General features: G+C 38.9%; 11 protein-coding genes, 2 long non-coding RNA genes, 3 other non-coding genes and 2 pseudogenes across 32 annotated transcripts in view; 11 read left to right on the forward strand and 7 right to left on the reverse strand.

Moving 5' to 3' along the window:
* Positions 1-43,069, forward strand: part of ush2a (Usher syndrome 2A (autosomal recessive, mild)) — a 214,114-nt gene extending 171,045 nt beyond the window's left edge. Inside the window, exons 55-73 of the mRNA XM_058398879.1 lie at positions 1-59; positions 5,392-5,499; positions 5,703-5,886; positions 8,793-8,950; positions 12,952-13,110; positions 13,340-13,502; positions 17,162-17,516; positions 24,958-25,185; positions 25,268-26,766; positions 27,522-27,837; positions 30,572-30,778; positions 35,618-35,856; positions 35,935-36,152; positions 36,359-36,535; positions 37,171-37,254; positions 38,142-38,377; positions 39,574-39,639; positions 41,018-41,227; positions 41,321-43,069. The exon at positions 1-59 is cut by the window's left edge and continues 140 nt beyond it. Coding sequence (XP_058254862.1) covers positions 1-59; positions 5,392-5,499; positions 5,703-5,886; positions 8,793-8,950; positions 12,952-13,110; positions 13,340-13,502; positions 17,162-17,516; positions 24,958-25,185; positions 25,268-26,766; positions 27,522-27,837; positions 30,572-30,778; positions 35,618-35,856; positions 35,935-36,152; positions 36,359-36,535; positions 37,171-37,254; positions 38,142-38,377; positions 39,574-39,639; positions 41,018-41,227; positions 41,321-41,410 — 4,756 coding nt within the window. The 3' untranslated portion in view covers positions 41,411-43,069. The remainder of the gene's footprint in view (positions 60-5,391; positions 5,500-5,702; positions 5,887-8,792; positions 8,951-12,951; positions 13,111-13,339; positions 13,503-17,161; positions 17,517-24,957; positions 25,186-25,267; positions 26,767-27,521; positions 27,838-30,571; positions 30,779-35,617; positions 35,857-35,934; positions 36,153-36,358; positions 36,536-37,170; positions 37,255-38,141; positions 38,378-39,573; positions 39,640-41,017; positions 41,228-41,320) is intronic.
* Positions 43,070-45,237: 2,168 nt separating this feature from the next.
* kctd3 (potassium channel tetramerization domain containing 3) lies at positions 45,238-63,843 on the reverse strand. Of its 2 annotated transcripts, none has more exons than XM_058398878.1 (18): positions 63,439-63,843; positions 62,211-62,264; positions 61,993-62,038; positions 58,675-58,748; positions 58,504-58,562; positions 58,281-58,361; positions 56,971-57,126; positions 52,525-52,618; positions 52,252-52,442; positions 52,015-52,130; positions 50,468-50,555; positions 48,705-48,821; positions 48,379-48,549; positions 48,045-48,200; positions 47,824-47,920; positions 47,379-47,578; positions 47,144-47,279; positions 45,238-46,663 (listed from the first exon to the last, which is right to left on the reverse strand). In XM_058398878.1, exons 1-18 carry the CDS (start codon positions 63,507-63,509, stop codon positions 46,159-46,161), a joined length of 2,412 nt encoding a protein of 803 aa, XP_058254861.1. In that variant the 5' UTR covers positions 63,510-63,843; the 3' UTR covers positions 45,238-46,158. The 2 variants fall into 2 exon arrangements, with proteins under 2 accessions (XP_058254861.1, XP_058254859.1); XM_058398876.1 differs by having other exon boundaries at positions 47,144-47,282; positions 63,439-63,838.
* Positions 63,844-76,500: 12,657 nt separating this feature from the next.
* Positions 76,501-96,456, reverse strand: LOC131359750 (uncharacterized). The gene is made up of 4 exons (XM_058399835.1): positions 96,348-96,456; positions 94,707-94,956; positions 94,277-94,454; positions 76,501-78,161 (listed from the first exon to the last, which is right to left on the reverse strand). The coding sequence occupies exons 1-4, from the start codon at positions 96,442-96,444 to the stop codon at positions 78,066-78,068; spliced, it is 621 nt and encodes a 206-aa protein (XP_058255818.1). The 5' UTR covers positions 96,445-96,456; the 3' UTR covers positions 76,501-78,065.
* Positions 96,457-96,619: 163 nt separating this feature from the next.
* Positions 96,620-186,107, reverse strand: LOC131359748 (ankyrin-3-like). Of its 3 annotated transcripts, none has more exons than XM_058399831.1 (19): positions 185,599-186,107; positions 173,000-173,099; positions 165,844-165,950; positions 165,401-165,625; positions 160,357-160,511; positions 158,729-158,940; positions 150,815-151,022; positions 149,879-149,975; positions 145,176-145,404; positions 144,542-144,667; positions 144,133-144,255; positions 111,910-111,936; positions 111,121-111,199; positions 104,839-110,433; positions 102,527-102,601; positions 101,779-101,910; positions 101,543-101,623; positions 98,003-98,052; positions 96,620-96,745 (listed from the first exon to the last, which is right to left on the reverse strand). In XM_058399831.1, exons 1-18 carry the CDS (start codon positions 185,628-185,630, stop codon positions 98,024-98,026), a joined length of 7,632 nt encoding a protein of 2,543 aa, XP_058255814.1. In that variant the 5' UTR covers positions 185,631-186,107; the 3' UTR covers positions 96,620-96,745; positions 98,003-98,023. The 3 variants fall into 3 exon arrangements, with proteins under 3 accessions (XP_058255814.1, XP_058255812.1, XP_058255813.1); XM_058399829.1 differs by having other exon boundaries at positions 101,486-101,623; XM_058399830.1 differs by lacking the exons at positions 96,620-96,745; positions 98,003-98,052 and having other exon boundaries at positions 101,475-101,623.
* A 27-nt stretch (positions 186,108-186,134) lies between these two features.
* LOC131359751 (uncharacterized) lies at positions 186,135-201,372 on the forward strand. Of its 2 annotated transcripts, none has more exons than XR_009205809.1 (3): positions 186,135-186,184; positions 197,814-200,371; positions 200,635-201,372. It is a non-coding gene; the product is annotated as an uncharacterized LOC131359751 (long non-coding RNA). The 2 variants fall into 2 exon arrangements; XR_009205810.1 differs by lacking the exon at positions 186,135-186,184 and having other exon boundaries at positions 197,573-197,940; positions 198,168-200,371.
* LOC131359749 (alpha-(1,6)-fucosyltransferase-like) lies at positions 188,813-230,155 on the reverse strand. Of its 3 annotated transcripts, none has more exons than XM_058399834.1 (11): positions 229,861-230,155; positions 220,635-220,713; positions 220,082-220,534; positions 212,505-212,623; positions 210,926-211,088; positions 208,799-208,913; positions 204,100-204,337; positions 201,396-201,642; positions 197,402-197,578; positions 190,838-190,988; positions 188,813-190,647 (listed from the first exon to the last, which is right to left on the reverse strand). In XM_058399834.1, the coding sequence occupies exons 3-11, from the start codon at positions 220,282-220,284 to the stop codon at positions 190,315-190,317; spliced, it is 1,746 nt and encodes a 581-aa protein (XP_058255817.1). In that variant the 5' UTR covers positions 220,285-220,534; positions 220,635-220,713; positions 229,861-230,155; the 3' UTR covers positions 188,813-190,314. The 3 variants fall into 3 exon arrangements, with proteins under 3 accessions (XP_058255817.1, XP_058255816.1, XP_058255815.1); XM_058399833.1 differs by lacking the exon at positions 220,635-220,713 and adding an exon at positions 225,682-226,186; XM_058399832.1 differs by lacking the exon at positions 220,635-220,713.
* A 13,543-nt stretch (positions 230,156-243,698) lies between these two features.
* LOC131358991 (gephyrin-like) lies at positions 243,699-335,908 on the forward strand. Of its 8 annotated transcripts, XM_058398481.1 has the most exons (26): positions 243,699-243,844; positions 247,354-247,432; positions 251,355-251,412; positions 251,591-251,683; positions 252,075-252,169; positions 252,245-252,311; positions 260,620-260,892; positions 261,193-261,306; positions 264,278-264,409; positions 277,532-277,606; positions 282,469-282,525; positions 290,701-290,743; positions 295,110-295,247; positions 300,189-300,281; positions 300,362-300,417; positions 300,517-300,636; positions 300,841-300,899; positions 301,026-301,179; positions 301,265-301,386; positions 303,284-303,371; positions 305,786-305,859; positions 305,957-306,021; positions 321,410-321,511; positions 329,938-330,041; positions 330,143-330,239; positions 330,319-335,907. In XM_058398481.1, exons 1-26 carry the CDS (start codon positions 243,781-243,783, stop codon positions 330,450-330,452), a joined length of 2,556 nt encoding a protein of 851 aa, XP_058254464.1. In that variant the 5' UTR covers positions 243,699-243,780; the 3' UTR covers positions 330,453-335,907. The 8 variants fall into 8 exon arrangements, with proteins under 8 accessions (XP_058254464.1, XP_058254468.1, XP_058254466.1 ...); XM_058398485.1 differs by lacking the exon at positions 261,193-261,306 and having other exon boundaries at positions 330,319-335,908; XM_058398483.1 differs by lacking the exon at positions 321,410-321,511.
* A 4,742-nt stretch (positions 335,909-340,650) lies between these two features.
* On the reverse strand, positions 340,651-343,602 carry LOC131359450 (uncharacterized). Its single transcript, XR_009205781.1, has 3 exons — positions 343,487-343,602; positions 341,293-341,614; positions 340,651-340,730 (listed from the first exon to the last, which is right to left on the reverse strand). It is a non-coding gene; the product is annotated as an uncharacterized LOC131359450 (long non-coding RNA).
* Positions 342,839-369,713, forward strand: pals1a (protein associated with LIN7 1, MAGUK p55 family member a). The gene is made up of 14 exons (XM_058399331.1): positions 342,839-342,996; positions 357,511-358,003; positions 361,387-361,595; positions 362,899-362,976; positions 363,194-363,343; positions 363,423-363,584; positions 363,721-363,798; positions 363,894-364,077; positions 365,732-365,803; positions 365,966-366,037; positions 366,999-367,166; positions 367,253-367,455; positions 367,537-367,647; positions 367,925-369,713. Exons 2-14 carry the CDS (start codon positions 357,556-357,558, stop codon positions 368,099-368,101), a joined length of 2,112 nt encoding a protein of 703 aa, XP_058255314.1. The 5' UTR covers positions 342,839-342,996; positions 357,511-357,555; the 3' UTR covers positions 368,102-369,713.
* An 11,860-nt stretch (positions 369,714-381,573) lies between these two features.
* itsn2b (intersectin 2b) lies at positions 381,574-429,648 on the forward strand. Its single transcript, XM_058399758.1, has 37 exons — positions 381,574-381,775; positions 393,017-393,103; positions 395,233-395,325; positions 396,573-396,636; positions 397,357-397,523; positions 398,211-398,417; positions 398,518-398,608; positions 398,830-398,972; positions 399,729-399,792; positions 399,893-400,030; positions 400,159-400,265; positions 400,693-400,955; positions 401,897-402,046; positions 402,164-402,304; positions 402,473-402,560; positions 406,643-406,782; positions 409,512-409,648; positions 411,014-411,801; positions 412,035-412,159; positions 412,317-412,459; positions 413,586-413,635; positions 414,509-414,675; positions 414,762-414,801; positions 414,958-415,079; positions 415,838-415,934; positions 416,040-416,234; positions 423,377-423,498; positions 423,710-423,816; positions 424,072-424,255; positions 424,788-424,886; positions 425,009-425,176; positions 425,372-425,584; positions 425,763-425,881; positions 425,982-426,064; positions 427,958-428,041; positions 428,146-428,319; positions 428,413-429,648. The coding sequence occupies exons 2-37, from the start codon at positions 393,097-393,099 to the stop codon at positions 428,568-428,570; spliced, it is 5,238 nt and encodes a 1,745-aa protein (XP_058255741.1). The 5' UTR covers positions 381,574-381,775; positions 393,017-393,096; the 3' UTR covers positions 428,571-429,648.
* Positions 429,649-434,589: 4,941 nt separating this feature from the next.
* Positions 434,590-459,991, reverse strand: lpin1a (lipin 1a). 4 transcript variants are annotated; one of them, XM_058399958.1, is made up of 21 exons: positions 459,820-459,989; positions 451,925-452,125; positions 451,614-451,709; positions 448,534-448,808; positions 445,196-445,309; positions 444,973-445,071; positions 444,728-444,857; positions 443,471-443,765; positions 443,301-443,394; positions 442,999-443,180; positions 442,772-442,865; positions 442,613-442,682; positions 441,542-441,634; positions 441,363-441,400; positions 441,082-441,220; positions 440,019-440,167; positions 439,683-439,769; positions 436,573-436,725; positions 436,213-436,327; positions 436,030-436,133; positions 434,590-435,855 (listed from the first exon to the last, which is right to left on the reverse strand). In XM_058399958.1, the coding sequence occupies exons 1-21, from the start codon at positions 459,886-459,888 to the stop codon at positions 435,696-435,698; spliced, it is 2,757 nt and encodes a 918-aa protein (XP_058255941.1). In that variant the 5' UTR covers positions 459,889-459,989; the 3' UTR covers positions 434,590-435,695. The 4 variants fall into 4 exon arrangements, with proteins under 4 accessions (XP_058255941.1, XP_058255943.1, XP_058255942.1 ...); XM_058399960.1 differs by lacking the exon at positions 459,820-459,989 and adding an exon at positions 455,476-455,726; XM_058399959.1 differs by lacking the exon at positions 459,820-459,989 and adding an exon at positions 455,480-455,726 and having other exon boundaries at positions 434,591-435,855.
* A 10,524-nt stretch (positions 459,992-470,515) lies between these two features.
* LOC131359093 (uncharacterized) lies at positions 470,516-473,816 on the forward strand. The gene is made up of 2 exons (XM_058398669.1): positions 470,516-470,712; positions 471,523-473,816. The coding sequence occupies exon 2, from the start codon at positions 471,866-471,868 to the stop codon at positions 472,487-472,489; it is 624 nt and encodes a 207-aa protein (XP_058254652.1). The 5' UTR covers positions 470,516-470,712; positions 471,523-471,865; the 3' UTR covers positions 472,490-473,816.
* A 14,405-nt stretch (positions 473,817-488,221) lies between these two features.
* On the forward strand, positions 488,222-518,640 carry greb1 (growth regulating estrogen receptor binding 1). The gene is made up of 32 exons (XM_058399976.1): positions 488,222-488,361; positions 494,883-495,042; positions 495,929-496,033; positions 496,362-496,538; positions 497,154-497,336; positions 499,034-499,159; positions 502,056-502,181; positions 502,885-503,007; positions 503,360-503,485; positions 503,845-504,030; positions 504,689-505,039; positions 505,846-505,974; positions 506,728-506,829; positions 506,915-507,112; positions 507,232-507,412; positions 507,509-507,698; positions 508,043-508,179; positions 508,771-509,113; positions 509,203-509,318; positions 509,584-509,789; positions 510,160-510,602; positions 510,781-510,883; positions 510,987-511,142; positions 512,868-513,004; positions 513,115-513,276; positions 513,396-513,600; positions 513,744-513,906; positions 514,183-514,404; positions 514,507-514,642; positions 515,063-515,263; positions 515,699-515,837; positions 516,805-518,640. Exons 2-32 carry the CDS (start codon positions 494,886-494,888, stop codon positions 516,966-516,968), a joined length of 5,493 nt encoding a protein of 1,830 aa, XP_058255959.1. The 5' UTR covers positions 488,222-488,361; positions 494,883-494,885; the 3' UTR covers positions 516,969-518,640.
* Positions 518,641-528,370: 9,730 nt separating this feature from the next.
* On the forward strand, positions 528,371-528,533 carry LOC131359973 (U2 spliceosomal RNA; annotated as a pseudogene).
* A 267-nt stretch (positions 528,534-528,800) lies between these two features.
* On the forward strand, positions 528,801-528,915 carry LOC131359957 (U5 spliceosomal RNA). The gene has a single exon (XR_009205823.1). It is a non-coding gene; the product is annotated as a U5 spliceosomal RNA (small nuclear RNA).
* A 956-nt stretch (positions 528,916-529,871) lies between these two features.
* Positions 529,872-529,986, reverse strand: LOC131359959 (U5 spliceosomal RNA). The gene has a single exon (XR_009205825.1). It is a non-coding gene; the product is annotated as a U5 spliceosomal RNA (small nuclear RNA).
* Positions 529,987-531,373: 1,387 nt separating this feature from the next.
* Positions 531,374-531,492, forward strand: LOC131359964 (U5 spliceosomal RNA). Its single transcript, XR_009205828.1, has one exon. It is a non-coding gene; the product is annotated as a U5 spliceosomal RNA (small nuclear RNA).
* A 346-nt stretch (positions 531,493-531,838) lies between these two features.
* On the forward strand, positions 531,839-531,996 carry LOC131359976 (U2 spliceosomal RNA; annotated as a pseudogene).
* Positions 531,997-571,656: the final 39,660 nt, after the last annotated feature.

Here is a 571,656-nt window from a genome sequence, read left to right on the forward strand (position 1 = left end):
GACTGGAGTCGGGCTCATCCACACACATACACATGGAGAGATGGAGCATACAGTCCAAGGTATAAAACTTTTGCAGTGTGTATTTTCCAGTTTTACTCCACTCCACAAGCATCTTTGGGCCACTTTGTATAAGCAAGTTAAAAACACAGTGAGTGATGGTGATATTAGCAATAAACTAAGCTGTAAACTTAAACTTGTAAAGATTTCTGTTTCTGGTCAGCAGTACATGATTGTAGTCTGCTCAAGACACACTTTAGAAACAATACTCTTTATAGAATATAGCACATTCACTGGTCTGCACATCATGTGACGTAATGTAGTAGCAAAAGTGTGTGCATGAGTGTGCACGCATGTGTTCGTGTGTGAGCGTGTGCATTCCGAGAGTGAGTGATGAATCTATCTGGCAGCTGAGAGCAGCCACTCCCTCACACCTCCAGCAGCAGCAGCAGAGTAGCAGCAGTATGAACTGAGAGAAGAGGGAGTAGGTCCAGCGTCCCCTCAGTGCAGACAGCCCTTTATTTATGCACGCTGTTTTCTGGAAGCAATCTAATGACTGAATTTACACCTGATTCCCGCAATGAGCGTGCTGCCCTGCCCATCAGGCACCAGGGCCCCCGTGATTTGTGGGGTCTCTTTTATATCTGCCCAGGAGTGGAGCTGCATTTCTGGCCCTGAGCCATCCGTTGCTGGGCCGAGAATTTGCACGGGGACACACACACACACACGCAATTGCCGAGCTTAACACACGGAAACAGGCAGCTTCACAACACACAGCTTTTCACACATGCTGAGAGAGTGGCTCACTGTGTAAAGACCTATTTTTGCTTTTGTCTTGGAATCAGATTAATATTATTATTAATTTTATATTATTGAATAATTTGTGCAACAACAAGAAATAATAATAATAATAATAATAGTAATAATAATAGTAATAATAAAAAATAATAATAATAATAATAATAATACTTAGGTTAAGTAGTAGTAGTATTCCACAAATTATTTGATAAATATTTAATAAACAATAATCTTGAATCTTGAATAATGAATAACGATAATGTTGATTATTATTATTATTATTATTATTATTATTATTATTATTATTAGGTAAAAGTAAAACTACCAAGGTGTATTAGTACTAGTATAGTTATGCATAATAATGGTCCAGTGCATAATAATAATAATAATAATAATAATAATAATAAGCTGTTTTATTTATTTGTAAAACATTTATGTAGATGGCTCTATGCAAATAGGACATATGTGCTTTAAGTGTCCCTCTCTGGAGGAAATATGATATGCATAATTCATGTGGCAGGATGAGGGGAGAAAAAAGAAAGCCAAATGCTAGTCGTTCCTCGCTTGCCGACACTATCAATGACATGATTATCAAATCTGAGTGAGGCGCATATTTTTTGGGAAGCGTCAGATCTTCTTCCAGTCACAATTAATATGAATGAAACAGCATGCTGAGAGCTTGTCCTGAGAGAGAGAGAGAGAGAGAGAGAGAGAGCGTCGGCTTTGGGAGTGCTGAAAACAGGCAAGCGGAGTGAGCAGAAGCATCCAGCAGCACTCCCTTTCAAACACTCACGTTCTGGTAAATTGGTAAATTGCTTTCATTTATTGGAGTAAAAAAAAAATCTAACATTTCACTTATTTAACATCAGTCTTTCATCAGACGTGAGGTCTGATGTGAGTTTAATTGGATGGCATAAACAGTTAGCACTTTTTTGTGAAATGATTTGCAGACTTGCTCCATTGGCATCCTGTCTGCCGTTACTCATGAGAGCTGCTTTGTCATTTCTCAGACATCAAAACCCACTGCATGCTGGAACCAAGTCCTGGAAAGCAGCGCATGTTTGTGTGTAAGCTCGAAATCGGGGCTCTTCCAAAGCACCCAAGCAGCTCTCTGCTAAGTAAAGATATTTCAGCGCTGCGTCTTTCACCCTTTCTCTCTGAAGGCCCTGGAGTTGGCACATGGCAGCAGGAGCCAATCGATTGCTCTGGGATTCTAGGCATGTGACGGTATGACGGCGGATTTGGCGGGTGGGCAGCACAGCACATTTAGGACTTCTTGAGAGGCAGAAGCAGGCCTTGATATCCATGCTGCATTTGTTTATGTCGAAGAAATGACAAAAGGAGTCCAGAGTCGTCTGCGTCCCAAATGTCTGACGTGATTGTGCTATTAGAGCGCCCTCTCTCTCTCTCTCTCTCTCTCTCTCACACACACACACACACACACACTTTGAAACTTCACAGCCTCTATGGTCAAGGCCCTCCCAAAAAACAATAACCGAATAAGGAAAGAATCACTTGTGTTAAATTGCTTTGTCTCACCAAAAGAAAAGAAAAGCCAATACCAAAGGTAGAACACTTACTTCCTTAAAATGACAGCTGAATAATTGCAGCTTTTTTCCTTAGCTAAGTGTTTATTGTTTAGGAAGCCTAAAGATTGGACTTTGAATGGACTTAACACAGCAGATTGAAGATAGCTTTGTGTGTGTGTGTGTGTGTGTGTGTGTGAGAGAGCGAGAGAGAGAGAGAGCGAGAGAGAGAGAGAGAGAGTGTGGGAGGGTGAAAGAGAGTGAGAATGATACCATGGCACATTTGCAAACAAAATGTGCTGGTAGTAATTGACCTCAGTGTTGGAATAAGTTAACCTTGACTCAGGCACTCACAGCATCTTCAGACGAAGCGCCATGATTCCAGTGAAAGTGCCGCTGCACAACAATGCCCTTTTGTTTAGACTTAATTGCCAAATTATCTGCCTAGAGATGAGAGAGTAAGGGAGAGTGAGAATTATCATGACTTCAAGACTTCCCCTTGACTCGTACAGTTTAACCCAGGCAAAATTTACATGCTTTTTACTTAGAAGATGCACTGCTGAATTTTCCCCGACATCCCTGGTGAGTCTAATATATCTGTGACTCTTCATTAGCAGCTCGTATGTAGTCATGTTTGCAAGTATAGAAAGGATATGTTGTGCTGCCATCCACGTATTATATGTATGTCCATGTTTATATTATTGATAATATTATACTCAGACCTTGTTTATGGGGTTCTACTGTTTTTATCTTCAAATATTAGAAATACAAAATATTTTTCATACAAATTATAAATAAGATTTTTGGGGGGAAAATAATTTTAAAAGGTTGCTTATGAGCAAAACTTTAATTTATTATCAAATGATATGACAATAATAATAATAAATTATTATTATTATTATTATTATGGTTGTGCATATTTTCATGTATGCATTTACACTAACCACAGTTTTTTTGTATCTAAAGTAACATTATTATTATTTGAGGCAATTTTGAAAAAAAAAATTCCCCAGAACTACTTTTCTGGTGGATAATAATATTTTTCTAACTTGCCAGTCAGTCACACACACAGCCAGTAATTTCTCTCAGTATTCTTTTCAAATGACACAGCTAAACAGCTCGATGATTTAATGTGATACAAGCTCTAATGGCTTGTCCCCCACGCAGACATAACACGAACATTCAAAGTCATTGGTTTCTCGTGCTCGGAGCTGGTGAACGGGCCTGTCTGACTCCCGTTTGGAGCTAATATTTCTCTGTCACAGAACACACATCTGAGTGGCCATGTTGTGACACATGAGAGGAGCGAGGAGGAGAAGGAACCTCAACCTTCTCTAAATTATGCCTGAGCAGAGAGTGGGGGAGGAACAGAGGGACGAGGAAGAAGCTGAGCCTGTAAAAGGCATCGCAGGTCATCTCCAGCATCATGTGGAACCCACAAATCACTCCATAATACCCTCCAGACAGGGGGTGGGAATTAATAACGAAAAGTAATTGTACACAGGAAGTCAGTGCTTAATTATTTAGAGGCATTTACCAGTGCAGCAAGGGAAGCTTTCCAGATCTTTCTCCTTCATTCCGGTACCTTTAGGGAGAAGGGACGTGCGGCCATCATCTTCTCATATTCTCTAATGCAAACAGTAAATGGCAGCTTGTCAATAAACGACCATTTTATGTCATTTATTACCCCGCACTTCCTCATTGCACTGTACAGAACAATTTGGATGACAGTTATGGCATTGTTTCACTTTGCGTTAGTCTCGCGCTACAAATGGGATGCTTGAAGGGGTGAGCGCTAAAATGATTGTACCGTCTCTCTTCGAGTTTTTTATTTTTTTATTTTTTTATTTTTTGAAGTTTTATTGATGTCACATACGTCTTAATCAGACTTAGAGTGCCCCCTTGAGTTCACATGAAAACTGTAGAAGCAAGATGTTTAAGTAAAAAATAATAATCATACTCTAGTGACTTAAAGTGGAATAAATGTTTTTTTTTTTTGATGACGCACTGGTCTACTAAAAGAAATAATTCTAGTAAAAGATGTGCTAACTATCAGGGATTGTGTAAGATATTTCTGTATATATATATTTAGTTGAAACTGCAGTAATAAAGTTCCATAGCAGCGGAACTGCTTATGTCTGCTTATCAGTAAATACCAAAATAAATGTATCCTTCCAGTGGGATCCAATATGTAGCCTGATAAAGATTCAGTATCACTGCAAATAATGTTGTGATGAGGTTATTTGCCATGCCAGAACACACACACACACACACACACACACACACACACAGAGCGAGACATGGCATGCATGGCAATGGTGAAGCCAAGCTTTAAAGGCAGTGTTCAACGGCTGTCCCTTTGTGTTTAGTATGCTTGACAGAATTCTTTACTTAACCCAAACACGATTCAGCGTTCTGAAAACATTGATCTGTGTTTGGGTTAAATGAAGGAAGGTGGATGGAATACTAACCAGCAGCTCACAAGTGTTCACTTCTGTGGCTGGGAGCTGCAACCACAACGGCCTAATGCAGATAGTTCGTCTGAGAAAGATTTTTTTTCTTTCTGAAAATTTCTGTAAATATTTATAATATTTTGTTCAAAATGATTTTGCACAAGTGTAAAAAGTGCTAAATTGTAAGTCTGGATTCTGACAGATGAAGATGATGTGTCTGTTGCAAAATACAATATCAGTGTGTAATTTCTTTTCACATTATGTTCAGTAATAAAATGTAATGACAATATTGGTGTGTGTGTGTGTGTTTAAAAGTTTTACAGACTCATTAATAACATTCATGTAATTACACATAAGACTAATCTGTCACTATTATCAGTATCTAATGTCACGGGTGGGGATGGGCGGGGGTCTCATTCAGAGTTTGGTAGGGGTGTGTGTGTGTGAGGGTGTGTGTGTGAGGGTGTGTGTATGTGTGTGTGAGGGAGGGTGTGTTTGTGTGTGTGAGGGAGGGTGTGTGTGTGTGTGTGAGGGTGTGTGTATGTGTGTGTGAGGGAGGGTGTATTTGTGTGTGTAGTGGCAGCACTTAACTGAGTGTATCTACACTGTGTTTGCAGGACTGCAGCCTTACACAAACTACAGCTTTGTGCTCACGGCCTGCACTGTGGCCGGCTGCGGAGCAAGTAAGCCATCTATGGGCCGCACACTGCAAGATGCACCAGAAGGTTAGTGCACTTACACACACACACATACACATCTTCCTGTCCAGCATGAAAGATATCTTTTATTAGCTGCCATTGCATTTTATTTTTTTGTATTTACATTTTATTTTTATTCAGTTGATTTCTAAGCAGGCATTTTCATTCCTTTCTCCCTTTCAGTTGAAAGAGCTAAAAGATTAACAGTACTGCTTTATTTTAACACGCAGGCATCTGGGCCATGCCCAGGCACATAGTGGTGAACAGCACGGCCGTAGAGCTCTATTGGTGTCAGCCATCCCGACCCAACGGCCTTCTCACACGCTACCGTCTTCTACGCGATGGAGAGAGTGTGTACACCAGTGGCCCACACGAGACCAAGCACACAGACACCAACCTGCAGCCTAACACCAGGTCCTGTCATGACTAACACACATCTTTAACACAGTATTAGCAGCTGATTATCAGGGGCTCCTAATCCTTCGTTTTTAATCCGCTTTAAGAATCTCCTCCTCACAAACGGAGAGCCACTCAAATACCAATATGGTCAAAAGTTTTCAGAAAACAATCGGGAAATGTGTGCCAATAAACAGCGCTATTGGCTTTGAAGGTATTCATCAGTCCAGTGCTGGTTACTGCGAGTCATACCTTATTGTGTACAGTTGCACAACTGAAATAGGATTAAATAATAATGGGATAAAAAAAGATTTTAATGGTACGTTCTGTTACCTTAATTAAAATGAAGTCATTTTATTTATTAATTATTCATTGACTTTTAAGAAATTGATTTCCTTTTTATTTATAACTGTAAACATTGTCGCAAAGCAGCTGTAGAGAAATCATGATTAAATGAAATTAAAATTTATACAATCTTTTACTAATATTGACTTTTTTGTATCAGTTCCTTTTGTTAATTTTGTTCTTATTGTCCTTACATTTTTGTTTTTTCCTTAAATTTGGACAATTTCACAACTATATATGCTTAAATGCAAAGGTGTTTGTTTATTTATTTATTTATTTATTTATTTATTTATTGTTCATGGGCCCAAATACAAATGTATGCGATTCAAATTTTTTTCATTTGTTTCTATCTTAAAAATTACAAACATGAGTAAATAAAAAATCCACACTCAAACTCCACATGTACCAACATTTCTCTCATTTTTTTGTATTTTGTTTATAATTAATATGAATAATTTACATTTAAATCTTCTCATCTGCCTGGGAAGAAAATTTTGAGCATTCAGAGGCGTAAAAATCTTGATTTTTCATTTATGTAAAAACACACACACACACACACACACACACACACATTGCCTGTATGCATTTGGATTGTATTGTTTATGCAATATAGTGAGTAAATATTTGAAAAGACAGGCTGTGTCCAATAAGCAGCTTAAGATACAATATAAATCTGTTTGTTTTCATTATGTTATCTATAGAGAGAGATGAGCTAATGCCCAGGTTGTCATTCAGAGCTTCACTAGCCAGTTTTCTTTTTTTTCTTTCCTTTTTTTTAAAAAAAATCCTGTCATTCCATGTTGACAGCACATACTTGACATGTCAAAACCATCAGTGAGCTCTGATTGGATGGTTTGTATAGGTCACTGTGTCAAACCCCTCCCCATCCTCCCCAACCTTTTCCGTCTTTGTTTAGATGGTCGCTTCAAAGAGGGCCGCGTCGAGGCATGACGTTTAATTTGCCGTAATTCCAGATGACCTGCCAAAAGGCATTCCCCTCTCTGCTCCTCGACCCTTTTCTTTTTCCTTTGTCCAATTTAGCTCAGTGAGCAACGGCACAATGGTGAGCGTTCACTTCATTATCCACCGAGGCTACAGTGAGACGTGGGAAGCGGCTAACCGGTGGGCCACGCTCATCGATTATTTATGACAGTGTTGATTAGCTGTCACATACCTCACCACAGTAGAAAGTCTGTCTGATGAGTGAAATATTAAGCCGACCCCCCTCCCCCCCTCGAAAGATCTGAGCAAACCTGATAGGAACATGCCGCTTCCTTTGATGCAGCTCGGTGCATTTGGCAATTATATCATACATCCATGCAAAGACTTGCACACGTACACTAGTATGTTTTTATTCCTACATAAGCCCGGATATAAAGCACTGCATGTCTGTGCCACTTAAATCTAATACGCAGACTCCCTGTCGACATATTGTATGTATTATTCCAAGATTTCTCCTGCTTGCTGAGTGTGTACATCACAACATGTTTGTACCACTTAAGACTTCTTACACATCTCTAACAAGACGTCTGGTGCTGGCTCAGCGTGAACGTGTGTAAAACGTGTCCGCTGGCAAATCTGCAGTGCTAATGCACTTTATTGGCAATGATGAGAGCAGTATATGATTTCTGATGGGCTTATTTTAAAAGGTAGTGCTGGAACAATAGTTAATGTGAAGGTATTAATGGCTGTGTACGGAGTTTATGGCAAATTAAAAGCCTCCAGTGTTCACCACGACCCCACGTCCGTCGCCGACGCAGACCTCTGCACTGACACATCTCACCGTTAAAAAGCTAAATCTATCTTGTGAAGTCATGCAGGTGTTGAAAGAGCTTTCCTCTTAGCGTTTTATAACCAAGCGGCGAGCGTTAACACACATTCATATGCACGTGTGTGGAAGTATCTATCAGGCCTCTGAAAGATCACTGTGGAGGCACTGATCAGCATTGCATTAACACTGTCATCTGTTTAATGGCATCACCCTTTATCGATCCACTGGGGAGCTTTAAGCTCTGCTGGTGAAGGGAAATTAACAGCAAGCCTTCCATTAAAGTATTTGAAGTATTTTGGGGCATATAAACATTCATAGGTGCATATTAGATTGTAAATACGTTTAGATTTTATTTAAGAAATTATTTCACAGAGGAGACATGCTGTTACTTATAAAGCCACGTATATGGGAAAATATGAGAATTCACAGCCTCATGCATTGTGAATAAAGCACACTTTTTGGTATTTTGTTAGCTTGGTATCTTTTGATATCTTGGGATATATTTAAATCTATTCTGCATTAATGCTGACTAAAAAAACAGGAACAAAATAATAGTGTTTTGCAGAGAAGTGTTGATTTTCATATTAAAAATGATTGCTGTTTTGGCTCCATGCAGGCTTGTGTGTGTGTGTGGGTGTGTGTGTGTGTGTGTGTTTGTGTGGTGAACTAGAGACATACAACACAGTTACCTGACAAATGTACTACATAAGAAATACACACACGTCTTTTGTATGAACTTGTTTTGTACGTTGATGATTTTTGCAAGTTATTTGAAGTCTATATTTCCTTCATGATTCTGCTTCTGCAGATACGTTTATGAGTTGGAGGCCAGCACCGATGCTGGTAGCAGTGTGAGCAGCCAGTACATCATCCAGACCCCAGTGTCCACCCCGGAGAAAATCCCTGCTCCGTATAACGTCAGCGTCTTGGGTCCACGCTCTGTCTTTGTCGCGTGGTCACTCCCAGGTAATGTTTTTTTTCACCCTAATGCGTGATGCACCTTCTGTATTTAGCAATCATTCAGCCATGATTTATCCACGCTTCGGCCAGAAAAGAGTGTCTGTGCGAGGAGAAGAAAATTTACGAGGAGCGTGGCGAGGATTGTTATGCGAGCCAGTCGTTTGCTGGACGTAGCAGAGAATCAATTAGCTCGACATTCAAACTCAAGTGGCGGATTTCCTAACATTAGTGTGATTTACTGAGGGGCTGTTTAAAGTTCCTGCTGCAGTTTATGTCTAAAGTCTTTTGCTTTACTTGGCTGATTTTTAGTTTTTTTTAGTCATTCCATTGTTGTTGTTTTTTGTAAATCTGCAGAGGGTTCCTCAAGAGATCTGTGAATGGCCTGGTATGATCTGAATGCCTATGTATAAAACTGTGTAGAAAAGAGCATTCAAACATTTTTGGTTCTACTTATGAAAAGGAAAATCTTTGTTGTAGAAGCAATTTCAGTTCAGGTTTTTGGAGCTCTTTCAGCTGACTGAAGGGTGGGAATTAGCATTAAATCTCTCTCTCTCTCTCTTATCTTTGCTCTTGAAGTCTCTCTCCCTCACTTTGACTCTCATTCTCTCTCACACATACAATCACACAATTTTTTCCTCCCTAATTCAACAAGCTTTGTTGGCATGACCATCTACCTGTATATGCTAAAGCACTACAGTGCGAAGAACAACTCTTATTAATGCATTAAATACATAGGACCGAGTTTCCATAAGGACATAGGACCATATACATGATAGAATATAAATGAATACCATTAAACATACAGAAGACAAACAGGGCTGTGTGTTATGGGTGGGTCAGTGTGTTTCTGTCCCTCAAGTTGTGGCAGGTGGATATGTGCTATCCAGCTAAAACGCAGCTCTCTCCCAACAGGATGGGCAGGAGGGAAAACTCATTGAAACTTTTTCACTCACTGTTAGAATGTGCAGCTCCACTGTGGTGTTGTTGCACTGTGTGTGCACACACTCTTCTCTGTAGGAAGCCATGATTTCTTACATTGTCCACCGTGTGCTTACCGAGTGTATACTTACATGATTGCCAGCATGATTCTATGTTGGTGTTCACTCACTGTTCTCAGCTGCAGTGTACTGTCGATTGATTTAGGGCCACTGCATTTTACTTTTGTGCTTGTGTTTGTTTGTTCCATATGGGTGATGTAGTTTTGTTTATGTAGTGTTATCATTTGTTGAGGTCTGATTGTTCTTGTGTGCAGCTGATCCTTGTGTAAAACCGTGTTTGTGTGTTAGTGAGCTGAAGTTCAGGAGCAGCCAGGTGAGGACTCTTGACAGTGCAGGTCCCTCTCACTCTCTCTCTCTCTCCCCCTCACTCGCTCTCTCCCCTCTCCCTCTCTCTCTCTCTCTCTCTCTCTCCCTCTCTCTCTCTCTCTCTCTCTCTCTCACTCTCTCTCTCTCTCTCTCTCTCTCATCCACCCACTCTTTCTCTTTCACTCACTCACTCACTCACTCACTCACTCTCTCTTTTACACACACTCTGTCTCTCTCAGACACTATATCACTCTCAATTTTTCACAGACTCTTTCACACACACTCTCACTCTGTCTTGCTTGCACACAGACACACACACATACACACACAGACACAGACACACACACTCCCATACTCACTCTCTCTCTCTCTCTCTCTCTGTCTCTCTCACTCTCTCCCTTTCAATCTGTCTCTCTCTCTCTCTCACACACACACACACACACACACTATATCACCTCAATCTTTTGCACAGGCTCTTTCACACACACTCTCTTGCACACTCAATTTTTCTTTCACATATGTTGTCTCTCTCTCTCTCTCTCTCTCTCTCCCTCCCTCTCTCTCATGTTCTTTTACTCTATCTCTTTCACACACTCTGTTTCACTGTCTGTGTCTCTTTCTGTCACACACCCCCACACACACTCTCACTATCTCCCTCTCTCACTCTCTAATGTGAAATGTTCTGTCCTTGTGACGGCCCTCAGTGATTCCTCTAATCTTTGCAGTGGCAGCCTGCAACCCACTGGCCTCCGCTGATCAATCAGCATGTGTTTGCCTTTGCAGGCAACGGTGGGCCCATCTGCAGGGTCCCGCTGAGCATTGTGGGGCTGCCAAGACTGAGCGTTCTCCCACCCAGAGAGCATGAACACAAACAAACAAGTGTGCGAACAAACAAACAACTGCCCCCCTTCTTCCTGAGTTCTCTCTCGCTTCATCCTCACTTCTGCAAGGCCCAACACAATCTCATTCCCATTCAAGCCCTGCACGCTCACACCTATTACACTGTCCACCTGCTGAGCGTGTGTATGTATGTCAGGAAGAGAAAGGGAGCGGGTATTTTTTTGGGAAGCTGTTCTTGCATGCGACTGTCTGTGTGAGTGTGTGTAAATATATATATATATATATATATATATATGTATATATATATATTCATGCATGCTACCTTCAAGCATTGTCTGCCGCAGATGGTCCATCTTTTGTTATTATTGTCTCATTAGGCCTCTTTCATATGAGAGGAACCTGTTCAGAAGCCTCAATTACACCCTAAAAGCCCTTAACTAGCCCCTGTGGCTGCTGAAAACATTTACATAGCCGGGCCCGTTTATCGACTTTACATTCCGAGAGGCAAAAAAAAAATCTATGGCTTTAAACTACAATCTCTCACGGTTGGTTAAGTCCAAATACCAAATCGGCCGTGGATTTGCAAGGCGCACCTGCATTTGACGTATCAGATTTGATGCCGCATTCCTTTTCCTTCCCTTTGTGCCATTATTTCTTATTAGAGTCTTATTCGTTGTGAAAGTGGGGGAAAACTCCAAAGTCCATGATTAGTTGTAAATAATAGAACTTAAGGACCTGTGCGATTGAACTTTCCTGGCAGGGGAGCGCTGATCAAAGCACTGTCTAATTTGAGCAGGGTTTGTGTCTCGGGCAAAAGACTACATCTGCTAAGGGAGGTGGCAATGAAGGAAGTTGAATAATTTAACTTTTTCATTTGTAAAGATAATCAGGCCGCTCGGAATACATTGCAGGCCTCATAAATGTTGAATAACCTATCAGCCTCTAGTTGCTGTAAATTATGAAAGGCACCAGTGATGGGAATATTAACAAAGCTCCAACACCAGGACCCTGGATCTCTGACTTCAAATGTGTCATGGCAGATTTTCAGAAGGGATGTGTGCGTGTGTGTGTGTGTGTGTGTGTGTGCGTGTGTGTGTGTGTGTGTGTGTAACAAAAAAAGAAATCATTGAGAGGAAACATGAACTTTGCACACAAAGACTTGCTGGTTTACAAGCAATACTGTCATTTAGCAAAAATCTCTGTACTTGCAAGCCTCATTTTTCTTTTTTCCACTCCCTTACCCAAATATACAGAGTTTTTCCTCAAAAACAAAAGCAGGCATTACCTGAGAAGTAACATTTTAGCTTCCAATATATATTTGTCTATTCCAATAAAAACCCAGAATGCTCTGAAATGACACTTTTGGTTTTCAGATTATTAAAAATAAAAACCTTAAGAAATAAAGTGTGCAGTCTTTTTATTTAGGTTTAGAAATGTCCTCCTAAATGGGGTGGGGTGCAAAATAAGACTTGAATCAGACTTATAGTAGGCAATTTATTGCTTATAGAAATAATTCAATTTAAATCCAGACAATTCCACTGCCATCCATGGTCCATGGCTGGGAGCCAAAGAAAACTAAATTGGTATTGCACTTTTTAAGGGAGTCATCTAGATGTGGGAATTAGAAAATGACCAGATTGAGAGAAAATATGGTTTAAAAAAATTAAAACTTGGATCCAGATCCACCCGTTATGTAATAATTTCCAAAATACTTTTTTATGGTTACAAAAAATAAAGTGAAGAGCATCAGTCTGTTGCACAGTAGACTGATAGAAATTAGAGTGGATGTGAAAATTATGTGACTAAGTCACGACTTCTAAAAAAATGTATCTTGCTTGACAATCCTTTTGTCTTGTGTTCTAGGTGTGTATAACTCTAGTCTTCCCCTGGACTACAGTGTCTTGCTGAATGCCGGTACAGAGCGACCCCTGTCTCGGTCAGCTGCTCCTGACCAGTTCCTGATGCTTGATGGACTAGACCCGTACACCACCTACGAAATAAGAGTTCAAGCCTGCCAAGCAGGTACTGTTGAGTTATTTATTCTGTGTAATAAATAACTTAGCAAGTGTTGTACAGTTTAGGCTTCTGATTAAGACTTCATAGTCTCTGTGTTTAAACACTTAAACACTTGAATATCTCTTTTATCTCATGTCTGTTGCATTTTTATTTGGGGTTTCTGTTCATGAGCATTGTGGAACGTCTAGTGTCTGTTTGTTATGCGAAAAAATGTGTGTGTGAAACCATGCTGTAGGTGGTTGTGGCGTCGGGGAAGGCATCTCTGTCCAGACAAATGAAGCAGCACCTAAGGCTCTGGATCCCCCTGAGCTCAGAGCAGCAGGAGCAGCGGTTATTGAAGTGCGCTGGAGTTCTCCACGCAAGCCCAATGGTTTGATCAAGGCATACTTCCTATACAGGTACCAACACACACACACACACACACACACACACCTTGGGTGTAAAAAGCAGTCGCTAATATGTAGTGGTGTATGACCCTGGATTTGTCCATTCTTCAACTCAGCAAGTCTGTAATCTTAGATCTATTCATAAGCTTATTTAATTTAACCACTCATTTATTTAGATCACTTATTTAGAAGCATTAAGCATCTACATTTTGGTGTTGGCTGAAAACTGACAACATGCAGTCTCTGTTGTTGTAGAGTATAGTAATCTGCATCATGGTTTGACCTGTTCTGTATTCTGAGATTGAACTGCCACTGTTTTAATTCTTGCCATTTCTTTTGCCTTTATACTTACTTTCTACCTCTTTTGTATTTTCCTGAGCAATTATAAAAATCCTTTCAGTAGTAATATTTAACTTTAATAAATAGTAGTAAAACATAACTTAGAAAAATTGTACTTTACTGTACATAGCTGTATGTATGGAGATAGGGCTTGTATTCAAAGTCTGATTCACTTAGTTTAGCTGCAGTCTGATAGAGTTTTTTTTTTTTTTTGATTGACGGGAAAAAAATTGACCATGAATACTTTATTTAAAAATAAGAAGTGCGCTCTGAAGGCTTAGGGCTGGGTTGAAGGCACAACAGTGTAGTGATGGAACATGATAAACAGTAATTATGTCATGACCTTGAGGTGAACAGGGCAAATCCACTTGGTCACACTTGTCAGCATCTACTCCAGCTGAGTGTGGAAGAGAAAACCACTATATGCAGAGCGCTTATATACGGATATCAAAGCTCCATCAGTGAGGCGCAGTCAGACAGAGTGCGATTGCTGCTGCATTTATGATGCGCTGTAAATGGAAGCTGACACGGCCCCGCTGACTCTGATTATTCCAGCAGTGCTAGAAAGAGTGATATGAAACAGGATGCCGCAATGCTGCGTGAGGAAGGAAGCTTACGTTGACATGGCACTATCACATCAAGCCTCAGAGACTTCTGACTCTTCTCTGTTTAGGGAGAATGGAGGACAGCTAACTCTGTACTCTGTAATTATGCTCTCTCTCTCTCTCTCTCTCTCTCTCTCTCTCTCTCTCACTCTCTCTCTCTCTCACACACACACACACACACACACAGAGAGCTTACATACTGTAAAAACAAAACTAAACACACTTTAAATCCTTTCATTAACATGCCGCCATTACCACTCAGTTTGTGAACCAGTAAAAGAGATTACCAGTAAAAGAGATACCAGTAAAAGAGATAATTAGAAAAGTTCTGTTTGTGTATAATATGTAATAAATACAAAACATGCTAAGACCGTGCAGTTACACAAGCATAATGTGGTGGTGGTGGTGTGATACGTTCTAAAATGGTTACCTAAAGTTGACGAAGTAGACTTTTTTATATAACAGTATGGCTGTGTTATTCTGCTATATCATAGCAATCTGTTAAGGATTATGATGTTTAATTCATTAATGGAGGACAGATTCCACTTTTTTGCAGTTAGTTACATTATTTACAGTTAGTTCCAGTTATCACCTGCATTATAAACATCCATTTCTTCAATAATTTATCTTGTATTCTCTCTCCTAAAGTTTGGCCATGCTGAGGACCATGCTCAACTGTTATTTTTCACCACTAGGTGGTGGAGGCATTATGTTTTCAGAATGTCCATCCATGTATCCGTCTGTGAGTTGATCCTTCTGACGTAGGGTTTATTTGGTATTATCACAGAAACCAGCAGGTGTACTGATTAGATTGTGGAACTGATCCAAATAAGGTCAAGGTCAGGGCAAGGTCAAATGTCTAAAATATTTTTTCTTAATTGCTTGCTTCCTGTTAATGAAATGTTCAGGAACTCAAGGCAAGTTTACTGGCCATCACAGATTTTTGCCATCAGTTTCATTTGTGCGTCTGCCCACATATCCGTTTATTTATATGCCTATTTGAGTATCTCATTAGCGGGATACCTCAATAATTTATTAATATTTTGTAGTGGTTTCACTAAAAACATCATCACTTACTCTATTTTTATGTGCCATCTGTTTATAAAATGTGCAATATGCGTATATTTTGTTGATTAAAACTGAAAGTTGGTTGAAAAATTCATATTTAGTTTTTTTAGTTAAGGATTTTGCTCGCAGTGTTATAGAATTATACATGGTTTTTACACACACACACACACATATATATATGTATATACTCATAATATCCATAATAGAGATTTGCAAAGTTTGCAGGTCACTCTGAAATCGTTTTTCTATCGTCCTCTCCTTCCTTTTCGTCTCCTCTCCTCTCATCTCCCCACGGGTGGATGATATTGCAAGAGCTTTCATCAAGGGCAGCATGGCATGTTGACCAATGTCATCCATACGCGAGGTCACACCAGCCTAAGCCGGGATAAGTCCTGAAGAAATATCATTAGCATACCCGCAGAGGTGCAAGCGCTTAGAACACATGAGGCCGGATTTGTTTTGAGCCGTGATTTGGGCTCGGATAAATGCGGAAGAATGCAATACACCCGCTTATGGAGGAGCCAGAGAATCCACTGTTGGCTTTAAAAAGACTTGTCATGTTGTGGTCCCCGTTTAAGGTGATACCAGAGATCAACATTACATCAAATTCAGATCCATTCTGTTTATCTAGTGTTGACTTTGTCCTGTCTCCTTATCAATCTGATGTTTGTCCTTCACACACACACACGTGAGTTACAAATCAAGAGAAAATGGCGAGTTTTGCAAGGATAGTTATTATCTTTGTGTGTCTGTGCGTGTGTATGCGTCAGGCCTCTGTTCCCCGCAGCATGCTGCAGTTTAGAGGCACGGCGTGTGGCTTTTCTCCCCCCTGCTCATCACTGTTTGTCTTTATTTGAATGTGGTGGTCGGATTAGGGAGTGTTGGGCCGAGTGGGGCCAGCAGGGGCCACATTAAAGGAGCCTGTATGTCATTTTCTGCAGCAGCATGGAGGCACTGGCTTTAATGTAGCTGAATTAACGAGGTTTGCCCTGTGTGGAGCACAGCATCCTGCCTTTCTCCTCCTTCATTTGCCTCTCTGCCTTCCATATCCTCTCTGTGCCCTGTTCTCATTTCCTCTGATTCTCTCTGTGAAGTGGCAGCTTCCTGAATTGGCATTTAAGTTGGTCTATTATTTTCTGATAGTAGTATATAGCAGTGTTCCAGTGGGGGTTATTAACAGATTGTTTAAGAGCTTGTTTAAGAATCTTTAGAAAAACAGCTTGTCTTGTTCAGATAATGTTACAGTACATATAATAACTCACATTTCAGCTTAGAGAGTGGCTAAAGGGTGTTGTATAAAACTGTAATTTCCATATTTGATTTATAAGAAAAGAAAAACAACACATTCTGCTTTTTTGTTTTTTAAGCCTTCACCTTTGGTCATGTGACAGACAAGTGCAAATGATTGTATAGCTCACGGTTTCTGGGTGGAAATAGCGACACTTTTCACAACTGATAAATTACACAATAAAGAACAAAAGCAAAATGCACACTTAGCAATAACACAATACAGACAATTATTGTTTCAATAAATGAAAATATTTTATTCAGAGCATATCAGAGCAAATATAAGAGCATATCTACCAATAAAATAAGATTTCTTTAAGCTCATATATACGCATTGTGTGTAAATATGATTGGTCTTCCTTTATCTTGCAGACGGCTGAGAGGAACCCTAGAGGAACTCCTGGTCTTTATCTGGTCTGATGGTCCTCTGGAGTTTATTGATGCTTCAGACAACCTCAAGCCATTCACTCAGTATGAGTACAGAGTCACTGCCCACAACTCTCAGGGCTCTGCCTCCAGCTCTTGGAGCTCCATCCTTACTCTGGAGGCTGAGCCAGAGGATATGGATTTGCCCACAGCATGGCCCACAGGTGCTTACTCCATCTTCCTAAACTGGACACAGCCCAGTAACCCTAATGGTGTCATCTCCAAGTACAAAGTGGTATACAAACAACAGCTCAGAGATCCCACACTCAGCTCCAGCAGCATTACAGCTCTCACAGTACCGGTAGGTCCTCTTCCTCATCAAGATGTCTCTTAACTGCTGTGGTTTTCACACTGGTTTTCACACTGGTCCAAATCCATGTGCAATTATTTACAGTGTCCCCCGGTTTCAGACTCACTTTTATTCTATCAAACCCCCCCATGCAGTTGTGTTTATTTTATAACACAACTTTTTTTTTTTTTGGTTTATTATTTTGGTGCTATTGTGTGCAGTCTAACCTCTTCTGTGTCCTGCAATGTTCCCCTGCCACTAACCTCTTCTGTGTCCTGCAATGTTCCCCTGCCCCCTTCCACAACACATGTGTGTTGTGGAAACTTACAATGTCACAACAAGCGCAGGTTACTTCCTGGACAAGCACAGGCCCGAGTTCGAGTTTGCATTCACATTCATGGAAATCAGTGCACAGTTCCACTGCAACCGAACTCAAACCACCTCCTAGGTTCTGTACCACGGTGTGCTTCCCGGTCCACATGACAGCTTTCCCATTTACCGATTATTCATCCTGCTGTTTCAGACTAAACTGCCAGTGTGAAAACCTCCTTGATGTTCTTTTTTTTTCTTATTTTCTGTTGAATATTACGCTTCAACCAACAATAGAAACCCAGAACCTCAAGAGAGAGCAGAGATCATTTTAAATATAATTAAAATGAAAACTGATTTAAAGATTAGGTGTATATTTCAGAATATTAACTTGTATTTACCATACAGATCAGTAACTGTGACTCAAGTCACATTATTTATACTTTTTGTTACTTGAATTTAGTGATTTCAGGAACAATTTTGATTTAAATGTAGGCCTTGGTGTTTGTGTTGGAGATTAATACCAACCCTCTTTTCTTCTCTTTCTGTTCAGTGGCTTTTATTTCTTTTTTATTTTATTTTATTTTTTTGAAAATTTAATAAACAAAGTATCATTATTTATGAAGATTTAATATACTGTTATTAGTTTGCTGCTGATCTTTTTTTTTTTTGTTTGTTTGTTTTTCCACAGAAAGCTTACATAATGTTTATTAATCATTCAAAAATCATTGAATTGGTTTTATAAAAATGCCTTTTTTTTATTCTATGCTTTCATCTAATTCTTATTGATTTTATTTTTGTATTTTTCTTTGCATGCCAGAGGTTGGATAGCCTTTAGTAATCTTTTATTAAATGCAGTAAGATTCACAAGGAGCAAAGTAAATGGAGCATTTTTAAGGTGGCCATAAATGCTGCCACTGTTAAGCTGTGTAATCACTGTATGGCTAATACTCATTTATAAAAGTAAATTTCATAATTAGTTTTTAAGCATGCTGGAACTCAAACTCCACCTTTTTAGGTTTATTGCATCCTGACTTGTAATGCATCTGGTTACTGAAGCCATAAACAGCTTTCTATGATAGAAGAATTACCCCAAGATGGGAGTGACAAATTACATACATGTTTAAAGGTTGTATATATGTTTTTGTAAGAGAGAAAAAAAAGACTCTTTTGTATGCTCTTAGCACTGCAACGGGACCAGCTTTTACTGCTGACCTTTCTTTGTTGGTAATAAATTATATCAAATGTAAATGGTGCCATTTAAACTGATTCATTTGAATTAAACTTTGGTCACAATCATTTATCAGTGACTTTTCCCTCCCATCTCAAAGGAAGCAAAGGCAACACATACTGTTTTTTTTGAGGAGATTTTCTTATTCAATTTGTGTGCCATGTGCACATGTGTGTGATGAGTTTGTACAAATCCAGTTCTCACATCTGCTCTGTCTGTGTCTTTATGCCTAATGCCTATTATCTCTTCCACCTCTTGCTTTAAACCTTGTTCCATGAGATGTCTGTTGTTCGGATTAAACAGACAGACTGGGTTCTGTATGCTTAATGTTGCAGCAAAAAAAATCTTTTTAGTCCAAATAGAATAAAACATAACACCATATATTCATAATGAATCTCTTGCATTAACGAATTTTTGCTTAAAACCTAATCTAATGATAGCTCACACCTATCAGGCTAGCCTAGGTGTAGTCCATGACAATCTAGTTTCCCCATCTCTACGAATGTATAAACCAAATTTGACATGAGACTCAAAACACCGTAATGAGGGGAAGAAATCCACGTCCCACTGAGAATCTCCACTTCCCCCACCAGGCTTCAGAGAAATGCCTGCTCGATACAGAAATTAATTATTTGGGTAGCAATTAATGAACGTCATGTGAGCTAAGCCTTTTATCAGTGCCCCTCTATCCTTCTATGGGAATAATTTACAGTTGCAGTTGCTATTCTCTTGGCAGCCCTTTCTGGTTTCTTCATGACCTCCAGAAGTCGGCATTCGTTTGAGTGGTGGGCAAATGTGTGACATCAGGTAGTTTGCTGTTAATCAGCACATAATTAATTTTCTCCGCTGTCCTTAGCCCTCTTGAGTTATGACCCTGACCTGATAATGGGTGCTGCTGATTTATCATCTTGTGTTTTGTAATGTTTTTCTGTTCATTTTTTTTCAGCATAACTTGGAACAAAAAGAAATTAAATCTCTTATAGTTTTTAACAGTTTCTTCAACTTTCAATGAACTGTCCTTGAATCAGACTCAGGCTTGTTTTTATTGTTTCGCTGTCTGCTGGATACGGAATTGAATATTCATAGCATTCATTTGTAATAGAAGATTAAAAGGTCAGGTTGCTGCTGTTTGCTTAACATAACTTACATTTGTGCAGTTTTCATTAACTTTTAGTACACCACTCCGAATTTTATGTCTGTTTGATGTGCAAAAATATGTACATACTTGGCTCACTAAACATATCTTTTCACTGCACTATCTAATGAAATGCATGAAGTGGCTAAGAGTCACAAATGTTAAGGTGTTCAGTTGAAAAGCATTCAAGTGATTAAATATTAGTAATGATCCCGGAAAAAAAAGTTTACGGAACAAATTTTCTGCTTATTTTTCAGCAAAAATAATCTCTAGTAGAATAAATGTGTTATTAACAGTTTCATATTTTTTATTGCTTAAGAATTTTTCAAGCATTAAATGCTGTCTGAGTTAGCAGCTTTTCCATGCCTCTCTCTCGAAGCCGCCTCTTGCTCACGTGCCACCTGCTATACCGGGAAATTGGAGTGTGGTTATTAGCAGAGTTTCTCAGGGCTACATTTATAATCCATTGATCCAGCTGGATCTTTTTTGGACACAAGCTTTGTGCTAGATCAGCTGTCCAGCCTGCTGTGTCAATACTTGGCCTGCAGTAGGGTGTCATATTGATTTTGCTGTAACCAACTGTTGCATGGCTACAGGTTGATCCTCTCTCATGGAGTTAACATGTTTTTTTTAACGATTAAGTGAAACAAGCATTCTGGGAGAAAACTGATGTATTACTCAATCCTTCTTGTCCATTTCTTTTGCAGTGATGGATTTGAAGCCTGAAAGGATAAATCTAATTTGTGTGTCTTTTTTTTTTTTTTTTTTTTTAATGGTTTTTAAGAAGATTCTCCTCCCACAGACACAGAATGGTCTTGAGTTGAACAGGCAGGGAGCAGAGCAGATGGTGTAATGTTCCATAATGCCTCTTTGTAATGTTCGGTGGCACCAGAGCATCAGGAGGAGACGTGTGGCATTCTCCAGTCTGTGCAGGCCTATCCAATACCTCACTCTCTGCTTTTGTGTGTGCGTGTTGAAGTTAGAGATGGGGTGGGGGGATGCTATTGATCCCTGGCTGTGCTGTGTGCTGTAGCCAGTGCCAGAGAGGCTGATTAATGGGCACGTCACAGCGGCAGGACTGAATGAGGCTACGGAGCGCAGGCGGTCCTAACCGCCAAAAACCTGCCTCCCTCGCCATGTGTGCAGACGCCCCTCATTACCAAACACTTATCAAAGCTACACGAGAGAGAAAGTGAGAGTGTGGCTTATCCAGTGTCAAAACTCCTCTTTCCGCTTTCTTGCCACCTGCCCCCCCACAACATTGTCTACAACCCTTTTCAATCTCTTGCACCTCTTTCACATTCACTGTAACTACTTTTACTGTTCTTGGGGTATAGTTCTTTTCTTGTGTGCCGTTTTCTTTTTACCTGTCTCTCTACACTGTCTTCATTTTTCTCTATACTCCCTGCTTCTCTCACTCTCGTGCTCTCTCTTTCGCTTCATCTTCCTCCCTTCAGTTTCCCTGCCACCCGCACACCCCCCCTTTATTCTTTCCAGATGTTGCGCTGCAGCCCCACGAGGTTCCCAGCGATGGGAGATGTATTAATACATCCTATTGATTAGATCAGGACCCCTGACAGTCATTTGCCGCGATACCATCTGGCCGCTGTTCCAACGCCTTCACCCAAACAGGACGTGACACCTTATTAATCTCACCGGTGCACCGCAGACACTTTGCCTTTTTTGCGCACAGAAGCTCAACTCTGTCGGAGAGGCAGGAGGACCTGAAGGGTGCAAGAAATTAAGGTTATTACACAAATTGAGCCATATGGTCCAAATATTTCAGAGCTGAAATTTACTAGGCAATAAAAATTGCTCCTGCCTTCCTAATGGTGTAAATTGCAGTTTAACCATGGCTCTAATGATGTCCTTCTGCTGCCTGTAACCACTCTAACATGAAGGACATTGTTTAAAAAATGCACAGGAAAAAAAGGGGGGGGGGTTTGTTGAAACGGCAACAGCATGTTTACAATCTGTTAGTGTATCATTAAGAAGAGAGCAAAGAGTGTATAGACAAGATGAGCAAGCGCTGGACCATGTCTTTTTTTATTTTTTTTTTTATTTTTTTTTTTGGGTAGGCAAGATGTGCACTTGGAGACGATCTGAGTGGAATTCTGAGCAGCTAGTTCGGGGCTACGCAAACATGGCTGCTCATTAACTAATAGGATGAATGCTGTAAAGGGCCCTGTTCAATAACACTTTGCTTTATGGGTTGTAGTGAGACTCACTGCTTTATTAAACAAAGACAGCTGTTGTAGTACAATAGACGTTGACAACATGCATCTTTTTATAGATGTGGATTTATTTTGTTTGGGTTTCATCTCTGTTTTTTCTGAATAAGTTGACAAGCCATGTGGTTGTTGAAGCTAAATGCAAACAAACATCTATCTTTGAAGCACCCCATATACACTTTTGTAGTGTTTTGTATTAAACCACAGATGCCACCATTGTGGTCAAGATTTTATGCATCGTACATTCACAGTGATCTTCAACTGAAAAGTGCACACACACACACACACACACACACACATACACACACACACACAGTGTAACTGCGTCTACACTTGAAAGCAGCCATGCCCTTCAACTGTGATGGCAGCCTTCATCAGACACTGGTTCAGTCTGAAGAACTGCCCAGTGATTTGAGAGCTCTCAACCTGATTGGACCTTTTTTTTTTTTTTTTAAACCATGGTCCCATTCAATACAAGAATCTCATACACTGAGACCCTTCTAGTAAAGTCTGCTGTTTCATTATTACCCCTGCACAAGAGGCCACACACTTTTCAGTGATGAACATGTTCGCAGATATACACACAGTTCTCCCCTTTAATACTTGTGTTATGGGTCCACTCAGGATTAAGAGGCTTTGATGGCTGGATTGTGGTTAGAAAAGGAGGTTTGGTCAATCAGGGGAAGTTGAAAGTATCTTGGGGTCTTTTTGTATTACTGATTTCTGTTCTCTTAGAATGGTGTCTTATTAGCAGGAATGTGTGCAGAATATGAAATGAGCAAAGAAAACCTCCCGTTTAAACAGGATGTTTTTTTACAACTTTACAACGTGGCTACTTTACAAATCATGGTAATAAATCAGGTCATGAAGAAAAGAACATGGGATATAAAAAAAAAACACATAAAATTGGGTAAACCTGTCACAACTGTAAAAATTGAATCATATTAGCAGCTACAAAGGTGGCAGAACAAGTAGGTGGATTATTTCAAACTGTTCTGCTTTTTGATAGCAGTCAATTATTTGCACAAAGTGCATTTTACAACCTTCACAGATTTCTACATACTATATTTCACTGCAAAGTACCCACTCGAATCATTCTGTGAGTGTATCAGTATGTCAGAGTGGTAACATCCTGTTTTAATATGAGCAAAAGCAGAAACATTATATAATTATTTTTATTGATGATAATATCAAGTTTCGAGTATTATATATATATATATAAAACTGCCATTAATGCCTTCTTAAAATTGCTACAGCCTAATAAAAGCTAGTTCAGCAGGAAGGGACAGGCTTGTCTTACTGTATGCAGATGAGAAAGACCTACACCTTTGAAGGGTCAGGAATCTCTGCTTTTGTCTAATTAGCATAATTGTTGTGACAAATACACATGGTTATTCTTAATTAAAATCATCCCTGGGCCCAGGCGACCCCCAGTGCTGTCACAGGAAATAACTCGCATGCAGGCCGCAAGACGAGACAAGAGAGACCTGTATCGAGTTGAAAGGGGAAAAGAGGAGAAAAATTGTTGGAAAAGACTTTTTCCTCTTTGTACAATTGACTGAATGCCTGTACAGTGTTTAATTTGCAGCCCTCTAATGTATAAAACAGGAAACGCTCTCGGTCTCTCTTCTCTGACTCAATTAAACTGATTTTCCTTTGAATCGGCTAAAGTGGGATTAGCACTTTTGTCATGAAGAGATCTGAGGGAGTTTGCCTTTCAAGAACATGCCTTACAGGTTGCTGGGTACATTATTCAAAATTCAACATCTTAACACAAGATTAAAGCACAAGAGTGTTGTGTTTAACCTTTACAGAGCAGTGTATTTGGCTCATCGTATTATTTAACAGCTATTTTGCATAGTATTTAAGGTATTCCAATTCTGTTAATCAAAACGTAAACACTTCCCATTTTGGGAATCAGGGCTGTTAAGATTTACTTGAAAATCTATAACCAAAATCAATCGTCTTAGTCGCTTTTTAATGGCTGTCTTGAGTGTCTTGGTTCAGCGAGCGCATGTGCTCATTAATATCTCAGCATCCATGTTTGGAAAAGTGTTTGATAGCATTGCCATCTAGGGGCCAGATATAAGTCTCAGTGCCGAAATAAAGTGGAATGAAGCAGCTGTTGCTATTGACAGTGTGCATATGTTTGCCGAGTTTATAGCCCAAACATGTTCCATATTTCACCACGTTAAAAAGGTACCTTTTAAACGGCCCACTGCCTCCTGGTGTCCTGATGGGCGGGTGTTAAAGCTGGGGGGGGGGGGGGGGGGGGGGGGGGGGGGGCTGGGGGCTGTTGGCACCAGACCTTCTGCTGATGCCATGCAGACCAGCATTTGTCACATTTTATTATTAGAACAACTGTGCTATCTGAGAGTAGTCTTGGTTTAATGGCTATTCTTTACATTTAATTATGAGCTTAACTATGATGGGTAATGCTTTTAGAGTAAAATAATGCTTGTGAATTTGTTGATTTAACAAATTTGAATTGTTTTCACTGAATGCAAAAATATTCATGTGTCATGTGTCGTTCTTGTCTCGATTCAGGGAGATGTGCACCAGACCTATGTATTTGGCTTAGAACCATACACCACCTACAGTGTGTGTGTGGAGGCTATGAACAGAGCAGGTAGTGTCTGTAGCCCTTGGGCTACTATTCAGACTTTACAAGCTTCACCAAGTGGTCTGGCCAACTTCAGTGTGGAAAAGAGAGAGCATGGACGTGCACTGCTGCTGTATTGGGCTGAACCTGCCTCACTCAATGGAGTTATTAAGGTACTCTTACTTTCATCAGATCTTTGTAGTTTAGTGTTCTTTACAAATGAGAAATGTAGCAAGTGTTTTGTCTTCCCTCCAGACTTATAACATCTACAGTGATGATAACCTGGAGTTCAGTGGTCTTTCACGCCAGTTCTTGTTCCGCCGCTTGGAAGCCTACACCACATACTCCTTGGTTCTAGAGGCTTGCACTGAAGCAGGCTGCACCAGGACTGTCCCACAGCCTATAACCACAGAGGAAGCCCCTCCCTCCTCCCAGCTGCCTCCTACTGCCCAGCACATTGGCAGCAACAGTGTGGAGCTTCACTGGGTCCCACCTGGACAAGCCAATGGGAGAATCCTGCAGTACCAAGTATTAGCAGGCAAGAATGATGAGGGCGAAACAGTACAAGCCAAAGTTGTCTGTACAGAAAGGAATGTCCAGGCTCATCGCTTCTCCTGCAATGTCTCTGGTCTTAAGCCATGGAGCAGGTATAAATTCCAGGTGCAGGTTTCAAATATGGCAGGGTCAACTGATAGCCCATGGTTGACTGTTCAAACAAAGCAAGCACCTCCGAGCGCACTGGCTGCCCCAACTGTCAGTCATCTAGAGGGGCGCCCTAATGAGCTTTTCATAAATTGGACACCACCATTTGAGGCCAATGGTGTCCTTCTAAGTTACAGGATTCAGAGAGATGACGTTGGCTTTCATTTCAGCTTTGACTCGTCTGTGTTAAACTACACTGATGAGGATTTGACTGCTTACACTAACTACAGCTATGCAGTTATCGCGTGCACAGTAGCTGGCTGTGTTACCAGCCAGTCAACTACAGTTAGAACATTAGAAGCTTCCCCTGCAATGGTAGAGCCACCCATTGTGTCCAATGTTACATCTCACGCCCTGAATGCATCATGGACTGTACCATCTATCCAGAATGGGGAGATTGTTGAGTATATCCTTCAGATCAACAATGAAGAAGTTTACCATGGGAAAAAGTTGAGCATCCAGGTGTCTAATTTACAGCCACACACTTCTTATACCCTTATCCTAACAGCCTGTACAAATGGAGGTTGCACAGCCAGTCTGCCCACCTCTACTATTACCAAAGAGGCCCCACCAACTAGCATGCCTGCCCCAATTCTGAAGGTCACAGGCCCTGAGTCAGTGGAGATATCATGGAAAGAACCTGATCACCCCAACGGGCTTATCACAGGCTATGAACTCCGACGTGACGGTCACCTCATCTATGCCGGCATGGATACACACTACCATGACTTTATGTTGCTGCCCAGCATTGAGTACAGCTATACAGTCACAGCTAATAACAGCCAGGGCACAGCCACTAGCCTCGCAACAGTGGCTCGCACACAGCCTTCAGTTCCATCCGGAGTCGCCCCTCCACAACTGCAGGCCCTTGGGCCTCTAAGTGTACTGGTTCAGTGGGACCCCCCAGCGAGAGCAAATGGGGTCATCATCAGCTACTCGCTTTACACACGTGATCCAACCGAGCCCAACACAAAGAGGGTGATCTTTGCACCGCATCACAGCGCCTTTCAGAGTCGCAGTTTCTCTCTCACTGCTCTAAAGCCCTACCACAGGTAGCAGTTTCTACCACTTTTTATTAGGAAAGGACTTTAAAAAGTTTTTAAAGCTGTTGTCTTTATACATCCACATATTTTCTGCATGAATGCAGGGCTCCACATATATTTAATATCATATATTTTCCCTTTTTAAGGGAACAACTGTAACATTGCTGACAAGAGTCACAACAGAGCCATATAGATACAGTGTCAGAGGAGAACAAAAAAGAGAGGAGTATGATGCTGAGAGATAGATCTAAGATCAAAAGAGTAAATCTTGAGGCTTTTACTTATGCTCCCTTCACCCTGGCTTACACAGCCTGTCAACCGGCAGAGAAGCAATCAAATGAAGGGAAGCCATCTCTGTACACTCATGTTGAAGTGAAATACAGATAAGCTCAGAGAGGTAAAATAATAGCTCATCGGCATTATCATTTCACCATCGCCACCTCTGTTAGATGACCTTCCCATGATTCTCCTTCTCTCATTTCCTCTTTTCTCCTTTCTCCTTGAATCCTGCTGCCACTGCTTTCTCTGATCCAAAAAGATTAATTTACAAACAAAAAAACAAACCTATATCTTAAGCAGTGTTTCTAAAACACAGAGAGATTTAGTTAACCTCACAAACCCACGAAAACAAAAAAATTATTTTATGCCAGTAACTGATGCCATATAGCAAAATAAACCATATTTTAGTCATCTCTGATGGTTTGTATGTTGTATAGTGACAGAAAAATGCCAAGCTTTTGTGTTTATTTTCAACTCTTCCTCAGGTATGAAGTGAGAGTGGAGGCCTGCACTTTGCTCGGATGTGCTGCAAGTGACTGGTCCTCGATTCAGACTCAGGAGGTGCCCCCTGCTGGACAAAGTGCGCCCCTGCTGGAGCTTCAGTCTGACTTAAAAGGCATGCAGAACATTTTCCTGCTCTCCTGGTCTCCTCCAGCCCAAGTGAACGGCAAACTTCTGCATTATGAGCTCTATCGACGGCTGGGGGAAGAAACAGGAAGCCGTTCTACACTTGTCTACCGTAACATCTCAACCTCCTATCGTGACTACAAGCTGCTGCCCTACACAGCCTATGAATACCAGGTGACATTTTTTTGTGTTTCTCTTTCATTATGAAACAGGCTTGCTGTGCTAGGAAAATGAAATTGGAATTGAAATTACAGAATGAAATTACATTTGGTGAATGGAAGATATCACACACATTTTGATTCCTTATTGAGCAAACTTGCCAGAGGTATGGCACATCTGTTTTTCATCCGTCTCTTTTCTGCCTACTTACAACAGTGTAAAGAATTTTTTTGTTCTACTCCATATTCAGTTTAGGCTGTATATGGACACAGCACTTGTTGCAGTTAATGAGGTCACTGGCCTGTTAAAGCCATACTCTCTGTCTTAAGTTTAAAGACAGGTATTTAATGTAGCACCAATATTCATAGCATTGCTCCCCCTTAAAGGATCTTTCTTAATTGACAGGCTAGCCTTTAGAGCAAAATAACATTAGCATTTGATTGTCAGGTGTGAGAGGCATGGGCTGGTCGTGGGCTAAATTGATAGACTCTCGCCTGATTGTTCCATCTTATTTATGAGCGGTAATTTATGACAGGGGCTGAGCAACAACGGACAGGTGACAGGGCTATTAATCTCTGGCCTGGCATTGCACTGCTGATTACGATCGAAGCCATCGAATTAGCCATCGTCGCCTCTTATATGTACAAGCATCGGAAGGACCTTTTAATACCAATTTGCTCTCCCTGGAGAGAATGCTAACAGTGCTGAGTGTGTCTGAGAGGAACCTCACTGTATTTTAACCTGTGCACTTTAACACCAGCCTGTTTGCAATTTCAGTGCATTATGAGGTTTCTTGTTTTCAAGAGATCACAGACACTCATAATTCCTCGCGTGATTGATGTCTTTATTGAAAATATCATAACACTCAGACATGCCTTGTTTCATTTTGCTGAGGTTTTGCTTCGGTTCAAATTTCTTAGCAGAACCAAACCTGTTCCACGAGCAGCAGCTACATATTTTATTGACACTTTTATGCCGAACCTTAATTAGCTCTTCTGTTGAAAGTGGTTGCTTTTTGGCCTGGTAAGTGATGAGTGGGGCGTGGTGGAGCTCTCTCAGAACCTGTCACTGGGCAGACTCTCACCTCACTGCTTAAACCCAAATCCATTAGAGCTCACACATGACATATTTTTATTTTCTCCTAATTACTGTAATAACAGCTCAGTATGCAAGTGCTGGTGCTGCAATAAAAAGGTCTACTCCACATACAAGGACGTGAGGATGTCCTAGTCACACTGTAGAATGCTACCTTTTTGCTACAATTACCCCCCCATTTTTTGCCTGTTATTGATTTATATACTAATGTGTGATTTCTTTTTGGTTAACTTCATACATATTGCTAATGTTTATGATGTCCAAAAATACATCTATTTTTGTAACTCACTTCCATCCTTTATTTTGTTCCTGCCATGTTGACCTTTTCATTCTTTAGGGTGACAAGATGGCCTTTCTGTGACCACGAGCACTAGCGGCAGGGAACACTCGTCTACCTCTCACACACGTTGACCCATGTCAACATCACTCTCTAGACAAGAATGCAGTGCAGCATGCAGTCCCTACATATTGCCATTTAGATCTATCATTCTGATTGATCACAGTCTAATTGCCTATTATTGAAGCTAATTTAACCCTATCTGCCAGAACATCCATCTGTCGCCTCGATTCCAACTGACAATCTACAAATTACTTACTCATGCAAATGGAGACCCCAGCTGACCTTTTGCTGTTCCTCCCCTCTAATTACACCAACGGCTCATAGCCAAAATAAGATTACGTTACCTATCCGTGTGTTCACGTTCCGCTTTAATGAAGGTGAAATGCAATTTTCATGTAGATTTCTCAGAAAGAAGCTATGTAATGGATCCTGGCAGTTTGAGGACATGACGTTTAGACAGAGAGCATGAAGTTCCTGTGAGTAGCGAGTAGATGGCTTAGAAGGAGAATATTTGCTGAAAGAGAGAATGTGTCATGCCTCTGTATTATCTTACTGGATGTAAGAATCAGGTTCACTGACCCTCTAGTACTGCTTGTTCCAGCCCCCATTTCTCCTTCTTACCATCTCTGCTATGATTTCTATGTAAACAAGTCTGCTGAATCCAACTAAAAATAAAGTACTTTTAGTTTATAGTTTAAAGTAAATCATGGAATAGTTATCCATAGAAAAGAAAAGATCAAATTAATTTCCGTGGAAATAAAGCAGTTGGTTTTAAATAATGTTGGGGTATTTCTTATTGCAAAACTAATGCTGCAGTAGAAGATGAACACTATTCACATTATTAAATTTACTTACTGAATGTAAATGTCATGAAATACTGTCTAACTGTACAGAGTTGGACTTCATGGGTAAGCCATTCTTGATTGAGAGGAACCTCACTGTGTTTAACCTGTGCACTTTAACACCAGCCTGTTTGTAATTTCAGTGCATTATGAGGTTTCAAGTTTTCCAAAGATCACAGACACTCATAATTCCTCACGTGACTGATGTCTTTATCGAAAATATCATAAAGCTCATGCATGCCTTGTTTCATTTGCCTGAGGTTTTGCTTCAGTTTGGTTTTAAATAATGTTTAAATAAGGGTATTCCTTATTGCAAAACTAATTCTACAGTAGAAGATGAAACTTATTACCTTTATTACATTACCTTTATTAATGAATGTAAATGTCATGAGAGTGAAAAACTGTACAGAGTTGGACTTAATGAGCAAGGCATTCTTGATTGCAGCTTGTTAAATGATCATTGTTATTTCAGGTGTGGGCTGTGAACTATGCAGGTCGGGCAGGAAGCCCTTGGACTATGGGACGGACTGGGCCAGCTCCTCCCGAGGGTGTGAGCCCTCCCACATTTTTGCACGTCCGTGCCACCTCTGCTGTAGTGGATATCCGTCCCCCTGCCAAGCCCAATGGCATCATCACCATTTACCGTGTGTTTGACCAGAAAAAGGATTCACACCTGCTGGTACACTCTACATTCATTACACACCATCACAATCATTCTTGCAGCAACTTCAGAACATTATTCAACCTTCTGTTCCAGTTTTAGAATAATGCAGTGAAACACACAATTTTAGATCTTTTTGTTAAGATAGTTACAACTGCTGTGATATCTAAATGTGTGAAATGCTTAATTGTGAAAGTATCTGGATGTGGAGAATCCAACCAACCATCTATCCATATAACCATCCATACATTTGTTGACCTGTCCATCCAACCAATCAACATACCAAACAACCATTCAACCAAACCACTAAATGTACATCAGCCAACCATCCATCTATATATTAACCATCCAACCAACCAACCAATGGCGAGGTACTGTTGATCAATTGTTAGGTGTGGTCTTGGTCTCATGATGTCAAAATGTGAACAGCATGATGAAGAGGACTGTTTAAATACCAATTCTAATTGAACCAGAAAATGTATTGGTTGATTTATGGATCCAACACCAGTTGTGAATTTTGCCGTTAAGCACCTTGTTAGAGAACAGCAAGTTATGAAAAAAGTACTGAAACACTGAACAGTTGGACATGTGCATTCAAAAGTGTAGAGAAGGTCAAATTAAGTTCACCTGTAAAGGTTATAGTGCATTTTAGGTGCATCCTGAATTTTCACCTGAAAACCGAATATCCTTCACTTTTTGTGAGTAGTGTATATATATATATATATATATATATATATATATATATATATATATATGTGTATATATATATATATATATATATATATATATATATATATATATACACACTACAGTTCAAAGGTTTGGGATCACTTACATATTTCAGCTTGATTTTAGCTATTGTAGCGCACTGAGCGGGGACAGAGAACACACAGAGCCCGGGAGCACATCAACACCAGCTTTTAATTATTCCGAACTGAAAGTAGGGAAGACAGGAACTCAGGTTAGCAGGAGAGCAGAGGGGGAAAAAAAAAAAGACAAAAAGAAAAAAAGGATAACCAACTAAGGAGATTCTTCCCTGAAAGGGCGCCTAGGCCAGGGAGGGCTAATGGCAGCATCCTGGAGAAGGCTGAAAATGGCTGGGAATGGCAGGTGCAGATCAGGGAGGGGCTGAGCTTCAGTAGTTCCACGAAGGCCTTGCTTTAGTCTGAGCTGCCTGCAAAGCAAAACACACCATCCCTATTAGTCCAGCAGGAGAGCTTCCCCCTACCTTTTGGGGCTGGCAAGGCCAGCCTCTCTGTTGTGTTGCTCAGCTGGAGGGTGGATAGTTTAGCGGCACTTCTGATTGGCCCAGAGCGTTTTGGCGCGCTTTCTCTTTTTTCTCTCTTTCTTTGGGCCCAGAGGGAGTGGGCGCGAGAGAGACCATCCGCATTCCCATGTTGGCTCTGTGCTGGACCTGGAACGAGAAGTCCTGCAAAGAGAGGAACCACCTAGTTACCCGTGCGTTAGTGTCCTTGGCTTTGGCCATCCATTGCAGAGGCGCGTGGTCCGTGACCAGCGTGAAGTGCCGCCCTGCCAGGTAGTAGCGTAGTTCCTCCACGGCCCATTTGATTGCCAGGGCTTCTTGCTCCACTGCAGCGTAGTTTCTCTCAGCGGGGGTTAGCTTCCTTGAAGTGTAGAGGACCGGATGCTCTTCCCCTTCAAATACCTGGGACAGAACCGCCCCGAGACCTGTCTCGGAGGCATCAGTATAAAGGGTGAAGGGGACGCTGAAGTCAGGATTTCGGAGCACTGGGTGGCTGGTGAGCGCTGTTTTCAGCTGTTGGAAGGCTCGCTCAGTTTCCTCCGTCCAGCGCACTCGGTCTGGTTGGCCCTTTTTTGTGCGATCTGAGAGAGGGGAGGCTACAGAGGAGAAGTTAGGGACAAATCGTCTATAATACCCCGCCAACCCCAGAAAGGCTCGTACCTGTTTTTTGGTGGTGGGCCGGGGGTACTTCCTGATGGCCTCGACCTTCTTTTCCTGGGGTCGTAGCAGCCCCCGTCCAATGCAGTAGCCGAGGTACTGTGCCTCGGTCAGCCCCAGGTGGCACTTACGGGGGTTGGGCGTCAGTTCTGCTTTCCGGAGGCCGCTCAATACCTCCTTCAGGTGGAAGAGGTGGTCTGACCAGGTGGAGGAGTGGATAAGGACGTCGTCTAGGTAGGCGGAAGCGAAGGCTTTATAGGGCCGGAGAACGACGTCCATGAGACGTTGGAAGGTAGCTGGGGCCCCGTGAAGGCCGAAGGGCAGGACTCTATACTGCCAATGGCCTCCAGAGGTGGTGAAGGCGGTTTTGGGTTTAGCGTCTGGGGTTAGGGCCACCTGGCAGTAGCCTTTGGTGAGGTCCAGGGTGGAAATGAACCGGGCTTTTCCCAGTCTCTCCACGAGGTCATCCACCCGGGGAAGGGGGTAGGAATCGAATTCTGAGATTTGGTTGAGCCTCCGGAAATCATTACAAAGGCGGAGGGACCCATCCGGCTTGGGCACCACTACAATGGGGCTGGACCATGGGCTGGTGGACTCTTCAATGACCCCATCTCTTAGCATTTGCTCCACTTCTTTTTCTATAGCCTGACGTCGGGCTTCAGGGACCCTGTACGGCCATTGGCGGACCACCGCTCCAGGAGGGGTTTTTATCGCATGTTGCACCAACTGCGTGAGCCCTGGAGTGGCCGAGAACACATCTGAGAACTGGTCGATGAACTCGGTGAGATCTTGCTGTTGGGCTGGCGAGAGCTCCTCTCCCCTCCTGACTAAGGTGCGCTCTTGGGGATCTGTGGCAGCAGAAGCAAACGCAGACACAGCCGGCTGGGCCGGCAACCACCTTTTTAGGATATTGATGTGGTATAGCTGTGTGTCTGCGCGCTTACCTGGCTGTTGGAGGCGGTAGTTTACAGGTCCCACGCGTTCGAGGACTGTGTAGGGCCCCTGCCACTTGGCTAGGAACTTGCAGGCGGTATTGGGGACTAGGAGCATTACTTAGTCCCCGGGCTGAAACTCCCGGGGTTGGGCTGGTCGGTTATAGGCTCGCTGCTGGTCTCTTTGGGCTGCCTCCATATGCTCTCGTACGATAGGACCCACTCGGTCTATTCTCGCCTGCATGTCTTGGACATAGTCGATCACAGAGCGGAATGGTGAGTGCTGTCCTTCCCAGGCTTCCTGGGCCACATCTAACAGTCCTCGCGGTCGCCGACCAAACAGGAGTTCGAAGGGGGTGAAGCCTGTTGAGGCCTGGGGCGTTTCTTGAACAGCAAAGAGGACGTAGGGGAGGAGGAGGTCCCAGTTCCTCCCCTCCTCATCTACCACCCAGCGGAGCATCTTCTTGAGGGTCTGATTGAACCGTTCCACCAGCCCGTCAGTCTGTGGGTGGTACACGGACGTTCTCAGGTGTTTGACCTGTAAGAGCCGACACAGATCTGCCATTAGTCTTGAGGTGAAAGGCGTACCTTGATCAGTGAGGATGTCCTTGGGGATTCCCACCCGACTAAAGAGCGCGAGGAGCTCTCTGGCGATGTTGCGGGAGGTGGCTTTTCGAAGTGGCACTGCCTCGGGGTATCTGGTGGCATAATCCATCATCAAAAACTTGTCTCTAGCAGGTGCTTTAGAATGTGCTCCAGGCTGACCGCAGGGGCCTGCTCTGCGTCACCTGCCCGCATTCTCCACCAGTGTAGCGCACTGAGCGGGGACAGAGAACAACACACAGAGCCCGGGAGCACGTCAACACCAGCTTTTAATTATTACGAACTGAAAGTAGGGAAGACACGAACTCAGGTTAGCAGGAGAGCAGAGGGGGAAAAAAAAAGACAAAAAGGATAACCAACTAAGGAGATTCTTCCCTGAAAAGGCACCTAGGCCAGGGAGGGCTAACGGCAGCGTCCTGGAGAAGGCTGAAAATGGCTGGGGACGGCGGGTGCAGATCCGGGAGGGGCTGAGCTTCATTAGTTCCACGAAGGCCTTGCTTTAGGCCGAGCTGCCTGCAAAGCACCCCTATTAGTCCAGCAGGGGGGCTTCCCCCTACCTTTTGGGGCTGGCGAGGCCAGCCTCTCTGTTGTGTTGCTCAGCTGGAGGGTGGATAGTTTAGCGGCACTTCTGATTGGCCCAGAGCGTTTTGGCGCGCTTTCTCCTGCTCCGCCCTGCACTCCAATTTAGTGGCGCTAGCCATGGTGCTGATCCGCTTCCGTCTATGCGGGCGCCACTGTCCAGGGTGCTGCATCCCTGCAGCTTGTGTTTTCCAGGGAGAGGGAGGGGGCGAGGAGCGACTCTTTTCTGCATGCGTGCGGCGGTGTGCGCAGCGCCGTCACACTATGAAGGAAGACTCCATCAGCCAATGCATCTTGTGGGATATGCTTCAGAAAGCATGGGGTGAAATCTCATCAAATTATCTTGAAAAATTGAATAAATTGATTGCTAATTGTAAGGTGTTTTTTTGATGAAGGCAAAGTATGAAGAAACCATTTATCATTTACATCAAAATCATTATTTCTAATTCTGACATGTGAGCATTGTGCATTGTGAGCATTGAGTCTTGTTCTTTTGCTATATTTTCAATTCAGACTAATTTTGTGTGTGGTTCTTTGGAAAACAATACAATTTTTGAGTGACCCCAAACTTTTGAGCGGTAGTGTACATACATACAAACAGTCATCTGTACATACATGCATACATACATGCATACATAGATCCAGACACTTAACCATCCAACCAACTCTTCCACCATAGAAACAACCACCACCCCCACCACCCCATCCATTCATCCATTCAGACCAGCCCACAAAATATTCATTCTTTTTTTTTCCATTTATCCACCCATCCATCTGTCCATTCCATTAGCCAATAAAACTCTTCTTTCTTACTGTATGTAGTTGTCAGAGGGGACATCACAACAGCAGACGTTGCACGGCCTTATGCCCTTCACCACCTACTCCGTCAGGGTGGAGGCTTGTACCTGCTTCTTGTGTTGCAGTCGTGGCCCTGTGAGTGAGCTCCACACTCAGGCCTCTGTTCCATCCCAGCAACCTCCACCTCGACTCATTACTCTCACCTCCCAATCAGCTCTATTCGAGTGGGATGAGCCCCTGCAGCCCAATGGGATTATTGAGAGGTGCTTCAAGCATTACAAAACATTCACTAATGCGTATTTAGTAGATGTAAATGTTACATTTTTGTCTTTTTGTTGTAGCTGTGAGCTGCTAGTGCGGACAGCTTGTCCCCAACCTCTTCAACCAGTGCCAGTGCCTTGTTCTGTAGGGCCAGTGGAGACCAGGTTCTTTGGGAAGGGTCTGAGTCTCAACATCACTGCACTTCATCCCTACACCACATATGAGGTCTGTGTAGTGTCTTATAACAACATGGGGAGCACAGCATCTGGCTGGATTTCCATCACTACACTTAAAGAAGGTATTCTCTCTCTCTCTCTCTCTCTCTCTCTCTCTCTCTCTCTCTCTCTCTCTCTCTCTCTCTCTCTCTCTCTCTCTCTCTCTTCTCTCTCTCTCTCTCCCCCAAATCCCCCCCCCATTTACTGTCTACGTCGTCTTCAGATTACAAATTTATGACAACTTGGCTTAAACCTATTGATAATATTGTTTGTGCCTGTTGTGTTTTAGCCCCACAGTATAAGGAGCCAATTGTAGTGCAGAGCAACCTGACCATGGTTTTCGTGGACTGGAGTGGGTCTTTCTTTCTGAATGGACCTCTACGGGAATATATCCTGACTGAAAGCAATCTTCGTATTTACAGTGGCTTCCACAGCTTTATCTACATTCCCCGGACCTCAGATAAAAGTATTAATTCACTTGTATCTAGCTCTATGTCCCTGTTAAGTTGCCTTTAGCAGCAGTGGCAAAGAGTGCTCTGGGTTTACATTTGACTTTGGCTATTTGAACGTATACACAAGATGGCAGCCATATTATCTTGCAGGCTGTTTATCATGTAAGTTGTGCCCATTCTCAGAAACAGTGCTATGTCTCTGAACAGTGCAATACTAACAAAACTAGTGAGAGCTGAGTAGCATTATGTGACAGACAGTAACAGACTGAACAAATTATCACAGCAACAATGGTTTTCAGGTTAACAGAGATTGGATGTAAGTCATTTTAATCTATGCAGTTTCCCAGGGATTCTTCTTATTCTTATATGTTTCCTGCAGTTGGCAAGTTGACATTTAGGCACATTACTGCCACTAGCACAAAGATTATCTGATTATAACATAGTATACATTTATGCATAGTAAAATGTCAGTTTCAGGATTTTAGCTGATCAAAATGTGTACTTAAGATGCGAATTAACATTTTGATGCAGAGGTGCTGGTCAATTCAATTACATTATTAAAATACGTTAAATACCTCAATTGACATTTTATTTCTCTCTCTCTCTCTCTCTCTCTTTCTCTAACCCCCACACCAACCTTTTTTTCTAGCATTTGCTTTTCAGGTAACCTGTACAACAGACAGTGGCAGTGCAAGTTCCCCTGTAATGAAGTACAACACTGCTACTGGTTTAGGTAGGGTTATGCAGATTCTGTGTCCTTCTGTTCTTTTAGTGCATGGGAATGCTCCATCTCCAATCTGTTACATACAAACTTTTGGGTTTTCTGAAGAACTAAGTTGAAAAAGATGAACAGTATGAATGAGATATTGAATGTTACTGCATTTACTGCATTACTGTTGTTTTGTTGTTCATGCAATAAATTTGTTTTAGGTTTCAGGTTTTAAGCTTCATGCTTCTTTTTCTTCATTTAGTTTTATCGTCTTGGCTTTGCTCTGAATATAACTAGAAAATTCACAAGTGTAGCACAGGACCTGGAAAACTTCACACTTTAGACTGTATGCCCCTTTTCCATTTTTGAAAAATGTTCAAAAATCATTATATTTAAATAAATGCATTTTAATTGAATATTTAATTAAATAAATGTTTAAAAATATTCAGCACAGGGCCAAGATATGTGATATGAGATTTCTTTCTTCTTACTACCTGTGCAACATGCACTATTATGAATGTTTTTTACACTATGAATCTGAATAGGTGTAATAGAGAATAACTGAGTAAAATGTGTTTTTGTGGGTGGGGGTATTTGAGGTGGCTGTCTAGCTACACCATGGATTAATAGTTTCCCCAACTGTTATATTCTGTATTAGCTACATTAAAATCGAATTATTTATTGTTGACCTTAGTGAAAACAGTTGGGAATTATCATTTATTATATTTATTTAGTTCTATAGTACTATATTCAATTAGAAACTAATTCATTAGAAATTAGAATGTAAAGTCATTTAAGCTCTTTTATGGTCCTACCTGAATAGACATTTACTTATCCACTGTGATGCACTTGTATATATCAATTTTTACTATATTTTGCTTGAATTTGCTTGAATGTCCCCCACTGAACAGATACTACAGAGCCCACTTCAGGTGGTAAGACAGGCTTGTACGCATCAGGATACAGGTTCTACACAGAGCTGTGGTTCATCATACTCATGGCCTTTGTGGCTTTGCTACTCGTGGCTGTGTTGTTGGGTCTGGTGCTGCGCCGAGCCCTCAGGAAGCCTTCTTTCATTAGAGAGAGGGCACCGCTTCAGCCAGTACAGAGGAGAAGCTCCAAATACCCACCCAGTGACTCATACCTGGTCAGAGCACAGACATACATACACACACCACTTAATCTGTGTTTATTTGTAGCATTCAGTATTACACACACCCTTAAATTCCGTGTATACATATAAATGAACCTATATTTTATAAGCTTTGCAGTGCAGCCTAGTGACAATAGGTATGTGGACAACTTTCACTTATCTCTCATTGAGTATTTCATCTAGCAATGGGTATAAATATTGAAATTTGTGCATTATTTTTAAAAAAACAGTTTACAGTGTTAGAATAATGTAAAAATAAATAAATAAATGAAAAAATGAATGTAAAATTATAACGCCTGGCAGAGAGGAAAAAGTAAAAGAGCCAAAAACTGCATCTGAAAAATCTTACTCTAAGAAAATAAAAACAAGGGGGTAGTTGCTCAGCAAAACTAGTGTTATCTCACACCAGAGCAAAAATATTATCAGCAGTGGTCTGTAGGCAGCTAAGAAATCACTGTGAAAATTGGGAAATGTTTTTTTTGTGAAAATGGACTTAAATGACCCCTAACACAGGTTCAGCTATACATTATGAGGAGAGCACTCCCAGATACATCAGATCAATTAAAAATGAATTTGCACACTTAATATTTGCACATTTAATAATGCTAATATTATAAGCACATATTGAATCATGAACCCTGTGTACTTGCTGGCCATTTTAATAGGAACACCTTTACCCCTGCGCCTTAAAGCATCAGCCAAATCATTTGGCCAATAAGAAAAGAAAGAGAATTCCAGACTGGTTTGGCAAGAAAACCAGTTTTTTACCATAATGGTAAAGAGAAAAACATCTCAGCATGCACAAACCATCAAACCCTTAAAGTGGATGGGCTACAGAAATCCATACGAGATTTCAGTCTTGTTAGCCGAGAACAGGAAACATTGCATGGTCTGATTGTTTAAAGGGGTGATGATGAATGAGCTCTGAGGCAGATTTTCCTGTTAAAGTGGCTGGTGAATGTACTGTGTGTGCCAGCTGCCTTCCACTCTTTTCAATCTTTTGCTGACATACCTACATCGAAAAACCACAAGAGGGTGGTAGAGTTCACTTATTTTCTCTTGCTAATGCTGTAGATATTTGACTGAAAATCTACTTAACTGCTAGCTCTTTTCCCCTTTCTGTAAACTTTAATACTCATTAAGATCTCTGAATGCCTTTCTGTTTTCCTCCTGCTGTTATGGCACTGCAGGGGCCCTGCTCTGATCTCTGCTCTAACCATGCCTCCACTGCTCTGCTTCAGTCTGATGGAGGAATGGTAAGCACTTATTCTCCATGCCCCCCCCCCCCCCCCCTCTCTCTCTCTCTCTCTCTCTCTCTCTCTCTCTCTCTCTCTGCTCACAGCTCTCTCTCTGCTCACAGCTCACTCTCTCCTCACAGTTTGACAATGTGCCGGACTCATCCAGCAGTGTAACCTTAAAGGGCTTTACCATGCACACTGAGGTACAGCATATGCCTTGTGGAAAGCAGAATGTGTGTTTGGTTGTTTTGGTTTTTTTCAGCCTGTAATTCAGTGTGGCTTTATTATCAAATCTTTTTTTCATCCAGTTACAATGCAATGCAGTTTGAGGACAAAAGTTTGCTGCATAAGCAGGACATTCCATATTTCACAAGATTCAGTGATCACCCATATTACCAGAACTGTCAGAGTTTTAAATCATGCGATGGTCATTTTTCTGATCCCATTGATTTCATCATTACTTACAGAATCTTTTAAATTAAAGTTTTTTTTCTTTTCAAAACCATTGAAAAGGCTATTCACCATATTCATTTACCTCTTCAGCCACACCTGCATTCTTTCCCAGGTACACAAAGCCCCACCCCAGAACTGATTCAGCTAGCATGCTTCCTAGCGCAATTAACTCTGATATTAGCATAGATAGACCAATCAGTATTCAAGTTATTACCCAAAATTCAGTTCATAAATATTTATGAGGCTGTTTATGCTTTCACTAACCTTTAATAATTTTAGTTCTATGAGCTCTAAGCTCTGGTATTAGCATGTCAGTACTGTTAGCTAAAAGATTCCAAGGCCAACTCACATTATAAACACACAGACATCAGCTTATAATGATTTATGAGGGTGCTTGAAGTCCTTTTGTCGTAATGTTACAGTATGTAAAGCCATTCAAACAATTTAAAGCTTTATACAGACAGTGTTCATATACCTGTGCAGGAGCAATGACAGCTATTCTGCATTCAGCTTCATCAGCTTCAGATTTTTCCTGCCAAAAACCAAGACAGAAGCAAACTTTGGCCCTTAAACTGTTTTTCTGTTATGTGTGGTATTGGCTTGATTGAAGAACTCCCCTTGATTTCAAATTAAGCAGCACATATGGTTTATTGAAACACAAAAATGATAGTCAGAAGCCAGATTCCTGGCTATTTATAGAACAATGGCTTGTTAAACACTGTAGGAAAAAAACAGCACCTTTCCCCACAGTTGGACAAAACCATGTTGTGCTGCTTTGATCTACAGTTAAAAACCCTATCTCTTTTAAACCCTTGTCTCTTTAAGTTGCCGACTAATCTGTTTACTTTTGCATGGTTATAACGTGATGAAGTTGTTAAGTTGTGCTGTGCCTCAGAGAAGCTGAAAGAAATTTGTGACACTGGATTTCATGTGTATTTTCCAGGGTCTGACTGATACAAAGCTCAGTGTCAACAATCGTGGCTACCAGAGTAGCTTGTCCATGCTGCGTGTTCCGAGTCAGAGCCGGCTCAGTCATGCCTACTCCCAGAATTCCCTGCACCGCAGCGTTAGTCAGCTGATTGATATACAGGATAAGAAATCTCTGCCAGGTTTGACATGGGGCACTGAGCTGCAAAGCACCGACAATGGCATGGTGAGACATGTTCATGCATTAATGTGTGTATGTAAATGACTGTTTATTTCAGTTACTGTAACACTGTGAAACACTTGTCTTCATTTTTTGCAGTATGTTGGAGACGAGGACTTTGCAGACTCTCTTAAGGGCTTCAGCTCGGTGAAGAAAGAGCATGCAGTGTTTACAGACACACACCTGTAGAGCTTTCTTTCTCTCACCGTCATTCCTACACAAACAGCCTCAAAGCCCAAATTCACTTTCAACTGATTTACCGTAACAACACTTTAATAGCTTTAAACGCAAGGCAGGCTTGGTGAAGTATGGACCTTATTTGACCTTATAACTATTTGACCTTATTTTCAGAAAAAGTTGATTTCTTCTGCTGGTGTTTAACCGACTGAACCTTTACCATGTTGAGTTTGGCCTCTCCACTATAGACTTAGCTTAACCATTAAAGTCTGTTGCAAGTTCATGGAATTGTAATAATCGTTCCTTACACTGGCCCTATAAAAATTAGAGATGCATTAGACCTGTGTTTATGGCAACTACCTCTCTAAAAGTAACTGTGTGCATCTTAGACTTATTGCTTCCATTCTTGCTTCCTAATGAGGAAACATTGACTTGTATTATTTGTTAAATGTGTTTCCATTCACGTAAAAGGATAACTTTAGTACAGTACAGAAACTGTACATCTAAAAGAAACACATCCAGCGATTCCTGTACTTTATGCTTTTTATTAAATACAAAACTGCTGACAGACCCGATAAATCCACCGGTGAGACTCATAAAATACACACACATCTCCTCCAGCAGGGCCTTCCCTCTATCTTTCATTTCATAATGTATTTCTTACCTGGACACCCAAGAGTAATATAAATGTTATCAGATGACTCCAGAATTCAAGAGAATGGGAAATAATTTCATTTTTATTCAGTTATTTAATGTGATTCAATTATTACAATAAACTGTAAACAGCTAGAGGAAGGATTTTTATTCTTACTAGAATATTCTCTTAAATGTTCTCATAACACTGCAAGAAATTAACTATTTAAGAAAATGTTTTAGAGAAAAAAAACATACAGTGGTAAAAATAACACTTACACAGCACCCCCACATGTTTAGATGCAACATATCATACATGGCCTCTTTGCTTTTTTTCCTCTTCTTCCCTAAATGCCAATGCTTTATGAACCCTGATTAATCTCAGAGACAGAGGCATTCAATATTCATCTCCGAGACAGCTATAGACATGCAGTTATTATAAAACATTTCGCTAGTCAGGATTACAACAAACCATCATTACTGCAACAGAAATTTTGTCTGGCAGAAGTCTTTTCTGATAATGTCTACATGTATTTACAGGATGCTACTAATGGAAATCTAGCAAGTGTGACTCTGTGCCTACTAGATAACGCAATATAGCAGAAATAATTGTGACAATGCCAACCAAACAATAAGTATTTTAATGTGTCATGTTAAAGCCTGTTGTCTTTGTAATGTTCCACACGAATTTTAGACGCATGTGTCGTCATAGGGGTTGTTTTAAACCTATATATTATAGCAGTATAATCATCCTAATGTAACATCCTGTTCGGCGCTCTAGTTATCAAATACTTTTGTTTGCTCTTTTGTCTTTGTAAAGAGATCAACAGTATTATTTATTGAGTAATTTATATTTTTTGGTACAAATAAGAATGTACTTTAATATCCTTTCAGGTTCATTTATAAACTTTTTTTTTTATATATATATATCAGGTAGTCATGTATTAGAAGGAAGCATTTGCATGCTAGTTGTGTTGATAATTTTGCTGTATTAAAATCATGACTCTGAATGCATGTTTATTTTTTGTTATTTCTTTATTGTCAGTGAAAGTACAAAGGTATGTACCGATTTCAAGTCAGCCTTGTACCTTAATTATTATACTTTACTTGAATTCCTTTGACTTCAGATACATTTCCTGTTTTACACAGGCATGCCTCGCTCGTTTAATGAATGCAGCATTCACTGAGGTGCAGAATGTAAGTCTGATACATCAATAGCTTTGAACAGCCTTCGTTATAGCAACCATAAGCTTTTATACTTCAATAGAATAAGTCAAATTAAATTGTGACAAATGGCTATATAATTTCTCAGTAAGTACAGAAGGTTAGTACATGGTCATGATGTATATTGCAAGTTACACATACAGAGATTTCACTCAATCAGTTAATCTGTCGTCACTCATTCTTTAGTCAGGCCTGTTTTGTCCACTTAATGTTTGCAGCTGCTGCCATGTAAAGATAACGATAGCAAAGTTAAAAGTGAGCTTAGTGTTTGGGCAAAATAGTAAACAAGTTTAAATGTATTTTTTAAAAAGAAAACAAGAATCAAACAAAATCTGATTAATCCATCTGATTCATGTAGCAATAAAAACATTAACCGCGTGCTGTCTGCCTGTAAAGAACTAATTCATTTAAAACACATAATCTAGCTTAGATGTCTTATGCATATATTCCAACAATTCTTTCATTGAAATAGGTCCAGTGGGCATTAAATAACTTTAATAAACCTTCTTTATATTTCAAATACAAATATGTAAAATACCTATACATAATGGCTTATGATTAAAAGTATTTATCATATGCCACGTCAATAGCTGTATCCTGTACATTTCACTCTAAGAGTTAAAGCTGTAAACATAGCTGGGTAATGCCTAAGCAGAAAGTGACAGCGCCTTCTTTCTTTCTTAGCTTAACAGTGGTTACTAAATACTGTATTTCACACTGATCAGCCATACCATTAAAACCACCTGCCAATTACGGAAGGAACTCATCAAGGCACGGACTCCACAAGACCGCTGCAGAGACCTTTAGCAGAAAAGCTGCTAGGGAAACCTGAAGTTGCAATGAAGGGGTGTACTTGGTCCGCAACCATGTATAGGTGGTAATTGGACAATGTTCTGCTGAGAAACCTTGGCTCCTGGCATTCATGTGGATGTTTCTTTTGACAGAGCATCATACTGCCTCTGCCAGCTTGCCATCTTCCCCAGGTAAGTGACGCATCCAGCTCTCCATTAGACCAGGCCACATTCTTCCATTGCTCCATGGTCTAGTTCTGATGCTCATGCACCCATTGTAAGCGCTTTCAGTGGTGGACAGGGTTCAGCATGGGCTCTTTGACCGGTTTGTGGCTTTTGATGCATTTCCATCATAGAAAAAAATTATTCAGCAATTTGTGTTACAGTAACTGTGGTACAACTTCTGTGGGACAGTCAGATGATCTGCTCCCTCTCACACGAGTGACCCATTTTCCCTTGTCAACTGGTTGTCCTTCCTGAAGCACTTTTAGTAGGCACTAACCACTGCATACTGGAAACATTCTAAGAGAGCTGCTGTTTTGGAGATGCTCTGACCCAGTCGTATAGCTGTCACAATTCTTAGCCTTGTCAAAATCCATCAGATTTTGCACATTTGTCCAGAATCCAACACAATGTCAAGAACTGACTATTCACTTGCTGTCTAATAAACCCCATCCCCTGACAGGTGTCACTGTAACAGGAATCATCGTTATTCACTTCAGCTGGTTTTAATGTTATGGCTGATTGATGTGTTAAACAATGATATTGAGATACTGCATACATTATCATATACAGCTGTACTACATTAAGTGCAAATACATTAATTAAGTTTATATATATGTATGTATATATATATATATATACACATACATACATACATACATACGTACGTATATATATATATATATATATATATATATATATATGTATGTGTATATATATATATATATATATATATATATATATATATATATATATATACATATATATAAACTTAATTAATGTATTTGCACTTAATGTAGTACAGCTACATACATATACATACATACATATATATATATATATATATATATATATATATATATATATATATATATATATATATATATATATATATATATATATATATATATATATATATATATATATATATATATATATATATATATATATATATATATATATATATGTATATATAAGCAACTTAGCCGTATAGTGTTAACAAGTTGCCTATTCATACATATACTTCATCAGATTCCGATTTAATGAGTACCAGTTGCATAAGAGAGATGCTTTAGACCCTCTGTAAAACTGGCAGGGGAAATGTTTTTATCCACTATCCAGGGTTTAAAAAAAAAAAAAACACTTCATGAGTACGCTGTAGCAGAATTAATATCAAGCATATATTATGAAGCATATAATAATAGATCGAACCCTTTATACCCCTTTGCACCCCACACTGGCAGCCTACTAGCAGCCTATTAGCAGTGCAAAATGAACATTAGTGAACACTGCAATATTTCTGCATAATCCTTGTTTTCTGACTTAAACTGAATTAAATTGCTTTATGCTTGCATTATCTAATAGCATTGTATAACAGGGTTTGGAATGAAGTTAACCTGTTTCACTGAACACAATCCCTCTTTGTGAACTATCCACCCACAAAAATGACCAGAAAGAAAAAATTAAGTAATAAGCTCACAATAGAACATTTCAAATGAAAAAGGCACCTGCAAAAGTTTGAAATTATTCCCTTCATTAAATGTGAAAAGAGCAAAATAAAGTGCAACTGCTTTACAGTAAAGATCTGAACACAATGGAAGTTGAGTTAGTTCACTGTAGTGACATTACTTTTTGCCTTTAACCTGTAGCATTTCACCTTGACAGTCAATTCTAAAGCACTTTAGTGTCAGTTAATATAATCTCTCTAATAATAATCTCTAAGTTTGTAGTATATATTAAATATTCATTTGGTAACTTGCTGCTTTATACACCTCTATGCTTTTCTCACCAGAGCTACTCCTTCAGGCATATATTTATGGATATGGAAATACTGCTTCAGTATGTACATGTATTGGTTAGTACATATTCACTGTTTCAGTGTACAATGTGTCACTCACTCATGTCTAGACCCCTGCGGTGTCGTGGAGAAGTGGACGATTTTGTTGGAGAGGGCGAGGCAGTGCTGGAGGAGTCACTGCCTCCTGCTTCACCCCCCACAGACACAGAGCTCAACTGAGGGACTGGAGGTGCCTTCTTTCGGCTAAGGAAGTTCCCATCAAGCACTCCTCTCCTCCTACCCTCTGCTTTACACTCTAAGGTGCCTTCATCAGAGGAATGCGCCCTGCGGCGAGGGTCTCTAAGGCTGTCAGTGGTGCTCGTTGGGGACTCTGAGCTCCTCTTGTCTCCAGCGTCACCGTTGCTGTCATCGTCTGTGCCGCTGCAGTGCCCACCATGCTCCCTCAGGACTTTGGCCAGGTTGAGGGTGTGGAAATCTGGATAGCTGCTAAAGCTCTCTGTGCGACGGGCACGTGCCAGCAGTGGGCTCTCTCTGTATGGACGTACAGCGCCATATGTGGCAGTCTCTGCCAGGAGTTCTTGGGCCTGCAGCTGGAGACTGAAGAAAAGAATGTTATCTTATGGAACAATTACTGTTCTCCACAATTACTGACAATACATTTCATTAACAAAATGACTGTTTCACATTTTACATGACAAGTCAGGTGTATTATCTTAATTTAATATGTCATTAATAGCAATATAACATTGTAGCTCAAGTGCATATGGGTATTCAGACCTGAGGATTAATTCTAGACTTAAGTGCTCCCCAGGCAACTGTGTTCGAGGCAGACATATGAATCAACATCCACTCTAGTGAAAAGCTGCATTCAATATAACACCATATTATTCTGCTAGTCTATTAGAACAGTATACTGCACAATATTTCAAACAGTCTACTGTGTCTACACTATTATATATATAGTTACAGGTGATTTTAACAGTCTCAATTGACTGAAGAGTATTGAAATAGGTCTTGATATATCTGACTAAAGAGCAGAGCTGGTTTACAGTGTGGCACTGATGCAGCAAGTCTGACCTGGAGCAGGACTCTCGGAGTCGGCTGTGGTGCAGTACTGAAGGGGCCGGACTAATGTTCGGTGTGGCACAGCGTGATGTACTCAGATCACATTGATCAAGCAACTTCAGAAGCTCCTCCTCTGTGGGCCCTCCTACTTCTTAAGGAAAAAAAAGCAAAACATAGTTTCCTTTACAGTAAATTAAATTACTAAGTACAGCAACTATAATGAAGTATTATCTTATTTGTTCCACACCAGCATCACGTTTGCTTTTGCCATCATTCTTGTTTGCCGTGTCCATGGCCGTGGTTAGATCCCACATCTGGATGCTGCCGTTTGCATGGCCGGTGAAGAGGTAACGACGTGGCCGGGAACCCATACGACTGGAGCCTTCACACTCGCGCACAGTGAAACATGTGATGGTGGTACCATCCACTGCCTGCACCTCACAGATCCTTTGGTTGAATAAATGAATTATTAGATGAATAAGTGACCATGTAGTTACCTCAGCCCTCATTTATCAATGCTGCTTAAAACCTTTGAGCTCACTGAATGACGTATGAATGTATGTAATTCATAAAACTGAGCAGTGATTTCAGTGCAAATGTTAAATTAGTTCCAGGTATTTGGAAAGGAGCTCCTGGACATTAGGTCCTTATTTACATTCCATATGCACATGTAGTTTTTAGTCTGCACGTACCTCTTTCCAGTGGAGGAGAGACGCACAAAGAGTTTGTTGGTGATAGGAATGACTTTCTGAATGAACACTTGTTGATCATCTCTTTCTCCAAATGGGCCTGTATGGAAATAATGAAGGAGGGTACCATTTGTACTAACATGCCAAGGCTAAGTCTCGGTGTGCAATCTGTTTTTTATGAAAACAAGGTCCTTTAAGGATGGACATTTCCTCCTGCCATTCACCTATGTCATTGCCAGAGGAGTAGCTGCTGTGGCTTTCTGTTTCCTCCAGCGAGATGATCTTGAAGGAAGCCAGTGGTGTGGATCCAGGCTGAGTGGAGATCATGCCTCTAAAGCGAGTCACTGTCCACGTCCTCACATGGTTATTGTCAGCACACACTATAACACAAATCATAGAATCAGTTCTTTTTCCTATTCATAATCTTCTGGTAGCCTTAAATAAGGAAATTCCCACCTCATTTTATTAAAGCAGTTCCATTCACACATATCTAGAGGCACCCAAGTTTCAAAGAGACAAATCTTCTAGTACATACATAATTCAGCAGAGCAAAGTCACCTGACACAAGGTGTTTCTCAGACAGCATGATCTTAGTGACAGGGCTGCGGTGGACTGTGAACGTCTGAAATAGTTGAGGGCCCGATCCAACAGTCTCTGGATGCTGCACTATCACACGCACAGCACCTGAACTAGTGCCATACGCAATCTCAATCCAGTTTCCACTCACACCTAGGGAAAAAAAATCACTTCACTTAGCTCCAGCTTAATATTCAACATATAAATATTAACTAATTGTTTAAAAGGTCTAGAAATAGGCCTTTGTGTGTCAACATTAGTTGATTAAAAGGGCTGGGTTAATCTGAGAATAAAAACAAGTCACCTACTGGTTTTAGGTGTTAAGTAGACACTAAGGGCTGTAATGGCATCGTTTGAGGGGTCATGGTACAGCTCAGTGACTAGGAGGTCATTGTCCTTCATTCTCAGTGGGAACTTCTGCATGTCTTGAGGGGAAAAAAAAGAGAATTTCCCTTTTGTTCTTACAGTTTAATTTATGTAATATCAGCATAAATTCTACGTTTGTCGTCTTGATTGTTGACAATTTACCTAGTTCCTCTTTTCATATAAAAGCATGTTTCATAATTAAACTACATGGCCCATGCTGTTTCTGTTTTTATGTAATTATTCTTCCATGCACACCTGAAAAGTAGGTAGAGGTTTATAAATCACTTTTTCTGAGTGTTCTTATTACAGTAAACAATATTAAGGGCACAGTGATAATATCAGGTTTTATGAATTAAAACCTTCAAACACAGAAATTATTTTGTATATTCCGTAAGTAATTAATCTCCACTGAAGGCATTAGCCTTAGTTTACACTTCTATATAGTTTAAAAGAATGAAACGAAGACCTGGTCTTGCGTTGAAAGACTTCAATCACTATAGTTTCCACTGTATGCTGATTTTTTTTTTATCTCAACATTACATCTCCAATATAAATATTATGTGCATCATACAATTCTATTCTACGCATTATATAGGTATTCCATCACCTCAATGTAGCTGTTAACTCTGCACATCTATCAACGACTTACCCAGTGGCGGGCCGTGCATTTCACACCTAGGCCTTCACTGGTGTTCTTCCTGAATTAATCCACCTCTATACCATCATTATGACGTCACAGCAATAGATACTAATCAAACGTTAAATAGCAAAGTAAAAAAGAAATTAGGCTACAGTATTTCACACCTCACAAGGAATAGTCAATTTTATTACAGTCCGCCTTGAAAATGCATTTGTAAAGATGTATGTGATCAAATCGATTTCTTCTCCTCTGTCAGCCATTGTGAGTTAAAATATATACAGCTCTGGAAAAAAATAAGAGACCACTGCAAAATAATCAGTTTCTTATGTCTTATATAAATAACAAAGAAACCAGTATCAGTATAACCCCGATTTGCATGTGTTTTGGCTCCATGCTCTCCACCAGTTTTTCACATTGCTGTTGGGTAACTTTATACCACTCTTTTTTGCAAAAAAAGCAAACAGCTCAGCTTTGCTTGATGGTTTGTGACCATCCATCTTCCTCTTGATGACATTCCAGAGGTTTTCAAGAGGGTTCAAATCTGACTGGGCAGTGGTCTCTTATTTTTTTCCGGAGCTGTATATTTTATTTAGATTGTGCGGTTCGCTGCCTCTGACTACTCCAATTATCCAATCAAAGGACGGGAAACTGCTGACGTAATCATATGCCTTCTAGATGGCCCCAGTGACACCAACTTGAAATCTGATTGGTTAATGTAACAATTTCATTGCCACTTATTTTAAGCTACGGGCGCCTGCACTATTGATTCTGAAGGCCTTAAGGCAGATTTCTTTCACCCTGGCAACACATGATGTCTGCCACTGGCTGAAATATGATTGGACAAATCCTCTTATAATAAATATACACTACTGGAAACAGCACAACCGAGAGAAAAGCTATGAAATGTAGAGAATAGACTATTGGGAATAATTTAAAACACATTCATGGAAAAATATATTAAATATATTAAAAATATATTAAATATATTAAAACTAAAGTCAGTGATTCAGATCACTGCTGTTTAGGCCAACCGAGAAGGCCTTGCTGGCCCACCACTGGACTTACCAATGTAGTAAATAGAGCCATTATTGCATCCAAGAAGGAGAAAGGATCCAGCAGTGTCACAGCTGGTTATGGGCACAACATCCTGCACCTACACAACAAAGATAGTGTGTTAGCTCCTGACAGCTCCTTGACATAAGAAAACCTACATTATTAGAATGAAATATTACTATAATATAATAATAAGTTAAGTGTCATGTTTCAGTAATCTGGTTTTCAAAAGGCTAACTGTATTCAGGTTATTATATCAGTTTTTAATGTAAATGGATGAAAAGTTAATAGATTATGATAAATAAATGCATAAATAAATAAATGCACACATGAATATGTATACATAGCTAACAGCAGAAGACAGCAATCTTAAAGATTAATGGTTTTAACATAAAGTTTGTATGATTAAAAGCACACTTATGTGCACTTAGAATATAGAAGGTTCATGTTTGATTTAGAAAGCAGATTAAATTCACACACACACACACACACACACCTGTGCATTGACTCAGTGATGAGTAAATGAAAGTCGTACAAGGAAAAAGGTGTGCTTGGTCATCATTGTTCACCTGAGAGTTAAGCCATTTAGCTTCATTAGAGAGTGTTATGACATGTTATTGCATTAATTACTACCTTAAGCATCTGGAGCAAACTAAAACCACGTTTTTTTTTTGTTGTTTTTTTTAAAGAATGAATAGTAGGGATGCCACAATACTCAATATAATACTGAACCGTTCGGTACGACCTCCACGGTTCAATGCGCGTATGCGAACCACGTTTTTTTTCAGTTTTTCCTTAAAACAATAATAACCATGCGTTTTATTACTCTCTGAACCGCCTGTTTGTGTTTGCCTGTACTGTATGTCTACGTGCTGAGACTTCCCGCAAGTAAATATCCAATCAGTGAGCGTTAAAGTTAGGGGCGCTTAAACATGCTTGCGATGCTGGTGTCAGATTTCACTCTAACCCTGGAGAGCGGTGAAGCGAGACAAATACGAGGAAGCAGTGCTGTCTTTCAGATCTGTGGTGTGGGAACATTTCGGATTTGTTGTTGACTATGATGCCGATGAAACAAAAATGCTAAACAAAAAAAATGACTGTGTTTAAGCACTGTTACACACGAGTTAGCTACTCAAATGGAAATACTTCCAACATGACCACACATCTGCAGCTCCATCACCCAGAGATATCACTGTGTGGAAGCAGGATGGCAGAGCAGGTAACAAAGGAACCCAAAAAACAACAGTCCCTAGCTGATTCCTTCCAGCTAATTTTTATATCTCACTATTTTCAGTACACTATGAATGTGTACAAGTTAATTTTTGCATTTAAGAAAAATAAAGAGAATTTCAACTAAAACCATTTTTTTACTTCTTAACATACTTACTGTTCCCGTCACCTAAGCAAAGAATAATGGAAAAAAAATAACTTTAATCTGCCAAGCCATCCAAACTGAACTGAAAACCATGGTTAAAAAACTGCGGTACGTATTGAACTGTGGGTTAACTGTGTTGTTGCATCCCTAGATTAGAGTAGGTTTTTTAAACAAATGCTCTTACTTGCCAGTGCTGAGTCACTGCATTCCACACACCAACCTTCCCAGTATGACTGGTGGCAACCAGCTGACTCCCAATGAAGAAAAGAGAATCAACAGGCACACCAAGACTGAACACACCTTCAGAGATACAGATAAACTTTATCAGGTCAAATCAGTAAATGTTTTGTTATTCGATTAATTTTGAGATAAAACTGTTTTACCATTTCTTCCTTTATTGTTTATACCCCCTTTCCCTTACCTATCTCATTGCCACTTCCTCCATCCTGGATACTCCACAAGATGATCCTGCTCTCTGATGATACAGCAACCATCTTGTCTTTGTCACCATGGGGACCACCTACAACCTTCGCATTTAGTGCGACACGCTCAATGGCCCAGTCTAGGTAAGGACTTGAGAACACCTGCTGCCATCCTGAGGATTCCTTTATCCTAGGCAACAGATTGTAGAAATTGAGAAGGGTCCGAAGTCCAAACATTTTGCCTTGGAGTAAACTTGTTTCACAAGCTTTACCTGTAGCAAATGACGAAATGAGCATAGGCAGCTACTATCCAGTTATGATGTCCAGCAACAATGAGCACCTTCCTAGGATCAACTGCTGAGCCAGCTGAAATTTAGTTGGAGACAAAGTTACATTCTCACAAATACCAAATGCCATAAATGGAATACATTCCACCTAGGGCTGCACGATTATGACAAAACTTATAATTGTCAATTATTCCCTTGAAATCGTAATTGTGATTCTTAATTACGATTATCCCAATTAAATTACATTAAATGGTGTTTTGAATAGCTTTATACCATTGTTTGAAGCAACTGCATGCCATATTTTATAACATATAAATATTTTTTATTTTGGTGACTTTTCTATCCTATTTCTTTGAGGGTGGAATCAGAGACTATCTCTGAGACTTGACGGTCAATTACCATAAGAGTGTTTATAGTGCTGAGAATTCCTTTTTCTATTGACAGAACAGCCGAATGATGGAGTCTGTTCTGACCCATTGTTCACCTAAGCCATGTATGCATTTTAACTTAAATTCTGCATTAGCTGAATAATAGAAAGTCATGATGTTCAGTCTGTAATGTCTTAGTGTTTTAACAGATTATATTTTATTTAAATCTGTCTTTAGGCTTATTTAATTTAAGGCTTTTGTATGTCTTGGGTATGGAATAATATTCAAAAGGGTCCTTATGTCAGGGGTTTTCAGAATCAAAGACAGTGGGCCTCCTTTTTTACACAACATATATTAGTTAGCCGACTTTTATCAACTGTGTCAACATTTGATTAACATAAAAATTAAAAGTTAGTCTTTTATCTCAATAATAACGTTGTATTTTCTGACCGTTTTTTTTATTCATCTCAGCAACACTTTGCAAACTATCTGATGTTTCTTTATCAGCGCACATGTTCGCGAAACATGACGAGATAGACATGCGCATGTGGATAATCGGGGCATTGATAAGGACACGCCTTTAGACTATGAGGCCAATTAAAAGTCTTTATTCTCCCCTCACAATGTAAAATGCGATAAACACCCCTTAAGCACGCAGAATAATGGAAGTAGATTTTTTTGTAATTGCAGCTTTGAACGATTACATAATCGTGGTGTAGCGTCTCCAGGTCGGCTCACTTGCTCATGGGGTCCGTTGCATCCTTCTCAAAAACTCAATTAACTATTACACAGCTCACAACTGAGCTATCACTACTTATAGTCATTTCATTATACCTCAACCGACATGCTGTAACTCATGAGAGCCAGGTTCCAGAATGTCTGATGGCTCTGGATAACCAATGACCCCCCAACGAGACTGGAGACAAAGGAGAAATCCTGCCTCCATGAATGTTGGAGTTCTGCAGACCACACCCCTGGAACTTCCCATCAACTTGTGACCTTAACATGCAAATCACCCTGCACCTAGCAGTTTTACTGCCGTTAAAACTCAACAAGAATTCCCTAATCTCAACCAAATCAATGCCTTGACTGGGGGATGACCAAAGTTGTAACTGAAGACACATACACATACACATACACATACGCACCCACACACACACACCCACAGCGTCTGGAAACGCTCATCCTGACCCCCACACACACACACACACACACATAAGGAGAGTTCCTTTATTCAACTTTCAATAAAACAATAGTAAAACCCTACCTGACCCATGCCTAACACACCTGTATATGTATTCCCCTTTTGCCTTTATATTTTTATGGTTGTATTACCACTCATGACCTGTTGTTCTGTGTTTTCATGAAACAGAACAATGTTTTATAAGATAAGATTATATGTTTTAATTGCCTATACCCAGTTTCCTTTCCTCTCATACTGTCTCTTTCGTGTCTACTATCAAAATGATCCGCTTTTACTTTTAGGAGCAATAGTGTAGGCCATGTGGTCATCCAAGTACATAATATGAGCCTACAATACCTTAATTGAAACTTTATCCATTCCTGACTTCACCATAAAGTATGCAAATAAGTGACGGCGCAGAGACAAAGAAACTTTTCTCTCCAAAAGTTTCAGGTATTGGATTGGCCACTCTGAAAAACTGGGGGCGACCAAGGGATCAATAAAAACCCTAAGCACCCATCTATCGTGGCTTTTTGCTCAGCTTTTTGCTCTGCTCAGCTCGGTTTGGCCCCACAGGGGCCAACCCCCTCTCCGCTCTGCGGTCGGGGGGGGCCCCCGTGCACCTTTCCTTCCCGGCACAATCTCTTCTATCGTTGCCCGACTCGACTCCGACCTTTTTCTTCGGGACAAGACTTTCACTTTCTGAGACTTTGCCGGCAGCTTCAATTGAAGAACTTTGTTTGCACCACCGAAACCTTTTTCGTTCCAGCAGAATCTCTTGCTTACTCCGAGGACTTTGAATCTCCGAACCTCCTTGATCCACTACATCAGGACGCTTGTCAACGAACCAATGCAAGTAGAAGCTACTAATTATTTTAGATCCGCAATTTTAAGCTGAAGCCCCTTTATTAAGGTGAATCCTAATTACCTTGACAATTCTCACACGTGGTAATCAAAACTCGATCTGAAACTTGCCATATTTGTTCTCTTCTCTGTTTCCTTATCTCCTTCAAACTCTCTCTCTCTCGTTCTGATTTCCTCAGTATTCCCTTCCTTAATCTCAATCTCTCTTTACCTCCTTATCCCCTCTATATAATCCTTAACCTGTCTTTTATGTACGTGTCGTAGTTAGTATGTGTTTTGTGTTTCTGTTTTATTAAATGCATTTTATTCACGAGTGATTGTCTCTGTGCTTTGCTCACAATTTCGGGGTCCCTGAACATTGCTCTTGCTACGTGCTAAATTACAGCTAGTACTTTATAAAGTAGTTATTCTTTCTTGGACAGGAAGATAACTTTTCACGGAATTAATAAATAATTATACGGTCTGTTCACTGGACGAAAAAATCAAATAGTTGTGTTATTGATTCTCTGACAGTTAGTTCTAAGAACCCCCATTTGAATATTTATAATTAATTATAACCAGTTATAATTACACTTAAATATTTAAATTTTGAGCTAGATTCGCTACAGTGGCATCTGTAATCGTAATCGTGATTAGAAAATCGATTAATTTTGCAGCCCTAATTCCACCTCTTGGCAGGTGTTACTGTAACAAGATAATCAGTGTTATCCTCTTCACTTGTCAGTGATCTTAATGTTATGGCTGATTGTTGTGGGGGTTTTTTTGTTTTGTTTTTTTTTCCCTTTACTCTGAATTAATTCTCCTTTAATAATGAATTAATAATTGCTCTGATTTTGATCATTTTGATGATGTTGTTGTACCACGTCTAGCCAGGTAAAAAGCCCATCTCAATCAATAAAAGTTCTGTCTCATTTCAGTTGTACTTAGAAAAGCAGATGAGTGTTTCTGACCAACATGCAATCTGTTTATATGCTTTTCTTTCTTTCTGCTTATGAGTTTATTAAGACAATAAACCATCTTATCGCAGTTCTCTCCACACCACTAGGCACATTATAATTCTCAACATTTTAAGCTTAAATCAGAAGTCTTTTTAATATTTTGTAGGTAATTTTAACTCCAGATTAAGCATGAGCCCAAAGGTAAAATCTTCAAATGTGTTCCAATGTCTAGTTGATGTAGGAACAGATTTCCATCAAGCGTCATATGTTCATAAAGAAATGTTTTTGAACTTTGATAATTAACATACTGCAACAACATTAACTTTTAATATGGTACAAATATTGGCAGACATCCACAGAAACAGACCTCCTGCACTTTTGGCCTATAGTTAATGGCATTTCATGGAAATGCAAGTAATTATTGCTCTGTGAAATTCATTTCACTATTTGATGTTATGAGTCACACTGAGAGACAACTCCTGGATAGCTAATAAATGCCCTCCCTGTTCACTATCCCAGCATCATCAGTCCCTGAATTTTTTTTGGTGCCACAGGCATGATCACAATAATCTATTAATGGTTTATTAATTAATGATTCTTAAACTGACATAATTTGATTGGCTGCCTGTTTGTTATTGGTGTTAAAGGTAGTTCTACATGTTAAATCAATTATATGGTGTACTTATTAATGACTACATATTGATTGTGTCAGTTGTTATTTAGTCCCTGATAAATAAAACAGAATACTTTCTTTCCCCCTTTACTCTACATACAGTACATCCTACTGAGCTAATGGTCATGCAGGTATGACGATAACTGTAACTGTTATTAAATGCATTAAAAGAGATAGCTATTTCACTAGATATGTAAAGATGGATTAATATAACTTTTGATTTTAATAATTAAGTGCTCAGTGAGATGACTGGCCAGCAGAAAGAACTCATTTGCTAGTGCATATTTTTCTGGGCAAATAACTTTTCTGTATCATGTGCCTAACATAGTAAAGATTCAGCAGATATTTTGTAGGAATAATGCATGTAGGAATAAAAGCACAGTTGTGTCCACAGAATGTACTCACAAAGTTTTGTGGCCCCCTCTATTCCATTTGGCCCAGGCAAAGCAGTGTGTGAGCATGAGCGAGAGAAGCTCCCATCCGTTCCACTGGGGCCTGGGTACTCCTCCTGGACTCCAGTAGCTGCACTCTGCCCACTGGCAGCTTTGCGAGCTGGAATAGCTGAAAGAAAATCAAAGCAAAAGCTCTTTTAATCAGTTGTTTTAAGTGCAACGTCGAGATTATTGAGTGCTAAAAAACAAATTGCACAGACTAGAGGTGTAAGAGTTATGGGTTATTTAGGTTTAGGGAAGGGTTATAAAAGAGGTGGGTCTTTAGCCATATGTTGAATATAGAGGTGAAATCTGCTGTCTGGATTGAGGTTGGAAGATTATTAAAGGCAGTTTGAAGGTTCTGGAAAGAGAAGAAGTGAACAATATGCAGCAATGAGGAGGGCAGGTAAGCTCCTTTCCTAGTTAACCGGCAGCATAGATGCAATTTCATTAGCCAGTAGCCATGGCACTGTGGACTCATTACTGTGGGAAATTACTTCAAATGTGGCAAATCCATAATTGCTGTTTAACACCTAGCCCACAGACAATTCGGTGTGGGCGACGTGGAAACATTCCTGGCGTGGCTTGCAACATTCAGAACAACTGTGACGAAAAGAGAAACCACCTGGTGAAAGGTGCCGTTCTCAAAAGCCTGAGGCGCTCTGCCCGGCACCAGGCTTTAGTTTTGCAGGTACTGCAATCATGTCATCTATTCTGCCTGTTAAACTTGGCACAAAGTTTACCTGCCCTCTTCATTGTTGCGTATTAGCTGTTTGCAAATCATGCGTTTCCTCTGCCCTGTACTTCAAGAAGACTGCTGAAGGAGGTATGTTTGTGAGCATCAAGGACTCAAAGGACTCTGGAGGACTTTGTGAAGTCAGTGGAGGGAGATGAATATGGGTGTGACATGGCGTTCTTTGGGCTGGTTGAAAACGTGGTGTGCTACTGCACTCTCAGTTATCTGAAGGGGTTTGATGGAGTTGGCTGGGAGGCCCATGCAATAGTCCAGTTTTGATGGCATGATGGGTTGATGGGGTCTGATTTTCTTAATGTTATACAGAATGAACCTACAATACCATGCAGTTGTTGAAATGTGGTCTGTAAAGGTCTAGTGGTCATTAAAACTCAGTCCACGTTTTCTGACTGTCTTGGTTGGCTTGGGTGTGGTACAGTGAGGTTGTGGATGATTGAGGGGCAGGCAGGGAATCAAGCAATCAGTGCTGTTTTGGCAAATTAAATACGTGATCATGAATAAAATTTTATAAATAATTAAGAAACAACTACCTGGTGGTGGGAGGTAGCCATGAAAGAGCACACTTCCGCATGATGATCTCTCTAGCTCCTCACACAGCAGCAAACGTCGAACTAACCATGACAGCAGGAAAATCAGCATGCAAGAAAAAAAAAAAAAAACAGCAAACATTACAAGATATCATAAAATAATTGTATTCGCATTAAATCCCTTTGTATTTGTGGCATTTAAGACACGTTTAAGTGTAAGTTATACCTAAAGGTGTAATCCCATAAAACTCAGCTTCATGGCGTAGAATGCTTATGCTGACCCCTCTGAAACAGTGATGTTAAAGCGAAAAAGAATAACATTAATTTTCACCAATACCATTACCTTCACCAATCTGTATTCTAATACCAAGTTAAAACTCAAGAGATCATAACTTACCTTAAGTCTAACTCTTTAGTACGAAGGAAGTTTAAAATGGGTACAAATGCGGTTGGGTCTCGGTCAATAAATATCTATAGTGCAGAAAATATAGGCTTTCACAATCATTCACCTTATCAAGCATGCACAGTATAATCATGACAAATGTTTTTTTATTCTAGCCAAAAAAGAACAAAAAAATATAAAACAGGTAACACAAAAAGTAAATATGAAATTTTCATCATTATGCACTGCTGTAAAGTGGTTACACATGTGGGATACTGACCAGGTAGTGCTGGAAAATGAAAAGCACATGCATGGTACAGATTAGGAAGAAAATACAGACTAAGCAATGACTTGTGTACAAGTTCAGTTTGGCTCACCGAGAAGGTTCCAGTTATAAGTAGAACATGTATTATCACTTCTAAACTAATGCTAATATAATCACAAAACGTTTTTACTTCTATGATCTTTTTGGTACTTTTTATTTATCATCAACATCAAACTCTGTGCCATTTTTAAGCCTCTCTACCTGCTCATTGTATGCTCACTCAAAGCTGATGAAATCCACCACCATAATACCATCAGATAACTTTTCTTTATTCATCTTTAGTAAATGCTGGTCAGTCACAATAGATCTAGAGCCTACCACTGGCATGAGACAGGAATACACCCAGTTGCTGAGGCCGTTCATTATACAGTATATATTTTATATACATATATACATTATATATATATATATCTATATATATATATATATATATATATATATATATATATATATATATATATATATATATATAATGTGTGTATATATATATATATATATATATAATGTGTGTATATATATATATATATATATATGTACATATATGTGTACATATAATGCCAATTTATTTCATTTCATTTTAAAAATTACAGGTGGAATGGCAGCAATTTTTTGACGGATGGCATCTTTTTATTGTTCAATAGATTGAGGGCGATGAGTGTATACTTTTGATTTCAAATATCCACACAGCAAAAAAGTCACACGGGTTCAAATCAGGTGATCGGGCGGGACAACCGATATCACCACGCAATGAGATCAAATGACCGGGGAACATCTCTCTCAAAATCCATTGAAAATCTATTGAACAATTAAAAGATGCCATCTGTCAAAAAATTGCTGCCATTCCACCTGAAATGACCCGTCGAGTTATGGACAACTTTCGTGAATGCCTCCGACAGTGTATGGACAACAACAGCACCCACTTGACTGATGTAATTTTTAAAACGAAATGAAACAAACTGGCATTATATGTACATTTGGAAAATAAAAACATTTTTCATTCTTTACTCTATTTCGCTTTTATTAAACCTACAAATGTGTCAGATCATTTTGCCGCACCCTGTATATATATATATCCATACACTATACCCAGCTCTGGAAAACAATAAGAGACCACTGCAAAATAATCAGTTTCTTATGTTTTTTTCTTACAGGTGCATGTATTGGTGAGGTGAACAGTTTTGTTTCATTTTTTGTGAACTGCTGACAATATTTCTCCTAAATTCAAAATATAACTATTGTTATTTAGAGTGTATGTTTAAAGGAAATGACAACACATCAAAATAACCCAAGACCATGCAGTATTTGCATAGCTTTAACTCAAATAAAACAAAATGCAAATAATTTGTAAACAAATTGTGTTAATGCTTTGGCTAAATAACATTAAGAAATCAGTATTTGGTGGAATAACCCCAGTATTTGGTGAAATATACACTACTCACAAAAAGTTAAGGATATTTGGCTTTTGGGTGAAATTTATGGAAAATGTAAAAAGTTCACGCTACAGTGATACATCATGAAAGTAGGGCATTTAAGTAGAAGCATGCAATGGTGATTTCCTCATCTCAAACAATTTATTGAAACAAAAGCCAACAGTGGTGGGTATACCACAACAAAAAATGTCAATGTCTCAATAATTTGTGCCCTTGACCATCAATTACAGCTTGACAACGACGTCTCATGCTGTTCACGAGTCGACTCCCTGGCCCATGCAAGACGATGACGCCTGTGCCTGGTGGTGTGGTCAGGTACCCTTGCAGAATGGTCTGACGTGACACTTGGGTGCCTCTCACCTCCCTTAAATGTGCCTGGAGTTGAGTGGCATTCATCATCCGGTTACGCAGGGCACTGTTCACAATGAAGCGGGATCATCAACGTGGGATGTGGCCAAAGGACGTCCACTTCTATGCCTTTCAGTGACTCTTCCAGTCTCTCTGTATCTCTGTCGCAACCTGCTGATGACACTTTGTGACACTCTAAGCTCAGTGGCCACTTCCCTCTGAGAACATCCTGTTTGAAGCCTCGCAATGGCGAGGTACTGTTGATCAATTGTTAAGTGTGGTCTTGGTCTAATGATGTCAAAATGTGAACAGCATGATGAAGAGGACTGTTTAAATACCAATTCTAATTCTAACTGAACCAGAAAATGTATTGGTCGATTTATGGATCAAACACCAGTTGTGAATTTTGCCGTTAAGCACCTTGTTAGAGAACAGCAAGTTATGAAAAAAGTACTGAAACACTGAACAGTTGGACATGTGCATTCAAAAGTGTAGAGAAGGTCAAATTAAGTTCACCTGTAAAGGTTATAGTGCATTTTAGGTGCATCCAGAAATTTCACCCAAAAGCCGAATATCCTTAACTTTTTGTGAGTAGTGTATATAGTTAGGCTCCTTTGAATGTTTTTCAGGCTTCCTTTTATCCTTTATCAGTTACTGTAGGATGCAGGCCTCAGCATTACCACCATCAGCATAGTGAACGTCTCAGCTAGACACTGTGTCCAATATCATCGATAACAAGGCACAGAGCACACAGCTGGTGCTTTGGCTTTCAGGGAATCCAGACAGCAGTCGCTTTAGTGCAGCATGGTTCAGCTAACCATTTGATGAATCATAAAGAAATGGTGGAAATGTGACTCAAATGAAAAGAATGAGCAGTCTGTTGCATGAAGAGAAAGCTAAATCCCACCCCAAAGCTGTGAGAATGCACAGGCCACACCAGCAGTATTTAGCTGCTACATGGCTGGACTATGAGGGATGTGGAATCCTTTGAGAAGATAAAGAGAATCTGACCACACTTTTAAACCACTGGACTCAAGTCCAGTTTTGCAAACTAGCAAAGTCAGAGAGTAAACAGTGCATGCTTCAAAACAAAGCCAGAGAATAAAGGAGAAAGATGGCTTTATGACTTGTGGCATTTACTGCATATTCATTTGTTGTAAGGTGTCAGCGATGTGGGCATGACAAACACAGGACAGTTACCTAACTTAATAAATATATATGTATACTTACAGCTCCAGTTTCATCCCTTAGTGTTGATATTCGCCCACTGAGTAAGCTAAAACAGACATAAGCTTTGATCAAGAACATACCACTGCAACCCTGCTCTAGTTAATTTGTTTCGTCTGAAAATGTCAGCCAATGTTAGCGAAAATGCTACCAAAACCAAAAGAAATTCACAGATCTAAGCAAAATCTTCAATTTGGCAGTAAATATTGTTTCAGTCTTACCTTGAGAAGAAAGAGTCTGGAATCCACATGAGAGTTTGTCTTGATGTGCTAAACCTGAAGAGGGAGTGGGTGGGGAGTGAGAATTTTTCAGTAATATGAGAGTGATTGGGAAGTTAACTGCTCTCCTATGCAAGTTACAATTTTGACAACTAACAATTAAGGTGTCATGGTTGGACAATAAACATGGACCAAAAGATGCATACATGTTCCATCACTGCTCCGATCACATGTTCAGTAGACATCAGATGGAAATTCATTATCATCAGATGCAGTGTTTGCATTATCTGCTCCTTCTCTACATTTAGCTTCAGCGTTAAAATACAGCATTGTTGGATTCCAATCATTTATCTCCCTGACTTAATCCACTCAGAGTATAAGTATAATGGCCTGCTACAGTTAAATCTGCAGGTATGTCAGAGCATGTAGACATGAAGCGGCACAGTTTATCTGAAACACTAGACATCCATCCATCAGCCACCTTTATAAAGTATGCGCTCTTTGGAAACTTTGGGGCAGTTGTAGGGTCAGCTTTAAGCAATGTTAAAGTTGCCAGTCACTGTACTATGAAGTCGCTAGTAGGCGTTCTAGCACCACTAGAATTCTACTTGAAGCTAAAATGAAATATTCTGCGGAGAGACTGTTTGTATATAAAATTCACCAGTGTATATTTCCATCACACGAGATGCATCTGCAGTGAGGTGCAAGCAGCGAAGCATATTAAGGTTTTTCCTACACAAGCATTGTGTTTTGACAGCTTAACAGCCTGTAACAGTACAGTGGGGTTTTTTTTTATCCAGAAGGGGCACACTTTTAATGAGGAATACTTGCTCATGGTCCACTACTATTCATTTCTGAACATTTGTCTGTTGCCTTAACCTTTTTATAGCACACAGGCTAAAATGGCAAAACAATTCATCCAAAGTTTTTCTTCAAAGATGAAGATACCTATCTGTATGCCTACAGATACCTCTAACTCTGTGCCTGATGGGAAAAGTCCCATCTACTCCAGAAACGGAATGACCATAAACACCTCAACTAAAACCTGTAAACAAGTCCACGCGCCATGAACCTCAGCACGGGAACATCTGATCTGAAAGGTTAAGTTCTCCAACTGAAGTCAGGCCTGGAGAAATGTGTTACAAACTTGTAGCCAATTCCTAGTTTTCCGTTTAACACAAGTGATATGCGATGCTATTGTTCGGTTGAAGCCTTTCGCTTTAGCCCTTACCGTGTTCCTCCGACGTTTAGCTGGATGATGTCACCCGGGCCAGATGTGGAGCCATTACACATTCCAGCCATTCTGACTCCGAAATGCGTTCAGCAGCTCGCGCTCTTTATCCCGTTACACTCCTGCTGCGCGTGCTCTTCCCAGCAACCCTTTGAAAACATCACGCCTCACCCCAGGGCCGTTTATGGAGTCTTAGCACATCGTGTCCGCCATATTCCGCGGTAATATCACGGCCTCAATAAATATCGATATAACAGATCGATGAAGAAAATCCAGCAAACACAGAAAGGCCGTTCTTTCTTTCTCGTTTGTTTTATGTTCGCCGCAAACAACGTTAAAACAACCCAAGGCCGACGTCGACGCCAAAGCAGAGCAACCAATCAAAGCATTTCAGGGACACAGGTCCCGCCCCTGAACACTCCTATTGGCTTCCGCAGAGCTGTTCAGCCATCTGTCATTTCTATGGAATATTATAAAAGGCTGTGGACGAGTGGCTCGTCCACATGACGTCACTAAAATAAATTCCTCATTGTTCACCCAAACACAAGAAACCACAATAAGGGTTTAAAAACATAAACAAACAAACAAATAAATACATAAACATATGCTATAGCCACAATGTTACAAAATGCGATCCAAAATAATAAAAGCAAAATTAATATATTTCATTACATTAATATCAGACACAATTATTGAAAACCTTATTAAAGATGCATAAAAACAAGGTAAAATGGTTTTGTGTTTAATTAACTTAGATGAGAGAAAAAATTTAATTGGAACAAATTTGTTCTAGGAAAACAAAACCCAAAAATATAAAAAAAATCATATGTATCACAATTATAGAAATTCTTTTGAACAAAAAGCATCTGTAGCATGTTCCCATTTATATTCCTGAGGCTGTAGGAACTCTTAAATGGCCATCTATGACTTCCTGTTTCACTGGGACACACATATGATGTGAATCCAGGCCAAATTTCCTGTTCAACATGGAGGAGAGTCAGCCTTCATCAATCAGGCAGTTGTTAAAAATAGCCCGATAGTTTGTACATTTGTTTTTGTTTCAGTAATTTTTCAAAATTAGACACTAAACATTTATTCATTTATTTCAGTATTTTCCACTGACCATGTTTAAACTTAATTTGTTTTATTTTATTTTATTAAAATAGTATATTCTGTGGCTAATAATAATATGTGTTACATATTAACTGGACCAAAGTCGTTCTCAAAATATGTAGACCACAATGTTGTTGTGTTAATGTATCCATGCTTCAAAGAAACTCTGGTCCTTTGTACTATATGTAATAGCATTTAGCAGCTCCCACAACACCTAATCCAGATTATCAGATAGTTAACAACTAGTTAATAAGTGTGTTAGAGCTGGGAAAAGACCAAAGATAGGGTACTCAAGAGCTAGGGTTAGGAACCTAAGACATATGCTATGTCACACTCTATATCACCAAATGATTGCCACCACCTCACCATCACACTCCTATATAGTTGTTGAACATGCCATTTCAGATTTAGCCCCCTTCTGCTGTCATATCTATCTCCACACTTTAGGGAGGATTTTGGTGCATAGTTGGGGGAATTCATTAATATTTTCATTCCACAAGTGCATTAGTCATGGAGGCATGGTGTGCAAATAGCATTTCAGAATTACCCCAAAGGTCTTTAGTGTGGTTAAAGTAAGGGCTCTGAGTTGTTCCACTCATACAGTGATGCATCGAGACAACCTGACTCTGAAGTAATTCCATGTTTCACACCTGATGTGTATCTACATATGCTGCTATTCCACTGAATGAAAGGCTGTAAAATGTACTGTGTGACTTTGAATGCTTCAACGATTTGGCTTGCAGGAGAGTGAGGAGAGCTTAGATCCTATTCACTGTTTAATGATTTAACAGTGTATTGTATGTTTAACATACACTAAGCACTTACATCTCTTGTTTCTTAGCTGCCATCTATCAGACAGAGGGGTAAATGTCCTCTTCCTGAAGGTGCCCGCTGTCCATGAGGTGTTCTTTGTAAGTATAAACTTTATTCAGCTGCTGTTATTGCGCAGGTAAAGTCCACTCTGCTTTAACTTATGTTAACTTGTGCTGTCTTATATTCAGACTCTGCTTGCCAGCATCCACAACCAGAACTTCTTGTTCATGGTAGCAAAGAAGATTGTCATGCGTCTGGCAGCAGCTAACAACCAGATGACTTCAGAATGATGAAAGACTGTTTGATATTTGTGTTGAAAATACTTTCAGTTACTTCACCATAGCCAAAGTGGATTACAGAGATTTTCTTGCTTGTTTTAACAGGATGCAGTTGGTGTGCAGTTGGCCTACAAGACCCTGATTTGATTCCTGAGGATGCCTTCCAATCAGGAATCGATTAAAGCAGAGCTCTCTGGGCCTGATGTAAGTTAATAAACACCTGTGTGAAATTAGAGATGTTTAAATATAAAATATTTTGCTAATATAGAAAACAAGACTTCAATATGTAAAGCTAATTTCTTTTTGTAACTTTACTCTTCTGTGCAGGTCCACCACTACAACTGTTTTTTATGAACTGATTCTCTTCAGTTGTTTTTAAAATGGCTCAACACCTCAGGCAGTAAGAGTCTTATCAGGAAATTTCACTTAAATTAAGTTTCAGAACATGGTCTATTTTATCTCATTTTGATTTCCCATATTTTTAACCCTGATTAGACATGGCATTAATGAAGCTTGTCTTTCTTTCCTAAAGTTTAAGGGAGGATTCTTGGAGCGCCTGCTTGAGCTCATCAGCATGTGGGATGTAGACGTGTGGGAGCCTGCAGCAGAGAACTACTTCACAGTGCTTATTGTAAGTTTTCAAATATCTTCTGATGCCACGATACGCAGATTCCCAGGATTGTATCTTAAACTCATTGACACTATGTTGAATGTGTGTGTGTAATTTGTCAGTAGGATCACCTTACAGAGCTTTCTGGAGCTCTACAGAGACACAGCAGCCTTAGCCACCGCAGTTCTGTGTCTCGTCAAGCAGCATGTCCAGCAGATGATGGATATTTTGGAGAAGCTCTGAGCAATGTCTTTCCCTTCACTCAATTCAATTTCAATTCAATTCAATTTGTTTGTATAGCAGCTTTTACAATGGGCATTGTCTCAAAGCAGCTTTAGAAAAAAAGAGAAACAGAGAAAGGAGAGGGGGAAAAATTAAATAACTAGAAATAAAAATAAATTATTAAATTAAATTATTAAACTATTTTATCATTATTTTATTTTATCCCTAATGAGCAAGCCTGTGCGATGGTGGCAAGGAAAAACTCCCTGAGATGATATGAGGAAGAAATCTTGAGAGGAACCAGGCTCAGAAGGGAACCCATCCTCATTTGAGTGACACTGGACAATAAATAATGTAACTGTAACTGATTAATGTCCTTTCTACAACAGCAATCAATGGCCCATGAGGAACTATTAGGTCAGTGTAGTTTCTGAGTTCATTATAGACACTAATTCTTTGCTGTCACAAGCTGACGGATGAAATGGCAGATCTCTGACGGTGTGTGAAGTTCCAAAGTGGCTCTGTCCATGGCTGTCTCCTGGTCACAGGCTGTCCACACAGATCCATCCACAGCATCAGTGGGCACCACCAAGCGACGAGACTCCGACCAGGGGTAGTGGCAGTGGTCACACTGGAAACTGGCAAACACTGGGAGCTCAGGAGTGGGGTGTAGAGCTCGACAGAGAAAGACAGAGAGAGAAAGAGAAAGATATTAAGTATGCTTCTGATCCTGTGATGTTTAAAGACAATGCAGATTATGTGTAAAATCAATTCATCTTTTCTTCCTCTGTTTATTTCATATTTGTTATTTCTCTCACCTCTTTTCCCTACATTGGTCAGGCTCTTCACATGTAAGTATAGATTAATTTCCAATTTTGGATTAATTTAATATTTTAAAAAAACTCTTTTCTTTCCTACAGATTGTACACTGAACCCCAGGACTGAAGAAGGGCTTAACCTTAGGACCTAAGATCCCTCATCCCTTAATAATACTCTGTTATTTATCTATCCCTCTATTATTTACATCAATAGCCTATAGATAATAAATAGATAAATATGTAAATAAATTCTTTATACTACTATACAACTAGTTGTATAGTGCCTATATATTTTACTTTAATAAATGTTTTATTTGCTCTTTGCTTCTTTTTCATTCTATTTTTAGTCATCAGTACATCTATATAATTTTCCTTTAAAAGCAACACAACACAAAATGAGTTTTTCACTCATATACAGATCCTTTGTAAAGAATTTCAGAGCCTTTGAATCTTTGAAAATATTCAGATATTTCTTTCTTGGAAAATTTTTATGATGGTCACAAAATGTGAAACAATCTGTAACATTTGGGCAATTGCATAATTGTGAATTATTTTTCAATTATAGCTATGAAAAATACACATAGAATGCAGAACTTAATCTGTTTTACGCATTTATCAACACAGTGTATAAGTGTATAAACAATAGACTGTTTTTTTTTAGCAATTTGTTTGTTACACAAACCCAGAACTCAAGTTACAGTGTTAAGCCTATTCTTTTTATAGAAAATAAAATGTAAAAATGAACATCATAAAATTAAACACACAAACACACAAAGACTGACAAGAACAGAGCTCCACAGTGAAGAGATTAAAAGAGATAAAATACACTACAATACCTACAATACACTATACAGTTACTGGGGTGAGGTATGAATAAACAACGAGGTAATTATCATTAACTGGTAATTACTGGTCTTTTCTATAGCCATGTAAGTTAAATGCTCTCTCTCTCTCTCTCTCTCTCTCTCTCTCTCTCTCTATCTCTCTCTCACTCTCCCTCCCTCTGCCCATTGCAAGTAGAAAAACATATTCTACAAAGAATAATCTGCTACATTAATCACATAAAACACATTGAAATGTGAAATAAATTACATTTGCCCTTTAGATACACCTCTACTGTGGGCTATATTATGTGGGAGAAACTCATACAACTCATACTCAAATCATAAAGAGGGATTTGTTTGTGACATGTAATCTTATAAAAAGTGTTATTCAAAGATGGATATTATATCATTATTATTAACTATCCATATTTATAAGTGTAATATTTTTCTAAAATTTTAAGGAAATTAAAGAACCCTTTGATAAAGATTCAAGAATGTAATAAAGCTGATCATTTCTCTCCTCTTGCCAACTGCATTATTCCAGGCATTTTAATTTATCCATGTTCTTAATTTTCTGTCTGGTTGGCTAATGAATCATTATTTTCTTTTACCACCTCAACTTGTTTAACATGGCAACTTAAAGGTGATTTGAATAATTCTGGGATCAAAATAAAAGTTACACATGTGAGATTGCTGCAAAAGTGTTAGAATAAGTGTATATACAGTATATTACCAGGTCATGCAACAGCTGACTTCTGGTTTGACGTGAGGCACAAGCAAAATTGGGAATTATTTAAATATGAATCAGCCAAATCAGGCGGTTTGGAAGTAATCTAGTCAAAAGAAGGGAGTTAGAGGAACAAACCATTATTGCAAATATTTCTCTGTTCTCTTAGATGTTGCTGAACATGTTAACAGAAGAAGACATAATACATTTGATTGATTTGCAGGAAAGTTTAGATAATATATATAAAACAAAGAGCTTTTGTTAGATCCTGAAGACAATGGATAGTAGCAGGAGAACAATTTCTTTAAGTAGAAAAATGTGCAAAAATAAACAATATTGAGCAACAATATTGCTGATATATAACTATATATGGGTTATATAACTGATAACCCAAATCTCAACATTTTCTCCACCATTTATATACATCACAATATTCTGAAAATGATACTTCATCCTTCTTGAATTCGTTAGAGAATACAACTCAACTTGATTCAGAAAGAGACCACTGTGATGGCCCGTTATCAAAAACTGAGATTTGTAATTGTATAAAACTGCTAAAGAATAACAAATAAACAGATGGTTTTTCCTCTGCATTTTATAAAATATTCTCTCAGCAGTTGGTACCTCTTTGCTTGAAATGAGAGCCTTTTGGCCAGTACCTTGCCTTGGAGTATGACTCAAGGTCTAATTATGCTAATTCCAAAACTCCATAAAGACCCACTCTATACTAACAATTGGCTCCCTGTTTGCCTATTAAAGAGAGATTATAAATTTTTGGCACTTATTTTTGTGAAAAGAATTAAAGTAGTCATAGATTCTGTAATCGATGAAGCCCAATGGGGTGTACAATAGGCATATTTCTAATAATATTAGACTTGTTTTAGACTTAACTGATTATTCACATTTAATTCCAGGGAACAGTTTAATATTTTCTTTTTTAAAGCTTTTGATACAGTGTTTGATACAGATTTTCTTGAGCATTCACTAAGGAAATTTGGTTTTGGAGACTTCTGTAATGCTATCCAAACATAAGTATAACAATACCAGTAGTTCATCAAGCTTAAATATGGGAGAGTTGATGTTAAGCGTGGCATCTGGCAAGGATGCCCAGTTTCATGTTATCTTTTTCTTCTAGCTGCCCATCTACTATGTTCTTATGTTAAGTCTATTCTTTTTTACCGGTGATAGGGCATTTCAAGTTCCTTTAGCTTACCAATATGTTCTGCTCTTTGCTTAAATCTAAAAAAAAATGTGAATTGTTAGCTGTCAACTAGTATAATGCTGACCCACTTTTTGATAGGATTCTGTGACTTATTTAGGCATTGTTATAGATAAAAATGAATCATAGAGATGTCAAAATATCTTTAACACACTAATTGATAAGACAAAAAAGAAACTCAATCAATGGCTTTTACAAGATTTGTCTTTAATAGGTAGGGTTTTGCTTTGAAAGTCTGAAGGATTATCTAGATTAAGTTATGCTGCACTGTCTCTTCATGTTTATGTGTAAAACCATAGATAAAATACTTTTTAATTTTATATGGAAAGATCGCACACACTATCACACACTATAAAAAAATCAGTTTTAATGAGTGAGTATAGTAAAGGTGGCCTTAACATATTCGACTTTACATTCAAAGTCAACAGGATTAAACAATACTTTGGATTAACAGTACTACAACAGCTGATAGTCTCAACCATTTTTTGCTATGTAGTTATAATTCTATATTTATAATTATAGATATGTTTTATATAAACCTAAGTCCTTTTTTCAACACTGGTTTAACAATAAAATTTTATTGTTACAACAATTGATCAAGATGGTTGGCTTTATAACTATGCACAATTTATTCAGCATTATGGGGTCCCTATTCCTCCAAAGGAATTTGTGATAGTTTTCAGTGCAATCCCATCAGATGTTATTTCACTCTTTAAAGATTGTAAGGCCAACAGTAATCACCCTGCATTGGTTGATGTAACTGAAACAAATCTTGGAAGTTTTACTTGACTAACAAATTCAAAGAAATATCATTTAAAATGCTTCACAGGTTTACCCCACTAAACAGAATATTTTATAATTATATATTATAATTATCTACAGAAATGTAAGAAGGACATTGATATTAATTACTCTGGTAAATTTTGGTTCTGTCCTTATACCAAGCAACTCTGGAGTAAATTACCCTGATTTTGTGTTACTTTAGAGAAATGTATTGTTTGGTTTTACTGACTATGACAGACAGAAAGGTCAGCTCTCAATTTTATTTGATAAAATTGATTATAATTCTATCCAAATTTTACATTCACAAATCAAAATTTTCCAACAAAAAACCTAACTTTGTAGAGTTGTCATTGTATCTTTCGTTTCTATGATCTCTGAATGTTTTAACAAAAAAGCTGTTAAAACTTCTAATCATTGAAAGCTTTGCAAAATATTTGTGTAACTCTTATGAGCTTTTTTCTTTCTGTTATGCCGGAACAGAAATACAGGATCCCTTGACATAGGGATCGTTTACCCTTCACGTCAAGTGACACTTCATGTCACTTTACCCTGTGATGGCCAGTAAAATTTGTGTTTGCACACATGCTTCAGACATGCGAAAGTGTTCCCCATAGCATCAATTTCATGACGCAGTGTATCGATCCCATCTCAGGGAACTGGGTTACATACCTAATGTGAGACGATTTTAATATAAACAATAAACATTAAAAAAAGTCGTAGTACAGGTGAAGAATATGGCAAAGTACCATATGGAACTTATGGAAGTATAATTGTACTGAAACAGTACGGTAACAGAAGAGATTCTCAGCACAGAAAAAAACTAATCTAATCAAAACAGGGTATATCCCCCTACACTCCCATTACAACCTACCTACTCAAATTCAATTTTACTATTAAAATTATTAAAATTGACTTACAGCAAATTTTGCCAAGCCTTCACCAGCCATTCTTATGAAATATTACATTTTAATACATCATAATTTACCGCCAAAATGTGAAAAGGTTATTGAAATCTACCCATTCACTTGCACATATGTGTCAGAAAAAAAACTTCCTAAGCTTGTAGTACCTTGAAACTCGTGTAATGGCAATTTCAGCACCTGAAAAGCACAATACAGGGAGCAATGCATTTGACCAATCTAACCTTTGTTATGAAATTTTGCATTTTAAAGTAAACAATGATATTTTGTATCATAGTTTACCCCCAAAGATGTGGAAAAAAGTCATTCAAAGCTATTCCGTTCACCTGCACATATATGTTTGTCAGAAAAAAACCCTTTTCCAAGCTCCTGGCTCCTTGAAACTTGCAGAATCACATTTTCAGCTCCTGAAGAGCACAATGCAGGGAGCATGCAGAGGTGTAATAAGAAACAGACTTATCTGATGAAAGATGACTTTGTTAAGTGGTTTATCACTCATCCCAACCATTGAGTCTTAAGACAAGGCAAATTTGATTTCTATCCATTCCTTATAGGGAATGTCTGTCCCATTGCCCCTTCTCCTAGCAGCTCCTTTACTGGTCTTTACTGGTCATCTGGAAGTGTTTTTTTTTTCAGTTCACCCCCACAATTGACACCTGTGAGCCAGTGTACAACAGATTGTGTTAACACCATCAAGGAAGTTTGGACAAGACATCTCTTCCCTACCAGCTTCGTTGTTACTTGCCAGTGAGAGGTGCTGTCAGATTGAACAGGTCCAACAGGGCTTCAATTTTGTTTGTAAAAGCAGGGACATTTTTGGTATGGCACCCTGCTGCCCAGTGGTCTGTGCTACCACACTTATAGCAGTGAGGGTTTCCAGTTTCACTGCTTACTCATTTTCACTGTTTGGGACCTAGGAGTCTGATGGAGGCTTGCAATTTGAGTGGTGAGACGCTGGATAGCCTCACATATAGCTTTCTTGCCCTGGTCCACCTTGTCCATCAGTTTATAACGCTTGTGATTTATGGGGTGTAGGCTTCTGGAGAGAGACTGCAGAGACAACATGGCTCTTCAGTTTGGAGGCAAATCAGGTGTCATGGGATGTCCGTCAGCTGTAAAAAACAGCGGTTTCTTAGTGGCAAGATGGCAGGAACCATGACATGGAAATGGCAGAAAACAGGAGTAATATGATATATATAGACAGTCTTAGAGTGCTTGGGAAATTGGGTGAATTGCTGTTTATCTAGTTTTACTTGTTGAGGTAAAGGACATGGGAAAAAAAACAGCTTTGCTTAGCCAGGTGCCTTTGCCCGCAGATTTGATTAATTGATTGGCCTATGGAAGCTGATAAAAATACGTCTTCAGCTATTAGATTGTTGATACTGGGAGATGGGCTGTTGTGCAGGGATGACAGGTCGGTGATTAATCATTTCTTAATAGAATATTTCTGGGTGGTGATGCCTATGGGGTTAATTCTATAAACAGGGAATGGAGAGTGGCAGAAGATACAGTTTAAATTCTTGTTTCTTCTGGAAGTTTCTTTTTGGATTAGGGAATTGAATGTTTGCATATGAATGCAAATGAATCGAGAAGCTAAGCCCTGTCGGAAGCCTTGTGATAAAGTTCAGTGAAAAATTAACAGAACAACACATTCAGCAGAACAACAGTGAAGGATTAATTGAAATTGACACAGTAGCAATCAGTAAATTTTACCTGCCATTAATAGTCCTGGCAGGGGAAGTACTGGATTGATGTTGTTTCCTTCAAGAATGAGGCTTGAAAAATGAAGCTTTTGGGAAAACCAAAAAGAAGTGCTGCACATGGAGCAGAAGTTATGGAACTCCAGGCACATTTAAGGGAGGTGAGAGGCACCCAAGTGTCACATCAGACCATTCAAAACCGTTTACATCAGCGTGGTCTGCGTGCTAGACGATCTGCAAGGGTACCTGACCACACCACCAGGCACAGGCATCATCGTCTTGCATGGGCCAGGGAGCATTTACGCTGAACAAGGGACCAGTGGGCCTCAGTGCTGTTCTCTGATGAAAGGTGATTCACGCTGAGCAGAAATGATGGCCGCCAACGATGTTGGAGACGTCAAGGAGAGCGCTATGCATCAGCCACTGTTGTGGTGGTGGTACAGGGTCTGGGCAGGTGTGTCTACTCAATACAGAACTGCCCTACATTTTGTGAATGGTACAGTGACAAGCCAATACTACTTGAATAACATCATTAATCCAGTCATTGTGCCCCTGCATGAACAACACAGGCCTAATTTCATCTTCATGGAAAACAATGCTCCAGCTCATCGAGGTCGCATCATTAGGGAACAGCTGCTGGAGGCTGGGGTACCTCAAATGGAGTGGCCTGCACTTTCTCCAGACCTGAATCCCATAGAAAACCTATGGGATCAGCTGAGTCGCCGTGTAGAGGCTCGTAACCCTGCACCCCAGAACCTCAATGACCTGAGGGCCGCCCTTCAAGAAGAGTGGAATGCCATGCCTCAGCAGACAATAAGTCAACTCGTGAACAGCATGAGATGTCGTTGTCAAGCTGTAATTGATGGTCAAGGGCACATGACAAATTATTGAGACATTGACATTTTTTGTTGTGGTATACCCACCACTGTTGTCGGCTTTTGTTTCAATAAATTGTTTGAGATGAGGAAATCACCATTGCATGCTTCTGCTTAAATGCCCTACTTTCATGATATATCACTGTAGCATGAACTTTTTACATTTTCCATAAATTTCACCCAAAAGCCAAATATCCTTAACTTTTTGTGAGTAGTGTATATACAGCTCTGGAAAAAAAAAAAAGAGACCACTGCCCAATCTCCAGATTTGAACCCTATTGAAAACCTCTGGAATGTCAAGAGGAAGATGGATGGTCACAAACAAAGCTGATCTGTTTGCTTTTTTGCAAAAAGAGTGGTATAAAGTTCCCCAACAGCAATGTGAAAAACTGGTGGACAGCATGAAGCCAAAACGCATGCAAATCGGGGTTATTTGACCAAATACTGATTTCTTAATGTTATTTAGCCAAAACATTAACACAATTTGTTTACAAATTATTTGCATTTTGTTTTATTTGAGTTATTAAAGCTCTGCAAATACTGCATGATATTGGGTTATTTTGATGTGTTGTCATTTCCTTTAAATACACACTCTAAATAACAATAGTTATATTTTGAATTTAGGAGAAATATTGTCAGCAGTTCACAAAAAATGAAACAAAACAGTTCATCTTACCAATCCATGTACCTGTAAGAAAAAAACATAAGAAACTGATTATTTTGCAGTTGTCTATTATTTCCAGAGCTGTATATGGAAAACCATATTTAGTTACAACACACACACACACATATATATACACTATATTGCCAGAAGTATTTGCTCACCTGCCTTGACTCGCATATGAACTTAAGTGACATCCCATTCCTAATCCATAGGGTTCAATATGATGTCGGTCCACCCTTTGCAGCTATAACAGCTTCAACTCTTCTGGGAAGGCTGTCCACAAGGTTTAGGAGTGTGTTTATGGGAATTTTTGACCATTCTTCCAGAAGCGCATTCATGAGGTCACACACTGATGTTGGACAAGAAGGCCTGGCTCTCAGTCTCCGCTCTAATTCATCCCAAAGGTGTTCTGTCGGGTTGAGGTCAGGACTCTATGCAGGCCAGTCAAGTTCATCCACACCAGACTCTGTCATCCATGTCTTTATGGACCTTGCTTTGGTCACTGGTGCACAGTCATGTTGGAAGAGGAAGGGGCCAGCTCCAAACTGTTCCCACAAAGTTGGGAGCATGGAATTGTCCAAAATGTCTTGGTATGCTGAAGCATTCAGAGTTCCTTTCACTGGAACTAAGGGGCCAAGCCCAGCTCCTGAAAAACAACCCCACACCATAATCCCCCCTCCACCAAACTTTACACTTGGCACAATGCAGTCAGACAAGTACCGTTCTCCTGGCAACCGCCAAACCCAGACTCGTCCATCAGATTGCCAGATGGAGAAGCGCGATTCGTCACTCCAGAGAACGCGTCTCCACTGCTCTAGAGTCCAGAGGTGGCGTGCTTTACACCACTGCATCCGACGCTTTGCATTGCACTTGGTGATGTATGGCTTGGATGCAGCTGCTCGGCCATGGAAACCCATTCCATGAAGCTCTCTGCGCACTGTTCTTGAGCTAATCTGAAGGCCACATGAAGTTTGGAGGTCTGTAGCGATTGACTCTGCAGAAAGTTGGCGACCTCTTCGCACTATGCGCCGCAGCATCCGCTGACCCCGCTCCGTCAGTTTACGTGGCCTACCACTTCGTGGCCGAGTTGCTGTCGTTCCCAAACACTTCCACGTTCTTATAATACAGCTGACAGTTGACAGTGGAATATTTAGGAGCGAGGAAATTTCATGACTGGATTTGTTGCACAGGTGGCATCCTATCACAGTTCCACGCTGGAATTCACTGAGCTCCTGAGAGCGACCCATTCTTTCACAAATGTTTGTAAAAACAGTCTGCATGCCTAGGTGCTTGATTTTATACACCTGTGGCCATGGAAGTGATTGGAACACCTGATTCTGATTATTTGGATGGTTGAGTGAATACTTTTGGCAATATAGTGTATATATATATATATATATATATATATATATATATATATATATATATATATATACAGTATATGTATATGTATTTATATTTATTTAAAGTCAGTAAACCTAACTATATTGCTTTCATATTGTTACCCATCTTGAACAAGGTTACCATTTCTGCAGCTGATTGGACCTATATGTATTCAATATCCAGCAGCTCATCAGTGACTGGAATATTATTAGAATGTTATTCTGGAATGGTAAAAAGTCTTGCCACAGTCTTGTCTTGTCTGCTGAGAGCTGCCTTTGTGACAGTATATGAAGGAGAGCTTTAAAACCATTTCCATGAAAACAGTTAAGAAAAATAATGTTCATTAATTAGTTAAAAAATGTAACATTGAATAAATGCAAAAATAATTGCATAAATTAGAAGGAAAAATTTTTTTTAAAAATGTAACAAAAGGTTTTCAAAATGTGTTTGAGTTTATTTCTCAATTTGATTATTTAAGACATTAGAAGAATTAAAGCTGCTAGTTTCTAAAAGAGAAATGCTAGAGTAGTTCAATGGCTTCAATCATTTAGAAAGCATTTTACAGTAAAAAGGTTACTAAAGTGGAAACATTTTAGCAAACTGAACCAAATCCTGCCTACGGACAAGGAGACTGATTTTTTTTTTGTGTGCCTCACTGCCTTATTAAAGTCCATAATTATATAGATACAATACTTACAAAGACCAGCTAGCTACTGTAATTTATAGTTGCTCTACAAGAAAAGCCCAATCATTGAAAAAAAAAATCTTCTCAATCAATACAGTACAAAAATGCAACAGTCTCTGCTCTAACAGGAATCACTAAGTTTCACTCACTAGATACTTTATGTTGAAAATAATTGATATCTCTGTCCATTATTTTTGCAATACATGCATTAGTAACCCACTGGAGGTCTGATATAATTGCACACTAATAAGGAAGATAACCATCTGAAAATTAAAAAAAACTCTGGGGGAATTTCTCATACATGAGATTAACCATCAGCAGCATCAGCCAGAATCCTTCATATTTAACTCACTTTTAACATAATTACTTTAATGAGCTTTTTTTCCCCAAACACGCTGTTTATGTACAGCATTTTCCCACCTGCTGAACAAAAAAGTGAAGTATGACCAAGCTTTGAAAGCATTTCTTTTTTTTTCTGAAAGCAAACTTTTTTATGCAGTTCTCAGGTATTGTCAAGCGTTTTCCTGGAATTTTCCATGATTTTTTCCCCCATACATTATTTATTCCGCCCCCAACCCCCACCCCTCCCTCTGAAAATGAATACAGCACTGGAAGTTTCCTCTTGATTTCATGTGATGGATAATACAGACAGGAAAGAACACTAAGTAAGTAAAATGTGTCCTTCTGGTATGTACACACACAAAACCAGATTTTGTTACATGGTTTGGTGACTAGAATTGTGCTTGTATGTTGAGCCCCTTTGCTACAAACAGCACAGAAAAAATTATTTATTTCAAGTCCCTGTGGTTAGAGGAAGTCTTTTGGATCCCCAATAAAAACACAAAATGATTGGGCCTTTGGCTGTTCACAAAATGTACCAGAACCCAAAAAAGAAGTCAATTCTCTCAGAAAATGGGAGGCATCAGAAAGGTACATTGTTTCAAGTTCATGCGAAGAATGATGGTTCAGGTTGACTTTCCCAGAACTGTGCATTTAAGAGATAGATATATTATTATGCAAAAGCTTGTCTTCTTTTGAATCCATCTTGACTGGACCTGCCACCTCCCCTGGAACAGGCAGGAAAAATCCCTGCAACAAGCATGGGCAGTTAAGATTATATTTTGCATGTTAAAGAACAAGATTATAAACAAGTTATGTGAAATATAACTTTATATAGCAAATTTATTCACATATGTATAATGTGTGCATAAAAACATTTTAACTGTACATCAAATGACTTGTATAACAGACATTTATGAAAAGTATGTTAGTAAGAATGAATTGGTCATTTCCTCTAGAACATCTCTAAAAGACTAGTTATATATGTAACAATTTTATGAACCCTGTATCATAAAACCAGGGGCACTGCATAATACCCTAAAGACCCATTATGCCTATATATTCCAAGAAGGCCCCTTATTGTAACCAATGTTACATGAACAACTAGCATTCTTTTAAAACTCCCAATGCTATGAATATCACCAGGATAACATGACAATTTCATGAGGAACATATGCCACAATGTCATGAGGCATGTGGAATGCAAATGGTACCACCCAGGGAGCTTGTGTCTTCCAGCGTTAGAAACCTATAGAGCAAGGTATGTATTTACTGAACATAACTGAACATAAGAGACCACTGCCCAATCTCCAGATTTGAACCCTATTGAAAACCTCTGGAATGTCAAGAGGAAGATGGATGGTCACAAACAAAGCTGAGCCGTTTGCTTTTTTGCAAAAAGAGTGGTATAAAGTTACCCAACAGCAATGTGAAAAACTAGTTGACAGCATGCCAAAACGCATGGCATGGTTTAATAAAATGCTTAAAAATAGGATTTGTAAGTTTGTTCATGATGACACTCAAAAGTGAGGTAAGTGGTTTGAGTCTCTGTTGTTTGCATTATGGGAGGTTCCACAAGCATACATAGAGTCTCCGTTCAAATATTTGTACAGATCACTGCAACAAATTCACTGGGACATCTTAGATGTTTGGGAAGCAGTCCAAACAATCAAAATATTAGGATATATTTGCACTGCAAGATAAAGTACTTATTTTGCTACACACATTAAGCCTAAAATGACTTGCAAAGTGGCAAGGACCCTTTGATGTCACATGTCAAAATGGAGATCAGTTGAACAAACAAACCACCTTAATCTTCTGAAACCATGGAGAGAGGCGTTTCCTATGGCTCTGGGGGGAAGGCCAGATGTGCGGCCCAATTCACTCTGGTCCTCCATGGAAACCACTACTCACCATACTAGAGTGCACAGGTTGCCCAAGGACAAATGGAATTTTCCAATGTGGACATCATAGAGCACCACATTGAGACTCCTCCAGGTGTGGTTCTGTGTAGCCACTCATACTGTTTACCTTATCAAAAAGCCCGGTTGTCTTTGTTCCACAGGGGGTATCATCAGATTTCCTTGTCTCCAATACCTTGATAAAAAACATCCTTTTCCATTTGTGTTTCATCAATTTGTCGCCGTTTCATCTGCAATGTTTCACTGTCTTATTGAGATTGAGGTTTTATGTTAACCTGCTGTTGATTTCTCCTGACTGTTCTCTTCTTTTTGTTCTGGAGGCTGATAGAATGGATAAAGGTCTGATCAATTTTGTCCCAGGTGATGAGGGAGAGGTGTTCCTCATGCTGTACATCAGCTGCAGGCTTAGTACCTGTACATCAGCTAAAAGCACAGCAAGATCAAGATCAAGTGGGTGTCCTCATCCTCCAATACTGGGGCACCCTTTTCCCCTTTGTTCTGATCATATCCTGCTCCAATGGCTCCACCACCTGAAGGAATCAATTCTGTCCGTTTCCCTTCTTTGTTTTCCCATTGTTTGCTAGTCAAGATGGCAGCGCGTACGGATGCAGCAGCTCCTGGCTCTCGATTTTGGTGCGTTTTTGTTTTTGTTTTTTTGTGTTTTTCATCTGTTGCTTCTATGAAGCATGATTATAGCCGTCAGGACTTACTGGACATTGGATTTCAGCACAAGATTGCAGTCACACACAACTTTCATCGCACTCACAACATTCCAGTGGACATCGCCAGACCACCAGGATCCCCCTGGATTGTTGTCGGCCCTGGCATATGGCGCAGACGGCGTTGGGAGAGGAAACAAAAGCGGGGCTGCCAGGCCAGCCTTCTTGCAAGACTTAGAAAACAACCACACAAGCCTCCGCTACCAGGCATGTTCCTCACCAACGCAAGATCCATGGCTCACAAAATAAACGAATTGGAGCTACATATTACCAGAGATTGCTACATCTGCAACTGCTGTATTATGATCATATCTGAGACCTGGCTTCACCCGTGAATCCCCGACACAGCAGTGCAGCTAGCTGGCCGCACTCTCCGCCACTGGGATAGAAACAAAGACTCCGGTAAGAGCAGAGGAGGGGGTGCGTGTATATACATACACAATGACTGGTCAAACAACAGTATAGACAGCCACTGCTCTCCAGACCTAGAGTTCATGGTTGTTAAATGCCGCCCGTTCTTTTTACCAAGAGAGCTAAAAGTAGTGATTGTCACTGCAGTTTATATACCACCCGATGCAGTTTATATACCACCCGATGCTAAAAGTTAATATAGCTCTCGCTCTCCTACTAGATGCCATAAATAAACAGCAGCAAGCCCACCCCGATGGCGTACACGTCATAGCAGGAGATTTTAATCAGGCAGAACTCAAAACTGTACTCCCACACTTCTTCCAGCATGTAAATTGCCTGACCAGAGGGGAAATCACACTTGATAATGTGTACACCAACATCAAACATGCATATAGAGCCACCCCTCTCCCTCACCTTGGCCAGTCAGATCATCTCTCTCTGCTCCTTACTCCAGCATATATCCCTCTCAGAAGGAGAACACCTCCACTCACAAGGACTGTGACTACATGGCCTGAGGACTCACTTCCTCAGCTCCAGGACTGTTTTGCACACACTGACTGGGATGATTTCGAACATCACGACCTGGCTGTTCACACTGAGGCTGTGCTGGCCTACATCAAGTACTGTATGGACATCACAGTGAATAAAATCATCCGGGGTTTTTTCCAACCAGAAACCCTGGATGACTAGACAAGTCCACAAGCTCCTTAAAGACCACAATGTGGCCTTTAGGTCAGGTGATGGAGCTCTTTACAGTGCTTCCAGAGCCAACCTGAAGAGAGGAATTAAGGAGGCAAAGAGGGATTACAAAAGGAGGGTAGAGGATCACTTCACGTACGGCAACCCAAGACAGGTATAGCAGGGACTCCAGCACTTAACCAACTTCAGAGGCAGCAGCGATGCAGCTGGGAACAGCTCAGCCTCACTGGCAGAGGAGCTGAACTGCTTTTTTGCTCGCTTCAACACAACACAGTGGCACAAAGCCACACCACCTCAGCCCACACCAGGTCCTGGCACCCCCCCACTCACTGTCCAGGAGCACGAAGTGAGGCAGGTGCTCAGAGCAGTGAACCCACGGAAAGCTGCTGGCCCTGATGGCATTCCTGGGAAGTTGCTCTCGGGTGTGCCGACCAGCTCTCCAACCTTTCCCTGACACAAGCCTCAATCCCATCCTGCCTGAAATCATCCACAATTATCCCCATACCTAAGAAACCAGCCACAGATCGTCCCATCGCCCTCACTCCTGTCATCATGAAGTGCTTCGAGAGGCTGGTCCTACAGCACCTGAAGACCTGCCTCCCCTCCACCTTTGATGCACATCAGTTTGCCTACAGAGCAAACAGATCAACTGAGGATGCAATAGCCACAGCTCTTCATAATGCGCTGAGACATCTGGAACATCAGGAGAACTATGTGAGGATGCTTTTCATCTATTACAGCTCAGCATTTAACACAATCAAACCAGACATCCTCTTCAATAAACTGATAGACCTGGGCCTCCCTTCACTCACCTGCTCTTGGATCAGAGACTTCCTGACAGACCGCCCTCAGACTGTTAAATTTGGTCCTCACCTCTCCTCCATCTGCACGCTCAGCATCGGCTCCCCTCAGGGGTGTGTGCCGAGTCCATTGCTGTACTCCCTCTACACACACACGATTGCCACCCAGCCCATCACCAGAACGCCATCATCAAGTTTGCTGATGATACCACAGTGGTGGATCTGATCACAAGGGGGGGATGAGGCTGCCTATAGGGATGAGATCCTGAGACTGTCGGAGTGGTGTTCAGCTAACAACCTGGCACTGAACACCACCAAAACAAAGGAAATCATCCTTGACTTCAGAAGGCACAGGACAGACCCCGCTCCCCTCTACATCAATGGAGATTGTGTTGAGAGGGTTCAGACATTTAAATTCCTTGGCACCATCATCTCTGAAGATCTCACATGGTCTGCCAACACCACAGCAACCATCAAAAAGGCACAGCAATGCCTTCACTTCCTGAGAGTACTGAAGAACAACAATCTGAGGGAGAAGCTGCTGGAGACCTTCTACCACTCTGTGGTGGAGAGCCTACTGACATACTGTATATCAGTATGGTATGGCAGCTGCACTGAGGCAGACAAGAAGGGAATACAGAGATTAATTATCACTGCGCAGAGGATCATCAGCTGCCCCCTTCCCTCCCTGAAGGACCTCTACGACTCCCACTGCCTAAACAGAGCTCAGAACATTGTAAAAATCCATTCGCACCCTGGTACCCACCTGTTCAACCTGCTGCCCTCCGGTAGGCACTACAGGTGCATCAAAACCCGAACAAACAGACTCAAGAACAGCTTTTTCCCCAGAGCTATAATCACACTGAACACACACATGCACTAACTCCACCCCCCTTCCCAGCACAACTTTTCCACTCAGTTCTACCAGTGCAATATCACTACTACCTCAGTGAAATATTAGGCAATTTTCACTCAGTGTAATATGTGTATTTTACCGGTGCAATGTTCTACTTAATGCAACATGTATATTCTAACTAATATTTCAGTGCAATATTTTATTCTATTTATTTTATTTATTTGGGTTTTTTGTACCTATGCACCTCAAGCAGAAGCTCTACTATTTCATTGTATATTGTGTACGATGACAAAGGCATTCTATTCTATTCTATTCTTCTCAGCCGTACATGCCTGGATACAAAAAATGTTTTTCCATGTAGCAGAGGGGGCAAAATTCCAAATTCTCATTCATTTGCTTCAAGTAAACCCACACATCCAAATAAGTCTTAAATAGTAAACTGCTAATGGTGCTACAATACTGCTAGATGTGTGGTGTTAAAATAAGGCAAGACCAGAAGAGCAAAAGGATCAGGCACCAGCCTTCTATCTAGCAACAAACAAAGAGGGGCACAGAGAGAGAGAGAGAGAGAAGGAGAGAGAGAAGCTTCCATATATATATATGTATATATATATATATATAAAATATTATATATATATATATATATATATATATATATATATATATATATATATATATATATATATATATATATATATATACACACACACACACACACACACACATACACACACACACAGACACTATATTGCCAAAAGTATTCGCTCACCTGCCTTGACTCGCATATGAACTTAAGTGACATCCCATTCCTAATCCATAGGGTTCAATATGATGTCGGTCCACCCTTTGCAGCTATAACAGCTTCAACTCTTCTGGGAAGGCTGTCCACAAGGTTTAGGAGTGTGTTTATGGGAATTTTTGACCATTCTTCCAGAAGCGCATTTGTGAGGTCACACACTGATGTTGGACGAGAAGGCCTGGCTCTCAGTCTCCGCTCTAATTCATCCCAAAGGTGTTCTATCGGGTTGAGGTCAGGACTCTGTGCAGGCCAGTCAAGTTCATCCACACCAGACTCTGTCATCCATGTCTTTATGGACGTTGCTTTGTGCACTGGTGCACAGTCATGTTGGAAGAGGAAGGGGCCAGCTCCAAAGTTCCCACAAAGTTGGGAGCATGGAATTGTCCAAAATGTCTTGGTATGCTGAAGCATTCAGAGTTCCTTTCACTGGAACTAAGGAGCCAAGACCAGCTCCTGAAAAACAACCCCAACCATAATCCCCCCTCCACCAAACTTTACACTTGGCACAATGCAGTCAGACAAGTACCATTCTGCTGGCAACCGCCAAACCCAGACTCGTCCATCAGATTGCCAGATGGAGAAACGCGATTCGTCACTCCAGAGAACGCGTCTCCACTGCTCTAGAGTCCAGTGGCGGCGTGCTTTACACCACTGCATCCGACGCTTTGCATTGCACTTGGTGATGTATGGCTTGGATGCAGCTGCTCGGCCATGGAAACCCATTCCATGAAGCTCTCTGAGCACTGTTCTTGAGCTAATCTGAAGGCCACATGAAGTTTGGAGGTCTGTAGTGATTGACTCTGCAGAAAGTTGGCGACCTCTTCACACTATGCACCTCAGCATCCGCTGACCCCGCTCCGTCAGTTTACGTGGCCTACCACTTCGTGGCTGAGTTGCTGTCGTTCCCAAACACTTCCACGTTCTTATAATATAGCCGACAGTTGACTGTGGAATATTTAGGAGCGAGGAAATTTTACAACTGGATTTGTTGCACAGGTGGCATCCTATCACAGTTCCACGCCGGAATTCACCGAGCTCCTGAGAGCGACCCATTCTTTCACAAATGTTTGTAAAAACATTGCATGCCTAGGTGCTTGATTTTATACACCTGTGGCCATGGAAGTGATTGGAACACCTGATTCTGATTATTTGGATGGGTGAGCAAATACTTTTGGCAATATAGTGTATATATATATATATATATATACACACAGGGGTTGGACAATGAAACTGAAATGCCTGGTTTTAGACCACAATAATTCATTAGTATGGTGTAGGGCCTCCTTTTGCGGCCAATACAGCATCAATTCGTCTTGGGAATGACAGATACAAGTCCTGCACAGTGGCCACTCTTTCACCAGTCTTGCTGTGTGTATTGGTGAATTATCATCCTGATACATGGCACCGTCTTCAGGATACAATGTTTGAACCATTGGGTGCACATGGTCCTCCAGAATGGTTCGGTAGTCCTTGGCAGTGACGCACCCGTCTAGCACAAGTATTGGGCCTAGGGAATGCATTGCACCCCACTATTGCACCCCAAACCATCACTGATCCACCCCCATGCTTCACTCTGGGCATGCAACAGTCTGGGTGGTATGCTTCTTTGGGGCTTCTCCACACCGTAACTCTCCCGGATGAGAGAAAGACAGTGAAGGTGTCTCATCAGAGAACAATACATGTTTCACATTGCCCACAGCCCAAGATTTTCGCTGCTGGCACCATTGAAACCGACGTTTGGCATTGGCATGAGTGACCAAAGGTTTGGCTATAGCAGCCCGGCCATGTACATTGACCCTGTGGCGCTCCCGACGGTTTTGGTGGAAACAGGAGCATTGAGATGCACATTTAATTCTGCAGTGAGTTGGGCAGCTGTGGTTTTATGTTTTTTGGATACAATCCGGGTTAGCACCCGGACATCCCTTTCAGACAGCTTCCTCTTGCGTCCACAGTTACTCCTGTTGGATGTGGTTCATCCTTCTTGGTGATATGATGACATTACCCTGGATACCATGGCTCTTGATACATCACAAAGACTTGCTGTCTTAGTCACAGATGCGCCAGCGAGACGTGCACCAACAGTTTGTCCTCTTTTGAACTCTGATATGTCACCCATAATGTGTGCATTGCAATATTTTAAGCAAAACTGTGCTATTACTCTGCTAATTAAACCTTCACACTCTGCTTTTACTGGTGGAATGTGCAATCAATGAAGATTGGCCACCAGGCTGGTCAAATTTAGCCATGAAACCTCCAACACTGTTTCAGTTTCATTGTCCAACCCCTGTGTGTGTGTGTGTGTGTATATATATATATATATATATATATATATATATATATATATATATATATATATATATATATATATATATATATATATATATATCCACCTTCACTGTCTTTCCCACATCCGGGAGAGTTACGGTGTGGAGAAGCCCCAAAGAAGCATACCACCCAGACTGTTGCATGCCTAGAGTGAAGCATGGGGGTGGATCAGTGATGGTTTGGGGTGCAATGCATTCCCTAGGCCCAATACTTGTGCTAGACGGGTGCGTCACTGCCAAGGACTACCGAACCATTCTGGAGGACCATATTTATATATATATATATATTAATAAATAATATTATATTTATATATATATATATAAAAATTAGCATCAAAAAAGTACAATAGAAATTTTGCATTGGCAAAATACTGCAGATTGTACTTATATTTGTTATTGATTTCTCATGAGAATTTTGGGCAGCTCAGTTGTGAGTAGCTCACACTTGCTGTCTTTTGAACAAAAAAGTTTGTAGTAAACGAAGATGCGAAACAAATAAATGCCAATACAGATTATCAAGTAGAGCTTGATGGAAATTATATTAACAATTTGTGGTTAAAATGTCATGTCACAAATTCCCCTTCTCTTACTGCACATTACAACAGACTTTGCCCCAAGGAAATCAATAACCTGGTGTACTTGAGACAACATGGAAAAATCATGTGGCTCTCTTCTGAGGGAACTCAACACTGAATCCAGGCTTGACACTATGGGAATGTGCATTGCAGAAGCGGTGTCTGAAGCTTGTGGGAACACACACCAAACATTTTGGTAAGTGCCACTGTGCCCCCACTATCTTACAGAGGACCACACACATGCTCTTTGTTTGTTAGTAGAGCACATGCAGTCAGCACTTGAGGGCTGCATGCTAGCTGCATGCACTGCGGGAGGTTTCCTCTCCCCTTAGCTTTATTTATGGTGGCTCAGGACCCGAATTCACTCCATTCATGGGGTTTGCAGGTCGAGTTAGCAGAAGTGGAGCATGAGACATATAATCCCCTTTCTCTCGCCCACTCCACTGTCTCTGAAATTCCCGTGTTGGATCCAGAATTTCACGCTGCACTTTCTTCCGAATCACATGAAGATCTAATATTCTCTGCATGGGGCTCTGAGGACCTTGATGTGGGAAAAAAGAGCAGGTTGTGGCTGAACAGCCTCCTCTGCCTCTTGCCTTTGCAGAGCTTTTGGAGTTAGTCACTCATACAGTAGCTAAGCTTAGCATAGATTGGCCTAAAGAGCAGGCTAGCTTTCCCCATTCTAAGCTAGACAACTGCAACCTGACCTCAGGCCATGTGCCAAGGCAGGGGCTGAGGCCTGGAGAATGGAGACTTTACCTGCAGGTGGTGGAGTGCATTTGGCAGAGATTGGGTTGAGTGGAAGTGGACTTGTTCACCTTCAAATTGTTGACCCACCGTCGTCTCTGGTTTGCCCCCACTCCTCCAGCTCCTCTAAGGCTGGATGGCATGGCACAGGCATGGTACAGGCATGACCTAATTACCTTCTTGGATGGCACTCTATGGGAGATTCCCATCAGGAAGGACCTCCTTTCACAGACACAAGGGGGCATCATTAAACCCCAGCTGGAAACATGGAGTCTTTGGGTTTGGCCCCAGAGCAGAACCAACTTAGACTCCGGTCTCTCAGAGGATGTCATAGAAACCATACCTCCTTTGGGAGGCACCCTTTGCTCTCGCGCTTCCTGCATGGAGCCAGACAGCTGAGGCCTTTCTATAGACCATGGATTCCCTCCTGGGACCTCTCAGTTGTCCTGTAGGATTTACCAGAAGCCACCTTCAAGTCCCTGGTCATTTTGCATGCCTTTTGTGTTCCACTTGACGAATGCGTAGGGCAGGAGAAACTATTATGCCTGGTTCGGGCCCTTTCTGGTTATGTCAAACACTCTGCACTGAACACGGCACTATATCTTAACTGAGCTCTCATAACATAACTTATGCATGTTGTTGTTTTTTTCTTTTACCATTCTTAAATGATTGTTCTTTATTTCGTCTTAAAAGAAACTCTTCTAACAATTTAAAGAAATTCCAACCAATGTGTCTCAATGTCATACTAAATTCTGATAAATGAGTCCATTATTTCTTACCTTTTAAAATGTGACAAAGACATAAATTTGCTTAGCTTACTTATTTGCTTACTTTAGATGGTCACATTAGAATCCCAAAAGTTTTGCTATTCGTTTGGTTCAGGAGTTACTATTTGTTATTATAATTTGCATTAACCAACTATAATAAAAAAATAACAACTCCTGAACCAAACATATTTCAGCTTTTCCAGAGTCTGCAATGCATAGTAATAACCTAAAAAAGCATTAGGTGTAGAGCACACCCACTTATGGTTTAAATATGAATGCTAAAATATAATACTTCCTGTAATAATAGTAATAACAAATAGTCTGAGCAGTAAACAGATACAGATAATGCCCCCAAATACATATAGAATGTAAGGTAAATAATTACAGCTAAATCATATACAATACATCCACATTTAACATTTTTTTGCAAAATACAAAATAGCTAAAAAATTACCTTCTCATGCCAAGCTTCTAAGCATGAAGCTTATTCTTCTACCTTCTTTCTCATCATAGTCACTTCTCCCTGCCCCCCCTACACACACAGACAAAAAAGACTAGTTTAAAAAATATATTTGCTATCGACAACAGAGTGGCCCCTGTGAAATGACCAGTAAATAGGGTGCACAATACACTGCAAGTGTGTATATTTGTGTAGAGAATAAAAAGATTGTAAAGATATTAGATATTAATTTTCACCTCTTTTTAAATCACCTGAGATTAATTTACGTATTTAAGCCTTGGTGTTTATATTTCGGCATGCAATATTTGCTCATTAGGTAGTCCTTTCTAAGGAACTAGAGTAAACCATTTTCTCTCCGTTAACCTCCTTATTAACTTTAAGTCAAGTGAGACACATGAGTTCTTCTATGAAAAAAAAAATGCATATAGCATCAAAGCCTATAAACAAAGTCACAGTTTGTGGGGAAAAAACTATAATGATCGTCAGTCAGGGGGGAATTCTTCTTCAAACTATCACCAAGAAGGTGTCTTGGCAAAATCCACTCTTATTGGGACACTCAATAGGAAAGGAAATAAGCTATGTGCAAAGCAAATTCCATACTCAACAATTATAACATGTACACTTCCTCACCCACAAGTTCAAAGCTGCCAAGAAACTATATATAAATATAACCACAAATTATCAGTCTCAATTTATCAAAAAGAAACAAGCTACCACCTTCCATGAAATAGATGAACAAATGGGCGAGCTCCCAATTTCTTACGTCCTGCATGACTGTGTTGGAGTGGATACAACAAAAATAAAGGTTTTAAAGAGCGCTTGTCCTGCCCTGCCACAGCAACACAAAGTATCTTTTTATTTACAGCTCATGGAACAAGGACAAGATACTTTAAATAAATAAAGGGAAAGCAAAAAGAAAACAAAAACCATGAAAAGAAACAACCATTTCCATTACTAACACCCTTTCTGACCACAAACCAAGAGGAAACAGTTAAACGAAAATGTTGCCTACCTCCCTACAACTTCCAAATAAACAAAAATTAATGTGGCTAATAGGCTGGATACTACAACTGTTAAAAAAACAAAAACAAAAAAAGAATAGAAAGGACAGATAAATGTAAATGGTAATGTTAGCCTACACACAACCTCCAACTACCATAAGTGTAAACGTTGAAGACACAGCAATCCCACACACCCAATACAATACAACAGAGTAAAAATTATTAAGCAGATAACATGTTCAACAACCAGAATATGAACTGCGACAACAGGCACAGACAGGATAAAAACAACACCCTAGAGAAACCTCTTGGTGGAAAGTGTTTTTTTTTTGGCATTTCTTCTTGGCTTTATACTGCCTCACTCTTGACAGGTAAACAGGCACAGCTGAGGGCAATCAATTAGCTGTCAGACTGTGTAGCAAGATCCAGAGAGGAAACAGAGAGAGAGGAAAAAACCCCCCACTAATACAAGAGTACAAGAGAACTCTTCTGACAGACTATAACAATAAAGAATATGCCACTGGATGTAACACAGGAAAAAGGAAAAAAGGAACCTTTTAAATGTTTATATACATGGCGTAAATAGAAATAGTCAGATACCATGGCAAATCCTTTCAGCTCCCAGTTTAGGCCGGAGTGGTTTAGATGTAATAAATTAAAAATTTTATTTTTATTTGTCCCATACACAACCATTCACAGTGAAATGCTTTTTGACTGTCTGTGTCATGAATGTAGAATAAAAATAGAAATAAAACAGAGTTCTAATTAAACTATGTCCAGTTATAATGTCCAGTTCAACTCTCATGCTGACTGGTTCTCTAGATTTCAGGACTGTGGCCTACCTGCCACATTTCTCAATCAATGTAACCCTTTATTATTCCGACTAAACTCCCAGGCTTGGCCTCGGCATGTGGCTAGAGATTTTCCTTCACATCTTGCCACCAACTATTTCTTCTATGAAGCATATGGTTTAACATCGACAAGATTTTGTCCTTCAGCAAACCCCTCATAATATCTCATGAAGTTTGTTTATGTTTTCTTTTCTTTCTCTACCTTCTTCACTACCACCTAACCCCTACCCAAGCTAAATGCTAACCAGAAGCACACCACACCAAGACCAACTCCAGCCAAAAACCCAGCAGTGCACTTCAACAACAGTTTCAGTGCAAATAAAATCCCCTTACCTCTCAACCACTTCTGCTCCCCTCCCTCATATACTCTCTTTGGACCACCCAGGAGTTTCCACAATGCAATATCAGCACATCAAAACTCCTTCAGGATCAGTGCAACCGCCACAACTGCTGCCAAAGAGCTGCTGGTCCTAACAGCCTACCAAAGCTACATTACACACAGGTGTTGGTAGCTCTGTCCTTCTTCATGATGAAGGACACTGTCAACTTCTTTGCCTTGCTGATGTTCAGGAAGAGGTTGTTCTCCTGGCACCAGTTCTCCAGACCTGTAATGTCCTTCAGGTAGTCCCTACACAAGTCCACTACAACAGTGTCATCAACAACTTGACAATAGTGGTCAATATTGTCACAAGGCCTGAACGCCAGAGGGAGCCGTCACCCGAATATTAACTGTTTCTGTTCACTTCCGGTTCTATGACCTATATAAACCGCACGCTATCCTAGTTTCATTGCGAAGCATTGTTTCCTTTGTGTTACCTGCCAAGCCTTGATTTATCTATAGTCTCGTTTCCTCGTGTATGACCTTGCTCGTTTTTCTTCTGACTTCGTTTCTTGGACTAGCGTTTTGGTTCTGACTTTCTCTTCATTGCTTTCTGGTTTTCGACTCTATCTTTTCCGTGACCTCGACCAAGATCTTAGCCTTTGGCCCTTTACATCATCCGCGTATGGATTCTAATACTCCTACGTCTGACGGGACGTTACAGAATGCTTCGCCAGAAATGAGTCCAGCGGATATGCAAGCGGCACTGTGGCGGCAGCGCGTCCTTATTCAAGCTTACCAGGCGGAGGTCGACGCGCTGAGGGCAGCTAACCACCAGCTCCAGCAGCAGCCACTGGATCAGGCAGCCGCCGCCGCGCCAGCGCATGACACCCGCCGCGAACTTCCTCGTTTTGCCCTTCCTGAGAAGTTTGACGGATCTGCCGATCGTTGCCGAGGTTTTCTTCGTCAGTGTGATAACTATTTCGCTCACCAACCTGAGGCTTACCACGACGAAAGAACCAGGTGCACGTTCATATTATCCTTACTAACTGGTAGAGCGCTAGATTGGGCTCCCCGAGGACATTGTATCGGATCGGGGGCCACAGTTTACCTCCAGGGTCTGGCAGGAGTTCTGCAAGCAACTGAGAATCAAGGTCAGTCTGAGCTCAGGATACCACCCCCAATCTAACGGGCAGGCCGAACGTCTGAACCAAGGACTAGGAAGGTTCTTGAGGGCTTACTGCAGCAAGGAACAGCATCGATGGAGTGAATTCCTCCCATGGGCCGAATACGCTCAGAACTCCCTCACCCATTCCTCTACGGGGCTGACACCCTTCCAACGTGTTTTTGGCTATCAACCACCCCTGTTCCCGTGGTCCGGGGAGCCCTCTGATGTCCCCGCGGTGGACGAATGGTCCAGGCGAAGCCAGGAGATCTGGGAACGAGCCCATGTTCGCCTTCATCGGGCTATACGTAGACAGGCGATGCAAGCCAACCGCCGACGCCAACCCCACCCTACCTACCAAGTGGGTCAAAAGGTTTGGTTATCCACGCGCAACCTGAAACTCAAGCTGCCATGTCGTAAGCTCAGCCCCAGGTTCATCGGCCCCTTCAAGATCATCCGCCAGGTTAATCCCGTCTCGTTTCGCCTAGAGCTGTCCGCCTCCTACCGCCTCGCACCCACCTTTCATGTATCCCTGCTCAAGCCCTATCACGAGCCACAGACCGCGGACCCCTCTGCCCATGAGCCACCCCCTCCCCTGGACATTGACGGTTCCCTCGCCTATCGGGTCCACACCATTCTTAACTCGCGTCGTCAGGGCCGCCGCCTCCAATACTTGGTGGACTGGGAGGGATATAGCCCGGAGGAGCGATGCTGGGTCAATGCAAACGATATCCTGGACCCCGCTCTCATAGACGAATTTCACCAGAACTTTCCCCACAGACCCGCCCCTCGCCCGAGGGGACGCCCTCGACACCGAACACCTGGAGGTGTTCTTAGACGGGGGGGTTCTGTCACGAGGCCTGAACGCCAGAGGGAGCCGTCGCCCGAATATTAACTGTTTCTGTTCACTTCCGGTTCTATGACCTATATAAACCGCACGCTATCCTAGTTTCATTGCGAAGCATTGTTTCCTTTGTGTTACCTGCCAAGCCTTGATTTATCTATAGTCTCGTTTCCTCGTGTATGACCTTGCTTGTTTTTCTTCTGACTTCGTTTCTTGGACTAGCGTTTTGGTTCTGACTTTCTCTTCATTGCTTTCTGGTTTTCGACTCTATCTTTTCCGTGACCTTGACCAAGATCTTAGCCTTTGGCCCTTTACATCATCCGCGTATGGATTCTAATACCCCTACGTCTGACGGGACGTTACAAATATATTGGACAATATGGCTACATTAGACTGTACAACTAGTACAGCATGGGGCTCAGGACACAACCCAGGTGGGTTCCGTTGCTGAGGGTGAGGGAGAGTGAGATATGTCTTCCCACCTGTACAGTAGTGCATTATGGTGTTAAATGCTGAACTGTAATCAACAAAAATCGTTTCAACATAATTACCCTTCCTGCTGATAAGATGGTTCAGGGCTGTGTGTAGAAGGTGTACGATGGCATCTTCAGTAGAGTCGATAAATGTGATGAAGTCTCTGACCAGTGCCTCAAATAGTTTTTTTCAAGGTTACTCAGAGGATTTGAGAATATTAGATATGTTTTCTAATATTGTTTAGGATAATGGATGAACACCCAGAAAATATGTTACAGATAAAACAGATATGTATATTGATGCAGCCAGTATAAATAGTGTTCTGAAGCATTTAGTTGATATGGTAATCTCTGCTTAGCTTTCAGTATGCCTTTGCTGCATAAAATATTGGAAATCTAGAAAGATTAGCACAGATAAACAGAGTGTTTTTGTGAAAACATCGGGTCTCCAAATTTTGTTCATTTTGGTACTTTTTGCAGTGATTTGTGTGAAATTTAGTTTATTTGCTCTATAAACTGCTGATGGAGTAGTGCCTATGTTAAAGCAAACTTTTCAAGGCCACATGCATTCCCTAGGTATGACACCCCTCAGGATACTGATTCACCAGAATGTAAGGATATACTATCTAGCAGCAAAATCGGCAACTATGTCTGCGTGAGTGTTCATACACTCAAATATGTAAATTATTATGCAGAACTGAGAATTTCTTATTCAAATGTTACTTTTCAAATGTTTCACTGTGTCCCTATGGACTTACACATCACTTACATGGAAAACAAAGCCTGTCATTTTGTCACTAGTGCTATTCCAGGTGGTTCTACCTTAAAGACAAAACACCTGTGAAACACCTATGATGGTTTGTTCTTTGTCTGAGCCTGATTCTGTACATATACAATGCTAAAACTTGTTTACAATATATAGTTCTTATAGATTGGTGTATATCCAAAACCACAATGTGTTGACTTATGAAAGAAAAAATTATTAATACTTGGCTTTAAGTACAATTAAAAAAAAAAAAGCTGAAATACTTGAATAAAAAACTGCTAGTAAAACTCTAATGAGGAATATCCAGAAGCATACTGTGGCAATAGAATACAGTCATTTTATAAACCTAAAAAATTTATAATCTCACCTTCACTTTATGTTCAAGTATTATTTTTCCATTCTCTTGCCTTGCCCCTGCTTCTACCCCAGTAGACGAATCCCATGTTGCTGTCTTCTGTTGTGGAGCATAATATTGCTTGCCATTCTGCTCAGATTTCTTAGAATTCCCTCTGGATGATGTCATAGAGTTGGTGGAATTCTTCTGACTAAAGTGTTAAAAAATGATGAGTAATAAACTTCTCTATCTAAACACATTTAAATTCAATACTCACTTGTGTAATGAAATATGATATATTTGATCTTTGACATTAAATTAAGTTAATAAATTAATTAACTTAATTACTGATAACTGGTAAAATGAGTCATTAGCTATTATATGCATCTGTTTATATCAATTGAACTGATCAGTAATGTTGTTTTGCTGATATTTATGTCATGTTTTTGTGCTGCTTCTATACCAGTTGTCCTGCTGGTCCAGAAGATCAGAATTGAGGCCCAGCTCTGCAATGGGTGGATTAACATTGATGTTGGAGTTCTCACCAAGCTCAGCAGAGAGGGAACACACTTCTAACGCTTCGTCACTTACTCTGTCCCTCTCCCTCAGCTTCACCCTATTATCCCACTCCTCGCTGCAGCATGTTGGTTCCTGCCCTCTCTCTTCATTTATCTCCTCTTCCTCTACTCCAGAAGAAAACTCCTTCATGACCGCTGCCCAAAGAGAAGAAAAAAAGGGTCTTTAACATGATCCTGGAGTTCAAGGCAACTTTTGGGTTAAGATTAGTGAATGATGATTATAACGATGAAAAAGATGAAAACACAGCCTTCATTTTTTATTTTTGGATGTATTTTTGCCTTGGTTGTAGGGGATGTTTTAAGGGGAGTTAAGACAAATGTGGCAACAAGAAGAAAATCTTAGGTGACAGAGGTATTTCATGATGCCATGTATGTTTACTTTGAATTCACTATGGAATTTTATGGAATAAAATGGATTATCAGTGATCACAGACTTACATAATCATACTGAAACATAGTGAAAAAAATGATCTTTTTGTAGCCAAGAGGTTTGCTCTTACTGATCATAGAGACCACAATCCCATGTACTGGGTTTCTGTTGTCTCACAAAACCAAACAAAAAGGCACTTGAATTCACAAGTCATAGTTCACTTAGTTAATGTTGGCACAAAGTGCAAATAACCATTACCAGAAACAGCAGTGCATTTAACATTTGGCATCCATTTTCCTTCAGTGATTGGATGTTTTATTTGCAGTTGATCAGACTTTTGCTTTAGCTAAAAAAAAAAAAAAAAAAAAAAGCAGCAAAGTGTAGTTTCCAGGTGAATCCTTTGTCAGGTGCTATGGCTAACCGCTAGATGTCACATATACAAAGAGAAAGCATTGTGCTGTCTTTGATTTTCTTCCATATTTCTCCTTTCATATCTTCTTTTATATCTTCTTTCACTCTGCATAATGGAACCCAGAGTGTTAAATAATATGGTATTGAAGGAAGAAAGTGAAGTAGTAAATTATAGTAGTAAATAGAGTAGGTAGTAAATACTGGGAGAATAGCACAAATTAAACCATAGAGAGGTGACTTAATCGTATGAATAAGGTGGTTAGGGTACAAAGAACAATAGGAGAATGCAGAGTGGGGTGGTGCTGGAAAACAGGTGAAGCATGATGATGCCCAAAGTTAAGAGCACATATTAAAACATATAGAAGAGAAAACTGGAGATTTGTGTGAGAAATGTGAGAAATAAAGCCTTGCCATGCCATCTACATCACTGGCTGAGGGTTATCACCTATAATTATTTATTTGTAAGTATATACTATGTAGAGTTTTTAAACTGAGAAACAGTGAGTTCATCAAATATCAACTCTGATATCTGATTGTGTGTGTGTGTGTGTGTGTGTGTGTGTTGCTATGTTACAAAGGTCTTAGAATACCCAGTGCACCTGAGCTTGCTGTGTATGGGGCTGAAGCTGCAGTCTGGTCAGAGTACCCATATGAGCATCAGAACTGGACTATGAAGCAATTGAAGAAGAGATAACATTTTCTTTTACATCACATAGGCAGCCAGGTGTGTGTGTGCATCACTAACCTGGGGACGAGATGGCACCAGGATGCATTCTGGAAAGAAGGGTAGTGTGATGCTTTGAGCAATGTTCTGCTGGGACACATTGGGTCCTGGCACTCATGTGGATGCTTCTTTGACCTATACCACCTACCTACACATTGCAGCTGGTTTTCATTTTATGGCTGATTAGTTTATATAGTTCACTTGAAAAGGAACACCTGTCACCTGCTTATTTATGCAGGTATTCAATCAGCCAAACATGTGGCAACAGCACAATGCATAAAATGTTGCAGATGCAGGTCCAGAGTTCAGTTAATATTTGTATCAAATATATGAATAGGGAAAATATGATTTATGTGACTTTAACTGAAGCATGGTTGTGGTGGTTTGGGTATTTTTCTGCTGATCCCCTGGGACAGTCTCTAGAGTTTACACAGAATGGTAAAAAGAAAAAAAAATTGTGTGAGTGACAACTGTGTGTGAAAATGTTGATAAGAGCAGTCAGAGGAAAATAGGCAGATTGGTCTGATCTGCCAGGAAGGACATAGTAACTCATATATAATCACTTTTTACAACTGAGCATGAAAGCATCTCAGAATGCACAAAAAATGTAACCTTGCAGGTACGACTCCAGTCTACCAAGAGCAAGAATCTGAGGCTATCATGGGCACAAACTCATGATACACAGCCAAACTGAATAGTTAAGACTCTCTACAAAAAACTCCTGGCATGAAAACAGTCCGGAGAATTCAATATCACATATCCATGATGTCCATATATCCATGTACATTTTGAAATTACAAGCAGTGAAAATAAAATGCAGGATTATAATTCATTTGACAGCAATCTGATTTTTTTTTATATGATGATTGAAGTTAGAAGCTTTTTACAATGTAAAAATCACACTAATACCTATGCAGAGCAGCCTATAATTAGGCAACATAATGCTAACTGTAAACATTTTGTAAGTTAATGCTAATTTTAAACAAACTGGTTAACAATACACTTAGTGAAAATTTAAAAAAAAAAAAAAAATTCTTGACAAAACATGCCTATTATCTTTCAGAACCACATCCCCAACCCAGCATGCTCAGTCAATTATTACCAAACAAATTTAAACAAAACAATTTAATATTTAAATATTTTTTAAAAAAAAAATCAAAGTGTAGTGTGTAGTGTAGTGCCATACCCTGCTTAATACAGCTGTTCTGCCCCACTGATTAGTTGTGAGCTTTCTACTGGTAATAGCTTTAAATGTACATAGGTATATTGAAGAAGCTCTCATGCTGCAATCAGTGTTAAAAATGCACAGTTTCTTCTCAGTGCACTGAGGCATGCGGTCCCAGTCTGCAGTCCTGATTGTGTTCCAAGAGATATCTTATGAAAGTAAATTCTTTGAGACCACAAATTATTTTCATTATTTCTCTAGTTACACTCCTATTTATATGTTACAACATGATGCCATCTGCCTGTTCTCAATACAAAACAGTTATGATGTTACTGTTTGGCTGGCTGTCTAACTATGTACAGCTTGGAAAAATACACAAAGGAAGGATATAACACTGAATGGTCATAACACTAAGTGCAGTGAAGAAAGGAATCAGTGCATCCAATTGTTATAACATTTGATACTACAGACAGGGACAGGAACACATTTCTGAAAATGTCTCATGACATACCAGCTCTTCACAGTGCAGCAGTCAGAGTTTGTGCCTTGATGAAGATGAAGCTGCACATGCACAGAGAGAGAGAGAGTTGCAATGAAGAAAGAACAGGCAAGACTACAAGTAGAGACAGCCACACTGAGCACCATCTTAGAAGAATTGCCCTTAGAGAAAGCAGCTGATGTTGCAGATGTTCAGGCTTAAATATTAGAGGCAACTGCAGACATAAATAATGACAACAGCAGTCATTGCAACTCGCTCAAGATGATGCTCACCACCAGGAATGTAAACTTACCCAAATGACATAACAGTATCAGACAGCTTACCCAATACCCCAATACAACCCTTGGTCACTTCCACTAACTAAGGGTTTCTCTCTTCCAATATACAATCCTCTTATGAAGCACAAGGTCACAACATCTCCAAAGCAATCAATATAAATTTATAAATTTTTATCGGGAATTCACAAATTTCTGTGAAGACGATTTGTGATGATGTTCATTGTTAAAAACACTAAACAAATAAAAATGTAATCGCACAGGATTATAGTGGCAACAGATAGCGCTGAAAGAGTCTTCCACTCACCCAAATTATCCTCCACCCACATTATAAGCAATACACAAGTTCTTCTCTTTCTTCTCTACAAAGACAAATTCATTGGAGGATAATAAGAATGGGAAGTTTGAATGTACCCCTGTTTGAGTAATCTTCCATGGCTTTGTTTTCTGTAGCTGATAGATATGGAATCTGTGGGACATAGCTTCAGGCATGAGCTTGATGGTACAGTCATTAGAGCAATGGGCAGTAGGATGCTGGCTTTAAGTTTGCTAAAAAAAAAAAACCTCTGCAAATTCCTAGTACACTGCCAGAATATCTTTGGAGTTAATTTCATGATTTTAACTGATACTGAGGTAAAAAGGAGTTGGAGAACTTGTGGCATGACAGTGGTGTGACCAGCTGATGATTTCCTCATGACCCAAGGAAATCTGGGGATTTTGGGTCTGCATCCAGGGAAGCTGAGGATAATGGGATATTTGGTGATTATGATGACCAGAAATGAACTATCCTCATGGTGGTGGACTTGCAATGTGTTATGGTCCCTCATCCATCTGGTCCACCACTGAGGACTTGAAGAGGGTTCTAGAGTACCTGAGAGCTGAGGTTTCTTGACAAACACATGGTTAATGAAATTGCTACCTGCACCAGAGACAATCAATACTACAACAGTTCAGAGTCAATCAATGCTACAACAGTTCAGGTAATTTAGAACCCTCTTCATGACATGCAATTTGATGAGAATATCTTGCTTCAAAGCTTGCCAGTAGACCACTTTGATAGCTGGTTCATTCCATACACTGCTGGTGGCAAGTATTCTGAACTCAAGTGAGAACTCAGTTGTCTTGCTTGACAGCAGAATATACGGGTTGAATGTACAACTATAACGATAGCCCATCACAGCAAGGGAATTGGGCTGGAGATAAAAACAGATTTAATTATTATTATTTAGCAATAATCACAGAGAAATTTAAAATATCTTTTTTTTTCAGTACCTCTGATTTTGATCATGCATGTCTTTTCACCCAACATTAGGAACATGTGAATACTTAGGATATTGTAACATCTCAATCCATGGACCACTCATCCTTCCACCAAAGGGAGTCAACGCTTGAATACTGACTTTACTTTCTGTGTCATAGTTTACTTTCTGGTTTTACAACATTTAAACCATGCTCACAACTAGCCATATTGTAAAGCATTGTCAGTTCCACTGTGTTAATTTCTGTGTTGACTGTTTGTGTTTGATGTGTTGTTTGTTCACTGCTTCATGGTCATTTGGATTTGTTTGTTTGCTTACTGCCTCTTTGTGTTCTGACTGCTGCCAGTTTTTTTGTTCATGATTCTGGATTGTTTGCCTTCAGCAGATGCTAACACCTCCAGCAGTGGATTTGCTACAGATACCAGGTGGCTAGTTTAAAATATTGTTTGTTTTGTTATTGGGAAATTAGCAACTATGACAAAATACAGTATCTACTATGAAGTTTCTATCAATAGCATTACCAATTACTCTAGTGCTGTAGGCTGGAATCGCAAGTGTAACATATATATTTTTATAAAGCTGCTGTGTTACTTTGTTAAAAGGGTTACATAAATGAAATTTAATTCAAATATAAATGTAAGTGCTGTCGTGTGTTACGAATACCCCAGACATTTCCCTACTAGAATACAAGAGGTCAACCTTGTGAACTGTACTATGATTTGTTCCATTTTCCTTCCTGATTTAGCTCACCTGTTTTGTATTGTCTTATTAGTGTAACACTATTTACATTCCTGCTTCTCACTGTTTCTTTGTTTTGCTTTTTTTGATATTATAAAGTGTGTGTTGTTGTCCCAACCACTGTCTTTTCTTGTGTCTTGCTTTTATGTTTTTGGTTGTGTTCACCATTATTTCTTCACCATGTGAATATTCTGCACTTCCATCTGCCTTCACCTCTAACTGTAACAATACCGGGCTGTGACCTGACAAACTTACAGTTTGCACTTTGAAGACGGTCTTCATTTTATGTTACATTGTATTACATTTTACAGTGAGATTAAATATTCTTAAATTAAAGGTAATCTGAATATGGCCCATGGGGAAATAAGGAGGGAGAGCCTGGATGAATAATTTGATGTGATGAATGGACGATTAGATGGATAGCTGACAGTTTGGATCAAAGGGCGTCCATTGCATGGAACAAAATAGTTAAAGATTGAGGTTGAGCAAAGAGAAAGATTTCTCTTATTTGCTCTATTGATTCATCACTGGATAATCAAGGCAGGAAAAAGTCAGTGAAAGGGTATTTTCTGACATGCAGTTAATCTCAGATTGCACACTGGCAATGATAAAATAATCAAACATAGCGCCAAGATGCCACAAGAATCTATGCCACAGAAATCTGTGTTACAACTCATTTTTGCTTTGTGCTCATAAAAACACTAGCACTAGATTACAGGAAATAATAATAAGAGTAGCACCACACAACAAATTTGTGTTTTCCTAGAAGTAGAAAATTGTGTGCAAAATGGAAGGATCATGCAGAGACTGCTTCCTCCTACACAACCATCAAATGTATGTTCTGATCCAGACCAATGCATAAAGTGCTCAACAAAAACAAATCTTACTGCATAAAAAGTTTTTTTTTTTTAAATTAAGTCAGAGCAAATGTGTTCAGTAAACTGTTTGCAGAAAACTACCTTTGAGCACACACACAGCACCTGGTTATTTAGGTCTGAGCAATTGCTATATCAAAATGACTAAAGTAATCATTAATCCATTCTCTTTTCAAGTGTTGCAGGCTTAGAATCCAAGATGGTGTCAAAAAAACATGAAAACCATATATCTCAAAAATAATTACAGCGACAGGCTCACCTTTTTGGACAATACTAGGAGCCTTGTAAAAAGCGGTTTAAAATAAATAATAAATGAAGAACGGGTGTGGGGTGGAATCTAAATTTTACCATCTGCTTTCTCCACAGCGCTATCATCTGCAAAACTTCTGGTGCCTGAAATGTTACCATAGTCAAATATGGGCCCTTCCAGTAGAGTCACAATGTCCATCCGGTTCACTTTGGTCAACACCGCAGACAGAGCATCCGCTAGGGAAAAAGGGCAAAATCTAGGATACATTTTTTTCGACAAAATACATGATCAGCACTTGCATTAAATAAACAATATCTACTATGTGCTAAAATTTAGAATAAAAAATGTGTATCCCTGAAACAGAGAGGGAAAGAAAGGGAGGCATTCTCACTGGTTGCATTTTTTCCATCTCTGGTCACCCACTTCTTCAAAAGCATGAAACTCTGGGCAGTGAGGGAGTTGGGGTTTTCCATACGGATGTGATTAATCTCTTCCACTGAGAAATTCATTTCTCGGGCCAACTCTGCATCAGATCACACACACATTACTACATGCTACACTAACATTGCAAAATACAGGTCTTACTGCTCAAACTAACTAAGTAGACCTGCACAGCTCCCAAAATGTTCCCTTTTTTCTTAGGGAAAATTCCATAAGCACCATAAAGATATACTATTTACCAAAAGAGATGAAATAAAGCTGCATGCAAAATAACACTCATCTTTCGCTAGTCAGTAATGTTGATTTCTATATCAAATATGTAACAGTGCACTATAAAGCCATATATAGACATGACAGAAGACATGATACCACCTAAGGTCCTAAATTCATTCTAAATATTCTAATTCCCTTTCTAATATTCTAATATTTAATCCCCTCTAACTATCCATAAGTCACAAAGCATGGGATTAGAATATTTGGATACCAAAACCTTTGAAATTTTAGATGGTACTTTGCCCTCTATCCTGCCTTCATAGCTATTTTCTATTATTTGTTCCTTTAATAAGAAGCTGGTTACTGAATTTAGCAATACCTAGGATTATACATATACATTGTTACAATGCCTGAATAAAAGTTATATGGTTAAGGACGATGATACAAGATACTTTTTTAAGAAAAAACATTCTATGGAGTCTCACCAGTCCAGCTAAGCCCCAGATGATCAGCCACAATAGCCGTGCGAATGTCTGTTCTCTCACATGGGCTCTGTGGACCTGGGAAACAGAAAATTTAACAAACTTTGTTGATGAAAACAAGAATAGTTTAGAAATAATCAATCAAATCATTGAAACCTAAAGAGATACAATTATTTGCAACCTTTGCTGCCTCTGGCTAAACATTGCTTTTTTAAATATATTAAAATGGAAATGAGCATTTCTTTTAATACAATTTTATTTTATTGTTTGTCCCTGCTAAAGGTTATCCAGCAAATATGTAAATACATTATACAAACATTAGGAATTACTCACCACAACATGATGACATCATCATTAGTTAATCATTAATGGCATATTGTTTGTGGTCTTGTGAATATCTTAATAGATATTCTAGTTAGAATAAATACCTTTGCTTGTGCTTTATTGCTGTCTCATTAGTGTGTTTTAGGACAATCATGTGTTTAGATGTTGTAACGTTCCATTAGATGATCAGAAATCTGTTATTTCAATTGGGTACAAGTGGTACAGGAACGTAATACTAAGGCTGAAAATTTAAATTTGAAAAGAAATTGAACTGCACACGACAGATGCAAATATGCCAGACTATTAAAACATTTGCATATATACTTCAGAGAATCTATGCACAAAAAAATTTTGACTTTATAACATACTATAAATTAAAACAAAGCCATGTATTTTTTTTTTTTTTTATAAATTAATAAAGTGATTCTTAAGATGAATACTTAAGTATGCAGGAACTCAAGCATCCTACTGATAGTAAAAAGTAAATACTGGTCAAATTTCTGCTATTGTTACAAACTGACTGTGGAGTGGACCCCCTCCCCACTAACATGCTATACCAACCTATACAGGTGGAGAGAGAGAGAAAACATGGGATTTGACAAATACAGTAGACTCAAATAATACAGAAAAGGATGACAAGAATGACAACTACTGCTCTCACCACAGGCAAGCTGGTCAATCACAATGCCTCATGCAACTAAACGTTAAGTGAAGTATTTTATAAAGTTCTACAAACTAGGATTGATCTCTACGATGGGCAAGAACCTGCAAACCCCTGTGCCCCCATTGCCCTTCTTCCCTTCCCTTCCCTTCCTATCTTACTAGTTTTCCTTCTCTCACTGCCAGCAGACCTTGTGACCTTTGACCTTATAGATTTGAGGAGGACCCATCAGAGATGGAAGGCTAGGACTGGGAGGGGTCCAATATGGTGTTAGTGATGAGCTTCTCTTCTCTTCTGGCTGCTCTGCTTCTGTCTGTTTCTTCTCATCTGAAAGATGCTTAGTCACACTAATGCTCTAAAGGAACTTAATGGAGTGCCTATATAGTCCACATATATTGGTTCTGTCTGCCTCTCCTGAACAATTATTTATAGTCCCTGATGACCTGTCTCTGGTTAGAATGTGGGATGAATCTACTTTTCTAACTGCCCTTTCTGCCTCTGTAACCTTATAAACCTGGGCCCTACAACAGAGCTGACTGCCCTATTCCTTTTGATATACAGTATTTGACTGTAACTCTAAATCTGGACTCTATACTAGTAGAATAAAAAATAAACTGGTCTTAGTTTTAACCTGCTGAGATATCTGCTTTAACCTGAGATAACCTGCATTATGTGTGTTAAAGGCAAATCCTGCAGTCTTGACTTGAAGCCTACACTTGGGCTGACATTTTAGCTGTAATTCTTTTTAGAATCTGCCTACCACATAAGAGTAGAAGTATTGGATTTGCTTTCTACTAACAAAGAAGTCCTATAGAAATGAACTTCTACTGACTGCCTTTCTGTAGGGCTGGTTTTGAGGATGACTTGAGATTAAACACTATGCTAGCACCATGGAGGTAATTGGGCTGTACATTACTTCTAGGTTATAGCTATTATTTGAGTTCTTATCAAATAATAGGGCAATCTTTACTGTCAGATGGAGAATCAGAGTATGTGCTTCCAAACTGACTGTAGTTAACATAGGCTAAGAACTTTCATACTCCAACTTCTGACTTGCTGATGAATCTGGACTAAAATTAGTCCATTCTACAGAGTCTTTCTTTATGGTTTTGGAGGTGGCAGTGCATGAGGTGGTTTCACCTACAATATCAGAGCATGAAAGTGCATCGAGGAGACCATCAATGCCCTGAGTGGGATGGTTTCTGGATGGTTTTAATGTTTGTGTTGGCCTCTAGTATCCCTTCTACTGCTCTCCTCTCAGCCTTTAATTGGGAATCACCTACCACCACACTCTTGCCCCTTTTTCCTTTCCAATTTGCAGTATGCTCACCAATCTGAAAAAATTGAAGCCTCTCTTCAACAAAGTCGCGCTTGCTCATGTCAATAGCACCACTGCGGGTCATCTCAAACATCTTGCCCTCATGGAAGGGAAAGGGGTTAGGCTCGCTAGTTGGGGTGCTGTCATCAGTTGGTGTTCGAGCTGGAGTGGTGTCTGGTGTAGTAGCTTGTGATTTGTCCTCCACCAACAAACTAAAATGTTTTGGATCTTCATCTTTGCTTTTGGCCCCAACCACCTCTTCCTCTCTTCCTTTGTTTGACCATGGATCAAAGTCTTTAGTGGCAACAGTATTGAAAGTAGAAGGTAATTCGTCCTCAAGCTTGTAGCTGAAGTAGCTATCTGCAAACTCCTGTCTATCAGGGTGTCTTCCCTCTAAAGAGTAGATCTTGCATTGATCTTTACCACTTTCTGTTTTTTTGTACAAGTTGCTTTTAGACTTTGTATTTTCATCCTCATTTGGTGTGCCCTCTTTTACAACCTCAAGTTTGGTCTGGCTGAAGGTGCAACTACCTGTCTTCCCATCATTTGAAAGGCCTGAGGTCTTGGTATCACTTAACCCATCATCCTCATCCTGTAAATCATACCCATCCAGTGAGTCTATCTCTGTGGCATCAGTGTCATGGGAAAATTCAGCCGTTGTCGCTATAGAGCAGTCAGTAACAGACTGATCATTGCCATTTTGCTCATCCTCCTCATCCCTCTTAATGACACCCTGTGACACATAATGTGACTCTTTGTGACAGGATCCATTTTTATCTGGGCTTTTAGGCATGATGCACTTTTTACCATTCTGAGTCATTTTAAAATTATACTTCTTAAGAGGTATGGGCTGTATGACAGACTCATCATCACTGGAATCACTGTCATCAGCCCCAGGTGGGATAGGAGATGGTGGATATACTTGAATAACAGGCTCAGCAAAAAGGTGTCTATCATGCTCCTCTTGAAGATTCACCTCCATCATCTCTGTGTCTGGCTCAGAAGCTGGTGAGCCCACCACATTAAGTTCCACCTGGTCAGACTGTTGAGTGCCCTGGGGTGGAAGTGGTGGAAATTCAAAGTATGATACATGTTTGCCTGTGGATCTTGGTGACTCATGGTTCCCTTTGGAGAATTTTGTTGGAGTAACACCTTTGGCTTTCTCTCCTGGTATGTCCCTGGAAATAAGGGTCTTTGCTTCTTCCTTTGACTCCTCCGGAACTGGGCTGGGTACTTGGGAATTTAAGTCATAAATAACTTCATCAGTGCTGGGTGTCTCAGGAGTCATTAAACGTCTTCCCAAACCGTCCATGAAGATTTTGTGCTCCAGTGTGTCATCCTCTGGGTCCCCCCCAGGTGAAGGCTGCTGTTTCTGTATAGCAGTATAAAATACTTCCCTTGCCTCATGATTTGTTTGGCTCACATGACTTACAACTTTTTTGTATGTGCTAGGTTGTACAGTGACTGCCTCTTTCTCATACTGTTTGCCCACTGGAATGCTGACATAAACTGGTAAAGGTTTGATATCCACTGTGACATTTGGAGTTACTCTCTCTGTATACTCAGTTTTTTCACAGTCAGTGCTATTGCAGACTACATTCATTTGTCCTAGTGACAACACATCACCGAATGAATTATTTGCATCACAACTACAGTGTTTGCTTCTAGTTAATGTTGGTGTGTGTGGTCCTGTTACATCAGTTTTAACAGATGAATCTAGCTCTATTGTACTTTTCGTATGGTCTACAAAACTAGATGAAACCCTAACAGGAATGTGTAATTCCAATTTTTTTTTTAAAGAAACACCATATTTTTCAATACTGGTGGGGTCTTCCTGAATTGGTATCTCAGTATATATGATATTTTTGTTTGTTTCTTCTTTGGTTAATTTATCACTGCCTTCACTGTCAACCAAAGTGTTTTTTTCAAATGTTTTGGAAATCTTTGACTTCTGGCATTTATGGTGTCCATTGCCATGACTTCCCCAAGTTGTGTTAACCTTATTTTTGCTGTATAAACTTTTGTGTTGTTTGGGAATGGTGTTGTCACACTCATTAAATAATTGAGCTTTTCTGACATTATAACTTTGCCTCCTCTCAATATCCTTTGAGCAATGCTCACCTGACTCTTTTGGATTGGGATGATTCCCTCCAGAAAACAACTGATAGACAGGTAATTTATTTTCCTGCAGCTTTTTTACTACTTCACCAGATGTTTGACCACATTGAGGTACCTTATCTTGCTTTTTAGTATCAGCTTCAAATTTCATTCCAACTGAACTAACCTTAGCTGATGGCTGGAAACATTTAGTCGATTTACCTGCACTGCTGGCTAATGAGAGGTCCCCTTGTTTTCTGTTATCCTCACTGTATTGAAGTGAAACACATTCTGGGTTACTTGGAAGACTGGCACACTTCCTATCATTAGGACCATATCTGTCTCCAAACCTTTCTCTGCTCCACTGTTCTCCACCACCCCCATCCTTCAATATTGTTCTCTCTGGGCTGCTGTAGGTAGAACTGGGCAGAGATTTAGTTTCTTGAATGTTTGCAATATGATTTTTCTTCTCAGGGGACTTAAGTTCATCCTTTAGTTTCTCAGTTTTATCCCGGAAGAACCATGACACCTCATTAAGCTTTTCCTCTGCTTCTTTGACAGATTTATCTACCCTGTCTTCAAATCTACATTTCTCTGTACTTCCTCCGTGCCTGTCCTCAGATACTTTTGTCCAAATTGATCTCTTTGGTCTAGTAGGATCTGAAGCATACTGCAGTAGGTCTAGATTATCACATATTTCATTGTCATCTAAGACATCACCTGGTTTAAGCATGACATATCTCACTGAGCCACCATGTGTTCTCACTTTATAAAAATGAGACCCTTCAGTCAAAGTTTTGTCTGTGTCAGGATTAGAAGCGTCAAATTTCTCAGAGAATAGCATTGTATCTTTCATTTTATTTGAGTCTTTTCTCATAAGTGATGACTCTTCTTCATGGTACTCCACTGAGTGTGGTCTTTGTAATTTTAAAGTTTTGTATAGGTCTTTGGTCACTAACTGGACAGTGGTGGTCTTGATATCATCCTCCTGTAAGAAAGGTGTGATTACTTTCTCCACTTCATCTCTGTTTTGAAATTCATTGTTGCTGTTACTTTCATAAATATACATTTCTTTCTCAGGGTGATTTTTTGTTTCCATTATGATGACCTTTGTAGGTTCAGTTTTATTTCCTTTTTCAATGTGAACCTCAATAATGTGTTCCACTTTGTTCACTGATTCATTGTTTATAGGTCTTTGTGGTACTTTACATCCTTCCTTGCTGCCCAGATGTCCAAAAAGGCCACTTAACACTCTGGAGGGATCTCGGCCAGACTGTAAGGATTTCATAATAGTCTCTTCAAACCTCTTTGAAGTTGTCTCCTTACTTGTTGGTTTGTGATATAACATTCGGGTGGTTGTTGTTATATGAGTCTCCTCTTTAAGTTGCATGCCTTTACACACAAGATCTTCCTCAGGACTGGATCTGGTTTGGCAAGTTTTTGCTTTATCTTTATTGTAGTTTCTAGGCAATCTGAAATCTGTGTCACTGCATTGTGCTGGAGAATTTGCCTTTTTAACCTCATCCACTACAGGCTCATATGTGTCCTCTGGAGGTTTGTATCTCTGTATGACCTGTACAGTTTCAGTCCGTGTTTCAGTGAGGACTGGTGAGATTTCCTGAAAGGGGGCTATTGGCCCCATGCTGTCAGCACTCTGTGGAGCTGATGGTGTCCTCTCACTCCGGGTCTCAAATCCACTGTCTGACAGGGGACTTTTATCTTGAGAGATATCATGAGAGATATCATCTGAGTCTAAAATGGTGTTTGTACCAAATAATGCATCTGCTAACTTAGATAGCTCTTTCTCTGATGGTGAAGGGTGTATTGTCAATGGGGGCATTTTGACCTTGTGTACATGAACTGCCATAGCAGGTTTTAAATCATGTTTAAGTTTTTCCTTTCTCTCTCTCCTAGTCTCTTCATTTCTCTGTGTTGCTACAGTATTGGATAAGGAATGTTTGGCATTGTCATTGGTTATATAGTCAACCACTTTTGCCAAGTTAAAATCTCTGTCAGTCATAATACGTGTTTTGACCTGAGGTGCTATTGTCTCATACCGAGGGGGACACCTCCATCCATTTGGTTGGTTGTTATCAATGTCATCCTCTAAATCTTCAGTCTTGCCACCTTTCTTGTATTTTTTATTTTCCATCAGAATATCATTGGTTAGTATATCACTAACCTTAACTAAGTCTTGTTTGACTTTCTTCATAATTTTGTATTGTTCCTCATCTTCTATTTTATGTTCCATAGATGAATCAGACTGGAAACCTTTGGAAACAGCTCCTGTATCAGTTTGCAAAATAGCTGACATTCTAATTAAATCCTCCTTCATTTCATGTACATCCTTCAGTATATCCTGGCTATTTGACAGAGGGGATGAGGAAGTGGTAGGGGACATGAATGGAAATGTTTTATCAGGGGACTGGATTCTGGCAGAGGTAGACTGTGTTAGAGCATTGGCCTTTGGGGCCATAGCTTTTCTAGGGGATAAACGTGCTGCTGTTGATTTGGAGATGTCAGGAAGCTTTTTAAACTGGGGTTCTGGCAAAACATTTTGAACTGAATAAACAGGCACTGCAACTGTGCTATAGGTGGCAGACGTGGTGGAGTTGGGTGGGGATTTTAGAGAGCCATAGACAGAAGCTGAAGACCTGATAGACTGATGGAAGGAAGGTGGTGAAGATGACACAGCCTTGAGTTTATCATAGCCTGCAGAAAATGAGTTTAGTGTCCTCTCTACTTCATCAAAAGCAGCATCCACACCGTTTGTGGCAGCAATTGTGGTAGCCTGTATCCTCTCTTGTAGGCTGCCAGATAGAAGAAAGGTGGGTGAGGTGGAGCGATATTTAGTTGGAGAGGTATGAGAGCTGGTTGTGTCTGTTGCTGTTCTGACTGTGTTTAGCCCTGAAAATTGTTTACTGGGGGAAGCAGTTGTTGGATCTTTTGAGGTATTGGCAGATTTATATGAAAAATTCGAGCTATATATGCTCAGAGAAGACTTAGGCGAAGCAGGTGGAGTCTTAGTGATAAAAGATTTCTCCTTCAGTGAGCCTCCAGCTGGTAGTGAAGAGGTTCTTGCTGAAAGAGATGGCAAAGCATTTACAGAAACAGACTCAGGGCCAGTTTTTACTGGAGATGACAAGACAGTCAGAGATGCCTGACCTTGTTGCTCCAATGTCTTTTGTGACGAGGAAACAGCTTTGTAGGAGCGTACTGGTAATGCAACATCACTGACAGACTTGACAGAAGGTGTTAATGAACTTCTGATGACTGATCTCATGGAGAATTCAGAATTTTCTGACAACACAGACTTCAGTGGGGAGGCAGATGGAGTGTTGGATGATGAGCTAGAGAGAGAGTGAAATCCTGACTTGGCTTGGCCACTGGCACTAGCAGCTGGGCTGGGTACCCGAGCCTGATATTGGTGTGTCATAAGAGCAGGTTTGTAGGAATAGCCAGAAGTCTGTGATGTGGTTTTCAAAGCAGAGGTTCCTCTTTCTGTATTTTCTATCATGAGTATATTAATAAAGTTAAATAAAAAAGAAAGAAAACAGAGAAGAAAAATGTTTAGATATCAAGTCAGATCTACCAGTGCCAATATGAAGAATGGATCTATTGTGATCAGTGTTTGTAGGTGATAAAAACTGAAAGTTTATAAAAAACAAATAATTTTTTATGAGGCAGGACAATACAGATGTCACTGCACATACAATTGCTCAGGTAATTTACCAAAACTAATATTTGCAATCCAGACACTGAATAATGAATACAGTATATAAAGAACACTTTAATAAGAACACCTATACAGCACAAAATCATGCAGATACAGGCTGTTCAGATACAGATTGTTCATCTAATGTGTTCTCAGTGACTTTGATCACGGCATTGATATTGGTGTCAGATAAGCTAGTTTAAGTATTTTAGACACTGATGATAAACTAGACAGAAATGCATTGTTGAAGAGAGAGGTCAAGCTAATGAGAAAATGATGGTTTCAAGCTGAGGAGGGTTATAGTAACAGGAAACTGATATAATAGTATGATATAGTTTTCTTAATAAAGTGTTCTGTGAGTGTATACTGACGCTATTTATTTAAACATATTTGAACTTTATCAATCATTTTAACTCAATAGTTAAACAGTTAACACTTCATCTTTAGTGTAAATCAAAATTATCCACAAAAAAATGACTCACGGGACATAGGATCAGACAGATGGCTGAAGCGCTGTCGTAATGCTAATGAAGCAATGATATGACGTTGATCTTTGTCATTCTGTAAACAGAATTTTAAAAAAGCCATAATTAAAGTAAATAAAACAAAAGCATTTTATTAATTATCTACAGAAGTTGTATATGTACAGTATTTCAGTGAAATATTAAAGAGAAAAAATACATAACAGTGTTTCCAAATGCAAAAGTGCATTTTGAGGCATACTGTATTATATGTTTTGTAGGTTATTAAATAAGTGTGAGCTGTAGCAAATTGTAACAAAGTGTTCAGTGTCTTCAGTGTCTATCCCATATGGCTGGCATAGTTTCACATGCCTATGTGCTGTGCTTACTGAATGATGTAAATGACATTAAATTGACATATGTACATTAACAGATAAAATTTCAGATTGGAAGAAAAAAATCAGAAAACAAATATAATTCTTAAAATTACTAAAAGTATGGAATTTTCCTTACTTTAATTCTCTTTTACTGTTATATTTTTCCTTAAAGTGACAAATGACCCATTTTACAAAACATTTCAGCATAATATATTTAAATCTAAAAAATTTTTTAATTTAAATAAATATAATTTCAATTGAAATCACTGAAAAATAAATGATAAAATCAAAGGTGATGGCATATTATGTTTTGATCTGTAGACAAAATCCTTTGACTAGTCAATAAAAGGATTGTATTAATTCCAGTCTACATACCTACTTATCATATGAATTCAGAGAAATGATCCAAAAAATAGAAAAAGGTAATATTTACCCCATTATCATGTTCCGTCTCCATCTCCTACATTTTCCATGATGCATTAAAAGAATTAAACAGCAGATAATGGAGCAGTAACAGTTCCATATTAAAGCAGCATGGCAAGATGAGAGTAGTGATGAAAAAACAGCAGGGAAAAGATGATCAAGGGGAAAAGTAGAGGAAATAAGAAACAGCACAGAAAATATTTACCACTACAACAGAACCAATTGTGTCTGCATCAAAAGCACAAGGCAGTGAGACAGTACCATGTCCTAGCAATGTGTGCGTAAAGAATTTTATGTGTTGTCTTTTGTCGGTTTTTGAAGTTTCTACTTGTACTTTCTACAAGTCCTATATTCATGATGCCAACAAAACCATTTTTGTCTAAAATACCTATACTTTCACCTAGAATATCCATACAAGCTTTAAACAATTCACCACACCTCCTTTCAACAACTTGAATATATTTAATTTACTTGAAATATATATTTTGAGTTATAAGTATTTGTTTGAGGCAAGTCAACACTTACAGTCAACCTCTGAACAGTCTTCATCTATTGGAACAGCAAGGTCAATTCATTTGTTTTTGCTGTAGATCGAAAGCAATTAGATTTGAAATCAAACATTGAGTATGAGATGTGGGTTTAAGATTTTCGGGTTTTTATATGTAAATGTGAAACAATAAAAAACAATGCACATTTTGTATCAGACCCCCACAATTTGACTGACAGGTGTTTCTTGTTATCCAGGTGTGTCCTCAACTGCTAAAGGTGGTGTAAGGTTCCACCACATTGTTCCCTGAGCTAAACATACATGTAGAAATTTAAAAAAAGTTTGTTTTAGTAATCATATTAACATAAATGCTCAGGCAGCACCTGTATAGCACTACAGCTCTCTCTCTCTCATGACTGTCATCTCTCTCCATTTTATTTTTGCTGCTACTAAGTGAAGCCCAGAACACAAATCATGTAATTATTCCAGTCAACTAGCTATACCACCATTCAAAAACCTATGTTTGATCTGGGCTTTGAACCCAGGCCATCCACATGGTAGGCAAGAAACCTACCACTGAGCCACCAGTGTGCATAAATGATCAGCACATTGGCCTCCTTAATTAGGTGGAGCCACAGGTGCATGGCATGATCAGAACAGAGCCTAAAGGCTTGTCCCTACAGATTATATCAGAGGGTGAGGACTGCCCACTTGATAATTATACATCAAAGCATCACTTGATAACTAGACATCAAAGCATCAGCAGTTCATCAAAGCATTGGAAACACATGGAAATTTGGAAATTGTGTTGACTTTTCTAAAGTGCACACAGAAACAGATCAAGCGTTGGGAACCAGGACAACTGGGCTGACCCCGATGTGGGACTCCTCCAATCACTGAGGTTATTGTGACTGGGTAGAGGCAAAAACATGGAAGATTCAACCTGCATCTTGGCATCTTATGTGATTTGGGACAGTGATAGGTGGTTTACACAAGGGGCAAGGGTGAATTGAGCTGCCCAATTTAGATTCACCTCCAGTCCTAGCTCCTTCCTCTTCAGAACAACCATTACACTATGTAACACGATTTTTGTTCCTGGGTAGTGAATGACATTTTCCAATTACTCTTGATGGAAAATCATAAAAAAAATAACCATTAAGCCCCTTTGGACTTGGTTTGGGCTTTTAAGAGAATGAAAACCTCAAAATTAGCCCATTACTAAAAAAACTGCCCAAAACTAACCCAAACTTTCATGGCTAAGATGGGTTTTTTCTCTTTATTTGGGTTACAAAGAATGGGAAAATATCACTTATTTCACAGGAACAAGAAAAAAGTAAAAATTTGTTACATAGTGTTATCAAAGCCACAGGGACCACTTCTTTCTTTAAGTATTTAAGGTTTAAGTACATGGAGGTGATATATCTTCCACAGTGAGCCTCCATCCATTCACATCGTATAGTCGATGAAGTCCATACCAAATCTTATGAAGGGGACCTCAATTAATCAAAGAGAGCACAATGGCACTTTTGGGGTGGTCAGCACATTCATTAGCTGACATTGGCTGTAAATGCCTGGCCATAAGACAGCTTTGTGTTTTGACCTGACCTAAATGCCACACCAATTAATTATGATTATGATTTTCTAATGATTCTTTGGGACTAAAACAGTTTTCAAAGTTTCCTTTTTTGTGTTAGTATCCTGTGTCACTTGGTATAACCCTTAGTAATAACAAAATATTGGAGGGAGAGTACAACTCTGGGCTGAACCCACTGACCATCAATTATTTTCACTTGGTCAAAGGTGTGCATCAGGATTTCGTCTTGAGCCTGCTCTGACGTTGAGGCAAAGGTTGTTATCATTGCACCATTAAGATAGCATTCTAACCTCATCTCTTGAGGCTGTCTCATCTCCATTAGTGATAAGGCCCACAATGGAAGTATCCTCGGCAATCTTCAAAGATAATGTTGGAACTGTGCTTCGAAATACAGTCTTGTGTGAACAGGGAGTATAGGAGGGGTCTGAGGACACAATCTTGTGGCGCACCTGTGCTTAGTCAGGGTGGTGGAGTAACTGTTACCAATTCTCATCACTTGAGATCTGTTAGTCAGAAAGTCCAAAATCCAATTGCACAAGTAAGTGTTCAGTCCTAAGATTTTGAGCTTTGCAGTGAGTTTGGATGGGACAATGGTGTAAGGTAGAACTGTACGGTGGCCGAGAAGTGCAAAATAAAATAACAAAATAACAAATCTGAAAACAAATTAACAAACCAGAAAACACAATAACAAATCCAAAAACAAAAAAAAACAAATCCTAAAACAAAATAACAAAACCGAAAACAAGATAACAAATCATAAAACAAAATAACAAATCCAAAACCAAATTAACAAATCGAAAAACACAATGTAAATTCAAAGAAAACTTTAGTTTGTGAATGGAATTGTTACTGCTGAATGTACGAGACATCTGTCACTCAAGATATACAAGAAGTAGGAAACTGTGTGTCTAATTTTATTTCTTGTATGTGTGGGGTTCTGTGTTCACTTTAAATCATTTTTGATAGTGCAACTTTAAGTCTTTTAAAGAAAATAACAAATTAATTTATCTTAATAAGAAAATGGAATTCATTTAACACTACTTCCAGGATGGACGTTCATTTGCCGTGATTTTGGATATACTGATCATGGGATAAAGGTTAGTTTGCGATTTCTACATACATACCTAAAATATGCAGATATGCTTCAAAGACCAAACTATTCAAGGTTAAACAATATAAGGAGCGTTATAAGAGCAGAGCTGCGTTCATATACACACAAATCAACTTTCTACTGCTGCAGCCAGCTGTACTTCTGTATATCTTGACTGACAGATGTCTCTTCCAATAAGTGGTAAGAATTCCATTCACAAACAGCAGACAGAAGACTTCTTAGGGACAGGGACGATGGTGGTCGTCTTAAAGCATGTGAGGATAATAGGTGATCAGCTTTGCCGAAAGTAGTGCAGGGGGAGGGGTTTGTAGCTGTCCTTGAGAGCAGCGTGGCAGTGATCAAGAGTTTGACAGGAACAGTGTAGTCTAGCCATGTTTCGCTGAAGGCAAAAACACAGCAGTTCCTGAGGTCTCGCTGAAATGTAGTCCGACAATTTAGTTTGTCCATTGTTGACCAAGGACTGAGCATTTTCTAGAAAAATATTCAGAAAAGGGGTTTTAAAAAGACCTTTTCCATGTTCTGCACAGAATCCTGTCACATTTGCATCACTTGCACTTCTTCCTCCTACTCCGGCAAGGATGTAAAAAAGGCAGATTCTCACTGAAAAGGCTGCTGCTGCTCAAGTTTGCGTGTGAGTTGTTTGAGTCGTTCGCAAAGTCCATTTTTAAAGATGATCTCATGTAAAAAAAAAAAAAGTGTTTAAAGATTGTATTGATTTATTGATAATGAGATATTTACAAAGAGACCATAACAAAGAAAAAGCATAAAAAGCTGTAGAGTTTGCTCAGAGCTCTCACCAGTGCAGACATCCAGTGGCATAATGGAAGATGGCTCTAGCTATGCACCATCTTGCAACTGCTATGAAAAGTTTTGAACTGAATTCTCCATTAATAAAAAGATGATAACTTCAAAAATGAGTCTGATGCTCATATAAGTTGCTCATAAGCTCGTATGTTTCTGGTTACACAATTGCAGTATCTAAGTATATACAATACAAAAATAGAAGGGAGATTATTTATAATTGCACTATCCAGTGTCACCCAATTGAAGATGGGTTAATTTTTGAATCTGGTCAAGCATTCTTCCTTGTATTGTATCAGGAAGTTTTTCCTTGCCACCATTACCTCAACCTTGTTTATGTAGCAAAAAGTTGGTAAATTCCAGTTGAGAAAACAGGCAAAGTCTGTAGAAACCGTAAAAATCAGTCCATGATGCAAACAAATCTGAATCACAAAGACAAAACAAAAATAAAGAACAAAACGTGGTCCTAGAGGCAAAACAGGCAGAGAAAATACAAGGCTTGGTAACCAGGCAAACACACTGACAAAACTTTGTGTTGTGTAAACGCATTAGCCCACCTATATAGCAGTAGCCTAGAAGCTAAAGCATGAGCCAGGAATGTTAGTATTCCAGTGATGTTACACAGCCCACCCCTCTGCGGAATAACCTCCTGGTGTTCTCCTTCTATGGGGACGTCTCCTGGGTTGAGGTGCTGGCCTGTCAGGGTGGGTTCTGTGGAACTTGGTGACCAGGGCTGGGTCCAGGGTGTCGCCAGCATTCACCCAAGATTGTTCCTCTGGGCCGTATTCCTCCCAATCCACCAGATACTGCAGTCATCCTTCACGTCTTCTTGAGTTTATGATGGCATGGACTATGTAAGCTGGGATACCAACTTCCCCCCTCCCCCACCTGTCAATATTGAGTGGGGGAGGGGTGTGGAGTGGGGTTGATAGTGCTGGCTGTGGTCGGGGCAGGCTTCAGCAGCGATATGTGGAAGGATGGGAAGATGCAATATGTGGGGGGTAGCTGCAACCTGTAATGTACTGGATTTATTTAATCGGGACCAATGTACTTTGGGCTGAGCTTCTTGCTGGGCAATTTGAGTCTTAGATTTTGTGTGGACAACCAGAACAGCTGGCCGGGTCAGTATGAGGCATGGGGCTATTGTCGGTGGTTAGCTTGTATCTCTTGGCATCTAATGGCTCTTTGCAGGTGGACGTGGGCCCCCTCTCACACCATTCAGCAGTGCTGGAACCATTCAACAAATGAGGGGGCACTGGATGGCCACAGGAAAAAGGGTGGTTGGTATCCAAGGACACATTGGAAGGGTGTGAGAGCTGACAAAGCAGTCACAGAACGCCCTCCACACTCTGGAGGTAAACTGTCTACCACAATTGGATACTATGTTCTCAGGTAAGCCATAGTTATGAAACACATGTTCTATGAGTGTCTTGGCTGTTTTCATGGCAGTGGGCAGACCTTTGAGCCGTATTAGTTTACATGATTTGGAGAATCGGTCCACTGCTACTAGGAAATCTATGGCAATGTGGCCTATAAGTTAACGTGTACCAAAACCTGTTAAAGAAGAGATCCCATCTGGCTTGTCATGGGTCGAGTCTCCTGGCTCCTTTTATATGTTTCAGGTTCTTATGGTCTGTGATTACCTGGAATGGGTGGCGGCCCCCCTCCTACCAGATGACATTCCTCTAATGCCACGTCTATGGATAAGAGTTCCCGGTTGCCCACATCATAATTGGCCTCTGCCAGGGTAAGCTTCTAAGAAAAGGGGACGCAGGGGTAGAGTTTGGCTGGGTTTCCATGTCTCTGTGACATTCCCTCAAAAGTAGGCATCAACCTCGACAATGAAGGGCAGGATTGGGTCCAGGTGTCTCAGTATGAGGGCCATGGTGAAACTTCTCTTGAGGTGTTTAAATACAGTTCAAGTTTTCTGTGTTTCCCTTGTAATAGGGACATGAGGGGGTGGCTATGAAATTGTAGTTTCAAATGAACCTTTGAAATCCTTTGAGTTTTGTCACTGCCAAGACCTTACTCCCTGCTTGCAGATGACATAACTGAGGAATGTCACAGTGTCTTGGTGAAACTCATATTTCTCCACTTTGACATACAGTACATCTGGTGCCTGAGCAGTCATGATAATACTGATTTACATGTTTTACATAATCATCTTGAGTCTTGGAGTATATTATAGATATCAATGTCGTCTATACAGTATATACAGTGACATACTGATTCAGCAAGTCTCTGAATATCTGATTCATGAGGGATTGGACTGTTGCTGGAGCATTGGTGAGTCAATATGGCATGACTAAATACTCATAGTGACCACTGGACATGAGGAATGCCGTTTTCCACTCATCCCTTTCATGAATATGAATCAGGTTGTATGCGCTTCTCAGGTCTAACTTTGTGAAAATGCGTGCCTCTTGTTGTTGTTTCAGGGCACGTGGGACCAGAGGGAGTGGATATGGATATCTGATAGTGACAGTGTTAAGTCCTCAGTAATCTACACATGGCCGTAGTGCTCCATCCTTTTTTTTCTACAAAGAAGCTGGCCGCCGCTGGGGATGTGGAGGGATGAATGAACCCCACATTCAGTGATATATTCTTTCATAGTCTGGGTTTCTGGAATGGAGAAGGGGTAAATCTGACCCCTGGGGGGTGATGTGTTGGGTAACAAGTTAATCACACAGTCCCATGGGCGGTGCAGAGGCAGGTGGATGGCACACTCCTTACTGAAGACTTCCCAGAGGTCATGATATTCCTTGGGCACTGAGATGACCTTTTGTGGAGCTGGACATTCCACTGTTGTGGCTTGACAGGGCAGACTATGAGCCTCCTGACAGAAGAAGTTCAGACAACAGGGAGACCAGCTAACCACATCTCTGTGGAGCCACGCAATTCATGGATCACGGGTGTGGAGCCAGGGGAATCCCAATATTACAGGCATGCAAGGTGAGGTTATTACAAAGAAATTTCCTCTTTATAAAATAGTCCAACTTTTATACTTATGGGGACTGTTTGTTGTGTGAGGTAGCCATCTCTATTAGGCTGGTTATTAATTACTGTAATCCACAATGGTGAGGCACAGGGTACAGTAGGAAGGCACAGTTCATTGACTAGGTCATGGCTGATAGATCTGCAGATCCTGAATCTACTAAAGCTGGCAGACAATGGGCCTCATTAGCATAACCAATCTATACTGGAAGCAGCAGACTATGAGAAGAAACATGGAGATTTACTTTCGCATGAATTGAAGTCAACCTCTGTGGGGTGACTCGTACCTCTCCTAATCGCATAAGTTCAGAACGGTCCACCTGGAATGCTGTAACTCTGTCCTTAGGCAGTGGGCAGACAGGGGTGGTTGCAAAGAAGGTAATCCAAAGGAATTGACAGGGTTATATAATCCAACAGGCTAGTCCTGCTTGTAGAGTAGGATTCAACCCTTCCTGGAACACAGCTTTCAGAGCTGTGTTATTAGCAGTTTAAGGAAATGTCGCGCCCTCCAGCTGGATATTCGAATAACTCCAAGCAAGGATTCCTTGATGCATGGATCATTGTCCCAGATGGCTACTGCCCAGGCCATCACTTTCCTGGAAAGTAGAGACATAAGGAAAGCATATTTAGTAGCGTCCTCACCATATGTCTCCGGCAGATGATTTAAGAAGATCTCACATTGGCGTAGAAATCCTCTACAGCAATTCGCCGAGCCATAGAATTTTTTGGGGGGAGCCATCCTTGTGAAGTTCATTCTGCTTGTAGCAATAGTGCGTGGGTGTTCTGAAACGCTGTAAGTTGAGCTTGGCAGTACTGTAGGAGTTCTCCTACTTAACAGCCGAACTTTGAGTTAATTCTGGGGGCGAAGTATTATGCAGTAAAGCGTTGGTAAATTGCATGTGCAGTTTAATGAGAATATTCCAAAGGCAAACTATCCTAAATGCTAGGCAAAACAGAGTCAAGAAAACAGGCAAAGTCCATAGAAACCGTAATAATCAGTCCATGATGCAAACAAATCCAAATCACAAAATCACCAAGACAAAGGGCAAAAACATGAACAAAACGTGGTCATGTACTAGATGCAAAACAGGAAGAGAAAATACAAGGCTTGGTATGCAGGCAAACACACTGACAATACTTTCGTTGTGTAAACGTATTATCTAGCCTTTATAGTGGCAGCCTAGAAGCTAAAGTATGAGCCGGAAGTGTTACTTTTCCGGTGATGTTTCTCTCTGATGGTTTGGGGGTGGAATTGCCACTGACAATGTTAAAGCTTGTAAGGGGTCAATTCATAAATTGATTTCTTATTTTCCATTTTCATTTTAAAAAGTGCTACAAAAATAATACTGAAATGAATTGAATATCGTCAAACTGATCAGCAAAGTCTCATTATACTAATCATTTCTATTAGTTAACTCAATAATGAATTGAATAATTAAAATTTGTAACAGAAACCCATGAAAAGTACAAAAAAGTGTTTGTCACTTAAGAGTTTCAGAATGTAGGGGCCTGACACAGACTAGACAGTTCAACTCAATAGAATTTTTTGTATAGCGCTTTTAACAATGGACATTGTCTCAAAGCAGCTTTACAGGACTATAGAAACCTGGAGAGAAAAAATGATAAAGTTAAGTTACTATTTTATCCCTATTTTATCCCTAATAAGCAAGCCTGAGGTGATGGCAGCAAGGAAAAACTCCCTGACATGATACAAGGAAGAAACCTTGAGAGGAACCAGGCTCAGAAGGGGACCCATTTGGGTGACCCTGGTAAATAATGTAACTGTAAATAATGTAACTGTAAATAATGTCCTTTCTACAACAGCAACCAAGGGCTTTTGATGAACTAATAGATCAGTGTAGTTTCTGAGTTCATTATAAACACTAATTCCAATACAATGGCAGTTCTGTGACAATGTGATAGTCTCCAAGTGATTCTGTCCACAGCAGTCCTCTGGGCACAGGCTATCCACCCAGATCTATCCACACCAGCAGTGAGCACCACAAAGCGATGAGACTCCAACCAGGGGTAGAGTGTCCGAATGGATCAGGCAGGTCCGGAACGAAGTAGTGGTCACACTGGAAACTCAATTCCCCATTATTGCTAAATATACCCAAACCCCAAAATAAATATGCCCCTGAATGCTTAATGTTCCAAACCCAAAGAAATAAATATCCCATGACCTCTAATTGCCCCAATTGTAAGTACCAGTTATAATTTATAAATATCACCCTGATTTCTGTTAGGAAACCATGTGAGACATTATTCTGACTTTTGTAAGTAACTGAAATACTTTTACAAGTATGGGTCTCCAACAATTGTATTGTTTCTCTTAAAGGTGTTACCATTTGTTTTTTCTGCTTCTTTTCCTGCAAAAATTGTCTAATCATCCAGTATTGTGAAAGAAACCTGAAAAAGTAGTTTCGCTGATTTTTAATGTGACTATTACAGTACGATGATGATATATGGACATGACCACAAACATTTTTGCTGACCTCGATAATGCCTATTGTGTTTATGTGTGCTTGTTTAATAAGAAAGAATTTCACCAATATTTTAGTCATTCATGCTGCTTCTGTCCTTTCTTCTACTCTAGAGCTGTCAAATCAATGTTAAAATGTTAAATATTCATCCAGGACAGATTATTTCACAAAGATAAAATTTCCCTGTACATTATACAGGGGTTGGACAATGAAACTGAAACACTGGCCAATTTAGTGTTGGAGGTTTCATGGCTAAATTTGACCAGCCTGCTGGCCAATCTTCATTGATTGCACATTCCACCAGTAAGAGTGTGAAGGTTTAATTAGCAGAGTAATAGCACAGTTTTGCTTAAAATATTGCAATGCACACAACATTATGGGTGATATATCAGAGTTTAAAAGAGGACAAATTGTTGGTGCACGTTTCGCTGGCGCATCTGTGACTAAGACAACAAGTCTTTGTGATGTATCAAGAGCCACGGTATCCAGGGTAATGTCAGCATACCACCAAGAAGGACGAACCCCATCCAACAGGAGTAACTGTGGATGCAAGAGGAAGCTGTCTGAAAGGGATGTCCGGGTGCTAACCCGGATTGTATCCAAAAAACATAAAACCAGAGCTGCCCAACTCACTGCAGAATTAAACGTGCATCTCAACTCTCCTGTTTCCACCAAAACTGTCCGTCGGGAGCTCCACAGGGTCAATGTACATGGCCAGGCTGCTATAGCCAAACCTTTGGTCACTCGTGCCAATGCCAAACGTCGGTTTCAATGGTGCCAGCAGCGAAAATCTTGGGCTGTGGACAATGTGAAACATGTATTGTTCTCTGATGAGTCCACCTTCACTGTCTTTCCCACATGCAGGAGAGTTACGGCCCCAAAGAAGCGTACCACCCAGACTGTTGCATGCCCAGAGTGAAGCATGGGGGTGGATCAGTGATGGTTTGGGCTGCAATATCATGGCATTCCCTAGGCCCAATACTTGTGCTAGATGGGCGCATCACTGCCAAGGACTACCGAACCATTCTGGGGGACCATGTGCACCCAATGGTTCAAACATTGTATCCTGAAGGCGGTGCAGTGTATGATAATGTACCAATACACACAGCAAGACTGGTGACAGAGTGGTTTGATGAACATGAAAGTGAAGTTGAACATCTCCCATGGCCTGCACAGTCACCAGATCTAAATATCATTGAGCCACTTTGGGGAGTTTTGGAGGAGCGAGTCAGGAAACGTTTTCCTCCACCAGCATCACGTAGTGACCTGGCCACTATTCTGCAAGAAGAATGGCTCAAAATCCCTCTGGCCACTGTGCAGGACTTGTATCTGTCATTCCCAAGACGAATTGATGCTGTATTGGCCGCAAAAGGAGGCCCTACACCATACTAATGAATTATTGTGGTCTAAAACCAGGCGTTTCAGTTTCATTGTCCAACCCCTGTATCATCCCCTTCAATCCCCATTATCCTGGGCTTTCCTGTCAGGAACTGCTGGACAGTTCCCTGCCAGGCCGGGAGAGGGTGCTGGCAGGTGATTCTATGGAGCCTGCTTTATTATGTGTATTTTGTGCCATGCCTTTTCTATTGTTCTCGTTCCCGCTGTTTCACCTGTTTCCTATTAGCCTTAATGTTTAGTCCTATATATAGGGATCCTTTTGTGCCTGTCCTTGTCAGCTATTGTTCTATGTTCCTTGTTTTGTTTGTTAGGTTTTGTTGTATTAGCGTCATGTCTAGTGTTTAGGTTAGTCTTCCCCATGTCTTGTGTTTATGTTAATAAAGCAGTGCTTATTTGAATCCTGCATCTGGGTGTGTCTCCATGGCTTGCTGGCGCACACAGCAACCACAGAGGTCTGGGTTTGAGCCCTGCACAGGGTGGGGGCGCCCGGACATTACATTTCCCTGGCTGTCTCTACAACCCTCAACTACCCTAAAGGACAAGGAACTCATTCAGTGGTCCCCCTCCTGCTTGAATCACTGCCAACACAACCCCATCACTCACACCTGCCTTACGATCAGTGTAGAAAGCCCATAAAGTCTTGGACCATTGACAATACCTTGAGAATATTATGACCTTCAATAGGTTTTCAGCAAAGAAAAGGCCACCAAGCCCCCCCCCACTGCCCATGGAACTGCACCAGAGACCTGTTACCAAACACCATGACAACAAAAAAAAAAATCAATCACACACATGTCTATGTAACACTAAACTGCCAGAGGGAACCCTCCTATAAGTTCTAGCACTTTGAGGTCTAGATCAATTCCAAGATTTACTGGAACATACAGTGTGCACGCTATGCTTACACGAAGTATTGTTTGTTAGTGACTTACCAAGCCTTATTTTCATTTGTGTGATTGATTCCAGTGTATGACCTTGTTACTTTTTCTGTTTTTCTGATTCTTGTTTTGTGATTTGGTTTTGGTTGCTAGTTTGTTGATTTCCCTGATTTTTGATCTTTTGCCTGTTATGCTGTGTTTTGTTTCTTGCCTGTCGATTTGGATTTGTTCACTGAGTGGATTATAAACCTGCATATGGATCCTAATTCCACTGCGTCTGAAGGATTACTACACCAATTTAAGATAAAAATGTACATTCAAATGCAAAAACTGTATTTGAATTTAAAATGTGTAGCAAGCACTAGCACAGAGTTTAATAAAACCATACTGTTGAAAAAATAACATGCAAAACAGTTCACTAACATTGATTTGTTAATATGTTTATTGAAGAAGAAAAATGTAGAAACAATACTTATAGTGTTTCAAGTTGTTAGAATGTGGAGTAGGATGCAGGTGCAGAGAACAATGTTTAATGAGAATAATAATAAAGTAGACAGTGCAAAATTGAGAAGAAAATCATAATCCAGAAACAGGCAGAGGGCAGGTGACCAGCAAACTGGGCAGGCAAGATCAAAACAGTGAATGTAGCAAGAATCATAAACAAAAATCTGAACATAAACAAAAGGTTGGTATCAACGTACTGAATGAATACTTCACAGAGAATACAAGATACACAAGGGTTTAAGCAGACAAACTAATCAAAGGAAAAACTCAAAACAAGTGAGACTAATCATGACACATTAGGGCAACAATCAGTGACAATACAGGGGTAGAGACAAGACAGGAACCAAAACAAAACACGTGGAAATGTAAACAAATCAAACACTTGAAATCATGCAAATACAATGCATGGCTCAGCTTGCAGCACTCTGCACACACATGGAATTTTTGACACAAATGATCCAGTCCTAGGCAATAATGTCATGGATTAGGTGCATGAGGTTAAGCTGAACAGTGAACACTGGTAAACTGAAGCACTTTACTAGAGGGTTACTTAACTCACCAAAACATTTTATACACATATGAGATTAATCAGACATATGAAGAACACAAACGTAAAATTATAACTTGATTTGCATTATTATGCTATTATGTCATTATTATATCAGTGGCATAAAATGTCTTACAATATGACAGATAAAATGACAATAACATTGTTTATCATGTCAGTTATTTCTGAAACCATATATTGTCCAACCAAAGTAGTTATCGTGCCAGGCCTAATGGGACAAAAGTTGCAAACAAATTGGATGGCAATTGACAGGAAGTGAGGGTATACCTCAGCAAGATGTTACTGTATGTATTCTCACCTCATTTTATATATGACTGAAATATCTTACACTAAGGGCCTCAAGAATGTTTGTCTATATTTACTCTAGGTGGTGTTATTAACAAATCTGTAATATTGCTCATTACTTTAGATCCATTCACCATTAAATAATGATTCTTATTCCTTCTGATTCCCATGAAGATATTAATGTTGTCAATGTAACAAATATGTGATTTCTCGAACAGCAGTTGTCAATTTATTAAAATGAATTAATTAATTTAATCATTTATTTATATATTTAATTTTCAAAGAGGGGTCTCCAAGATGTCTTGTCTAGTTTGTGTTGTATACGAAAGTACAAAGTTTTACTGTTATAAAGAATACTAAACAGCATCATGCCTCATAATAAAAGGCTTCAGGTCTCATACTGTTAGGCATTGGGCAAAATATTCTAAGACATAAATGTATCAGGTGAAATGGCCTAAGACATAGTCATCTGGCAAAACCGCCTGAGAGAAAATCCATATAAACAGATCTGCTGTCTGCATACATTTGTAATAAATATTACAAAAATTAATGTACTGCTCGGTGCCTATGATTAGTTTGAAAGTCTGATTGGAAAAACTGATTGGACATTATCCAAAATAAGAAAATCATTTATATCATGAATAAAAACAACGTTATCAAAAAAAAAAAAAATCTTAAAATGGCAAGTTAGATATCAGTCTCAAATTAAGGAAAACAGCTGAATTTGAAGCTGCTTTCTTAAGTGTAGGTCAGATTTTTCATATTTATTCAGGGTATTTGGAAAGTTACCAGAAGACAGCCTTCTTTAAAAGGCAACTAGGACTGAGCTAATTACAAGTAGAAAATTGTCAGAAGGCATGGATTTAGGACCCAAATGCGAGACACGACAGGAGCTAGGTAAAGAGTCTTTAATTGTAGAAAGGAGGAACAAAGACAGGAGTGCAGTAACACACAATGACTCCAATAACATCCACTCAATAAACTCCAGCACAAAATACAGACAATGTGAAGCACACTGCAGCTAAAATGCTGAATCAGGAGAAGACTGAACCAATGTTTACCGGGGAGAGATATCAAGGAGAGCACGCTAAACAGCAAAGGTCCTTGCAAAGAAAGAGTCCAAGGCAACAAATCTGAACAGGGTAATCCAAACGCAGCGTGAGCAAAACAGTCTGAAATCCAGGCGAGAAGCAATAGCAAAGAAGACTGAGCCGTACCGCCATGGGTTGAGCACGTTGGAAATGGGTAACGGACCAACAAAGTGTGGTGCAAACTTCCGGCAGGTGACCTTCAGGGACAGGTCTATGGTCAACAGCCAGAACCTCTGGCCAATCTGGTAAGGATATGCTGGATGGCACTTGCGGTTGGGCCACTGAGAATAGCTTCTAGAATACTTGAACAAGGCTGCACAAGCCCTCCTCCTTGAGCTCTGACCATGACAGAGAATGAGAGTATATGCTCCATAGACATAGAGAGTATATGCTGTCGTGAGAAGAAAGCGCAGGGATGCAGCTTGTTGTCCTTGGGGCTTTTCTGACAAAGCATGCCTCCCACACCCAGGTCGGAAGGATCCACCTCCACAGCAAACTGGCAGGGTCAGGATGGGGGCAGAGGTGAACAGTTCCTTGAGTTTGGTGAAGACCAGTTCGGCTTCAGGGGACCAGACGAATGCTTGCAGGGTGGACGTAAGCCGGTGTAGGGGTGCGGAGACAGTGCTGTAGCCACTAATGAACTTCCGACAGAAGTTGGCAAAACCTAGGAATTGCTGGAGCTGCTTCCAGGTCCAGTCCCTCACTGCCTTTTTCTGCTCAGGGTCCATCTGTACACTACTGCATGAGAGTATGAGCCCCAGGAAGGTGGTTCTAGAAACATGGAACTCATACTTCTCAGCTTTCACGTACAGACGGTTCTTGAGAAAGCGCTTGAGCATGGTTTGGACAGGACAAACATGTTCCTCCAGGGAGTGGGAGAAGATGAATATGTCACCCAGGTACACGAAGACAAGTCAGTTTAGCATGTCTCTGAGAATATCATTGATGAGAGCCTGGAACACCGCTGGCGCATTGGTGAAACCAAACGGCATAACCAGGTATTTGTAATGTCCTGTGGGGGTGTTGAAAGCAGTTTTCCACTCATCTCCCTCTCTGATGCGGATGAGGTGGTAGGCATTCTGCAGGTCCAGCTTGGTAAACATGGTAGCCCCTGGAGGAGTTCAAAGGCAGATGACATGAGAGGAAGGGTGTAGCGGTTCTTGACCGCGATGGCATTCAGGCCCCAGTAGTCGATGCAAGGGCGGAGGGACTTGTCCTTCTTCTTGACAAAGAAGAACCTGGCTCTGGCTGGGGACGAGGATGGACAGATGATACTGGGCAGCTGGGGACTCGCGAATGTATGTGTTCATGGCCTCCCTTTCGGGTGCTGTCAGGTGGTAAAGATGGCCTTGTGGGGGTATGGTGCCAGGCAGGAGAGCTGCAGTCATAAGGCTGGTGTGGAAGCAGCAAGGTGGCTCTAGCCTTACTGAAGACTGTACCCAGATGTACTCGTTGATGGCAGGAGCCAGAACCAGAGTTGCGGGGCTTAGACAATGCGGGGATTTCCCGAATGCAGTGAGTGCTCCAGTCCAGCACTCGTCTGCTGGTCCAGTTGATATGGGGGTTGTGCTTCCGGAGGAGGAACACAGGCCATTGTCGGCAGTGGTGACGCCGGGGAAAAGTGAGCGGCTTGTTGCAGACTGGGGCACCAGGAGTGTCATGGAGTCCTCTCAGCTCATCTTTCCTGAATGCGACGGTTGATGCAGGTAGCTAGGGTGATTGGCTAGTCCAGCTCCGATGGTAGTTCACAGGTGGTGAGCTTGTCCTTGACTTCGGCAGCAAGCCCGTGGTAGAAGGCGTTGTATAGGGTGGTGGCATTCCATCCACTATCAACGGCAGTTGTGCAGAACCTTACTTCTAACTCCAAAACTGTGCGGCTGCTTTGGCTCATCTCGAACAACATCTGCATGACATCATTCTTCTCCCTGGAGAAGGCCTCGTAGGAGGCACAGATCGCGGACTGCTACTCCCACTCAGTGGTTGCCCACAGCCTGGTTTTGCCGGTAAGCAGCGAGATGACGTAGGCTACCTTGGAGCACTCAGAGGGAAACTGAGATGAGTTAGATGTGGTTCTCGGGGTGGGCGTTGGAGGAGCTTGGGCCGCAGGGGTGCATGATGATGACTGGGAGATATGGCGGATCAGCTCTTAGGTGGCAGTAGTCAGGTCTTGGAGCCGGCACTCGTGTGCTTGTGAGGTCTGTGACAGGGTAAGAAGGAGTTGCTGCATGTTTAATACGTCCACTGGGTCCATGGCTGGCCAGATGATAATGTCAGAAGGCACATATTTAGGACCAAAATGCAAGACGCGACAGATAAAGAGTCTTTAATTGTAGAAATGAGAAACAGAGACAGGAGTGCAGCCAATAGCATCCACCTGACAAACTCCTGCACAAAATACAGAGACAAGGTGAAGCACACCGCAGCTAAAGCACTGAATCAGGAGAAGACTGAACCAATGGTTACTGGGAACAGAAACCAAGGAGAGCACGCTAAACAGCAAAGGTCCTCACAAAGAAAGAGTCCAAGGCAACAAATCCGAACAGGGTAATCCAAACACAGCGTGAGCAAAACAGTCCGAAATCCAGCCGAGAAGCAACAACAAAGAAGAATGACAGAGGACAAGGGCAGGATGACTCGACAGCAAAGCAGAGAGATCATTTGGTGAGGAAGGCATGCTGACAGTGTGTTTATATAGCGCCAAAGGGTGGTGAACCCGGAAGTGCTCTGCCCACGATGTCCGGAAGTTGGACTTGTGTGCGGCGACGGGTGAAAATGGAAGCTGACAGGAATTTTCTGGAAAATTATTATATGCCTTTGTACAGAAAATTAATGGTGAAAAATGGCATAATTTTCTTTTCAAAATAAGAAGAAAATTCATCAATTGTGTTGATTTCTACATTATGGTATATTAATAAGAATCAATTACAGAAAACATTTACACTGTGTGTACACTCTAGCATTACCCTTGTGTTTGTGTGTGATTAAATTTGTCATAATTTACTTATTGAAGTGTTATAAATAGAAATGTGCTTTCTCATGGTGCACTCGTAAATTTGTTATTCTTCCTAGGAGTTCAGCTGACAGACAGTATCTCTTAAGCTATTTATCCTATCTTCCATTGAACATTCTCAGATTCTGAAAACTTTAAACTTTAAATGTTTCAGGTGCAATTATTTCAAAATATTCTTTGAATTTAGTAATAAATGAAAAAACTAAGCCACCAGTGGAGAGAAACTGTACGTTACTACTGTAAGTTGTTATGCTGCGATTGACTTGCTAAAGCGAGTAGTGAATGTAACACTGTGGGCTTGTCTAGGATATATTCATCGCATGTGGTGAGTCATATGAACCTGCTAAGTTATTATTTCAAACCGGATGCTGTCAGACAAAGTGAAATGCGAATGGTGAGAATACACTCCCATGTTAATATGAGCAGCCTGTGGAATCCAACAATAATGACAGAGAATGAGGAAAAACGAACACCTCTTTCACATGAGGACTGGCTGAATGATTTGGGTGCTCAAGTGTCAGATATTTGTAATCCATTTAAACCCAGTTCTTCCCCGTGTTACACATCAGCTCTAGTAACAAGCCCAAAGGTTGCAATGAACCAAACATAGCAAACAACGAAAGAAACTAATCCATATAAAAGTGGAATGGAAAATGAATGCATACTCAAAAGTGGAATTGATAAACAGTGCTGCCCACAGTCAATGTGCAAAGATCTAACAACAAACTGGATGCTTCAAGGTAAACGTGTAATGAATCACCAGCCCTGCCACTGTGATGCCTGTGCAGCTCAGCAATGCAGGAACAAGACTCACATGGAACAAGGCAATACTCAAATCATGTATGTTCACAAATTATGATCATGAGCATTGTTTTCTTACTCCAGCATACAGGAAGTCACACAAGATATTGTTCATGACCTGTTCTCAGACAGCAGAGAAGCGTGCAATGTTCCAAGGGAAAGAATCTGCACGCTACAACCAGGTCAGTCTGATAACTGTACTTTCACTTTGAGTAGGTGTTCATTAACACTATGGGGCTGTAGGAGTGCCCATGTACACTGGTCCGGGCCTACAAGAGCTTGCCTCTGTAGCTGACTCCAGAGGCAAGGTGAGCCGCTGCATTCTTCAACAGGAAGGGGCCGTTCAAATGGAATGTGATGCCATTCTGTTGTAGCATCTCCAGGTCGGCTCACTTGCTCATGGGGTCAGTTGCATCCTTCTGAAAACTCAATTAACCATTACGCAGCTCACAACTGAGCTATTTCGGCTTATAGTTCTTTCATTATACCTCAACCGACATGCTGTAGCCAGGCTCTGGGATGTCTGATGGCTCTGGATAACCCCTGACCCCCCCAATGAGACTGGAGACAAAGGAGGTATCCTGCCTCCATGAATGTTGGAGTTCTGCAGACCATCAGTACTGATAGCCCAGCCTCACACCCCTGGGACTCACCATCAACTTGTGACCTTAACATGCAAATCACCCTGCGCCTAGCAGTTTTACGGCCGTTAAAACTCAACAAGAATTCCCTAATCTAAACTGAATCAATGCCTTGACCGGTGGATGACCGAAGACACACACACACATACCCACACACACACACACACACACACCCAAAGCAGCGGGAAACACTCATCCTGACCCTCACACACACACACATAAGGAGAGTTCCTTTATTCAAGTTTCAATAAAACAATAGTAAAACCCTACCTGACCCATGCCTAACACACCTGTGTATATGTATTCCCCTTTTTGCCTTTATATTTTTTGTTGTTGTATTACCACTCATGACCTATTGTTCTGTTTTGCATGAAACAGAACATGTTTTATAAGATAAGATTATATGTTTAATTGCATATACCCAGTTTCCTCTCCTCTCATACTGTCTCTTTCCAGTCTACTATCAAAATGATCCTCTTTTACTTTTATAAGCAATAGTGTATGCCATATGACCATTCAAGAACATAACATGAGCCTACTATACTTTAATTGAAACTGTATCCATTCCCCAACTTCACCATAAAGTATGCAAATGAGTGACCGAGCGGAGACAAAGAAACTCTTTCCCTCCAAAAGTTTCAGGTGTTGGATTGGTCACTCTGAAAAACTGGGCGCGACCAAGGGATCAATAAAAACCCTAAGCACCCATCTATCGTTGCTCAGCTTTTTGCTCTGCTCAGCTCAGCTCGGCCCCGCGGGGGCCAACTCCCTCTCTGCTCTGCGGTTGGGGGGGCCCCCGTGCGCCTTTTCTTCCCGGCACGACCTCTTCTATCATCGCCCGGCTCTGCTCCGATCTCTGGGACAAGACTTTCACTTTCTTCTGAGACTTTGCCGGCAGCTTCAATCAAAGAACTTTTGTTTGCACCACCGAAACCTTTTTAGTTTCCAGCAGAATCTTGTGCTTGCTCCGAGGACTTCGAATCTCTGAACCTCCTTGATCCACTACATCAGGACTCTTATCAACGAACCAATGCAAGTAAAAGTTACTAATTATTTTAGATCCACAATTTTAAGCTGAAGCCCCTTTATTAAGGCGAATCCTAATTACCCTGACGATTCTCACACGGTTGTAATCAAAACTCAATTTGAAACTTGCCATATTTGATCTCTTCTCTATTTCCTTATCTCATTCATTCTCTCTCTCTCTCTCGTTCTGATTTCCTCCGTATTCCCTTCCTTACTCTCTATCTCTCTTTGCCCCCTTATCCCCTCTCTATAGGCCTTATTCTATCTTTTATGTATGTGTGTCGTAATTAGTATGTGTTGTGTGTTTCTGTTTTATTAAATGCATTTTATTCATGAGTGATTGTCTCTGTGCTTTGCTCACAATTTCGGGGTCCCTGAACATTGACCTTGCTACGTGCTAAATTACAGCTAGTACTTTATAAAGTAGTTATTCTTTCTTGGCCAGGAAGATAACTTTTCCTGGAATTAATAAATTATACGGTCTGTTCGCTGGATGAACAAATCAAATAATTGTGTTATTGATTCTCTGACAGTTAGTTCTAAAACCCCCATTTGAATATTTATAATTAATTATAACCAGTTATAATTACATTTAAATATTTAAATTTTGAGCTAATTTTGTTACACTGTCATCAACACACCTGCAAGATTACCCTGCGTAATGGATTGTTTCTTAGCTGGGAAGTAGTGGGAGATCTGCCTAGTCTACCTAGATGATCATGCTGGGGAAAGAGGTGAAGGAAATGCTCCAGTGGCTCCTTTACAACCTCCTAAAGAAATATGCCCAATTCCACTGGACTCTGCAGACTCATTTGACAAGCTAAAATAGCTACTCACCACTTTTGGTCTCAGTCTTGACACTAATGCCAGTAACTTTTGGGGCTTTGTTGTCCCAGTCCCAATGTGGAGTGTGTACTGTCATATGGAAATCAGAGTCTACATACTGGATAATAAGGATGAAGGAACCAGAAGAACTGTTAGCCCAGAGGCTTCAGAAAGCAGGGGATTATAACTTCAAGGTTGTGAATTGCCCTGTCATGGAAATGCAGAGGTTCTATCCCGAAAGCGGGGACATTCAGTTTGCTCCGCAACTGTATAGAACGAAGTTTCCCTAAGATTCAGCCATTCTTGCAGTGATGACAGGTTGCAAACAGTTACAGGCAGTGCATCTACAGGTGCAGGTAGTGCACTACCCCCACTAGCCAAGACACTAGGCAGTTCCAGGTGCATCCTTTTTAGGTCGCCTGTCAATCAGTGACAGGTTGCACTTTTTTTTACTGTCAAGTTGTCCCCAGATTCAGCCATTCAGCTAGATGTAAATGTAGATGCATCTGTAGGAATGCAGAAATAAACACTCTGTCAGGATGAGCATTTTGCAGATCACTAATAGCCCTGTAGAATTCACAAAGTGCCTCATCAGCATTAGCGCTGGGGGGAATGTACTCTCCAATGATGAAAACAGTGATGAATTATTATTAAACGGTCTGCATCTAACACTCACAAACGCCACTAGTGATGAGTAGTAGTTAGAACAAGCACAGTGTTCTTCCACCATTCTGTGTTGATATAGAAACACAAGCCACCTCTTACTGTACAGATCTGCTGGCACAAAATGAGGTGAGCCTGTCTAGCTGAATGGCGAATGAGCTACGTCTCCAAGACACAGCTCTCTGAACTCTCACCGTGAACACCTCCTTCTGCAACTGGATCCTGGACTGGGAGAACTTGGAACCACATCATCAGGTTTGCCGAAGACACGGCCGTGGTCGGCCTCATCAGCAAGAATGATGAGTCAGTATACAGAGAGGAGGTGCAAGAGCTAACAGCCTGGTATAAAGCCAACAACCTGTCTCGTCAACTAAAGAGATGGTTGTTGACTTTAGGAAAGCACATAGTGGCCATTTTCTGCTGTACATCAACAGATCCGCTGTGGAGATCGTCAAGAGCACCAAATCCCATGTGGCGGAGAACACTCAACACTGTGGTGTTCGTTGAATAAACACTCAACATACACACAATAAGTGTATGATCTGGCATGTAGCCTCTTTATTTTTATAGCACTGAACTACAACACAAGTTAGGCTTCTCTACTGCTTCTTAATTCTAACCCCTTTTTATTCGTGTCTCTGCTGCCTGTATATTTAGTACTACTGCCATCTACAGGACAATCACAGGAACATCAACTAATCACTACATCCCCTTTCCTACAAAATGAAATATAAACTGTAGTGCACAAACTACTTGTTTATTACTTTTCAAATGCAACTAATGCATAGTCATTTTCAAATTGAGTCAATCAGGTTTCTTTATGATACGCGTTGATCTTCTAAATATTGGAGGGTCACTGGTTTCTGCAGAACAACCATTATCCAGGGGAATGGAAGATGAGGACCAAGACTGCATGCTTCATGGTACTCATTCTTCAGGTGAGACCAGAATTTCTTCTCCTGTCTTGCCAGTCAGTGTTTTGTTGGTTTCTTGTGTCTCAAGGAGACTTTCTCCTTAGAATTTGCCCATTCTCTGTTCTGACAACATATGATCTTGGATTAACTTCTTCTAAAACAACAGCTTTCCTGGCCCAACAGTTCGCATCTTCCACTCTCACAATGTCATTCTTTGATAACACTTTCAGCATTTTTGTTTGTAATAGTTTGTCTTTTGTCTCTTCTGGAGAGCATTCTGTTTTTGCCTTAGAGATGCACTGCTCATCAGGTCTTGTTTTGTGTTAATTCTGAAGCGAAGTGTCGTTCTTATTTTACGATTCATTAAACGCTCTGCAGGAGATGCACCATGCTCAAGAGGTGTTGCTTGATAGCTCAGAAGAGCTAGATATGGATCTGACTTGCCTTCTGATGCTCTCTTGAGCAATTGCTTTGCACTCCTTTTTTTGCTTTCCCGTTAGACTGAGCATGATGGGGACTTGAAGTCACATGTTTGAAATCATAGTGAGCAGCATAATACTGAAATTCCCTTGAATTATAGCATGGGCCACTGTCACTCACCACTAACAGCAGAATGCCATGCCTGGCAAAAATTTATCATATGCTGAATCACAGATGTGCTTGAGGAGTTCAACAGCAGGGCAATTTCTGGAAAACTAGAAAAGTAATCCACTACCAGTAAGTATACTTTTCCATGGAAATGAAACAGATCGGTACCCACTTTCTGCCAGGGATACTGAGGTAGATCTGTCACGATCATCAGTTCTCTTGCTTGTCTGTTTTGATGTTTTAGGCAGACTTCACAACTACCGACCATTTTCTCAATGTCAGAATTTATTCCAGGCCAATAGACTGAATCTCTGGATCTCCTTTTGCATTTCTATATTCCAAGATGTCCTTCATGTATCCTGGAAAGCATCTCTTCTCTCAGCACTTGTGGAACAACTATTCTATCTCGTCTCAGAAGAATACCATCTGCCACACTAAGCTCCAATCTAACATTGTAGAAATGTGCGCAAGAACTTTTTACTCAGTCATTGTTCAGATTGTCAATTACAGCTTGGAGAACTGGATCTTTTGCTGTCTTCTCAGCTATTTGTTTGAGCTTTTGATCAGAGACTGGAAGAGACTCTACAATGAGGTTCACATGCATCTTCTGTGGAACTCACATCTGAGAATTTGCATGTTAATGGTGCACGAGATTAGGACTATGTATTTGCCTGGAAAGACTAATTCAAAGTCATACCGTTGTAGTCTCATCATTAAATGTTGAATGTGTGGAGACATCTCATTCAGATTTTTTTTTGATGATTGAAATTAAAGGCTTATGATTCGTTTCTGCTGTGAACAATGGTAAGCCATAGACATAGTTGTGGAATTTCTCAAATCCAAAAATGAGAACAAAGGCATTCCTTTTCGATCTGAGCATATCTGCACTCAGATTGCGTCATAGTCCTGGAGGCATAGGCTATGGGTTTCCAGCCTTCAGCATCTGCTTGGAGTAAGACTGCACCTAATCCATCCTTTGATGCATCTGTGGAGATTTTGATACTTCTAGAAGAATCAAAGTAGGTGAGAACTGGTTCTGTCATCAGTGTTGAGCATTTTCCATTCTTGCTCATGTCTACTTGTCCACTTGAACTTAGCTTTATGATTCAACAGTTGTCTTAGGATCACAGTTTTTGCAGAGAGGTTTGGAATGAATTTACCAATGAACTTTACCATTACCATTATCCTCAGCACACCTTTTTTGTCCACTGGACTCGGCATATCCAGAATTGCCTGAATTTTGCTTTTGTCAGGTTCCACACCACGTCCAGACAACTTGTCCCCTTAAAAAATCATTTCTGTGACACCAAACAGACATTTAGCTCTGTTCAACTTGAGGCCGTATTTCTGAATTCTTTGAAGTAGCTGAAAAAGTCTCAGATTGTGTTCCTGCACTGATGATCCCCAAACCACTGTCATCGACATATGCACGTACTCCCTCCAGTCCTTCTATGACATCCTCCATGGCACGATGAAAGATTTCTGAGGCTGAAATTATGCCAAAGGGTAGACGTAGAAATGAATAACACCCAAATGGTATATTGAACGTCCAGTATTTGGTACTGTCTTCATGAAGCTTCAATTGCCAGAATCCCTGTGAAGCATCCAACTTGCTGAAGTACTGTGCACCAGTCATTTCTCTTGTGATCTCCTCACGCTTTGAAATCTAGTAATGCTCCCTTTTTATGTTTGCATTCAGGTCTCGAGGATCCATGCATACTCTCAGATCACTGTTTTTCTTTTTAACACAAACCATTGAGTTTACCCAGTCTGTAGGTTCCTCCGCTTTCTTGATTACTCCTAGAGCTGCCATCCTGTCAAGTTCCTTTTTTAGTTTCTCCTTCAGTGGCACAGAAACCCTTCTTGGAGCGTGAATGACAGGGTGAGCATCTTCTTTGAGCTGAATTTTGTAAATGAAAGTTAGCACTCCCAGTCCTTTGAAAACATCATCAAATCTGCAAACAATGTCATTTGCAGTGTCCTGTTTTGTTGCTTTTATATCATGGCTATTGATGCAATACACTCTTTTTACCAGTCCTAAATCCTCACAGGCTTTGTCACCAAGGAGAGACTGATGATCATCTGGGACTACAACAAGAGCAGGTGATGAGCTTTGTTCTTGACACATACTTTGAGTCTGCACACACCTTGAGTCTTTGTCCATTGTAGGTTTTTGAGCAACACAGGGTTTCTTTTTATCCAGGGTTTGATTTTCATTTCCTTTATGTCACTTGTACTTATGAGATTGGCCTTCGCTCCTGTATCAAGTTTAAGCGGCACAATTATTCCATTGACTTGCAGCGACACAATCCATTTGTCCTTAGACACACAGTTTATATCTGAATAATTTCTTTCTTTTGTTTTGTACACTTGCTGTACAGTTTCTGCATCACCGTTGATCATGCCCACAAAGAAAGTGCCTGACAGTTCTGTCTCTTCCACAACATGCACATTTGTTGATTGCTTAGCTTTTTTCTTTGAAAAGTAATTGCTTAGCAAAATGTTTCATGCCTTTACATTTTGTGAGTAACAGCGCCGACAACTGGACTGTCAGCAACAGTAGTGCCTTCCTTATCACTGAAAGTTCGAGAATGCCACAAAGCAAGTTCGCTCGCATGACAAATCCTGACAGCACCATCTAATGTTAGGTCCATTTCTCGGAGTAATCTTTCTCTTATTTTCTTGTCAAAAATTCCAAAGACAATTTGATCTCTGATCACTGATTCAGTCAACATTCCAAAGTTGCATGTTTTTGCCTTTAGTTTCAAATCAGTCAAAAAATAGTAAAAACTTTCTCACTGTGACTGAGTGCCTGAGCGAAACACATACCTTTCATATGTTTCATTTTTCTTTGGTGAGCAGTTTCCTCTGTCTGCAGCGTCCACGAACATGAAAGTATTGTATACTTCAATCGCTTGAGGTCCAGCTACTGTCAGGAGCAATGCTACTTTCCGCGAATCTGGTTTGCCATCTAGACCGACAGCTTGCATGTAAAGCATGAATTGCTGCTTAAATGTTCGCCAGCTGCTATCCACATTCCCGCGGAGTTTCAAAAGATTCCGGTGGTTTTAATAATTGTGCCGCTTAAACAAAAAGATTCTTTTTGTTTTAGCGCTAAATTTAAAGTGCATGGACGCCAAAGACAGTGGTGTTCATGTATACGACCGCCAGACGATATTACGGTACAGAAATCATGCAGTTACTAACTTGCATGATGAACTACCCTGCAAACTTCGCGAACTCAGCTTGCTGCGAAGTCCAGGCCTTCAGTCCTCGGCGTCGCCTGATGCCGTTGGCCGGGAGAGAGGACGTCGCAAGCGTTGTTCGAGGAAGCGGAAGCGCGGTAAAAGAGCGGGTGTCCGTGCTAGGCTAACAACCAACCCTAGCCGGCCGGCACTCCCTTCCATCATCTTGTCCAACGTCTGCTCACTGGATAATAAACTGGACTACATCCGACTCCAGCAAACTACACGGCGTGAGTTCAGAGACTGCTGCGTATTTGTTTTCACGGAGACGTGGCTCAGCGACAGAGTTCCGGACGCCGCCATTCAGCTAGCCGGACTAACCGTGTTTCGTGCCGACAGGAATGCAGCTCTGTGCGGTAAGACTCGCGGTGGCGGTGTGTGTGTTTACATCAACACGGCATGGTGTAAGGACTCTGTGCTTGTGTCTAACTACTGCTTATCGGTAGTGGAGTTTGTAACTGTTAGATGCAGACCTTTTTATTTACCCCAGGAATTCACCACTACTCTCATTATCGGAGTGTACATTCCACCCAGCGCTAATGCTAAGGAGGCTCTGTGTGAGCTGTACGGAGCTATTAGCGAGCTGCAAAATGCTCACCCCGACGGACTGTTTATCATCGCCGGAGATTTCAATCATGCAAATCTCAGAACAGTGCTCCCTAAATTCCATCAGCATGTGGACTTTGCTACGAGAGGGGCGAACACGCTGGATGTTGTTTATTCAAACATTCCCGGCGCGTATCGTGCGGAGCCCCGCCCCCACCTCGGCTACTCAGACCACATCTCTGTTATGTTGATTCCAGCATACAGACCTCTCGTCAGACGCTCTAAACCGGTTCTGAAACAGGTTAAAACCTGGCCAGCAGGAGCCATCTCTGCTCTTCAGGACTGTTTTGAGTGCACTGACTGGGATATGTTTAGGGAGGCTGCAACCAACGGCGACTCTATTGACTTGGAGGAATACACGGCATCAGTGACCAGCTACATCGGGAAATGCATCGATGACGTGACTGTCTCCAAGACCATCACAACACGCCCCAACCAGAAGCTGTGGATGACTACGAAAGTGCATGCTCTCCTGAAATCGAGAGACTCTGCCTTCAGATCGGGGGACAGGGCGGCCTTAAAAACAGCAAGGGCCAAACTGTCCCGAGCCATCAGAGAGGCGAAGTGTGCACATGCCCAGAGAATCCATGGCCACTTCCAGAACAGCAGAGACTCCCGGCGCATGTGGCAGGGCATTCAGGCGATCACCAACTACAGGACAACTTCACCTGCCTGTGACAGTGACGCCTCCCTTCCAGATGCGCTTCTTCCACTTCTACGCTCAGTTTGAGGCACAGAACAACACAACAGCGAGGAAGACCATCCCTCCTCCTAATGACCCAGTGCTTTGTCTCACCACGGCTGATGTGAAGAGAACTCTATACAGAGTTAACCCACGGAAGTCCGCTAGACCAGACAACATTCCTGGCAGAGTTCTCAGGGAGTGTGCGGAGCAGCTAGCAGATGTCTTCACTGACATCTTCAACATCTCGCTGAGCAGCTCCATCATCCCTACGTGCCTCAAGACAACAACCATCGTCCCTGTGCCAAAGAAGTCCACGGTTTCCTGCCTCAATGACTACCATCCCGTTGCACTCACACCAATCGTGATGAAATGCTTCGAGAGGCTCGTCATGAGGCACATCAAGTCACAGCTACCACCCTTGCTGGACCCCTTGCAGTTTGCGTATCGTCCTAACCGTTCCACGGAAGACGCCATCACCACAACCCTGCATCTGGCCCTCACACACCTGGACTGCAAAGACTCCTACGTTCGAATGCTGTTCATAGATTTCAGTTCAGCATTCAACACAATCATCCCTCAGCAGCTGATTAAGAAGCTGAGTCTCCTGGGCCTGAACACCTCTCTCTGCAACTGGATCCTGGATTTCCTGACTGGGAGACCTCAGTCAGTCCGGATCGGGAGCAGTATCTCCAGCACCACCACACTGAGCACTGGAGCACCTCAGGGCTGTGTGCTCAGTCCATTGCTGTTCACTCTGCTGACTCACGACTGTGCAGCAATGCACAGCTCCAACCACATCGTCAAGTTCGCTGATGACACGACCGTGGTGGGTCTCATCAGCAAGAACGACGAGTCAGCATACAGAGAGGAGGTGCAACATCTAACAGCCTGGTGCAGAGCCAACAACCTCTCCCTGAACGTCGACAAGACCAAAGAGATGGTTGTTGACTTCAGGAGAGCACAGTGTGACCATTCTCCGCTGTCCATCGATGGCTCCTCTGTGGAGATCGTCAAGAGCATCAAATTCCTTGGTGTCCATCTGGCGGAGAACTTCACCTGGTCACTCAACACCAGCTCCATCACCAAGAAAGCCCAGCAGCGCCTCTACTTCCTGAGGAGGTTGAGTAAAGCCCATCTCCCTTCCCCCATCCTGACTGTGTTCTACAGAGGGACCATCGAGAGCGTCCTGAGCAGCTGCATCACTGCCTGGTTTGGGAACTGCACCGTCTCAGATCGCAAGACCCTTCAGCGGATAGTGAGGACAGCTGAGAAGATCATCGGAGTCTCTCTCCCCTCTATCACAGACATTTACACCGCACGCTGCATCCACAAAGCCAACAGCATTGTGGCTGACCCCACACACCCCTCACACACACTCTTCACCCTCCTGCCATCTGGAAAGAGGTACCGGAGCATTCGGGGGCTCACAACCAGACTGTGTAACAGTTTCTTTCCTCAAGCCATTAGGCTCCTCAACACCCGGGACTGAACTGTTCTACACTCTCACACATACTCTCACTCAGGACTGAACTGTTCTACACTCTCTCACACACACACACTCTCACTCAGGACTGAACTGTATACTAACTCTCTGTCTCTCACACACAGATACACACACTCTCTCTTGACTGTGTGGACACAAACACACACACACATAATTTATACTGTTCATTACTTACTGCACTACCTCTACCTGTCATCCGCTGCTATAGTTATATTTATGTTTATTCTATTTGCACTACCTCAACCGCTGCTGTGTATTCTTGCACAATACACCACACGCTGCATCCACAAAGCCAACAGCATTGTGCATGACCACCCCCACCCCCCTCTCATGCTCTCGAAGCATTCAGGCCCTCACAACCAGACTGTGTAACAGTTTCTTTCTTCAAGCCATCAAGCTCCTCAACATCAAGAACTGAACTCATCTCACACACACACACACACACACACACTCAACTGTGTGAACTGACTTGTTCAGAACCCAAGATTTCAACACATATACACTATATTGCCAAAAGTATTCGCTCACCCATCCAAATAATCAGAATCAGGTGTTCCAATCACTTCCATGGCCACAGGTGTATAAAATCAAGCACCTTGGCACGCAGACTGTTTTTACAAACATTTGTGAAAGAATGGGTCGCTCTCAGGAGCTCAGTGAATTCCAGCGTGGAACTGTGATAGGATGCCACCTGTGCAACAAATCCAGTTGTGAAATGTCCTCGCTCCTAAATATTCCACAGTCAACTGTCAGCTGTATTATAAGAACGTGGAAGTGTTTGGGAACGACAGCAACTCAGCCACGAAGTGGTAGGCCACGTAAACTGACGGAGCAGGGTCAGCGGATGCTGAGGCGCATAGTGCGAAGAGGTCGCCAACTTTCTGCAGAGTCAATCGCTACAGACCTCCAAACTTCATGTGGCCTTCAAATTAGCTCAAGAACAGTGCGCAGAGAGCTTCATGGAATGGGTTTCCATGGCCGAGCAGCTGCATCCAAGCCATACATCACCAAGTACAATGCAAAGTGTCGGCTGCAGTGGTGTAAAGCACGCCGCCACTGGACTCTAGAGCAGTGTTCTCTGGAGTGACGAATCGCGCGTCTCCATCTGGCAATCTGATGGACGAGTCTGGGTTTGGCGGTTGCCAGGAGAACGGTACTTGTCTGACTGCATTGTGCCAAGTGTAAAGTTTGGTTGAGGGGGGATTATGGTGTGGGGTTGTTTTTCAGGAGCTGGGCTTGGCTCTGAATGCTTCAGCATACCAAGACATTTTGGACAATTCCATGCTCCCAACTTTGTGGGAACAGTTTGAAGCTGGCCCCTTCCTCTTCCAACATGACTTTGCACCAGTGCACAAAGCAAGGTCCATAAAGACATGGATGACAAAGTCTGGTGTGGATGAACTTGACTGGCCTGCACAGAGTCCTGACCTCAACCCGATAGAACACCTTTGGGATGAATTAGAGCGGAGACTGAGAGCCAGGCCTTCTCGTCCAACATCAGTGTGTGACCTCACAAATGCGCTTCTGGAAGAATGGTCAAAAATTCCTGTAAACACATTAAACCTTGTGGACAGCCTTCCCAGAAGAGTTGAAGCTGTTATAGCTGCAAAGGGTGGACCGACGTCATATTGAACCCTATGGATTAGGAATGGGATGTCACTTAAGTTAATATGCGAGTCAAGGCAGGTGAGCGAATACTTTTGGCAATATAGTGTATCTGTAACTCCACCCACATTATAACTGTTTGCATGCTTGTATTTGCACAACTGCTGCTATATGTACATTTCAAACTGTCACCAATTGCTGCTATATGTATATGTTTACAAGCATATATGTTTGCACATTTTTCGGCGTTATGTGTCCTGTACTGTTTTGTGTTGTTTTTGCATTGTCTGTTTGCACTGTCTTTTGTCTTGCACTGTTTGCGCCAGGTTGCACATGTTGCACTTTATCTAGCTAGGAGAATTTCTCTTTGTGTTGTTGTTTTGTTTTGTAGCTATATGTCATTTTATTGTTTTATGTAGCACCAGAGTCTTGGAGAAATCAGCTATATATGGTTGAAATGACAATCAAAGCTTCTTGACTCTTGACTTGATGGTCCCAAAGGGACCTAAATTGTGTTTGCCCCTTAATTGCCATATTATTATTATTATTATTATTATTATTATTATTATTATTATTATTATCCATGAAAGTCATAGAACACTTTATACACTTTTTGTGAAATTTCACACAGCATTAGAGGACTGCTAAGCTACTTTCACAGACATTAGTGTATGACACTGGAGCCCTCTGGTTCCACCAGTATGGCAGAGCTGGACAAAGGTTTACAATAATCAATTCTGCACACAATGTCTTAGAAACATGATTCTCTTTTCCACTGACTCAGCCAACATCATAATGTTAATTTTACTACATATTGTAATTTTTGCCATTGTGATATTTTAGACAATTTTTTCAGTATTTTTTCCAATCATTACCAAATGTAGACTGTGCAAACAGGATGTGAGGGCATATCTCAGCAATGTTGTGACAGATTTTGCACAGACTTTGGTAGTTCATTGAAGGTACACATCCTAATGGACTCGAAGTCAATCCTCCATTTTCTGTACCACTTAAACAGTGTCACAGGAAACCTAGAGCCTATCCCAGGGGTCTTGGGGCACAAAGTATGGGACACTATGGAAGGGTTGCCAACCCATAACAGGGCACAATCACATACACATTCACAAACCGATTCACACACTATGGACCATTAAAACATGCCAGTCAGCCTATCACACATGTTTTTGAACTGGGGGAGGAAACTGGAGTACCTGGATGTACAGTGAGAACATAAAAGGTCTGCGCACACAGGGCAGTGGTGGGAATGGAACCCCCAACCCCAGAAGTGCAAAGCAAATATTCTAAGCACTACAATTCACAAAATGCATACTTTTGCACAATTCAACATAATGTTCAAATGAATTTGAACTCACCAAAGAGGAAGTGATGACATTTCTTAGCTATGGTGAGATGGATTTTGACCAAACTACTGTATGTAGATCAGTGAATGACCATTTCCTAAGAAACTCTAGTTTGTCTCTAAACCCTCTCTAGGGGACACTATTATTTATTTTAAAAAATTTTTAAAGTGTTCATACTTTTTTTAAATCGCTCAATCTGGAGTATATGGAAAGTGCAGCAGATTTCTGATATGACAAAAAATATGCTTCTTTTCCAACAAATCATCACTGCATTGTGATATAAGTCAGGAAAAAACTATTTTCTCTGACTTTTTTATATATGATACATTTTGCCTGTAACCTAGAAAAACAAATTTATGCTTATGTTCCCAGTGGCTTCTGGTCTGCCTAATTTGTTAAAGGGTGGGAACAGAAAGTGCCTGGCTTGCTTAATTGTTCTTTGTAGCTATATTCAGATGTGAATTTGCATGTGTGTTTTTATGTGCAGTATTATGTCATATGTCAGTATGAAGTCAGTGTACATGTGTATGAAAGATAGGGAGATTATGTGTGTACTTTTTTGCACCTTCTTGTGTGCTGGCAGTGTGAAATTAAGGTTGCAGATAGCGCTATGTGAAAGGCCTTTGGTACTCTTCATCTCTTTGAGAAACGAGAGTCTTCCACATGGCTCCTGTCCCATGTCCCACACCTAAGCAAGTAAATAAAGAGATACATGCACAGAAGTCATTAATGTGCATATAGAACACATTTTGTCATACAGATACAGATACTACCATAACAAAGTTACTGTTTAAAATCATCAGTTTAAAATTGCAACAGGTTATGATAGCAGTTCCCTCCATTTAATTCCATTCCTTTTTCAAACATCAAACACTATCCATAAAATTTCTTATATGATACATCTTTGGGAGGTACACCAACCTACAAACCGACCCATACAAACAAACACACATTACAGACATAAACATACACACCTTGACACTTAAAGCTAGTCTGTTCTCTTTGAAGGCATAGAAGGTAAAAACAAGCTGCTGGCTGATCTTGCTGACAGGAGACAGATTGCCATAGCAATGAACATAGATAAGCTTTCCCTCTGAAATCTGCAACAGAACCAAACAAAACTAGTTTTGATTATGCTTGTCCAATATTTTAACACATTATTTAAATGTTTGCATAATATACCCAGATAGCACAATAGGTCTGGCCCAGATCTGGCCCACACAATGCACTTACACTCGGCCCAACATACCCCACATTGGTAGCCCATGTCTGGTTTGCCAGAGGCGGGCCAGACATGGGCCAGCACAGGGCCAGCACTGGGCCACACCACATAAACCAAACCAATACCAGGCCACATCTGGCATGCCATCATATTAACAGTGCCATCACTGCCAGACCTGGTCCGCATCTGGTTGACATACCACTTGCCATGCCAGAACTCAGCCAGCAGTGCCGGCTTAATGCCAGATCTGACCCAGACTGTTTATGAAGTAGTGAAAATGTTTCTAGGTGTTCCTGTGTATGTACAGATGAACATGTGTTTAATTGTACAAATATGTCTGCAATTAAGCCATTGTCTGTGATCAACCTGCAATTGTGCATACACACCTCAGTATCTTTGCTCCTGGCCACTTCCTCAAAGTTTTCCTGCTGCTCAAGTGTTTTGTCCACCTTATCATCAGTAATACAGAAGACACGGAGCTGTGCCTCTGATAAGTCAATGGGCTTTGCAAACACCACAAATTTGGCACGGTATGGCACACAAATCAACTCCTTGTAAACTAGGTTTGCCAGAGCAACTATCTCACTCACTTGCTGACAGTCTGCTAGCCAGAATCTGCAAAGAAAAATACAGAAAATAGAGAGGGTGGAATGGAAAAGAAGAGCAGAAATGACTAAACTATAAGACAGATGTTTCGAGAATGTCAAACTTGACATTACAATTAGGAACATTTAGGGATCAAGCCAGTATAACAGTAGAGACCTATCATTAGTACCTCAGTAACCAGACTTTGGTGCTGCAGATGCTGCTCTTGTTTAAATAAATAAATAAATAAATAAATCAATAAATCAATAAATCAATATATAGAAATTATTACAACCCTAACCCAGAAAACATATGCATATAGTCAACTCCAGAGTTTTCTTTTTTTCTTTTTTCTTTCAGGGCTGTTTGGGCAGCAAAAGGGGGAGCAACACAATATTAGGCAGGTGGTCATAATGTTATGGCTGATTGGTGTACATAGTGAAGTTTGTTATTGTGATGACAAATGAAACATCCTGAAATCGCTCCAGACACTGGTGGCCTGAAAAGATGAGAGCGGTTTCTACACCTCCAGAAAAGACAGCAACTGTGGAGGTAGCAATGCGGGGCAGAGTAGCTTGAGTTGCAACACTGGCGATAAAGAGTGGCTTGGGCAAAGCCTCTTGTCACTGAAAAACTTGTCTCCCCCAAGAGACACAAGAATGCATGTTTGTCAAGCTGACCAAAGACCATGATGTCAAAGCTTATCTACACATGTTTGAAAGCATACCCCTGCATGAACGGTGGGACAAAGAAGAATGGAGGCTATTACACCCTTTCCTCAAATGAGGCCACAGACTATGAGACTAAGAACTGAGATTTTGATCTAGCGTGGGAGCTCCCCAATCAATAAGCAGCAGATTTTGACCAGCGAGCATAGCGGCCAGGCCTAAATCCCTGTGCCCAAATGGATCAGTTGTTAAGAATGACAAAGACATGGCTTCAACCAGAAAAGTTGTGTGCCAGTGAAGTAGCCAAGCGGGTCACTATGGACTGGTTCTTAAGGGCTCTACTGCCAGAAGAGTATAAGGCAGTTAGGCTAAGTAAAAGAACAAGCCCCTGCAAGATGATGGAAGCTTTAGAGGCTGCACTCACAATGCTCAAGATTGGCAGGGGTAAGCGGCGAGATGCCCAACCAGAAGGGCTCAAACCCCAACACTTTGCTTGGAACCACACGGGCAAAGAAAACTGCCTCAAGAATACCCCACATCAAGGCCTGGCTCTCTGGCTGTGCCCTACATGCCACCAGCCCTCCCAAAGTACCCACGGTGACTGTGAAAGTGAATGGGCAGCCGGTGTCTGCCCTACTGGATTCGTGGAGCACCATCACTCTGGCCTGACATTCGGTTCTGGGCTCTGAGCTTGGGGCCAGAGAGTGGCCACTGCTGGTGGGGATCATTCAGGAGCTCCTTGTACCCCTCCCCCTTGGCAGAGATTATCTAGGCTTCACCGCAGCGGCCACAAAGTCTGTCTTGGCATGATTTCGTTGACAGCGTGGCAGATTAACAGAGGGTCTACATGGTTCAGGGCCGACGGGATGCAGACTGAACCACAGTGAGACACAAGGTGAGACACACACCATCTAATCTTGTTTCTGTTGTTCTTCACCAAATCACAAGGGAGGGGGCATTTGGGGCAGGAACAGAAAGAACCCTCAAGCACTGCTGGAGCTAGATCACCAATCAGAGTACCTTCACCACATATTTCCATATGTGCGCTGGTCTGCTATACTACTACACTTAGTGCTGTGGCCAACCCTGCAAGCTATTGGTAGTTCCCCAAACAAAAACACATCTGTTGATGCACTTGGCCCATGCACATCCACTGTGGGGCTGCCTGGTCTACAGTGCCCCCAGTGTCAGCACATGGCCAACAAGAATCCAGTGCCCATGGCCCTTACATCGCTGGCCACCATCAGCAACCCGTTTGATCGTATCAGCATAGATCTCCTCAGGCCGTTGCCAGTCAGCTTGGGGTCACAAATACATCCTCTTGATCGTCAGTTACACCACCAGGTACTTTGAGGTGGTACCACTTCGGAAGGCAAACACAGTAACACTGCTAAAGAACTGATGCTAAAATAAATGAAAATCAGACAGTCCAACAAGGAGGACTCCACTTTTGAAAGCAAATCATATAACAAGCAAGACTGGAATTTGCCAAAATGCATACTGACAAGCCACAAAGCTTCTGGAAGAATGCCTTTTGGATAAGGTTTTTGGCAAGTCATGTCAGCTCTATGTTCACAGATGGAAAAATTAAGCATACAAAGAAAACACTATACGCTATACTGTGAACCATGGAGGAGGCTTGATTATGTTCTGGGGCTGCTTTGCTACATCTGGAATCTGGAGTGCCTTGTATCTGTGCAGGGTACAATAAAATCTCAAGACAATCAAGGCATTCTGGAGTGAAATGTGCTATCCTGTCTCACAAAGCTCTGTCTCAGTAGCAGGTCATGGGTCTTTCAACAGGATAATGACCCAAAATACACAGCTAAAAACACCCAAGCATGGCTAAGAACAAAACACTGGACTATTCTGTGTCATGGACTGCTGGACCCAATCCTTCCTCCCCTTCCCGGCCTCTGCACACCTGTTCCTTATGTTTCAATGATTACCTTCCCTATTTATCCCTGCTGTCTTGTGCTTGTGTTTGCTGCCTCCTTTTCTTTTGTTAACTGGGTTTGCTGCCTGGATTATTCTGTTTGATTTTTGTGTTTGTTAGTTTGTTCTTAGTTGCCTAGTTCTCCCCAGTGTTTTCATCTGTCTGTAGTTTTTGTTATTTATAGCAGGTTGTTATTTAGCAGGTTGTTGTAATCGTTCTACTCATAAAGCCAATATCACAAAGTTATTAACTGTTATAACTGTTTGCTATTGTATTAGTTATAACAGTATAACTAAAACCCACAGTGGTCACTGAAATAACCTCCACAGTTCTTTCCACAGATGTTCAATAGGATTTAAATCAAGACTCATAGAAGGCCACTTCAAAATTGTCAGGAGTCAGTCCCTTTACTAGTGCAGAATCCAGACCCAAATGCAGGGGAGGATGAAAAATAGGGAATTACTGTTTTATAAATAATTCATAAATTATTTCATTTATATTTATAAATGTGACCACTGTGGGTTTTAGTTATACTGTTATAACTAATACAATAGCAAACAGTTATAACAGTTAATAACTTTGTGATATTGGCTTTATGAGTAGAACGATTACAACAACCTGCTAATTAAGACTGAAGTCTGATTTGACAGGACCTTATTAGCTAAACTGAACCATATTATTAAAACATCAACATTTCATATTACACTTTATTGTAAAGTACGTTTGAATAGAAAATTAATAAAATGTCATGTTTATAGTCAAAAATAAAAACCTGGTAGTTGCATTAAAAACCAGCCCAAATTTTATCAACCCGCCCATTGCATTTTTTCCCAGTGAGACGTGACCAAAAGAAGCCCACGTGGGCGGAAACACGCCCAATCTGGCAACACTGCTTGAGAATTCGTCGTCTCAGGCTTCTGATTGGCCAACATGGCTTTACGGTTGAGATTATATTGCCACCTGTTGGTTTTACATGCTCTTGACAGTGCTTCAGACCACGTTTTTGCATTTTCATGTGGATGAGATTTTTTTTTTTTTTTAAACGAAGGAGGAAAAACTCCTTTTTTAAAAATACCTGTGTAAGTGTGGACTAGGCCTAAGACCACATGCAGCCAGAAGTAAGTGTTCTGATTACCAAGTAACCCTGGATGGTCTTTGTTTCATCATGTGCAGCAAGAAAAGCCTTTGGTGTGATTATCAACTCCAGTCTTTCATTTGAAGCTCAGGTAGATAACATTACTAGGGGAGCCATCTTTCATCTCAGAAATATTGCTAAGATAAGAAATCATGTCACTACATGATGTAGAAATACTAGTTCATGCTTTTGTTACTTGAAAATTATAAAAATGTCACTGTCCAAATACTTATGGAGCAATTATATGTAGCTATAAAAGGCAAGCTATATAAAATCAGAATATATTCAGTATGCTGGATATAGGCTATTTTATCATGCTTTTAATTTTCTATTTTGATTTGTTGAATTTATAAAAACAAAAAATGATGTTTTTGTTCATTTTATGTGCTCACCTTAAAGAAAATGTGCATTTGGTTTAAAGAATAGGATGCATTCACCAGCAACACTTGCAGCTAATTTTAGTTAAGTTGTGTCTTTGTCAAGTGTCTTTGATTATGATGCTTCAATGTCCTTCATAAAAATAAATAAATAAATCTAATATCAGAATCAAACATAAGCAAACTTTGGCACATGTGCACCAATCCCACACAGTTGACTGAGTCTGTAGTTAGATCTAAGGTCTAAACCTCAGTGTGAAAAAGTTGGTATAAAAAACTAAAAAAAATACTTCAAATAAATACGTCTCAAATAAAATTAGCACAGGAGAGAAAATAATAATGTTTAAAAAAGAGAACCAATAATTATGAAATTTTCTCTGTTAATTACCTGGCTGAAACATTTGTAGTAAATGAGACACAGTCAGTGACAAAGGAGAGTGGAGTAGTGCCAGTGATATCCTCCCATTGAGCTGAAGAAGTGCCACCTACATGCACATACAGTATTTTCATAACTAAAAACATACTCACAGGATATAAAACAGTCATTAAATAAAAAATTCTGACCTTTATTTTAATAGGTTAATGTGTTTATATACCCATTACAGACACAAATATGCCATGGAAAAAACTCATATTTTAATTGTACAGATTAGCTTCATGGGAAAAAATACTGATGTTACATACAGTACATAGGTATGTAGTAGATTACTGCCACAGTAATCTACTACAGTAGATTAAATCTGCCTCAGTAGATTTTAGCAGCAAACAGGTTTGGATTTGTCATAGGTTTTTCGGAAAAAGCCAATACATGGTTGACAGATTTTGGAGGGGGAATGAGAGCACACACACACACACACACAAATAGAGAATTACACTAATGTCAGTGCAATTCTCATTTTGTTTTATTTATTCTGTATGTGTTCTCATCCCTAACCCTAACCCTAACCCTATAGGCCTATGACAATTCCTGCTTAGGTATGTTCTCTAACAAACTCTAGGACCTTTCAGAAACATAAATGTTTGTAATGTTTCTAATATGACATAATTACACATGTTGACTCCACATGGTCTCTGATGGGAACTGGCTGCAACAAAACAAACTCAAGGTTTTAAATCAGTAGCTGTGAATGCTTATGTAATTATAATTAAATTTCATTTCAGACCCAAATTATAACACTGCAAAATGTGGAAATATGTTTTAAAGCATTTTAGTGCATTTAATGTTTAAATCAAATTTTTAAAATTTAAAAACTTTAATTTAATTTTAATTAAATGAAAATTTAATTGACACTCAGTAATAACTGCCTCTTTTCTCTCTAAGTACCTGTGATGCTGCAGAGCAGTCTCAAGCAGGGAACATGGTCTCCTTTACGTCCTTTAGCTGTGACCTCCTTAGCTCTGGGTGGGACAGGAATTGTCATGGTGATGGGTTTATGAAACTTCCTCCTCCTGGGTTCTACAGTTACAATGGGGCTGAATGAGGCTCGGTTGGCAATCAAACTGTGCACAATTTCCTCTGGCACTGGCTGAGCCTGTGGAGCAAAGAAGATGAATAAGTATGTTTGTTAATTTTAAAGAATTTCAGCATTCATTTGCATGTGTACTGTTTTCATTCAGGCCAATATTATGGTATAGTTTAGCATGTTCATATATTTTAAGTCCCAGAAGCCCACCACCACACTATTGAGAAGAAAGTCACCAAAATGCTATTATTAATTATATCCATCATCAAGGAATCCGCTAGCCTTTGGCCTAGCCTCATGAGGTACCCACTCTCTTGAGTGGACAACCCGGTGGCATGCCTGAAAAGAACTGCCAATTCAGCACCATTTTTTGGATAGTGGGCCACACTTTAAGAAAACAAAAGATTGTTTTCCACTAGCTTTGCCTCTACTGTGTCTATATTCTGCCTTTTTAATCTGAGTTGCTACAGTTTGACATTAGCACAATTTTATTTTGGATGGATCTTTATGTAATTAAAATGTCTTGTGATCCTAATTTGAATAAACTTGTTCCTGCAAATACACCTAATTAATTAATTAAGTTAATTAATTAATTTATTATTTAGTTCATTCAAACTGCATCATAAATCCAGGAAAGCTATCAAAAATAAACCTGGGACAAAGTTCTGGAAAAGTATTAATCAGGGTGTGATTATAAATGCATTGAAAACGTTCCATCCAATGGCACATCATTAAAAATAATCCTTTGTCACAAATGCAGAATAACAGCAACAAATCCCATCCCAACCAAGCTTCACAGTGGCTAAGTAAGTCTGCCATATCAAGCTCCCAAATGATAAATTATGCTGTTCAAGAGAACAACAGATATTTGCATGTGAAATTTTATGCTTATATGCAAAGACTGTGACTGCCCAAAAGTGGCAGAATATCGCTCCTCACCTACCATCCGCACAGGTGCTGATGGAACAATGCCACGCTAACACCATGTGCAGTGAACAGTATCAGCACACTCAGCTGCAGGGCAGAGATAACAGAGCAGAGGGTATATCTATCTACCCTCATTGAGACACAGGACTTTCTGGAGGAAGACTGAACTGAAGTTTCCCAACATAACCTTGCCTCTTACAATGCCACCTGGGTGCTGCCCAAGATCTTTCCTCTGTGCTGTAGCCCTCCCAGTCCATGAAGTACTGTAGGTGCCCTCTCCTCCTTGAGCTCAAGATTTCGTTTATCAGATAAGTGGGTAAGACTTCAATTTCTAATGGTGGTGTAGATGTAGAGGCCGTAGGATTGGTAGCAGGTACAGCATGGGCTGGTTTGAGGAGAGAGACATGGAAAGAGGGGGAGATGTGGTAATTGGCAGGCAGCTGTAACCGATACGTGATGGGTTTAATTGTTTGAGGATCTTGAATGGGCCGATGTACCTCAGACTAAGATTTTTATAATGTAGTTGGAGGGGAATGTTCTTAATGGAAAGGCAGGCCATTTGCACCGAACCGCCCTCTGGAGGTGCACAGTTTCCCAGACCTCCCTGCTAAATTGGATCCAGTTGTCAACTGCAGGGGCGTATGATGCTTCCCTCAAACATGCCATTGGGGGGTTGGTAACCCAGGATGTACTGGAATGGCATAAGATCTGTGGATGAGTCTATAAGGGAGTTCTGGGTGTACTCAGTCCAGTGGAGGAACTCGCTCTACCTCCATTGTTCAAGACTACAATAGGAGAATAAGTGACCACTCATTTCTTGGTTAAGCTGTTCCATTTGACCATTTGACTGGGGGTGATAACCAGATGTAAAGTTGATCTTGATGTTCAAGTGACCATAGAAAGCCCTCCACACATGAAACATGAACTGAACATAATTTCTAAATACCTAGTGAAAGAGGGCTTCTGCCATTTCCATAACAATTGGGAAACCCCTTATGGGAACCAGTCTGCAGACTTTGTAGAAACGGACTATGATCACCAAGATGGTCTTGTAGCCACTGTATCATTCTCTGACTGAGAACAGATGAGACATATTGCTTAGTGGGAGGGCATTCTGGTGGCAATGGTTAATCCCTTTGGACTTCCTCCATAAGATCTCAGTGAGTAGAGGTTCTGATTACTGGCTATATTGGCTCTGGGATAGGGTTACACTGGGACAGAGCATCAGCCTTGCAACTCTTTATGCCAGGCCTGTAGGTCACAGTAAAACTGAAGTGTGTGAAAAAATAGTGCCCACCAGGCCTGACTTGGGTTTAGTCTCTTGGCACCATTGATATAGTCATATGATCTGTGATGACCTGGAACTGACAGCAAGTGAATAGATAAGTGCTTTTTATTACCCTCATCATAGTTAGACTATATTAGCAGGAGCTAATATACATTAGTACAACATACATGGGTAGAGCTTATTCTCAGTTCCATGGTGTTGTAATAGGATGGCCCTGATACTGCAATTGGAAGTGTTTACCACCATGATCTGGGTGCGTTAAGATGGGGGCCATTTTAAAGCTGGTCTCCCTGTGGAACTGCGATGGTGCTATAATCCCATATGAAGTAGCAGGAGAAGTTAGTGAACCCCAGAAATCTTTGAAGTACCTTCACAGTCTTTGGTGTAGGCCATTCTGCCTCTGTGCACACCTTGCTGGGGTCCATCACCACTCTGTGGGAACTAATGATGTAACCCAAGAAGTTAGTAACAGTCTAGTGCAACTCTCTCTTCTTCACTTTGACATACAGGTGGTGCTGTAGAAGTTGAGACTGAAAACATGGCTGACATGTAGTTCCTTGGTCACTGAACAGATGAATATGCCGTCTACATATACAATAATGTAGTGATTGAGCAGGTCTCAAAAGATCTCACTGATGAATGACTGGAAGACTGCTAGGCATTTTAAGTTTTAGGAGTGTTTTTGATGTTATTTTAGCATTTAAATGTAAACGTGAAAACACACTTTGTACTTTCACAAAATGGCTATTTTATAGAATATGATGTGTAAAAATGTCACATAATTACCATAAAGATTTTGATATAATATTGCTTTGTTCCTGTAGAAAAATCAATGTTGTAAGGGTAGACATTTTATAATGAGAAGGTAAGTTAAGAATGTCTTTCTGTAATTCCATCCAGTACAAATGTTTGAACCAGTGATTTTCTAAGCAGCTAAAAGTAGCTAAACATAGCTATAAGCACAGTGAAGTATTCCTGTATAATTGCATAGTGGTCTGGAATCCTTTAATCCTATAATCCTTTTTGAAGTAGAGAGTTATAGAAAGTACATTTGTATATTTGAAAATGTCAACAATATGAATGTATTTTGGAAGAACTATAAAGATGTTTTTGTGATAGATGTGTATACATTTAAAAGACACTGGGACTTTTATGCATTTAAAAGTTAAATTTTATGAGTTTTTTGGGAGTGAATAAACAGAAATCTGTAAGTTAAACCAAAGGCTCCCTGTCTTCACTGCTGCTCAACTTACCTGTATTTTACAGGATTTCATCTTTGTTGCTGTGGCACTATTCTTGGAACCTACAACCAGGGGCGGACTTAGTGATTTGCGGGCCCTAAGCGATTCCAGGTTTGGGGCCTTTGAACTCAACACACTCTCTTTCTATATATATTTTTTTATTCTGTTTTTTTCTCTTTTCTTTTTTTGTAAATAAACTGCATGTTAAAAATATCTTTAAAGTGGAACTTTTAAAAATTAAATGCAATAAAATCAAAAATAAACTAAAATCACAAACTAACTATTTACAAATAATTACCCATATTTATGATGATATTTTAATATTAATGCTCTGTGTTTGGGGGGGGGAGTTTGTGAGAAAAAATGAGTGACTTTCAGGAGTTTAGCCACAATCTTTTTTATATCCTCTTTTCTTCTCCTTTTTTCAGATCCACGGGGGTAGCTGCGTTTCATTGATTATTTCTAAATTTGTTCCAAATGTATAAAATTCTCACTCTTGCGCGCTCTAAGTCTCCCTCTGCTCCACGCTCATCTGATTGTCTTTGAACCGCTCACACCTCGCGCATGTGCAGTACGATAGGAACATACCAATATTCATGAACCATGGGGGGGGTCTCGCATTTGAAAAGATGTAATAATAACGTTAAAATCTTAATGGACAGACCATACAATATATGATAGAAAATTAATAAGTACTATATGATTTATACAGGCTTCTTGGTATTGGTCGGGGCCCTCTAATTCCCCGGGGCCCTAAGCGGCTGCTTACCTCGCTTATTGGTTAAGTCCGCCCCTGCCTATAACAAATTATGGAGTCTCGTCCTAGATGCACTCCCGTTCATTTTGCCACAAGGAACCACACATAATCTGTACAATGCCCTACATTAAAAAGACAATGCACATGTTGGAGACTTCACGTGGTTCTTCACGTGTCTGTTGAAGTAGGTGTCACCACTGTTGGAAAACTGCTGCCAGTGATCCTCTGTGCAGAATTTTACAACCCGGTGTGCTACAACACAATAGCACATGATGAAAAGATGGTCTCCACCAAACACCTACAACAGGACTGAGCCCGTTTGAGCCTCCTCAGGAAGTACAGATGTTGGTGGACTTTCTATATTAAGCTAACAGAGTTAGTGTACTAGGTTAAGTCGGTGTAAGATGTATCCCAAGGTATTTGAAGCTTTCTTTGTCTGGATCTATTTCTCCTATATGCATATGAGGGTCAATTGTTATCAGTTTTCCTTTTTATGTGGTCCATGGTCAGCTGCTCAAAGGACATGAATATAGGGATCAGTGCTACTGGGTGATAGTCATCCAGGCATGACACTGCTGAGGTCTATAGAATGTGGATGGCAGTGGCAGATTTAAAGCATAATGGTACTTTCGTTTGGGAGAATGAGATGTTAAAAATGTCTGTCAATACTTCTGAAATCTGTATCTTTTAGAACAAGGCCGGGGATGTTATCAGGACCTGAAGAGTCAGAGAGTCCGAGGTTGGGCAGGAGACTGCTCTTTATGCTCTGTGCCTGTACATGTGATGAAGCGTGTTTTCTCCTTAGGTCACTATGGGGATATGCTGGTAAAACCCAGGTGTAGTGTCCATCACGCTGATGTGGTTAAAGTCTCTTGCATTCATAAAAAGTACATTATGGGTTTTTATTTTGGAAAGGGCAGATGATGCCATGTAGCTCACAGAGTGCTTCTCTAGCTTTAACACTTGGTGGAATGTAAACAGCTACAATATACAATGCTATGAATTCCTGTGTTAAATACTGTGACTGGCATTTGATAATCAGACATTCAACTGCTTTAGAGAAGTGGCTGCTAATGAAAGAACAGTTTGTGCACCAACATTTATTGCTAAATACACATAGTCCTCCTCCCCAAGGTTGCCTATCAACCTGGAACAATTAGCATGCTGCTAATCTGAAAAGCTGTGTTCAGCATGTCACTATTCAGTCAATAGGAATACACAGCACTTTCTCATCTCCTGATGTTCACTCACACACAGTCTTGAAAAGTACATTTTATTTTTTAGTAAACAAATATTATCTAGAAGGAGTGATAGGACCACTGGTCTGTCACTAGCTTTTAGTTTAGCTAGTTGGCTGGCTGGCTTGCTCCTCTTCTGCTTACATGCACTGCTTCCACTTTCCACTGGTCTGCCATACCACTGACCTCAGTACTCGGTTCTTGCCTAGTTCTAATTTCACTTAAGATGGACGTTCCGTATCGGTCCTGCTGTTGATTTCCCAGAGTTCAGATGGACAAGTATTTCCTGCACATTTACTCTCTTATTCACTTACACTCACACTACAAAAATAAAAGAGAATGGTGGCTGAGCTGAGAGCTTGAGAAGCTGCTGTACTCCTGCATGCTGCCATCTTGGTAACAGACCCTTTTCCAGTGATCAGTCCCATGGAGCTGAGGAAAAACGAAGGACATTGGATTGCCCTACCAGAAAGCTGTCACAGGAATGTAGCAGGCTGCATGTGAATGAGGCCTTCTTTATAGAAAATCCCTGGGTCACAAGCAGTTGGTTCTGCCCACAACCTACAAACAAAAAGCTCTCACACACCTATACAACAACACTGGACACCTTGGTCTGGAAAGAGTACTAATCCTGGCAAGAGAATGATTCTATTGGCCTTTCATGAAATGGGAGATCAATGAATATGTAATGGAAGTATCATTGCATAACACAGAAAAACCTGCTTCACATTATTAAGCAGCTATGGATATTATTACATTGGGATCACCCCTTGAACATGTCTGTAATGACTTCCTCCACCTTTAGGAAGGTGGAGGATATGAGTATATATTGGTGGTAGTTGACCACTTCATCAGGCTTGCCCAAGCATACTCCACTAAAACCAAGGCTGGCAAAACAGACACAGAGAAACTGACTTCATCCCTCAGTTTGAATTCCTGGCCAAACTCCACTATGATCAATGGTGGCATCTGAACCAAGTCATCCATGCATTCAATTGCACCAAGCAAATAGAAACAGGATTCTCCCCATATTACTTGTTATATTTTCATCATCCATGTCTCATTGTCGAACCTTTTCTTTGGATTAGCAGCAGAAGAGACAAAGACAGGAAGAGGGTATGCAGAAAATAGAAAGAGAAATGATGAAGGCATACAAAATAGCTGATGCCAACAGTAAGTAACAAAAGAGGAACACAAAATGAGTGCAACCATAAAAACTACTGAGCAGACATAAATGATACAAGTGTTCCAGGGAAGACAAAGGAGCATCTCATTGCTGGCCACAGATTAACAATGAACAGGATGGGGCTCATTATGGGCAATTTGATCAAGACAGACCTGAACCTGAAAGAGGACGTGTAGCTGAGGAGGCACAAGAGGAACAAAATGAGATTACATAAATGGAGAAACTCCAGTCTTGTGAGGAGCAGGAGCTGTCTCAGGATAATGACCCCTGAAAGACCTTTAGCCTGATACCCAGCCAACCCTAAGGAGGTCTAGGGTTGAAGGGTTCTAAAGAAAAGTATCCTGGCCAGGTGTTGATCTAAATCTTTCTCGGGCAACCCATATACAAGGCATGTTATTCTTAGTGCTATAGAGATTCAGCCAACATTTTATATTTACCAATACCCAGAGCCAACCATCTATTCAGTCCAGCCCATGCATATAATTCCTTCCACATATCTGTCAGAGACCCTGTTCACTGCAAATAAATAGATAGATGGGAAATCTGGTGCACTCAGAATGGGTCACCTATAATAACTTGTCTTAACACTTTGAGGTTGCATGTTTGAAATGTTTATCAGTGCATATGTTATATTGAGAGTTACAACAGGTGTTTGGATAAGGGTCATTTGAATAGTGTGTTGGGAGCCACTTTTGGTGTTGGGGATTTTGTGACACAGCCAAAATATCATTTTGATTTGGTTTCTCAGGTGTAGATTCCTAGTATCGCAAATTGTAGTTTTGGCTGTGTCACAAAATAACTCCAACAATTTGGGTAGCAAATAACTGTGAACTACTATTTTTTTATGTAGAGGTGTAAAGAATGATGAAAGAGCAGAGCAGCACCCAGTTGTAACTTTGGACACTGGAGCATTTGTGCCTAGGTTGCCTTAGGGGAGGGACTCCCACAAGCCCCTTGGATGCAATCTGTAAGTTGAACCAAAGGCTCTGTGTCTTCTCTGCTGCTCATCTTTAACTGTATTTTACAGGATTTCATCTTTTTTTATGGCACCATTTATTGGACCCATAACAATTATCATAATATTGTAAAACCATACAAGCCACAAAATATATGCATATGATCAGTGTTGGATGTGTACCTGTAAACCGACACGTATCTTCTTTGTGAGTGCTCCAGGAGGAAAAGCAGCCCTCACCATTGGAACAGATTCACTAGTTAACACTCCACCCTCGGGACCTATGTAGTCATTCTCCTGTTTAATACGAGATACAACTGCAAAGTATTGTGGGAAGTCTTTAGTAATGATGCGGCAGATATGCTTTTTCTCCAGCTCAGCAGGGCTGTCCAGTTCTGGAAAAAGACAGATTAATCAAAATAAAAATTACTTACACATTGGAATCTGTTATAATAATGTTACATCTGTAGGCTGTAATAATTTTATTGAACATTTTTCATGGATTTACAAGATGTGCCAGCAATTTAAATCTGAATTTGTCAGAACTATATAATCAGGAATGTTGATCAGAGAGACTATGTGAATTTTATTTGGTCATTTACATAACTGACCTGCCACAATAATGGTTAACAAAAATGTTCCTTAGGGCGTATTTAGTGTTTTATATATTCAAATTTCACTGCGTACAATATGGTGATTTCAGCAGTATCATACAGGTTCAAAAAATAACATTCACAGAATATGGTTTTATATACTGCGCACAGAGAACACACACACACCAGAGTGATCTATGGTCTCACTCCAGACAAGACTACTTTTGATCATCCTGTACTTTGTTCATTGTTACCCTTACCTCACCCCCTAGACGTTCTGTTCATCTGTTTTAATTCATCTTGTTTTAAATCAGCACAGACCTGGTTCCCATTTGTTTATCAATTACAGTAAGTTCAAGGACTAAGGTAAAAGGCAGGATGGCAGTGGGCCCAGATAGAATCCCTGGAATGATTCTGAAAACCTCTCTTGACCAGCTATATTAAAGTTGTCCCTGACTACATGTTTCCAGAGATAGACTATCATTTATGCACATAAATCATCTAAAAGATTACTGACCAGTGACCTTGAAATCTGAAATGACAAATTTTTTCAAGAGACTCATCAAAGACCTCTTCTACTCTCTTCAAAGACCCACTGCAGTTCTCATATCAGTCTAACAAATACACAGATGACACCATTTCTCATGTCCTAAACACTACCATATGTCATTTTGACATGGAAAGTTGTTTCCATGCTGTTGAATGACAACAGTTCAGCCTTCGACACTATAGTCACCCTTATGTTGTTTGGTAGGCTGCAGTGCAAAAAGATTTCAAAGGATCCAACACACCCTAGAACAGAATTTATTAAGACAGACTGAGGTCAATTGGCTGATGTAAGTTAAAGTTAACAGATAAATTCAGAATTAGATAATTCTATATATTTTGACATCTGATTATGTCATCTAATTAATATGTTGCTGCCTGTGTCTATCAACTGTTGGTTTTAAGATAGCAGAGGAATCAGTCCTACAGTTCAGCTGGACTGATTTCTCTGCTAGTTGCAATACATTGCACTTATAACTTATTCAATGAACATAGTGCACCACACTATAATGCAGGACTGAAAATAAATCAGAAATAGATATTATCTTTACTGTAGTGCAAGAGACTGCTACTGATTTGCATTTTATGTAATACACACTTTAAAGCCAAGCTTTATCACAACCCTGTCTATAGTAAATAACAGTATTCACTTTTTATCTTAATTTCATTTACCTTCATCCATGCCATTTAGCAGAGCAAAGAGATCTTCTGGGCAGCATTCATAATGATGCTCCTTCCATGTATTACCATTATCACTGCGCAGTACAATCAACTCACGCTCCTTACCACGCATAGAGCCAAAATGTGGGATCTCCACAATGACGGGCCTGAAAATCAATGAAGAAAATTTTTAAAATTGCAAATGTGTTCTATGCTGTAATGAAATGCATATTTTTAATGCTTATAGGTCCTATTTCTGGATTAATTTTGTCAGCTGTCTAGCTATAGGCCAATATCAAATCTCCCCATTATCTCCAATGTCCTAGAAGACACCAGAGACACACCTTTGACCGAGTGAGAATAATCAGTGGTGACAATAGTGAGCAAATTCAGCCTAAAAGTATAGGTTATTACCTTTCTTTTTCTTCTCCCATCTCTCTGTCAAGCTACATCTACTACCCCTGAGATTCCAGCGATCTTGTGTTGTCCAGACCTGCTTGATCAAATTTGAAGCCCTACTTCTGTGTGTAGTTTTTGTCACATGCAAATCATTGCTGCTGATTATGATGCCTCCGCATATCACCACGAGATTACAGTGGATACATGCACCATACAGAAATCATGAAGATGGCTATGAATATACTTATCTAGGATTTCAATTGCTAAGAATAATTTGCTCTCAAGTCTCCATCATTGAGTAGTTAGCAACTTCTTTTTGATACAATAGATTTAAATGAAAACTTTAATGATTTTAGAAATCACACTGATGGTTATTAACTGCTTGCTCATAAGATAATAATTTTCATAAGATTAGACCATTGCACTATTTCATAACATAGTATACAGTTATAAAAGAGAAATTATTCAGAATAGCTCTATCCAGGGGTGTGATTGAATGCTGATGACAGGGGAGGAAATGGTTTCAGGGTGAGGGCTTTGCCCAAGCAATGAGGTCAAGGGGCAACACCCCAGTGGGGATTCAGAGGGCGAAGCCCCAGAAAAAATATGCATTCTGGGTGAAGAAAACTGCAAGGCAGTATTTTAGAATGTAGAAGTTTAGTATAACAAGAAACATTCAGTTTTAATATTTTAACAGAAATGATGTCACAAAATCTTAATTATCCCATGACAAAGTATTCTAAGATAAACTGCCAGCAAAAAGAATACATAAATAATTATATAACTAAAATGAAAGCATCAAAAGCAATTAACAATCTGAAAACGGCACATCAAAATACTGTAAAGTCCCTAACAATGGCATGAGCTTATTTCTTCCACCATTATCATTCATAAATATGAAAGACAAATATACAGCTCTGGAAAAAAAAATAAGAGACCACTGCAAAATAATCAGTTTCTTAGTTTTTTTCTTACAGGTGCATGTATTGGTAAGATGAACAGTTTTGTTTCATTTTTTGTGAACTGCTGACAATATTTCTCCTAAATTCAAAATATAACTATTGTTATTTAGAGTGTATATTTAAAGGAAATGACAACACATCAAAATAACCCAAGATCATGCAGTATTTGCAGAGCTTTAATAATTCAAATAAAACAAAATGCAAATAATTTGTAAACAAATTGTGTTAATGCTTTGGCTAAATAATATTAAGAAATCAGTATTTGGTGGAATAACCCCGATTTGCATGTGTTTTGGCTCCATGCTCTCCACCAGTTTTTCACATTGCTGTTGGGTAATGTTATACTCTTTTTGCAAAAAAGCAAACAGCTCAGCTTAGCTTGATGGTTTGTGACCATCCATCTTCCTCTTGATGACATTCGAGAGGTTTTCAATAGGGTTCAAATCTGGAGATTGGGCAGTGGTCTCTTATTTTTTCCAGAGCTATATTTTTATGGTGGCCAAATCAACAGCTACTGTGTCATTGCAGATCATGAAACATATATTTGCATGCTTTATGTTCAAAGTAACAATTATACATGACAAAGGTGGCCACATCAGATAACAGATAATAGAAATAACCTTTTTGCAAAGAATACACTTGCGTTAGGCTACTTGTTTACCATACACTACAATTAAGCATTTCAGGCATTCCCATCTAAACTTGTTCTTGCATGTGGCGTCGACCTCAATTGCTAAATGAGAATCATTAGTTTGACATTATGCATTTTTCCATCAAATTTCACAAAATTTGACAAAGATTCGCCGTCATTACCTAAAGTAAGCATTGGTATGTATAAACTATTTTGATTTGATTATCGACCAATGAGAATTCATGTTTTAAAAACCTCCACCACTCCAAACACCTCAAGCCCACCATTTTTCTCTCAAAATTGAATCTCAAAAATGAGCTTTGGGCAACCCAAAACTGTGGAAATCCTCAGTTACTCTTTTTTTTCTATGTGCCACTTCATAGAGATTTTCCTTGCCAGGCTTGTCTCTGGCTTACTTATTAGGGATATATATATACAGTATCTCACAAAAGTAAGTACACCCCTCACATTTTTGTAAATATTTTATTATATCTTTTCATGTGTCAACACTGAAGAAATGACACTCTGCTACAATGTAAAATAGTGAGTGTACAGCCTGTATAACAGTGTAAATTTGCTGTCCCCTCAAAATAACTCCACACACAGCCATTAATGTCTAAACTGTTGGCAACAAAAGTGATTACACCACTAAGTGGAAACGTCCAAATTGCCCAAAGTGTCAATTTTTTGTGTGGCCACCATTATTGTCCAGCATTGCCTTAACCCTCTTGGGCATGGAGTTCACCAGAGCTTTACAGGTTGCCACTGGAGTCCTCTTCCACTCCTCCATGATGACATCACAGAGCTGGTGGATGTTAGAGACCTTGCGCTCTCCCACCTTATGTTTGAGGATGCCCCACAGATGCTCAATAGGGTTTAGGTCTGGAGACATGCTTGGCCAGTCCATCACCTTTGCCCTCAGCTTCTTTAGCAAGGCAGTGGTTGTCTTGGAGGTTTGTTTGGGGTCGTTATCATGTTGGAATACTGCCCTGCGGCCAAGTCTCCGAAGGGAGGGGATCATGCTCTTCTTCAGTATGTCACAGTACATGTTGGCATTCATGGTTCCCTCAATGAACTGTAGCTCCCCAGTGCCGACAGCACTCATGCAGGCCCAGACCATGACACTCCCACCACCAGGCTTGACTGTAGGCAAGGCACACTTATCTTTGTACTCCTCACCTGGTTGCCCCCACACACGCTTGACACCATCTGAACCAAATAAGTTTATCTTGGTCTCATCAGACCACAGGACATGGTTCCAGTAATCCATGTCGTTAGTCTGCTTGTCTTCAGCAAACTGTATGCGGGTTTTCTTGTGCATCATCTTTAGTAGAGGCTTCCTTCTGGGACGACAGCCATGCAGACCAATTTGATGCAGTGTATGGTCTGAGCACTGACAGACTGACCCCCCACCCCTTCAACCTCTGCAGCAATGCTGGCAGCACTCATACGTCTATTTCCCAAAGACAACCTCCGGATATGACACTGAGCACGTGCACTCAACTTCTTTGGTGGACCATGGCGAGGCCTGTTCTGAGTGGAACCTGTCCTGTAAAACTGCTGTATGGTCTTGCCCACCATGCTGCAGCCCAGTTTCAGGGTCTTGGCAATCTTCTTATAGCCTAGACCATCTTTATGTAGAGCAACAATTCTTTTTTTCAGATCCTCAGAGAGTTCTTTGCCATGAGGTGCCATGTTGAACTTCCGGTGACCAGTATGAGAGAGTGTGAGAGCGATAACACCAAATTTAACACACCTGCTCCCCATTCACACCTGAGACCTTGTAACACTAACAAGTCACATGACACCGGAGAGGGTAAATGGCTAATTGGGCCGAATTGGACATTTCCACTTAGGGGTGTACTCACTTTTGTTGCCAACGGTTTAGACATGTGTTGACGGTTAGGCTTTGTGTTGAGTTATTTTGAGGGGACAGCAAATTTACACTGTTATACAGGCTTTACACTCACTACTTTACATTGTAGCAGAGTGTCATTTCTTCAGTGTTGTCACATGAAAAGATATAATAAAATATTTACAAAAATGTGAGGGGTGTACTCACTTTTGTGAGATACAGTAAATGTTAACTTTCTATCTAGAATTTACAGTATATATTTCTGTAAATCTGCTTTGTGAATGTCCATTATTAAAAGAGCAATAAAACTAAATTTGATTATAAGGATCTGCAGCAGCATTAAAAAACTAACTGCAAATGAAATGTTAAAAACACTAGTAAAAGCTCATAACCTTTTTTTCTTTTTTAAAAAAAATATGTAAAAAAAAAAAGTTAAGGATTGCTGAAATGAATGCAAGTGCAGTATAAAGTTTTTTTTGAAGAACTGGCAGACAAATCCAAAACAGTGTTCAAAAATATAATCCAAGAACAGGCAGAGATCAGACGATTAGATTAAAAAATAGCACATTCAGTATCAAAACCAGAATAACAATATATGAAATAATATGGCTTGCTAAATTTAACACTGAGCATTGCAGTGAGCAGTTGTTTGTGATTTTTATATGTGGTGTAGTGATTGTGTTCAGGTATGTGTGTGATTAGTAATCAGGGGATTGTGAATGTGACAAGGTCCGTGGTTGTTGGGGAGTGAAGTGTTGGACGGCCATGTATTCCGGGAAACATGTCAACAGGTCAAGGGTGAAGGTCATGGGATATTACAAAACCCATGAAAATAATGTTAGATCTTAAAATAAGATGTATAACCTATAAATGAACAAGAAATCTTTTGACCGATCTATTGTTATATTAATTACTCAAATTTAGAGGAAAATTTTTTATTTATATAATTTTTAATTTGGGATCAAAATCTCAAAGTATTTTACACACAGATGCTTAGAAGGTCGCAGCATGGTGTTTATGATTAAGCATATACAGCCCTGTAGTAAATATGAGAATTACTAGGGGTCATGAAAAATGGATTTTTATTAGGCCTGTAAAATGTGCATGCTTAAGATAGAATTCATAATGTTTCTGAGTTAATAATCTAATCAAATAAGAGCACAATCTTTTATAATGTCTTATTTGAACCTTGATGACCAGCTGTCTTACCCTAAAAAATGGGCTCCGGCTGGTCCCACTTCGACTAGCCTGCTGACAAGCCCCTCACCCTCCACCATGGGGGGTGGGTATGGCAGGCACTGGCGCTTTGACAAGCGACATGTAACTCGTGTTGGTGCTGGACAGTTCCTAGGTGGGATGATAATGCGCATGCCATTATGACGACTTCCTCTCATAGACCCACCCCTGGCATCCACCATGAAGCTCACCAGAAACCTGCCAAGAACAAACAAGGGAAGATAAATTAGAGTGAGAGAGAAAGGAAAGGCTGGAAGACACAACACACACAGAATTGCAATGAGTGTCATGCTGTGACCACTCTTGAGCTCGGTGGTGTCTTTGTGTGTAACCTCAACACAATACCTCATAAAAAGATGAATGGCATGTGTGCCTCTCCATTAGACTCATGAGGAAGGACAGTTTCTCTCTCTTACCCTGAGTGGATGGGACTGGACATGGTATTCTGTGATTGGTCCACAGTGTCTTGGGTCCAGCTATAATGCCTGAAACACTCATTCTGTTCCAGAGGGACTGCGAGGTGCTGGAAATATAATGTGATGCACGCATACATGCACACACACACACACACACACACATATGCAGTTAAGCACACAGAGAAATCTTGTGCTAGGCAACACTTGCAGCTCTTATAATATGTTTCACTCAAATATTGGGGAGTAGGATCCTGGTAAAAGTCTGATTCAGCTATTGCCGTAAATGTTGGGGATATTTGAAATCATTTGCCACGAGTTTTTTTTGCCTGAGTCTGCATTTTAATTATACTGTTTCATTATGTTGACACACTTGCACACAATCTCTCCATATTTCTTTCTACCTGTCGCTATTATGTCACATGACATCACATTCACAGTAAGCCCCAGAAAAAGATGGAATACAAAACTACAGCAACATAGACATGTCAAAATGATTGGCAGAATGAGAACTGTGTTATTCACTGACCAGGCATAACATTATGGCCACCTGCCTAATATTGTGTTGGTTCCCCTTTTGATGCTAAAACAGCCCTGACCTGTCATGCACTGTGTATTCTGACACCTTTCTATCAGATCCAACATTAAGTTCTTCAGCAATTTGAGCAACAATAGCTTGTCTGTTGGTTTGGATCACACGGGCCAGCCTTCGCTCCCCAAATGCATCAATGAGCCGGTGGCCGGTTCACCACTGTTCCTTCTTTGGACCTCTTTCGATGGATACTGACCACTGCAGACCGGGAACACTCCACAAGAGGTGCCCATTTTTCCAGTCTGTTTGTCTGTCTGTTTGTCTTTAAAAAAAACTTCACATTTCAAACTGGTGACTATTTTAAACTTTCAAAGTTTGTTGTGACAAACTTTACCTATAAATTTTAAAATTTTGCTCTGCTATTTTTGTTTGTTGAATTTTCCTTTCACAATTAATTTTTTGAAGAACATTTCTGTTTTCTGTCTAAATACAGCAAGCAGAGGCCCTCTACATCAGATCTTTTTAAAATAATATTCAGCCTATATTTAGCCAATCTTCAACTAAGGTATGTTGTAAACAAGCCTTATGATACATTTATCTTGTCCAGTGTTTTAGTTGCGGGGTGTTATTATTTATATACACTATATTGCCAAAAGTATTCACTCACCCATCCAAATAATCAGAATCAGGTGTTCCAATCACTTCCATGGCCACAGGTGTATAAAATCAAGCACCTAGGCATGCAGACTGTTTTTACAAACATTTGTGAAAGAATGGGTCGCTCTCAGGAGCTCAGTGAATTCCAGCGTGGAACTGTGATAGGATGCCACCTGTGCAACAAATCCAGTCGTGAAATTTCCTCACTCCTAAATATTCCACAGTCAACTGTCAGCTGTATTATAAAAATGTGGAAGTGTTTGGGAACGACAGCAACTCAGCCACGAAGTGGTAGGCCACGTAAACTGACGGAGCGGGGTCAGCGGATGCTGAGGCGCATAGTGCGAAGAGGTCACCAACTTTCTGCAGAGTCAATCGCTACAGACCTCCAAACTTCATGTGGCCTTCAGAATAGCTCAAGAATAGTGCGCAGACAGCTTCATGGAATGGGTTTCCATGGCCGAACAGCTGCATCCAAGCCATACATCACCAAGTGCAATGCAAAGCGTCGGATGCAGTGGTGTAAAGCACGCCGCCACTGGACTCTAGAGCAGTGGAGACGCGTTCTCTGGAGTGACCAATCGCGCTTCTCCATCTGGCAATCTGATGGACGAGTCTGGGTTTGGCGGTTGCCAGGAGAACAGTACTTGTCTGCATTGTGCCAAGTGTAAAGTTTGGTGGAGGGGGGATTATGGTGTGGGGTTGTTTTTCAGGAGCTGGGCTTGGCCCCTTAGTTCCAGTGAAAGGAACTCTGAATGCTTCAGCATACCAAGACATTTTGGACAATTCCATGCTCCCAACTTTGTGGGAACAGTTTGGAGCTGGCCCCTTCCTCTTCCAACATGACTGTGCACCAGTGACCAAAGCAAGGTCCATAAAGACATGGATGACAGAGTCTGGTGTGGATGAACTTGACTGGCCTGCACAGAGTCCTGACCTCAACCCGATAGAATACCTTTGGGATGAATTAGAGCGGAGGCTGAGAGCCAGGCCTTCTCATCCAACATCAGTGTCTGACCTCACAAATGCGCTTCTGGAAGAATGGTCAAAAATTCCCATAAACACACTCCTATACCTTGTGGACAGCCTTCCCAGAAGAGTTGAAGCTGTTATAGCTGCAAAGGGTGGACCGACGTCATATTGAACCCTATGGATTAGGAATGGGATGTCACTTAAGTTCATATGCGAGTCAAGGCAGGTGAGCGAATAATTTTGGCAATACAGTGTATATATAATTATATATATAATTATTAGCTTATATTATCTATTATCTATAGTTATCTATTATATATAGTTATTTAGCTCTCTGACCAAAAAGACTGTAGCATTAGAGGTGCACATCCAGACACTAGAGAGGGCTAACAAAAAGAAGAACTGTTGGTTCTGTAAGGGAATCTCTGGACGCCTTAGGTGGAGTTAGTAACCCACAACTTTGGCAATAGAGCCCTCACAGTGGGGCAAATGGATGATGACTCAAATGGCAAAATGGCAAACCCAAAACTAATGATAAAAGCTCGTCCACATGAGCACCACTCCTCCATCTTCACGTTTAACAGGGAAGCTCTGCAGTTATGGAACAGCCATCTAGTTACTGTGCAGGACTCAAACACAGTCTCAATGTTTAAGTCTACCACCTCATCTCAGGGATTTTTTCTTGCCTCCATTGCCTCTGGCTTGCTCATTAGGGATAAATATAATTTTCAATTTTAAACTTTGTAATTTTTATAAATATTTTTCATAACACTCTGGCAATTATTGACCAGTCTCACTTCTCTCCTTTCTTTCTAAAATTCTTGAATGCATTGTTTATAATCAACTGTCTGACTATCTCTCACAAAACAACCTCCAAGATCCCAACCAGTCTGGCTTTGAAGCTGCAGAGAGACTGCCCTTTTCGCTGTCACTAAGAAACTAAATGCTGCTAAATCAGCCAAGCTGTCATCTGTCCTCATTCTCCTTAACCTTTCAGCAGCATTTGACACAGTCAAACACAAGACTCTCTTGTCCACCCTCAGGAGTCTTGGAGTTCATGGAACTGCATGGGAATGGTTTACTTTTCACCTGGATTGTTGCTCATATCAGGTAACATGGACGGGCTTGATATTGGGGCTGTAATAGCTCAAGTGGTTAAGGCTCTGGGTTGTTTACTGGAAGAACAGGGTTCAAGCCCTAGCACCACCAAGCTGCCACTGTTGGGCCTTTGAGAAAGGCTCCCAACCAATCCTGCTCCAGGCATGCTGCATCATGGCTGACCCTGCGCTCTGACCCCAACCCCCAAGGATGGGATATGTAAAGAAAGAATTTCACTGTGCAGTAATGTATATGTGACAAATAAAGACAACTTAACTGACATCTGCTCCACGCAGACTCTCCACTAGTGTCCCATAGTACTTGCTCCTTTCCTTTTCACCCTCTATATTCACTCTCTTTTCACCCACTATACTCACTCTCTGTTTCTCTATGCCGATGACACTCAACTTACCTTCCCCTTCCCTCCCTCAGATACCACAGTTTCCACTCTGATCTCAGCGTGTCTGGTAGACATCATTATGGATGACGGCTCATCACCTGAAACTCAATCCCAGCAAAACTGAACTGCTGGTCATCCCAAGGGATTCATCCCCAGCCCAGGATCTTGCTATATCCCTGAATCTCTGATCTCCCCTTTGGCCACTGCTTGCAACCTTGGGTTAGGGTTAGGGTTCAACCTGCCTAAGTTCACCTCTTCCTAAAACAATTAAACTAGCTCTTATTTTCCCTGCTTTATGTATTGTTGTATGCTGTATTTAAAAAAAACTCCCAACACAGTTTTTAGATGATATCCCAAGTTTGTTAATGTATTCATTGATAGAGACTTCAAAGCACTTTTGTACGTTGCTCTGGATAGTCTGCCAAATGCCAGAAATATAAATTTCACAATGTTTTTATTGAGTCCACAATGCTCAATACACAGTCTAAGTTCTCCTACTTTAATCTCCACAAAAAAAAATCCACAATATCAGTAGAAGTGGAAGGGTGGGTATATTCCTGTTGTAGTGCCTCTTGGATATACTCCTCCATAGACCTCTGTTCAGTGTGTGAAAGTGAGTAAAACTGGTTATGGGAGGCATGGCTCCAGGAAACAGCTTGATAGCACAATCATAAGGATGGTGTGGGGGTAAATCAATTTGCTTTGGTTTTACTGAAGACATCATGATCTTGGTGTACTGAAGGGATATCTATGGGTGCATGCTGAAGTAACAAAAGGCAGCACTGCATTGTTTAGACCAGGGGTTCTCAACCTTTTGCAACTCATGGGCCACCAATGACTGTTTAAAAATATTCCAAGGACCACCTTTCCAAATATGATAGTATGAACACAGAATAACAGAAAATACAATAATAAGTAAAAAAGTACAATAATATACTCTGCTGTTAATCTGTTATCCCACTGTAGCAGACTAGGAAAATATTTTTTTGGCTTCCCAACAAAGCCCGGGTGTTTTGAGTTCAAATGTCTCTGCAGCTTTGATGGTTTATGCACCTTATTTTTACAAAATTTCTCCACATTCAACACACTGTGCCTTTGGCTTAGTCTCAGTACCTGCCCTTATAAAACCAAATTTAATGTATTCAGCATCGTATTTTCTCACCACACACTTCGAAGCTTTTGCTTGTACAGGTCTGTCTCCCACATCTGCTTTTCTTTTAAAAAAAAAGATCCATATTACAGTAACATAGTTAACGTTACTGCATTTGATCGAACAAACGTTCAATTGGACGTTGTGACGTGATTGGTGTTGCAATATTTAAACATAAATTAGCTTTTAGATAATGCATCTTGACTTGACTTGAGTGTTTTTGATCACATAAATTCATAAGAACAATTAGATAACTAGAAAATAACAAGATTTGTTAATTAAAAAATAGATAAAAATTAATTTGGGGGTAGTCTACCACTGCCTACATGGCCCACCAGATGGCGCTTGAAGGCCCACTAGAAGGCCTATCCTTTGAACCCACAGGAAATTTGACAGTTACGCTGTCAACAGTAACCACACCTGAGAGTTGCACAGTGATGGGGAGGGTGATTGATTGGTGAGAGAGTCACAGCTGGGGGCAGCTCTGAAGTCAAGTGTTAGTGATGGATTTTAGTGCTACTAGACTGGTGACTACTTCCCCGTACACAGTATGTACTTGCAGATATGCAATGTTGTTGTATGTCTTTTTACTGCCATCACAGAAAATGTGGTGCTTGTTGACCATACTAGTTCACTGGACATCAATCTGATACCACCTTTTAATGGACACTGAGTGAAGTTGAGATAGATCTATCGAAAAAGGCCAATTGGGAATCCATTTTTTCTGTTGATCAATAATTGTGAAAAAAATAAAAAAAAAGATCACCTTGGACATTATCTTCAAACCCAGAACTGGCTGTGCCATCATCTGTGAGAAACTGATTGAAAAAACTGCAGATGCTGAAAAGATTTTAAGTTTATTTATTGTTAAATGGGTAGACACTTGGGAAATTTTGCCTTCAACATTGAAAGAGTAGCAAATGAAAACCTCAAAGTTCACAAATCTTTACTTACTTTTCTTGTGTTTCTTTGTTTTTGAAACAACATCTTTTGAGATAATTCATCAGATTATAGCTAATGCTAGCTGGTTTGTTCATATCTTACTTCATAATTCTCTTCATCAGAAGCATAATCACCCCTAAATGTGGCAGAACAATGCAGTGAATCCTGGTTCTTGGAAAAATCTGTTGGCCTTGTTTGGAATTTGTGATGGAGATTGTCTTGGGGCCCAAAAACATCCTTATACCACTTATGGGACTTTTCCCAGTCACATTGGCCAAACATTACAGTCTCAGTAGTAGTCTTTTTTCACACTGAAGGAAAATATGTCTTTGCAATCATTCATCTATTCCTCCTATTAAGCCTTATCATGCAATATTAAGTCATTTCTTGCTCGAAAAGACAAACGGCCAAACTTTAGCACTCAAAGAATCAACAGTATTCTCCATCTAAAGACTTAAAGTCTTTGAAAGGAAAATAATAGGCCATGTATGTATTTCTTTATTTTAATGGGAGAGAGAAATTATTTGCATGCATGTTTGTGCCTAGTAAGCACCTAGGAAGGCCCACCCTGGATCAATTGTTAAACAGGACACACTGTCAGAATAGTTGTTTTGCAACATTACATCCCCATGAGCTTTGACCTTAAGTGAAATCCAGGTCTGGTTGTGTGTGCGCATATGCGAAAGAAAAAGAAAGAATCCAAATGTTGGGCATACTTGGGCATATATATGATTACTTATATGAAACAAAACTTAATAAATTATTAGCATCTGCTGAATACGATACTTCAAGAAGCATTAACACCTGTTGAACATGGTAAGTGACAGCATTAAATAGTATTTCTGAAACATTAATTCTTGTTAAATATGATACTTGTTAGCAGCAAAAAGAATTTCTGAAACATTACTGCCCAGTAAATGTGATAGTTAACAGCAGCAAAGTACTGAGTGGGGTCTAGAAGTCTGAGATCATTAGTAAAAGTGCTTCTGTTTGATATTCTTTATCAATTTAACACATTTTTAAATAGATTAATTTACCATTGATATTATTACAATATACATTTGAAATATTTAAATGAACTTCATAATTTCTTTCTTCAGTAATTGGTATGTCCCCTTTTTGATTTAATGATAATATACACTCAAGCTGAAACAGACTCCCATAATTTGTGTTAACCATTATGATCTATGTTAAAATAAATCAGCATGTCACCTGAACACATGCGTCAACATATTTAATATTGAACATGAATTTTTTGTTTAAAAGTTTTCAGAATTCAGAATCATTCCTTTTGTTTCCAGTTTTAAAGGGAAAAAATCCCAAATTTTCAGTGTGGTCTCTCAAAGATGGATGATAAGTCTGAGACAAAAAATGGTGCAACACATAGGAAATATGAGGCACATCTCACCGTGGTTTTGGTTGGAACTAGGATGTCCTCAATCATGCCGTCTCTTGCAAATGATGCTCGTTTCACAGTGTTGGATCTGTGTGAGCTGAGGGAGCGCATACTGAGGTGTTTAATTGAATTACAAACAAAAACAAACAAATTACACACACACACACACAAACATCAAGGTGGTGGTGATGGGGGGGGGGGGGGTTACAAAGAGGGACAAACAAAAACAAAGCACAAAAATTAATCCATGTACCTTCCATGAATGAACAAAAGGAAACAATCCTCCATGTCTGAATAAGCAAGAATTTGAGTGAGAAAGCTCAAAAACTTTAAAAGCAGATACTTTAAGTCCTCTTGGACAGTAAAGAACAGTAAAAAATATATATATAAATAAACACAAGAAAGATTCCCCCCTGAGCTTCACTTTTGCTTCATACATGGTGATATGATCACAAAACTACAATCATGATACTGTGCTAATATAAAGCTGTAGTTCATTATAATGGTTAAGGTAATTTTGCAGGTTCTTACTCTTTCTTCTACTGGATTCCAGGGCACACAGAGTGTAAGCAATGTATACTATAGTTCATTAAAAATAATAATGGAAATAATAATTGTCATATAATATGTCATATTATCATAATTTAATTACTGTTGTCTGTCATCTGCACTTGGGAATAGTTCTTTGAATTCACATGCAACGATGCAACGATGCAGCATTTAATTTGTGAGAGGACTTTAAAAAAATGTGGTTCATTATTTTGCCTTCATTAAACACATCTTATTAGTAGTGCTCGCAAAGCAAAGAATCACCACTGTTGTATACTCATATACTTAATAAATATTATTATTATTAGTGGTGCTTGCTCCAAATGCTGCAAGCCAAGCTGTGCAGTGCACGTATCAGCCCACAGCACAGCAACGCACTTCCATGTTTTTATTTTGGTTCATGTCCTGTCTCAGCCCATTTTATTATTCATTCACTTATTCCTAGGACTCCTAGGGTCACGGGGGTCTGCTGGATCCTATCCCAGCGCACATAGGGCAAAAGGCAGGGGTACACCCTGGACAGGTCGCCAGTCCATCGCAGGGCCACACATAGACAAACAACCACACACACACAAAGGCAATTTAGAATTACCAATCAACCTAATGTACATGTCTTTGGACTGAGGGAGGAAACCCGGAGTAAACCCATGCAGGCATGGGGAGAACATGCAAACTCCACACAGAAAGGCCCCAGTTCGACCCCAGGATTCAAACCCAGGACCTTCTTGCTGTGAGGCAACAGTGCTAACCACTAAGCCACCGTGCTGCCCCCATTTTATTAGTTAATTGTTATTTTATTAGTTATTGCCCTTACATGCTTTGATTAGTCTTACTTGTTTTCAGTTTGCCCTTCAATTAATTTGTCTATCTAAACCCTTATGTGTCTTTTGTTTGGTGCAAAGAATCTGTCCAGTTTACGTTGTGTTCTGCCATTACCAAACCACTTGTGTAAGAGATGGGTCTCAAACATGGGTCTCTGCTTTAAGAGACCACCTCTTTACCCTTCTATTACAAGTTGGTGTTTGTACTCCCAGAGTAAGGTGCCAACACAGTTTTAGATCAAATAATGAAAAAAATTATAAGGTTCAGGAACATGCACAACACCAATCATAAACAAAACACCAAGAGATTCAGAAACCAAGCAGAGAACAGAGATAACAGTGTAACTTAAATAGACCAGCTAAATGGGCAAAAGGTAAACGCTAATCAGAAGAACAAGAAGAACAGAATATACAGTGAGGACATTGTAAGAAAAATAAAACGATGAGGGTGTCAAAGATCTTAATGAAGAAGAAGTTTATTGCAGTGTCGCAGTGACAAAATACATAAAGTACTTTTAAAAGTCAAAAAGAACGCAAGACAAATCCTATTCAAACATTTTATACAGTGTTTCCTGTGTGTAATTTAAATGAGTTTTACTTTAAATGTAAATTATTGTAAGAACTGAGTATCCCCTAAATGGCCGGGTGATACTGTCGTCTAGCTGGATGTCCTTAAATGGTAATCACGGTCACGTATACCTTGGCTTGGTATTGTTATAGGTGTTATCACCCAAATGGTCGGGCAATACTAAATGGTAATCATGGTCATATATACTCTTTGTTCAAAGATGGTCCTTGATGTCTTGCTGCCACTCCCATACTAATAATTGATTGGATTAAGTGTTCTAAATGTTTGGTAAGACTGCTTTAAGCCAATGTGAAAATACCATATAGATAAATTGAATTGAATTAAACATATTTCTATATGATATGTAAGCCTTTTTGGGAATGAGCTCTTTTAGATGTGTTCTGTGGAGTGAAGTCTGGGTTGAGGTAGTCTGTAGTTTCCTACAACCTCTATGGCCAACAACGAAGAAAACAAGGACACATCCAGTTGTTTTGTCTTGTTTATCTTTTAAGCCTCTTTGTTAGCAACCTTTGTACCTCAAAGGTAGTTTATAATGTAGGAGGTAATGTCAAAAATGTCACTGACAATTAGTGAAGGCGATGTCTGGTCCTGTAATATGCTCTAGCCCCAGCACAATGCTGTGTGGCAATGTAGCTTACAACAGGTTGTGGTCACAGCTTTGTGGGTTTTATAGATAACTGGAGCAGTTTTGATGGTAAGGCTAGCCTGTTAGGGTGGAAGTGTCTATCCCACTCTGGAAGGTGCTGCTCTCATTTCTTGCAACATAGCAAGAACAGGCTTAGCATACCAAGGACAGGCCTAGACATTTTGGTGACTATCCAGAGCCAAGGCCAGGGAGTAAACAAGCAAGATAAACTGACCATCTGCTAGCTGCAACTATTCATCACCCAGGTGACACAATATAGAGACTGTGTGTGTTTCCTAAGCTAAACAAAAATTTAGAAACACAAAAAAATGTTTAAGTAATCTGATTAGCATTTCACCATATTGAAAGTACAGCCAGCACCTTATTGTTAATTAAACTATTACTAATCAGAGTTTATTATACAAATGATAAAACCAAATGAATATAGAGCATTAAATGAAGCTAGTCTACCCAGACATAGTCATATACAGCACTCATGCCTGACAGGCAGGGGAGAAGGTGTTGCAATTATTTATGATGGTACTCTAGACGTTACACAATAATCTAGACATAAAGTCAACACATTCAAAGCTCTTTATATTAACTTTACAGATGTAGGCACAAAAAATCTACCCAGCCGATTCCATTAATTGTTATTTACAGACCTCCAGGACCATTATATAGTCTCATTTAAAATGTGTCTTAGACATCATACATGCACGTAAGTTAAATGTACATTTAAGTTTACTACTGCAGAGAGGTTTATCAATAACCTTCCAGAATTATCATCCATCATTGGATCACCATCTGACCCCACAGTATTGGACCAGATGATAGGCATAAACAGGTGGCTTTCACATGTTAATGTGAGTGGCTCAATGTTTGCAAATTTTACTCACAAGAACAAGAATTTTGGGCAAATATTTGGTCTATTAAACTGGGACAACTTAACTCTGCATTCAAGTTTTCTGTTCAACCATTACCTATTCACTTTTATTTATTTTATTTAAATATATGTGCTGTCTTGACAGCACATATATGACAGGGCTTAGACGGGTAGGCAAGATGGCACTCTTACAGTTGACAGCATGTAGAAAAATCTACCTGTCTAGACACTTTAGGTAAGGGGCAGGTGCTATCCCATGTATTTACGTTTGTGAGTGAAGAGTGGCGTAGATAGTTTTTTGTTAAAATAAACTAAACCAGCAAGTAGGGAAGTTTGTTTTGGTTCTAACTGGTTTCTTTCCTTTAACAACATCATTGTCTAACCCTGTGTTTGTCAGTGTTCTTCAAGGCTAAATAAGCTGTGGCCATTATGATTCAGAAAAATATCCTTTTTATTTTTGAACATGATAACTTTTGATCACTGGTCACATTTCATGGAAACTTCTAAACGTTTTAAATGTTTATGCTCCAAATGAAGACAGTCCTGAATTTATATCAAAACTGGTTCTATTATTTAATCAAATAAGGGCCTGGAGATTTTGGACGAGGATTTTAATTGTCATGGACTGTAAGTTAGACAGGTTGCCCTCTACACAATATAGTTCCTGCTTCTCACAAATTTTGCAGAGCATGTGTCAAGCTTTAGGCTTGGTAGGAATATGGAGGGAATTGCATCCAGATATTGGAGACTACACATTCTGTTCTCCTCCCCAAACTTTTTTATGCCCTCCAGATATATAGTGTATAGGACAGAACTTTTGACCACAAAATCTTCCTACTGGCAATTTAATAGTTTGCTTTTAAATGACAATTCATTTTGCCTGTTACTAAAAGAAAAAATATTCCAATGCTGGCAGGATAATGAATTTTATCCTGTGAAAACAAAAACATATCTAGGACAACCCAGGGCAAGGGCCAGGGAGAAGACAAGCAGTCTGCTAGCTGCAATGAGTTGTCATTCAGGGTTCACAATGTCGATACTGTATCTGTTCCCCGAGCTAAACAAAAATGTGTAATCAATCAGAAATTTTTTTAGTAACCTAAAATTTCATAGTGAATGCACAGCCAGCACCTTTGGTCTGAAACTAGGTTAAATAAGACCTCTTGCATCTAAAGCACTTGATGTTAAAAAAAAATATATTACTGTTCAGAAGTTTAGTGTTCAATGGTTAACAAAACCATGGATTAAACCAAACAAGAATGTAGCATTAAATGAAGCTTGGTTATAGTTATATACATCAGCCACGACTAACAGGCAGGGGAGGTATCGCAGCTATTCATAATGATAAGCTAGGCACCACACAAAAATCAAACATATTTTAAGTTCTTTATACTAATATTACACCTTCGGGCATGCCTCCCCCCTTCACGAACAGAGGATGCCTTCACCCAAAAACTAGCACGTCCTGCATACTCAATTTCACTTTCTATCTACGGATATTTATATCACTCATACACCACTTACATTATGTGAAGCATCTTTAGTATTCTGTGTACCAAGCAGTGTTGTTCCATTGTTTTCCTGATTGCTTTCCGTGTTTGACCCACTTTCTTTTGGTTTCGGTTTTACGCTTTTGGTTTCGGTCTTTTAGGATTTGTTTGCCTCGCTGACCGCTTTATTGGTTTACTGAACGCTGCCTGTTACCTGGTTAATTCTTCTGCGTCCCGATTTGGATTTCTGTGCTCTGTTACAGTAATAAAGCTGGATACCCTACTGGGGGAAGGGACAAATCTGTACAGATTTTACAACTGATGTTCAGCAAGGAGCAGGCTACGAGGTTACCACCACAATGGTCTTGGGACTGTATTATCTGTTACCTAATACCTCTGATACTAAGAGCTGGGCCTACCACTTGTCCATCCCAGAGACCCAAGCCATGGAGGAATAGCAAACAGATTTATATGTTCCTCAACCTGTCCCGCTGCTGCAGGTTTGTTTTTCATTGAAAAGAAAGATGGTGAATTATGTCCTTGTATAGATTATTGAGGGTTAAACGCCATCATGGTAAAACACCCCTATTCTATGCCACTTTACCCCTCAGCACTGGAGATACTACGGAAGGCATGGATCTTCACAAACCTGGATCTCAGAAGTGAATACAATGCGTTCTGTTATGTACTAATTGTTTTAATTATGCATTGTTTTGCGTCATGTTAATAAATTTTCATCGAGAATGCAAATGAATGGGAATTTGTCACGGATGTACTCCTTCTACTTAGCCTCTCAGCGGCTATACGCTGCCGCTATAAAGCCAAATAACTGTGGTGTCATCTGCGAATTATATGACGACGTTGGATGGGTAGCAACACAGTTATGTGTGAAAAGAATGTACAGCATCGGGAATACATAAAAGAAGCCAAAAGATTAAACTCCCTTCAAGCCAGATGGGCTTTGTTCTTCACCAAGTTCCAATTCACTGTTACTTTCAGGCCAAGGTCCAAAAACAGCAAATCTGACACCCTGTCAAGGAGACATGACCCCATTGAATGTCCCACAAGCTCTGAGCCCATTCTGCTCCTGTCTCTGATCATTGCTCCAGTCCATTAGGACCTGATGGTAGAAATCCAGAGAGCACAACAAACTGACCAGCTCCATCAGAACTTATGTCTTTGGAGTCTATGGCTTCCCTAAAGACATTGTCTCCAACAGAGGACACTGTACCAGTACATGTCAAGAGTGTGGAGAGCTTTCTGCAATCTTCTAAATCAGTCTCACCTCCAGATACCATCCTCAATCCAAGAAGTTCGTCAGCACTTATGCTCCTACAGTAGCCGTGAACAGCATAGATGAAGCGAGTTTCTCCACTGGGCCAAGTATGCACAAAATTTCTTGATACACTCATCCACAGGCTTAACCCCCTTCCAATGTGTGCTTGGTTTCCTCTCCTTAAGTCTGCACATGGGGCCCAAGTCGAGGACACTCCCGACATCACACCTCCTCCACTACTGGACCAACGGCACCCTGGCCTATCTGGTGAAAGAGCTTCTGGACTCCAGGCACAGGAGGGGAAGACTCCAGTATCTGGTGGATTGGGAGGGTTATGGCCTGGAAGAGAGATCATGAGTGGATTCCAGGGACATCCTTGACATTGCCCTAACCAGGGAATTCCACACAGGCCACCCAGAGAGACCAGGCCCAGGGGCCACCCCGTGGAAGAACACCTGGGGGTGTTCGTAGGGAGGGGAAATCTGTTACACCGTTGGGCGTGCCTCCCCCCCTTCGCCAAAAGAGGACGCCCTCACCCGAATACTAGCACTTCTGGGATACTCAATTTCACTTCCTATATATGGATATTTATATCACTCATACTCCACTTACACAAGGCGAAGCATGGTCAGTATTCTGCATACCAAGCCATGTTGTTCCATTGCTTTTCTGATTGCTTTCCATGTTTGACCTAGGGAAAACTCTGTTGGTTTTGTGCTTTCGGTTTCTGTCTGGATTTGTTTGGCTCGCTGACTGATTTATTGGTTTACTGAATGCTGCCTGTTTTTTGGTTAATTCTTCTGCTTTATGATTTGGATTTGTATGCTTCATTACAGTAATAAAGCTCTGCACATGGATTCTCAACCAATTGCTCCTGCGTTTTTGTTACAACTAACTGAACATGAGTCACTTTTTATTTACAGACCTCCAGGACCATATTTTGAATTCCTCTGTGAATTTGCAGATTTCTTTTCAAACGTAGTTGTTTACTTAGACAAGGCATTAATTGTGGGACTTCAAGATTCATTTTGATAAGTCAAAAGATCCTCTGAAAACAGCAGTTGTTTCCATTCAGTAGGTGTTAATCAGAACTATTCTGCCCTTATAGAATGTGGCTATGCTCCATTATGCGAACACTTAAAAACACCAAGGTGTACTTTTCTTGGTTATTAATCTTAACTTTGTAAAACTAAAAAATGCAACAAAAAATACAATATGTAAACAAAATATAATCATGAAAACATGAAAAATAATTATATTTATGAAAAATAAGAAACAAATTCAGTATGGCTGCTTCATTCTTAGTATTCTTTAGTCGCATCTTCAAGACATGTGCTCCTGGACCCGCTGGTTTGTTTGTGCCAATAAAGCAAATACCTGGGCAGCAGCCAGTCCAAAGCAGGTCCTGAAAGGGCCTAGCTTAGATCTATCCTGCTGTGTTTGAAATTGGCTGAGCCTTTCTGTTTCATGGGACTAAAAAGCATGGGGCTCAGCCTCCCAGTGAGCAGCCTGCTTAATGCCATTTCTGTCTAGGGAAGACCAGCTTACAGCCCATCAGCTTCCACTAGCAAACCTGCTGGAGAATCTTGCCGTGAAGTGTACAATATTGCAAGATTGGTTGGTCACAACCCTAAACAAACCGGTCCTCAAACAAGCCTCCATGTCAGCAGTGTATTAAATCACATGAAGCTAAATCAAATAAACTAAAAAGGACTTCAGGTTCTCATGACCTGACTTTTCTATTTCACTACTGTAAGAAATTACAGACTGCCTCAAACCAGATTCCATTCCAAGGTACATGTCAGAAAGAGCTTATACCCAAAATGGCTTAAATATCATAGAGTAATATGATTAGAACAACCTTAAGGTTGAATAACCTTAATCAATTTTAGTATGGGAGCAGCAGCAGGACATCAAGGACCATCGCAGAACAAAGGGTGTATGTGACGGTGATTACAATTTAACCTATAGAAATACCTGACCATTTGGGTGATAACACGTTTAACAATACCAGTACCTCTATCATTTGATTTTCTTATACTGCTCACCTATTTGCTCAGTTATTTACATGTATATTTCCAATAGTAAACCAAATGGCTATCTGCAAACTGTGATGTATTTCTTAAGTGTAAATGTTATACAGTATTCACAACGTGACTTTCATTCATTTGGTGAATGGTGATTCAAGTCTATTTCTCCAACAATTTAAACTCCAACAAAATTAAATGAAACTGTTATCTGCAAATATCTGTTACATAGTGTAAATGAGACTACATTTCAAACTCTCATTAAATTACTTACCCAATCGTTTTCTGCAAACTAAAAAAAATACAAAAAGGTATAGCATGCTATACTGCTTATGACATGCATTTCTTCCTTCACAGTCTACAGCCTGTTCTCTCTGCCATTGGCAGACTGTAATGCAGCAATGTCCAGAATCAGCTGGCCTTGGGACAACTTTTTCCACCCTCACTATGCATAAAAAATGCAACCCACAAATCAGGTGTTTCTCTGTGTTTATATATAAACTAAATATATATGAAAGTATGTGAACTTGAGGACACTCCTACTATTTATTGAGTTCAGGACATACTCAGGTGCTATTATTGTGAAATAGAAGCAACAAGGAGCATCTAGCATCTAACGTCTCAGCCAAAAAGAAGAAGCATCTTGCAGCAGCGGTTCAGCCACAAAGTGGTAGACCATGCACACTCAAATAGTGGGGTAACCGAGTGCCGAAGCATGTAGCATGCAAAAATCTTCTACTGCATCACTACATTAGCAAAAGAAGTGTGCACTGGGAGCTATCTCTATGCCAAACTAATGTTTAAGCAGTGTCACTTAAACAATTGGACTCTGAAGCAGTGGAAATGTGTTCTCTGTAGTGATTATATTTCATCTGGAAGTCTGATGGATGAATCTGCATTTGGCAGATGCCAGGAAAATGCTAACTAGTAAAAACATAATGCCAATAGTAACATTTGGCAGAAGAATAATAATGATTTGGGGTTATTTTTCATTGTTTAGGCTAGGCCCCTTAATTCTAGTGAAGAGCAATGTTAATGCTACGCAAAACATGTCATACCAGTACTGGTAAGCCTGTTTAGAAAGTTCTGTCTTTAGCTCACAGTTTCCATTGTCTTAGACAACACTTCCCCTAGTTTCTCAATAGCAAGCCTGCACAGAAAGTTCATGACATCAAAAGAGGTATGAATTTATTGTACATCCTGGTATTCACTGTTACCTTTGCATGCCATGATGATATCCATGTCCATGGACAGCACTGGGTCATTGTGCATGCCTTGGCATACCTGTATGGCCATTACTCATGCACTGTTGACTCGTGTGAAGTAAAAAAAAAAAAAATTCAGCTACAGGTGTGTCCTTATTCCTGTCAGATAGTGGCAGTCTCGATAGTCAATCTACAATACAATGCAATTATGATTTTCAGTATTTAAAGTCACAGGTGTGTGGAGATAACAACAGGGCCCACCTCCGCATCCTACAAGCAGCAAAAGTGAGGGTATGTCATTATATGGGCTGAAAGCTACAGTGAAACTTACACACCCCAAACATAATGCTCAATGCTTCTCACTCAGTTCGAGAATAATTAGCCTCTAGTTTACTCTGGAAACAAACATAATTGACCGTGCTTGACCATTTCACAGAATATGGCACAGGACATCCCCCACACCATATGGAGAAGCATCACAGGCCAGCTGGATTGGAAGAGAAGAATCAAAATGAGTCAGGGTTTTTAATTTCAGTAGCTCCTCATTTTCCCTTTTTAAATGTCTCCTAGCATTTGGAGGATGAGCTTCACTTTCTGAACAATGTTACTAAATTTCTGTCCTCCTGCAAGCCCTGCAAATATGTCACTGATGTGCAGTAAGGGGTACTCTTGTGTTAATGGTATATTCTGCATGGTTTTTTCTGCCTCTACATGTACCGTTTTCCGGTTTTCTGGTGTGTTTTTTTCCTTCTTTTTTTTTGTACATGCATTTTATGTGTTGTTTCTTTTTACAGCTGTAACACTCCATACCTCTGCATCAACATGTGCCTGGTGAATTTCCAGTCCAGCATAGTCCTTTGTTGTCATTTGGTATTTCAGTCTCAACTTCATGCATTTTTCTGTTTGAGCAAATTCCATGGAAGTGGACAGATCAAATGCTCTTTGCAATGTCAGGTTGCTCTCTGTTAACAGCCTTTTCTGTATGGCCTTACTGTGAAGACCACACACTAATCTGTCTCTAAGTCTGTCATTCAGCACATCATCAAACTCACAATATTCAGCTAACCTTTTTAGCACCATCACAAACATCATCATAGTTTACCCTTCTAGTTGACTGCATCAGTGAAACTAAAATCTCTCTAATTACCAAGGGCACTGGTGTAGAAATGTACTTTGAGAGTGTCTACAACTTGAAAATATTTTTTCTCTCCAGGTTTTTCTGGCTGAACCAGGTTGCTTGGCAGAGTGAATGTCTTCAAGCCCATCATGCTCAGAAAGGTTGGTACCACTGTATCTTCAGAAATTGTATTAGCTGCTACAAAATAATCAAATTATACAAGCTAAACTGCTTGACACTCATCAAAAGAACCCATGTTACCAAAGATAGCTACCATACTGTTATTCAGAAGTTTCAGTAGTCACTAAAGCCCTGTGTTATTATTCTTTACAGAACACGAGCAATTATGAACACCACAGCGCCACTTTGCCATGTTTAAGAAGGAGCTAACAGACTATGCCTATGCTATGTTAAGCTTGAAATACAGGTGTTTACAAAAAACACATGACCCACTGGTTGATATGAGGAACATAATTCTTCGGCCACTGCACATCAAACTTGGACTAATGAAAAATTTTGTGAAGGCAATGAATAAACAAAGTGAAGTGTTTGCATACTTGCAACAAATGTTTCCATGCATCAGTGATGCAAAGATAAACGAAGGCGTTTTCGTTGGCCCACAAATCCGAGAGGTGATGATGGATAGTCACTTTGATGACCTTCTGCAGGGTGCCGAACGTGTTGCATGGACTGCCTTCAAGAATGTTGTGTCAAACTTTTTGGGCAACTACAAGGCACAAATCTACGTTGAACTGGTTGAAACTCTGCTTCAGGCATACAAGTCGATGAACTGCAACATGTCACTGAAGATACATTTTCTTCATTCACACTTGGACTTCTTCCCAGCCAATCTCGGAGCCGTCAGTAATGAACATGGTGAGAGGTTTCACCAAGACATTGCCACGACGGAGAAACGCTACCAGGGAAAGTGGAGTCCATCAATGCTGGGAGACTATTGTTGGACACTGATACGTGAAGCTTCAGACAGTGACTATAAGCGAAAATCTGTGGCAAAACAATTCTAGTTGTCTCTATGTTGCTTTCTAGCAATATCATAGGGTGGACCTATGCAATACTGAAGACATTACAGTGTTAATGTGTTAATGCAGTTTTCTTAAAAACCCTACATGATAGAGAAATTACCAATACACATTTGTGTTCAGCATATAAAAATCTATTGGCTTCACCAAAAATTGTAGAGGAAACAACGTTTTCCATAAAATTTGCGGACCAGTGTAAGTAGTTAAAGTTGGGTCATGAGTACCTGAAGCGAGAGTTTATGTGATTTAGCTTAGTATTATTTAATAGACGTTTAATATATATTTAACTTACCGTAATATTACAGACATTTCCGTGCAATCCGCATTATAAAGACTCAGACCTAAAAGTTTCACAGAGGTAACTTTATTACTTTTAATTCGATGAATCTCTGCACATTTCGTTTTCGAAATAGGGTGAACAAAAAAATGCATGCTAATACTTTCTTATAGTTTGACCGATTTTAATGAAGCGCACGCATATTCCAAATATCAGATAGCGGGTGTGTTTAATGAAGCCTAAAGATCAAACGGCATGTTCTACATCCCCTCGCAAATGGGCTACCGTATACCGTAATGCATACGCACTCGCGTAGTCCGTACAGGAGATCGTAGAGCTGACCGCCCGGGCATTTCCCAAGTACAGATGGCTTGACCGCAGTGCGTTACCGCGGATTGGATTTAACATTAGTTTAAACTAAAGTGCTTTTGATTTATTAAAAAAACACTCATGTTGCAGAATACATAAGAGTTAAAACTCTTCAAAAATGCTTCAGAATTCACTTGGTTTATAATTAATCATGCAAAAAGAATCTTTTTTTAACCCAGCACTTTTCAAATCAGCGTCATGCATGCGCTATCCCCTGTTATTTATTCCTACAGTGAACACCGGACTCGTGTGGTTTTTGGCCCTTCTCTACTGTCTAATTCGGTCAGTTCTTGTGTGGATCAGGCGGAGGAGGAGGTGTGGAGCAGTAGGAGGCGTTTACCTGGCAGATCGCGCTCCTGTGTTGAATTCCATGTAGCCCTCCTGCGGCAGTGAATGGTCACCCGTCTTCTTCAGGTCCTGTGGCCGCAGATATTTATCCGCTTCATCGTTACCTGAGGTATCAGTATGAGTTATACAGTCAGGGACATAAACCCGAACGCACACGGAATATCGAGACTTGCCGGTGTCCTAGTCATAGCTACTATTTCGTTTATAGTAGTCTTAACGCCACCATGTCCTTTTGCAATACATCATCCTGAGGTTGCTAAACAATTGTTATGGAGATCAGCAGAGTTAGATGTAGCAACAAAAGTCATACGGCCTGTGATGCGCATGTTCCCAACATGTAGTAGTACCGTTTCCAGTGAGCCTTCGTGCTGGCTTCAAGTCGATGATAAACTCTAGTCTATACTAAGCTGAAGGCAGTACATAACAGTAATGAAAGCAGTACAGAAATTTTCTCCCGCATCACAGAAGCCCACCCTCTCTCTCTCTCCCTCTCTCTCTCTCCCTCTCTTTCTCTCTCTCTCTCTCTCTCTGCGGCACTCCCCCTCCCTTTCGCTCACCGCTTATTGCTTCTCCGCAAGGTAGGTTACAGGCTTCACACCACAGTATATAAGTTATACACAAATTACGACACATATTTATGTCGAATTATGCTGCACATACAACTGGCATTAGCGGATCTAATTTCCCAGCAGTCTCATCCCGTTTGAGGATTTCCTGAGCAGCTTACTGCGCTCTCTTTAAAACGCCGCAATACAGTACAATGGACAAAACTCACACAAACAAGCGTAGGAAACCTCACACAATAGTGCGGTCATATCCGCGCCACGAAACGTCCTATTTTGAATAATCGAATAATCTTTTACATTTCTGCTGAATTCTGTCCGAGGCAAATTGACCTTTATGTCCACTCGAAAATACTGGAAACCGCTGACCTATAAAAGTAGGGCCGTGTTCAGGTAGCACAACACGGATTTCATGCCGACAGGAAAATGAATACTGTTGGTTCGCTTATTTATTTTGGGCTGTTTTTTTTTACGGCACATAATTAATGACTCCGGCGTGGACAGCTATAGTATTTAGTGTTTATACTGTTTAGTGTTTATAGGATACTATTTTCAAGCTGTTCAAACTAGTTTTAAACATGTTTTTGTTTATACTTTGAATACATTTTTTGTTCAAAACTATTAAGTACAAAATAAACCTATCATGTGTCTAAAAGGGTGGATCTAGGATCAGACCTATAGGAGTTTTGAGCCCCTAATGAGTGCAACTTTCAAGCACTTTGTGTCTGTGTACTATTGCAAGCATTTCATGTATTAATTACGCATTCACACGTACAAAAAGAAATCAACTACAAAAGAAATCATTATAATTAAGGGTTGTCAAAGTGTCCAGGTACTTTCAGTTGTTCTTTTCAAGCACTTTAAATAAAATCTTAGACTTAGAAATTAATTCAGTCCAGACCTTGGTGTATTTTCCGAGGTGTGCATAATAAAATTCGTGAAAGCAAAATGCATAATAATAACAACCCTATTTTGGTGCAGCAAATATATTGTACAACTTGCAAGATAATGACTTTCTGATCTGAGCTCCCTCTGTTGTCTAACACTCTTCATCAATGTCAAAATGTTCACAATGACCAATCAAATCAAAGGCATACAGTCTACACAGAGGCATGAATTCTAGCACAACCTTTCAGTTTTTTACTGTCAAAGGTGAAGTAAGCAGAAAATAGATAAACATTTAATATTTGACAAATCTTTTACAAGACAAATGACTGGCAGTAATATCCAGTGATGCAATCTACTCAACTTTTGTCAAATTTTTACCATTTCAAATAAAAAAGCTTGTGAAGCTTGAGAATCTGCCAAAACCTGATGTCTGGGTCTAGGTGAAGGTACACGAGAAAAATTGGCACAGACATTTGCACTACAAAAACTAATTTCTCAAACTAACAAACAAAATAATGTATCATAAATGACTACCAAATTTCATTCAAGAAAGCAATGAATGGAATTGAGAACAGAATTATTGTCATATGACTTAGTCAGGAGACAAATGTCTTTGTTTGGTCACCTGACCAAACAAAATAGATTTACAGACAGAACTCACAAGTTGAGACATCCCTTAGGCCAGCCTGATCTAATGCAGTCTCATCAGCCTTGGTTGCTTTAGATAACATCAAAGGCAAATGGGTAAGCTAAAGGGATGGGGAAATATTTAGTGATGGTAAAGAGAGTTAGACTAGGACCAATTAGAATTTGCCAAATAGAGAACAGAATATCCACCTTTATGTTTTAGGTTTACCTTTGTAATAAAGTTTCTTTCTGATGCTGACAAGTTTTGGTTTCCTTAGTTATCCTAAAACAAGTGTGAAATGGGAAGAATTCTCATTTATCTTTTCCTCTTCGCTTTATAGGGAAAAGAAAAAAAATTGCCCATGCCACTCAAATGCCTAACAACATTGGGATTGCAGCTGAAATTAGCAAAAAATATTTAGTAGTAATTATTTCATTTTCAGTTACCTTTACTGTAAGTGTCTTGTTGTCAGGAACAGCTGGACAGCTCCCTGCCAGGCCCAGAGAGGGCGCTGGCAGGTGAACCTTGGAAGCCTGCTTCTTTGTGTGTCTTTTGTTACGCCCTTCCCATTGTTCTAATCCTGATTGTGTCACCTGTATCCTATTAGCCCTCATGTCTACCCCTATAAATAGGGATCCTTGTGTTTGTGTCCTTGTCCATGATTGTTACCTGTACCGTGGTTTCTGTTTGGGTTTTGTTAAGTTCTATGTCCAAGTTAAGATCTAGGTTTTGTTTTCGTTTTGTTTTGTTAACCACGCCATGTCTTGTGTTCCGTTTGTTTCCCTATGTTGTGTCTTAAACGTAATAAAAGCAGTGCTTCACTGAATCCTGCGCATGGGTCTCATTCCACCGTGTGCTGACCTGCGCACCCACACCACGGATGTCTGGGTTCGAGCCCCGCATAGGGCTGGGGTCCCGGACGTTACACTTGTGAATAAAACTAAAATTGTATATTTCTAATTGCGCATTTATAGTCAGATATTTTGGCAGCAGTGACATTTTGTGTCCACAAATAGGGGCTGGACTTTTATTAAAATACATTTAAAGCAACTTGAAGTTTATAAAATGACTAGACCTTACCCTGGTGAACCAAAAAGTAATGTCAACGAAAGACATGCACAAAGGTACACAATGGCTGATCAATTTTATTCGATCGGTTCAGAAAAGACAATATTCACACAAACATAAAATATTAAATCACTCTAGTACACTAAAATGTTACCACAATGATATTTCATTATCATACTCACTTATATTCTTTCTTAGCATTGTCATAAATTTCGCTAATTACCTAAGTTTTCTTTCCTGTGTTTTTTTTATTTTTGAACATTACATTAACATTAAAGAATCTTTTGAAAACATAATGAACAACAAGGAGCAGAAGGTCAGGAGTGTAATCCTCTGTAAGGCGCTGGAGTTTGCATCAATTTCATGTAGCATTGTGTTCCATCATCTATTATTCTTAGGCACATTATTTGGTTCCACATGAACAAACATACAGAGATACACTACCAGTCAAAAGTTTGGACACACCTTCTAATTCCATGGTCTTTCCTGATGTTTATTTCTTTCTACATTGTAAAACAATGCTGAAGGCGGCCGAAATACACAATAATGTCCTTTGAACAGTTGATATTGAGATATGTCTGCTACTGATGCTCTGTAAAGCCTTCATAATGGCTCTAATCTGAGGTGCTGTTAATTGGTGATTTCTGAGGCTGGTAACTCTAAATGAACTTCTCCTCTGCAGCAGAGGTAAGTTTTGGTCTTGCTTTACTGGGATGGTCTTCATGTGAGCCAGTTTCATCATGGTGCTTGATGGGTTATGCAAATGCACTTGACAATACTGTTCTTGCAAGAACTATTCCAGAACACCTTACCTTCTTGTCTTAAAATAACAACTGACTGTTGTTTTTTGTCATTACATATGGATTACTTAAGTCCATGTGTGTTATTTCATAGTTTTGAAATCTCCAGTATTGTTCTAGAATGTAGAAAATAAATCCCTAAACAAAAAACATTGAATTAAAAGGTGTGTCCAAACTTTTGACTGGTGGCGTACTCTGACAAATAATGGACTATAACTATTAAAAATCATAGCACAGGACAACAAAGGAAACTAAGAGCTTGTGATGAGGGTGTGCAGTGGCATATTAATGTTCAGAGAATAAGAACAGAGGAGGAGAGGTGTATGACTAATGTACCAATGTAGTCAGTTACATAATGTAGAAAAAACATCACAGGAAAACAGTGCTCAAACTCAAGTTGGGAGTTCAAATTTAAGATTCCTTGTTTTAAGCTGCATGTAATGCTGCTTTTTTCTTTTGTTTTTTAGTATCTTTTCTGAAATAATCAAATGTGGTTGCCTTCATTTTAGTTGGAGGTTTAGGGAAAATTCCTGCAGAGGCATATTTGCTTATCCTGTGAGTCCAGTTTATATATTGTTTTTTTTACAATTTGAATGGCCCTCTTCAGGTCCAAGTTCAGACACACATGCACTTATTCAATGGCTTGCTCTCTTTCTCACACACACACACACACACACACACACACACACACACAGTGCATTTTCATCCAGGTGGTCCAGGCTTTCTTCATTATACTTTAAATTAAAAAAAAAACTTTCCCTCTACTGTTTCTTAAGCAGTTTGTCAGCTTCCTGGTAAGTGGGGTACTTCACTGTCTCAATTTTCTCCTTCACCTTGTAAGAGGGGTAGAGGCCAGTACGACCAGTCTTGCGGTTGATGCCTTTGGAGTAGCCATCCCAGTGGTTGCCAGCCACTCCAATAACATCCTCAGGTTCCAGTACAATTTCTCCTTGCCTGTGGGGCTCATGTGCATAAATAGCCACTTGATTGTGTGCATTTTGCCCCCCAAAGTAGTAGATATCATCCAGTGAATAGAAGTAGGATGATGCATCCGGGTGCAGCGTCTGCATAATCTCATAGGCCACACGACACACCTTTACATGTGAGAGAAGTTAGAATTACCTCACACAACAATGCACCACAGTTATAATGTCAGAACCTGTCTTTCTGCATGTGATACAAAATTATAAATTAGATTTCAGGGAAATGCTATGTTAGGAACTATACTTCATTCCTATACTTGAACTCAACAAAACTAACAAAAACATGTCTACAGTTGAGTACCTGGGAGGAGAAGGTGCAGACCAAGTAGTTGGTCTGGGACAGGAAGTGGATGTCAAGGATAACTCCTCTTAATGAGTTCTCAGTGTAGCGGTTGTGCAAGCCAGCTGACCAGGAGATGGAATTATCACTGATAAACTCATAATCTGGGTACCTGGTGCACAATAGTGATATTCAGTATATATAAAAATAAGAATTATTGGGCATAATTATTGGGCATATGCAAAGAAAAGCTGTAAAGCAGAGATGCCTTACATAAATAAAGAAATGAAACATTTTCTAAAATAAAATACAAAATAAAAAAATAATTATAAAGAGCATTATGTATTCATTTTGCTGTACACTGAAGATATTTTAGTTTGAAATCAAAATCAAAATATGAATATGAGATGGATCAGAATTTCAGTTTTCCTTTTCTATAATGAATTAGAAATTATGCTGATGCTTATATTGAAGTTGCTTAAAATGTCCTGGTTACACAGCTGCACTTAAATAGTGTTCCATTACAGAAAGGAAATTACTCTGCTCAAAACAGCATTTGATTATGATGAACTAATAAAAATATTAAAATTGAAATTTTTTACTTATATACACTGTTAATTCTTTGAGAACATGAAGTGACAATGGTCGATGGAAACCAAAATCATCAACCCATTGAGGGTTCGATTCAAAGTCACACCAAAAAAAGTAAAAAATGTCAATTATAGGCTGAACCAATGTGCATGAATTTCATCATGGCAGCTAATAGCTTAAATCAGAGTCCCTGTGCCTGTATGCACTCTCAACAACATCTGGGCATGCTCCTGATGAGATAGCAGATCGTGTCCTGGGGGATCTCCTCCCAGACCTGGATCAGGGCATCATTGAGCCCCTGGACAGCTGTGGTGCTATTTGGTGGCTTCAGATGCTCCAGTGCATAACACCCCAAATGTTCTCAATTGGATTCATGTCTGGAGAATATTAGGGCCATTCAGTGGTATCAGTGCATTCACCCTTCTACAGCCCTTTCCATCTCTCCTTGTAAACCTTGCAACAGCATGTACAGATTTGCCATCCAGGAGAGGCTAGACTACCTGTCTAACCTGATTGAGTTGCAGGTACTGTCTCATGGTCAGGTCTCATAATACAAGCAGTGACAAAGACCCTAACAAAACACAAAACTTGAGACAAATCAGTCAGAATTAGAAAAAAGAATTAGGAGTAAAGAATTAGTAGTGTAATTGTCTGTGACCATCACCTGCAAAACTATCCCCCTTTTGGGGGCTTTCTTGCTGTTGCCATTCCAGTGCACCTGTCACTTTCATTTGCACAAAAGCAGATGAAACCGATTCACAATCACTTATGTTTCCTAACTAGACAGATTGATATCTCTGAAGTTTAAGTGACTTTGGTGTTATACTATGATGATTAAGTGTTCTCTTCATTTTTGAGCAGTGTCTTTACAATTCACTGTCACCCAGATGAGGATGAGTTCTCTTCTGAGTTTGGTTCCTTTCAAGGTTTCGTCTTAGGGACTTTTTCCTCGCCACTGTTGCCTTTGGCTTGCTCATTAGGGATAAATTTAAATGATATAATTTATATTCTGAATGTATAAATTCTTGTAAAGCTGTTTATTTCTTTACATTCTCTTTTATTGTGTATTATTATTTTTTTATACATTATTTGTTATTTATAAAGTACATTTTTCTTATTTAAAAACACGTAACAAAAAAACAATTGGTGTGGTTTTTGGGGGGCTGGAACGGATTAATAGCATTTCAATTCATTTTAATGGAGAAATTTAATTTGATATACGAGCAAATTGAGTTACGAGCTCGGTCACAGAACGAATTAAATTCGTAAGTCAAGGTATTACTGTACATTGCTTTGCATTGTTTTGTTTTCTTTAAATAAAAAATTGCAGAAGAGGATGACATATCTCTTATCCCTGTGTTTATGAGTATTTTAAACCCCGTGATGGAAACTGTATTAATCTGCGCCATGTCTTTTGCAATGAAATGTGTAATGGCTTCAGTTATCTCCATTGGTCTTGGAGAAGCTGCCGGATATAGAGAAGCACAAAACAACGACGTTGTGATGGGAGAGTGTGTTGCAATTCTCGCATGGCTTTTTTTCATGCTAAAACATTGGTGGTATTGCACTCTGTGGCTGAAATTTAATTGATTAAATTAATTTGTGGTGTTGCTCAGGGGTGTTTCTAGGATTTGAAAACATTAGGGAGAGAGGGTAAGCAAGAATAACATGTTTTGTAAGGACATTTTTATGTAATATTGTTACAAATGAAAACACAAATGAATACAAATGAAAACAAATAGTGTGCAACTTTAGAAAATTTCATTTTCTGACTCCTCCCATCATTTCACAGTCTTGCTACTAAAAAGGAGTTCATTAAATTCATTACATTTTCTCTCTCACACAGGTATGCCATGCAATATTATCTCTTTTACAACTTGTGTGTAAGGGTGGAATCATCAGAGAGTATCTCTGAGACTTGACTTGAGCAAAACGGTCAATTACCATACTAGTATTTATAATGCTGAGAATTCCTTTTTCAACTGACAGAACAGCCAAATGATTGAGTCTGTTCTGGCCCATTGTTCCCCTAAGCCATGTATGTATTTTAACTTACACTATATTGCCAAAAGTATTCGCTCACCTGCCTTGACTCGCATATGAACTTAAGTGACATCCCATTCCTAATCCATAGGGTTCAATATGACGTCAGCCCATCCTTTGCAGCTATAACAGCTTCAACTCTTCTGGGAAGGCCCACAAGGTCCACAAGGTTTAGGAGTGTGTTTATGGGAATTTTTGACCATTCTTCCAGAAGCGCATTTGTGAGGTCACACACTGATGTTGGACGAGAAGGCCTGGCTCTCAGTCTCTGCTCTAATTCATCCCAAAGGTGTTCTATCGGGTTGAGGTCAGGACTCTGTGCAGGCCATTCAAGTTCATCCACACCAGACTCTGTCATCCATGTCTTTATGGACCTTGCTTTGTGCACTGGTGCACAGTCATGTTGGAAGAGGAAGGGGCCAGCTCCAAACTGTTCCCACAAAGTTGGGAGCATGGAATTGTCCAAAATGTCTTGGTATGCTGAAGCATTCAGAGTTCCTTTCACTGGAACTAAGGGGCCAAGCCCAGCTCCTGAAAAACAACCCCACACCATAATCCCCCTCCACCAAACTTTACACTTGGCACAATGCAGTCAGACAATTACCGTTCTCCTGGCAACCGCCAAACCCAGACTCGTCCATCAGATTGCCAGATGGAGAAGCGCGATTCGTCACTCCAGAGAACGCGTCTCCACTGCTCTAGAGTCCAGTGGCGGTGTGCTTTACACCACTGCATCCGACGCTTTGCATTGCACTTGGTGATGTATGGCTTGGATGCAGCTGCTCGGCCATGGAAACCCATTCCATGAAGCTCTCTGCGCACTGTTCTTGAGCTAATCTGAAGGTCACATGAAGTTTGGAGGTCTGTAGCGGTTGACTCTGCAGAAAGTTGGCGACTTCTTCGCACTATGCGCCTCAGCATCCGCTGACCCCGCTCCGTCAGTTTACGTGGCCTACCACTTCGTGGCTGAGTTGCTGTCGTTCCCAAACACTTCCACGTTCTTATAATACAGCTGACAGTTGACTGTGGAATATTTAGGAGCGAGGAAATTTCACGACTGGATTTGTTGCACAGGTGGCATCCTATCACAGTTCCACACTGGAATTCACTGAGCTCCTGAGAGCGACCCATTCTTTCACAAATGTTTGTAAAAACAGTCTGCATGCCTAGGTGCTTGATTTTATACACCTGTGGCCATGGAAGTGATTGGAACACCTGATTCTGATTATTTGGATGGGTGAGCGAATACTTTTGGCAATATAGTGTATATACTGCATTAGTTGTATAGAAAACCATGATGTTCAGACTGTAATGTCTTAGTACTTTAAAAGTTTATATTTTATTTAGATCTGTCTTTAGGCTCATTTTTATTTAAGGCTTGGGTATGGAATAATATTCAAACCCCTATATGTCAGGGTTTTTTTAGAATCAAAGACAGTGGGCCTCCTTTTTGACATAACATACATTTGTTGGCCTACTTTTATCAAAAGTTAGGCTATTATCTGAATAATAAGATTGTTGGGTTTTCTGACTTTTTTTTTTTATTATTGCTGTCAGTCAAAATTGCGTACAGTAATCAGCAACAGTGCTCAACTAAAACGATCAACATTTACTTAATTCCTCTACACTCCAGTGGCAAAATTCGGGATAAAACTAGATTGAAATTAGCTTTAGCGACACCCCTGGTGTTGCTTGATGGTGCAGAAACACACTATAGCATGCCGCTCAACATCATCGCATTTCTTAAAGAAGATAAAGCATTTCATTTCCGTTCCAATTCTTGATTCTTCTCAGCAACACTTTGCAAACTATCTGATGTTCCTTTATCAGCACACATGTTTGCGAAATTAACATGACGAGATAGACATGCGCAAGTGGATAATCGGGGTGTTGTCTAAGGACAGGCCTACAGACTATTAGGCCTATTAAAAGTCTTTATTCACCCCTCAAAACGTAACATGCAATAAACACCTCTTAAGCATGCAGAACTACTGAGTACCATTTTGAGTTGCTGTATCAGTATAGGCATCCAGAATGATCTTTTTCCCCAACTTGAATGGCCTATATATATATATATATACACATATACACACACACATCGATCAGGCAAAACATTATAATAGGTGAATAATAGGTGAAGTGTCATGGCACCTGTTAGTGGGTGGGATATATTATACAGCAAGTGAACATTTTGTCCTAAAAGTTGATGTGTTAGAAGCAGGAAAAATGGGCAAGCCTAAGGATTTGAACGAGTTTAACAATAGCCAAATTGTGATGGCTAGACGACTGGATTAGAGCTTCTCCAAAACTACAGCTCTTGTGGGGTGTTCCCACTCTACAGTGGTCAGTATCTATCAAAAGTGGTCCAAGGAAGGAATAGTGGTGAACCGCCGACAGGGTCATGGGGAGCAAAGGCTGGCCTGTGTGGTCCGATCCAACAGATGAGCTACTGATTGCTGAAGAAGTTAATGCTGGTTCTGATAGAAATGTGTCAGAATACACAGTGCATCACAGTTTGTTGCGTATAGGGCTGCATAGCTGGAGACCAGTCAGGGTGCCCATGCTGACCCAGGTGCACCACCGAAATTGTGCACATCAGCATCAGAACTGGACCGTAGAGCAATGGAAAAAGGTGGCCTAGTCTGATGAATCACGTTTTCTTTTAAATCTCGTGAATGCCCGGGTGTGTGTGCCTCGCTTACCAGGAGAATACATGACACCAGGAAGCACTATGGGAAAAAGGCAAGCAGGTGCAAGCTGTGTCATGCTTTGGGCAATGTTCTGCTGGGAAATCGTGGGTCCTGCCATCCATGTGGATGTTACTTTGACACATACCACCTACCTAAGCATTGTTGCAGACCATGTACACCCTTTCATGGAAATTGTATTCCCTGATGGCTGTTGCCTCTTTCAGCAGGATAATGCACGGTGCCACAAAGCAAAAATGGTTCAGGAATGGTTTGATGAGCACAACAACAAGTTTGAGGTGTTGAATTGGCCTCCAAATTCCCCAAATCTCAATCCAATCAAGCATTTGTGGGATGTGCTTAACAAACAAGTCCAAGGAGGCCCAACCTCACAACTTACAGGATTTAAAGTATCTGTTGCTAACATCTTGGTGCCAGGTTCCACAGCACACCTTCAGGGACCTAGTGGAGTCATGGCTGTTTTGGCAGTAAAAAGGGGACCAAAACAATATTAGGTGGTCATAATGTTATGCCTGATTGGTGTAATATATATACATATATATATGGCCCTGTGTGTGTGTATGTATATATATTATGTATATATGTATATATATATGTTTTTCTCCATTACTGGATGATAGCTATAGAGACATGTCTCTATAGCTATCATCCAGTAATGGAGAAAAACACAATTTCCAAATAATCCTTGGAAAAATTTATCTACCTTCTGCCATGTTTCGGCCTCAGCACATGCACAACACACACCCACACGCCATTTCCACACAAAAATAGAACAAAACACCTTAGCTTAGCTTGACAGTTTTATATTAATTCACTGAACTGAAGTCTCATTCCTCAGCCAGTGTTTTCCAAATACAAGCCAACACTTTATAACCTCTGTTATTAGCTTTTTTGTATTTAGACACTGATTGTGTCCACCATGCTTACATACTCACACAGAAATAATAGCAAGACATCACACTTATGCATCAACATGTAACGGTAGTATACTAAAACATGACCATCAAATTACTTTACAACAAAAAAAGTATTAAATTTGCTATAGCAACACACAATAATAATAAAATTTGAGAAAAATTAGTGTGTTGCTACAATATTAATGCTAAAATCTGAAGTTGAGACACTGGGCACTGAATTAAAAATCTTCATGGGGTTTTAGAAATGCATTGCTTGTGAAAGGAAGTATCTTATCATCTTGATAATTCTCTTGTTGGCAAAAAAATATATCTATTTGTACACTTACTTAGACTTAGCCTCCTGCAGTAGTGAAGGGTCATCAGTGGCCAGGTAAACACGTTTCTTGTCGATGTGCATGCGGTGTGCCAGCCTCTGGTACTGGTCCTCTACATGCAGCATGTATTCTTCAATGGGATGGAATGCAGCTTCGGTCCCCACCTTATCTGTTCTACGCACATGCACTCTGTAGAAGACAAAACCCCTGACTTAGGATATGCTGAAAATTCTAGTAGAAATCATAATGAGTGTATGAATGAACAGATAGATAAGAGAAACTATAAATGGATAATTCAATACAGACCTTACTGAGAAACTATGTGACACTGTGTGTGTGTGTTGGGTGGGGTGGGGTGTTTTGGGCTGGGTCATGGAAGACAATTCTTATGGAATGATGCTAATTGCTCTCTCCATCTATTTAGAAAAGTCACCTCCGTTGAGCCAACTGAGCCAGAACCTCCTGCAGCCTCTCATGCTGATAAGCCCTAGCTCACTGGCTGCACCCTACACAGAGCAACCCCACCCAAGGCTATGACAACTCCTGAAGAGGTAATCACAAACCCTAACACTGCACTGGCTGGCAATCTTGAACAAAACAGCAAAGCCAGAAGGGACCCTGATGGTGTTGTGCATTGGCCGCTCCTTTCACACCAACCCCACCACCAAATGCACAGACCCCAACACCAAAGGAAACCAGCAGCAACATAGGCATGGAAGGCCTGTATGGTTCAGGTGAGACACCCACACACCCTAACCCTGTCTCTCTTGTGTTCCAGCAGGTCACCAGAGAGGGAAGCTTTGAGTGCAAGCTGGAGGATAACTGGCTATAGCACTGCTGGAGGCAGGTCCTCAACCTAAGCGGCCAGCATCAGACTACTTCATCTGTGATGAGCTCTTATACTACCACACGGAGCAGCAGGGCCAACTCTGTGACCTCCTGGTTGTCCTGCAAACCAAAACACTTCTCCTGATGCACCAAGCCCATTCACACTGCAGATACCTGTGGGGTCACAACGCCCTCGAAAAGCTGCAACATTGACTCCTATGGCCTAGCATGAAAGACCTCCTAAGGCCTAGCGGGCCTTCTGAAAGCAATGCCCACAGTGCCAATGAACTACCCCAAAGCAGCCACCTCCTGGGCCCCTCTTTCCACTCCCCAAAATCTGCATCCTTTTTCAGAGAATTGGCATGGACCTCATCAGGCTGCCATTAACTGGTGATCGTGGATTACACCACCAGGTACACCGAGGTTGTCCCCCTCTGCAAAGTCACCCCACGAGACAACAACCTCAAGGACTGTTGGACTTGGACTGAGAAGCCTGGGAGGAGCAGCCCTTGCTGCTTCACTCTCTCATCAAACATGTGCAAGACATGCAAGAGCAGATTAAGTGAGTGGCTCAGATTGTCCAGGAGCACAGGGAGGCTGCCCAGAGGGATCACCAGCAGGCATACAACGTTGTAGCACTCCATGGTATAACAACTTTGCCCAGCACTTCACCCTTACCTTGGGATTTAATAAATAAATAAGTACTATAATTTAATAAATAGCACTTTTTCATCCATCTCTGGAACTGTTGTGAGATATTACCAAATGTTTTGGTACATCTGCCTTTATATGCACATGAACATGAATGATATCCCATTCTTAATCCGTAGGGTTTAATATAGAGTTGGCCCGCCCTTTTCAGCTATAACAGCTTCAACTCTTCTGGGAAGGCTTTACACAAGGTTCAGGAGTGTGTTTACGGGACTTTTTGACCCTCCCTCTAGAAGCACATTTGTGAGGTCAGGCACTCATGTTGGACAAGAAGGCCTGACTCGCAGTCTCTGCTCTAATTCATTCCTAATTCATTCTGTTGGGTTGATGTGCAAGCCAGTCAAGTTTCTCCACACCAAACTTGCTCATCCATGTCTTTATGGACCTTGCTTTGTGCACTGGTGCGTAGTCATGTTGGAACGAGAGGCAATCCCTTAACTGTTCCCACAAAGCTGGGAGCATGAAAATGTCCAAAATATCTTGGTATGATGAAGCATTAAGAGTTTCTTTCAATGGAACTAAGGGGGAGTGAAGGCTGGCCCATGTGGTACAAATGCAACAGATGAGCCACTGTTAGTCAAATTGCTAAAGAAGATAATGCTGGTTCTGATAGAAAGGTGTCAAAATAGACAGTGCATCACAGTATGTTGCATATGGGGCTGCATAGCCGGAGACCAGTCAGGGTGCCCATGCTGACCCCTGTGCACCACCAAAAGTACCAACAATGGGCATGTGAGAAATGGACCATGGAGCAGTGGAAGAAGGTGGCCTGGTCTGATGAATCACGTTTTCTTCTACATCACGTGGATGGATGGGTGCATGTGCATCGTTTACCAGGAGAACATATGGCACCAGATGGCTGGTGGCACCATTCCCCGATGGCTGTGGCCTCTATCAGCAGGATAATGTGCTGTGCCACAAAGCAAAAATGGTTCAGGAATGGTTTGATGAGCACAACAAAGAGTTTGAGGTATTGACTTGGCCTCCAAATTTCCCAGATTTCAATCTAATCGAGAATCTGTGGGATGCGCTAAACAAAAAAGTCTGATCCATGGAGGACCCACCTCGCAACTTACAGGAATTAAAGGATCTTCTGCTAACATCTTGGTGCCAGATATCACAGCACACCTTCAGGGATCTAGTGGAGTGCCTCAACAGGTCAGGGTTGTTTTGGCAGCAAAAGGGGACCAACAAAATATTAGGCAGGTGGTCATAATGTAATGGCTGATCAGTGTATACATTACACAGGGGAGACCATGTTACTATCAGCAAAAACTGAAACACTGCTCCGCTTCAGCACCACCACCTTGGACAGCAGACGCACTTAGAGCTCCAAGGTGGGGCAAGATCAGCGTGTGGCGGTCCAATCCGAGCCACCTCACTCTCTATTCACCTTCACTGAGAAGAGGAGAGAGCCTAATAGGGCATGGCACAGCCAGCGAGGTATGCTGTCTTTCTGTCTGAAAGCTAATGCTGGTGTCTGTATTTTTCCAGATTCTACATGTAGAACTCCAACAACGTTCCATGCTCCAGCTGGGCATGTTACCTGGGTCCTGCTTCATCTGCTCTCCTGCTGTTTGTGGAAGCTCTTCCTCTCATTACCAGCACTGCTCTACACTAACTGCTTCACTTTTGTTTCACTGTACCATGTAAATAAAACCTCACTATTTACCTTCCTTTTGCCCTCTGTTTGTGTCTGTGCTCAGCCCCACATTGCCAGAGTGTGCTTCACTGGAGGAGAATGCAGGCATAAGCAGAGTGACAAGGCAGAATAGCTCTACTGGATCAGATGTTGAAGCACCTACAAGAAACCAGCCTCTAGCAGCAGGCAATTTCCCAAGAGCTCACCCAGAGCCTTTGCCTCACCATGGAGGAACTAGTGGCTTTGAAGAGGCTCTCTCTGGCTGCTGCCCCTCCATGACCCCTGCTGCTCTCAAAGTTGACTCAGGACAACAACATTGAGGCCTGCATGGCTCAGCATCTACAAAATGCAGGGTTGACAATAAAGGTGAGACACACACCCACTAACTTGGTTTCTACTGTGTTTCACCAGGTTACAAAGGAACCAACAGGATTTGGGTGGGGGCAGAAAGAGGATGACAGGCCAAAGCACTGCTGGGACAAGGTGCAGCGAATAGAAGGAGTCAACGTGGATGCCGTGCAAAGACTGCCTTCATATTCATTTTGACCTTGAACATGACAAAAGGGCTCTTCGCCGATGCCCTGTCAAAAAGACATGCCCTGTGGAGCCAACATCAATCAGCAGCAGAACTTTAGACTCTACACTTCATAACTATTTCACTGTTTCACTGCACCATGTAAATAAAAACTGTTCACCTGCCTATTCATATGACAAAATGAGATTTTCTTTTTTGTTTTGACTGGTCAAAAATGTTAAGTTTAATCTATTTCCACAATTCAAATTATAAAGTTCCATCAAAATATCAGAATGTTCTTTCATTCTTACCCTATGATGGGGTGTTTGAAGCCCAGTTTGGTGGTCACATCATTTATCTCCTTCTCAAGCCAAGCCTGTGGTCGGATCAGATATTTGACAAACTGAGACACCCACCAGACAGAGGGGTCCCCATGCAGCCGTTGTAGACGCTCAGACAGATCCTCTGGAATAGCCAGTGGCAGGTAGGGGGGCCGTGGATGGAGGCTATCCACAATAGGCAACTCAATCACTTGCACGGCCTGATCGTTATTTTCACCTGCACAAAGAAATTTACAGGCAATCCTGAAATTCAAGACTGCATTCAGGAAATACTGGCTAACAAAAGCCATTTTATTTTTGAATCAAACTTCTGGCTACTCATATTGTATGCTTTAGTTTAATATACAGGTCCATGGCCCATCTAATATCTTCCTATTACTGCACTATTTCTGAATTTGTGGTCCCTGTACAGTTTTACAAACATCTCTGCATATAGTACTTGTATTACATCCAAATAAGTAAATTAAATCATGATCTGAATTGAGAAAAGAACTGAAACAAATCACTGCATTTGTGGAGCTCCACATATGAACAATAAAAAATAATTTTAGAGAAAAAATTAGCATCCTGATATAGTGATCTCACACGCAATTTCAAGTGGACACTGCATTTGCTCTTAATCAAATAAATACCAAATAAGCTGTGAATGGTCTCATGCCACAGGACCTGAGTAAAATCTTGGTATTTTCTGATTTTTCAAGTGTAGGCTATTTGTTGGTACCTTGAATAGAAAATGCTACAGCTTTCTCTTACAAAGCTTTATAGTAATGGGCCAGCTTTCCAATTAGTATTTGGGACTCAAATGCTTAAATACTTAAATGCTCATGCCCAAACTCAGGCATTCACTCAGGCACACCAGCTTGCGTGCCTTTCCACACCATGCATTCACTCAGATGTCGATGGTGGAGTGGCTGGCCGAAATTATGTCTCAAGGTGCCCTCATGTCTGTGTTACCTACTGGCTCTCCCTTGAAGTTATTCTGTCATAGCTAGTCTTGCCAGTCCTTGATTGCAACTCTTACACAATATACACTGTCTTTAACTATTACATGACTATAAGCATACCTAATTATCTGTGTTTCTCCCTTACTCTCTCCCTCCATCCCTTTCTGTTGAGCTACACATGCTAATTCAGAGATACCAGTGACCTTGACCACTTCTGCACACCCTGATGCCATACTTCTTAACACTTGCTGCTACCGAGGATAGCCCCACATGAATTGCCTAAGGATAGACTAGATTACTGTAGATAGTAGGGATGCAACAATACAGTTAACCCACGGTTCAATACGTACTACGTTTTTTTAACCACGGTTTTCGATTCCGTTCGGTTGGCTTGGCAAATTATTTTTTCCCATTATTCTTTGCTTAGGTGACAGGAACAGCAATTCTCTTTATTTTACTTAAATGCAAAAATCAACTTGTACACATTCATAGTGTACTGAAAATAGTGAGATTAACACTTATATGACTTTCTTACAGAGGACAGGTTTGGAGTACAGCACTCTTTTTCCTCAAACCGCTATGTAATGAACAGTAAGGGTGAGATAACTCTCTGCTGCCCGCGAGGTCCAACTATCTGTTATTAGAGCAAGGCTTTTCACTTTAGCCAATTCATTTTCGATTTGGCATGTTTTTTGAGGTCGGGAAAAAAGGATGTTTCGGTAGTATGTACCGCGGTTCCAGCACTTTTGCCAAAAGCCCACATCACCGATCACAGAAAACGGCTGCAAATCTTTAGCAATTACTATATTATAATTATTTTTGGTGTCTCTCGGAACCAGTTAGGTATGAATGCTGGAAGGAATCAGATAGAGACTGTTTCTTTTTGGATGCCCGTGTTACCTGCTCTGCCATCTTGCTTCCAGGTGCGGTCATATTGGAAGTATTTCCATTTGAGTAGCTAACTCTTGTGTAACAGTGCTTAAACATAGACATACAGTACAGACAAACACAAACAGGCGGTTCAGAGAGTAATAAAACGCATGGTTATTATTATTTTAAGGAAGAACCAAAAAAATGCAGTTCACATACGCGTATCGAACCATGGAGGTCGTACCAAACGGCTCAATATTATATTGAGTATTGTGGCATCCCTAGTAGATGAGTACAACCCAAATGAGTAGGGAGTCCCTTTTGAGGTACCTGGTTCAAGATTTCTTCCTAATATCCTCTCAAGAATGTTTTCTTTGCTACCATTACCTCTGGCTTGCTCATTAGGGTTACATTTCTGTAAAGCTGCATTGTGATGTTAAAAGCATTGTTAATAGTGCTATACAAATACAACCAAATTGAATGAAGTCTAGGCTGAAAACATTTGTTTAGTAAAACCTTATTTCAATAGTTTTTACTTACGTAAAAAAGCAGAAGTGTTTTGATTAACTGGAATGTATGGATGCTGCTTTCAACAAAATAGGCTTTAAATTAAAGTTAATGAATTCAGAAATAACTCAGATCCTTAAATACATACGTTTCTCATAAGCTTACAAGTTCCTGGTTACAGAATTTGATATACTATAGCCACAGAAAGGAAATTAGTTCTATAGGATGGGATTTTGCTAAAAGGGGTTCTTCCTTGATAGTCACCTCTGGCAAATTAAATTAAATTGAAACCTCTATACAAAGAAATCTGAATTGAAACTCCAGAGCTGTTGATTATTGCAGATGGTATTTACCAGACCAGTGTCCAGTAGAGGCTCCACTGCGGTCAGTACATGTTTCACTGACAGGTTTAAAGACGGTTTCCCAGCCCCCGGTGGCATAGCGCCAGTTTTGTGACTCCAAGATAAGTGTCCGTTGGGTGCCATAGGCGATCATGAAGCAGTAGACCACGTGATGCAGCTGGCAGCCATAACCACAGCCCTTATTGATGTTGCACACCAGCTTGCGTGCCTTTCCACAGTCTGGTGGGTTCTGGACAGGGATACACACAAACAATTGTATATGTACATTCCCAAAACAGAAATTGGATTGCAAAATTCCCTCAAAAGAATTTTATTCAATTACAGATTTAGATTGTTAAATTTAATTTTATTTACATATTTACACATACAGTAATCCCCCATTTATCATGTGGGTTACGTTCCAAAACCACCCGTGATAAACGAAAATGCGCTATACACGGACGCCACCCCCAAATGCTTTTTTTATTGTTTAAGCCGTAAATGACCCTCCCACATTCTTTAAACACACACAGAAAACATTTGCAAGCATATAGTAAGATGAATTTTGGGTAAATTCGTAGAAATATCACATTTATAGTGACTACTGTAGGTATGTTCCTTGCCAGAAGCCTTAGAAGGGTGTTTGGGTGACATAATAGGGCTTGCAGAAAACGAAACACTCGGGACAGTGACGCGCTAAGAACTGGGATGCTGGAGAATTCTGCTTCCCTTTCCCAAACTGCACGTATAGCCAGCAGCCAATCACAACTGTGAGTAAATGAATGGGGCATTCCGATTGGCCAGACTCGTTCCTCCAGCCGTACTCAGCTGTATTCAGCACCCCCGCACCGTGCTTTCCTAAACAACGCTACGTGTTCTTTGTCTCTTGAGTAAATACGCTGAACAGTATTTTATATATTATTAACATTTTACTTCATTTTAATTAATGTTTATATTTTGTAATTAGTAATTATGTTTTTATTAATAAATTACCTTATGTCAACATAAAAACAATTCACTATAAGGTTTGCGGATACCATGATATACCGGGAAAATCCGCCAAAAAAATTAATTATGTTCCAAATAAAAAAACCGGAACTGCCATATACCGGCACCACGATAAATGAGCCGCGATATAGAGGGGGATTACTGTATTTTTGTATTGTTAAGCTGAAAATGTTATATAGCCTGGATTTTAAATGACTGCACACTTTGTTGATGTTTTTTGATGTTTGTTTTTTGATGACACTTTGTGCATCAAAACACATCATGCACCAGATTCAAAATCAGTAACACAATTATATTAGGCAATTATAGCTGACAATTTAATGCAGAGTAAACAAATTATAAATTAGACCAGGATAAACATAAGGAAAGTGAACACTTGCCTATTCCCAACCACACCACCAGAGGGCACCCTCTTCTGAATATTGAGCTCTATTCTGTGGTTTTGTTTCTCACATTCTGTTCACACTGCAATAACAAGCACATGAACTTGATCCTAGTTTTTAAGTTGCTGGTATTTTTGCTACATTGATTTGTGCCTGGTATCTTGAAATTTTTACACATAAATCATGAGTAAACTTATTATAATCACTATTATTATTATTGTTATTACTATGGATTTCTCCACCAAAAGCAACTTCCACAATGGATTACCACTCCTCATTGACTGAGTGTATAGTTTTAAACCCTGATGCTGGGTCTAGCCTGTGCAAGCTACCCGCAAGAGACTGATTTTATTTAGGCAAGGTAAAATGTATGCCGCTGATTATTCTCTTACATTTCATACACTGGCTGCAGAAAATGGATGGAATGAGCCCATTCATATTCATAAGAGACATGGATGGAAAACTGCTTTCATCAGCAATGCTGGGCACCTTGTGATGCCATGTGGGCTGGTCATGGGAACACTGACAGCACACTGAAGTTCTCAGGGAGTTCCTGCACACATGTAATTCTGTACATAGAAAACTTGATTTATTCCCACAAAGAGTCTGAAAACATATCCGTTATGTAAATTCTAAAATTACATCTAAATGATCTCTCACTGCACTGAACACCGAAGCTCCTATGAGGCACCCATAGGTCTCTTGAATCCTTTCCCAAATTAACACTGACCATGGTCCCATATTACTGTTGACTATCACTGTTTCACCAAAGTCACAGGGATATGCCACCGTATTTACCATTGTTGACAGACTTTCCAAAGCCTGCTATCTCCTGACCTCATCTTCCCCTGACCAAGCACCCCAGATCCTTAAGAAACAACAAAGATCCTATTCTGAGAGGTCTTGTAACAATGTAACTAAGATGTTCTGTCAAACCACAGAGTCCAATTCACCTCCCAGGTCTGGAAGGCATTTTGTAAAAAAAATATAAAAAAATGTATAAAAATAAAAAAATAAAACATAAAAAAGAATGTTAACGTCCGGGTACAACCTATAGTCAAGTGGGCAGACAGTGAGGCTAAACCAGGACATTTGGATGTTCCTGCAAAGTTACTGCCACAATCATCAGTAGAAATAGAGTAAAAACCTGCCCTGGGCCGAGTACATGCAAAATTGGATATGGGGGCTGCTTCTTGTAAAATACTGAGCACCCTTTTTACTTCCTGTTCATACCACTATAAAACACACAAACATAATTGTGAAGACTTAGAGTCTGCTTTGAGTCATATTTTTGTGGTTAGCCTTTCTGTGTATTGACATGACCTGGTGTAGATTTCTGCCTTTTACTTACCAGTGTTCTGGCCAGACTTCATCTACTGCATTAAGTTTAGTCTATGGTTCTCAACATTGCCCATTTCTTGTGCTTTTTCAAAATAGCATGAACAGCACATCATGAAAACCCAATCTGCATTAAAATCTTTGCCTGGGAGAGACCTTGCTGATGCAGTAAAACTACCTTGTGCCTTCTGGTTGTTCCCAGTCCTGCCATGGTGTGTAACCTGTGACATGAAACTGTCTTCCACAACCACACCTGAGTAGCAGAGTTTGGCTGTTCCTCACCCAGTTTTTAGCCTCCTACACAGCTGTTTCTGTTTCAAAGAAATTACTGTCTTCCAACTACACATTAATGATCATTAGCACCTGCTTGGTATAACTGGTTAGTCATACACCTGACTCTGGTCCTACAAAATCCCAGACTGTGTGCAAGTTTTTAGTCAATAGTCTAATCACATGATTTCAGTGATTCATACAAATAATCAGGAAGGAAAAATGACTTCACAAGATCATCTGGCAACATAAGAGAATCGGCTCTCACAGAGCACAACCAGTGCCCAGATTCTACTTTCCCATTCAACGTGGCACAACAACAAATCACTATGAAAAGTAATATTGACAGCACCAAACAACAGACTAGCCAGTTACATGTTGTGTTTCACATTGCCAAAATGGCATTCCAGGTCACCAGTTCAGAGGAATAATTGATTTATTGAGGGCATTAAGGGCTCCTGGCCAGGAAAATGCTCAGATAGGTTCATACAAATGTACAAGACAATTAATTCATTCTCCAATCATTCCGCGATTAGGATGAATTACATCTGTGAGCTGACAGGGACCCTAACTGATGAACACATGACCAGTTTGAAACAGTTATGCACTGTGTGTTGGCTGTCTTTGCACAAAGTGGTGCAGTGTAAAAGCAAATGGCCTGCTCTGCTGATGGAAATGAAAAAGTGAAAGGAAATACCCAATTCAAAGGTGTTCTGATGCAGATTCAGCAGTGCTCTTTCGTTGCCCTTACTCACACATTGGCTGATGTCCAGTTGAGTTTGTTTTTTTTTTGGCAGCATCAGACCCATTATGAAAGCATCTACTGCAGGTCTTACACAGCTGAAAAATGAACTTGGCCCAGAGAAGGTGGAATTCCAAAATGATCTCCAAGATAGAAGGTATAAAATTTGGAAGTGACACATCTAAACGAAAGGTCCATTAAGGCTCATAGCAACGTACAATCAAAATACATTCAGCATCTCATCAATGCTTTACGAGACTATTTTATTTATATTGATATTTTGTTGATTTTACTTTTATATTACTAAATTAATAAACAAAAATTTTCATAATAATTTCGGATTAAAAAACATGAACGTATAAATTGCCACGAAATTAGCTGTAAACACTTTTGCAGGATTTTGTGGGTCTGTGAAAAATTTGCAGATGAAAATTACTTAGGTTCCAATAAAAATTTCGCAGATCAGTGAAGTCATGAATCGTGAGACGCGGATCTGCGAGGTCTTACTGCATATAGTCGCAGGGAAGGAAAAAATTGCAATTCTTTGTTTTTGATATTGTTTCTAACAGGAAGTGTTTTGCTAACCTAATTAATGCTGCCATATGAAAGGGTTCTTTCCTAGCCACATTTCCATGAAGGAAATACTTGTTAGGTCTTTCTTGTTTAGTTCATGATCATAAACAATAAATATGCTTAGAGAGGCCTGTAGGCCACATCATGAAGCTCTTGTTTTTTTCTTGTTATGTTTTTTTTTAGATCTCTGAGCTCTCCATATGTAAACACTCCTCACTTTAAAGTGAGATGGCCTCATAAAACATTCTAGATTAATGAACAGCAACAAATGGTTTCTGAATGTCTAATAATAAAATGCAATAACTTTCTTAGATTTTGTTTATGTTTAATAATTCATACATTCCACATGTTTACCATTTCATATAAAGATTGTATGAGTATGTATGTGAAATTTTACCTGTAGGTATGTTATCCTGTTTTGCACTAGGTCAGAGAGGTCTTTGGCCTCCTTCTCTCTCCAGTCTCCAGCTCCATCTGCCTGGCTCAGATGGTACAAGTCTGTCATGATGGACCTGAATGGAAAAACAGTACATACAATATAATTGCTGGGAAGGACCAGACCATGGTGCATCTATCTATCTCTCTGGAAAAAAATAAGAGACCACTGCAAAATAATCAGTTTCTTATGGTTTTTTTTTCTTACAGGTGCATGTATTGGTGAGATGAACAGTTTTGTTTCATTTTTTTGTGAACTGCTGACAATATTTCTCCTAAATTCAAAATATAACTATTGTTATTTAGAGTGTATGTTTAAAGGAAATGACAACACATCAAAATAACCCAAGATCATGCAGTATTTGCAGAGCTTTAATAACTCAAATAAAACAAAATGCAAATAATATATCAACAAATTGTGTTAATGCTTTGGCTAAATAACATTTAAAAAAAATCAGTATTTGGTGGAATAACCCCGATTTGAATGCATTTTGGCTCCATGCTCTCCACCAGTTTTTCACATTGCTGTTGGGTAACTTTATACCACTCTTTTTACAAAAAAGCAAACAGCTCAGCTTTGGTTGATGTTTTGTGACCATCCATCTTCCTTTTGATGACATTCCAGAGGTTTGTATGTGACATTCAGAGCTGTATGTATGTGTGTATATATATATATATATATATATATATATAAATATATATATATATATATATATATATATATATATATATATATATATATACACACACACACACACACAAACACACACACACTACTCACAAAAAGTTAAGGATATTCGGCTTTCGGGTGAAATTTCTGGATGCACCTAAAATGCACTATAACCTTTACAGGTGAACTTAATTTGACCTTCTCTACACTTTTGAATGCACATGTCCAACTGTTCAGTGTTTCAGTACTTTTTTCATAACTTGCTGTTCTCTAACAAGGTGCTTAACGGCAAAATTCACAACTGGTGTTTGATCCATAAATCGACCAATAAATTTTCTGGTTCAATTAGAATTAGAATTGGTATTTAAACAGTCCTCTTCATTATGCTGTTTACATTTTGACATCATGAGACCAAGACGACACCTAACAATTGATCAACAGTACCTCGCCATTGCGAGGCTTCAAACAGGATGTTCTCAGAGGGAAGTGGCCACTGAGCTTAGAGTGTCACAGAGTGTCATCAGCAGGTTGCGACAGAGATACAGAGAGACTGGAAGAGTCACAGAAAGGCAAAGAAGTGGACGTCCTTTGGCCACATCCCATGTTGATGACCGCTTCATTGTGAACAGTGTCCTGCGTAACCGGATGATGAATGCCACTCAACTCCAGGCACATTTAAGGAAGGTGAGAGGCACCTAAGTGTCACGTCACACCATTCAAAAGCGTTTACATCAGCCTGGTCTGCGTGCTAGACGACCTGCAAAGGTACCTGACCACATATATATATATTTGGAATTTGCAAGGGAGTACCAAACATGGAACACTGAAAGGTGAAAGAAAGCTTTATTCTCTGATGAGAAAAAAATTTAACTTGGATGGTCCTGAAGGCTTCCAACATTACTGGCATGACAAGAAGATCCCACTTAAAATGTTTTCTACATGGCACAGTGGAGGAGGCGCCATCATGATCTGGGGTGCTATTTCCTTCAATGGGAAAATGGAGCTTCAGGTTGTGTAGGGGTGTCAAATGGCGGCTGGCGAAGTGGACATGTTGCAGAGGGCATCCCTCTTGACTGAGGGCCCTCGTCTGTTGTCCTGTTGAACAACCCAGTAATAACTGGGTTGTTCAACAGGACAACACAGCAGTTCACAACGTCCATCTGATGAAGGACTTCTTCCCGGAGAATAAAGCCATCTTTTGGGCCATCCTGCCCCCCTGATCTAAATCCTATTTAGAACGTTTGGGGATGGATGGCAAGGGAAGTTTACAAAAATGGACATCAGTTCCAGACTGTGGATGCCCTTTGTAAAACCATCTTTACCACATGGAACAACGTTTCCCGACATATAAGCCCGACAATACTTGTGAATTGTATTTTGCATTTTGTGTATGTATATATGTATATATTTGACAAACACCTCTCACGGTGGCCCAAGTCTTGCAGCAGCATGTCAATGTGTTTCTGTAGTTCTCCTGTCTCTATGTGGCCCAGTTTCTTCACCTCACTGTGCACAAAGTACCACAATTCTCGTACCCCATTCTCAATCATTCTCCGTAACTCCTCCTGTTTTCTCCCTGGACCTGAACACAAACAAATGACATTCTGAAATTTAAAAAAGCAGAGTTCATGAAGTAACAAACAAAACATCTGTTTTGTCAGTGCTTTGTTTGATCACAAATTTAGATCACATCATTAGATCACAAATACATTTTGTATATTGTAATAGAAGTTGCACCCTAATATGAGTTCACATTCATGGGAATCGTGGTACAATTCCAGTGCAACTGAATTCAGACCAACTCCTATAGATGGTGTCAGATTTGGTGCCACAGGGTGCTTCCCGACCCAATAACAGCTTCTACATTACCAATTTTAAGCAAAGCTTATTCTAAATTGGTAGACTAAAACTGCCAGTATGAAAGCATAGATCAGTTAGCTGGATCAGTATTGGTATTGAGACGTAGCCATCCAATATTGCATTCTTAAAGTGGAATGCAAATGACATGATTGTCTAGATCTATTGTGAAAATGGGGTAACAGGCAAAATGGGGTAACGCTTCCTGACCGCTGAGAACGTTACCCGATTTTCAAAATATAAATAGCTGTTTATTGCCTAAATATCAACTGTGTATGACTTGATTTCTATAAAGAAATAATTAACCTCAAGTGACCGACCAAAAAAAACAACTAAAATAATAGAAATAATTTTATTGACTTTAGACCAACAGGATACTTGCAGCCATTGAGACAGTGATAAACCCTACTCTAGACAATTCTTAAGAATGATCCACAACACACCAGCAAATCAAGGTGTTGAAACTGGTTTTTGAACCAGTCAATCCAGTGCTAATTTAGTGGGCACTATGTAAAGAATTACATTAATTCAACCATGAAGACCTGAAAAAACAATTGACCCTTTCCAAATACTGTTTAAAGAAGAGTTCTTTGATTTTTGAAATGGTTTCAAGAACTTGATAGCAAAGGGGTTTTTTTTACTGATAAAATGAGGCTTTGCATATTACGAGATCGATCCTAGGTGACTTCATAAACTAGCAATGTGGTTGAAAGGGACAAAATGAATCCAACTTTTTTTTTTTTATCTTCCAGATAAACAATAACTAAGGAAAGTAGTAGATGGCATGTATCACCATCATCAAAATTCAGGCTTTTAGTAAAATATGCACTAAGCATATAGTGCATATAATAGTGGAACAATCCCACCATATCTGTGATATGTTAATTTTGGTGGTAAAAGACAACAACTCCAGTATGTCAAATTAGATTATAACCTCTTTTAAAAGTGGTTACTAATCTACTGCACATAGGAGAAAGTGTGTTAGTGTGTTATTAATAAATAAATAAATATATATATATATCTAATATATATATATATATATATATATATATATATATATATATATATATATATATATATATATATATATATATATATATATATCTATGTATGTATGTATGTATAATGTGTGGTTTCTCACCATCAACAGGTAGGCTGCGGTAAGAATTGATCTGTTCTTTGGCTCTATGTAACTGCTCTTCCAGGATGTGAAGTTTCCCTGCAGCTCCATTGTCTGCATCAGCTTTACCCTCTGGCAGCCTGATAGAGAGAAGAAAGAGGCATTACATTAATTCAGCCTAACACTGCACTGCACCACTGTTAAATGTGGTGATACTTGGCCCCAAAGCAACACCGTAGCACACAGTCACAAACACAAAACCTCAGTCTTAAAGTATGACTTACTGACTCAGTACACTCTTTCTGATTAACCAGTCGCTGTAGGACTGTTTCTGTTTAAAAGAAAATACATTTGTAAACTTTAGGTAATTTACTACTTGTACCCATGACCAATGAGCAGTCCAACCCTTCAGTGAGCCCCTTTAATTTCTTGGACAGGATCATATGAATGAGAAACACACAGACATGTGAGGACAGCTAGCTGACTTTGATTATCGCATGGATGTTGGCACCAGAAGAACAATTAACCCTGTGAGTATTATTATATTATGTATACTGTATGTATGTATGTATGTATACTGAACAAAATTATAAACGCAACACTTTTGTTTTTGCCCCCATTTTTCATGAGCTCAACTCAAAGATCTAAGACTTTTTCTATGTACACAAAAGGCCTATTTCTCTCAAATAATGTTCACAAATCTGTCTAAATCTGTGAAAATGAACATTCATTTCACGGGCAACAGCTCTGGTGGACATTCCTGCAGTCATCATGCCAATTGCACACTCCCTCAAAACTTGTGACATCTGTGGCATTGTGCTGTGTGATAAAACTGCACATTTTAGAGTGGCCTTCTGTTGTGGCTAGCCAGACACACCTGTGCAATAATCATGCTGTCTAATCAGCATCTGGATATGCCACACCTGTGAGGTGGATGAATTATCTCGGCAAAGGAGAAGTGCTCACTAACACAGATTTAGACAGAATTGTGAACATTATTTTAGAGAAATAGGCCTTTTGTGTACATAGAAAAAGTCTTAGATCTTTGAGTTCAGCTCATGAAAAATGGGGGCAAAAATAAGTGTTGCGTTCATAATTATGTTCAGTGTATGTATTTGTAAATATATATACACACACACACACACACCACAGCACACAGTCATATACATGTGCATATGTTGCTGACAATTATTGCAAGTCATGCTAATGTAACATATCTTCACGGAATATCGTGTAATTATCTTTCTCTGTTGTTCCCTATTGTTCTACAGACCACTACTACAGATGTCATTACCACAAATAACTTTGCTGCATATGACAACAGAAACAGTAAAATTCAGTAAAACAGTAAAATAGTAAAATTCATACTGAAACTTCACTACATTCACAAAGAACTGTCTCTAGAATTTACACAGAATGGTGAGAACAACATAACATTGAGTGACAGAGTTTTGTAAGTGCCTTGTTGACATGAAAGGTCAGAGAAGGATGGTGCAGAAGGACATGGTACATCATACAATCACTCTTTACAACTGTGGTTAGCAGAAAAGCAGCTCAGCATGCACAAAACATCCAACCTTAAGGAGATTGTGCTGCAACAGCAGAAGGCCACACTGGGTTCCACTCCTGTCAGCCAAGAACAGAAATCTGGGGTTATCAGAGGTACAGGCTCATCAAAACTGGAAAGCTGATGATCGGGGTAAAAATCACCAACAACCAAGACTTTGCTTTTAAGATGTGCATAAATTGTAAAAGATAATAATAATAATAATAATAATAATAATAATAATAATAATAATAATAATAATAAAAAAATCAAGTGTGTCATGAGAATAGTTAGTAGATCTATTATTGCTCCTTTAGCACTGGTTTCTTGTTGTTGATGGATTTTTATGCAGTTTATCTATAAGAAAAAAAAACTACTTTTGCATTTCCCTTGCGCTCAGAATGAGTGCATTTTTTAGAGATTTGTGCAACACTTTTTTATGCATTAATTAAGTGATAATCTTGGATAGACATTGTTACAGTCAGGTCCATAAAAAAAGGGAAAACACAGAAATGATCAAAAATTACTGTTACAGAATTAACATTTGTATAAAAGCCCTTTTTAATGCTGATAAAGTGTTCATAGCCCAAATATTCAATACTGTTATAAAATCCTTAGCTCTTTTATTCTGAACATCATCTATGAGGAAATTCAAATCTCTAGCTATACCAATTTTAGTACAGCTAATCGACAAGCTAGCAAGAGATGCAGTAGTACAATCAGAAGATGGAGGTGCGGATGGCTGCCTTGGTGTGTTGGTGTGCTTTGTTTTGTCTTGTTTGTTAAAACAGTTTTTTTGTTGAGAAAATGAACATCAGAGCTAGTCCTAATGGATTTACTTCCCACCATCAACAAATTTACTGGGCATTCTGATCAAAGGCACGCTTGCCTGTGCACACCGGTGGACAGGGAAACACGCTGGAAACATGCAAGCTAACATGCAGGACGCACAGCATGTGCTTGCCAACCAAATACTGTGTGTGGAGCACACGTACCCGGATTCATTATTTTCCTTGTTATTGTTATTTTCCTTGGCAACAATAACATATAGGAACTCCCCAAATACAGACAATCTATGAAATGCCTGACCATAGAGGAGAACATTCTGGGTCACTTATTCCTGAATATAGGCAGAAATTAAAGGACATCAAAGGACCAGGGAGGTTGTGGAGGTATCAGACAGCTAAGGCATGTGAAGGAAGCTGTGTTCAAGAGTGGGGGCAGAATCAGGTTTAAGCATTAAGTTTAGCAAGGCAGTGAAAGAAACTAAACAGCTGAGAAACTACTACAGCAATTAGCCAATGACTGTGTTTCTGTCTGGAAAGGGCTAGGACAGATCACAAACTGCATACCTAAACCCCCCACTCTGATCACAACCTGCTTCTGGTCAACAGCCTGAACAAGTTCTGTTGTCATTTTGAATGTCAATGGGACAGTCCTGTCACCACCATCCACAACACCAGCCATCAAATTCAGCTCCAGCCCATCAGATTCACCACCCCCACCACAACAGTGGTTCGGGCCTATTCCATTCCTCCCCCACTATAAGAACTCCCCCCATCCTAAAGAAAAATGTCACAGGGTCTCCAAGAGACAGAGCCCACACAAAGCAACTGGACTCGGTCTCTCCACTCACTTTAAAGTACTGTGCTGATCAGCAGTCTTCAGTTTTTACAAACATCTTTAACACCTGTAGAAAAAAGCTTAAAAACTGGAAAAAATTATACATACTAGCTAGTTATATTTACTTGAAAATTAATATTTTTAATAGAAAGGGTAAACGTACCTGTTAGGGACACTGAGACATTTTTAGAGCACAAGACATGGATTTCATAAGGAAGAGTTAAGTTAAAATAAAATATTAATCTCTCATACAATAATATGTAACATAGTTTCAAATGAATATGGAAGTATGGAAATTGGTTAAGACATCAAGAAGGATAATTAATTTTATACTTAAATATATATAAAATCTGAGCTCAAATGGTTCTTAATGGGTACGTGAGCACACTCACACACACCTTTCAGTATGTGCCTATTCTTAAGCTGTCTCAGTTAATGAATGACAGATATTTTATATGGAACCTTTATATGGAGCTATTAGATCTCTGAACAGGATGTACCAATGTACAAATATTTAAATAGGCAATATTTTTGGCAAAACTCTGTCTGAAGTTGAATTCAAGATTTTTTAAAAGTAAGAGAGAGAAGAGAGAATTTTTATTTTAGCCCAGTCACTTGGTGGGTTTGGCAAAAAAAAAAATCTGGGCTATATCCCTGTAGGTCTTGGCCATTTTCAGCTGAATGAAGTTTGTTTAGGGGCATTTTAGAGAAGGACAAACAAGCAACACACTGTTCAAATGCAAATCTGAATTATTGGATTTCCTCATTTAAATAGAAAATATCCAAAGTCATCGCCCCTGTCTTTTGAAACTCAAAAGAGTATTGGAGGAAATGCCCATTAAACCTAGGCCCTGTTAAGATTTCTTCCAATTCGAATAGGACCAAAAATTCCAGTTGATGAACCTGAATGGTTAATTCTTAGAGACATTATGGAAATTTTGAAACCAATTTCGCCAGTCCATTAGTTGTTACCTGGACTTCAAAATATATGAGCACAAACACAGAGTTATGGGAGTATTTTAACAGAGATATTGCACCCTAAATATAATTTCTTTGAGTACTATCCTAATTGGTACAGGAATTTGGTCTTCCGGTGGCTATGTGGACCATGTGTTTTTTAACATGTTGTGCAGCACACAAATTCTTTAAAAATCCTCCTGTTTTTGCTCTTGCAGTGAAACACCAACTGTTGATGGCTTTTCATTTTCATAATTCTAAAACTTTTTAAACCAGCTCTGTTTCACATGTGTCCAGTGTCCATTAGCATTTGCTACTTAATGATGTACAGCAGGAAATTCACAAAAAACAAAACTGAAATGAAACATCAGAATTGTTGTCAAATACTGTATAGGTATGGTGCGGTGAAGTGCAAAACAAAATAACAAATCCAAAAACAAAATAACAAAACTGAAAAATAATGAAAATAAAAATAACGAAAACAAAATAAATTGGAAAACACAACAAATCCAAAAACACAAGGACGATTCAAACAAACCGGAAAAGGTAGGAATAGTTTGCAAATGGAATTGTTACCGCTGATTGGATGAAACAGCTGTCACTCAGGATATACAATAAGAAGGAAATTGTGTATCTAACTTTATTTCTTGTACATGTGTGGAGTTTTGAATTTACCTTAACTCATTTTTTCGATAGTGCAACTTTAAATCTTTTAAAGAAAATCACTTCTGAGAATTTGGACAGGAAAGCATAGTAAGAGGCAAGATCTGTGTTGAGTTGTGATTTCTCCCACTTCTCGTCTTTGTCATATACAGGTGCATCTCAATAAATTAGAATATCATCGAAAAGTTGATTTATTTCAGTAATTCAATTCAAAAAGTGAAACTCATTATATAGATTCATTACACACAGACTGATGTATTTCAAGTGTTTATTTCTTTTAATTTTGATTACTAGGTTTTACAGCTAATGAAAACCCCAAATTCAGTATCTCAGAAAATTAGAATATTGTGAAAAGGTTCAATATAGGAGACTCATGGTGTCACACTTTAATCAGCTAATTGGCTCAAAACACCTGCAAAGCGTTTGTGAACCTTTAAATGCTCTCTCAGTCTGGTTCAGTAGGCTACACAATCATGTGGAAGACTGCTGACTTGAGAGCTGTCCAGAAGACGATCACTGACACCCTGCACATGGAGGGTAAGACACAAAAGGTCATTGCTAAAGAAGGTGGCTGTTCACAGAGAGCTCTTCCCAAGAACATTAATGGAAAGTTGAACGGAAGGAAACACTGTGGTAGAAAAGGGTGCACAAACAACAGCGATAACCGCAGCCTTGAGAAGATTGTGAAAAAGCCCATTCAAGAATTTGGGGAACCACTCTTGATCCAGAGACAACGTCAGAGGTAGGCTAAGGACAACAAGGACTAACATGGGCTAACATTGGCTAAGGACAAAAAGAACTGGACTGTTGCTTAGTGGGCCAAAGTCCTCTTTTCAGATGAAAGTAAATTTTGCATTTCATTTGGAAATCAAGGTCCCAGAGTCTGGAGGAAGAGAGAAGAGGCACAGAATCCATGTTGCTTGAGGTCCAGTGTAAAGTTTGCACAGTCACTGGTGGTTTGGGGAGCCATGTCATCTGCTGGTGTTGGTCCACTGTGTTTTATCAGGTTCAAAGTCAGCACAGAGGTTTTAGAGACTTAATCATTTATCTATACAGTAATACCTTGACTTATGAGTTTAATTCGTTCTGTGACCGAGCTCGTAACTCAATTTGCTCGTATATCAAATTATTATTATTATTATAAATTATTATTATAACAAATTATATTCTCCATTAAAATGAATTGAAATGCTATTAATCTGTTCCAGCCCCCCAAAAACCACACCAATTTTTTTTGTTACGTGTTTTTTAAATAAGAAAAATGTACTTTATAAATAACAAATAAGGTATAAAATAATAATAATACATAATAAAAGAGAATGTAAAGAAATAAACTGGTTTTATTAAGTGTATTTATGTTGAAGGTCAGACAAAGATGCTAGCAGAGGTGGAGGAGGGTGGCGGAGTTTTTCATTTCATGCTCTGTCGCTTAACTTACTCGCTACACACTTAATGCTACAATTAATTGCTAAATTTAACTTACACACTATGCTACACTTTATCGCTAAACTTAATTGCTACTTTTTTTTTCACTTCACTTAATCATCTTCTTCACTGACTTTTGCCTTTTTCGCCACACTTTCCTCGCTTTCAATAAAAACCTGTCCAAGGAGGTTTGTTTCTTCCTCCTTTTCAAAATGTTTGGAAAATGAGTGAGGAAGTGTCGTTACACAGCGCCAACGCACGAACTGGAGAGATAACCACGTGAACTGACCGCTCGCTGGGCTACCAAGTGGCGGGTGGCGTAAGCTCGCTCGCTCGTAACTCAGATCTCCGCTCGTATCTTAAAGCAAAAAAATCGACCGTGCGACAGCTCATATCTCAGAAAACTCGTAAGTTGATTCACTCACAAGTCAAAGGTTTCACTGTATAAACATACAACATATGAACAAACCATTAACCATTTACCTCATCTTATTCACCATACATCATTATGACAAGCCAAGGTGCCATTAAATACCTGCATTCAAGACAAACAATTTTTGCATCATTTTTAGTAAATATGGCTTAAAATAATTATGCTACACTTACGCAGATACATTTCAGTTACATTTCAGTTCCAGAAACAGAGGCAAATATTTCACCAAACATCATATACCAAAATTGTTACACCATTAGTAGAGCTCAAGTATTGACTTTAAGAGTGTTATGGTCTGAAATGCTCACTGTATAACAGTCTAAAAATATCGTGATTTCACAATATCACAGTATTAAATGACCACTTGAGGAAATACCAGCTGGTGGTAAAAACTTAAAGAAAACATAGGCCTATATTATGAAATCTTTAATAGTCTCTTTGCATATCCTTGTATAAATAACAAAACTAAATTGTTCAAATGTTTACGTAAACCAAACTGAAGCAAAAAATTCCCCCTGGACATGGAAGAAGCATGTCCATCACATGACAGAGAAAATTTTGTAAATTAAACATGTGTCAACAACTGCCAGACAGGCAACTCTTGCACACAATAACATGACCTGATAGAAAAGCCAGAGCATGTATCATAGGAAACCTGACACAAACAATTTTAATCTGTGCAGTGTGAGCCACAAATTGTGTCCTAGTGAACAGCATGCATAGTTAATTAAAACAATTTCTTAGTGTTTAATATATCTGGAAATATGCTATGGCAAAGAGCCTTTTCATGTAAAATAGGACTTGGTGCATGTTAGAAGCCATTAGAAAAAGTCAATGGTAACTGTCTACCCAAGACTAACTGAGCACAACTTTTAAAAGAACTGAAAGCGAAAAAAAACACAGAAAAAAGGCACAAGAAGTAAAGAAAGTTAAGAAAAGGCATTAACTAACCTGAGTGTCTCGGCCATGCGTCGTAGCTCCTCATTCTGATGTTTGAGTCTCTCAAGCTTTGCTAGGATTTTGGAGAGCTCACGGCTGGGATGCTCAGGCTGTTCACTGTCACGCACCAGATGCCCACCAATGTAGAACAGCAAAGTGCCCCATGCCAACAGCACAAGCATGATCCATCGCCATGAGCCTGTCCACGTCCGCATGTCTCTCTCTCTCCTCACAGCGCAGCACTCTTCTGCATTCTTGCTACCCACTGCTACACCACCAATATATATGTAGTCAACAGCAGAAATGGAAGACTGATGACCACAGAAATTCAAAAGGTCCTGAGGTCGATGTTCTGGATTATCCCAAAGTGGAGAGGACAGTCAATTTCAGTACTGTGTTGGTTCTTATCTTTTCCACATGTCTAGCATTTGTAGGCTCTACAGATCAGGACCCATGCATCAAATCCTGTTCAAACAAAACAGCATGTCAGAGGCATGGTTATAAGATATGTACCAATGCATGGATATATACTCAGGAAAAAACAGAATCATAAGTCTCATCTCACACTTCTGCTCTTTCTGAAGAAGGCAGTTCTGACTTCTCCAGTTCCACCAGTCCTTCAAGCATCATCAGTACTGGCAATACTAGTTTAAATAAGTGATTATATTTAGTGCTTGATTGATTTGGTATATAATGTAACTTTCTTTGCAAAATATTATGCTTTAATATGTGGCAGAAATATTCGCATCCTCAATATTTTGGATCCTGCTATATATCCAAGACCATTAATTACGGTGTAGGACACATCTAGACAATACAGTAATTCCGTACAGAAAGGTGGGTATTGCAGACTAATTTAGGTGGGTATTGTTTTTTTAAAAAAAAATCCCAGGTGAATTATGGCACAATTTGGGCATGACAGTTTCCTCCTCATAAGGAAGGTGAAAGGTCCAATGTGCTCATTTAATGTGCTAATGACATAAAACATAATGTGTAAAATACTATCTGGAAGCAATTTGCACTATCGGCATGTTCTAGTTGTTTTACGGAATGAAGAATGAAGCGTGTGTGTAAATGGTAGGGATTCGCAATTATTAAAATTTTCTAAACACCAACAACATTGCTTCTGTTAAATGTACAGTAGATATAAAAAGACTACACACCCCTGTGGAAAACAATAAAAATCATTTTAGGGAAAAAAAATGAAAAATAAAAAATGGATAATATCCTGATTTAATAAGTGTGCATACCCTTTTGTAATTAGGAATGTGGCAGTGTTCAAAATCAATCACATTCAAACTCATGTTAAATACTGATGAGTATATACCTTCTATCAGTTTAAGTGACAACATTTTAAAAAAGACAACAACATTTTAAAAAAGGCAAGTACTGTTTGCTCTTTGCATGTGACATCAATCTCCCAAATTTTTCATATGTTTGGGCTACTGGGGAGGGTGGCAATACAAAAGCTTTTTATAACCAAAGAAAAATCCATCCAAGCCTGGCTAAAGTTTGCAAAAAAAAAAACATCCAATCTCCCACAACCATGTTAAACATTTTGCCCAGTAAAATAGAGCACATCATTAAAAGAACACCATCCCCACACTGAAGCATGGGCATGGCAGCATCATGCTTGAGTTGGAAGTGGCTTTAATGAGGGTGGAGGAAATAATGATTAGCTCTAGATACCACTCAATTTTGCCATAAAATATTAAGACCTCTGCTAAAACACACAGGAATTTCACCTTCCAGCATGACAATGACCCAAAGCACACCCACAAATCAACAATCAAGGAATGGCTTCACCAAAACAAGATCAAGGTTTTGGAATAGCCCCGCCAGAGTCCAGGTCTAAATATTATCGAAAAATCTGTGGGGTGACCTGAAAAGGGCTGAGCATTGTAGATACCCAAACAATCTGACATGCTTTAGGAGAAAAGAATGGCAAAATATTGATAAGTCAAGTTGTGCCAAAATGATCGACTTTTACCCAAAATGACTGAACGCTATTCTCAGCTCAACTAACTATTACTTTAGGGGTCTGCACACTTACGCAACCCATTTTTTGTACATGTTTCTTTTTATCTTTTCTTCCCCTAAAATGATTCTTATTATTTTTCACTTAATATATAGCTTGCAATTTCACAATAAAGGTTTGTGTAGAATTTTCTGTAGAAAGGGGTGTGTAGAATTTTTATATCAACTGTATCAGGTTTGTCCAGTCATAATGACAATTTGCATTGGGGCCTCCTTTCCAGATAAAACAGCATTTGCGTCAATGTGAAATGTTTTCAAAATTGGAGAAAATTTGGAAATTTCATAAAATTAGGCTGAGGAAAATGGTGATATAACACAGCCAACCTGCACATTATCACAGCTGGTGATCAGGTTGTTAATCTGTGTTTAATTTTGTTTTGATTAAAAATTCCAGTATGTGGAGGTGCTAGAATTAATCCACACTGTACTGCTCCTGAATCTACTGCTCTAGTGCTACAATAGATCGAAGCCTTTATCTGTCACATATGCAGTCATGTGAAAAAATTAGGACAGCCCATGAAAGCCTGTGTTTTTTTAAATAGCTAAACATATGAGCATTTGATCTTCATTTTAACAATACTGAAAGATTCAGGTAAATAACTTAACAAATGAAACCAAAGAAAAGTCTTCTTTTTTAATGATCTGTAAAATGTCATTTTAAAAAATCCAACTTCTTGTGAGGAAAAAGTAAGGACACCCCCACATTTATTTGTACTTAAAATGGATAAAATGACCTACAGGTGTAGCACATCAGGTGCAAATTATTAGAACATTGTTACAGAGCATTTTGAAGGAGGCTTGCTATATTTAAACCTCAGATATAGCTTATAGCTTGGTTTGCTCTTAATTGTTGAAGTGAGAGGTATCACCACGGTGAGATCCAAAGGGCTCTCTGAGGCCTTCAGAATCAGTCATTCCATTGTCCAGAAAAATCATTTACAAGTGGAGAACATTTAACACAACTGCCAACATGGCCAGTTCTGGCTGTCCAGGCAAACTCACCCCAAGAGCAGACCGCAAGATGCTAAAAGACGTCTCCAAAAAACGTAAAATATCATCACAGAACCTACAGCAAGCTTTTGCAACAGTTTATGCCAAATTGCATGAATCTACAATCAGAAACTACACAACTTTAATTACTATTTGAGGGGTGCAAGAAGGAAACCTTTGCTGCCTAAAAAACATGAGGGCAAGACTGATGTTTCCCAAAGAGCATAGAGAGAAAGGCCAAGACTTCTGGAATAATGTGCCTTGGACAGATGAGTCTAAAATTGAATTATTTGGACACCATAACAGGGCATGTCTGGCATATGATATTTTGTTGTTTCCATGCAATTACATTACTTTCATCTACAGATACAAATTAAAACAAGATCAGAAATTGACATGTTGACATTTCTTAATAATGAACTGAATATTCAATGGGGTGTCCAAATTTTTTCACATGACTGTATATAACGGTACAGTAAAATTCTTTCTTCACTTTTAAGGATGGCAGGGTCAACTCTGATACAGCGTCCCAGAAGCAGTGAGAGTTTAGGGCCTTGTTCAGGGGCTCAACAGTGGCAGCTTGGCAGTGTTGGGGCTTGAACCCCGATCCTCAGACCCACTTGAGCCACCATTGCCCCACTATAAAACACTGTGTAGGGAGAGGGGCAACAGAGAAAGAGGAGAGTAACAAGTGTAACAATATAGAGTAGTTCCACCTCCTCATAAAGTCATGAGAATTTTAGGCAAACCATGGTCATGACAGTAAAAAAAAATCTATGAATTAAATGTGTCTCCTGAGCCAATTACAGACTTGCAAACTGGTAATTAAATGGGCGCAGCCTGAAATGCTTCCTAATGTGCCTTTCATATATTTTATTTTTAAATAATAATAAAAAAAAATAAAAAAAAACGACAGCAAAAGCACAAAAACTAAATTTAAGTTAAAGGAATCAAACGATACAATGATATAGAAAAAAAAATAGTGCACCTTCAACATTAGATCTTCAACATTTATTCTGCTTAATTCAGTAAGCTACTAAAGTAGGCACTAGTCATGATGAGATTACTTTATCCACCTCTCTTCTTACCCTGATGCACCCATCACTCTGGAACATGGTAAATCTTGACTCATTTGGCCAAATGACATTTTCCATTGCTCTATAGTCCAATCTTTATGCTCCCTAGCAAACTGAAGCTTTTTTTTTTCTTCAAAATTAGCCTCACTAATAAGTGATTTTCTTAAAGCTACACAATTGTAGCTTGGACAATTACTTTTACTATTGTCATTAGCTGTACAATTTTTTTTTAATTTTATGATTTGATTTCACCCAATGTTTAAGCGATGAAGATTTTTTTGACTACACTTATTGCTCAAATATGATTGTTCACCAATATCCTTCCAGGTTTTAATAATGGACTTGGACAGTTCTTAACCCAATTTTAGTAGTTTCAGGAAACACCATAATTGTTTTCTTTGCTTGATGCTTGAATTTGGCCCTTCTGAAACATAGAAATGAGAAGCTACTCATGGCATTAGTTAAAGTTAAATAAAATGTTGGTATGTAAAACATTTACAGTTATAGCAACAATATTTAGGATGGTTGTACATGTCAAATTACCATCCATATGAATGCCACATCTAAGGTTCATCTTTTGCCAGGTAGTCATCTTTTCCCCAGGTAGGCAATGCACATGCCACAAGAAAACATGATTTATCAGACCAGGTCACCTTCTTCCATTGTTCCATGGTGCAGGTCTGATGCTCAGTGTAGACGCTTTCAGTGTTATGTTATGGCTGATATGTGTCTGAATCAGGATCCTGTAGGAGATTCTGACTGACAAGGGCATTATGTCACACTATTCAAGCATTATGTATTATTAGGGATTAAATTGATCCACACTATTGTTTACTATATGCAAACAGATGGCCTAGTGGAGTGTTTTAATCAGACACTAAAAAACTGGATTCTAAGTTCATTCAATCGGACACACAAAATAAATGGCTAAGCCACAGTTATTTGCAGTAAGTTCCACAAGCCTTGTACTCCCCATTCAAATGTTGTATAGGTATAAGCCTCATGGTAAAATAAAGGTAGCTTATACCATATATAAACAGTAAAAGTTAATTAAGCCCACGCTCACCTGCCTGAAACACAAGCCTACAGAGGTTTTCCACTACATTCAGAAACCAGGTTGGGGGGGTTACAGCCTATAGTTCATTAACATGTTAAACCTATGTTTGAAGGAGTTCAAATCAGTCCTATCAGTCTTGTATGACATCTTTTTTTTAAAACACTGTCAGCATCTGTTTGTGTACAGCTCTCCAAAGCTCCCACTGTAGCATCTCGAAAGGGTTGACGTATAAACAAGCCATTTCAATGCCTTGATGATTACAGTAGTGATTGAATGTTTGTACGCCCTTTAAAATTTTTGATATTTCTGAATAAATGTAAACACCATCAGATTTGTCATAAAAGTAGACAAAGTGATCCCGATCAAACAAATGAGACAAAATATTTTACTTGGTCATTTATTTTTTGAGCTAAATGATCCAGTATTGCATATCTGTGAAAAGTATGTGATACCTTTGCTTTCAATATCTGGTGTGAACTCCTTGTTCAGCAATAACTGCAAGTAAATATTTCCGGTAACAACTGATCAGTCCTGGATCAGTCCATGAACACAAGGAATTTAGTGTTCATGATTTCCACTAAGGATCCTTCGATGTTCAGTGGAGAATGGTCGCCCTGTGCTCTCCTTAAGTCAACAACCATCTCTTTTATTTTATCAACATTCAGAGACAGGTTGTTGACTCTACACCAGGCTGTTAGCTGTTGCACCTCCTTTCTGTATGCTGACTTGTCTTTTCATCAGCAAACTTAATGTGGTTCGAGCTGTGCATTACTACACAGTCAGCAGAGTGAAACGCAGTGGGCTTAGAACACAGCCCTGAAGGGCCCCAGTGCTCATTGTGGTGGTGCTGGAGATGCTGCTTCCGATCCAGCCTGACTGAGGTCTCCCAGTCAGGAAGTCCAGCATCTCAGTCATGTTCACTTGCTGCCTAATATATCCCATCCACTAATAGGTGCCCTGATGAGGAGATAATCAGTGTTATTCACGTCACCTGTCATTGGTCATAATATTATGCCAGATCTGTGCATGTACAATGCAGCAGAATTTGGCTGACAAGTAAGTAATCATGTAATTTTAGTTTAAATTTAGTTAGATATGTTAGTTACTATGTTAGACTATGTTGCTTAAACTGGTTAAGTGGCTTACTGACAATTGATATATGAATAAGACATTCACTGTAGCCAACAGCATTAATACTAAAACTGCGGCAGTTAGCTTGCAACACTGCTACGGGCATGTTTGCACTAGGTCAAACTGTCTTTCTGTGCTTTTATTATGCCACCTTCACAAACACATTCTGAGGTCATGTTCACAGCTGCATAAAATTGCTTTAATTTCACCGTAAACACTTCAGCGAGTGGTATCACTACATGCTGCAAGTTGTCTTTTCTGGCAAAGAGAATTATGTTTATTGCACATGTACTATCAAGTTGTCTTTCGGAATTTTAAACAACACAGAAACAGAAAATGTGACATGTTGTTTGAGCATGCAACTTGTATGAACCAGTTGCATCTCTGAGCAGCTCCTTCAGTGACAGACTGTTACATCCTCAGTGTCTAAAGGAGATACAGAAGGTCTTTTCTCCTTACTGCTATTAGACTTTACAATCAGAGCTGCTCCCAGTGAACAATATGCTATAATACATATTGTTAATACTGATTTTTTTATACTGTGTTATAACTGTGAAATAACCAGTCATCATAATACACATTGCTGTGTATGATATTTTGAACTGTGCAATTACAATAATTTCAATTTTGTGCAATAACAACTATGCAATAACAACAAATTAAGATGTGCAATAACCTAGTTATTATTATTATAATATTATAACCTATGTTATTATTTTATAATTGTTTGTTTGATTTTGAAATTACTATTATTGTTATTATATTTTCTCTGTATTTATATAGATTTTCAATCTCTGCTTCATATTTGAACTTTTTTTCTTTTTTTCTTGCTGCTGTAACAAGGAAATTTCCCCACTGTGAGATGAATAAAGGTTTATCTGATCTAACCTAGTGAATTTAAAGCAACTTGCTATAAATCTAGAGAAGTAGCTTATAATTTTAGACTGTGATTTTCAGAAAGTGAGAAGTATTCCTCTACTGCTCAAGTTCTTTAATTAAGGGGAAAAGTGCCTTAAGTCATGATACACTTCTGTCGAATGACAAGAGCAAATGCCACCAGCACTATAGTGCTGCACAGAGGACAAAACAACCAAAAAATGGAGCAGGTTTTGTTTGAATTCATTGAGGAACATGATACACCACAACTGAATGTCCTTTTTTCACTCCAGGCAAGTAACTTTTATACATACATACACACACACTAAAAAAAGGCACACTAACATTTTGTTGGACCACATTAATTTGATTAACGGAATGCATTTGATCATTTCCATAAGCTTATGCAATGTGACAACATTTATTTTATCCAGAGTTGCATTAATTTCTTGCCAAGATTTTTCATTGATAAGGGGGTCGGACTGCTGTGTAAAGTCTTCTCCAGCACATCCCAAAGATTCTCAGTGGGGTTAAGGTCTGAACTTTACCCAGTCTGAGCCTTTCCCTACAAAGAATCCTGCCATCATATTTCTTGGCTTTGTTATCTCCTTAATGTCTGTGCCATCAGGGAAGAAATAAATTCATTGATGGAAAAACCGGGTTATTCAGTATATTCAGCTAGTCAGCTAACCAAATTTTTTGGACACAACGTTGCTGAAACTAGACCTCACCAACCCAAGCAACCCCAGATCACTGCCCTCACAGGCTTGTACAGTAGGCACTAGGCATTATGGGTGCATCACTTCATCCACTTCACTTCATAACCTGTTGCACCCATCACTCTGAAACATGACCTTTTCCCACAGCTCCAGAGCCCAATCTTTATGCTCCCTAGCAAAGTGAAGCCTTTTATTCCAATTAGCCTCACTAATAAGTGGTTTCTACTGTTTGTTGGTTTTTTTAAGAATATGATTTCATCAAACATTTTAATTATCTCTGATCATTCAAGATTTTTTTTTCAACCACATTTCTTCCTCAAAGATGATGAATCACCACTATCCTTCCTGGTTTTAATAATGTTTTGGACAGTTCTTAACTCAATTTGAATAGTTTCAGCAACATCATTAGTTGCTGTTTTTATTGTTGTTTGACCGTCCTGATACAGAGTACCTCTTCTGAACTAATTATCTAATTCCACGCTCCCAGCATATGTTTTCCAACATGGTTGTTTACGAACTGTAAAGCTACTCATTACTTATCAGTTAGCTGAAGCATATTAATCAATATACAGATTATACACACACACACACACACACACACAGCGGAGATCAGAATATTAACTATTGTTGCACAAAAGAAGATTACAACTAAAATTTTTGAGGGTTACAGGTGTCAGAATTTACTAAGAAGTCTAGAGGCCCAGGCAAATCTGTGGCCACAGGATATCACTAGTTTCTCACACTGCTCTGGTATGATCTTAGTCTTCATCTAGTCTCTTGGCTAGTCATTTCATTATTTCAATGTTCTTAGCTTCAAGGAACTGCGTTACCCATGTTGTAGTGTGACGGGGGAACTGTCTTGCATGAAAATTGTGGGCTGATTGGGAGATACACACACGAAAGGAACCAAATGTTGCTTAATGAGGTTCTGAAAAACATTTGCATTCACCCTGCCATGTAGCTGTATAAGAGACTAAACTCTCATGGCAGACAACATCCCCCAAATCATGACACTTCCTGCTCCATACATTCACTGACTTCTTTACAGACTTTGTGCTCAATCTTTCCCCAGTTTGACACCAAACAGAATAGGACAAAATAAATGAAACTTGCTCTCATCACTAAAGTGAACCTTGAACCAGTTCTCCTCTGTCTACCTGCTGAAAGTGTACATACACTCAAATGTTATATATAGCTTTACACCACCCAAGCAACGCTTGTCATTAAGCATATTAATATTAGACTTGTGTGCAACGACTCTACCACAGATACGCATTTTATGAAGCTCCAGCTTTCTGATGATATAACCGCTAGTCGTCTTAAGACTGATGCAAAATTCGGCACAATTCCTACATCAGAGAGTTGAACCTCGATGTCCACTGTTGTACTTGATGTGCATCTGTAACTAATCATGACAGCATTACAAGACACAAAGAGAGATGCTAGGTGATAATCAAGGACACCGTTTTTTTTTTTATTTTACATATAACTGTGACTAAATTAGTGCTCACCTTTTCCATTGTTTGAGGCACTAACTCTAGCCTAATTACATTCATATTCATTTGCGTCAAATTATTAGTAACAGAACTCATGTCCATGGGCTCCATTGGTAATTGGTAACTGAGGCACCTGATTTTGGTGGGTCTGCTGTTTTCTTTGCACGCTGCTCATTCATAGAGTCATTCATAGAGTTTATTCGCGTTAGCGTGGGTTTATGCTTAGTGTTTTTATTAATAAATATATGTAGATAACATTTCCAGTGGTGACACAAGCGAGCTGAAAGATATCTTACGGTAGCGGTCGAAATAGCTAGCAACAGGCCGGTGAAACCCTGCCTGACCAAGAGTATCTAGACCTTAGTGTTTTAATGTGCTTTATGTTTAATAACAATAAAACAAGGCTTACCTTGATTACAGTGTTTATAGTAGTAACGTGCTGTGTGATTTGGGCGGAAACAGGAACTGAGGCCACATCTGAGAAAACGGAGACAGGAAGAACGAGCTACTATGTGACGAACAGTCGCTTCTTTGGCCGTTGACGATACTCCAGCTGCCACGGCTCAGCACTGCGCATGCGTGGGATACAATACAGAATAATTTATGCTTCATTCAAAATATATACAGCAGGCTGAGGTCGCTGGTCTGGATACCATTGTGTGTACCTAATATGTACCCCTGCCCGATTCAGTAGTGCATTGCGCATGCGCATTACGCACTACGCCTCATGCCTGATTTGCACCGCGCATGTGTGTACCGCGGATGACGTGACAGCACATTTTGATGCGTTTCAAAATAAACTTTTGCACCGTATTGCATGTTGTGACTATTGGGAACATGAGATAAAAATGTTTATTTTTTACAACGTTAGAAAAATACATATCGCAGCAATTGTAGCAAAAGAATACGGGGTAAAACACGTGTGTCTGAGAAATTAATTTTCAAATTTTCAAAAGTCTATTATGTCTTGTGTATAAAAGAGCTGGTTCGGAGCTCTGTGTAATTCCAACACCAAAGTTAGAGTTACACTATTACATAAGTTACAGTTAAAAGACTTATAACATGTTTGCGTTTTCTTTGTTAAAACCGAGGATGAGCTGAGGTCTAGTGCGCCTTAGTGCTGGTAAATACCACTGAGCTCCAGAGGTACCAGAGACGGGGCTTTTGCTGTCTCCAGTAAAGGATGCAAAAGAATGGAGTTTGTGGAGTAGTTTCTTGGGGAAAGGAGGGGGGCTAGATATGCAGATTGAAATTTTGTAATTACACTGCATATTTAACAAATCTGATTTTTCCCCAGTGTTCCCAATGTTGAACTGTATAATATATAAAATTTAACCATATTTCATAGACCTTCATAGCGTCTCACGAAGGATAATATAGCTAGTTTTCCCATATGATCAACTTCTAGCTCAATGTATGCAAAACATACATAGGTTTAGTTTTGCTTTAGTTTTGCTGTACCCAGACATAGTCATTATAGTTATTTCCTGCTGTGTCTGTCTTTTTCTTGGTATAGAAGTCACCACATTTGGGTTTTGGTTTTGGAGACATTTAAATAATTTCCTAAAAATGAAATTAATTAAGTAATTTAACTCTTATTTTAGATTAAATGTCACCACTGTCAGAACAGTCCCTGTCAAAACAGACAAGGGTTAGGGTCTTGCATTCTATCAGGGCGTGTGTGGATAGATCTCTGACAAATCCCAGCAAACATGCCAAATTAGACCCTTTTACAGGTATATCGTAGGCACTGGAGACAATGGTTAGCCCTTAAAAATCCCAAAATAGCCCGGAGTGGGATGTCTGTAGGCAGCACACAATTTGCCACACAAATCCCATGTATGACCTCGGTGGGTTAGCCCACACTATGCCTATGCCTATTTTACTTACATTGGTCCAACAAGGGTTGTCTGGGAAGCCATGCTTTGTCATGCCTAATCGAATCCCATTCGAGACCACGGAAGGATAGCCCACACCGGGCCAGTGCCTATTTTACCCACTTTTTCCCAAAAGGGGCTTTCTGTAGGCAATCCAAAACTTTTAGTCTGTATTGGGCCATTCCTATTTTACCCACATTGGCTCAACTCTTTTATTCTCTTTGCACTGTCATGAACTGTTACTTTTGCTTACATATTGTAGTCCTTTGTCATCTCAAGTAATAAAACAGCCTAAATTGGAACAATTATTAAAAACTAAAACAAATAATTAATTATTAAAAACTAAATTAGCACAGTTATTGTGTGCAGGACATTCTGTGGATATAAAAAAAAATTAACATAACCTAACAACATAAAGTGGCATTTTTTTTGCGATGGAAAAAGATGTTAAATGCATGAAGTTAAACCATGCAGGAACTTTTTTCATATTTTTGTGAAAATGCAACATATAAAAATCAAACAACCAAAAGAAACAAACAACCATTTTCCTGACATATCCAACTGGAAAAGACATGGAAGGCTGCAAGGATGCTGAACTGTTGAAAAATGTACATCAGGAGAGTAAATCAAAGATTTTTCAAAGCAAGCACTGGTTGCTCTTTACATTTGACAGCAATCCTGAATTCTTTATATATTTGGGCTATGGGGTACAGACATAAAATTTTAAACATAAAATCCTATCCCATCTCCCATAACTATGTGAAATAAGGTGTTATGGTGTACGTTTTTGTTTGTTTGTTTGTTTGTTTGTTTGTTTTGTTTGTTTGTTTTACCACAATATAAAAAATGTCTTTGGTGCAAAAATGACAGCATATCAGTAATAGAATCCATTCAACAATGAGTGGAGTGACCTGAAGAGGACATACTGTGCACAGGACATACCCAGACAGAGTTTTTTCAAGGAAGAATGGCAAAATATTGCTAAAACAGGATATGCCAAACTCGTTGAATCTTACCCAAGCAGAAATCTAGATAAAAAGTATTTGTTTAGTGCCTGGAACACCCAATTTATTAGCTTATTGTACATTTCTATGTTTAATTTTCCTCTCTAAATTCTATTGTTTCTTATTTAATTTCACAATAAATTTAGAAAAGGTTCTTGCTTGATTTGTCTTGATTATTTTAAATGACAAAAACCTGCAATTTTTAGCAACAGCATGTATACATTCAACTGTGTCACATTTCAATACATTTCAATGTTCATAATTTGAAACCCCTAATATTAAATGGACTGTAATTAAAATAGTCTATGTGATACTTATCATAGCCCAAGGGATAGTTATTTTGGGCACAATTAGAGCATTGTTTTAAATTATTTCTTGAAATAGAAATTTTGCACACTTAGGTAAAATTGTCTACCATTTTCTCAGACATAATTTTCTACCATTTTCTCAGAATTGTCAGACATCTTTTCTCAAACCCCAATCATATAACTACTGTCTATTTGTAGCCTTTGTGAATCAGTGAAGTGAGTCTGTCATATAAATATAATTTGCATATGAACAGCCCCATGGCAGTACCTTAGCCCTCATCCGTTACAGATTTTCACTATATTATTTTGTGTGGCAGCTGGGGCATGGTCACACACCAGGTGTATGTTTTTCTTTTAATTTATTTCTGTGTGTTTATTTCTGCTTTCAGTAACTGCTGTAACACAACAACTGGCATAATTGGCAGATTGTGCAACACACACACTTACTGACATAAACTGCAGGCTAGTGATAGTTTATAATGTTATTTTATATTTTTGTAAGTGCACTAAAAGTGTGGTGAAAATACAGAAGAGAACTAGGGTTTTCTGAAATTCCACCTGCCTCCCATGTCATCCAACATACTAATAATTACCAGGTTTGAAAGTGGTGCTGCAACCCTGGATTGAGGAGGATTTTTCAACATTTCAACACCACATATTTCTCGACACACAATGCACACCAAGAATACTTTTAATGAATATTCAGAGCCCTATATTGACCCTTCAAATTGTGGATGCTGCATGGGATTTTTTTTACTCTTTTACCCTTGCTATCTGAGCATTAAGAGTTCCTGCAGTACATTGGCTGGACACCAGAGGAGAATCTCCAATGCTTCCTGTTTATCCTTCACCCTTCCCATTCCTTTCTCCCACAGCTCTCTCTCCAAATAGGTAGAACGTCTCATGTCCACCAGGACTATGGCAAAGCACAGGGAGGTCTACAGACATTGTGAGGAAGACTGACATTTCCAGGTTCTGTGTTCCCTCATGTAGACTGCCAGGACACTGATCCTGATCCCTGACATGCTGCAAACATCGCCCAATTTAGCAGGTATGTACCACTTTTTATTGAGGCAGTACCCATTTGGCCCTGTTGACCTCAGAGTGTAACCAGACCACTACACATCATAGTTTGATTCACTGTGGTCCACTGGGAAATGAAGGTGTGGTCCATGCATGGGGATGTGCATGAGTACCCATTGTGCCAGTCACTGTTCAATTTCAGGGGCCATCTTAGAGTAGAAACAGTGGTTAGTCCTTGTCTCACACATTCCCTATTTGTTGGTCCAAATTGGCCAGGGTTTCAGGCATGCATATGATCAATCATTCAAACAAAAAACATAGACAAAGACTGTTGTGGTTCAGAGAGTTAGAACAAAACTCAAGAATGCGCTTTATTCTTCCTTTCACTTTTCGGCAATTTTATTTAAATGCTCGCTCTTGCACAGTCACACAGATCTGTAAGCTCAGGTCTCTCTCTCTGGCTCTTGTCTCTCTCACTTTTATCCTTCTCACCACTCACTGCAACAGAGAACAAATCATTGGTATGATTAGGCACAGTTGTGTAATCTTTACCACTTAGTCTAGGATGTCTGTTGTAGCTACCCATGACCTCTCCTCTGGGCTGTATCCCTCCCAGTCTACCAGGTACTGCATTTGGTTACCTCACTTTCTTCCAGTCCAGGATTCCTTTAGCCAAACCGTCAACATCCAGTGGTATGGGAGGTGATGGCTCCACAGTCACATGGTCAGCTGCCATGTGGGCCAGTTTCAGGAGGGACACATGAAAACAGCTGGGACATCAGATGGCTCAGGGGAACAATGGTGGTTTATATTCCAGGATGTATTGGAACTGTGTTAAACTAGTGGAGGAGTGTATTAGGAGGTTCGGGGTGCATTCATTCAGTTGGAGACACTCACTGCACCTGTGTTGTTCTTGACTGCATTAGGAAGACTAAACTGGTGATTAATCTCTTGGTTGAGGTTTTCAAACTGACCATTGGCTTAAGGCTGATATCCAGACATGAGTCTGACGTTGATGTTGAAGTGCTAACAGAAGGCTTTCCATACCCTGAATGTAAACTGGGTACCCCTGTCAGTGAAAATGTCTTCCAGGAGGCTGTAGATTTGGAAGACTCATTGTAACTGTGTTTCTGCAGTTTCCATGGCTGTAGGCAGGTCCCTTTAGGGGTCGACATGCCCTGGAAAACTAATCGATTATAACTATGATGGTCAAACTGGACATGAGTTGACATATCTCCACCAAAACAAGTTTTGTACCAGAGCTGTGGTTCTGTGAATACCTGAGTGAACTGAGCTCAAAGAGTTATGTACCCACTGTATAGTTCTTTGTCTGAGTGCCTGTGGGATGTATTGTTTATGGGGTGGGCATTCTGATGGTGACAGATAAACTTATTGAACCCTTTGAATTTCCTACATGAGGTCCCAATGAATAGGAGGAATGACCACTGAGTGGGGCAGAGGAGGTTCAGGGTTAGATCAGTTGGTTACAGGGTCATACCTTCTGGATAGAGCATCCGCCTTGCTGTTCCTGATGCCTAGATGGTACATAATTGTGAAATTAAATCATGTGAAAAATAGGGCCAATCGAGCTTGGCTTAGACTTTTAGCATTCTTGATGTATCCATATAAGGGTTGGGTACCAAACTTGGTACTTTTAAGGGTACTGTCCAAATTACGTCAGTACTACAGAGTACCAATTCACATTAAATAAATCAGTGCCAAATTTTGGTACCTGAGAACGCATCTGGGTGCCACACGAGGGTATGTTAAAAAAAAAAAGACCATGTGACGTGACGTCACCCCTGCAACTTATTCAAACACAACAATGGTGGTTGCATTTTACAAAATTAGACACAGACAATTTGCAATATTTGTAATTCTAAAATGCAAGGCTGACCATGGCAACACATCTAACCTCAGGAAGCACCTAATCAAAAACAACCTAATCAAGCAGCTAACACACCTACCGAAGTTGAACCCCTGGACGAGGATGACGAAACATTAAGTGAGACATCAATAACAACTTCAACATCTTCAGGTAATTAATTATCCTAGCATGTTGTTGGAGAAAATGACATTTTCACAGTGATGGTTGCCATTAACATAGCATTTTTTTAGCGTCAGTTAACACTTCTAGTTAATGGATGGAAATTCTGTATCGTGCTATTTATGTTAAACAAAAAATAATGTTAACATTGAGAGGTTTGGACTTATTTTTTTTCACTGAAATAAATCTTTGTGTTATTACACAGAGTGTAAGGTACTGAAAAAGTTACAGTTGGGTACCGGTAATGAATTTCAGGTACTGTACCGATACCGGTAAAACTGTGAATGGTACCCAACCCTAATTCATATGTAAGGTTTTTATGGTCAGTAATTGTAGGTAAAGGGTATTATGCTATATATAAGGTATTATCCTATGCTGTGTTGATGGACAACACCTTCTTGTTCTCCACATCATAGTTTGTCTCTGCCTGGGTTAGCTTTCTGGAGTAGAATGTGCAGTTTACTCTGTCATTGTGAAAGGACTGCTCCGATGCCACAGTCGGATGCGTCAACCTCAACAATTAGTAGAGGTAGGATCAGGGTGTTAGTTTTTACGGGCTGTGGCAAAACTCATCTTTCTCAAATGTTTTCTCAAATTAGTTTCTTAACTGCTCTAGATTATCTTCTTGACCTTGGTATTGTAGTTATGGATGATGTGACAATAGAAGTTGACAAAGCCCAGAAATCTTTGGAGTTCCTTGACAGATGTAGGCCCTGGCCATTCTGTGACTGCTTTAACTTTGGCTTTGTCCATTTCAACCCCCTGGTGGCACACAATGTATCCTAGGAATGTGTTTTTTGCACTATGGTTTACAGATATGTCTTTACATAAAGATGATGCTGAAGGAGTTGGGAAAAGACTGTTCTTTCATGATGGATGTGTTGTTCTTTGGACTGAGAGTAGATGAGTATGTCATCAATTTAGGCTATAATGTACCAGTTGACTAGGTCTCTGAAAATATAATTTCTGACTAACTAGAAAACTGCTGGAGTGTTAGCTAGGCCATAAGGCATAACAATATACTTATAGTGCCCATTGTGGTGACAAGCACAGTCTTCTATTCATCTCCCTCTTTAATAAGGATAAGATTGTTCCTTAAGTCCAACTTAGTGAAAATTCTGGCCTCACATACTTCTTGGGCAGGTGAGACGAGAGGGAGTGGGTAATGATATTTGACTGTGATAGCATTCAGACCCCAGTAAGACCACCATATTTCTTCTTGACAAAGAAAAAGCCGTAGTGGTGGGTGAGGAGGATGGAGGGATGAAGCCGGATGCTAATGCCTCTTTGATATAATCCTCCATAGCTTTGGTTTCGGGGATAGACAATGGGTAAACTTAATTTTGGTCGGTGAGGTGTTGGGTAGCAAGTCAATAGCATAGTCCAAGGGTCTGTGAGGTGGTAACTGGGTGGCTTTTTCCCTGCTGAAAACAGTCAGGTCTTGGTATTCTTTAGGGATGTCAACACTTTTCTGTGGCTCTTTGCTTTCAATTCTGATAGCCAGACACAGGAACTGGATTGTGTAATTCAAGCAGTTCAATTCAAGTGACAGGATGTCGACCAGTGGACGAGTTTACCTTGTCTCATGAAAATCAGTGGGTCGGGAATTTTTCAAGATTCTATGATGCCTTTAGATGAGTTGACAATTTGATTTCCTCAGTGTGAAGCAGTGCAATCTGGAGCTTAATAGGAGCAATTTGATGGGTGATCCTTCCATCACCAATAGGTTGGTCATCAGCTGCAGTAACACGTATGCAAGCAGAGGACAGCACAATTAGGAGATGGTCACAAACAAGTTGCTGATGTATCACATCAGTGGCTCCAGAATCTACTAAGGCTGTAACATTATGAAACTTATCAGCTTTGTGTCAGAACTCAGAGCCCCCTCCGAGTGGACATATCACAGGGTGGAATTTTAGATTGTGTCAGTTTCTATTTTGTCCATAATCTTACCCAATAAGCTCAATTAACTATCAAATACTTAGCCAAAATAACGGAGATCTCAGTCAGCAGATGAGAAGAAGCAGGTTTCTTTATTCAGACATGCAGTCAATAACATGCATTTCTGAAGAGAGCGGCTGGTCTGAAAAACCCCGAGAAATTCCCCTCTACTTATACCCCAGGCGTCCCATGGCGCCTACTTGTCTCTAATTTGAATATTTCCAAAATATTTTGAAATATTTTGAATATTTTACATTTTATATTTTACATACAGGTCGTTTCGACCGCACACACTGCTTCCCACAGATCATCTTGGCCTCGCTTGCTGCCTTCCACAATGATGTTTAAGTACCCTGATCTCTTCTTCTACGTTATTTTGACATTTCCTTATCTGCTTGATCCAGGTTAGATGGTTAGATGCACTGCTATGTTTAAGTAAGCCTTGCAATTATGCTGTCTCATATCCTCCCCGCTTCATCGCTGGCGTTCCAATGCTGTTGTTTACCTTAGACTAGATCACACTGCCCTAACAGTCTTGGTGCCTGCAAAGCTTTATTTAAGATTACATAGTCACACGATATAGACCTCACTCAGCTGTAACTTCTAATGTTTTCTCTTTTTCTATGTCCAGTCTCAGTGTGGATATTATACTAGCACGCTAATATTAATGGTTCTGCATGATTATTATAAAGGTTATACTTGATTGTTATAGACTTGTATTAATCAAAGCAAGCCAGCTATTTAATCAATAGCTAAATAATTTTGATAGATTGATACTACTTTTAGGCAGAATATTGCTAAATTAAAGCTAAGTATATTACTTTTAGGCCAATTCAAAGCTAGGTATATAATTCTAAGATAGGTATATAATTTCTCTCTGACATTTGCATATTAGAACCGGTAATGAAAAGCTATGATTAGATTAGATTAGATTAGATTAGATTAGATTAGATTAGATTAGATTAGATTAGATTAGATTAGATTAGATTAGATTAGATTAGATTCAACTTTGTCACTGCACATGTAGGTACAAGGCAACGAAATACAGTTAGCATCTAACCAGAAGCGCATTTGTGCAGTGCAAATAATTTGCATATATAAACAGTATATAAACAGTATACAGTGAGGGAGGTAAATACAATGAGTGCAAATGAGCAAATGATTATAGGTGGTGCAATAAGAAAGGTATTGTATACCATGATAATAATTAAATATGTAAACAGTATACAGAGAAGGAGTTATGTACAATGAGTGCAAAGAGGAAAATATTGTATACCATGATAAATAATTGCATATGTAAACTGTACACATATGTAAACTGTACACAGAAAGGATTACATACAGAAAAGGTTATATACACTGATAATAATGTGTTCAGTCAATGTGTGTGTGATCGGGGGAAGGCAGAGTTCAGCAAAGAAACAGCTGTGGGGGAAAAGCTGTTCCTAAACCTGCTAGTCTTGGTCCGGAGTCTCCTTTAGCGCCTCCCGGAAGGCAGGAGGGCAAAGAGCCTATGGGCAGGGTGAGAGAAGTCCTTTAAGATTTTGTGTGCTCTGCTGAGACAACGCTTTCTGAAAATGTCCTCGATCTTAGGAAGTGAATCTCCTACGATGCATTGTGCAGTTTTCACCACCCTCTACAGCGCTTTCTGGTCCGACACAGAGCAGTTCCCATACCAGACTGTGATACAGCTGGTCAGGATGCTCTCGATGGTGCAACGGTAGAAGTTCACCAGGATGTCTGAAGAGAGATGGTTCTTCCTCAGAGCCCTCAGGAAGACCAGACTGGAGCTGTTGGTAGTCCAGGAGAGATCCTCGGAGATGTGGATACCCAGGAATTTGAAGCTAGTGACATGGTCTACCGCCTCTGCGACATGAGGTTAAGCTCACCTTGATTGTTTCAGTCTTTATTTTGAGCTGACAAATCCTATAGATACCAATATCATCAAATCAGCATTTAGAATGTTGTACTCCTCAACAAAAGACTGATTTTATTTAATTCTTTTTCTTCAAAATCATCAGTTTGCATACTAGATCCATTACCTGCATGTTTCTTTAAACAGATAATAGCAGCAACCAAACACCTTCTAAAAATAATCAGTTTCTCCCTTAGCATTGACTATGTGCCCAAGTCCTAAACTAGTGGTTATCAAACCCCTTATTTAAAAACAGACCTTGACCACTGTCAGTTTCGTAACAAAAGGCCAATATCAAACCTCTCCTTTAACTCCAAGATCCTAGGAAAGTTATGCTCATACCTACATAGGAATAACATAAATGAAATGTATCAATCAGGATTTAGACCTCAACATAGCATAGCACAGAGGCAGCACTGGTTAAAAGTAGCAGGTGTTGCTTGAACTTAGTGCAGCTTTTAACACCACTGATCATACAATTTTACTTGATAGGCTAAAAAATGTAGTTGATGTTAAAGGAGCAGTCGTCTCCTGATTCAGGTCTTATTTGTTTGAGAAGATTTAGTTAGTAAGTGATGTTATTGTTATTCTCTACACATACTAAGGTTAGATTCAGTGTTCCACAAGGTTATGTTTTAGGCCCAATGTTTTTTCTTTACCTTATTGGGTCTCTTGGTACATTTATTAATAAACATGGTATTAGTTTCCACTGTTATGCTGGATGACACAGTTATATCAAAGGATGGCACAGACACAGCAAAGCCAGATGAGAGGCTTATTAAGAATGTGTGAAGGACATTAGTGGATGATTACTAACTTCTTCCTAGTTAATTCTGACAAGACAGAAGCGCTTTTCCTATGCACTACATGCAGCCAGAAGTAAGCTTTTTGATTACATAATAACTCTGGAAGGCATTTCTGTTTCATCATGTGCAGCATAAAAGATCTTGGTGTGATTATTGACTCTAGTCTTTCATTTGAAGCTCATATAGATAATATAATTAGGGTAGTCTTTTTTCAACTCAGGAATATTTCTAAAATAAGAAATGTAATGTCACTACACGATGCAGAAGTACTGCTTTGTTTCCTCTAGGTTGGATTATTGTAATGCCTTACTGTCTGTATTTTCCAGTAGGTGCGTAAGCAAACTCCAGTTAGTGCAGAACGTAGCAGCTGAAGTCCTAACTAGAACCAGAAGATATGAACACATCATTCCTAACTTATTCACACTGCATTGACAGTAAAATGTTGCATTCATTATAAAATACTACTACTGACCTATAAAACACTGAATGGTCTTGAAGACCTTTTGGTTGTTTGCCTACTTCGATCAAATGGTGCAGGTTATTTGTTGATACCTCAAGTATTAAAGGATACTTTTAATAAAAGATCTTACCCCTGAAATATGTGTGAAATTCCCTTAATTATTTTAAAGGACCTAGCTGCTTAAATTAATTTCAACCATTGTTCTTATTTACACCTATGTGAAATCATTTCTAAGATGTCCTTTGATCATTTTGCCCTCACACCTCTTCAAAAATGTCTTTGGTACACTAAGTCCTGTTGTTGTTACTGTAATTAAAAGATGCCTAGCTAATGGTATTGTTAACTAGCTTTAAAAATACTGTGGTCCAGCCTATACTAAAAACTTTTTTTAAAATCAAAACTACAGACCAGTATCCAAATGATCTATTATCACCAAGATTCTTTGTCTCAAGTCACATCCTACTTGAGGAGTTTCAACATCTTCAGGGCACTGCACAGCACTGAGTGTGCATTGTTGAAACTAACTAATTTCCCTTAACTGATTTCTCTTGACTCCGGATCCAGTGCTTTCTTGGTCCTGTAGATCTTACGATTGCATTTGACCCTATTAATCATGACATTCTTTTAAATTGTCTTAAGTGTGGCATCATAGGCCTTGATCTGAAATGTTTTGTTTTATACCTTAAGGGCAGAAATTTCTGTTAATGTTATTGTTGTCTGTTAATATCGATAACTTCTACTCATTTCCAGTTTCAATCATATGTGGTGTCCCCCCAGGGTTCCATTTTAGGGCCTCTTTTATTCTCTTTACACATGCTCTCGTTTGGTTCTATTTTCAATAAATACCATATTTCTTATCATTGTTATGGTGATACATAATACACCTATTAGTCAGACCTGACAGTAACTGTGCCCTAGATAATCTAACTGCCTTGCAGATATAGCTGGATATAGCATTTTCAATATTGCACTGCCCTTTGCAATTTCAAGCATAAACTAGTAGTTAAAGGAAGCTTCTTTTAGCTTAGGCCAAATGCTAAATTGAAAGTTACTTAAGTTCCTTTCTCAGAGACCTAGAAACATTTATTCCTTAATCATTCCTGCTTAGACTACTGCAACTCTCTTTGCATAGGATTTGTGCAATCCACCCTCTCCTGATTGCAGATGGTTCAGAATGGTGGCACTAGATTTCTTACTGGCACTTAGAAATTTGAGGTTAGCTTCTCTTCTCTTCTCTTCTCTTCTCTTCTCTTCTCTTCTCTTCTCTTCTCTTCTCTTCTCTCGTTGTAAGTGAAATGTAGGATTGATTTTAAGATTTTTATAATTTATTTTTAAGCTTTGCATGGTTGTGTTTCAGAATATGTCTCAGAACTCCTTCATCCATATTCTGCTTCCAGGTCGCTCAAGTCATCAAATCAGTTTGGGTTAGGGTCTCATGCTCACACTAGTCTAAAGGAACATAATCTCAAACATCACCACACTGAGCCCTGGGGCCCATTGCTCACTCACGACTGCACAGCAATGCACAGCTCAAACCACATCATCAAGTTCACCGATGACACCATTGTGTTGGGTCTCATCAGCAAGAAAGATGAGTCCCCATACAAAAGCAAAGGAGGTGCAACACCTAACAGCCTGGTATAAAGCCAACAACCTGTCTCTGAACGGTGACAAAACGAAAGATACTGACGAATTATGCATAGTCACTCCAGGGGAGTGACTTTAATAAAGCCTGAGAAATGGCCATCTCTCACCCCCCATCCTGACCATGTCTTACAGAGGGACCATCAATAGCATCCTGAGCAGCTGAATTACTGACTGGTTTGGGAATTGCACTGTCACGGATCACAAGACCCTACAGAAAGTGAGGACAGCTGAGAAGATCATCAGAGTCTTCCCTCTATCATGGACATTTACATGACATGCTGTATTTGCAAAGCCAACAGTATTGTGGATGACCTCACACACCCACTCTTCACCCTACTGCCATCTGGGAAAATGTACCATAGCATTCAGGCTCTCATGATAGGCAAGAAGGTACAGCCAAACATTGCACTGTCCTACCCATAGGACAGATTCCATGGAATGTTCAGGACACCTAAACAAAGGAGGACCTGTTGGTTCATAGTTGTTGGTTCTAAGGAGCTGCAGGAAATGTTTTTCATAATTCTATGGCAGGGGTTTTAGGTCAGTCACTGTACCATCTCAGGAGTTTTAACCAGGATTTCTCAGATTATTAACCATACCGAATTCCAAATTACTCACAAATAAAGCGTAATTCCAGAGATAAGTTTACACCTTTGTGTAATTAACATGGGACTATTTGTGTGTCTTGCATTGAAAAAAATCTGCATTGAGCTGTCTCAGAGCAGACATGTCTGCATTTTTCTCTAGCAAAAAAAAAAATTTAAAAAGAATTTAAAAATTAAATTAATGCTTTCCAAATTCTGCCTCCTGCATACTTTGTTTCAAATATTTATCTTTATTATTATGCAAGTCCTACTTTATCATTCTATGTTAAAAATATTTCATTAAAAAAGGCCCTCTATATATATATATATATATATATATATATATATATATATATATATATATATATATATAAAAACAGATCATCTCTCTCTTTCTCTCTCTCTCTCTCTGTCTAGCAGATGATTTTATTGGTAGCATGTGTATGTGTAACATGTTTTATTTATGGCACATGTTTTAAATCCTGGTACTGTTGTGAAGTGTGTTGTTTAGTTTTAGTTTAGTATAAGGATCTGGAACCTAGGCTGTGTCGCAATTGCAAGTGTGTGATTTCTCGATTTCTTTTGTCGCCTTCATTCGAGTCATTCATCGTTCGTCTTTTCAGGTCTGATTCGAGAAGCGCGTCTTTGCCCGTCCCCGCGGTTCGAGGCGTTCGGTGCTCGGCTCTTCTCCCCGTGAGCCTGAGAACGTTTGGGAACATGGCGTCAGACGGAATGATTTTAACTAACCACGACCACCAAATCCGAGTCGGAATATTGACAGGTAGGCGCGAAATGGCACTCAATCCTTCTCGTGCATTGGACACGCTTGTTTCTGTGCAGCTTTACATAGGGTTCTGTTTTAATCGCAGTAATGTTAGCTGGCTTCGCTTCGGTTCTTTTCGCCTGTCAGTCGCTTGTCTCGACTTATGTGCAATCTTTCGGTTGTCTCTGCTTCTTCCATCCCAGTGTTCAGGCTGTGAGTGACCGCTGTCTGTAAAGTCTGTACGCAGCCGTTATATAGGGCTTGGAGACCTCGCTTCATTATCGTGCACAGTGCATGTTGAGCCGTACACACACCTCTCTCGCGCTTTCATGCACACACGATATATATATATATATATATATATATATATATATATATATATATATATATATATATATATATATCTCGTGTGTGTGTGTTGGGCAACTGTACAGCTGTTCTCAGTTGACTTTAGCGCGCGCATGTTTGAATTTCGCTGCAGTAGGCCCATGGAAATAAATGATAAAGTCTGACTACTTTTGACATGCATTAGCACCGGTTTTCCAAACGTCGATGAAGCAGGCCGTAATCTCCTTGTCAATAAATATGGCTGCTATTGCAACACTATGGGAATAGAGAGGACGCTTCGAATGCACGCATAGAATGCAAATGCACTGGGTTCACGTCACGTGTCCGTGTGCTTTACTTCACCGCGCATGAGCCGATAATCAATCAGCTACGTGCAGGTTAGATGAATCTATGGTACGCCAAAATTGCCATTAATTCTTGAAATAGAATACAAAAGTTTGTCTCATGATAAAGCATGCGATCAGTGTTCATGTGTTCTTTAACACGGCATACACGGCAAAGCCTGTCAAATAGGTGTTACTCATGTCCAATGGGTGTATACATGGGTGAACATTGTAACAGGGACTCTAAAGTAAAGTCAAAATGTGTGATGTCCTCTAGTGGCTGGCTGCAGTACAGATTTTAATCCCGCCTTTTTCCATGTTAGTCAATGGGACAGATGGCAAACTATCATTTTTAACTTAAATCTACACAATTTTGTTTTGTGCACACACTTCAGCCCTTACCTAATCCTCATCTTCTGCTGTAAGCTGTTGTACCAGACCCTCATTGGGGAGATCTTTGAATTTTCTTTTCTGGTATGTTTCACTTTTTGAGCTTTTTGAGCTTGTTGGGCTGGTATAACTTCTAAACCAGTATGAGTGAATGAAGTGATGACATAAATCAAACTACTAACACTCCCTGAATTTCATAATGATCTGTTGGCTCGAAAACACATGGGCCAGCCTTTAATGAGCATTGGCCACCCATGACCCTGTTGCTGGTTCACCACTGTTCCTTTCTTAGACCACATTTGATAGATACTGACCACTGCAGACCCACAAGAGCTGCAGTTTTGGAGATGCTCTGATCCAGTCGTCAAACTTGCTCGAATCCTTATGCTTATCCATTTTTCCTGCTTCTAACACATCAACTTTGAGGACAAATTGTTCACTTGCTGCCTAATATATACCACCTACTAACAGGTGCCATGATGAGGAGATAATCAGTGTTATTCAGTCAGTGGTCATAATATTATGCCTGGTCAGTATATGATCTTAAATTGTGAAGCAATTTTTGATATTTCAAATGGTGTTGTCATGGCGATGCATTTAAACATCATGCATAATGAAGTGATGCATGATTCCTGTGTGCAATATAGCCCAAAATTATAGGCCTATGTATGTTCAGTTATTAGGCATTAGCAAATGAGCTTAAAATCTTGACACAGGAAATTATGTTTATGAACCAAACTTTCAAATATCCTTTCTTGATATTCTTCCTTGATTTTTACAGTATAGGCTAAATGAGGGTTGATAGTTACATACACATGAGATTAGTGATTAATTGTCATTATATGCCACCACCTGGCCAGAGGAATTGGAGCTTAAAATTCAATCTTTTCAATAATTCCTATAGATCAGATTCATATCATGTTTGTTTTGCATTTACAATATTTACTTTTTAAAGCATTTGTCCTGTTTCTAACACATAAACTTTGAGGACAAAATGTTCACTTGCTGCCTAATATATCCCACCCACTAACAGGTGCCATGATGAGGAGATACTCAATGTTATTTACGGTGCCAGTCAGTGGTCATAATGTTATGCCTGATCAGTGTATATAACTATATTTACTTTATGCCTTGTATAAAAATGGATGGAAACAAGGATGGAGGCAGCTGAAGATTAATGCATGTTTTTAACTTACTCCAATGTATTTAATTAATTATCTGACTCCAAGAGATAATAATAGCATCTAGTCAATGCTATAGAAGTTTAAAATATCAGTGTTCTATTGATAAAGTAGATGTTGTAACATTTAACTATGTTAAATAGATCTGGATGCATATTAGTAAGCTTCTTTGTATTGTACAATAGCATTTTAAAACCCTGAGAGTGCCACTTTGCGGCATGATTAGCACCTATTTGAAACCTGTTTTTTTTTCCTCTTCCAAAAAGTTCTTTTTGCGTGAATAACCGACATATACTATAATATTTTCAGTATTTATGGTGTAGGGGCAACCCTTCAACACACATACACACACACAAAGGCTGTCAGAGCATGGCTGCTGATGTCATCAAAATATTGGTGTTGAAATGCAGGCTGCTGGATTTGCTACTTTGCGGAGTATTGTTCACATTATTAATAATTATTCACACTATGTATGGACCCCATATGGTTATCCACTATGTATGGTTATCATGGCTCTTTCACAAAGTCCTACCTTGCCCATGTTTATTCATAAGAATTGCAGGGTTGGTGTGCATGCTGTATCTGTAATGGAGGCATACAAATTAAAAAATAAAATACCTCTTGTTTGTTAATTTGAAATATGCTTTTATGTATTGGTAGAGAGAAGTAATGAATACTTACTAATGGCTAATTAATAAATTATTTCTCTTTTAGCATTTAGTACATATGAAGTGTTAAAATCTGTTTTAATTATTTAAAATAAGCAATCCATTTTACCACTTTATTTTTAGTTAGATGTTTAACTGTTGTGTCAGAGTTTGAGATCTTGTCTGAGAAGTGTAGACTTTTTTTTTTTTTTTTGGACTTTTGTCAACATAAGTTACTGTAATATAATAATAGAAGTACTGTAATTTCAAACTAATGTTCCAAAACAAAGTACATCAAATAAATGACGTGTACATATTTTTATCTAATTAGAAATATTTATGTTATAAATGTTATAACATTTTCATTAGATTATGATTTCACTTGATTTTAAATGCAGGTTATGCATTCCTATGTATGTGCCTTGTGTTGCATAATGAAAGCAGAAAATAAGTAGCTATTTACAGAAGATTGGAGATGGAATAACAATAGATAGGTACAAGATTGATAAGATGACAGTAAATTTCCAGTAATTTGTTTTGAGTTAGTTCTTGTTGTATAGTTGCAGGTTTGCTTATACATTAAACATGCATATATTTGTCTTGCTTTCTATTTGTCTGTAACCCCCACCCCCTTGTAGTAAGTGACAGCTGTTTCAGAAACCTTGCTGAAGACCGAAGTGGAGTCAACCTTAAAGATCTCGTTCATGACCCATCCTTGTGAGTACATTTATTGTATACATACATCAACATACATGCAGTAGCTTCACCCAGACTAAGTAAAAGCAGAAGCTTTGTCATCAGAATTTAATTGGAGAAAAGTGTGTGTGTGTGTATATATGTATATATGTATATATGTCTTTTTATATATTTATATATATATATATATATATATATATATATATATATATATATATATATATATATACACACACATACACACACACTTTTCTCCAATTAAATTCTGATGACAAAGCTTCTACTTATATAATATATATATTATATATATATATATTATAATAATATAATATATATATTATATATATAATATCTCCTTTAGGAACATGAATGAATATAAAACACAAAATTAATGCATGTTGTAATATTTATGTATATATTTAATTATATGGTGCCAACTGTGTATGTTAATTTAGTATTTTATGTTCATGTTTTTGTGTTCATCCTTCTGTTTGCGTGGTTTTCTGTTTAAGATTCTGCTCACCACAATATCCCAGGAATGAGCGAATGTTGAATTTATATGGATTTTTAATTGTAACTAGCATATTATCTGATTTGATCTCAGAATCTATCCAAACAGTACTGTAAGGTCAAATTCAAATTTTATTTGTCACATACGAAATCATACAGAGTATGACATGTAGTGAAATGCTTTTTACAACTGTCCTACATTTGAAGAAAGAATTTAAAGTGTGTGGACAATAAAAGTATAGGGATATAGGTAATAAAAAATATATACACTACTCACAAAAAGTTAAGGATATTCGGCTTTCGGGTGACATTTCAGGATGCACCTAAAATGCACTATAACCTTTACAGGTGAACTTAATTTGACCTTCTCTACACTTTTGAATGCACATGTCCAACTGTTCAGTGTTTCAGTACTTTTTGCATAACTCGCTGTTCTCTAACAAGGTGCTTAACGGCAAAATTCACTGGTGTTTGATCCATGAATCGACCAATAAATTTTCTGGTTCAGTTAGAATTGGTATTTAAACAGTCCTCTTCATCATGCTGTTTACATTTTGACATCATGAGACCAAGATGACACCTAACAATTGATCAGCAGTACCTCGCCATTGCGAGGCTTCAAACAGGATGTTCTCAGAGGGAAGTGGCCACTGAGCTTAGAGTGTCACAGAGTGTCATCAGCAGGTTGCGACAGAGATACAGAGAGACTGGAAGAATCACAGAAAGGCATAGAATTGGACGTCCTTTGGCCACATCCCACGTTGATGACCGCTTCATTGTGAACAGTGTCCTGCGGAACCGGATGATGAATGCCACTCAACTCCAGGCACATTTAAGGGAGGTGAGAGGCACCCAAATGTCACGTCAGACCATTCGAATCTGTTTACAACAGCGTGGTCTGCGTGCTAGACGACCTACAAGGGTACCTGGCCACACCACCAGGCACAGCCGTTGGGCCAGGGAGCATTTAAACTGGACGAGGGACCAGTGGACCTCAGTGCTGTTCCCTGATGAAAGTTGATTCACGTTGAGCAGAAAAGATGATGGCCGCCAACATGAGACTTCGTTGTCAAGCTGTAATTGATGGTCAAGGGCTCATGACAAATTATTGAGACGTTGATATTTTTTGTTGTGGTATACCCACTACTGTTGTTGGCTTTTGTTTCAATAAATTGTTTGAGATGAGGAAATCACCATTGCATGCTTCTGCTTAAATGCCCTACGTTCATGATATAATATCACTGTAGCGTGAACTTTTTACATTTTCCATATATTTCACCCAAAAGCCAAACTTTTGTGAGTAGTGTATATAGAAAAATAGGAAAAATAAAAACTATCATAGTAGAAATTAAAGACATGATAAATTATGAAAAATACCAATAGTTATGCAAAGCCAATTGTGTGTTGGATATACATATATATATATATATATATATATATATATATATATATATATATATATATATATATATATATATATATATATATATATATATATATATATATATATATATAGGGTTCAATATGACGTTGGTCCACCCTTTGCAGCTATAACAGCTTCAACTCTTCTGGGAAGGCTGTCCACAAGGTTTAGGAGTGTGTTTATGGGAATTTTTGACCATTCTTCCAGAAGCGCATTTGTAAGGTCACACACTGATTGTTGGACGAGAAGGCCTGGCTCTCAGTCTCCGCTCTAATTCATCCCAAAGGTGTTCTATCGGTCTTTATGGACCTTGCTTTGGTCACTGGTGCACAGTCATGTTGGAAGAGGAAGGGGCCAGCTCCAAACTGTTCCCACAAAGTTGGGAGCATGGAATTGTCTTGGTATGCTGAAGCATTCAGAGTTCCTTTCAGTGGAACTAAGGGGCCAAGCCCAGCTCCTGAAAAACAACCCCACACCATAATCCCCCCTCCACCAAACTTTACACTTGGCACAATGCAGTCAGACAAGTACCGTTCTCCTGGCAACCGCCAAACCCAGACTCGTCCATCAGATTGCCAGATGGAGAAGCGCGATTCGTCACTCCAGAGAACGCGTCTCCACTGCTCTAGAGTCCAGTGGCGGCGTGCTTTACACCACTGCATCCGACACTTTGCATTGCACTTGGTGATGTATGGCTTGGATGCAGCTGCTCGGCCATGGAAACCCATTCCATGAAGCTCTCTGCGCACTGTTCTTGAGCTAATCTGAAGGCCACATGAAGTTTGGAGGTCTTTAGCGATTGACTCTGCAGAAAGTTGGCGACCTCTTCGCACTATGCGCCTCAGCATCCGCTGACCCCGCTCCGTCAGTTTACGTGGCCTACCACTTCGTGGCTGAGTTGCTGTCGTTCCCAAACACTTCCACGTTCTTATAATACAGCTGACAGTTGACTGTGGAATATTTAGGAGCGAGGAAATTTCACGACTGGATTTGTTGCACAGGTGGCATCCTATCACAGTTCCACGCTGGAATTCACTGAGCTCCTGAGAGCGACCCATTCTTTCACAAATGTTTGTAAAAACAGTCTGCATGCCTAGGTGCTTGATTTTATACACCTGTGGCCATGGAAGTGATTGGAACACCTGATTCTGATTATTTGGATGGGTGAGCGAATACTTTTGGCAATATAGTGTATATATATATATATATATATATATATATATATATATATATAAAGTATGTATATAATATAAACATAAATAGTAATATAATGCAATATATATATAATACAATATATAATGTAATATGATATTTATAAAAATATATAGTATATATGCATAAACAACTATAGTATATGCATGTATGTAGATAAAAAAAGAGACAAATATAAATGTAATGACAACAAATAATACGGTATGTACAGTGTGCATACATAAGATAAATATATATATATATATAAGGTCAAACATCTGAAATAGTTTTTATCTTAAATAGCTTCCTTCCTGTTTCTTATGCAGTGATGTTATTTACACCTTCTGATCCAATGTTCATGTTCAAGGCCCTAGGCTATCTGTGATTTGTGCCATCGTTATGTCTGTGTGTTTCTCTTTAGCAGAATGCTTCAAGAATGAATCTTGAAATGTTTGTAGGATTTGTAAGGAATTATCATTGTAAACAACAGATGAACCGATTAGATTCTGGAAGAGCTCTATGCCAAACCAGGTCAAAGTCATAGCAGGGTCACATCTATTTTTCTTTAATAGCTTCTTTTCTGTGTGAAAGATATTTTGGGGTGTTTTAGGCATACAAATTAGTAACATGAAGGACTAGAATTGCTTTTTTTTTTGGTGTATCTGTTTAATAGTTAATAAACATTAGTAACCCATCACCATATTTTCCTGTGGGTGTTGGTACATTTTTTTTTGTGTGCTTTCCCTAATTTTGTTGCCCAAAACTTGGTGATTTGTTATTTTCTTCCAATCTAAGAAAGAGTGTATTTGTGTTTCACAGGCTTGGAGGCATAATATCTGCATACAAAATAGTACCTGATGAGATAGACGAAATCAAGGTAATTTGTTTCCCCATTTCCCTACACACGTGCGAACACTGAAACCTGGTAGATAGCCAACCCTGCAACCCCACCCCAAGGATTACAAAGATTATACGCCACGATTACATTCTGTTTACGTTAGATACATGTCTGCTCACTTCTGTTAATCCCATGGTCATGTGTGGCATGTACATAGGAGACTCTAGTGGACTGGTGTGATGAGAAAGAGCTTAACCTTATCTTGACCACTGGTGGAACTGGCTTTGCTCCTCGTGATGTTACACCAGAGGTACAGTGACCAGTGGATTTTTTTATTTTTATTTTTGTGTGCGGACTATATCATTGTTAAAAAGAATAAACCAACGTGGATACCACAGAACTGTCTATGGTAGAAACGCAATCCATTTTGAAGCTGAGAAAAGAAAGCTGGGAAATTGATCAGAGCCATTGCACAAGCCTTAGGCATAGACAATATGTCAATTTGGAATCTTCTGACACTGTGAAAGCTGTAAAGAAAATAAACAAAAGCAACACCCTCTACAGAGTATGGCTGAATTGAACTCAATTCACTATTCAAAAAAAAGCCTGCTAAAGTATCACGAAAAGGAGAAATTTTCATTCCTTTACTGACACCCATCAAAACCTGTGTGTGTGTTTTATCTTTTTCTTCTTCTTTCCAGGCTACAAGGGAAGTGATTGAGCGTGAAGCTCCAGGGATGGCCCTTGCCATGCTTATGGGCTCGTTAAATGTTACACCTCTTGGCATGCTGTCCAGGTGAATATGTACATATAAACAAACACACAAATTTCTCTGGGCTTTAAGTATTAATCACATGCCTGCCCCCTCTAGACCTGTATGTGGCATCAGAGGCAAAACTCTCATCATTAATCTACCTGGCAGCAAGAAAGGCTCACAGGTATGTCTGTGTGTGTGACTAAGTACAGTGTCATATAACTTATTAGAGATTTTCTCCACCTTTTCCAAAAAGGAATGTAGCACTTTATGATGAAAGTTCAGGATGTACGATTTGACCTTTAGCTTAAACTTTTTACTTTGCAATTTTTGATCCTTTGCAAGATGGTGTTAATGAGGTCAGTTGCCGCTCTGACCACGTTTTGTTTGTTTTTGTTTATTTTCTGCTTTTGCAACCACTTTAACATCTTTATATTTGCATCATGGACATCTTCAATTATGACAGAAATACTCTCATTTCTATTGGCTTACAATCCACCTGCTGTTTCTAAACCTGGAAACCTGAAGAGCAACGAAGGACTGACCCAATGTGGAGGCCATGAGGGGAATGAGCTGGCAAATGAGGGCATGGACACACTGTGCTCCTCTGCCTAGCATCATGTTAGCCATTGTCCAGACTCTGGAAAACAAGCTTGATAATCCCGGGCCAGGGTAAAGTTCCAGTGGCCACTTCCAGCTGCACCACCATCACCAAGTTTGGTGATGACCCTGTTGTGGTGGGTCTGATTTTCAACAACCACTAGATGGCCTACGTGGAAGAGATTAAAAACCTGGAGATTTGGTGCCAGGAGTAGTCCTCCTGAATGCCAGCAAGACCAAGGAGTTGATGGTGGACTTTAGCACGAAGCAGGAGAGGAACTACCAACCACTTATGATCAACAGGACACCAGTGGAGAGAGTGGACAGTTCCCGGTACCAAGGTGTTCACATCACGCACCTGTTATGGTCCTGTCAATACCACGGTGAAAAAGGCCCGGCAGCATCTCTACCATCTCAAAGGACTTTAAGGACTTTAAAATGCAGATCAGATACTGAGGACTTTCTATACCTGCACTGTTGAGAGCATCCTGATATACATACACACACACACACACACACACACACACAGTTGAGTGCAAAAGTTTGCATCCCCCTTACACCTTGGGTGAATAATCGAAACATCTGCCTCTGTTGTGCCTCATGTTCAAAATAGCCTTCCATAATCATTTAAATGTGATTCCCCTCAAAACCTTTTATGGTAAAAATAGCTGAGTCCAAGTCCAAATTTATCTTTAACAGCAAGCTCAGAAATTTACATCCCCTTTGATAAACCCTCTAGTTATTTAACTTTAATATGTAAAATTGCGGGTCTGATCCTTTAAAAAAACATCAACACTTAATGCTTGATGAGTGGCACCAGATGTGTTAAATTAGGCATGAATATTATATTTGCAAGTGGGTAGATCTCAAGAAGCAACAATGGAATCAGGGAAACAGCTGTCAGAAGACCTAAAAATTAAATTGTTAAACTTTCATAAAGCTGGACAAATTTTTTATTTTTTATTTTTTTTTTATAAAAAAATTTTCAAAGAGTTTAGGGATACCAGTGGCAACTGTGAAGACCCTAATCCAGAAATGGAAGAAACATGGAAGACCAAGAAAAATAACTGAAAGAGCTGCTAGGCAACTTGTGTGAGAGCTATGTAAGAATCCAAAACAAACAGCAGGGGGCCTGAAAAAGTTCTTAGAAGCAAGTGGAATAAAAGTCCACATCTCTACTGCCAAGCGCTGTCTGCACAAGTCTGGAATGTTTGGGAGAAAAGCACGCAGGAAGCAATTGCTTACTTCTAGACATAAGGCAGCACGCTTAGAGTATGCTAAAGAGCATGTGAACAAACCACATGAGTTTTGAAATAAGACTATGTGGTCTGATGAGACCAAACTTGAATTATTTGGTCATAATTTGCACAGGTATGTGTGGTGTGAAAAAAACTCTGCCTATCAGGAGAACACCATTCCCACCTTGCTGATGTTTTGGGGGTGTATATCTGCATCAGGCACTAGAGCTCTGCATAAAGTGGAAGAGAAAATGAATGCAGCCCAACATCAACAGATTTTTAAGCAAAGCTTTCCACCATCAGTCAAAAAGCTAAAAATGAAGAGGCAGTGGATCCTTCAACAAGACAACGATCCAAAACACAAAGCAAAGTCAACTCAGGAATGATTTAAAAAGAATAAGGTGAATGTTTTGCCATGGCCTTCCCAGTCTCCAGACTAGAATGTAATAGAAATAGCCTTTATTTGTCACATATACATTACAGCACAGTGAAATTCTTTCTTCACATATCCCATCCTTGGAGGCTGAAGTCAGAGCACAAGGTCAGCCAGGATACAGCACCCCTGGAGCAGAGAGGGTTAAGGGCCTTCCTCAAGGGCTCAACAGTGGCAACTTGCCGGTGCTGGGGCTTGAACCCCCGATCTTCTGGTCAACACCCCAGAGCCTTAACCACTTGAGCCACCACCAAACCTGTGGATAGATTTGAAGTAGGCCATGCATGACAGACAGCCAAGCAATCTAGTAGACTTGGAACAAATATGTTGGAGGAGGTTATAAAAGCAAAGGGAGGACAAACAAAGTATTAGAAAACATTTCATAAAAGGGGATGCAAACTTTTGGACTGATATAATTTCCATTATTTCACTGTCACTTTTTTTTTTCTTTGACCATTTTTGTTACTTTTGATGATTAAGGAACATTTGTGAAAGCTGAACATGCATTAAATATTGTGTTGATGACAGTTGATGCATATATCCTTTTGTCATTTCAAAGTAAGGTCATTTCATCTAATATATATATATACATATATATATATATATATATATATATATATATATATATATATATATATATATATATATATATATATATATATATATATATATATATATATATGGCAAAAAGATGTTAGCAGCAGATCCTTTAAGTCCTGTAAGTTGTGAGGTTTGGCCTGACTTGTTTGTCCAGCACATCCCACAAATGTTCGATTGGATTGAGTTCTGGGGAATTTGGAGGCAAAGTCAACACCTCAAACTCGTTGTTGTGCTCATCAAACCATTCCTGATTTTTGCTTTGTGGCACGGCACATTATCCTGCTGGAAGAGGCCACAGCCATCAGGGAATACCGTTTCCATTAAAGAGTGTACATGGTACTGCAACAATGTTTAGGTAGGTGGTACATGCCAAAGTAACATCCACATGGATGGCAGGACCCAAGGTTTCCCAGCAGAACATTGCCCAAAGCATGACACTGTCTCTGCCAGCTTGCCTTCTTCCCATAGTGCATCCTGGTGCCATGTGTTCCCCTGGTAAGCGATGCACACGCACCCGGTCATCCATGTGATGTAAAAGAAAACATGATTAATCAGACCAGGCCATCTTTTTCCGTTGCTCCTTGGTCCAGTTCTGATGCTCACATGCCCATTGTTGGAGATTTCGGCTGTTCACTGGGGTCAGCATGGGCACCCTGACTGGTCTCCGGCTATGCAGCCCCATACGCAACAAACTGCAATGCACTGTGTATTCTGACACCTTTCTATCAGAACCAGCATTAACTTCTTCAGCAATTTGAGCAACAGTAGCTCGTCTGTTGGATTGGACCACACGGCCCAGCCTTCACTCCCCATGTGCATCAGTGAACCTTGGCCGTCCATGAACTGTTGCCGGTTCACCACTGTTCCTTCCTTGGACCATTTTTGATAGATACTGACCACTGCAGACCAGGAACACCCCACAAGAGCTGCAGTTTTGGAGAGATGCTCTGATCCAGTTGTCTAGCCATCATAATTTGGCCCTTGTCAAACTTGCTCAAATCCTTACGCTTGCCAATTTTTCCTGCTTCTAATACATCAACTTTGAGGACAAAATGTTCACTTGCTGCCTAATATATATATATGTGTGTGTGTGTAAAGATTAAGGGACTTACAGAATATCTCAGTGTGTAAGGGGCAAGGGCTGAGTATGCATGACCATTAAGTCCTCAGGCGGTTTTGCATGGGAAACCATCATGCCACTGTGATGGACAGAGTCACATGGGCTCAAGAGTACTTTGAAAAATCACTGTCACATAACATAGTTTACCTATGCATCCAGAAATGCAACCTTAAACTGTTATACAAAAAAGGGAGCCATATCAGTTTTGTTAACAATGAAGGTGCAGAAACCAGCATCTGTGATGGTACAGATGTCCATCCGTGCCTATGGCCTGGGTGATCTGAAGGTACCGTTGATATGGAAGCTTATATTAGAATTTTGGAGAGACATATGTTGCCAACAGGATGACAGCTTTTCCAGGATCTCTGTGGCTATTTCAGCAGGTCTTGGCTAAGATAACTTAAGCTCACACAAACTTGCAGTTAATTTGTGAAGCATGTTGTGAAATTACATTTCGTTTTACATGTTATGAAATCTTAAATTTGAGCTGTGATAATCCATACCACACCATGAGTGTTACATAGCAAGAGTGAGATGTACTTTTCTTGCATACAGTACATACTCAGACAGCACATAAGTCACACTGCACATCTATGCATGCAATAGTTTGCATATATGCACACACTGCGAATCCACTTAGACTGCATAACTACACGACAGATTCCAACCAACAAAACTCTGTGTGCCTTTGAACCCTCCAGATCGCTGAAAAACAATTTGAATAAAGATTGCGGCTGATTTCTAAACACTATATGGAAGGCTGTAACAAAAAGATCTGCCCCTGCTGTGTTGTTTATTATTCCAGGTACTAATAATAAGCCAGTGCTTTTTGATTAAATCAGGTGTGACAGCTTATAATAGATCAGAATTTCACTCTGGTACTGTGGTGCAAGACAATTATGTTTTAGAAAATATGACATCTTACTGGATACCAGTGCGATGTGGATAAGATGCACATGAAATGATCACAACTCTAGAGAGCATTGTGTTATAACATGACATACAGGTAACAAAAGCATGAAATTTTTCTGCATAATGTAGTGATATTGTATTTCTTGTCCTAGCAATATGTCTGAAAGCCTACATTAGTAGTATTATACAGTCTGAAAGTATTGACACAATGAGTATGATAAATGAATCAGAATTTCAGCTTTTATTTCCTGGTGTTCAGTTGTTTGTTTTAAGGGGCTAGGATCACCTCTACAGGAGGTGAAATGCATGCTCAATTGTGTTATGCCCTGGTGATTGACATGGCCAGACTAAAACCGTATACTTTTTCCCTGAAGTTCATTAGCATTGTTGTGTTAGCAGTGTGTTTTTGTTCATCTTCTTGCTGCATACTGAAGTTTCTCTGAAATAGATTGGGGTACTTCTCAGCAAATTGGCAGACTGAATATTTCTGTAGTCTTACGGATTAATTAATTAATTAGTGAGTCTATTCCAGAAGCGGCCTTGGAAGCCAAAGGCATGACACTACCTCCACCTTGTTCAGTGTCCTCTTATATTTTGCATCATGAGCAAATCCTCTTTTCCCCCATGCCATGCCATCACTTGACTCATTGACTCAATTCGCTGCTAATGAGTGGATTGCATCTTGTAGTACGGCCTCTATATTTATGCTTTTGAAGTCTTTTTTCAAATGATTGTGACAACTTCAGCCCTTCCTGTGGAGGTTTTTGGTGTGGTCAATGTTTGTTGTCGTTGTTTTTGGCTTTTCTTCGAATGCTGTTGCATTCCTTGCCTGACTTGCTTAATGTCTGGTGGTTAGTACACTAGTAGTCAGGGCATTCCAAATTGGTTTATTGTCAATGTCCAATGCTTGTGCAATGGCTCTGATTGATTTTCCTTTTTTCTTTAGACAGTTCAATCTAATAGGACACACCTCTAGGCAACAACACCTAGTCAGTTACATGTTCTATTTTTTTGATTACCTCAAAAATAAGTTAGTTCATAATTAGTAATGAAAGGTTCCATGTTCCAAGTTTTGTAATGCATTTAGATATAATATTCGATTCATTATTTGATCTCAACATGTCTCAATCCCCAGGACCCCATCCAACTCATCTCATCAGGAGCATGCCCAGATGTTTGGAAAGCATACAGGCAACTCAGGCCATACACATTTCTAACTTACATATTGAGCTGTGATGAAAAACATGCAATTTGGATCAGCCTGTAATTTTAATTTTGTGATTTGATTTTCGTTGTGAGTGTGAGTCTAGCCCTCGGAGGTTTGATTGTCATAACATTGTCCTTAATATTTACATATTGTATATACCTAAATGTAAAGTTATTTAAGTGGTCCCTTAATTTTTTTGAGCAGAAGTGGATCCATTAAGATGGATTAGGCACATCCAGAGAACAGCTTGGTAGGTGTTGCCAATGAGCTTAAGAAACATACCACTCTTAAGTGGTATTCTGTGGTCCAGTCAAAAGGTTCCCAATGTTTTTGTTTGAGCCAATCACAACTTGGTCATTAAGCAAATTGCAACTGAGGCAGCTTTACTTTGCTTGTGTCTCAGCATTTTGCACCCTGAGAACAGCTGCCTTGTATGCTCTAATAAATAATGCACTGTGACATTTTGGTAAGACGTTTGAAAGTAGCTGCAGTCTATTAAAGGTTTGTTTTAACTTAAAATCTTTAAAAGATATGGTATAGGAAACTGTATATAAGTGACTTCATATATTATGGTGGAAAAACAATTGCCATTCTGCTTAAGAGTTAGCTCTTTATCTAGCATAGCTCTTTCATAGGCTATAAAACAGCAGAAATCTAAAATAAAAGGAAGAGCATGGAAGAATTGGAAAGGCTGACAAGAAAGACTCATGCAGCTAAACAGCACAAAATTTAATGAAGTTTTTTGCAGGCAAAGAAGCAAAATTAGTTGTTTCAAAACCATGTTGCTACCTAAACATGTATTAATTATGCAGATTATTAGCGTTTGTGTAATGGTAAAGAGTGTGTGTGTATGTATGTATGTATATATACACTACTCACAAAAAGTTAAGGATGTTCGGCTTTCGAACAGGATGTTGTTAAAGGGAAGTGGCCACTGAGCTTAGAGTGTCACAGTGTCATCAGCAGGTTGCTACAGAGATACCCGATGATGAATGCCACTCAACTCCAGGCACATTTAAGGGAGGTGCACCTAAGTGTCACGTCAGACCATTCGAAACCGTTTACATCAGCGTGGTCTGTGTACTAGACGACCTGCAAGGGTACCTGACCACACCACCAGGCACAGGCGTCATCGTTACGCTGGACGAGGGACCAGTGGGCCTCAGTGCTGTTCTCTGATGAAAGTTGATTCCTCAAATGTAGGAAATGGAGTTGATTCCTCAAATGGAGTGGCCTGCACTTTCTCCAGACCTGAATCCCATAGAAAACCTATGGGATCAGCTGAGTCGCCGTGTAGAGGCTCGTAACCCTGCACCCCAGAACCTCAATGACCTGAGGGCCACCCTTCAAGAAGAGTGGAATGCCATGCCTCAGCAGACAATAAGTCGACTCGTGAACAGCATGAGACGTCGTTGTCAAGCTGTAATTGATGGTCAAGGGCACATGACAAATTATTGAGACATTGACATTTTTTGTTGTGGTATACCCACCACTGTTGTTGGCTTTTATTTCAATAAATTGTTTGAGATGAGGAAATCACCATTGCATGCTTCTGCTTAAATGCCCTACATTCATGATATTATATCACTGTAGCGTGAACGTTTTACATTTTCCATTAATTTCACCCAAAAAGTCAAATACCCTTAAATTTTTGAGAGTAGTGTGTGTATTATTTATATATGTATGTGTGTGTGTGTGTGTGTGTATATATATGTGTGTATATATATATATATATGTTCTTGAGCTAATCTGAAGGCCACATGAAGTTTGGAGGTCTGTAGCGACTGAGACTGCAGAAAGTTGGCGACCTCTTCGCACTATGCACCTCAGCATCCGCTGACCCCGCTCCGTCAGTTTACGTGGCCTACCACTTCGAGGCTGAGTTGCTGTCATTCCCAAACACTTCCACGTTCTTATAATACAGCTGACAGTTGACTGTGGAATATTTAGGAGCGAGGAAATTTCACGACTGGATTTGTTGCACAGGTGGCATCCTATCACAGTTCCATGCTGGAATTCACTGAGCTCCTGAGAGCGACCCATTCTTTCACAAATGTTTGTAAAAACAGTCTGCATGCCTAGGTGCTTGATTTTATACACCTGTGGCCGTGGAAGTGATTGGAACACCTGATTCTGATTATTTGGATGGGTGAGCGAATACTTTTGGCAATATAGTGTATATGTATGTATGTATGTATGTATGTGCATGAAAAGGTTGAAGACATTGTTATAGAGTGTTTTGTCCCAGAACAGAAAGCATCATATGCATTGTAGCTTAAGGGTACCACCCTTGCATATAGCCAAAGAGAGAAATGCAATCTTGTTTTGGTAAATAAATAAATATAGATAAACTATAATGTAGTGTTATACCCCTCTTTCCAGGAGTGCTTCCAGTTCATCTTGCCTGCTCTGCCTCATGCCATTGATCTTCTGCGTGATGCTATAGTTAAAGTGAAGGAGGTTCACAATGCGCTGGAGGACCTGCCCTCACCCCCACCACCCCTCTCACCTCCCCCTGTCACCAGCCCACATAAACAGACTGAGGACAAGGGCATCCAGTGCGAGGAGGAAGAAGAGGAAAAGAAGGACAGTGGTGTTGCCTCGACTGAGGATAGTGGTTCCTCACATATCACAGCAGCTGCTATCGCTGCAAAGGTGAGCATGCTTGATCTAGGTTAACTAGTACCAGATCTGGTTATATAGACTAAGCCAGTGACCATTACTAGTTTGGTCTTAAGCCTTTTTAGCCTGTCTATTGTTAATGATGTTTAAAATTGTAGAAGTTTTCATTTATCATTGCTTGTTACATAAATGCAAGACTTTCTTACCACGTTGGTTCTATGAGGCTGGTCAAAGCATTGCCTCTTCCACCTTGTGTTCAAGCATGTGTCTCTGGTGATCCATGCTGTGCATATGATTGTGTATCTGTTGACTCATGCCATGTTCATTCATCAGAGTGTGTTCCATCCCACTCATGCTGTTGTCATGGCCAAAGGGGGGCAGCCATTGACTTGCTTCGTCCCTCCCACCACCCTTCCCTCTCATTTCACCTGCAACTGTGGAGACAAGGTGGGTGACACCAGTTTATATTAAGATGATTTCTCCATTAAATCATTATATTATCTTTTGAGGGCTGCTGCAAACTTAACACATAAAAAGGTGTGAACTAACTGGACTAATTGAAATCTATATTCTACTTTTTAAATGAAAGCATCAAGTTTTCATACAGACGTTATCAAATGTAGCTGTTATGCTTTTCAGCTTAACAAAACGTGTTGCATGGCTGCAGCAATGGTGGATATTTGTCAGTAGTACTTAATATCTTTGCAAGCTTCAGGCTTTCTATCTATGCAGTTTATTTCAAGTTTCCCTCAGTTTTGCATGAGCAGGACTTAGACAGAGCCCAATGCAGCCAAACCAGAAAGGAGTCACTGATACTAGCCTGTTTCTGTATGACATCTAGTGCTCTAATATGTTATGTGATTATGTTGTGGTCTATAATGTACTGCAATGTTTAACATCTAGAGTGTCCAAAATCTATTCCTATACCGGCTATATTTATCCCGGTTTGGCATGAATTACTCAAGCATATTGCTGATTATTACTTGTAATCCCATGGCATTACTATATTCTCCATATACACTGGTGAGCTATAACATTAAAACCACTTGCCTAATATTGTGTAGGTCTCATTTGTGCCACCAGAATAACACTGACCACTGGACTCCACAAGACCTCTGACATTGTGCTGTGGTATCTAGCTTAGCAGCATCCTTTAAATCCTGTCAGTTGAGTGGTATGGTCTCCAAGGATCAGACTTAATTGTCCAGCCAAATCCAAATCCCATAGATGCTCAAGTGTCTTGAGATCTGGAGAATTTGTAGGCCAAGTTAATACCTTGTGAACTCTGTCATGTTCTGAACATTTATTTGCATTGTGGCAGGGCATATTATCCTGCTGATAGCCTGCTACCATTAGAGAATACTGTGTCTATAAAGGGGTGTACTTGGTCAGCAATAATGTTTAACTAGGTGGTGCATGTCAAAGTACATGCCACATACATGCCACATGAATGTCACAGGACGTATACACCTGGTCATTCAAATGATGCGAACGAAAACGTATCTCATCGGACTAGGCAACCTTCTTCCATTGTTCAGTTCTGATGCTCACATGCCCATTGTAGGTGCTTTCAGAAGTGCACTACATAGCCTATTAGCAGCATGCTGCAGTGCTGCAGAGTTTTGACACCTTATCATTGCCAGCAATTTGTGCTCCCCATGTCTATCAATGTGATGTGTCTTGGAGTGTCATTGGCTTTCTTTCTTTAGCCCACTTTTGGTAGGTGGACTGTATACCTGGAAAACTTTACAGACATGTTTTTTGGAGATTCTGGAACTTCTTGTTTCCAGCACATCAGCTTCAAGACCTAACTTTTCCCTTGCTGCCTAATTTATCACACAACTTGACAGGTGCAGCTGTAACAAGATAATTAATGTTATTCATTTCACCTGTCAGTGGTTTCAGTAGTAATGCTAGTATTGTTGACAAGCCTTGGTGCAGCTGATTAGCTTGTATAGAAATGTTCCTATGTTTGCAAATATGTATATTAGTTTAGTAGTTACCTGACAGTAATCCATGTATTGCTCCATCCTTAGTTTATAACCAGGAGATATCATGAATCATGAATACCTCTGAGAGTTATTCTAATAGTTATAATGAGCTCTCTACCTTGATGCTGTTTTCAAGTCCAACCCCTTGTATCTTTCACTTGATATGTCTAAGATACTTTTGAATTAATCAATGACTGAGGAGTCCATATACACTAAAAATAGTAAACTTATCACTCATCCTGGACCAAACCCAAGTTTTTAAAGCTTCTTTTAGACCATATCTGACCTGCTTTTTTTTTTTTTTTTTAAACTTAGATTTTGTTGAATGTTGTTGCCAGTTGTTTTGGAATCAAAGTACTAATCATGATTAGTAATTCAGTCTGGTTATCTCAGAATCTGGATATTAATTTTTTGGTACTGCTTGAGTTGAATAAAGCATTTGACATTACTGATCATTTTATTTTAGGCTGGATTAAAAAGACTGTTGAGTTAGACAGTACTTGACTTCTGTTTAACACTATTACCAGGTTGTTCTAAATGGAACTGGGAGTGTGACATGATGTCCAGTGCCCTTTTTTAGTCGATCGATTTTATTCTTAGATTCTTTTTTTGTTTTGACAGGGCTTCTTTAGATATAGCTTTGTTGATGAAGTGCTGCTTTCTGCATCCATAACTTCTGCTTGAACAGCCCTTCTGTTCAGAAGGTAGTAACCTGTTCTGACCTAGTAAGAGATGAGGACATTTCTTTTGCCAGCCATTTGGGGCATGTGTCTTGATACATCCTAGTGTTATGAAGGCCTGTTTTAGAGATATTTGAGAGTTTTTTTCTAGATATTGTTGCAGGCACTAGATCCAGAAGTTGGTTCTGCTTGGTTTCTGGATGATGTCTCTCATTCCTGGCTCTATGCACCATCATTCTGTTGTTTGATCCAGGGTGTTACCTCATGGGTTTTATCATTCTTCCTGATTTAGGTTCATCTTTTTTGAGCTCTTTGATGGTGGAGGGTTAATGCTGACCAGCTTTTTGCTTTTCCAGCTCATGATATAACTTTAATGATAATAAAAAAAAAAGTCAATAATTAGATTAATAACATTCAATATGTTAATAAAAGAAGGTTATTAAAAAGGTTGTTAAGGAAGCAGGAAACCCACAGACACTTATGTAACTCATAAGTGTGTAAGTATGTAACTCATAACTAGCCATAAAATAAACTGAAAAGATATATTTATTCAGCATAAAATGCCAGTTGATGCCACAGTTTTCATAAAGAATTGCATGTATTTATTATGTAGTGGAGAACAAGGGAAAAGCAACCAGACCAATTGGTCATTTTCTCTTGTCTATGATATTGCAGTTGTTTTTTTTCTGATGTAGCTGAATATATTTTACATATCATAATAATTAAATTTCATTTTTTTAACCATAGATTCCAGATGCCATTATTTCTCGGGGTGTACAGGTGTTGCCACGGGACACAGCATCTCTCAGTACCACCCCCTCAGAGTCTCCCCGTGCTCAGCAGTCCCGCCTGTCCACTGCTTCCTGCCCCACTCCCAAAGTAAGATCCCACCTTCTTCCTTCTTCTCCCTTTTATCCACCTTCTGTCCTTCTTTGTCCTTAACTCCCTTACATTGCTATTCATTGGCTAAATCTCCTCTGTGCATTCCATTCCAACATCAGAAGCCCCATGCATTATGAAATTTTGGTTGAGGAGCATGACTTTTTTTTTTTTTTTTTAATGGGTATGGGCAACTGTGTTGTCCTGCAATTATTTACTTGAATTTTCTAGTTGATGTAGTTTTTTTCTAGTTGAGTTGTTGTAATTGCTTTTGGGATTTTTGCCATTCTAAATTTTCATAATTTTTTTTTGTAAAGGTCATAAATTCATCAAGCTAATCAGGCAAATTGTGTCGACTAATAAACAAAATGACCAATCAGCCATCTCTCACTTTTTTTGGTAGCAGAGTAGCAAACCTCAATAGTGAGTATAAGTAAACCGAGCACTGTTAGCATGGATTTTCTCCAGTGGATGAAGGACTTAAAAAATATATAAATTATATATAAATTTTTGGTGGTGTGGTCAGGTACCCTTGCAGGTCATCTAGCATATAGACCACGCTGATGTAAACGGTTTCGAATGGTCTCCTCCCTTAAATGTGCCTGGAGCTGAGTGGCATTCATCATCCGGTTCCGCAGGGCACTGTTCACAATGAAGCGGTCATCAATGTGGGATGTGGCCAAAGGACGTTCACTTTCTATGACTCTTCCAGTCTCTCTGTATCTCTGTCGCAACCTGCTGATGACACTCTGTGACACTCTAAGCTCAGTGGCCACTTCCCTCTGAGAACATCCTGTTTGAAGCCTCGCAATGGCGAGGTACTGTTGATCAATTGTTAGGTGTCATCTTGGTCTCATGATGTCAAAATGTGAACAGCATGATGAAGAGGACTGTTTAAATACCAATTCTAACTGAACCAGAAAATGTATTGGTCGATTCATGGATCAAACACCAGTTGTGAATTTTGCCGTTAAGCACCTTGTTAGAGAACAGCAAGTTATGAAAAAAGTACTGAAACACTGAACAGTTGGACATGTGCATTCAAAAGTGTAGAGAAGGTCAAATTAAGTTCACCTGTAAAGGTTATAGTGCATTTTAGGTGCATCCTGAAATGTCACCCGAAAGCCAAATATCATTAAGTTTTTTGAGTAGTGTGTGTATGTGTATGTATATATATATATATATATATATATATATATATATATATGTGTATATATATATATATATATATATATATATATATATATATATATATATATATATATATATATATATATATATATATTATGTATGTATGTATGTATGTATGTATGTATGTATTTATTTATTTATTTATTTTGCAGTGGTCTCTTATCTCTTATATTACTACTGCAGAATAATCAGTTTCTTATGTTTTTTTCTTACAGGTGCATGTATTGGTGAGATGAACAGTTTTGTTTCATTTTTTTGTGAACTGCTGACAATATTTCTCCTAAATTCAAAATATAACTATTGTTATTTAGAGTGTATGTTTAAAGGAAATGACAACACATCAAAATAACCCAAGATCATTCAGTATTTGCAGAGCTTTAATAACTCAAATTAAACAAAATGCAAATAATTTGTAAACAAATTGTGTTAATGCTTTGGCTAAATAACATTAAGAAATCAGTATTTGGTGGAATAACACCAATTTGCATGCGTTTTGGCTCCATGATCTCCACCAGTTTTTCACATTGCTGTTGGGGAACTTTATACCACTCTTTTTACAAAAAAAAGCAAACAGCTCAGCTTAGCTTGATGGTTTGTGAATATCCATCTTCCTCTTGATGACATTCCAGTGGTTTTCAATAGGGTTCAAATCTGGAGATTTGGCAGTGGTCTCTAATTTTCTTCCAAAGCTGAGCTGTTTGCTTTTTTGCAAAAAGAATGGTATAAAGTTATATTTTGAATTTAGGAGTAATATTGTCAGCAGTTCACAAAAAATGAAACAAAACTGTTCATCTCACCAATACATGCACCTGTAAGAAAAAACCCCATAAGAAACTGATTATTTTGCAGTGGTCCCTTATTTTTTTTTCCAGAGCTGTGTGTGTATATATATATATATATATATATATATATATATATATATATATATATATATATATATATATACATATATATATATATATATATATATATGGTGTGGGTGGGTGTGTGTATGTATATGTGTATATATTGTATTAAGGAATATTATTATGCACCAAACATAATGCAACTGTGTGTGTGTGTGTGTGTGTGTGTGCTCTGACCCCTGGAGGACATGAACTCCACAAGACCTTTAAAGGCAAGACATAGCTGCAGGCCATAAAAGTCCTGTCATTTGTTAGGTGGGACCTCCATGGATCAATCTTATTTGTCCAGGACATACAACAGATGCTCAGTTGAATTGAGATCTTGAGAATTTGAACTCTCTTGTCATGTTCCTCAAAACTGCCAGAACAATTTTTGCAGTGAGGTGCACTGCTGACAGAGGCCACTGCTTCATGAAGGGGTGTACTTTGTCTGCAACAATGTTTAGGTAGGTGGTATCCACGATCCACATCCACATGAATGGCAGGATCCATTGTCCCAGGGAACATTGTCCAGAACATCACACTGCCTCTCCTAACTTGCCCTCTTCCTTTAGTGCATCCTGGTTTCAGCTCTTTCCTGGCCTTTCACATGATTTAGAAGAAAATGTGCTTTATTAGACTAGGCCATGTTCTTCTATTGCTTCATGGTCCAGATCTTATGCTTTAGGTGCCTAATGGACAGGGGTTAGCTTGGACTCTCCGAATTGTGTCCTATATGCAGCAAACTTCAATGCACTGTGTGTTATGACAACTTTATATCATAGCTTGCATTAACTTTTTCAGCAATGTGTGCTACAGTAGCTCTTCTGTGGGATCAGACAAGCCTTTGTTCCCCATTGGCTTCAATTAGTCTTGGGTGCCCATAATATTAGGCAGATAGTTAGTTGTCTGAGATGTAATCAAGTGGTGTGTGTGTGAGTGTTAATATTTGTCTGGATACTGATTTAGACCATTCTGTCAAGGCATTAATTTGTTTTTAAATTTTGTATTTTAATTTAGGGCCATTAAATATCTAAGATGTGTTAAATGTTAAACTATAACTATAAGATAATGTAAATGAGCTCAAATGGAGCTTAAACTTTTTTTTTTAATACAAAATTTAATTATAGTAGACCAGGTGACATGGGTAAGTTATTACTAATAATGTTTTCTTTTTTCTTTTCATTTTTTAGTTAGTTCAAGTTAGCCACAGTCTGCTTCATATTGTGTGCATGCGTAGATGATGTTGATCTGAAAAGCCTTGAAAATGGCCTGTAAACATGGAGTTCTGCATAATTACAGAAATATATGCAATATTTATGGGATAGCAGTACAGTATATAGTTTTTTGCATCAATATTTCTTTAAATGTTATATGAGCTCCTGTTGACTACAAGAAAATTTGTTTAAACATGTAGAACCCTATATAAAACACTGGTTATTTTTATTTTCAACAGTGCTTTTCAGCACACTTTGAAAACACGACCAAACCCACACTAATGGTTCATTAACTGGCTTTTGTCTCGTTCAAGGTCGAGATCATGCTCTGTGTGTGCTGTTTGTATGTGTGTATGTATATTCAGCTCTGGAAAAAAATAAGAGACCACTGCAATTTACTCCCAAATCAGCATCTCTCTGAGTATGATAAGCATTCCATTTGTTAAATTTCTACACAAGCACACCTCATTCTGCTTAATGGGGTACTGATTTGGCGATCACCTGAATCCAGTCCTATTTAATGGGGAAAAGTATAAAAAAGCAATGCTGTAATCAACACTCTCCTCTTGCAATGTGACCAGTAGGATGGTAAAAAAAAGTGCTAGAAGTCTTTCAGAGGTAATTGGAAATTTAAAAATAACCATTGAACATGCCAAAAACAGTGAAAAGAGAGGTTTTGAGTGAAGAAAAAAAGGCTCAATCCTAGCTTTACTGGCACAAGGATTCAGTGAGCGTGAAGTTGCTTCTTTCCTTAATATTTCAAAGACGGCAGTTCACAAAAACAAGATCAAGCAACAAACACTAGGAACAACAAAGATACAGCCTGGAAGAGGCCGAACATGGGTCAGATAATCGCAAACTTATTCAAATGTAAATCAAGAACCGTAGACTGACCTCAAGTGACCTTCAACAACAGTGGCAAACTGAGACTGGGATGACGTGCACAGCAAAAACGGTTCGAAACAGGCTTCTACATGCCGGGCTGAAGTCATACAAAGCCAAAAAAAGCCCTTCATCAGTGAAAATCAAAGAAGAGCCAGGCTGAAGTTTGCAAAACACCACAGGAATTGGACTGTATCGGACTGGAGTAAGGCTCATTGTTTTTGATGAGTCCAATTTTCAGCTTTACCCGACACCCGGTCGTGTTATGGTTAGACGGAGACCAGGAGAGTCCTACAACCCAGAGTCTTGCACCAACTGTAAAATATGGGGGAGGGTCAGTAATGATCTGGGGGTGCTTCACCAAGGCTGGAATTGGAGAGATTTGTCTTTGTGAAGGGTGCATGAATCAAGCCAAGTACAGGATTGTTCTAGAAGAACATTTGTTTCTTTCTGCTAAGACAATGTCCCCCAACTCAGAGGATTGGATTTCCAACAGGACAGTGCGCCATGCCATACAGACAAAGCAATCATCATCTGGATGGAGGATCACCAGATCAAGACCCTGTCATGCCCAGCCCAATCTCCAGATTTGAACCCTATTGAAAATCTCTGGAATGTCATCAAGAGGAAGATGGATGGTCACAGACCATCAAGCGAAGCTGAGCTGTTTGCTTTTTTGCAAAAAGAGTGGTATAAAGTTCCCCAACAGCAATGTGGTGGAGAGCATGCCAAAACATGCCAAATTGTGTTTAGCCAAAGCATTAACACAATTTGTTTACAAATTATTTGCATTTTGTTTTGAGTTATTAAAGCTCTGCAAATACTGCATGATCTTGGGTTATTTTGATGTGTTGTCATTTCCTTTAACCCTTAGGGGTCGACGGCATCGTTGACGATGCCAATCACTTTTTTTCTCTTTGAAAGTGTTTTTGTAAATGAAATTATATTCTAGCAACCCAGAAAAAAATATGTACACAAATGGTAGATGGTTGTCTTTCCAAAAAGTTTATTGCCAATTAAATGTTTGTTATTAAATTAATGTTAAAAATAAAAAACAAAGGTATGTAAAATTCTTGTCTCCACACTCGCCGGAGACCTGCCCCCACACTTAGCCCTCCATTCACATGCAAGATTAATGTAAACGACTCTATTCAGACTCTACCACAGAAAAACAACATAGCACAAATATGTACTCGCTAAATAAACGCTAAATAAAAGTGAAAGTGCGCACCGATGTGAGCAGCTGTGTTCCAGTCATCATGTACTCAGATCACCCCCCAAAAAAATAGCACAGTGCACGTTGTCTGTGAATGGCTGGAATGTTGTTGTGAATATGACTTTTAGCAAATGTTCTAAATGAATTGCATTTCACTGAAAATTTCAGAAACCATGCTTTGTTTTTTGTTTCTCTCAACAAAACCTGGCCTCAGTGTACCCTGTTTTTGTATGAGGAATCTGAATGTATAGGTGTGAACAGCTGAGACATCAAAAGGAGTCCTGGGGAAACCTGGTGTCACCTGAGCCAGGTGTCAGTAGGTCTTACATATTCATGAATAGTCATGGAATATTCAGTGAAACAGAGGCTCTGCTGAAAAAAGTTAGGCACATCAGTCACTTTACCCCAAATAAAAGGTCTTTCTGAGTGTTATAATTTAGCTGTTTTTCTATGGGCCCACACCCAAGACTTTCATGAACTCAGTCCTGTGTTCAAAACAATCTGCCAAATTTGTTTATTCTCCATTTTCACTGTTTTTCTGCTCGAGTTAAAAATTGTATTTTTTGTGTATGTGTACTTTGACATAAGCTTAAAAGTCTTAGGGGGGCGGGGGGTCAGAGCTATCTGTTGTGTCAGTTTTTGAGCTATCTATTGAGAAGAGGCAAATGGTATAAGTTGTATATGACCCTTTCTATGTAAAAATGAATAAAAAAATAAATCACACAAAATATACACTCTTTTGAATTTAGGAGAAATATTGTCAGCAGTTCACAAAAAATGAAACAAAACTGTTGATCTCACCAATATATGTACCTGTAGGAAAAAAACATAAACAGATTATTTTGCAGTGGTCTCTTATTTTTTTTTCCCAGAGATGTATGTATAGATGTATGTGCGTGTGTGTGTGTATGTGTGTACATGGGCATTGCAAGCTCTGTCATTCTCTCTCTGGTACACAGCAGAGAAACACAAAATGCATGGAGGAGCCTTAGTCTTAAAACCCACTTTTCCATCTGAAACTGGAATTCCTTATAGTTCCTCTTTGAAACTAAAAACCCTATTTTACCTATCAGATTATTATATATTTTATCCCTGCATTTTGCACTTTATGCAACCTCCTTTTGCCAACAAATCTGCTTCTTGAAAGGTTGTAAATACAGAGCAGGGATTCATTCACCCATCTTTACTGCAATCAAATAGGATCTCCTTACGTGGTCATCTTGATGGTTATATTTCAAAATGCAGGCACAGAAAAGGTCAGAGGCTAAGGTTGAGCATTTAGAAAAATGGCATAAGCATTCGATAAGTCTATTTTGAACTTATTTTCAAATGCAAAATTAAAATGTAATATGCATAATACAAATTAAAATGAAATATACATTATACAAATAATGCAAAAAACTTCTATCATTTTTAACATCAGTGATGTGTTAAAATACATCATAATTCCTGAGACTTGGAAAATGGATTCTGTCAGTTTATTTGTAAATAAGGAGGGGGGGTATTGTATTGTTCAGATCAGCCTATCAGTGTATTTAATTTAAAATTTAAGACCACTGCTCAAACACTGTCTTCTAGGCTGAAATATTTTCTTTCTTGTTAATTAGATCAGAACATACTGGATTTGTCAAACTGGGATACTGATCAGACAACTCAGACTGCTTTTAAAATAGGACTAAAGTGTTTAAGGACTAATGATTTATTTGGGCCCTAACACAATTTATAAATAAGAATTTTAACTCTGTATACCACTACAATGGACTTAAAATGAAGCAAGCAAATGTGATTTAAGTGTAGATTTTCAGCTTTAATTCAAGGGGTTTAACAAAAATTTTCTATTAACATTATAGCCTTTAGGGTGTACAGGCAATCGGGCAATTGACTGACATGCATTTTCATGGCTAGTTGTGGCCTGTTTCCTCATTATTTCATCGCAAATTACGGAGATAACTGTTGGGGGGGGTTGATTTCAAGTATTAAATTTCCATTTAGTTCATGGTAACTCACAACATGCATTTTCAATGCAAGGAAAGGAAGCCATCATTAGACTGAAAGAAAGCAGAAAAATTAGGAGAGGCCAAAGGATCAGCAACACCAAATGGTTTAAAAGACCACAGATGTTGGATGATCACGCAATTCTTTCAAGAGAAAGACACATGATTCAAAGATCCAAAGTGCTCATAAGCCAAATCAAATCATTTGCTCTTTGTTACTGGGTTGTATGGCTGCCAAGAGAACTGGGTTTTATTGACTTGATAGATGTAGCAGGGTGAATTGTATAGAGCTACACTTTCTGCTCAGATTCAGTCAAATGTATTAGCTGTCCAGCAAAACTTATTGGACAGCGCTTCATAGTACAGATGGATAATGACCCAAAATATACAGCAAAAACAACCCAAAAGCTTCTTAAGATAATGTCAGTCACCTGATCTCAACCCAAATATGCATTAACTTCATTAAGAAAAAACTGAAGACATAAAGACACACAAAGAAGCAGCAACTAAAACTAGGTGCAATAAAGGCCTGGCAAAGGATTAAAAGGGAAAGGAACTAAGCTTCTGGTGATGGCCACAGATTCCATACTTCAAGTAATCTTTTAGAATTGTGTTATTTAGAAAATATAGGAGTTAGACTGTAATTTCTATTAATTACAATTAGTTAATGCAAATTTTTGTTAAAGCCCTTGAATTAAAGCTGAAATTTTAATCACATTTTGATTGCCTCATTTCAAATCCATTGTGGTGGGATTGTTGCCAAGAGTGTCCTGTCACCTCTATTATATACCTTAGCAATAGAACCGCTGGCTGAATCCATCACTATGGACATCAATATACCAAGTTTCAGCATCAGTATATGAAGCTCTTCAAATTGTTCAAACTTAAAGATTTAGTTGGAGCATCTTTACCTAATATGCAAGTTTTATAGATTTTTTCAACTGATTTCTTTAAGTCCTTAATGAAAAGAGTTTCAAATATGTTTGGAATTTAGAAGTATTGAGGAGCAACTGATATCTCTGGGTTAATATACTGTATGTCAGCAGATTTACACCAACTCAATAATAATTTAATTACAGAATTTGCCTAACCCCTGTCTGTCTTGAGAAAATATTCCTCAAAATTTCTAATTTGTACTTTAAGTGCAAGGCTAATATAGATTCTCTAATGCGTGAACAGATTTCTTTTTGGAAAGGGATTCATGTCACTATACAAAATGATTGTATCCAGTGCCTATTTGTTTAATTTGTATTGCCATACATCTAATACTATTTATACAGTTAACATGGTTTATTTTAAATAAATAAATAAATAAATAAATATTACTAAAGTAATATTACTGAATCTAAAGTGGCTTAGGTTAAAAAGGAGCTGTTTCACGGCTTTACATTTTAGAATATCAGAAAAAATTTATGCTTGGTTTATACGTACTTGGAAAAGGTATTGTGATTAATGCAGCAAATGTATTTTATGTCATAGACTGTAGATGGTACAATAATGCTTATAAAACAGCTACAATTGTATAGACAGTATACAAGTATATTAGCCATGTGTCAGACACACACAAACCATAAAAGTATTTTTATTCATTGTGTAAGGCTAATATTAATGTACAATAAGGATCCATGTTTGCTCTTTGTTCTTGTCTTTGTTTTTCTGCCTTCTCTCTTGCACTTGCTTTGATTGTGTCTTACTTGAAATAGTGGCTCCCTCTGAAATCGTCCTTCACACCATACATTGTTTTGTGTTCCACCTCTTGGCATGACAGGCTACCAAATGACAGTAATTAGGTGCATTATTTGTGTTTATTCCTGTTCACTCATTTACCTGGACTACACTTCATCTTTGTATTCCCCTACACATTGCTGTAACATATGTTTTACTTATGCACACAATATCTACTGCATACTTACAGTAATATTTGCCCTGAAGTGTCAGAATGCTGAGAATGTATAGAATAATGCTGTTAGTGTTGGCTAAAAGACAGTTTGTATCTGGAAAATAGGTGAATTGAGCGATGTGGCTGTTATCTGTATAGATTCAAGATTCAAAGAACTTTATTAATCCCAGGGGGAAATTCCTTTGCCATGTTATAGTTGCTGTAATAACAATATGAGAGAGAGAGAAAGAAAGAAATATGTCCACCGTTATATAAACTGTAGAATAGAATAAATAAAGACAAATACTGTACAAATAATAGTGTTGAATTGTTGTATTGTACACAAGGATTGTAAATTGGTGATTATTTTAACAAGTGATAATGGTAAAGTTGTATTGTACATGATAGGTAATGGTGAAATTGTAATGTGCATGAAAGGTCTATAATTACTATAGCACCCATTATTAATTATTGCGCATGAAATTGCACATGAAAATGTCCCAACACTTAAAGGGAGGAATTGTACAGTTTAATTTCCACAGGGACGAAAGATCTTCTAAAGTGCTCAGTGCTACACTTGGCAGTGATCAGTCTCTGGCTGAATGTGCTCTTCTGATTAACCAGCACACTGTTTAGTGGATGAGAAGGGTTGAATGGAGTTTTGACAGCATTCTTCTCTCAACAACAATGTGAACTGGGTCCAGCTCCATGCCTAGTACAGAGCCGTCCCCCCTGATTAGTTTGTCCAGTTTATTTCTCTCTGCCACCTTCATGTTACTTCCCCAACAGACCGCTGCATAGAAAATGACACTAGACACCACAGATTCGTAGAACATCCGCAGTACGGTGTTGCAGACGTTGAAGGATCTGAGCCTCCTCAGAAAATACAACCTACTAAAGTAGTTTGCTGCTTAAAATACTGTACAAAAATACCAAATACCTTCTGGATTATGGAATGATACCATAGCATTGTCTGATTTGCTTTGGAGGAAGCAACTTTTGAGAGAGGTTTGACCACAGGGTTTGAAAAAAGGGTAGTTTTATGCTAATTCACATCAGACTTTTCTCTAATAGCTATAAGCTGTTTCATAAGCTCTGAACTATGACTATGCAGACGTACATTTTCCAGATTTTTGTCCTTAACCCACCATACGAGTATTTCCAGTAGTAGACCTATGTACTGTATAAACTGTAGAGATAGAGTTTAGACATGAGCTATCAACTCCCAGAATATTTTCTTCTCTTGTCATGGCATTTTGTTTTTGTCAGCCCCCCCCCACACACACACAAACATTTTCCTCTTTTTTATTGAGCAGTGGTTATTATCTGTGAAAGTAGCTGTAACCTGGGTTTAAACCTTTCCTTTATCCAACGTTTTACAGCCCAGACACAGCTCACTTTCTTCTCTACCACCTATAGTATAAACAACCCATTTACACTGATTTATACCATGATACTATAATTGTGTTCGCTAAAGACAAAACAGTAAAGCTGATCTCGGATCAGAGTATTGGGGCAAAACATCATTTTTGGGCTATCATTTTTAACACTTTGTTATTGTGCTGTAAATACCAGATCTAGCCAAACTACAGTTCTTTTTATATACATTTTTGTGAGTATATACACATACATACATACACATACCAATTAAGCATAACATTATGACCACCTGCCTAATATTGTGTTGGTCCCTGTTTTGAGGCATGGACTACATTCCTGAGGGTGTGCTGTGGTATCTGGCACCAAGATGTTAGCAGCATATCCTTTAAGTCCTGTAAGTTGTGAGGTGGGGCCTCCATGGATCTGACTTGTTTGTTCAGCACATCCCACAGATGCTCGATTGAATTGAGATCTGGCACCCTGACTAGTCTGCAGCTATATAACCCCATACGCAACAAACTGTCATGCACTGTGTATTCGGACACCTTTCTGTCAGAACCAGCATTAACTTCTTCAGCAATTTGAGCAACAGTAGCTCGTCTGTTCGATTGGACCACACAGGCCAGCCTTTACTCCCCACATGCATCAATGAGCCTTGGCCACCCATGACCCTCTCACCGGTTCACCACTGTTCCTTCCTTGGACCACTTTTGATAGATACTGACCACTACAGACCTGGAACAACCTACACAGGCTGCAGGTTTCGAGATGTTCTGATCCAGTCGTCTAGCCAACACAATTTGGCCCTTGTCAAACTCACTCAAATCCTTACGCTTGCCCATGCACAGCCTTTCATGGAAACAGTATTCCCTGATGGCTTCTAACACATCAACTTTGAGGACAAAATGTTCACTTGATGCCTAATATATCCCACCCACTAACAGGTGCCATGATGAGGAGATCATCAGTGTTATTCACTTCACCTGTCAGTGGTCATAATGTTATATATTTATATATAGGCATTTATGCCTGCAGTACTACAACAGAAAATCTTTATTTTAAATGAATTGTGTTTTGCAAAACACCTTTTTAGAATGTACAATAATTGTGTTCTCTATTTAAATATGTACACTCTAGCTGTTGTTGCATATGTATAATATTGCAAACTGAATAATAGTGGTGCATTATATTGCCAAATGTTTTGGGACACCCCTCCAAATCATTAAATTCAGTGTTCAAATCACTTCCATGGCCACAGTTGTATAAAATCAAGCACCTATGCATGCAAAGTGCTTCTACAAACATTTGTGAAAGAATGGGTTCTCTCAGGAGCACACTGAATTCAAGTGTGGTACCGTTATGGGGGACGTGTTCTCTTGAGTGACAAATCGCGCTTCTCTGTCTGGCAGTCTGATGGATGGGTCTGGGTTTGGCATTGCCAGGAGAACGGTACTTGCCTGACTGCATTGTGCCAAGTGTAAAGTTTGGTGGGAGGGGGATTATGGTATGGGGCTGTTTTTCAGGGGTTGGGATTTGCCCCCTTAGTTCCAGTGAAAGGAACTCTCAATGCTTCAGTATACCAAGACATTTTTAACAATTTCATGCTCCCAGCTTTGTGGGAAAAGTTTGGGGATGGCCCCTTCCTGTTCCAACATGACTGAACACCAGTGCACAAAGCAAGGTCCATAAAGACATGGATGAGTGAGTTTGGTGTGGAGGAACTTAACTGACCTGCACCGAGTCCTGACCTCAACCCAATAGAACACTTTTGGGATGAATTAGAGTGGAGACTGTGAGAAGAGTTGAAGCTGTTATAGCTGTAAAGGGTGGGCCAACTCCATATTACATCAAACGTCCCAAAAAAATTTGGCAATATGGTGCATGTTGTTCTTAAAAAGAAGAGTACTGTATTGTGGAAATTGCTGGTTGATTATCCATAGATTAACTTATCAGGAAGTTACTTGTGAAATCAGCATAATATTCCCTGTTGTTTAATGTTGTTATTATTTTCTATACTATTGCCTGCTATGTTTGGACAGTTTATTATTACCTTGGGTTACTACATCCAGAGTCCTTAGACATTGTTGATTATTTCCTCAGCAGAGCCACAGTATCCCACAGTATGAATGATTTTATACAGTGCTGTGCAGGTGTTTAATGTGTAATCTCTAGATCAGGGGTGTCAAACCGTTTCCACAAAGGGCCGGTGTGGGTGCAGGTTTTCATTCCAGCCGAGCAGAAGCCACACCTGAGTCTACTGAAAGCAAAGATCAGTTGATTAAACAGGTGGAATCAGGTGTGGCTTCTGCTCAGTTGGAATGAAAACCTGCACCCACACCGGCCCTTTGTGGATACGGTTTGACACCCCTGCTCTAGATGATGAGAGAAATGACTGAGAGAAAAAACTACTGGTGACTATAAGGAGTAATAACAGTATCTGTGTGGATGAGGTGAGTTATTGTTGTGTGGCTTTCTCCAGGCATCACAGAGAGAGTTCAGGGCACACTTGGATGAGGTCATCACACTCAAGTCAAGGTACTCTACCTTGGACCAGGTAAAAAGTTCCACTCTTCTGCATAAAGACTTATGCACACACATACAGTGGACATAAAAAGTCTACACAACCCTGTTAAAATGTTTTGTGATGTACAAAAATAAATAAATAAAGATAAATCCTGTCCACATTTATTGTGAAATTACAAGGAATATATATTAAAGTGAAAAACAATAAGAATACTTTTTTAGGAAAAATGTTCAATAACCTGGTTTCATAAGTGTTCATACCCCTAAACTATTACTTAGTTGAAGCATCTTTAAACTGTTTCACAGCATTTGGTCTTTTTGGGTAAAATTCAGTCAGTTTGGCACATATCGACTCGAGCATGTCAACTCTCAAATTGGTCTCCTGTACCCAGCCCTCTTCAGGTCACCCCACAGATTTTTGATTGGATTTAGATCTGGACTCTGGCTGGGCCGTTCCAAAACCTTGACCTTGTTTTGGTGAAGCCATTTCTTTGTTGATTTATGGGTGTGCTTCGGGTCATTGTCATGCTGGAAGGTGAAATTCCTCTTCATCTTAAGTGTTTTAGCAAAAGCTTTAATGTGCCAAAATTAACTGGTATCTGGAGATAGTCATTATTCCCTCCACCCTCATTATAAAGCCCAGTTCCAGTCTTCCTGAAAGCATGATGCTGCCATGCCCATGCTTCAGTGTGGGGATGATGTTTTTTAATGACGTGCTGTGTTTTCATGGGCAAAATGTTCCACTTTGGTTTCATCAGACCATAACATATTATTCCACATGGTTTTAAGAGATGTATTTTTTTTCTCAAACTTTAGCCAGGCTTGGGTATTTTTTGTTTGTTTGTTTTGTTGTTGTTGTTTTAAAGCTTTCATATTGCCACCCTTCCCTGTAGCCCAGACATATGAAAAAATTGGGAGATTGTTGTCACATGTAAAGAGCAAGCAATTCTTGCAATTTTTTAATGTTGTTGTAGGTCTCTTGGCAGCCTCCCTGACCAGTTTCCTCCTGGTCTTCTCAGCAATTTTAGGTGGATGTCCTGTTCCTAGTAATGTCACTGTTCTGCCATATTTTCTGAAAGTGCTGATTGTCTTTGCGGTGTTCCATGGTATATTTGATGTCTTGTATGTAACCCTCGTATGATTAATATTTTTCAACAATGCGATCCCGTACTGCTTTGTAAGCTGTTTATGGCTTTTTCAGTCAGATGTTACCAAGATGATGTCAGAAAAATCCTATAGGAACAGCTGTACTTTATTTATGTTTAATCAATTCAGTTAATCAATTGGTGTATACTAAATATTAAGTATTTGAATGTGATTGGTTGTTCTGAACATTGACACATTCTTAATTATCCTAGTTTTCTGACGAACTGATCACCTTTTACCCAAAAATGATTGAATGCTGTGAACAGATCTAAAGGTGCTTAAAAAGTATTAGTTTAGGGGTGTGCACACTTATGCAACCAGGTTATTATGCATTTTTTATTTTCATTTTTTTCCCTGAAATGATTATTGTTTATATTGATTGTAGTTTCACATAAAATTCTGAACAGACTCTGACATTATTTATTTTGGTTTTATATTATTATACAACAAAAACCTGCCTTTTTAACAGGGGTGTTTATACATTTTATATCCAAGGTATACATGCAGGTGGCAAATTTAAAGAAAAGCTGGTGTCTGTGAAGGGTCACTCCAAATCAAGCCAACATTCTTCTGACTGACTGTCTTAACCTAGATTAATAGTAGTAGGAGATTTTGAACTGTTAGTGCTCTCCACCATTATCAAAATGACCATTGAGGAAATGGCTTTTAGAAGAGTATTGTTTATCCCTTCTCTGCCAAGGTTCATTGTTCTGATGGCATCTGATGATCCAACAACTTATGTTTGTTATTGTTGTTTTTTCCTTTAATTTGCTACATACACATACCAGTTCCCTTTTTAAATGATCCACAGCTTATGAAATTCATCTTCTTTTTTTCTTACTTTCTGAGGGACCTTTTGGACTTCTCTCTCTAAAAAATTAAACCTTCAGTTCCCTTGGTTGTAGCTATTGCAAGCACTTGGTGTCGCTTTGAGCAAGTCACATATATAAAAATTGTTTAACATGTTGATGTATGAATGTATGCGTAATTAGGGGCTAAACAACAAAGGAGTGTAAGGCACCTTATTGTAATTGTATGTTTACTTCTTCACAGAAAGTATTGGAAACCTGCTGTAATTAGGGGTCTAAGCACCAAATGTGCTGAAGATGAATGCATTTATGTATAAAAGGTGCATTTATGTATAAAAGGTACATCTAAGTGCTAATCTGTAAATGGATGATTCATGATCCCTAATTACTGGAAAAACATTGCCACTATTGACCAGTCAGATTTTTAGCAAGCATTTGACAAGGTTCTCATTAAGCTATGTTTTTATGAGCGGAGCTGTAAACATAGCTGTATATTGAATATGAGTGTGCGTGTGTGTGTGTTCAGTTTTGTTCAGACTAGTTACGGATTTTGAGGAGTCTGATGGCTTGAGGAAAGAAACTGTTACAGCTTGGTTGTGAGGGCCCAAATGCTTTGATACCTTTTCCCAGAAGGCAGGAGGGTGAAGAGTAAGTGTGAGGGGTGTGTGGGGTCATCCACAATGTTGTTGGCTTTGCGTATGCAGTGTGTAAATGTCCATTGTAGAAGAAAGAGAGACTCTGATGATCTTCTCGGCTGTCCTGATTATCTGCTGTAGGGTCTTGCAATCCAAGATGGTGCAATTCCCAAACCAGGCAGTGATGCAGCTGCTCAGAATTCTGTCAATGGTCCCTCTGTAAAATGTGGTCAGGATGTGTGGTGGGAGATGGTAAGCTTTCCTTAACCTCTGTAGGAAGTAGAGACACTGCTGGGCTTTCTTGCTGATGGAGCTGGTGTTGGGTGAGCAGGTGAGGTTCTCCACCAAGTGAAAACCAAAGAATTTGGTGCTCTTGACGATCTCCTAGCGGGACCTGTCAATGTTCAGAGGATAGTGGTCACTCTGTGCTCTTCTGAAGTCGACAACCATTCTTTAGTTTTGTTAAAATTCAGAGACAGGTTGATTCTGTTGTGTATGTATGTACCCAATACATTAAATCACATTGACTGATTTAGTAAATGTATGGGATACTAGATCAAGTTGAGTGAAAATGAATTCATGATTACTTCCAAGAACCTCAGCCCCAGTTTATTAAATTCCTTACCATTTAAATTGGTTGATGACTGTTTTATGTAGCATGGTATCCATATACCAAGAAACCCCAATCATTTGTTTAACCTAATTTTGAATAAACTACAAGCTGGATGTTACTTTCTTTATCAATAATTGATTACATCAATGCCATTCAAACGGTTACAACAATTCTATATAGTTTCCAGAATATGTCTTAATTTGGGAAAATTGCAGTTATCTTGCCATTTTCTTTGAGACAAAGATCCAGTTATCTTACCATTCTTTTGGGCCTAGAGGACACCTAATATTTCAAAAAAATGCGTCTACAAAACCCACCTCATTTGGTGGTCTAGGTCTAGCTCCAAGCAGTATTAATGTGTGGCCAGTGCCAGGACATTGACTTATTGATGGTGGGGTGACTTAGGTCCTTGTCAATTATGGTTAAGATTTGAAGCTTTGTGAATCTAAAAAACCTTTTTCTGTTTTTGCTTTTTTTAAAATGACAAAACCCTTTATTTAAATAACTGGCAATATTTTTGTTGTAAGAAGCCCTCTGAGGATCTTAAATCCTTTAAGTTTATGTTTACATCCATATTAAATTACATTCATATTCCTGTAATTTATAATAATAATCCCAGATGGATAATATATTCTACCTGGAAAGAAAATGAATTAAAGTGCATCATAGAGTGTGTATATATATATAAGTGTATATATAGATCATAGATTTGCCTCCTTTGCTCATCTTGACACAAAATTTTATCTTGCCTTCCTTTCAGTGTTAAGATCCCCAATAACTGATAACTTTGTTTTTTCCCCCTGCTTTGTCTCCATAGCCCCTAAAAATCTGTTATTTAGCTATACCCACTTAATTATTATTATTAATATTATTTATTTATTTATTTATTTTTTTATAATTTGCAAAACCTGTTCTAAGTAATTCATCCAAGGATTTTGTCCTATTTTCAGAATATTGGCATCAAACTACTCAGCAGAGTGACTTGTTTTGTTAACCATTTTCCTGAGTTGCCATCCATTTTTTTCTATCTGGTTTATTTACTTTTGGCTAATATACTTTCTGCCATCTTTGTTTTTATGCCACGCTGAGCTAATGAGACTTTTATATATAATTCTACTGCTAGAACAGAGAGAATTTTCATCCCATTTATAAAACAGTGATTGAACTTAAATTGAACTAAATTATTTATCATGAGACCATTTGTGAATGCATCTTTGAATTCAACCATTTTAGAGGCAAATTTATAAACATAGCCATTAAAATCACTGTCACTAACAGATCATTTTCATTATTTAACATGCCTTCATCACTGCAAAAGAATTAAGTGTTGTTCCCCTAAGAGAATCAATCAGTTTTATATTGGAGAAACCAAGAGGAGTTGAGCACCCTCATACCATTTCATTGAAGGGTTCTTCTTTCCAGTGGTGAGACACTTAAGTAGCAATGGACATAATACTGATCTGTGAACATTGCAAGGTGTTAGACACAATGAAACGAACAAACATAGTAAGAGCTCATTTAGACTCTTGGAACTTTGGAATCTAATTGAATAAATGTTATGTTTTGTCAACAGCTAATCAGCCAATTATGTGGCTGCAGCACAACACACAAAATAATGCAGATACAGGCCAAGATTTAAGCTTCTATTTTGTATGTTGTAAATACATTTTGTTTCTGTCTATTACCAAAGCTCCATTCCAGGCTGGAGGGGCTCAGAGCTGATCACAGGAGACATAGGACCTACAAAGTAACTATTACCTGACTCCAAAAAAAGGAGCTGCTTCCATCTGCAAACTCAGCTTTGCATTAGGAACTCAAACTTCTAGCTTTATACGTTCTTATCATGTTATTTTGGTTGTGCTACATTTACCCACTTTCTTCTGTAGACACTGCCTAATCTAACATAGTTTTTGCTGTTATTAGCCATTTGGTGTGTTGGAATCTCTTGCACGTTCAATTCTGTTCCTTAGTTTTTTATATACAAGAAAAGTTTGGAAACACCAAGTCATTATTGTATGTTTACATTGAAATGTAAAAAGAATAAATACCAAAACCAGTGGCGGACCGTCAGTTCCAGCAAGGCCTTCTCTGCTGGCCTAAACAGCAGTGATCTGAATCACTGACTTGCATTTTAATATATTTAATATATTTTTCCCTGAATGTGTATTAAATTATTCCCAATAGTCTATTCTCTTGGTTGCGCTGCTTTCAGTAGTGTATATTTATGATAAGAGTATTTATCCAGTCATATTTCAGCTAGTGGCTGACATCATGTGTTGCCCAGCCATAAGGCCTTCAGAATTAAAAGTGCAGGCGCCCGTAGCTTAAAATAAGTGGCAATGAACTTGTTACTTTAACCAGTCAGATTTCGAGTTGGCCTCACTGGGGCCATCTAGCAGGTATATGATTACGTCAGCAATTCCCCGTCCTTTAATTGGATAATTGGAGTAGTCAGACTAAATAAAATTTATATTTTATTATATTTTAACTCACAATGGCTGACACAGGAGAAAAAATCGATTTGGTTGCAGACATCCTTAAAAATGTATTTCAAGGCGGACTTTTAAAGAAAAGCTAGAGATCGTGATGAAATGTCGGCCAACCCCAAAGCTAGCAAGTCTATCCCAGCCAGGGAAAGGGTTTGTCTGGCACTTTCAAACCAGTAACTACGTGCGGTATCCTTGGCTCACAGCCTCTGAGGAGCGCTGCAAATTGTATTGCTGGGAATGCCTGTTATTTGCAATTGATCGACATGGTGTTTGGAGCCACACTGGGTTTGCAAATTTGAGTTGTCTAACCAAGGTAGCAGCGAGACACCAAAGCATGGCCGGACACTTAAAAGCAACCATACTTCTGAAAACCTTTGGGGAAACCCGGGTGGATCTACAACTCAATGAACAAGTGCGCAAGGAAACAGAGCTAAACAATGAAAAGGTGAAAAAAAATAGGGAAATACTGAAAAGACTAATAGACTGTGTTACATTTTTGGGTAAACAGGAAATTTCATTTAGAGGACATGATGAAAGCGCTGCATCCACAGAGGCAGCTATTTGGAGCTTCTTTCTTTTCTTGCTGAAAACAACACAGACTTACATTACCACCTGTCCACTAACAGAGTGTTTTGTGGGACGTCAGGCAAAATACAAAATGACCTGATTAATGCCATTGCTGAAGTGATGGGAGAAGAGATAAAAAAAAAAAAGGGAGATCAACGTGGCACCTTTTGTCGCTCTTATGGTAGATGTGAGTAATGCAGCGCAGCTCGCGCTGGTCCTGCGTTATGTGACAGACTCGGGTGTCAAGGAGCAGTTTGTCAGATTTGAGGACTTTACTAGTGGCAAGCGAGCCGATGACATTGCTGCTCTTATTGTCCGTTTCTTGGAGGAATATGAATGTATAGATAAAACTGTGGCACAGTGTTTCGATGGCGCAGCTGTCATGTCATCTGGACTAAATGGGGAGCAGGCTAAAGTTAAGGAGAGGGCACCTATGGCCTTATTCATACACTGCTATGCCCATAGCCTGAATTTAGTATTGACTCAAGGGGCCTCAAAGCCCACCTAAATGGCCTTGCTGCATTTTTCTCCAGATCCCCTAGGCAAACGCAACTACTGGACAATATTTGCCAGCGGCGTCTTCCTCGTGTGGCACAAACGCGGTGGCAATACACTTCGAGACTGGTCGGTACAGTCTTGTAGCAGAGAGTTGCACTGAAAGAGCTGTTTCACCACATACTGGAACATCATGATCAGTATGATGAGGTGCGTTGTGCTGATGGATTTAATGTGCGTCTGGATTTTCAGTTTTGCTTTTTGCTTCACACGTTCAGTGAGATTTTCGAGCATTCAGATGTGCTTTATGCAATACTGCAGAACAAAACATTGGATGTGGAATTCTGTATGGCAAGGGTGAAGGAGTTTTGTGACACCATTGAGCGAGAGAGGGGCCGATTTGATGAGGTCTACGAAGCCACTGCGTGCATCTCAGGCGCTCCGAGCGCACGGAGAGGCCCAGCACAAGGAGACCTTCGTGGCTACTACCAACAACTCCACAGAAATGTTCTGGAGAACATTCTCTGCCAAATACGGAACAGATTTCAAGACCATGAAAAATTAATGTTTCTCGCAGGGGGTCGAGGAGGAAGACATACGAAAAAATTCCTGCACACAGCGTTCTCGAGCTTAACGCAGAGTCACGGAACACTATTCGATCTGTCCCGGCTAAAAACAGAACTGACTGTAATGTATGCCATGAATGATTTTGAAGGCTTAATTTCTTTCAGCAGAAAAATCTGGGTGAGAGCTAGAGCTGGGCGATTAATCGTTATTATAGATTAATTCGAATTTATGGTTTATGTCGATGTTGGAAAAACGAAAATCGATTTTCTGATTTCACTTTGGTTAGTCAGAGCGAGCTTCCGTAGTTCTGCGACGCAAAGAGCTTGTTTCTAAGAGAGGCGCGGTTTCTTCAGTCGGATTGAAGAACGCGCTGAAAGACGGGGAAGAGTCGAAAGTCTGCCGCTGCTTTCATATGAAATTTAAAGGGGGTTGAGACGATCACGAATTTAGTTTATGGAGAATCGCAGAATTCTTAGGGTGGCTGAATAGAAATGTGAAATATGGCCTAGCGACGAAAACGGCGGCAGACTTCAGCTCTTCCCCGTCTTTCAGCACGTTCTTCAGTCCAACTGAAGAAACCACGGCGTCGCAGAGCGAGGATCAGAGGACAAGTGTGTGTGTGTGATCAGGAAGACTCGTATTTGACTTGTTCAGTACTCAGATGTTATAAAACATATATGCAATACAGTGGAATGCTGCAATAAGTTTACCATCCTACCCTGTTAGTCAAACCTTTATTTTATTTTATTTATTTATTTATATTTTTTACTATTATACCCTCATTGGGGGCTGAGTCCCCCTTAAATGAAAATCCTAGACTCGCCCCTGATTGTGCCTATATACACAGATGTAAAATGCTGTCTGGCACCTGTTTGATTTTATTTAGCGTGTTAGTTGCATGTTGGTTTTATTTAGCGTGTTAGTTGCATGTTGGTTTTATTTAGCGTGTTAGTTGCATGTTGGTTTTATTTAGCGTGTTAGTTGCATGTTGATTTTATTTAGCGTATTAGTTGCATGTTGGTTTTATTTAGCATGTTAGTTACATGTTGAACTGATTTACAAAATTGTTTTTCTTCAGGGATTTTTTTTCAGGTGACAATTATTTATTTTATAAAAAGTGATTTAAGTTCAGTCTGCAGTTTGCACTTTACAAATCCCTTATATTTTGTTATATTACTTTATTTTACTAGAATAATTAGAACTTGTAAAGACTGGTAAATGTTTGCATTTTATAAATCCCCAAAAAAGGTATTTATGTTGTTGTATTGATTATTGTTTTTCTAAAATAACAAAAAAAATCTTGTTAGCGAAAGTAATTTTGCACTTTTAGTCTAAATTAGCAGTTCATATGTTTGGGTATACTGTTTTTGCTCAAATTAAAAAAATCTATTCTATAGTCTCTAGTGTTTTATTAAATTTTTTTTAAAGAAAAATAATCGTTTTAAAATCGAATTTTGTTTTTAAAAAATCGGAGATTAAATTTTTTGGCCATATCGCCCAGCTCTAGTGAGAGCATGGGGCAGCTGTACACACTGGCATGTTTGGCGGTGACCATCCCCGTGTCCACTGCTTCTGTCGAACGGACATTCTCAGCCCTAAATCGAATTAAAACTTGTGCCAGAAATACGACTGGACAGACTCGACTTTCAGCATTATCATGGCGATAGAAAAGGACTTACTGTTGGAACTGAAACGTACAGATAACCTGCACAACAGAGTGACTGAACTTTTTTTGAGGAACGAAAGGAGGATGGATTTTGTGTACAAATAATCAGTATGCAAGCTCTGGTAAGTTTAATGCATTTTAGTTAATAAGCAAATAATATTTGTAAATATTGGTAAGCAACGTAAATAACTTTCTGTAAACACTTTGAAAAACACTTTGTATTATATTTGAACAATAGACTGTAACTGAAAGTAATTATTCATACTTTTGATTCTTCAAAATAGTTGGTAAGCTTTTTCAAGAACTATTTATTTTTGGGAGAAAAGTGTGAAAGTAAAAATGTGAGGTGTGAAATACTGTAGCCTAATTTCTTTTTTACTTTGCTATTTAACGGTTGACTAGTATCTATTGCCATGACATCATTAATTCAGGAAGGACACCAGTGAAGGCCTAGGTGTGAAGTGCAGAAAGCATGTTCATTATTCATCCAATATTACTCTCCACAACAGAGGTACACTCAGTACTAAGCAGAGTAGATCCACGTAAGTCAGCTGGTCCTGATGGTATACCCGGGCGTGTGCTCAGGACTTGTGCTGACCAACTGGCACAAGTCTTCACTGAAATTTTCACCCTGTCTCTGTCTCAGGCCACTGTTCCCACATGTTTGAAGACTACAACTATTATACAAGTGCCCAAGCATTTATCTGCAGAGTGTCTGAATGATATCCACCCTGTTGCACTCACCCCCATTGTTATGGAGTGCTTTGAGAAGCTGGTTTTAAGTCACATAATAGCGAACCTTCCACCTACACTGGACCCACACCAGTTTGCCTACCATCCGAATAGGTGGCATCTTGGCAAGCTCCATTACAGTGTGGTAAGGCAGCTCCACAGTATTTGAAAGGAAATCACTGCAAAGGGTGGTGAAACCACCCAACGCATCATCGGCACCCAGCTATCTGCCATTGAGTCTCTTGACCACAGTAGATATCTGCGCAGAGCACACATAATCACCAAGGACTCTTCGCAGTCACAAACTGTTCAACCTCCTTCCATCCAGGAAGAGATACAGGACCATCCGCACCACAACCAGCAGGTTCAAGGCCAGTTTTTTTCCCTGCAACCATAAATCTTCTGAACGCTACACTACACCACTAGGACACTCATGTCAGAGATTTAGCCAAGAAATTAAGAATTGTAGAAGAAGGTGTACACTATAGTCTCCAGAGACATGCTGCTACTGGATCCATTCAGGACAGAAGATGCAGTAGAAGGCCCAAGTGCATATCTGCCCAAGAAGACAAATACTTATGAAGACCTCACAGTCCTCCTTGAGAAACAGACACCTCACTGCTCCTAATTTGGCAGCATTGTTGAATAAATCAAGAGAGAATCCAGTGTACACAGACACTGTGTGTAGAAGACTCAGATCAGATGGCCTCATGAGCAGAGTTGTCATGAAAAAAACCCTACTAGGGTTGGCAATTTGGAAGAAAAGTTTGCAATGGGCCAAGATGCACAAACAGTGAAGTGGGACTGGAGATGACTGGAACCAAGTCTTGTGGACCGAACCCCATCTAGCTGGCATGGAAGAAGCTGGACAGCAGATGTTTGAGAGCTGCTGCAGAAGGCCTGGGAAGAAACAACTGAATATCAGCAAAAACTGATTAGTAGAATGCCACAGATTTGTCATGTAGTTATTGCTGCAAAGGGCCATTTTTTAATGAAAGTAAAGTTTAATATGCAAATATGATTCAACCATTATTCTGTGCTCAAATATAAAAAAGAAATTTGTGTTATTAATTAAATTATAAATTTAATTTGTGTTTTGTGATCCATTTTCAACCATTTGATTGAATAAAACCAGCAAAAGATAATAAAAATACAAAAATGTGTAGGTGTTTCCAAACACTTTCTTGCCAGTGTATGTGTAAATAGAGTTAGTTAGTAAGTTAATTTGTTTATTTTCTTTTTGTGGCCTATTTCGTTGTCTAATTTTGTGTTTAATTTTGACCTCAGGGTAATATAATTTATATGTTGTGTGTTTCTGATGTTTGCTTATTTTTTCATTCTTTCAAAGCTAAATGTTGGTGGTCTGTTGTATCTGAATTGTTGAATTGTAAGCAGAATTGGTTCAAGACCTTGCTTCTATGCCATTCCCTATAGGCTGGGGTTTCATCATAGTCACCATCATAAAGTAAATGGAGAGGTTTGTTCTTGTTTGCAGGCTTCTTTGCTTAAAAATGCTGTAAACCATACACAGTAGTGAACATAAAATGTTACAACAAGATAATCCTCTTTTATATCCTTGGCCTAAGGGAACATCATTGTGTGTCGTACTTTCACTATGCTTGGACATTCATAGTTCAACGATTTGACTGTTATTTTTTTGAGTGCACACTTGATGTTGCTACTATTATTAGTACTATTATTATTATTATCATCATCTTTAAAGTGCTTGTTGAACAATTTGAGTGGAAACTGTGCTAACAATTAGTCTTCATATCTACAATAGGCCTTGCAGAGCATGTTTAACAGTTACATATATGACCGTTTTTCTCAGTGAATATATTTCTAAAGGTACTACTGACTTGAAATTTTCACCAAATATTGGTAACAACTGATGCAAAAGCTGATGAAATCAAACCATAGATTCAAGTCAAGGTGATTGGCTGGGCCATTCTAGCAGCTTTATTTTCTTTCTCTGAAATAATTGAGAGTTTCCTTGGCTGTGTGTTTGGGATCATTGTCTTGCTGGAATGTCCACCCTTGTTTCATCTTCATCATCCTGGTAGATGGCAGCAGATTTTTATCAAGAATGTCTCAGTACATTTTTCCATTCATCCCTTTTTCAATTATATGAAGTTTGCCAGTACCATATGCTAAAAAACAGCCCCAAACCATGAGGTTCCTGCCTCCAAACTCTGGTATATTGTCACACTGTTGGTGTGGTGTTTTTGGGGTGATGTGCAGTGCCATTTGTCCTCCATACATGGTGTGTATTATGGCATCCAAAGAGTTCAGTTCTGGTGCCTAAATGACCAGACCATATTCTTCCAGTATTTCACAGGCTTGTCCAAATGTTGTGCAGCAAACTTTGAACAATATTCAGCATACTTTTACAGCAATGGAGTCTTGCATGGTGAGCATGCATACAGGCCATGGTGGTTGAGTTGTTTGTTTTGTTTTTGTTTTTTTGTTTTTTAAACAAATGTACCTGCTAATTCCAGGTCTTTCTCAAGCTCTCCACAAGTGGTCCTTGGCTCATGGACAATTGTTCTGATAATTCTTTTTACTACTCTGTCAGAAATCTTTTGAGGAGCACCTGGGCATGGCCCGGTTTATGGTGAAATTATGTTCTTTCCCCTTTCGGATTATGGCCTCAACGGTGCTCACAAAGTTTAGAAATCCTTCTGTAACCAGTGCCATCAGTATGTTTTGCAACAATAAGGTTGCAAAGGTCTTGAGTGATCTCTTTGCTTTTACCCATCATGAGATGCTTCTTGTGTGACACCTTGATAATGACGCACGTTTTCATAGGCCATTATTTGGGACTGAACCAGCTGATATTGGCACCTTTTCCATGCCTTTTGGCACCTCTCTTTCTTCATGTGTTCAAAGCTTTTCCCTGTGTCATTTCACATTATTACACGTAATTTATTTTATGGAAAACTATGGTTTGATTTCTTTGCATGTGTGGATTGCATGGGTTGTTACCAACATCTGGTGAAAATTCGTGGTCAATGGCACCTTTATAAATATATTTACTGAGAAAAATAGTGATGTGTTCAATACTTATTTTACCCACTGTATATGTTTCACCAGTGTTCTCTGAATTTGACCAATTACTTCCAGTAACTTTAGTTTTTAGAACAGTTGTCAAAAATGCTGTTGAAGCATCAAAGTGATGATGATAATAATGGCAAAAGGACTGCAGATATCATGTGTGTCTTTGAAACATTTTCTTTGTTTGCAGTGTGTATGTATTAAGACTACCATTTTGAGCTTTTTTTAAGCCAGTCAGTAAAATGCAGCTGTTGTGGACAGTGGATTTCTTTTGCAAGCTCAAGATTTTCTCCACACTCTTTTTTTTTTTCTTTCTTTTTCTCTTGCTCATCCCCTGTCATTCATTCTGTAGGTACAGTCACGGTGTGGCAGCAAAGAGAACATCCTAAGGGCAAGTGAGTGCTTGAACAGACATTTTTGTGCATACATTGTGTATGTAAGTGCACTTGTATATACAGCATGCTGTGAGTAAGCATATAGCATATAGGCATAATTAGAGATGGCACAATACCACTTTTCTTTTTCATGATAACATTACAGCAATTGAAACTTTATGCATGGGTATAATGCCCAAAAATTATTTATTTTTTAAAGCTTTAAAATAATCTGTTTTTTTATAAGCACTTCACTTGGCAAAAGCATAGCTCAAATCATAACTTTCCCAATAATTATAATTAGTATATTATGTTATACCACAGTACCATTGAATGCTTGATTATGATTTATGATTTTCATTTAACAGCACAGGTAGTGCAGTCTGTTCAACATGAAAAGTTAATATTGATGCTCAAGTTCATATTTTGTTGTTTCTGTATTGTAGCTCAAACATAGTAATCTAAGACTAATAATAAATGCATTTAAAAATGAGTTGTTTAACAAATTAAATTTTAGAATCATTGTTGAGGTGAAGTTTCTTGTTAGGAGACCTTTAACATTTATAGAACGAGACTTGGTTATAGCTCTTTCAGCTTTCTCTGTTTATTATAAACTGTTAAAATTAAAATATTCATCAACATATTAAAAGTTGTGATACTTGGCAAATTATGAGAGGAAATGCACGATCCAGACCATGCTGTTATCAGAAAATAATGCACTTTGAGGGGTAGCTCCTTGGCACTCCTTCCCGTGTGCATAACAGTGCAGCAAATTCTTACAAGTTCTTGTTTTCTCTTATTTCCTATGTACCTTTTTTTTTTTTGCTAGTATTGGCCTAATTGCCCACAATCTAGCCATGGGGGTCACAGTCCAGTGACCTCTGTGCCGGTCCCAAGCCCGGATAAATAGAGAGGGTTGTGTCAGGAAGGGCATCCGGCGTAAAACATTGCCAAATTTAACCATGCGAATCGTCAGGACTCTAAATTTCATACCGGATCGGTCGAGGCCCGGGTTAACAACAACCGCCATCGGCACCGTTGACCTACAGGGCGCTGGTGGAAATTGGGCCACTGTTGGTCGAAGAAGTAGAGGAGGAAGGAGAGTGCATAGACAGAGTGAGAAGAGGAAAGGTAAGAGTGTAGGACTGAGAATAGGAACTCTGAATGTTGGTACTATGACAGGGAAAGGTAGAGAGCTGGCTGATATGATGGAGAGAAGGAAGGTGGATATACTGTGTGTACAGGAGACCAGGTGGAAGGGTAGCAAGGCTCGTAGTATAGGAGCAGGATTCAAGCTGTTTTATTATGGTGTGGACAGTATGAGAAATGGGGTAGGTGTGGTCCTGAAGGAGGAGTTTGTGAGGAATGTTCTGGAGGTGAAGAGAGTGTCAGACAGGGTGATTGAAGGGGTGATGTTGAATGTTCTTAGTGGTTATGCCCCACAGGTAGGTTGTGAGTTAGAGGAGAAAGAGAAATTCTGGAGTGAATTAGATGAGGTGATAGAGAGTATTCCAACAGGTGAGAGAGTGGTGATAGGAGCAGATTTTAATGGACATGTTGGTGAGGGGAACACAGGTGATGAGGAGGTGATGGGCAAGTTTGGAGTTAAGGAAAGGAACCTTGAAGGACAGATGGTAGTGGACTTTTCTAGGAGGATGGACATGGCTGTGGTTAACACTTAGTTTCAGAAGAGGGAGGAGCATAGAGTGACTTACAAGAGTGGAGGTAGGAGCACACAGGTAGACTACATCCTATGTAGAAGAGGCAATCTGAATGAGATTAGTGACTGTAAAGTGGTAGTGGGAGAGAGTGTAGCCAGACAGCATAGGATGGTGGTGTGTAGGATGAATTTGATGGTCTGTAAGCAGAGGTCAAATATAGAGATGGAGCAGAAAACCAAGTGGTGGAAGCTGAAAAAGGAGGAATGTTGTGAGGAATTTAGACAGAAGTTGAGGCAGGCTCTGGGTGGTCAGGTAGTGCTGCCAGATGACTGGGAAACTACAGCAGAAGTGATCAGGGAGACAGGAAGAAAGGTGCTGGGTGTGCCATCTGGAAGGAGGAAGGAAGATAAGGAGACTTGGTGGTGGAATGAGGAAGTTCAGGATAGTATTCAGAGGAAGAGGTTAGCCAAGAGGTTAGTGGGACATGGACAGGACTGAAGAGAATAGACAGGAATACAAGGAGTTACAGCACAGAGTGAAGAGGGAGGTGTCTAAGGCCAAGCAGAAGGTGTATGATGAGTGGTACACTAGGTTAGACACTAGAGAAGGAGAGAAGGACTTGTAAAGTTTAGCTAGGCAGAGGGATCGAGATGGGAAGGATGTGCAGCAAGTTAGAGTTATTAAGGATAGAGATGGAAAGGTGCTCACAAGTGAGGAGACTGTACGGAGGAGATGGAAGGAGTACTTTGAAGAGCTGATGAATGAGGAAAATGAGAGGGAAGAAAGAGTAGAAGGGGTGAACTCTGTGGAACAGAAAGTAGATAAGATTAGAAAGGATGAAGTCAGGAAGGCTTTGAAGAGGATGAAAAGTGGAAAGGCAGTTGGTCCTGACAACATCCCGGTGGAGGTCTGGAAGTGTCTAGGAGAGGCGGCAGTGGAATTATTAACTAGTCTGTTTAACAGGGTTTTAGAGAGTGAGAAGATGCCTGAGGAATGGAGAAGAAGTGTATTAGTGCTGATCTTTAAGAATAAGGGTGACGTGCAGAGTTGCAGCAACTATAGGGGGATAAAGTTGATGAGCCATACAATGAAGCTATGGGAAAGAGTAGTGGAAGCTAGGTTAAGGAAGGTAGTGGAAATTTGTGAGTAGCAGTATGGCTTCATGCCCAGAAAGAGCACAACAGATGGAGAAGTACAGGGATGGTCAGGGAGAGTTGCACTGTGTGTTTGTAGACTTGGAGAAAGCGTATGACAGGGTGCCAAGAGAAGAGCTGTGGTACTGTATGAGGAAGTCAGGAGTAGCAGAGAAGTATGTCAGAGTGGTGCAGGACATGTATGAGAGGGGCAGGACAGTGGTGAGGTGTGCTGTAGGTCAGACAGAGGAGTTCAAAGTGGAGGTGGGACTGCATCAGGGATCGGCTCTTAGCCCCTTCCTGTTCCTATGGTGATGGACCAGTTGTCAGAGGAGGTCAGACAGGAGTCTCCTTGGACAATGATGTTTGCAGATGACATTGTGATCTGTAGTGAGAGCAGGGAGCAGGTGGAGAAAAACCTGGAGAGGTGGAGGTTTGCGCTGGAGAGAAGAGGATTGAAAGTCAGTTGTAGTAAGACTGAGTACATGTGTGTGAATGACAGGGAGGGAAGTGGAACAGTAAGATTACAGGATGAAGAGGTGAAGGTACAGGAGTTTAAGTACTTGGGGTCAACAGTCCAGAGTAATGGAGAGTGTGGGAAAGAGGTAAAGAAGCGAGTGCAGGCAGGTTGGAATGGGTGGAGAAAGGTGTCATGAGTTCTGTGTGATAGAAAAATTTCAGTGAGAATCAAGGGGAAGGTGTAGAAGACAGTGGTGAGACCAGCCATGCTGTATGGTTTAGAGACAGTATCACTGAGACAGAGACAGGAGTCAGAGCTGGAGGTAGCAGAGCTGAAGATGTTGAGGTTCTCTTTGGGAGTGACAAGGTTGGACAGGATTAGGAACAAGTACATCAGAGGGACAGCTTATGTTGGACGTTTGGGGGATAAAGTTAGAGAGGCCAGGTTAAGATGGTTTGGACATGTCCAGAGGAGGGAGAGTGACTATATTGGTAGGAGAATGTTGGACATGGAGCTGCCAGGCAGGAGGAAAAGAGGAAGGCCAAAGAGGAGGTATATGGATGTAATAAATGAGGATATGAAGCTAGTGGGTGTAAGTGTTGAGGATGCAGAAGATAGGGATAGGTGGAGAGAGATGATTTGCTGTGGCCACCCCTGAAGGGAAAAGCCGAAAGAAGAAGAAGATTGGCCTAATTGCCCATCTTGCCTGCCTTGGATCAGTGCCATCTCTGTCTATAATTTGTTTACATGACTTTGATTTGATATCCAGCATGATATTGTTACTGATATGAATACTGCCTTACACTGAGATTTCATTTTACCTATGTAGACATCTTTTAAGAGTATCATTTATCCTATCCTGGGAAAGACCTATATAACCGCTGTAAATTACATTACTTTATTGGAATGATTTTAAATTAACTTTGTTAATAAATAAAAATTGTATTTTCCTTTGAAGTCTTTTTTTATCAGAATGTACAAATTAACTACTTGTAGTATGGTTATAATAATGCCTTAACTTTCCTATTTGTGTTTGTGGAAAGGCAAACTCTAACCTCTCCAACAGTGTTTGATCCAAAACACTCTTTCACGTGTATGTGTGCGCACACTCAACATTTGTGTCCCTTTCTTAGGTCATAGTGCAGTAGACATCACAAAGGTGGCACGAAGACACCGCATGTCCCCATTTCCCCTTACCTCCATGGACAAGGCCTTCATCACTGTGCTGGAGATGACCCCTGTTCTTGGTACTGAGATCATCAACTATAGAGGTGATCTATACACCAACTCAGAGTCACAGAGTATTATTTTTGAATGTTTACATATCTATGTAATCCATGTGACTGTGATTAACAATATTTCTTCTAGTTGATAGTGTCCAAAAGAGGTAAATAAATTAATCAAACAAAAGAAGAGTTGATTTCCTTGCACCATGCCAACCATGTGGGGCTCTTGTGCCGTGTAGGACCCCTAGTGTGGGAACCCCTGGGCTAGTAGAACAGTTATGATATCTATATTTCTGTTGAGTGAGAGTTACAGCCAGAAAGATAAAAGTACAAAATCAATCAATAAATATTATATTTATGTACACTTACCAGCCAATTTAATAAGTACACCCTGTTGTGGAAGTTTAATTGTGATGGAAAATTTTAAAGGAAGGTTGTTTCTGACTAGAATATGTTCGTGACCCAAGGTTTGTTGCAAATTGTTAGAGGGTCAGAATGCATCGATTCCTCTGTATGTCTGCACATATGGTGGTATTGATAATAAAGAAAACCTTGAACCTTGAATAGCTTTTCTGTCAGCTCAGACTAATCTGGCCATTCTCCTCTGACCTCTCTCATCTACAGTACTTTTCTGCCCACAGAACTACTACTCACTGAATGGTGTTTATTTTTATTCTGTTTATACTCGTTGGTGTATACAACTAGAGCAATTGAAGTACTCAAACCAACCCATCAAACACCAACAACCATGCCATGATTAAAGTCGCTATTTTTTAAAATATACTAATGTGATTTTTATTTTATCCATTATACTGATCCCTCATTGCCGGCTGATTGGGTAACTGAGCAAAAAATAAATGAGCAGGTGTACAAGGTGTTCCTTTTAAAGCGGTGATGCAATGATGATTGCATATACATACATTTTACCTAGATATAGTCACATCCATAAATATGGGATATATAGATGTTAAATAATGAATAATACAGAATTTTTTTAAGAGACCTAAAGTAAGTGGACCAAATAGCCCACCTTATCATTCTATGTGGACATGTATGACTGCCAGTCTAACTGGTTCCCTTGTATTTATTGATGTCATTGCTGACAGAAGCAGCCTGATGAATTTTTAAGTATGAATATCTGGCTCAGGGTCTTAAATAGGTCTTAATACAGATGACCACACATTTGGTATTAATGCAGCCCTTAGTGTACTACGTGTTTATTTCAGTATTTTAACCCAAAGATCTAAACATTATTGGTTCACCCTGTTCTGCAGGAACCTTACAGACTCCTTAGCAATAGTTTCTAGTCTATCGGGGCAAAAATGATGAGTGGTGTCAAAAGCTGCATTACGGTCAGGCAACACAAGCAAGTAGACACAATCCTGATTGAAGGACAGGAGTAGGTAATTTAACCATTGCTATCTATGTGCTGTAATGAAGCCTCTATCCTTACTAATGCATTTCATAAATGTTATTTTTTGTGTAGGCATGAACATAACTTTCCCTGGACCTTGGAGACAAATAGTATTTTATAATATTTGGACATATAGCTGGACAGCTGACAGGGGTCAAGGAATTTTTTTTAAAACTGATAGTTTAAAAGATTTATCTACATAGCCAACCAAGGCAAAGGAAATGATAGATTATTTTTAAGAGTTTTCATAACTTCTGATATGATCTGATTGAGGAAATATGTAGGTAAGGGATCTAGTGCACATGTTGGTAGTTTTGATGATGTTACTGACATTAGTGCTTTCTCTTGAAGGAAAGTTAAACATTTTGAGAAAAAAAAATCTAATGAATGACCAACAAAACACAATGTTGGATTTTTGCCTCCAGTGAAAATTATTTTTGGGAAATATTTTGGTGAGAAATAGTGTTGCCGTAGCAATACTGGCAATCCTGAGAGTGGCAGCTATGATCTGTCTGCTGCTAAAACTGCTAATCTAGACATCTGCTTGCCATATTTGGGTCAAATTAGAAAGTTGTATGGTCAGAGAGGTATGTGACCCAGATAAATTGACAGCCAATTTTTTTGGGATGTAATTGATGTTTATTGTTGTCCAGATCCCACTGGGATGCTGTGGCTAGGGATATACACATAAAACTAAAGGTTTCATCTTACAAATATCTTGGAATTCAGAATATTATAAATAAAGATTTTTTAAATCATAATTGCTCACAATTACACAACTGATGAAAAATTTGCTTAGATAAATATACATTATCCTAAGTAGGCAGAATAGTAATTAGCAGTTGATTATCACTTTTCAATGACCTGTGTAATCCAGACTTTCAGTCAGGGTCTGTGGGATACTTTTTTAGGCCTATGTGAATAATAATAATAATAAATAATGCATTTTATTTAAAGGCGCCTTTCAAAACACCCAAGGTCACCTTACAACAGTTAAGATATAGGCATAAAAATATATACAAATACAAATGCAACAATACAGGCTAAACGTATTGAAATAAAAACACAACATACTTTATAGGACATATCATAAAAAAGCATGAGTAAAAGATATGTTTTCAGACGTGATTTAAAAGTCTGTAGGTTCTCAGAATTGCAGATATCAAGTGGGAGTGAGTTCTACAGACAAGGAGCAACATAGCTAAAAGATCGAGCTCCTGTGGTAGTTAAACGTATGCGAGGTACTACAAGGGAAATTGAAGATGTTGATCTAAGTGTACGTGAAGGAATATATGACTGCAAAAGTTCAGTAATATATGGGGGTGAAGCACCTTATAAGTAAGTAACAGAATTTTGAAGTCTACTCGATACTTTACTGGAAGCCAGTGCAGCTGCTGAAGAACTGGAGAGATGTGCTCAGTGGAAGAGGTTATGGTAAGAACACGAGCTGCAGAGTTCTGAACCATTTGAAGTTTATGCAGCGTTTAAGATGGAAGACCAGTGAGAAGGGCGTTACAGTAATCATTTCGTGAAGTGACCAGTTTATGAATAAGAACGGCTGTGAGAGTAATATTACGCAGGTGGAAATATGCCACACGTGTAATGTTATTAATATGGGCTTCAAAAGACAATGCGCTATCTAAGATGACACCCAGACTTTTTACCTGTGAGGAAGGACTGGTTACATTGTTTTCAATAACCACGGAAAAACAATTAGATTTAGCCAAGACAGATCTTGTCCTAATAAGTAGGGCATCAGTTTTGTCACTGTTCAGTTTCAAGAAATTGTCCGAAAGCCAATTCTTAATTTTAGCCAGACAGGAAGATAGGGAAGGTGGAGGAAAAAAGCCAGTGGGTTTAGTGGATAGGTAGAGTTGGATGTCGTCTGCATAGCAGTTGAAATGAATACCGTACCGACTAAAAATCTGGCCAAGAGATATATATATATTATAAATAAAAGTGAGCCCAGAACATAATCCTGGGGAACACCAGTAATGACTGTACCAGAATCCAAAGGTACATCAGATATTAAATGATTAACGTCAAAGTGTGAATTACTTGTAAGTAGGTACTGATGGATATTTTTGACCTTAGACTCAAAGAAAGTCATAAAACAATCAAACAATTCACTGGAATACATATTAGATGTCAAAAGGTCAGGGGGTCACAGAAAATTATTTACTACTGAGAAGAGGGATTGGAAGAGTGAATTTCCTTCACTAGCTCCAATTATATTAGAATAGTAGTCAAACTTAGCTTTAGACAAAGCCTCCTTATAGCATTGAACATACATTTATTTGTGAACAGTGAGGCCCATCTTGGTTAACAAACGTTCTAACCTACGGCCTTTAGTTTTAAGTGCTCGTAGTTCAGATGTAAACCAAGGTGCAGAGTGTGTAAAGGAAACAGTACGAGTTTTCAGAGGTGCAAAATCATGTAAAATCATGCATAGTCCATCATTGTAATAATGGAGCAGTTTGTTAGCAGCAGTGAAGTTCGCTTTGCTGGAAAAGTTAGCAAGTTCGTCAGAGAGAGCTGATACATCAATGTTCTTAACATTCCGGAAAATAATAGAGCGACACGGGTTTACCTTACAAACTGCCAGTTGGGCACAAAAAGACAACAGTAGATGATCAGAAATAGACAAGTCAGAAACAGTGCAATTATATGGCGTAATACCAGAACAGCAAACAAGATCTAAAATGTGGCCTTTGAATTGAGTTTGCCGTGTGTTAAATTGCTGCAGCAAAACTATCCAAGCACAATAGAAATTCACTAGTGTGTGCATTGCTGACATTGTCTATATGGATGTTAAAATCACCCAACATAATAACATTTGGAGACAAAGAACATAAATAGGTCAAGAATTCAGATAGTTCAGCTAAAAGGGCAGTATTAGCCCTGGGAGGGCAGTAAATAGTTGTGAGGATAGTAGGAATCACCCCATTGATTTGTAAGACAATGCATTCAAATGAGGAATATGTAGGTACAGTTAGCTGAGTTATTTTCCATTTCTCTTTATAGAGTATCGCTAAGCCCCCTCCCCGTCCTGTAGCGCAGGGTTTACAAAAAAAACATACCCTGGGGGGACAGACTGGTTGAGGTGAAAAAAGTCAGCTGGTTTCTGCCAAGTTTCAGTTAAACAGAGTAAATCAACCAGATGTAGGTGATCTGTAACGACAGCTCAATGACCCTCATGGCAATTCCCCACTCCAGAGACACTGCCAAAGGAAACAGGTCAATCACAGAAAGCGTTAACACACTGGCTAGCCAATGGTAGCATCCAACGTAATATCAGAGCTCACTGTAACCACCGTAAACAGTTAATAAAAAAGTAATTTGTATAAAAGTAAGATTTCCCCCAGAGCAGCGGCAGCTAGTAGCGCCAGTGTTCACCCCGGAAGTTCAGCTTTAGAATGAATTTACAGTGAGAAATACTATAGGTGTGAACTGGTTTTGCATTTGAGTAGTCTACACATGTAACATCTATAGTCATAGTTTTTATCAACTGATATTCTTTGTTTGTTATTTTATTTTATTTATTTATTTATTTATTCATTTATTTTTTACAGATGGAATGGGTCGAGTCTTAGCTCAGGATGTCTATGCCAAAGACAATTTGCCTCCTTTTCCAGCTTCAATCAAAGATGGCTATGCTGTTCGAGGTGAGGGCTTCAGTTCTACTCAGACTGTTTTTGTGTCTTTTAAAGTTTATATTCTGGAATCGCCTTTCTTTGTTTGTAAGCTGCCGATGGCCCAGGAGATCGATTTCTCATTGGGGAGTCCCAGGCTGGGGAACACGTAAGCAACATACATTGCTTGTGTATACACATGCACACACCCATATCAACATCTGTAGAAGGACAGTTGTCAAGATAGTCTATTTGTCTGTGCATGTAGCCTACTCACACAGTGATGCCAGGACAGGTAATGAGGGTGACAACGGGAGCTCCTATCCCATGTGGAGCAGATGCTGTTGTGCAAGTGGAGGATACAGAGTTACTGCGAGAGTCTGAGGATGTAAGCGTCATTTTCTGTCACTCATTTTTTTTCCTCTCTTAATAACACCCCCCTTTCTATTAAACCCAATAGTTTTATCAGAAAATCTTCCTGTATAATGTAATGACTACCTTTAAATATGCATAATGTACTTTTAGCGTCAGGGATTTAGATTTTTTCTCATGTGCACATGCATGCATAGATTCACAAGTTGCTGTGTTTTAGGGCACAGAGGAATTAGAGGTGCGGATTCTCGTGCAGGCACGTCCAGGCCAGGACATTAGGTCAGTGAGAATGCAATTCTTATAGTCTCCCTTTTAAATTGCGTATACATTTTTATTTATTATTAACTTTCCATTTTTAGTGAAACATTTTAATTAATTTTACTATTATATTTTGCACATGCACAGGCCAATTGGGCATGACATAAAACGTGGTGAATGTGTACTGGCCAAAGGAACACACATGGGCCCATCTGAAATTGGCCTGTTGGCCACTGTGGGAATCACTGAGGTGGAGGTTCACAAGTTCCCTGTTGTGGCAGTTATGTCCACTGGCAATGAAGTAAGTACATCATAAAAAGACATAATTTCTCTAACATAATCTGCCATTTCCATCATTTGTGTTAAAATGTAAATGTGTTATGTAGTTGTTGAATCCTGAAGATGACCTCCACCCAGGGAAGATCAGGGACAGTAACCGCTCTACTCTGCTGGCTACCATCCAAGAGCATGGCTACCCCACAATTAACCTTGGAATTGTTGGAGACAAGTATACACTTTCACCTCTGTCTATATTTCAGTCTGTTCTACAATAGAAATTATAATAAAATCACAGTAAAAAGTAAAAATAAATAAAAAATAAATAAAGTCATGTAGTTTTAATCTAAGAATTGTAGAAACCTAAGCCTATCATATAGAGATTTTTTATACTTTTACCTTTTTACTAAGTCTGTTTGCACTGAGTTTGTTAGGTTTGATCAGGATTGCAAACCATTTCTAAATCTGGATGTGGTCTGAGATGTCAGTCTTTAAAAACTGTGTTCTGGGGTTCAGTACGCTCAGGCTTTAATGTACCCTGAATAAAATCATATGCCAGGCTCTGAAATGTGAGTAATTACTAAAATTATGCAATTGAGGCTCATTTATTGATTCTTCTTTAATAGTCAGTGACAATATTCAACAAATTTGCTCAGGATTAATTCACAGTATGAATTGATCAATGGGAACTAGACTATGCATAAAAATCTCTTTAGATTGTACATTTGACTGCACTTGGCTGTTTTTGATTGTACTTATTAATTTGTCTTACACTTTATAGTAATGAGATATACTCTGTATTCTTGTAGAATTTTGTACCTTTCTTGAATACCTCTACATGTGAAGTTAATTAGCTGTTTAGTAGAGGTGTGATGCACAAAATTTAAATTTGATATGGTGGTGTCTTGGTACAATGCAAGAAGGACAGGAAAAATATATTTGCTGAATAAGTGTCTTAGGTTTCCACTTTCAGTTGATTATCACTTAACATTCTAAAAGTAAAATAATTAAAACCATGGGACTGTTCTGTCAAAGTTTACCCGTTATCAACTCCTGAAACTCAAGCTATGGAGCGCTATTTTGAGCACTATGAATATCACATAATGCCCCATGGCCTGACCAATGCAGCAAGTGTATTACAAGCATTTGTTATTGAAATTCTTATTGAACTCTTATGTAAATTGTATACATCGATGGCATTCTGATATACTTCATGACCTTTGAAGCTCTTGTGAACCAAGATACTGTAAGTTACTGAGAATGGCTTGTGGATAGGTGTGATGTAACAGAGACCTTTTATTGGCTACCTACATGCTGTCATTGTGAGGTCATGTTGGTAATTGTAGCCAGCAAACAGGTATACTCCTCTTGGTTTGAAGGAATCCTTGTAGTTAACATCTGATTTTACTACCTTTTGAAAATAGTCAGTAGTATTTCGTGACTACATTCAAAATATACTTTGATTATTTTAAAAAAATGATAACTTTCAGTGTTCAGGCATCATTCAGCTCATCAAGCACACAGTACTGTTTGATACCAAAATTGCAAAAAGTGTGTAGCTCAGGAGGGAAAACCAGTTTACCTTACCTAATGATTAGATGGACTATAACTGTGATCAAAAATAGTAGCTATGTACATGGCAAAGAGATATGTGTAATTTCTCTACCACTCTAATTACTAGGCTTGAAATATTTGTCACTTACTTAACATAATGTGTAATAAACATAATATAGGATCACACCGGGCCTAGTCACACCACCTGGCATGGAACAGAATGTCATGTCCTTCATGTCGTGTCTTAATGAGTTGCCCAAAACCAATTAACTGAGGCAAAGATGTAAAGCAGTAAGATAAAAGATAACATAAAATATTCATGAATGATAAGCTTTACTTATTATTTACCACCTAGTTTTTGAATGCTGGTTTACTTTTTAGGTTTACTTTTGGGAGAAAATGAAATGACGTTCACTATTTTGAAATCTATTGCTTTTGTTTGTTTGTTTTCTGTCTTTTTCTTTATAAAATTTGTTTATTTTTAGAAGTTTGTGATAAAATTAGTATTATTTTAATTATAATTAAAATGAGTAATTGTGTATAATCATTTTGTTTTTCCTTGTTTCTCCTTGCAGCCCAGATGATCTGTTGAATGCCCTGAATGAGGGAATAAGCCGTGCAGATGTCATCATTACATCTGGAGGAGTGTCTATGGGAGAGAAAGTGAGAGGGTGTTTACTAGAGTTAATAATGTGTTCTCAGTGATGCTTACATCCATGTTCACCGGTCACAGTTTGTTTCGACATTAGCAAGATTTTATATTTTTAGTTTTGTTTTATCTCCCAGAGTATATAGGAGTTGAAATTAAATAATGTTCCACTTCTTTGCTATAAAAAAAAGTCCTGGGTTTGGAAAAACTCATCAGAGAATAGATACAAATCCTCAAAGTGTGTAGCATTAAGTGCAAAATTATTTATGTGAAAACGGTAGATTTTCCCCCAGGACAGGAAAGAATAGACATACAAGAGAATCAAAATATCAAATATATATATAATATATTTATTAATATATAATAAATAAATCATATAAATATATAATATATATGTATTGTAACATATCAAATTTATATAATATTCATTATCATTATAATATTTAAATGCTCAGATTTGATAGTCATCCAAAACACTTGTGACCTACCCCTTTCTAACCGTATACTGTATACGTTTCTATCTTTTATGGACCTAGACCATAGACCTGTATAAAGTGCCATAATATCTGTATACTTCACCTGATTTGGATGTGCACACAAATAACAGTTTATCAATGTTGATATTTGTTTATGGACCAGACAGTATGTAAGTTTGTATATACATACAAACAATGTATACTCACTCACCGGCCAGACATTATGACCACCTGACCTAATATTGTGTTGGTCCCCCTTTTGCTGCCAAAACAGCCTTGACCCAACAAGGCATGGACTCCACTAGATCCCTGAAGGTGTGCTGCTACCTGGCCATCCATGTGATTTAAAAGAAAACATGATTTATCAGACCAGCCCACCTTCTTCCGTTGCTCCGTGGTTCAGTTCTGATGCTCACGTGCCCATTGTTGGCACTTTCAGGGGTCTGACTGGTCTGCAGCTATGCAGCCCCATACACAACAAACTGTGATGCACTGTGTATACTGACACCTTTCTGTCAGAACAAGCATTAACGTCTTCAGCAATTTGAGCATCAGTAGCTTATCCCTTAGCTCAGACCACATAGGCAAGCCTTTGCTTCCCATGTGCAACAATGAGCCTTGGCCGCCCATGACCCTGTCGGCGGTTCACCACTGTTCCTTCCTTGGACCACTTTTGATAGATACTGACCACTGCAGACTGGGAACACCCCACAAGAGCTGCAGTTTAGCCATGACAATTTGGTCCTTGTCAAACTCGCTCAAATCCTTACGCTTGCCAAATTTTCCTGCTGCTAACACATCAACTTTGAGGACAAAATGTTCACCTGCTGCCTAATATATCCTACCCACTAACAGGTGGCATGATGAGAGAATTAGTGTTATTCACTTGACCTGTCACTGCTCATAATGTTATGCCTGATCTGTGTACATACAAATGCTGTTCATAGGCTTAAGTTCAGCATTCATCACAGTCATTCCATCTCAGCACCTGACTGAGATCCTGGACTTCCTGACCGGGAGACCTCAGTCAGTCTGGATCGGAAGCAGCATCATCAGCACCACCACATTGAGCACTGGGGCCCTTCAGGGCTGTGTTCTATATATGCAATTATATACATATACATAAATCTCAATGGGTTTAAGGTCTGGACTCTTGTATGCAAACCATGTGTGCAAATGCTTGCTGAATCCTGGCATTGTCATTTTGGAATAAGCCTGTGCGATCAGAGCAGAAAAAATCCATTATTTGCAAAACCTGACCATTCAGGTAGTCAGCTGACCTTATTTTTTGGACACATAACATTGCTGAACCTAGACTTAACCAACTGAAGCACCCCCTGATCAAAACACCCCACAGGCTTGTACAGTAGACACTAGGCATGATGGGTGCATTGATCTGTTCTTACCCTGATGCACCTGTCACTCTGGAACAGGGTCAAAACTCATAGAAGCTTTATTGTCACTTCAACCATATATAGCTTAAGCAGTACACAGTGAAATGAAACAACGTTCCTTGGGTAAATCTGGACTCATCAGACATGACTTTTTTTTCCATTGCTTCAGAGTGTAATATTTGTTCCCTAGCAAATTGAAGGCTTTTATTTCCGATTATCCTTACGGATAACTCGCTGATGGTTTTCTTAAAGCTGTGTGAACACTTTAAAAAGAATTTAAAAACTTTTCAAATGCAGAAGGTTTCACATATTTATAACATCTGACTGCCATCTAACTTAAACTAAAAGGTAAATTGTCATAGTGGCACTATTATGAATATAATAGTAAGTTGAAAGAGATTATGGCTGTTGGTAAAATAAGAGTATGCACAATAAAACTACTTAAGTACTTGCTTGTTTACTACTTATTGTAAACAAGCATGAAGCACAGTAGTGATCTTAATGATTATCAATATAAAATGTGTATCTATTTTGTGTGTTTTTATCTTTCTCCATCAGGACTACTTGAAGCAGGTTCTGGACATTGATCTCCATGCCCAAATCCACTTTGGTCGAGTGTTCATGAAGCCAGGGTGAGAACAGAGCAAAGCAAAACAAACCTATAATAACAATATTCAAAACTAACCAGATGCATTTTATAGGTTACACACTCTTCTTTGCTGTTTTTAGTTTACCTACAACATTTGCCACCTTAGACTTCGATGGCACACGGAAGCTTATCTTTGCCCTGCCAGGTATGCATTCATTCACTGATTTATTATCATTGTTAAGAGTACACGGCCAATGAAATGAAGTGAGCATCTAGCCAGAATTGTAAATAGTAATATGCATATTAATAAAGGTAGAATATGTGTAAATACAAAAAGACTGAGTCCAAAGTTACAAGGTTGCAAAGCAGAGACCAACTCAATGTGAATACTGGTGCAAAATATATATAAATACATATAAGTAATGACTATTTTGTAATAACCAATTAAAAAACAATTCTGTATTCAGAAATTATTCAGACAGTTGTTATAGTTTTCTAGTCTTACACTGGTTTTCATGTTTTCTCACAAAATACTTTATAATGGAAAAAGCATAAACAGGTTTGCACAAAGTTTGTAAATTTATTTAAACATTAAAAAAACGTTAATATAGTGCTACAACTGTCACAAGAAAAAAAGCTTTAACAGCTGCCAGGGAGATTTGACCAAGTTTTATTGGGTGTGATGATACAAGCTTGACACACTACCACCATTTTTCAGTCTATTCAGAAATGTTGAATTGGGTTCCAGTCTGGGCTCTGGCTCCTGCATTTTTGTTGCTGTGTTTCAGGTTGTTCTGTTGGAAGGTTAGTCTTTTGCCCCACACATGAGGTCCTTATGCTTTTAACAAGTACATCTGTACCTTGTTCTACTTCATAACAACAAGGTAACAAGTCTCCAGTCCCTGCTAAACAAACATCCCTGCAATATGATGCTGACACCACCGAGGTTTTTTTTACTGGTAAAGAAATAACCAATTAATATCTTAGACCTGTTCTCCCTCTAAATCTAACACGTTATTCAAGCCAAAACTTTGCCTTGTTTTCTGCAGACCAACAGAATGCAGAGAGCCGATTGGCAAACAAGTGATTATATACTTTTTTCTGAGTACCATTTTTTATCTGGCCATTCAACTCCCTGAAAAGCCTTACACCCCTTTTTTACATTTTTGATCCATGATGACAGATTACAATAATGGGAAAACAAAGTACACTCTCCTTTAATTGTATGTCTTTATTTACCAAAGCCTAAATAAGAGTTGCCAAACTAACCTTAAGGCCTGGTCACATTACAAGACTTTAACCGTTGGCAGATCGCTTTGCTGTTCAGACTACATGACTTCACTGTATGTCTTTTTGTCCTTGTGGTGTTCACACTACGCGGCGCTTCGTAAATGATCCACAAGAGAGGGGTCGCACACTACACGATCTGACAACTCTTGTCACTCAACGCCATCCCCAAACCACGTTTTGTCACGAAACACACGCGACAGGTGGATCCGGAAATGACGCGAGACTTTCGGTATCTTTCGGTTTGTTTTGAAAATGGACGTCGGCAAGAGTCTCACTCTAAATAAATGTTAATTTATTAAAATAAATGTTGTATCCACACTATTTTTGAAGCCATGTTGCTGCTGCTGCTTTTTTTCCGGTGACCTCAACTCTGTTGACTTGCTCTCTCATTGGCTGGAGGTCGTAGCTACAACTGACATGTGATGTCGAGTCGGCCGACCGTCCCAGATGTTTAACATGCCAGATATCTGGATTTTGTCAGCGATGCATCAGCTTGCCACTTTGATGCGTCGTTGAGTAGTTCACACATAAAGATTGCCAAGCGCTGATCACCCACTGATTTTCCCACGATCACAGCCCGATCTGTCGGCGAGCTTGTTAATTTGCAAATCGGGCTTAAAATCCTGTAGTGTGAACTAGGCTTTAGCTGACGACAACAACAATAAAATATTTAAGTAATAATAAAACCAATGTTCAGAAACCTGCCAGTGTACAAATAAGTACATCTTATAAGTAACATGATTGAGGGCATTTTAAGCATAGCTCTCTTAGGATCCAACTAAAACATCTCAGTGGATTTGATGTCTGGACTTTGATTTAGTGATTACAAAACCTGCCAATACTTTTTATTAACCATTCAGCTGTTGATTTGCTGGTGTTCTTGGGATAACTGTGATGTTGCATGTTTTATCAGTACAAAGGCTGTTGTTACAGAACATTTGTGGGTTGTTCAGATGCAGTGCTGCCATATTCTTTTTGTAGACAATGGGCTTTTTCCTAATGACTCTTCCTTGAAAGCCATACTTGTTCATTCTTTTTCCGATTGTGAACATAAACTTTTAATGTGGTTACACAGGCCTATATGTCACAAAAGGTAGAACTTTTGGGTTTTACTTCATATCTCTCAACATTAAACAGTCTGTCCTTGGACTGAATTTTCTGGGACACCGACTCCTGGAAAGATTGGTATTTGTCTTGAAGTCTCTCAGTTTGTAAACGGTCTATCTCATGGTGCATTTTAAATTGTCTGAAGAAGGCCTTATACCCCTTCCCAGATTGATGTCCAGCAACACTTGCTTCTCTGAGGTCATCCTTTCTTCTTGGCATGATGTAGATACACACTTGTGTGTTTCAAAACTCCAAATTGTCAAAGTTCTGCTTTTTATATAGAGGTAACTAATCTTGTGAATTTCATTAGTAATTGAGGAATGAAGAAAAAGTAATCACCTGGCTTCTAATTACAATGACAATGACAATGAAAGTAGAAAGTGTGCTTTTTGTCCAATCTGGTTTTTGAATGTTGGTTAATTTTATGGAAAAAACTATATATTGAATGGTCGGTTGTGTGGTACTCATCATAGTACCTGCCCTCAGCTCCCAGCCTACTTCCACTGACCTCTGGGCTTACAGGATGTACCCCTGGGACCAGCCATCTGCATTGCCATGGTGGGCCCCCACTCTCTGCTGTACCTGAAATGAGAAGTCATGCAAAGAAATGATCGATCTAGCCACCTGGGTGTTTGTATCTTTCAGTTTGCAGGGTTTAGTTTCCTCCTAACATTGGTGTGTTCGATGGAGAGGCTGAAGTCAAGGTTCCGAAGGACGGGGGGCCTGGTGAGCACCTTCCTGAGACCCTGGAAAGCCAGCTTTCTCTAGCTGGTTCACTGCAATTGGTCTGACTGGCCCTTCATGGTCTTAAAGAGTAGTACCCTGCCAACCTCAGAAAAGTGCATACCTATTTCTTCAAGCCCTAGATGATGTATTACCCAGGTACTATGCCTCAGTCAGCCCCAGATTGCACTTGGCTTAGTTGTTTTCGTTTGTCGGTTGGAACAAGATGAACCAGGCAGTGATCAGATCAGTCCCAAGGCTGCATGTGGGATGGCGCTCTATGCATCCTTTACAGAGGTGTAACAATAGTCTAGGGTATCTGTGTCCCTGTTTCACAGGTATTTCACAAGTGTGGTTAGCTTTATTAAAGTCCCTCATAATGGTAATGAGAAGGTCCGGGTGTTGCTCTGAGTCTGTGATATGATCTCCCACCTGTTGTAGTGCGTTGTTTATGCATGCTTGTGACAGAGTGTAAACACTCAATCATTAGAATGAAAAAGGAAGACTCAAGCGGTGAGTAGAAAGACACAGCACTTCTTCAGTGATGTTACATTAGTACAGTTTCCACTGCGTTCTCGTTTTCCTTGACGATTCAGCGATGCAATGTACTGTGAAAAGCTGGAAACCTGGCAAATGTAGTGCGCTGTCCAGAATGGTTTCATTCAAAAGTATCTGTGAAACAGAGGTAAATGGAATTAAATGTCCTTATTAGTTTGTGTGAGGAGAAGCAATTAATCTGACAGAAGCAGTTGTTTGAGACACTCACTAGATGGATACTCAGCAGTGGAGTTCTAAAGCCATGTTGATAGAGTTTCATTAGTGCCGTTGTTAGTCTCCTTAAGCACTTGTAAAGTTTTGCTTCAGTGAAAAACCACTGGGCATGCTTTGCTGAACGTTCAGCCCTTCATCCCTGCTCTGACTAATTGGGAAAGAGCAACAAAAACAAACAAAAGTGAAAAAAAACACAAGAGAGCTTTGCACTAGGGAGACATTAACAGTGCCATTTTCGGGTTCAGAATATGAAAATATATCCTGAATATAAGACAATAGATTAGAATTTTGTTTCATGATATTTGTATGTACATGCGTTTAAAATGCACCTGTGGTATAAATATATAAATGCACCTGTTTTCAATAGATCTATTGAAACATGATTGGCGCTTAAATAGACACAACTGACAGCGCTTTTAGACTTTTTTACATGGTGACTTTTTTACAAAATAACATGTGAAATCTGTCAACACCTGAGAACAGTGCATAGGTTGGTCAAAGAAAACAACAACAGTTGATGACAGATACATTGTGAAAACTGTAACAACCAAAAAAAAAAAAATAGACATTAACCTCCACAGGGTAACGGTATCACAATCCACCATACAAAGAAGCCTTTAAGAGCAGAAATATAGAGGCTATTGAATATATACAAAAGACACATGAATTGTAAGAATTGGAAGGCCATATTTAAATGTGTAAAAAAAAAAATACAGTCATAAAATGAGCCACAAACTGTCTGGAACTAAGTGTAACCTTTACCAAAGTGATTAGATGGCTCATAATCTAAAACATACAGCCAAGCATAGAGGTAGTTGGTAATACCATAGGGTGAGCATGCCCAATTGATATATTTACTCTCTCTTACTGGGAGTTTCCAGTTGGTGCACAGAACTCATCTGTCATCATTACTGTAAAGGGTATTGTTGGGGGCATGTGGTCGGCCAGGTATGTGTGCATTGCTTACCTGGGGAAGTGATGGCATCGATCACAAGAAGTGTCTGACCCAGGATATATTCCTGCAAGCCTAGCCTATTTAGATGGACCCTATGCAAAACTTTAAATTGTATAAGCTGTAATTTAGCAGAGTGCGATGATGAGTGGATCTTTCTAAAAGGCCTCATATAGCTTTATTCCCAAATCTGCTTCCCATCTAGACCATTTTTATCCAGGCTATGGTGACATTAGGTGAGAGTACAATATGGAGATCAGCCTTTTAGTACTTAAATTGAGAGTAAGGTTATCTAAAACCGAGGCAGGAGGGAGATCAGGAAAGGAAGGAAAATTAACATAGTGATGGATCTGAAGATATCTAAAGAGGTGCTTACTTGGGAAGTCATAGGTTCTGCAAAGTTCTTCATACCATTGGTATGCAGGTCTTTGAAGCATGTCAAACCACTGACTGCCCACTGTCCAAATGATGAGTCCGATGTAGAAGGGAGAAATAAATGATTCTTATAAATAGGGCTCAGAATTGATGCTGATGTCAACTTATAGTGGTAGCGAAACTGGTGAAAGATCCTAAAAGTAGAAAGCACTATGGGATTGGATGTAAAATGAGAATTTGAGAGGAAAGGTAAAGAAGAGTATCCTAAAGCTGGGAGAGATGAAGAGTGACACGTTTGTGACTTAATTGAACACTAGTTTGTTTCAGGGCAGTGAAGCCAGTGTAGTATCTTTTGTATGTTTTGTATGCCTAGTAATAATAAATAAAACTTGGAAGACCCAAGCCACCTATTTCATGCCTCCTCTGAAGGATATGTTTATTGACCCTCTGTGTTTTGTTTTCCCAGATAAAGGAGAATATAGAGTGATTGGTTAAATGGAAAAAAGACTTGGGCAGAAAAACTGGTAAAGATTGAAACCGATTAATAAACTTTGGAAATATTGTCATTTTGACCGAATATATTCTTCCAGCTAAAGTGAGGGGAAGACTATGCCACCTCTCCAACTCGGCCCTCATCTCTTTCAACAGAGGTTTATAGATGGCGTCGAACAAGGAAGAGAAAGAGCATGTCATAGCTAGTTATGGGATCACTAACATAAAGCAAAAGGTCATCCATGTACAATGACAAACGATTTTTGACATCCCCCCTTTTATTTCCTCGAAACAGCGTGGTTGATTTCAGTGCCGCCGATAAAGGTTCAATTGCAATTGCATAGAGAAGTGGGGATAGTGGGCATCCTTGACGAGTACCTCTTGTTAGTGGGAAGTAATCAGACCGAGAATAATTGGTTCGAATGGATGCCAAAGGTGAGTGGTAGAGAAGTTTTAACCCAAGATACAAACATCTTGCCAAATCCAAATTTTTCCACAGCTGCAAAGAGATATGACCATTAAATTTGATTTAAAGCCTTCTCCACATCCAAAGATACAATTAATCTCTGGACTTGGGGAAGGATTATGTGAGTACATAATGTTGGCTATTCTATGTATATTAGAAAAAGAGTGACTATTCTGATAATGAATCCTGTTTGATTGTCTGAAATTACTGTAGGGAGGACATGTTCTAAGCGGCAGGCTAGCACCTCAGCTAAAATTTTTATATCGGCATTTATAAGACAAATAGAACGGTGTGATCCACATTGAGTAGGGTCCTTGTTTTTTTAAGAAGAGGTAAAATAGATGCCTGTGAGAAAGTTGGTGGCAAGGATCCAGATTCCAGACACTCTTTAAACACTTGAAGCAGAATTGGCACAAGTTTTCAAGTTTCCTTGAATTTCTTATAAAATTCAATAGGGTAGCCATCAGGGCCTGGAGATCTACCACTTTTCATCACCATGATGCCCCTACTGATCTATTCCTGCTTGAGATCTTGCACTAAATCCTCCACCTCCTCAGACTGTAGGGTTGAAGTATCTAGGTTGTCTAAGAAATGTTTCATGTCTATTGTATCTGAAGGGAATTCTGAAGTGTATAGCGCAGTATAAAATGTGGTAAAAATATTGTTAAATTTTTTTGGTTTACTTGTAAAAGTTATTTTGGAGTCTCTTATTTGAGTAATTAGATGAGAAGCAGCTTGACGTTCCAGCTGATGAGCCAGAAGCCGGCTAGATTTGTCCCCATGCTCATAGAAAAAACTATGTGTCCTAAATATTAATTGTTCTTCATGTGTTATAGTTAAGAGGTTATATTTAGCCTGTATTTCGACCCTTTTTTTTATGTAGTTCGGTGTTCGAGAGTATTATCTGTCTGAGTCTAGAATGGATTGTGACAGTGTTTGCAGTTCCATTTTATGCTCTTAATTTACATAAGAAGAGTACGATATTATCTGGCCCCTTTTATAAGCCTTTAGAGTTTCCAAAGTAATGAGTAGGACACTGACTCTGTTTTATTAGTTTAAAGAAAAGTATCTATAGTGGACAAGATGAAGACACAGAATTTTTTTCTGGATAGCAGGAGTGGATTAAGTTTCCACTGTGGTCGTTCCCTGATATTTAAAGGAAAGTGTAGGTCTAGCATAACAGGTGCATCGTCTGATATAACTATAGCTTAGTAGTCAATTTGCTTAACCATTGAAATAAGTAGGCTCTCTATAAAGAAATAATCTAACCTGGAAAAGGAATGGTGGACATGGGAGTAAAAAGAGAACTGCTTAATTGATGGGTTAAGGAATCTCCATGGGTCCACACAACCATTCTACTGCATTAATTTAGAGAAAGCCTTAGCCGTATCTGAAGTGCTGCTACTAACGGTAGATCTGTCAAGCAAGGGGTCAATGGCACAGTTCAAGTCTCCCGAAAGTATCAGATGGTGAGTATTAAGCTTGGGAATTAATGACAAAAGACTGTTTGCAAGTTGGATATCATCTCTGTTGGGTGTATAAACATTTACAAGAACATCTGGTGTTTGAAAAAGAGAACCAGAGACTATAATAAAACGGCCATTAGAATCACTTATGTCAGATGGTGTAAACTGTATTCTCTTAACCAAAATGTAAACCCTCCCTCCCAACCCCAAACCAAACATGAACAATATCAACAAAAAAAAAAAGAACAACATAAATCCTAGATCTAATTCCCCAACTGAGAATGATCGCAGATGTAGAAAAACAGAAAAACTTCCGAAGTGTGCAAAATAACAAATATCAAAGTCCCATACAGTCTAGGTAAAGCTCCCACCTATCAAAAGTTAGGAACAAATTGTCACCTTTTGGAAACTTTATCCGGCTAATAATAAGCAATATATCCGACCCGTAAAGGTAGAGAGATTTATTTCACCTTAATCATCACCCCAATGAGAGAAGTAAAAATCGCTGGCTTCCTCTAGTGTGTCAAAGCAGAACGTTTTCCCTTCGTGGGTGATGCGTAACCTTGCCAGGTACAGGAGGGCGAATTTGACTCCTTTCCTGTAGAGCTGCGATTTCACGTCCTTAAGTGCCACTCACTTTTTACCCAGCTCGGCACTAAAATCCTTATGAAAAAACACCCTGTGCCCACGAAAACACACCTTCTTATTTTGTGTGCTGAATCAAAAGAGGTCTTGCGAAGAAATCCTTTCCCAGTACTTCCACGAAAAAAGTCTGTCATGAATTTAACTGGGTCTGACCCCTCAAGCTTTTGGGGAATGACCACCACTCTTATATTGGATCTCCGTGAACGGTTCTTTAAATCATCCAGGTTCTCCTTTAGATACTCGTTTTCCTTTCGTAGCGCATCCACAGAGGTCTCAACATTTACCAGCCTGTCACTATAATCATTTTGACCATCCGCTACCTCGTGAAGACGTTGGTCATGGTCTTCGTAGTATGATTTTACTTGTTCCCGAGTCATGTTCACGGGCGACAGAGCATCTCCCAGTTCAGTTTTTAGAAGTGAGTGGACTACTTGCGGCATGTCCGATAGGAGCGCTGAACGAAGCCTTTCGAGGTCATCTGGTAGAGCGGGCGAATCCCTGGGGAGAGGGGCGGGGTCGTCGGAATTGCCGGAGGCCTCGCCATCTTTATCTCCAGTTTTATTTCGTAGTTGCATTCTAGGCCCCATAAGGTTATTTAATTTATGTTCCAACATTGTTCAGAACACCAGCTAAACGAATTAATGTAGCGTATATCAGTTATACACGGTGAAATAATAGGTTGGGAGCCGAACCAGCTAACACCTATTCACTCAATGCTTAAACCGGAAGTCCCCATCACAGCTTCTTTTAGTTGTTGTATCCTTCCACTTTTTTTGACTGATGAAGTCCTGGCACTGTTGGCACTATGTTTTGGGTCTTGCTGTATAATGAAGTTCCCCACAATTTCATTGGATGCTTTTCTTTGTAAACTGGCAGAAAAATCTTTCTGTAGACTTCTAAATTCACTCTTGTGCTACCCTCATTTTGATATAAATCATCTTGCCTCTAAATGTCTGCTCTCAAAGTTTTCTTCGAATGGTGGATTGTGATACTTTCACCCCTCTCCTGTGGAGGTTGTTGTTATGATTACAGCTTATGTTTCGGCCATGAACTGTGTTGTTTTCCTTGACCAACCTGTTCTATGTCTGTTGCACCAGTGGATAATTTTTATAGGACATAAATTGTTGTATTGGTTGTGCCAAGTGTGAATTTTTCCTCTTTTCACAGCTTCAAAATGGTCTGCTTTTCCCAATTGACAGCTGTCAATGGGAGAAAAGCTTTGTCTAGGTTTATCTAATTTAACAACAAATATAGTCTTCACGGGTGAAACCCTGGGCTCATACCAAGAGTAGACATTCAAAGGTAATCTAAAAGGGCACACCTGGACAGCATGAAGCACCTGAAATGGAATGAAATGAAATGAAAATAAAGGAAATGAAAGTATGTTTTGATATAAATATCTTCAGTGTATAGCAATACACACACAGTCAAAGGAAAAAAGTACGCCCCCATTCAATTCTAGGTTTTTATTAACTAGGCCCTAGATAACAATGTGGTTTTTATAAACTGTATACAAACTAAGCCTCATATGACTGACCACAAAAAAAACCATAACATACTTCAATATGTAGTAATTTTTTTCCAAAAGTTAAACCAACATTCATACAACCATGTTAGAAGAAATAATTACATCCTATAATTCTGTAAACTGTAGAAGCAACTTTACCAGCAATAACATAACATTTATCCCTTCACTTCTCAGGTTAGTAGTATGCTTGATTGTCCTGTTGCAAGACCAAATTACAGCCCTGCTTAAGCCCCTGGACAGACCTCACATTTGTCGAAAGAATATTCTGGTATAAAGTAGAATTCACAGTTGTCTCATTAATTGCAAGTTTCCCAGTTCATCACCCCTACAGTTGGTACAGGCTGTTTGTAATGATACCTTGTGTTTGAAGTCCATTGTGTCTTTCATCGTCACAAGTTATTTGTTGCTTACTGAAATGAACATACTTACCAATACAGACATACCTATAGGTGTATGGACGGGTGACAGAAGAAAAATCAGTGCCTTTGTTATGCTGTGGGGGCATTTGGGATGGCATAAATTCGGTCTGTTTGTCCTCTTCAAGAAAAGGTATTCAATCTGGCAAGTTTTATTCATTTTAACAACAGTACAGTAGAACAGTTTAGCACACAAAAATTGCAGGAAAAAATGTCATCACTATTGGAGGAAAAAAGCCTGAAAATAAAAGATTAAATAAGCCTGCAGTGAATTACCAAATCTAACACTTAACAAATTTATTACATTTTCCCCCCTCCCATGTATAGCAGCTGTGTAAGATCATATCAAGGTTATAAACACTTATTTTAGACAAGGGCCAATTAGACAATATACATCCCCATCCCCCAGCAACAATTCAGTTCAATTTTAATTCAGTTAATTTGTAGTGGGGTTTTTTAACAGTGGATATTGTCTCAAATCAGCTTTACAGAAATATAGAAAGATAGAATAAAAATTAAAAGTTTAAAATTAAATTAATATTTATCCCTAATATTTATCCATAATGAGCAAGCCTGAGGTAACAGTGACAAGGAAAAACTCCCTGAGAGGATATGAGGAAGAAACTCTTGAGAGGAACCAGGCTCAGAAGGGAACCCATCCTTATTTGGGTGACACTGTAAATAATGTCCTTTCTACAGCTGTTTATAGTCAAGTGGAATTGTGCAATCACAACTTCCTGAGCAAACTAATAGGTCAGCGTAATTTCTGAGTCCATTATAGAACACTAATTCCTACCTGCCAAAGTCTTCAAATGTTCACCAGTGGTGGATGTATCTTTTTCATTAAATGCAGTGAGTGCAAACGATTCAGTAGAGCATTAAAACTGCAGTGTCACATCCTGAAATACTATAGCCTACGATGGAAGAAAACTCACCCCATCCTGCACATCCATAGCCTGTGACCTTACCTGCAGGATTTGTTTTAAGTTGTAGAACAGAAGAAAGTCTTTCCTTCTATTCCTTCTTACAAGAATTCAACATCTTATTTGCAAAAACGTAGAGGTGAGCACGTCCTGTTATAATCATAATCATGATTTTCTTTAATATGAATCTAATGTTACCTGGCAGCAATGAAGGATTTTCTTGTATATGTGAATAAGTCTGAAATTATATTAATTATGTCGTGAATGGCTAGTTACGCTTTAGTTAGCCAAGTAAGCTAACATAATCAGTAACTCTTGAGCAGCAGTTTATATTAATGTTACTGATGTTATACAGCAACACAATAACCCAATAGCTCAACCTTTATTGTTGATATTTGACCAGTCACCAAGTAAAATTTTTTCAGTGTTTTTTTTTTTTTTAAACGTAAAGCAGGATAAGATTACTGCACAAATACTGTAACTGCCCATCACACACCAAAGCATTAGTTACTAAATACTGAAATATTGACTTTGCTGACTTTCCCTCTGAATCTGTAGAGCAGCAAGTTTCTGTTAAAGTGTCTGCTTAGATCTGCTTAGATCCTTGCTTGTCATTTGCTTAAAACTGAGGACACCGGAGTGTCCAGCACACATTAGTTACTCTGCATGAGTTACCAAGTCAGACGCTGTAGTACTTCATATTTTCTTCTGCCATGATGTATATATTTTAATTTTTTAGCACTTTATGTAGGAAACAATTTACAAGCTACAGGCGATTTATTTATATAACATCTCTTTTTCTTGTGTAGTGCCCATGCGCACACACACAAACAAATGTGTCATTTCAACATCTACATGGCAAAGTGTTTTATCAGGTTTTGTTACTGTTAAGTATAACATAAATCTTAACAGGAAAACCTAATTGATCTCTAGTCCTGCTATTTTACAGCCCCCATGTTCACCTTGCACTCCTTGACTTCGAATAATGTTAACTTACCTGCATCGTGATGATTTCTCAGACCTTGTATTAAAAGGCATGTTTGAGTAGAGTGACAGATTCTTCTTACATAAAATGAATAGTTAATTACAAAAAGTGACTTTTTTTTTACTTAAGTAGATTTGGATACAAGCACCTTTGTACTTTGCCTCAAGTAGAAATTCAAATTGAGGACTTCTACTTTTACCAGAGTAATGTTTTCACTAGGGTATCTGTACTTTCATATAAGCACAGGAGTTGCGTACTTTGCCCACCACTGATGTTCACTGATGATGACCCAAGCACAAAGCTAACCACTGCAACAGCAGTTTAAAGACAGAGTAATAGTCTCTAAGTGGTTCTACCCACAGAATACCCATGGGTCACAAGCTGTTTAAGCGGAGCCATGTGTGCAATGTGCACCACCAAGTGACGAGTCTTCAAGTAGGGCATCAGGATAGGCAGGTCCGGAAAGCAGAAGCGGTCACCCTGGGAACTCAGAACACTGGGAGCTGTGGGAGTTTTAAGAAAAACCTCTGTCCCCTGCTGTAGTATTTACTACCCAGAGGTAACAAAAGCATGTACTAGTAATTCTGCATCATGTAGTGACATCATATTTCTTATCTTAATATTTCTGAGATGAAAGAAGGCTACCCTAGTTATATTATTTACATGAACTTCAAATGATAGACTGAAGTCAATAATCACACCAAGGTCTTTTACAGCTGCACATGATGTAACAGAAAGACCATCCAGATTTACTCTGTAATCAGAAAGCTTACTTCTGGCTGCATGTGTTCCTAGAAAAACACTTCTTTTCTAGAAGGAAAGCAGGAGGAAGTTAGTGAGCATCCACTGTCTAATGTCATTTGCACATTCTTCAATCTTAATATGCTGGTGTCTCTCATCTGACTTATATACATAACATATACAGTTGTGTTCAAAATAATAGCAGTCCAACATCACTAACCAGATCAATCACTGCTTTTGGTAGACGTAGTCCTAGTAGGCGTAGTAGAGTATTAGAAAACCAACAGTAATGACATGCATGTTGCTGATTCTGTGTAATTGAATCATTAATTGAAAAGGGTGTGTTTAAAATAATAACAATGTGGAGTTCAATTAGAGAGGTAAATTAGTCTGTGAAAAAACGGTGTCCCTTATTTAAGGATGAAGGCAGCAGATGATGTACTGTGAAAATCTGAGTAAAATGGGTGGTTCCAGACATTGTTCAGAAGGACAGTGTACTTTGATTAAAAAGTTGATTAGAGAGGTGAAAACATATAAAGAAGTGCAGAAAATGATAGGCTGCTCAGCTTAAATGATATCAAATGCTTTAAAATGGCAAATAAAACCAGAATGTCATGGAAGAAAACAGGAAACTACCATTCGATTGGATCAAAGAATAGCCAAAATGGCAAAGACTCAGCCAGTGATCAGCTCCAGGGTGAACAAAGAAAGTCTAAAGTTACCTGTGAGTATTGTAACAATTATCTTTTTAAATTAAGTCTATGTAAAGCCAAACTATAGGCAAGAAGCCCCCTCAAAGTCCCACTGTTGAAAAAAAAGATACGTGTTGAAGAGGTTACAATTTGTCAAAGAACACATTGACTGGCCTAAAGAGAAGGCACTGGATTGATGGACTGATGAAAGCAAGATTGTTCTTTTTGGGTCCAGGGGCTGCAGACAGTTTGTCAGATGACCCCCAAACACTGAATTCAAGCCACAGTACACTGTAAAGACTGTGAAGCATGGTGGCGCAAGCATCACGATTTCTCATACTATGGTGTTGGGCCTATTTATCGCATTCCAGGGATCATGTATCAGTTTGAGTACATTAAAATACTTAAAGAGGTCATGTTGCCTTATGCCCAAGTTATTACTAAGGGAAATGCCCTTGAAATGGGTGTTTCAACAAGACAACGACCCCAAACACACCAGTAAGGGAGCAGCATCTTGATTCCAGACCAACAAGACTAACATTATGGAGTGGCCAGCCTAATCCCCAGACCTTAATCCAATAGGAAACTTGTGGGGTGACATCAAAAATGCTGTTTCTGAGGCAAACCCAAGAAATGCAGGGGAATTGTGGTGTGTAGTGCAGTCGTCCTGGGCTGAAATACCTGTTCACAGGTGCCAGAAGTTAGTCGACTCCATGCAATACACATGTGAAGCAGTTCTCAGAAATCATGGTTATACAACTAAATATTAGTTCAGTGATTCACAAGAAAGCTAAATCTTCAAGCATTCTTCAGTTTATACAGTAAATGTTTGACTTTGTAAAGAAACATGCAGACTGCTATTTTTTTGAACAGCCTAATATTCTTTTTTCTTCTGTAAAGTAATAACAAATTTGAAACATTTTTCTTCATGTTTTGATTTAGAATTGAATGTGCAGTGTTCCCAATGCATTTGCATGTATTGAAATAAAAGTTATTATAAGGATTTTGAGCTTTACTCACTTTTTTTTAACACGCTGCTATTATTTTAAACACAACTGTAGATGTGTGTGATCAGCACAACAGTGGAAGCTAATACCATATTTACAGATAATTGTACCAAAAGGTAGCATATGTTATTCATAGAAGAAAAGCAGTGGGTATAAATCAGAACCTTGTAGAACACTGAAGTTAACCATAGTATGCTGAGAGAAGTCACTATTTAGATCTATAAACTGATAACGATCAGTCAAATAAGACTTGAGCCAGGAGAGGGCTGTTCCCTTAACACCAACAACATTTTCTAGCTTATCATGTAGAATAGTATGGCCAGTGGTGTCAAAAGCTGCACTAAGATCAAACAACACCACCCAAGAGAGACAACTCTGATCAGAGGCCAGTAACAGGTCATTTACCACTTTAACCAGTGCTGTCTCTGTGCTATAATGAGGGATGATTCCTGACTGATGCATTTATAAATGTTATTTCTCTGTAGGTATGAGCATCACCAGAGTATTGAGGATTGTTAAATTGTTTGAGAAGTACAAAAAGGATGTCAATCACTTGCTATGGCTTTTCCAATCTCCAGATCGTCATCTAAATTAAAACATACAGGAGATACAGAGTTGTAGAAACATGTAAATGTGCAATGAAACTGTTCTTGTGCCTTGTGGTGGCCAGACACCAGAGTAAGATGTATTAGGTTGGTTTTTCCTTAAATTTGTTGCCCATCTGTAGGTACTAGATATTCATTGATAATACCATCCTTTTAGCCTTTAAGCTCACACCTCCGAACAAGACCTCCAAATAAACTGCTTGATATTAATAATAATAATAATTGCCACAACCCCTTCCCCTAGTCAAATCAGTCTAAGCCCATCCCTTTTGCTTACCCATTAGGTGCCAGAGCTTCTTTCTGCGTTTCCTGCTCTGTGTGCCACTCTTGCCCAATCATATGTCCAGTTTGTACCGCAGTTAAAGCAGACATCGGTGACAGCAGCTGTTTCTATATTCCCCCATTAAAGGTAATTTCACCTACAGAGACACAGGGGTGACACTCCTTGAGGCCATGCCCATGAGCAACAGCGAGGCAAGCAGGCTACCTGTTTCTCCTCCCCCACGAAGAAGTAAGCAACTGCCCGTTTACACCATTGGTTCTGAAAATGGAAAGCAAATTGTACACAAATGGAAAATTGCCAAAATACATAAAATCCATGTTTATTATAATAACACATTTGTCTTGTTCTTGAGGTTCAACCTTTTTTTCGTGCGCAATTGGGGCATATTGGTATCTTCTGATAAACTGGAGAAGTCTTTGTAAAGGCCAAAAACAGAAAGAAAAAAAAAAACTAGCTTTGTTTTGTTATATTTTTATGTTCTGTTATTTGAGCGTGAAGCTTTTATTAGTGAGTCTGTGACTTTTATTGGTTAGTCTGTGACTGTGGAGTGGTGTTGGTTTTGTTGTATTAGTTTTTGTTGCTTTAATGGCTGTATGCTTCATGCTGTAGTTACATGATCTAAAGCTGCTGTATATCTAGATCTTTGCTGACCTCTTTTTTTCTCTTTCCTCCTTTTTCTCTCCTCCCTTTTCCTCTTTTCCTTTTACTAAAATGTTCATGAGAGTAATGATTGCACAATTTAAACACCCACCCCACTCTACTGAATTCAGTGTGCTCACATAATGTATTCCTCTAGCCACTAAAAGCTATAAAGGTACACTCACCTACAGAATTATTGGCACCCTTGAGTTTAAAAACAGACTATGACGCTGTTGGTTGGAGATTGTGAGTTCGAATCCTGAATACCATAGGTATCCGTGGTGAGGAGACCAGTAGAGCAAAATGCTGTTCTTGCCCAGCCTGTTGTCTGGTTAGTATACCAGAGGTTTATTTCTTTTTCAGTGCATCACAAATTGTTGCATTGGCTATGTGCAGTGTTTATGCAATTGCTCTGATCAATTTTCACTCTTTTCCCAGCTGCAAAATGTTCTCATTTTCTCCCATTTGTTGACCAATTTAACAATTAATCTGACATGGCACATCTGGGGAACAAGAAACTTGAAAATAGTATGGGTTTAAATAAAAAATGCCATGTTCTAAGTTAAAACATCTAGATGTAAATATTTATAAATAAAATCAGACAGTCTGATCTTCAGATTGTTGTTCCATAACTCTTTCAGAGGGGACTGTATATATTGAGGTTTCCATTAGCTGGGAAATACTGGTATTTGACCGGCAAAAAAAACAGAGCCATGATGGTTAGAAGGGGGCTGGGGCACAGTGGATAACTAGGATGTCATGTGTAATTGGCCTGCTTTATACACTCAACAGCATGTTGCTGGCACACTTTGTCAGCCAGTTGAGCAAGTTAATGGTTTCATCTGTGTGAATGATAGCACCAGACTTCTATTTAACCCATTGCTGGGGCTGGTGCAGTGGTTGATAAGGTGCTGATACGAAAGGATGAGTGTGTGTTCTTATGCCAGTGGGCCTGTACACCACGTCTCTATGACATATTGCTTCTCTGAGATCCCCTGCAGTTCAGCCTGGGGTTCTAGGATGCCAAGTTGGTACATGTGGGTATTGCAGGACCAGTATTCAACCTTAAGATCAGTAATGAGGCCAGGCATTTGGCCGGAGATGGCACTCCAGTTTATCCCAAACGTGTTTTGGTCAGGGGTGTCTGCAGGCCACTTGAGTTATTTCCAGGCAATCTTTTGCATGTGTTCACCTTTTGTGCACAAGTGTTTTGTTGTTGCTCTTCTTCTTCTCGATGTTCATGCAGGAAGAAGTTTGGGCTTGGCTTTTTAGTTCCAGTGACAGTGAAGGGATTCTTGAGCCCTGAACACCTTAAACACGTATGAACTAGACCGCTGACTTTACCCCAGGCCCATTGGCTGATGTCAGTGAATGGAAACTCTAATGCTAAAGCATACTAAGTTAGATTACAATTATATGCTTCCCTACAGAATATTGGACAGGTGGTTTTAATGTTCTTACTGATTTGTTTGTTTGTGTGCGGTAACAGCAAGGCCAGTGCAATTTTTTGCCACAGACTGAAGATATTTGGGTTTGAGATCAAAAGATGAATATGAAAAGAGATTTCCTGATATTTAAATGTAGATGTGTTGAACATAACACATTCTGTATCACACCACCCTATTTTTAGGTGAGCAGAAATATTGGAACATGTGACTGACGTGTTTCTTAACCAGATTACCTAGGTGTGCCCTGTTAGATTGATTTGTTTAAACAAGTAGCTCTGAACTACTCTTGGGGTCTCTTCAGTTTCCACCTGTAAAGACATTTGTTAAAATTGATAAGATCAGATATGTCTAGGAGAAAGCAAGTCATTTTAAAGCTATAAAAAGAGAGAAAATCAATCAGAAGCATTTCACGAACATTGAGCATAACCAATACAACAAATTGTACTAAATTCGAAAATGACCTTATCCATTGATCCAACAATACTTAGAAATAAGTAAGTCAAACACTGGCACAGTAATGGAACCTACAGTGGAAGAGGATACAAACATATTTTGCCATTGCACACAGAATAGAGAGGAAAGATTTCTCCAAGGTTAACTGTTGCCAGCATTTTGGGGTCACACTATTTGGAAGGAATCCTTTTCTTTCATTTAACCACAAACATAAAGGCTCAGAGTTCACTAGATGCTAATGTAAATCTCTGTGATCAGAAACAATATAGAGTATTTTTGCAATAAATAATAGTGTAAGTAAGGTAACTAAATAACTATTTTTAATAATAAGTTAATTAAACCAGGCCAATGTACAAAATTACTGACTTGATGACTTGATGCCATAGTAATAATTTACCTGATGTCTAAAAGAATTTTGATTCCTCAAATCAAGTGAATTTTATGTTAGTTCGAAGAACTCATTTGTGAGAGACTCAAGTAAAATGCTTATATACAAATGTAACATAATACAAAATCTATGATTATAGACATGAAATATACAAATTTAGAGGATATAATTGATTGATAATATAATTAGATACTATGGCAAGAAAAAGTATATGAACCTTTTGAAATTTCATGTTTTTCGGCATAAATTTGTCATAAAATGTGATCTTCATCTAAGTCAAGAGTATTGACAAATGTAATGTGCTTAAATAATAACATCTTTCATGTCTTTATTAAACACACTCATTCAACATCCAAAATGGTAGTGGAAAAAGGAAGTGGCCTTCCTTTGTGGTATCCTGCCACAGATGCCATGCTTGTTCAATGTTTCAAAAGTCAAATTTTATTGGTCACATACGAAATCATACACAGTACGTGTAGTGAAATGCTTTTTACGGCTGTCTTACATAAAAAAGAAATAGTAAAAAAGAAAAATTTAAAGTGTGGACATGAAAAATAGGGGATATAATTAAGAATATATAGGGAAAAGTAGGGAAAATTAAATGATGGAAATCACAAACGAAAATAACTTGAAAGTGTCAGATATGCATATGCAAATATACTGTATGTCTAATGTATGTATATATAAATATATATGTATATAATATAAATATATATATGTAGTATCGATATAGCAGTAAATATTTTAAATAATGAAAAATAAAATAAAATAAAAATAATAATAAAAATAGTAATATAAAAATAGTATATAATATATAATGTATACAAATATAAAACTGCTATATAAACTAAATATAAAAAAACAAATATAAAAACAAAAATATAATACACTAATATAATACAGTACAATATGGTGTGTGTGTATATATATATAGTATATGTGAAAAATAGAACAATATAAATAAATATATATGTGTAGACTCTGTAATATATAGAAGGTACAGTATATGCATATATGTAGATAAAAAGGTCAACTTTGAAGTGGTGTAGCAAATGAATACAGTATGTACAGTGTGCATATGTAAGATAAATATATAAATATATTTGTAGATGTATATATAAGGCAAAAATAAAGTTGTCCACCCGTACTGCATGAGGTCTGTCTGTTTTACATACTGTAAACTCATGAACACAGACGTTAGCCAATACCAATGATGCCTTCAGATCTTTGGCTGTTTCTTTACTTCATTGATGAGTTTTTGTTGTGCTCTTGGGGTCATTTTGACTAAGCACCCACTTCTTGGTAGAGTAGCCACAGTCCCAAGGTGTCTCCATTGGTAGATCATTTGCATGACTGTAGACTGGTTAATGTCTAAAAACTTTGAAATCACTTTGTAACCCTTTCCAGCTTTATGTCAATCAACAATTCTTGATCGTAGATCCTCGAAAGCTCTTTTTGGGAAGGCATGGCTCACATAAGCGTATTCTTCTTGTGTGGAGCAAAATCAAAAAAACTGAGTGGTTTTTATCAGTCAAAGTAGCTCTAGTCCACACCTCCTAACTCATTTTTACCAAGTACCAAGACTCTTACCAAGACTCCAGGTATGCTAACACCTGACTACAATGAGCTTTTTTGATGTCATTAACTCAAGGGTTCACATACTTTTTCCACTAACACTATTAAGATTTATGGTTGTTATTTTTTGTGATTATTTGGGCACATTAAATTTCTAAATACTCTTGACTTAGATGAAGATCAGATCACATTGGTAAATTTATGCAGAAAACCATGCAATTCTGAAAGGTTCACATACTTTGTCTTGCCACTGTAGTAAGCAGAAGGTAGCTAAATCATGACATGACATGCACCAAAAATATTATGAGTTAAAAAAAAGCGGATCTACTTAACAGAATAATTATTGCTAAACTATCATCCCAACACTGAAGAAGGTATAGAGAGATGTTTTATTATTACATAGCAATGGAGTGTACTTGGCAGGTCCTACTGTAAGAAGCAGCTTCAGTGTAGTCAGGAAAGAGAAAGTCCTGTGACGTTGCACAGTACAGCAGGGATTTTGCTAAGCCTCTACAGTTTTTTGGAGAACTTGCACCTTGTGCCACCTTCTATGTACTCCAGTGTTAGTGTGTAGCTTCTAAGATTTGTAAAGAGTTATAGAAGAGTTGTAAAGGTTATACAGACAGTTTTTCATCTCATCCCTCACCCATGAACACAGTTTGAATACCTTTACAGTAGGGTCTGAGCATGCTGCATAAGCAGGCTTTTGAAGTCTTAAAAGCATTGGTAAAGGGTCAAATGGTCTTATTCAGAGTCTAGATTTACCCTGTTCCAGAGTGATGGGAGCATCAGGGTAAGAAGAAAGGCAGATATAGTGATGTACAAGTTGTACAAGCTTGTGGGGGTAGTGATCTGGGGTTGCTCAGTTTGGTCAGGTTTAGGTTCAGCAATGTTTGGTGCCCAAAAAATGAGGTTAACTGACTGCCTGAATATGCTGAATGACCAGGTTTTCCCATCAATTGATTTTTTATTTCCTGATGGCACAGGCATATTCCAGGATGACAATGCCAGGATTCATCAGGCTCAAATTGTGAAAGAGTGGTTCAGGGAGCATGAGTCATCATTTTCACACATGGCTACCAGAGAGTCCAGACTCTAACCCCATTGAGAATCTTGTGAAAAGGCCACAACACATCAATCAGTTTATCAAGGCAGCACAAAATTTACTCAAAGAGGTGTAACTCATTGCAAAACCTAAAAGGATACCGGACAAGATTATGAGATTATATGCTGATTTTAAGGTGTGGTCATCCACTAAGGTGGAGCTACGGTCAGTTTCTCAGTAACTTTAAATCTGATTGAGCTAATATTTGATATGGTGCATTATTAACCAAAATATTAATTAAGAATGGACCCACTCCCACCTAAAGCAGTCTCACTCAAAATGGGCCATATTACAAATATATTGACATTTATAAACAATATGCCAGCCAAATGTCATTGAATTCTATGGTGAGCTGTTTTACTAAAATAGCAACAACATTATACATACGTATAGATCTATATATGTATATAGATCTGTGCACAGCCTGTTTTAAGTCACCGATTTTTATTTTGATTCAGACATCTCTTTTGTTGAACCATTCCCTTTTTAATTTGGATGTGTGCTTTGGTTCATTATCATGCTGAAAGGTAAAATTATAGCTATTCATTATTTCCTCCACCTTCATAAAATCCTCAGTGCTGACTGAAGAAAAGCAAAAATAAAGCATGATGCACAAAACATACAGTACCTTTTGCTATTATGGAATTATTAGACCTTTTGGAATTGGTCTAATGGTCAAGTGACTCGGGGGATTTGGTTGATCTTGTCTGATTTTTGGCTTCCATCTAACCACCCCACCCCACAGCCCAGATGTGAAAAACTTAAGAGCTTGCTATAAAATGAGAGTAATTTCACATTGAGGGTGGACGTTCTGACATGATTTACACCGATCAGGCATAGCATTATGACCACCTGCGTCATATTGTGTTGGTTGCCCTTTTGCTGCCAAAACAGCCCCGACCTGTCGAGGCATGGACTCCACTTAGATCCCTGAAGGTGTTCTGTGGTATCTGGCACCAAGATAGCAGCAGATCCTTGAAGTCTGTAAGTTGCGAGGTGGGGCCTCCATGGATCAGACTTGATCAATGTGATGTAAAAGAAAACATCAGACCAGGCCACCTTCTTCCATTGCTCCGTTGGTCCAGTTCTGATGCTCACATGCCCATGCACAGGGTCAGCATGGGCACCCTGACTGGTCTGCACCTATGCAGCCCCATACACAACAAACTGTAATGCACTGTGTATTCTGACACCTTTCTATCAGAACCAGCATTAACGTCTTCAGCAATTTCAGCAACAGCTGCTCGTCTGTTGGATGAGATCACACAGGCCAGCCTTCTCACGTGCATCAGTGAGCCTTGGCCGCCCATGACCCTGTCTCCGGTTCACCACTGTTCCTTCCTTGGACCACTTTTGATAGATACTGAACACTACAGACCGGGAACACCCCACAAGAGCTGCAGTTTTGGAGATGCTCTGATCCAGTCGTCTAGTCATCATAATTTGGCCCTTGTCAAACTCGATCAAATCCTTGCGCTTGCCAATTTTTCCTGTTTTGAACACAACAACTTTGAGGACAAAATGTTCACTTGCTGCCTAATGTATCCTACCCAGTAACAGGTGTTATAATGAGGATATAATCAGTGTTATTCACTTAATCTGTCAGTGTTCATAATGTAATCGCTGATCGTTGTATCTTGGTGTCTTTATCCCATCACAGAAACCTGCTATTGTAGACACAATAAGATATATATAAATTAATTGGGTCTGAATATTTATCCAATACCTTTTTTCTGTTAAGGACTAGTCTCTGATTTCTTACTCTGTTGTCTCCAACTGTGGGGAAGTGATGTGAGGTTGCCAAAAGAGTACTGCACAAAGTACTGAATGCAAAGGTGCCAATAATTGTGATGTGTGACTCTGTCTAGATATCTATTTGTCTATCTACAGTGCCTTGCAAAATTATTAAACCCCCTGATGATTGAAAGTCATCAGATTTGTTTGGAGCACAAATGGCTTAATATTTTCTATTATATTTTAAGACTGATCTTCAAAATGAATGAATGTAAAGTGATAATGACTTTATTTAAGAAAGTATTCTGTAACAAATTTTACGAACTGACAAATGCTGTTTACAACAGTCTTCAACCCTTGTGCTGTGGACATTTACACAGATGAAAGACTAAAACAAAATTGGGTTACAAATATCCCCCTTAATTTATAACTCGTTCTATGAATCTAAAGAAAAGCTGGAAAAAAAGTCAAAATAAAGAGCATTCTGAGGAAATCAAAGATGATAATATGCACAAGATAGGAACATGATTGGCTATGTTAGCACTGTTAGGAAATAAACCCAGGCATTCCCTAGAGAAGGTGATTCCTCAAAAAAAATCAATAAAAGGGACTTGTGAGAGAAGCCACACAGATGTCATCAATCAATTGAAGGAGCTACAGAGGTAAGTGACTGAGACTAGAGTGAAGGTGCAGCAGACAACAATATTAAGAACTCTGTAAGGAACTTATCCCTGGTAGGAACTTAACCCAAAAAACTTACAGCAGCAAAAGGTGGTTCTACCAATTACTTGTCCAAAGGATTTGAAAACTTGTGCAAAAAGCATTTTTCAGTTTTTTAAGATGATATGACAGATACTGAATTTGAAAATCATATATTTAACATAATTAACACAGTAATATTTTTCCTTATAAGCATATTGTTTTGCATTAAAAATATTAACTGGAACAATCTGTAGACTTATCAAGTCAATTCTGACTATTTTTGGGACATTTTTGCATGGTATTTATACTTAACTATCATCAAAGTTTAGATTTCTCTCTTATTTTTTTAATATGAGATTACCCTAATTAAATACTAAGAGCTTGATTTTAACTTAGCCATCTTGACTTAGGGGGGCAGTAATTGTGTAGCGTACTATAGGACTGAGGCAGGAATTGCAGGTCCTGCCCCTGCTTCAGATTATTACCTTTCCCTCAGATTACTGCTTATCTCCCACGCCAAAGAAAATCCTTCAATGTCAATCTTTAATTTTGTTTGTAATTGTACTGTTTCATTTCTTGTTCTCTCAGTCCCTTACTCCTTTTTTCTCAGGTAATCCAGTGTCTGCAGTTGTCACCTGTAATCTCTTTGTTATCCCTGCTTTGCGAAAAATGCAGGGTATTCTGGACCCAAGGCCAACAATCATCAAAGCTAGGGTATGCACATGTTTGAACTGAAGAGACTTTTGAAGATACATTATTGAAGACATATTCCTCTTCTCCTGTGATGTCATCAGCTTGTGACCTTTTCTCAATAGCTCTCCTGTGACGTTAAGTTGGACCCGCGCCCAGAGTACCACCGCTGTATATTGACGTGGCATCACCAAGAGCCCCTACCTTGGGCACAGAGTACAGGTAAAAGTAAATGCATATGTAATGTGTATGTATTATGTCTTTTCTGTTATTTCTGACACACTGCTTCTCTTTTGGTTAGGCAATCAAATGAGTAGTCGGCTAATGAGCATGCGCAGTGCCAACGGTCTTCTGATGTTGCCCCCTAAAACAGAGCAATACGTGGAGCTGCACAAAGGCGAGGTGGTGGACGTCATGGTCATAGGGCGTCTATGATGTCATCGTAGATATTACATAACCAGAAAAGATATATGTGGTGCATGTCCACATATTTATTATATTGTAATATGCAATTGCACAGTTATTTTTATTATTTTTTTCTATTTGGATAAAAGTTAATGAAGTATTATCAACTTTGCAAACAATAGCAAACTTATGGAGAGACATAATATTTCAGCAACAGAGGAACACTATATATATATATATACATATATATATATACACACACACACGGATCAGGCATAACATTGAGGCTTAACATGTCAGGCTTAACATAGCACTGACAGGTGGGATAAATTAGGCAGCAAGTGAACATTTAGTCCTCAAAGTTGATGTGTTAGAAGCAGAAAAAATTGGCAAGCATAAGGATTTGAGCAAGTGTGACAAGTTGACAAGGGCCAAATTATGATGGCTAGACGACAGAGCATCTCCAAAACTGCAGCTCTTGTGGGGTGTTCTGTATCTATCAAAAGTTGTCCAACGAAGGAACGGTGGTGAACCGGCAACAGATGATGATGATGCACGTGGGGAGCAAAGGCTGGCCCATGTGGTCTGATCCAACAGACAAGCTGCTGTTGCTCAAATTGCTGAAGACATTAATGCTGGTTCTGAAAGAAAGGTGTCAGAATACACAGTGCATTACAGTTTGTTGCGTATTGGGCTGCATAGCTGCAGACCAGTCAGGGTGCCCTCTGCTGAAAGCGCCAAGAATGCACTTCAGAACTGGACCACGAAACAATGGTAGAAGGTGCACAAAGCAAACAAGTCCAATCCATGAAGGCCCCACTACACAACTGACAGGACTTAAAGGATCTGCTGCTAACATCTTGGTGCCAAATGGCTCCATGCCCCAATGGGTCAGCGCTGTTTGGGTCATAATGTTATGCCTGATCGGTGAGTTTGTGTGTGTGTGTGTGTGTGTATGTATATATATATATATATATATATATATATATATATATATATATATATATATATATATATATATATATATATATATATACACACATTAAATGGATATAAAAAGTCAAATCCTCCCAATATAAATTGCTGAAGGGGAGGACACTGTAGAAAGACCTGGTGCATACCCCTTAACTCATACTTTGGTAAACATATTCTTGCATATATTCTTGATGGAGAAAGATCTTGTCGTTCATTTTTCAGCAGGGGTGTGTAAACTTTTTATATCCACTGTTTATGCATTTGTGTTTAAGTATATGTATGTATATGTACATATACAAAACATGGCCAGATGTTTGTGGACACCTGACCATAACACTTATGTGTGCTTTTTGAAACTTCCATTCCAGATTTAGCTCCCCTTTTCTGTAATAATTACGTCCACTTTTTTTTTGGAAGGCTTTCCACTAGATTTTGGAATGTGTTTTGCAATGGGGATTTGGCCATTCAGCCTTAAGGGCTGGCACTGTTGTTGGGCAAGGAGGCCTGTTTGCCTAACAGTTGTTCAGTGTTCCAGTTCATCCCAAAGGTATTCACTGTGGTTGAGGCCAGAGCCTCACATACAGAGGAACATACTAATACTAGGTATGACCCCCTTTTGCTCACACAACAGTCAATTCCACAAAGTCTTTCCATGTTGACATTTGGTCCATGTTAAATTTGTTGTATATTGATGTTAAGCATTCAGATAATGGATGATTATCATTATGGCCAGTTTTTCTGATGATGGCTAATTCCAGCGTGATAATGCACTGAGTCACAAAGCACAAGATGTCTCAAACCTGTTCCATTAACATGTCAATGAGTTCAGTGTATTTACTGTAGGTGGCCTCCCAGTCACCAGAATTGAATAGAGCATTGAGCTTTGAGAAATGGTCTAATGGGAGGTTCAGCTAAAAAAAAAATCTACAGCAATTATGTGATGCAGCCATGTCAACATGGACCAGAATCACATAGGAAGGTTTCCAACACTTTATAGAATTTATGCAATAAAGCACTGAAGCTATTTTGAGAGGAATGGTGTTCTACGCAGTGTTAGTGTTGGTTATGTACATACATACATACTGGTTATAATTTTTTGCACACAAAACATAATAGCAATTAATTTATGAAACGTACCATGAATCTTTTTTTTCTTCCCGAGATGGTGAACTTGTTAAGCCGGTAGATATATAACTGACTCATACACAGGGCAAATATTGACTGTAAAAACAAATGTATGGTGTGCTATAAGTGCCTAATCAGAGTGTTAAAGATTTTGGCTAATTTTGCAATTATATTAAATTAGATCTAGATTATTCCAGTAAGGCCAATGCTTTTTTATTCACCATGCCATCGTTTCGATAAGCTTATGCAATGTCACAACATTTATTTTCCATCTAGAGTTGCACTAATTTCTTACGCCTATATACACACATTTTCCATGAAAGGACATAATTGTATTGCTTAAATGAGCTGTAAAATTATTAAAATAATTTTTTTTAATTACTTTTGCTTGAAAATAAGGATTTGGTCTTTAAATTTCTTCAGAGTATCCTCACATTGCAGCAGTTAAGTCCTTCCAGATCTTTGCCATGTTGTCTTTCAATTTGTTGAGGTAATGAAAAAATCTCACCTTATGCTTCTTGAACTGGTTAGATGTATGGTGACTTTTAGGAACCATATGGTCAAGCTGCTCCCTTAACAGCTCTATTAGGAGTGAGACCTGATGACTGTGCACACTAGTCCGTTACAGATAGAATACCAGCTGACTGCTTCTTCTCCAAATAGTTTTTGCATAATTGGAGTTGTGCTTTGGTCCACTGTCTTGCTGTAGGAGTAAATTGTTTGCAGTCAACTACTGTCCACAGGGTATGGCATGGTGTTGCAAAATGGAGTGATAGCCTTCCTTGTTCAAAATCCCTTTTATCATGCATCAATCTTCCAATTTAGCACCACCAAAGCATCCCCAGACCATCACTAATCCTTCACCATGTTTGACACACATGTTTCTCATGCTTGAGAATCTGAAGTGCACTGGGGCCTTGCACTTCTCTTTCTATCCTGGTTAAAACCAGTTTGTGCTGTACTTTGAAGAGAGTAAGATATATTGCTGTATGAACTCATTAGTTTCAAGGCAATCTGTTACACAGAATAGCCAACATTTCTTTGAACAAGATTAGACAAATGAGTTTTAGAAGAGATTTGTATTTTCTGCTAATTTTGAGTTTTTAGTTGTACCCACAAAAGCTAGCCTAAGAAAATGATTAATTAGCCTTTCAGCATTACAATGTGCTGTTGGAACACAGATGTGATGGTTGTGGAAAATAACCTTTACATCATCTGTAGATATTCCATTGAAAATCAGTGTCCAGCTATAATGGTAATTTACCATCATGTCCAGTCTGTATTTTTGATCAATTAATTGTTATTTTGTGTAATATTGTTTATTTCAAAAGCAAGGGAATTTCAATGTGACTCCAAACTTTTGATCAGTAGTGTATGTTTGATTTCTTCTATATTTGTGTTGCCACAATTAATTGGTTCAGATCTTCATATGAAAATGGAATACACCCTAAGTAAACACAAAGTTTTAAACAATCATTTATTAAAGGAAAACAGGAAGTTATCCAACAGCAACTGGCCCTATGTGAAAAAGTATTTGCCTGCTTAATTTTGCATTCAACCAATTAACCAAACCAGGGTTGATAACTGCCAGATCTGTGAAATCTAAACAATATAACAGCCTTGTGATAGAATCTTAATAGTCAACAAGCAGAACTCTATGCTGCAATAATAAGAAATACCTGAAGAGATGAGAAAGAAGGTTATTGAATTATATCACTCTACAAAGTGTTACATCGCAATTTCTATGGCTCTGGGGCCCCACCAAACTACATTAAGAACCATTTTCTCCAAATGGAGAAAACTTGGATCTGTGTTGAATCTTCCCAGAAGTGGTAGGCTGTCCAAAATTCCTCTAAGAGCTCATTGAGGACTCATCCAGGATGCCATAAAACAAGTCAGACAAATGCATGCCTCAAACAAGGTCAGTCTTCATAATGGATCACATTAAACCTGGCACAGAGGCTGCACAGCATCCTAAATAAGAACATCATACCAGCAGTTAATGGTGGTGGTAATATGATGATGTGTAGATGCTTTGCTGCTTCAGGGCCTAGGTGACTTGACATATATAAAAGAATCATGAATTCTGCTTTCTAACAGAAAATTCTGAAGGAGTATGTCTAGCTGTAGGTTAGTGATCTGAGGCTTATGCACATTGGGTCATGTAGCAAGATAACAAATATGAAGCACATGAGCAAGTCCACTTCTGAATGACTCAAAAGAAACAAAATGAAGGTTTTTTGGCCTAGTGGCCAAGTCCTTTCTTGAACTCCATTGTTCATGATTGAAAGCCCTCCAACATGACTAAATTTAAGCAATGTGAGAGACTATTACTGTGTGACAACTGTGAGAGTTATTAAAAGCATTTAGTTGCACTTGTTGCTTCTCAAGGTTACACAACTAATTATGTTTAGGCCCTTAGTACAGAAGGACTTTTTCACATGGGTGTTATAGGTGGGTTTTTTTGTTTGTTTGTTTTTTGTTTGTTTGTTTTTTGTTTTGTTTTTTCAAATAAATTAAATGTTAAAAACAGTGCTTCACTCTTCTTGTTCTGCTCGTCATATTTTTATGAGGATCTGTAACCATTTAGTGACAACTAAGTGAAAATGGGGAGAAACATATTTGTCATTGGTGGAGAATTATGCTTTGAGGAAGAAAGACATTTGAAATGTTAGCACAGACAGGTTTAGTTCTTAGACATGCTGGAGTGCTCTCAGATTTCCTCAAGGTGGATTACGGTTACCAATCTTCTGCCTTTACCCTATTCTGTATGCACAAAAATGACTAATGGCACAAAGCCTGGGTCACTAAGGAGATTGTGTGGCTTAGAAAATTTTGAAGAAGGAGGAGGTCACTGAGCAATGACAAAATGTACATCAAAGTTAGAGGAGACTAAAGTAATCAGCAAAGATGTTTTTTTCTATTACTGAAATGTGCTGTCAGTCAGTCTAGAATACTTTAATGACCACATCTCCCCATATTATTAATTTAATAATAGATTTAATATTAATATTATTGTGAATTATACCCACAAGTCCTATGAATTATTCACAACTCCTGATTCAGTTTATCAACAATTTATTAAGCTCTAGATTGGTTGGGTCAGGTGTTTTGTGAAGAGTGAAAATTATTTTTTTTAAAAAGGTGGGCAAACAGCTTAGCCCACACTTTGAGGCTTGTACGGCTGGGACATTTACTTGTTTGACTTTAAAAGGAGGATACAGCTTATTTAAAGGCTGACAGTGTTTTTAACTTATACACAAAATGTACAGTCATATATGCTACACTAATGTACATATCTTGACCAGCACTCCTGAAATATTGAAACAATGAGGAGAAAACCCCTGTACTATATAAAATGTTTTCTGTAATGATATTAAAACATAATTAAAATCAATATGTAAAAACATGTTTCAGTTTCTCTTTTTAATATTAACTTCAAGAGGTGGCTGAATAACTTGTCTTTTGTTTACAAGTATATGTCCAATCCAACAGATGAGCTACTGTTGCTCAAATTGCTGAAGAAGTTAATGCTGGTTCTGATAGAAAGGTGCCAGAATGCACAGTGCATCGCAGTTTGTTGCGTATGGGGCTGCATAGCCGGAGACCAGTCAGGGTGCCCATACTGACCCCTGTGCACCACCAAACACAGCAACAATGGGCACGTGAGCATCATCACTGGACCACGGAGCAAAGGAAGAGGGTGCCCTGGTCTGATGAATCACATTTTCTTTTACAGTTTGGGGATAAGCCCTTCTTGTTCCAACATGACTGCGCAACAGTGTACAAAGCAAGGTCCATAAAGACATGGATGAATGAATTTTGTGTGGAGGATCTTCAGAGTCCTGACCTCGACCTGATAGAACACCTTTAGGATGAATTAGAGCGGAGACTGTGAGCCTGGCCTTCTCGTCCATCATCAGTGCCTGACCTCACAAATGTACTAGTGGAATGGTCAAATATTTCCATAAACACACTCCTAAACCTTGTGGAAATCCTTCCCAGAAGAGTTGAAGCTGTTATAGCTGTGAAGGGAGGGCCAATTCCATAATAAATTCATCTGTAAAGGCATTACGTCCCAGTTTTGGCCTGGCTCGCAGTCTACTTCATCTGCTCTAATTCATCTGGTGCAGAATAGTCAAGTTCCTCCACACCAAACTCGCTCATCCATGTCTTTATGGACCTTGCTTTGTGCACTGGTGCACAGTCATGTTGTAACAGGAAGGGGTCATCCCCAAACTGTTCCCACAAAGTTGGGAGCATGAAATTGTCCAAAATGTCTTGGTATGCTGAAGTATTAAGGGTTCCTTTCACTGTTTTCCTGAAAAACAACACCTCAATTCATCATTTGGAGGGATGTCCCAAAGCTTTTGACAATATAATGTGTGTGAATGTATATACACTATATTGCCAAAAGTATTCGCTCACCTGCCTTGACTCGCATATGAACTTAAGTGACATCCCATTCCTAATCCATACGGTTCAATATGACGTTGGTCCACCCTTTGCAGCTATAACACCTTCAACTCTTCTGGGAAGGCTGTCCACAAGGTTTAGGAGTGTGTTTATGGGAATTTTTGACCATTCTTCCAGAAGCGCATTTGTGAGGTCACACACTGATGTTGGACGAGAAGGCCTGGCTCTCAGTCTCCGCTCTAATTCATCCCAAAGGTGTTCTATCAGGTTGAGGTCAGGACTCTGTGCAGGCCAGTCAAGTTCATCCACACCAGACTCTGTCATCCATGTCTTTATGGACCTTGTTTTGTGCACTGGTGCACAGTCATGTTGGAAGAGGAAGGGGCCAGCTCCAAACTGTTCCCACAAAGTTGGGAGCATGGAATTGTCCAAAATGTCTTGGTATGCTGAAGCATTCAGAATTCCTTTCAGTGGAACTAAGGGGCCAAGCCCAGCTCCTGAAAAACAACCCCACACCATAATCCCCCCTCCACCAAACTTTACACTTGGCACAATGCAGTCAGACAAGTACCGTTCTCCTGGCAACCGCCAAACCCAGACTCGTCCATCAGATTGCCAGATGGAGAAGCGCGATTCGTCACTCCAGAGAACGCGTCTCCACTGCTCTAGAGTCCAGTGGCGGCGTGCTTTACACCACTGCATCCGACACTTTGCATTGCACTTGGTGATGTATGGCTTGGATGCAGCTGCTCGGCCATGGAAACCCATTCCATGAAGCTCTCTGCGCACTGTTCTTGAGCTAATCTGAAGGCCACATGAAGTTTGGAGGTCTGTAGCAACTGAGACTGCAGAAAGTTGGCGACCTCTTCGCACTCTGCGCCTCAGCATCCGCTGACCCTGCTCCGTCAGTTGACGTGGCCTACCACTTCGTGGCTGAGTTGCTGTCGTTCCCAAACACTTCCACGTTCTTATAATACAGCTGACAGTTGACTGTGGAATATTTAGGAGCGAGGAAATTTCACGACTGGATTTGTTGCACAGGTGGCATCCTATCACAGTTCCACGCTGGAATTCACTGAGCTCCTGAGAGCGACCCATTCTTTCACAAATGTTTGTAAAAACAGTCTGCATGCCTAGGTGCTTGATTTTATACACCTGTGGCCATGGAAGTGATTGGAACACCTGATTCTGATTATTTGGATAGGTGAGCGAATACTTTTGGCAATATAGTGTATATACACTCGGAGTTGGCCCATTACAGGAGAGTTGGGCAGGGCCGTAGAAGGCAAAGAGGAAAAGGAGGAGCACTGCCAGAGCCCTACAAAATGACCTCTAGCAGGCTGCTGGTGTGCAGACTCTATGAGGGTTAGATGGATACAGATTTAAGTGTTTTATTAGATGCAGGTAGACAAATCCAAAATGTGAATCAAAACTCACAGTAAACAGGCAAAGATTCAAGATTCAAGAAGCTTTTATTGTCATTTCAACCACATATAGCTGGCGCAGTACATAGTGAAATGAAACAAAGTTTCTCCAGGACCTGGTGCTACATAAACATACAACAACAAGTTCAATACAAAACAACAAACACCACCACAGAGCTAGGATAGAAGTTTGTCTTAGCCACGTAAAGTGCACAGTGTGCAGCAAGGTGCAAACAGAGCATAGACAAGACAGTGCAAAAAAGACAATAAATACAATAAAGACAACACAAAAGAACACAGGACACTTAGCGCTGAAAAGAAATAAAAGAACGTGTACTGGAATGTAAGTGAAATAAAACGGATAAAGTGAAATGATGTAAAAAAAAAATATTGTGCAAAAATACACAGCAGCGGTTGAGGTAGTGCAAATAGAATAAACATAAATATAACTATAGCAGCGGATGGCAGAAGATCATGTGATCTACAAAGAGCTATGGAAAGGTTAATCATACAAACAGAAAAAACACTCAAATAGAATATAAAAAAATGAGATATTGAATATATCACGCTGATCACCACCTGCTCACAGCCCTCAGCATGTGGGGAGATTCCCGACAAATCCCCACCCAAGGGCGCAGCCCCTGAATTGCCTTCAAACAATCCCCCAGCAGACCAGCCTCTCTAAATAAAGTGTCCAAGCAGAAAGCCATGTTCTGTGTAACACATATTGTTATACGTATTATAAAGTATTACACAAATTACAGGAGAGGTGTATCTACAAGGTAGGCCAGGAAGGCGGGGCTCAGGCACCTCCAATATCAACTAAATCCGTGGAAATCAATGCCAAACGTCATATTGTATTTCTGTAACAGTGGAAGGCAAAAAATCTAACATTTAAAAGACAATCTCATATATACTGTACCTTTCATATTTGCACTTAAAAAGTTTTCTAAGACGTGTGTATGTTGATTTTTTTTTGTTTACTTACAAATGTGTGTTTTCATGTAGCTAATGTTGGTTCATATTTGTACTTTTATTCAGCTCTATGGTGTTGATGAAGGCATTAAACATCTGTGAGAAAACAACGTTAGCCTTTGCTTGGTGACTAAAGGCGCCATACATTTGGAATGTCAATTTATTTTACATTTCAATGTGTTTTACATGATTAATTTGTAAAATATATCACAAATGAGGGTTTGGATGAGAGAATAAGCATTTAAATTATATGGCTGTAGAGATGAAAACGAGAAAAGACAAGATTGAGTGGGAACAGAAAGAGACTTCTTATGACAGTGAGGTTTATCCTTAGCTCAAAAGTCAACTCGTGACTTTTGAGCTAAGGATACCTGTAGAAGGGGTGGGGAACAGCTTGGCACTAAGTAAAGGGAGGGTTGAAGGCACTATCATACCTTTTCCATTATTATAATATCCAATAAATTTTTTTTATACCACACCCCACTGTTTACTGAATTTTATCACTTTGGTGTGGAGCTCCTTTCTTTTCTAGCATTGTGTGTGTTTATTTTTGTATCTTTAATTTTTTTCATTATATATATTTTTTAAATTAAAAAAAAGCATGGACTTAGTTTTGTAACTGTTGTTTGAACTTGTGTTAAAATTGATGAAAATAACAGCCTATAAGAAAGACAAGTTTCATTAATGCTTATCAGGTTTTAAAAATATGGGAAATCAAAATGAGATAAAACAGACCATGTTCTGAAACTACATTCAAGCATCCCTTTTAAATCTCCTGATAAGACACTTACTGTCTCAGTTGAGCCATTTGTGAATTAGCCAAAGAGAATTAGCTCATAAAAAACATCCAGTAAGTTGTAATGGTGGACCTGACAGAAAAGGAGGAGAAAGGTTACAAAAAGAAATTAGAGAAAGAAATTGGACTCCTGTTTTCTGCATCACTTATATTTAAAAATCTGTCATTTCACACAGGCATTTAATAGCTAACATAGGCCCAAAAGCCATCTTCATCATGTATATTTTATTTTAATATTTATCCTAAGAATGCCCTTATTTTTTAGCAGGCTATGATTGTTATAAACCAGAAGATGAACTTCTGTTGTTAATTATTCCAATAGTCTTCCTAACCATATTGTTTTTGTTTTTTTAATTTTGCTCAGTAACTGAAAATATCTAGCACAAAAATGAAACAGTATCATTTTGAATCATTCTGAAGTCCCCTGGATGTTAGCTGCTGCCTCTGTCTGAAAGATCGTAGCTAAAAAAAAAACTAGACAAATTCTTAGTGTATGTTAAACATTTATTACAATTTTACACCATTAAACAAAGAAGAGGATCGTACCAAATAAAGGGCACCACCATCACCTGTAAGGGTAAGGCTCTCCTCAATCTCCTGCAAGCCAAAGCAGTAATGAATCATTAAAACTCAAATTTTACAGCCTCTCATTCAGGGTAACAGCAGCATATGTGGATACATATCAGATCTGAAACATGGAATTACTTCAGAGTTGGGCTGTCTCAATCACTTCAATTACTTTGGGGAGAGTGAATCTGTTCCTGCTCAATAAATTTAGCACACAATCCTTAATGTGGCATGCTGAGGTCTCCTCTCAGTTACAGGAAATTAATTCTGTATCCCTCCGAGATAAACGCTTAGAGAACAATTTAAAGTGAGCACAATCACTGTAATTAACAAAAGTTTTACAACAAATAATCTCTAACTCGTATGCCAATGAAGTAATTCTCAGTTGAGGTATGATAAGGCAATTGACAACTGAAACTCAACCAGTAGACAAGTTCACTAGAATGATAACTAGCATAAGGCTAATTCACACCAATAGATGAGACCGCTTGTGAGCTACATAACATTAGACTGTAACACTGTAACTTCAACTGGATTCATTGTAAAATCAGTGTGACATTAAAGTCACATGGAAGGATAAAGCTCCTCTTACCATGAGGAGACTGAATGTGGTCAGGAGGAGCTCTTTCTCCCCGGAGGCTGCGGTAAATGCAGTAACCCACACCGGCAGACCAGATCCGCAGCACAAGTCCTTTGTCGGAAGTCACTTTTAGTAGAGTTGAGTTGTAGAGTTGGGATGATGGAGTCGATGTTTATCCATAGCCAAGTAGAAACTCAGTGTAGTCTTTTGATTTAAAACTTTTCAATGGACCTTATTATTACCATGGGGGCAGTTTAAATACAAATAAACAAATCTACGACAACAAGCAGGCAGATGACATCTCAGATGCACAGGTTCCTGCAGCTCGCGACCCCTGTGGTATTGTCAGAGATGTGAGAGATAGAGAGATGGATGGATAGCTAAGGTTGTTTAATGCTTTGTGCCACAGTAATGAAAGCTGATACATAATTCAGTAAACTGTGTGAAGAGTTTGTAGGTTTGTACTAATAAATGCATGTAACTAACTGTAAAATATATTGTAAATAGACAAAGAATCAAGAATCCTTATTGCGCCATCTGCTGGCGAAACGATGGGATGACGAAGTAATCTGGGGCAATTTTTGCAAACCTTTCCTATTTACTAAATATTTTAGGACAGTTTATTTTTCACAGTATTATTCTATTCTATTCTATTCTATTCTATTCTATTCTATTCTAAACCTTGGTGATGACTAATTGCAGCTAGAAGATCAGTTTAGCCTGCTTGTCTGCTTGCACTGGCTCCAGATTGTCAGATTATTTAGGCCTGTTTTGAGACTATTATCTATAAAGACCACATTGTTCTTGGACATCCAGCAGTTCAGAGGGCATAACCTATATCACCACGCCGCATTAGGATGGGGCCCAGGGCATATTACAGTATTGGACATTGCCTTACACACCTCTAAAATGTTACTCTTAGTAATCTCTGACCGCTGAAGTCATATATCTTTAGCTCCTACATTAAAAAACTACATTTAAGAAGCTATGCTTGCATAAGACACTAAAAATACCTGCTATGTCTGGCACCTTGACTCCCAGTATATGCCTAACCAGTACTTAGAAGCCCCCAAAGGCCTGGCTAATTTCACATGCCTTATGATATGAGGGTTGTCCAATCTTATCCAGAAAGGGCCGGTGTGGGTGCACGTTTTCATTCCAACCAATCAGAAGCTATACCTGATTCCAACTGGCTAATCAGTAGATCTTGGCTTTCAGTAGACTCGGATATAGCTTCTGGTCAGTTGGAATGAAAACCTGCACCCACACCGGCCCTTTGCGGATAAGACTGGACACCCCTGTGATAGAGTCTCCTGTTAACCGGGCTCTTTCAAGTTTCTCAGTAGATGCTTCACTGAGGATCCTGGGTGCTTGTCAAATTTCACTTCACCATTACTAGTAGCGGGAGAATAACTTTTGTCACAGAGTGTAAATCGATGCAATTACGTGAATGCAGCAGAAACACGTATCTGTGCGAGTCTCTCGTTCGTTGGCCACCTAGTGGTAAATCGCTAAGTGCAAGGGCTGAACTACTGAACGTGGTTTGGGACGGAACCGGAGGTGGCACTGTAGAGCCATTTCAGTGAGAACTCCTACCAACTCACTTTACCACAATATGTCGTGATCGCACTGGATAATCTTACGTTGTTTGTGAAGACCTGAAACATTGGAACTTTTCGTATCTAAAGCTGAAGAGTCCTAATCCTCAGTCAAGAGGTAAACCACGAACAATCTCTCTTCTTTCATTCTGAACTGACGGAAAGGGTTTGTTTGGTTTTTCAGTTCTTGGGCAACAGGTTGCTAAGATCACTGCCTAAATAGAGGAAGAGATGTGAGCTGTTAGCCTGTTAGCGCCTGTTGAACTCTGTTCCGTTGGAAACTTAGCTATCCTCAATCCTTACGTCACTGGTTATGAAAGGTAACAATAGTATTGACGGTGTTTTACTTTTGTATTACGGAAGGGTACTATTTTTTTCTAGATATTATGAATACCTAGATGCTTTATTTCACACTAAGCATTTGGTACAACAAATCGTTGTGCTAACATATCACTGCTAGTTAGCAGCTAGTAAAGCAACCTGTTACATGCAACATGATAACTAGCGAACTCAATAAATATGTTAGTAGAAGTTTGGGACTTCTAAAATATAACTAAAATATAAACACAGGCATATAAATTAAATTGGTCAGATAGACTATTACGCACCAATTACCGAACTCAAGAGTCTTTGTCTGGTTACTATTCACTTGCTTGGTAGCGAAAGGCAGTCAGAAGTCCATTATTGTGCCCAGGGATTGGGACACACCGTCCTTCACATCTTCATAGTGGATTCTAATATTTCAGCAGGTTCACCCGTACAGTGATGTACAACAAGAAACAAAAGCCCAATAATATGGAGATTATCTTTGCACTTTTTATCGAAAACTCTTTTGTGACTTGGATTACAGACACAATGTGAATTTATTATAATTTATTGATGAAGATCTTTTTGAACATTCGACTATTTCTCATGGTTTTGGCTGGAATCTGTACTTTAAACATTTGTTGTTTTCAGTTGGCTATATGCTGGTTTAAATTAGCCTTCCACAATTATTGAAATTATATTCCTCAGACCTACGCATGTTGCCAGATCCTTTAAGGGATCTTTAATACATCAAGTGTTAAAGATAAGTAATCTCCAGTTCAGCTTTCAGGGAGTGCTGATTGACTGAGACCAGAGTAGACTGAGCATGAGGTTCACAAAGTTCCAGGTTCAGTTATGTTTAATCCAAATTAAATTACTTTTTTGCTCCTTGCTAACTAGTATCAGTTTAGTTTAGCAAAGACAGCCTTGGTCTTATGTATTAGTTTTCTCATTATTGCTTAGTTTGCTAGTCTGATGAACCCACATGTTTTTTCAAATATATAAGGCAGCTGTGAGGGTTTAGTGGGACATTGTTTTGTGAGGTCATTCCAGAGACTTCCACAGATCTGAAATATATTTTGGTGGGGGTCAGGGCACCTAGTATGTTTAGTATGCAATTTTAAAGATCTTTTCTTGTTTATTTGTAATGCTGACTGTAATTGTAGGTCAGTGTTAAACATACATTAATACTGATTTTAGAATTATTCATGTTCTTCATATTAAAATGAATGAAACTCGTGGCTCTAGGCTAAGATATTATGTTGCATGGTATCTAGTAGTATTCCAGAGTATTTACTGTGCATTACTGCAGAATTGCTTTAAAATGTAAAGTCCAGTTTTCACGAGTGACATAATATTAATATGCCCTCCTATACTTTCCTTAAACATTGAAATGGTGGAAATGAAGTTTTTATATATAATTTAATTTATGTTACAGAACTGTTGTTTAATCTCACACTTGTACTGAATATCTGCACAGTTAATACAGTACAGTTCAACATGTACAACGCTTGTGTTTGTGTGATTATTCTTAAATATTTGACTATGTAATGTGTTGAATGTGTATTGTTAGATTCTACATTTTATTACTAAACAATGAAAATATTCTACATTTACCATGACAAAATGCACGAGTGCCGATTCAATGCATCTGTTTAAAATGAAGGCACTACATTGTAGGTTACGCACTTTGAGCTGGGTCATGGATGGACAGTTTTTTTTCCTCTCTGACCTGTCTGCAGGTTAGATCACACGGTTAAATGACAGGTGTGGTATAGGGCTATAACATGACAGAATATTAAAGAATATAATATGTATGTTATGTATGATATGAGGAACACAGTTCCCAATGTCTGCATAGCAAACAATACAATCCTAAGACTGCACAGTATTTGGTATAAAGGCTTCATAGTATTGAATTATCCAGTCAAGTTGTTGGATGGTTTGCTAATTATCATTCCAGCAGAACTCAGCATGCACAGATAGAGGGCTTAAGATCATGTGTTTTACAAATTTGTCAGAAAAGTTCCTCAACGGTCAGTTTTATGTTCAATGTTATTGTCTCTCTATATAAATAATATTTGTCATAACATACCTAATGTTCAGTATTATCTTTTTGCTTGACGATATAATTATTTACTGTTCTTCATTGTCAGTCTCACAGGCATTACAATATTACGTAAAGCAAGCAATTCAGACTTGTATAATACCAAATTAATGTTTTTTTTAAAAATGCCGTTCATCAAACCTTACTTATGTTGCATAACTTTTCAAGGAGCCAAATGTGAATTTGTTACAAATTATATTTACCTGGGAATTTGGCTTGATAACCATTTGACATTCAAGCCACATATTTATAATGTTGTCTTAAAACTTTTTTAAAAATTTTAAAACGTTTTTAAATTAAAATTAGGTTTTTATTTTCTTTTGCTATTAGTGGCCGAAAGTGTTTGGTGTCGGCAACGTTTTTACCCATATTTGAGATATATACGCTGTATTGACATAAGTTGGCCTGCCCTGTGCCGCTATAACAGCTGCAGCTCTTCTGGGAAGGCTTTCCACAAGGTTTAGGAGTGTGTTTATGGGAATTTTTGACCATTCCTCTAGAAGTGCTTTTGTGAGGTCAGGCACTGATGCTGGACAAGAAGGCCTGGCTCACAGTCTCTGCTCTAATTCATCCCAAAGATGTTCCATCGTCAGGACAGTCAAGTTTGTCCGCGTTATTCTGCGCTCCAGAGAACTTGTCCACTGCTCTAGAGTCCAGTGGTGGCGTGCTTTACATCACTGCATCCAACACTTTGCATTGCACTTGGTGATGTAAGGCTTGGGTGTTGCTGCTCGGCCATGCAAACCCATTCTATGAAGCTCTGTACACACAGTGCTTGAGCGAATCTAAAAGCCACACGAAGTTTGGAAGTCTGTAGCTATTGATTCTGCGGAAAGTTGGCAGAAAGTCTGCTCACTGTGCACCTCAGCATGCGCTGACCCTTCTCTGTGATTTTGTGTGTCCTACCACTTTGTGGCTGAGTTGCTGTTGTTCCCAATTGCTTCCATTTTGTTATACCACTAACAGTTGACCGTGGAATATTGAGTAGTGAGGAAATTTTATGAATGGACTTATTGCACAGATGGCAACCTATCACAATACCACACAATACGAATTCACTGAGCTCCTGAGAGCGACCAATTCTTTCACAAATGTGTGAAGAAGCAGTCTGCATGCCCAGGTCTTCATTTTATACACCTGTGGGCATGGAAATGATTGGAACACCTGAATTCAATCACTTGGAAGGGTGTCCCAAAACCTCTGGCATTATAGTCTATGTCCCTAGTGCAAAAATTAAGAAAAATTAAAAAAAAGAGTTGGACCCTTTTTTATAGCATCTTTTTGTTTTGTTATTCGTTGGGAATATCAGTCACCCTTTGCTCTCTCTATGTGAAGCCTGAACTGCCACCTCTGGATTATGACAGTGCTCACACTGCTACTGTTTTATTTATGAATCAGTATGAGGCTTGTTACCTCGTTACTTGTCATTCATTATTTGTGTCATTTATGTAAAGTAGATTTTGGTTATTTCCTTGTTTTGCTTTTTATTTACTGTGTTAGGTCCAGGTTGGGGGAACAAAGGTTTTGACATCTCATCAATTTACTGTGCTCCTTGTGCTGGTTGAATTATAGCAATTGTAAATAACTTTACACATAGTATATCCATGTTGGAAGTATGCAGTATTTGATTGTATATTACTAAGGTTAATGCGTGCTAGCTCATATACATGTGAAGCCAGTCAACTACATTTTTCTCGGCTGTTGCTCATGCTGTGTAACATTCAAAATAGCAGGTAAAATGAATTGAAGCTGTGTTTGGAATCTTTATTTTCAGTGTCCAATTAATCACAAGGCAAGAATACACCTTGGATGTGTTGCCAATTCAGTGCAGGGCATCACATACACAGATGTACACATATACTTCAAGGACTTTTAGACTATCCAGTCCATCTATCATCATGTTTTTGTGACAAGGGGAAGTACCCTGACACACAAACAAACGGAACTTCGGTAGCCTATGAGTTATGAGATGCCAGCTTTACCTGATGTACCTCTATGGCATTCTGCTTGTGAAATGGCAAACAAAGTTTGTCTCCTATATCAGTGCTGAGAAGTAGACCTCCTGCTACTTTTTTGCTAGCTTGCAAGCTATGCTAATCACTCACAGTGTCTAGTGTTTCAAAGTTCACTGAGGGGTTGGGAAAAAAAAAACCCTAGTAGTTTGTGGGACTGTGTGAAATGAGGCTTGGATTTATTTGGAAAACCACAAATAGCTAGTAGCAGTTATCTAGTACTAATAATGAATTAGTAGGAAATTAGCAACATTTCACAAAAGATATAGCAAGCAAGTATAAGTATTTTAAAAGTATAAATATTTTCCTCTTAGCAAAATTAATTTCACATCGAACAGGTGGTGTTTAAGTGCCATCATTATATAAATATGGAAGAAACACTGATAAACGCCAGGCATTATGCATGATCTTTTGAATATTAATGTTTTGGAGACTCAAGAAGCATTGCAAAGCAGGTTAGGTTTCTCACCTATTGGTCTTTTCAATTATTTACCACCTCTTTCAGCTCATTCTTGCTCATCCAAACAATCCCCAAAGTCAACTCAACTCTTTTCTGTGAGAAATTCTTATAAAACACCAATACGTTTTCTCATTAGCAACATTTGCAGCATGTAACTCAAATATATGATGAAAAAAAATAATTTAAAAGCTCTGTAAGCAATTTGTTCAAACCTGCAGTTCAATGCTACAGCTGTTCTTTTACTCTTAACCTCTTTAAGGTTTATCATCATCAATATTTGTGGCTGTTAAATTGTCCTGATTCTATTTTAATAAATAATATATTTACAATTTCATAATTAGAGCAAGAAATTAGTAATTGGTCTCTACATTGAATGTGTAATTTTATTTGTGTTAAATTGCTGGAAAAAACTAAAAAAACATGCAGTATGTCTGTTTCATTTTGCTTTATAAACTGTATGGATTGTCTGTGAAAAGGCCATGGACTCTGTGGATTCACACAGTAGCGCTTTAAGGCATTGTTACAGCCGGGGTTTACCGCTTGTCTATTGCACAGACTTTATTCTACCTGGTACTCAGTGGTACTTGCAACATGGAAATCTGGAATTTTTGGTATGTAAGCCAGAAGAGTTGGAATGTTAAGCAGGCACTTTGGAGAAGATAACAATCATGGTCTGTTTCTCCTCAAAAAATAGCAACAGTTATGTAAGTACAAGCTTGGTGGTTATGTTTTTCTAGCTTCCCTTGACAAAGATTGCACAAATTTTTTTTGTAATGGTGGAGAATCATTTCTGGAACAAGCTTATGGCAAGAAAATATGTTAGAGGACTGTCTGAGGATTTATGGGAGTTCTGTTTGCCTTATCACCCTGCCACTCCTCTGGACCAGCCATTTCATGTTTTTAAGTGTTAAGTGAGCAAGAGCAAGCTGTATGCTAATATCACTTGTCCAAGGACAGCCATGGGTATCTCGCATGAATGCTCTGCATTATTCCACTCTTGTGGGATTGAATTGTTTGCTTTAGATAGCAGGAGTCATTGGAACAGAGGGGGTCCCTGTGGCGGAAGTAAACAAACATTTACTTTTTATTAGCAATGATTATAAACCAGGATTAACAACACTTTGAGTTGTTAAGTTGTAAGACAGCATGACAGAAATGTAACATGTAGAATATGTGAATAGGCTTGTTTTCTTAATTTTTTTATTTATTGACATTTTATCAGTTGGGTTTGGCTTCTGCACCTGTTAGGGCTTAAAACACTTGCACATAGTCATGAACCTGCTGCACAAGCTACCTGCTCAGACATATCCTGCTGTATACTACCTTCTTCATCCCAACCTGTGTGGTTGGAGTACCATTTTAAGAAGAGTTCAGTGTAAGGATTAAATTCCTGTTAAAATGGTTTGCATGATAACGTTTATATGATTCATGAAAGAAAGGTTTGTTATAAATCAATCTAACAGTATTGGCTTATGTTATAGTAGAGTATGTGAAGATAAATAGACTCGGGGGAGGGGGGTTGGAAAAGCCTACTTAAACTCTTGAGTGGCAGATGGTCAGTGGCTCCTAGTTTGTTGTTGTCTTGAGATGTGCATTGTGGTGTGCCTTGTAGAGGGGGAGTGGATCCTCCAGACATGATTAAGCTGCTTGTTTGGAACCCATATCAGGAAGTATATGTCAGTGAGCATAATACAGTCTTGGTTATCATCTGCTTCTCCAACAAAAACTAAAGGGTCTCTGTGCGCGTGTCCGTGTCTGGTTGTGCGCGCGTGTCCGTGTCTGGTTGTGCGCGCGTGTCCGTGTCTGGTTGTGCGCGCGTGTCCGTGTCTGGTTGTGCGCGCGTGTCCGTGTCTGGTTGTGCGCGCGTGTCCGTGTCTGGTTGTGTGCGCGTGTCCGTGTCTCGTGCGCTCGTGTCTGTCACATTGTGCGCATGTCTGTGTCCTGGTGCGCATGTGTCTGTGTCTCGTTGTGCGAGCGTGCCTGTGTCTCGTGTGTCTGTGTCCTGGTGTGCGCATGTCTGTGCTCCACCGTGTCTGTGTTACTGCATGTGTCTGTGTTGCTTCACATTTTTTTGTAGTTTGTGTAGGGTGTGTTTTTGTAGGGTGTGTGTCTCATTTGTATGTGTCTCATTTGTGTGTGTGTGTGTATCTATCTGTCTCTGTCTGTCTGTAGGGTTTCCTCCCCTTGTCCTCAAGCCTTTAGGACCCCTCACTTGCTAGTAAAATTGTTGCTATGGTGATGCATTGGGTAGTGGCACACTACAGTAATCTCTTCCCAGGAGAGAGGGGCAGAAGAGAATGAGAGTTGATTCATTAGACAAGACTGTGAAGAGGGGGGAGTGAATGAGGGATTGTGCAGGAGATTATGAAGTTTCTGGTTGAAGAACTCAAATTCACAGCTTTTGCTAAGCATGAAAGAGCTGAACTGAGGTCCCAAAAGGGAAGGTAGAATAAATTCAGAAGGGCTGAGTTTGTTGCTGAGTAAGTAATCTTAGGTAGCAGGTTAATAAGATGTAACATCTTTTTGGTATAGCTTAGTGCTTCCCTTGCACAATGTGTCTAGTAAAAGCAGGAATGCACTGGGTTGTGGAGGAGGGGCATTGAGAAGGACAAAGGTTATCTATTATTCTCGCTAGGGTGTCACATGACTATGGTTGCTCCTATGGGATTACTTCTGGTTTGCGTGTGGCGTAACTGTAGGTGTGTCATTCCCAATCTGTGCTAAGACTGCAGTTCATGTACAAAAACTTTGTTTTAAAGTGTATTTTTAGTGAAGTATTAGGGAGGCTAAGAAGATAGTAGGCTTAATGTCTCATGGGTTACATCAAGTATTGCTCAGGCACTGAGGGAGGAAGTAGGTTAATAATAATAATTATGTATTAATTATATATATATACACACATAAATACATAAATTATTAAGGGCATTTCTGGCCTGCCATACATAGGGTTGCAAAGGGGTGGAAAATTTCTATGGGAACTTCATCTCTGGAATTTTGGAAATATTCCAAGTTGGAAACTTAACAGGAATTTATGGGAAATTATTTAGAAACTTGGGGAAAATTATATATACTGTATATACAATCATAAATATAAACATTATGTTTGGTCATTAGCTGACATGCATGCAGACTAATGCAGAAATGAGATTTTTGACTTTGATTTAATTGTAAGTAGAACTATAATTATTTCATTGAACATCACAAAAGCATAAATGTTGAATGTAAAAAAAAAACATATTTCCTGTACACACGTTTCCTGTAAAACGAAAGCATCCCTGACCCTTTCCCTTCCAAAAAAAGTCCCATAAAAATTGTAATCTTTGGGTTCACCTGCAGAACTGTAGCGTCAGTATTCTTGTGATGGTCAGAGCCTGGAGAATAGAGAGGAATTTCCCCCTTAAGTGACTGAGGGGGATTTTCTGGGGGGGTGGGGTTTTTTTGATTATTATCTCACCTAATTGTTTGCTCAGTCAATGTATTTGTTTTTACAATGATAAAATTTTGATTTCACAGTAACTTACACACAGTACACGAAAGTTTTAGTAATTTCAGTGGAACTGAAATCCTGTTTTTTGAATTATTGAACTATGGGTACATTGCAGTTGTTAATATCATGAGTAAAGTATAACTGATATTTGTAAATATTAACAAATTTATTTTTGAGAAGCAATATTAACAGCTGGCTAAGCATTTCTCATGGCAATATTTCTGTTCTAATAGTGATTCATATGCCACTTCTTAGGTGGATGAAAATTAGTCATGATAAATGCAATACACAATACATTATTGGCAGGTTAAGAATGAGACTCACACTACATATATACATTCTGGCAGATAGTGTTTAGTAATTATTGAGGGTGTGAATGCATCATGTCATAGTGCACTGTGTGCAGCTAAGGAATGATGGTGTTAGAAACACATTTCTAAGTCATAACTGGGATCACTGATTGAGAAGTTACTTAAAACCATAGTTTTTGCTAGGTGTTACAGCCATCAATGACATCTTACCAGTGGTTATTTTCTTATAAGTAATGATTTGTTTTTAAAGTCTTTTCATCTATCAGGAATACTGAGTGTGAGGTGAGAACAAATGCACACACATTCATCACAAAGCACATTCATACAATTATTCTTGGATTGTGTGCTCGTTGTTTAGAAATGCTCATTTTCGTAGTCCAGGTTCCACTGCATGAACATTGCCTTGGCTTCACATGGGGTGACTTTAAAATTCACAAGGGATGTTTGAGGGTGTTTCCTCAATTTCATTTGGACACACATTTCTGCCTTTTAAGCAGAAGTACCCCTGATTAGCATTAGCTGGCTAGGCTGAGAATACAGTGCATCCAGAAAGTATTCACAGCCCTTCACTTTTTCCACATTTTGTTATATTACAGCCTTATTTCAAAATAGATTAAGTTCGTTATTTTCCTTAAAATTCTTCAAACAATACCCCATAATGACAATGTGAAAGACGTTTGTTTGAAATCTTTGCAAATTTATTAAAAATAAAAAACGAAAAAAATCACATGTACATAAATATTCAGTCTTTGCTCAATACTTTGTTGAAGCTCCCTTGGCACCAATTACATCCTCAAGTCTTTTTGAGTATGATGCTACAAGCTAGGCACATCTATTTTTGGGCAGTTTCTCACATTCTTCTTTGCAGGCCCTCTAAAGCACCATCAGGTTGGACAGGGAGCGTCAGTGCACAGCCATTTTACCTTTTACTGAGGAGTGGCTTCTGTCTGGTCACTCTACCATACAGGCCTGATTGGTGGAGTGCTGCAGAGATGGTTGTTCTTCTGGAAGGTTCTCCTCTCTCCACAAACACCGGAGCTCTTTCAGAGTGACCATCGGGTTCTTGGTCACCTTCCTGACTAAGGCCCTTCTCCCCCGATTGCTCAGTTTGACTGGGCGGCCCGATCTAGGAAGAGTCCTGGTGGTTCCAAACTTCTTCCATGTACGGATGATTAAGGCCACTGTGCTCATTCGGATCTTTGATGATGCAGAAATTTTTTGTACCCTTCCCCAGATCTGTGCCTCGATGCAATCCTGTCTCAGAGGTCTACACACAATTCCTTGGACTTCATGGCTTGGTTTGTGCTCTGACATGCACTGTTAACTGTGGGACCTTATATAGACTTGTGTGTGTCTTTCCAAATCATGTGCAATCAACTGAATTTACCACAGGTGGACTCCAATCAATTTGTAGAAACATCTCAAGGATGATCAGTGGAAACAAGATGCACCCGAGCTCAATTTTGAGTGTCATGGCAAAGACTGTGAATACTTATGTACATGTGATTTTTTTTTCGTTTTTTTTTTAAATAAATTTGCAAAGATTTCAAACAAACTTCTTTCACGTTGTCATTATGGGGTATTGTTTGTAGAATTTTTAGGAAAATAATGAATTTAATCCATTTTGGAATAAGGCTGTAACATAAAATGTGGAAAAAGCGCAGTGAATACTTTCTGGATGCACTGTACAATGCTTTGCAACATTGCTATGCTAACAAAAATGAACAGGTGTGCCCTCTTAGATTGTTTAAACAATTAAGATCTCTCAATGCCTACTCTTGGTTTGAGCCCTGGGTTTTTTCTTTTAAGAACTACATTTGTATATTAGTGTTCCCATTAAACTGGTTGTTATATGTATAGATGCAATGCTTCACATCATATTACGGCTGAAACGATTCCTTGAGTAACTCGAGTAATTCATTTACAAAAAATCATTGAGGCAAATTAGTTGCCTCGAAGCTTCGTTTAGTCCATTTACTGTAACTACACACAGAGAAGATTCAGGCCAAAGAAAACGGCAGAAAGTTTTCAAAGTTTGGGATCATTTCAAACTAAAGCAGACAGAAAACTCTGTACAGTGTAATTACTGTAAGACTGAACTGGTGTACCACAACAGTACAAGTTCCATACTTCTATATCTCAAACACGGTGAAGTTAGTTTGATATTCGGACATTAGACATTCAGAAGCGGTATTTTAGGGACCGTTGACAAATAAAAATCAGTGAAGACATTTTGCGATAACAAGGTGTACCTTGTGGGGGTTTCCAGTTAGATTATTTTGGTACTAGTTTGGGGTCACATGGCATATGTATATTTAAGAAGAAATTAGAATAACTGGGGCACATAGCCAGGTAAGTAACTAGTACCAAATTTAAGTCGTACAGAAATTTCTCGACGGTCCCTAAAATACCGCTTCCGAATGTCTGTCTAATGTCCGAATATTAAACTAACTTCACCGTGTTAATATCCCATTCACACACAGTCCCACTTTAAGTCCACGGAGTTGACACAAGCTTCACACTTAGCTTAAATCAATATGAATGTTCGCACTTAGCATAAATCAATATGATTGCTAGTTGAAAATAAGAATTAAGGCTGGTATAAATGTCTGTGGATTGTGGCTACATGTAGTGGCTATTTAAGACCATAAATCAGTATGTTGGCTAGTTATGATGATCCTAATTTAGCTAAGTTTTCTAAAAGCCTATGAGTCATTCATTTTGATAGCCTCACTCTCTCTCTGTCACACAGACACACACACACACACACACACACACACACACACACCAGTATGTAGAGAGACATTTAAGATGGTTTATTCTCCAAATTACTCTAATTTCATGCTACAGAAAAATGTGTTTAGAAATTTGATGTGTATGGACTCTTGTTCTTGTTCCAAGTTCCCTTCCTGTCCCTTCCTGCCTTCCTGGCACAATGTTTGCCTCTTACAAAAACCACAAAGTCTTCCAGGAAGGCAGGTAAATGCTTATGTCCTGCTTGAGCTGTAGTTAGACTGAAACGTCAAAATTAAGTTGCACAACATAAATGCAATGCTTAGGTATTATTAGGGCCCGAGCCCCGAAGGAGCAAGGCCAGAGGCCTTGCACCGTAGGTGCGGAAGCCCTATTGTTTTCGTTAGAATTTCTTTTTTTTTTTCTTTCTTTTTTTTTTTTTTAAACCTTTCGGGGCATTTTGGACCCCTTATCATGCTCAAAACCTCTTGAAAATCAGCAGACAGGTTGGAATCTGCGGTCGTTAGGACGTCCCCGTGGCTCGGCCCTGGGCGTGGCACACACCCGTTACAGCGCCCCCTGGAAAATCTTGCTGCGTAGCTGATACACACTTGCACGTATCCATGTACAACTTGGTACACACTTAGATCTCATTGAACTGAACAACTTTCACACTGCATGTCATTAAGTCCAATCCACAGGAAGTGAGTTATTTTGAGTTGTTTGCAAAACGCACCCAATGGAATTTGAAATACTCCTCCTAGGGAATTGATACAGCCGCCACCGAACCCAGGCTAAAATGATCTCAAGACATTGATAATGCAAAATTGATGAGGGATTTTTGATATCTCAAACGGTTCAGCCGTGAGAAGCCCTTGAACTTATGGCGAATAAAACAAAACAGGAAGTGGCTAATAACTTCTGTGTACATTAAGTGATCTACATGAAACCTTAGGATTATGTTAAGCATTGAAAGCTGATCACACTAATATGACAACTGTGAGTCTCAGTCATAGCGCCACCAACTGGCAGCAGGAAGTGTGTCACTTTTTGAAATCTCTATGTTCTCCCTTACTTTCACCTGATTTGGTTCAAATCAGTCAGAATAATGACAAGACATGGCTGATGTGAAACAGTGGAGGAATTTGCGATACCTTGAATCGTGTTACTATGGCGACGATTTACGTAAAACATAATAGAAGAAAATTAATCTTCTCATATTTTACGAGTGGAAAGGCCTAATGTTCCAAAATATTTCCCATAGAGAGTGTAAATGTTTATGAGAAAGGCCAGTGTGGCTGGTCCCCGGGCGTGGCACAGGGCAGTCACAGCGCCCCCTGGAACTTTGTCAGAAATATAGCTGCACAGCTCATATTCACTTGCACATATATGCATGAGACGCAGTATACATTTAGATCTCATTGAGCTAAATGACGTTCATCCACCTGTCATGGGATCTGCTTAACAGGCAGTCAGTTATTTTGGGATGTTTGAAAAACACACCCAATGGAATTTGATATACTCCTCCTACAGGATTTGTATGATTTTCACCAAACAGGGTCCAATATGATCTGAAGACATTGAGGATCTAAACTTGATGAGGGATTTTTGATATCTCAAACGGTTCAGCCGTGAGGAGCCCTAAAAAACTTATGGCGAATAAAAGGAAACAGGAAGTGGCTAATAACTTCAGTGTATGTTGTGTGATGTACATCAAACCTCAAATTTATGTTAAGAGAAGAAAGCTGATCACACGGATATGACTACTGTCAGTGTCAGTCATAGCGCCACCAACTGGCAGCAGGAAGTGTGTCACATTAGAAATCTCTAATGTTTTCCCTTACTTTCACCTGATTTGGTTGAAAATCAGTCAGAATAATGTCAAGACATGGCTGATATGAAACTGTGAAGGAATTTGTGATATTGTGAATGATGTTGCTATTGTGAGGACCTAATAGAAAAATATTAATGTTCTTATATCTTAACAGTGGAAAGTCCTAATGTTTCAAAAAATTTTACATAGAAAGAACATCTGGTTATGAGTAATTCTGCTTAGTTTCATGATTTTGTGACGCTCTAACGGCTCACAACAAATTTTTACATTTATCAGTCCATTGACTAGACATGGTTTTGACCTGACTCCTGCAGTACTAGACTATGTCCACTAGAGGCTCTTTTCACTTTATTTTTATTTTTTTTTAATATGGCTTCATGTTCACAATTTACATATACAGAGTCAACCAAAAAATGTATATACACTTCAGGAGAAGAAAAGTAGTATGATGTAAATTATATTAGTATAATATTAATAATATGATCATAATATCATCATAATATCATCATATATATCAATCTATAACGTATAGCAATAAATTTAGTAATGAAATATTTATACAAATTTTTCATTACACCTAAACTGTCCCTTTTGTCTTTATATAGTTTAGAAGGAAAGTCAGTTTTCGTTTTGCCATCAGTGGACTTTGCTGTGATCACTTTCAGTACACCCAAATTGTCACTCTTGTCCTTTTGGTATTTCCCCTTTTAGTGCATGTACCCACTGTGCTCACTGTGTCTGGTGCGCCTGGGCGGCGATGGCACCGTGTAGTGATGGCCCATAGTGTGAGGGCCTGTCATTGCTGCTTGCAGCTATATTTATTATTATTATTATTATTATTATTATTATTATTATTATTTTGTTTTAGGTTGTACTATTTTTACCTTCTTTTGAAGTAATTAAGTTTTTTTTATTTATATATTTATCTTTTGAATGTCAATTAAATGCACTAAATAGGTTTAGATTTTATTTTCATTTTTGTAAATAGGAAACAACTTAGTTGTTCATTTTAAGAGACCTGTATTATTTTCTTTTACATATTTAGTATTCCTCTTTAATAAAGAAAAAGTACTTCTTATCCGATTACTCGATTAATCGATGCAATAATCGGTAGAATACTCAATTACTAAAATAATCGATAGCTGCAGCCCTACATCATATATTTATTAACAGTGATGCTGTCCCTGTCAGTCCAGTTTCTCCAAAAGACGATAGAAAAGTTGTTTATCCCCCTGAGCAACTAATCCAATTCCTAAAGGGGTTGGTGATAGGAAGAGAAAATTAAAGCACTTTGCTCCCTGCTTTTTTTTCTTTTCTTTTCTTTTCTTTTCTTTTCCTTTTTCACTATTTTTTTGCAGTAAGATTAATTCTGCTTTCCTCAGGTGGAGCAACTCTGAACCAGCTGTCATGGCCTCAGGCTTCCAATCATGCAGAACTTGTCCCTCATAAGCCTCGCACCTAACGCACACAACTTTCTACGTGAACCACATATCTGCACTATGACCACCTCCCAGATGAATGGCCATGTAAGTGAGTCAGAAGACAGGGCAGCAGGTACCAGTGATGCCCTGGACTTGTCTGGCCACTGGCACAGAGAGATGGCTGTGGACTGCCCAGGTGAACTAGGTGCCCGCACACTGCCTGTACGTCGCAGTGCCCAGCTGGAACGCATCCGGCAACAGCAGGAGGACCGCAGGAGAAGGGAAGAGGAGGGACGTAGCCGTCAAGAGCTTGAGGTCAACTCCTCCATGCGCCTCAAGAAGCTGGCACAAAACCCCAAGGTGGGCATTGACAACCCCACCTTTGAGCCCTTGGAAGGTCCTGGCATGTCACTAGGGCAGCTGCAGGGCTTCAATGGGGCACCAAGACTTTTGGGTGAGTAATGACCATTGCATTCAGTACTAATGGCACCTTGTGCTATCTCTGGTTTCCTCAGAAGTTTGAATATAACCAGTTTCCTCTTCAGGATTACTCAAACAAGAGTATCTGCCAAGCCCTGTTTCTGGCCACCTCTTCCACTGTAATTTTAAAACATCTCAGTCTGTGGCTAATTAAACACAAACCGTCAAATTTAATGGGTGCACACTGAGGAAGTTATGAGACAATTATGTGGCAGACGAACAATTCATTCATAAGAACATGCAGATACAACTCAAGAGCTTCAGTTAATGTTCACATCAAACATCATAATGGGTGGGAAAATGTCATCTGTGAGCTTAACTGTGGCAAGGTTGTTGGTGCCAGAGGGGCTGGTTTGTGTATTGCAGAAACTGCTGATATCCTGGGATTTTTCCAACAGTCTCTAGACTTTATACAGAACGGTGTATAAAAACATTTTGTGAGTGAGAGAGGCGAGCAAGAACTGACAGGAAGTCTTTAGTAACTCAAATAAGAATGTGATCAGATTTTACAAAGCACAACACATCAGTGTTAATTTTGACAGCGAGTTATGATTTAGTTTTAGTCATAATTTAGTCAACTTAATAACTTTAGTTTTAGTCTAGCTTTAGCTGACTAAATATCACAAGATTTTAGTTGACAATTTTAAATTTAGTCGATGAAAATATTGTAAAAGTGAAAAGGCATTTTTTAAAAGTTTCCCTTAAACTTCTGAAGTTATTATTTCCACCTAGATGAAATGAGACCTCTGTTAACCTTTTACTGTACAATAAACAGACATTTTTTCACATAAAAAAAAAATAGAGAATTCATAATTTACTTGGGCTTGTTTAATCAAAAAAGAGCATGGCAATAACAGTAATAAACAATGAACAGTAAACCTGCTCTCTCTAAATTTTGTATGAACTGACATTCATACATTTGTATGTACTTTCAATTATTTCAACAACTGAAATAGACGAAACATTTCCAAGAATGTGCACTGCTATCCTGTATGCTCTTCATAAAAGGATATGCATTGTTTTTAAGTAGCTGCATATGACATTCTTCAGGAAACAGAATACTGTAAGAACAACAGTGCCATTAGTGCAAAAACAATAAAATAAGTCAAGCTTCAGTAATTTTGTGTTTATCTTCAATTATTTTAACAGCTGAAATTCTGAAAAACATTTCACAGAAAAAGTGCTGTACTGCAAGGGTCTGTACTGCTTCTCTCCCTGAATAATTAGTCTAACCATTAGTGGTGGTGTTCCCTTAGCAGAGACACACCTTCGAATGGATTTTGCTTCAAGTGTCGCTTCAAGTTTGTTGTTGTTGCCAGTCATTATTGTTCCACATGGTTTACAAAGTCTTATTTTCCTTTACATCAAATGTGAAATGGGGTCATAGGCGCATGGACATTTTGTCATCCAGAAACCGCGCACATCAGGGCTAGTCATGCTGACCTCTCCTGGTAGATCAAATGTGTGTTTGTAACCTCTGTCCCACACAAAGTGATAAGTTGTGATTGGATAGGCTGCCAACATGTCCCACCTTTATCCCTCACTAGTCCCTAACTTTCATAGACTAAATTAGTTCTGATTGGATCTCATCTTTGGCGCTTATTTTCGTCACATTTTTATTAGCTGACAAAATTGTAATAGGTTTTGTCCTTGTGCATTAGTTTTTATTTAGTTATCTCATTTTCATCTAAAAAAAAAAAAAAAAAAAAAAGGTTGATAAAAACAATGACGAAAATGATCGGTCAACAAAATTAACACTGCAAGACATCAAAGTTTGAGGTACGTGGCTGACAACAGCAGAGGGCCACACATGAAACTGAAACTGGACATTTCCAGACCAGGTGATTTTTTTTTTTTTTTTTTTTTTCCTTTTTTTTTTTTTTCCCCCCCTCTTCTCTTTTTTTTCTTTCTCCCCTAATCTTTCACTATCCAGACTAGGTGAGTCTGTGCCCATGATAGCCTCAGATTGCTGTTCTTAGCCAACAGAAGTGGAACCCAGTACTCTCAGCTGTTACCCATCCACCTCAAGGTTCAATGATTCATGCATGCTGAGAAGCCTTTCTGCTTACCATGGTTGTAAAGAATGAGTCACTGTATCCTTTTAGGCAGCTCAAATTGACATTTTTCTTTGACCATTCTTATCAAGGCATTTCCACCAATGTGTTTTTTTGGTTGGTTGGTTTATTTTGCCTCATTCTGTGTAAATTCTAGAAACTGTTCTGTGTGAAAATCCCAGGAGATTAGTAGTTCTGGTACCAGCATTCATGCCATGATCAAAGTTACAGAGATCACACTTTTGTCATTCTGATATTTAAATAGTGCATATTAACTAAAGCTCTTGACCTCAATCTGCATTTTTTTACATTGTCCTGCTGCCACATCCATGAAATAATTGGCTGATTAGATAACTGCATGAATTTTTTAATAAAGTAGATGGTGAGAAATGCACATTTCTGTTTGAGACAAATTCTGTGCTGATATAGAAGTGTTAAAGGCAGAGTTCACACAGTATGCTGACTGTGGTGCTGCTGCTTCTATCTCTTGTAACTAAATACAAGAAAGATAAAATACACAATGTAGGTACACAAAGTGGATATAAAAAGCCTACACACACCTGTTAAAGATGCATGTTTTTGTAACGTAAGATGGAACCAAGATAAATCAATCTTGTCAGAGGAGGTTAGGGGGTTGTCTGAGTGTGTCAGTGATAGTGAATTCCTGAGAAAGGAGCAGGGGCCCCTGTAAGTACTAGCTTAATTAAAAAAACTCCCCTGAGTCATTCTGTCTAAGCCTTCACTGTTGCTGTTATATGACAACTTTCACAGACTTTTTTCTTTCACTGTTTCTTCTGTATTACATCTTGATTCATTAGCTCTTAAATGTCTAAATTTGCTTATTGTTTTGCACTACTCTGGGAGATGAATTCTATTTTATTACTCCCTAAAAGTTACAGTAAGCCTTATATTTTAACATCAGCCAACTTCCCAGAATGCAAATAAACTCCCCTTCACCTCCTCCAGTGTACAGTCCTTAGGCATGCTCTTAGGGTCTTCATTCAGAAGACAGATTTGCACAGGTAAAGTAGGTCAAAGTAGCATTCTTAATAGTGATTTGTATTTTTAATGGTCCTCTAACACTTTAAGCTATGCTTTTATTGTGCTTTGGTTTTAGCCTTTGGATTAAACATTTATCCAGTTGAAGGCCATTTGGAGAACCAGCACAGAGAGTCTCTTCATTTATCACAGTCATCAGTTATCAGTTTTTGCATTTTGTTTGTCCCTGTGTGTGCCCTTGTTTGCCCATTTGTACATTGGTGTGTGTGTGTGTGTGTGTGTGTGCGTTTGTGTGTGTTGACAGATTTGGAAGAGTTGCTGATGTCTCTGAAGCAGGTACAGCACTGTCTGGGTGATGCTCAAAGTCAGGAGGATGTGGAACTGGTGCTACAGCTTGTACAGAAGCCTGACTTCCAGAAGGCCTTCAACATCCACAATGCTGTGGCACTACACATGAACCGGCCAAGTCCTCCCTTTCCTGTCACAGACCGTGCACAAAGCCTTGCGCATGAGGTCATATACAATTAATTACCATATTATTTTAACAATATTAATATTCTATTTCTTTATTTTAACTATGTTATTAGTTTATTTTTTCCTCAATCAATGGTGACATTAGTTCAAAAAATGCTAAAGTAATACCACTACATTGACACAAAGATATTTAAAATTTATGTAAAAAATAATTTTTGAAGAGCTTCGGTTAATGTAAACTTCAAACATCAGATCTAAGAAAAAGTGTCATCATTATGAGTTATTTAATGGTATGGATGTTGGTATTAGTAGGGCTGGTTTGAGTATTACATTACATTAACTGCTGATTTGGGATTTTCACACACAACAGTCTATAGAGTTTACAGAATGGTGCGAAAACCAAATACATTAAGTTAGCCACATTTCTTTGAGTTCTATCAAATAACATTTTGAAAAGAGAAATCAGGAAAATGATTACCAAATGCCGGGAAGGATACAGTAACTCAAATAATCGTTCTTAAGCTATAGTGAGCAGAAAAGCATCCCAGCATGCACAAAACATCAACCTTGAGGTGGCAGAAGACAACATTGGGTTCCACTCCGGTCAGCCAAGAACAAGAATCTGAGAAAATACTGGGCACAGATGCATAGAAACTGGACCATCAATTGTTTGTTTTTTGCACTTTTATAGTTCACTGCAACTGGTTGTCAGAGCCCCAGCTCACTCTGCTCTGTAGGTGTAATTGCTGTAATCTGTGATGAGCCCAGTCACTGTTTTGCTATCTGTAGACTTTGTTGACAATCTTGCTTGAAGAGAAAGTAGATCATGGGGCTCAGCATGCATCCCTGAGAGACACAAATTAAACTAGTTATTTATATCATTTCTGTGGTTTCTACACACATTGGTCAAAGGTTTGTTTACCTTTACTTTTCAGTGTAAGTATGACCGATGTCTGACTAATGATTGAAATGAGAGTTTAATGAGTTTTCAGAGACATTCATAAAGCTACATTTTTTCCAGCTAGCTTTGTTAATTTGGAAAATCCCAAACATTTAAGAAACGTCTCTGTATTAAGAAACACTCAGATGTTCTGGTAAAACACCTCAATTGCTGCCTGTGCAGAATGTTTTGGCAAGTAATGAGTTGCAAAAACATGAGGTATCGTTGCAGTTTCGTTAAACATGTTGTGGGAAGGGCATTCGAAGATGCAGTTACACTAAACAGAGCTCCAAGCACATTTTATTTCACCCTTCCACCTTAACTGGTACAAATTAAGTTCTGTTTTAACTGTGGTGTTTACCAATTGTGGTATTTAACAGAGACTGCATTTTTTTTTGTTAGGTCCAGGCAATTCTGCACAACAGCTCGCAGAAAGAGAGTCTTGATCTGATCACTTTGCTCAAAAGCCCTCACATGCTGGTAAGTGTCATTTGCACCCTGCATGTGGCTGTCCTTCTGCTTCTTCTGGTGAAATAAAATTTCAGATATAATTGCATGTGTTCTAAAGTCCAAGCCCCTGTTTTCAACATGTGCCTGAGTGCTCATGCTTGTGATTACTTTGTCACGGCTAATGGCTGTGAAAATTAGCTTTCTGATACAAGACTTGAGCATTTTCAGTTTTTCTCTTTCTCTCTAGGCACTTATGCTGGCCCATGACAGTGTGGCTGAGCAGGAGATGCAACCAGAGTCTGTGGGTCCTCTTGAAAGCCCATGCGAGACCCTCACACAGTGGGGAGGTGAGACTGTCAAGATTGTACGTATAGAGAAGTCCAAGGACATCCCACTGGTGAGAACACTATTCAGATGTTCTTTAAATCGTCCTTTTGTCCTGATCTCAGTTTTAATACAATACTATGTGTCTGTAGGGAGCCACAGTGAGAAATGACATGGATAGTGTGATTATTAGTCGGATTGTGAAAGGAGGGGCAGCAGAGCGCAGTGGACTGCTTCATGAAGGAGATGAGATATTGGAGATAAACGGAGTTGAGATCCGAGGCAAAGATGTCAATGAAGTGTTTGATATCCTGGTAAGAGAAGAAAGATCCTGGCATTGAAGTTGGAACATATAAATGGAGCTCTAAAACAAATTGAGGATATAGATTCACTAAAAGATGTTTAAAGAAGTATATATGATTCATAAGCATTTTAATTGTGTGTCTTCAGGCAGAGATGCATGGCACGTTGACCTTTATTCTGATTCCCAGCCCGCATATTAAACCTCCTCCCATTAAAGAGACTGTGGTGGGTTTAACATGCTAGATCTTGACCTACTTAAATGCTTATTAAATGCTTTTTTTTATTGTTTTAGCATTTAACATTTTTGTTTTTTTCTACAGGTGCATGTGAAAGCACATTTTGACTATGACCCTTCTGATGACCCGTATGTACCGTGCCGGGAGTTGGGTCTCTGCTTTCAGAAAGGAGACATTTTACATATCATCAGCCAGGATGACCCTAACTGGTGGCAGGCCTACAGAGATGGAGATGAAGAAAACCAACCACTAGCTGGGCTGGTGCCAGGTACCCGAGAGTACTTGTATTGATAGCACCTGTATTGATTACATATTGATTCTAATGGAATCACAAAATGAAAGGTGTCTGTCTAGCTACCCATGTATAGCATGTCGACTGGTTTCTGTAATCATTAACTCAGTTCGGTTCTGTTTTATTTCTATAGCACTTTCAGCCATGGACATTGGCAAAAAAACCTATATTTTAAAGAATATATTTTAAAGAACATATTGTAAAGAAATACATATGTAGATTTGGATCTCTAATGAGCATGCTAGTCACATCAATGGGGCAGGAAAAACTCCATGAGACAACATGCGAAAGAAGCATTTGGAGAAATCCGGCTCAAAAAGGATCAGATCCTCTTCTGGCTCATATTTGATAGTGGAACTATAAATCATTACTCTTTCTCAATTGCGTAGGTCACACAGTACTAGGTATGTTGAAAGGATGTACAGTATGGGTATCACAGTGTTTGTGATTACAGCAGCAGTTCTTTGGTACAGGTCTATAGTATCCATTAGACTCCAAGACTTCCTACACAGTATTGCATTGATTATATTATGTTACCATACCTGCCCTCTGTTATGGATTTGGTCAACCATTATGGTTATTGTAGTTGACAGTGAAATACTTCTCTGTCTACTTTTTTTTTTTTACTGCTAGCCTGCATATTTTTTTTTTTGTCTGTGGAAGAACAAACATCTAGATAAATGCCAGCTATTTGGCCATTTACCCTGTAAAGGGAAAAGACAAAAATATAGAAATTTATGGAATATGGAACAAGGCAACCTCACAACCACATGCTGGGTAACAAGTTCACGCTCAAAAATATACTAAAAGTTCATTCTTTAAAATGGCAGATGGGCCAATCGAATCTGGAATTAAATGTGCTTCATATGTCTGAACTTTCAACAACTGTAGTGCGTTTTGTTTATGCCAAGGAAATGGAGTATGTTCTGAATTCAGTAATGTGAAGTAAATTTAAATAACATATCATATATATATGATAACAAATATCATATAGCTAACATTGTATAGTTAATATTAAATCAAAAATATTTTTTAACATCTGTTTATAAAACAGATCCAAAAGAGAAAACAGGATGAAGATTTCCTGATCAACACTGTGAATATACTGGCCTTGTGGAAATGAAGCAACTTTTTGTCTAAAGAAATATGTCAAAATATCCACTTGTATTTTTTGGGAAATAATCTTAAGCTTAGTATTCATTATATTAAAGAGCTGTCATTAATGAACATATAGCCAGGTTGTTTTATTTTAATTCTTTCACTTTCATTTCAATGTTGCTGTTAAAAGCAAAAGAATGTGAATATGGCAGTCTCTGAGAGTATGAAGAAAAAGATTCTGCAGGCCAGTCTGATGAGACAAATATTTCATTCTTTGAACTCCAAAGTGCAGAGTACTGATGCAGTTTTGAGACAAGTGTCTGAGTTTCTGAATGTCCTTGAGTGGCCCAGCCAAAGACCAGTGTTTAACCCCATATATCTGTGTGTGGAGAGACATGAAGATTGAAGAATTGGAGACAGGCCAAATACAGCATTGCAAATTTTTTTAGACACTTATCCACAAAGACAAGAGGCTATAATTGCCAAACCCACTGAAATGTGTTGACATTTGTATTTTTGTACATTTGTACAGGTAAGACCTTTCAGCAGCAAAGAGAAGCCATGAAACAAACAATTGAAGAAGATAAAGAACCTGAAAAATCAGGTAAGCACTAACATGCACATACATATAGTCGTTTACTGGCTTGTCATACCTAATATTAAGTAAGTTTTGTTTAGTTCTGATAGTTTTGTTCTAATTTGTCCAAGTAATGGAATTGTTTGCTATGTCATACATTCCAACACATAATCTGAAATTATTGATTAGGGAAGCTGTGGTGTGCAAAGAAGAACAAGAAAAAGAGGAAGAAACTGCTATATAATGCCAACAAGACTGATGGTAAGTCAGTTTTTGTTTTTACTCTCATATCTGTAAATCCTTAAGGCATTATAAAAGCATGCTGTGACTTTTTTAATACATGCATTAATATAGCTTTATATAAATGAAAACTCAGACAGTCCAAAAAAAAAGTGAAAGCAAGTGATTATGCAAGAATAGTGACAAAATGAAAAGTCAGAAATATTTGAATTTTTGTTGGTAAAGACAAAACTGCTGACAAAGATTAAAATGTAAATAATGAAACAGCAGTTTTTTGGTATCAAGTTGCATTTTTGTTGTATTAAATTGAAAAAAAAGAAGGAAATTTAAAAATGGCTAGTGATGACACAGCAGTAAGTAGCTGCTATAAAATAGAACTAATTTGCCTTGTGGATGTTCCTGAACATAAAATGTTCAATTTATAAAAGAGCAAATAACATAATGGGTAATTAAAGAACGGAGTGGTATTAGAGAAATAAAAACACTATTATAATACCATCAGCAGTGGTGTGAACCTCTAACCCTCTAGGGGCCATGCTGCTCCATTAGAAAATCTGTACATTTTAAAGTTTAGTGCATCAGTCTGTTGCCCTTTATTTATACATGGTATAAATCTTTTATGCAAGTGTGAAATATTTTCAGTTAAAATTGTGGTGGGACAAATTGACTAGACTAGCAGGCTGCCTCAATCTAGGTAATTCATGGGAAGCACTCAATTGAAACCATTCATAGACATCCACTCATGCTCATTTACATTAAACAAACATAGACATAATTGCCATGGCACTAAAAGGTTAATGAACTGTTATGTAATGTTTTCTCAAAATTAGTAGCCCTGAACACCATTAGTGTCACAATTACAATTAATTTGCTTTGTAAAGTGCTTTGGGTCTTATTATATTATAGACTTCCATGCAAGAGAAGTCCATGTAAAGAGTTCTGTCATCTACATTCTGTCATACACAATCATCCTGTCTCTCAGACTATGACAATGAGGAGATTCTTACCTATGAGGAGATGGCACTGTATCACCAGCCAGCTAATCGCAAACGTCCCATTGCTCTGATTGGTCCTCCAAACTGTGGGCAGAATGAGCTGAGACAGAGACTGCTGTCTAGTGATCCTGAAAGATTTGGAGGTGCTGTTCCTCGTAAGTGTTAGCTGTTGGCTAATTAAGAATGTTTTGTGTTGTCTGCTATCCCTAATGTTCTAAGCCAGAGACTGTTTTCCCACCAGACACTACACGGAACCGGAGAGATGGTGAAGTGAATGGGCGTGACTACCACTTTGTGTCAAGGCAAGCCTTTGAGATGGATGCTGCTGCAGGGAAGTTCATTGAGTCGGGAGAGTTTGAGAAGAACCTCTATGGCACCAGCACAGATTCCGTGCGGCAGCTTATCAATAGCAGCAAGATTTGCCTCCTGTGTCTGCACACCCAGGTGAGAGAGAGAGATAAATGTGGGATGAGGGATTTTTCCTAAGATTGTTATTGACTGTTGACTATACAATATATTCTTTAGTCTTTGAAGGTACTGCGCAGCTCTGACCTCAAGCCCTATATTATCTTCATTGCACCACCCTCCCAGGAACGACTACGTGCCCTCTTGGCTAAAGATAACAAGAACCCAAAGGTAATTAATGGGTTTTTGTTTAATTAGAAGGAGATACTAGCTGGTATGTTGTTGCAATCTACATGCTAAAAGCTGTATTACATCATAAGATATTGATATCGTTATAATAATCCATTGAAGTAAATTCAGATGAGTTTTATTGGCATGGCCAAAAGAAGATGGCAGTGTCAAAATGTGTTAGCATGGCAAAGCATTTTATGAAGTGTATTTTCATATTACTTCAAATATACATTTATGTTTAATCTCACTGAATACTTTTCTCTTCCTCTCTGTGAAGCCTGAAGAGCTGAGGGACATAATTGAGAAAGCAAGGGAGATGGAGCAGAACTTTGGGCACTTGTTCGATGCTGCAATTGTGAACACTGACCAGGAGAAGGCTTATCAGGAGCTGTTGCGCCTCATCAACAAACTGGACACAGAGCCTCAGTGGGTTCCTTCATCTTGGCTGCGCTGAGATTACTCTTCATAAGACACACACACAAAACCCAACATAACCATGCTGTGCATGGGCTTTGTAGAGTTTGGCTGATTATGTGACAGAATAATTGAATATTTGCTGTCTGGCATTCTGTGTATCTATATTTATTCATAATCTGAACTCATACACGATTGTTTTAGTTCTATTGACTTAATAGACTGTTGAATTAACAGCCCACATTCTGAGCAATATAAGAATTTTACCAGCATATGGTAGTCACAGTAGAGTCTTAGTGCTTTTGTACAACATAATTATAAATAACACATTATTTATAATTTGAAAATTATGTTTTCTAATAAGAGTCAAGGGGTCTAGGTTTATCATCAGAGCTCTTCTGTACTGTTGACTGGGGACAGCCATTATATATTCTGCAGATCAGTCCATGTAACTGAGCTTGAATCTCTGGATTGTTTTTTTCAGCTAGAAACTACTTTCTGCAACACAGTAACTTAAAATTTATCAGTTCCCCTTGGCCTTTTTTTTTTGTCTCCCACTGTGGTGGAGATGTCATTCATATGCTTAAATTTGAATGGCTTGTGGCTACAATTTTGTTAAGGACAGATGTGGATCATTTACTTTTCCAAAACATCCTGATATTGATGAAGCACAGGCTTTGAGCTGCATTATAAGCCTTTCTTATTATGTAACTCTGACTTTTGGTGGAGACTGCATCCTCTCTGAATAACAAGGCTTCTAAGCCATTAAAAAAATCCAAAAGCTATAACAGGCTGTTGCCCTCCCCATTCCAGCTTACTCAGTTTTTCATTCTGATAGCAATCAACACAACTGTTCATGTAATAACAAATAAATAGTGTATGTGTGTGTCTGTGTTGATTGTGGTTGATTGATTTCTGTTGCAGTATTCACATGCACTTCCAGACCTCAGAAGTGTGACCAGTATTGTAAACAGTATTTTGGATTAATACAATAAGGTTCACCTACTGAGCGTAACTGCTACCCTTTTTTAAAAGTTATGTCTTTTCTCTTGTTTAAATGAAATGTCAATCCTGTCTTGTGTACACATTTTCATTACATGCTGGTTTTCTATGTTTTTTTTTTTTATCTGTGATGTGTTAGGGCTCTTAGAACTATGGACTTATTCTTAAAAGTGCTATGTGGGAAAACAACTGTATCTGTGTTGGTCACTTGTCCACCATCTTGTATAGAGTTCATGAGTTTATTGTTGATGTTCTAAATCTCCAGCAGAATATTGATTGTTTAAATTTAGATCTGTTTAAAAGAAAGGCTGTCACTGAAATGTAGAGGGAAGGCAAGTATTATCTTGTGGTTAAACACTGGAAACAGCTTTATTAAATTGTCTTATATTTCAAAATCAGCTTATATATTTATATTTACAAAATAAATCATCCACACAATATAATCCTTTTGTTTACTCGGTCTGGCCAGACCCATTCCCTGCTGTCTATAATCAATATTCTCAACCCAGCTGAGATAGCAGTATGCTAATTAACTGGAAGTAGAACTAATGAATGTAAAAATATCAATCATCTTTTTGTCTAAGTAAACTCCAGCTGATTTTGGATGCATTGTACATGTAAATAATTAAAAATCCCGATTGATAGAATGTGGTGTTTTATGCAAGGTTTTTATAGTATTCATAATGTATTCATAATGCACAAGTCCGAGACTTTCCCGAAATGACTGTTGCTGGTATTTATTATACAATCCTTACACCTCATCACTCAGGTTCTCTTTTCTCTACTTGCATTTTATACATGCTAAACCACATGTAGAACTATGCTTTGCAGCTGTGCTCAGCCCGAGGTTTTTTTGTTTTGTTTTGTTCTCCAAAAATTCTGATGCTGTGTTTTGCTCTTCTGATTTTACACTCCCTTGTAAAGCTGTGTCAGAGATTCATAATTATTTGTGGCATGGATTCTGCGATATGTAAACTTTCCTTTGAGAATCTGGTCCATGATTGCATTTTGGCATCATGCAAATCCTATAGATTTTTCAGGTGCATTTTCATGCTGCTCCAGCATGAGCTTTGGGATGAGCTTCAGGAGTCAGATCAGGTGACTGGGAAGGTCACTGAAGAACCCTGTGAAACTCTGTGATTCATTCAAACTGGTTCATTCAACCACTTTTTATGTTTTGTGACACCTTATTTCCAGATACATAGACTTAAAATAATGCATTATAATATTTTATGAACATACTATCATTTCTATTGAGAATGCAGACAAAAAAGCAGTGGTAATAGACATTCAGGTAACAGTTATGGAATTACCCACTTTTAAATATAGCAAGAAACAGTCCCTGGGGACAAGCAATGATGATCAGTGATTGGTCTGTATGATGACCACAGGGTGATTATTGGGAACACAGGCTTCTGAAAGCACAAGTCAGGCTTGACAAATGGGTGATGAGTTGACCAAACCAAACCAAACTCTTCTAACTCATCAACCTCTTTATCGCCACCACTAGCTGCAATATGTGCTGGGAGCTGAAAGTGAAAGTCCTGCACTTAAACTCCTAGATTTGTAAATGGGCTCTTTTAAAAGAAGAAGAAGCTGGCTGTATATGTTTATTTATTTTGAATGAGGTTGTTGGCTGCTAATGTAAAGGTCTATTACTGCTACCTACTGGACTGGAGTGTGAGCAGAAAAGTCTAGCTTAACCTAGATTTAGTTTTTAAGCTTTGAGCTGTGAACATGTTCTGTGTTACTATTTAGTGTTTGTTTTTAGAAATTGTTATACATTCAGATATTCATTTACTTTTAGTCGAGTGAGTATTGATCGATATCGATATGAGTATTTTTCATCTCCTGCCCCTGCAGTCAGCTAGTGAACTCAGCTAGTCAGCAGTATTGTTTCACTCGATCAAGTGCATTTATACTTTTCTGCATTGTTTTCCTATGATTTGAGTTTATATATTGATTCTCTGCATGTACTCTAGCATGTATATATATACACAGTATCTCACAAAAGTGAGTACACCCCTCACATTTTTTGTAAATATTTTATTATATCTTTTCATGTGTCAACACTGAAGAAATGACACTCTGCTACAATGTAAAATAGTGAGTGTACAGCCTGTATAACAGTGTAAATTTGCTGTCCCCTTAAAATAACTCCACACACAGCCATTAATGTCTAAACCGTTGGCAAGAAAAGTGAGTACACCCCTAAGTGGAAATGTCCAAATTGGGCCCAAAGTGTCAGTTTTTTGTGTGGCCACCATTATTGTCCAGCATTGCCTTAACCCTCTTGGGCATGGAGTTCACCAGAGCTTTACAGGTTGCCACTGGAGTCCTCTTCCACTCCTCCATGATGACATCACAGAGCGGGTGGATGTTAGAGACGTTGCGCACCCCCACCTTATGTTTGAGGATGCCCCACAGATGCTCAATAGGGTTTAGGTCTGGAGACATGCTTGGCCAGTCCATCACCTTTACCCTTAGCTTCTTTAGCAAGGCAGTGGTCGTCTTGGAGGTTTGTTTGGGGTCGTTGTGATGTTGGAATACTGCCCTGCGGCCCAGTCTCCGAAGGGAGGGGATCATGCTCTGCTTCAGTATGTCACAGTACATGTTGGCATTCATGGTTCCCTAAATGAACTGTAGCTCCCCAGTGCCAGCAGCACTCATGCAGGCCCAGAGCATGACTGTAGGCAAGGCACACTTATCTTTGTACTCCTCACCTGGTTGCTGCCACACACGCTTGACACCATCTGAACCAAATAAGTTTATCTTGGTCTCATCGGACCACAGGACATGGTTCCAGTAATCCATGTCTTTAGTCTGCTTATCTTCAGCAAACTGTATGCAGGCTTTCTTGTGCATCATCTTTAGTAGAGGCTTCCTTCTGGGACGACAGCCATGCAGACCAATTTGATGCAGTGTATGGTCTGAGCACTGACAGACTGACCCCCCACCCCTTCAACCTCTGCAGCAATGCTGGCAGCACTCATACGTCTATTTCCTAAAGACAACCTCCAGATATGACGCTGAGCACGTGCACTCAACTTCTTTGGTGGACCATGGCGAGGCCTGTTCTGAGTGGAACCTGTCCTGTAAAACCGCTGTATGGTCTTGCCCACCATGCTGCAGCCCAGTTTCAGGGTCTTGGCAATCTTCTTATAGCCTAGACCATCTTTATGTAGAGCAACAATTCTTTTTTTCAGATCCTCAGTTCTTTGCCATGAGGTGCCATGTTGAACTTCCAGTGACCAGTATGAGACAGTGTGAGAGTGATAACACCAAATTTAACACACCTGCTCCCCATTCACACCTGAGACCTTGTAACACTAACAAGTCACATGACACCGGGGAGGGTAAATGGCTAATTGGGCTCACTTTTGTTGCCAACGGTTTAGACATGTGTTGACGGTTAGGCTGTGTTTTGAGTTATTTTAAGGGGACAGCGAATTTACACTGCTATACAGGCTTTACACTCACTACTTTACATTGTAGCAGAGTGTCATTTCTTCAGTGTTGTCACATGAAAAGATATAATAAAATATTTACAAAAATGTGAGGGGTGTACTCACTTTTGAGAGATACTGTATATTAACTTTTAAGTAAACTTAATCTACACCTGCTTGCAACACTAAATCTCAATTAAAACAATTTCATCTGCACAACAAACTAGATTTCTCTAATAACAACTCAAACTAGTAGCCCATGATCAAGTAGCACAAATCAAGAGAGGTGACTAGAAAAATGGTTTCAAATGTTAGGGCTCATTGAACCCAAATAACCACTTTGTTTTGTGGTAGGGGGAATAAAATTTTCATTAAATGTTGATTTATAGACCAAGTCACTTCTCATTATAATTTCAGTATGAGAAACATTTAAAGGGATGGATTATGGCTAAAAGGTGGATTGATGACAAGCTCGGACTGTATGGAATGCATTTGTAGCACATGACAGATCTGAAGCATGACCACTGTATAGTTCATTGTCCACCACATAGTGTTTACCTTTACTGTTTACAGATGACCTGATTTTTATGTTGTTCTCTCGGGGCTTGTGGCTTTTTATTGTACAGAAATTCTTATCCAGACTTGATCCCAGGTTGATTTATGCAATGTTATTCCTTCTGGCATTTCAAGTAAACTCCAGCATGGGCTCATCCAAGATGCTCTTGCCTGTATCATCACTTGAACTAATTTCTTGATTTACTTGATTTTACAATCTATTTATTTACTTTAAAGCTCTTCACAACTTGCTTCTTCTTTTATCTTTATACCTCTTTCCACATCATGGACTCCTTTTTTGCTGTTATAATGCATGTCACATCCTCCCAGGTCAGGGTGTTAGGGCTTTGCATTTCTCCCAAACTCTACACTGAGACTGTAGTGTTTCAATAATCAAGATAGATTTACAACAAAAGGCACCTGTAGATAAAGTGTGTGTGCAGTACAGATTAAACATTGAAGTGCTAAAGCTAAATCTAAGTAGTTTACTAGTCCATGAACTGCAGCTTGTAATAACACTTGACTGCATCATCCACCCAATAAGCTGAATGAACATTCAGTTGTTTTTTTTCTTTGTGCATCCATTTAAGTTCATGTCAAACTTTAGAATAAATTAATCATATGAAGTTACAACTTGCTCATATCCTATAAGATCTTGTCCACAGCAAAATGTCTGTACTAGATCCAAGTTGGAAATATTGGAACACTGCAAATCCATCTCATCTTGACCATCATTAGATAGTGATAATGATTAGATCTACATGAGAGGTGGCTAGTAAGCACTCTTAACCTCTTAACCTCTGCATAAGGTGTTGAATATAAACCACTGATTAATCAAACACCAAATACTGTTAATTTTGATAGCTGCAATTCCTTTTTGGGGTGAGCATATGGCAAAATAAATGACAAATCAGCAATAAGCCTTTGAAGCATTTGACTAGCTATTATATAGCATGTGTGCCTCTTGCTTTGCATTAGACTTTCGACTATGTTGATTCCCTTTTGTATTTATTTTTAAAATTGGCTACAGCAGGTGCTAGTGCTAGTACGAGAAGAATACAAGAATCTGCATTAGATGCTTTATTATGCAGTATAAATCTATAATGTCTGTAAGTCTGTTCATTGTTGATAGTAAACTACATATGCAGCATTCTATGCAGCATACTACATATCTGTGTGTTATAAGATTATAGACTCTATTGCCAAAAGTTTGTGGACACCTGTTGTAACATTAATAACTGAAAATTCTATAATTAGAAAACACACCGTAACTGTAAACATCACAGTTGTAACCCAACTATTGAAATGAGCATAGGTTTTAATATTTCTGTAAAGCTGCTTTGAGATAATGTCCATAGTTAAAAGTGCTGCACAGATACAATGAAATGAATTGAAATAAAATGCAATGTGTCAAACTAGCATCATCACATTTAGCTTCTCAAATTCAAGTTTTATTTGCCACATTCAGTCATACACAGTACATGTAGTGTAATGCTTTTTACAAACTGACCATTTATAATAATAAAAAAGAGATGAGGATTTTTTTTTTAATGTTTTTAATTTAAAATTAAATTTAAAGTACAATAAGATACAAAAATAGAATAATAATAAGGAAATAAATGCAGTCTACTGTACAATAAAATGGGAGGTTATACAAGGTAAAATATAATAATGGACAAAATATGGAAAAAAAGAAAAGAATATATGGCATGTGAGCAACAAGACTGATATGCTGATATGGGTAAAAAAAAAAAAAAAAAAAAAAATCTCTGCCATCGCATTGCTAATGGCCACTAACTTCATGTACTATCTTGGTCACTTTTGTTAAATTCTTCTGGATCCACAAAAAAGCAGTGGAAAATAATCAACTTGAGGCAAGTAGGGTTTTATTGATTAGTTGGAAAGGCAAGATGGTGGACAGTAATTTGTGATGCCATCACAATCAGCAATGAATTTAACTGGGTATGTGTGATTTATCAGCCATTTCACAGATTTGGGACACCATTTCTGAATGCAGATGCTTTTCTCCAAAGGCAGTGTCTCAGAACCCATAACAAGAACCTGGACATGCCCTGAATGGTCTACTACTTGATGACATAGAAACCCTGTTGTCCAAATATGGCATTATTCCACTTGATCAGATTGTCACAAGTTTCAGACAGGGCAACTGATCAGTCCTGTGGTAGCTTGACATCTACATCTACACCTTCTTCCCTTCCAAATCTAGTACTGAACAAACACTGGCATGGTAGCTTTTTCTCAAGAATGAAGTTAGTAGGGTGGTTCAATTATTAAGTGTCCTGTCACCAGCCCTTGCCCTTCAGGGGTATATTATAGAAAACGTAAGTGGTGGGGTGCTGTTTAGGGCCCATGCTATGATATCAATGAGAGTCATTTAGACACTGGTTAGGGTTCTGAAAGCATGACACAGAATTATGCAAGGCTTTCTGAGCCTTCTTATATGTAGAGACCTACAAGTGCCATCTGGTTTCATGATTCTGAAACCTGTGTCCTTCTGTCCAATTTCTAATTCTGCTGCTTTCTTTTGGCAGCATGCTTATATAGGAACTGAGGCACAACTACTTTTATTAGTTGATCAAGTCAAAAAAGATTGATTTTTATTTCAATTTTTAGAAGGTCTACTATGTGTTGTTTCAATAGTAAATAGTTATATACCTACAGAACTTCACTAATCATTTGTATGATATCATAGTGAGTGTAAAGGTATTTAGCTTGCTGAACCTGGTTAAAGTTCAGCAACATCAGACTGCCTCTGCCAACTTGCTTTCTTCCTGTACTGCATCTCAGTGCCATCTCTTACCCAGGTTAGCAACACACATTCACATGGCTGTCCACATGATATAGTAGAAAGCATGGCCACCTTCTTCTATTGCTCCATTGTCCAGTTTTGATGCTCACATACCATCTGATCAGTCTGCAGCTACATAAGCTTCATAATCTGCAACGCATTGTGTGTGCTGACACTTTTCTATCATAGCCATCATTAACTTTACCAGCAATTTGTGATATAGTAGCACTACTGTGGGATTGGACTAGACAGGCTAGCTTTTGCTCCCCTCGCAAATCAACGAGTCTTGGGCACACATGACCCTGTCACCAGGTCACTGGTTGTTCTTCTGTAGACCACGTTTGGTATTAACCACTGCATACCGGGAACACCTAACAAGTTCTGTTGTTTTGGAGATGCTCTGACCAATTTGATTAGCCATCTTAATATGGTCCTTGACAGAATCATTCAGATCCTTATGCTTCAGATCCTTTTTCCTGCTTCCAACAGATGAACTTCAAGAACTTATTGTTCACTTGCTGCCAACATATTCCACCTCTTGACAGGTGCCACTGTAATGAGATAATCAATTCACATTCTATTAACTTCACCTGTCAGAGGTTTTAATCTTATGACTGATCATTGTACATCCTATGTATAAGATGTTCTATAACAAAAGAAACATAAAGTTCATTGAAATCATGCATATAGTAATGTTTGTAAGTGTTAAAATTTAGGAATTTTAGGAAAGAGTGGGTATGAATTTGGATTCCCTTAAGATGTTTAATAAAAACACACTTCAATGCACATACTTTTTTTTTGCCTTTTTTGATTTCATGCTTATTTTGTTATGGTAATACTTCTTATGTATCTATGTTTGCATTAATCCACAGTAAAGGTGAAATAGAGCAAGTTGGACATTAACAATATTATCAGCTCCTCATAGATCTGCATCTATGTAAGTAGGAAGCTATGTCTGAAAAAGGCTAAAATAAAGGAAAACTCACAGAGTTTGTCACATGACTTACTCCGTGAGATTTTGGAAAAAAATATTCAGCCATTCTGTATAAAAACCAGGGGACCCGGTCACTTGGTGGTTAGTGTGTAGCTTCACACCTCTGGGGTACTGTCTCCAATCTGTGTGAGTGAAGTTTGCATGTAGGTTTCCTCCAGGTACTCTGACTTTCTCCCCAAGTCCAAAGACATGCATTGGCTGATCTCTAAATTGTCTGTAGCCTGTGAATGGTTGTGAGATGTTGTCATGACATGATATGTCCTTAAACATCACATGATCAGAAGCATACTTTTTCTCATCTTTCTCTCTCTGTCTTTCTCTGTCGAGCTCTACACCCCACTCCTGAGCTCCCAGTGTTTGCCAGTTTCCAGTGTGACCACTGCCACTACCCCTGGTCGGAGTCTCGTCGCTTGGTGGTGCCCACTGATGCTGTGGATGGATCTGTGTGGACAGCCTGTGACCAGGAGACAGCCATGGACAGAGCCACTTGGGGACTTTCACACCGTCACAGATCTGCCATTTCATCTGTCAGCTTGTGACAGCAAGGAATTAGTGTCTATAATGAACTCAGAAAGTACACTGACCTAATAGTTCCTAATGGCCATTGATTGCTGTTGTAGAAAGTGTCACTCAAATGAGGATGGGTTCCCTTCTGAGCCTGGTTCCTTTCAAGGTTTCTTCCTCATATCATCCCAGGGAGTTTTTCCTGGCCACCGTTGCCACAGGCTTGCTCATTAGGGCAATATTAAAATAGTTTAATAATTTAATTAAATAATTTATTTTTATTTCTAGTTATTTAGTTATTTTTTATTTTCATTTTTCCCCCTCTCCTTTCTCTGTTTCTCTTCTTTGTAAAGCTGCTTTGAGACAATGTTCATTGTGTATAAATTGAATTGAACTGAATATGTGCTATGCAGTAGAATTCTGATGAGCTTTGTTTCCCATTAACTTTTTATTCCTGGTATTTAGCTTTGTGTCAAACCTATTACTGTGGGCTGAAATTGTGTTGCTGCCAATAAAAGCAAGCACAATTCTTTGTGTTCAAGTTTCTTTCTCACTGACACCACGACAGTGTTAGATACATTGGTTGATGGGAAATATATAAGATAAGAGTCAGCTGCTACAGTTACCAGTATGACCATCTAATAGTATGAATAGTATTTTTTTTGAAGGAAAAATATAAAAAACACTACTGTTGTCTTCACTATCCTCTTCCAATAGGACCAGCTGGATGGCAAAAACAGTGCAGTGATTTCTTTTTTTCCAGAGCTGTATGTGTAAGCGTTCCTAATAAAGTGGGTGTCAGTGTATCTAACACTATTGAAGCCAACACAGAAAATATGTCCTATAGTATGGCTTACTGTAATATTGTTGTAAGTAGAGTTGTGCACAGTAGAGAGCTGCATTTTGAATTGATAAAGAACTTACAGTTGTCTGGTTTTCTGTTCTTCTGTGCACTTTGTTAACCTCTAGCTTAGGAATCTCTTCCTCCTAGAAAGAGAAATGAGAAGCAAAGTGATAATGGAATGCCTTTTTGGCCCGCTCTGTAACACAGCACCAATGGGTAGAGTTATATAGAGAGATTCAATCTCGCCAATGAGCCTTGCTTACGAGGATATGTTTGCAGTTTCTAGGATGCAAACTCTGGGCCAATACACAAAAGTATCTAGTCTCCAAAAGTTTCCAAATCTGAGTAAATTACTCCGATATCATATCTCTGCAACTCCTTTTTTAACTGTGTAAAAAGAAACCTCCAACGCATAACATCTGATTAGTCCAGGCAACCGTCAATCAAACAAGACTATTGATTAGGAAACTCAATTAGATACACTTTCCTAGTGGGAAAACATAAGGGATGCTGGGAAGTGTAGTGTAAATGGGGACAGCTGGCAAATACATTGAACATGAACATACACTACTCACAAAAAGTTAAGGATATTCGGCTTTTGGGTGAAATTTCAGGATGCACCTAAAATGCACTATAACCTTTACAGGTGAACTTAATTTGACCTTCTCTACACTTTTGAATGCACATGTCCAACTGTTCAGTGTTTCAGTACTTTTTTCATAACTTGCTGTTCTCTAACAAGGTGCTTAATGGCAAAATTCACAACTGGTGTTTGATCCATGAATTGACCAATAAATTTTCTGGTTCAATTAGAATTGGTATTTAAACAGTCCTCTTCATCATGCTGTTCACATTTTGACATCATTAGACCAAGACCACACTTAACAATTGATCAACAGTACCTCGCCATTGCGAGGCTTCAAACAGGTTGTTCTCTGAGGGAAATGGCCACTGAGCTTAGAGTGTCACAGAGTGTCATCAGCAGGTTGAGACAGAGATACAGAGAGACCAGAAGAGTCACAGAAAGGCATAGAATCAGACATCCTTTGGCCACATCCCACGTTGATTATCACTTCATTGTGAACAGTGCCCTGTGGAACCGGATGATGAATGCCACTCAACTCCAGGCATGTTTAACGAGGTGAGAGGCACCCAAGTGTCACGTCAGACCATTCGAAACCGTTTACATCAGCGTGGCCTGCATGCTAGAGGACCTGCAAGGGTACCTGACCACACCACCAGGCACAGGCGTCATTGTGTTTGCATGGGCCAGGGAGCATTTACGCTGGACAAGGAACCAGTGGGCCTCAGTTCTGTTCTCTGATGAAAGTCGATTCACGTTGAGCAGAAATGATGGCTGCCAATGATGTTGGAGACGTCAAGGAGAGCGCTACGCATCAGCAACTGTTGTGGTGGTGGTACAGTCTGGGCAGGTGTGTCTACTCAATACAGAACTGCCCTACATTTTGTGAATGGTACAGTGACAAGCCAATACTACCTGAATAACATCATTAATCCAGTCATTGTGCCCCTGCATGAACAACACAGGCCTAATTTCATCTTCATGGACAACAATGCTCCAGCTCATCGAGGTCGCATCATTAGGGAACGGCTGCTGGAGGCTGGGGTACCTCAAATGGAGTGGCCTGCACTTTCTCCAGACCTGAGTCCCATAGAAAACCTATGGGATCAGCTGAGTCACTGTGTAGAGGCTCGTAACCCTGCACCCCAGAACCTCAATGACCTGAGGGCCACCCTTCAAGAAGAGTGGAATGCCATGCCTCAGCAGACCATAAGTCGACTCGTGAACAGCATGAGACGTCGTTGTCAAGCTGTAATTGATGGTCAAGGGCACATGACAAATTATTGAGACATTGACATTTTTTGTTGTGGTATACCCACCACTGTTGTTGGCTTTTGTTTCAATAAATTGTTTGAGATGAGGAAATCACCACTTCATGATATATCACTGTAGCGTGAACTTTTTACATTTTCCATAAATTTCACCCAAAAGCCAAGTATCCTTAACTTTTTGTGAGTAGTGTATTTTAAACAAAGTAACTTTTCACAAATATTTATTCAGACACTAATATAAAATAATGTATAATCCAAATAATTTATAAATAATTACCCAGCCATATTTTATCACTGCCTTACACAACAGAAACAGATTTTAAATGTATTTCTATATGGATAAATCATAATTAAAAGACAGATTCACTTTATTTCAGATAATCAAGAGACAATGTGATTGGTCTTGAAGGTAGAGGGTTGTAATTGTTTTTAAAAGAGGAAGGTAATTGTGAAGAGATGCTGTCAATGTAGAAGACACAGTATGAATGTTTCACTACATAAAAAAAATATATCTGATTACATTTTCTGAAGCTAAATCTACCCTAAAAAATTTTCATTTTCCCCCCTCATTCCCATAGAAAAATATGTTGCCACTTTTTATCGCCACCCTTAGCATCTTCTCCATATCCGCCAATGTTTCTGTGATAGGTTACAGATCTAAGACCCTGACCATGGTAAAGTTTCTTCTTTCTGTTTTTCAACTACTGTGTTATGCCTCTGTTTGTAGATTGCCTAACCATTGCCCATAAATCAACTTTGATTCTGCCTGAGTTTTGGAACTGTCTGCCTAATCTTTGTTGCACATCCTTTATCTAACAAAATACCTCACCCTAACATGGATGCTGCAAGAGGGTGAGAGTGGTATCTTGCCAGAATAACCAAAGCTCCTTGTGGCCACAGGAAGCCCCTAGCTGGAATGAGTGGCATATTAGAGGCCTGGGATGGGGCCTCAACATTGAAATTTTGGGGTGGGGAGGCCCTGTTTCTTGATTTCTCTGTTTTGCATAGCCCTGATACCTCTATTTGTAGATCGCCTGACCATTGCGTGTTTATTGACTTTGATCCTGCCTGATGTTGGAACTGTTTTCACATCTATTAAACTTCCTAATCTGCAGTTCCCCACAGTACTTCCAAAAACATTGGAAAATTGTGTGAAAAATTTTGGAATAATTTTTTTTCTTCTACTGATATTTTCAAAAAAATGGCTTGTGTGCACTCAGTAACCTTTACAAAGAAATGCTTACTAATCTAAAATGATATCTAGATCAGATTAGATTTATTATGATCACTTATAATTTTTTAAATAAAGATTAGTTTTAACTATGGGTATGAGGTGGCTGTTCCTGGCAGGAAATGAAGACACGTTTGTCTTCAGAACACAGGCAATTATTTAGACGTTTTGGCCCTTTTGGTTTTCCACAGCAGATTGCTGTAAAGGCAAGAGGACCACTGTTTAGAAGTTTTGACCCGTCTGGCGTTCCATACCGGATTACAGCACAGGGCCGTGAACCTCAGAGCCGTCAGCCATATTGTGTTTCTGACAGCGCTTTCCGCAACAGGTTGTCAGTGTTTAAGAGAAAAAATCTTAGGGCAACTTTCAACAATCTGGTTTTTCGCTTTATGTGAAAGGTCGTTAAAAGAAGATATTTACACCTCCATGGGAACACACACAATCAACAATGTTCATTTCTCGTTCGTGATGGAATGTAAGTAGCAGCAGCTGTGTTACTATGATCAAATGGCTAGCTTTATAGCTGTCTATTATTGTTGTTATTATTAGCTGTTATCATTATAGTCCATGCTATCCTTTCAGATTATTTAAATTAATTAATAAATATTTGCTATAAGTGTTCTGGGCATTGGTAACATTGCAAACTTGATTCATTTCAAACAAGCAGCGTAAATGTACCTAAATTATTGTCAGGCCGTAAATGTAGCAAGCTAAATAAAGTAAATGACAGGGCCTTATTCCAGTTCATCTTTTTATAAACGAAGTTTGTATTGAATAAAACAACATTAGCAAGGAGCGTCACAGAGTTTTGGTAGGAATACGTGGATGCTTTGAGAAACCTGCTAGGCAAGTTGCAAACGGGTCTGGCTGGCTTGTGTGTGTGTGTGTGTGTGTGTGTGGCTTCACTGAAATCGTTACTAGCCGGTTTCATGACCAGTATCAACTCATATTAACGATTGTTGATCGTAAATCTGTAATTAGTTAGCATGTCATGTAGCATATAATTAGGCAAATCTAGTGTAGCATTTGTTCTCATCCTGATGGCATGTTAAAGGTGCAATTATTCAATATTTGTCATTGCTTACCAGCATAAGTAATGTGAAAAACAGTATGTAGAAATACTAAGAAAATGGTTTAAGCCAGTGTCTCAAGTGAACAATGTATTAAAAAGCTAAAAAACAAATATTGGAAAATGTCTTTCGGTCCAGCATGCATGTATTTGGATTGGCATCTTGTTAGACATTTAATGGACACGCCCCCAACATCCCTTCACATACAACTTCTCATAAATAATTATGAGTGTTTTATAGAGTTGAAGTTTCATTTTTATAGAGTTAATTGGCTTTCAAGCGCTTGAATATCCGAGTGCACTTAATGTCAAAGTGATGTCATGACATTCTTTGCTAATGGTCGCTCTAGCTATATGTTTAACTCTACTTTAATTACCATTTCAAGTTTTGGGGTGGAGCTTGGTGTACATTGGTAAAAAAAAAAAATGGGTGTGGGGAAAATTAAAAAAATTCAAATAAATAAAATTCAGAGCATTCAAGTTATTTTTCACAATTTTATCTATTTTTCCTTTTTATTTATCTTTCTTTCTGTATATGAAATTGCCTGGATAAGCCCCGTTTTTCATGGCATTTTTATCTCTTTTGTTATATAAACGTCCAACAGTAATTTTACAGTTTTGGTTAGTGCAGTAGTTAGGTGGTATAGTGCCATATAACAATCAGAGCACCAATATGTATATCCCTGCAAAGTGCACTATCACTTCTTTTCACAACCATATTAATTCTAAGTTTGAATACATTTGTTTTCACTTATTTTTCTCTGTAACACTTTATCACCTGAAATTGATTATTGACTAATCCAATGACAGCTCTTTGCTGGTGGAAGAATACAAATAAAGTGTAATGTTTATATGATGAGTGACATCACGCTGTGTTCAGTGTCATGTGCAACAGGGTGAATACCATAAGAGAAAGTCATGCTCTCTGTTTTCATGCTTGTTCAGTTTTTCTCTCTGTCACAGTACATTGTGGGTGGATATGAATTATGGACAAATTTAATCCTTGAATAGATTTACAACCTCAAGATTCTTTTATTGTTGCTATACTGAATATAGCGAAATTAAAGCAGTCCTTTCAGTGCAATTCACATATTATGTGGTGCAAACTATACATCCATTTTAACAAATGAAAGAAGTGAAAAAAATGCAGTCAAGGCAATAGTCATAAATAAGTAAATTATTATAATTATATTAATAATTAAATAATATAAATAAATAATAATTAATAATTAATAATAATTAAATAATAATTATTATAATTATTATAATTATATTATAAATTATTATTATATCTTATTATGTATAAGATATAAATAGGTATGGTGATATTTTATATAGATAGAAATATATGGATATAAATAAGTTATTGCACAAAAGTCTGCATACCGCCGCCTCCTTAATGTTAACCAGAGAAGAATGCTACTTTAACATGTTAACAGTAATTATATATTTTAATAATGAAATAGAATCATTTAGTTGTTCTATTTCACTGTTAGTCATATTATCATTTATTTAAAATAAAAAAAATCAAAACTATTTTACTCATTTTTACTCATTTTACTCAGTGTTTGTGTGCGCCAGTGTTTGTGTGTGCCAGGGCGACGGGCAAACGGTGTATGTGATTACATAAACTTTTGAAAAGCATGTGACCTGAGGCTGAGCTCTGATTGACTTGTTTCAAATTGTCCATGGGGTGCAGCACTATGCACCCTGGACCCGCCCACTTTTGTTGTTAGCGAATCAATATTGCTTTTATATATTTGGACTCATGTGATTGGATCATTCTCAACGAGTCTCATTTCCACTCAGTCAGTTAACAGGCAGGTACTGATTAATTTGGAAGCAAGCAAAATATCTCGAGAAGAAAGAAAATTTGGTGATATCTTTTTAAATAAATGGTTTTATTTTAAATTTTAAGTTTGCTTGCAACCCCCCACCCCTAGTTAGAGGTATACATCACAACTGGGATCCAATGAGACCTGACAAAGAAGATGTGGGTGTGGAAGTGGACTGTCAGATTTTGACTGTCTGCTAAGAGATAAGCTTGTGGGACAGATATAAAGGCCACTTTCCTTAACATGGAAGCGTATTTGGTGCTTTCATGATGTTCATTCCTTGTTAGAATCACAGAGGTTTAAGTTACAGTTTATATTTGGAGAACTGTTACGAGTAGGATTGCTCAGAATTCCTTCAGGAGCAGGTGAAAGTGAGATTTGAAAGCAGTCCCACATACTGCTGTTGTAGAAGTAGTAATAGTGTCATGGCAAGTGGCTTTATGGTATTAAAGATGCTTTGTCATTCATTCTTAATAGCAAGTCACTTATTTTTTTTAAGCATATTACTGCTAGAAAATTCTACAAATAGTTTCAAATTGTAAATTAGATTTACACCGTGCTGGGTCTGATATAGATTTAGATTTACACAGTTTAACTGGATGTAAGTGACTGATTTAGAAGAAATTTAAAAGTGGCTTGCTACTCTTAATGTTGAGACTAGAAATTGAAGTGTTAAAATGATACTCATAGTCATAGAGACCATCCTGAGAATAGAGATTACCCTGTTTAATTATTATTTTTTTAAATTGACCAATGTGTTTAAAAATGATGCTTATGATAACTAGTACTCCCATACTCCTGTGTTAAATTGATTAGCTCCTGCATAAAATGATAAAGTTTGGCAGGTCACTTAATAAAATGTACCCTGTTGCTGATTGTATTGTTTAGAGATGATAAATCTGTTAGCACACAAAAGTTTTCTAGACTGTAAGTTAGCAGATGCAAGATCCTGAAATGTGGGGGAAAAGTGAGTAGGTTTTTAAAAAACAATGAAACAATAATGTGACTAATAAGAAACACTAATATAGTTCATCATTTGGATTTGGTACAATTTTGCTTTGTACCTCAATAAAAAAAAAGTTAATTATTTTATAACACAAGTAGGACTAAGGGTTGAGTGGCAGAAGTCTGTAACTCAGTCAATCTGCAGTAGAAGAAGAAATAGCCAGAAGAAACAAAAGGGTGTGGTGGACTTCATCAATGCTATCACTTGGAGTTCAATAGAGGCAGATTATAAATATGTGCAAGCAGTGTTCCTTTTATTCTGTTCTTACTCATGGCAGTGTGTAATCAGAAATTAGATGACAGATGAGGTATTAATAATTTGTGTGCTTTTACTGAGGAGTAATGAGTTTAATGGAGTCATGTTGGAGAACATCAGGCTCTGGAAAATGGTCAAAGTTGAAATTCTTTTAAGCAGTAGTCTCAAATGTAAAATGCAGAAAATCAGGTTTTTGGCAAAAATTAATTATCTCAAACTTCCTCCTTTTTCACTAAGCCACAAAAGAAGGTGCACCATAATGTCATTTATGTAGAATTTTCTAGACAGACTACAATTTTTGGGGGACCACCATTTGCACTGATCAGGAATGGCTTCACTTCCTGTATCATTCTTGCTATGTTGCCTTGCCGTTCATCTGTGGTTGTGTAGACAAACAGTGTGGAATGGGAGGATGGGATGTGGTTAAAAATGACATCACTGTCCAGCACTGCTGGTCTAGGCTCCGACGTCATTAAAACAAATTGAGTAAACTTAAATCAAGCTGGCAATGTCCATTGAGTATTCAAAATCACAATCAGAGTCACAATAAATGTTTACTTTGTCTTTGTTCTGGTTTTATTCATTGTACAAAGACATTTTTAAAATTGCTTTTGTGCAGGCACAAAAAAGGCAACAGTGCAATACATTTCGCTTGGTTTCACCTTTTTGAACAATTTAGGCTGTACACTGAAGAACATCAGGCCTTTAAAAGGTCATATGCAAATAAAATGTAAATGCACAGGCAGACACAGGGTGGTTCTTGATTTCTTTAATGACAGCAAGAAGTGGATTTGAATCTTGGCTTTTTTGGGTAATGTAGACACTGCACTAAAATTCAGAGTTTTAATGTTACCTGATGGAAGGTTTGTGTTCATTAATTAATGCAAACCATAAATGGTGTATGTTATATGCGAGTATTTATGAAGTTTGCATACATGTGTATTTTATAGAGGTTTGTACATCTTTAAAACATCTTTAGGTTGAATATTGCGCTAGGTAAAGGGGTACCGGTATACTGTGATGTATATTATTGGCCTAGTTCAGAGAAATGCTGAGATCAGATCAAAATAAAAACCAATTCTTACTTTCTTTTTTTTTGTAATGCTTTTCCCGGCTTCCGCAGTTTCTTTCAGGTGTTGCTTGGTTTGAATTCTCCCTTCAGTCCTTTTCAGAAGGTGAAAAGCCTGCTTAAAATGGGTTAAGGGCTTGTGAATGACTTGGCCTGTTTCAAACCTTCCACTTCTTCCCCTGATGAAGTCCTCTGTTATGTTGGCAGTGTCTTTGTCATTGTCTTGTTGCCTGATGAAATTCCTCCCATTTAGATTGGATGCATTTTTTTAAAATAAATTTTCAGACAGAACTTTCCTGTAGTTGTCTGAATTCATTCTGCTGCTGCCACCATGAGTTACATCATCAATAAAGATTAGTGACCCTGTTCCAGAAGCAGCCATGCAAGCACAAGTCATCACACTACCTCCACCATGCTTGACAGCTCATGTGTTGTGGATCATGAGCAGATCCTACATGCTTTCTACATGCTTTTGCCTTTCAATCACTTTGGTTTCTTTGCAAATTCCAATCTGGCCTTTCAAGACATTTCACATTGTTGTATTGGCTTGGCTATGTCCAATGCTTGAGCAATGACTTCCCTGCTTTTCTCAGCCTCAGAATGGCTTTCTTTTCTCCCACAGCCAAGACTCTGGTCTTTGTGTTGATTTAACCTTTTTAACAACAAATGCAGTTTTCACAGGCAAAACCCAGGGTGCAAACCAAAAACTATTCATGACTTAATTGTCAGTCTAAATTAAGCAGTCAGTCTAACAGGGCGTCTTGGAAAAATGTGTAGGTTCAAACAAAAAGTCCCATGTAGTTGTTTAACACAACTAGATGTAAATATCTGCTCTGTCATCTCATCATCTTCTGATCTCAAACCCAGATGTCTTAAGTGTATAACAAACAATATAATTGGCCTCATTGCACTACTGTTGGAGGAGACTGTATGTTTGCAAAACACTGCATAATTATTTTGATTTAGGTAAGCTAAAATACTGCTCCCAAAACTGCGTTTCTTCTACCCAAGCTGCAATATCTAAATGGAAATATCTGCCTCTTAGTGGTAATTATGACAACTTTTGTGAGGGAGGGGCCAAGATGGAGATAAACTACTATACAAACTAAATGAACTAAAGAGATATGAAACGGATTGCTATCATGTTTTATCCCAACAGGTTGGTAGACGTCTGTCCTGTTGGGGAACATTCTGTTTCCAGTCACCTGTCTGTTGTACTGCATTACACAACATGTTATCAAATGCACAGTTTGTAGGAGATGGTATTAACTGTCTATTTCAAAATGGTTGTGATATTCGGTAACCTAATCCAACTAAAGTGACTGATATACATCTTAATAGACTGACAGTTATGCTTGTGCATTATAATCATTTTTATCATCTCTACACAAGATTACATTGGCATCATACCCAGTGTTGTTTACTCTGATTATATTGTATTACCAGACCTGCCAGTACTTACTCATTTTGTGTAAAAGCAACAAATCCCTCTAAACTGAACTGGATGTACCACAGTACAAGGCTTGGGATGATTTACAATGGTAAGAGGAATCGCTGATAGTCATTCTTATAGGTGGAATCTGTCATGACTTAAATGTGTGTTCGAAAAAGCAGCTTTAAGATATTTGTGTCTTGTTTTGTAATATGTATTTCTTTTTTGCCTGTTTTGTGTCCTACGAGCCTTAAAAACTTATGTTGCCTGATTTCAGAGCAGAGCAATACAACAAAACTTCTTTCACTGATGCATCTAAGCTTCCCTTGTCCATGCATCCATACAGATAAAGCCGTTAGTGTCTTTGCTTGCAAAACATGAACGAGGGCTTAAATTTAGAAAATGAAGCAGCATGTTGTTTATTAGGGTGACTTCACTATGCAGGAATTCAGTATCCCCGTTGCTGTTCAGCAGAACCTGTGTATGCTTATTTTATGTAATGTTATTTTAGTTTTAATAATAAGCTCAATTATACCTTAATCATAACTTGACAGGTTTATTTACAGCCCGACTTGGCGCACATTCCTGACCTTTTTAAAAGGCAATTAAGCCAAAAACAAATTAAAATATAGTTGCAAGCAATGATGATCGGGCCCAAGCAACGGTGGCATCGCCACCCAGGCGCACCAGACAAAGTGGGCACAGTGGGTACATGCATTTAAAGGGGAAATACCAAAAGGAAAAGAGTGACAATTTGGGTCTAATGAAAGTGATCACAGCAATGTCCACTGATGGCAAAAAGACAACTAACTCTCCGTCTAAACTATATAAGGACAAAAGTGACAGTTTGGGTGTAATGAAACAGATCATAGCAATGTCCAGTGATGTCAAAAGGGACAATGACTCCCTCTAAACCATATTACTATATCAGGTTTTATATATATATATATATATATATATATATATATATATATATATATATATATATATATATATATATATACACACAAACTACTCACAAAAAGTTAAGGATATTTGGATTTTGGGTGAAATTTATGGAAAATGTAAAAAGTTCACACTACAGTGATACATCATGAAAGTAGGGCATTTAAGTAGAAGCATGCAATGGTGATTTCCTCATCTCAAACAATTTATTGAAACAAAAGCCAACAACAGTGGTGGGTATACCACAACAAAAAATGTCAATGTCTCAATAATTTGTCATGTGCCCTTGACCATCAATTACAGCTTGACAACGACGTCTCATGCTGTTCACGAGTCGACTTATTGTCTGCTGAGGCATGGCATTCCACTCTTCTTGAAGGGCGGCCCTCAGGTCATTGAGGTTCTGGGGTGCAGGGTTACGAGCCTCTACACGGCGACTCAGCTGATCCCATAGGTTTTCTATGGGATTCAGGTCTGGAGAAAGTGCAGGCCACTCCATTTGAGGTACCCCAGCCTCCAGCAGCCGTTCCCTAATGATGCGACCTCGATGAGCTGGAGCATTGTTGTCCATGAAGATGAAATTAGGCCTGTGTTGTTCATGTAGGGGCACAATGACTGGATTAATGATGTTATTCAGGTAGTATTGGCTTGTCACTGTACCATTCACAAAATGTAGGGCAGTTCTGTATTGAGGAGACACACCTGCCCAGACTGTACCACCACCACAACAGTGGCTGATGCATAGCGCTCTCCTTGACGTCTCCAACATCATTGGCGGCCATCATTTCTGCTCAACGTGAATTGACTTTCATCAGAGAACAGCACTGAGGCCCACTGCTTGCAGGTCGTCTAGCATGCAGACCACGCTGATGTAAACGGTTTCGTATGGTCTGACGTGACACTTGGGTGCCTCTCACCTCCCTTAAATGTGCCTGGAGTTGAGTGGCATTCATCATCCGGTTCCGCAGGGCACTGTTCACAATGAAGCAGTCATCAACATGGGATGTGGCCAAAGGACGTCCAATTCTATGCCTTTCTGTGACTCTTCCAGTCTTTCTGTATCTCTGTCGCAACCTGCTGATGACACTCTGTGACACTCTAAGCTCAGTGGCCACTTCCCTCTGAGAACATCCTGTTTGAAGCCTTGCAATGGCGAGGTACTGTTGGTCAATTGTTAGGTGTCATCTTGGTCTCATGATGTCAAAATGTGAACAGCATGATGAAGAGGACTGTTTAAATACCAATTCTAATTGAACCAGAAAATTTATTGGTCGATTTATGGATCCAACACCAGTTGTGAATTTTGCCGTTAAGCACCTTGTTAGAGAACAGCAAGTTATGCAAAAAGTACTGAAACACTGAACAGTTGGACATGTGCATTCAAAAGTGTAGAGAAGGTCAAATTAAGTTCACCTGTAAAGGTTATAGTGCATTTTAGGTGCATCCTGAAATTTCACCCAAAAGCCCAATATTCTTAACTTTTTGTGAGTAGTGTGTATATATATGTGTGTGTGTGTGTGTGTGTGTGTGTGTATATATATATATATATATATATAAAATATAAATAAAATGAGAGAGAGTCACCCAGAAAAACAAAAATTTGTATAAATATTTCATTACTAAATTTATTGCTATACGTTATAGATTGATATATATGATGATATTATGATGATATTATGATAATATTATTAATATTATACTAATATAATTTACATCATACTATTTGTCTTTTCCTGAAGTGTATATACATTTTTTGGTTGACTCTGTATATATAAATTGCGAACATGAAGCCATATTAAAAATAAATAAATAAATAAATAAATAAAGGGGAAAGAGCCTCTAGTGGACATAGTCTAGTACTGCAGGAGTCAGGTCAAAACCATGTCTAGTCAATGGACTGATAAATGTAAAAATTTGTTGTGAGCCGTTTGAGCGTCACAAAATCATGAAACTAAGCAAACTTACTCACAACCAGTTGTTCTTTCTATGTAAAATATTTTGAAACATTAGGACTTTCCACTGTTAAGATATAAGAACATTTAATCTTATTCTATTATGTCCTTATTTACATCCTCACAATAGCAACATCATTCACAATATCACAAATTCCTTCACAGTTTCACATCAGCCATGTCTTGACATTATTCTGACTGATTTTGAACCAAATAACATGAAAGAATGTGATTAGATTCATAAAAGTGACACACTTCCTGCTGCCAGTTGGTGGCGCTATGACTGAGACGCACAGTAGTCATGTCCGTGTGATCGGCTTTCTTCTCTTAACATAAATTTGAGGTTTGATGTACATCACACAATATACACCGAAATTAGCCACTTCCTGTTTCCTTTTATTCGCCATAAGTTTAAGGGCTTCTCACGGCTGAACCGTTTGAGATATCAAAAATCCCTCATCAAGATTAGATCCTCAATGTCTTCAGATCATATTGGACCCTGTTTGGTCAAAATCATACAAATCCTGTAGGAGGAGTATATCAAATTCCATTGGGTGCATTTTTCAAACATCTCAAAATAACTGACTTCCTGTTAAGCAGATCCCATGACAGGTGGATGAATGTCATTTAGCTCAATGAGATCTAAATGTATACTACGTCTCATGCATATACGTGTAAGTGAAGATGAGCTGTGCAGCTATATTTCTGACAAAGTTCCAGGGGGCGCTGTGACTGCCCTGTGCCACGCCCGGGGACCAGCCACACTGGCCTTTCTCATAAACATTTACACTCTCTATGGGAAATATTTTGGAACATTAGGCCTTTCTACTTGTAAGATATGAGAAGATTCTTTGTCTTCTATTATGTTCTCATGTAAATCATCACCATAGTAACACGATTCGAGGTATCAAAAATTCCTCCACTGTTTCACATCAGCCATGTCTTGTCATTATCCTGACTGATTTTGAACCAAATCAGATGAAAGTAAGGGAGAAAATATTAGAGATTTCAAAAAGTGACACACTTCCTGCTGCCAGTTGGTGGCGCTATGACTGAGACTCACAGTTGTCATATCAGTGTGATCAGCTTTCAATGCTTCACGTAATCCTAAGGTTTCATGTAGATCACTTAATGTACACAGAAGTTATTAGCCACTTCCTGTTTCGTTTTATTCGCCATAAGCTTAAGGGCTTCTCACGGCTGAACCGTTTGAGATATCAAAAATCCCTCATCAATTTTGCATTATCAATGTCTTGAGATCATTTTAGCCTGGGTTCGGTGGCGGCTGTATCAATTCCCTAGGAGGAGTATTTCAAATTCCATTGGGTGCGTTTTGCAAACAACTCAAAATAACTCACTTCCTGTGGATTAGACTTAATGACATGCAGTGTGAAAGTTGTTCAGTTCAATGAGATCTAAGTGTGTACCAAGTTGTACATGGATATGTGCAAGTGTGTATCAGCTACGCAGCAAGATTTTCCAGGGGGTGCTGTAACGGGTGTGTGCCACGCCCAGGGCCGAGCCACGGGGACGTCCTAATGGCCGCAGATTCCAACCTGTCTGCTGATTTTCAAGAGGTTTTGAGCATGATAAGGGGTCCAAAATGCCCCGAAAGGTTGAAAAATAAATAAATAAATAAAACATAAATTCAATTCATAAACTCAAAAACAATAGGGCTTCTGCACCTACGGTGCGAGGCCTCTGGCCTTGCTCCTTTGGTGCTCGGGCCCTAATAAAAAAAAAATCCTTAGAAGACCAAGAGGTCCCTTCGCACTGCTAGTGCTAGATCCCTAATGAAAAGGCTAGAGACTAGCACCTATAGCCGAGTCATAACTAGATTCTGGCATGCCTAATTCTTTTGACCTGCTCAGAGCCATGAATGGTGGCATCGTCAATTGATGGTAGTCAAGGGGAATTGTAAGACGATAACATATTGCCATACATGTTGTCGAGAGTTAACAAAATATATATATTTTTTTAAAGTCAATTTTTTTGTTTTGTTTTTCCTGTTTTCTCTTCCTTTCTGTCTGATTGCATGATGGAGGTATAGAACCCATTGTACAAGATTTTAACGTGTATGTTTCTCTCTCTCTCTTTCTCTGTGGGTGTGTGTCTGTCTCTCCATATTTCTGTCTCCATCCATTCGTACTTAGAGTAAAGATGCCTGAGCTAGCAAGTTGAGGCAAGGACCAGGACCACTTTTCCTGTTTCCACAAACCCCCCACCTGCAAACATGAATGGTAAGACTGACATAAGTTATGAATGAAAAATATGCATTACAAAGACATATGTTACTTTTTTTTTTCTTGTTGCATCACCCTGCTACACTTGGATTTGTAAAGTACACCATTTCTAGCCTCACTCCAGCTAACACCAGCTTGAACTGCTCTTACACAGTCAGCAATGAATAGACTTCTGGGAGATAAATTTTGATAATGCTGACTTGGCAAATACAGCATTTTTAACCTTACCAGTAAATATGGCAAATTTAGACACACACAGCAATTAAGGGGTCAGGCGATTTCTGTCCCCATAGTAATGGAAGAAGACTAGAAGCCTCTTGGACCATTAAGGCCTGTGCTGCAGGAACTATACTAGATCTGAAGAGAAATAGTAAAGGTGGTTCTGATATGTCACCTTAATTCTGATTTTGGGAGCCCTTCCATGTTGTAAATAATGTCCAATTGCTTAAATTGCCACAAATTATGTGACAAGTATAATGTCAATACATAAAAGCTTTGCTTAGAAATGGTGTCACTTCCTGTTTGACAATTTAGCCAATAAGAAATCAGCCATTTGCAGATTATGGCTGAAACATCACAGATATTGTAATTTTGAGCAATATCTGAGCAATTCTTTCTTTTGGTCCGATCTCACAATGCTGTTTTCGAATTTTCATGATTATTGGAAAATTTGTAAAGAATGCAAAAAAAAAAATGGACTAAGTGAGTCTTTGAGACTCTTAAGACATGATAATTTATTCAACAAATTTGGTCAATATCTTTCACACTGTTGTGAAAATACTGAATGTCTACACTTCCTATTTGGTGACTCACTATTAAATTTGTTTGGGCATTACATACAAACACTCTATCATATTAGAAACCTAAGAAACAAGCAATGATCTCTTTCAAATATGATGGTTATTAGACAAAATTTCTTTATAAATGTTACAAGCAAATCGGTTGATTATAGTGTGGAGGGGACATTTCATGTTCCTTCGCCAGTCCACAGCCATCAGGGAATACTATTTCCATGAAAGAGTGTACATGGTCTGCAACAATGCTTAGGTAGATGATACGTGTTAAAGTACCATCCACATGGATGGCAGGACCCAAGGTTTCCCAGCAGAATATTGCCCAAAGCATGACACCGTCACCGCCGGCTTGCCTTCTTCCCATAGTGCATCCTGGTGCCATGTGTTCCCCTGGTATGTGACGCACACGCACCCGGTCATCCACGTGATGTAAAAGAAAACGTGATTCATCAGACCAGGCCATCTTCTTCCATTGCTCTGTGGTCCAGTTCTGATGCTCACGTGCCCATTGTTGCTACTTTCTGCGGTGCAGAGGGGTCACCATAGGCAACCCTACTGGTCTGCGGCTATGCAGCCCCATATGTAACCAACTGCAATGCACTGTGTATTCTGACAGCTTTCTGTCAGAACCAGCATTAACCTATTTAGCACACGGGCCTTCCTTCCCCACATGCATCATTTAACCTTGGCCACCCATGACCCTGTTCCCTGTTCCACCACTGTTCCTTGGACCACTTTTGGTAGATACTGACCACTACAGACTGGGAACACCCCACACAAGCTGCAGTTTTGGAGATGCTCTGATCTAGGCGTCTAGCCATCACAATTTGGCCCTTGTCAAACCTGCTCAAATCCTTACGCTTGCCCATTTTTTCCTGCTTCTAACACAAACACGACAAAATGTTCACTTGCTGCCTAATATATCCAACCCACTAACAGGTACCATGATGAGGAGATCATCAGTGTTATTCACTTCATCTGTCAGTGCTCATTGTGTTATGGCTGATCGGTGTATATACACACACAAAGCATTCTGTGGGCTGCTCTGACTTCCATAGTTATAATAGTAACAACAGGAAAACATACAATCTCTAAAAGTTACCTTTGGTGCTTGGCCCCCTAAAAACATCTCTTAACTGTTAGAAAGATATTATTTCACATGCTTCTATGATTTTATAGAATGCCATAAAACACCTTGGCATTTCATATCACATGGTACTCTGATGAAAAACAGAGATTGTGCAACAATGTATTCACATGCATTTTGATTAACAAATTTGCTTCCTCTTTTCTTTTTTCTTTTGTTTTTCTTCTTGAATTCATTTCACTCAGGTGGCCGCAGCATATGGGCTATAAGTCCAGAGGAAAGGGATAAACATGATCAGAAATTTGACTCACTCTCCCCAGTGCAGGGTTTTGTGACTGGTAAGTACTCTGCAGGGTTGTATTTGTCGTTGATTTGAAAATTATTTTGCTGTAAATGTCTAGCTCTCGAAACAAACATGAACTGTGCATGCCTACACGTACAGTGCATTGCAAAAGTATTCATACCCCTTGAGCTTACCACAAACATAAATGTATTTTATGTGATAGACCACCACAAAATATTTGTGAAGTGAAAGGAAAATGATAAATGGTTTTCTTTTATTTTTTTCATATATAAAAATCTGAAAAGTGTGGCATGCATTTGTATCCAGCCCCCTTTACTCTGATGCCCCTGTGGATCCAATTTCCATCAGAAGTCCCCTAATTATTAAATACTATTAACATACTATTTGCTAATTAGTAAATAGAGTCTGTGTGTAATCTCAGTATAAATACAGTTGTTCTGTGAAGCCCTCAGAGGTTTGTTAGAGAACATAAACAAACAGCATCATGAAGCCCAAGGAACACACCAGACAGATCAGGGGTGAAGTTTAAAGCAGGGTTAGGTTATAAAAAAATATCCCAAGCTTTCTTATGGAGCACTGTTCAATCCATCATCCGAAAATAGATTCATCATCCGAAAGAGTATGGCACAACTGCAAACCTACTAAGACATGGCCGTCCACCTAAACTGACAGACCAGGCAAGGAGAGCATTAATCAGAGAAGCAGCCAAGAGCCCGTGGAAACTCTGGAGGAGCTGCAGAAATCTACAGCTCAGGTGGGAGAATCTGTCCACAGGACAACTATTAGTCTTGCACTCCACAAATCTGGCCTTTATGAAAAAGTGGCAAGAAGAAAGTCATTGTTGAAAGAAAGCCATAAGAAGTCCCATTTGCAGTTTGGAACAAGCCATGTGGGGGACACAGCAAACATGTGGAAGAAGGTGCTCTGGTCAGATGAGACCAAAATTGAACTTTTTGTCCTGCATAGTCGATGGGAAGATGGATGGAGCCAAATACGGGGCAATCTTAGAAGAAAACTAAGAGGTTCACCTTCCAGCAGGACAACAACCCTAAACATACATCCAGAGCTACGATGGAATGGTTTAGATGAAAGGATATTCATGTGTAAGAATGGCCAATTCAAAGTCCAGACCTAAATCCAATTGAGAATCTGTGTCAAGGGTATGAATACTTTTGCAGGGCACTGTATGTGTTAGAGAGATAAAAAGTTAAGTTTTCTCAAGATTTGTTTCCTGCTGTTGACAAATGCTTGAAATTCCCCCCGTGCCCTTTTTCTATATAGGGGAAAAGGCAAGGGGTTTCTTCCTGCAGTCAGGCCTCCCTTCCTCAGTGCTGGCTGAGATCTGGTGAGTACTCTATGCTAAACAAAAATCTTAAAAAAAAAAAAAAAAAAAAAAAAAAAAAAAAAAATTGTGAATTTTGAAGTAGTTTACTTGGGTCATCTGTTCTGAAAGCATCATTTGTGCACACTATCTTCTGTGGTATAATTTCAGTAGCCATGTCTCCGAAAAAGGGGAAATCAGGCATCAGTGTTGCCAAGAGGAAAGCTGTGAGATCAACCATCGAGTTGAAACAGATTAATTCATTTTACATTATTTCCTATGGGGAAAAATAATTCGGTTTTCGACCAAATCGGTATTCGACCGGAGTTTTGGAACAAATTAAGGTCAAACACCGAGGTACCACTGTACATTATTCTATACTTGCTTTTTAAGGTCATTCGCTTCAACATCATCCGGAACGCTTCAATTTGAAAATCATATTACAAATCAATATTTTTGATAGATTTAAAAAAAAATACAAACCAATGCTATTACTTTGCTGGTTGAGATTCCCTCATTTCTGTTTTCACATGGTGAGATTTAAAGACATGAACAGATTTTTTAAAAATTTATTATTAAAACAAGATTTTTACTACACAGTTTTTCTACATCAAGGCCTCAGAGCTGTTCTCCTACTTTTGTTTTATATATGGTTTTAACAGGTAGCAAATATGAAGTTGTAGATTCATTCAGATCCTTCTTTCCAGTAAGATTCTGGTGATGTACTGTTTGTCCCTGGTGCAGGGCTCTGGCTGACATGAACAAGGATGGAAAAATGGACCGCCTGGAGTTCTCGATTGCCATGAAACTGATCAAGATGAAGCTGCAGGGCCAGAATCTTCCTTCAGCTCTACCTATCATCATGAAACAACCACCAGTACCTGCTCCTACCATGCCACTAACACCACTTGGTAAGATGCCAGTGTGTTAATGTACCCTCCTTAATTTGAACAAAATGTGTTTTAACTTTAGAAAAGCACGTTTTTGCTTATTAGGAATAGAGTAGTTCATATTTTCAGTCTCCTCAAATGTGATTTTCTATGCAGTACAATATTATGGCTGCATAAAAAATTATTGCTTTATTGTTGCATTGATAAAAGAACTAACATAATTTTGTCCCTGCTTTAACTGCTATATTTAAGTTTCCTTAAGTTGTGTTATAGTCAAGGCGGTAGATTCCAGGTGCGCAATTTAACTAGTAGCTATCTCACTGAAACACAGCATATAACAGACAGGTTTAACTGAAGGAGGGCGTAAAAGCAGCTAAAACATTTGTTCACTGAAAGCTATAGTTATCAAACATGGAAGGACATAACAGACAACTATTCATTAGCACTGGCATTGTTGTTAAACAAATATGACTGCCTTTCATTTAGTGGGTATGAATGTTTTTGAGTATGGTATCCTGTAATGCTTGTGTTTCTGAAACCCTGTACCGTACAACTGTGATTGAAAGCTGCTAGGTAACATAATATGATTGATTCTACATTAGATTTTGTTTCTCTTTTTAAACTTAGTAATTCTATATGAATTCAAGTATTGTTTATGTTGTGTTTTTATCGACTATTAAATGAACTTGCACTAAAATGTTTCTGAAGGAATGGGATCCATGCAAAACATGCCCATAGTGCCTACTATGCCTGTTCTTACACCCATGCCGCTGCCATCCATAAGTCCTATGCAGGGCATGACTCCCATGATGCCCAGTGGACTGACCATGCCAATAATGCCCACCATTAGTGCTCCTGGTTTGGCTAATGGACCTGTGGGTATAATGCAGCCAACTCCTGTTTCTCTTACTAATGGTAAGTAATAATTTGAACAACCACAGTGCAGTGGTCACACCTGATTGCATGTTCAAGTATTTGAGGTACTGAATTTTCTTTATATTTTATGTATTCATAGCTCTACCACTGAACAGTTACTTCACTTCCTCTCCATTGGGTTTTTCTTCCACTCCCAAGACATCAGGTGTCCTAGACCTGAACGCAAGCAGGTGAGATGATCTAACAGTGTGGATGAGTGTAGGCACAGTGGCCTGTGATGGATTTGGCTTGTCCATGTGTGTGCGTGCATGTGTATGTTTCGGCTAGGTATGTTAGAGCTAAATAAAAAATGAAAATGGCTGTGCATTGGCCTGGTAATATTGTTTATTGCTTAAATTGTGTTTTATGAAATAAAAATGCTTACTTAAACACACATTGTACTCTCTCCCAGCTCCAACACTTCTTCCACAACATCTTTAGCCAGCAGCATTCCTCAGAGTAGCCCCACGGACTGGGCAGTGCCACAGGCATCCCGACTTAAATACAGACAGCAGTTCAACAGCCTAGATAGGCAGATGATTGGATGCCTCTCAGGTATGATGATAAACTACTTTACATGACTGGTGTGCTGAGGTGTCAGCATATTAAGCTCTCATACTGCGGATCTTTTTAAATTTCTTTAAACAACAGGCTTCCTCTTGTACTTAAATCCCTCTGTACTGTACTGTCTTAACTGTACGACCACAGAATGCATTTAAAAAAACATAGCAATATTTTTCTTACTAAAGTTCCATCCTGATGCATGTCTCCTGGATATAACATTTTTGAAAATATTACACAGTAATATTTCCATTTAATTAATTTTATTCATCTTTAATTTTGTGCAGTCCTCTTCACATGCAGGAGTATTTATAAACTCATGCACATTATACATGGATGGTCAGTTTTTGGACAAATGGAAGACACCTCTTGGAGAATTTGCCATAGTTCTTTTGGAGACTTTGTAACACTTACTTCTGTTTTTGTAACATTTAACTTAAGTAATGTTTGGAAATCTAAAACTAAGAATAAGAATAATTGCCAACAATGTTGCCCTTAATGCTGTTCTGCAGAAATGTTCAATATGGCTCAGTGGCTTTAGTCTGACTAGTTTTGTTGCTGCAACAAAAGTAAATTCAAAGCCATAAGTAAAGTTTAAACGTTAGCCTTCATGTGTAGTTGAGTATATTGTTAAAAATTGTTAGGTATATTTGCAACTGTTTTAGGCCAGTTTCTGTTTAGACACTATGTAAGCACATAATCAAATTGTGTAGATATTATATTTTTAATTCCTTGCACCTTTGTTTGTAGGCCCCCAGGTGAGGAATGCAATGGCATCAACATTGTTAAGTCAAACCCAGCTAGCTACTATTTGGTTGGTATCTTTTCCATTCATGGTTACATTAAAAATGAATCTTTGTTTACGATGACAAGAGTGGAATTGTAGTTTATATTGTTGTTTTGGGGATTCCTAGGAACCTGGCAGATGTAGATAAGGATGGTAAACTAAAGGCAGACGAGTTTATTCTGGCCATGCACCTCATCGATATGGCCAAGGAAGGACAGGCTCTGCCTCTTGCTCTTCCTTTGGAGCTTGTACCACCATCACTCAGGTACAGCAAAACTGTCAATTACGCCTGTCAGTTAGGCAGGTTATGTCAGTTAAGCCCCAATCTCTTTTTGCTTAAAGACTTGAGTTTTGGCCTTAAAATGACCCATTATTTTTTAAACTTGCTCTTAGGGGGAATGTTGGTGATTCGCTGAATGGGTCCACTAGTTCGCCCATCTATGCATCTCTGGCTGAGGAGTTAACTGACACTGATCCACCACAGAAATCCAAGAGTAACTGTAAGGCTGCTCACACCCAACACCCCACTGGCTCAGTCCTACACTTCTCCCAGTTTCTACATACATGCATACAGTTACATAACACTTACAGTTGTAATAAGGACTTTTACAAATTAATTGCTCTCACACAGTAAGCAGCATTGTCTCAAGGCAGTCTGAGGCACTTAAGTGTGTCTCAGCTTAGCTTAAAATATATTGATTTCATTAGGTTTTTCATTAATCTTTTGTAACCACTTTATTCTCCACTATTATTCACTTCATTAGAGATGTTGGAACACTATACTACATTAAACTAATGGACAAAGTTCCTAAAAATGTCCAAGGGGATGACAAGGTGTATGTATAGCATTATTGATATGCCTTAATAATTATGTTGATGAAGTCTTCCTAAGAAAACATACTGTGCTTTGTGTACATCTACATAAAGTGACATTTGAGGACAAGTTCAAGGAAAACCTGGAGCGTGGAAATGCAGAGCTGGAGAAACGCCGTTTGGCTTTGCAGGAGCAACAGCGACGTGAGGAGGAGAGGAGAGCACAAAAAGCCCGTGAGGATCAGGAGAGAAAAGATAGGGAGGCACGTGAGCTGGAGCTGAGGAGGAAGCGAGAAGAGGAGCAGAGACTGGAGCGACAGAGGGAGATGGAAAGGCAGAGGGAGGAGGAGAGACTCAAAGAGCTAGAGAGGAAAGAGGTGACATTTTTTGCCAGGGCCTATGACCAATTGTGTCTGTAATAGATAAGACTTCATGGCTGTGGAAAAAAATTGCATATAGAAAGTGTTACTCTTCCTTGAGAATTCTTTAGTAGAAGCTGAAATCATTGGAATATTAAGCACTTTCAGAACATAACTTTTAAAATCTTCACAGAAGGATATGCTTGTTCTTACTGGTTCAGGTTTTCTAAAGTTTTTATAATATTATATTCTAAATATTTTAAAATACAGTAATCCCCCTCTATATCGTGGTTAATTTATCGTGGTCCCGGTATATCACAGATTTTTATTTGGAATATAACTCTCTTTTTTTGCGGATTTTCCCGGTATATCGCAGTATCCGCAGACCTTATAATGAATTGTTTTTATGTTTAAATAAGGTAATTTATTAATAAAAATATATTTATTGATTACAAAATATAAATGTTAATTGAAAACGAAGTAAAATGTTAATAAGAACACATAGCGTTGTTTAGGAATGTGCGAAAATCAAAATACAGTACGGCTGGAGGAACGAGTCTGGCCAAACAGAATGCCCCATTCATTTAATCATGGTTGTGATTGGCTGCTGGTTATGTGTGCAGTTGGGAAAAGGGAAGCAGAACTCTTCAGCATCCCAGTTCTTCACGTGTCACTGTCCCAGGTGTTTTGTTTTGTGCTGTGTACACTGTATGTTTACGCTTTTTCTGCAAGTCCTATTAATTCATCTCGCTATATGCTTGCAAATGTTTTCTGTGTGTGTTTAAAGAGTGTGGGAGGTTAATTTACGGCTTAAACAATAAAAGAAAAAAGCATTTGGGGGTGGCGTCCGTGTATCACAGATTTTCGTTTATCGTGGGTGGTTTTGGAACATAACCCCCGCGATAAATGGGGGATTACAGTAATACTGAAGTTATTAATATTTTTAAATATCCTCACAGGCAGCTAAGAAGGAGCTAGAGCGACAGCGCCAGCTGGAGTTGGAGAAGAAGAAAAAGCAGGACCTCCAGAACCAGAAGAGTCATGAGCAAGAGGTCATCATTCACTTGAAGTCAAAGAAGAGGAACTTGGAGTTGGAGCTTGAAGCTGTGGTGAGTCATATATGCACCTGAAGGCCATTGAATAATACACATTATTTAGTGTATTAATAATACACATTATTTAGTTTATCAGCTATTATTATTATTATTATTATGCTCTTATTTTAGGGCAACAAGCATAAAGAAATTTCTGAAAAACTGAGAGATGCCCAGGCCAAGAAGAAAGTCCAGAAAATTGAATTGGATCATATAAACCAGAAGAGAGATGGACAAATAATAGAAATTAACGCATTGCAGCAGCAATTTGAGGTGTGCCTAATACCTATATCTACCTATTATGGACCATTTCTCACACTTTTTCACATTTCTTCCATAATAAACATAATGTCAATAGAAACACATTCAGAGGATTGTTTCATTTGAGAAAGCTAACATAAACACTGAACACAAAGTGATCTAGCTTGTGTTTCTGTTTAGGAGTTGCAGAGGAATCTTGCACAGTTGACCCCAGAGCAGCAGAAGCTCAATGAGATACTTCAAAATGTGAATCAGAATAATATTTCAGGTAAAACATGCCTTTTACCTGCCTTACTTGCACAAAACATCAACTATGATCATTCTTCTGCAAAGGTTCTACCGTTAAAAAAAAAATCAAAAGTACAGTGATGGTTTACAGTATATTACTACGATTCATGCTTGTCTATGAACATTCTAGCTTATGAAGCAAGGCAGTAGACAATATCTGAAGCATTGAGTCATTATAGGCGTTTTCACATATGGTTTGTTTGGAGCTTTTTTCAGAACCTGGTGTGGTTTTTTCCTTTGTTCAGGTTGTTTAGACATGTATGAGCTTTGCAATCATGCTTGGACCAGCACCAAAACTATTGGTCTGATAACTATTGGCCAAATTGAAACCAAACCCTTTAGTGGTTTGTTTGTATTGAGAAAGTAATCCGGCCCAACAAACTAACCTGTATAGCAATGCCTGATGGGAACTCTAACGTAAAAAGGTTGTTTGTTTTGCTAATAACTTACAGCATGAATCATGGTTTAACTTGGATGAAAGATGAGGTAAAATGCCTTGTTGAAATAAACATTTCTGAACAGCTTTCAAAAACAAATAAAACACAGAGGTTTATGAGGTCTTCAATGAGTGGCTTTAATTTCTGTGAAATGAAATTAATTTCACAGTGGTACTGTGGTGCAAGACTGTTCAGTTACTTTGTAATCAGAAAGCTTACTTCTGGCTGCATGTGGTCCTTGTACAAGCACTTCTGTCTCAGAATTAAGATGGAGGACATTAGTTAGCATAAATTGTTTAATGTCTGTTATACACTCTTCAGTCTTAATAAGCTGGTACCTCTTATTAGGCTTTGCTACATGTAACTGTGTCTCATCACCATAACAGTGGGAGATAATACCATGTTTGTGAATAATTGTACTAAGAGGTAGCATATATAAGGAAAATAGCAGTGAGCCTAAAACAGAACCTTGTGGAACACTGAATATAACCTTAGTATTTGTAGAGAAGTCACTCTTTACATCTACAAGTTGGAACAGTTAGTCAAATAAGACCTGTGCCAGCTGAGGCCTATTCCCCTAACTCCAAAAACATTTCCTAGCCTATCAAGTACAATAAAATGGTCAATAGTCAAAAGTTGCACTAAGGTCAAGCAACACCAGCAAGGAGACACAACTCTGATCAGAGTATGCTATGCTATGCAAGTATGAGCATAACTGCTGTGCTACAACATTTTCTTGGATATTAAGGGGAGGTTTGATATTGGCCTATAGTTGGACAGCTGACAGGGATTGAGCTTGAGTTTTTTTTTTTTTTAATCAAAGGTTTTATAATAGTTAGTTTAAAAGATTTAGGTACATAGCCAGTACTAAGGGAAGAATCGATTCATTTTAGAAGTGGTTCGGTTGCTACTGGTACATGAGTTGATTTTGAAGCAGTTATTAGTGAAATTAAATCAGTCTCTCAAAAGGGGAGTGAAACATTCAAAATGTTGATTTGATGTAGGAATATTATCTATAGGTTCTGGTTTTAAATTAAGTGATTCAATTGTGGGTGACAATTCTGTGAGACTATTAATAAACTTCATGTGCAGTAGCAGATGTAAATGTATGTTTAACATGATATCATGTCAATGACATATTGAGATGAGACAATTCTGGCTGTAGAGTCTGAGATAGCTTCTGGCTATAGAAATGTGACTATTCTATTCTGAATAACCCCTACTAAATCTATTCAATTCAATTCAATTTAATTTATTTTGTATAGCACCTTTTACAATGAATAGCTTTACAAAAGAAGAGAAACAGAGTAAGGGGAGGGGAAAAATTAAAATAAAAAATAACTAAATAACTAGAAATAAAAATAAATTATTAAATTAGATTATTAAACTATTTTATCCTTAATTTATTTTATCCCTAATGAGCAAGCTTGTGGCAACGGTGGCAAGGAAAAACTCCCTGAGATGATATGAGGAAGAAACCTTCAGAGGAACCAGGCTCAGAAGGGAACCCATCCTCATTTGAGTGACACTGGACAGAAAATAATGTAACTGTAACTGATTGTCCTTTCTACAACAACAATTAATGGACCATGAGGAACTTTTAGGTCAGTGTAGTTTCTGAGTTCATAAGAGACACTAATTCCTTGCTGTCACAAGCTGACGGATGAAATGGCAGATCTCTGACGGTGTGTGAAGTTCCAAAGTGGCTCTGTCCATGGCTGTCTCCTGGTCACAGGCTGTCCACACGGATCCATCCACAGCATCAGTGGGCACCACCAAGCGACGAGACTCCGACTAGGGGTAGAGGCAGTGGTCACACTGGGAGCTCAGGAGTGGGGTGTAGAGCTCAACAGAGAAAGACAGAGAGAAAGAGAAAGATATTAAGAATTGTTCTGATCCTGTGATTATGTGATCATCTGATCTAGGATGGACACAACTGCTGTTCTCAGAGGGTCTTCTGAATTATCAAAATGAATATCAAAGTCTCATCAAAAATTGGTGCTTTGTTTAGAGAAACAACTAGGTTTGAAACAAAATCTGCAAATTCATGGAGGAATTCAAAATATGGCACTGACAATACCATAAATTAACAATAGCAATTAGTGGAATCAGCTTGGCAGACTTATTTTTTTGTGGCCACATGTGATATGCTAGTATAAAGAATGTGTTGAATTTATGTACAGGTATAGGTTTTTGTGTGACGCCTATATTATTATCATAAATAACACCACCTCTCCTGCATGTTACACATGGTTGATGTATATACACTGCTCAAAAAAATTAATGGAATACTGTGAAAACACATCAGATCTCAGTGGGGAAAAATATCATGCTGGACATCTATACTTATATGGACTGGATGATGTGTTAGGAACAAAAGCATGCCACATCGTTTGATTGAATTCAGTAGGTTGATCATTTTCATTCCAAGACACCCCAAAAATCAAAGTGAAAAAATTATTAAGCAGGCTAGTCCATTTTGCTGAAATTTCATTGCAGCAACTCAAAATGGTACTCAGTAATTTGTATGGCCCCCACATGCTTGTACGCATGCCCGACAATGTTGGGGCATGCTCATAATGAGACGACGGATGGTGTCCTAGGGTATTTCCTCCCAGATCTGTACCAGGGCATCACTGAGCTCCTGGACAGTCTGAGGTGCAACCTGGCAGTGTCGGATGGACTGAAATATAACGTCCCAGAGGTGGATTTAGGTGTGCGTGGGGGCCTTTCAGTGCTATCTATTCCTTCATCCTCCAGGAACTGCCTGCATACACTTGCCCTTGTCTTGCATACATTGTCATGCCCCAGGAGGAACTCAGGACCCACTGCACCAGAGTAGGGTCCAAGGATTTCATCCCGATACCTAATGGCAGTCAGGGTGCCATTGTCTAACCTGTCCCATGTGCTCAGGGTGAACCTGCTCTGATCTGTGAAAAGCACAGGGCACCATGGCGGGCCTGCCAATTTTGGTGTTTAATGGCAAAACACCAAAGCAACTGAAACTGATTAACAACCCACTCTGCTACTTAACTGACCAGATCAATATCCCACAGGAGTTTAATTGACTTGATGCTATACTTTGATTAAGTGTTCCTTTAATTGTTTTGAGCAGTATAATTATATGTGGGAGTACTAGCTTCATTTAATGCTATATATTCATTTTGTTGAATCCTTGTTTTAGTTAAATGTAATTGAACTCCTGATCAGTAATAGTTTCATTAGATGTAAGCGATCTAATATTAATAGTCCTAGCTTGAGATCAGAGGTGGTTGCTGTGCATTCAGTATGATCTAGTTTTATCCAGTTACTAAAATTGAACTGAGTGTTTCTGCATTTTTGTTTTACTGGAGTAACAGTCTTAATATTGTGAAACCTGGGCGATGATGTAATGCAGCTAGCAGACTGTCAGTTTAGACTGTCTGCTTGCCTGCGCCCTGGCCTTGTTTTGGATTTTCACTGGTTAACTAGGCCTGAGGAGTTACTTTTTGTGTTGCCTCAGATAACATATTCTTAACTGTATGTGAATGGTTTAAAACCCTGTGTGTAAGATTTTAACTATATATTTTAAAAAAATCATACCACATTGCCTGAATTGACTTATGACTGACTTATTTCTCTCTAGCTTCCACAATGACCACTCTACAGAAGAGTGTTACAGATAAAGACCTCAGCTGTAGAAAGCTGAAAGAACAGCTTGATGCTTTAGAGAAAGAGACGGCAGCAAAACTGGGTGATATGGATCAGTACAAAAAGGACATACAGGTAAATCCTTTATGCCACCTGAAGTAGTTTTAAACCAAATAGCATTTAGGTCAGTTTGTAGTAATTTAGTTTTTAATGAGGTTATTGAATTTTAGTTGAGCAGAACAATTCACACCCCTTTCAATAGTTTTTATACTGCAGTTAATGTTCATATTTTTTCATCTGTGATTCCCTTATTTTTGAAAGTATAGATGCCAGTGCTAATAACCTGCTTTGCTTTTGTCCCCATGTCTAACTAGATGTAGAGCTTGTCTGTCTGTGTGTTTGTCTGCCTTCCTGTCTGTCTCTACTTGGCTTTTGCTGCAATTTGAAGAAATGGATGACTGTATGCTTAAGGGCCTGTTCTCTTTACTGAGCTGTCTACATAACCTCTTCTTCCTCCTGAAGGTTGTCTATCTCTGTCTTTCCTTTTCTCTTTATTAACCTTGATTGGTGAGGTACTCATTCCTCCTGTCCCACTTTCAGTTCATTAATATACACTGCTCAGAAATGTTATGGGAATACTTAATCATCACAGTATAACACCAAGTCAGTTAAACTTCAGGGATGTTAATCTGTCCTATTAGGACACACAAGTGATTTGTGAATCAGTTTCTAATGCTTTGGTACAAATGAAAGTGACAGCAGGGACACTAGATATGCAGCAGCAAGAGAACCCCCAAAAAGGAAATAGTTTTGCAGGTGATGGTCACAGACAATTGCTCTGCTCTTATCTTTCCTGACTGATTTTCCTCTAGTTTTGTGTTTAGTTTAGTTAATACAAGATCCCAGCAGCAGGACCAATGTCGAGAGGGAACAAGAGGAGTACTGCCAGAGCCCTACAAAATTACTTCTAGCAGGCTATGGCGAGCATGTTTCTGACCAAACGGTCAGAAACGGACCCAATTCAGCGGTCCAACATCTATTAGTGGGACCTGTGCTGACAGCCCAGGATTATGCAGCTTGACTGGTATTTTCTAGAAAATACCAGAAATGTTGGGTCTGCCACTGGCACCCCGGTCTCTTCATGGATTCACATTCACATTGAGCACATTCCATCTCGTGAATCCATCTTCATGGATTCACATTCACAGGTTCACATTGAGCACATGTGACAGGTGCTCAGGTGAAAGAGTCTGGAAATGGCGTGGGGAAAGTTATGCTGCCTGACCATCACTGACCAGTGTGACGGTGGATCAGTTATCATCTGGGGAAGAATATTCTTGGAAGTTCACACAGACCTCCATGTGCTAGCCAACGGTACCCTTACCACTGTTAGGTACCAGAATGAAATCTTCAGAGCCATTGTCAGACCTGGGTTCCTCCTGGTGTATGACAATGCCTGGCGTCATGTGGCCAGAGTGTGTAGGCAGTTTCTGATGACGAAAACATTAATGCCATTGACTGGCCATCATGTCTCCTGGACCTGAATCCAACTGAGACCCTTTGGGATGTTATGTATTGGAGCATCTGAAGCCACCAAATAGCACCACAGTGCTGACTGTCCAGGAGCTCAGTAATACCCAGATCTCGGTCTGGTAGGAGATCCCCCAGGACACCATTGCAAACTGGGTATTACTGAGCTCCTGGACAGTCAGCACAGTGGTGCTATTCGGTGATGCTCCAATACATAACATCCCAAAGGATCTCAGTTGGATTCAGGTCTGGGGAGCATGATGGCCAGTCAATACATGGGCTAAACACACTACTTACTTACATTATTATGTGCCGTGATGAAATTCATGCCAGTTGGATAGGTCTGTAATTAAATTTTTTTATGTAGCTATGAATCAACTTTCAGTGTCTTGATGGTTTCCATTGACCGTTGTCACATCAATTTCTTCTCATCAAATTACACAATTTATGTAAGTAAAGATTTTCAATTTAAGTTGAAAATCAAGTTCATTGAGATCAAATTTGTGATTTAAGTGTTCCCTTTTTGAGCAGTATATTTGCCCTTCATTTAAGACAGGGATGTTAGAATTTAGGTCCTAAAGATTGCTTATTTTTTATGAATTTATCTTAAAATGTAATTACAATGCTTCTACTTTTCACTGTTGTTTATATTCATAGGTGGAGTTACAAACATTCATTTAAACCTTTTTTATAGCATAATAGAAGCCTGGGTATATTGGAAAGCAAAAATTATGAAATGATGTACAGGCAACTACTTTGCATGTGCTGCACGTTGTCAACAGGAAACCTTTAGGAGATGACTTTCTCAGACTTTCTCAGAACGACCTGTGATGGTGTGGACTAGACCTAAAAACTTCCTTTGGACAAACAAAGCAGAATGATAGAGAATCGTGATGGGATTAAAAAAACAAAAATCTTTCTTAACTTCTTCCCTAAGCTTCCACTCTACTGAGTTTAATTTAATTCTATTAAATTCACTTAAAAATCGGTTAAAGTACAATTATTGCTGAAGTTGTGGAAATTGGAAAGACTTTTGGAGATGACCAAACATAATTTTAAGTTAATTAAAAGATGATGTGCTCTTACTAAGATCATAAGTTTTTCATTTGCTAAGTGATTTGATAATTGAGGTCAATATTTTAGGTTATTCTATATTAGGTAAATGTTAACAAACTAAGTTTGTTACATTTATTACATGTTTATTCTTATTAAACATTTATTAAAAGTTTGTTTATGGTCTGTATTGTTCAGTCTTTGTGTGTTTATAGAACAATTTGTGTGTGAATGTTAAGTGAATGTTTGGACCATGAGTGAACTCCAGCTTTGTGTTATAGGACCTCAGAGAGACCCAGAGGAATCAGCAGTCTGCACTAGACAAATTACGTAGTGTCAAAGAAGAGAAAATTAGAGAGCTCAAGAAATGCAGAGAGGAAGAACTGGAAAAAAAGAGACAGGAGGAGGAAGAACAGCGGTGAGTAACTAAGGCAGTGCAGGCACTTGTTACATACACTATGTTGCCAAAAGTATTCGCTCACCCATCCAAATAATCAGAATCGGGTGTTCCAATCACTTCCATGGCCACAGGTGTATAAAATCAAGCACCTAGGCATGCAGACTGTTTTTACAAACATTTGTGAAAGAATGGGTCGCTCTCAGGAGCTCAGTGAATTCCAGCGTGGAACTGTGATAGGATGCCACCTGTGCAACAAATCCAGTCGTGAAATTTCCTCGCTCCTAAATATTCCACAGTCAACTGTCAGCTGTATTATAAGAACGTGGAAGTGTTTGGGAACGACAGCAACTCAGCCAAGAAGTGGTAGGCCACGTAAACTGACGGAGCGGGGTCAGCGGATGCTGAGGCGCATAGTGCAAAGAGGTCGCCAACTTTCTGCAGAGTCAATCGCTACAGACCTCCAAACTTCATGTGGCCTTCAGATTAGCTCAAGAACAGTGCACAGAGAGCTTCATGGAATGGGTTTCCATGGCCGAACAGCTGCATCCAAGCCATACATCACCAAGTGCAATGCAAAGCGTCGGATGCAATGGTGTAAAGCACGCCGCCACTGGACTCTAGAGCAGTGGAGACGCGTTCTCTGGAGTGACAAATCGCGCTTCTCCATCTGGCAATCTGATGGACGAGTCTGGGTTTGGCGGTTGCCAGGAGAACGGTACTTGTCTGACTGCATTGTGCCAAGTGTAAAGTTTGGTGGAGGGGGGATTATGGTGTGGGGTTGTTTTTCAGGAGCTGGGCTTGGCCCCTTAGTTCCACTGAAAGGAATTCTGAATGCTTCAGCATACCAAGACATTTTGGACAATTCCATGCTCCCAACTTTGTGGGAACAGTTTGGAGCTGGCCCCTTCCTATTCCAACATGACTGTGCACCAGTGCACAAAGCAAGGTCCATAAAGACATGGATGACAGTCTGGTGTGGATGAACTTGACTGGCCTGCACAGAGTCCTGACCTCAACCCGATAGAACACCTTTGGGATGAATTAGAGCGGAGACTGAGAGCCAGGCCTTCTCGTCCAACATCAGTGTGTGACCTCACAAATGCGCTTCTGGAAGAATGGTCAAAAATTCCCATAAACACACTCCTAAACCTTGTGGACAGCCTTCCCAGAAGAGTTGAAGCTGTTATAGCTGCAAAGGGTGGACCGACGTCATATTGAACCCTATGGATTAGGAATGGGATGTCACTTAAGTTCATATGCGAGTCAAGGCAGGTGAGCGAATACTTTTGGCAATATAGTGTAGTTTGTATCTTCAAGGCTTAGCATATACTCTTCAGGCCAACAGTTTACATCCACGTAGGCTAAAGACTGAACTTTTTACAGGCGCATCAAACAGGAAAAGGAGCGCCAATGGCAGGAAAAACTGCGGCACGATGAGGAGGAGAAACAGAGGAAACTCCAGGAGGAGCGAGAGGCCAAACTCCGAGAGGAGGAGGAGAGAGAGAGGCAGGCTCGTCTGCAGGCTGCCAAAGAACAAGCAGAAAGAGAGCGCAGGGCTCAAGAGGAAGAGGAGAGAAGACGGAAGGAAGAGGACAGAAGGCGGAGGGAAGTGGAGGAAAGGAAAAAGAAAGCTGAGGATGAGAGGAGAGAGCAGGAGAGGAGGAGACGTGATGAGGAGGATCGCAAGAAGCGAGATGAGGAGATGAAGAAAATAGAGGAAGAACGGAGGAAACTGGAGGAGGAAAGGAGAAAACTGGAAGAGGAGAGGAAGAGGCAGGAGGAGGAAAGACGGAGACAGGAAGAGGAGCGGCGGGAAGAGGAGAAGAGGAGACAGGAAGAAGAGAGGAAGCGTGAGGAGCATAGGAGGGCTGAGGAGGAACGGCGAGAAGAGGAGAGAAGGAAGGAACGAGAGGAAGAGGAGAGGAGGCGACAGCGAGCCCAGGAGGCAGCCATCAGGGATGCCGAGGAGCGGAAGAGGAAAGAAGAGGAAAGAAAGCGGCAGGAGGAGGAAGACCGTAGGAGACGAGAGGAAGAAAGAAAGAAACAAGATGAAGAAACAAGGAGAAAACAGCAAGAAGAGCCGGCTGCTGCTTCTGCAAGACTGAAAGATGAAAAGCAAAATAATTCTAACATTGTTGCTGCACTACTCAGAGGACTGGAAGAGAGGAAAGGTAAAGAAAACTCCAACCATTGGTCACTGAATTGTATATCACCAACTACAACATGAATCTCAACTTTTTAAAGCCTTGAGTATCTATAGCAAAACTTATGTAGGGATACGTGTTGCTATTAAATCGTGATACTTGGAGATGTCATATGTATGGCAATATTTAAAAAATGTAGAAAGTCACATAACGTCCTGTTTCTGTGTGTGTGTTACTCCTACTAATTTCTTTCTGTTCAGGTAGTAGACAGCCCCTGGGCATGTCACACAGGAAATCAGCAGCTCTTACCAAATTTAAAGCACTCTACCCTTTCTCAGCCAGGAATGAGGAAGAACTCTCTTTTGAGACGGGTGATGTAATTGAGGTATTACTAGACTTGTATTACGTGATGGTTCCATGAGAAGTGTATTAGCATCATCATTTTCTGTGAAGTGTGTGGCATAGTTCAATACTTTTGAAATGTAACTTGCTCTTTGAAGCTATGTCAATTTGACAACATCTGTAAACTTGTTTTTTAATAGGTGGATGAGACGGTTGAAAGAGAGGAGGGCTGGCTTTATGGAAGTTTTCAGGGGAAAATCGGCTGGTTCCCTGAGAGCTATGTAGAAAAACAGCACAAGTCAGAGACAGCTCTTAACCCCCAGGCTTTGCTGTCCACCTCTCGGTACAGTCTATAGATTTTCTATATACTATATGTAATACGTAAATTGTACTGACCACTAGTGAAACTTGAAAAACAAAAGCTTGTATTTCTACATTATTTTCTAATTTAATGCAGCAATTTTTATTAAAAATTATTATTATTATTATTAAAAATAATTATTATATTATTGACAGAAACTTCAGTGAAAAGCAGAATATCATGAGTTTCATAGTTTCTTAGTATTTGTTGCTTTAATGTGTTTTGCGTTGAGTTGCTTTCCAATTTTAAATGGAAAAAATACCAGATTTTACACACTCAATGTACACTTTAAATGGTACACTTGCTCATTTATGCAGTTATCCGATTAGCAGGTCAAGTGACTGCAGCATAGTACATAAACTCATGCAGAAAAAGGTCAAGAGCATCATTACAGTTCACATCAAACATCATAACAGGGAAAAAAGACTTCACAGTGGTATGGTTGTTGTTGTCATTTGGGCTGGTTTGAGTATTTCAGAAACTGCTGAATCTCCTGGGAATTTTGCACATGACTATCTCTCGATTTTACAGAGAATGGTTTGGAAAAAAAAACAACCTCTAGGGTCTGCAAGCTGAAACACCTTGCTGATGAGAGAGATCTGACCAGACAGGTCTAAGCTGACAGGAATTCTTTACTAACTCAAATAAGCACTCTTTATATCCATGGTGAGCAGAACAGCATCTCAGAAAGCACAACAGATTAAATTTTGAGGTGGATGGGTTACAACAGCAGAAACAACATCAGGTTCCATTCCTGGCAGCCAAATACAAGAATCTGATCCAAGTCTATCAAGGGCACAGACTTACCAAAACTGGACAGCAGAAAACTCAAAAAAGACCAAGGGATTTTTTACTAAGCTTCAGTTATCCACAGCTGGTTTCCTAAACTGTCACAGTCCTAAACAGAATAAATTAAAATTCTTTTTTTTTTTGTCTTTTACTTTTATTTACAAGAATAATATTTAATTAATAATTGGTATAGTGAAAAGCTAATTAACTATGAAGGAACAATAATCCAGCTGAGCAATAAGTGAATAAAATCATGTAAGTAAAGTTTTAATTTCCTGTTTTTTCTCTTTTCCTTTGTTCTTCTTTCTTTGCTGTACAGTTCGACTGACGTATTTGAATCCGCAGCAGTAGATGCCTCTTCCCTTGAGGGTGAGAAATTGAAAAATGTTGTAATTATTCAAGTATGCTGTGGAGTTTTATTAGTTCATCCAAACTGACATTTTGTGAAAAATATCAGGGAAAAAGCACATTATAACGGAGAAAATAGGACATTTAAGGGCTAGAATACCTGAAAATCACCATTGTTCATTCAATTGTTATTGAAACTTTTTTGTTCCCTTTGTGCAATTTTAAATACACAACAAACTTTGACAGTAGTCTATTGATGTATTTTTAAAAAGGCTTGCTTCAGTGGCACACAAAAAATGATACTAAAAGGCAGGTATAGACTTTTTATGTCCCTTCTGTTTATTATAATATCCTGTACAGGTAGATGAACTGCTTTACTGTTATTAAAGTAAAATGGCATTACTCTTGGTGATCCAAAGCGATCTTCTGCTTGAAAAGGTTGAAGTTCTGAGGAGAATCAACCAAGAACAGGTGGTTGAGGCTGCAACTGGCAGTGTCCCACCCAGATGGGACAGTTAAAGAACGTTGAAAGACGTTTGCCTAGGCAAAAAAAAAGCAAAAAAAAAAACAGTTACCCAATAAATGATTAGTTGCATCCCTATGTGTATAAAAACAACAACACAATTTTCTTTATTCCAAGTCTAGTACAGATGAAATGGTTACAGAGGGTGCTTTTTTTTTTTTTTTTAAATTTAAAAACTTTTTTTTAATATATACTGCTATTCTTTTGTGTTTATTAAGAGAAAATGAGTAAATTTCCTGTGGGGAAAATATTTCTTTCCTCCTTCCTGTTTATACTACTGTTATGCCCTACTGTGAATACATGATCGTATACTATACCTCTTTCTTTGTCTTTCTTCATATGTGTGTTTTATATGTGTCACGCTTTTCTAGAATATGTGGCACTCTATACCTACGAAAGTCCTGAACCAGGTGATTTAACCTTCACTGAGGGAGACACCATCCTCGTGTCACAGAGAGAAGGAGAGTGGTGGAGAGGCAGCATAGGAGACCGTTCTGGACTTTTTCCCTCCAACTATGTTAAACCCAAGGAAACTGATGTAACTCACTCTGTAATTTATAGAAATATTACAACTTGTGTTTTTTTTTTCTTGCACTTTTAATAAACTATATTGCATCTTTGTAGAATTCAGGCCTCAAACCTGGTGTGCTTGGGAAAAAGCCAGGTAAATTCCATCTCACTTATATACCTCAACTAAATCATTAAGATGTTGTAATTAGATTTATTGCCTTTATTTGTCATGACTAATAATGTTATTAATAATAGAACATCTGTTAATTCGGTTGTGCATAGTGACTGGACCTGTCTTTCTATGTTGCAGAGGTAGCTCAGGTGACCAGTGCATATACGGCCTCAGGGACAGGACAACTAAATTTGTCTCCTGGTCAATTTATCGTCATCCTTAGTAAAAACCAGTCTGGCTGGAGGCTGGGAGAACTGCAGGTCAGGATGTTAGCAATATATGTCAAAACTACAAAATTTCACATTGAATTTCAAGTCTGATTTAATGTAACTGATGTTCTGAAAGAAATACAATTTTGAAAACACCCACTCTTTGTGCTTTATAGATTAAGCATTTATCAATAGATATTTTTGTTGTCACTGACATTTGGCAGAAAAGTAAATTCAAGTAATAAAACAAAATAATTGTGGAAATGCTACTATCCTTGAAATAACATTACTGTGAAAAAGGAAGCTACTGTACTTGTTTAGATGTTTGGTGAAATTTAGACTAGAGAATCCTGCTCATGGCATTTAAAGCTCTAAATAGTTCAGTTGCAGCATATCTTCTAAAGCACTTTGCTCTTCTGGTAATCCTGTAGATCATTCCTAGCACAGCTAGTGGATAATGTTTTCTTACATCACACTCAATCTCTGGAATAGTTTTTTGTAAACCATTAAATGCAAGCCTAATATGTTTTTTAAATCTATATTATTAATGTATATTAATCTGATGCACGTATAGTTTATGATTCTTGGTAAAAGAATCATAAACTATAAGCAAGTAAACTTTTTATTATATGTATTAATTCTTCTAAATTGCAATAATCATAAATGGTTTTATATATGTTTCTTAGCATAAATACTTGCTTTATCACATTAAGATTTTTTTTATTATTAATTAAGGCAGTTATCACTTGGCAAGGATTAACAAGGTATAATTACTTTCTTTGTTTTTTTAATTGCACCTTATTTTTCAGGCACGTGGTAAGAAGCGACAGAAGGGTTGGTTTCCAGCATCTCATGTTAAGCAGCTGGGCTCAAATAGTGGCAAGTCCACACCTGCAAATGTACCAGGTAAATGATGCTTTCTCTAGCATTACTTTTCTCTTTCCAACTCTCTTTGTCTCCTTAACCCACCTTTGTAACTTACCTCACACCATTTCTTCCACCTGCTCTCAGCTGCTCAGGTTATTGCCATTTATGACTACAAAGCAGCAAACCAGGATGAGCTCAGCTTCTCCAAGAGTCAAATCATCAATGTCCTGGATAAGAGTGATCCTGATTGGTGGAAAGGAGAAATCGGTGGTGTCACAGGCCTTATCCCCACCAACTATGTGAAACTGACCACCTCTGAATCTGACCCTAGTCAGCAGTGTAAGTAGTTGGAGCAGTTTTTTTAATAGCAGTCTTCTCAAAGCTGGCAATGCAGTTATTTTACTTTGTAAATTACATGATGAACAAATTCATTGGGCATATTTAACTTTATAATTTGTTAATTTGTTGTAGTTTTTGGTCAGAGCAAGGCATAAAGAAGTTTTGTCAGTATCTGGTTATATAGCAAGGCAAAAAGAAATTCTAAATAAGAAGGGTGTTGTGTACGTTGAATGCAGTGTACTGTACTGGATTTTGAGCATGATGTGTAATTTCTTTGTGGTACTGCTGCTTTGAAACATTTTTTTAACTACAGCTCTGAAAAAAATAAGAGATCACTACAAAATTCAGTTTCTCTGGTCTTACTATTTATAGGTATGTATTGGAATAAAATAAACATTTTTGGTTTTTTTTCTATAAACTACTGACTATAAACAGTTTTTGCAAATTCCAAATAATATTGTCATTTAGATCATTTATTTGCACAAAATGAAAAATATGCAGACCTCAAATAATGCAAAGAAGACAAGCTCATATTCATTTTAAACAAAATGCTAATGTTATAACTTAGGAAAAGTTCAAAAATCAATATTTGGTGGAATAACCCTGATTTTCAGTCACAAGTTTAATGCATCTTTGCATGCTCTTCACCAATCTTTTACATTGCTTTTGGGTGACTTTATGCCACTCCTGGCTCAAAATTTCAAGCAGCTCAGCTTTGTTTGATGGCTTGTGACCATCTTCCTCTTGATCACATTCCAGAGGTTTTCAACGGAGTTCAGGTCTGGAGATGGCCATGACTTGAGTCTTGATGTGATGGTTCTCCATCCACACCTTGATTGACCTGGCTGTATGGCATGGAACATTGTCCTGCTGGAAAATCAATCCTCAGCTTTAGTGGAAATTGTCAGAGCAAAAGACAAATGTGCCCAATTTCAGCCTTGCAGAAACATCCAAGACCATCACCGACCCTCCACCAAATTTCACAGTGGGTTTGAGACACTGTGGCTTGTAGGCCTCTCCAGATCCCCGTCTAACCATTAGACGACCAGGTGTTGGGTAAAGCTGAAAATTGGACTCATCAGAGAAGGCCTCTACAGTCTTTTGCAAACATCAGCCTGGTTCTTCTTTGCTTCCCATTGATGAAGGGCTTTTTCCTATCTTTGCATTACTTCAGCCTTGCCTCTAGGAGCCTGTTTTGAACAGTCCACCCTGTGCACTTCACCCCAGCTGTCGTTTGCCATTCATTTTGTAGGTCACTTGATGTCATCCTACAGTTGTTGAGTGACATTTAAATGAGTTGGCAGTCATCCCGATCAGTGGAGAGTCGTTTTCGCCCTCTGCCTGTCTGTATTATTGTTGTCTCCATTGTCTGCAGCTTTACCTTGTTCTTTTGAACCGGCATTTTTCAAATTTTAAAGATGGAAGCAACCCGGCATTTACTGTATCCTGCTGCTAGTAAAGCCAGAATTTGAACCCTTTAGTTATTTTTGAGGTACTACCAGCACTGTTTTTGCCATCTAACTGGTCCTGTTCAAAGAGGATAGTGATGACAACAGCAGAGGTTTTTTAAACTTTTCATTGTTAAATAAGATTAGATTCGGGTGATCAACTAATCAGTACTTCATTAAGCAGAATGAGGTGTGGTATGGAGTCAATTCAATGCCACATACACTACTCACAAAAAGTTAAGGATATTTGGCTTTTGGGTGAAATTTCAGGATGCACCTAAAATGCATTATAACCTTTACAGGTGAACTTAATTTGACCTTCTCTACACTTTTGAATGCACATGTCCAACTGTTCAGTGTTTCAGTACTTTTTTCATAACTTGCTGTTCTCTAACAAGGTGCTTAACGGCAAAATTCACAACTGGTGTTTGATCCATGAATCGACCAGTAAATTTTCTGGTTCAATTAGAATTGGTATTTAAACAGTCCTCTTCATCATGCTGTTCACATTTTGACATCATGAGACCAAGACCACACTTAACAATTGATCAACAGTACCTCGCCATTGCGAGGCTTCAAACAGGATGTTCTCAGAGGGAAGTGGCCACTGAGCTTAGAGTGTCACAAAGTGTCATCAGCAGGTTGCGACAGAGATAAAGAGAGACTGGAAGAGTCACAGCAAGGCATAGAAGTGGACGTCCTTTGGCCACATCCCACGTTGATGACCGCTTCATTGTGAACAGTGCCCTGCAGAACCAGATGAATTCCAATCAACTCCAGGCACATTTAAGGGAGGTGAGAGGCACCCAAGTGTCACGTCAGACCATTCGAAACCGTTTACATCACCATCGTCTGCGTGCTAGACGACCTGCAAGGGTACCTGACCACACCACCAGGCACAGGCGTCATCGTCTTGCATGGGCTAGGGAACGTTTGCGCTGGACGAGGGACCAGTGGGCCTCAGTGCTGTTCTCTGATGAAAGTTGATTCACGTTGAGCAGAAATGATGGCCGCCAACAATGTTGGAGACGTCAAGGAGAGCGCTATACATCAGCCTTTGGTGGTGGTGGTGTTACAGTCTGGGCATGTCTGGGTGTGTCTACTCAATACAGAACTGCCCTACATCTTGTGACTGGTACAGTGACAAGCCAATACTACCTGAATAACATCATTAATCCAGTCATTGTGCCCCTGCATGAACAACACAGGCCTAATTTCATCTTCATGGTTGATGATGCTCCAGCTCATCGAGGTCGCATCATTAGGGAACGGCTGCTGGAGGCTGGGGTACCTCAAATGGAGTGGCCTGCACTTTCTCCAGACCTGAATCCCATAGAAAACCTATGGGATCAGCTGAGTCGCCGTGTAGAGGCTCGTAACCCTGCACCCCAGAACCTCAATGACCTGAGGGCCGCCCTTCAAGAAGAGTGGAATGCCATGCCTCAGCAGACAATAAGTCGACTCATGAACAGCATGAGATGTCGTTGTCAAGCTGTAATTGATGGTCAAGGGCACATGACAAATTATTGAGACATTGACATTTTTTGTTGTGGTATACCCACCACTGTTGTTGGCTTTTGTTTCAATAAATTGTTTGAGATGAGGAAATCACCATTGCATGCTTCTACTTAAATGCCCTACTTTCATGATGTATCACTGTAGTGTGAACTTTTTACATTTTCCATAAATTTCACCCAAAAGCCAAATATCCTTAACTTTTTGTGAGTAGTGTATATTCGCAAAAGAATTTATGTATTGCAAAAGAAAAAATTAAATTTGCGAGAAAAAAAAGTTTTGCAAAACAAAAATAAAGAGTTGCAAAATATAAATGACACCGAGCACATGCAACACTTTTCCATTTTGGGATAACAAGAGGTGTACCTTGTGGGGGTGTCCAAGTAAATTATTTTGGTACTAGTTTGGGGTCACAGGGTCACATGACCTAGAAGGTATTGAAGGAGTAGTGATTTTTTAAATTAAAAAATAAATAAATAATTACAAATGACTTCACGATACAATAGTAATACTATCTACAGTAATACCTTGACTTACGAGTTTAATTTGTTCTGTGACTGAGCTCGTAACTCAATTTGCTCATATATTAAATTAAGTTTCTCCATTAAAATGAATTGAAATGCTATTAATCCGTTCCAGCCCCCCAAAAACCACACCAATTTTTTTTGTTACGTGTTTTCAAATAAGGAAAATGTACTTTATAAATAACAAATAATGTATAAAAAATAATAATACATAATAAAAAAGAATGTAAAGAAATAAACTGGTTTTATTAAGTGTATTTATGTTGAAGATCGGCTTGTATCTCGGAAAACTCGTAAGTTGATTCAATCGTAAGTCAAAGGTTTCACTGTATTAATTAAATTATTATTAAATTAACAGAAGCTGTATGCAGTGACACATGGCATATGTATATTTAAGTAGAAATTAGAATAACTGGGGCATGTAGCCAGGTAAGTAACAAGTACCACATTTGAGTCGTACAGAAATTTGTCGACGGTCCCTAAAATACCGCTTCTGAATGTCTGTCCAATGTCCGAATATCAAACTAACTTTACCGTGGTCGTTAATAAAATCTATCGACAAATCTATCAACAAAACAATACTCATTTTAACGTAAGTGATATAAAAGGAAACTGCCCGGGCCTGCTTACCACGCCCCAATACCTTGACTCCACCCCCACGTCAAAACAATGCCAGAAAGTCAAACACAAAGAAACGTGAAGCGCGAAGGAAAAACGGTGTCGCAAACTTGCAGTTCACTGAACCACAAAAGCAGCGTTGGTATGGCCATGGAAATTAAGTGTTGCAAAATCATTGCTTGTGTCATTTATATTTTGCAACTCATTTATATTTTGCAACTATTTTTGTTTTGCAAAACTTATTTTCGTTTGCAAAACTTTATTTTCTTTTGCAATACATAAATTCTTTTGCGAATATTTGTGGTATTGAATTGTCTCCATAGTGTGCCTGTGTTGGAATTCAACAGACACTGGAATGAAATGGCTATAGAGATGCAGATTTAAGAAAAATTTGGAGTGCTCTTTTAGTTTTTTCCAGAGCTGTATATTGTCTTAAACTTGATTTTAATTTTAGGGTCGTTCGATTAAGTGTATTTCAAAACATCAAAACAAAACTTGACAGCAAGGGAAAAGCTATAACAACTGACATTAATTTTCATTTCTCATTTTCTTTTATCTAGTTTCTCAGACTTTGTTTTACTTTGGCTTCTCTCTTCTGTTTCTGTAGGGTGGTAACACCTCTCCTTCTCTTCATCTTTGAGAGACCCACTATCTCCCCTCACAGGGGATGTGACCCCATTTATCATAAACCATGACCATTTACTAACTCTACAACCCTTACCATCACACAGATCTTACCCTATCCCACCTAACTCAATTATTAAATTTTTATTTGACCTAAGGCAGTGGTTGCACACAGTAGCATGATTAATATTAATTCCGGAGTAATGGAAATTTTATGCATTATATGCATCACATTTTATATGTATTCATTTGGCAGGTGCATTTATTCAAGTGACTTCCTCTTACAGGAATATACTGAAAGCATCTTGTTTGAGATTCTGAAAGCAGTAGCAGGTAACAGAAGCAAGTGCAAAATAATTGCAGGAAGAACAAGAAATTAGAACCAAATACAAAAGTGACTACAAACTGCCTTTTTACATCAGAGTGTGCTGCTATGAAGTGAAACTTAATAATACACAGAAATATTAAATTCACTGAAAAGTTGAACATTTCACATAATTTTATTGATAATGAAACTGATTATAAACGCTGTCTGCTTTTCTGAACTGATCAGTGCAGATGCCCACAGTTTTGAGCTAAAAAGGTATATATCATATATACACACACACACACACACACATGCAGTGGTGGCTCAATGCTTAGGAGAACATTGATCATAAGTATCTGATCAGACATTAGTGAGTTCATATCCCAGTATCACCAAGCTACCACTGTTGAGTCCTTGAGTATGCCCCCTAACCTTCAACTGCTCAGTTGTATCCCTTCTAAATTGTAATTCATTTTGGATAAAATTATTGTAAGTAAATGGCATTTGATCGTCAGTGTTCATCACTGTTCAGGTGTTCTTGAAAGAACTCAGTATTCATTCTTTTCATGTTGTGAGAAAATGACCAAGCTGGAGCACCATCACAGACTCATGATTAAGAAGGGTGTGATTTTTACACTTGCCATGATCTGGACACCAGTGCTATGACCAGGTTCACTTCAGCTATGGATGCTTTTATGCATTTGTAATGGATAAAACCAAAAATTTTAATTTTGTATTAATATAGGCTGTATCAAATAGCTCTTAATAAGCAAGAGAGTGGGGAGTGGGTCTTTCAGTGGCATTTCTTCTTTCTGCACCATTTTATTGCCTCTTACTTTGAGCTATGGCATTGTATACTTATCTTGAACAAAGATTATTCTTCTTTACTGGAAGAATATAATCATAGCTTAATTTGACAGCATCCAGTTCTACACTACACTATATTTGTATAGTGTTGAATTCACTTTGGATTGAGGTTGTACTGCTTGTATGTTAACTAAAACCAAATGTTATATGTTTGATGGGAAACTATAATTAACACAGTAAAAGTTTGTTTTTTACTCTAATACAATAAAGTAATATGCTGCTATTTCAAAGCACTATACCTTCTGAATTTTATTACCCATATATTGCAATCAATGCCATTTTTGTGCCTTAGTCACATTTGTGCAAATAGTTTTCAATCTTTACTAAAGCTATTCAAGCATTTATGGTATGGAAGGAGTATGTAGAGAATGCTTCACATATGAGATGTTATGTAATATATTTATTTGATTAAGGAAATCTAGACATTAAAATTCTTTGAAAAAAAAATCTACCTGTTGTCCCTTTTAATGTTTTTATTTTAATGAAAATTAGTCATGAATTGTCTTCACTATAGATCCTTTTTAAAATACTTACTGCTGTAGGCAGGTCAGTGTTGAAATAAATCATAATTATAGTATGTGCATGTTCTTCTAAAATGTGCATTAATGTAGTCTTTCAAACATTTTTTGTGAGCTATAGTTCTGTTTTCAATCAATAATCTAAAGACATCATGGACAGGTGTCCTTTGATTAATTATTACTAATTATGTTCATTTAATATTACTACTAATCACCTATATTTATTTATATTACTATTAAAGGACTTTAGGCACTAATAAAGCAGGTTTAAGTTTACAAAGCATGCCTTTACCCAATAGGCTGCCCATTTTGGTCAAAAACAATTTTGCTAAATGTCAGATATGCATGCTTATGAATAGTTGTGTAGCTATGAAGAATAGCTACTGATTGCTCATATGGCAGGTAAAACTGCTCTTTTTAAGACTGTGGTGTGTGGATGATGAAGGCACCCTGAAAGACAGCCTTACAGGGGTTTCAGGACCATCAGAATTGGGGCCCTCACCAGGTAAGTCTTGATGTCAGCATTTTTGAGTGCCTTCTGTTTACTCCCTCTTTGATTGCCCTTCTTGCTTTTGTGTGTGTTTGGAACAGGAGCTCTTACTTTGTTGCCCTGTGAGGGTATGAAGGTGCCTGCTGTGTGGGTCTAGGATAGCCCAAATATTTTCCCACCTCCTTATTTTAGGCTAAGTGAGGCATCATAACCATGTTTCTTTCATTGCAGGGTGTGCTGACCTGATGAGTCTAGAGTCAATGAGCTTGCAGGAAAAGAAACGACAAGGCTACATCCATGAACTCATAGAAACAGAGGAAAGATACATGGAGGATCTTCAGCTGGTTCTGGAGGTATACATTTACAGTGGTACAGAGGATCGGATAAACTACCATAATAATAACTATTTTTAATACTATAATTTAATAATAAAAAATTTAAATCTGTTTTTTTTTTTTTTTTTTTGCTTGAAGTCTGGAACCCATAAAAATGTTAAAATTAGCTGCTATAAGTTGACATGTGCAAATGTGCTAAACTAGGTGAGGTGTTTTGAATTTCTTTTAGGTATTCCACAAGCCAATGTCTGAGTCAGGTCGGTTAACAGAAGCTGAGATGAACACGATTTTTGTCAACTGGAAAGAGCTCATAACGTCCAACACCAAGCTGCTCAAGTATGTGTAAAACATGGTGCTCAGCAATGCCCTCCTTTCAGTACTGCGCATAGCATGTTCTTTGTTTTAGCATAATCTTTAAGCTAGGGGTGTCCAATCTTATTCGGGCCAGTGTGGGTGAGGTTTTTATAGCATTCAAGCAGGAGCCACGCCTGATCATACACTGAATATCATAATGACTAGAGTTTTTTCTTCTGTTTATTAAATTGCTTGTTTTCCTTAGCGTTGACTTTACTTTGTTTCTATGTGGATAAGAGCCCTTCGAGCAAGGAAGAAGATGGGAGGAGAAAATATGCCAGTTCAGATGATGGGTGACATCCTAGCCACTGAGCTTGCACACATGCAGGCCTACATTCGCTTCTGCAGCTGCCAGTTAAATTCTGCTGCGTTGCTGCAACAAAAGACTGACCAGGAGCCAGAATTCAAAGACTTCCTCAAGGTACAAGTTAGCTGAACCTCATCATTTTCACCACCTCTAGAGTAAACTAAAATGTAATCTAGATTATACAGTAAGAGTAGGATGTTGAATTTTTATTTTATGAGTAAGGTATGCCAATATGATGTCTACTAGTATGTGATTTTAAAAAGATCTGACACAGACAGATTATGTTATGCAATTCAGTAAAACAATTTAGAATTATAAATGAATTTATGTAGCCTCATTTTTTAATAAACATTTTGTCACAATGCAGGACAGGTGTTTGAAAAGTCAATAAACAAAAAGTCAGGAATATAAGTATAAATATTAAAACCATGATACAGCTGTTAAAATGTGCTGGGGAACATGTCAAGGTCCTGTAAATAATGAGTACTAAATGAAGTATATGTAGTTTTACTTTGGTTCCTGACTTATGATGATATGATATACAGATGTCAAATAAGATTTCATCATTTTCACCTATATTTGAGTAGTTGTTTTTGCTTTGCTTTTTGCTCTGAGATTGTGTAACTGATTCTGGTTCTTTCCCTAGAAAATTGCCACAGATTACCGCTGTAAAGGAATGCCTCTGTCCAGCTTTTTACTGAAACCTATGCAGAGAATCACACGTTACCCTCTCCACATTAAAAATGTAAGTACCCTAACAGGGGCTTGCCTGCTGTTTCTTGCTATGCTTTGAAGTGAATTTATATGTCCATTTGCCTTGTTTACAAATGGATAAATGTCTGTGTAAGCCTATGTGTTCATCATCAGATTCTTGAGAGCACTCCTGAGAATCATGTGGATCATGCTCAGCTGCGAGAGGCTCTGGAGAAGGCTGAGGAGCTCTGCTCTCGGGTGAATGAGGGCGTGAGAGAGAAGGAGAACTCGGACAGACTTGAGTGGATCCAGAACCATGTCCAATGCGAAGGAATCACAGAAGTGAGCAAAAAAAAAAAATCCAATAGCATCCCTTATTTTTCTGTTGCTTTTGCCTCTATATATTTTGTGTGTAGCTTCTCCTAAGCAATAATATGCTATTTAAAAATTTATTGAAAAGATCAGTTTGAAATTGTGACACCCAGTCCACCAAATAATAAGTTAACAATAACCTAAATTTGATTTTTGGTTGAATAGAATCTGGTTTTCAACTCTTTGACCAACTGCCTGGGTCCACGAAAACTGCTGCATAGTGGGAAACTGTTCAAGACCAAGAGCAATAAGGAACTGTATGCTTTCCTTTTCAATGACTTCCTGCTCCTGACCCAAGCTGTCAAGCAGTTCACTTCTTCAGGCTCGGACAAACTCTTCAGCCCAAAGTCCAATACACAGTACAAGATGTACAAATCAGTAAGTCTTGACCATTCAAACCAAAAGGTGAACAAACAAAACCGAAACTTGTTTTGAATACACATCAAAATGTATGCTGGTTTTGTACAAGTAATTTTTTTCAATACTTTCGCTGTTTAACAAGGTATGACAGTTGTGAGAATAAATAATGTCTATCCTGTAAAATATTTGTTGCCAGCCTTTGTTCCTGAATGAAGTCCTGGTAAAGATGCCTGATCCATCCAGTGATGAACCAGTCTTCCACATCTCTCACATTGACCGCGTTTATATCCTCAAAACAGATAATATTAATGAGAGGTGAAAATAACTATAAAATCTTCTCTCTGAATTAAAGATGGTTCTCTAAAATGATACTTTAATTATACACTATATTTGAATTTATTATATTTATGACTAGGACTGCATGGGTTCAGAAGATCAAAGCTGCCTCAGAGGAGTTCATTGAGACGGAGAAAAATAAACGAGATAAAGCTTATCAAGGTGAGAACTGAAGCACTCATGATTAGTTTTATTTCATTTTTTTCTAGTTTTATAAAATAAAACTTGATTTTATATATATATATATATATATGTGTGTGTGTGTGTGTGTGTATATATATATATATATATATATATATATATATATATATATATATATACACACACACCATGATGAGGAGATAATCAGTGTTATTTACTTCATCTGTCAGTGCTCATAATGTTATGGCTGATCGGTGTGTGTGTGTGTGTGTGTATGTATATATATGTATATATATATGTATATATATATATATATGTATATATATATGTATATATATATATATATGTATATATATATATATATATATATATATATATACATACACACACACACACACACACACACACACACACACACACACCGATCAGCCATAACATTATGAGCACTGACAGATGAAGTAAATAACACTGATTATCTCCTCATCATGGCACCTGTTAGTGGGTAGGATACATCAGGCAGCAAGTCACCATTTTGTCCTCAAAGTTGATGTGTTAGAAGCAGGAAAAATGGGCTCAAGAATTTGAGCGAGTTTGACAAGGGCCAAATTGTGATGGCTAGACCACTGGATCAGAGCATCTTCAAAACTGCAGCTTGTGTAGGGTGTTCCTGGTCTGCAGTGGTCAGTATCTATCAAAAGTGGTCCAAAGAAGGAACAATGGTGAACCGGCGACAGGGTCATGGGTGGCCAAGGCTCATCAGAACTGGACCACAGAGCAATGCGCTGTGCCACAAAGCAAAAATGGTTCAGGAATGGTTTGATGAGCACAACAGGTTTGAGGTGTTAACTTGGCCTCCAAATTCCCCAGATCTCAATCCAATCAAGCATCTGTGGGATGTGCTTAACAAACAAGTCCGATCCCACCTCGCAACAGGACTTGGAAAAGGATCTGCCACTATCTTGTTGCCATATATGACATGCCTTGACGGGTCAGAACTGTTTTGGCAGCAAAAGGGGGACCAACACTGTGTGTATGTGTGTGTGTGTATGTATGTGTATATATATATATATATATATATATATATATATATATATATATATATATATATATATATATATATATATATAATCAAAATTTAGAGATCAAAATTTATTGTTGTGGCCATACCATACTCAATGACAATGATGAAAAAGAACAGTCAGCAATTAGTAGGAAGTGTACAGACCCAAGCAATCCCAGCTGCAGTGTTGAACCGATTGCCCATTGAGATTCTCCGCATTATCCTGTACTCTCTTGCATTTGGCTTTCGTGGACTACCAGCCTTCTTGGGGAACTTGAATGAGTTTGTGACATTTGTAAAGATGCAATATTCTAGAAATCACAGATTTGGAAAGGCCAACTTCTCTTGCTGTGGCTGAAAGGTTCATGCCTTTGGCCTTCATATGGACAACCTGCTGCCAGAGGGTTTCAGTCACTTTAGCACGGCTCACCATGTTGCAAATTCAGGGAAAACTGGAAAGTTTGGCTGCCAGCTAAATAGGGTTTGTCAGATAATTAAAGATATTAGCACCAGGTACCAGATGAACACCAATAAGTCTGAGGTATCTGAAAGTGTTGTCTAATTATGATCAGTGTTCTTTTTTAAATATTATTGACATTTTTTTATTCTGTGCTTCAAAATATATGTAACTCATGAAATATGCTTAAAAAAACTGCTTTTACTCCTGTTTAGGTAATTTCAAATAGGATTAATTAGTGACCTTTAAATTTAGAAAATTGTTGGTTCTCTAATTTTGATCTCCACTGTACATATAATAAAATTACTAATAGTTTTATTATTTATAATATAACAAATAATTTTTTATTGTTTTTTTAGTTCAGAACTTAATCATCTTTGCTCTTTTTTTTATTAAGCTCGCTCAATGAAAGCCAGTGGAATTGGCCGTCTGCTTGTAACCGTCCAGGAGGCAACAGAACTTAAATCCAATAAACCTAATGGTATTATTTATTTTGGTCTTTTTTTTTTTCCAAAGAAAGCTGTTGTATTCATTTCATTTTTTGAATGTGAAAAATTATCATCCTTTTTTCCCCCACAAATTTAGGGAGATGCAATCCATACTGTGAAGTAACTATGGGGGCTCAGTGTTACACTTCTCGAACTCTGAATGACACACTAAACCCTAAATGGAACTTCAACTGTCAGTTCCACATCAAAGACTTGTATCAAGATGTGCTGTGCATCACCATTTATGAACGAGAGCAGTTTGCACCTGATGGTCAGTCATTTCATTCTGGAATAAATTAACAAAGTATTCTATGAAATTTGACTGTTTACCTTGGGTTCTTTTTTTTCCATTCCCTTTGTACAGAATTTTTAGGGAGGACAGAGCTCCCTGTGGCCACTATCAAAAAGGACCTGGAGAACAAAGGTGCAGCAACAAAAAAAATGCTGCTTCATGAAGTGCCTACTGGAGAGGTCTGGGTCCGTCTTGATTTTCAGCTGTTTGATGGAAAAAACCCTAAATGAACAGAATAATGTGCTGTCAGCTACTTGCTGTTTATTGTCCAGATCTTCCTTACAAAACACCTTGCCTTAAACAATACTCTGCTACTGTGGAACATGCTACTGAATGTGTGACTTTTCTTGAAGACTTGTGGATGGTCTGTTAATGACTATGATGATGCCAAGTTTATGCCTTTTTTAGAATTATGTGGCCCAGAGTTGCAGAAGTGTAAGTAATCTGCACTTTTGCCTCAATTCTTTATCACTGGATCTAGAGATGTCTCAGGATTTCTATTTTCCTTGAATACACTGTCTATTTTGCTGTATTAGAAGTTTTTTTATTTACTTGATGTTTTCTATGTCAGGATTAGCACTTGATCTTGACAGTTCTGGAAGAGAACACTACATTTAAACAGCCTGCAAACAAACAGCAACCTAATACTGTTTAAAAATTTAAGCACCTATTCAGATATAGGAATGCTGTTTTCAGAAAGGTTTTGTTATGGTAATTTTCTTTGAACAATTTTCAGTTTTATTTTACAGTGGTACAAATGAAATGATTACCCAAAAGTGACTTTACTAGATCTAATCACTGTTGATTTTGTGAGTTGTATTTATTTTTTTATTTATGCATCTCTGGTTATCCACACTTTTCCCAGCTCAAAGATGTTTATAACGTTTCACATTTGTTGTCCATCTTCTCCATTTGTCCATATTTGTTGTACATCTTCTCCAAAGATTTTCCTGAATCAAGTTACACATTTTTATGTTTGTCTGAGATTTAGCCACATAATTAGATTCAAATGTTTTAAATTCCCTCCGTGTTGTAATTGGTTTCAGGTTTACCCGCTGATTTTTTAGGCTTTGCACAGAGTTGCTTGAGCGTGACATAAGCAAAGTATTGAATATGCAGAGGTGCCAACATTGTTAAGAGACAAAGTGAGAGACAAAGTGGGAGACAAAAAAAGCTGCCTGCATGCTAATGCTGTAAATGAAAATAAATGTTGGATTGGTTGAACTGATTGATTATGGGTTCGAACATAGATGTTGGCACCTCTGTGTAAGTGCACATATATGCAATAAAATCAGGGTTCAGAAGCAGTTTTCCCAGTCTTCTCCTGGTGTGTAATTCCTTTTCTCGTTTACAGTGAGCAGACACAATGTTGCCACATTGGAATAACTTGTTCCACCAATGCTTCTCAATTGATTAAAAACTAAAAAAAATAAATCAAATTTAGAAAATTTGAAAACAAAAACTGATTTTTGACACACATTTTCTCTGAGAGACAGATTGGTTTGGACATTTCTGCCTGCCAGTAGAACTTGAGCTATTCATAGACCTTTCGCTCTTGCAAAAAAGATGTGATGTACACAAATCCAAGTCTGAGTCAAGTCACAAGTTTCTGAGCAGAAGTCCAAAAAGATCATTTTAAGTCTTAAGTCACTTTAGTTAACATTCAAACTGATAGCTTTGGGTTTTATTGCACATTTGACATTGCTGTATTATTTTCTAAGGAAATGTACTGCAGTGTGCAGGGTACAGGATGTACTGAATGCATAAAACCCATTCTTATGTTGGCCTGACGGAGCCAACAGACTGTTCGCATTATCATGTTGTTGTTCATCTTTGTCGTCTTATTTTCAAAGCCATAATTATATTCGGTGTATGTTTTTTGCACCAAATCATTCAACAATGTCACTTTATATGAAAGATGCCATTAGCTAAATGGCTTTGAGCATTTGTTTGAGGTGAATTTTGGAATAGGCAGCCAATGTATGCAGACTGACTGTCAGTTCAGAGTTCTGGAATGTCACAGGGCCAATCTCTCTCACAGAGAGAGAGAGTGAGAGTAGGAATACAGCTCAAACATTGAAATGGAAAAGCCCTTTAAATCAAAAGAGCAACCAACCGGAATGTTAGTAACCACCTAGCAAAAAGATTTTTCTTTTTAGCATAGCTGCCTAGCAACACTAGCCATGTTTAACTGTTCATGGCAATCAAGCATCACCCTGCCAACCAAAAGCATTTTGCTTGCTATAACATTTTAAACATATTTGAATGTTTTTTTTGTCTTTTATTTAACGTCTTTTGCACATTTTCTTAATTGCACAAGTAACTTAATTGCAGTTACTGGACAACACTGCACTTTATGTAACTTTCTCCACATCCAGATTTAATCTTTTCTGTCACATTCATTCTGTGAAATTTGACGTTGACACTGGTCTGGTCATCATGTTTAGTTAAAGATCTTTGAGAGAATGTGAAAAGGATCACCAAAATCCTCATCTCTTAACCTGTTTGAGGCTGCATATCATCATAAATAATGCAGAGGTGTTCCAACACTTGGCTAGAACAGCATTTTAAACCCCAATGCAAGAATGTAACAAAACACAGATGTATGCACGATTTTTAGTGGTCTTCAAGAGACAACACTGCATTTGTGTAACAATTAGATTTTTAATATACAGTCCATATTTGTCCTTGCATGTTTAACACAATTTTTTATCAGAATAAATCCAAGGATACACCCACTAGGCACAACTTTGGTGATCTTTCACAGAAAGAATATTCATTTGAAGACTTTGGCATCTAATGTAAAACTGTTTTAGATTCCAGAGTCCAATCACTATTTAAAGACAGGTAATCTGAATCCAGTTGTGTAACTGATATTAAAAGAAACCTAGTGAAAAAAAATACTCTGACATAGATGGAGCATTTTAAGTTTCATCCTTCAGTGTAATTATTTAGTGGTCTACTATTAACATGATTAAAATAATGTATTTATTTTTATCACCCATTTAAAAATATTTGTTAAATTCACATCTTAGCATTGTGCAACACCACACACCCATCACAAAACAAAAAAACAAGACCTATTCATTAACTGCAGGTTTTTTTAAATTTAAATTCATATTTACTGACAACCAGGTGCGACAGAAATAATTCTATGTGCACTAGATTAAGAACAGTATTAGAGTAGCACACATATATATATATATATGTATGATAGATAGATAGATAGATAGATAGATAGATAGATAGATAGATAGTAGTGTATCAAATACTTATTTGCCCTACTGTGTGTGTGTGTGTGTATATATATATAATTACTAAAAATTAATGACTGAACGGATATATACATATATATATATATATATATATATATATATATATATATACACACACACACACAGTGGGGCAAATAAGTATTTGATACACTACTGATTTTTCAAGTTTTCCCACTTACAAAGAATAGAGAGATCTGTAATTTTCATCATAGGTACACCTCAACTATGAGAGACAGAATGTAAAAAAAAATCCAGAAAATCATATTGTATGATTTTTAAATAATTAATTTCCATTTTATTGCATGAAAAAAAGTATTTGATCACCTATCAACCAGCAAGAATTCTGGCTCTCACAGACCTGTCAGTTTGTCTTTAAGAAGCCCTCCTATCCTCCACTCATTACCTGTATTAATTGCACCTGTTTGAACTCGTTACCTGTATAAAAGACACCTGCCCACACACTCAATCAATCAGACTCCAACCTCTCCACTATGGGCAAGACCAAAGAGCTGTCTAAGGACACCAGGGACAAAATTGTTGACCTGCACAAGGCTGGGATGGGCTACAGGACAATAGGCAAACTTGGTGAGAAGGCAACAACTGTTGGTGCAATGATGAGAAAATGGAAGAAATTCAAGATGACTGTCAATCTCCCTCGGACTGGGGCTCCATGCAAGATCTCGCCTCGTGGAGTATCAATGATCCTGAGAAAGGTGAGAGATCAGCCTAGAACTACACGGGAGGACCTGGTCAATGACCTGAAGAGAGCTGGGACCACAGTCTCAAAGGTTACCATTAGTAACACACTACACCGTCATGGATTAAAATCCTGCAGTGTGCGCATGGTCCCCCTGCTCAAGCCAGCACATGTCCAGGCCCGTCTGAAGTTTGCCAAAGACCATCTGGATGATCCAGAGGAGGCATGGGAGAAGGTCATGTGGTCAGATGAGACCAAAATAGAACTTTTTAGTATAAACTCCACTCACCATGTTTGGAGGAAGAAGAAGGATGAGTACAATCCCAAGAACACCATCCCAACCGTGAAGCATGGGGGTGGAAACATCATGCTTTGGGGAGGCTTTTCTGCAAAGGGGACAGTACGACTGCACCATATTGAGAAGAGGATGGATGGGGCCATGTATCGTGAGATTTTGGGCAACAACTTCCTTCCCTCAGTAAGAGCATTGAAGATGGGTCATGGCTGGGTCTTCCAACATGACAATGACCCCAAACACACAGCTAAGGCAACTAAGGAGTGGCTTTGTAAGAAGCATTTCAAGGTCCTGGAGTGGCCTAGCCAGTCTCCAGACCTGAACCCAATAGAAAATCTATGGAGGGAGCTGAAACTCTGTGTTGCCCAGAGACAGCCCAAAAACCTGAAAGATCTGGAGAAGACCTGTACGGAGAAGTGGGCCAAAATCCCTGCTGCAGTCTGTGCAAACCTGGTCAAGAACTACAGGAAACGTCTGACCTCTGTAATTGTAAACAAAGGTTTCTGTACCAAATATTAAGTTCTATTTTTCTATTGTATCAAATACTTTTTTTCATGCTATAAAATGGAAATTAATTATTTAAAAATCATACAATGTGATTTTCTGGATTTTTTTTTTACATTCTGTCTCTCATAGTTGGTGTACCTATGATGAAAATTACAGATCTCTCTATTCTTTGTAAGTGGGAAAACTTGAAAAATCGGCAGTGTATCAAATACTTATTTGCCCCACTGTATGTGTGTGTGTGTATGTATATGTGTGTGTATATATATATATATATATATATATATATATATATATATATATATATATATATATATATATATATATATATATATATATATATATACACTATATTGCCAAAAGTATTCGCTCACCCATCCAAATAATCAGAATCAGGTGTTCCAATCACTTCCATGGCCACAGGTGTATAAAATCAAGCACCTAGGCGTGCAGACTGTTTTTACAAACATTTGTGAAAGAATGGGTCGCTCTCAGGAGCTCAGTGAATTCCAGCGTGGAACTGTGATAGGATGCCACCTGTACAACAAATCCAGTCGTGAAATTTCCTCGCTCCTAAATATTCCACAGTCAACTGTCAGCTGTATTATAAGAACGTGGAAGTGTTTGGGAACGACAGCAACTCAGCCACGAAGTGGTAGGCCACGTAAGCTGACGGAGCGGGGTCAGCGGATGCTGAGGTGTATAGTGCGAAGAGGTCGCCAACTTTCTGCAGAGTCAATCGCTACAGACCTCCAAACTTCATGTGGCCTTCAGATTAGCTCAAGAACAGTGCGCAGAGAGCTTCATGGAATGGGTTTCCATGGCCGAGCAGCTGCATCCAAGCCATACATCACCAAGTGCAATGCAAAGCGTCGGATGCAGTGGTGTAAAGCACGCCGCCACTGGACTCTAGAGCAGTGGAGACGCGTTCTCTGGAATGACGAATCACGCTTCTCCATCTGGCAATCTGATGGACGAGTCTGGGTTTGGCGGTTGCCAGGAGAACGGTACTTGTCTGACTGCATTGTGCCAAGTGTAAAGTTTGGTGGAGGGGGGATTATGGTGTGGGGTTGTTTTTCAGGAGCTGGGCTTGGCCCCTTAGTTCCAGTGAAAGGAATTCTGAATGCTTCAGCATACCAAGACATTTTGGACAATTCCATGCTCCCAACTTTGTGGGAACAGTTTGGAGCTGGCCCCTTCCTCTTCCAACATGACTGTGCACCAGTGCACAAAGCAAGGTCCATAAAGACATGGATGACAGAGTCTGGTGTGGATGAACTTGACTGGCCTGCACAGAGTCCTGACCTCAACCCGATAGAACACCTTTGGGATGAATTAGAGCGGAGACTGAGAGCCAGGCCTTCTCGTCCAACATCAGTGTGTGACCTCACAAATGCGCTTCTGGAAGAATGGTCAAAAATTCCCATAAACACACTCCTAAACCTTGTGGACAGCCTTCCCAGAAGAGTTGAAGCTGTTATAGCTGCAAAGGGTGGACCGACGTCATATTGAACCCTATGGATTAGGAATGGGATGTCACTTAAGTTCATATGCGAGTCAAGGCAGGTGAGCGAATACTTTTGGCAATATAGTGTATATATATATATATATATATATAATATAACCATTATAGTCATTAATTTATAGTAATTAATTTTATCCTGGGGAGCGTTGTAGTGGATTCAGCGCATCAGCGATTCAGGTGCCCCACACCCAGGGCAATTCAGAGTAGCCAATTTACTCACTGGAGTTAGGAGGAAACCCACATGAACACAGAGAACATGAACAGAAACTCTACACAGACTGCATCCTGAGGATCAAACAAGGAACCCTGGAACTATGAGGTGTAACCGCATCTGCTGCGTTATTATATTGTGGCTAAAAAAAATGGGGAAACTTTTTAGCCCTGAGTTATTTATGAGTTCCTTCCTATTGCAGATTTTTAGATATGTTGTGTTAGGTGTTGGATAGAATTTGGACACACATAATGGAATGCATTACAGATTATTACTTGCAAATACTATTGTAAATTTGACGTTTTATGTATTTCATATTCTGAAACAATAATTTATATTCTATATTATAAACTAAGAAGACAAAAAATAATGTACAATGTGGAACAATTTATGGTTGTTCTGAACAGTTTCAGTCAGGCACAAATGTTGCATATGTAAGTTCTTTGATTTTTGTAATATACTGTACTTACTAAAAATGTGTTAGACCTGAGAGAATAGCGCAGACTTCAAACATCTATTATATGCAAATCAATAATAGCTGTACAAAATGTTACTTGGAATTTTAAATACAAATTTACAAGATTACAAACGATTTCCTGCATATGAAGTTAAATCTATTCTAATAGCAGACATGGATATAAAAACACCTACACTATTTCGAGCCAAAGAAAGGCTATGGGTATAGTTATTTTCAACAGTTTCAGAGGCAAGCTTAGTCTTTTTGCTGCTGAGATAGAGGAAGTCATATTAATTTTTTACCAGACTGTTAAAAATATGGGCAATATATGTTAACAGAACAACAGATTAAGATTGATATAACAGAATAATAGAACTGCATGTCAATCCACTCAGCTGTTTTCCACATCATGATCATGCTTCTCTAGCTCTGGTAGCTGCTCTCTCCAGTAGGTGAACTGGCTGTAAGTGTCTGAACAGGGGAAGTCGGAAGTATTGCCTCTAATCAGTAATGGAAAGATGTGGTCAACCACCTCACACAGACGCCCATATCTAAGAGAAATTAAAAGAAGTGTTTATTTCCTAGAGAGTAGAAATAAGCTGAGCAAACAGCACACCTCTGCAGCTTTCACTAATCTAAGAAATATTTGACCGGATAATACTAGCAATATCTTTTACACATGCTTAGCAGTTTGGGTTGACATTTCCAATGAGAAAGGCACTTACGATGATATGTTGGTCTTAGCATGTTCTTGAATGAGCTCTCCTTTAGGATTCACTGTGAAGATCCTGTTCAATGGCACTCCAACCTCCTTATATGAAAACACATCCTATACAGAGAATGTTCTGTAAGTGCAAAAGTGCATGACGCTTATTTTACTAGTATTAGTTGTATCTCTTGCCACTTACAGTTGCTCGGTTTCCAAAAGCAGCATAGAAGGGTTCTGTGTTTGGATAGAAAAGGTTCTTGATGTCAGTCAGACACTCAATTTTGAACTTCTCTGGCTTTTTCTCAATGACCTCCCTGGAATGCAAAAAGAGCAAATTAACTCTTAAAATAGCATATTACTATGTCAATGGGGCTTGCAAAAATAATAAAAGTATGTTTTGGACTGCCTGACATTGTTAATGTTGATATTAAATATTCTCCAACTGCACTTGCACCTGCCTTCATGAATTCTTTGTTGATATTAATTTTCATATTTATTCATATTTCATATTTACTCACTTTCAGCACCCCTAAGAGAATGCAAACACTTGTATATTCACCTGTGTAGTGCAGAGAACAGGCTGCTAGGGCTGAGCAGAACAGGGCCCTGCGGTAGCATTGTGCCTCTCTCATTTACCCAGTGCAAGTAGCCTCTTGTCATATCAGCCATACCAATTGCTCGTGCAGAGCAATACATGAACTTATAGCCATTCCTATTAAACAACAACAGTTACTCGGGAGCAAATGCCTGAATAAAAATAATAATAATAATTATATATATATATATACACACACACACACACATATAGAGTATCTCACAAAAGTGAGTACACCCCCCACATTGTTGTAAATATCAACAAACAGCCATTAATGTCTAAACTGTTGGCAACAAAAGTGAGTACACCCCTAAGTGGAAATGTCCAAATTGGGCCCAATTAGCCATTTACCCTCTCCGGTGTCATGTGACTCATTAGTGTTACAAGGTCTCAGGTGTGAATGGGGAGCAGGTGTGTTAAATTTGGTGTTATCGCTCTCACACTCTCTCATACTGGTCACCGGTAGTTCAACATGGCACCTCATGGCAAAGAACTCTCTGAGGATCTGAAAAAAAGAATTGTTGCTCTACATAAAGATGGTCTAGGCTATAAGAAAATTGCCAAGACCCTGAAACTGGGCTGCAGCATGGTGGGCAAGACCATACAGCAGTTTTACAGGACAGGTTCCACTCAGAACAGGCCTCGCCATGGTCCACCAAAGAAGTTGAGTGCACGTGCTCAGCGTCATATCTGGAGGTTGTCTTTAGGAAATAGACGTATGAGTGCTGCCAGCATTGCTGCAGAGGTTGAAGGGGTGGGGGGTCAGTCTGTCAGTGCTCAGACCATACACTGCATCAAATTGGTCTGCATGGCTGTCGTCCCAGAAGGAAGCCTCTACTAAAGATGATGCACAAGAAAGCCCACATACAGTTTGCTGAAGATAAGCAGACTAAGGACATGGCTTACTGGAACCATGTCCTGTGGTCCGATGAGACCAAGATAAACTTATTTGGTTCAGATGGTGTCAAGCGTGTGTGGCAGCAACCAGGTGAGGAGTACAAAGATAAGTGTGCCTTGCCTACAGTCAAGCATGGTGGTGGGAGTGTCATGCTCTGGGCCTGCATGAGTGCTGCCGGCACTGGGGAGCTACAGTTCCTTGAGGGAACCATGAATGCCAACATGTACTGTGACATACTGAAGCAGAGCATGATCCCCTCCCTTCGGAGACTGGGCCGCAGGGCAGTATTCCAACATCACAACGACCCCAAACACACCTCCAAGACAACCACTGCCTTGGTAAAGAAGCTAAGGGTAAAGGTGATGGACTGGCCAAGCATGTCTCCAGACCTAAACCCTATTGAGCATCTGTGGGGCATCCTCAAACATAAAGTGGGGGAGCGCAAGGTCTCTAACATCCACCAGCTCTGTGATGTCATCATGGAGAAGTGGAAGAGGACTCCAGTGGCAACCTGTAAAGCTCTGGTGAACTCCATGCCCAAGAGGGTTAAGGCAATGCTGGAAAATAATGGTGGCCACACAAAAAATACACAGTATGGACCCAATTTGGGCATTTCCACTTTAGGGGTGTACTCACTTTTGTTGCAAACAGTTTAGACATTAATGGCTGTGTGTTGAGTTATTTTGAGGGGACAACAAATTTACACTGTTATACAGGCTGTACACTCACTATTTTACATTGTAGCAGAGTGTCATTTCTTCAGTGTTGACACATGAAAAGATATAATAAAATATTTACAAAAAATGTGAGGGGTGTACTCACTTTTGTGAGATAGTGTGTATATATATATATATATATATATATATATATATATATATATATATATATATACTATATTGCCAAAAGTATTCGTTCACCCATCCAAATAATCAGAATCAGGTGTTCCAATCACTTCCATGGCCACAGGTGTATAAAATCAAGCACCTAGGCATGCAGACTGTTTTTACAAACATTTGTGAAAGAATGGGTCGCTCAGGAAGAGCTCAGTGAATTCCAGCGTGGAACTGTGATAGGATGCCACCTGTGCAACAAAACCAGTCGTGAAATTTCCTTGCTCCTAAATATTCCAGTCAACTGTCAGCTGTATTATAAGAACGTGGAAGTGTTTGGGAACGACAGCAACTCAGCCACGAAGTGGTAGGCCACGTAAACTGACGGAGCGGGGTCAGCGGATGCTGAGGCGCATAGTGCGAAGAGGTCGCCAACTTTCTGCAGAGTCAATCGCTACAGACCTCCAAACTTCATGTGGCCTTCAGATTAGCTCAAGAACAGTGCACAGAGAGCTTCATGGAATGGGTTTCCATGGCCGAACAGCTGCATCCAAGCCATACATCACCAAGTGCAATGCAAAGCGTCGGATGCAGTGGTGTAAAGCACGCCGCCACTGGACTCTAGAGCAGTGGAGACGCGTTCTCTGGAGTGACGAATCGCGCTTCTCCATCTGGCAATCTGATGGACGAGTCTGGGTTTGGCTGTTGCCAGGAGAACAGTACTTGTCTGACTGCATTGTGCCAAGTGTAAAGTTTGGTGGAGGGGGGATTATGGTGTGGGGTTGTTTTTCAGGAGCTGGGCTTGGCCCCTTAGTTCCAGTGAAAGGAACTCTGAATGCTTCAGCATACCAAGACATTTTGGACAATTCCATGCTCCCAACTTTGTGGGAACAGTTTGGAGCTGGCCCCTTCCTCTTCCAACATGACTGTGCACCAGTGCACAAAGCAAGGTCCATAAAGACATGGATGACAGAGTCTGGTGTGGATGAACTTGACTGGCCTGCATAGAGTCCTGACCTCAACCCGATAGAACACCTTTGGGATGAATTAAAGCAGAGACTGAGAGCCAGGCCTTCTCGTCCAACATCAGTATGTGACCTCACAAATGCGCTTCTGGAAGAATGGTCAAAAATTCCCATAAACACACTCCTAAACCTTGCCTTCCCAGAAGAGTTGAAGCTGTTATAGCTGCAAAGGGTGGACCAACGTCATATTGAACCCTATGGATTAGGAATGGGATGTCACTTAAGTTCATATGCGAGTCAAGGCAGGTGAGCGAATACTTTTGGCAATATATATATATATATATATATATATTATGCTGTGTGTAGACAGATAGCACTTACTGGCTAACTTTGTGGTAGAGGCGGGCAATACCCTGATGGGTCCAGTCTTTGCCAAGTGTTGGCAGAATATGTCCAAGGGTATCTGACCTGTAAGATAGCTACTGCTATAACACTCTATACAATATACCCCAGCCATGTAGGCCTAGTCTAGTCACAACAGTAATGTCAAGATTTAATTAAAACTGTTACAATGGCAAAAATTGGTTAGGTGAGTAACTTTTTAGTAATATCTTTAGATACAGAACTTGACTGTTTTGAAAAATTTTCAGCCCACTCCTTTCTACGGGCTTTTAAAACATTAGCATGCAGAGCTTGAAACACTCTACTCATTCTTACCTGGTGATTGTGCCATCAATATCTGAAATGACAATCTTATCATCCCAGTTCCACAGATATATGGTGCCCTCACAACGACAGGTACCCTGGTATTGAGTAGTCACGCTGAATACCACATCATTGGGGCCCTCTTTTAACTGTAGACTGGCCTGAAATCAAGATTTACCTTCAGTAAACTTTAAATTATACAAATGACATTGATAATGCTGATGTGTCTGTGATAACCCCTTAATTATGGTCATTTAACAGATAATAAAATATATTAAAATATGCAATCATTACTTAACCCTGATGTTTCATTTTGACACCAGAATGGAAATCAACTTATTAGCCAACTTCAACCAGTATAATCAAATTAATTTTTCATCTACACAATTCTATTATTAGATTAGTCTGTGTTTCTAGAGTATCATGACTCTGTTTAGCTGCTGCTGTGGTAAATGGAAAAGTAAGGGGTGAAAGCCCCCTTCTGGGCAAATAATTCACACCTGTCCACAATAAGACTGGTAAAGAGATAAAACAGACAGCAATAAAGGTTTTTGGTTAGCTGTAATATCATATAATCATATAATACCATTTAAATGTAGCAGGCTATGTAAAAAATAACAAATACAATGAAACTGCCATCTTCCATTCATATGTTTCAGATGAACCTATGGGATCAGCTGAGTTGCCGTGTAGAGGCTCGTAACCCTGCACCCCAGAACCTCAATGACCTGAGGGCCGCCCTTCAAGAAGAGTAGAATGCCATGCCTCAGCAGACAATAAGTCGGCTCGTGAACAGCATGAGATGTTGTTGTCAAGCTGTAATTGATGGTCAAGGGCTCATGACAAATTATTGAGACGTTGACATTTTTTGTTGTGGTATACCCACCACTGTTGGCTTTTGTTTCAATAAATTGTTTGAGATGAGGAAATCACCATTGCATGCTTCTGCTTAAATGCCCTACTTTCATGATATAATATCACTGTAGCGTGAACTTTTTACATTTTCCATAAATTTCACCCAAAAGCCAAATATCCTTAACTTTTTGTGGGTAGTGTATGTACATGAAAACATTACCAGCTCTTCTGAGGACAAGCGTAGAGTCTTCTTGTAGCAGACGCTGCTGGAGCTGGGGAGAGGCTCTGACTGACTACATGTTGAATTCTGCTTAAGAGGTCTGCTGTCATCATCACTTGAGGATGATTCATCCTTTAACCTGTTTCAAAACCAAGCAGGCAATTTGTCTTGGCATTTAGTTGAATCCCTGGAATATATTCACTAACATCAAAAATACCTTCAATTGTAGACTATAAAGAGACCCTGCTGGAGGGTCACTTTTAATTGGGTGGCAATCTCACCTACTGCTTATTGTCTGCTCCTCACATTCAGCAGATTCCTGATGGAGAAAAAATAAGTAACTGAACAAACTTATTTCAACAAATAAAAAAAAGTCTTAGTTAACAATACATCAAGGAAATGTATAGTTTCTATCAGTTCTAAAAGTGATGGAATATTTCTGTTATGAACAGCAGCATACCGACTTAGAGCTGTTGTTTCTTCCTCGCCAAGAGAACCACCAACGTCCTCCTTTCTTGGGCATTTTCTCCTTCACAATGTTCTCCAATGCAGCCTGGAGCAAATGCAGACAGTTCCTGATACTCAAAACTCAAACTTAAAAAATATAAATGACTGTGAATAGCTATGACCATGCACAAAGGGAGAAAGACTTGCAGAAGCTAAAGCAGACAGACAGACACACACAAAAAAATAATAATAAATAAATAAAAGAAGGACATACAGGACTGGAGCAAAACATGCTGGGAAGGCAATAAGTAAAGAATCCCAAAGCAGAGTACACATAACTCAGGCATGAGTACTTAGAACAGTGCCAAATGGGATGGGATTGAGGGAGAGAAATGAAATTTTAAAAAATAATTATAAAAAAAAGAGGGAAAAAAGAAGGTAAGTCTATTTTCATGGTTTTAATGCCTCATAGTGTGCATCAAGTTGGTATTTAAGGAACTTGAAAACTGCAAAATATTGCACTGGATAACTTAAAATAACTGCAGAACATTTTAAATTAATTAAGTCTTAAAATGTATTCATTTTCATTCAGTTTCTTTCTGGTTTAAATATTAACGCTATGGTTAAATTTATAATTACATAAAATCTGTATTTCATAAAACTGAAATTCTTCTAATTTAGTCATAGCCAATTCCGAAATTCTTGCTAAGTGTCCTTTATTGCTTGAAGGCCAACCATGCTCCTGTGACAATCATATTCACAATCATAAATCACATTTTTTCTATCATTCCATACAATGACATCTATAAGTAGTTTTCTATCAGGGTCATTTCAGAACTCTTTAGCTCTTAGATATATTGTCGAAAGTGTCAAAACTTGCATTGTTCTGATGGGTGGCCAGACAGTGACTACCACTCTAGTTCTAGATCTCACAATATCAAAGTATGTAGCCCATGATAACCTGGTGAAAAGCTGGACCATAGCAGAAAGCTGACATGACTAGTGACCTATGAAGGCTACCCTCTGCCCTAAGATTAACAAAATAGATCCTGTAATATTTAAAATAATAAGTGTGCAGTTTTACCTTTGGCAAGGGTTTCTGAAATGCCTGCATAGCCAGTACAAGGGGAGCGGCTGTACTCCAGTTGTAATACCTTAAAGATACAAACAAAAATATTAATTATTATGACTAATACTTAAAAATAAAAGGATAATTTATTATTAACTAAAATAGTCCGCATACTTGGCTCCAATCTTTACAACCAGACTGGGGTCATCGATAATCGATGGATTATTAGCAAACTCCTGATAAGTTACTGCTTTTTCCTCAAATTCCTCTGTTGAAGGAAAATACAGGCTTTGTTGAATAAAAACATTCTTCTATAGATCTACTTTATCTTCTATAGATAAAGCAATCAATTCTTCTAGAAACAACTGTACTGTATTGTATTGTACAAAACAACTGTTTACCTCGAGTGATGTCTCGATCCTCTGTCAATCCTCCACACAGAGAGATGGCAATACTGGGCAGCTCTCCTGACTGATCAGAGAAGCTGTCAACTCCGCTGTCCATGCCACTGCTTCCCAATGACTGTGGTGACTGATTTGCACTCCTCATCTCTATCCTACTCCTAAACAACCCTGTAACATCACTGCACAGAAAAAAGTATTACTTGTATCAGAATGATCAGATTTTATCTGGCAGAAAACACAACTAGACCAGTGTGCTTACTATGATTGGGGCTGTTACCAAGAACAATTGCTTTACAAACCTCTTAGGAAAATAGAGTGCTGCTACCTCAGGTTCCAGCTCTGTAAGGTCATCCAGGTACACACCGTCTGATCCAAGATGATGACTTCTTTTGTCTAAAATGAATAAATGTCACTTCAATCTTAATGCTTAAACACTGAAAGACTAAAAAGAAGCCTTAGGAAAACCAACCTTTTCTTTTTAATGGAGATTCTGTTTTACTGTGAACCTGGAACACAGGACTCTGTTCATCTTCCATATTGGCAATAGTGCGAGCTGCTGCACTGATTACCTCCATCTCCATAGATGGAGCAAGAGCAGATGCTGGAGCTGCTGCTTCTTCGGCTCCAAGTTCTGTAGGCTTTTCCTCCATTTTTTTCTCCACCGTCCCATCTCCTGTGATAGCCCGAAAGTATGTGTTGTCTGACATGGGGATCAATGCTGGAGTCACCACTATGGGCTCCATGATAGACTGCTTGAACATGGGCTGTGCAAAAAAATACAGGTTTTGTATATAAGAGGTTTTGACCTCATCTCTTTCAAGTGTTTTTCCAGATTTTCCATGTACACACAAAAACAAAAAAAAAAAATCAAAAACATAAAATGGTATGTACATTAGTGAGGCTGCATAAATGAATATTTTATACCACAATGTAAGATATAGTGTTTCTGAATTTAACACAGTGTTCTGAATTTAACAGAAAGAGTTAAATTGTCTTTATTTGTCACATATACATTACTGCACAATGAAATTCTTTCTTTGAATATCCCATCCTTGGGGGTTGAGGTCAGAACACCATGATAGAGTGCCCTTGGAGCAGGGTGGGTTGGGGGCCTTGCTTAAGGGCCCAACGGTGGCAGCTTGGTGGTGCTGGGGTTTGAACCCCGATCTTCTGGTCAGTGACCCAGAGCCTTAACCACTTGAGCTACCACCACCCCCAAATGAGTTATATTGAATGAGTGATATTTTTGACTGAGTGGCAAAACTAAAAAACACTCAGCCTGTCATCTAGAGATATCAGGCTAAATCCTGACAATGCCACAATCTGTGGTTAGTAGCCAAGAAAACAAAACTAGCTATGCTCTGTTAGAGGGAGAGGTGGCATCACAGTGACATTAGAAAATAATGGGTTTTTGTGAGGGTTATAGACCTTTCCCTGTGATGCAGCAAAATCAGCATTTAAATGTGGTTAGCTTATTTCATGTGTCAGAGGAAGCAGTGTCCTGACCAGTGGGGAGCTGTATGATAGAGGAGAACTGGCTGATGAGAACAACAACACAAACAACAAACAACAGCAACAAAAAAACACTTTTGTCATTTTTTAGACCCTTCTAATCAAACAATTATCAAACAACTTTTCTCACATTGTCTTTTTATCATTACATCATCCTTTACACCACAGCAAAACATAAAAGAAGTACTTTAATTATAATTGTTTGTTCTTGTACCTTAGCAGCCTGTGGGAGCTCTCCCCAGGCCCACAGCATCTCAGGGTTCTGCGCCTTCCCCTTGGTCATCTGACTGACTAGCAGCTCTGAGTCACTGTTGGGTGGGGAAGGCAAGAATCCGTGTCCCATACTTGCACAGGTGAGAGAAGAAGAAGAAGAAGAAGAAGAAGAAGAGGGAATGAATATTTAAATTCATTATGATAATGGCATTATAATGATGACATAGACTCTAGATGGAATGGTACCTGGTTCTAGCAGAAAATGTGGATGATTGTTGTGGGCAAGAGATGGACAGACCTCCATTAGTTGGGACAGACAGAGTACAGGCCTCTTCCACACTTGTTCTGCAAAAGCAATAAATTAAAATGTTAGCATTGTTAAATAAAATGAAAAACATCTAGTATGAAATGTGATTACCAAAATTATCATCACATTTTTTTCTTATCTTTAGGGAGGTCCTTTACATACCTTTGTACACTTGCCCAGTCTTCAGTGCATTGTGAGTACTCTTTGCTCTGCATAAAGGAGCTACCGGGTGGACCACTATTCACCTGTTCATCATAGGGGTCATATGACATAGCTCTGGGAACAGACACAAAAAGAATTTAAAAACACTGTACACACTAATGTCTAAATGTATTAGGCTCTTTCCCCTCAAAGGAGCAGCAGGCACTATAGTCAAAGTCAAAGTCAAAGAAGCTTTATTGTCACTTCAACCATATATAGCAGATGCAGTACACAGTGAGTGAAACAACGTTCCTCCTAGACCAGAGGTGCTACACATAACACAGACAAAGTACAGTGATGCAGACAAACATAAAGCTATAACAGAGATAAAAAATTAAACTATAATTTAAAAATTAAAATTAAACTAAAAAAAATTAATTATACTTAAGGTGCAGTCTTTAAGAACTAGACATATAACAGAAGTGCACAGGAAGACAAGACAAGACAGTGCAGACAAGCAACATATAGGCCGACTTTGTACAATGAGCAAGACAATGTGCAAAGAACAGTGTATACAGTGATTGCAGATATTAAAGTGACACATGTAAACAGGATTAATATAAATATATATAAATGTAAAGTGGCATGCGCGTGCAAACAGGACAATTTAGTGTGTGTGTGTGTCTGACTATGTCCAGCACAGTTCAGTTCTTTTTTTGTGCATGTGTGTTATGTATGTGTGTGTGTCCGTGTCCAGCACAAGTTCAGTTCTCCTCTGACATCAGATCTTGGTTGTGTGTGTGTGTGTGCGTGTGATCAGTTCAGCTCAGTTCTCTGTTGCCTGAGGGAAGAAACTATTTAACAGTCTGGTTGTGCGGGTCCAAATGCTTCGGTACCTCTTACCGGATGGCAGAAGGGTGAAGAGTGTGTGTGATGGGTGTGTGGGATCATCCACAATGCTGTTAGCTTTGCAGATGCAGCGTGTGGAGTAAATGTCTGTGATAGAGGGAAGAGAGACTCTGATGATCTTCTCAGCTGTCCTCACTATACGCTGAAGTGTCTTGCAGTCCGAGACGGTGCAACTCCCAAACCAGGCAGTGATGCAGCTGCTCAGGATGCTCTCAATGGTCCCTCTGTAGAAGGTGGTCAGGATGGGAGGTGGAAGATGACCAAGGAATTTGGTGCTCTTGACGATCTCCACGATGGACCCATCGATGTTCAGTGGAGATTGGTCACTCTTTGCTCTCCTGAAGTCAACAACCATCTCTTTAGCCTTGTCAACGTTCAGAGACAGGTTATTGACTTTACACCAGGCTGCTAGTTGTTGCACCTCCTCTCTATACACTGACTCGTCGTTCTTGCTGATGAGACCCACCACGGTCGTGTCATCGGCGAACTTGATGATATGATTAGAGCTGTGCATTGCTGCAAAGTCATGAGTCAGCAGAGTGAACAGCAGTGGACTGAGCACACAGCCCTGAGGAGCTCCAGTATTCAGTGTGGTGCTGGAGATGCTGTTCCCGATCTGGACTGACTGAGGTCTCCCAGTCAGGAAATCCAGGATCCAATTGCAGAGGGAGGTGTTGATGCCTAGCAGACTCAGATTCTTGATCAGGTGCTGAGGAATGATCGTGTTGAATGCTGAACTGAAGTCAATGAACAGCATTCGTAAGTGTCTTTATTGTCCAGGTGTGTGAGGGCCAGATGGAGGGTTGTGCTGATGGCATCGTCTGTGGAGCGATTTGGACGATATGCAAACTGCATGAGGTCAAGTGAAGGTGGCAGCAGGTTCTTGATGTGCCTCATGTTATCAAAGCTAATGTTACCAATTACAATTCTTGATAGATTCTTCAGTCAGATTCTCACCAGCATAATAGCATAAAATTGTTAACTACTTAAGTCTGTTTGCAGCCAGGTTGCAAGCACATCTTAGTTCACAAAAACCAAAAAGGTCTATAGACTGCCTCACACATACACTATATTGCCAAAAGTATTCGCTCACCTGCCTTGACTCGCATATGAACTTAAGTGACATCCCATTCCTAATCCATAGGGTTCAATATGACGTCGGTCCACCCTTTGCAGCTATAACAGCTTCAACTCTTCTGGGAAGGCTGTCCACAAGGTTTAGGAGTGTGTTTATGGGAATTTTTGACCATTCTTCCAGAAGCACATTTGTGAGGTCACACACTGATTTTGGACGAGAAGGCCTGGCTCTCAGTCTCCACTCTAATTCATCCCAAAGGTGTTCTATCGGGTTGAGGTCAGGACTCTGTGCAGGCCAGTCAAGTTCATCCACACCAGACTCTGTCATCCATGTCTTTATGGACCTTGCTTTGTGCACTGGTGCACAGTCATGTTGGAAGAGGAAGGGGCCAGCTCCAAACTGTTCCCACAAAGTTGGGAGCATGGAATTGTCCAAAATGTCTTGGTATGCTGAAGCATTCAGAGTTCCTTTCACTGGAACTAAGGGGCCAAGCCCAGCTCCTGAAAAACAACCCCACACCATGATCCCCCCTCCACCAAACTTTACACTTGGCACAATGCAGTCAGACAAGTACTGTTCTCCTGGCAACCGCCAAACCCAGACTCGTCCATCAGATTGCCAGATGGAGAAGCGCGATTGGTCACTCCAGAGAACGCGTCTCCACTGCTCTAGAGTCCAGTGGCGGCGTGCTTTACACCACTGCATCCGATGCTCTGCATTGCACTTGGTGATGTATGGCTTGGATGCAGCTGCTCGGCCATGGAAACCCATTCCATGAAGCTCTCTGCGCACTGTTCTTGAGCTAATCTGAAGGCCACATGAAGTTTGGAGGTCTGTAGCGATTGACTCTGCAGAAAGTTGGCGACCTCTTCGCACTATGCGCCTCAGCATCCGCTGACCCCGCTCCGTCAGTTTACGTGGCCTACCACTTCGTGGCTGAGTTGCTGTCGTTCCCAAACACTTCCACATTCTTATAATACAGCTGACAGTTGACTGTGGAATATTTAGGAGCGAGGAAATTTCACGACTGGATTTGTTGCACAGGTGGCATCCTATCACAGTTCCACGCTGGAATTCACTGAGCTCCTGAGAGCGACCCATTCTTTCACAAATGTTTGTAAAAACAGTCTGCATGCCTAGGTGCTTGATTTTATACACCTGTGGCCATGGAAGTGATTGGAACACCTGATTCTGATTATTTGGATGGGTGAGCGAATACTTTTGGCAATATAGTGTACTTTGGTGTTTTGTTTTCAGACTAAGTGAAAATCCAACTGCCAGCATCCAGTAAAGCAGAGAGAATTAAGGACTCCTTAATAATACCTTCAGTTAATCGCAACATGACATTATGGCTGTTCATCTGCATACTCACCTGCTAGCTGTATCTTCATCAGAACTCATATCAATGGGGAACATGTCCTCATCTTCTGAGTCTCCGTTGTCCTCTCGCTTCACACTGTCTAATTTGGATTTCTTTCTCCTCTTCCTCCTCTTTTTCATACCATTCTCTCCTGAGGGGCCAATAGATTGGATAGAAGTCCCAGAAGGCTCAATCAGACGAGACACACTTTTCCCCAACTGGGATTCCATCAATTCTGAGCCATCAGTCATTATTGGAGATGTGGCCAGATAGAATGGAACAATCTCCTGTGGAGAGCATTTTGACAATTAGCCTGAAGTAGCTTAAGATGCCTTAAAGCTGCAAGACACCACAAGAAACTGCAAATAACAATGGATATATGCAACTACACTACTACCACTGCAAGACAAATGGTCAAATATCAGCAATAATCTTTTTCCATTTTATTCACATATATATATATATATATATATATATATATATATATATATATATATGAATACATATAATATATAATATTATATATATATAATATTATATGAATAAATATATATATATATATATATATATATATATATATATATATATATATATATATATATATATATATATAATGGAAAGGAAAGCTAAGGATGGAAGCACTCCTTACAAATAGTGCCTGCAGTGCTAAGTTCTTTACCTTTACCTGGAAAAATAAAGAGCCATGGATGAACACACTTCTCAAGTTTTGTGATGATAACTTATTGCTAGCTGTGAGAAATGCCTGGTGAAAGCTGACTCACTAAAGGCTGCCACTTTTTTAGGTAATTCAATGATAATTAAAAATCATGTTACATTTTAGCAGTTTAAAAGCACAGAACAATAAATTTGAGCTCAATGGGAATTTTGGTTCCTGAGAAAGAGCTATTAGGAGTCCAACCTTTGCAGACATCCTTGAATCAAAATAAGTACAATTTTTAATGTTCATACTTTAGAGTGGGCAGTAGGGATGAAACAACGAATCGATTAAATCGATAATAATCGATGATGAAAATCGTCGTCAACGAATGACATCATCGATTAGTCTGCCGGCGCACGTCACCACGAATTCAATCATAGCGTTGTTCCAGGTGCACATCGGAAGAATGGCGGAGAGTACAAGCATGTCGTATAAAAGTGTGCGACCCAAGTCTTCTAAGGCATGGGAGCATTTCATATTAAATTCCTCGCCAAATGTAACTTGTAAACTTTGCAAAGCGGAGCTTCAGTGGCACGGAAACACGACAATGATGAACGAGCACATAAAACGGAAGCATTCGGGAATCACAGATGAAGGCGAAACTTCGGGACGGCAAGTTTAATGCAGATTTGTCATTTGTGTGCTTAATGTGTGGGTCATTCACACAGAACGCGTTGTAAGCTTCGTTTACAGCAGCAGGTTGTCATGGCAACTTCATGGCACATCCTGAGACCTTGGTGTTTTGTACTGCGCTTTTTAAACCCATTCCTAAACACCGAGTCTTGAATTTGTAAACACAAACATGTCTTCTGTGTGAATGCTTTATTTGCATGCTTACAGTGTACGGTGTTTATTGTGTAAAGAGCGTTGCGTTACTCCTCATTCACAATGTAGATGATAAACAGCGGTAATAGTTGTAGTGCAAGACCGTTAAGTACTGTCAAATTAAAACAGTTTGATCAAAATAAACAAACAATATTTGTTTTTAATCCGTATTTGTTACCAATTTACCAATGCAAAATTTCTGGAAGACTGAATGAATCGTAACTTGGTAGTCTAGTAGTTCTGCCTCTTTAAGAAACACAAACAGTTTGTGCTTTAAGTTTAAAAAGGTCAAAAGTTTTCTGCTTAAAAGCTGGAAAAAACATTGTGTTAGTGTAAAGTTTTAGTTTTACGTTCATATTTGTAACACTCAATGTGTAATGTAATTTGAAATAAAATTAAAAAGGTATTTTAAAAATGTGGTGTTTTTATCCGATTCATCGTTTAATTGAAAAAAATAATCGCCAGATTATTCGATTATGAAAATAATCGTTAGTTACAGCCCTAGCAGGCAGAGCTCTAAATAATTCTTTTGCTGTTTGGGAGCACCAAACAAGGAACACATGGCAGAAAGATTTTTCTTTTCAAGGCTTATACTTAATGAGAGATGGACCACATCTTAAAACCTTGTGCTACTGCGCCACCATCAGGCCTATGTAGTGCCTTTTATGTGCCTAAGTCGAGGGTAGAGTACAGGTCGAACATATCAAATGATGAGCCGAAAAGCATATCGTAATGCACAACAAAATTAAACCTTAGACAGATGGGTTACAATAGCAGATCACACTGGATAACCAAATTTTAACACATTTGCCTTAAGATGTGTTTCCCATTCTGAGATGCTTTTTTGTCTTTCATGCTCGTAAAAAGGTAATGCGTTCCTATCACCTCATTCCAGTCTAATCAATTTTCTAAATGTCCATGTTTTTGAAATATGAGCAAATTCTTATTGGCAATATTTTACCATGTTAACAGATCATTTTAGACATGAACATGAAAAATAAAGAATGTAGAATGCAGAACATTTGAGGCTTGTTAAGGCTTGCAGCATACAGGTGGTGAATATATTCAGTTGGACAAACTGAAACAGCATGAACTGATGTATATTGGTTGATAGAAGAAATTCACTGATATTAATAGAAGCATCACTGAGAAGAGCAGCTTCAGTTTTTGACCCACCTCTATACAAGACTGCTAAGGATGGGCTGTTTGCCTTTACTAGACAAGATTTCATTGTTGCAAGAAGAATCTTTAACACTGTTTCATGTCTCAGAACCTTAAATGAAACCAAATTTTGCTATTTTGCTATAGAATTTGCTAGTTTATTCTCCCTCCAAATATGGGTTTGAAGAAAGTAGTGTGTTATAGGAGAAGGCACAAGCCAGTAGTACACAGTTCAGGTTGCAGAATGTCCAAAGCACAGGACAGCCTCCCGTAAACAAGAGTCACATTTCACTCCTTGCATCTTAGAGATATTCCTGTGTATTGCTCAACATACAAAAGAAGCATGATTAAACTGGATAAGTGCAATTTCCTAGTATAATGCACTCACTATGTCACTCTCAGTCTCCTTGACAAAAAAGGCTTCACCGTTCTCCCCCAGTTTCATGTGTAGGTTAACCGGCTCCCCATTAATCTCTATGTCAACCTGTGCAAAGAATTAAGTCACATTATAATTCAATTCATTAGATTATTCATTAGATAATTCATTTCATTAAAAAATGTGTCATTTGCATCAGTGAATTATATTATATTATATTGTAGATACATTTCCAAGGCAATGCTGAAGCATATTTTTCCCAGAATACCAATTGCTACCAATTAGTGTCATACAGCCTAGACATGGTGTACAAATGACCTCACCACTTTTTCCCTCGACCGCAGTACCCCCATCTTGCCAAAGCGGACATGGAAGGGTGAACACTGTAGGGAACCATCAGGCTGACGAACCACAATGACATCTATACAGCCAGACAGGGTGGCTGGGTTCAGGCCTCGGTAGAGCTCTTTCACCTGCACAAAGACCTGACCGGCCAGCTGTCCCACGTAATTCATGGTACGACTCTGAGAAATAATAAGGGTGCAGAATGGAAGAATTTTAATTTCTTTGTTTGAACATGTAAATCAATAACAACTGCACTTTTATAGTTTTTTTTTTTTTTTATGTGAGTTTTTTTCCCAAAAAAATCTTTATAAAGTACAATTAACAAAAAACACTTTTTAACAGTGGTGGGCCATCAGGGCCAGCAAGGCCTTGTCTGGTGGCCTGAACAGCAGTGATCTGAATCACTGACTTGCATTTTAATATATTTAATATATTGGAATGGAATGTGTTATATAATATATAATAATATATTTAATATAATACATTCCATGAATGTGTATTAAATTATTTCCATTAGTCTATTCTCTACATTTCATAGCTTTTCTCTTGGTTGTGCTGCTTCCAGTAGTGTATATTTATGATGAGTATTTATCCAATCATATTTCAGCCAGTGGCTGACATCATGTGTTGCCAGGGTGAAAGAAATCTGCCTTAAGGCCTTCAGGATCAATAGTGCAGGCACCGGTAGCTTACAATAAGTGTCAATGAAATTGTTACTTTAACCAATCAGATTTCGAGTTGGCGTCACTGGGGCCATCTAGCAGGCATACGATTACGTCAGCAATTTCCCGTCCTTTGATTGGATAATTGGAGTAGTCAGAGGCAGCTAAATAAAATATATATATTTTAACTCACAATGAAAACGTTTTGATCGCAGACATCCTTACAAATGCATTTTCAAGGTGGACTGTAATAAAATTGACTATTCCTTGTGAGGTGTGACATACTGTAGCCTAATTTTTTTTTTACTTTGCTATTTAACGGTTGATTAGTATCTATTGCCTAGGTTTGAAATGCATGGCCCGCCACTGCTTTTTAATATGTACCACAACGTACATTAATACATTTCTACAGTTTATATAGACAGGCATTTAAAACTAGATGTGATCTGGAGCAGCCAATTTCTACATGGAAAGAACAGAGTTAAGAAGACATATGGTTTGGTAATTAGAAAGGCATTAAGTAAAGAAGTATTTTGGACTATTCACTGTATATATAAATGAATGTAACACAAATTATATTATTGACAACAACTTGTCAATAGAATCTTTTGAAATATTTACATGAACTTCAGTGTCTATATACTTATTTAGTGTCTTAATTACTTAGTTCATCTTATTTTTGCCTGATAAGAAATCAGCGAGATTAAGAAGCAAAAATCCATTTTAAAACAAATGCATTGGAATGTTGTCTGAAAACCTGCTTCAAATATAAGAGATAAGGCCATAGCCATAAGGAAAATCTGACTTTTTGTACTAAACAATGTTGCTTACACACATGTGCTTACATTTAAATAAGGACCTTGAAATAGTGCAAAATCATGGAAATTAAATATTCAAAATATTGAACATTTTTCTTTGTTTTAAATATAAATATTGTGGGTCTAGATTGTGTGTTACTTGCAAGTGAAACCTTTGAACTGGCTCAGTTTGTGCTTTCTTGCATCAGGCAAATTGAAATCTCTACTTTGGGGTAAAAGGCAAAATGTGATCAGTCATCTCTGTTCTTAGACATGCTGAGCATTGGTTTAAGAAAAGGATCACAGCCTTGCCAAGGCTGACTTATGTCAGGCCAGAGTCAGAAATTATGTTAGCCACACACAGCAAAATTCAAAAGTTCTTAAAATAAATCCAGAATCTGCAGAAATTATTAGTAATGTAAATCTGCAATGGGGATTTCATAACCTATCCTGGGAACAGGAATAACCCTGGATGTAATCCATGTCAAAGAAAGAGTCTTGATCTCAGATGGAATTGGGGAACTTGATGCTACTAGATGTGCCATAGTCAGCTTCAGGTCACATCTAACATCAGAATGAAGAAAAGGTGTGATCTCTGTGACTTTGACTGTGGCATAGATGTTGGTACCAGCATTTTATTAACTGCTGACCTCCTAGGATTGTCACACAGCATTTTTACAGAGTTTATACAGAATGGTGCGAAACAAACAAAAAAGATGCAACAGTTCTGTGGGTGGAAATGCCTTGCTGATAAGAGACTTCAGAGGAAAATTGCCAGATTGGTTTTAGTTGCCTGGAAGGATACAGTAACCCAAATAAGCACTTGTTACAATTGTGAGCAGAAAAGCAGACTGATTGTAAAGAGTGTTTATTTGAGTTACTATAAACGTCCTGTCAGCTCAGTCTACTCTGGTCATTTCCACCCCTTCTTGCATCAATATAGATGCCACAAACTTTAACTGGAGCTCCTGACCTGTATCTGCATGATTCTTGACCTGAGTAAACATCTCAACGATTAATAATTGCCGAATGGATGAACCACCAATGGTAAAGAGTGCTTTTGGAGTAAACATATCATTTCAATCAGCTACCTCTTTGGCAATTATTGCCGGAACACCATATCTTATCCATAAGGATCTTCGACATGCACAATTGACACTGACTGAAATTTTTTTGTTTTCCACACCATTTAGTGAAAACAGTAGACACTGCTTTGTGTCAAAATCCCTGGAGATCAGCAGTTTCTGAAATATTCAAACTATCCTGTGTGGAACCAACAACCAACAATGTCAGCATTAAACTTTTTTCCCCATTCAGATGTTTTGCTTGAACATTAACTAAAGCTCTTGACATGTATGCATGTTATATGCATGAATTTATGCACTGTTGAAGATTTTATTTTCTTTAAACCTCTTCACCTAAAGGATCCACTAATGTACATGCAAAATACATGTAGAGAATTATTATTATTGTCGTTGTTGTTTAGCTATTTAGCAAAATACAAGCAAATAAATAAAATATCCACTTAAAATTAATGTAACCACTTTGTTTACTCCCGTTCATGAGCCTCAAAACACCAGACTACAAATGCTATTCTTCTTGATTTTTATGACAATCAACTAAATGACAGATGATAAAGGATTGAATCTGAACCTTGTATTTTAAAACACAATAAGATACAGCATGGTTATGCATTTGAAACAGTGTTGATTGTGGGTGTGGGGAACGCAGACACTAGCGCTGAACTGTCATTGACTGATTCATTAGACAAACCTCTAATGCAAAATGGACATGAAACGGATAATTTAGAAAAGACACTGGAAAAAATGCAGCCCGTAATTGAAAACAAGGTTTGCACATTTAATCTATATTACTGTACATTTCCAGTTGAAATACAATGATATTTCTGTTCAAAGCGCTGCACTCTGATACCCATCATTACGTATTGGCAGGTTATAAAATTGTAAATATGATCTGATCTATAAAGAAAACAACAACACCACCAATACGTGTGTTAGCTAGTAAACGATAGTAAACAAGCGAGAGAAGATATAAACATCAGCGAACTACCTACAGTGCAGAAAGCCCTTTACGATGCTGTGGTCATTTGGCGACACTAAGTCCACCGTCCAAACAGCTGAAAGAATAAAATATTTACTACAATTTTTATGCAATAATATTTCTTTATTTCCGAGTGACTCTCCTGCGCTATTGATGTATTTAAACCAAGCTGAAATAAACAGTCCTGCCTCTCTCTTTCTGCCTACGTCCCAAACCACAGCCTTCCGTACTTAAGAGTGTGACTAAATCCTACATTACCAGAGGCATTAGATGTACTATTGCATACAGTAGTATGCTCTTTGGGACGTAGCACAGACCCCGCCTTTGTATATGACGCAAATACTTAACCCTTTAACACACTGCAACGTGTTATGTCTCTCTCTCTATATATATATACGCTGAATGTCCTATGTTGTTTATAAACTGCCATGATCTTCGTTGGTCATACAACACATTCAGCATTAGACACACTTTATGAACACCAGACCTTTTATAAATTCGGGATAGTATTTTATAAATTCGGGACCCAGTAGGCAGTGAAAAGCCATATTCTGGTCATTTTGGAATGTGTCTGCATCATGACAAATCATTTAATATCACTTAATTTAATAGACAATTAATTAAATTCTAAAAGTCATTGAAAATTAATTGTCACTGGGTGGTAATGCAATAGTTCTAGGCAATTTGATCATTTAAACTCAATTATATAAATAAAAATAAATATTTATATAAATACACATACAGACACAAGCAGAACATAAAACACCGATCCACACAGCATTAACACACATCAAGTATAAAATGAATTATGATCATATAGGACATGTTGTAAGACAACTGCTTGTTGGTGTAATAACTATAATTGCCCTGATTGTGCTGACTGTCCTTTTAAATAAGAATTTTAAATACACACACATGCAAAGAAATTCATACACTCAATAGCCATAACATTAAAACCACTGATGGGTGACACGAACAACAATGATTATCTCGTTACATTGGCACCCGTCAAGAGGTGGGATATATTAGGCAGCAAGTGAACAGTCAGTACAAGGATCTGAGCAACTTTGACAAGAACAAAATTTTGATTGTGACAACAGGGCATCTCCAAAAGGGCAGGTCTGGGGGCAATTCTGATTTGCAGTGGTTTAACTATTCCAACAGTGGTCCAACCCATGCAGACCCCACCTCACACCTTACTGGACTTAAAGAATTTGCTAACATTTTGGTGCCAAGTACACCTTCACACCTTCTGAGGTCTTGTGGAGTCCATGCCTCGAAGGGTCAGAGCTGTTTTGGTAGCTTTTAATGTTATGGCTGATTAGGGTATATGATATATAATCTTATGTTTGTAAAGAAGTCCCTGTAAACTAAACTGTGTATGGATGGTTTACATGTAATTGATAAGGTACAGTATGTTTTCTATTTCACATGCTTATGATTTATGGCCAACACATGCTTGCAATTTATAGGTCCTCACAGAGATATGCTATTTCTTAACCTTATTAAATCCATTGACATGGATATCATGTGGTATTTAATATATATATATATATATATAACATTTCACATTTTCTACACTTGTCAGTGTTTTATTTTGAAACAATACTGTGTCCTACAGTAACCTCAAGTCTTGTTTATGCCACTTAATGTTGTATAGCTCCTTCATGTACTGGAATATTTCCTGGAAAAGACACTTTCAAGAAGACATGACCAAAACCAACACCCCACCCCCAGCCCATCCCTTCCCTGTGTGTGTGTGTGTGTGTGTGTGTGTGTGTGTGAAATCATATCTGTAACTGCTGTGCACTTGATTTCAACATTATTAGTCCTGTTGAAATCAAGCAGCAGGAGGGAATACCCTGCATGCTTGTCAGTGATTTCTAGGAACTAAGTTGCTGAGCTATTATAAAGGCCCTTTGTTTTGTATTCAGGACGGTTGCTGAGGTGTAGTGCAGTATTTACCTTTTGAATAATCTAGCAGTAATTTAGACCTGATTAACAAATAATTTATTGGACATGACAGTTGACTCTCTAATCCCATAAATTCAGCTAGTTGGTTCATTGGTCAGTTCAGGCCTCTGCTGTTGGGTCATGTGGTCATTATTGCTCTTTACACATGATATGTCATTGGGGAATAGAAACTCCTGGAACTCCTTAGGAACTCGGGCTTCAAGTCTGCATTCATGGAAGAAGTGGGGGGTGTTGCTAGGGCTGAGCTCTCTGTACCAATCAGAGTGCAGCTGATCATGTGACCATAATCCAGCAAGGTCGTTTGTTGACTGTTAATCAAACTACATTCTATAGTTGGGGGAGGCAGGGGGAGGTAGAGGGGGGGAATGGGGTAGCTAAGTAGTTCAGGACCCTTTTCTTTCTTTTGTGTTCACTGTTTTCTTTATGATTTTGAAGTCACATGTAATTATAGAACAAAAACAGTTACTCTGGTTCAGTGAATAAACCACAATTTCTCTTGCTTTAGATAATAAATTTGATTCTGTTGGGACATCAGAATGTATTTTATTGGATAGGATAGACTGAGAGTCAGTCTATGTACTACTTTAAATTTTGGATTTTGTACACTTAGTAATTTTTCAACCAGTTACATATCTGTTTCATAATAAGGCATGTGTGAGGTGGGCCTGGAAGAACGATGAGGAAAAACAGAGAAATCCATGAACTGGATGAACATGATCACTTCCTCTCTTCATCTGTTTCATGTTACTTAAATTTTGTTCTGTTAATAGACAGACTGTGAATAATCAATGTCTACACATCCCTCTTTAAAAGGCAGGTTTTGTGATGTAATAAATATGCAGGAATATCTGTCAAGTTCTTGTCACTGCCTGCATCTAAAAACACTTTCTCATATTCTTCATATTTCTGGGCCCTTTCTTGAACATAATGTGTTATGGTCTGATTACAACCAAGGCAGAAACTTTTGGGCATGATTCTAAATGACATGTTTGGTGCTTTATCACCCAAAGAAATGCTATAAAGCAAAGATGCTGTAAATATAATAGAAAATAATCAATAATAAAATTATGAAAAATATGTTCTACATAAACAATTTTGTGGTAAAGGTTGGTAAAAAAAACAATAAACTAAACAATGCATCAGTAATAAAATAATAAAATGCATCAGTAATCTGTGGTACACTTCAGCAATCACTGAAAAGTTTTTAATGCACAAGCCACAGCAAATCCTGTACAGGATGAAACAATATAGATAACAAAAGGTAAAGATAGCAATATAGCTTGCAATAACTGAAACCTAATGAAAACCTGTTACATACTATTTGTGTACTGCTAACTAGCCAATGGTTTTCTGGGTCACATACTAACAGAGCCTCTTGGAGCAAATTTCACACACTTGTCTTGCTGTCACAAATTTGACCCTGAGCATATTTTTAGATCTTGTTTCTGGTTAATATAAGGGCACTGACGTCCCAGCCATGATTACTGTGTCTAACTACAACGCAACCTTATCATTGCTTAGGTCATGCAGTATTCTCTGGTTATATAATTAGTATTGGATCACTGCATAGTCCCCTGTTATGTTATATTTATAAGCACAAAAGTATACAGAAACCTATCTAAGTTAGCCTGATTTCAACAATTATACCAGGAAAATAGTAACCCTAAGACTCCAGATGTGTTCAAGTGTCTTTAGTTATTACCCTTGCATTATGCCAGTGTCACATGTTCAGAAGTATAAAAAAGGATAAGTTGTGTGCAATAACAATAAATTCAACACTGTTTGTACTTCTGCTTCAGCTTTTACTGATCAGGCTAATTATGCAGAATGCCCCCCCCCACACACACACACATTTTTACTTGGCTTGGACTTTAAACATAGACAACAATGCCCTGATGTCTTTCTACCAGACTGGAGTTTTTTCATTACTGCTGAATAACATCACATTCAAAATGCAGTACATATTTATATTATATTATATTATATTTATCTTTTACCATTTACTGCTAGTTACATGTTTTCTATATTATAAATTTAGTTAGATCTGGAATTTGTACTGTTAGTTCTTAGTTATTCTTTTATTTTGTTTGTATTTTTTGTATTGCATTGTAAGATCTAACTTAGTTAGATCTTGAATTTGTATTCTAGAGTCAATAAAAAATTAAAGAATAATAGTTGACATTTGACATGGATCTCTAAGTATTTATTGCATCCAACCCTGCTTTCAGGAAAATCATGAATTTTGGCTTTATAGCAGTTTTTTCTGAAAATGCACAATATCAGGAAGGCTGAGGTTTTAATAGATTTTAACATAGTGTAAAGCTGTTCTATATACAGAATTTTCCTACTGAGACATGCAAAAAAAGATTAAATTATTACCCATATCCAACTTGTCTCAGTGGCGTTGAGTTCCTCACTGTATGTTTCTGGTTCATCCTCTGATTGCATGATTCCATTGTTTGTTTGGAGCTTCAAGCTCCCCAAATTTAACCAGGCTTTTCTTGCTTAATGTCTAAACTAATCTTCATAACAATATGTGTGACTGTGGCAGTGTGGTGATCCAAACAGTGGTCTATATACCAGGCTCAAGGAGGTTTCTTACTAATTTTACCAAGCATGTTCTTGGAATGGAGTCCAGAGCAACTTGAGAGGATTGCTCTGCAAGGAACTTAGAAGCCCCTTTAGCATGCTCACACAGTTCTTTAGCATATGCTCACAACACCACTCTTTTTAAATCTGATATTATATATCTCATACATGTAAACATACGTATAAATACAAAAAGATGGCTTAAAAAATAAATCTGAAAACAACCACGAATGTGATTATTTTATTGTGCTACACTGTATATTTTTGAAATAATTTTCAATTTATTTGGATAGCGCTTTTAACAATGGAACCTTGCGAGGAACCAGGTTCAGAAGGGAACCCATCCTCATTTGGATGACACCAGATAGTAAATAATGTAAATGCTGATGATGTCCTTTCTACAGCAGCAACCAAAAGCTCTTGAGGAACTAATAGGTCAGTGTAGTTTCTGAGTTCATTACTGACTTATCGACACTAATTCCTTCCTGCCGAAAGCTGACGGAGGCAACAGCAATTCAGAGACGGCATGATAGTCTCCAAATGGCTCTCTCCAAAGCAGTAGTGAGCACCACCAAGTGACGAAGTGAGAGGGGAGCTACAAAATGTCCCTGAGGACCATGCCAGGGTGCCAGGGCGAGCATTTTTAGTTGCCCCCTTTTCAACCATTTAGAAAAAAAGAACCAGAGAAAATAATTTTGAAAAAAGTGATCAGTAATCAACATCAAATAAACCTGAACTAAGTAATACATTCATTCATTCATTTAAACTACACGAACCTGCATAGAAGGCTTAGAAGTAGTTACACCATGGAGACAGACACGTAGTTTTCGCCACCCAGTGCTTCACGCCGTTTTGAGAAACTAGAGGACAGGGTACATCTCCTCAATTGTCTGGCAGTGATCATCAATTAGCTCCAGGGTTTTAGCATTCACCAGTTTGGTTACGGTACTGTCAGAGAGCACGGCAGTGATGGCCCAGCGCTGTTCATGTAAACAGCGCAAGATTATCAGCAGCCGAATTCCAGCGCGTTTTGCAGTATTGCACAAGCTTGTGTGATGGCACTTCGTGTCTTTGCTTCTGCTTGAGTGCATTTGAGGCAATCATGCTGTGATGGAAATGTCCTACAAGTCTACTACATGCACCAATGTCTATTCATGCTTGCAGCTTTAAATCTATCATTGATGGCCAATTGAAATGTGTGCATGAAACTAGGTACAGATTCCCAGTTTGTGTTTGCAGCCATCATATTGCTGGCGTTATTGTGCACGCACACAACCACATGCACGCACACAACCACTTTGCCATCCAGGCCCAATTGCTCTACAAATGTCTTCAAATGATCTGCCAGGTTGGCAGCCGAGTGTTCCTCTTCCAGTGCTCAGGTTTGCAGGACATAACTGTACACCTTACAATCAGCAATAAAATGGCACGTTATACTGACATAGGACTCTGTGGTTAATACTGTCCAACTGTCAGTCGTAATGGCCACAAAGTCTAAAGTAGATTTGAGTTTGGAAACCATGTTCTCATGTTGAAGCTCTATTCTCACTGTTATGGTTTTCCATGAGGGAATGTCGTAATCTGGTTCAAGAAACTGCAAAACTTCCTTAAATCCTTGACAAAACTTAAAGGAAGCATATCTCTTGAGATCATATTTGCTATGAGCTAAGTGGTCTTCTCTGCTTGCTCAGGGGTACATCGCGGCCTACTTGAAGTTGCGAAGGTTACTAGGTTGGTCTAGGTTTTCATATTTCGGTTTTTGGACTTGATATGATTCCTCATTGTAATGGTGCTGTTTTGATAACTCAGTTCCACCTGACAGATTTTGCACACTAAATGTTGATCATTTTGATCAAAGTAATTCCAAACTTTGCTACGCTTAGATTCAGAGGATGCCATTTTGTCATCAAACACAATCGACTTGATTCCACTGCACACTTCACAGTCCCACCCAATGTATATAAGGGTTACTGTAAGTTTTAGTTTGCATCCTCAGATTTTATTGTGGATTTTCTTCATTTATGGCCAGCAAGCAATATAGGGAAATTCAAATAGCTTTTTTTTATATATATAATTATTGCAGACCAAATATTAAAAGGGCATTGGTGGTTCAGTGGTAGGTTTAGTTGCGGATTAGTTGGTCCACTGTGGCGACCCCTCACACACAAGAAAGATCAACAACAACATTGCAGACTGAATGTTCAAATGTTCAAATCAAAACGGACTGAGGAAACTGAGGCCCACATTTCGGCAATAGAGGTCAAACTTGATAAAACCGAGTCATGGGAGGGGAAAGAATATACGTGTATTTGGCCTCAAAGAAGGAGCAGAAGGTAAACGCACTTTATTGGACTTTATGCACGACATGCTTCCTCAATGGCTGGGCCTCGAACCCGAGAAATCCTTTCCATTGGAAAGAGTCCACCACACATTAGCGCTGGCAACTCCTAATCAAAACAGACCTGTGCTTATCTGTTTTCTCAAGTTTCAAGATAGGGAGTTTGTCCTGCGCTTTGTGAGAAGCCGGGATATAATCCATGATGGATCCAAAATTTACTTTGCTCAAGATTTTAACAACATCAGGAAATTGTTCATCAGCAAGGGAATCTTCCGCGGGTTTCATCACCATCGATGTAAGCTGGGGGTGCTTCATGACGGGAAGATACAGCTGTTCTGCTCACCACAAGAGGCTGAGGAGTTCTATCGCAGTATCAACACAAGTTAAACCATGGATGATCAGGTCAGACTTGACTGTTTTATATGAAGGGGGAAGTTGTGACTTAAATGTAAAATTGTGTGCACATGTAAAATATTGCGCGTTGTTAGGACCCAACTGTCAGCCATTGTAGTTAGTGGCCTATCGTATATTTGCAGTTATATTCCCTTGTCATTTGGGGGCTTTAGTTTTTGAGAGGGGGTAGGGGATGTTATACATATACAATATGGATATGTATGTCTTTGAATGGCTAACATACACTATATTGCCAAAAGTATTCGCTCACCTGCCTTGACTTGCATATGAACTTAAGTGACATCCCATTCCTAATCCATAGGGTTCAATATGACGTTGGTCCACCCTTTGCAGCTATAACAGCTTCAACTCTACTGGGAAGGCTGTCCACAAGGTTTAGGAGTGTGTTTATGGGAATTTTTGACCATTCTTCCAGAAACGCATTTGTGAGGTCACACACTGATGTTGGACGAGAAGGCCTGGCTCTCAGTCTCCGCTCTAATTCATCCCAGAGGTGTTCTATCGGGTTGAGGTCAGGACTCTGTGCAGGCCAGTCAAGTTCATCCACACCAGACTCTGTCATCCATGTCTTTATGGACCTTGCTTTGGTCACTGGTGCACAGTCATGTTGGAAGAGGAAGGGGCCAGCTCCAAACTGTTCCCACAAAGTTGGGAGCATGGAATTGTCCAAAATGTCTTGGTATGCTGAAGCATTCAGAGTTCCTTTCACTGGAACTAAGGGGCCAAGCCCAGCTCCTGAAAAACAACCCCACACCATAATCCCCCCTCCACCAAACCTTACACTTGGCACAATGCAGTCAGACAAGTACCGTTCTCCTGGCAACCGCCAAACCCAGACTCGTCCATCAGATTGCCAGATGGAGAAGCGCGATTGGTCACTCCAGAGAACGCGTCTCCACTGCTCTAGAGTCCAGTGGCGGCGTGCTTTACACCACTGCATCTGACGCTTTGCATTGCACTTGGTGATGTATGGCTTGGATGCAGCTGCTCGGCCATGGAAACCCATTCCATGAAGCTCTCTGCACACTGTTCTTGAGCTAATCTGAAGGCCACATGAAGTTTGGAGGTCTGTAGCGATTGACTCTGCAGAAAGTTGGCGACCTCTTCGCACTATGTGCCTCAGCATCCGCTGACCCCGCTCCGTCAGTTTACGTGGCCTACCACTTCGTGGCTGAGTTGCTGTCGTTCCCAAACACTTCCACGTTCTTATAATACAGCTGACAGTTGACTGTGGAATATTTAGGAGCGAGGAAATTTCACGACTGGATTTGTTGCACAGGTGGCATCCTATCACAGTTCCACGCTGGAATTCACTGAGCTCCTGAGAGCGACCCATTCTTTCACAAATGTTTGTAAAAACAGTCTGCATGCCTAGGTGCTTGATTTTATACACCTGTGGCCATGGAAGTGATTGAAACACCCGATTCTGATTATTTGGATGGGTGAGCGAATACTTTTGGCAATATAGTGTACTTAATGTGATGTCCTTTAATGTCAGAGGCTTAGGTCATCCAATTAAGAGAATTCTTACCTTCTTGAAAAAGGAGAAGGCTGATGTGGCTTTACTACAGGAGACCCATCTGTCCAGTGAGGAGCATAAAAAAAACTTAAAAGGGACTGGGTAGGGCAGGTTTTACAAGTTTTACAAGTAATATATGGGGAACAGCAATATTAATCCATAAAAATCTTCCTTTTATTTTTAAAGAGCAATATAATGACCAAGAGTGTAGGTATGTACTAATATGTGAAACTTTATGGTCAGGAATTCACATTGCTTAACATCTACGCCTCAAATACAGATTGTCCTAAATTTATGACAAAAATGATTACCCTATTTAGCTGAATTTACTGAATTGGAATAATTGCAGGAGACTTCAACTGTGGTATGGACAGCAGCCTAGATAAATCCTCGCTCTCTGCTTCTAATCCCAATGCAGCAAAAGCTTTAAAAGTGGCCTCTGATGATGTGGGTCTTGTTGATGTATGGAGAGAGTTTAACCCCTTAGTGAAAGACTATACCTTTTACTCGGCAATACATAAAGCATACTCTTGGCTAGACTTTTCCTCTTACCAAAGGTTTTTCTATCCTCTGTTATTTCTTGTAGTATAGGTTCCATTCTTATATCAGACCATGCACCTGTCTCCCTTCGGCTGTCCCTGCATCAGCGGATGCATACAACTAGGTACTGGAAACTTAATTCTTCGCTTCTTATGAATATGGAAGCCTGTAATAATATTAGACAATGGCTGGAACAGTATAGGCAGGATAATGCGGTCTCCCCTGTCACTCGTGCAGTGATATGGGACGCAGCTAAAGTAGTGATTAGAGGACAGCTGATCTCGTATACATCCGCAAGGAAAAAATCTAATAATGAGCGAACAGGGCAATTGAAGAAGGAGCTTACTTATTTAGAACAACTTCATAAATAATCACCTACGGAGATAAATATGAAGAAACTTAACATTGTTAGAAATGATTTTAATTTGCTTCAAATTGAGCACACCAAAAAACTTTTATGCTTTTAGGCAATGCTATCATGAATATGGCAACAAGCTAAGTAGGCTTCTGGCCTATTAACTTAAAAAAGAACATGCAGAACATACAATAAAATGTATACATAATGCAGCAGGTCAATTAAAATATGATTTGCAATCAATAAAATCCTCTTTTCTTGACTATTATACACATTCATCAGAATATCCCTCCAAAGTAGAGGATATAATATGATAATGTTCGGAGGTTGTTAAATATAATTGATCACTCTGCCCTGTATGATCGACCAGCATTAGTAATATCTTTCGACGCGGAAAAAACATTTGACAGGGTTGAATGGCCATATTTGTTTTCAGTCCTGAAGAAATTCAATGTTGGTGATAAATGCAATGGGTGGATAAAATCTATGTATAGTAACCCACAAGCACAAATATGTGTAAATGGGACTCTGCCTGATAAATTTGGCCTCGGTTGTTGGCAGGGATGCCCTCTGTCCCCATTTTTGTTTAATCTAGCCACTGAACCGCTTGCAGAGGCCATACGGATCAGCAACAAGATTTCAGGAATTGGCATTGGGAGAATGGAAATTTCAGAACAGAATTTCACTGTATGCTGATGATATAATTCTGTATTTGTACAATCCAGAAAGCTCAATACCGGTGCTGTTGGACCTTATAAATGAATTTGGGAGTATATCAGGTTACAGAATAAATTTATCTAAGTCCAATGCCTTCTTATTAAATATGCCAATCTCTAGTAAATTAGAGAGCATTTCTCCCTTCTCCTGGGCTTAGACTGTATTTAAGTATCTAACTATTTTTTTCAGTTTTTTTGTTAAAAATTGTTTTTTGTTTTACTCTCTTCAGTGCATCTGTACTGTATTTTCCATCAGTTCATTATATTTAAATACTGCTGCTCTCATTATTTTATTATTTTACTGTTTTTGACCTTGAATGTTCCTATTGCTATTTTTCTTATGTATATTAAAATCAGTAAACAAATAATTGAAAAAAGAATGCTGAACATAAATCAATAATTGTGTACCATTTGGTGTCACCTGGGATATTGGAAAGTACTGTATGCAACAATATGGTTTATGGCATGCAAATCATGTAAAAGATGCCACTTGTTTGAATTGGGTTTTCTAACAGGAAATATTGGAGTGTTACACTGACTTTCTGTTGGAATCAATACTCCAGCTGTTCAACAATCTGGTTGTGCTTCGGTACCTTTAACCGGATGGCAGAAGGGTATAGAGTGAGTGTGAGGGGTGTGTGGGGTCATCCACAATGCTGTTTGCTTTGCAGATGCAGTGTGTAGAATAAATGTCCATAATAGAGGGAAGAGAGACTCCGATGATCTTCTCAGCTGTCCTCACTATCCATTGCAGTGTCTCGCAGGGAGTAGAGATGCTGCTGGGCTTTCTTGGTCATGGAGCTAGTGTTGAGTGACCAGGTGAGGTCCTCTGCCAGGTGAAGACCAAGGAATTTGGTGCTCTTGACGATCCCCACGTTGAACCCGTTGATGATCAGTGGAGAACAACAGGTTGTTGGCTTTACACCAGGCTGTTAGCCGCTGCACCTCCTCTCTGTTTGCTGACTCATCGGTCTTGCTGATGAGACCCACCACGGTTATGTCATCTGCGAACTTGATGTAGTTTTGATCTGTGCATTGCTGCACAGTCGTGAGTCAGCAGAGTGAACAGCACTGAGCACAGTGCTCAGTGTGGTGGTGCTGGAGATGCTGTTCCCGATCTGGACTGACTGAGGTCTTCTAGTCAGGAAGTCCAAGATCCATTTGAAGAGGGAGGTGTTGTTGCCCAGCAGACTCTGGCAGCTTCTCTATCCGGTGCTGAGGAATGATCGTGTTGAATGCTGAACTGAAGTCTATGAACAGCATTCGTACATAATTTATTGTCCAGGTGTGTGAGAGCCAGATGGAGGGTTGTGCTGATGGCATCGTCTGTGGAATCATCGATTTGGCGGATACATAAACTGCATGGGGTCTAGTGATGGTGGCAGGAGGTTCTTGATGTGCCTCATGACAAACCTCTCAAAGCACTTCATGCTGATGGCTGTGAGTGCAACGGGATTGTAGTCATTGAGACAGGACACTGGAGACTTCTTTGGCACATGAATGATGGTGGTGGACTTTAGGCACATTTTAGGGACAACGGTGCTGCTCAGGGAGATTTTGAAGATGTCGGTGAAGAAATCTGCTAGCTGTTCTGCACATTCCCTGAGCACTTTGCCGGGAATGTTGTCTGGTCCAGCAGCTTTCCGTGGGTTAACTCTGCATAGAGTTTTCCTAACGTCGGCCATGGTGAGAAAGAGCACCTGGTCCTCTGGAGGAGGGATGGTCTTCCTTGCTGTCACGTCATTCCGTGCCTCACAACGAGTTTAGAAGCTGTTCAGCGCATCTGAAAGGGAGGCATCACTGTCACAGGCAGGTGGAGCTGGCCTGTAGTTGGTGATGAGCTAGATGCCTTGCCACATGCGCCGAGTGTCACCTCTGCTTTGGAAGTGGCTGTGCATTCTCTGGGAGTGTGCACGCTTTGCCTCCCTGATGGCTCGAGACAGTTTGGCACCGTGCTTTTCTTAGGGCATCCTTGTCTGCAGCTCTGAAGGCAGAGTCTCTGGATTTTAGCAGCACATGCATCTTTGCAGTCATCCATGGCTTCTGGTTTGAGTGTAAGATGATGGACTTGGAGATGGTGACTTCATCGAATCACTTTCCGATGTAGCTGGTCACTGATGACGTGTATTCCTCCAAGTCTGTGGTTTCGCCATTGGTTGCAGCCTCCCTGAATGTCCCAGTCAGTGCACTCAAAACAGTCCTGAAGAGCAGAGATCGCTCCTGCTGGCCAAGTTTTAACCTGTTTCAGAACCGGTTTTGGTGCATCTGATGAGTGGTCTGTATGCTGAAATTAACATAACAGAGATGTGGTCTGAGTAGCCGAGGTGGGGGGCAGGGTGAGCATTCTGCAGCTTGCTAATAGCTCTGTAGAGCTCACACAGATCCTCATTAGAATTAGCCCTGGGGGGAATCCACACTCCGACAATGAATACTGTGGTTAATTCCCATGGTAAATGGCCTGCATCTAACAGTCACAAACTCCACTAACGATGAACAGTAGCTGGTATTCGTCGCATTTCACTGTTTTCCATTGGTGTAGAATGCTGTAACAATTTCTGTTTTTTTCCAGCCCATGTCAACAAGAAGTTTATTCGCTTTACTGTCACGCAAGGTCTTACTGGATTTTTCCTCAATTTCTCTCCAATTGTATTAATATATCAATTAATGTTGATGTTGCCAGTCCTCTCTCCCACTGCACAAGCCTGGGCTTCTACTGTTACAATTGCTGTTAATCCTGTATAATAATTATATTGGTCTGGTCTCACGTTAAACAATTCCACAAATGATTCATCATCATCTTTATATGGGTCCTCAATGTAGTCAAACAAGGGAATGGGGGCTTTGCTTGGTTCAGGGGCCTCGACTAATGCTCATAATACTGGACTCAATAATTTAGGCCTCCAAATTTTCCCAGGTTCTTGGTTTTCTTTATACATAACATACCAGTACAAAACTCCAACAATAAATAAGGAAATGTACTGTATACAAAATAAATACATAAATAAAAAACAAAAAACAAACAAACAAAAACACACACACACAAAGAGGAATAAGTATAATATAGTTGCAAGTAACGATGATCAAGCCCAAGCAATGGTGCCATCGCTGCCCAGGCGCACCAGACACAGTAGGCACAGTGGGTACATGCATTTAAAGGGGAAATAACAAAAGGACAAAAGTGACAATTTGGGTCTAATGAAACTGATCACAGCAATGTACACTGATGGCAAATAGAAAACTGACTCTCCCTCTAAACTATATAAGGACAGTTTGGGTGTAATGAAACAAATCATAGTAATGTCCAGTGATGTCAAAAGGGACAATGACTCTCCCTCTAAACTATATTACTATATCAGGTTATATATACAGCTCTGGAAAAAAAATAAGAGATCACTGCAAAATAATCAGTTTCTTATGTTTTTTTTTATTACAGGTGCATACAGGGGCGTATCTAGGATTTGAAAACATAAGGGGCTGAGCCCAAAACATCCAGGGCTAATTGAGGAGAGGGGGTAAGCAAGAATAACACGTTTTGTAAGGGCATTTTTACGTAATATTGTTTAATAATAAACACAAATGAACACAAACAGTATGCAACTTTAGAAAATTTAATTCAATCTTTTTTCTGACTCCTCCCATCATTTCAGAATATTGCTACTAAAAAAGGAGTTCATTAAATTTATTACATTTTCTCTCACACAGGTATGCCATGCAATATTATCTCTTTTACTGCTTGCGTGTGAAGCTGTGCTGTGCAGATCCTTTATTATTACTATTATTTTACAATAATCTATATTATACATGCACCTATTATTTCATTCCTGATTTATGCTGGCACTACTGTATGAATTATTCTTTGTTTATTTTTTTTATTTTTTACAGCTTCTCTTCTCTTATCGTTCTCTCATCTCTCATTCTCTCAGCTATCTTACTGCTTGTATCTTGTCTACTTCATGCTCTTGATGACTTTTCTATACTATTTTTTTGAGGGTGGAATCATCAGAGTATCTCTGAGCCTTGAGCAAAACGGTCAATTATCATACTAGTATTTCTAGTGCTGAGAATTCCTTTATCAATAAACAGAACAGCCGAATGATAGTCTGGTCACCTAAGTCATGTCTGTATTTTAACTTAAATACTGCATTAGTTGAATAATAGAAAGTCATGAGGTTCAGACTGTAATGTCTTAGTACTTTAACATTTTAGATTTTATTTAGATCTATCTTTAGGATAATTTAATTTAAGGCATTTGTTCGTCTTGGGTATGGAATAATATTCAAAATGGTCCTATATGTCAGGGGTTTTCAGAATCAGAGACAGTGGGCCTCCTTTTTGACACAACATACATTTGTTAGCCGACTTTTATCAACTGTGTTAACATTAAATATTAGAAGTTAGACTTTTACCTGAATAATAAGATTGTTGTGTTTTCTGACATTTTTATTGCTGTCCCGTTTAAGCGCTGTAAGGTATTTGTCACGTGGTGTGAAAGCGGCGCCGCGCAGACCGACGGGTGTAGGACATTAAAGTATCGCGAGAGCAGTTCTAGAGCATATTCGAGTGCACACTCTCGCGGTATTTTGGCGAGAGCGTGTGTGTGTGTGTGTGTGTGCGCGCGCGCGCGCGCGAAAGAGAGAGAGATGTCAGTGAAAATCGTGTACAGTAAACGGCAACAGTGCTCTAATAAAACGATGAACATTTCATTAATTCCTCTACACTCCTGTGGAAAATTCGGGATAAAACATTCGGGGCTCGAGCCCCGAATGAATAGCCCTAGCGACGCCCCTGGGTGCATATATTGGTGAGATGAACAGTTTTGATTCATTTTTTTGTGAACTGCTGACAATATTTCTCTTAAATTCATAATATAACTATTGTTATTTAGAGTGTATATTTAAAGGAAATGACAACACATCAAAATAACCCAAGATCATTCAGTATTTGCAGAGCTTTAATAACTCGAATAAAACAAAATGCAAATAATTTGTAAACAAATTGTGTTAATGCTTTGGCTAAATAACATTAAGAAATCAGTATTTGGTGGAATAACCCCGATTTGCGTGCGTTTTGGCTCCATGCTCTCCACCAGTTTTTCACATTGCTGTTGGGTAACTTTATACCACTCTTTTTGCAAAAAAGCAAAGAGCTCAGCTTAGCTTGATGGTTTGTGACCATCCATCTTCCTCTTGAGGACATTCCAGAGGTTTTCAGTAGGGTTCAAATCTGGAGATTGGGCAGTGGCCGCTTTTTTTTCCAGAGCTGTGTATATATAGAGTCACCCAGAAAAATGTATACACATTTCAGGAAAAGAAAAATTTGTATAAATATTTTAATACTTAATTAATTATTACTAAATTTATTGCTATATGTTATATATTGATATATATGATGAATTGTATATATATTTTATAAATTGTATAAATCTCCCAGGAGGAGTATTTCAAATTCCATTGGGTGTGTTTTGCAAACAACTCAAAAAAACAGACTTCGTGTGGTTTAGACCCCAAGACATGCAGCACAAAAGTTGTTAAGCTCATTGAGATCTAAATGTGTAATGGATTTTACATGTATACGTGTAAGTGCCTATGAGCTATGCAACAAATTCTTCCAGGGGGCGCTGTGAAGGCCGTGTGCCACTCCCAGAGGCCAGCCACACTGACCTCCTAATGGGTGAACCAGAAAGACTGTGGGCACAAGCAATTATAGGGGAATTACCAAAAGGACAAAAGTAAGAGTTTGGGTCTATTGAAACAGATGACAGCAATGTTCATTGATGTTAAAAAGAAAACTGACTCTCCCTCTAAACTATATCACTATAGCAGTTATTATTCTATAAAAATTTTGAACATTAAGCCATATTAAAAAAATAAAGGGGAAAGAGCATGGTAATTGGCTTCATCTAGTGGACATGGTTTAGTACTGCAAGGAGGGAGGGACAGGAGGCGTACAGAAAAATGATACAGGACTTCGTTGCATGGTGTGACTTTAACCATCTGCACCTCAACACCACAAAGACCAGGGACATGGTGGGGGACTTCAGGAGGCCCAGGCCTCAACCTGAGCCTGTGACTATCAATGGTGACTGTGTGGAGTTTGTCAAGACCTACAAATACCTTGGAGTACAGCTGGATGATAAAACGGACTGGACTGCCAACACAGATGCTCTGTGCAGGAAAGGAAGGCTCTGTACTTCTGTACAGCCGGCTCTGTACTTCCTAAGAAGGCTGGCTTCCTTTAACATCTGCAAAAAGCTGCTGCAGATGTTCTATCAGACTGTTGTGGCGAGTGCCTTCTTTTATGCGGCAGTGTGCTGGGGAGGCAGCATCAAGAAGAAGGTTGCCTCACGTCTGGACAAGCTGGTGAGGAAGGTGAGCTCGATTGTGGGCTCAGAACTGGACAGCCTGATATCAGTGGCAGCGAGACGGGCGCTGAGCAGGCTCCTGTCCATCATGGACAAGCCACTTCATCCACTGTACAGCGTCATCTCCAGACAGAGGAGCAGCTTCAGTGACAGGTTGCTGTCACTGCCCTGCTCCACTGACAGACTGAGGAGGTCGTTCCTCCCCCATGGCATGTGACTCTTTAATTCCACTCAGGGTGGGAAAAGTCAGTGCTGACACTACTCTCTGTCCTGAAAAGTCAGTGCTGACACTACTCTCTGTCCTGGACTGTACAACAAACTACACACTATGCAAAATACACCCCGGTTTGCACAGAACTCTCCAATACACTGAGATTTGCAGAGGACTCAAACACGCAGTTTTTGCACATCACCTCACTAGGACTGTACATTTAAACTCTTGTTTTTTGCACATTACTTATCTTGTATTTCTTAAATCTCTGTATTTATTCCTTAAATCTCTGTATTTAGTATTTTTTGCTATATTTTGTTAATTGTGTTATATTTTATTTGTTATATTTTTTGCCATGTTTTGTACCCTTAAATTCAGGTATGTAGTATTTTTTTTTAGAAGTTTATCTATTACCTGTGCTTGTGGATACTGCTGGAAGCTGTAAATTTCCCTTTGGGATGGATAAAGTATCTATCTGTCTGTCTGTCTGTCTGGCTATCTATCCACTCTTAAGTTTATAAGAAAATTTGTCTTCTTCTATTATCCTTATTTAAATCCTCACCATAGCAACATCATTCAAAGTATCACAAATTCCTTCACAGTTTCACATCAGCTATGTCTTGACATTATTCTGACTGATTTTGAACCAAATCACGTGAAAGTAAGGGACAAAACATTAGAGATTTCTAAAAGTGACACACACAAAAGTGACTTAACATAAATTTGAGGTTTGATGTACATCACTCAATGTACACAGAAGTTATTAGCCACTTTCTGTTTCCTTTTATTCGCCATAAGTTTAAGGGCTCCTCACGGCTGCAACGTTTGAGATATCAAGGATAGCTTCGCAATTTTAGATCCTCAATGTCTTCAGATCATATTGGACCCTGTGTGGTCAAAATCATATAAATCCCCTAGGAGGAGTATATCAAATTCCACTGGGTGCGTTTTTTGAACATCCCAAAATAACTGACTTCCTGTTAAGCAGATCCCATGACAGGTGGATGAATGTCATTTAGCTCAATGAGATCTGTCTCATGTCTCATGCATATATGTGCAAGTGAATATGAGCTCTGCAGCTAGATTTCTGACAAAGTTCCAGGGGGCGCTGTGAAAGCCCTGTGCCACGCCCGGGGACCAGCCACACTGTCCTTTCTCATAAACATTTGCACTCTCTATGTAAAATATTTTGGAACATTAGGCCTTTCCACTAATAAAATATGAGAACATTAATTTTCTTCTATTATGTTCTTATGTAAATCATTGCCATAGTAACACGATTCAAGGTATCAAAAATTCCTTTACAGCTATTATTCTGACTGATTTTGAACCAAAAGGGACAAAATATTAGAGATTTCAAAAAGTGACACACTTCCTGCTGCCAGTTGGTGGCACTGTGACAGAGACTCATAGTTGTTATATCCATGTGATCAGCTTTCTACTCTTAGCATAATCCTAAGGTTTCATGTAGATCACTTAATGTACACAGACATTATTAGCCACTTCCTGTTTTCTTTTATTCGCCATAAGTTTAAGTGCTCCTCACGGATGAACCGTTTGAGATATAAAAAATCCCTTCACAATTTTGCATCAATGACATGCAGCAGAAAAGTTGTTCAGCTCAATGAGATCTAAGTGTGTACCGGTTTTACATGTATACATTCAAGTGTGTATCAGCTATGCAGCAAGATTTTCCAGGGGGCGCTGTGACAGGTGTGTGCCACGCCTAGGGGCGAGCCACACTGAACTCCTAATGGACACAGACTCCAACCTGTCTGCTGATTTTCATGAGTTTTTGAGCATGTTAAGACCCCCAAAAGAGCCTGGATGATTGAAAAAAAAAATTAAATAAATAAATTTAAAAAAAATCCTTAGAAGAACAAGAGGGCCCTCCACATTACTAGTGCTTGGGCCCTAAAAATAACAATCCTTAGAAGAATAAGAGGTCCCTGCGCACTACTAGTGCTTGGGCCCTAATAAGAAGAAGAATAACAATAGTGATCACTGAATAATAAATAACCAAACAAAAATAACACTGTAATGCACAACAGGGTAAGCAAGTCACAATCTAAACATGGATCTAGTGCCAGTCATCCTTTAAAGCTACAGTCTGAATAAAATTCTCTTATATGTCTAAATCTCTATGATTTCCAATTAAATTTTGCTAACATTTTTTCATATGACACATTCTCAATCATAAATTCAATCCACATTTTAACTATAGGGCACTGAATATATTTCCAAAATCTAAGTATCAGATGTACTGCTGTGACTACACCCACCGTAATAAGAGAAAACTCATTTAATCTGTAGAATCAACGATTTATCTCCCAACAGACATATCCTGGGTGATAGTGGAATGTCAAATCCCAAACATCTTCCTAGATATTTTAACACAGCTCTCCAAAAAGGCTGAATCTTTGAACATTGCCAAAGAGTATGAACGTCAACGACATCTCATGCTGTTCACGAGTCAACTTATTGTCTGCTGAGGCATGGCATTCCACTCTTCTTGAAGGGTGGCCCTCAGGTCACTGAGGTTCTGGGGTGCAGGGTTACGAGCCTCTACACAGCAACTCAGCTGATCCCATAGGTTTTCAATGAGATTGAGGCAGACCTCAAACTATGGGATCAGCTGAGTCGCTGTGAAAGTGTAGGCCACTCCATTTGAGGTACCCCAGCCTCCAGCAGCCATTCCCTAATGATGCGACTTCGATGAGCTGGAGCATTGTTGTTCATGAAGATGAAATTAGGTCTGTGTTGTTCATGCAGGGACACAATGACTGGATTATGTTATTCAGGTAGTATTGTACCATTCACAAGATGTAGGGCAGTTCTGTATTGAGTAGACACACCTGCCCAGACTGTAACACCACCACAACAGTGGCTGATGCATAGCACTTTCCTTGACGTCTCCAACATCTTTGGCGGCCATCATTTCTGCTCATGAATCGACTTTCATCAGAGAACAGCACTGAGGCCCACTGGTCCCTCGTCCAGCGTAAATGCTCCCTGGCCTGACGCCTGTGTCTGGTGGTGTGGTCAGGTACCCTTGCAGGTCGTCTAGCACGCAGACCACGCTGATGTAAACAGTTTCGAATAGTCTGACATGACACTTGGGTGCCTCTTACCTCCCTTAAATGTGCCTGGAGTTGAGTGGCATTCATCATCTGGTTCCGCAGGGCACTGTTCACAATGAAGCGGTCATCAACATGGGATGTGGCCAAAGGACATCCACTTCTATGTCTTTCTGTGACTCTTCCAGTCTCTCTGTATCTCTCTCTCGCAACCTGCTGATGATGAGGTGAGGTACTGTTGATCAGTTGTTAGGTGTGGTCTTGGTCTAATGATGTGAAAATGTAAACAGCATGATGAAGAGGACTGTTTAAATACCAATTCTAACTGAACCAGAAAATGTATTGGTCGATTCAAGGATCAAACACCAGTTGTGAATTTTGCCATTAAGCATATTGTTAGAGAACAGCAAGTTATGCAAAAAGTACTGAAACTCTGAACAGTTGGACATGTGCATTCAAAAGTGTAGAGAAGGTCAAATTAAGTTCACCTGTAAAGGTTATAGTGCATTTTAGGTGCATCCTGAAATTTTACCCGAAAGCCGATTATACTTAACTTTTTGTGAGCAGTGTATGTACCAGTTTCTTCTTTACATTTCCAGCATTTATAAAGTTGAACTGGTGTGAAATAATACTTAATAATAATAATAATAATAATATGTAATACCTTATATTGAATAAATTTGCCTCTTGCTTATTTCATATACATTCCACTGTACAAAATTCTGTCCCAAGTCTTTATCAATGTCACTATAAATGTCTATCTGCCAAATCAGTCTTAGGTTTTCACAGTTATTGTCATCAATCTTTAAACAGAGTTGACAAAATTTAGATGCTTTTTGAAGGTGCCTTGGTAATTCATAGAAATTTTCTAAAACATTTTTATTTTGTTCCATGGGAACCTTCACCTCCAAGCAGTGTCTCATTTGTAAATATTTCCAGAAATAATTGTGGCCTTCTAGCTGAATTTTTTCTTTCAAATTATCAGTACGTACGTATTCCGCTTCTAAACAACTGTCCCCAAAACAAGGGCTTTTTTTCCTACTTTAACATATGGATCATTCCATACTGAAGAGTAATGAAACACCAGTGAGAAATCTGACACTTTTTGTGGACAGTTTTCCAAACCTCTTTAGAATGAAGCAATATTGGGTTGGTCATATAATGTTGTAAGTCTAGGTTTTGTGAAAAAAGCCTCTATTGGCTGAAAAGTGGAAATAAGTTGTTGTTCTATTAATACCCAATCTAAATCTAAATCCTCATTCCCCCAGTGCCTAGGTTGGATTAGACATTTCAAATGCTACTTTATAGAGCTCTACTTTAGGCAAACATAATTTATTAAGCCCAATCCTAGGTATTTTACCTTCCCATAAAAATCCTTAACCATAGCAATTATATTGTTTATACAGTATATCTGAGGAGGCCATTCCTGATACGTAATTAAACTGTGGCACTACCACCATCTTTATTATATTAATCTTTACCCATGAAGTTAACGTAAGTTTTTTCCAACTATCTAATTTTGCCTGCATTCAAGTACAACACATTCTCTAAATTAGGGCTTAAGTGGATACCCAAATATATAATTCCTTTATTCATCTATTAGAATTTAAATGTGCTAACTGAGAAAGAAAAGCATGCTCCTGATACTGGCATAGCCTCTGACTTATGCCAGTTGATTTTATATCCTGAATAAGATTCATTTACATCAAAAAGTACTGGTAAGGAACATGCTGGGTCTTTAACTAAAAGCAATATGCCATCGGCATATAAAAGTAATTTGTGTTCTCTTTCCCCTGCAAATACACCTTTAATTCTTAGGTCTTCTCTAATCATTGAAGCAAGTGGTTCTAAAACTAATATAAGAAGTAGTGGACTGAGAGGGCAGCCTTGACAGGTAGACATAGATCAATTAAAAAAGATGATGGAGTTATTTTTGCTGCTTTAGGATTGGAGTAAAGAATTTTAACCCACTTCACAAAACCTGAACCAAAACCATATTTCTCAAAGGCTGCAAACAGAAACCCCCACTTCACCCTATCAAAGGCTTTTTCCGCATCGAGCGATAAAGCAGCGATGGGGTCTAGATTAGAATGATTCATCCACATAAGATGCAATAGCCTCCCTATTTTTAATAAAGCCCACCTGATCTTTATATATGATTTTAGGTAAAATACCTTCTAACCTTGAGGCTAGTAATTTTGTTAACACTTTGAAGTCAACATTTAATAAACTTATCGGACGGTAATTAGCAGGATCTATCGTATCTCTTCCTGGTTTTCCTATGAGAGTTATTAAAGCTTCATTAAAACTGTCAGGCAGCATATTATCCTCAAGTACTTCTGAATATACCTCCATTAATATTGGGATCAACTCATCAACAAATTCTTTTGTAATATTCTACTGGGAATCTGTCAGAGCCTGGTAATTTTCCAGATTTTAAAGACATTATGATCGTTCTGACCTCTTCTTGTATTATTGGTGCATCTAGTAAGTTCCGTTCATCAGGGCATAAAGTGGGCAACATAACATTGGCTAAAAAGTCTTTTAACTCTTCCTGACTATAGATGGATTCTGATATAATTTGGAATAAAACTGGTTGAAAACCCTATTCATGTCTTTATCTGAGGTAAGCACCTTATTTCCCTATTTAATTGCAGGTATGTTGTGAGATGCATCATATTGGTTTATCTGTCAAGCTAGAAATTTCCCAGCTTTTTCCTTGCTTTCATAATACTTGCTCTTCAATCTAAGTAATGCATATTCTGCTTTTTTATTAAAGAATTCTTTTTCTAAATCACTAATTTGTTTTTCTAAATGTTTCACAATTTCAACACATTCTTTTTTCTTTCTACTGGCATAAGCAATGCATTTTCCCCTGATATATGCTTTAGAGGCATCCCATACTGTTGCTAATCTTGGAGTTGGCCCAATTATAAGTTCAAAAAGCATGTCATCCTGTATGTCCTCCTGTAATGAATTTACAAAGACCTTATCCTACAACTTAAAAGTATTTACTCTCCACCTCCCTCTTTTCTTATAAATAATCTTAATTTCTAATTGTAACTCTACCTGTGCATGATCTGTAAATGATATTACTCCAATAATACAGTTGGCAACAGAATTAATTAACAAGTTAAAATCAGAGATCAGAAAAATTCTCGAAAAGGACGTTTTAAGAAGAATTTGTAATCCCTTTCTCGTGGGTTAACCAGTCTCCAAATACCTGTTAGTTCATTGTCATCTTTTAGAGCATGAATAGCAGCCCTGTCTGTGGGGCTAGGTCTGATGTTGTTTTGACTTCTGTCTAGGATGCTATACATAGTCTGATTAAAGTCACCTCCAAGTATAACATATCCCTCAAGGTTGGCCAATATTTTGCTTACCTCATGAAAGAATTCAGGCTCCTCCTTATTTTGTTCATATATATTACACAGCACTTTGTCTTCATGTTGACTCATTAATACAAAATGTATTTCTTTTCTCTCTAGAATGACTACTCCACTCCTCTTGCTTGATACTGAATTATGAAAAACATGTCTGACCCAGCCACATCTCAGCCATTTATATTCCAAGTTATAATATTTACAACTTGTTGCACCTGTTGTGCTCCAAAGCAAGTTCCTTGTTGTGCTCCAAATGGAAAGAAAAACAACCCTTTAACTTAAACTTATATCCACAGTCATTTCTGATGGAAGTTTGACTGCTGGTTTTCTAACATTTTTGTGAACAATAGAACCTTGAAAAACATACATAAAATGCAAATAAAAAAGAAAAATATAAACTCAAAACACTGCCCTTAAGGGGCAGCAATCCCACTATGGGTGATACATTTTGGGTGATACATTTTGGTCCATGATGCTTGTAGTCAGCGCACACTCCCTAACTTCGGAAGACAGACCCCAAAGGTTTCCTGGACCCACCTTCTGAACCATGTATCATAATGCATATTCGACTTACATATTTCCAGTGATTTACTCATTACCATTTTGCAGTTGGATGTGCTCTTTAAATATCTTTCCACTTCCATGTGATGCATGAAACTCTGCTATTTCCTCTTCCAAGTAAACCTAAGTGTCGCTGGATGAGCCAGGGTATGTTGAACCTTGCGGTCCCAGAGTAACTTCTTCGCTGCAGAGAATTTATTCCTCATCATTGATCTCTCTCTTGACATGTCCTCAAAAAAGGAAACCGTGCTTTCCTCCCATTTTATTCCCTTGATCTTTTTTGCTTCAGCTAGGACTCTCTCCCTCACTGTATATCACAGAATTTTCACCAACATGACCCGGGGAGGTTCCAGTGACTGCGCTCTATCTCGAACTCCGGTCCCATCAACCCGAACCCCTCTGACAGGATCTTTAGTACATACTCGTTCATTTTGTAGCCTGCTTCTTTCTCCTCTTTAAGGCCAGTTATTTTAATGTTATTCTGTCTGCTGTGATTTTCCAAATCCTTGGTTTTATTCCAGCACTCATCCACAAGTTTCACCATCCTCTCGCTGTCACCAATTGAGTTCGGTGAGAACTGACCGGGCATGCTCTTCTCCCAAACAAACAATGCAAAGAGTGTGTGTGTCATCCTCTGTGATAAAACAGGGGCACAGATGCACACAACTCTTAAAATTTTTGCTCGCCATTATATCTTTTTTTTTTTCTCAGGCTCAGTCGTCTCAGGCTTGCTCACTAGGGATAATTTTGTCTAAACATCTAAGACTGTTTGCATGTTATTCCTATTCCTTTGTAGGCATGTTATTCCTATCTTCTGTCAAGCTGCTTTGAGACAATGTTCATTGTTTAAAGTGCTATAAATAAAATTGAATTGAATTAAATTTTCCTAGTCTTTTAAATTATTAAATTAAATAGAGCTGTAGGGTGGAGACGAAACCCCCAAATCAAGGGTAGCATGTCAAGTAGGCTTCAGTGTTTGGGTCATTGTAGCACAGGTTTTGGGGTTTTACCAGCCATGATAAGATGTCCAGGCTGTGAAAAAAGCACACACAAAACACAATGGGGTGAATATGCTGAAAAAGGTAGTCTTAATTGCACTGTAAAATAACAATTAACACGAAATCTGTGGGAGTCTCTAATCATATGTGTTTCTCCATTCGCTGCTTAGCAGTGCCCCCTGAAAGTATTTGTAGCACCCCAGGTGACCCATGATTGCTAAAAAAGTGTACCAAGTTTGGTATCATTCCAACAAAGCACTCCTGAAATATGACTCACTTCCTATTGTGGTGTCACTTCCTATTGTGGTGTCACTTCCTATTGTGACAAAAATGTAATGTGATTTGGCGGCACTACAGGGATTAATGGATTGACTCCAAATTTGGTGTGTGGATACATTGGACCATGCTTTTTGAGGGTACCAGATTCCACCAACAGCTCCTATGATTTGCCATAGAAAACCTTTGAAAAAACAATAATACCAGGGTGCCCAAAAAATGAAATGACTTTGCAGTGGAATTTCACTGGACGACAACAGCCACATCGTTTGCCCTAGTAAAATTATTCAGTGTTGGCATCTAGTAGTTTTAAAGTCATTCTTCTTCTTCTTCTTCTTCTTCTTCTTCTTCTTATTATTATTATTATTATTATTATTATTATTATTATTACTACTATTACTATTTAAAATAAATAAATACATTAATTATTATTAATAATAATAACAATAATAATAATACAATAACAATACACTGAGATCAAATTTTTTTATATTCTGATGTTTGATACATTAACATGATCTGCATGATTCACTGCTCTGCTGCCAAATGATTCATCAACTTTAGCCACGACATCTATGAGATGCCACACCTTGACTAGGGTATACATTTCTCATGCTGACGACTAATGGCATGACATGCTAATGGCTGGACCTAGATTCTGTAAAGATGAGGTGAAGTGCATTAGAAAATGCATTCACTGTGCACCCTATGCTGTCTTTGTGTGTCCAATCTTTTAGCCCTTACTAGTATGTTAAATGTGTGTTTGAACTAGCAAATGGGCTTATTAATGATTTCTATTAGTCTTTCAGGTGACAAAAGGTGAAATGGAAGTGCATAGTAATTGTCTGGATTCAAATGCTGCCTTTAGAGATGATCATTTTTGTTTAGCAAAACCTTTGCTTTCTAAACATTTATGCTTTTCTTCCTGGCCTTTTTAGCAACTTATACTTTATAGCTTAATTGTGGCTTGGTGTGGTTACAGGTGACAAAAAAGTGTAATGGATGAAGAAAATCATCATCTGGAATCTGATCTAGTTTTAAAGATGATCAGCAGCAGAGGTCAATATTCCTATTTTATGTAAGAAAACACTTTTGTTTTTGAAGGTGTCCTGGAACACATTTCGTAATTCACGTAAGGTCAGAACAGACATTGATAATCGTGAACAAATGCTTTGCTAACCTAACAAGAAAAGTCCCAATATTACTATGAGGCAAATTTTTTTTTTTATTTCCACTAATCAATGTTAAATATGAAATCTATTGACATTTCATTACATTTACAAGTATTTTTTGTTTTAACTGAGCAGCTGCCAGAAACTGCCTGTGACTAGTATTGTGTACTGCAATCAAGTGGAAGCAATCAATTGTCACTTTTATGAATAAAAAATAACTAAAACTGCAGTGGTCCTTTAATTGGTGTTCACATTTAAGTTGCATTTTCTTTTATAACTTTATGAGGTAAGCAGTCATGATGCCTACTCAGCATGTTAGACAGAAATATATGAAATCCAATAAATTCTGCAATATAATACCGTATTGTCCAACCAAAAAATATTTCAACAGCCATCCCTTGCACTGAAGCTGGGTAATAGCTTACAGAAGATTGCATGCATCTATGGTCTTGTTTCAAGCAATGATAGATGGGAATGACATGTTGGGGCATGCTAATATGACAATATTGTGTGGAATGCTCCTCTTGTTGTTCCTTTTAATGAGCAAGTCAAAATGCTATGACAGCATCATAACACAATAGGTTAAATGAGATTAATGAAATGAGCAATTACCACATGTGTAATAAGGTTATTTTGGGGCTAGAAATCTTTCCTACAGTACTACAGCAGGACGGTCTGACTTCAGTCATGCAGAATAACTAATGTGTGCTGGACACTCCTGTGTCCTATGGAATCAGTTTTAAGCAAATGCCAAGTGAGGATCTAAGCAGCTTCACTTGCTGCTCTACAGATTCAGAGGAAAAAAGTTCAAATTCAGCACAGTCAAACGGAATCGGAAAATGGAAACATTTCTTGGTGACTGGTCAAATATCAATAATAAAGGTTGAGCTATTGGGTTATTTGCTTGCTGTATAACAAATAACGAAAACCCAAAATTCTGTGTCTCAGAAAATTAGAATATTGTGAAAAAATTCAATATTGGAAAGTCATGGTGTCACACCCTAATCAGCTAATTACCTCAAAACATCTGCAAAGGTTTCCTGAGCATTTAAATGGTCTCTCAGTCTGGTTCAGTAGGCTACACAATCATGGGGAAGACTGCTGACTTGACAGTTGTCCAGAAGACAGTCATTGACACCCTCCACAAGGAGGCTAAGCCACAAAAGGTCATTGCTAAAGAAGCTGGTTGTTCACAGAGTGCTGTATTCAAGCATATTCATAGAAAGTTGAGTGGAAGGAAAAAGTGTTGTAGGAAAAGGTGCACCAGCAAAAGGGATAACTGCAGACTTGAGAGGATTGTCAGGCAAAATCCATTCAAGAATTTGGACTGAGGCTGGAGTCAGCGCATCAAGAGCCACTATGCACAGATGAATCCTAGACATGGCCTACAAATGTCGCATTCCTCGTGTCAAGCCACTCCTGAACCAGAGACAACATCAGAAGTCAGTGGTCCAAAGTCCTCTTTTCAGATGAAAGTAAGTTTTGCGTTTCATTTGGAAATCAAGGTCCCAGAGTCTAGAGAAAGAGTGAAGAGGCACAGAATCCATGTTGCCTGAAGTCCAGTGTGAAGTTTCCACAGTCAGTGATGATTTGGGCTGCCATGTCATCTGCTGGTGTTGGTCCACTGTGTTTTCTGAAGTCCACAGTCAACGCAGCCATCTACCAAGAAATCTTAGAGCACTTCATGCTTCCTTCTGCTGACAAGCTTTATGGAGATGCTGATTTCATTTTCCAGCAGGACTTGGCACCTGCCCACACTGCCAAAGGTACCAAAAGCTGGTTCATTGACCATGGTGTTACTGTGCTTGATTGGCCAGTAAACTTGCCTGACCTGAACCCCATAGAGAATCTATGGGGTATTGTCAAGAGGAAGATGAGAGACACCAGACCCAACAATGCAGATGACCTGAAGGCCGCTATCAAAGCAACTTGGGCTTCCATTACACCTGTGCCACAGGCTGATTGCCTCCATGCCACGCCACATTGATGCAGTAATTCATGCAAAAGGAGGCCCAACCAAGAATTGAGTGCATAGAAATGAACATACTTTTCAGAAGCCTTCCTTTTTTTCACCATAAAAAAATATCCTTTTTTTATTGATCTTATGTAATATTCTAATTTTCTGAGACGCAGAATTTTGGGTTTTCCTTATCTGTAAGCCATAATCATCACAATTTCAAGAAATAAAGGCTTGAAATATTTCACTCTATGTGTAATGAATGTATATAATATATGGGTTTCACTTTCTGAACTGAGTGACAAAAATATTGACCTTTTTCATGATATTGTAATTTTTTGAGATGTACCTGTAGAAGTAGAATAGGCAGTGTAAGTGTTAGAAGGTCAAGATTGTTTTGAATAAATAAAAATTAATTACCTACACACATGCATCTACAGAACTATAGAAGTTTTAAAAGATCATGTTGCAACATGTTGGAAGAGATGTTTTAGAGATGGGGATCCAGTATTTTCTACTGCCAAATTTGACTAGAAAGTTTTTTTTGGTGTATTTATTTACTGTTTACTCTTACTGCGTCACGTATACACCGACCACAGCCACTCAACCACACCACCAATCACCAGAGTGCTGAGGACCTACACCTGCACCCAATCACCAGAATACTATAAAGCACACTCATGCCACAGAGTCCGCAGCTGGTATTATAGTTGCTTGTTTTGTGAGTACTCTTCCTGCCCGTCCTCTTGTGGATTATCACTTGCCACTCCTGCCGCGTTCACCTCCTGTGGGACTTATTGACTGTGTTCCGACATTGTGCGCACCAGATAAAACTTCCAGTTACGCACGGCTTTCGCTTCAAAATAAAGAGCACATTTACTCACCTGCTTCTCTCTGGTCTCCGTTTCTGGTGATTTGTGACATAATGGTCTGTTCTTATGCCATTGAGTGAACATTGTTATCTGTTACTTACGCTTACGTTTGTTGTGTTTGTGTTTCTGATACTTTTGATATACTGTACTCAATCAGCACACCACTCAATAGGTGGTGTATTCCTATTTTTTGAGGGTTCATTTAGGCCTATTTATTCATTTATAATTTGTCTGGTAGTCTTTTTGGACAGTGGTGGCTCAAGTGGTTAAGGCTCTGGGTTGTTGCTCCGAAGGATCAGAGTTCAAGTTCCACTGTTGGGCAATTGAGTAAGATCCTTAACCTTCCCTGCTCCAGGGGCGCTGTGGGATATGCGAAGAAAAGAATTCCACTGTGCTGTAATGTATGTTTGGCGATAATAAAGGCTTCATGGCCTCAGTTCTTCTTCTTCTTCTACCTGTTCATCAACTAATAGGGTTAGTCTACAAGATTAGCAGTCTGGTAGATTACATGAATAGGGTGGTGGTTACAGCAGCAGCAAAGGTGGCCTCTGTCTATTTATCATGTCTGATAAATTCTTCAAATTTATAGGAGCGGACACCTCATCTTCATCTTCACAGTCATCTTCTTCATCAACACATGGTGCATGAAAGCCTGTGTATTTGCTGTAGGGAATAGACAACGCTTGTGTTAATCAACCCATCTAACACAATATATGCAAAGATTTATGATGATTTACAGCTTCAGTAGACCCTTTAAGTGCTTTTTGGTAAGCTAACCACCATGAGTCATCTTATTCTGTCATGTTTTTTGCTTACCAGGTTACAACAGGTAGACATGGCCAGATATTTTTAGGTGGACCCAGATCACCCTTAGTATCAGGGTTGTAGTACATTCGTAATGGCCAGACTGACTTACTACAGCTGAAATTTCTCCTGTAGTAAGTCACTCTAGCCTCTATGAATGTACTACAACCTTTGGAACATAAAAAACCCCTTTGGTGAATTACAGTAGTTTTTTTCTAAGAATAATTGTGTATTGTATATACAGTAAGACAGATATTGACATAATTTCACCTGTAGTAAGTCAGTCTTGTGACTACAAATGTACTACAACCTTTTAAACATGAAAAATCCCTTTGGTGAATTTCAGTACTGTAATTTTTTAATAAGAAAGATGTGTACTGTACATAAGGGTGATATTGGCAAAATTTTACCTGTAGTAAATCAGTTTTGTCCCTATGAATGTACTACAACCTTTGGAACATGGAAAACCCTTTTTGTGAGTAACAGTAATTTTTTTCTAAGAATAATTGTGTACTGTACAGGAAGGGTGATACTGGCAATATTTTACCTGTAGTAAATCAGTTTTGTCCCTATGAATTTACTACAACGTATGGATACAAGTAAGGGTGATATTGGCAATATTTTACCTGTAGTAAAGCAGTTTTGTCCCTATGAATGTACTACAATGTATGGAACTTGAAAAAATCCTTTTGGTGAATTACAGTAATGTTTTAAAGAAAATATTTGTATGCTGTACTTAGAGTAAGGGAGATATTGTCAAACTTTCAGCTGTTGTAAGTCAGTCTAGCCATTAGGAAGGTACTACAGCCTTTTGAACATAAGAAAACCCTTTTGGTGAATTAGAGTAATTTTTTTCTAAGCATAATTGTGTACTGTATATACAGTAAAAGAGATATTGACAAAATGTCACCTGCAGTAATGTACTACAACTTTTGGAACATGAAAAATCTCTTTTGGTGAATTACAGTAACTTTTATTATTGACAATATTTGTGTACTTTAAGTACAGTAAGAGTGATATTGCCAATATCTGACCTGTAGTAAATCATTCTTGTATATAGGAATGCACTACATCATTTGTAGTATGGTATTGGTAAATTAGAATATTTTTTTTAATAAAATATTTCTGTACTGTACATACAGTAAAGGAGGTATTGGCAAACTCTCACCCGTAGTAAGTTAGTACTGTAACTAGGAATATATTAGAACCTTTGGAACATTAATAAAAACACTTCTGGCGAATTACTGTATTTTTTCAGGAAAATATTTCTGTACAGTACATACAGTAAGGGAGATATCGGCAAATTCTTACCTGTAGTAAGTCAGGACACTAGGAATGCACTACAGCCATTATGAACAACCGTTTGGGTACTTACAGTAGTTTATGAACATAATTGTGTACTGTACATTGTCAAATCACATTGACAAATGTCACCTGTAGTAAATCACTATGAGTAATACAAGCTTTACAGTTTGACAATGTGTTATTTTATATGGTAAATTTCACTTTAATTAAAATACAGTGGTCGTTTTAAACCCAGTCGGTGGAATTTTTAGACGGTCCCTTACGCATCAAGCGCTGCAGTAGTCCGTCAAAGCTTTCTCCGGATTTGCTGCTACAATACGCTTAGGCAGTTTTGAAAAATTATTTTCATGTCGATATAAAGTCGTTGCATATTGTTAAAACTGATACCGCGCTGTCAATAAATTATCAGTTAAATGATACAAAACCGATGTTTTCAACCTTCAACATGCTGACTTGCACATATGAGCAAAAATTATGATCAAAGAAATAGACAAATAAGACACACCTCTTAATTTATGCCTTTTAATTTCATTTCATTGTCTGTACCGCTTATCCGATCTATACCCGGGTCACGGGGAGCCTGTGCCAAGAGTCATCAGGCATCAGTTATGCCTTTTAATATTTTATATAATTTTTTATAGAATAATTGTGATTTATTTTTCAGTAACTTCCAATGTCATTTCACATAGTGATTCCAAACTTACAAGAAACAATTAAAACGTGTGTTAATTTATTGACGGTCCCTAAATGAAACGCTGCTGGATATCCAGCCTAAAATTAACCAAATATTTATATTCTTTCTAAACCTAATTTTGTGTGCGTGCGAGAATCACCGAAAGATGCATAAACTTTATCTTTAATCAGCAGTTGGATAGGGTGCTTGCATTATTGATTTTTTAGTGTTTTTGTGTTATATTTGCGTTATTTTTAATTAGCTTCAAATATCTAGGGTTCACATCCCCCAGCACTACTACACTGCATTCTTAGACTGTATTAATTTAATTTCATTTATTCAATTAGTTAAATTACTATGGTATACTTTTTCTTAACTCTTTTTGCTGCTGTATTAAGTGAATTTCACTCTGGGATAATAGTGAAATAATCTATCTATCTATCTATCTATCTATCTATCTATCTATCTATCTATCTATCCATCCATCCATCCTAGTACAAGTATTACAATAGCCTTGGTTTAAAATGAAATAGTTTTTCCATCTACTTTTCAGATGGCTCATTTGACCGAGCTAATATTCTCTGTGTTTGTCAGATGTTAATTCAAGGGAGATACCATGTCTGTGATGTGGGAGGGGGTTGCTCTAAGCGACAGCCTGAGCCTGGACGCTGATTAATGTTAAACATCCTGCCGCGCTCACGGCACACGGTTAAACCGCTCGTCGGACAGAGCTATGTGAACTACCGGCTATTCTCTTCCAAGCACAGGGGTATATCGGCCGTTTGTTAAGCTCGTTTAAGGTGAGTCTGCATTTGTTTGGTTTGAAACAACTACTGGCCGATTTATTTTTATTTTTTCAGTACACTGATGCTGAAAACTTAACATGCACTTTGTCCTAAAACACATTTCGTGCCGCATTTTGTTTATTTAACACTGGTTGAAACTGGCTTCATCTAAGCCTTAAACAATCAGCAAACGGACACAACCTTTTTATTCTGAAGAAACTGTCTATGCGCACTGTAATATCACTTCACGTGTATTCAGTCCAAAATAGTACTCATAGTAGCCTGTAGATGTGTTATAGGAGGCTGGCAATGTTTTAAAATGTGTTGCATTTATCCTAGTTTGATTAATGATTAATCAGTATAAGTCATTATAGTGTATAGTGGTTCATCTTTGTGTAAATCATCCAGGCTTTCCTTGAAAGAGGACACAAACATAGACAAGCTTATCTTTTTAGCTGCTTCCATGGACAAAGCAGTAGTTCCTCACCATAATTAGAACTGCATGCAATTGTGGATTCAACAGTAGTCATTAGGACTATAGGACATACAGCAGGACATACAGCAGATGAATTTGGGAATTAAATGAGATATAAATTGTGTTGCAAAGCACATTAAAGTTATGTTTGTATCAAGGTTTTTGAAACAACTTTTATTGGCCGAATAGAACTACTAAACTGCTTAAATCTCACATTAGCCACTTTAATGATCAATGTCTGTGGGAAAATGTGGACAGGATTTTAAGCTATTACTTCTATTACTGTTGGTTTATGCTATATGATTACTTTTATTTCTATTGTTGTTACTGTTTAAATATCATATTATATTGTATAATATAGTAGTATGCTACTGATGTGCATTATATTTAGAAAGTACAACCTTACTCATACCCAAAGCTAAAAAAGAGTTATACCCAAATGCCCAAAGTATTATGAAAGGTTTTGACCCCTAGCACCTCCGTCATTTGCTGGTGATGTTTACATTAAAAATTAGACATTTCTTAAAACTTGAAGAAAGAAGAGGGGTTATTATAGTGTGCCAATTTGTTTACGAATTATAATAAAAACACAAATGTGGAACACTCTGGTACAGGTCACATTTTCTTAGCCAACTGATGAAATATTGTTGAAGATGCTTAGCTGATGTTATGATGCTGTGTTGTCTTGGACAGTTGGCCAGGCCTTTTAAAACTGTGAGAGTTTGTTGTCATTTCAGGACATCCTTTGAAGCACATACCCATTTGCTGACAGCACACATAATTCTCCTAAAACTGCACCACTGATCCCAGTGTGGGTGTGGGGTGCAGTGGGGTGTCTGAATGCAACCCAGTCCTGAAATGTGATCTTTCTGCTAGGGTGCAGAGGCCAAAGGTTAAAGGTGATGAGAAGAATGAGTTAGGGCTATCTTCCTGGCCCTATAAGCCTCTTTATGTGCATTAAGTGGCTGGCTGGTCCATGCCAGAGCACATCAAAGTTATACCCAAACATTGTTATCTGGACCTGACCTTTAACCTGTTGCTATGAGCCATGAATAGTAGGAATGGGTAATACCACTGGTTTTCCTTTTGATCCAGTAATACTGTGATTTGTATTGTGATATTGATATTTTGAAAAGTCTTCTTTTGCATATAAATTGCAAAAGTAATCATCATAATCATCTTTAAGTCCTGCATACAGAATATCTATATATTGATCTATCTATCTATCTATCTATCTATCTATCTATCTATCTATCTATCTATCTATCTATCTATCTATCTATCTATCTATCTATCTATCTAACCATCTATCTATCTATCCATCTATCTATCTATCTATCTATCTATCTATCCATCTATCTATCTATCTATCTATCTATCTATCTATCTATCTATCTATGGGGTGTGTGTGTTTGTGTGTGTATTGATTGGAGCAGTCCACAGCTATTCTCCTATCCACAGCTTTTCCACTAAAGCTTTTCTGGCCACTCTTTGGCTCTGTGTCCTTTTAGTTGTTAGTCTGGAGCAGAGAATTCAGAGCAGAGAGTCGTAGGCACACCACCCCCTGCAAACACATTTCTTCTGGAGGCAAAATTTCTTTAGAATTGACCTCCCCCTTTCTGCTTCTTTTGTAACTGGCCAGAGAAAGTAACAGTACCTGCATGGGAACTAGCTCAAAGGATAGGCAATTTGTTAATGATATCCATAAGATTTAATGTAAAATAAAAACATCCAGGGAGAAGCATTTTTAGAGTTTGGTTGAGTTATTACTATAGTAAAATTCTCGCAAGCATGTGAAATATAAAATTTTAAACCTGCTGCATTAACATTTGTATGTAGATTGAAAATATGTCACATTGTTAATGGATGACTGTGGCTTATATGGAAAATTTATTTACTATTTCATGCAATGGTAAAAAGAATGCAGGAGAGACACAGAGGAGGATAACAAAGGATCACAGTCTTTAAGACAGGAGGTCATAAATACAGGAACAATGGTGGGGTGTTGTGGCCTGGGAGGAGCAACGGAGAGATGAAAGGGGTATGACACCTCCATGCAAGGAAGCCATGTGATGGGGGTCAGGGCTGGGGGACATCCTCAAACCTATCAATACTTCCTCTTTTATCTATCCACATATCAGCAGAGAACCACTCAAATGCAGCTATATTTGCATCTGTTTATTTTGCAGACAATGCCTGTTAAGAAGGCTTGAAAAGTCTGGACAATGGTCTACAACCAGCTTGTAGCCAGTTGAGGTCCTGTACATGCCAGGAACATTTGTATATAAAAGAACAGCATTGTATATAAAAGCTTGCCTGGGGGAAAAATTAAGAAATGATTGCTGCAAGGAAGATTTTCAATGTATATACTTTATTTTCTTCTAGCTAGAAAAGTTGTTATTACTTTATATTGGGCCAGTCAGAAAAGAATTAGAGACACAATTTATTGATTTAAACTGTTACTCTGTCACTGGATGTGAAATGAAATAATTAGTACTACACCCTAAACCCTAGAACCCTAGAATGTTTGTCTCTTTTAGGATTCATAAAGGTTATTTTGTAGAATTTTACAACAGCAGGTTTTATTTAGGACACACAGGTTTCATTCATGATACAGTAGATAATTTTTTAGATAATATTGACTTAAAGCTAAAAACCTTGATATAATCTATCATATAGGTCTGTTTGGTTGCTGGGGGATTCATTTTGAGTGTGTTCCTGAGTTTCAGAAAAGTTTCTTTGGTTCCAGAAAAGTTTCCAGCATAATTGTGTCCATACATGAAAATACAACTGTTATGTGTTTCAATTTTATGTAGTACTTCTCAAATGCTGCAGAACAAGCTCATGATATAATTCTTTACTCAGGAATAAATGAGTAATGCATAATTTAATCCATGTAGATTCTGGTTCATTGTTTTATTAATAAGATCATTGTAAATATGATCACGTAATGACCATGTTATACCCCATCTGTAAGCAGTCCTATTCATTGCAGCCACCTCTGACGTTAAATGTTGTGTACCATAGGAAAGATCATGGTGTGCTCCTCTCTCTCTCTCTCTCTCTCTCTCTCTCGCTCTCTCTCTGTGTGTTTATGTGCATGTGTCTCATTCAGGTCAGAATGACCTGACATTTAGTTAGGATTACTTCATGAGGCTGCAAATTGGATACCATGACCAAATTCACTGCCTCTGTTGACCTCTCAGGAGGAAGTTGAGCTTCTACAAGCAAAGTTATGAAAAATATGCTTTTCAAATGATCTGCCTAATAGCTGATGATTTAAACCAACTCTTGGCCTGTGAGTACTCATCAAAGATTCATCAAATTTACGAGGCAGTGAAACAGACAGGCTGACTCATCTTGTGCTGACTGATGATGCTTATTTGAGCTTATTTGATTATTTGATACTTCCTCAGAAGTAGACTCCTCAGAACCCTGTAACCCTGTATCCTCAAATAAACCTTTAAGTTGTGATATTGCTTTACCATCTTCCACAAGGTTTTTCTGATTTATATCCAGAAGTCATATAGGCCATGCTTTACAAATACTACCAGAATACTAAACACTTTCATTACATACAATTCCTCATGGGCCCTTGATTGCTGTTGTAGAAAGGACATCATTTATTTACAGTTACATTATTTACTGTTCAGTGTGTTCCCTTCTGAGCCTGGTTCCTCTCAAGGTTTCTTCCTCATATCAACACAGGGAGTTTTCCCTTGCCACCTTCACCACAGGCTTGCTCGTTATGGATAAAATAGTTTAATAATTCAATTTAATCATTTTTTTCCCTTTCTCTGTTTCTCTTCTTTTGTAAAGCTGCTTTGAGATAATGTCCATTGTAAAAGGCGCTATACAAATGAATTGAATTGAATTGAATTGAATTGAATTGAATTGAATTGAATTGAATTGAAAAGTCAAAGGAGGAAATGTAAATGATTTTTTTGTGATGGAAGTTTAGATATTAAAGTGAGTAGGGTGAAACTGAAACAGTATATATAGCATGTACTTAAGGCAGTGAGATGGGTGTGACATTATATGTGTACATATATTAAATTTGTAATTATATATACAATATATGTTTACAGTGCCGCTGTACTGTACATATATACTGCATGTTTGGTATATATACTGTACTGTACATATATACTGCATGTTTGGTATATATACTGTACTGTACATATATACTGCATGGTACTATGTACTGTTCATATATACTAAATACTACCACTTCCATGCTGCATGGTTGGATGACGTTCTTATGTGGGAATGAAGTGTTTGATTTTAACTCGTTTCATTTAAACCAAAAAGTTTTATTTTTGGATTCATCTGTCCACACATTCTTCCATTAGGCTTCTGCAATATCCACATGCCTGACGGTGAACTCATGAAAAAATCAATTCACAACTTATTGTGTGGGCTTTTGATAAAGTACACACTAATCAGTATTTGTGTGTAGTATGAATACAATCCGGACATAATACACCCCCCATGTTGTATTCATAATCATAATAACCACAAAGAACTTTTTTCAAAAATAACACCTATTTCAAATAACACAACTATTAACAAGTTAACAATTTACTCAGATGTTGTTAAACAAGTACTGTTTAAATACAAAGAACAACTGTTAATAACTATAACAAGAGCTGATGTGCTGCCTTTGGCTATTTTTGATTCTCTTCCCTGCCAGACCCACTGCCTTGTACGATAGCAGTGGTGGGCCGTCAGGGCCAGCAAGGCCTTCTGTGCTGGCCTAAACAGCAGTGATTTGAATCACTGACTTGCATTTTAATATATTTAATTTTTTTCCATGAATGTGTATTAAATTATTCCTAATAGTCTATTCTCTACATTTCATAGCTTTTCTCTTGGTTGCACTGCTTCTAGTAGTGTATATTTATGATAAGAGTATTTATCTAATCATATTTCAGCCAGTGGCTGACATCATGTGTTGCCGGGGTGAAAGAAATCTGCCATAATGATGGTGTAGAGGTGGATTAATTCAGGAAGGACACTGGTGAAGGCCTAGGTGTGAAATGCCCACCACTGTAGGATAGTGCAGTGTGCATTGGTTCCATATTCCAGAATCTCATTGGAAGCAGTAGGTCAATCGGGTGTTACTAATCTGCCATTTTATGAACACAAAATTTGGACATAATCTTCCTTTGGAGTACTGCTTTTCACCTACTGTATAGTAGGGTAATGTCTTTAAATTAACTCATGCTTCTAGATATACATTTTCCTTCAAGGACATTTAATGTTGATTAAAGTGACTCCGTATAAAAGATGTAAGAATGTACACCAAATGCACATAAAAGTACACTAAAAGTATATGGACACCTGACCATTCATCACATTCATCAATCATACTTGTTGAACTGCTCATTGCAGATTTTGTCTTGTTTTGCTGTTATAACCTCCACTTCACTAGAAAGACTTTCCATTAAATTCTGTTAGCTTACAAAGACATTCTAGACACATCAAACTGTGATATCTACAGTTTCAGAAAGGCCCACATTTGGATGTGATTTTGATTGTAAAACTTGTTTATTTTTTACTAAAGTATAATTATGATAAACTAATGAGGTTCATTATTGAACAACTAGCAGAAACAGGCTTTCACAATTTAATACATGGTTTCCAGGCATTTGAATTTTTTCATACAATTATTGCTCCTTTCAGACTACTGTAGATTGCATTGCAGATAAAAAATGATTAATTTTGCATTTATATATTTTGTTCTATAGACATTATGTGGTTATTAAATTTGCAAGCTTCGTTCATGCAGATTTGTGACCTTAGTGTTCTTATGCCCAGGAAAATCTCTAAGTAGCATTCAAATTCGAGTTAATTGCCATTTTGCTGTTGAATGAATAAATATCATAAAACATAAATGCTCTTTAATCCACTCTTTTTCATATGATGCTGCTTTGTAAAAAAAATCCCATCTGCTTTAAGCTGAGCTCTTACACTGTCAGATATTTCTTTATTATCTCTTCTTGCTTTTCTTGTACTGTTTTTATCTTACTTTATTTTCATTTCCACATTTTGTCCAAAGGAGATGGGAAACTCATATGCTGGACAGCTGCATACCACACGTTTTGAAGAGGTACTACACTATTCCATCGAGGCATCTCTGCGTTCTAACAATGTAGTGCCGAGACCAGTGTTCTCACAGCTGTATCTAGAACCTGAGCGAAGGCCCCTCTCTCGAGAAGGTAAGGGTCTCTTCTTGTTTTTTGTGTCATTTCCTGTGTCAAAAGAGTCTGAATTGTCTGAATTATGATTTGTGTTTTTATTTATTGTAACATGGTGATATTTTTTCCGAAAGGATAACTCCCGAAACCCCAAATAAAAGATATTTACACAATTTTATTAACACTGACATAAACCATTTTCCACAAACTGTTCTTTTTAAAATATTTTTTAGACAGAACCAATTAAATCTGCAAACAAAAATAATAATTGCTTGAAGAAGATTAAAAAAACAACAGGCTGTCTACTCTAAGTGAGACCAATTATGAATGATTGAGCTGAGGTTGAGTAAGAATTTAGAGAGCTATGCTGTTATTTTTTTTTTTTTTTTTACTTCTGACGTAGGATATGCCCATGTCTGAAATTTGAATACAGGTTTGAATGCAGGTAGAGGTTCGGTACAGGTTTGAATCACAGCAAGTCTCAGGGGGCTGGTGGGGTGTGGCAGGCTCAGGCTCACCCACAACAAACGTGGTGCTGAAATGCCACTGTCTGTTCAGCACCAACACAGCAGTAGTGGGAGGAGTGATATAACGATGTTGAAAGGGAGCAGTGCATGCTCAATACGTGCACCGCTGGAATGTTATATAGACAGTTAATTATTTCTTAGTTTCAATTATATATATTTTGTTCATTATCAGTTGTGTATTATAAGCCTTAGTAGACCATATTACTGGAGAAGTACTTTGAAATACAGAGAAAAGCTGTGAGTGTGCCGTTTAAAGCAAGTCAGTAATTGGAAATGCCAGCAATAGCATATGGCAAGATCATCATCATGCAAGATCACGATGCTGAATTAGATAGTGTATACATTTACAGAATCTAAAAGTATATATGTTTTTTCACCAGGCCAAATGGAAAATGAGGAAGATGATGAGGATGGCTCGGAGACTAACAGTCCTCCCATTCCATATCAGATAAAGCCTGCTCCCGAAGGTTCCTGCACCACTGATGGTAAGAGCATAAGCACTGATCTGTATGATGTACACTAAGGCTAAACATTTAAATTTTGAAGAAAGGGATCAGAATAACACCCCAATCATCATCAGTATTGAATTTAAGATCTCAAAAGCAGTGTATAGAGTCCTTTGTTCTTTAAAATGATAAACCAAAATATTATTCACACTACAATACAAAAACAGGGCAGTATCAACTCAGTACTTCTTTGGATGTTAAAATTCACTAGTATTGAACAGTGTATTAATTTAATAATGTTTTACTATTTATTTGAATTGTTTTTGAAGATCCACTGTTCTGCAAACTGTTATTGGGTGTTTCTCAGGATTCTGTCAGGCAGGAAAAGATCTGCGACTGACTTCGATGTCCACTGAAAATCTGGAAGTGCCACTGGGGTTTCTGCTGGTCGGGGCAAAATCTCCCAGTATCCCTGGCCACATACTGGTGTGCGCTGTGGATCGCCGCTTTCTCCCAGATGAACGTGGACATAATGCACTTTTAGGTAGAAATTACAGTGGATTAAATTTAGCCATTAGTTTCTTTGTTTTGGCTACGCAGTTGTTAATCTCATTACAGGAAATGCGTTAATGATGTGAAAATCTACCATCATGCATAGACGTACAATCCAAAATTATTTTTTTAAATCTGTTTGAGTAAAATCAATACGTTTGCTAAACAGAGTCGTAATCAAGCAAGCTGATTTTCCATGACTCACTGATTTTCAATGATTCACTGCTCATGATCAATTAAATGTCGAATATATTTTGTAGCGTTATATATCACTGTATTTCTCAATATTAGAAAGTGCGGGGTTACAATATAAATGTAGAGAGATTGAATGAGAGAGATAGCATTTTTAACACAGGACAGGCAGACAGCTATGTCAGGGCACCATAGCCAAATCAGACCTGTGCTTATCACAAATTTTTAGTCATTCAATTATGATTCATGTACTCTCTACATTGCCTCAGTTCTCTTCATCACTGTGGAAACTGGGCTTCATTTACAGCAATGGCTTGAAACACAACTAAACTTTGGTCCCTGATGCACCTATGTGACATTAAATCAGATGGTAGAATTTGTTTATAATAATCTAACACTTGTGTCTGGCTTCCAGGCTTCTCAGGGAACTGCATGGGCTGTGGTGAGAAAGGATTTAGATATTTCACTGAGTTTTCTAATCACATCAACCTGAAGCTCACCACGCAGCCCAAGAAGCAGAAGCACTTAAAATACCATCTGCTCCGCAATGCGCAGGGGGTGCTGGTCAAGGGCCCACCCATCTGCTGGAAGGGAATAGGTAAGCCATACATGAGTATATAAAGTAGGATTTTTGTCAGTGATAGCAGGCTGAATAAGAACATGTTTAAGAAGAAACAAATACCTTAAACTGGTCCTCCTATTTGATACATATTATAGCTGTTGGAATTTCATGACTGAATTATCATAAGAAAAGACTAAATTTTATAACAACATTTAGCCCCAAGGGGGGGGTCCGAAAACCAGTGAGTATCTTGTGTGACCACCATTTGCCTCACACAGTGCAACACATCTCCTTCGCATAGAGTTGATCAGGTTGTTGATTGTGGCCTGTGGAATGTTGGTCCACTCCTCTTCAATGGCTGTGCGAAGTTGCTGGATATTGGCAGGAACTGGAACAGGCTGTCGTATACGACGATCCAGAGCATCCCAAACATGCTCAATAGGTGACATGTCCGGTGAGTATGCTGGCCATGCAAGAACTGGGATGTTTTCAGCTTCCAGGAAATGTGTACAGATCCTTGCAACATGGGGCCATGCATTATAATGCTGCAACTTGAGGTGATGGTTGTGGATGAATGGCACAACAATGGGCCTCAGGATCTTGTCACGGTATCTCTGTGCATTCAAAATGCCATCAATAAAATGCACCTGTGTTTGTTGTCCATAACATACGCCTGCCCATACCATAACCCCACCGCCACCATGGGCCACTCAATCCACAACGTTGACATCAAGCTCACCCACACGACGCCATACACGCTGTCTGCCACCTGTCCATGAAGAGAACACCTCTCCAAAGTGCCAGATGCCATCAAATGTGAGAATTTGCCCACTCAAGTCGGTTATGACGACGAACTGCAGTCAGGTCGAGACCCTGATGAGGACGATGAGCATGCAGATGAGCTCCCCTGAGCTCCCCATGGTTCCCCACAGTTTCTGACAGTTTGTGCAGAAATTCTTTGGTTATGCAAACCGATTGTTGCAGCAGCTGTCCGGGGTCTGGTCTCAGATGATCTCGGAGGTGAAGATGCTGGATGTGGAGGTCCTGGGCTGGTGTGGTTACACCTTACACGAGGCCGGTTGGATGTACTGCCAAATTCTCTGAAACGCCTTTGGAGACGGCTTATGGTAGAGAAATGAAATGAAATTCAATTCAATTCAATTCACGGGCAACAGCTCTAGTGGACATTCCTGCAGTCATCATGCCAATTGCACACTCCCTCAAAACTTGTGACATCTGTGGCATTGTGCTGTGTGATAAAACTGCACATTTTAGAGTGGCCTTCTGTTGTGGCTAGCCAGACACACCTGTGCAATAATCATGCTGTCTAATCAGCATCTGGATATGCCACACCTGTGAGGTGGATGAATTATCTCGGCAAAGGAGAAGTGCTCACTAACACAGATTTAGACAGAATTGTGAACATTATTTGAGAGAAATAGGCCTTTTGTGTACATAGAAAAAGTCTTAGATCTTTGAGTTCAGCTCATGAAAAATGGGGGCAAAAATAAGTGTTGCGTTTATAATTTTGTTCAGTGTATATACATATATATATATATATATATATATATATATATGTGTGTGTGTGTGTGTGTGTGTGTGTGTGTGTGTGTGTGTATATGTGGATTATATATGTATGTATGTATGTATGTATATATATATATATATATATATATATATATATTGTAAGTGATATTTGTGTTTGTAGTAATAGGTTTCATATCTGTGTGCAGATATCCTGGTAAGACCGAGCTCCACAAATGTGTCTGGTGGTCTAGAGGAGCAGCGATCCAGTTCTGTATCGAGCAACCCAATGCCTAATTCAGGACATGTGGGTCTAAGCACAGCCAACTACACAGGTACAATGATGGATTAAGCCAGTAAAGTAATGGTGGCACTGTATATATATATATATATATATATATATATATATATATATATATATACAGTATCTCATAAAAGTGAGTACACTCCTCACATTTTTGTAAATATTTTATTATATCCTTTCATGTGACAACACTGAAGAAATGACACTCTGCTACAATGTAAAATAGTGAGTGTACAGCCTGTATAACAGTGTAAATTTGCTGTCCCCTCAAAATAACTCAAAACACAGCCATTAATGTCTAAACCGTTGGCAAGAAAAGTGAGTACACCCCTAAGTGGAAATGTTCAAATTGCCCAAAGTGTCAATATTTTTTGTGGCCACCATTATTTTCCAGCACTGCCTTAACCCTCTTGGGCATGGAATTCACCAGAGCTTCACAGATTGCCACTGGAGTCCTCTTCCAATCCTCCATGATGACATCACAGAGCTGGTGGATGTTAGAGACCTTGCGCACCCCCACCTTAGGGTTTAGGTCTGGAGACATGCTTGGCCAGTCCATCACCTGTACCCTCAGCTTCTTTAGCAAGGCAGTGGTCGTCTTGGAGGTTTGTTTGGGGTCGTTATCATGTTGGAATACTGCCCTGCGGCCCAGTCTCCGAAGGGAGGGGATCATGCTCTGCTTCAGTATGTCACAGTACATGTTGGCATTCATGGTTCCCTCAATGAACTGTAGCTCCCCAGTGCCGGCAGCACTCATGCAGGCCCAGAGCATGACACTCCTACCACCATGCTTGACTGTAGGCAAGGCACACTTGTCTTTGTACTCCTCACCTGGTTGCTGCCACACACTCTTGACACCATCTGAACCAAATAAGTTTATCTTGGTCTCATCGGACCACAGGACATGGTTCTGGCCATGTCTTTAGTCTGCTTATCTTCAGCAAACTGTATGCGGGCTTTCTTCTGCATCATCTTTAGTAGAGGCTTCCTTCTGGGATGACAGCCATGCAGACCAATTTGATGCAGTGTATGGTCTGAGCACTGACAGACTGACCCCCCACCCCTTCAACCTCTGCAGCAATGCTGGCAGCACTCATACGTCTATTTCCTAAAGACAACCTCCAGATATGACGCTGAGCACGTGCACTCAACTTCTTTGGTGGACCATGGCGAGGCCTGTTCTGAGTGGAACCTGTCCTGTAAAACTGCTGTATGGTCTTGCCCACTGTGCTGCAGCTCAGTTTCATGGTCTTGGCAATTTTCTTATAGCCTAGGCCATCTTTATGTAGAGCAACAATTTTTCAGATCCTCAGAGTTCTTTGCCATGAGGTGCCATGTTGAACCTCCAGTGACCAGTATGAGAGGGTGTGAGAGCGATAACACCAAATTTAACACACCTGCTCCCCATTCACACCTGAGACCTTGTAACACTAACAAGTCACATGACACCGGGGAGGGTAAATGGCTAATTGGGCCCAATTTGGACATTTCCACTTAGTTGGGAGCATGAAATTGTTCCTTTCACTGGAACTGAGGGGCCAAGCCCAACCCCTATAAAACAACACCTGAATTCAATGATTTGGAGGGGTCTCCCAAAACATTTGGCTATATATATATATATATAGCCAAATGTTTTGGGAGACCCCTCCAAATCATTGAATATATATATACACACACACACACACACACACACACACACACACACACAGAGATCAGGCATAACATTATGACCACCTGCCTAAAATTGTGTTGGTCCCCCTGACCCGTTGAGGCATGGACTCCAGTAGATCCCTGAAGGTGTACTGTGGTATCTGGCTGTCACCAAGATGTTAGCAGCAGATCCTTTAAGTCCTGTAAGTTGTGAGTTGGGGCCTCCATGGATCGGACTTGTTCGTCCAGCACATACCACAGATGCTCAATTGGATTGAAGTCTGGGGAATTTGGAGGCCAACACCTCAAACTCGTTGTTGTGCTCATCAAACCATTCCTGAACCCTTTTTGCTTTGTGGCATGGCGCATTATCCTGCTGAAAGGAGGCCATAGCCATCAGGGAATACCAGGTCTGCAACAATGCTTAGGTAGTTGGTACATGTCAAAGTAACATCCCCATGGATGGCAGGACCCAAGGTTTCCCAGCTGAACATTGCTTGAAGCATGGGCACCCTGACTGGTCTGTGGCTATGCAGCCCCATACGCAACAAACTGTGATGGACTGTGTATTCTGACACCTTTCTATCAGAACCAGCATTAACATCTTCAGCAATTTGAGCAACAGTAGCTCGTCTGTTGGATTGGATGACACGGGCCAGCTTTCGCCCCCCACGTGCAGCAGTGAGACTTGGCCACCCATGACCCTGTCGCCGGTTCACCAGTGTTCCTTCCTTGGATCACTTTTGATATGTACTGTCCACTGCAGACCAGGTACACCCCACAAAAGCTGTAGTTTTGGAGATACAGTTGTCAAGCCATCACAATTTGGCCCTTGTCAAACTCGCTCAAAACCTTATGCTTCCTTGACCATTTTCCTGCTATTAACACATCAACTTTAAGGACAAAGTGCTCAATTGCTGCCTAATATATCACACCCACTACCAGGTGCCATGATGAGAATAATCATGAGGATAATCAGTGTTATTCACGTCACCTGTAAGTGGTCATTATGTTATGCCTGATATATATATATATATATATATATATATATATATATATATATATATATATATATATATATATATATATATATATATGGTCAGTTATAACATTACCATGTGTATACTGACTATTTGTAAGATATACAGTGTGCAATCTACAACCTGTCTTTGTGTTACTGTCTCTATTGCTGCTGGATATCTGGAATTTCCTTTGGGATCAATAAAGTATCTATCTAAGGTTTCATTTTATGGGCAACATGGACTACTGTTCCACAGATCTGAACTCACAAGTCCATGCATTTGAAACGTCCTCCACAGTGACAAATGGCAGCCACATTCCAGTATCCCATCAGCCTCTGCCCCAGCCAGGCCAGCTAGCTAATGGCCCTGGAAGATCCACAGGTACTGTTCAGCACCTTCCAAAAAGTGTTTTATGTTTTATTACTTAGTGTTTTCACTCTTCACTGTAGAAAAAGTTTTTTAGTGCCTTTCAGGAGGGAGTGATGAGGGGGTGGGGGGGTGCCATTGTAATTCACTTCCCTTCACACCTCCATGAAAGAGATTCCCCAACTACACTAAAATACTTTAGGAAGAACTTCAGCTACATGGTCTAGTCCTTTTGCTCCTCTGCTTTTGTATTGACAGGGTTTGGGGTAATAAAATGTCTTCCCTCTCAATTTAACACCTCCATAAATACTGTTGTTTGTTCTTTTTACCCTCTATTTTGAGCTCTTCCCTGCTATAAAATGCAAGAGTTCTTTAGTGACACAGGGATTTGAGTGCAGTTTAAAACATAATATCTTCACGTTTGTGACCCTAAGGTTTAAGAAGACCCCCCCACACACACATACACATACAAATATGAATCCAGCACAATTAACATATAATTAAACAAGTGCTTCCTTTCAGATCCAAGCCCATCTTATCAGACCCAATGCCCATATTATTGTTTATGCCCATATTATTGTATATATGTATATATATATATATATATATATATATATATATATATATATATATATATATATATATATATATATATATATAAAAGGGCTTATTTCAGGCATTTTTTCTGTACGTGTCCTAATTTCCTCTTCACTTTAAGGATCCAAGGCAAACACAGGACCACCCAAAAAGAGACACAAGGGATGGTCCCCAGAATCCGTAGCACCCACTGAATCAAGTATTAGACCTGTGGCCTCCAACACAGTCAATGGCACAAAATCAGGTACAAAACTAATTCCATCTTCCTAACCACAGGCAAGTGGATGCACTCAGAAAATCTTCTGAGGACAGATGTAATTTTAGAGATGTTTGTGACTCATTAGCCTTAGAATAAAGTGTTCTCAGCTAACTCCTAATGAGGCCCCTGAATAGGAAAGCACATCATGCAAACACATAGAAGGCAAAAGATTTTAATGGTAAATGAAGTTTACTCATGGGTATTACAGTAAATGTGTAATTCATTTTTTCTAGTTAACTTCATTAGTTTTGAGTGTTCTGACATTTCTGTTAGATTGTTTATGTGTTGATGTAAATCCATTTTTGTCAATATTATACTATTAAACCTGATGATCTAGTGTGTGTGGCAGACATTGGGACTTCAGTGTCTCAAGGGTCTTCACCCTCCATGCCCCCAGTGGAGTCTGTTGCAGTGCCTAATAATCTGCTTCAAGCCTGTGGACTACAGCCAGTTATATTTAAAGGTCGGATTTTCTCCATAGCCTATATAAATACACAGAGAAACATAGTTAATGTTCCATTAATGCAAATATGTGGTTTAAGGTAGATATACACAGGTGAAAATACCATTCAGTCTAATTCAAGTTATTTAAGCATTATGAATAGATTTTTAAATTTTCAACTTTCAAATTTGACACTTTCTAAAAACCTGCTTTGTGACAAAGTCCATGTTAAAATTACAAAACAAATAACATTTTTATTGAATTAAATTATTCATTTATGATGGTAGCATCCAAACAAAATGCATTACATTAAAATCGACAAACTCATATGCATTAATAGCTATGAAGTTGGTGTGTGTTGTGTGTGCATGTGTATGTAGGGCATGGGGATCTGCCACATCTATGTGGGAACACAAGTGAGGTGTTGGTGAATGGTTGGCTGCAGGCATGCTACCGAAGCTCCCAGAATCTTCTACGTGTTTATGAGCAATATGGAGCTTCCTCCATCCAGCCGCTCTCCATTGAGATGCAGGTCCTGTTGACTGTCTACTATCTGGTACAGTTAGGTGAGAAACACTGACAAGTACACAGCTTATTATTTACACTTTATATCTGAAGTCTGTAAATAATGATCTACATATAAATAAAGTAAATTATTTATGAGACATGTGACACATCAATGGAAAAAATAAATGAAAAATAAAATCTATAAACGAATGAAAAAATGTTGTGCAGTTTCTGTAGAGGGCATTTTGCTGACATGGTTTGATAATCTTGCATTAGACCAATGTGTTAGTCAGCATGCTCCACCACCATAATCAAAACACCAGCTAAAGGAGTATTATTTTCCAGTACTGATATAAAGCTTGTAGATTCTATTCCAGGGTACATTGGTGTCTGTTGTGTCTAGGATAGCAATACACTTTATGTTGTTTCTTTTAATTTGCCATCTATTTTTGTGCAACAGAGGAAAACTAGCCATTGACTGGCCACATTAGATGAAAAAAAGTACATATATGTTTCGCAGTGTTATTTTTTATACAGGTTTTACCCCATACTGATGGGATTAAAATAACCCCCTCATTTTCCCCTAGAATGTAGCATACACAGAAATATGTTTTTCATTAAAAAAATATACTTATACTTGTATTAATTGTTGCAGATATAACTATAATATAGTGCAGAGGTCCTTGTGCAGTGTGATCATCATATGTTTCATGTTAGGCCCAGACCAGATACCCCTGATGGAAGACCTGGAGCAGATCCTAATGCACTCTTGGCGTGAGTCACACCTGACAGAAATCCGTCAGTACCAGCAAAGTCATGTCCAGTTTCCTGCCCCTTTCCCAGGCCTGGCACAACCCATAACCCCCTCTCAGCTCCCTTGGTTGGCCAAGCTGGCAACAAGCTCCTGTGGTGATTCTGTTCTAGTGTTGGACACAGCACCCTCAGTGTCTGAGGCACTTGCAGACACCTTCCAGAGGCTAATGGAGGGCAAGCTTAGTCACACACATTTTGTGGTGATCATTTGCATGGGCAGAAGCCAAGAGACTGAGTCCTGCATAGTAGTTACAGGTAAAAGGTTTACATTCCTCACATCTTAACTGGGATTATCTGGCTATATGGATTGAAAAATCAATTCATATATATTTGTTGTGTCTTCACAGTGAAGTCCAAATTAAAGTGGTGGGTGTCTTAGTGTGTCACATAAATCCTCTTGTGTAAGAGTGTAAGCTAGTAGACATACTACCAAAATACTGGAACATGACCTAACATTTCATCCTATAGGCCTGCCTAACTGCCATAGACAACCTAATTCTGTCTTCCACTCATAATTAAAAGCTAAAACAACCATGACTGGGAACCATTTTATTATAAAATAGCATTTGACAAATTGTCAAATTTGTATATAGTTCACTGAAAAATGAGTCCTGAAAAATGCCTTGGTACCTTAAAGAATTTCCCTCCAATTTACAGTTTATGTAAAAAAAAAATGATATAGATAGTGTTCAGTTAATTGTGTTTTTTTAGAAACTAAACTAAACTAAGGATTCCTATTACCAGGCCAACCATTCGTAACAGTGAACATTCAGAAATTGAAAGAAAAAAAAACCCCAGCACCAAATTTAAAGAAATCCTGAAATCCTTGTCCTTAAAGAAAAGTGGAATAAAAGTCCACATTTGTACAGAAATATCAGTAAGAATGATTAGTTTCAATTAAGGTTGTAGAGAGGTGACTATGAAGGTTGTAGCATGTGATATAAATTTTAAAACTCATCAAGCCTTTCAATAAGTTTTCAGTAGATTGGACATTGAAGAGAACTGACAAGTGAACACAGAGTGGTTCTCTTTTTGAGCTATACAGCTGTGTTTCTCAACAGGGAAGCACCAAGCACGAGCTCTTGCAGAGAGTATGCTCTCCCCAAGCGAATGTGTGAGAGAAATCAGTCAGGAGCTTTCCTCTGGGATGACTGCTGAATTAGATGCCTATGTTAGCTCCCTAGGTCCAGGTAAGTCTCTTTTGATTATTCTAATGCAGATTAGGGGTCAATTTCCAGTACTGACATTTTAACCTGTGTCAAGAAAAATGAGCCTAGATGAGCAGAAAAGACTGCTTAAGCTATGCATTAAATTTCAATTCTGTTTTCAAATTCAAATTCAAATTTTATTTATCACATACGAAATCATACACAGTACAACATATAGTGAAATGCTTTTAATGACTGTCCTACATTTTGAAGAAAGAAGTAAATTTAAAAAGTGTGTGGACATGAAAAAATATAGGGATATACATACAATATTTAGAGAAAAATAGGAAGGATAAAAACTAACATAGTAGAAATTAAGACATGATAAGACATGAAAATCCAATAGTTATCGGATATGCAAATATATACAAATATATGTATATGTATATATGTAAATATTTGTATAATATATAATTAAATATATGTATAAACATATATAATATATAGAAAAATACATGTACATATATGTAGATATAAAAAGGGAAAATAAATATTTAGTAATGACAATAAATACAGTATGTACAGTGTGCATACTTAAGATAAATATATAGATATAAAAGGCAAATATAGATATTCAGTTGTATCAGGAATATCAGGGACGGTGCAGTATGCACACAAAGATGTACAGTGAGTGTGGTTATTGTGTTTGCAGAGTAGTAGTACAGAGTATGCAAAGTAGTGCAGTTATTGTGTGTATGTTTTAAACATATCCTCATGTAAAAATGACCTCATTAGATGAAAATGTGGAAAGTTTGCTGGAGAAAGTCAATGCAGAGACTTACAGCCTTCCAGCTCAGACACCTGGAAAGGAATGCTCTGCAGAAGCCCTGTGCACAGGTGAATCACATGTGACACATTGCCTTAGTATATAATACTGTACCTTATTTGGAGTGAATTCATTGTCCATTGTCTCCTTTCACAGAATATCAGGTTGAGTGGCATAAGATTCGGCCCATTCAGCTAGCAGTGGCACGGAAGCTGTTGTCCCATGTATGTGCAATTGCTGACTCCAGCACGCACAACCTGGACCTTGGCTCTTTTGACAAGGTGGAATTCTTAATCTGTGTGCCTCCTTCTGAGGTGACCTTCCAGCAAGTGGTCCTGCACCTGTGGAATTCAGGTAGATGATTAAGCTTTTATTCCAACTTGCAAATAGAGTTCAAACTCTGTTGATTTTAATGGTAATACTGTATCACCAAGTCCTTGGTACTACATGTTCTCTGTTGTTATTTATGCAAGGGGTCCTTCAAGAGTTAGGCATGGACCAGGACTGTTTATGCCCAAAGGACGCTGAGCAGTATGTGATAAAATTAGATCAGGCTGCTGTAGCTAAGATCGACGGTCTCATTCAGAAATCAAAGTTGAACCCATATACTCTCTTCATACTGGTGCATGACCATGCACACTGGGACGTTAGCAGGTAATAATACTACTATCTAACAAATCTGCTATCGACTGTTTGTCCAAATCTACTTGCTTAGATGTTATTAAAACTCTTTCTTTCTGTCTTTTTCAGTGAACAGTGTGGAAGGGTGGGTGGCTTGTCCAGCTCAGGTCTGGTGGACAGTCTGCTAAACTGCAAGCATATTCAAGAGGCACACAATGTCCTGATTCTTCATGTCACCTCATTCCCCTTTGCCCTGCAGACTCAGTACACACGCATCAGCCCCTACAATGAAATCCACTGGCCATCAGGATTTAATAATGTATTAAGTACACTATTTGACATAAGTACACTATATGGCAAAAAGTATACAGAAATCTTACTGTCACACCCATGTATGGGTCTTCCTACAAAGTTCAAAGCACACAATTGTCTAGAAAGTCTTTGTATGTTGTAGCTTTAAGACTTCCCTTCACTGAAACTAAGGGACCCATTCCAGCATGACAATTCCCCTGTGGGCATAGGGGCATGGTCGTTGGGTGTCTACATACTTTTGGCCATATGGTGTTTAACAAACATCTTAAACACCCGAATATTTGTTTATATTTCAAATGTTCTAGTCCCTGTAAAGTTTTTGACAGGTATGTGATATATGTTTTTGCATAGGATGTTGATCTGTACCATGAGAAAACAAAATACTTTGGCGTGTCTGAGCTGCTGGAATCCACACGATCAGGAAGTGGCCTGCCTCTGCTGCGCTTTGACAGTTCATTTGAGAGCATGGTAACTGCTCTGGAAGAGAGGTGACAAGTATCACTGTTGTTGATACTTCATAATCTTTTCTATGTATCTCTAGCTATGTTCTGTGCAAATCTGCTGTGCTGTGAATTACTTTATGTGAAATGTTGCAGTTTGCATATCATTTGGCAGAATATGTGCAACCAACTTTCAAAATAGTAACAGTGAATTAATGGAGGGAGATTATAAGTGCATGGAATAGAATTATTTAATTTGTTCTCACATATTCACATAGAAATATATGAATAGACATTAAAAATGAAATAAAATACATTTCACATGATAAGCTAAAAACATTATTGTTTTCTCTCTGAGAATCAGAATAATGTTGACACAAAATGCCTCAACAACTGCACACACAGCTTCCTTATCCTAACTTGTTCTAGGCTTCGTTTTCATTCTCTTTACTACAATCATACTGTGAGATTTTCTTTTCTTTTACACTTTTTGTGTATTCTTGTTTGACACTGCACCATGCATACATGCATATTATGTGCACAAGAGGAATACACATTCATATATTGTAAAATGTAGAAATCTAAATCAGGTTTTTATAACAACAAATGTACTCAAAGTAAGAACTTTTCCTTTTCAAGGTTTCCAAAATTACACAGCTCTGTAATCCGCACCCAAGTGCTTCTTCAGCACTATTCCATGGCTCTGTTAGCTGCAGCCAGAGGCCAGGTCCAGCTGCAGAAGCACACATCTGTAGAAACGCTGGAAATAGTGCAGTGTCTGCTGGGCTCAACACGACACTGCCCCAGCCACCATGGGTACATGCTCCTGCTGCGTATACCTTTCCCATGTCTGGCAGCACTGGCACATCAGCGTCTGTGTCACATACGTGACCGCCTGGGCCTCCACAAGCACTTTGAAATTGTGCTGGGAGACCCTACATCTGGGATCATTGTGGGCAAGCACTTTCTGGGCCAGCTGAGGGTATCTGTACACTACATGTTCTTCTTAATTGGCTAAAGAGATTTCTACATTTGACTGATGCTGAACATACCTGGATTACATGTGTGTAGGTATGGCTGAAGATTCAGGACCCAGACTGGACTCCTCGCACATACCTTGATTTAGAGGCTTTGCCTTGCATCCTCATCTTTACTGGTATGGATCCAATGGGGGAGTCATTGCCAAGGTATATAACCTTCAAATAACACAAGTTCTGATTTATGGAAAGTTATTTCAGTAACACTATTAGCACCATTATGTCATGAGCTATTAGATTTGCTCGGTTGTAATGTATTGGTAGCTGCTAGACTATCTTCGTGTTATGATAATTCATATTCCTTCTGACATATCTGTTGATAGTTTGGCAGTCTTTGTCCACTGTTCACCTTACCACAATTTACTTACAAATACCATCCATTCTCACTGTGTCTTGTTGATCCTGTGATACTCAGGTCCCTGAAATACTGTGATGAGCGTGTAATAAGCTGCTGTGCTCTGCAGCGTACAGCTCTGGAGCAGGAACTTGGTCTAGCTGCATACTTGGTGCGTGGGGAAGAGCAGAGACAGCAGGGGCTGCATGTGTCCAGTGACCAGTCCGAGAGTGATCCTGATAAACTCAGCAGCACCGACAATGAGGAGGAAGAGTCTGTAGTGGATGGTCAGTTGCTCTGCTGTATTAGCGCTTAGAACAAATTAAAAACATTGTCTTTCTGTTTATCTGGGATTCAAATAGAAAGAGCTAGTATTAAATGAATACTCACTACAAAGTTCCACAAAAGTCATTTATATATTTTATAAAATTGCTCTAGTTACCTGTCACAGCCTATCATATGATGATAAACTGTATTCATTTTATGTTTTTTGACATGAACAGAGATTATTCATAGAAGATAGCATGCCCAGTCAAGTTATTTTAACCCTGGGGTCATCACATTGCTCATTAAATCCAATTATAATATTTAAAATCAGCATCAATGAGGAAATTTCTATCTAGACAGATTTTTTGTTTTTCTTGCATTTTCTTTCAGTGAGTGGTACACTCCTTGGTCAGGATCACTCCCAGCAAACCCAGGATGAGTTATATCCTAACAAACCAAGTCAGTCATCAAAATCCACCTCTCCTGGCTTCCTGTCATCTTCGCAGACTTCTTCACAGCCCTCCTGCTGCTCCTGGGCACATAACACAAACAGGCCGCCTGTAGTCCTCCTCCCCAAAGCTCTATATGATCTCCTCACCAGTGTGGATGCCAGTGGCTTGCCTAAGCCGATGTCTTTCCTTCCACACCCATGTGTAGAGTGGGCCAGCTCTTTCAGGCCCCTCCTCAGCAAGATTATGACATGTACAGAACAGTCTTTGTACTACCGGCAGTGGACTGTGCCCAAACCTCAGCACATGGACAGCAGCAATTGGGCAGAGGGACGCACCGACAACTTTCACCCTCGCAGGCTGCTCCTCAGTGGGCCACCCCAAGTAAGCATCAGCTCTGTATAATTACGGACACATTAATGGATTAATACTATAATAGCACATTGCACTTAAAATCTAATTTTGAATGTATGATATACAGTGTATTGAAACTACCCATGTGTTATATAATTTAGAATCTAGCTTCAGCTGATAAAGATGGCCTTGTATTGTGTATCTGCAGGTTGGAAAGACTGGTGCATATCTGCAGTTCCTTGGTATTCTCTCTCGCATGCTGATCAGGCTCATGGAGGTGGACATCTTTGATGAAGAGGACATCAACTACAGTTAGTATATAACCTCAGATGATCAGTTGTATATTTCAAATTCAGATTACCATGAAAGCATATTAATTATATAAATTACATATTCCGTAACACCTCTCTCCAGATTGCCAGTCTGAGGTGGTAAAGTATCATCAGGCCAATGCATCATGGCCCAATGCTGACACCTTGAAAGGAATGCCTTTTGACTCTACCATTCATGACCCCAAATACGAGGACATCAGTGCCATCTACTCTCCTGACTTTACACTTAACGTAGAACGTAAGGATATATATATATATATATATATATATATATATATATATATATATATATATATATATACACTACTCACAAAAAGTTAAGAATATTCGGATTCTGGGTAAAATTTCAGGATGCACCTAAAATGCACTATAATCTTTACAGGTGAACTTAATTTGACCTTCTCTACACTTTTGAATGCACATGTCCAACTGTTCAGTACTTTTTTCATAACTTGCTGTTCTCTAACAAGGTGCTTAACGGCAAAATTCACAACTGGTGTTTGATCCATGAATCGACCAATAAATTTTCTGGTTCAGTTAGAATTGGTATTTAAACAGTCCTCTTCATCATGCTGTTCACATTTTGATATCATGAGACCAAAACGACACCTAACAATTGATCAACAGTACCTCGCCATTGCAAGGCTTCAAACAGGATGTTCTCAGAGGGTAGTGGCCACTGAGCTTAGAGTGTCACAGAGTGTCATCAGCAGGTTGTGACAGAGAGACTGGAAGAGTCACAGAAAGGCATAGAAGTGGATGTCCTTTGGCCACATCCCACGTTGATGACTGCTTCATTGTGAACAGTGCCCTGCGGAACTGGATGATGAATGCCTCTCAACTCCAGGCACATTTAAGGGAGGTGAGAGGCACCCAAGTGTCACGTCAGACCATTCGAAACCATTTACATCAGCTTGGTCTGCGTGCTAGACGACCTACAAGGGTACCTGACCACACCACCAGGCACAGGTGTCATCATCTTGCATGGGCCAGGGAGCATTTATGCTGGATGAGGGACCAGTGGGCCTCAGTGCTGTTCTCTGATGAAAGTCGATTCACGTTGAGCAGAAATGATGGCCGCCAACGATGTTGGAGACGTCAAGCTACTGATGTCAGCCACTGTTGTGGTGGTGGTACAGTCTGGGCAGGTGTGTCTACTCAATACAGAACTGCCCTACATTTTGTGAATGGTACAGTGACAAGCCAATACTACCTGAATAACATCATTAATCCAGTCATTGTGCCCCTACATGAACAACACAGGCCTAATTTCATCTTCATGGACAACAATGCTCCAGCTCATCAAGGTCGCATCATTAGGGAACGGCTGCTGGAGGCTGGGGTACCTCAAATAGAGTGGCCTGCACTTTCTCCAGACCTGAATCCCATAGAAAACCTATGGGATCAGCTGAGTCGCCGTGTAGAGGCTCGTAACTCTGCACCCCAGAACCTCAATGACCTGAGGGCCGCCCTTCAAGAAGAGTGGAATGCCATGCCTCAGCAGACAATAAGTCGACTCGTGAACAGCATGAGACGTCATTGTCAAGTTGTAATTGATGGTCAAGGGCACATGACAAATTATTGAGACATTGACATTTTTTGTTGTGGTATACCCACCACTGTTGTTGGCTTTTGTTTCAATAAATTGTTTGAGATGAGGAAATCACCATTGCATGCTTCTGCTTAAATGCCCTACTTTCATGATATATCACTGTAGCATGAACTTTTTACATTTTCCATAAATTGCACCCAAAAGCCAAATATCCTTAACTTTTTGTGAGTAGTGTATATATATATATATATATATATATATATATATATATATATATATATATATATATATATATATATTTAAAGGAATAACATACTCTATAATACCATTTTGATTTGCAGGAAAAAAGTCTTGTAGTAATTGTTTGGCATACAGTAGATTCAGAGATTCAGGAGTTCTTTTTTTTTTAAGGAAACCCCCGACGTCAGGAAGATGTATACCTTCGTCGCCGTACAACCCGAATAAAACTCTCCAAATATGCAGCATATAATACTTACCATCACTGTGAGCAGTGCCATCAGTACATGGGATTCAATCCTCGATACCAGGTGAGATCGTATGATAAGATGTAATTTTCAACAAAATCGACATTTTCCAATGTTCAGCACATTTATGTCTGCCCAGTAATTTTGTTTTGTGTGTATGTGTTGTGTTTCAGCTGTGTGAGTCTACCCTGCATGCCTTCACATTCTCTCATCTGCTACTTGGGGAGGAGATACAGCTCTATTTCATAATCCCTAAATCCAAAGAACATCATTTCTCCTTTAGCCAACCAGGAGGCCAGCTTGAGAGCATGAGACTCCCTCTTACCTCTGATTGGGTAGGGGCCATTATTGTCATCATCTTTAACTTATAATATCCACCCACCTTCAAAAGGCACATTTAAGTAAAATTGAAATGAACAGAAACTTAATTTTAACTTGTATTTTCTGCTTGTAGAATCCTGATTGTATAAAGAGTCCGATATTTACACCCACCACGGGTCGCCATGAGCATGGCCTGTTTAACCTGTATCATGCCATGGATGGAGCCTCCCACCTTCACATACTGGTCATCAAAGAATATGAGATGGCTGTCTATAAGAAATACTGGCCTAATCACATTATGTTAGTGCTGCCCACCATCTTCAATGGTGCTGGAATAGGTAAAAAATAAAACATTGTAATTCCCAGATTAATGTTGCACCACAGCACAAGCTTTTCAATACTATGCTTTCATAATTTGTGGTGGGAATTTTTGCCATGCAGAGTGTATAATCTCCTACTGTTTTTTTTCTCTCCGTTACAGGAGCAGCACATTTCCTAATAAAAGAGTTGTCCTATCATAATCTGGAGCTGGAGCGCAGTCGGCGAGTGGAGCATGGCAGTTGTCCTCAAGATGTCTGGCCCTTTATCATTTTGGCAGATGACTCCTGTGTCATGTGGAACAGTGTTGACATTGACCCGAAGAGGTGCTTTCTATCTAGAAATGTTTACGTACATTATCTTTAATCTTGTGCTCATATATGTTTGTTTGCACTTGTTAAGCTAATTGCTGACTGACCCTTTCTACTTATTATAATCATTTTTTAGAATTTTTTTGTAGTATAGTTTGATTGTTCAGAATGTTTCCCAAATCATAGAGTGAATTGCAGTAAAAAAAAATTTAAATTCTTTGATTTGGCTTAGTTTTGTTTTTGCATGTATGCACTTTGTATGTGTGTGTATGTGTGTGTGTGTGTGTGCAGTGGTACTGCTGGACAAGAGAGGAATGTGTCACTGAAGCAGGTGCTGCAGCACATGGAGTCATCACCAGATATTACTCAGTATGGCCTGTGTGGTCTGAGGAAGTGGTCAAGCCGTGGAGCTGGCACTGGACAAAGGAGAGAGCCCTTCTCACGTAGACACCTACATGATTTCCTGCTCCTCAACGTGGACCTCACTCATGATGTGCAGTACAATCAACACAGGTGAGCACCTCTTTTCTGTCCCTGAGGGTTAAAACATAACAGAAACAATTACTAATATTACTCACACTATTTGTTTACTTCTCCTATCTCTGCCTTCTCCAGATTTATGTGTGATGATGTAGACTTCAACCTTCGCGTCCACAGTGCTGGACTTCTAATTTTCCGTTTTAACAACTTTAGTGTAATGAAGAAGCAGATTGCCATCGGGGGATATCGTACATTCATCATCAAGACAAAGGTTGATACTGATGGGTTTTTTTTTTATTTTATTTATTTTATTGTTTAGAAAAACAGAAACAAAAGCAGAACTTTGCTAAGGGCACTTTTTTTAAACTATTTTAAATTTAAAGCTTCATTCTTAACAATTGAAATTAAATAGACCTTTATGTTTTTTTCTGGTTTTGGGAATAACTAAAGAAACTAAAAAAAAAAACAACATAAAATCCTAAAATCCAGCCTAAACATACTTTTATTGCAGATTATACAGGCAGAGCTTTTGGTAGCATTTCCCAAAACCAAACAAATTGCTAACTATTCAACATTCGATTTCATTTATCAACTTTCAATTATCAGCAACAACTTTCAACATTATGTTTCATTACTTATGTTTCTTTAAAAGAGAGAACCGGAAGCTAATGATATATAAATCGTCTTACAGATGACTGATGTACCAACCACAGTACAGCCATCTCAGTATATCTGTGCCCCCGATAGCAAGCACCTGTTCCTGGCTACTCCAGGTCAGCTTCTGCTGGAGAAATACCTCCAACACACAAGTCAACGGCTTTTCCCCTTGAGCACTGGCAATTATAGCCATCCTGTCCTTTCTGTCGACTGCTACCTCAACCTGGGCCCTGAGGTAGGCCTACTGATTCCTGAATGAATATATATATATATATATATATATATATATATATATATATATATATATATATATATATATATATATATATATATATATATATAATGATGAGGGATAGATACTGATTCTTAAAAACAGCATATTATGGACTCCAAGCCATTAATGAACTGTAAGCATATGGACTTGCAATTTATTAATAGTACTAATACATTGCTGTTATGCCACTAATTTTTATATTTATTTCGGTTTAATACAACTTTTAAAATAAATGCATCAATTCCTTAATGCTTTCCAATTTTTGCTGGTAACTGCATCATGTGTAAGTTATTCCTGAATCATAGTGATACAGATAGAGCTATGCTCTAATCCCTTCTGTGTGTCTGTGGGCATTTGGGTGTGTGTGTGTCTGTGTTTGGTGTGTTTGTCCCACAGGTAACAGTGTGTTTTGTCAGCTCAAGACCACACTCAGTCAACATCAGCACAGCAGGTTTGTTCTTCAGTGGGCTCCTGCTCTACTTCTGTGACTCTTTCGTCACACCAGGTTTCCTCAAGAAATTCCAGTTTCTGAAAGGTAAAAGGATTTTCTTAAGTAGCATATCATATCACTAGCATATCATAATAAATGGAATTGTAGAAGGTTGTTTGATTCAAGTATATACAAAAACATATATACATATAGTATATTAATGTAAACCGTCCATGTCCAAGTTTTTGGACTTTCATAATAATTTACTAAAAAACAAACAAATACATTCCTAAACTGTTCTACATTTTGTACAAAAAACATGTCTAAATCTGTGATATGAAATGTAAAGATCTGTCAAATGTGAACATAAGTATACTCAGAAACAGTCATATTTGCCAAGGTAATATCTAAACCAGAGATATAACCCCTTAAACTCAAGAGAACATGGTTATATAGTCTGTATAGTCCCCCTTTGCTGTTATAATAACCTCCACTCTTCTAGGGAGGCTTTCTACTGGATTTCAGTGTCACTATGTTCTAATTCATAACAAAGGTGGGGCTGAAGTCAAGGTTTAGGCTGCTTGAGTTCCTCCTCACCGACCATGGCAAACCATATTTTAGGGATTTCACATTGTGCACAAGGTGCATTGTGCATTGTCATATTGGAACAGGTTTGCACCTCTCAGATCTAGTGAAGAGGAAGTCTTAATGCTACAGCATACAGCAACATTCTATATAACTGCAAACTTAAAACTTTGTTGCAAAAAATTTGGGGAAGACCAACCTATGGTTGTGATAATCAGGTGTTCATACTTTTGGCCATACAGTGTGAATTATCCATAGGTGTAAATGAACATATGAATGCGATGAGATGGACTGGTATGTATATACATGCTCTTTACTATGTACTATGTAGTAGAATGAACAATAACATTTGGAGCTGTGGTGAAATACCAGACAGGGAGTTGCTTTAAATCAAATGTATGTTTCTGAGATGTTTTAAAGATTCTTCTGTGTGTGACTGCAAGACTACTAAGATATTAGTTTTGGTTTTAATCTCTCACTCACATAGGGGCAACTCTGTGCGTAATCTGCCCAAACCGCAGTGCTCTCCGTCAGACAGTTGTTCGGCTGGAGTTGGAAGACGAGTGGCGGTTCCGTCTGAGCGACGAGTTTCAAACGGCTAATGCCAAAGAGGATCAGCCACTCTTCTTTCTCACAGGGACACATATCTGACTCTGTAAATTGGTACCTTTATGCACATAGATGTCTGTATATAATGATTTAGATGTACTGTACACTTGCACTGGTGTTATTATGTTTGTGTTTTGTTTCTCATCTCACCGATGTCTTGCATAAAATCCAAATGAAATGTGATCTTTAACAGTCCTCAGTTACATATGTGTATGCAAAATTATATTTATTACCTGCTTGATAGCTGTCATATGACCACAAATTCTGTGTTAATTCTTATGCATTTTTTGTATTTTGGCATAATTCATTTATGGAGAATTGTACAACCCATGTTTCTGCAAAGGATATTTTGTAGAGAAAGAATATTTTTGTATATATTTATAAATATCTAAAAAAAAAAATCAATCAAGAGCAGAGAAAATGCCAACTATTCTCTGCTCTTGCTTTTTTTATTAGATATTTTTGAGGAGATTGTGTCATTGTACAGTTTTAGTAAAGTTTCTCTGCATTCTCTTGATTGATTTTATTCTGTTTGTGCTATTTGTTCAGTACCAGCACGTCAACAGTAGGGGACACTATAATATAGCAATATCTGGTTTCTAACAAGGTCGTTTTGTGTAAAGATATGACTTTATTAAAATGTCCACAACAGTAATCTGTCAATAACTCATCCACAAAAAAGAGAAGTTCCAAAAAGCATCATGTTTCATAAGTTGCTTAATAACTGTACATTGAATGGTATGTATACTCTTTGATCTAAACAGTACAGTTGAATTCAAAGGAGAAAGTGATGAATAATAAGTCACTTATAATATATCTATCAACAATACAACAAACACCCCTTCTGTAATGCCCAGCTGACATACTTTTGTACATTGTAAATGAGGGCATATAAATCTTCCATGTAGCAGGAAATTATTCTTCACAGGCAAAAAATTTGAAAGCAACTTCAATATATAGCAGACTGTACCATATCAATTCCTGTGCATTTTTATAGTTACAGATATGTACAGCAACAAATTGATTAACTATAACTATAAGCATGACGGTACAAATATCTGGCAGAACATTTAGGCAAACCCTATTAGGTTAAACTTGACATCTGAACATGAATTTGATTGGCTTAATGGTAAAATATTTTGAAACGTAAATCAATTACATTTACTGCATTTTACCAGACACTTTTAGCCAGACCTACTGATATTTATATTATTTATATGTCTGAAGAAACCTCTTAGCATATGAGAGAAACCAGACTCAAAAGGGAACCCATCCAGATAGTGACACCAGTGCTCTTCTATAACTGTATACTGTATAGTTAAAAATGTGCTAATTATGTTATCAAGAATTTGAATATGAGCAACATTAGAGTTTTACCTGACAACCTGAAGTTATTAACACTTGTGAAAGACACTTTAGATGTAAACTGATCTCACATTTTGTGTCAACACTTTTTGCTTTTTTGGCAACTAGTATATAACAAATGTATATATCAAAATGTGCATAACATGAACAGTCATTAATCTTTGTTCTAGTCTATATAGATTTTAGAATCTATGGATGAAAATGAAATTAAAACAAAAACATTATGAGTGGGTAAAAAGAGAAACACAGTCTCACTCATACAGACACAGATGATGATGACTTACAGTGTCTGACAGTAATCTATAGCCATTATATTCATGACAACATAAACCTGTATATATAAATGTGCAATAAAGTATGGTGTTTTTTTATACAGAACTTTCAACTATCATGTTTTCTTTCTCATATTTCAAGTTCTGTAGACTTTATATTTTAATTTAAATTATATACACATTCACTTTCTTTTGATCTGGGCTGAAACACATTTGTTCATTCAAGCTGTCATTGTATAGTTTCTCTTAGGTAAATGAACAGATGTAGAAGGTTCATGGGCATAGAGTGTTTGGTGTACTGTGATGTTTGAATGCTGTCACCTTACCACCCTTGCAAGCTGCTCAGGTTTACTTACGGTTAAGTGGTTGGACACTTTATGTCCTGGGAAGCCTTCATCTCACCTTCTGGTTCTCCCTTTTAGTTATGCTGTCATCATTAGTCTTGCCAGAGTCCCTGCCTGCACTTTGCACACAATCTACATTGTCTTTAAACACAAGCATACCTAATATTTTTCTCTCTCTCTGTCTATATCTGTCTATACGCCCCACTCCCGAGCTCCCAGTATGTTTCCAGTGTGACCATTTCATGTTTCCAGACCTGCCTGATCCATCCAGACACTCTACTCCCATTTGGAGTAAACTTCTCACTTCTTTGATTAATGATGCGCATGGTTTGAGCTATTGCGCAAAAGGATTCAAAAGGCATGGTGGTCACCTTATTTGGCCCATATGGTTGACCATAGGCCTGCGCACTGTGAAGTGTGTGCTGAATATAACAACAAAAAGTTTCACAGCCCCCATAGATCACAAATCGCTGATTGGTCATCGCGTCATGGCAGCTGCCTTTAAAATCTATGGTTGCTATTCTATTTCTTTCAAAAATAATGACATGAGAGCACTGATCACACATCACATCACATCAAAGCCAGTAAACAATGCCGGTAAATGTGCTGTTCACATAAGATTGCCAGAGCCAGTTTACCAGCATATTATTAATTTACCAGGTCCTTTACCAGAGTGTGAAAAGGGCTATATTCTTGGAATTTGAATAGACCATATCATGATCCTATATTGATATGATATTTTTAATCTATCTGTTTATAATCTGCAAAAAAACAGTGTAATGAAGACTAGCTAAAATCCCAGCTAATTTACTAATGAAACTTATATAGGTCATACTGGCCATGAAATGGATGGAAATTTACCATTGTAAATTTTTACCACTTTACCACTTTTTTTGTCATTTTTTACCACTTTTTAATTTTCAATATAGACACTTTTTATTTTAATTAAGATTTTGTGATTTGCATAATTTGTCTGTACCTTCAGCTATTTATAAGTACAATTATGTACCCTTTGTTGTAAGAACTGATTTTGTACCTTTAAATTAAAACAAGGGTCCACAGTTGTCACCCTAAGGACCATTTCTTGTACCTTACAGGGTACTCTTGTGGCAAATGTACTTTAAGGTACAGAAACAATACCTCTATTTTTGTGTGTGTAGAACCAGATGGACCATTCAGACACTTGATTATTGAATTCATGGGCATGGTTGAGGTGAAGGAAAAGGTATGTCTTGGTGGTTTAGCAGATTTAGCACACCCAACAGCTAAGGCAGATGCTGAGTTCTTGTGCAAAGATGTTATTTCAAGGTTTGGAATTCCAGACAAAATTAGCTCTGACAGTGGCAGTCATTTTGTGAACTATGTGATTCAAAGAGTATTCCAGAACCTGAGAATAAAGCATAGGTTGAGATGTGTTTATCATCCACAATCACAAGGAATGGTGGAAAGAGCTAATGGAACGCTGAAGGCTAAACTAGCTAAGATTTGCGAGGCTGGAAAGATGAAATGGTTGCAAGCTTTGCCATTAGCATTAATGAGTATGAGAATGCAAACTAGATTTATATACACAGGTTTATGTTGTCATGAATATAATGGCTATAGATTACTGTCAGACACTGTAAGTCATCATCATCTGTGTCTGTATGAGTGAGACTGTGTTTCTCTTTTTACCCACTCATAACATTTTTGTTTTCATTTAATTTTCATCCATAGATTTTAAAATCTTTGATGCATCTAACCCCGCATGAAATGCTTACTGGACGACCTATGCCTGTAACAAAGAATTTGGCAATTAGGTAAGGCACTGAGATACATCGAGCTCTATTTCAACAGGTGAAAGGTACCACTGAAGGGAGAACGAGCGAAACTGATGAAGAACTGAGAACAGTGCAACCAGGGCACTGGGTGTATGTCAAAGTCTTCAAAGACTGTGTAATGATAGGACATCTCAAGCTCCAAGTATTATGCCTACAAGAGGGCCTACTAAGCAGCAAACCAAAGGTGGATTAGAGCGATTCAACAAGGAATATAGACTGGAGAAGGGTTCCAGTGGGAGTTCCTATTGAGCATATTGTTATGGGATATGCAGGAGCAGGGGCATTAATATTCTTTTACCATGGGGCCAGATTCCAAAGAACGTATGGTGGATTAACTATATTTGGTACAATCAACAGCATTTTATGAACTTCTCAATACAGGCATTGGGCTTGATTCAAGAACAACTACACACAACATATGCAATAGCACTACAAAACAGATTTATCTTGGACAAGAGAGCTTCCGATGAAAGAGTGTGTACTATGTTTGGTGACCAGTGTACTTACATTCCAATGCACACGGGACCAGAAGGTAATCTGAGTAAGGTACTGATGCAATTGAAAGATCTTAGAGATGAACATATAGAAATTACTTACAAACCATCAAATGACTGGTTCTCCTGGTTATTTTCTTCAAATTGGAGGGCTGTTTTGTTAAGGCTAGGAAATATCTTGCTGATAGTAATATTGTATCAATAGTACTATCAGCAAGGTAGTTCCTCCAGTGATTCTCCATTATGCTGCTAGTTTTATTAAGTCCATTTCATCAATGTATGTTTTTGTCATGCCGTATAATTCCTTTACTTTGTACAATGATCCAACGTATGACACAGTCTTTGTTCAAGCAGTATGTACAAATGACACAAGAGATTGTGCTAGAGCCCAAATGGGATGACAGCATTGATGAAATGGACTTAATAAAACTAGCAGCATAATGGAGAATCACTGGAGAGGCTTATGGAAAACTTTGTTGAAAAACGATTTGGAAGAATGGAAACCAGTTTCTAGATTACTTGTATACCCATTTACAGAAATTTCTTACTTGCATGTATATGTATATGACAATGTATATGCAATGTATATAACCATAGTACAAAAACTACTATATACTTTTACGTGTTCTGTTAACTCTTGGTGTAAGCACATCTATTCCTTTCATTAGCTGGAATATACAAGGTATTAGAAGCCCATCTAAACGTGGTAAAGTTTTTAGCCATCTGAAATGGCTTAACCAAGTGTTTTTGCAAGTGACTCATCTCAAATTTAAAGATCATTACAGGCTGCAGGCTCTTTGGATAGGGTATGTCTTTCATTCTAACTTTAACTCTAAATCCAGAGGAGTTGCTATTTTAATCAGTAAAAATATTTATTTTCAATCGACTGATGTTATCGCTGATAAAAATGGCAGAAACCTTAAAGTTGTAGGCATGTTAATGAAAACAAAGGTGCTGCTTGTAAACATCTATGCACCTAACTTTGGTGAAGTTAAATTCCCCAACAGATTACTTAGTAACATGCCTCATTTGAATTTGCATTTGTTGATTTTTGTGTACTTGACCAGTGCTTGATAGATCTAGTCCTAGCTCAGCTATGTCAAAATCTTTTTCTGACTTTATGAACCAGAATGGGTTGGTTGAACAGTGGAGAGTTCATAATCCTACATTTAAAACATTCTGTTTCTTCTCTCAGGTCCATCAGTTATACATAAGAATAGATTATTTTTTAATAGATAACACCTTGAACTCGTCTGTTACTACCACTGATTACTCAAGTATTTTAATATGGGACCATGTACCATTATATCTGGATATTCAATTCCCTTTCAAGGGAACTCGATGCTGCGTCATTGCTGATGCTACGGGAACAACTTTTTTTGCGGACGTTCTGAAGCTCTGTGTGAAATCATGCCAAGGTTTGGCTTGGGTAAGTCAAGTGACAAAGTGGAGTGCACCACCAAGACTATGAAAGGGCATCTACACTATATTGCCAAAAGTATTCGCTCATCTGCCTTGACTCGCATATGAACTTAAGTGACATCCCATTCCTAATCCATAGGGTTCAATATGACGTCGGTCCACCCTTTGCAGCTATAACAGCTTCAACTCTTCTGGGAAGGCTGTCCACAAGGTTTAGGAGTGTGTTTATGGGAATTTTTGACCATTCTTCCAGAAGCGCATTTGTGAGGTCACACACTGATGTTGGACGAGAAGGCCTGGCTCTCAGTCTCCGCTCTAATTCATCCCAAAGGTGTTCTATCGGGTTGAGGTCAGGATTCTGTGCAGGCCAGTCAAGTTCATCCACACCAGACTCCATCATCCATGTCATCCATGTCTTTATGGACCTTGCTTTGTGCACTGGTGCACAGTCATGTTGGAAGAGGAAGGGGCCAGCTCCAAACTGTTCTCACAAAGTTGGGAGCATGGAATTGTCCAAAATGTCTTGGTATGCTGAAGCATTCAGAGTTCCTTTCACTGGAACTAAGGGGCCAAGCCCAGCTCCTGAAAAACAACCCCACACCATAATCCCCCCTCCACCAAACTTTACACTTGGCACAATGCAGTCAGACAAGTACCGTTCTCCTGGCAACAGCCAAACCCAGACTTGTCCATCAGATTGCCAGATGGAGAAGCGCGATTCGTCACTCCAGAGAACGCGTCTCCACTGCTCTAGAGTCCAGTGGCAGCGTGCTTTACACCACTGCATCCGACGCTTTGCATTGCACTTGGTGATGTATGGCTTGGATGCAGCTGCTTGGCCATGGAAACCCATTCCATGAAGCTCTCTGTGCACTGTTCTTGAGCTAATCTGAAGGCCACATGAAGTTTGGAGGTCTGTAGCGACTGAGACTGCAGAAAGTTGGCGACCTCTTCGCACTATGCGCCTCAGCATCCGCTGACCCTGCTCCGTCAGTTTACGTGGCCTACCACTTCATGGCTGAGTTGCTGTCGTTCCCAAACACTTCCACGTTCTTATAATACAGCTGACAGTTGACTGTGGAATATTTAGGAGCGAGGAAATTTCACGACTGGATTTGTTGCACAGGTGGCATCCTATCACAGTTCCACGCTGGAATTCACTGAGCTCTTCCTGAGAGCGACCCATTCTTTCACAAATGTTTGTAAAAACAGTCTGCATGCCTAGGTGCTTGATTTTATACACCTGTGGCCATGGAAGTGATTGGAACACCTGATTCTGATTATTTGGATGGGTGAGCGAATACTTTTGGCAATATAGTGTATAAAAGATTAGGAAAGATGTTGAGCAAATTCAAAGTGTGTGCATCCATGCCCCACTACATTACAGGGGACAACTCACACTTTTACTCCATTGTTTGTTTGACAGAGGAGTGTGCAAGGGAGCCAGCTGCATACACTGCAAAACTTTTCCTCTCTGTAAACTCTGCTCTCACTTGGCTGTTTTCTCCAGCCAAGCACCTGTGCCTCATGGCTAGTCGAATTGCCTCCCCATTCTGTGGTCTTCAGAATGCTCCTGGTGATGATCACATGTGCTGTTGCTAAGCTTAGCTTAGAGCTCGGAGCTTGATAATCTCTGACTAACTTCACACCACCTTCCACCTACTTGCAGTCGTCTACCACTTTTCCCAGACACTGAGGTGAGACCCTGAGGTGTTGAGGTTGTGAAATAATCCTTATTCTGCGTTGGTTCTCCTCAGCCACTACTCTCTATTCAGCCATTTTGGGCCTTGATGGGTATGCAGACACTTGCAAGCTATCTCTCCCCTTCATCAGCTGCATGGAGAAAGTCTGCATTCTCATTGAGTTCAATCACGACAGCCTCATAGGGAAGGCCTACAATCCTGCGAGTTAAGCCGGTGCGGTGCTGCACACAAAACTGGGGTAATATGACCATGTTTTTTGGACCAGCCTTGCAGCTGCATTCTGGACCATCTGTAAACATAATATTGAGGATTGGGGAAGACCAATATTTAAGGAATTAAAGGCGAGAAGTAATAAAGGTGTAAATAACCTTTTTTAAGTAATTGAAATTCATAATTGGTTTACGTCTGGAAATAATTCTAAGCTGGTAATAAATGTTTTTAACAACAGAGCTAATTTGTTTGTCAAGACAGAGTTCACAATCAAGGAAAACACCCATGTTTTTACATATGGCTTGACATATGGAGCAGGATAACCTAAATTACTGGTCAAGTGGCTTCTATTCTTTGTAGGACCTAGTAAAGGAAATTATTTGCAATCTTTTAATATTTTCAAGACAGTCCATGAGGGGCTGTAGTGAGACTTTTAGGTTTCAAGGGTAGATAAAGCCGGGAGTCATCAGCATAAAAATAAAAAAAATATATATATTTTTTTATAATATTTCCAAGTGGAACCATATATAGGTTAAAGAGTAGTGGTGCCAAAATAGACCCCTGAGGGACACCCAACATGACAGAGGCAGAAGAAGAAGAAAACTGGCCTATAGCCGTTGAAAAAGTCCTGGATTTAAGATATGCATAAAAGCAATCAAGAGCAGTGTATTTGATGCCAACCCAGTGTTCTAGGTGTGATAGCACAATATTAAGATCTACTGTATCAAAGGCAGCGGTAGGATTTAATAAAATCAAAATTGCATTGTCACCAGAGTCTATAGCAGTTAACAGATCATTCATAACCTTTTTACAAAGCTGTTTCAGTAGTATGGTGACTTTTAAAACCTGACTGAAAGGGTTCAAGTATATTTCAGATGAGTTCAGAAACATGATCAATTGTGACTGAACAACCTTCTCCATTATCTTTGAAACAAATGGCAGTTTGGAAATGGATCGATAATTGATGAGGGAGTTTACCTTGAGATTAGGTTTTTTGAGCAGTGGCTGAACAACCATATGCTTAAGGCATTCAGGAACAATGCCAGTTGCTAAAGAGGTATTTACAATTACACTAGGACCAACTGTATCAAAAGCAAAACAAGATCAAAGGAACAAAAGTTCAAAGGAAACAACATTATGCTGGGAACTTGTAGGCTTCATCCACATTACCATGTCCCTCAGCTCAGAAAAAGATACTGGATGAAAATGATTTAAAGTTATTGTTGTAAATAAATAGTCAGGCATAGAGGGAGAAAAAGAGGAGTGCAGAGTTTCAGTTTTATCATTAAAAACTTTAGAAACTCTTCACAAATATTCTTTGATGGTGCAACCTTATATAAGATATTGGGATTAATGATTGAATTTCACTTGAAATGTGAAGTTAATTTATCAGGAATTAACAACTCAGCAGCATTAGAAATTGATGTAACAACATTTATCTGATACCCATCAATAAAATTATTAAAAGTTAAAGAATTTATATTCACACATGAATATTGTCACCAAGTCACCAAGAATCAATAATCGGTCCTATGATGAAATAACGTGGGACAAAAAGTCTGAGAACTCCATTATAAAATCTCTATCTGGTCTAGGAGGCCTATAGACCAAGACACATCAGAAATGGACTTAATTTCTACACATTGAAATTTGAAGGAAGAAAAATGTCCGACCGAAATTGTCCCTACTTTAATATTTCAAGGCTTCTCCACCTACATAGGAACAATTGGATGGACAGAGTTTGCCAAATACAGACAACTCACCAGCTCCTGTCCATGTTTTGGTTACAAATTTAAAAAAAAACAGATAGCGACAAGTAAAAAAGTCATTTAAGTCTTGTTATATTTTCAGGGATGCCATTTACACTGCTGCCTACTGGTTCAGCCATAACCACCCATGCTCGTTATGTGTCACCACCTCCTGTGTAGCCCCTGCCAGCCTGCTGCCAGCCTGCAGGGCACTAGGCAAGGTGAAAACAGCGAGCGGCTGACACCTCTCTCAGACCACCTGGCAGATTGTAAACTTCGCTTGAGTGTTTTGTCATTGACTTTGTTAACTTTTTTTAATATTTTCAATAGTTTTTATATTGCAGATGATATGAGACAAGAATATGGGAAAATATGAGAGAATTGCTTTTTTTAACTCTGAAAAAAGGGGAACTTCTCAAACATTATCATTTGAAACATGTGGCCATAAAAAAGTACCTTTTCCATGCCTACACCATGACTGTCTTTGCACTATCAACTTCATAAATAGCTTGAAAGTTCATCTGTCATATATTCATGCAAAAAACATGATCAGAAAATAGCACCACTTACATTTACTTGTGCGCACTGTGTAAGCACTAAGTATAGCCTAGCCTTCTCTCTATGTTTAGCTCTATGTCTGTCTGCGTCACCTATACTTTGTTTTTGTTATTTGTAGCACCTTTGGTCTAGGAGGAACGTTGTTTCATTTTACCGTGAACTGCATCAGCTATATATGGTTGAAGTGACAATAAAGCTTCTTTGACTTTGACAATTGAATTTTCTGAGCCCTTCACAGAAGCAGATTTTCTGAAGCACTTGCATAGTAGACATTTAAGTGTAAATCAAAAGATACAGTGTCCCTACGAAGATTGCTTGTGTCAGAGCAGTCTTTATGCAACTTTTACTTAACACAGAAGTAAGAATCATAGTGAACATGACTGGAGGATGCTAAAGACAGAAAAAGTTTCTGCCCAAAGTGGCGAGAATGAGAAAGAAGCATAAGATAATGAATGCAAGTCAGCTGATTCTGCTGATGTAACACATTCTGATTTAGCACTTCAGTTGGAGAACAAAGAGACTCATGACAGGCATGTTAAGGAGGTTAAGCAGGATCCTTCTCTGAGTAAGCTGCATGGAGTGAAAGGAACCTCCCCATTCAGTGATAACTAGCAAAATGTTCATGCAATCACTGGCTACCTACCAGACATTTTACCTTTTTACATGATCTTTTAGAGAGTATTGTGCCAGCTAAACTCTGTCTCTGCCTTTCAGAAATCATTGAAAAGAATTACTCAAGACTTCTCCCAAGACCACAGCCAATTCCAAAGGCGTAGAGCGCTGAGACTCGGGGAATCGCATTTTCAGCATCAGAGAAGCACAATGCACACTGCGCTGAGGCACGAAACGAGCCTGTTCGATGAAAAATGATGAAAGTTGACTTTGTTAAGTGAATTTTCATAGAATATCACTGTTTCCATGTTTCTCATGAATTTTGGCATTTTAATGTAAACAATCACATTTCATATCATAGTCGACCCCAAACGTGAAAAAAGTCAAAGAAAATTGCTCCATTCAGCTGCAAACATGCGATTGTCTGAAAAAACGCTTTCCCTTGCTCGTAGAGCGCTGAGACTTGCGGAATCGCATTTTCAGCGCCAGAGAAGCACAATGCAGAGACCACACTGCGCTGAAGCAGGAAACGAGCCAGTTCGATGACAAATATTTAAAGTTGACATTGTTGAGTGAATTTTCATGGAATATAACTGTTTCCATGTTTCTTATGAATTGTTGCACTTTCACTGTATAGGTGTGGCCTGAGGCTGTCTGTTAAGCAGAGGAAATAAAAGATTATTGCTTCTTGGCCTTTTGGCTAAGATCAAGTGTTCTCTGGTCTGGTTTTGGGCTTTGACTGGGTTTGAGAAGGAGAATAGATGGAATGGGGTTTGTGTAGGATTGCTTCTCAAGCTTTTTAGCTAGGATCTATTGTGTTCACTGGTCTGGCTTTTTGGCCTTGGTCTGGGTTCACGTTACAATCATTAGTCTGGCCTTGAGAAGGCGAATGGTTAGGTATGGATTTGGATTGAAAAAAAAAACTGTTCTTATCAGTTTAATATCTCACACATCCTCTATATTAAACAGATTTTTAGAGCTGGAAGCCGGAAAATTGGCTTGCTACGTCCACTCCACTGATCGGCCTGGTATTGCAGTACTTCCAGGCTTGGTGCACCGTTTTCTGATGTAAAATGAAGGAGAAAATATTACTGAATTACTTACTTACTGACTTATTTACTTACTTACTTACCAAATTATGTCTGCATTCAGCCCACCCTGTTCCCTAGCCTATCTTCACCTCTTTCTGCTCACCACTGTCAGGGGTTGCTCGTCAACCTTTCCCCACCCTATCTCCACTCAACCAAACCAAGGGGCCGGCCTTACCCTCATCGAGCATTGTGTTTCTCATACAAGGGTTTCCTGGTGCTGCTTGGCTTTCTTTCTTCATAGCTCTGGTTTTTCTTAAGTCATATATAAATCTTTTGCCTTTTACTAAAGATTTCTGTGGTGAGGAGTATCAATGAGTTTGAGGTATTTTTGTGAGCTCTGCTCTAACAAAGTTGTATATGCTTCAGTGTTAAATGGGTAGTTTCCAAGTGTTGGGTCTTGTTTATGTGACTTTATGCATGTGTATATAGGTGTGGCCTGAGGCTGTCTGTTAAGCAGAGGAGATAAAAGTTTATTGCTTCTTGGCCTTTAGGTTAAGAGTAAGTGTTCTCTGGTCTGGTTTTGGGCTTTGACTGGGTTTGAGAAGGAGAATAGATGGAATGGGGTTTGTGTAGGATTGCTTCTCAGGCTTTTTAGCTGGGATCTATTGTGTTCACTGGTCTGGCTTTTTGGCCTTTGTCTGGGTTCAAGTTACAATCCTTAGTCTGGCCTTGAGACGACTAAAAATGCCAAAATTCATATTTTTATCACTTTCCTATGTTTCTCATGAATATTGGCATTTTAAAGTAAACAATCACATTTCATATCATAGCTGACCCCAAACATGTGAAAAAAGTCAAAGAAAACTGCCCCATTCAGCTGCAAACATGCGAATGTCTGAAAAACTGCTTTCCCTTGATCGTAGAGCGCTGAGACTTGCGGAATCGCATTTTCAGCGCCAGAGAAGCACAATGCAGAGAGCACACTGAGCTGAGGCAGGAAGCGAGCCAGTTCGATGAAATATGATGAAAGTTGACTTTGTTAAGTGAATTTTCATGGAATATCACTTTTTCCATGTGTCTTATGAATTTTTGCACTTTGATGAAAAAAATTCAGATATCAAATTTCATGTTTTTTATGACATTCCTATGTTATGAAAAATGATGTCTATTCTCCTTCTCAAACCCAGTCAAAGCCCAAAACCAGACCAGAGAACACTTGATCTTAGCCAAAAGGCCAAGAAGCAATAAACTTTTATCTCCTCTGCTTAACAGACAGCCTCAGGCCACGCCTATACCAGCATGCATAAAGTCACATAAGCAAATAAGACCCAACTCCCGGAAACTAACCATTTAATACTCAAGCATACACAGCTTTGCCAGAGCAAAGCTCATAAAAATACATCACACTCATTGATGTTCCACTCAACAGAAATATTTACTAAAAGGTGAAAGATTTATGCACAATTTAAGAGAAACCAGAACTGTAAAGAGAAAAAAGTGAGCAGAACCAGGAAACCCTTGTCGGAGAAACACAATGCTCAATGAGGGTAAGGCCGGCCTCTTTATTTTTTCTTTCTTTTTTTTTTATATTCTTTCTGTCACACTCGCCTTCTCAAAGCTAGACTAAGAAGTGCAATGTAAGTACAGTCACAGCCCAAAGCCAGACCAGAGAACACGTGATCTTAGCCAAAAGGCCAAGAAACAATAAACTTTTGTCTCTTCCGTTTAAAGGACAGCCACAGGCCACACCTATACTAGCATGTGTAAAGTCACATAACCAAATAAGACCACAATCTTGGAAACTACCCATTTAACACTGAAGCATAAACAGCATTGCCAGAGCAAAGCTCATAAAAATACATCAAGCTTATGGATACTCTTCACTGCTGAAATCTTTAGCAAAAAGTTAAAGATTTATGCATGATTGAAGAAAAAAAGGCGAGTAGCACCAGGAAACCCTTGTCGGAGAAACTCAATGCTCGATGGTGGTAAGGCCGGCCCCCTTTTTTTTTTTCTTCTTTTTTTTTTATATCCTTTCCGTCACACTCGCCTTCTCAAAGGCAGACTAAGAAGTGCAACGTGAATACAGTCACAGCCCAAAGCCAGACCAGAGAATACTTGATCTTAGCCAAAAGGCCGAGAAACAATAAACTTTTATCTCTTCTGCTGAACGGACAGCCTCAGGCCACACCTATACAGGCATGCATAAAGTCACATAATGAAATAAGACCCAAGTACTGGAAACTACCTATTTAACATTGAAGCACTTGTTGTCAGCTTTGCCAGAGTAAAGCTCACAAAAATACATCAAACTCATTGATTTTGTGTAGGATCGTTTCTCAGGCTTTGTAGCTAGGATCTATTGTGTTCATTGGTCTGGCTTTTTGGCCTTGGTCTGGGTCCACGTTACAATCCTTAGTTTGGCCTCGAGAAGGCGAATGGTTGGGTATGGATATGGGTAGGATTTGGATTGAATAAACAAAATCTGTTCTTATCAGTTTAATATCTGATATGTCCTCTATATTAAACAGATTTTTAGAGCTGGGAGCCGGAAAAGGGGCCTGCTACGTCCGATCGGCCTGGGATCGCAGTACTTCTATTCTTGGTGCACTATTTTCTGATGTAAAATGAAAGAGAAACAATTACTGACTTACTTATCAAATTATGTCTGCATTCAACCCGCCCTGTTCCCTAGCCTATCTTCGCCTCTTTCTGCTCACCACTGTCAGTTGTTACTCGTCAACCTTTCCCCACCCTTTTTCCACTCAACCAAATCAAAGGGGCCGGCCTTACCCTCATGGAGCATTGTGTTTCTCCTACAAGGGTTACCCGGTGCTGTATGGCTTTTATTTATTTATTTTTTTTTTTTAATGGCTCTGGTTTCTCTTCAGTCATGTGTGAATCTTTTGCTCTTTATTAAAGGTTTCTGTAGAGAGAAACATCAATGAGTTTGACGGGGTTTTTTTTGTAAGTTTTGCTCGGGCAAAGCTGTGTATGTTTCAATGTTAAATTGGTAGTTTCCAGGATTGGGGCCTTATTTGGTCATGTGATATAATGCATGCCTATATAGGTATGGCCTGAGGCTGTCTGTTAAGCAGAGGAGATAAAAGTTTATTGCTTCGTGACTTTTTGGCTAAGATCAAGTTGTCTCTGTTCTGGTTTTGAGCTTTTACTGGGTTTGAGAAGGAGAATAGATGGAATGGGGTTTGTGTAGGATCGTTTCTCAGGCTTTTTAGCTAGGATCTATTGTGTTCACTGGTCTGGCTTTTTGGCCTTGGTCTTGGTTCACGTTACAATTCTTAGTCTGACCTTGAGAAGGCGAATGGTTAGGTATGAATATGGGTAGGATTGAAAAAACAAAATCTGTTCTTATCAGTTTAATATCTGATATGTCCTCTATATTAAACAGATTTTTTGAGCTGGGAGCTGGAAAAGGGGCCTGCTACGTCCGATCGGCCTGGTATTGCAGTACTTCAAGGCTTGGTGCACCATCTTCTGATGTAAAATGAAAGAAACAAATTACTCACTTGCTGATTTACTTACTTACCTACTTATCAAATTACGTCTGCATTCAACCCGCCCTGTTCCGTAGCCTATCTTCACCTCTTCGGCTCACCACTGTCAGTTGTTACTCGTCGACCTTTCCCCACCCTTTTTCCCCTCAACCAACCCAAAGGGGCCGGCCTTACCCCCATCGAGCATTGTGTTTCTCCGACAAGGGTTTCCCGGTGCTGCTTGGCTTTTTTTTTTTTTTTTACATTGTAGCGCTGATTTCTCTTCAGTCATGCATGAATCGTTTGCCTTTTCAACATTTTTCCAATCAGTCCCCAAAAAAATACGATCTTTCTCCCCATCGCTCCCTACCCCCGACCAACACCCATATACCCTTACGATAGCAATTGGAACTAAAAAAAAAGACATTCTATGAAGGAAAACGAAGACATCACACATACACATTCGCAAAAACACACACACAGAAAAAAAAAGAAAACCCCAAATACAAATAAATAGTAAACAGAAAAAAAGAGGCTGAGGGAGTACAAGCCGAAGAAAAAAAAATCTTTTGCCTTTTCCTAAAGATTTCCGTGGAGAGGAACATCAATGACTGATGTATTGTTGAGTTTTGCTCTGGCAAAGCTGTGTATGCTTCAATGGTAAATGGGTAGTTTCCAGGAGTTGGGTCTAGATGGAACCGGGTTTGTGTAGGATCGCTGCTCAGGCTTTTTCGCTAGGATCTATTGTGTTAACTGGTCTGTCTTACTGGCCGTGGTCTGTGTTCACGTTACAATACTTGGTCTAGCCTTGAGAAGACTAAAAGTAACAAAATTCTTTTTTTTATCACTTTCCTATGTTTCTTATGAATATTGGCATTTTAATGTAATTAATCACATTTCATATCATATCAAACGTGAAAAGAGTCAAAGAAAACTGCCCCATTCAGCTGCACACATGCGCTTGTCTGAAAAACCGCTTTCCCTTGCTCGTAGAGCGCTGAGACTTGCGGAATCGCATTTTCAGCGCCAGAGAAGCACAATGCAGAGACCACACTGCGCTGAGGCAGGAAACGAGCCAGTTCGACGAAAAATGTTGAATGTTGACTTTGTTAAGTGAATTTTCATGGAATATCACTTTTTCCATGTTTCTTATGAATTTTTGCACTTTGATTAAAAAAATCTTATATCTTATTAAAATTCATTTATTTTATGATTTTGCTATGTTCCTCATGATTTTTTTCATTTCAAAGTAAACAATCACTCTTCATATCATAGTCGACCCCAAACATGTGAAAAAAGTCAAAGAAAACTGCTCGATTAAGCTGCACACATGCGTTTGTCTGAAAAACCGCTTTCCCTTGCTCGTAGAGCGCTGAGACTTGCGGAATCGCATTTTCAGCGCCAGAGAAGCACAATGCAGAGACCACACTGCGCTGAGGCAGGAAACGAGCCAGTTCGACGAAAAATGTTGAATGTTGACTTTGTTAAGTGAATTTTCATGGAATATCACTTTTTCCATGTTTCTTATGAATTTTTGCACTTTGATTAAAAAAATCTTATATCTTATTAAAATTCATTTATTTTATGATTTTGCTATGTTCCTCATGATTTTTTTCATTTCAAAGTAAACAATCACTCTTCATATCATAGTCGACCCCAAACATGTGAAAAAAGTCAAAGAAAACTGCTCGATTAAGCTGCACACATGCGTTTGTCTGAAAAACCGCTTTCCCTTGCTCGTAGAGCGCTGAGACTTGCGGAATCGCATTTTCAGCGCCAGAGAAGCACAATGCAGAGACCACACTGCGCTGAGGCAGGAAACGAGCCAGTTCGACGAAAAATGTTGAATGTTGACTTTGTTAAGTGAATTTTCATGGAATATCACTTTTTCCATGTTTCTTATGAATTTTTGCACTTTGATTAAAAAAATCTTATATCTTATTAAAATTCATTTATTTTATGATTTTGCTATGTTCCTCATGATTTTTTTCATTTCAAAGTAAACAATCACTCTTCATATCATAGTCGACCCCAAACATGTGAAAAAAGTCAAAGAAAACTGCTCGATTAAGCTGCACACATGCGTTTGTCTGAAAAACCGCTTTCCCTTGCTCGTAGAGCGCTGAGACTTGCGGAATCGCATTTTCAGCGCCAGGGAAGCACAATGCAGAGACCACACTGTGCTGAGGCAGGAAACGAGCCAGTTCGACGAAAAATGTTGAAAGTTGACTTGGTTAAGTTAATTTTCATGGAATATCACTTATTCCATGTTTCTTATGATTTTTCGCACTTTCATTAAAAAATACTTATTTCATATTAAAATTTTTATTTTTTAATATTTTGCTATGTTCCTTATGAATTTTTTCATTTCAAAGTAAACAATCACTCTTCATATCATAGTCGACCCCAAACATGTGAAAAAAGTCAAAGAAAACTGCTCGATTAAGCTGCACACATGCGTTTGTCTGAAAAACCGCTTTCCCTTGCTCGTAGAGCGCTGAGACTTGCGGAATCGCATTTTCAGCGCCAGAGAAGCACAATGCAGAGACCACACTGTGCTGAAGCAGGAAACGAGCCAGTTCGACGAAAAATGTTGAAAGTTGACTTGGTTAAGTGAATTTTCATGGAATATCACATTTTTCATGGTTCTTATGATTTTTCTTACTTTGATTAAAAAATACTTATTTCATATTAAAATTTTTATTTTTTAATATCTTGCTATGTTCCTCATGAATTTTTTCATTTCAAAGTAAACAATCACTCTTCATATCATAGTCGACCCGAAACATGTGAAAAAAGTCAAAGAAAACTGCTCGATTAAGCTGCACACATGCGTTTGTCTGAAAAACCGCTTTCCCTTGCTCGTAGAGCGCTGAGACTTGCGGAATCGCATTTTCAGCGCCAGAGAAGCACAATGCAGAGACCACACTGTGCTGAAGCAGGAAACGAGCCAGTTCGACGAAAAATGTTGAAAGTTGACTTGGTTAAGTGAATTTTCATAGAATATCACATTTTTCATGGTTCTTATGATTTTTCTCACTTTGATTAAAAAATACTTATTTCATATTAAAATTTTTATTTTTTAATATCTTGCTATGTTCCTTATGAATTTTTTCATTTCAAAGTAAACAATCACTCTTCATATCATAGTCGACCCCAAACATGTGAAAAAAGTGAAAGAAAACTGCTCGATTAAGCTGCACACATGCGGTTGTCTGAAAAACCGCCTTCCCTTGCTCGTAGAGCGCTGAGACTTGCGGAATCGCATTTTCAGCGGCATAGAATCACAATGCAGAGAACACACTGCGCTGAGGCAGGACACGAGCCAGTTCGACGAAAAATGTTGAATGTTGACTTTGTTAAGTGAATTTTCATGGAATATCACTTTTTCCATGTTTCTTATGAATTTTTGCACTTTGATTAAAAAAATCTTATATCTTATTAAAATTCATTTATTTTATGATTTTGCTATGTTCCTCATGAATTTTTTCATTTCAAAGTAAACAATCACTCTTCATATCATAGTCGACCCCAAACATGTGAAAAAAGTGAAAGAAAACTGCTCGATTAAGCTGCACACATGCGCTTGTCTGAAAAACCGCTTTCCCTTGCTCGTAGAGCGCTGAGACCTGCGGAATCGCATTTTCAGCGGCATAGAAGCACAATGCAGAGAGCACACTGCGCTGAAGCAGGACACGAGCCAGTTCGACGACAAATGTTGAATGTTGACTTGGTTTAGTGAATTTTCATGGAATATCACATTTTTCATGGTTCTTATGATTTTTCTCACTTTGATTAAAAAATACTTATTTCATATTAATTTTTTTATTTTTTAATCTCTTGTTATGTTCCTTATGAATTTTTTCATTTCAAAGTAAACAATCACTCTTCATATCATAGTCGACCCCAAACATGTGAAAAAAGTGAAAGAAAACTGCTCGATTAAGCTGCACACATGCGGTTGTCTGAAAAACCGCTTTCCCTTGCTCGTAGAGCGCTGAGACTTGCGGAATCGCATTTTCAGCGGCATAGAAGCACAATGCAGAGAGCACACTGTGCTGAAGCAGGACACGAGCCAGTTCGACGAAAAATGTTGAAAGTTGACTTGGTTTAGTGAATTTTCATGGAATATCACATTTTTCATGGTTCTTATGATTTTTCTCACTTTGATTAAAAAATACTTATTTCATATTAATTTTTTTATTTTTTAATCTCTTGTTATGTTCCTTATGAATTTTTTCATTTCAAAGTAAACAATCACTCTTCATATCATAGTCGACCCCAAACATGTGAAAAAAGTCAAAGAAAACTGCTCGATTAAGCTGCACACATGCGTTTGTCTGAAAAACCGCTTTCCCTTGCTCGTAGAGCGCTGATACTTGCGGAATCGCATTTTCAGCGCCAGAGAAGCACAATGCAGAGACCACACTGCGCTGAGGCAGGAAACGAGCCAGTTCGACGAAAAATGTTGAATGTTGACTTTGTTAAGTGAATTTTCATGGAATATCACTTTTTCCATGTTTCTTATGAATTTTTGCACTTTGATTAAAAAAATCTTATATCTTATTAAAATTCATTTATTTTATGATTTTGCTATGTTCCTCAAGAATTTTTTCATTTCAAAGTAAACAATCACTCTTCATATCATAGTCGACCCCAAACGTGAAAAAAGTCAAAGAAAACTGCTCGATTAAGCTGCACACATGCGTTTGTCTGAAAAACCGCTTTCCCTTGCTCGTAGAGCGCTGAGACTTGCGGAATCGCATTTTCAGCGCCAGAGAAGCACAATGCAGAGAGTACACTGCGCTGAGGCAAAACACGAGCCAGTTCGACGAAAAATATTGAATGTTGACTTTGTTAGTTGAATTTTCATGGAATATCACTTTTTCCATGTTTCTTATGAATTTTTGCACATTGATCAAAAAAATCTTATATCTTATTAAAATTCATTTATTTTATGATTTTGCTATGTTCCTCATGATTTTTTTCATTTCAAAGTAAACAATCACTCTTCATATCATAGTCGACCCCAAACATGTGAAAAAAGTCAAAGAAAACTGCTCGATTAAGCTGCACACATGCGTTTGTCTGAAAAACCGCTTTCCCTTGCTCGTAGAGCGCTGAGACTTGCGGAATCGCATTTTCAGCGCCAGAGAAGCACAATGCAGAGACCACACTGTGCTGAAGCAGGAAACGAGCCAGTTCGACGAAAAATGTTGAAAGTTGACTTGGTTAAGTGAATTTTCATGGAATATCACATTTTTCATGGTTCTTATGATTTTTCTTACTTTGAATAAAAAATACTTATTTCATATTAAAATTTTTATTTTTTAATATCTTGCTATGTTCCTCATGAATTTTTTCATTTCAAAGTAAACAATCACTCTTCATATCATAGTCGACCCGAAACATGTGAAAAAAGTCAAAGAAAATTGCTCGATTAAGCTGCACACATGCGGTTGTCTGAAAAACCGCTTTCCCTTGCTCGTAGAGCGCTGAGACTTGCGGAATCGGATTTTCAGCGCCAGAGAAGCACAATGCAGAGAACACACTGCGCTGAAGCAGGAAACGAGCCAGTTCGACGAAAAATGTTGAAAGTTGACTTGGTTAAGTGAATTTTCATAGAATATCACATTTTTCATGGTTCTTATGATTTTTCTCACTTTGATTTAAAAAATACTTATTTCATATTAAAATTTTTATTTTTTAATATCTTGCTATGTTCCTTATGAATTTTTTCATTTCAAAGTAAACAATCACTCTTCATATCATAGTCGACCCCAAACATGTGAAAAAAGTCAAAGAAAACTGCTCGATTAAGCTGCACACATGCGTTTGTCTGAAAAACCGCTTTCCCTTGCTCGTAGAGCGCTGAGACTTGCGGAATCGCATTTTCAGCGCCAGAGAAGCACAATGCAGAGACCACACTGTGCTGAAGCAGGAAACGAGCCAGTTCGACGAAAAATGTTGAAAGTTGACTTGGTTAAGTGAATTTTCATAGAATATCACATTTTTCATGGTTCTTATGATTTTTCTCACTTTGATTAAAAAATACTTATTTCATATTAAAATTTTTATTTTTTAATATCTTGCTATGTTCCTTATGAATTTTTTCATTTCAAAGTAAACAATCACTCTTCATATCATAGTCGACCCCAAACATGTGAAAAAAGTGAAATAAAACTGCTCGATTAAGCTGCACACATGCGGTTGTCTGAAAAACCGCCTTCCCTTGCTCGTAGAACGCTGAGACTTGCGGAATCGCATTTTCAGCGCCAGAGAAGCACAATGCAGAGACCACACTGTGCTGAAGCAGGACACGAGCCAGTTCGACGAAAAATGTTGAAAGTTGACTTGGTTAAGTGAATTTTCATGAAATATCACTTTTTCCATGTTTCTTATGAATTTTTGAACTTTGATTAAAAAAATCTTATATCTTATTAAAATTCATTTAGTTTATGATTTTGCTATGTTCCTCATGAATTTTTTCATTTCAAAGTAATCACTCTTCATATCATAGTCGACCCCAAACATGTGAAAAAAGTCAAAGAAAACTGCTCGATTAAGCTGCACACATGCGTTTGTCTGAAAAACCGCTTTCCCTTGCTCGTAGAGCGCTGAGACTTGCGGAATCGCATTTTCAGCGCCAGAGAAGCACAATGCAGAGACCACACTGCGCTGAGGCAGGAAACGAGCCAGTTCGACGAAAAATGTTGAATGTTGACTTTGTTAAGTGAATTTTCATGGAATATCACTTTTTCCATTTTTCTTATGAATTTTTGCACTTTGATTAAAAAAATCTTATATCTTATTAAAATTCATTTATTTTATAATTTTGCTATGTTCCTCATGATTTTTTTCATTTCAAAGTAAACAATCACTCTTCATATCATAGTCGACCCCAAATATGTGAAAAAAGTCAAAGAAAACTCGATTAAGCTGCACACATGCGTTTGTCTGAAAAACCGCTTTCCCTTGCTCGTAGAGCGCTGAGACTTGCGGAATCGCATTTTCAGCGCCAGAGAAGCACAATGCAGAGACCACACTGTGCTGAAGCAGGAAACGAGCCAGTTCGACGAAAAATGTTGAAAGTTGACTTGGTTAAGTGAATTTTCATGGAATATCACATTTTTCATGGTTCTTATGATTTTTCTTACTTTGATTAAAAAATACTTATTCATATTAAAATTTTTATTTTTTAATATCTTGCTATGTTCCTCATGAATTTTTTCATTTCAAAGTAAACAATCACTCTTCATATCATAGTCGACCCGAAACATGTGAAAAAAGTGAAAGAAAACTGCTCGATTAAGATGCACACATGCGGTTGTCTGAAAAACCGCCTTCCCTTGCTCGTAGATCGCTGAGACTTGCGGAATCGCATTTTCAGCGGCATAGAATCACAATGCAGAGAGCACACTGCGCTGAGGCAGGACACGAGCCAGTTCGACGAAAAATGTTGAAAGTTGACTTTGTTAAGTGAATTTTGATGGAATATCACTTTTTCCATGTTTCTTATGAATTTTTGCACTTTGATTAAAAAAATCTTATATCGTATTAAAATTCATTTATTTTATGATTTTGCTATGTTCCTCATGAATTTTTTCATTTCAAAGTAAACAATCACTCTTCATATCATAGTCGACCCCAAACATGTGAAAAAAGTCAAAGAAAACTGCTCGATTAAGCTGCACACATGCGTTTGTCTGAAAAACCGCTTTCCCTTGCTCGTAGAGCGCTGAGACTTGCGGAATCGCATTTTCAGCGCCAGAGAAGCACAATGCAGAGACCACACTGTGCTGAAGCAGGAAACGAGCCAGTTCGACGAAAAATGTTGAAAGTTGACTTGGTTAAGTGAATTTTCATGGAATATCACATTTTTCATGGTTCTTATGATTTTTCTCACTTTGATTAAAAAATACTTATTTCATATTAAAATTTTTATTTTTTAATATCTTGCTATGTTCCTTATGAATTTTTTCATTTCAAAGTAAACAATCACTCTTCATATCATAGTCGACCCCAAACATGTGAAAAAAGTGAAAGAAAACTGCTCGATTAAGCTGCACACATGCGCTTGTCTGAAAAACCGATTTCCCTTGCTCGTAGAGCGCTGAGACCTGCGAAATCGCATTTTCAGCGGCATAGAAGCACAATGCAGAGAGCACACTGCGCTGAAGCAGGACACGAGCCAGTTCGACGAAAAATGTTGAATGTTGACTTGGTTTAGTGAATTTTCATGGAATATCACATTTTTCATGGTTCTTATGATTTTTCTCACTTTGAATAAAAAATACTTAGTTCATATTAATTTTTTTATTTTTTAATCTCTTGTTATGTTCCTTATGAATTTTTTCATTTCAAAGTAAACAATCACTCTTCATATCATAGTCGACCCCAAACATGTGAAAAAAGTCAAAGAAAACTGCTCGATTAAGCTGCACACATGCGTTTGTCTGAAAAACCGCTTTCCCTTGCTCGTAGAGCGCTGATACTTGCGGAATCGCATTTTCAGCGCCAGAGAAGCACAATGCAGAGACCACACTGCGCTGAGGCAGGAAACGAGCCAGTTCGACGAAAAATGTTGAATGTTGACTTTGTTAAGTGAATTTTCATGGAATATCACTTTTTCCATGTTTCTTATGAATTTTTGCACTTTGATTAAAAAAATCTTATATCTTATTAAAATTCATTTATTTTATGATTTTGCTATGTTCCTCAAGAATTTTTTCATTTCAAAGTAAACAATCACTCTTCATATCATAGTCGACCCCAAACGTGAAAAAAGTCAAAGAAAACTGCTCGATTAAGCTGCACACATGCGTTTGTCTGAAAAACCGCTTTCCCTTGCTCGTAGAGCGCTGAGACTTGCGGAATCGCGTATTCAGTGCCAGAGAAGCACAATGCAGAAACCACACTGTGCTGAGGCAGGAAACGAGCCAGTTCGACGAAAAATGTTGAAAGTTGACTTGGTTAAGTGAATTTTCATGGAATATCACTTATTCCATGTTTCTTATGATTTTTCGCACTTTCATTAAAAAATACTTATTTCATATTAAAATTTTTATTTTTTAATATTTTGCTATGTTCCTTATGAATTTTTTCATTTCAAAGTAAACAATCACTCTTCATATCATAGTCGACCCCAAACATGTGAAAAAAGTCAAAGAAAACTGCTCGATTAAGCTGCACACATGCGTTTGTCTGAAAAACCGCTTTCCCTTGCTCGTAGAGCGCTGAGACTTGCGGAATCGCATTTTCAGCGCCAGAGAAGCACAATGCAGAGAGTACACTGCGCTGAGGCAAAACACGAGCCAGTTCGACGAAAAATATTGAATGTTGACTTTGTTAGTTGAATTTTCATGGAATATCACTTTTTCCATGTTTCTTATGAATTTTTGCACTTTGATTAAAAAATTTCTTATATCTTGTTAAAATTCATTTAGTTTATGATTTTGCTATGTTCCTCATGAATTTTTTCATTTCAAAGTAAACAATCACTCTTCATATCATAGTCGACCCCAAACATGTGAAAAAAGTCAAAGAAAACTGCTCGAATAAGCTGCACACATGCGCTTGTCTGAAAAACCGCTTTCCCTTGCTCGTAGAGCGCTGAGACTTGCGGAATCGCATTTTCAGCGCCAGAGAAGCACAATGCAGAGAGCACACTGCGCTGAGGCAGGAAACGAGCCAGTTCGACGAAAAATGTTGAATGTTGACTTTGTTAGTTGAATTTTCATGGAATATCACTTTTTCCATGTTTCTTATGAATTTTTGCACTTTGATTAAAAAATTTCTTATATCTTGTTAAAATTCATTTAGTTTATGATTTTGCTATGTTCCTCATGAATTTTTTCATTTCAAAGTAAACAATCACTCTTCATATCATAGTCGACCCCAAACATGTGAAAAAAGTCAAAGAAAACTGCTCGAATAAGCTGCACACATGCGCTTGTCTGAAAAACCGCTTTCCCTTGCTCGTAGAGCGCTGAGACTTGCGGAATCGCATTTTCAGCGCCAGAGAAGCACAATGCAGAGAGTACACTGCGCTGAGGCAAAACACGAGCCAGTTCGACGAAAAATATTGAATGTTGACTTTGTTAGTTGAATTTTCATGGAATATCACTTTTTCCATGTTTCTCATGAATTTTTGCACTTTGATTAAAAAAATCTTATATCTTATTAAAATTCATTTATTTTATGATTTTGCTATGTTCCTCATGATTTTTTTCATTTCAAAGTAAACAATCACTCTTCATATCATAGTCGACCCCAAACATGTGAAAAAAGTCAAAGAAAACTGCTCGATTAAGCTGCACACATGCGTTTGTCTGAAAAACCGCTTTCCCTTGCTCGTAGAGCGCTGAGACTTGCGGAATCGCATTTTCAGCGCCAGAGAAGCACAATGCAGAGACCACACTGTGCTGAAGCAGGACACGAGCCAGTTCGACGAAAAATGTTGAAAGTTGACTTGGTCAAGTGAATTTTCATGGAATATCACTTTTTCCATGTTTCTTATGAATTTTTGCACTTTGATTAAAAAAATCTTATATCTTATTAAAATTCATTTATTTTATGATTTTGCTATGTTCCTCATGATTTTTTTCATTTCAAAGTAAACAATCACTCTTCATATCATAGTCGACCCCAAGCATGTGAAAAAAGTCAAAGAAAACTGCTCGATTAAGCTGCACACATGCGTTTGTCTGAAAAACCGCTTTCCCTTGCTCGTAGAGCGCTGAGACTTGCGGAATCGCATTTTCAGCGCCAGGGAAGCACAATGCAGAGACCACACTGTGCTGAGGCAGGAAACGAGCCAGTTCGACGAAAAATGTTGAATGTTGACTTTGTTAAGTGAATTTTGATGGAATATCACTTTTTCCATGTTTCTTATGAATTTTTGCACTTTGATTAAAAAAATCTTATATCTTATTAAAATTCATTTATTTTATGATTTTGCTATGTTCCTCATGAATTTTTTCATTTCAAAGTAAACAATCACTCTTCATATCATAGTCGACCCGAAACATGTGAAAAAAGTCAAAGAAAACTGCTCGATTAAGCTGCACACATGCGTTTGTCTGAAAAACCGCTTTCCCTTGCTCGTAGAGCGCTGAGACTTGCGGAATCGCATATTCAGCGCCAGAGAAGCACAATGCAGAGACCACACTGTGCTGAGGCAGGACACGAGCCAGTTCGACGACAAATGTTGAAAGTTGACTTGGTTAAGTGAATTTTCATGGAATATCACTTATTCCATGTTTCTTATGATTTTTCGCACTTTCATTAAAAAATACTTATTTCATATTAAAATTTTTATTTTTTAATATTTTGCTATGTTCCTTATGAATTTTTTCATTTCAAAGTAAACAATCACTCTTCATATCATAGTCGACCCCAAACATGTGAAAAAAGTCAAAGAAAACTGCTCGATTAAGCTGCACACATGCGTTTGTCTGAAAAACCGCTTTCCCTTGCTCGTAGAGCGCTGAGACTTGCGGAATCGCATTTTCAGCGCCAGAGAAGCACAATGCAGAGAGTACACTGCGCTGAGGCAAAACACGAGCCAGTTCGACGAAAAATATTGAATGTTGACTTTGTTAGTTGAATTTTCATGGAATATCACTTTTTCCATGTTTCTTATGAATTTTTGCACTTTGATTAAAAAAATCTTATATCTTATTAAAATTCATTTATTTTATGATTTTGCTATGTTCCTCATGATTTTTTTCATTTCAAAGTAAACAATCACTCTTCATATCATAGTCGACCCCAAACATGTGAAAAAAGTCAAAGAAAACTGCTCGATTAAGCTGCACACATGCGTTTGTCTGAAAAACCGCTTTCCCTTGCTCGTAGAGCGCTGAGACTTGCGGAATCGCATTTTCAGCGCCAGAGAAGCACAATGCAGAGACCACACTGTGCTGAAGCAGGAAACGAGCCAGTTCGACGAAAAATGTTGAAAGTTGACTTGGTTAAGTGAATTTTCATGGAATATCACATTTTTCATGGTTCTTATGATTTTTCTTACTTTGAATAAAAAATACTTATTTCATATTAAAATTTTTATTTTTTAATATCTTGCTATGTTCCTCATGAATTTTTTCATTTCAAAGTAAACAATCACTCTTCATATCATAGTCGACCCGAAACATGTGAAAAAAGTCAAAGAAAATTGCTCGATTAAGCTGCACACATGCGTTTGTCTGAAAAACCGCTTTCCCTTGCTCGTAGAGCGCTGAGACTTGCGGAATCGGATTTTCAGCGCCAGAGAAGCACAATGCAGAGAGTACACTGCGCTGAAGCAGGAAACGAGCCAGTTCGACGAAAAATGTTGAAAGTTGACTTGGTTAAGTGAATTTTCATAGAATATCACATTTTTCATGGTTCTTATGATTTTTCTCACTTTGATTTAAAAAATACTTATTTCATATTAAAATTTTTATTTTTTAATATCTTGCTATGTTCCTTATGAATTTTTTCATTTCAAAGTAAACAATCACTCTTCATATCATAGTCGACCCCAAACATGTGAAAAAAGTCAAAGAAAACTGCTCGATTAAGCTGCACACATGCGTTTGTCTGAAAAACCGCTTTCCCTTGCTCGTAGAGCGCTGAGACTTGCGGAATCGCATTTTCAGCGCCAGAGAAGCACAATGCAGAGACCACACTGTGCTGAAGCAGGAAACGAGCCAGTTCGACGAAAAATGTTGAAAGTTGACTTGGTTAAGTGAATTTTCATAGAATATCACATTTTTCATGGTTCTTATGATTTTTCTCACTTTGATTAAAAAATACTTATTTCATATTAAAATTTTTATTTTTTAATATCTTGCTATGTTCCTTATGAATTTTTTCATTTCAAAGTAAACAATCACTCTTCATATCATAGTCGACCCCAAACATGTGAAAAAAGTGAAATAAAACTGCTCGATTAAGCTGCACACATGCGTTTGTCTGAAAAACCGCCTTCCCTTGCTCGTAGAACGCTGAGACTTGCGGAATCGCATTTTCAGCGCCAGAGAAGCACAATGCAGAGACCACACTGTGCTGAAGCAGGACACGAGCCAGTTCGACGAAAAATGTTGAAAGTTGACTTGGTTAAGTGAATTTTCATGAAATATCACTTTTTCCATGTTTCTTATGAATTTTTGAACTTTGATTAAAAAAATCTTATATCTTATTAAAATTCATTTAGTTTATGATTTTGCTATGTTCCTCATGAATTTTTTCATTTCAAAGTAATCACTCTTCATATCATAGTCGACCCCAAACATGTGAAAAAAGTCAAAGAAAACTGCTCGATTAAGCTGCACACATGCGTTTGTCTGAAAAACCGCTTTCCCTTGCTCGTAGAGCGCTGAGACTTGCGGAATCGCATTTTCAGCGCCAGAGAAGCACAATGCAGAGACCACACTGTGCTGAAGCAGGACACGAGCCAGTTCGTCGAAAAATGTTGAAAGTTGACTTGGTTTAGTGAATTTTCATGGAATATCACATTTTTCATGGTTCTTATGATTTTTCTCACTTTGATTAAAAAATACTTATTTCAAATTAAAATTTTTATTTTTTAATATCTGGCTATGTTCCTTATGAATTTTTTCATTTCAAAGTAAACAATCACTCTTCATATCATAGTCGACCCCAAACATGTGAAAAAAGTCAAAGAAAACTGCTCGATTAAGCTGCACACATGCGTTTGTCTGAAAAACCGCTTTCCCTTGCTCGTAGAGCGCTGAGACTTGCGGAATCGCATTTTCAGCGCCAGAGAAGCACAATGCAGAGACCACACTGCGCTGAGGCAGGAAACGAGCCAGTTCGACGAAAAATGTTGAATGTTGACTTTGTTAAGTGAATTTTCATGGAATATCACTTTTTCCATTTTTCTTATGAATTTTTGCACTTTGATTAAAAAAATCTTATATCTTATTAAAATTCATTTATTTTATAATTTTGCTATGTTCCTCATGATTTTTTTCATTTCAAAGTAAACAATCACTCTTCATATCATAGTCGACCCCAAATATGTGAAAAAAGTCAAAGAAAACTCGATTAAGCTGCACACATGCGTTTGTCTGAAAAACCGCTTTCCCTTGCTCGTAGAGCGCTGAGACTTGCGGAATCGCATTTTCAGCGCCAGAGAAGCACAATGCAGAGACCACACTGTGCTGAAGCAGGAAACGAGCCAGTTCGACGAAAAATGTTGAAAGTTGACTTGGTTAAGTGAATTTTCATGGAATATCACATTTTTCATGGTTCTTATGATTTTTCTTACTTTGATTAAAAAATACTTATTCATATTAAAATTTTTATTTTTTAATATCTTGCTATGTTCCTCATGAATTTTTTCATTTCAAAGTAAACAATCACTCTTCATATCATAGTCGACCCGAAACATGTGAAAAAAGTGAAAGAAAACTGCTCGATTAAGATGCACACATGCGGTTGTCTGAAAAACCGCCTTCCCTTGCTCGTAGAGCGCTGAGACTTGCGGAATCGCATTTTCAGCGGCATAGAATCACAATGCAGAGACCACACTGCGCTGAGGCAGGACACGAGCCAGTTCGACGAAAAATGTTGAAAGTTGACTTTGTTAAGTGAATTTTGATGGAATATCACTTTTTCCATGTTTCTTATGAATTTTTGCACTTTGATTAAAAAAATCTTATATTTTATTAAAATTCATTTATTTTATGATTTTGCTATGTTCCTCATGATTTTTTTCATTTCAAAGTAAACAATCACTCTTCATATCATAGTCGACCCCAAACATGTGAAAAAAGTCAAAGAAAACTGCTCGATTAAGCTGCGCACATGCGTTTGTCTGAAAAACCGCTTTCCCTTGCTCGTAGAGCGCTGAGACTTGCGGAATCGCATTTTCAGCGCCAGGGAAGCACAATGCAGAAACCACACTGTGCTGAGGCAGGAAACGAGCCAGTTCGACGAAACATGTTGAAAGTTGACTTGGTTTAGTGAATTTTCATGGAATATCACTTATTCCATGTTTCTTATAATTTTTCGCACTTTCATTAAAAAATACTTATTTCATATTAAAATTTTTATTTTTTAATATTTTGCTATGTTCCTTATGAATTTTTTCATTTCAAAGTAAACAATCACTCTTCATATCATAGTCGACCCCAAACATGTGAAAAAAGTCAAAGAAAACTGCTCGATTAAGCTGCACACATGCGTTTGTCTGAAAAACCGCTTTCCCTTGCTCGTAGAGCGCTGAGACTTGCGGAATCGCATTTTCAGCGCCAGAGAAGCACAATGCAGAGACCACACTGTGCTGAAGCAGGAAACGAGCCAGTTCGACGAAAAATGTTGAAAGTTGACTTGGTTAAATGAATTTTCATAGAATATCACATTTTTCATGGTTCTTATGATTTTTCTCACTTTGATTAAAAAATACTTATTTCATATTAAAATTTTTATTTTTTAATATCTTGCTATGTTCCTTATGAATTATTTCATTTCAAAGTAAACAATCACTCTTCATATCATAGTCGACCCCAAACATGTGAAAAAAGTCAAAGAAAACTGCTCGATTAAGCTGCACACATGCGTTTGTCTGAAAAACCGCTTTCCCTTGCTCGTAGAGCGCTGATACTTGCGGAATCGCATTTTCAGCGCCACAGAAGCACAATGCAGAGACCACACTGCGCTGAGGCAGGACACGAGCCAGTTCGACGAAAAATGTTGAAAGTTGACTTGGTTAAGTGAATTTTCATGGAATATCACTTATTCCATGTTTCTTATGACTTTTCGCACTTTCATTAAAAAATACTTATTTCATATTAAAATTTGTATTTTTTAATATTTTGCTATGTTCCTTATGAATTTTTTCATTTCAAAGTAAACAATCACTCTTCATATCATAGTCGACCCCAAACATGTGAAAAAAGTCAAAGAAAACTGCTCGATTAAGCTGCACACATGCGTTTGTCTGAAAAACCGCTTTCCCTTGCTCGTAGAGCGCTGAGACTTGCGGAATCGCATTTTCAGCGCCAGAGAAGCACAATGCAGAGACCACACTGTGCTGAAGCAGGAAACGAGCCAGTTCGACGAAAAATGTTGAAAGTTGACTTGGTTAAGTGAATTTTCATGGAATATCACTTATTCCATGTTTCTTATGATTTTTCGCACTTTCATTAAAAAATACTTATTTCATATTAAAATTTTTATTTTTTAATATTTTGCTATGTTCCTTATGAATTTTTTCATTTCAAAGTAAACAATCACTCTTCATATCATAGTCGACCCCAAACATGTGAAAAAAGTCAAAGAAAACTGCTCGATTAAGCTGCACACATGCGTTTGTCTGAAAAACCGCTTTCCCTTGCTCGTAGAGCGCTGAGACTTGCGGAATCGCATTTTCAGCGCCAGAGAAGCACAATGCAGAGACCACACTGTGCTGAAGCAGGAAACGAGCCAGTTCGACGAAAAATGTTGAAAGTTGACTTGGTTAAGTGAATTTTCATGGAATATCACATTTTTCATGTTTCTTATGATTTTTCTCACTTTGATTAAAAAATACTTATTTCATATTAAAATTTTTATTTTTTAATATCTTGCTATGTTCCTTATGAATTTTTTCATTTCAAAGTAAACAATCACTCTTCATATCATAGTCGACCCCAAACATGTGAAAAAAGTCAAAGAAAACTGCTCGATTAAGCTGCACACATGCGTTTGTCTGAAAAACCGCTTTCCCTTGCTCGTAGAGCGCTGAGACTTGCGGAATCGCATTTTCAGCGCCAGAGAAGCACAATGCAGAGACCACACTGTGCTGAAGCAGGAAACGAGCCAGTTCGACGAAAAATGTTGAAAGTTGACTTGGTTAAGTGAATTTTCATGGAATATCACTTATTCCATGTTTCTTATGATTTTTCGCACGTTCATTAAAAAATACTTATTTCATATTAAAATTTTTATTTTTTAATATTTTGCTATGTTCCTTATGAATTTTTTCATTTCAAAGTAAACAATCACTCTTCATATCATAGTCGACCCCAAACATGTGAAAAAAGTCAAAGAAAACTCGATTAAGCTGCACACATGCGTTTGTCTGAAAAACCGCTTTCCCTTGCTCGTAGAGCGCTGAGACTTGCGGAATCGCATTTTCAGCGCCAGAGAAGCACAATGCAGAGACCACACTGTGCTGAAGCAGGAAACGAGCCAGTTCGACGAAAAATGTTGAAAGTTGACTTGGTTAAGTGAATTTTCATGGAATATCACATTTTTCATGGTTCTTATGATTTTTCTTACTTTGATTAAAAAATACTTATTTCATATTAAAATTTTTATTTTTTAATATCTTGCTATGTTCCTCATGAATTTTTTCATTTCAAAGTAAACAATCACTCTTCATATCATAGTCGACCCGAAACATGTGAAAAAAGTCAAAGAAAACTGCTCGATTAAGCTGCACACATGCGTTTGTCTGAAAAACCGCTTTCCCTTGCTCGTAGAGCGCTGAGACTTGCGGAATCGCATTTTCAGCGCCAGAGAAGCACAATGCAGAGACCACACTGCGCTGAGGCAGGAAACGAACCAGTTCGACGACAAATGTTGAATGTTGACTTTGTTAAGTGAATTTTCATGGAATATCACTTTTTCCATGTTTCTTATGAATTTTTGCACATTGATTAAAAAAATCTTATATCTTATTAAAATTCATTTATTTTATGATTTTGCTATGTTCCTCAAGAATTTTTTAATTTCAAAGTAAACAATCACTCTTCATATCATAGTCGACCCCAAACATGTGAAAAAAGTCAAAGAAAACTGCTCGATTAAGCTGCACACATGCGTTTGTCTGAAAAACCGCTTTCCCTTGCTCGTAGAGCGCTGAGACTTGCGGAATCGCATTTTCAGCGCCAGAGAAGCACAATGTAGAGACCACACTGTGCTGAAGCAGGAAACGAGCCAGTTCGACGAAAAATGTTGAAAGTTGACTTGGTTAAGTGAATTTTCATAGAATATCACATTTTTCATGGTTCTTATGATTTTTCTCACTTTGATTAAAAAATACTTATTTCATATTAAAATTTTTATTTTTTAATATCTTGCTATGTTCCTTATGAATTTTTTCATTTCAAAGTAAACAATCACTCTTCATATCATAGTCGACCCCAAACATGTGAAAAAAGTGATAGAAAACTGCTCGATTAAGCTGCACACATGCGGTTGTCTGAAAAACCGCCTTCCCTTGCTCGTAGAGCGCTGAGACTTGCGGAATCGCATTTTCAGCGCCAGAGAAGCACAATGCAGAGACCACACTGTGCTGAAGCAGGACACGAGCCAGTTCGACGATAAATGTTGAAAGTTGACTTGGTTAAGTGAATTTTCATGGAATATCACTTTTTCCATGTTTCTTATGAATTTTTGCACTTTGATTAAAAAAATCTTATATCTTATTAAAATTCATTTAGTTTATGATTTTGCTATGTTCCTCATGAATTTTTTCATTTCAAAGTAATCACTCTTCATATCATAGTCGACCCCAAACATGTGAAAAAAGTCAAAGAAAACTGCTCGATTAAGCTGCACACATGCGTTTGTCTGAAAAACCGCTTTCCCTTGCTCGTAGAGCGCTGAGACTTGCGGAATCGCATTTTCAGCGCCAGAGAAGCACAATGCAGAGACCAAACTGTGCTGAGGCAGGACACGAGCCAGTTCGACGAAAAATGTTGAAAGTTGACTTGGTTTAGTGAATTTTCATGGAATATCACATTTTTCATGGTTCTTATGATTTTTCTTACTTTGATTTAAAAATACTTATTCATATTAAAATTTTTATTTTTTAATATCTTGCTATGTTCCTCATGAATTTTTTCATTTCAAAGTAAACAATCACTCTTCATATCATAGTCGACCCGAAACATGTGAAAAAAGTGAAAGAAAACTGGTCGATTAAGATGCACACATGCGGTTGTCTGAAAAACCGCCTTCCCTTGCTCGTAGAGCGCTGAGACTTGCGGAATCGCATTTTCAGCGGCATAGAATCACAATGCAGAGAGCACACTGCGCTGAGGCAGGACACGAGCCAGTTCGACGAAAAATGTTGAATGTTGACTTGGTTTAGTGAATTTTCATGGAATATCACATTTTTCATGGTTCTTATGATTTTTCTCACTTTGAATAAAAAATACTTAGTTCATATTAATTTTTTTATTTTTTAATCTCTTGTTATGTTCCTTATGAATTTTTTCATTTCAAAGTAAACAATCACTCTTCATATCATAGTCGACCCCAAACATGTGAAAAAAGTCAAAGAAAACTGCTCGATTAAGCTGCACACATGCGTTTGTCTGAAAAACCGCTTTCCCTTGCTCGTAGAGCGCTGAGACTTGCGGAATCGCATTTTCAGCGCCAGGGAAGCACAATGCAGAAACCACACTGTGCTGAGGCAGGAAACGAGCCAGTTCGACGAAAAATGTTGAAAGTTGACTTGGTTAAGTGAATTTTCATGGAATATCACTTATTCCATGTTTCTTATGATTTTTCGCACTTTCATTAAAAAATACTTATTTCATATTAAAATTTTTATTTTTTAATATTTTGCTATGTTCCTTATGAATTTTTTCATTTCAAAGTAAACAATCACTCTTCATATCATAGTCGACCCCAAACATGTGAAAAAAGTCAAAGAAAACTGCTCGATTAAGCTGCACACATGCGTTTGTCTGAAAAACCGCTTTCCCTTGCTCGTAGAGCGCTGAGACTTGCGGAATCGCATTTTCAGCGCCAGAGAAGCACAATGCAGAGAGTACACTGCGCTGAGGCAAAACACGAGCCAGTTCGACGAAAAATATTGAATGTTGACTTTGTTAGTTGAATTTTCATGGAATATCACTTTTTCCATGTTTCTTATGAATTTTTGCACTTTGATTAAAAAATTTCTTATATCTTGTTAAAATTCATTTAGTTTATGATTTTGCTATGTTCCTCATGAATTTTTTCATTTCAAAGTAAACAATCACTCTTCATATCATAGTCGACCCCAAACATGTGAAAAAAGTCAAAGAAAACTGCTCGATTAAGCTGCACACATGCGCTTGTCTGAAAAACCGCTTTCCCTTGCTCGTAGAGCGCTGAGACTTGCGGAATCGCATTTTCAGCGCCAGAGAAGCACAATGCAGAGAGCACACTGCGCTGAGGCAGGAAACGAGCCAGTTCGACGAAAAATGTTGAATGTTGACTTTGTTAAGTGAAATTTGATGGAATATCACTTTTTCCATGTTTCTTATGAATTTTTGCACTTTGATTAAAAAATTTCTTATATCTTGTTAAAATTCATTTAGTTTATGATTTTGCTATGTTCCTCATGAATTTTTTCATTTCAAAGTAAACAATCACTCTTCATATCATAGTCGACCCCAAACATGTGAAAAAAGTCAAAGAAAACTGCTCGAATAAGCTGCACACATGCGCTTGTCTGAAAAACCGCTTTCCCTTGCTCGTAGAGCGCTGAGACTTGCGGAATCGCATTTTCAGCGCCAGAGAACCACAATGCAGAGAGCACACTGCGCTGAGGCAGGAAACGAGCCAGTTCGACGAAAAATGTTGAATGTTGACTTTGTTAAGTGAATTTTCATGGAATATCACTTTTTCCATGTTTCTTATGAATTTTTGCACTTTGATTAAAAAAATCTTATATCTTATTAAAATTCATTTATTTTATGATTTTGCTATGTTCCTCATGATTTTTTTTCATTTCAAAGTAAACAATCACTCTTCATATCATAGTCGACCCCAAACATGTGAAAAAAGTCAAAGAAAACTGCTCGATTAAGCTGCACACATGCGTTTGTCTGAAAAACCGCTTTCCCTTGCTCGTAGAGCGCTGAGACTTGCGGAATCGCATTTTCAGCGCCAGAGAAGCACAATGCAGAGAGTACACTGCGCTGAGGCAAAACACGAGCCAGTTCGACGAAAAATATTGAATGTTGACTTTGTTACTTGAATTTTCATGGAATATCACTTTTTCCATGTTTCTCATGAATTTTTGCACTTTGATTAAAAAAATCTTATATCTTATTAAAATTCATTTATTTTATGATTTTGCTATGTTCCTCATGAATTTTTTCATTTCAAAGTAAACAATCACTCTTCATATCATAGTCGACCCGAAACATGTGAAAAAAGTCAAAGAAAACTGCTCGATTAAGCTGCACACATGCGTTTGTCTGAAAAACCGCTTTCCCTTGCTCGTAGAGCGTTGAGACTTGCGGAATCGCATATTCAGCGCCAGAGAAGCACAATGCAGAGACCACACTGTGCTGAGGCAGGACACGAGCCAGTTCGACGACAAATGTTGAAAGTTGACTTGGTTAAGTGAATTTTCATGGAATATCACTTATTCCATGTTTCTTATGATTTTTCGCACTTTCATTAAAAAATACTTATTTCATATTAAAATTTTTATTTTTTAATATTTTGCTATGTTCCTTATGAATTTTTTCATTTCAAAGTAAACAATCACTCTTCATATCATAGTCGACCCCAAACATGTGAAAAAAGTCAAAGAAAACTGCTCGATTAAGCTGCACACATGCGTTTGTCTGAAAAACCGCTTTCCCTTGCTCGTAGAGCGCTGAGACTTGCGGAATCGCATTTTCAGCGCCAGAGAAGCACAATGCAGAGAGTACACTGCGCTGAGGCAAAACACGAGCCAGTTCGACGAAAAATATTGAATGTTGACTTTGTTAGTTGAATTTTCATGGAATATCACTTTTTCCATGTTTCTTATGAATTTTTGCACATTGATCAAAAAAATCTTATATCTTATTAAAATTCATTTATTTTATGATTTTGCTATGTTCCTCATGATTTTTTTCATTTCAAAGTAAACAATCACTCTTCATATCATAGTCGACCCCAAACATGTGAAAAAAGTCAAAGAAAACTGCTCGATTAAGCTGCACACATGCGTTTGTCTGAAAAACCGCTTTCCCTTGCTCGTAGAGCGCTGAGACTTGCGGAATCGCATTTTCAGCGCCAGAGAAGCACAATGCAGAGACCACACTGTGCTGAAGCAGGAAACGAGCCAGTTCGACGAAAAATGTTGAAAGTTGACTTGGTTAAGTGAATTTTCATGGAATATCACATTTTTCATGGTTCTTATGATTTTTCTTACTTTGAATAAAAAATACTTATTTCATATTAAAATTTTTATTTTTTAATATCTTGCTATGTTCCTCATGAATTTTTTCATTTCAAAGTAAACAATCACTCTTCATATCATAGTCGACCCGAAACATGTGAAAAAAGTCAAAGAAAATTGCTCGATTAAGCTGCACACATGCGTTTGTCTGAAAAACCGCTTTCCCTTGCTCGTAGAGCGCTGAGACTTGCGGAATCGGATTTTCAGCGCCAGAGAAGCACAATGCAGAGAACACACTGCGCTGAAGCAGGAAACGAGCCAGTTCGACGAAAAATGTTGAAAGTTGACTTGGTTAAGTGAATTTTCATAGAATATCACATTTTTCATGGTTCTTATGATTTTTCTCACTTTGATTTAAAAAATACTTATTTCATATTAAAATTTTTATTTTTTAATATCTTGCTATGTTCCTTATGAATTTTTTCATTTCAAAGTAAACAATCACTCTTCATATCATAGTCGACCCCAAACATGTGAAAAAAGTGAAATAAAACTGCTCGATTAAGCTGCACACATGCGTTTGTCTGAAAAACCGCCTTCCCTTGCTCGTAGAACGCTGAGACTTGCGGAATCGCATTTTCAGCGCCAGAGAAGCACAATGCAGAGACCACACTGTGCTGAAGCAGGACACGAGCCAGTTCGACGAAAAATGTTGAAAGTTGACTTGGTTAAGTGAATTTTCATGAAATATCACTTTTTCCATGTTTCTTATGAATTTTTGAACTTTGATTAAAAAAATCTTATATCTTATTAAAATTCATTTAGTTTATGATTTTGCTATGTTCCTCATGAATTTTTTCATTTCAAAGTAATCACTCTTCATATCATAGTCGACCCCAAACATGTGAAAAAAGTCAAAGAAAACTGCTCGATTAAGCTGCACACATGCGTTTGTCTGAAAAACCGCTTTCCCTTGCTCGTAGAGCGCTGAGACTTGCGGAATCGCATTTTCAGCGCCAGAGAAGCACAATGCAGAGACCACACTGTGCTGAGGCAGGAAACGAGCCAGTTCGACGAAAAATGTTGAAAGTTGACTTGGTTTAGTGAATTTTCATGGAATATCACATTTTTCATGGTTCTTATGATTTTTCTCACTTTGATTAAAAAATACTTATTTCAAATTAAAATTTTTATTTTTTAATATCTGGCTATGTTCCTTATGAATTTTTTCATTTCAAAGTAAACAATCACTCTTCATATCATAGTCGACCCCAAACATGTGAAAAAAGTCAAAGAAAACTGCTCGATTAAGCTGCACACATGCGTTTGTCTGAAAAACCGCTTTCCCTTGCTCGTAGAGCGCTGAGACTTGCGGAATCGCATTTTCAGCGCCAGAGAAGCACAATGCAGAGACCACACTGCGCTGAGGCAGGAAACGAGCCAGTTCGACGAAAAATGTTGAATGTTGACTTTGTTAAGTGAATTTTCATGGAATATCACTTTTTCCATTTTTCTTATGAATTTTTGCACTTTGATTAAAAAAATCTTATATCTTATTAAAATTCATTTATTTTATAATTTTGCTATGTTCCTCATGATTTTTTTCATTTCAAAGTAAACAATCACTCTTCATATCATAGTCGACCCCAAATTTGTGAAAAAAGTCAAAGAAAACTCGATTAAGCTGCACACATGCGTTTGTCTGAAAAACCGCTTTCCCTTGCTCGTAGAGCGCTGAGACTTGCGGAATCGCATTTTCAGCGCCAGAGAAGCACAATGCAGAGACCACACTGTGCTGAAGCAGGAAACGAGCCAGTTCGACGAAAAATGTTGAAAGTTGACTTGGTTAAGTGAATTTTCATGGAATATCACATTTTTCATGGTTCTTATGATTTTTCTTACTTTGATTAAAAAATACTTATTCATATTAAAATTTTTATTTTTTAATATCTTGCTATGTTCCTCATGAATTTTTTCATTTCAAAGTAAACAATCACTCTTCATATCATAGTCGACCCGAAACATGTGAAAAAAGTGAAAGAAAACTGCTCGATTAAGATGCACACATGCGGTTGTCTGAAAAACCGCCTTCCCTTGCTCGTAGAGCGCTGAGACTTGCGGAATCGCATTTTCAGCGGCATAGAATCACAATGCAGAGAGCACACTGCGCTGAGGCAGGACACGAGCCAGTTCGACGAAAAATGTTGAAAGTTGACTTTGTTAAGTGAATTTTGATGGAATATCACTTTTTCCATGTTTCTTATGAATTTTTGCACTTTGATTAAAAAAATCTTATATTTTATTAAAATTCATTTATTTTATGATTTTGCTATGTTCCTCATGATTTTTTTCATTTCAAAGTAAACAATCACTCTTCATATCATAGTCGACCCCAAACATGTGAAAAAAGTCAAAGAAAACTGCTCGATTAAGCTGCGCACATGCGTTTGTCTGAAAAACCGCTTTCCCTTGCTCGTAGAGCGCTGAGACTTGCGGAATCGCATTTTCAGCGCCAGGGAAGCACAATGCAGAAACCACACTGTGCTGAGGCAGGAAACGAGCCAGTTCGACGAAACATGTTGAAAGTTGACTTGGTTTAGTGAATTTTCATGGAATATCACTTATTCCATGTTTCTTATAATTTTTCGCACTTTCATTAAAAAATACTTATTTCATATTAAAATTTTTATTTTTTAATATTTTGCTATGTTCCTTATGAATTTTTTCATTTCAAAGTAAACAATCACTCTTCATATCATAGTCGACCCCAAACATGTGAAAAAAGTCAAAGAAAACTGCTCGATTAAGCTGCACACATGCGTTTGTCTGAAAAACCGCTTTCCCTTGCTCGTAGAGCGCTGAGACTTGCGGAATCGCATTTTCAGCGCTAGAGAAGCACAATGCAGAGACCACACTGTGCTGAGGCAGGAAACGAGCCAGTTCGACGAAAAATGTTGAAAGTTGACTTGGTTAAATGAATTTTCATAGAATATCACATTTTTCATGGTTCTTATGATTTTTCTCACTTTGATTAAAAAATACTTATTTCATATTAAAATTTTTATTTTTTAATATCTTGCTATGTTCCTTATGAATTATTTCATTTCAAAGTAAACAATCACTCTTCATATCATAGTCGACCCCAAACATGTGAAAAAAGTCAAAGAAAACTGCTCGATTAAGCTGCACACATGCGTTTGTCTGAAAAACCGCTTTCCCTTGCTCGTAGAGCGCTGATACTTGCGGAATCGCATTTTCAGCGCCACAGAAGCACAATGCAGAGACCACACTGCGCTGAGGCAGGAAACGAGCCAGTTCGACGAAAAATGTTGAATGTTGACTTTGTTAAGTGAATTTTCATGGAATATCACTTTTTCCATGTTTCTTATGAATTTTTGCACTTTGATTAAAAAAATCTTATATCTTATTAAAATTCATTTATTTTATGATTTTGCTATGTTCCTCAAGAATTTTTTCATTTCAAAGTAAACAATCACTCTTCATATCATAGTCGACCCCAAACGTGAAAAAAGTCAAAGAAAACTGCTCGATTAAGCTGCACACATGCGTTTGTCTGAAAAACCGCTTTCCCTTGCTCGTAGAGCGCTGAGACTTGCGGAATCGCGTATTCAGTGCCAGAGAAGCACAATGCAGAGACCACACTGCGCTGAGGCAGGAAACGAGCCAGTTCGACGAAAAATGTTGAATGTTGACTTTGTTAAGTGAATTTTGATGGAATATCACTTTTTCCATGTTTCTTATGAATTTTTGCACTTTGATTAAAAAAATCTTATATTTTATTAAAATTCATTTATTTTATGATTTTGCTATGTTCCTCATGATTTTTTTCATTTCAAAGTAAACAATCACTCTTCATATCATAGTCGACCCCAAACATGTGAAAAAAGTCAAAGAAAACTGCTCGATTAAGCTGCGCACATGCGTTTGTCTGAAAAACCGCTTTCCCTTGCTCGTAGAGCGCTGAGACTTGCGGAATCGCATTTTCAGCGCCAGGGAAGCACAATGCAGAAACCACACTGTGCTGAGGCAGGAAACGAGCCAGTTCGACGAAAAATGTTGAAAGTTGACTTGGTTAAGTGAATTTTCATGGAATATCACTTATTCCATGTTTCTTATGACTTTTCGCACTTTCATTAAAAAATACTTATTTCATATTAAAATTTGTATTTTTTAATATTTTGCTATGTTCCTTATGAATTTTTTCATTTCAAAGTAAACAATCACTCTTCATATCATAGTCGACCCCAAACATGTGAAAAAAGTCAAAGAAAACTGCTCGATTAAGCTGCACACATGCGTTTGTCTGAAAAACCGCTTTCCCTTGCTCGTAGAGCGCTGAGACTTGCGGAATCGCATTTTCAGCGCCAGAGAAGCACAATGCAGAGACCACACTGTGCTGAAGCAGGAAACGAGCCAGTTCGACGAAAAATGTTGAAAGTTGACTTGGTTAAGTGAATTTTCATGGAATATCACTTATTCCATGTTTCTTATGATTTTTCGCACTTTCATTAAAAAATACTTATTTCATATTAAAATTTTTATTTTTTAATATTTTGCTATGTTCCTTATGAATTTTTTCATTTCAAAGTAAACAATCACTCTTCATATCATAGTCGACCCCAAACATGTGAAAAAAGTCAAAGAAAACTGCTCGATTAAGCTGCACACATGCGTTTGTCTGAAAAACCGCTTTCCCTTGCTCGTAGAGCGCTGAGACTTGCGGAATCGCATTTTCAGCGCCAGAGAAGCACAATGCAGAGACCACACTGTGCTGAAGCAGGAAACGAGCCAGTTCGACGAAAAATGTTGAAAGTTGACTTGGTTAAGTGAATTTTCATGGAATATCACATTTTTCATGGTTCTTATGATTTTTCTCACTTTGATTAAAAAATACTTATTTCATATTAAAATTTTTATTTTTTAATATCTTGCTATGTTCCTTATGAATTTTTTCATTTCAAAGTAAACAATCACTCTTCATATCATAGTCGACCCCAAACATGTGAAAAAAGTCAAAGAAAACTGCTCGATTAAGCTGCACACATGCGTTTGTCTGAAAAACCGCTTTCCCTTGCTCGTAGAGCGCTGAGACTTGCGGAATCGCATTTTCAGCGCCAGAGAAGCACAATGCAGAGACCACACTGTGCTGAAGCAGGAAACGAGCCAGTTCGACGAAAAATGTTGAAAGTTGACTTGGTTAAGTGAATTTTCATGGAATATCACTTATTCCATGTTTCTTATGATTTTTCGCACGTTCATTAAAAAATACTTATTTCATATTAAAATTTTTATTTTTTAATATTTTGCTATGTTCCTTATGAATTTTTTCATTTCAAAGTAAACAATCACTCTTCATATCATAGTCGACCCCAAACATGTGAAAAAAGTCAAAGAAAACTCGATTAAGCTGCACACATGCGTTTGTCTGAAAAACCGCTTTCCCTTGCTCGTAGAGCGCTGAGACTTGCGGAATCGCATTTTCAGCGCCAGAGAAGCACAATGCAGAGACCACACTGCGCTGAGGCAGGAAACGAACCAGTTCGACGACAAATGTTGAATGTTGACTTTGTTAAGTGAATTTTCATGGAATATCACTTTTTCCATGTTTCTTATGAATTTTTGCACATTGATTAAAAAAATCTTATATCTTATTAAAATTCATTTATTTTATGATTTTGCTATGTTCCTCAAGAATTTTTTAATTTCAAAGTAAACAATCACTCTTCATATCATAGTCGACCCCAAACATGTGAAAAAAGTCAAAGAAAACTGCTCGATTAAGCTGCACACATGCGTTTGTCTGAAAAACCGCTTTCCCTTGCTCGTAGAGCGCTGAGACTTGCGGAATCGCATTTTCAGCGCCAGAGAAGCACAATGTAGAGACCACACTGTGCTGAAGCAGGAAACGAGCCAGTTCGACGAAAAATGTTGAAAGTTGACTTGGTTAAGTGAATTTTCATAGAATATCACATTTTTCATGGTTCTTATGATTTTTCTCACTTTGATTAAAAAATACTTATTTCATATTAAAATTTTTATTTTTTAATATCTTGCTATGTTCCTTATGAATTATTTCATTTCAAAGTAAACAATCACTCTTCATATCATAGTCGACCCCAAACATGTGAAAAAAGTCAAAGAAAACTGCTCGATTAAGCTGCACACATGCGTTTGTCTGAAAAACCGCTTTCCCTTGCTCGTAGAGCGCTGATACTTGCGGAATCGCATTTTCAGCGCCACAGAAGCACAATGCAGAGACCACACTGCGCTGAGGCAGGAAACGAGCCAGTTCGACGAAAAATGTTGAATGTTGACTTTGTTAAGTGAATTTTCATGGAATATCACTTTTTCCATGTTTCTTATGAATTTTTGCACTTTGATTAAAAAAATCTTATATCTTATTAAAATTCATTTATTTTATGATTTTGCTATGTTCCTCAAGAATTTTTTCATTTCAAAGTAAACAATCACTCTTCATATCATAGTCGACCCCAAACGTGAAAAAAGTCAAAGAAAACTGCTCGATTAAGCTGCACACATGCGTTTGTCTGAAAAACCGCTTTCCCTTGCTCGTAGAGCGCTGAGACTTGCGGAATCGCGTATTCAGTGCCAGAGAAGCACAATGCAGAGACCACACTGCGCTGAGGCAGGAAACGAGCCAGTTCGACGAAAAATGTTGAATGTTGACTTTGTTAAGTGAATTTTGATGGAATATCACTTTTTCCATGTTTCTTATGAATTTTTGCACTTTGATTAAAAAAATCTTATATTTTATTAAAATTCATTTATTTTATGATTTTGCTATGTTCCTCATGATTTTTTTCATTTCAAAGTAAACAATCACTCTTCATATCATAGTCGACCCCAAACATGTGAAAAAAGTCAAAGAAAACTGCTCGATTAAGCTGCGCACATGCGTTTGTCTGAAAAACCGCTTTCCCTTGCTCGTAGAGCGCTGAGACTTGCGGAATCGCATTTTCAGCGCCAGGGAAGCACAATGCAGAAACCACACTGTGCTGAGGCAGGAAACGAGCCAGTTCGACGAAAAATGTTGAAAGTTGACTTGGTTAAGTGAATTTTCATGGAATATCACTTATTCCATGTTTCTTATGACTTTTCGCACTTTCATTAAAAAATACTTATTTCATATTAAAATTTGTATTTTTTAATATTTTGCTATGTTCCTTATGAATTTTTTCATTTCAAAGTAAACAATCACTCTTCATATCATAGTCGACCCCAAACATGTGAAAAAAGTCAAAGAAAACTGCTCGATTAAGCTGCACACATGCGTTTGTCTGAAAAACCGCTTTCCCTTGCTCGTAGAGCGCTGAGACTTGCGGAATCGCATTTTCAGCGCCAGAGAAGCACAATGCAGAGACCACACTGTGCTGAAGCAGGAAACGAGCCAGTTCGACGAAAAATGTTGAAAGTTGACTTGGTTAAGTGAATTTTCATGGAATATCACTTATTCCATGTTTCTTATGATTTTTCGCACTTTCATTAAAAAATACTTATTTCATATTAAAATTTTTATTTTTTAATATTTTGCTATGTTCCTTATGAATTTTTTCATTTCAAAGTAAACAATCACTCTTCATATCATAGTCGACCCCAAACATGTGAAAAAAGTCAAAGAAAACTGCTCGATTAAGCTGCACACATGCGTTTGTCTGAAAAACCGCTTTCCCTTGCTCGTAGAGCGCTGAGACTTGCGGAATCGCATTTTCAGCGCCAGAGAAGCACAATGCAGAGACCACACTGTGCTGAAGCAGGAAACGAGCCAGTTCGACGAAAAATGTTGAAAGTTGACTTGGTTAAGTGAATTTTCATGGAATATCACATTTTTCATGGTTCTTATGATTTTTCTCACTTTGATTAAAAAATACTTATTTCATATTAAAATTTTTATTTTTTAATATCTTGCTATGTTCCTTATGAATTTTTTCATTTCAAAGTAAACAATCACTCTTCATATCATAGTCGACCCCAAACATGTGAAAAAAGTCAAAGAAAACTGCTCGATTAAGCTGCACACATGCGTTTGTCTGAAAAACCGCTTTCCCTTGCTCGTAGAGCGCTGAGACTTGCGGAATCGCATTTTCAGCGCCAGAGAAGCACAATGCAGAGACCACACTGTGCTGAAGCAGGAAACGAGCCAGTTCGACGAAAAATGTTGAAAGTTGACTTGGTTAAGTGAATTTTCATGGAATATCACTTATTCCATGTTTCTTATGATTTTTCGCACGTTCATTAAAAAATACTTATTTCATATTAAAATTTTTATTTTTTAATATTTTGCTATGTTCCTTATGAATTTTTTCATTTCAAAGTAAACAATCACTCTTCATATCATAGTCGACCCCAAACATGTGAAAAAAGTCAAAGAAAACTCGATTAAGCTGCACACATGCGTTTGTCTGAAAAACCGCTTTCCCTTGCTCGTAGAGCGCTGAGACTTGCGGAATCGCATTTTCAGCGCCAGAGAAGCACAATGCAGAGACCACACTGCGCTGAGGCAGGAAACGAACCAGTTCGACGACAAATGTTGAATGTTGACTTTGTTAAGTGAATTTTCATGGAATATCACTTTTTCCATGTTTCTTATGAATTTTTGCACATTGATTAAAAAAATCTTATATCTTATTAAAATTCATTTATTTTATGATTTTGCTATGTTCCTCAAGAATTTTTTAATTTCAAAGTAAACAATCACTCTTCATATCATAGTCGACCCCAAACATGTGAAAAAAGTCAAAGAAAACTGCTCGATTAAGCTGCACACATGCGTTTGTCTGAAAAACCGCTTTCCCTTGCTCGTAGAGCGCTGAGACTTGCGGAATCGCATTTTCAGCGCCAGAGAAGCACAATGTAGAGACCACACTGTGCTGAAGCAGGAAACGAGCCAGTTCGACGAAAAATGTTGAAAGTTGACTTGGTTAAGTGAATTTTCATAGAATATCACATTTTTCATGGTTCTTATGATTTTTCTCACTTTGATTAAAAAATACTTATTTCATATTAAAATTTTTATTTTTTAATATCTTGCTATGTTCCTTATGAATTTTTTCATTTCAAAGTAAACAATCACTCTTCATATCATAGTCGACCCCAAACATGTGAAAAAAGTGAAAGAAAACTGCTCGATTAAGCTGCACACATGCGGTTGTCTGAAAAACCGCCTTCCCTTGCTCGTAGAGCGCTGAGACTTGCGGAATCGCATTTTCAGCGCCAGAGAAGCACAATGCAGAGACCACACTGTGCTGAAGCAGGACACGAGCCAGTTCGACGATAAATGTTGAAAGTTGACTTGGTTAAGTGAATTTTCATGGAATATCACTTTTTCCATGTTTCTTATGAATTTTTGCACTTTGATTAAAAAAATCTTATATCTTATTAAAATTCATTTAGTTTATGATTTTGCTATGTTCCTCATGAATTTTTTCATTTCAAAGTAATCACTCTTCATATCATAGTCGACCCCAAACATGTGAAAAAAGTCAAAGAAAACTGCTCGATTAAGCTGCACACATGCGTTTGTCTGAAAAACCGCTTTCCCTTGCTCGTAGAGCGCTGAGACTTGCGGAATCGCATTTTCAGCGCCAGAGAAGCACAATGCAGAGACCAAACTGTGCTGAGGCAGGACACGAGCCAGTTCGACGAAAAATGTTGAAAGTTGACTTGGTTTAGTGAATTTTCATGGAATATCACATTTTTCATGGTTCTTATGATTTTTCTCACTTTGATTAAAAAATACTTATTTCATATTAAAATTTTTATTTTTTAATATCTGGCTATGTTCCTTATGAATTTTTTCATTTCAAAGTAAACAATCACTCTTCATATCATAGTCGACCCCAAACATGTGAAAAAAGTCAAAGAAAACTGCTCGATTAAGCTGCACACATGCGTTTGTCTGAAAAACCGCTTTCCCTTGCTCGTAGAGCGCTGAGACTTGCGGAATCGCATTTTCAGCGCCAGAGAAGCACAATGCAGAGACCACACTGCGCTGAGGCAGGAAACGAGCCAGTTCGACGAAAAATGTTGAATGTTGACTTTGTTAAGTGAATTTTCATGGAATATCACTTTTTCCATGTTTCTTATGAATTTTTGCACTTTGATTAAAAAAATCTTATATCTTATTAAAATTCATTTATTTTATAATTTTGCTATGTTCCTCATGATTTTTTTCATTTCAAAGTAAACAATCACTCTTCATATCATAGTCGACCCCAAACATGTGAAAAAAGTCAAAGAAAACTGCTCGATTAAGCTGCACACATGCGTTTGTCTGAAAAACCGCTTTCCCTTGCTCGTAGAGCGCTGAGACTTGCGGAATCGCATTTTCAGCGCCAGGGAAGCACAATGCAGAGACCACACTGTGCTGAGGCAGGAAACGAGCCAGTTCGACGAAAAATGTTGAAAGTTGACTTGGTTAAGTGAATTTTCATGGAATATCACTTATTCCATGTTTCTTATGACTTTTCGCACTTTCATTAAAAAATACTTATTTCATATTAAAATTTGTATTTTTTAATATTTTGCTATGTTCCTTATGAATTTTTTCATTTCAAAGTAAACAATCACTCTTCATATCATAGTCGACCCCAAACATGTGAAAAAAGTCAAAGAAAACTGCTCGATTAAGCTGCACACATGCGTTTGTCTGAAAAACCGCTTTCCCTTGCTCGTAGAGCGCTGAGACTTGCGGAATCGCATTTTCAGCGCCAGAGAAGCACAATGCAGAGACCACACTGTGCTGAAGCAGGAAACGAGCCAGTTCGACGACAAATGTTGAATGTTGACTTGGTTTAGTGAATTTTCATGGAATATCACATTTTTCATGGTTCTTATGATTTTTCTCACTTTGATTAAAAAATACTTATTTCATATTAAAATTTTTATTTTTTAATATTTTGCTATGTTCCTTATGAATTTTTTCATTTCAAAGTAAACAATCACTCTTCATATCATAGTCGACCCCAAACATGTGAAAAAAGTCAAAGAAAACTGCTCGATTAAGCTGCACACATGCGTTTGTCTGAAAAACCGCTTTCCCTTGCTCGTAGAGCGCTGAGACTTGCGGAATCGCATTTTCAGCGCCAGAGAAGCACAATGCAGAGACCACACTGTGCTGAAGCAGGAAACGAGCCAGTTCGACGAAAAATGTTGAAAGTTGACTTGGTTAAGTGAATTTTCATGGAATATCACTTATTCCATGTTTCTTATGATTTTTCTCACTTTGATTAAAAAATACTTATTTCATATTAAAATTTTTATTTTTTAATATCTTGCTATGTTCCTTATGAATTTTTTCATTTCAAAGTAAACAATCACTCTTCATATCATAGTCGACCCCAAACATGTGAAAAAAGTCAAAGAAAACTGCTCGATTAAGCTGCACACATGCGTTTGTCTGAAAAACCGCTTTCCCTTGCTCGTAGAGCGCTGAGACTTGCGGAATCGCATTTTCAGCGCCAGAGAAGCACAATGCAGAGACCACACTGTGCTGAAGCAGGAAACGAGCCAGTTCGACGAAAAATGTTGAAAGTTGACTTGGTTAAGTGAATTTTCATGGAATATCACTTTTTCCATGTTTCTTATGATTTTACGCACTTTGATTAAAATATACTTATTTCATATTAAAATTTTTATTTTTTAATATTTTGCTATGTTCCTTATGAATTTTTTCATTTCAAAGTAAACAATCACTCTTCATATCATAGTCGACCCCAAACATGTGAAAAAAGTCAAAGAAAACTGCTCGATTAAGCTGCACACATGCGTTTGTCTGAAAAACCGCTTTCCCTTGCTCGTAGAGCGCTGAGACTTGCGGAATCGCATTTTCAGCGCCAGAGAAGCACAATGCAGAGACCACACTGTGCTGAAGCAGGAAACGAGCCAGTTCGACGAAAAATGTTGAAAGTTGACTTGGTTAAGTGAATTTTCATGGAATATCACATTTTTCATGGTTCTTATGATTTTTCTCACTTTGATTAAAAAATACTTATTTCATATTAAAATTTTTATTTTTTAATAACTTGCTATGTTCCTTATGAATTTTTTCATTTCAAAGTAAACAATCACTCTTCATATCATAGTCGACCCCAAACATGTGAAAAAAGTCAAAGAAAACTGCTCGATTAAGCTGCACACATGCGTTTGTCTGAAAAACCGCTTTCCCTTGCTCGTAGAGCGCTGAGACTTGCGGAATCGCATTTTCAGCGCCAGAGAAGCACAATGCAGAGACCACACTGCGCTGAGGCAGGAAACGAGCCAGTTCGACGAAAAATGTTGAATGTTGACTTTGTTAAGTGAATTTTCATGGAATATCACTTTTTCCATGTTTCTTATGAATTTTTGCACTTTGATTAAAAAAATCTTATATCTTATTAAAATTCATTTATTTTATGATTTTGCTATGTTCCTCAAGAATTTTTTCATTTCAAAGTAAACAATCACTCTTCATATCATAGTCGACCCCAAACATGTGAAAAAAGTCAAAGAAAACTGCTCGATTAAGCTGCACACATGCGTTTGTCTGAAAAACCGCTTTCCCTTGCTCGTAGAGCGCTGAGACTTGCGGAATCGCATTTTCAGCGCCAGAGAAGCACAATGCAGAGACCACACTGTGCTGAGGCAGGACACGAGCCAGTTCGACGAAAAATGTTGAAAGTTGACTTGGTTAAGTGAATTTTCATGGAATATCACATTTTTCATGGTTCTTATGATTTTTCTCACTTTGATTAAAAAATACTTATTTCATATTAAAATTTTTATTTTTTAATATCTTGCTATGTTCCTTATGAATTTTTTCATTTCAAAGTAAACAATCACTCTTCATATCATAGTCGACCCCAAACATGTGAAAAAAGTCAAAGAAAACTGCTCGATTAAGCTGCACACATGCGTTTGTCTGAAAAACCGCTTTCCCTTGCTCGTAGAGCGCTGAGACTTGCGGAATCGCATTTTCAGCGCCAGGGAAGCACAATGCAGAGACCACACTGTGCTGAGGCAGGAAACGAGCCAATTCGACGAAAAATGTTGAAAGTTGACTTGGTTAAGTGAATTTTCATGGAATATCACTTTTTCCATGTTTCTTATGAATTTTTGCACTTTGATTAAAAAAATCTTATATCTTATTAAAATTCATTTAGTTTATGATTTTGCTATGTTCCTCATGAATTTTTTCATTTCAAAGTAAACAATCACTCTTCATATCATAGTCGACCCCAAACATGTGAAAAAAGTCAAAGAAAACTGCTCGATTAAGCTGCACACATGCGTTTGTCTGAAAAACCGCTTTCCCTTGCTCGTAGAGCGCTGAGACTTGCGGAATCGCATTTTCAGCGCCAGAGAAGCACAATGCAGAGACCACACTGTGCTGAAGCAGGAAACGAGCCAGTTCGACGAAAAATGTTGAAAGTTGACTTGGTTAAGTGAATTTTCATAGAATATCACATTTTTCATGGTTCTTATGAATTTTTGAACTTTGATTAAAAAAATCTTATATCTTATTAAAATTCATTTAGTTTATGATTTTGCTATGTTCCTCATGAATTTTTTCATTTCAAAGTAAACAATCACTCTTCATATCATAGTCGACCCCAAACATGTGAAAAAAGTCAAAGAAAACTGCTCGATTAAGCTGCACACATGCGTTTGTCTGAAAAACCGCTTTCCCTTGCTCGTAGAGCGCTGAGACTTGCGGAATCGCATTTTCAGCGCCAGAGAAGCACAATGCAGAGACCACACTGCGCTGAGGCAAAACACGAGCCAGTTCGACGAAAAATATTGAATGTTGACTTTGTTAGTTGAATTTTCATGGAATATCACTTTTTCCATGTTTCTTATGAATTTTTGCACTTTGATTAAAAAAATCTTATATCTTATTAAAATTCATTTATTTTATGATTTTGCTATTTTCCTCATGAATTTTTTCATTTCAAAGTAAACAATCACTCTTCATATCATAGTCGACCCCAAACATGTGAAAAAAGTCAAAGAAAACTGCTCGATTAAGCTGCACACATGCGTTTGTCTGAAAAACCGCTTTCCCTTGCTCGTAGAGCGCTGAGACTTGCGGAATCGCATTTTCAGCGCCAGAGAAGCACAATGCAGAGACCACACTGCGCTGAGGCAGGAAACGAGCCAGTTCGACGAAAAATGTTGAAAGTTGACTTGGTTAAGTGAATTTTCATGGAATATCACTTTTTCCATGTTTCTTATGAATTTTTGCACTTTGATTAAAAAAATCTTATATCTTATTAAAATTCATTTATTTTATGATTTTGCTATGTTCCTCATGAATTTTTTCATTTCAAAGTAAACAATCACTCTTCATATCATAGTCGACCCCAAACATGTGAAAAAAGTCAAAGAAAACTGCTCGATTAAGCTGCACACATGCGTTTGTCTGAAAAACCGCTTTCCCTTGCTCGTAGAGCGCTGAGACTTGCGGAATCGCATTTTCAGCGCCAGAGAAGCACAATGCAGAGACCACACTGTGCTGAAGCAGGAAACGAGCCAGTTCGACGAAAAATGTTGAAAGTTGACTTGGTTAAGTGAATTTTCATGGAATATCACATTTTTCATGGTTCTTATGATTTTTCTCACTTTGATTAAAAAATACTTATTTCATATTAAAATTTTTATTTTTTAATATCTTGCTATGTTCCTTATGAATTTTTTCATTTCAAAGTAAACAATCACTCTTCATATCATAGTCGACCCCAAACATGTGAAAAAAGTCAAAGAAAACTGCTCGATTAAGCTGCACACATGCGTTTGTCTGAAAAACCGCTTTCCCTTGCTCGTAGAGCGCTGAGACTTGCGGAATCGCATTTTCAGCGGCATAGAAGCACAATGCAGAGAGCACACTGCGCTGAGGCAGGACACGAGCCAGTTCGACGAAAAATGTTGAATGTTGACTTTGTTAAGTGAATTTTCATGGAATATCACTTTTTCCATGTTTCTTATGAATTTTTGCACTTTGATTAAAAAAATCTTATATCTTATTAAAATTCATTTATTTTATGATTTTGCTATGTTCCTCAAGAATTTTTTCATTTCAAAGTAAACAATCACTCTTCATATCATAGTCGACCCCAAACATGTGAAAAAAGTCAAAGAAAACTGCTCGATTAAGCTGCACACATGCGTTTGTCTGAAAAACCGCTTTCCCTTGCTCGTAGAGCGCTGAGACTTGCGGAATCGCATTTTCAGCGCCAGAGAAGCACAATGCAGAGACCACACTGCGCTGAGGCAGGAAACGAGCCAGTTCGACGAAAAATGTTGAATGTTGACTTTGTTAAGTGAATTTTCATGGAATATCACTTTTTCCATGTTTCTTATGAATTTTTGCACTTTGATTAAAAAAATCTTATATCTTATTAAAATTCATTTATTTTATGATTTTGCTATGTTCCTCATGAATTTTTTCATTTCAAAGTAAACAATCACTCTTCATATCATAGTCGACCCCAAACATGTGAAAAAAGTCAAAGAAAACTGCTCGATTAAGCTGCACACATGCGTTTGTCTGAAAAACCGCTTTCCCTTGCTCGTAGAGCGCTGAGACTTGCGGAATCGCATTTTCAGCGCCAGGGAAGCACAATGCAGAGACCACACTGTGCTGAGGCAGGAAACGAGCCAGTTCGACGAAAAATGTTGAATGTTGACTTTGTTAAGTGAATTTTGATGGAATATCACTTTTTCCATGTTTCTTATGAATTTTTGCACTTTGATTAAAAAAATCTTATATCTTATTAAAATTCATTTATTTTATGATTTTGCTATGTTCCTCATGATTTTTTTCATTTCAAAGTAAACAATCACTCTTCATATCATAGTCGACCCCAAACATGTGAAAAAAGTCAAAGAAAACTGCTCGATTAAGCTGCACACATGCGTTTGTCTGAAAAACCGCTTTCCCTTGCTCGTAGAGCGCTGAGACTTGCGGAATCGCATTTTCAGCGCCAGAGAAGCACAATGCAGAGACCACACTGCGCTGAGGCAGGAAACGAGCCAGTTCGACGAAAAATGTTGAAAGTTGACTTGGTTAAGTGAATTTTCATGGAATATCACATTTTTCATGGTTCTTATGATTTTTCTCACTTTGATTAAAAAATACTTATTTCATATTAAAATTTTTATTTTTTAATATTTTGCTATGTTCCTTATGAATTTTTTCATTTCAAAGTAAACAATCACTCTTCATATCATAGTCGACCCCAAACATGTGAAAAAAGTCAAAGAAAACTGCTCGATTAAGCTGCACACATGCGTTTGTCTGAAAAACCGCTTTCCCTTGCTCGTAGAGCGCTGAGACTTGCGGAATCGCATTTTCAGCGCCAGAGAAGCACAATGCAGAGACCACACTGTGCTGAAGCAGGAAACGAGCCAGTTCGACGAAAAATGTTGAAAGTTGACTTGGTTAAGTGAATTTTCATGGAATATCACTTTTTCCATGTTTCTTATGAATTTTTGCACTTTGATTAAAAAAATCTTATATCTTATTAAAATTCATTTAGTTTATGATTTTGCTATGTTCCTCATGAATTTTTTCATTTCAAAGTAAACAATCACTCTTCATATCATAGTCGACCCCAAACATGTGAAAAAAGTCAAAGAAAACTGCTCGATTAAGCTGCACACATGCGTTTGTCTGAAAAACCGCTTTCCCTTGCTCGTAGAGCGCTGAGACTTGCGGAATCGCATTTTCAGCGCCAGAGAAGCACAATGCAGAGACCACACTGTGCTGAAGCAGGAAACGAGCCAGTTCGACGAAAAATGTTGAAAGTTGACTTGGTTAAGTGAATTTTCATGGAATATCACATTTTTCATGGTTCTTATGATTTTTCTCACTTTGATTAAAAAATACTTATTTCATATTAAAATTTTTATTTTTTAATATCTTGCTATGTTCCTTATGAATTTTTTCATTTCAAAGTAAACAATCACTCTTCATATCATAGTCGACCCCAAACATGTGAAAAAAGTCAAAGAAAACTGCTCGATTAAGCTGCACACATGCGTTTGTCTGAAAAACCGCTTTCCCTTGCTCGTAGAGCGCTGAGACTTGCGGAATCGCATTTTCAGCGCCAGAGAAGCACAATGCAGAGACCACACTGTGCTGAAGCAGGACACGAGCCAGTTCGACGAAAAATGTTGAAGGTTGACTTGGTTAAGTGAATTTTCATGGAATATCACTTTTTCCATGTTTCTTATGAATTTTTGCACTTTGATTAAAAAAATCTTATATCTTATTAAAATTCATTTAGTTTATGATTTTGCTATGTTCCTCATGAATTTTTTCATTTCAAAGTAAACAATCACTCTTCATATCATAGTCGACCCCAAACATGTGAAAAAAGTCAAAGAAAACTGCTCGATTAAGCTGCACACATGCGTTTGTCTGAAAAACCGCTTTCCCTTGCTCGTAGAGCGCTGAGACTTGCGGAATCGCATTTTCAGCGCCAGAGAAGCACAATGCAGAGACCACACTGTGCTGAGGCAGGACACGAGCC

This window comes from Hemibagrus wyckioides, linkage group LG09 (assembly GCF_019097595.1).
Source record: "Hemibagrus wyckioides isolate EC202008001 linkage group LG09, SWU_Hwy_1.0, whole genome shotgun sequence".
NCBI classification, from domain to species: Eukaryota; Metazoa; Chordata; class Actinopteri; order Siluriformes; family Bagridae; genus Hemibagrus; species Hemibagrus wyckioides.

Coding starts and splice junctions, on each gene's coding strand:
- itsn2b (XM_058399758.1), top strand. Junction 412,160..412,316: donor AGACGGGTGATGTAATTGAG/GTATTACTAGAC, acceptor GTTTTTTAATAG/GTGGATGAGACGGTTGAAAG. Junction 414,676..414,761: donor TTAAACCCAAGGAAACTGAT/GTAACTCACTCT, acceptor GCATCTTTGTAG/AATTCAGGCCTCAAACCTGG.
- LOC131358991 (XM_058398481.1), top strand. CDS start 243,781: ATGGCGTCAGACGGAATGATTTTAACTAACCACGACCACCAAATCCGA. Junction 252,312..260,619: donor GCAGCAAGAAAGGCTCACAG/GTATGTCTGTGT, acceptor CCCTCTTTCCAG/GAGTGCTTCCAGTTCATCTT. Junction 300,637..300,840: donor TACTGCGAGAGTCTGAGGAT/GTAAGCGTCATT, acceptor GCTGTGTTTTAG/GGCACAGAGGAATTAGAGGT.
- pals1a (XM_058399331.1), top strand. CDS start 357,556: ATGCAGAACTTGTCCCTCATAAGCCTCGCACCTAACGCACACAACTTT. Junction 365,804..365,965: donor TAAAGAACCTGAAAAATCAG/GTAAGCACTAAC, acceptor ATTATTGATTAG/GGAAGCTGTGGTGTGCAAAG. Junction 366,038..366,998: donor TAATGCCAACAAGACTGATG/GTAAGTCAGTTT, acceptor CCTGTCTCTCAG/ACTATGACAATGAGGAGATT.
- LOC131359750 (XM_058399835.1), bottom strand. CDS start 96,444: ATGAGTGCCAGGACCCAATGTGTCCCAGCAGAACATTGCTCAAAGCAT. Junction 94,957..96,347: donor TGGTGCCATCTCGTCCCCAG/GTTAGTGATGCA, acceptor CTCTTTGGGCAG/CGGTCATGAAGGAGTTTTCT. Junction 94,455..94,706: donor CTGGACCAGCAGGACAACTG/GTATAGAAGCAG, acceptor TTAACACTTTAG/TCAGAAGAATTCCACCAACT.
- LOC131359748 (XM_058399829.1), bottom strand. CDS start 185,630: ATGGAATTCAACACAGGAGCGCGATCTGCCAG. Junction 173,100..185,598: donor ACAGGAGCGCGATCTGCCAG/GTAAACGCCTCC, acceptor TAAACACCTCAG/TATGCGCTCCCTCAGCTCAC. Junction 111,937..144,132: donor CACTGCCAGCACACAAGAAG/GTGCAAAAAAGT, acceptor TGGAAAATGTAG/GAGATGGAGACGGAACATGA.
- LOC131359093 (XM_058398669.1), top strand. CDS start 471,866: ATGATACAGGACTTCGTTGCATGGTGTGACTTTAACCATCTGCACCTC.
- kctd3 (XM_058398876.1), bottom strand. CDS start 63,509: ATGGCTGGAATGTGTAATGGCTCCACATCTGGCCCGGGTGACATCATC. Junction 57,127..58,280: donor TGGCTACCTCCCACCACCAG/GTAGTTGTTTCT, acceptor ATTTTCTTTCAG/CTATTCCAGCTCGCAAAGCT. Junction 50,556..52,014: donor CAGTGACTCAGCACTGGCAA/GTAAGAGCATTT, acceptor TTTGTTGTGTAG/GTGCAGGATGTTGTGCCCAT.
- lpin1a (XM_058399958.1), bottom strand. CDS start 459,888: ATGCAATCAGAGGATGAACCAGAAACATACAGTGAGGAACTCAACGCC. Junction 440,168..441,081: donor GCTTGTCCTCAGAAGAGCTG/GTAATGTTTTCA, acceptor TCTTGATTTCAG/GCCAGTCTACAGTTAAAAGA. Junction 436,726..439,682: donor CTCTACCACAAAGTTAGCCA/GTAAGTGCTATC, acceptor GTTGTTTAATAG/GAATGGCTATAAGTTCATGT.
- LOC131359749 (XM_058399832.1), bottom strand. CDS start 220,284: ATGCGGACGTGGACAGGCTCATGGCGATGGATCATGCTTGTGCTGTTG. Junction 212,624..220,081: donor CGCATGGCCGAGACACTCAG/GTTAGTTAATGC, acceptor TCTCTCTATCAG/GCTGCCAGAGGGTAAAGCTG. Junction 190,648..190,837: donor TCTGCACCTTCTCCTCCCAG/GTACTCAACTGT, acceptor TCACATGTAAAG/GTGTGTCGTGTGGCCTATGA.
- greb1 (XM_058399976.1), top strand. CDS start 494,886: ATGGGAAACTCATATGCTGGACAGCTGCATACCACACGTTTTGAAGAG. Junction 499,160..502,055: donor AAGCACAGCCAACTACACAG/GTACAATGATGG, acceptor ACTGTTCCACAG/ATCTGAACTCACAAGTCCAT. Junction 513,601..513,743: donor CTTCAATGGTGCTGGAATAG/GTAAAAAATAAA, acceptor TCTCCGTTACAG/GAGCAGCACATTTCCTAATA.